The sequence below is a fragment of the Ambystoma mexicanum genome, chromosome 10 (assembly GCF_040938575.1).
Source record: "Ambystoma mexicanum isolate Mex_15411 chromosome 10, UKY_AmexF1_1, whole genome shotgun sequence".
Taxonomy (NCBI): Eukaryota; Metazoa; Chordata; class Amphibia; order Caudata; family Ambystomatidae; genus Ambystoma; species Ambystoma mexicanum.
Window position 1 is genome coordinate 126,933,349 of NC_090932.1, and position 576,716 is coordinate 127,510,064.

The window sequence follows — 576,716 nt, forward strand, 5'->3', positions numbered from 1 at the left end:
TCCTTTCATTCAGCCTCCCCGATAGGAGCTCTTCTCCTTCAGCTGTGGCGGTACCCGGCTCTCTGGGTACTCCGTCTTTCCACAAGCTGCAGCTTTCCTCAGGCTTCCTTGCGTCTCCACCCACCATGTTAACGGCATGCTTCTTGCTGTGAGGAAGGGGCTCCCCACGCCCCTCAGGCCAGCATTTCTTGCACTCTGACTGCTTTTCTTTTGTTGCTGGCATCCAGTGGTATTTGAGTTGCTCCCTTGAAGGCAAATGAGGATGCGATGAGTTCCTGGTCTTCACTAGAAGGCGGTAACCAGCACAGGTCAGAAACCAAGCCATCCACGTTGTTCACCCCTCATATAACCAATGGACATTGAGGACTAGACGTAATGGTAGGTGGTGCGGGATTGTTATTTGGGCATTCCTTGACCCCAAAGGGAGGGTCACCCCCAGTGGGATCCCGTTTGCCATGTCCCCCAAGGAGTCTACTGCATTGTGGGTTCGCCTCCGTAGTCCCAAAGGGGATGGCTCTCCCTTGGGGAGAAGAGACAAATTCCTTGGAATCATCAAACCACAAATGGGGATGAACCAAATGACCTCCGTACCAGAAAGTCGAGAGGACACTGAGTATGTTTTAAGAATGTTTTGGGGGAAAAGGAAAAGGCCGGCAAGCTTTTAGTGCATAGACTTAAGATAATAGAAACATGATTCTTGCATGTGTCTATTGAGGATGAACATATTCTAATTTTGACTGAGTCTCAAGTCCTTTCAAATTTATTTAAGGGATTTTACAGTGTCTGTACAGGGCGGTCAATCGCAAGAATTGGTGGAGCAGTATGTGGAAAATGCCGAACTGGCTAAATAAAAGTCCGGGAATCTGGAGAGGCTCAGGGCCTTATTCAGAGGCGCATGCACAATTGGAAAAGGGTTGTTCCTCTGTGGAAGGACACTTATGTAAACTGCACTAGATTCAATGTAAATCCAAAAGTGGTAGATTGGATTTCTGTCACTTTCATGCAACAAGAGAATGCCTTGCTTCACAGCTTGCCATCTCCCTTCTTGCCAAATGCGCCCAGCAGTGGCTGTGAGGGTATTCTCCCAGCTTTACACCTTCTTAGCGCTGACACAAAAAAAAGCGCTACTGACTGCCAATGTCACTGCAGAAGGTGTTGTCTAGTGAGAAGGTGGCTTCTTTCCGAAAGAGTTCAGGATCTGTTGAAACACTTTTCCATGTAACTGGTTTGAAAAGCAGTTCAGACATTGGCCACAAGATGGCTTAGTGATACTCCATGAAGCAGACATATATTCCAGCATATACTAACTGCGACTTTAATTACTGCAGATTAATAAACCAGTTAGCAAGCACAGCAGAACCGTGTGCAGGGCCAAAGAGCAGGTTTTCATTGGCACAGTAGGACCACTATACATCCTAAGTTAACACCTCCCTCAGTGAAAACAGGCAAAGCTATGCAAATTGGCATTGTCTCTATATATCCTAAGGCAACAGCTCCCTCTAGCAGTGACACCAGGTCACTGATGATTGCTCGGGCTTTGTCCTAAGAAGACCTTCTTTCTACTTTACCAAAAGTGCCTCCGAAGGCAACGCGTTTCATAATGTAGCAATATTGATTTCTTTATATTTTACATGTTTAAAGCGCCCAAGACCGGAGGCATCTTTGATGTGTGAATTTGACACTGCACGTGCTCTGCACATACCAAGTTTGCAGCGCTCCTTCTGCGAGCACCTTGCATGTTTTACGACACAGCTGCCATCACACGCACCCCACCCTACTCCACTCCTCACGCCAACCCTTAGATTAGCAGAGGACATTTTAGGTAGGGGCACGTTGGCCTCATACTGCACCTTCACTACTGGGCTTGAGAATGAGGCCATTTTAGGTAGGGGCACGTTGGCTTCATACTGCACCTTCACTACTGGCCTTGAGAATGAGGCCATTTTAGGTAGGGGCACGTTGGCTTCATGCTGCACCTTCACTACTGGGCTTGAAAATGAGGCCATTTTAGGTAGGGGCACGTTGGTTTAATACTGCACCTTCACTACTGGGTTTTAGAATGAGGCCCTGAGACTTCTGTATCCGTCTGGCAAAGTAGGCAGGCCTTGAGGGGACTGGGGAAGCATGTGCACTGATGATTTTTTTCCGGAAAATGTTAACATATGTTTACAGGAAGCATTGATTCCGATTATGGACTTGAACTTTAATGAGATTTGGAGTAAGGAGGAAAAAAGACAAATTCAAGGGAACTGGCGCTTATCACGTTGATCCCGAAACTTGAGAAGAATACGAAGAAACGTGGGAATGAAAGGCTGATAATTGTATTGACCACAGACCTAAATGTTCTTTTTTCATCAGAAAAGAGTTCTTTCGACAAATGCCACAGAAGTTACCTCTGGTACAATATATGTATCTGAACAGATATCATACATCAGTCTGAATATAAAATCGCTGAACATAACAATGTTAAAAGCTTGTGATGTTATTTGTTTTTAAAGCAGCAGTGCAGACAATCTTTTAAGAGTGAACAATCACTCAAGTTATGCCATTTTATATGTAAGAAACTTCATGCTGGTCCAGCAGGCGTTTTCTAAAAAGGTGTGTTTTGCATTTTAAACTTTTATATACTTTGATGGTAAAAGTAAACGTGTAGAATCCTCAATATTCCAAATTCTAAAAGAGTTAAGCTATCCCCTCAAGTACTGTCTTCAAAGGTTACCATATAGGCGACATAGAAATAAAACATCACTTATATCTTTGTCCCAAGCATCATAGTTTTTGCCGTTGCCTAGGATAGAATTAGCCCCTTTCCAACGAGCCTTAAAATTGAAATAGCGGTAAAATACCTAATCGTATTCTGGTCGTCATTGATTTCATTGAATTTGGACATGGAAAGTACAGTTAGCTTTGTTACCTTTTGTTGTCAAAGACGCAACCACTAGCCACGCCCCTGATGCCCTCGGGCTGATGCGCTTTACAAATGTGAAAAAATAAATAAATAAATAACCCTTCTTTTGGACTTAAAGAACCATTGTATCAAACCATTCTGTAATATTAGCCTGTGATGGCGACCAAATGAGCAGGGATTATTCGAGAGATTGAACACTTCCAGCTTCTGGGACACGTCTTGGACAAATGCGAGCCCCGGTACCTTCATTGCCTCTTGCTGACCAGCAGTCTGTTGCAGCCCTGCAAAGTACTGTGATAGTTGTGGTGCGGTGCATAGCTTTAGCGAATACTTCAAGGGTTTCATTCTTGCCTCATAGCGCACACTATTCAAACCCAGTTCCACCACAACACTTGCCATACATGCTATCTGCTTGTGGCTATCGGTACTACGGAGGACAACAACCCAGTGACCACCTTGCATGACATACACGCATGTGACAGTTCTTGTCAAAAACTATTGGGGAGGAGAAAATCCCGGAATTGGTTGGAAGCACAGCAACTGTAAATGAGTGTGACCTCTTTTTAGTGATGAAAGCTTATTAGCTCCTCCTCCTCCTTCCTGTAACATCCTTTTTATTTGCAACCTGCCATTCATGCTAACCTGCTTCCCCACATCTCCTCCTCGTGTTCCATGTCCTTCTTGTGTTCCTCTTACTGCCTGGCATCTGTCCCCTTGTGTTCCTCCTCCTCCTGCCTGGCATCCACCTCTTCAGGTTCATCTCCTGCTGCACAACCATCTTTGCCTCTTCATGCGCTACCGCCTACTGCACTTCCATCTCTGTTTGCTCGTGTTCCACCACTCGCTCTTTAATTTCCTCCTTTTCTTGTACTGCACCTACCACATTATCTTCTTTCTCCTGCGGCCCCCACCATCAGCCTATCACTGTAACAATTTGTCAATTACTGTTGCCACCTCATCCTGCCCCGCATACCACCACCACGGGCCAGGAGGATAGCCCAGGGGCAACGCGCTCACCTTGGAAGCAAGACGATGCGGGACATGTTCGATCCCCTGGGTCCGCGCTTAGAAACCTCTGGGCATTAAGCGTATTATAAATAACAGATTACAATTACAATAAACTGTATGAGAAATCAAAATGTTGTTGCCATCTCCTCCCATATCAACTGATGCCGATGTGCTGCTTACTCCATTGTACTGTTGTTTGCCTGCATCTTTTCATCTCCTCCTTTAGATGTGGCTGTCTATTGATTAGTGCAATCCAACCTTCATCATACCCTGAGGTTACCACAAAGTAACAGAAACAGATGTTGATGGTGGCATGTGTGGCTCCCGGGGGGACCCTAACATTCTAAATGATTTGAGGCAGTGGTCTTCAAACTTTTTCGACTGGGGCCCCCCCTGAGCAACATTTGGGCAGGCCGGGCCCCCCACAAATGCCAAATGGACAGTATGTTTTGCACGCCATCACCGCACCCTACTTCCAGTATAGTCCCTGGGCTCTCCCACCTGCTCCCATCACAGTCGTTGGGCTCCCTCATCCCACTCCTACCCAGTCCCTGGGCACTCCCCAACCCATCACACACCCTGGGCTCTCCCCACCCTGCTCCCACCACTATCCCATGGTTCCCGCTCATCCTGCTCCCACTACAGTCCCTGGGCTCCCCCCATCCTGTTCCCAACACAGTCCGAGGGCCAGTGACTGCTAGTGAATTTTTTAAGTGGAGGGGCATAACTATTTCCTCCAAAGACCATAGCGACCGAGCGCAGTGAGGGAGCCCAAACCAATCAAAGGGGTTTGGGGGGTTTTTCCCCAGTTAATTATTTTTAAAAATAAGGGGTTAAATTTGTTGCACCCTAGAGCAAATATGTAAATAGCCAAACAGTTTGCAATTGGTGCTGGGGGCACAGGGGGCAGGCATGGCATTTTTTACTGGACATCTATGATAGATGTCCAGTAAAAAGATACCATCCCTATCCCCTGGGCCCCACTGGGCCTAACACAATCAATATGATTATGTGTGCACGCAAGGTGCTAGGGTGCCAAAGGGGAGAGCATGGTATTTTTGGCTGGACATCTATGATAGAAATCCAGTAAAAAAAATACCAACCCTGTCCCCTGGGCTCCACAGCGCCTCAGAAGGAGAGCTGATTTTGACAGGTGGGTAGGGTGAGTGTGCAACAAAGGCATTTAGGCATTTTTAAAATGCCTTTGTTGTAAAACCCTCCTTCCCACTTCTATCCACCACTTGCCAAAATCAGCTCAACAGACCAAAACAAACTAACACACACACATTCATACAGCAATGACTCTATCATTTACACGAGCATTCATCACCATACACTCACTCATAACACAAGCATACACGCATCCATACACATGTTTAAATAAAAAAATAAAAATGAACATAAACGTAATTTCTGCATTGGCCTGAGTGTGGGTGATGAAACGCCCTGCTCCAGGCTGCTCTGTCCATATGTGTGAGGAGGCGCAGGAGCTCCCCCTGGACATACAGACATGCAGTGCCCAGCCAGCATTTCCAATGAGCTGCGCAATGCTGGTGAAGCAAAAGGCCCCAGCACTTGCATGGCTCAGTGAGCATGTGCAGCTGGGGCACTAAACTGAACTGTCAAAGGGAAATAGTGTTTCTCTTTGACAGTACAGCCAGCCCAGGAACACCCACTCAGCTGGAAAAAGCAGCCGAGGGAGTGCTCATTGTTTCACTGGGCTGGCTCCTTAGCTCCTCCATAATGGGTGAGGTGGCCACTGGGTGGGCACATCCTCGCCATTATGGATGAGCCACCAGGCTCAGACTGGCCTATAGGGCAATAGGGAAATGCCTGTAGCGAAAATGCTAAATTATATTGTGGGCCAGTCAAAATGGGCCACCTTTTTGGCCAATGTGGGCCAGTTTGAATAGTTACTTCACTATGCAGTTAGTAATTTTGACCATTGTTGCTGAATAAATACTCTTTAATATCACAATGTACTTACATTTTAACACAAAGCACCCCCTTGGGTACTATTCAAACAGTCTGTGACTAATGGAATGAATATCCATTTACAATTGCAGGCCACTTTGTCATTGCTGCCTGAGACAGTTTCATGCTTCAGCCTGACCATGTGAACCGCCCCTGCCCATTTCTTCCAATCTAAAAAAAATGTTTTTTGTTTTGTTACATTTCATGCTGGGCTCTCACGGCCCCCAGGGAGGCGGCCGTGGACCCCTGCGGGGCCGCACCCCACAGTTTGAATACCGCTGATTTAAGGTGAGTGGTGGTTGGTGAATATTTCTAGCAGCAGCGCATTTATATTTCCCCAGAATAGCTGGAAGCGCATGAGCATACTGAGGGATACCCAAGTAATGTAGGGGTGTTTCTGGGGCTTCTCCCTAAATGCCTATGTTCCCATTGCAAAGTAATTTCTTGATGACAGTAATCCTAATATATGCAAGTATTGCCACTGTGAAACATTGCAATGTTGCTGTGCCCTCAATTTTGATTTATTTTGCATTTTTTTTAAAGTGCTCACACAGCCTGTGGGCATCGAGGTGCTGTTACAGGAATTGTTTGGTTTTTTGTTGTGTAATTGTTTTTTGTCTTAGTTGCATATTTATAACGCGCTTAAATACCCAGAGGTTTCTAAGCACGGACCCGGGTATTGAAACTGTGTTGCTTCGTGTTGTTTTGCTTCCAAAGTGAGCACGTTGCCGCTGAGCTATCCTCCCAGGACGCCAGCCAGTATTGGGTCTCATCACAAGTTGGGCAGAGCGGGAAAATCCAGCAGTAATGCTATTACCACTTCATTACCGCTCCACCCAATCTCGAGTTCGGCGGAAAGTGGGAATTTTACCTCCAGCTCTTTGCTTGAGGTAAGAATCCGCTCTTTCGTTCCGTTTTCTGTTTTGAGCACTATTAGCATGGAGCTAATTGCACTAATAGCACCAAGAAACCCCATTGCATCCAATGGACCCAATGGGAATGGGGATTTAACTCCTCACCGCAACTCAGGATCTGGCACAAATTGCACCAAACTGAGTTGCGATAACGCTAATAACGTTGGGTGTTATCCTGGCGCAATTAGCGCCGGGATACCGCCAAACTCAGGATGTGGCCTTTTGATGATGCTGTGCTAAAAATATATGCCTACATTATCAATGTAAAACACCTCATGATACCTAGCCCACAATATATGTAACCTTTGTCAATGTTAAATATTTTCATAATTCTGCACCCAAAATATATGCCAGTAAAACATGTTGACAATGTGGTTCATCCATCTCCCACGCCACCAAACAAATACATACAAACTTGCAAACACACACACACATTACCCTGTTCTTCCCCTTTGCCACTAGTCTCCTCCAGTACCCCACTGCCCCCTCCTCCCTACTACACCTACCTACTACTACTACCCCCCCTTCCACCACTACTCTACTCCTCCCTTCTCCACACTACTCCTCTCTCCTACTCCTCCTGCTCCAACAACTGCTGCTCCGCCCTCCAAACTACTCATACAAATCTATTTCTCTCCGTACCATTTACTGCACATTCACTAACTACACTACATCAACTCCCTCACTGCACAAACACACACATTCAAACTGCAGAACCTCTTTCACTCCCAAGCCAATTCCTCACCTTCCCTGCAAATCTCCTCCACAAGCTGCTGTTTCCTGCTTCCTCCTGTTGGTCTCTTGGTAGGCCATAGCTCCGCTGCTGACTGCGATTGAATAATTCACACTTCCTACTTCCTGTCCTATGTTTAAACCCCCTCCCTTCCATATGATTGGGTGACTCTCCCTGACCTATGTCACCCTGAACTTCCCAGCAGGTATTTGCTGCCATAGTCTCGGGAGGATAGCTCAGGGGCAACATGCTCGCCTTGGAAACAAGACGACATGCAACACCACAGGTTCGATCCCCCGCGCTTAGAAACCTCTGGGTATTAATCACGTTATAAATAACCTATCATATCATATCATAGTGTTGTACCCACTTTCTCCACATGGGTCTACAGCCTGGATAAAATGGCCACGTAACGGGACCGGCACTAGGGCCTGTGTACCAGGTCCCTTCAACATGCAGTCTACGGGTAAGGTGGGCTTTCGTTTTGAGTCTCCCTATGTGTCTAGTTCCTTGGTAGTCTAGGGAATCTGGTGGGTACGGCGCAAACTGAGTCACATGATCCTGGGGCTCTGGCCGTTCCAAAATACGGATGTCACATGGCACGGAGTTGTCTTTTTCTTGCCATTGTGGAGAGTTGTGGTGCATCTTTCACGGCTGGCGCTCTTTAGCTGATGCTTATCCCTGGCTCCCTGTCTCTTCTTCACCAAACAGAATTCAGTGGGGATATGACAAAAGCTGTTCCTTCTTCGTCATGGCTCCAGGACCTTACTTCCGGAAGGGAAAAAGAGGACATGACGGGTATTTTGCTGGGGCATGGGAGTGTGGACGTCTGCACACAAACTTTTTAGAACATGGGAAAGAGTTGGGTAGGCCTGATCTGCTTTTCCTACCCAACTAGGAGATTGCTTCAATCATCCACTAGGTTGGGTCCAATCCCTTCCTGGCAAGCCCAGGACCCCTGCCTTGTCACACTATTTTCTTTTACTGTCTATATTTGTCAAATCTTCAGGCTCCTTCCAGGGTGTTGCCCTTATCCCTGCCACCCCTTATCTTTGCCTAGAGACATGTGGGCGATTGTAATTACCTATTTATAACTGCGCAGACCCGGGGATTGAATCTGTGTTGCTTTGGTCTCAAAGGCGAGCGCGTTGCCCCTGTGCTATCCTCCCGAGTCATACCGCATAAAGTCTCATGTAATGTTTGTCTCTTCTGTGACTGATTCTGCCCCAGCCAATTGAACTTCAAAGATATTGGAGGTCATTATATATTTGGCAATGCAGTGCATTTTTGGCAGTAATTGCAATCCGGCCACTTTTTACTGCACCACAAAATTCCGCATTTGTAGGTAAAATGGAAGAATTGCATCTTGTTGGAAGTAAATCCTCAACTTTTCTGCCACAAATGTTTGATTTACTGCAGGTGGAGTTACTGGCTGCTGTAGGCGTGCACAACCTTTCATGGAGTTCTATGGATTAACAAACATGGGATTTGCACCGCCACACTGCCACTCGTAAAAATACAGTGGTGATTCTGGCAGACAGTGGCAAACTGTAACCGATTTTAGCAGTAGTGCAAATATATTATCCTGATTTGCTTATAGGTAAGTCCTCAAAGCCGCTTCACCTTTGTGTGAATATGAAACCCTGGGCTTTGCAAAGGTGGTCTAATTTATTTCTGAAGCATTTTGGAGACTTCCGAACCAAGCTGCACTGAACTCTGAACGTGAGGTTATATCCTGGTAGGTTTTTGCGCGCTGTTTTTACACGTCCGGAGACAGTGACGTCTGTTGAGTATTTACCGAGCCACGGCCGCCTCCCCTGATCGTTGGTACTTGCATTCGTCACAGCGTCACACCAAGTGTCAAAGAACACGAAACACGAGCGCTGGGAAGGCTGGCAAGACCCCTGGGAGTGTTGGGAGTGGGACCACCCTTGCTTTAGATACACCAAACGGGCCTTTCGCGGGAAAGAGGGTTGATTGATGGCTCCTACCCCAGGAAAGAAGCAAGGGTTTGGAAAGCTCATTGAGACAAACGTGTCCTGAAGGCTCTCTGTCCCATCATCGAACACGTGCCATGCTTGTAGCATTGCAAAAGCCCCCGGCCCAGTGTAAACAAGGTTACAAGGAATTCTCCACCCTGGCTGCAATTTCCTTCTGGAAAAAAACCCGAACACATTGTAATATCATTATATGTGCGAACTCGGCTTTGTAAAAAGACACGCATGTGACTGGACATCAACAACCAGTTCACACGAAGAGCCAGGTTCTTGGAACTATCATGTAGTCTTGAAGGAGCTGGACCTCTTCTTGTGGGATTCAAGGACCATCTAGACGCAGTGCTCTTCAGAGTGAGTGTGGGGCCCAAAGGATGTCTGTTGGGAAGCTGCGGCGTGTGCCAGGCTCTTTAAGAAGGGATTATGCTGACTGCTTTTAATAGAAAGCATAAGAATGTATAGTTTATGGATTGCACAAACAATATTTTTACTCAAAGGGGGCTCTCACCATGAACAAATTTAATTCTATTTATTACGGTGTATAATAACATTTGGAGGGGGTAAAGAGATTGGGGAGGCCTAAGCAAATCGTGCTGATGTACTAAAATGTAACACGAAAAAACTTATTTCGATTCCTAAGGAGAATTCGCATAAGGATATTTCCTTTTAAATCTGCATTGTAGCAGAGGGAAGTGACCCGTGCGTAGTCTGACCAGCCACAGCGCTCCCAGAAGGCGCAGTTCAGTCCAAGGCGCTAGACTCGATGACATTACAGGACAAGGCTGGCTGCAGCCTTTGGGGCTTTTTTATAAACACGCCGGGCGTAGCTTATTGATGTGTCTGGGTCAGGCAAATGGTCGTGGAGCAGGAACCCGGCCGACCCAGGTAAGTGTCAAAGGACAGGCTGCTTTAATTCTTCTTGGTTACGGTATGAGAGCTTAGCAGTGGGAGAGTGGGGCGCATCCCCCCACCCTGGTTCCTATCTCTGCCCCAGGTTCCTTCACTGTCATTCATGGAACCCCATGGTTGCCTTAATTCCAGCATACCTCACCAAATTCCATGAGGCCTAACTCTGCAGTCATAACACACTCACTGATGCAACACTTTTGACATATTGAAGGAACCCCCACATTGGCTTGTGAGATGCCCAGCAGTTTCTGGGATGTTATCGTCTAGTCAAGGACAGACGCCAAGGTCTCACGCTGCAAACTTTAAAAAAAATCATAAAGCATGAATTGTTCTTATTTTAAATACGTAGTTATATTTCTAATAGTGGGATGGCCCTGCACTGAGGCCTGTCATGTGCCTGTCAGGACCGACACTTGCTTAGCTGCTCTCTTTGCCAGGCCATGCCAGGAGCACCCCCAGGCAAGCCCTCAACAGTGTGGGGCCTTAGCAATGGAGGAGAGTGGGTGTCTATAGAAATGCATACAATGCAGTGCAAGATAACATACCATATGCAGTTCAGTGTGTACCAATAGGCCATTTGCATCTTCGGCAGCAATTCAAACCAATCGGTAGTTCCTACCGCTAGATCTGTCCACTGGGGGGACAGAAGGGTTTCAGTGGCTGGTGCTCGTGCATGGAACGGTCTTCCACACCATCTTAGGAACATAGAATCCCTGACACCCTTCAGAAAACATCTAAAAGCATATCTGTTTGAATAATGCAATGCGAATGGTGACGGGTGGTTATCGAACCGTACATAAGATCTGCGCCTGGATGCGGCTTGCCGCTTGCCTTCCATTGGGGATATGTGCCATACAAATTCTAAATTAAATCAAATCAAATCCCCACTGGTGCATATTGGGGCACACAACCCCCAAACAGCGTGATTTGGTATTGTGAGGTTCAAACGGCATAGTGTGAGACGACGCGATAGTGTTAGGGACCACCTAAGAGTTAAGGAAAAAATGAAATAGAGAAAAGTGAACAGATGTAATTTGCAAGAGGGCATGTCAAAATAATCCATTAGGAACCTTCAGTGAGCCCTAATTGCAGGAGAGCGATAGCCGCAGGTGTTTCGAAGCGGACATGTGGAAAACCCAATGGAATGCCCCACTGTAAGAAGGCAAATGGCAGCTACCACCGCAGTGGCCTCCCAAAGCTGTGAGCGTATTTGGCCATCCCCAGGAGTATCCAGATTTCTGTCTGTGGAGGTGACAAATGAAAAGAGAGAGAACGAAGAGGGAAATAGGATGGGGGAGGATAGCACCAAGGAGAGCAGACAGAAAAAGAAGGAACGTGGAATGGTTTTTTTGTTTTGCTTAAATGTAATCGCCAAGTTACAGGTCCATGCGTGAAATGTTGAGGGAGCAGTAAAGTGTAAATGGGGGACTGATAGCACATTTTGGTTTTGGGTAGGTGTGTATGTGTGTTTGTTTGTGTGCGTGCATGTGTGTGTGCGCACGCGTGTGTGTTTGCCTTATAATTTGTATGATCCTGCGTATCATTTTTAAATGCATTAATGGGGGTGCACCAGTCTGTGTGATGGACAGTGTTGAACATTCGACACTGAATTGCAATTGATGGGTCCACGAACTCAGCGTCGCACAATTGGTGACCGAAGACTGTCGGCAGTAGGACTAGAACTCTGGAACCAACCCCTTTCACTCATTTGGTAAACATCTAATAGTAGCATTTTTATGGAACAGCTTTTCCAGAATTGCAAGCAATGAGAGCAGGAGTTTTAAAATCAGTGCTTACAAGGTACCTTGTGAGTACCCTGTGAGTGCACAACCTAAATCATTCACTTAATACCAAGATTTGTTAAGTGAATCATCATCAGGTCATGAAAACTCATTAGCACCCTGGCGGGGGAGCCAGCCAATCAGGTGGCTAAGGACGCAGGCTTGAACTGCTGGTGAAAGCCTGCGTTGCATGCCACCTTTCAGCCGGCTCCCGCCACCGCCTCCTTCCCTCCGCCCTCCGTCCCAGATTTTGTTGTTGTTTTTTCTCACCCTCATACCCCCACTTATTTTGTTTCTGTGGGGCAAGTGCAGCAGCTGCTTTTTCTCCCCAGGTCCTGTTGGCCCCATGAAAAGGAAAGAAGGGCTGAGTATGGAGCCCTGACTTCCCTTTCCATGGCGGCCATCTTGGAAAAGTGTTTTCCGTCATTGAAGGGGATGGGCGTGGCATGCCGTTGAACCAAGGAAAATACTTTTTTAGCACCTCAGGGTTATCGCTTTGGCATCTCGGGGTGTTAAAAGCCTTAATCACCCATTCCATCGGGCCTACAACTTGGGCTGCTGGTCCGTTACCCCTCCCCCCCCCCCGCCCCTTCCAGCCCTTGGAATCTGTCCTCAAGGTCCAGGAGAAAATGCCTGACAGGTTTTGTCTAGCACATGGCCAGTAGATGAGACCCCAACATGCCCTTTGACATTGCAAGGGAAGACATCTGATTTGTTTACGTATTTATATTACAGATAGTTATTGGATAGATTCTGCTTTAGATATCGACACAGTTTATCTCCAACGGTAAACCTTGTTTTTCCCACATATATTGGTATATGGTATAATGTACAGACATATGGAGCAAAAGAAAAGGCGTGCATAATGTGCCTAATTAAGGAAGAATGGGTTAGAGTCAAGTCATGAATGACCCTGAAATGAGACTGACTTTGCCTTAGACCTAATGACTTTTCAGAGGTACCAGACTTTTGCGAAGTCCCCGACTTGCCCTCAAGACTAATCTACCTAGAAGGGCAGGACGACTGACATACTGGTTCATTTTTCTATTTAAGTGCACGTGTTCAGCATTATGCAGAGCCTTCATGACCTCCTTAAGAGTCCTCTGGTTCATGGTCCTTCAACCGGCACCTTGTTTTGGTGCTGTGCACATTGCAAACATACTATACGCTGGTCGGTTTTGCGTGAACCCAACAAACACACTTCTAAATGGAGCAAGTGGAAGTGCGATCATGGAGGGGTAGCCGAGGGGAACAGCTGTAAAGAGGAAAAGAGACTATGGAGAGACTGGAGTAGAAGAACAGATGCTTTAAAAAGTCCGAGAAAAAGTAGATGGCCAGGATATGCAGAGAATTATATCCCTCTTTTGGAACAGGGCTAGCATGATCCCCAAAACCAGCCATGGAATTTTTTTTCCTATCGTCCATATTTCCGACTAGAAAGCCCACTGCTAACCAGGGGTGACTTTTACATTTTCCCCAGTGCTTTGGCTTAAAGGGTATACATTCCAGGGGCATTTATAAAATAATCGTCCGCTTCGAGTTCTGCACAATTAGGAGCTATCCTCCCAATTATCTTGGGAGGATAGCTCAGGGGCAACGCGCTCGACGCAGAGCAACAGACTTTCGAGCCCCAGGTCCGCGCTTAGAAACTCTGGGTATTAAGCGCAGTTATAAATAACCAATTACAATAGTTTGATCAGTGGGAACCCCGCGTGAACAGCAGACACAGTTTTGCGCCATAGGATAAACGGCGGCTCTCTGTTACATTGGGTCCTGGTGGAGCAGAAACTTTAGCTATTGCAGGGAATGCTCACGCCAAACAAGTTACTTTAAATGTGCGCTCACAATCTCAGGGACGTTGGGCAAACACAGGCGCATGAAAACGTTTCCAAATTTTGACAAACAAATTGAAAATATTTGTTTGCAAATAGTTCGCCATTTTAAAAATAATTGATCACTGTAAGTGCCTCCATCAATGTTTTAAAACTCAGTCAACAAGGATCTTTTCAGATTTTTTGGTTCACACCTGAAACCTCTCGCACCTGGTGTGTTTATTTGCAAAGATGCTGTTGTTGATAAGTTAAATTATAATTAATACAATGTGACCGATTGTCTCAATTTAAATTTGTAAACCTACTATTAGTGTTTGTTTTCTGAACAACCCAGTGCGACCCCAGCATTCTATCCAACTTTCGACCAACCTGTTGTTTAAAGTAAAAATCCTTGAAAAGGGGTTCACTAATGAATTAAAAGAACTTATATAGATTAAAAAAAAATCATGGCTGCCAGTTGGACTTCAGAATTACCAGAGAGACAGAAACTGCCCCAGAGAACATCGGAGAAAAATCATCTATGGCAAGTTCTGGCCGCACTGATGCTGCTGGACCTTGCAACAGCTTCTGCCATTGTGAACCACGTTATCCTCTTACGCCTGTAAGAGGGAATGTGTTTGCAGGATAAACAGGCTCTTCAAAGACAGGTGGTTGGGCCTGCTATTGGGTTAATATGCATTCAAAGCCAGACCAGCAGACCTCTGGGAACCCAGAAGTATGAGCATTGTCCCAATAGCCATTTAACATCTAGTCAATATCTTTCTTAGCACTCCAGTAATCCTTCAGGTCCCTGTTAAAACACCACGCAGATCCCATGTCACCCGGAAATACACAGAAAGACACCTCTGACTACCTGCTACAAATCCAGAAGTTGTTGACACATGGTGCTTGATGCACCAATAGGAGCAAGACTAAAATGTTGATCTTCTAACAATTTAGGGCCTGATTCACAGAAGCCTTTTATAATGGTGCAATCCCATAGGAAAACACCCTGTGAATCAGGGTCTTAATGTCACACACCTGCCCTTCAAGTGACCGCCCTCCATGGACACCTTCCTGGCACCAGCGTTAGACAGTGATGAAGCTGCAGCCATTCCTTACTCATCTCTTACTTTCAGTCCTCAGAAGAATGTGGGTACCAGGACCGTCCACGACCAACTATGCAGACTTTGCTCAATCCCCCTTTCCTTGAATTTTGCCACCAAGGGGACTTTGCACGTTTACTCGTCTGGTCCAGACTAGACTTCCGCATTTTACTATATGCAGGGTTGCCCAAACAACTGTAGGGTGTCCAAACGGGGTAGCACCACAGTTTTAAGCAACAAAAGCAGAAAGAGCATCGAACCAAACCTGATAGCACTCCACTGGCTACCACTCGAACAGAGAGTGGAGTTCATGTTTCTGTGCACAGTTCACTGGGCAGTCTGGAGCAGTGAACTGTGCTGTGGCCCTCACTATCTGATGGAAGAACTAAGTTGGTACCATAGCCTGTTGTTTTACCGACAGGAATTACTTTCAACTAATTTACTTTGCAGTAATTCCTTCGGGAAAACTCATCAAAATATATAGGGGGATGAGGGTAAGAGGTTAAAATGGGTGGGGATGGGCTTAGGGTAGTGGTGACAGTATAGGGAAAGGAGTGGCTTGGGGGGACCCCCCAATTAAAAAAAGAAATCAATGTGTTTTTTCGAAGAAATTACTTCAAAGTAAATTACTTGGACGTAATTCCTGTCGGTAAAATGACATGGATCCTTTGGTAGGAACCATGTAGAAACCTTAGATCAGCAAGCACTGTTCTTCTTTGCATACCCAGAGCTAAGCGGACCCACAGAGGAGGCTTCAGGGTATGGATGATCATGCCCAACACCTGGAACAAAATGCCCCTGTACCTCAGTACAGGTGAATCACTTACATTTCAGAAATAACTACAAACCCTTACAGTAGGCATTGCTTGAGTGATTATGACCTACTCGTAAAGCGATGACTGATCAACGAGGCTCTGAATCACCCAATGGAGAGATCCCATCCTAATGCTGGTTCACTTTCCAGGAAAGGGGATCCCATTATCACCTAAACTCTAAATGATGGCCTCTACTTGCTGAATCTTGGCCCTTTTGCCTAAAGCACAAAACCTGTCCTGACCTACAGTATCCAGAGCTGGTATCTCCACTAGCTCCTCTCTACCTATCCAAAACATTGAAATGCTGATGTATGATAATTTGTTTGTTGCGTCTGCATGAAAAAGTATTGCTGTGTCAGATTCATCAGTGGCATGGTTGGAGATGCTAGAATGTATGCCGCAGAACAGATTTTTGCATGTCGATTTCGATGTAATGTTGATGTAGTGTTGGGTATCCAGTTAATATTTCTAAAAAATAATTTCGAATGACAAAAATGTCGAAAAAATTATACCTAACAATTTTTTTTTAATGTCTTATTTTTTAATGTACATGTTTTTTTTTGTTTCGCGAGTAAAAAAAAAGGGTTAAAAAAAGGGGGTTTGGGGGAGAACCCCCCATTTAAATTTTTTTTAAAAAAAAAGACATTTGGATGTTTAGGCCAATCCTTGTTGTACAAAAGTGTGTTATTGCATCTGCATGTGCCAAAAACAGAAGGCCAACATGGTAGCTCACAGTTCAGAGTCACTGTCTGGAAACGTCATATAGTGACTCATTTGCAGATGCATGGGATCCAAAAATCGGATTTATATTGTCATGTAGACCAAGTATGTTTGAGATGTCCAAATGATAGAGTTTGTACAGCTAGCATATGTTCGGCATCTAACCCCTCTTTTTCCAGAAACACACTCCTTTCTACAGCAGTGTTGACTGCTCTTCACCCTGGCAAATGTGGAGGCTACTGGGCATTCCTGCTGCTTCATGCCAATATTTTCTGCTACTCCCATTTACATTCCATGCAGCAAAGCAAAGGCTGTCAGGGTTTTCTGCAGAAAGAATCAGTGCTAGCAGTGAAATGGAGTCAGTAATGATGAACTAAAATTCACCTGTATTGCTCTATACAACAGCTGTTAAACATGAAATAATTTCAGGGGGAACCAATCTTACACAAAGGTGCTGCATACCGACAACAACTAAGATCGTGTTCTTAGGACTCAATGCCACCCGAAACAGCCAATTATTTGTATACACGTACCATGTGCATGTGTGCCACATTAACAGCAATCATAAAGCAGGAGCAAGGAGTAAACTTAGCACCTCACAAAGCTACTCAAAGGAGCTCATTTTGCTCCAGGATGTAAATTGATGGCGGGCAGCCATTACGTTTACACTGTAATATGCAAGCGGCTCCCTGCCGCCACATTTTTATCATTTGCACAGCGGGTTGCAACTGTAATGGACAAAAGGCGGCATACAAGCATGTATGCTGGGTTTTTCCCTTCCCACAGCGCAAAGTGAGTAAACACTGCTTGGCATGCTCGCATGGATTCCTATCACGTCGGCCTGTTTTATACTGGTGCATGAATCAAGAGGGCCCAGGGGGATCTCCAGCATTTGCGCTGGCATGAAAATCAATGCCGGCGCAGATGCTGCAACATTTGATGGCAGAGAGGAAGTTGGAGCGGAAACGCAAGTTGCATTCCAACCCACCTCTCCTCCATAAAAATGCTTAAAAATGAGCAATGGTGTTATTGGAAGGCTTTGAAGCCTTACTCGAGGCATTTATGCCTTTCAATCACGTTACAGATCGGAGCATGCGACCCAAAGTAATCGCCTCCGTTTTAAATAACACTTTGTCATAATTCGCTACTTTGAGACCACTTCAACTTGGAAGGGATTTTTACGAATCTCCTCTCTTGAACGTTAGCGCCTCAGGCAGTTGGACTCAAGAATACAGCCTCCACGCTTGCTGCACAGACTGTTCATCGCCCACCAACTCACTCACTCATTCCCTTACCTGGTGCCAGCCTTGAACCACTCCCCAGCTGCCTTACTCTACTTCCCTCCTCTCCTATGGCACCCTTGGGTGGTTGTCTCTGCATTGGTGCTGTACAAAACACCAAACATAAATAAATGAATAAGACATTTCTGTAAATTAAACCTGAAAAAGATATCTATTTTTAACTAGTGCAATTATTTTGTTAAATGTACCAAGCCATTACTTTTTCTAAATTCAAATGCCATTGAAGCTGTACAATGTCGAACATATTCAAAGGCAAATAGTTATTTTTTTGGAGAGGCAATGTACAGCACTTTGCAGATATTCTGTTTTAAAGAAAACAAAACATGATTATTTCCTTTGAAGTACTCTTTATGCCAAATATTGGTATTATTCCCTACCACATAAAACATACAGCATAGCTTCAGCATGAGTCCTAACATGTGCTCATTTTCTGGGATAGGCTAATATGGTAGTGCCTTGTTTGTGCATAGTGTGATACAATGATAGGCAAATGCAATATTTTTTCTTGAGGGATTGGGTATTTGGATCTGTCGTGTACTTGTCTAGTAGTTCATAGTAATTGTTTGGTGCCACATGCTTGTCTGGTGAGGTAAGGCAATAGGGTAGTGCAAATTGTTTGTCTGGTAGAACAATGGGCTGTTTTATGAAACTACATATATAACAAAATATTACTTTCTGTGTACACCAGACTACCAAAATGATAATCCCAACTGTAAATTGCTTGTCCCTATATGTTTTTATCACCAAAAGGAAATTGTGCTGGTTTCATCAACTACCAGTAACCAACCCAGGAGGACACCCGCTCCTGGAATATACCGCAATGTACTGCAATCCAATTCTGATACCCAAAACAGTGACTACCACTTACAGCCACAGCGAGACAAATGCCACTGTATATTGCAGTCCATTGTCCTAATGTAGAAGGGTGCCGACCCCCTCCCCCTCAACTGAGTACAGATAACATGATAGGCAGATCAATGGTTCCAGTATTGCAGAAATCAGAATTATAGCGCCTTTATTTTTAGGTAAAATATTGCACGTGGTGCGGCGCATATTTGGGTTAGAATGACCCAGGAAGTGAAAGGTGCTTTAAGAATCACACATATATCATGAATATGTAAAAATATATTATGAAAAAAGATACAAAGTAAGAAATGCATTATTGACTCACCATTGGGTAGCACAGTAGGCAAACTGGGATATATTTTAAAATGGATGCTCAAACACAAAATGGTGTCTTACGGGCAGGTGTGGAAGTCCTGATTCATGCTGATACAGTGAAAGGTCTTTGGCGGCATCTTGCTGTGAGATAATTGGATTTGGCAGGAAAACCAGACACGATTCATAATGAGAAGGGCATGATGTACCTTTTTGAAGACCAATTTGACAGACCAGCTGCATCACTTGGCACCAAATAAATGAAGTTATTTGTTTTTCACGGTATGAGACACTGACTAAACTTTGCAGAACCTCGAAGACTAGATAAGAATTGACATGTGATGTGATTATAATTGTTCTTGGCAAAAGATGAAGAATGTGTAATCGTGTTAAGCTGAGGTTTCAGATAGCCTATCAGTCTACGTGTCAGACGGCGAGTGTTTGTCAACTATGAACTAATGTGTGCTTGTTGAGTAACAGATGAGCCACCCAATCAAAACATGGAGAGGGCTTTTCTCTGGCTAAAAGGACCTCTCAGATATGTGCTCTGACAATGTAGTAACTTGCATGAGGGTATTGCATCATTCAAATATGCCTATATAAGCAGGGAAGGCAGAATGACTGTGGGTCTCATTATGAGTCCGGCAGTAGCTGTGCCAGTAAAACTGGCAGGCTGCCACCATACTTGTGATTTTTTTCTGGCCTGGCTTCACGGAAATACTGGGTGATTATGACCCTGGTGTTCCTGGAAGTCAGGCGCTGGATAAATGTTAATCCCCATTCCCTTTGAGTCCCATAGGACTCAATGGGAAAGGGGATGATGGTAGCACCGGCACCGTTAATAATGGTGCCGGTGCTACCATGAAAGTCTGCAAGTGGGTGCTGTCCCGCCTGCCAGGTCAGACCTGGTGGGTGGGATGGCAGCCACTCGCAGAGTCGGTCATGTGCCGGTTTGGTAACAACAGTGCCAGTAGGCTTACCGGCACCATTGTTACTGGACCGGCACACTTGTAATGAGGCCCTGTGTGTGCTTTCCAAAGTGTTTTGTAACCTGTAAATAAAGATGGCTGTGAAACTCACCAGGGCGTCCGTTCCTTTGTTCCTGTCTCAGAGTCAGAGTTCACAGATGTCAGAAAGCTTGATGGGGTGGAAAAGGACCCTCCTCTACACTTGTTGTCCACTAAAAGGGACCCTAAAATCTTTCATAAGATTCAGGGAGAAGGGACCAGGCTTCATGTTGATGTGCTGACAGGGATGGGGAGCGGCTTGAAGAAGAAACCGGGGTAGTGGCAAAACTGCAGTGTGCTCTCATACTTTGTTGGGGCATTTCCCCATGACTGTCAGCATGGCACACTTGGCATCTGTGAATTATGGTATGCATTGTAGGGGACAGAGGCAAAGGAAAAATGAAAACTTGTGTTATGTATATATTAAGAGAATTGTGGCAGTTTAGAAAGTAACAGGGAAAGTAACGGGTAGTTTAGAAAGTAATGAGAAAAGTAACTAGAGTCTTTTTTGTGTGTAATGAGAGAGAGAGAGCCCAAGATTCCTAACCCAAGGGAGTTCTAGAAAGGTTGTCTTACACCCGATCGGGGTCACTAGGCTACGTATAGACAGTTCTATATGAGAAGACAATCTATATCCTGTGATCAGGGTATTATTAGGGGTGGAAATAAAGAGTGATCACTGAGGATTAATGTGAATAGTAGACTAGTTTGTCTTTGTGTATTTGTGTCTGTTTGTGTATTTGTGTTGAAGTCAAAGAGTCGAAGAGCGACATATGTGTAAGGAGAGTGAGAAAAAGTCAAGAGGCTATTATTATTAAAGTGACCTTTGAGTGGTAATACAAAAAGACAACATTTAAGCACATTAAAGACCGAATACAAAAGAAATGTTTGGAAATGAAATAAAATAAAGCCATACACATAATTAAAAAAGTCAGAATGTATACACAGAAACGTGTACATCCTGAAGGAATCCAGTATCACAACCTTATTAGTTCAGCTCTTTAGAGTTCTTCTTGATAATGTCAAGAATTTGACCAACGCCAGTGTTATGGCTACCTTTTTACCCTCCAACAGCACCTTCCACCATTAATCATTTGTTCTCCGACCACATTTGACAATTACTTTGTTCATTAGTGTCGCTCGGTGTATATCTAGGGTCGGGCAGCTCATGACAAGGTGCTTTAGTGTTTCCACCGAATCGAGTTCTTGACATAATCTGCATGTTACCAGTTTTTCTTTGCCTTTGTTCCGCCATTGCACTTCTCTGGTAGAGGTTATATTATTTATTTATGGACACTGTTGATACCAACCCAGGGGTAGACAGAGAGCAGTGAAAAAGGTAGGGGCTTGGGTGGCGATTGCTGGAGCATGCTCATATTTATTGTTTTGATATATGAAGTCAAATTGTGAACTCCACTTTGCACCTTCAAAACAAGTGAGTGAAGGTAGGCAAAGGGTTACATTTTATATACTCACAAGGATAAATTTTTTATAGACTAAAAAGTTTTCAATGATAGAAAACTGACAAGCTGATCAGCAAAACTAAGAGACAGATAAAAGACATGTAAGAGACTCTGCAGGCATTTTTTCATGGCTAGAGGAAGTGTGAAGTTAGAAATAAAAGTCATTAAATTGAGTTATGACTCAACATCCTACTGTAGGTTCCCTTTCTGGTTGAGCAAGTGAAGTTAATTTTGTACATGACATATTTTAATAATGCAACAAAACAGAGATATAGTCACTTCTATACGGTGTGCAGCTGATAAAGAGTTACGTAAAACCGCGCTGCTGGAATTAGTTAAAGCTCTTTTTCAAAGCTAAAAAGATAAGAGCGGACAAAGCCACAAAATGATTAATAAGTGTAGAAAAAACATAGCTATTCATAGGTGAAAACATTAGATAGTTTTGCTAATCAAAGCAGCTGTGAACTAAGTTTTACACACAGAAAGAGCAATATGGTGTTTTGTGTTGGCAGAAATGGCAAAATGCATATATGTGTATTAAATAATTAAACAGAAAAATGAATGAAAAATTTATGAAAATATGAGTGGGAATGAGCAGGGCCAGAGCTTATATATGTATGAGTGTGCAAAGAATACATTTAGAGATTCATTTGTGCAGTTTTGAAAAATTCATTTTTTTAAAATTATGCCTGTAAGTGAGCCTGGGCTGACCCTGACCCTTATGGAAAAATAATTTTGAACCAGAACTCAATTAATTAATTTTAGTTTTTTAAAGATTTCTATTATATAGATGTATAATGCTTGTGTTTTTGAGTAGGGATGCTCAGTTATGGGTCAGAATTACAAACACTAGCTGAAGAAATTGGCAATTGAACAGGTTTTGAGAAGCAGTATTGTTTCATGGCATTTGTGAATGTTTATTGAAAGCCAGGTGTTCGAGAAACACTGGATTGGTTTAATACATTGTGGGGGTAATTAAACCCCTGGATGTTTAGTCAAACAAAGGATATATATTTTGAAGAATTGTTGATTCTGCCAGCAGAGCTATATGTTGTTGAACATTATTTTGAATATATTGTTTTACAGTAGAAGCTGCTCACAGTCATTGCATATGTGTGAACTAGGGTGGTCCCATTGGGTCACTGGTTGGAAGTCACACAAGTTACTTCCCATTTTAGGGGGTTTGTTGGTTATTTTTGGGGTTAGTGTTGGATGCTTTCTAAGTTGGGCACACACTGCATCGCCCCTGATTTGTTGATTAGTATGTTGGGCAAGGTAGCCGTTTCTTGTTGGTGATTGATGGGATATTTTTGAAAGAGTATAGATCATAAGACATGCATGAAAATGTTTCGCTAAGAGGTTTTCAGTATGCTACAAAAAGAAAGACAGATCGTAAATGAAAGCACACAAGAGTGCTGTGGGTGACCAAATAGTGAGAATATTGGTAGTTGGGGACAAATGAGATATGAGATATGCACCATAATACAATGCAGAATCATGGGTATGTTGTACATGCAGACTCAGGCGTGAGCACCAGGGCCACAGCAGATTGGACAGGTTTGAAGAGGGGGGAACAGTGTTTCCCCCACTATATATTATAACTACACAATATAGAGGCATTTGAAGAAGAAATAGAAATATATGTCTAAGATCACACAAATTGTGAAAGGATGTCGCTGAGAATAAAAATATAATTATGAGTGTAAAATACATTACAAACTACATTAATGCAATAATGAATGACATTAAACTAAGCACAGTGAATGTTCATGGGGAATAGCAAGAATTAATAAGACAAAGATACTTAATTGGCAAGGATGTTAAAGGTGCATCTATTGATGCAAAAATGTGTATTTAAAAATAGGGAAGCAGTAAGTAATGAGGGGAAGTGCTTGCAAATGTCCCAAGACTAAAGTTACACACAATATAGATGAAAAGCATGATATATTTAACAGTTGTATTGGGGACAGACCTCAGTAAATAACTAGGAGATAATGTGCACTAGTTTAGGGATTAAGCTATGAAGAACACACAAGAAAATATACTAGTATTTTTAAAGGGCTGAGCATATAAAGGAATACTTTTTATAGAAGCACATACCCTGATTGGCATGCCTTCTAAGAATAAGGAGTGCCCTATTTAGGGGTTTTTGCAGGGTTTGTTTAAATTAAATATATTTATGAATAAGTGCAAGCAATCTGGACACTGACAAAGAGAAATAAGGAAGGCTTGGCACAATTATTAAGCACAATGTGGATTAATATTATGCGTGGTGAATTGATTTATTGGGAGAAAGTAGAATTTGGAGACATGAACAAAGAAGACATTTTTTATGAGATTGGGGAAAAATTGAGATGATTAAGGTACGAATCTCTGTCATGGTATGCTTATCAGGAAAGGGGGAGTGACACATGCACGCACATGCATGCACACACAAACACATGCACATGCACACACACACACAAACACACACACATACACAGATGCACACACAGATGCACACACATGCACACACACATACACACACACATACACACACACACACATATGCACACACACATACACACAGACACATACACACACACACAAACACATGCACACACACACATGCACATGCACCCACACACACACATGCATACACGCACACACAGATGCACACAGACATGTACACACACATGCGCAGGCACACACACACGTGCACACATGATCTTGTGGAAGTACAGGCAGTCAATGGATTGCAGACTCAATGCACACAAAAACACACATAGGTAGTCAAAGAAGGAATTCAATACTGCAATAAGAGCACACACACACATACAGGATGCTTTTGCTTTACATTAGGATACCAGTTAGGAACATTATGTTTTGCTAAAATATGATATAAAAAATAGCTAGATGTTGTTGGAGACTATATATGAAAGAGAAATAGGGATATTAGAGTTTGCTCAGGATCAGACATTGTATCAGATGCAAGCGCAGAGAGTGCAACAGGTACAATAGTCAGAACAAGTGCAAATGAATACATTACAAAGGGCGGTGGCAGCAGGCCCCTATGCAGGCTCAGTAGTACGCAAGCACAGGACAAGTATTGGCACCCAGAATAGGAGGTGTCACTGTGGTAGAAGGAAACCCTTTCAAAGGTACAGGGGTGTGCATGCACCCACAATAGGACACCTCACATGATGACTTGAGATGTTACACAGTATACAGTATGCGGTACACAGTAAAAGTGCCAGTAATATCATTTACCAGCACTTTTACTGTTACTGCAAAGTATGAGTTTGCCGGAACACAGTTGCCAGAATTACCAGCATGAATATCACCTCATTTGGAATTACTGGCACCGGAACCCTGCACCGGTAATACCGGCACAATGATATCACTGGCATATCAGTTGCCAGTAACACCAGCAGATTCTTGTCAGTAATACCGGCAAAACCAAGGCAGAAAAGACCACACCTCAGAGAAGTCGGTAAATGGACACAGGTGAAGGAGATAAGGCCACAGGTGCACCCAATCCACTCAGGTGCACCCTTTAGGCACACAGGAAGAGTACAAAAGGGCCACGCATACCCCAAAAACACTTCCCAACACAGCCATATTGCCACTCATTGCTGCAAACATGGAGCTGGAGGCACTATGTGCCAATCTACAGCTGCAGGGGCCGGAGTACATGCAGAGGCAACAGGAGGCCAGGGAGAGAAGGAGGATGATGGGGATGCAGGTGGAGAGGCGGATGCGTGCAGTGATCCCGCACACAATGGCCACACCCTGGGCCCTCAATGACAGGAAGACACTAGCCCTGTACCGCCTACACTGGGAGGCCATACTTGACCTCCTGACCCACATCCAGGAGAACATTGAGAGCAGGATCGGCATCAGGTCAGACATACCACTGCTGCTAAAGCTGGAGTTGGTCCTGTCATTCTGGCTAGTGCCACGTTCAAGCACTCAGTGAGCCAGCTGCATGGCATTTTGCAACCTACCTTCTCCAAAGTGCTGGTGCAGGTGCTGGAGGTCCTCCTGACCCATGTTGGCCAGCACTTTGCCCTCCCCACCACCCAAGCACAGTTCATTGCCACCAAAACCTGCTTGGATGCAATTGCGGGAATACCCAATATGATGGCAGCATTGGACTGCATGCATGTTGAGCTGGCGGCCCCCACTCCTCAGATGAAGTCTACAGGAACCAGAAGCAGTTCAATTCCCTGAATTTGCAGGTCACCTGTGATGATTCCCAGGATCAACTCACGACACAATGGTCCTTTGGAACAGCATGCTGACAGCCTACATGGAGTGTCACAGAGGACAAAGGACCTGGATGTTGGGTGAGTACATGTACAATACAATCTATCTAGCAGCATGAGTGATAGGCAATTGGGGGTGGCGTGCATCAATGTCACAAATGCATGTCTGAAGAGCACTCTGCTCATGCAGGACCCACCAGCGCACACCTCAATTCACAGGCCACAACACACAGAAGTATACCATTCATGGAGATGTAGCAGTCACTTTTTCAAACCCAACAGAACATCCACAAGCAATGCACTACAGGTACCAGAATGCTACGGCCCCTGGAGCAATGCAATATGCATGCAAGAACTGTAACGCGAAACAGTGTGGCACAATGAGACATGGGACATGCATGCACAAGTTTACCATTGAGATTCTGCCATCAAAGGCAACACCACTGCTGAGCATCATTACTCACACCTGTGTCCTTAACCCTTGTAGGTGACTCAGGATACCCACTGCTTCCATGGCTGATGACACATCTGAGGAATCCCCAGACGCCACAGGAAGTGGCATACAACAGGGCCCATCTGAGGACCAGGGTGACCATCGAGCAGGTCTTTGGGCTCTTGAAGGAACGTTTCAGATGCCTACACCGGTCTGGGGGTGTGCTCATGTACAGCCCAGAGAAGGTAGGGCAGACAGTACTGGCCTGTGCAATGTGATACAACATTTGCGTATGGCACAACATACCCCTGCCCACAGATCTGGGCATTCCTCCACCAGAGGATGATGATGATGCAGCTCCAGCCGGGCCGATTCATGTGCTCATAGAGGCCAGGGATGGGGTCATGGACCACCAAGAACTGATAGAGAATTATTTTTAAGTTTCCCCTACACTCTGTACACCCGATGCACATTTGTAGTCATCATGCACCATCATAGTACACACTTGTTTTGAAAAAAGGAATGTCCAGTCAGTGATGCAGGTGACAACTATTTATTAACTAACAACGTAAATGCACACAAGCCGTACACCCCCTCTCCAAACCCCCCCACCAAAAACCCCCCTCTGCCGCCCAAATACTCCCTCCCCCATCTAACATCCCCCTCCCCCAAAAACCCACTCCCCCAAAAACCCCTTCCCCAAACAGTCTGTGTACATTCACTTGCAGCCCCTCTTCAGCATGGGGTCCTTCACAGATTCCATTGGAGACCAGAGTCGCTGCGAGTGGTGCCTTCAGCTGCCATGCTGGGAGTCTTCAGTGGTTGTGACCCTAGCCCTGTATGTGTCCCAGGGTCAATTTCAGGGCATGGCTCATGGACTCGGCTGTGGCAGGGGCAATCTCATGGCCCTCAGGCACTCTTTGGGCAAGGGTGAGGAGACCAAGCATTCCTGCGGCTGGACGCATGCAGGCATTCATCCATTAGTCGCATTTCATCCAGCTGCTGGCATGCAAGCCTGGTGAGCTCCATGTGGCACTCTTTAATTGAGTGCAGACATGCATCAAGGGAATGGATGCTGGGCAGTGTCAGTGGAGGGGGGCAGTCTGGTGTTGTAGGGCTTAAACACGGTGTCGGGTAGGGGGTATCATCGTCCTCCTCCTCATCATCCCTTTTGTACCTGCCACGATGGCCTGGGGGCTGCTGTGCCACTTACAGCCATGGGTGGCAATGGTGGCAATGGTGGTGGTGGGGCTGCCACAGCTAGAGGTAGTGGGGCTGCCGCAGCTGTAGGTGGTCTGGCCTTCACAGGTCTGCCTGTACCTGCTGGTCCTGACCTTGATGATCCAGGCATGTTGCTGTCAGAGGACTTTGTGCCTATTGGGGAGAGATGATCATGCTGTTAGTTTTCTGGTAGTCATATCTGCTGGATTACACTCACGCTAAATTGTATGTCCTGCTCTTGTCATGCGGTTTCTTTGGTGTGTTTGCTCCGATATGTGCTTCTACATGTGGGCTGTGCGAGTGCACATTGACTGTTGGTCTGCCAAGGTGGCCTGTTGTTGTGTGTGCGATGGGCCTATGATTCCTGTCCTGTTCTCTCTTGGCACACATGGGCGCTCATCATGTGTCCATGTGTGGGGCTGTACATTTTGCCAACACTGCTTGTGCATGGCTGCGTCTTTCCGCATCTCTTGGCATGTGTGTGTGATTGGGCCACTTGCGATGGCTGATGCATGTTGGACCTGTCCCCTTGCCCATTTGATGTTGCTCTGCCTGGGGATGCATGTATATGGATTGAACATTTGCATTTACATGGGGTTTGTTGCACTTACCACCATCACCTTGTGTCTCGGTTCCTGCCTCTAGTGTTCCGACTCCTTCTATACCCTCCATGTGCATGATGGAGCTGCACCTCTCCTCCCAGGGCATGCGGTTTAGAGGTGCCACCATCCCTCCTCCTGTGGCAGCAGAATCAGATTCCCTCCTGTATGTAGCTAGGAGGTTGCAGACCTTCAGGCGCAAGTCGTCCCACCGCTTATGACAGTCCCTCAGAATGTGGGGGATAGTCCCCATGGCTGTGACCCTGTCTGCCACCTCCTGCCAGATGGCTGTCTTCCTCCTCTGGCTGATCGTCCTGTGGCCCGCCCCAAGGAGGGCCATGACATGCTGCATAACTGTGTCGGACAATGCAGCCAGCTCCACCTATGCAAACTTTGGCTTCCTTAGGCGGACGTCAAGGACTCTTGACCAGTGTTCCCTCTAATTTTTTTGGGCTGTGTGCGCCAAAGAATAGTTGTGTACGGGCTGTTTTTCAGTCATGTACGCAACTGAGTGATGCGCTGCCAGACCAGGGGTGGTCAGCGGCAGCGGCAAGGCTTAGTGATCAGATTCCACAGTGTGCAAGCGAGGAATGCAATTTGCGTCACAACTACTTCAAGGGACATTTGGTTGCTCTATTCTCCTCCCAAGACTTTAGCTCATCTGAAATTGTGTCCTTTTACATCTCTAAACATTAGCAAGATCTTTCGTTTTATGATGGGTTGGTACAAGAACAGAGGGGTTCTTGTAGTGGAAGACAGATTCTGCCTCACACATTAATATTAGCACAACATTGGCTTCTCCATTCCCAGTTCACTAAATGTATGGAATATAAAGAAATGCTTTCTTTTGGTTTAATGAAATAAACAGTACATGAACATGATTAATGACAAAGACGACTTAATAGAAGGGGGGGTATGAATGGACATTGGACTCTGACAGTTAAATAAAAAGCACTGAATCATGTAATCATGTAATCTCAGATGATTGTCCTGGAACTAGTTAAACCGACAGTCTCAGAAAGTCTGCCAAGAAAAGGGTGACTATAAGACTACTAGTACAGCATCATAAGAGGACTGCAACCAAATCAGAGGTCCAGCAAGAGGCAACACTCTAACAAGGAAGGGTTTAGGATATTATGTTTACTATTTTATTCAACATGAACAATACATATAAAGATGAAGGAACTGGGGGATCGGATTCATGGGGGACTCTGGGACTGGTACAGTTCACTAGCAGCCAGGTAGCACATAACAAAATAAATAGTTTTACAATCAATAAAGAAAATAAATTAAACTATTATATAAATAACACAGAAAACAAATGTCATCACACAACAGGACAGAGAGCACCACCGGTTTTGCAATATATTGTAAGCTGATGACATGTTAATACAAGAAAAAATACAAATCTAAAAATGTTCATTTAAATGAAGGGATATGTAGGATTCTGTGGCTAGTGGCCACATGATGACCCCAATGGAGCACATAGAAAACGATGTGCAATATGTGCTACTGCCCCAAGTCTTTCCCACACACTCATTTGCAAACCCCACCAGGTGGTTTCCTATAACAGGATCATTTTAGCCTTGTGACATTCACAGTAACTCCATACCTTTCTCACCTTCTGCGGGTTGTTGTCGAGCCTGCGAACATTCCAACTAATACTATTACACAATGCCATTAACCCCTGTCCGATCTGCATCGACCATGGCTAGGCTCCAGCTTTACTCTCTCATATCCCCTTTGCAGACTTGGGGCTGCACCTGTGTACCAACCCCTGCAGAGACGTGAACCATTTTCAGTGTTAATCCCACCCAATCTGTGCCCCCTACAACTCCTTCCCATACTGCCCAACCCCAAAACCCAGGGACGTCGAACTCAACGACACAATTGGCCCCACCTGCAGACATTCCGCAAGAGGAGGAGGCCAACCACTTCAAAGATCATACCCAGATAACTTACATTCACAGTAATAGGTGTACCAATTGCATGCATTGTAGCAGATCCAGAGCGCTCAGGTCTCCCAGAAACCAAAACCTTGTAATATTTAGCCAGAGAGCACTTAGAAAAAAACCACACCGGGGTCATTGAGCGCTCCCCTCTCTGCAATCCACAAAACTGAGGCACCCCCATTGGGGGCCCTCAGTTTTGTGGATTACAGACTTTTGATATCGCCTCGCATTCGGCAATGGGAAACATGGCAGGTGTTTCAGAAATATAACAGCTTCAAAAACGTTGGCATCAATAATTCTCAAAACTGAAGGCCCCCAATGGCATGTGACTGTGTACCTGGGCGAGCATACAATGGCTACACTTGCACATATGAAAGTAGTACCAGAGTGCTCTTTATATCAGTATGAGACAGCACCATCACTTGTGGGGGAGTATGTGGGCGTAAGATGCAGCCTGCCCCAACCTGATCATACAACACTCTACGAATGAAGTTGATGCTGGCTGTGGTAAGGAATGAATGTATTTATTGAAAATGACCGGCGGATATTTAAGTACAACTTTAACGTATTTTCCAAAAATGACAAAGTCATTATGGGACGATACGAGTTTGTTTTGAGAAAAATAACTAGGTTTCCAAGATTTTACGGCATGTTTTCCATCGATATGGCACCAGTTCATGATGTGTGTGGAGGCATTTCATGGTCTATATGAATTGCTTTCTAGGGTCATATGCACATTTAGCGACTCTGCGGTGTGTATGTGACCTCGGCCTATAAAACTGCTCCATCCCAAGTGACAGATTTGCTGTGTATACGAAAGGTTGCATTGGTTTATTACTATTCATTTTTTAAATATTGCCTTATTTTTGTCGGACTTAGTGCAATTAGCAAAATACATTTGCATATGGGTTTTCCCCTTTTGTAATGGCTTGGCAGCCTAAGAACGATGGAGGGTTGTCCAGAGCAATACCAAACCGCACCCCCATGAAGAGAGCTGGGAGTCTGGGACTGTGCACCGCACTAAGGTAGGTCAAAATAGTTTGGAAGTTCTGGGAGTGTGGGAGTATGGGCCAAAAGTCTGCAATGCTAACGTTTTTGAAGCTGTTATATTTCTGAAATGCCTATCATGTTTCCTATTGCTGAACGCGAGGCGATATCAAAAGTCTGTAATCTGTTTTGTGGATTACAGACTTTTGATATCGCCTCGTGTTCGGCAATGGGAAACATGACAGGCATTTTAGAAATATAACAGCTTCAAAAACGGTGCACAGTCCCAGACTCCCAGCTCTCTTCATGGGGGTGAGGTGACGGCCGGGGGGTCACACAAGCTCCAGCAGGTGGTGTGGCGTCATCCGTCACCAGCCAGTGTCTTCTGCATGCAGGCACGGGCTCTCTCTCACTTGCTACTGGCAGTGACTACTGCGCAAGTCAAGGAGAGACCCAGCAGCAGGGCACGTGCATTCATGTGACAGGGCGGTGGCTAGGCTCCCTGCGCAAGCGCAGAGTGAAGCCCTGAGCCAAGGCCAGTCACCAGCACGAGTAGCAGCCCAGGAGGCCGCAGCAAAGTTTGAGTCTGTGTTTTCTAGTAATCATGAACGTTGCTGCTGCCTCCTAGCCTGCATCTAGGCTGGCCGACAACCCGTCGTATTCACATTTGGTGGCCAGCCTTAAATGATGTTTTATTTTTTTTAAAAATGTTTAAAAATAAATAAATAAATAATTTCACAAAATGATGATTGGAGCAAGTGCGCAGCAAAATAAGCACTATGTGCGGCTCACAATCAAAAGGTGCGCGGCCGTACAGGCGCGCACCTTACAGGGAACATTGCTCTTGACTGCTTGCTCCCAAACATTTTGGCACCTCCTGTTGTAGCGGATGGCAGTTGGAAGTGAGTTTTCAAAATGCCCACCGACCAGCTTCCCGTTCCGGTGGTGATGCTAATTCCGGCAATGGTAATTCCAAAAGTTTGGGTGCCGGTATTGCTATTACCGGCACATTTCTGCCAGTAATACTGGGACACATTGCTGCAGACGCTGGTAATTCCAGTATGCCGGTATTACCCTTTCTGGCAGGGGGTGATGCGTGCACCTGAGGACCTGTAATGCACCAGTATATCTGGCACTCACCCTGCCAGAGCCGGTAATACTGGCACACCATAATTACAGGCGTTTTAGCTTCAAAGTTGTAATAAGGACCAATTGTTTAGGCACAGTCCTGCACACTTTTGCACTCTATTGTGGATATATGAATGTATGTATTTTATTGTTTTAAAAGTGTAATTCTTTTGCAAGAAGTGGTTGTTAGTAAACAAGAAATAAACATATATGTTATGTTGATTTATATCATGCACTGTTACCACCACAGAGGTGGTCTCCAGGTACTTGCATGGCTCTGCAAGAAAGTGGACAGGGTAGGTTAATGGGGATAGAGTGCTAGGGTAGGTCCAGAGCCAGGAGAAACTGGCATCTGTGTGTGTTGGGTTGCAGATGGGTTGATTGCGAGCACTGGCTTTTTGTATCCATAAGGGTGAAGCCCAATGCCTGGGTTGTTAGTTGTATGTGAATGTCTGTTATGTTGGACACATGTTTGTGTGTTTTATGTGTTGATTGGCTAGTATTTAAGGTTGTGGTTGTGCACACTGGCATGTTGTATCCGTAGGGGTAAGATCCAGTGCCTGGGATTGTTTGTTGTATACAAGTGTTACTTATGTTGAGTGTGTGTCTGTGTGTAGTTTGGCTCGCCCATAGGGCGTGTATAGTATTTGGCAGGTGTGTTGGAGGGGAGCAAGAGCAGGGTGGTTGGTACATTGGGTACACTCGAAGTTCTTCTAGGAGGCTAATCTTTACAATTCTATCTAATGTGACGCATAGCTAATCTTCACAATTCTCTCTACATGTGGCACATGGCAAATCTTCACAATTCTATCCAATGTGATGCATGGCTCATCTTCATAATTCTCTCTAAATGTGGCACATGGCTAATCTTCACAATTCTACCCAATGTGATGCGTGATATTTATAATTATATCTAAATGTGATGTATTTCTAACATACAACCCCTTCTTTTTTACAAAATCTGCATCAGGGCCGTTGATCTGTATTACAGCCTCTAATACCTCTTATCTGGTTGGTTAACATGACATTAAAACGGAAACGCATAAAATCATTGCATACACGTTTATTAGGTTATTGAATCAAGTAACCTTCCATCGCAGAAAGCCATTTCCAAGTGGTACAAGCAGATTTATATAGTTTTGATTCCGAAATTTTGAGCTTAGTTTTCTGCCAGTAGAAGCCCATAAGGCTGATTTAAATTTTTTCAGGTTTCTTACACATAGAAATGACTGACATACCTAGCTCCGCTAGACAAAACATGCTCTCCACATTGAGTATATGCATAAAAGGGTTAACTGTTTCAAGATAGGCGTAGGCATATAAAGTATTATGCAAAGCTGTTTTACATTTTTTCCATAGACAGAGTCTTTTTCATGTTGCATAGGTTGATAATGATTGCAAACCTAACTGATATTGTATTAGTTCCAAAGGAATGCATTTGGGCAAATGAAACAGAACAGACCTCCACATTTTTCCTTCTATGTATTTCAGATTCTCATGTAACCATTTGAGACCAGTTCCATGCCATACATTAAACGAGGTAGAATTTTTCTAATGTAGAATTCCCTTAAGGGAACCATGGTAAATTTCCCAAATTTATTATCAATGGCACGCATTTGTCTGATGGCGATTTCCGATTTTAATTTTAACTGGCTCTTTATCAATATGATGGAATCATTCCCAAAAAAGTGAAAACCTAAGTACTTGAGTGTGGATTGAGCTTTGATCGTCTTATCCCCACAGTGCCATAAAAAGGCATTCTCCCTTTTATTGGAAGTACCGAAACGGATGATTACCGTCTTTGATGGATTGATTTTGAGTTGCAAATTGTTGATAAATATTTCAAATTCTTTCAATAGTCTTTGTAGACCAACTTTGGTGTTATCCATCAAGAGGAAGTCGTCCGCGTAGGCCAACCAAGAGATACAAACATTATTCAATTTTGGACACAACAAACCTTTGCTACTTAGGGTGTTATTAGCACCACACACATATAAGTTGAACACTGTAGGGGCCAACATACACCCCTGCCGTAAGCCATTAGGTATGATGAGTTCCCTGGATAATAAACCATCAGAGTTTAGGAGAACCTTCAGTCTTGTGTCTGTATATAGTGCAATCAGGAGATAGAGCATATGAGCTGGAATTTCAGGATCTTTTAGCTTCTGCCACAAGAGTTTCCTATCCACCAAGTCGAAAGCGCAGCTCAAGTCCATGGAGGCCACAAAAAGAGGTCTTTTCCCGAGTTTCATAGACTTGGCTATCAAGGATTTTAGTATTAGTCCCCCACAATCTGGTTTAAACCTATTTGGTTAGGGTCTAGGATAGATTTTTCTGTAATCCATTCTTGCAATTCTAACAAAGCCAGGGAGCAGAATATTTTAGACTCCGGGTCCGCAATCGCAATTGGTCTATAACTAGTTGGACACATGCGAGACCCTTTCTTGAAAGCAGGTATTACAATGGAGACTTTCCAAGATTGAGGGATGCTCTTCTGAAGCAGAATGTTACCGTATAGTACAAACAGGATGTTAGCCCAGGTGACTGGGTCAAGTTTCAATAACTTATTAGAAAGATTGTTAGGGCCAGTGGCACCCGAGTTTTTAGATGTGTTAATGAGGGAAGTTATATCTTCCACAGTAACTTTCAATACCCATTTTCTACTATCTGAGATCTTAAGGATGTCAGAACCATTATTAACAGTATATAGTTTAGAAAAATGGCCCAGCCACAAGGCCTCATCGATTATGTTCATCACAGCATCCTTCTGAGGTCTTTCCAAATCATTTGTTAAATACCAGGAATTAGTACAACTGTGCCCTCGCAGAGCTTTCAACATTTCTTCCCCATCACGTTGTGACCTGTTAGCTCTATGATGTATAAGCCAATTTTTGTAGCTCTGTTTGAGTTTATCTCTCCTAGACAAAACCTCTAAGAGAGATAAGCCCAATTTCTTTAACTGTCTAAGATCTTTTCTGAGTTGCCTCTTACGGTCATGAACTGCTATGTCCATATGGTGACTGTGACAGTCGTTCAGATTTGAGTTCTTATACGAGTGTACAGTCAGATTGTCTATGGCAGATTTAATATAGTTGGTAAATTTAAAGGCCAAAGAACATTCATCACATTGGGACTTAGACATGATGTTATAGTCTTTGACCATCGTGCCAGTGAATTTCACATTCTGTCTATGGCACCACTTGATTCTATTCCCTTTGACATTCGCCCAGACACCATGTTTGTACATATTGACAGTTGGGCTCTGATAGCCGACTATCATTTCAAAGTTGAGGAAACAGTGATCACTAGTGTCAGAGTCTTTAACTTCAAACTTGCATAAAGTTTTTGAGAGATCAACAGAGAGAAAAACATAATCAATGGTCGATTCAAAACCTCTAGCCTTCCACGTATAATGATCGTTATATAGAAGGTCAAGTACCCATGATTCTGCAAAATGCATCCACATTCTGCCCCGTAAATTGCTACTGCCACCCAGAATAACCTTAGAGCCTACATTAGCAATAGCAGCATCACCAGATAGAATGTCACAATGGCAGTTAGCATTCATGTCCTTAGCCATTATAAATTGCCCTCCCGGGTTTGTCTCAAGCCATAATTCCATTATGGATCCCAACTTAATCAGTTCATTCTCAAGTTGGAGATCAGTTAGTTCACTGGGGTTCCAGTACACATTAATAATAAGGACCGAAATACAGTCATTGTTCTCCCCCAGCTTAAAGGAGACCACAAGGAAGTGATGGGCACAAGACCATTCCCCCGTTTTAATAAAACGAGTGGCTTGTTTGGCAGCTATTATCAGACTCCCCTTCAGGCGTCCTCTGTTTGTACCATAGGCACAAGCTGAAATAACAGTAAATCCTTCCCAACCTAGTTGTACTCTTGACCAGCTCTCCTGGATAAGATCGAACTGAGCAAGACAACTCATGAGTTTCTCGTTATACAAAAGATTGAGACAGCCTCTAGAATTCCAGCTTACACATTTAAGAATGTTGCAAAAGCTAGAGGGGCTTACCCAATTGCTTGAGCGTATCAATGGACTCCCTCAATGACAAAGCCAACCATCTCCATTCCTGTTTATTCAGATCAGAGTCGGCCTTAGAACTCTCATTATCAAAATTTCTAAATGCCCCATGTCATGTGTGACCAGCTTCTGTGATGTTGGTTGGGCAGGTGTTATAGAGAGTTTATGTTCATATATATCAAAGCCCCGTACCTGAAATTGTTCAGCCTCCTTTAAGAGCAATGACCTTACCAACGGGGAAGGAATGACGAGTCGGACGTAGTCATACCTAAATCTATGTATGAAGTCCACCAGCTTGATGTCCGAGGAGGAGATCAAGCTACGCTCTGGGATGGACGCCAATAAGGTCAGAATGTAAGGCCTATTTAGGGAAACCTGACCCATATCCCTGAATAGAACTTTAAGAATCAGTCCAGGTATTTCCGGAATAGCCGGTTTTCTCAAATCAGTATCCTGATTCACAGGGGCCTGACTAACATTCCACTCCTTTAACCCAACACCCGTGACCCCATAACTGGGCCCTTCAAGGGCGTTCTCTATGTTTGTATCAGGGACGGATTCTTGCATCGTCTTTGAGTGAGGTGTTAATGCAGGTGTTTGCTTGTGACCAGATAAGTGGTTTTCCCCAAGCACTTTGAGATGAGTCTACGTAACTCACTTTCCTGCATATCACCATCCAGAACCTCAAGACCCGTTGTTACCTCGCAATCAGTTTTGGAAGAGGAGAGCATTTGTGCCTGGGTAACAGTCTTAGGGGGTTCGCAGACTCTATGCTTATTTGACAGCATCATTCCTTGGTTGTTATTCCATTCAGAGCTGCCTAAGCCTGTGTTTACAGTGACCTTGTGAGCCCCTAAAGAACTCATTATGGCAGATTTTTCTCGTTGGGCCCCCAAAGGACCCAGATTGGCAGGGTCTGCCGGTTTATTAGTGGTCATAACTCCTGTGCCCATGCAATCAGTATGTTGATTGGTCCCCCACATAAAATTTTGATTAGGCGTCTCATTATTAGTGCCTAAATGAGGGGCAGTTTTGAAAATTTCAAACATGGCTTCACACTTCTTTTTCATGGCTTCACTCAAGGAGTGTTTACCCTCAGTGAACACACCTTGTGTAATTACATGAGTACTGGGATTTGGATTCAGCATATCCCCCAAAGTAGCCCCCGATTCTTTCTCCTCCAACATTGTTTGTTTTACATTGAGATTCCTCATACATTTTTTTGAGGATTTTCTAAGAGTCTCATTATTATTTTTTTGTTTCTTTAATTTAGCCATTTTTTTTACTTTGCCTTTTGGATAATTTTACCTCAAAAACATCATTGGCTTGAATTTCAGAGGAGACATTCCCTTCCACTTTATCCCTAAATCCCTCATCCTGCTGATCTTCATTCACAGCAGGGATTACGGGCCCCCCCACCTCATTTTCCTGAGAGGATGGTATTATAATTATCTCATCAGTTTGTGACAAATTGTCCGATATAATATTCAATTTGTCCATTTTATTCACTATGAGATTTGACAACAAAGTGTTGATTTCACTCCTCAGAGCAGGAACAAAAGCCTCTGTTAGATTTAGGGGTAATTTCCCAACCTCTGAGGCTAGACTCATTATCGCTGTTGTCTGTTTTCTCAATTCAAACAGCAGTAGTCTATTGAAGATACTCATCATGGCTACAAAGTCAGGTCCTATTACATCGTTCATATTCCCAACCGCACAGGCCTCTGATTGATTTTCCTCAGAAGGTAGGGTAAATGAGGCGTCTGAGAGGTTGTCATAACAAAAGCTATTCACTTTAGGTATGTCCGGCTCTGCAGGGGTGCCTTCCTTGTCTGGTATTATTTCTTTGATATTAGAAGACTCAGGTGAGTCCAGGTCTACAAAAAGGGGTGTTGAAGGATCTATTTGATCCTCAATGGTTTTACAATCCTGAGCACACTGCAGAAGAGCTTCCTCCTCGTCATTGATATTGGGAAGAGGAAGAGCTGCCGCCCGCGCCAGACTGGCACGTCTAGTACTAACGGCAGTAAAAAAGTCTGCCCTAACATCCTTCATCATAGCTGGAAGTTTGTTTCTCCTCATGGATACAGTGAGTTAAGTTCATGTATCCCACCAAGTATAAAGTGCAATTTCCAGCTAATACAGTATTGTGGGACACTTACTACAACAATTGAAGCAATCAGAAATAGGCCTACCCCGACCCTGACAGCCAAACAGCCACTTGGTTCGCCCACTTCGGCCTCGCGCGGGCGGTTGCGCGTGCACCTGGGTATTAGAAGGAAGTGGCGTAGGCGGAGACCGGCTGGGGGCTCTGCCGGGGGCGGGGCAGGCAAACTGGAAAACAAAAAAAGAAAAAAAAGAGAAGAACAGCTTCAGTGAAGGTAACAAGCTGAATAAGCTCCTTCAGGCCGCGGCAAAGCCGCGGCGAACAGTGAATAGGAAAAAAGAGAAAAAGTAACAATTCACAATTATTTGCAGCCAATGGTATTCAGTCCCAACAAAGTCCAAACAAAGCTGCGTTGTGGCAGGCACAGAGGATTCCTCTTGCCGACGGCGAATCCAAAGAAGAGGCAGAAGTAACACTCCCAATCCGTAAATCCTCAGAGATTAGTGACCCGGCAGCCAAACAGCCACTTGGTTCGCCCACTTCGGTTGCGCGTGCACCTGGGTATTAGAATGAAGTGGCGTAGGCAGAGACAGGCTGGGGGCTGTGCCGGGGGCGGAGCAGACAATTTGCAGCCAATGGTATTCAGTTCCAACAAAGTCCAAACAAAGTCGCGTTGCGGCAGGCACTGAGGATTCCTCTTGCCGACGGCGAATTCAAACAAGAGGCAGAAGTAACACTCCCAATACGTAAGTCCTCAGAGATTGGGGACCCGGCAGGCAAACAGCCAATTGGTTCGCCCACTTCGGTCGTGGATTTATCACAGGGTTAGGAATGTTGGCACTGCAGTGTAATTGCCCAATTTTGGAGTCCATAGGACTCAATGGGGATTTTAGTGGAAGTACCCTAAGCAGCATTTTTGCTGCAGTAATTCCAACGATTTTTGGAGTTAAACTGAGAGATTTACCTAAAGCATTTTGCTGGAGGTGCCGTTACTGCCAAAAAAGTGGCAGTAGCGGAATTACCAACACTTTTGTACCGCACCCCCAAACTTGTAATGAAGCACTATGTATTTCCAGTGGAATATATGGGGAAATAAATATACACCAATATCCTGTTCAAAATGCAACTTAAGCCAGTAGGAATGTGTTCCATAGAAGTTTAGCACATATATATATATATATACTAGCTGGGGAACCCAGCATTGCCCGTGTCCTGATTGAGTGGTATCTCATGTCCACTGAAGGATGTTGCGCTTGTCCTCTTGTCGGCAAGTCTTGCTTCAGTTTGCTCTGGTGTCTCATGTGACCTGGAGGATGGTGCTCTTGTCCTCATGTCAGCAAGTCTTGCTTCAGTTTGCTCTGGCATCTCGTTTGCACTGGAGAAAGTTGCTCTTGTCCTCTGGTCGGCAAGTCGTGCTGCCATTTGCTGTTGTGTTTTAGAAGCTCTTGATATTTGCTTTGCATCAGATGCAGCTTTTCCAAGTGATGTTTTTGTGCCGCATGTTTCCATCACTCAATGGCTTCAGCACTTTTCAGAAAATATCCAAGAAAGATTGATTGATTGTGCTCTTTTCTCGTGAATGAACTTAAGTAAACTGTAACCTTGCCATTTCCCATATTTGGAGTGGTGTGAATTTTAAAAAAAAAATTGTTTAAGTTCCATTTAAAAATGCTTTAATAAACACTTTCGAACTGTATACTGTAGTCATACATTTCAAAGGAATAACCAACACATCAAACTTTTTGCTTCAGACGCTTTTTCAAATTGTGCCTCCCAGTACCTACTGTAGTCAATCGGGGTGAACATCAGTAATGACGGTGTCTACGGAGTGAATATTTTGCATCCAAACATAGACTGTAATCTTGCCCCAGGAAAATGAGGAATCCGTGCAAAATGTGGTAGCAGTGGCTTCAACAGTGAGGATTTGTATAGCCCGACAATCATACACACATACATACATTCAGTTTTATATATTAGAAGAACATATATAAATACACATGCCAACAACTGGGTCCAAAAGAAAGCATGTGAACGTCAACTGGATTCTGCACCTTAGAGGGGCGCCCACCATGCCATTGAAGCTAAGCATACCTCGGCTCTTCTAGCCTTTCAGACTGGCAGCCTATTGGGAACGGTCCATATGTTATATAGGCCATCCCACCTCTAAAGTCAAACATTGCCATTTTTCTTGCCAAGACTAGATCGCCATCCTTTCTCCTTGTTCGCCAGCATTTGGGCAGGTTACAGGGCAAAATCCGCCAAAAGATACACTTTTCACACCACAGAGGTGGGTATCTCGCGCAGAGCTGTTTACAGCTTAAGTGCCTTTTATGTTGACGTAAGGACAGACACTTGGAATCAATAAAACGCCTGGGGGGGCCTTTAAGGACTCAAGATGCAATTAATTGCCACCAGGGGCAGATCAGTGTCCGCCCCATTGCGGTCCCTGTGGGAGTAATTATCATGACTGCAGCGTCCGCCGTGGCCTACGGTTACTTCACAAACACGCCGCGCAGCTCCCATGCTGTCCTGACCAGGAGGCGGCTCCAGCAGATGTCACTGGGAGCCAATGGCTTGCGATGGGAAAGTGATCGGCGCCGGGTAAACACACCCCAGCAACACGAGTGCAGGACAAGCAAACAGTGCGTGTTTTCTGAGGGAACATGGCTGCGGCCTTGCTATGTTTAGCTTTCTGGAAGAAAATGTGTGCATTCGATCTCGATTTACTGCCCGGGTTTGCTATGTTTGTCGCTAAACCGCGGTGCGTGTTTTAACGATTTCAGGAGGATAGCTCAGGGGCAACGTGCTCGCCTTGGAAACCAGACGACATGGAGCAACACAGGTTCGATCCCCGGGTCTGCGCTTAGAAACCTCTGGGTATTAAGCACGTTATAAATAGCCTGTCGCATCATAACGTTGCTGAGATAATACCCACCTCTATCAAACCTTGCATAGGCGCGTGAGTGGCTGACGCAGTTTGCACGCACTACTTGAGCGGGTTCCTGCACTGGTTCTAACTAGCACCAGAACCTGCCTTCTGGAATATGCTCACCAGCATTTGTTGGTGTGGCTGAAGACCGCTTGTGTTCTTTGGGTTCGGGATAGGGCGGCGTGTTTAAGCTGTACACACCTATTCATTCAGGCGTTCTGATTGGCGTTTGGTGCAAAAAGTGAATCTCTGGTCAGGAGGAAAGGGATATTGGATGCTGCGCAATGTTTCTATTGATGCGTCATTGAGTGGGGGTTTTTAAATGGTGGTTTCCTGTGTGCGATTGGGCAAAAATATAATGAACCCGGCCTTAAAAGAAATATATATATGTATTCAACCGCCCATGCACTCACCTGTCTACCAAGCTGTCCATGATTAAATCCATCCTTTCAAATTGAATGTCTCGATCAAGACATCCAGCATGAACCACACACAAACACGACTATCAATAAAACAAACTCTCCCTCATAAAAAGTCATACCTAGTCAGTTGTTGGCACTTGTAATGTGTTTAGCAGAAGCTGCTGGTAGAAAGGGACGTAGAGTGTGTGATTTGTGTATTTGTGTATTTGAAGATGAACAGGCAGCAAGGACTGGAAGTAATACACCTCCCATAGTAGCATTTTGCCATTCCTAGTGGCAACACCAAGTGACACCTGCTTTGTGCTCTATCTTCTCCCCTTCGAAGACCTTTGACCTCCATTAAACAATTCTACTAGTACCAATATTCCTTAACGGTGTAGAAATGACCGAATCCCCCAAAAACGAGGAAGGAATGACCGAATTTTGTGGGCCGTTTTTTTTTTTCTAGAAATGTTGGTGCATTTTTATTAAAATACGGTGTGGGGTGGGTTAAGGGTATTAGTTAAGGTAAGGGGGTGAGCGGGTCTGGTGTGGCGGGTTCTCCCTGCATTATTTTATTAAAACAATAAAAAGTGAAAAAGCAAGTAGGAATTTTGTTTTGTCGTCCCAAAAAATTCGGTCAATTCTCCATTCGTTTTTTAAAAATGTGGTTAATTCATAGACAACCTTCCTTAACTGCTCCATTCCCAGAAGTGAACTCTTATTGCATGTTCCGGAAAGGAACTTTTACTGGTGATATCACCGCTCACTATATAGATACAAACAATGGATAGATATAAAGCTTGGAATTCAATATAATAAATAATAATAATTTAGCATTTATATAGCGCTACAAATCCTCAGGTGTCTGAGCGCTGCTTATTATTACCCAAGGTGTGTGGTGCTCACCGGGAGTTTGGTCCGGCATCTTCCATTCCATGCTTTTTACCCATCTGTGCCAATTAAAAAAAGGGCACTAAGCATATGTATGTACGTCTTAGTTCTGCCCACAAGCGGCACAGCCCAGTCCTAAATGACACAGGCACTCTCCCCGGAAACACGCACAACCCCATGAAGGGAAAGCTGCTCAGAGTAATTATCAGCGGTTATGATTAATTCAATGCTTTCCACCCCTCATTTTTTGGTTGTTTCAAAGTCAGCCGACGTAGCGAGATTGTGTGCCCGCACTGCTCGCTTTGCCTGGGATCCCGAAATGATTTTTTGAGTTGTGGCTTTTGTGTAGCACACCATCCTGTGTGGGGTCTCTGGGCACTATGCACCCGACTCCCTATAAGAACAAGAAGGTTTTAAGCAAGGACTTAGAGAATGTCAGAGTTTACTGAACAGATGATGAATGGTAACACATTCTACGTTGTTACTGCCTGTACTGCAAAGTGTCTCCCCAACCCGGAAACCAGCCTAAATGAAGCAGGAGAAGTTGGTTGCTGCGTCTAAGAGTATCCCCCGGAACATACTGCGCCACTCTGCAGGAAAAGTAAGCTCGAGCCTGAGACTGGGAATACTTGTATGTTTAAGCAACTTTCAACTTTGCCCATTTAACAATGGTCAACCGGTGTATTTGTGCCTAGCCAGACTTGTCGCTAGGGGAGAATTGGGGGGCTATAGCCCTGGGTCTGTTGGTTGTAGCCCTGGATAGAAGCTCAGAGGGTACAACTAAAAGGCTAGCTAGTCCCGAGTCCCGACAGTCCCGACATTAGCGTAGCCCCAGATCTTTTCCAGGCCTAGAAACACCCCAGGCCCTAGCTGTGGATACTAGCTGCAATCTGCATGCAGCCCAAATTAAGTGAATTTGCCATAAGGGACAATGACGAACCACCATAGAGGACCGACCAAAAATGCAAACTGGAGTTAATGGCTGCTCCTGCCACCGAGGTTTGATGTTTTAGGGAAAGCAGTGACCCAGTCCTCCCTACATTTCTCAGTTGAAACAACAGCTGCTAACAACTGAGATTTCCTGTGGAGATAAGCTCAGATCCTCATGAAAAATGAAGCCTAGATTTTTCAGTTTGCTTCTCAAAGAGCGGAAAAGCCCTAAACACGGTGGAAATGTTATGAATTGCAGTGATCTCTCCCCTTTTCCTCCCACGAGTATGAGTTCTGTTTTTGCCCTGTTCCACTCTAGATGGTGTGATCTCATCCACTCCATAGGGGCATTGAGCCATTGACGGAGCACCATGAGTTCCCTCTACAGACCTGTAAACTCGAATTAGTGTCATCAGCATGGGCTTGGATGGCGACATCCCAGGTGTTAAGGAAATGGAAGTGAGGAACCACATACACATTAAAGAGGGCAGATGATGGGGGAATGCCTGCAGGACTCCACAGGTAACAGGAGCTGTAGCCAAAGCAACAGGGCCAAGTTGTACTTTCGGTGTTCTCCCCTTGAAGAAGCTGTACCTCACTGATGATGCCCAAAGAGGCCAAGACGTGTCTGTGTTTGTTTGGGGTCCTCAGCAGGGGGATGTGACTTAGCAGTTGAGGCTAGATTGCCTCAATTGAATGATCTGCATAGCAATTGTAGCCTACTGAAATGACACAGTGGGCTGCTGGGTAGCTGCTCAGAGCAATTGTCAGCCTTTAATATTAGTTCAAAGCTTTCCATCCATCACTCTTCAGTTGGTTTGTGTTATTAGCCGTGACATCACGAAGGACATTGGGAAAAATGTAATTGATCATAATCAGATTAGAAATATTTCTATAAGAGCAGGGCCTACATCAAAATGTTTGAAATGTCCCATTACCTAACCCATTACCTAACAAATGCCCAGAAGAAATACTCAACCTCTGACTTGACAATATTGTCCTGCTTGACAATGAATGCAGACTTCCAGACAGCTCTCTAGTGAGGTTGGCTCTTTCTTTCTTGTTCATCGAATGAGTTTGGATTCTTCCTTTAGGTAGTCTGGGCAGTGAGAGAAAATAACAGACCTAGTGAGTACCACAGACTTACCCGAGCATATTTGAAAGGTCTTTGGTAATGTGTATTGGAAAAAGGGCAAATGCAGTCTCTGGGGTTTCTCTGACAGTGTCACTCGGCCAAGCGCTTTTAGTAGGGGGCTCTCATCTATACTCATCAAGCTTATCTCAGGCCAGCAGTTTGAGTCTTGCTTTATTTGGAGCAAGGAAAGGGAGTATTGGACGACAGAAGCACTGTTCCCAAGGCCAAGAAAGGGCTGTGTCCTTGCTTCAGTGACCCACAATTCAGCAGACGGGGCACCACTCTAACCCCTCTAGAGAACAGAGGGTGCTGTGAGAAGACAACCACTGATGTCTAGATTTAAGAAGGGAAATTATTTTTGCATTTACTTACGTTATTTTAACAAAGATAATGCTCCAATACGTTAATCGAGGCATCATTCAGTCTCCATATGTTGCCTGTTAAGAAACTGTAAACATAACAAACATACTTTGAAAACATTTCAACAAACTATATAGCTTATTTTATTTTACATAGCATCTGAGAGAAAACATTTCAAGATTCTCGAAATCAACAAACAGAGCATATTAAATATGAAAGGAAGACTGCATGTTTTGAAGAACAAAATCCATGGATCACATTTATCAACATGACATAACATCGATATACAGGGAAAACACAAAACACATTTTTTAAAAGACTTAAAGGTTATACAATACATCTTAATTTATGAAAATAATAGAGAACACCATTCATTTTTGCTTGTTGTTACACTAATAACACATCACAATACATGGATCATAGTATGATTTTTGACAAGATCTATGTGCATCTAATCGCATGTTATAATAGTTTTCTTGGTGTTGTTTATAACTTTTTTAAATAAACCCATTTCTTTAGTTAGTGTGAACAACTGTTTAGCAACCCCCATTTTGTGATATATATATATATATATATGTATATATGTATGTACACACACACATGCACGTATATTACGATACATAAACGCAATACATTTAATCAGAAGAGCATGTGATTATTGACCAGTCGCAGGTTATCCATTGGGAATGCAAGGTCATGAGAAAATAAATCAAGACATCAGGTAGAAGTGGCTGCCACTCATGTTTTAATTCAGAGCATGCTTCCCTCCTCTTACCCATCTCCTTTAATCCCCACTTATTGCTGTGGGTGCAAAGGCATTGTAACCTGCCCGCCTTCCATTCACTTATGGAGATAAGTATTCCAGGCACAGATAAATACATCTTCTCAAAGCCCCAACCGTTGTCCCGCATTCATTCTTCAGTCTTAGCGAACAATATACGATATTTGTGTAGCCGTCATATTTGATATAGATGGAGACACACATCTAAGCATATGATTTGGTTGAGAATTCCTTAGAGATTAATATAAGATATTCATGTAGCCGTCATATTTGATGTAGATGGGAGACACACATCTAAGCATATGATTTGGTTGAGAATTCATTCTTCAGTCTTAGAGAACAATATAAGATATTCATGTAGCCATCATATTTGATGTAAATGGTAGACATACATCTAAGCATAGGATTTGGTTGGGAATTCATTCTTCAGTCTTAGAGAACAATATAAGATATTTGTGTAGCCGTCATATTTGTTATAGATGGGAGACACACATCTAAGCATAGGATTTGGTTGGGAATTCATTCTTCAGTCTTAGAGAACAATATAAGATATTCATGTAGCTGTCATATTTGATATAGATGGAGACACACATCTAAGCATAGTATTTGGTTGGGAATTCATTCTTCAGTCTTAGAGAACAATATAAGATATTTGTGTAGCCATCATATTTGTTATAGATGGGAGATACACATCTAAGCATATGATTTGGTTGAGAATTCATTCTTCAGTCTTAGAGAACAATATAAGATATTTGTGTAGCCGTCATATTTGTTATAGATGGGAGACACATCTAAGCATATGATTTGGTTGAGAATTCATTCTTCAGTCTTAGAGAACAATATAAGATATTTGTGTAGACGTCATATTTGTTATAGATGGGAGACACATCTAAGCATATGATTTGGTTGAGAATTAATTCTTCAGTCTTAGAGAACAATATAAGATATTCATGTAGCCGTCATATTTGATATAGATGGGAGATACATCTAAGCATATGATTTGGTTGAGAATTCATTCTTCAGTCTTAGAGAACAATATAAGATATTTGTGTAGCCGTCATATTTGATATAGATGGAGACACACATCTAAGCATATGATTTGGTTGAGAATTCATTCTTCAGTCTTAGAGAACAATATAAGATATTTGTGTAGCCGTCATATTTGATATAGATGGGAGACACACATCTAAGTATATGATTTGGTTGAGAATTCATTCTTCAGTCTTAGAGAACAATATGAGATATTCATGTAGCCGTCATATTTGATATAGATAGGAGACACATCTAAGCATATGATTTAGTTGAGAATTAATTCTTCAGTCTTAGAGAACAATATGAGATATTCATGTAGCCGTCATATTTGATATAGATAGGAGACACATCTAAGCATATGATTTGGTTGAGAATTCATTCTTCAGTCTTAGAGAACAATATAAGATATTCGTGTAGCCGTCAAATTTGATATAGATGGGAGACACACATCTAAGCATATGATTTGGTTGAGAATTCATTCTTCAGTCTTAGAGAACAATATTAGATATGTGTGTAGCCGTCATATTTGTCATAGATGGGAGACACACATCTAAGCATATGATTTGGTTGAGAATTCATTCTTCAGTCTTAGAGAACAATATGAGATATTCATGTAGCCGTCATATTTGATATAGATAGGAGACACATCTAAGCATATGATTTGGTTGAGAATTCATTCTTCAGTCTTAGAGAACAATATAAGATATTCATGTAGCCGTCATATTTGATATAGATAGGAGACACATCTAAGCATATGATTTGGTTGAGAATTCATTCTTCAGTCTTAGAGAACAATATAAGATTTTCATGTAGCCTTCATATTTGATATAGATAGGAGACACATCTAAGCATATGATTTGGTTGTGAATTAATTCTTCAGTCTTAGAGAACAATATAAAATATTCATGTAGCTGTCATATTTGATATAGATGGAGACACACATCTAAGCATATGATTTGGTTGTGAATTAATTCTTCAGTCTTAGAGAACAATATAAGATATTCATGTAGCTGTCATATTTGATATAATTGGAGACACACATCTAAGCATATGATTCGGTTGTGAATTAATTCTTCAGTCTTAGAGAACAATATAAGATATTCATGTAGCTGTCATATTTGATATAGACGGAGACACACATCTAAGCATATGATTTGGTTGTGAATTAATTCTTCAGTCTTAGAGAACAATATAAAATATTCATGTAGCTGTCATATTTGATATAGACGGAGACACACATCTAAGCATATGATTTGGTTGTGAATTAATTCTTCAGTCTTAGAGAACAATATAAGATATTCATGTAGCTGTCATATTTGATATAAATGGAGACACACATCTAAGCATATGATTCGGTTGTGAATTAATTCTTCAGTCTTAGAGAACAATATAAGATATTCGTGTAGCTGTCATATTTGATATAGATGGAGACACACATCTAAGCATAGGATTTGGTTGAGAATTCATTCTTCAGTCTTAGAGAACAATATACGATATTTGTGTAGCCGTCATATTTGATATCGATGGAGACACACATCTAAGCATATGATTTGGTTGAGAATTCCTTAGACAACAATATAAGATATTCATGTAGCTGTCATATTTGATATAGATGGAGACACATCTAAGCATATGATTTGGTTGAGAATTCATTCTTCAGTCTTAGAGAACAATATAAGATATTTGTGTAGCCGTCATATTTGTTATAGATGGGAGATACACATCTAAGCATATGATTTGGTTGAGAATTCATTCTTCAGTCTTAGAGAACAATATAAGATATTTGTATAGCCGTCATATTTGATATAGATGCTGACACACATCTAAAAATATGATTTGGTTGAGAATTCATTCTTCAGTCTTAGAGAACAATATACGATATTTGTGTAGCCGTCATATTTGATATAGATGGAGACACACATCTAAGCATATGATTTGGTTGAGAATTCCTTAGAGAACAATATAAGATATTCATGTAGCCGTCATATTTGATATAGATGGAGACACACATCTAAGCATATGATTTGATTGAGAATTAATTCTTCAGTCTTAGAGAACAATATACGATATTTGTGTAGCCGTCATATTTGATATAGATGGAGACACACATCTAAGCATATGATTTGGTTGAGAATTCATTCTTCAGTCTTGGAGAACAATATAAGATATTTGTGTAGCTGTCATATTTGTTATAGATGGAGACACACATCTAAGCATATGATTTGGTTGAGAATTCAGTCTTCAGTCTTAGAGAACAATATAAGATATTTGTGTAGCCGTCATATTTGATATAGATGCTGACACACATCTAAGCATATGATTTGGTTGAGAATTCATTCTTCAGTCTTAGAGAACAATATATGATATTTGTGTAGCCGTCATATTTGATATAGATGGAGACACACATCTAAGCATATGATTTGGTTGAGAATTCCTTAGAAAACTATATAAGATATTCATGTAGCCGTCATATTTGATATAGATGGAGACACATCTAAGCATATGATTTGGTTGAGAATTCATTCTTCAGTCTTAGAGAACAATATAAGATATTTGTGTAGCCGTCATATTTGTTATAGATGGGAGATACACATCTAAGCATATGATTTGGTTGAGAATTCATTCTTCAGTCTTAGAGAATAATAAAAGATATTTGTGTAGCCGTCATATTTGATATAGATGCTGACAAACATCTAAGCATATGATTTGGTTGAGAATTCATTCTTCAGTCTTAGAGAACAATATACGATATTTGTGTAGCCGTCATATTTGATATAGATGGAGACACACATCTAAGCATATGATTTGGTTGAGAATTCATTCTTCAGTCTTAGAGAACAATATAAGATATTTGTGTAGCCGTCATATTTGATATAGATGCTGACACACATCTAAGCATATGATTTGGTTGAGAATTCATTCTTCAGTCTTAGAGAACAATATACGATATTTGTGTAGCCGTCATATTTGATATAGATGGAGACACACATCTAAGCATATGATTTGGTTGAGAATTCCTTAGAGAACAATATAAGATATTCATGTAGCCGTCATATTTGATATAGATGGAGGCACACATCTAAGCATATGATTTGGTTGAGAATTCATTCTTCAGTCTTAGAGAACAATATAAGATATTTGTGTAGCCGTCATATTTGTTATAGATGGGAGATACACATCTAAGCATATGATTTGGTTGGTAATTCATTCCTATGTTTAGGAATATCTTCCACTCATATAGTTGATAATCCCCCGCTTATATCATGTTCTTCTTGTTTCTAGGGAAGATTCTTTTTTAATTTCTCTTTGTGTCTCGTAAATTTCCAATTTCCAATGGAATTTGAAAACACTAATTTTGATGCAAAATATATCTCATATTTCAATCCTGGCTCAATATGTAAATAGCATAGAGTAAAAATCCACAGTTTTTCTTTCAGATTGGTAATTCTCATGTCCTTTTCAATTTAACATCTTTCAGACATTATAATTATCTTAATAGTAAAAGCAGAAAATATTTGCCCATATGTCATATCAAAAGTATTGGCTATTTCTCAGTTGTGGTCCTTTGCTTCAGCGACCATCTTCTTCCTTCTCTTGTATTAGCTATACCCTGTCTTACCCCTGCTAGCACTGCTCATTGTCAGTGTTTTGCATCTTCCAGGCTCCTAGCACTTGGTTAGCTATTTCAGTGATTCTTCCCAATGTTGCTGCATTCATATTCTTGTTGCATTTCCCTATTAAAATTGAATTTATTATTTTTCGGAGTATTTAACAACTTCTGAGCAGAAGGATTAGTCCCGTCACAGATTTTGGGATTTCCTAATGAGCAGTGTTTATTCTGACGTAGCACTCCCAAACTCTTTCTTGTTCGTCAGCCAAGCATTCTTGTGGTATTACCTTCTAGAAATCTTTGGGGATCTGGTGTGTGACAGGGCCACTCACTGGGGCTGGAATTGATTAGCTGTGCATCTCTGTACCCTGTACCGATTTCTGGCCAAGATAAGTACCTTCATTGAATAAGGCAACATGGTCATCAGGATATGTAACTGGAGAGACCCTCATGGTCTGGGTTTCTACTCTTACTGGAGAAACATTGATTCATTTCAAGTATAAATCTGGTTCTTCCATTTACATCTGGGTTCTTTCACTCCAGATAATTATTTGAATTTCTGAGCATGGGCCAGGGGCATTATAGGGCTGAACCAAAAGTTTACTTTTGCATATTTACAGATACCTCAATGCTGTTGTCAGAATATCTTCCTCCTTAAGGCACGAGGGAAACCTTTCATCCACTTGCTTTAAATGGACAAGTGGCAGAATAGGATATGACACTCTCTTATTTTCCCACCAGGGTTTATCACTTTCCTTTGCATAGCTGTTATGATCTGAATGGCATTACACTTATGGTAGGCTTGATTTTGTTGTCTATAGTTTACTGCCTCTTCTTTGTGAAAGAAGGATATTCCCATTTACCTTTCTGTTGTTCTTCTGTATAGAACATCAACAGACTTTCTACCATATCAACTGTATTCTATTCTGAAGTGTAATTGCTTTGTGCTGTGGTCAATCAGGCTCTGATGTTCTTCGTCCCTTCTTTTGTTTTATAACAAGAGAGGCAATGTGAAGCTGTTGTATCACTCTAGTCTTACATTGACAATTGTGGAGGATATTTACAGGCTGCATGAGAGGTGGCTTTTCTTGAATTGCCTATATATGTAAGGGGATGGACCCAGTACAAACCAAGCAGTTGTATCTCGCCAAGCACTTCTGGTGTTGCTCTAGGATTCGTATGAGTGGTGTATATGTATGGTAACTTGTCCTATAGTTATTTCCTCCTCATGCAGAGTGCAATAGGGTCATCTGCTGCCTGTGAGCAGTGCACATATTCCGAGGAAGAGGAGTGAATATGCAGGGAAAGCATGAAGTGTAGAGACTTAATGAGCAGCTACTGCCAGATCTCTACAGTGCTGTGTGCATTTTGTAGCATAACATAAATAGACTGCACCGTCATGTAAGGGAATGCATGAATGAAGAGAATGTGTAGAGTGCTGCCGACCCATAACTAGGTATCCAAGCGCTAGACAACATATACTTCAACTACAGGGCAAGCAAGAAAATGAAGAGAATATAGTGAGATAACAACCAGAAGTCATTGGAGACTATTTAAACATAAGAAGGGACAACACTTGAAGAACTTAAAGATATACTGTAAGTTAAAAACAGGTGGGTTTTGAGTTTCCTTCTAAATGATAAAAGAGTGTTAGACATACAAAGCTCCAGGGATAAGAAGCTCCAGAGGGATGCTGCCAAAACCCAAAAAGGCAAACCCAAAGGCTCTTCATTTTTTGCATCCATAATATGGGACTTTAACAAGTAACTGATAGGACGAGCTCAGCGATCGCATTGGAGAATACTATGTAATCATCTTCTTTAGATTGGTTCATGCTAGTCCATGCAAAATTGTATCAACTAGCATTCAGAACTTTAAACTTAAGCATAGCCATCACAGGAAGTAAGTGTAGCTTTTTGAGAACTTGGCTTAAGTGAGTGAGCCCATCTGGGTGTGTTAGGCACTATATGTGCAGGGGTGTGGAGGATGGCCTGTAGTCTGTGCAGTCCTTTTTTGTCTAAGACATTATAGTAGTCTAGTTGTGCACCGATCATTGCTTGTTCAATAAAGGCATAGTTATTTTCTGATGCAGTTGTCTTATTTGCTTAAGCAACATCAAGCAGGATGATGAAGATTTCACCAATATATTTATCTTGGGTAGTAGCATGGATAGGGTGAAGTCAAATAGAATTCCCAGAGACTTAACCGTATCAGAGGTTTTGATTAATTCCTGGGCCAGCAGAATATGAGAATAGGGAGAAGTGCGGTCCACTCTTAAATGACCAGAGTGAAGTAGAAGAAACTCAGTTTTAGAATGATTTAATTTAGGAACATTTGACTTAATCTATTTCTAAAATGTAAGGAAAAGATTCCAGCATGTTCATAACATTTCCTTTAGAGTGCCAGTACATTTCAGAATAATCTGGGTGTTGTCAATGTAGTTCTAGAACTTCAGCCATAGACTGGTTAGCAACACATGAAGTGGCATTTTATGCACATGAAAAAGGATTAGGGAAAGACAGGAACCCAGGGGGTCACCACAGTCCAGAGGAGCAGAGCATGATTCATGAGCTGCTGTTCTCACTGTACATGACCGTCCATAAAGAAAAGACTGGAACCCATTATAAGTAGAAGGAGCTCGTCTTAGCTTCTGAGAAATTCTGTTCAGCAAGATTCATTGATCAATACTATTGAAAGCTGCAGATAAATCTAGCAGCATGAGGACACATACACCATCGGTATCTAGAGCCTAAGAAGATTTTCCTTAAAATCTAAAATCAATGTGAGCTGTTTCGGTACGTCCTCCTGGATAACATCCTGATTTGAAATCCCAGAGTATGTTGCAGACCTCTAGATGATCCGTTAGCTGAAGGGAGGCAATCCTTCCCATAATTGTTCAATACCTTCTTCTGTTCCATCATTATAGCCTCCAAAATAGGCATGCACCATTATTACCTTGAATGAAAGGAATGTCCACAAGGTGTTTAATAAATATAGGCTACTAATCTAAATTATGAAAGTCCAATGATTATCTTTAAGAGCAGGTTGTTATTGACCATTCCCATACCTTCATCTTGTGGGATTCCATTGTTGGCTTTTGATTAATTTTGCAGAGCCTTCTCGTCTGCCAAATGTAATCATCGTGCCCTTTTGTCGCATCTGGTGATACATTGTTGCTTTTCATCCCAGGAAAATAACAGTCCAAACGGAAAGGTCCATTTATATCTCACTTGCGCTTGTGCCAGAGCTCTGACTACTGGGCCCATCATCCTTCTCTTCACTAGTGTTGTTTATGTGAAATCTTGATACAGATGAATCTTTGTCCCGTTGATCCTTACTGGGCCTGATATCCTGGAAGCAATCAGAATCTGTTCTTTTTGTACATATGCCGTTATTGCCACCAGCATATCCTGTGGTCTAGATCCTGGATCCGATCTCTTAGGACCTACCCGATGAATACAGTCAATATTTATGTCTAACCTTTCCTCAACTCCCAGTAGATTTGCAAAGACGTGTTGGGCTGTGTCTCGTAAGCCCTTATCTACCACCCCTTCCGATAGATTATTTATACAGATACAGATGTTTGATCTTCTCTAGTAGTTTTCCAGGTCTTCACTCTGGATTCCAAAGTCTACGTGAGCCTCACAAGCACATCTGTCTTTCCTGTGTCTTCTGTTATTTCATGCAGGGAATTTTCTGTCATGTCTACCCGTTCCTCCAGACAAGCTATATCACTCTTCATTTCATGTATCGACTGTGTCAATACCGTCCATGTGATATACAGCTGCGTTTTAAGTGTTTCTATGATTTTCTTTCAAAATTCTTGAAAGCACAGTCTGAAGTCTTCCTTGGTGACAGCAGTCTCTGTAGATAGAAGTGGTTGTATAGTTGGGTCACACCCTTGCGGGGGCCTTTGTTCCATTGATGTGTCTAATTCCAACTCCTTCCTCCAAAGTTTCTGCAGGTTTCCCCCTTGAGTTTTTCTTGGAGGATTGGCCGTAACCGGCATCTCTTTCCCTTTGTCCCTGTACATCAAAGATAGTGCGGGTGGCGGGTACGCAACCACTGTCTCTGTCCCGGTCCTCAGTGTGGGACTGTGTTAGCCTAACCTTCTATGCACCCCACCAAGTCACTGGTCCCGAACTGCGTGTATTAGCAAGCTAATGGTCAGCGTTATCTCCCTGGGCCGTTCCCAGCTCCTTCGAGTTCCATGAAAATATTTTGGGGCATCCCCTCACCTGCCAATCACTCTAGTTTGGAGGTTTGACTCCCCTCACCAGATGATCATAGATCCCATGGTGGGGACAGCACCAGACTTGTCTCTGGGTCTTGAATTTAGCCACTGCCAATGGTTTTGTGATGTTATGGTTGTTCTTGCATCGACAGACATGTTGGCATGAATGGGTAAAACATCTCCGACATCACTCGGGTGGTTGCAAATCCATGGTGAGTCCTGAGTGGATCCCCTATGATGTTGTGGAAGCAGTCTGCTTCTTACCAGCCCACCAGTGTAGTGGTCGGGTTTGGCTTCTCCTGCTGTGTGCACTGTGTCCTTGCTCCGAAGGCCAAGCCTGCGCAGGCTTGAGACCCTACTTGGAGGGGGGACATCTAGGGGTGCACTTCTGGTGTCAGTTCTTATCCCCGGCATCTAACACCTCTACCAGGAGTCCTGGTCGTCACCCCAAGCTGTCTATGGATTGTTCTTTGCCTCCTCGGGCTGATTTTACAGACCTCCCTGCCCGTCGGCCCACCGGCCTGGCCGACATCTGGATGTGCTGTCCCTGCTGTGAGCAGGCCTCCCTGCACCTTCAATTACCGCAGCAGTGTTCCAGGCCATGAGTCTTGACAAGCCACTCCCGACCCACCCGGTCATCGGGCGTTGAAGTGTGCCTCTCACCTAGCCTCAGAGCCACTCCACGCCTTCTGCCACCCCACTCCGCGAATGGAGGCACAGGGCATCAGCGACCTGCTCTGCCGTTGGCTACTTGGCTCCCCCTCCAGCACGGGCTGCTTCGACGCCCATTCTCATCTTTTTCCTTTGTCCCACTGTGTAACCCCCCCCCCCGCCTCTGCAGCACCCTTTCAATGCAGCAGTCCATGGTAATCCTCATCCGCGGTGTTCCACTTTATTGCAGTTTCAGTATTGTTTGGGCACTGGGTGGAGAGAGCATGAGACTCACGGCTCTCCTAGTTCGGTGGCCATCTTGGAATCAACAAAGCTCTTTTTAAGCATCTCGACGCCAGGAACAAAACTCAAAAAAACTTCAAAGCCCTAGGGTGCACCTTTTCCGAGATATTTGCACTGCAACACACAAAATTGCCAAAACATCAATGTGGTCATAGAAAGAGCTAATTTTAAGCATCTCAACACCAGGAACAAAGCATTATGGCCTCGAAAACCACATTTCAAGGGCAAAGGATGCACCATTTCCAAGATATTTGCACCACAATACACTGCACCATGCAAGGGTGAGGCGACAGGCAGGAGAGCACACTGAAGTTCCCAGTATGCTGCAGCATGCCAACTCTTGCCTCCCTTCCACGTCTGCTCCTGGGTAAGCAAGCCAGCCACACAGCCCCATTCTCAGTGAAGTTTACTTCAGAGTGCAAAGCACATCAAATGATAAATGACTCAGTACAGGGACCTACAAGATCATAGATTTTCAAAAATTAATGACAGTGTTATCATGTCTACAGAACCTGTGCCGAGTACAGGTACTTTTTGCTAGTGCTATCTATTTGCAAGGGCATCTGTTGGCTGTTATGTGAAATGTAGCCTCCAATCTTCAATTAATCATTTTGTGCATGTTTTACCTTCTCTTCAGGAGTCATTTACAGAGATAACAGTTTTAAGGCATGTGCTACCATTCCAAGATGGCACCCATGATAAAACTGCTGCTATAGTTGGGTGTTATGGATTATGGGCCTAGATGTTATATCATTTAACCACATTGTGCAGAACGTAAGTGAATACAATCAGTGTACAAGGAGCATGCAATCAAACATCATTCAATAACCCTCTTTGCGATGTAGACAGCTCCACTCTCTCCTATATTAGGGCTGCCACTATAATAGAGCGTTTGAGTTTATCTCCCTTAGGAACGTGCATATGGAATGAATGGCATTACACAGGAATAATTCAGAGTCCAAATAACCGAACCAACTCAAGAAGATGGCAAAGTACTGTTTTATTAACAATTATCTAAAACAGGGAGGTTACAAAGAACATCAATGGACGTACGCTCAGTCCCTCAACGATCTCCACAAAAAATACAATTCTTATAATAATAATGCGTCAGAGTGACATCATACTATGTGGCAATAGTGAACAACCTATAAAGGGTCGGGATTGGATAAGGGAAACATCTAGATAAGCACATGTATAGGAGCTAGGAGTGTTACTGGCAGTCCGATATCAGGTGGACAACTTATGCCTATCTCTTAAAACATGTCATTTTAGAAACATTAGATACACAGTTTCTCATTGATCTTACAAGCTATAAAGTCCTTCGTTATATGGATAAATACAATTGGTTGGCGCTCTTGTGGCAAGTCTGGAAAATGTGGATCCTTTAGCATCATGCAGGCCCAGACCCAGGTGCAGGGAGATAGGACATGAAGCAACCTCACCACCCAATTGGCCTACGATCTCTCATCACCCATGGCTTCTGCCATGGAATTGTTCTTGTACTTGGCCTTGTAGAGTATTCTCGTCATTGGAAAGGCACGGGAGGGCACTCCCGTGCCTCCTGCAGGTTATCATCACTTTGAGGGTTCATCGATCGGGTTGTCTCAATGGGTATGTTCTTTCAAATACTTGCTACGGTATTGGTACAATAGCTGGTGTTAGGCAAGGCAAAACCTTGTGTCTTCAATGCAGGGGAGGTAGGGAGGTGGCAGGGGAGGTAGGGAGGTGGGGTCTCCTCCAGATGTACACAGCTGTTCCTCTACATTTCCCCCCTCTGGTGGAGTGCTCGACCACTTCCTCAAGATTTTCTGCTCCTTTGTATTTTCTCTTGAAGAAGTGTCTCTTTGGTATCTATATCTTCTTCACCCTCCTCAGGGTGACAGCATTTTAAACATGTTCATCCACACTCCAGGTCACATAGCTGCATTGTCCATTTGGGGTGCAATAGACCCATCGTCCCATGTATTATTTATGATCCTTTAGATACCAGAATTTCATTTCTTCAGGTGCCACAACACTTGCTTTTATGTACTCTCTGATGGCATCATCAGTCAGCATCTTGTCCTCTGGTTCATCCTTTGCGTCAATAATAATTTAATTCCTAATGCTTTCTTGGCAGTTTTCTTACATTGTCCAATTATTATACTTATCATACAGAATCCAAATATGATTATCACCAATATTGCTCCAAGGAACTTAAATAGGTTGGCCATCCTATAAGGAATCCATGAGAACAGGAGTGCAATTCAACTGTCATCTCCAATGGCCTATGTCTCGTCCACCATTTTTATGTGTAGATCTGTCAACATCGATATGGCCTCCATCAAGGGACTGTTCTCACCATCATGAGATGGAATGAATGTACAACATGATGGCCCGATCTTGGCACAAACACCTCCTTCCATTGCTGTAATCATATCGAGGGCATACCTATTTTGGAGGGTCATCAGCCTTATGGTCCCCAGCTCTTCTTCTATAGGATTAAATCCTTTTATAGTGGCATTGGTTGGTTGCAGCAGCTCCCATCTGGAGATCTGTAGCCATTTGGCATTTACCACTGTTTGGATTCCAGGCATGAACATGGATGTGAACATTACTGCAGCTCTCCTGAACAGTTTGTGTTTGTCAGGAATGACATCATATGCCATTAGTGATTTTTGTGAGAAATAATTTGGTCTCTTCCTCTGCTGGAGTTGTATTGAACTTTTCATTCTCAAGTAATCATCCACTTTTGGAAATCCTTCAATCTTCAGGTCACTCTGTGGAATCACCAATGCTGGAACATGGATATATACCAAGGAACACACTCCTCCCTAATTCCTGGTTATCTTCGTACATACTCTGGATCCGCAGGCCCCACATTGATCCATTAGGACAGCCATCCCTCTCCTCATTCCTGTAATGTCCATAGTGTTTTTACACCCTTTATTATGTCCAACATAATTTTCCTTTTGCTTCGAAAGCACATTGTTGCTTTAGCCAGTTGGACTACAGACACCAGGCCAGCCTCATCTTCCTCCCATGTCAGCAGTTTGAAGTCCTTAGACCAAGATTTCAACCACTCATAATTCACCTTTTGTACTCCTTTCATTGCTTCTTTCCTCAGAAGAAGAGCTGCACAGGACATCATTCCATCTTCCCATCTTTTGTTTGTATGCACTCATCCTTAGATCAGCAGCTGTGAACGTTCCCAGCATCCAGGTATTCCAGTCTTCTCTGCTTTGTCAGAACAGTTAATTATTTTCATTTCTTCAACCATCACCTTGTCTTGTCCTGCAGCAGGATACACAAGCATGCTGTTTGTCCATCCAGGTTCCTTCTCCATTTGTGTTGTCTTGATGTAATCATCTTGGTATGGGAACGACTTTTTCGATCTCCATCGCAAGGTTGCCCAGTTCCCTTGAAACTGGCCTCTAGTAGGGCATGCTGCTAGATGACTGAGACACCTCGCATCTTGCACTGACATCTCTTTTGAAATGAAGGTGATGAGAGAGAAGAGATAGAAATTCTCATCAGATGCTTTCTCCCCCACTTTTTCATGTACCACATGTTCTTCCCCAGGTGAGCTGCATTACCAAGATAGGTATTTACCCCCTGATTATCTTCTTCTGCATCTTATATCGCCTGACATACCCACAGATGTTAAAGAAGTTATCATCATTTGTACTCATACTTGGAAAAATCATAGGAGCTCTTGTTTTAATGGGATTATTAGGGTAATAGAGATTTTGAAATGTAAGGTATAGAAAGCTAAATAGAATACACATGTATATATATATATTAATATATATATATATCATGCATAGTATCCTGGAGAAATATTTGGTGTGCCTTCCCAATACTTGTTGAACGTGAGCTCTTTCTATAATCACATTATCCTCCTCTCAAATCCTTTTTAACACAGGTGTTCAGTTTCGCATTTGTAGCTGCACAATCTGTTCAATAATAAGTATTAAGAGTCTCCTTATCATAGGACCATTTTTGGGATCATGTAGAAAGTTGTGATATTAACACCTCTCTTAACAAGTCAGGGTAGGACTGAAGAATAAACACAAAAATAGCAACCATAACCCTTTGTGTGTCACTGTCAGCAGGTTTCATGTATTTATCACTGAAACAGATAGATCGTCTCCTGAAACTGGGTTTTGGTCTCTTTTCCAATTTCTAATCAGGAACTGACATTTTGGCATAATACTGATACAGTTTTTACTCTTTCAAGGAATTTCTAAAAAGCATGTGTTCAGCCTCTGGAATTTTCTGCAAATCTATGCACTTCCTGCTACAAGTTTAAGGAGTGTCCAATGAATTCCATTCAAAATGAAATATGTGCTAATCACACACTGTATTGTCCTTCTTCTTGGTCATTGATCAAGTCTGCCCACGCAGATATTCTTCTTATCTTGCTTCTTGATCAACAGGCACTGGAGGGAGAGTCTCACCTATGTAGATCGTTACATCTTCGTAATGCTGCCAAACTCGTCTTCCTGACACCTTAACTGCAGAAGGGGAGACTCCCTCAACACTAAAGGGACCATTAAACCTAGGCTCATGCCACTTGTGGTTAAAATTCTTCATACGAATTTGTTCACCAACATATAATTTTGGCGGTGGCAATAGTTCACTGGGATCGGTTACTGACTGTCCCCTTCTATATTCTTTGACCCCTCCTCTGATGCTTGATTTGATCTGCAATGAAAGAAACACTGGTAGTCATACATGCCACATAATCATACATTTCATCACCTTGACTTTGCGCTACACTCTGGGCATCACTTCTGACTCCAGGTGGGGGTGTAAGAGGCATTCTCATGCGACACCCTGTCACTAATTCATGGGGAGTAAGGTGGTCGTTAGAACCTGGCTGATTTAGAAGGGCATATAAGGCTAGGGGTAGGCAGAATAGCCATCCCTTCTTCAGAGTTAATTTGATCTTGGATGTCCTCTATTTGAGGAGACCGTTGAGTCTCTCGCAAATCCCATTTGCTTGTGGATGATAAGCAGAGGAAAGTGTGTGCTCTATGCTCAACAGAAGCATTGACTGACATAATTCAATCATCTCTTTGCTTATTGTAGTGAAGGAGGGTACTGTGATGGTCAGTCTTCTGTATGGGCCAAACGGCCACACCCAAGGAGAACAGGAATTTTGCTAGTCTTTGCTTCACAGTTTTCCATGGGTATGGCTTATAGTCTTGTTGAAAGCAACAAGATCAGGATATGGGTTATTTGACAGAAATAAATGACCCGCTGCCGAATTGATCTTTTTTTGGTTTAATTTCTATTGACCTACTGCAGGTGGAGACCCCCTAATGGTCCATAATGTGGGGGGAGACAACACTCCAGACCTCCCCCCACCTCAACCTATTCCCTTACCTCACCCCACATTTTTTTATTACAATGTACCAATTGATTTACCGAATTCAACTAATAAAATGCGGTCAATTTGGAGTAGGTCAATTTGGCATTAGATGAAATTGTGCAATACCACAAGATCACATTCTAAAGATACTGCTACCTCTATAGTCCTAGCTATTACAATACATATCTTCCCCACTATTATCTATTATCAATTATGTTTGTTTACTTAGCTTACCTTTTGTTGTTTCAAAAAAGTTTACTATAATGCCAGCACAATATGACCAACCCCAAGTGCAACAGGTGCATCCGTAACTTGAATTTGTGTTTTTCTGCTGGGCCCTTGGTCATGGATATACTTTTAAGTTATAGTTGTGTGTATGCAAATTATGTTTATATATTGTCAAGCAATGTTGTTTTGACGTTATTGTTCATGTATATTAAAGTGAAAGTTGATAACGTGATGGCAAGCATTGCTTCTGGGTTTAACTCTGGACTCTTGCAATCTCAGGTTTAAGCTGATCTCAGAAATGCATAAAAAATATTATTCCATCAATTTACATACAAAAATATAACTTATTTATTTTAAATTTGAAATTAGTCATACAAAATTAAAAGACTTGATAACTAGACATACACAAAATACTGCCATCAATCATTTAGTTCCATCAAGATATTAAGGAACTACTCAAATTCCTCAACACTCATTATGATCCATAGTGTACATAGGAAAAACACCCACTCATCCATGTGTGAACCCCACAGCAAGGTGACTGGATCACAATTCAAAATGTTACTACCACAGTGTACAACCACTACCAGAGAGGGACTGATATCCGTACCACCGAACCCTATGATAAAAATGAAAGGGCCAGCTATCGAAAATGTGGTGCAACTAACAGAAAAACGTGCATGCCTGACCTGTCAAATTCTTGAGTCCTTACATTATCAGATGGTCCCGCTTCAGATTTCTTAGTAGGCTGGAGGTGCCCAGAGTCAGCTCCCTGTTGAACAGCCCAGGGTTAAAACACACTGTGTAAGAACGTCTTTTATTCCAGGCTACGTAATGCTTCCCACCTTGAAGAAACATGCTGCTGAGAGGGTTCCTTGGTGGCCATCTTTGAATACCCAGTATCCACAAAAGCTGAATAGATAAAGCTAAAGGGGACAACCCTAAAAAAAAGGCAATGCCTCATTTCCTGCTATGGGAATTCATAAACAATTATCCCTGATATTGTAAAAATGAACAAGAAACCTTATGGTTCTCCCATATGGTACTGAAGTGTTCATGCACATCCAGATACATTTATGCTCAAGATTTAGATTTTTCTGCCATTCCACTTCCTCATTAAGCCCTTTATGTTAAAAAAATAAGTTCCTGCTCCCTCTTAAGATGTCTATCTTCCTTTTCTTTCTGAGTCTTGTCTATGATTTTCTATCCCACAGTCCACCTAAAATACTCACACCCATGCTGATTCTCCAAGAAATGTTTAAGAAGCGGTGCCTGCTCCACTTAGTTTTTTAAATCATTTGTGTGCTCTAAGATACAAGTCTTGATTTTTCGATTGGTTTTGGAACACAGGGACAGTTGATCATATAGACCACAGGATCGATATTAAAATTAGTAAAACATTTCTGGACCCTATTTCTGTCAAGTCCTATATCAAACTCGCTTGTATTTCTGGTCAATTTGCATACTCCACATGCACCACATGGATGATGTACTCTAACATTATCCCATTTTAAAACTACATTGCAATTGCTTTTAAATGTAGTAAAAACAATTTGTCATTTGCATCATTAATTGGGGTTGTTGATTTATCACTGTCTTTTTAAAGTATTGTTTATGTGTAAAGTGGTATGTGGAAAAGGTGGAAATCACATAGTAAAGCCACAGTACAAATAATCTATGGTCATGTATTGTTTTCAAATGTGTGTTGTTTGACTGTCAGGAATTTAAAACGTGTAAAAGGAAAGAGCACTAAAATGCCACTTGTTCAGCCTTGTGGTCTAAGAATTGTCAAGCTTGACCAAGTGGAATAGCGGTAGTGAACTCCTCTCCTGGAAACAAACGATGCTTCAATCCGCTCTCTCCCATCTCTTCCTCCATTCAGGTTGCAATGGGTAAAGTTTCCACTAAGACCTCTGCATCATGAAAAGCAATAAACCTTTCAAAAAGAATATGATTGCGACTATAATCTATTTTTACATACTGACATGGGTCAGTAGGGAATGAGCTACATAAAACTCCACATTATATTAATGTCAAGTAACATTTTAATGCTTACCTGTTGATGAGAATGTTATGGCTTTAGTCTTGCTCTAGTATTTAAGCAGCAGGTGCCTCGACGTACTGTAGGCCCTTTAAATCCCAGACAGATCACATATATTATGCATCTGAAATGTACAAGACTACATTGAAAAGGAATTATGAAGTTATAGTGTGAATTATTTGTTAATGTGGATGGTGCATGGAAAAACGTACCAGGACGAGGAAGAGGGGTGTGAGGGATTAATGATCACAATATGCTAATAATATCTTACAATGGATGACTTTTTTTAAACAGTAGGAGTCTAACAGCATCATTTGTGTACATTAATTAGCATATTAGGAAGGCATACAGAAAAAATAATAATTTGGATTTAGTTTATTACACGGGATTGTCAGGATAGGAATTGATATTCGTACAGTCTGATGCTATCTTCATGGACTAAAATATATATATATATATATATATATATATATATATATATATATATATATATATATATATATATATATATATATATATATATATATATATATATATATATATAATCATGCGAATGGACGCACGACAGAGAAGCTCAGAAAAGTAGCAACTAGAACCGCTAATTGTGAATGAGTGCTTGTAAAATGTTGACATGGCAGAAAAATATCTGAGTTCTTCTCTCCTCAGCATGTTTTTCTCCTCTGTCTGTCCAATGATTCTCCCTCTCCTACCACCACTCTCCAATGTTACAACCTTCTTTCTTACGACTCTCCACTCTACTACTACTCTACCTTCTCTGAACTACTACGCTCACTTATCTGCACTTATCTGCACTACTACTATGCCAGCACTACTACTACTCTCACTTCTACTACTCTCCATGCTCTCCATTTCCCTCGATTGACTAATACACTTCCAGTCCCCACCTCCAAACTTTGATGTTTGCCCCATTGGTCCAACTACTACTACTCCCTCTGCACTCCTGCTCTTCTATCCTATTCCTTGCACTAAAAATCCCTCCTTTTACCAATGTCAGGTATACTGTACCCTGCCACCATTCCTCTACACTCGCTCTCACCCTTCCCCACATCTCTCCTACACCCTCTCCTCGCACCCCATTTCTAAAAACCTCTCTACTAGCATGACCTCCTACTAACACTCCCTCCCTCTCACACAAACTGCTACTGCCCGACTCCCCAACTCCTATCTCGCCCTCTACTTCTGTCTCTCTCTCTCCATCACACCTTCTTTCCACCCTCCTCCCCACTTCCTGCGCTACACTACAAAACAACTGGTGTCACTCTCACAATTACCTCTCATTTACTAGGCTCTGCCATCAAGTCTTCAACACTCTGCTCTGCTGTCCATCCTGAACCTTGCCTCTTGGCCCACCTTTACAACCTCCTGCGACCTCACCCAAACAACTCACACTCTGCCTTTCCTTTCCTGCTGTCTGCTTTAATGTGGTGCTGCTGCTCGGTCTGTGCCTCCCTCCCCCTTCCATTGGTTGCAGTGCTCACCTGACTCTCTGCATTAATCAGTTCCTGTATTTCCCCCAGGGGTTGGATTACTAAGGCTAGAGACTTTAAAACCCATATATGACCTTCCCCCGTTACAAGCACGGTTTTGCTAACAGTCAGATGGTTCTCCAGTTATTTCTCTGTTGTGCTGTCGGCTGGAAATTCTTTTTCCTGCTTGGATGGTGAGTTTTCTGCTTTTCTGGGGTGCCGCTCAATGTTAAGTTGTGGTGCCGGGTCGCTGTCCAGATCAATTGTTCCATGTCTGGTTTTCCTGTTTGGTTCTGATCTGGGTTTTCTCGGCTGCTCGCTGATGCACTGTGGTAGATGCAGTACTGACATAGAGAAGAAAGAACGATGGCCAGCAATTGTATTAGGAGGCATTGGGAGATAAGGGGAATCATTACAAGTTTGATCGTTTAGGAACAAAATGATGGTAATGCCATTACCACTACTTTTACACCAGCAACGGAATTACTGTAATTTTTACTGCACTGCCAAACTACAAGTTTGACCTTGAGGTGGAAGCTTTTCCTCAATAAATCTGCCGTGCTAGGGCCACATTTGGGCAGAATTACTGTGGCGGAGTTAACACACACTGTAATTCCACCAGGATCCCCATGGAGTCTGATCTGCATTTATAATCCCATGATAAATCCACGGGACCAAGTGGCAGTAACGGTAAATGAGTTTGGTGGTAATTTGGGAGATTTACTGCTGAATTACAACCACACTTGTATTAAGGCTCAAAAGAGTGCAACCAGGGTCAGCACATAGGGAATGTTTAGGGACTGGGAGCGTCCCCCAACTACACCCACCTCACATATCTGGGACAGGGCTGGTTCTGGCTTTTGTATTAGTGAGCCTTCTGCCACAAACTGAGGAGGGCCTCTGTCTCTTCCCCTTAATAGGATCAGGACCCTGACCCTGTCACATATAACAACTGGAAAATCTGAATGGCTTTTGCAGCAAATCGGACATGAAAAGTATTGAGACCTGAAGAGGAAACGGACTAAGAATAGAAATAAAAACAATATAGTTATACATTGGAAATACAATAAAAGTGAAAAAGTGCTTTTTTTTGCAAAGAGAATGAAAAAAACAGATGTGGTTACACATTCAATGAGTGATTGTCTTTCGTGTTTGCGTGCATAAACGTCTTTTTGTAAATGTGTAGATGGTATATTTTGCTCAGTTGTGCATTAACGTGATGACATGGGTTGTTGCATCGCGGATGTGGCAGCTGATGTCACTTAAAGGGGCGTGAGCTGTGATTTGTTGCAGATAGGGCACTTGGCCTTTGGTCGTCTATGCTGAAGATCACATTATCACAAAATGGCAAATGGGAATAGGTGCAGTTCAGATATGAATCGTTCAAAATGTAAGTTTTGTGCCCCGAAAATAAAAAGTTTAATTTGATTTTGAGTAATTTTTAATGCGCACCAGACAGAATAAACCATATTTGGGCACAGATGACAACTAGGGCCAGATCCAGAAAACAAACAGGAAGAGCAGAGGGTAGAGTTCCGATTCTCTTACTTACCTCTTTTATTTAAACAAAAAAGTTTTCAATCTCTTCTTAAAGAGGTCCAGCGTCTCACACACTCTAATTTCCAATGGGAGTTGATTCCAGACTTTAGGGCCGAAGTTTAATACATTGATATATGGTGCAATACGGATGTCGTTAAGATTGGTAGCGTTAAACAAGCGAGTAAACGAGCCGGGTATGTCAGCGGTTGATCACATGTCTTTGTACTGAGGAATCTACTTTTTTGTGGGTGTCTTTGAAGTTATAGACACCTGCCAATGTAAAGCGTTCATTTTACTGTAGGCCCAGAAGAAGACAAGGCTTGTTAACATTTTAGGCGATTAATTGAAACTGATGTTAACTAACCAGCAGAAATCTTTTATAATAATCATGTTTCCAGAATGTGTTCATTTCCATCATCGACTACCTGGCAGACATTACTTCTCATTAACAATTTCTTGCACTTAAATGAGGACAGGATGAAAAGTGCACCAGGATGCAGTTGTGGATCTGTACCTTCAAAATCCAACTATTGCACTATTGCCATTGTTTACAGGATTGTCAGATTAACTATTTTTCTTCTTTCAGCCCTAAATTGCTGCAAGCTGTTTTTCTATGACTTGTTGTAACTACATTTGCACATTTGTGATTCTCAATATTACACTATTGTTATCTATATAAATAAACCATACTCAGCTGATGCAATTTCTCAGTGCTAGGTTGCCCTCTGCTGTCCAAATGGTAAAGAGCACCCACCTCAACCACAGTTATCATTTCAACATACGGATGCAATTTATTGCAAATATTCGGAATGTACTTCTTTCCACCCCCACGTCTCTTCTCATAGGGAACAGCAGTTCCTGTGTCAATGAACAGTAAATCACAGGCTCAATGTTTCAGTCTCGAAAGAGTGAAATGCTCTAGGACGAATGCCTCCTCACGAGCTAAAGCTGAAAGTAGATGCTGTAATTATGCTACCAGGCAATTTTATGCCATTGCGGGGACTCTGCAAATGAACAACGTTGGCAATTGCGCATCTACAAAGACACATCATAGAGGCCTGTGTGAACAATGAAACTTAGATACTGTTATGATACTGCACATACCTCTCATCCCATCTGATATGTTTAGCATTTTCAATGACCATTAATAAAAATATATGAATGAAAAATATATGAATGCTTAATTATTATTAATAAGTCACAGGGATCTAAGACCCCAACCTGGGAGTGATCAGTGCTAATTCTGATATTTAAGAAGGGGGACAGAAGTGACCCTAAGAATTACCAACCGATATTGACCTTAAAGATATGCTAGAACAGCATATGTTACACTGGGGACAGCTAGTGTATTATGAATGTGTAAATGAACTTAGAAGTATATGAATGCTTGTGATAGTTTTATGTGAAATGTATGATTGCACTTGCAATTTAGTTATTGCTTTGCACTGTATGGAAGAATTAACAAATTCATTGATTTAGAATATGTTATTACTTTTGGGAATACATTATCATAGTACTTTGCCCCATTGTTGATAACTTATGTATTTGATTAAATCCCTTTAAAAAAAAACATACTAATCTGTCTGATGTTATGAATTGATCCTTGTGTCATTATATGGCAATGCCAATATATGGCATTATCCCCATAGAGGAACATACTCATGTTGGCTTTATCCTCAACGCCTGTAACAAATGTCATGCGATAGTAAGAAAAACTGTCCAGACAGGTTACATCAATGTCGGCCAGTATGGCCATGTATGAATGTTGCTCAATATGTTGGCTTTGCCCTTTATGGCAGGATAAAAAGCCAAGCCACAGTAGGAAAACATGCATTTGCTGGCTGCTCAAATGCACCCCCTCCCCATTTAAGAATAACCATGAATGATGCCCCCCTATGCATAAGAACACCCATCTTGGCTGTGTCCTTAACCCCAGTATACATGACCAAGCCATAGTAATAACACATGTCACTGCTGGCAACACAAATGCCCTTCCACTCCCATATGTAAGAACTATCATCATGTTGACTTTGCCTTTAAAGCCAGTATTAAATGCCATGCCATAGTAAGAACGCATGCCTTTGCTGGCTGCACAGATGCCCACTATATGTAAAAACAATCATCAGGTTTAACCTTAACGCCAATATAAAAGGTCATGCCATAGTACGAAAACAGTATCCAGTAATGTAAGGAATAAAAAATAAAATGTTTAATGAAACTTAAATACCGAAAAATAACTGAATTTGTTATTAAATATATATATGGGTTGGGGTAAGGGAATTAAACAGGGTGGGGAGCGGGTTGGGCTGGGGTTATAATCATTTCAAAATAGGGGGCTTAGATTTGGACCCCCAATAAAAAAATAAAAGAAATCAGTATTTTGTGTTATAATATTTTTTGTTAATATCACATGAATCCTAAGAAAGCATGCCGTTACTGTGCTGGCATGACACATTCCCCTACCCCCAAAAATGTAAGAACACTCATGTTGGCTTTGCTCTTAATACCAGCATAAGAAATGCTATGCCACAGTAAGGAAGATGTCTTTGCTGATTACAGAAAGGCATCCCATATGTGAGAACACTAATGTTGACTTTGTTCCTTATCCCAGTATGAAAGAAAACATGCCATGCAGCAACACCCCCCTCCCCCCCCCAGCCTCGCATGCACACACATATTCATTCTAATTGATCACACAAGCAGTCATGCATCCATATAGCCCCTGGCATAGATGCATACCTACATACATACCTACATACATACATACATTGTGATACAAACAAATCATGAAAATTCACTTGCATACACTGCCCATTCATACACTCATGCAATCAGCAACATTCTTTCACGCTCATAGCCATCAGCATTCATTCACTTGCACTTTCAACAGTCACCTGCCTTCATTCACTTACATATTCAAAAGCATGAATTCACTTTCACTTCCTCCAGGCCCACCTCACCAGGCCGGCATACACCCTCACACATATACTGCACTCACAAACATGCACGCACATTCACAAACACACAATCACTCACATGCATGCACTCAGGCACGCACACATACACACTTTATTGTGTTTGAATAAATAAAATGCTTACCTACTCATTAGCTTGACTCCATTCTCCCTGCTCACTCCAGAGCTGCTCTGAACGTCCCGCCTGACACACTATCCAATCAGGAAGCAGGGAAAGCTGTCAATCAAGCAGAGCGGCCGGGAGGGACGGACTGTCCCAGGTCCTTCTAGCCCACAAGAGGTCCCTGTCATTTACAGATGGCAGAACTGCAGCGAGCATGGCCAGTGGACCATGAAAGGTTGGGGAAGCAAAATGCACCTGCCTTGCATGGTGCATTCCCTAGGCTCACCCGAGGGGAAACCTTGTTTCCGCTGAACCAGGAGCACTCCCTTAACTGCATACCGTAGCTGAGGGAGCGCTCAGATTTTAACTGGGCTTGCTTTGGCTCCCCCATAATGGGCGAGGAGGAGGTGCCTGGTCGCCCTTTTTGTGTGAGCTCCCCCTGAACGTTTGGTGGGTGGGGAGTTTCATTGGGGTGAGTCACCAAAAGATATGTTGCATCAGGTCCCCAGGTTAACTTAAAAGCCACAATATGTATTTAGTTGTTCGGCTTGTTAACTTTGCTTGATATGACAATATATATTTTGTTTCCAACTGGTTGAGACACAGGAGTATAATGTGGAAACATGAGAGCTGGATTTACCAAAATCGTTTGATCTTTGGCATATCACCCTGCTCTGTGCCTCAGTCCACATAAGTGTCAAAATTGGGAGTGCATAAAGCAGTGACTCCCTTAACAAGTGCTTTATTAAAAGTAAGCAAGCACTGGCAAAGCCACAAATTTTGGCTCTAGTATGGGCATTACAAAAAGTGTCTTGAAGGTTGCAGAAAAGAGGGCAGTGAGGAGTGAGAGGAACACTATTGCCTTTCAAGTAATACACGTGTACTCCTCGATTGATAATGCAGTGATTTTGAGCAGAAGCAAGCAAGTGGAATTTTTGAAAGTTGAGTGACCAATCCTACAGCAGAAAGCTGCAAAGCAAGCTGGTTGGTTGAGTGGCTGTTTCTAACATGTTTATGTTCAATGCTGACTTTAAATCCCGTGACATCTTTACTATAGCTTCTGAGAAATATTCTGTAATTATGGCATATTAAATAATAGTAATTAAATATTAAATGAGTAAATATACTGCAGCAGAGGAAGGGTCATATCTATATTCAGGCCATGGGTCAGGTATATCCCCCGCCCCCCATAGTGAAAACCAATAGATATTTGTTCTGTGCATGTAGGGTTTCTATTGGGCATAAAATGTTTCTGATAGTTAGGGCACCTGTGCGTTTGTTGGGACAGAGGTAGAATGCTTTTAGATACTGTGTAAAATCTTACAGTATTGGACGAATGCCCAATAGAACTCTCTCTCAACTTTTAGCCAATTTTCTTGGGAAAAAAATGCTTAACAATTCACAATTTCAACTCATTACTTCAAAAATGTTCTCGGAGGGTGGAACATCTCTCCCTAAACTCCGCTCTCAACAAGGTACGGTTTGGTTGCCTCCTTATGCTCGGTCACTGTGTGGCTGTTTTAAAAAATGTACATCAAGGGTTTTGAATACTTTTTCTCAAAAGATAGGAATTCTAGATTTCAGCCACCTCTTGAGTTCTCTTAACTCCAGCCCTCAAGCTCCAAAATGGAGTCCAGGTTGTCCAGATATGATCCCTGATCACTGGAGTCCTCACTTCAGCCCGCAGCCCAGATGTGAGCCCTGCCCTCCTTCGAAAAGTGTCCATCATGAGCTTGCATTCCAGCTGTCCCAACTTGCAGCCCTGATGCTACACTTGTCACTTTGACCCTTACATCCAGGAAGCCCTCATGCGAACTCGCACTCTGCTCTATGGATATGGTGCCTGTGCCATATCAAAATAAAATACACGGAAAAACATAATAGACCCTTTTACATTTATTTCGAAGGCATACCCTTTGTGCATGCAAAGTGCATGAGCATGCTGTGTGCATGCACGTCGCAGGCGCACTTCATGTCCCCCATGGTATAGCTGCACCTATTTGAACGGTTGAGAACCACCAGTGGCACAAACTAATTTGGTCAGAATTGCTCAAGAGGTTTAGGAGAGTTTTATGACCAGCAGAGTCCCATCCCCAATGAGCAGTTCAGGGTACACCGGGATCTACCCTTCCCCCGAGCCTGGTTACAACATGGGAGCATGATTGCAAACCTCCAAGGGATCATTGCCCAGGGAATATGATCAGATTCATGAACACCTGGGAACTTAATTTAGTAAGTAGGGGCAACCCTTACCTTCAAATTCAACAATTCTAAAGGATGATAGTGCATGCAATAAAACACAGCCAGATGTTTGGTCTATACTGTGTGCCACTTTGGACTATAGGCCTCATTCCGAGTTTGGAGGTAGCCATGCTGCCTCCAAAACCGGGTCCGGCACCGGTCTGGTTGAATGGGGACTTACCGGGTCATTCCGACCCTGCAGGACCCGGTAAGTCCCCATTCAACCAACCATTCCCCATTCCCATTTGAGCCTCCATAGGGCTCAATGGGAATGGGGAAGGTGCTAATAACGGGCCAGCGAATAGCAGGCCAGTTATTAGCGCCCTGGTCCCTTATCGGGACCCCTAAAGGACGTGTGGTCAGACCACACGTCCTTTGCGGTTCCCGTTAAGGGACCTCGGAATTGGGTGGTATGGGATTACCGGCACCGGTCTCCTTAATGGTGAGCGGTATCCCTTACCGGCCGACTCAGAATGACCACCTATGTCAACAATATTATTATCCTTCTGGGATCTGGCTTGTCACCTTTTGTTGTATATCACAAACAAACATTCAATAGAAAATGATATAATGTAGGTGGCTTGCCCCACTTGGGTAAGACCAAGCAGGCCTGCAAGCACCGCTCACATTCTGGAAATGTCTTCACCTGGCAAGTAACATTTTGCACCTACTTTGGTCTTGGACAGCAGTACAAGAATTCAGCTCATATGTACTCACAAAATGCAAGCCGCGTTGGGGTGTTTTCATGACTACCTCATCACAATTGTTGCACTTTGGGGTGTCATTACTTATCTGGTTTTGACCCATTTGCTGGTGCTGGAGCAGCTGATGTGAGAAAGCCTTGCTAATACAAAAGAGAGATGCTGGGGCACTCAGAAGCCGGACATGCGGTTGTCATGGTAACTGTCAATGCTGGGGCATGAATGGCTGCATCATAACATGTTATTTCCTGTCTCCTTACACTGTTTGAACAAATCAGTGGGAGTTTTACAATTATATCACCATGCAGGAGTCCCAGTGGAAAGCATGTGCTGTCATCCTCTACCGACGAGTAGTGATCCTTTGCTTTTTGATTTCTCAGCCCACCCGTCACTGTGTGAAAACCCCTTTCCATTCTCTATCATTGTGGGATTTAAAGCAAATCCTCCACTTCAACGTCCACCCCCACAACCCCTACTACCGAGCATCACTTCTTTGAGCCTTACTCGATACAATTGTCACCCTCATCCCTCCATCCATTCGTGGTCTGACAAATAGCACACATGCACCTCCCAATAGCACACATGCACTGCCCAATAGCACACATGCACTGCCCAATAGCACACATGCACTGCCCAATAGCACAGTGGCACTGCCCTCTCCCCTGCTGGTGAGTAGAGCCAGATCGAAACTCTGACTCTTCAGAGGCAGGAGCAGGTCGTCTGAATGCTGCATGGACACATTGCAGAAAAGAATTACACTTGCGTGTGTGTAAATGCATGCTGAGAGGGCTTCTTTGTGTGAATGGGTGGAGTGTGTCTTGTGCGGGTCTTATTGTATTTAGCAAAGAACTGCTGCTGCCCTCCAGCAAGTTCTCTCAGCTTTGGAAGCAGAAAGGAAACGAGTTACAATTGACCATCACTGAAAGTGCAACCATTTAGTAAAAAGGAATCACATTGTCTAGGCTGTGTCGCAACTCTAGTGGCTCAGTGGTTATGGGGATGGACTGGGTCACCCTTCTGGTGGCATCTCACACGGGTTCGAACGAAGCCGACGTCTGATTTATTTTTTTGTTCAAATAATTCTCAGTAGACAACTGGACCTGTATGTTTCTTTTTCAATTAAATCCATCCCTGAGAGTGGTGTTGTATGTGGGACACTGTCCCTTTTAGGCTGGGACCAGCCACACGTGGGGAGGGGCATATGGAGGGGGAGGAGAATGTAAAGTAAAGGGAGTACAAGATTGAGTGAGGAAGAGGTCAGAGAGAGTGTTAGAAGAAAGAGCTAACCATCCTTACCTTTGTGGCGGTCCGTTATTTCTGGTGTCCCCATTAAATGGTGATGAGATTCTGGACACTGCATTGCATTGTGGCTCCTCGTGTCGCTCGGACATGTCCTGGCACTACGGTTTCCAAGTCCTCATGGCTGACCAGTACTGTGCCGCGCTTTCCGATGTCAATCCGACATATCTTGACCTGCGCGCTGTAAGACTGCGACCCGAACCACAAGAAGTGCATATCACCTGAGGAGAGATCAACGCCTCATGGGGCCTCCACAGAAGCGCGCTGGCCACACCCATCAGTATGCAGACCTTTAACGATGCTGAGGCCTCCAGCGTTCTAGGGCTGCGCCGCGTGAAGGTGGACCTGACAGCTGACCCAGTAGAGGTCCAAGGTGAGAGGAGTGGTGTGCACCACCAAAAATACAACAAAAGAAAGACAATGGGCCTCATTACAAGTCTGGCGGTAACCCTGCCGGTATTACCAGCGGGTTGCCGCCGGACTTGTACATTTTACTGGCCCTGGCTTGACGGTAATACCGGGGATTACAACCCGTTATTAATGGTGCTTGTGCTTCGGTGACAGTGTGCCTACTGTGGCTGCTTTGTCCGGCAGAGTCCGACCTGTCGGGCACAGTGGCTCTGGCAGGCAGACTTGTAGTTTGCCGGTCCAGAAACAACAGTGCCGGTAAATTTACCAGCCCCGTTGTTTCTAGACTGGCAAACTTGTAATGTGTCGACAAATGATTTGCTTGTACTTCATAAATCCTTTTAATTCATCACAAAGATAACAATTTAATGTAAAATATGTTTCCAATAAAAAACATTACATTCTCAATTGAGTTCACATTCATCCTTACCATACATTCACTCTCATTTTTCCTCTTCATACACTAAATTACATATATATATATATATATAAATAACCTAATACACTTGGTCACAATCTACAATTTTCAACGTAAACAATATTGAATTCCCTCTGTTCAATCTCTGGTAATTTCATCTGCATATAGTTATTCAAGCAGATTCTGTGGTCGACACGTGTTTCGATTGTATCTCTGGACTTTAAATCTGTCCACTTTGTACATCAACCTTCGTCAGGACATAGACGGGAAACTCTTAAGTCCCGTTGCACATTGTAGGGTGAACCACACCTCGTAAAAAACAATGGTAAAGCCTATTGTATAGTATATCAAATAGTCATCCTCTCTTATTTAACATAAACACTCTTATTGTGACAAATTACGACTCAAACCAGTAGTCAAAAAAATCGTACACACCTCCGTCATGTAATAGTGGTGTGGGAACTGAGTTAATGGATCAATCCTGTCTGCAGTTGTACTTGTTTCCCAAATCAATAAGGACAAACCTACAAGGATGCAATACATAAAACCCCATTAGGTCAGGTCTTTTGATAATTAAGTTCCAAATGTAATAGGCCATTATAGGCCGCTTGTTTACGTTGAAAATTGTAGATTGTGACCAAGTGTATTAGGTAATTTAGTGTATGAAGAGGAAGAATGAGAGTGAATGTATGTTAGGGATGAATGTGAACTCAATTGAGAATGTAATGTTTTTATTGGAAAACATATTTTACATTAAATTGTTATCTTTGTGAATAATTAAAAAGATTTATGAAGTACGAGCAAATCATTTGTCGACATTTATAAAAAGATAAATGAATACTTTGCCATCCTCTATCCTATGGTTCACCACTGTTGTTGATAATATTTAGCCTGAAGGACCTAGGATCACCATCAGGCATTCCCCTTGTTTGTTTAACAAACTTGTAATGCGGCCCAATATATATATAAATAATTGAAAATAAGAAGAAAGGAGTGCCATATCAATAGAGACACCATAAAAAAATAAATCACATGGGCACACCCAAGTACAACCCATCTGCACGGACAGCATTTTCTCCATCAGCTACTCCCACCGAGCCTCTGTAAATGCGGCTCTCTGACCTTGAGAGACCCCGTACCGCATTTGTCTCAAGTCAACAGGCACCGGAAGCAGCCCTGAACACCAACCCTCCTGGGCACCCACCCCAGAGTCCCAGCGAATAGCCGGGAATACCACAATGGAAAACATCACAATCTCCCAATCACAAGCCACATTATCTGTACTGCTCTACTAAATAAGCTTGGGTAAGTATGGTAAGCACACGCTCCATTTCTCTCCATGCTCACAGGCTAATCTGCACTAGAGGACATTGACAGCGCCCTATTTATTAGTCATACATGATGCACTCATACATGCCTCCTGTCTTCTCTTCCACGCATAGGAATCCCTGCTATACAGAGCACTGTCCATCGAGCATAGATACCCCCAGAGGTGCATCGAATTCTCTCTCTTGAAACAGCTATGGCGATCAGTATGCTTTCCATCAGGACTGACCCCCCCCCCACTCCTTTTATCCCCTTGGCTTTATATTGATTTTTCCTTACCTTTTCAAAAATACCCATTTTAGTTTATGTTTGTATGCAGGGTCCCCCTCAAAGAAATTGAATTGGGTCCTGAAGAAGGCAACAGTCGAGCAAAGGACTGGTGCATGGTGTTAGTCGCATGTACTACATACCACCAAGCCTCAAATAATGGAACTTGTATAATCACAACTTATTGAAAATTCACATTAGTATTTAACATACAGTATGCCTATCATGTATTCTTTTGTTCACCTTTGTATTAGCAGGGGTTCTCCCCATTCCCATTGCACTAGTAAGGGTCCTCCCCATTTCCCATACACGCTATGCCACAGGGTGCACCTACAAGAGAGGGTCACCATGGCAGAGGCCAATACATTAAGCTTCAAAGAAGCAGAAATCTCAGAAATCATGAGGGGACCATCACTCTTCAACCCTACAGGTACTGATCAGCCTCTCATCCTCCAATCCACAGGGGGAAAATTACTTAAACTGAAGAAAAAATGCCTCGATACAGCAGGACATGGACACTTCCTGCGGGAATATTTAAAAGCCAATATCATACCGGCAGGTCTAGTGGTCAAGAATGAGCCCGCCCTTTTCCTAGATGACATGGAATACAGAAAAGGCTTTAGCCAAATAGCTACTAAATGCAGCAGAGACCTGATGGATCACACCATCACCACAGCATTAAGGATGGGCCACAAAATACAAGTTGAACTGGATAAACAAGAATGGGAATTTCTAGGCAACACAGCCATCACCAATGCTCGAGAGAAACTGAATGAAATTAATTCACAATATGACCAATTCAAGAACACTACGCTCAATAAGAAAATGAAGACACTCACGAAAGACACCAAGGACTTTAAACTAGAAGCTGTATATCCCTACCTAGTAGAGAACTACTATGATAAAAGGCAAGATGATAAAGAAGGGGGAAACCAGCAAAGGCCATATACAAGGTGCAGATGGGTCACTTTTAGTGACACCTCAAGTGTTGACTCAGGAGATGAAGACCCTAGACAATATTACACAGGACCTTTTGAACACCCGATAGGTAGAAGCCAGACTTTTTTAGGACGGGGGAACCCAGGGAGTTCTGGGGTCCAGAAAACTTTGGCAACAACAGATACTCTCAAGGCCCCAGATATCAGCAGCCACGGAGACGCCAACACCAGAGGAGATTGATCTACAACTAACCATTCCAGTGTTTAATCGTACATCTACAAAGCTGACCAACAAACGATATATCACTGCTTAGCAAGGGAATGTTCTTTATCCCTACAAATAACACTGATTGGTACACATTGGAAGTAGAAATGCAAAGATTTTTTAGAAGCCTTAGACTACAAATATTCTTTCAAGATCAAGATCCTAAAGAAGACACTGGTCTCAGATCGAAATCCACATTTACTCCACAGGAAAATAAAACACCTAAAGAAATCCTGGTCTTTGAAAAATGTGTGCTACAGGAAGTTCTTAAATTACAGAAACAAAAAACCATAACACTCAACAATCTGACCAATCAAGAAAGGGCAGCTCTTACATCCCTACGTGCGAAGGGGGGCGTGGCCTACACGCATGAAGTGAGGACGTGTCTCTCCCGAGCTCCAGCCTGATCCTCACATCGATCCTGCGAACATACGGCTTGATCCACGAAAATCCGACAAGAAGCTACTGCGGGCTGAAAGGAACCGATCCACCACAATTTGGCAGCAATTTTGCCAAGAAACGGAGCTGCTATCCCACGAAATGCAGCCCCGAACACAAGCCCCTGGGGACCAAGATGGCGGCTGCAAGGGCGCACTGACTCCGCAGAGGGGGAGGGTCTGAGCGCGGAGCCAGAGCTCCACCATGTACCATAAGGTGGTGGGCGGCGGTGACACATTCCTCACCCAAGACCGCCGTGCACTGCTGGGCACCCGCGGCCCGACCCGGCGTTAGCTGGCGCCGATTAAACAAGCAGCCTAAGCAAAGCCGGAGCGAAATCAGTGACTCCCCCGGCGGGCTGTACCAGAGTGGCGAAGCACACGTGGCAGCCTGAGGATCCCGGACCCTTGCCGGCCCACCCGCGCCAACCCTTCACATCACAGACGAGCTGAAATCCACCCTGCAGCTGAATACCGTCGCAGGCAACGGGACACAATCGCGGCCCCCCACTGGAGCAAAAAGACTGCAGCGCTCCATACCCCGACAAGAGAGCGTATTCCCAAGGAGCACTTACCCAGACCCCGTAAATCACAGCATTAGCAGTGGCCTGCGGTCCCCAGGTACAGGCTGCTGCCCGCACCCAGCTGATATCGGACAAAGCAAGGAAAGTCTGAGGAAAGCGCTGCAGTGGTGAATTACGACCCCAGGGGCAGCCCACACCGCACAGATGCGTAGTAGAGCACGCATCCGGCAGGCAGAGGGCGTACAACACACTGCTGGTGTCATCCAACACCCACCAAGGCACAAGTAAAGAGCGTGGAATAATCATAGCCTTGGGTCAGCTGGGGGTACTTGGCATATACCCCAAACCACAGTGTTGAACGCACAAAGATCCCTAAGCACTACAGCCTAGACAACTAACACGCGTGGTGACCCCAAGCCTGCACCAGAGTGGGCCCCGCTGAGGTCCACCCAAGCACAAAGCAGCTCTAGACCCTCCGGGCCAGCAGAAGCGACACTGCAGCAAGTACCTACAACAACGGAACAGTACTGCTCCTTGAAGCCGCAGTATACTAGCTAGAGCCAGCCCGGTTCCCCTGGACATCTCCCACCTCGGGCTCTACTGCACTACAACCTAGACAACCCATATGCAGTACCTGGATCCAACATATGAACAGGGCGGCAGTGGACTGCGCCACCCCTAGGCATCCAAGCCATCAAGCCCGTGAAGTGACCCCAAGTTCGCAACAGAGTGGGCCCCGCTGAGGTCCACCTAAGCATACAGCAGCCCTAGACCCTCTGGGCCAGCAGAGGCAACACCGCAACAAGCACCTATAACAACAGAACAGTACAGCTCCTTGAAGCTGCAGTATACAAACCCGAGCCAGCCCAGTTCCCCTAGATATCTCCCACCCTGGGCTTTACTAACCGCTTAAGCTAACCCTCCTACTTGCAAAAAGCCACCCCAGGCTTGGTCAGCGGAGAAACTTACCAGTAGACCGGGCCCCTGACCGGATACCACCTGCAACCTGACAAATTCACTGCGGCCAACCATGGCGAATTCCAAAAGTAAAGCCAAAACCACTATCATGGAGTCATTCAATGCAGGCAAGCCCAAAGAACTGAGCCAGAAGTCCAAAGGGTCCAGCACGGAGTCACCCACACCGGGAGAGAATGATAAAGACAATCAGATAATTGAGGCCATCAATGGGCTGTGTTCTTTCATAGACACTAAAATTGAAGAAGTTAAATCAGACGTGATGTTGATGCACCAAGATATACAGACCCATACAGACCGCGTGACTACCACAGAGTCAGCGCAACAGGAGACGACTGTGGCCCTTAAGGAAAGTAGAGTGCTGGAACTAGAGAAGCGCAATAAGTTCCTAGAGGAGAGGGCAGAAGATGCTGAAGGACACTCCAGACGAAACAACGTCCGCCTACTTGGAATACCTGAGGGAATGGAGGGATCCAACCCCACCGGCTTCATGAAACCCACATACAACAAGAAATAGGCGCCAACTGCCTCTCACAGGGCTTCGCTGTCGAACGTGCACACAGGTCCTTGAAGAAGAAACCATCACTGGGGTCCCATCCACGCCCTATGATAGCCCGAATTCTGAACTTTCAAGATAGGGAAATCCTTCTACACTTTTCACGTGAGGGAGGGGAAATTAAAAGAGACAGGGCCAAAATCGCCATTTACCCAGATTATACACCAGCTGTACAAAGGGCCAGGAACTCTTTCGTCCCAATCAAGGCCAGACTGCGACAATTGAATATCAAATACATGTTAATGTACCCCTCAAGGCTCAAAATAATTCACAAAGGCAGAGCGATATTCCTGGAATCCCTGGCGGCGGCTAACATGTGGCTGGAACACAACAATATGGCAGATGGCGAAGAGAAAGCAGCACCGTAACCCACACTACATTTCCGGATCATCCAAAGTCAAGCCGACAACATGGCTCGTGCCACAGACAGCATAAAGGGCGGGAGGTACTCAACTAACTTACCCGACCTAGGCACTCCCCGAGAACGGACTTGTGACAGCACATCGCTGATGCTCCATACCTGCTCAAGGTGACCTGGGAAGGCCATGACAGAGCGGGGGCACCCGAGCATTGCGGACACAACGCAACTGCTGGGAGCAGTTGGTCCACTTGGACAAAGTACATTTTTTTTGTAACTTTGTTCTGGTTTGAAATGTTCCACGGTCTTCAACGCAACCATCGCACAGAAACAAAGGGCACATCACAATCAGCCCGGGGAGCGGTCCAATGGCCATGGCAACTGATATAAGGATACTAACATGGAACATCAGAGGGATGCGCACCTACATGCACAGAAAGAGGATCAAACAATTCTTGAAAAGAAAACACATCTCCATTGCACTGCTTCAGGAAACGCACCTCACCGCGGATGTTGACTCACAGATCCCAAACTGGTGGGGAGGACAGGGTTTTGGAGCAACGTACTCCAAGTTTGCCTGGGGCGTCCACACATGGATAAACAGCTCAGTACCGTTCAAACTCTTGACCATGGAAGCCGACCCCGAGGGCAGATACCTCATACTCCGAGGAAGCATCAAGCAGCGTGAAATTTGCCTAGTCATCACGTATCTCCCTAATTGCGGAACCTCAGCATATCTTGCCAAATTGCAACTAAAACTGGCACCCTACAGAGACTGCTTCTTCATTTGGGGAGGTGACTTTAACAGTGTACGCGACTTCTCCCTCGATAGATCTGCTCCCCGGAGGCAGCCGGCCAGCCCATCCTCCTCCACCCTGCAGAAAGTCATACGAGACCTGGACCTCTCAGAGGTATGGAGAGACTTGCACCCCGAAGGTAGTGAATTCTCATACTACTCATCCCCACACAGGGTTTATACCTGTATCGATTACCTATTGATAAACAAAGCCCACTTGCCTCAAGTGGAATCCGTCTCGTACTCAGGCAGAACCATATCCGATCACTCCCCGCTCCTCATGGTATGGAAAGTAACGGGCCCCAGACCACCCATACCGATGTGGCGGATGCCAATGGAAGCACTAATGGACAGGGCATTTAAGGAAGAGCTCCTAATCAAAATAGTTGAATACATAGACAACAATGTGGGGATTGTAAGCAAATGGAGCAACATCTAGGAGACCCTGAAAGTAGTGGTGAGGGGGGAGATGATGGCAAGTGCCGGTGGGATTAGAAGACACTAAGAGAGGAGCTTGAAGCCAGCGAGGAGAAGATTAAACAATTGGAGGCCAGGCCCAACAAGACCAAGGAACTTGAATAAGAACTGTCAACAAACAGGAAAGATTGCCAGGAAGCCGGGGCCAGACTAACCAAAAATCAACTACATCGCTAAAACCACTAGGGCCCAATCAGAAGGGGATAAACCCGGCAGATTACTCTTGTGGCTATGTAAAAAAGAGAATTCAAAACAGCCAATTGTTGATGTCATAGATCACCAAGGCACGACACATATTACGCAAGCAAGGATCAATGAAACCTTCAAACACTTTTACTCCCACCTATATAGCCACAAGTCAATTATACCCCAGGACGATATAGAAAACACACTGGATGAGATAGGCCTCCCCACTCTCGAAGAAGCCCAAGAGATATGCTTAACGCGGAACTAACACAGGAAGACATACAAGAGGCGATCAAAACATTGTCCACCTGCAAAACCCCAGGGAGTGACGGGTTACCCCCGGAGTTCTATAAAGCATACACTACCGAGCTGGCCCCGACCCTGTATGAGGTCTACAAAAAAGCCTTTGAGACCGGCGCGCTGCCGAAAAGTATGAATCAGACACTAGTGGTCCCCATACTCAAACCCGGGAAACCAACAGTTGAGTATGGATCATATAGGCCGATAGCCATTCTCAACTATGACGTAAAAATCCTGACAACAATACTGGCCAGTAGACTATCGAGGGTTATTGGGGCCCTAGTACACAAAGACCAGAATGGGTCTGTCCCGGGCCGCAGCACAACGGCAAACCTACGCAGACTACAACACATCGTAGCTCACACCTCAGGCTCGCAGGAACCCTACGCAGTAGTCTCCCTTGACGCTATTAAAGCGTTTGACTTCATATACGGAGAGTGGCTCCTGGCTTCCCTGAAACAATTTGGACTGGGTGAATACTTCATCCGCTGGAATTAAAATCCTATATAGGTCTCCAGTGGCCAGGGTTAAAACTGGGAGAACGGTGTCCGCACTGTGGGACATACAGAGAGGCACCAGACAAGTATGCCCCCTATCCCCAATGCTATATATCCTGGGATTGGAGCCATTGGCAATATACATCCAGAAACAATTTTTCGAAGCAGGCATAGACATTGGGGGGTGATACCACGTGATCTTGCTATACGCAGATAACGTTTTGCTCTACCTAAGAGACCCACACCTTAACTTACCCACTATCCTGGAAGTACTAAAAAACTTTGCAAAGGTATCAGGGATCTCCTTCAACCCAGAGAAGTCATGTATATTCCCACTTGCGGGGCTGGCTGGGACCAGAGGGGCAGATCTTCCAGAGGTCGGAATAAAATGGGAACCACACACCTTTAGATACCTGGGTATTACTATTTGTCATAGTCCCGAACAGACACATGGGGGCAACACCCTATTGGCACTACAGGGGCTCAAGCGCTCTACCAAGTTCTGGTCCAGGCTCCCACAGTCGATGATGGGCCGAGTGGCCATCACCAAAATGATAGTGCTACAGCGCTTTCTGTACTTTTTCCAAAATGTCCATCACTATATACCGGCCTTCTTCTTCCAGCTACTAAATACATTACTAAGGGACCTGCTGTGGGGAAACACCAGACATAGGCTATCTGTAGACACGCTGACGCTACCACATAGGGCAGGGGGAGTCCAGCTCCCAGACCTAGAAAGATATTTCCTCGCCGCTCAGCTCAACTTCGTGGCTAAATGGCTCGCAGATGAATCCACTTCAGAGACTGACCTCCTTGGTCAGTTAATAGCCCTGATACACCTGAAAGAAATTCTCTGGGTCCATTGGAAACACTCAGAAAAGATTCCCCTGCTCATCCAACTAGGCCGCAGAGTGTGGGACAGGACTCCCAAGTTACTGAAGATCGTGAACCCATACTCTCCAGAAACACCAATGACTGCGGACGTCTGCTCCAATAGGGGGGAAATGGCGCTCACAAGATTATGGAAGGGACATGGCATCTACACCTGGGGAGATGTGTACAAGGAAAATACCTTCAGAGGGTTTGAATCCATGGTAATGAACAAAGGACTACCGAGGGGCCAATACCTAGGGTACCGAAAAATCAGTGAAGTGGCGAAACTGAAATGGAGCGAATGGCCGGAGGAACCTGAAGCAAACCCAACCCTAACCCTAATGCACAACCTGGGAGATGGTTTGAAACCAACCTCCAGGATATACGCCCAACTCACGGACAGACCCAAACCCAAAAGTGACGCCCTAAAAAGCTCATGGGAAATAGACCTAGGAGCAAGCATAACCGAAAAGGAATGGGAAAGAACCCTACAGTATCCCAGAGAAGTGTCAGGAAACGCGGGATTCCGACTAATACAAATAAATGTCCTACACAGAACATACCTGACCCCGAGCAGAATGGCCAAATTCAACAGGTCCACGACTCCACTTTGTCCCCGATGCAGCTCGGACGTGGCAGGAATAACACACATGTTCTGGAGTTGCTCCAAGATACAACACTTCTGGGCCAAAATCGAACAAGCCTGCAGAAGAGCAGGCTTGACCCAATATGAATGGACGCTGCAGGAATGCCTGCTAGGAGCCTACCCACGAATAAGCAAGATCAGACACATCATAAAATTCATGGACATGGCCTGTGTTTTGGCTAAGAGAGCTATTGCAAGGTCCCCCAATACGCCAAATGGCACAGAGAGATGGAACACTGGTAGGAGGCGGAAATGAGAATCTGGGGAGAGGGAGTAGCCAAGACTGGGGACGACCCGAGCATGACTTACGAAGCCTGGAAATCCCTGATATGGGACATGTTGCACCCGTCCGATGACAAACCCCCATGAGCAACAAAAACTGGCTGTCAGGACTTTGACATACGATTGGAACTAATCCTCAGCGACAAACTTGCCTACCTCCAATTAGCAGTCTCATCACCCCCTCGATAATGATCCCTACTCTTACCCCGCCCCCGGGACGATCCCAACACCCTAAAAAGAGCTGAAAGATGGCTAAAAGCGACAAAGACCACTGTTGTTTGTTTTAAGTTATGTTATTAGCTACATTGTTTCTTATTGGTAAATGCTAATTGTTAACTGTCACCGCATCAATGTATTTTGAAATGCCAATAAAAACATTTTAAAATAAATTACATCCCTACGTGCCAACAACAAGGTGGTAATAAAACCAGCTGACAAAGGAGGCGGCATAGTTGTCCTAGAGAATGATTGATACCGCACAATGGTGACCGACCTCTGGACGAAGACACCAACTACAAAAAGCTCACAAAAGCCACCATGGGAGAGATAAGACAGATTATGTCTGAAATTACAAGCACTGGACTAGATAACGAATGGATAATGAAACAGGAGCACACCTTCCTAAACTCCTGCGAAGAAAGAACACCTACCATGTATGCATTTCCTAAAAAACATAAGGACTCCACCGATCCACCAGGCGGACCAATAATCTCGGGATGCACCTCGATCCTGGAACCCATGGGCAAATTCCTTGACTATTTTTTCAAGCCACTTAGCCAACTGACGGCAACGTACCTGAGAGACACCATGGATGCCATCAAATGCTATGGAGGTACGACCATTGAACAGTCCTCCGACCTGCAGGTCACCATGGACATCCAAGTGCTATATACGAGCATACTGCAGCAGGATGCCATAAAGAACTGAACATCCAGAATCGAGTCCCCAGAGGTACAGCTATGGGTGCAGCTTTTGCACCTAGCCTGGCCATTATATTCATGGCCCATTTGTTTTGGTGAAAATCACAGTTTATTATCATTTTTGTAACACATCAAATCACCATTATTTCATTACACTTTCAACAAAAAACATTCGGTTCATCTTCAGTGTTCAAGGTATCTTCTCCCCTCTCCTTTCCCTGCCCCCATGCATAGTCCATAACCAAACTAGAACAAGTAAAATGAAACACAACCTCCTTCACAGTCTGCCTTGCACCTCCATAAACCCCCACTGGTTTCCTCGCCACTCAGCGTCCATACCTTTTGAAAAAAGGGAGCCATTCACCCTCTATGTCCGGGTGGGTTTCATCCAGCAAGTGTGTAAGGTACTCCATGTTGTAAATTGTTCGCGCCTTCTGCATCCACTCCCTCTCTGAATGGGTCCCTCCCCTTTTCCAGTGTTGGGCCACACAACTGTGTGCAGCCACCAGCAAGGTGCACACCATGTGACCCTCTTCTCCTGCATCTTCGTGTACCATCTCCACCCCAAACAGCAGCAGGTTTGGCGATAGTTCCCTCTGTACCCCATCCAGGTCCTTAAGCCACAGCAACACTTCTTTCAGTACCTCTGCATGTAGGAGCATCCCCACCACATATGAAAATAGTTGGCCTGCACCTGCTTGCATCGCCAGCATCTTGAGTCCGCCCTATGTACATTTTTGCTAACCACGCCGGAGGGTACTGACAGCGATGGATTATCATGTAGGCCTGCATTCTGTATTGCAGGGCCCGCATGGATTTTCTGACCCCCCTACAGATGGTCACCCCTGTCTGGTCGGAGATGTCTATTGCCAAGTCCCTAGTCCATTTATTCCTTACTGGTAAACATTCTGCGAGATCACCCAGCTTCAATTCCATGTATATCCCCGATATGCACCCTTTAGTCCCACTGCTTTGCAACAGGATCCCTTCAAAGGGGGTTAGCTCCCTGCAAACATTCTCTCCCCAACTAGAAGTGCTCATTGGCCCTATAAATTGTAGATAACAGAAGACCGAAAGCTTTCCTGTACCCAGATAATCCTCTAGCCTGGCCAGAGTTAGGAACTAACCGCCCTCCCATAACTAGCCTGCCCTTGATAGTCCCACCTTGTACCAGGCCTGATAGCACCCTGGCTCAGCAATCTCATTGCGCACAGGCGGCGCCCATATACAACTGAGAGGGGAAGGCTATGAACAGAGCCATCGGGTGCCTCCCCCTCCCTCCATACTGACCAAAATACTGCCAGAATCTGTTGTGTCAGCACCGTTTGGGGCATATCTCTTTGCGGGACCCAGAACTATTCTCCCAGCGTGACCGGCATCAGGTCCTGGTTGTCCATCAGCACCCATTGCTTCTCTGTGTTCGTGTCTGTATGGTCAACCATGATCTGCAATTGTGCCGCTTTATAATATGCCGCCAAATCGGGAAGACCCACTCCCCCCTCGTCCCCGCACTGAACTAGTGTTCTGTATGCCACCCTTGGTCTCGCACCAGCCCACAGGAAATGTATCAGCGCCCTCTGGATCTTGGCTAGGAAGGTGGATGGGGACCACTCTCTGGAGCATTTGGAATAAAAATAGAAACTTGGGGAGGATTGTCATCTTAATACAATTGAGACGGGCCACCCAGGAGAGTGTGAACCCTCCCCAACGATGCAGGTCTAGCTGAGTCTTGTCCCAAAGTGGTATGCAGTTTTTGTCAAAGAGGTCTGTCATTTCCCTAGTGACTTCCACTCCCAAGTATCTGAATCCCTCTTTTTGTAGCTTAAACCCCATGTCTTTCAGGAGGTCTCCATCTTCCCCGTCCCGTTCCCAACCCGGAACACTACCGTCTTCTCAAGTTTGACCTTGTACCCTGATAGCTCTCCATATACTCTGAGACCCTGGAGGAGCGCAGGGACCGATGACAAAGAGGAGTGCATCATCTGCAAAGAGGCTCACTTTATATTCTATTGGACTCCCCTCACTTCAGGGTTGTTCCTTACCTCTATTGGCCAGGGTTCCATCACTAGCGCGTATAGCAGGGGGGAAAGTGGGAATCGCTGTCTGGTTTATCACCCTCAAAATCCCTCCATTAACCACTACTCATGCCCATGGTGCCGAGTACAGGGCCTCAATCCACCCCATCCACCTAGCCCCCATACCAATCTTCCCCAGTACACCCCTCATGAATGCCCAGTTCACCCGATAGAAAGCTTTTCCAGCATCTAGTGAGAGGAGCACTGCTCCATCTCTCCTCACTTCTGGGGCCTGGAGTATGTGTAGAGTCTTGCACATGTTATCAAAGCCCTGCCTGTTCTGAATAAACTCTGACTGGTCAGCATGCACCAACCGTGGCATGAGTACCTCCAACCGTGACCCCAGTATCCTAGCGAATATCTTGGCATCAGTATTAAACAAAGAGATGGGGCTGTATGAACCACAATACATTGGATATTTACCTTGCTTGGGTATAACCGCGATGAGTGCTTCCAGAAAGGAGGGGGTATATCTGCCGCAGTTTGGATTAAGTTAAAGAGGTTGGCCATGGGTTTTGCTAGCAGTTTCTAGTACTGTTTATAGAAGACTCAGGTGTAGCCATCTTCCCCTGGTGCCTTCCCCAACTTTAGGTGGGTTATGGCTTCCGACACTTCCTTCCAAATTAATTTCTTCCTCTATGGTCACCTTTTCACCATCGGTCATTCTTGGCATTGGGAGCCTCCCCAGGTATTCCTGTATAGACCGCCCTTTTTCTCCCAGGGGCTGCTCATAGAGGCCTTCATAGGACTGAGCAAAGCATTCGGGGATGTCGCCCTGGCCTACCAGAAGATCGCTCTCCGGTGCCACACTTCTCTCCAGCCTTCGCTCTTTTATTCTGTTGGCTAGTAGGGTCCCTACTTGATCGCCTCTTTCGTAATATTACTGTTAGGCGTAACGCAGTTTTTTTAATACTTCCCCAATCAGGAGTGTATGCAGCCAGTAACCCCTCCCTGTCCACACCTTGTCGCATAAGCCCCACCCTCATCGCTCCGAGGTCCCTCCACAACCTCCCCTCTATCAGCCCTTTCTCTCTCTTCTTCTGGGCGCCTTCCTGTATGATGAGGCCCCTAAAGGAGGCCTTGGCCACATGCCATACCATTTTCCACTGCACCTCCCCTGTGGCGTTTGTCTCAAAGAAGTGCTCAAACTCTTTCCGTAGATAGTCTCTGAAAACTGTGTCCCTGAGAAGGCTGTCATTACAACTCCACCTCAGGGTTCCCCAGCCTCCCGTCTCCACTCACCATCCCACTACTACCATCTTGTGTTTCGACCAGGTCACTGACTCCACTCTCAGGGACTCGACCATTACCCCCTATTCCTTGGGGACCAGCAAAAAGTCGATTCTCATGTAGATTTGGTGTGGGGGCGAGAAAAAGGTGTAACCACCAGCCAGAAGCGGTCTTGAAGGAGATGTGCCAGCGCCTTGTGCTCCCTCACCTGTGGTTTTACCCGGTCAGCCTGTGCTGACCACCAATCCACAGCAGGATCTATTATGGCATTCAAATCGCCTCCCACCATTGTCTGCCCCTGCCCCCACTCTTCCAGCACTAAAAAAGATTTTCCTGAGAAAGGACAATTGATGTACATTGGGGGGCATAAACCCCTCCGCACCTGCACCTCCGTCAGCTGGGCTGAGCCCGCCAGGACTATGCCCATTCCCTCCTTAGCCCTGTCAGAGGCCCAGTACAGCTGACCAATTTCTGCCCCCTTCAGTGCCCTCTCCGCCCCTTATTTGTTGTGAGTTTCCTGTAGGAAAAGTACCTGCAGCTGTGTTTTGTGGAACAGAGCTGCCGATAATGACCGTTTGTTCGGGGAGCTAAGTCTTTTTACATTGAGTGTGGCCACCTTCCAATTAGCCCTTGTCAGGCTGCAATGAGGTCCTTCTTAACATCTCAGGGGTGATCCCTCCCTCCCTTGCCCGCTGTGACTGTTATGCATGGGTCCCTCCCTCCTTAAACCCTCCCTTCAACTTGTAAACCCCTCAAACATGTGTGGGCAAACGTGCCCAACCAGGGTCTCCAACCCTGTATCTCCAAGACACTTGGGCATCCCCAGGTCACTAGGGTGATAGGGAACCCGCCACCCCATTCAACTTGTACCTTGTCAACCGTTCAAACAATACCATCCCCCCACTTACCTCATTCAATCACTTCATCACAAGCCCCTTTCTTCAGCCGGTTGCCTTCGGCTGATTCGCCTGGGTTTTCATAGGTTTCCTTGAGGCTGATTCCTTCCTACGGCTCTTTGGTTGTGTGAAGGCGCTGTTCAATCGCGTTGGCAGCCTGCGCTGTCCATCCTTCTCTTGGAACGTCCCTTCCTTCCTTAACTCCGCCCACAACTAGGTCGCTTCCTTCCCTTGCTTTCGTTCGTAATGCTGTCCCCCATGCTCAAAAGAGAGGGCGAAGTGGAAGCGCCAGCGGTAGCACACCGCTTCCTCCGGCAGCCATTGTGTCAAGGGTTTACACTTTCTCCTCTGGTCCAGCATGTAGTTGGAGAGGTCCTGGTAGATCCTCACCATGGCCCCTTCCCACTCGAGGTCACCCACCTCTTGAGCCCTCTTTATAATATCCACCTTGTCCCTGTTGTTGTGGCACTTTGCCACAACTGAACGCGGTCCTTTTACTTCCCCGGCACAACGGTGGACCCGGCCAAAGCTTATCTCTTTGTCATAGGCCTCACCCATGAACTTCCTCAGCACCTCTGAAAGTTTGGGCTCCAGGTCCCTGGGGGACTCCCGGTCCCTTACCAGGAGTCCCCATATCCTCAAGTTGTTCCTTTTCTCCCAGTTTTCCACATCGTCCAGCTTGCTTCTGGCCTCGCTTTCCCTACTCTCTAGCTCCTTGACCAGGACCTCTAGACCGACATCAGCTATGGGTATGTTCCAGGACCTCCACTCTTTCCCTCTGGGTCTGTTCCAGGGCCTCCACCCTTTCCTCCACCTTGGTGACCCTGTCCGTAAAAGCACTCATCGAGGTTTGCTCCTCCTCCTTGAAGGCCTTTAGTTCTGTCAGGATCGCCTGCACATCGTTCTGCAGGGTGCCCAGTATTCGATCCGACATGATGCCTCTTCCTCCACTGGCACCCCTTCTAGGTGTTGAGGATCACCCCCACGGGCTGCGGGCTGGACGACTTGTCAGGGGGCCCCACCTCCCCTCCTCAGGGCCACCCGGCAGCAAGGGCTATCAATCTCCTCCTCACCTTCAACTGTTTTATGTTGATTCACTGGATGCCACCTCGGGTGTCGCCTCGCTCCGTGGCAGTTGCTTCACTGCTTCTCTGTCGCCCCAAGTCAATGCAGAGCATGGTGGTGTGCTGTCCTTCCACCCATATTGGCTTGGGATTGCCTCTGTGCCCCGTCACCCAAAACGTTCTTTTGCTGTGCTTCTGCACTATCCGTCGTGCATCTGTATTTACCACCTCAGGGCCCGGGGTCTTCCCTGTCTGTTGGTGCGTGTTGCACTCTCACAGTCTGCTGGCCCAGGTACCCTGTTTCCTGGACTCCTGCCCTGCACCTGTGATCACCACCTCAGGGCCTGGGGTCATCTCTGTCTGCTAGTGCTTATTACACATTCACTGCTCGCTGGCCCGGGCACCCTGCTTCTTTGGCTGCAGCTACAGCCTCCACTGTGCCGTCCCCCAGCTCCTCCTCTTCCAAGCTAGGGGATTAATTGCTTATTGTGCCCAAGTTGAGGTGAGGCACCGGGTCTTCCCTCCCGTTTGGATGCTCCACTCCACGGCCTGTGATTACGGCCTCCGCGGCAGCATCCTCAGCTCCTCCTCTTCCGAACCAGGGCATTAGCTGCTTACTGTGCCTCCGTTGAGGTGAGGCACCAGGTCTTCCCTCTGGTTGGGCCACTCCACTCCGCGGCCTGTGATGTCATTGGTGGCCGCGTGCCTTTGCTGCAGCGGGGCACTGGGTCCTCCTTCTGGTCCAGCCCTTTCTCGCCCTCGCACCGGGTTCTCCCTCTGGTCTGGCCAGGGATGCCGTTTAGGGACCTCCCACCTCAGCTTCAGCGGGGTGCCGGGTCCTCCCTCTGGTCCGGTCCTTTCTCTGCCACATAGCCTGCTACAAGTTGGCGGTCTGGTAACTGTCCCTAACTCTGGCTCTGCCGCTTTTCTAAGTTTAATTTGTTGTTTTACATCTGCAGTTGAGGTGAACTGATCCGCCTGATTTTGCCTCTCTTCCGCTTGCATGGGGGGGCTCAGCTCAAGCCCGTTGGAAAGGTCAGGCAGTGCCGTAAGTGCTGGTGGGGTGCGGAGCTCCGGTATCACATGGCCATCTTGCTCCGTGCCCCCTAGTGGTCTCCATGGCCCATTTTGAAAGACAACACTCAAACAAGCCCGTTCCATGACAAAATATACAATTGGAAACGGTATATTGACAATGTGTTCTTTATGTGGCATGGCATTCCTGAACATCTTAAGTTATTTCTCCAATGGCTCATCACCAGAAACCCCAGCATCCAATTTACCATGTCCTGGAGCCATGAAAAAAATCAATTTTCTGGACCCCACAGTACTTTACTACTCCAGCCACCATCCAACCACTCTGAGGAACAACCTACCCCATGGTCAGTACCAACGTATATGATGCAATTGCTCTACAACAGCAGATATCAAGAACAAGTGCTGAAATTGGATGAGAGGCTGTGAGCAAGAGGCTAACACAAACATGTCATTAGGAATGCACATAAGCAAGCCAGATGCACCCCTAGAGGGGCCCTGCTGACACCAAAAACCAGGAAACCAGCCGGGCACAGACTAGTGAGTGTACACACCTACAACCATCAAACTACCAAGATCAAGGCTACGATCAGAACATTCTGGCCACTGGTCCAGACTGCCCTTCCTAATAAACCGATTCCTCTGATGGCACTGAAAAGATCTAAGAATCTTAAAGACTACCTGACCAAATCATGATTCTGCAGCACAAACAGCAGGAGCAACTTGTGGAATATGAGACCAATAAAAGGACATTTTCCATGTGGCACATGCAGTGTGTGCAGATTTACCAGCAAGAGTCAAAGCTTTGACATCAAAGGGAAAAAGTGGTTTTTCAAACACTTCTCGAACTGCAAAATGGCCAATGTTATCTACTGTGTGCAAGGTCCTTGTGGACTGAGATACACAAAAGGATTGTGTAACACCGGTCTAAGATCAGGTGTAAGACACTGACAGCCCCATTGGTCCTGCACTTCATAAGGAAGCAACACTCACACAAGGACATACGATGGTGGGTGATAGAAGTGGTTGCCAACACACTGAATATACATGCATCACTGGACCACAAAGAGGGTTGGTGGATCCACACATTGTACACACAAAGGGAAGGCCTCAATGAGGCACATCTAGTATTGTAATCACCCTTGTAGGGATGATGCCACCATATACCCTCATACATGATACACTCATACATGCCTCCTGTGTTCTCTTCCACACATAGGAATCCCTGCTATACAGAGCACTGTCCACTGAACACAGATACCGCCAGAGGTGCATTGAATTGCCTCTCTTGAAACAGCTATGGAGGTCAGTATGCGTTCCATCAGGACTGAGCCCCACTCCTTTTACCCCCCTGGCTTTATATTGATTTTTCCTTACCTTTGCAAACATACCCATTTTAGTTTATGTTTGTGTGCAGGGTAACCCCTCAAAGAAATTGAATTGGGTCCTGAAGAAGGCAACAGTCGAGCAAGGGACAGTTGCATACCGCACAGACCGACTGGCAGGCCACCACCGTCGCACAGTGTTAGTGGCGTGTACTATATACCACCACACCTATAATAATAATGGAACTTGTTTAATCTTTTTAACTTTGAAGTAGACCTGCAATATGATTTAATCTGTAGTTGGGCTAGACAGATAGTGGTCCAAAGTTGGAACCATTTCCTGCATGGTCACAACTTATTGAAAATGCACATTATTATTTAATATACAGTGTGCCTATCAAAATTCAATATTTGTTTATTTTTTGTGTATTCTTTTGTTCTCACTGTATTCATGTTACTGTTCTGTTATGTTTTACTGCACACATGCGTGTGGTACCATCATGTTTGTCATGTACCGATGTGTAAAAATATAATAAATAAATCTATATTTCTGAGGCTTGTGTAATCTGCTTAGATCACATGCTATGCTTAGGTCGACAGCTAGCGGAAGCTGCAGAGTATTACAGTTGTTTTCAGACTTCACTGACCCTTTCAGCCTTTGAAGGCCACACCGGGCCTAGGCTCTAACACAAGGGAGAGTGGGGGTTGGTCATTGTACAATGCATTTTCCCCTTCATCCTCTCCTTTCTCGCCCAGCTGCCATTTCACATAAACATGGAGAACACTCCGTTTAAGTTTTGCCCTACGTGTAATAAAAATTCCCCCGGCTAGACAAGCACCGGGCGTGCAATTTGTGTCTAGCATGGGATCACGACGAGGGGCATTGTCGAGCCTGCAAGCTCTTCAAGCCAAAACCACTTCGGGACCGAAGAACTAAACGCTGGGCTCATCACGTTATAAAGGCTGAGGCTGCCACGGACGTGGAGGTAGCCTCCAGCAATGGCAGCGTTGCGGTCTTTACAGACAGCAAAGGCGACGGGGAACCAAGTTCTCAAGTGCAAGCCCCCGACCCAAAGAGACAGGCTGACAGCTCTGTTACGGGGACGACACCCAGTGGCAAAAGCACTCTCAAGATGCCCAGCACTAAACACATACCCCGGAGCAAGGAATCAACACCATCGTCGACCAAACGCCTACACACTGCGTTGAGGGGAAGATCCACAGAATCGCTGTCCTCAGGGCACTCGAGGTCCCAGTCGTCTCATGACAGGCCCTGTAAGTCTAAAGACAAACCCAAATGCTGTGCCAAAAACTGCAACCGAACGTCAGATGACGAGGTTGAGGTTCGCCCCACCGCTGAAAGACGACACCCTGCGTCAAAAATGGGGGTAAGCTCCAAAATAACTAGTTTATCCCACCTTGTGAAAAAGCATGTCCCTGGGAGCTTGCTTAAGTCTAAGCATTCAATGAAACACTCCTTCAAGAGCCCCAAACATAAGGAGAAGTCTAACAAGGACAAGTCTACCACTACTCACAGGGAGAAACACACTGTTCCCCAGGAGGAAGGGTCCTTGGCAGTAGCCTTAAAGAATAAAGGCCTGCCTCTAACTCAGGGCCAGTCTACACCCCAGGGCCAACCTACACCTCTAGGACAGGCCACTACTACTCAGTATCCTGGTGTCATTCAAAGTTCAACCACATGTACTGCCGAAGACATAGACAGGGTCATGAATAGGATAACCTTCTTCGTGAAAAAAACACATGCTTACCAGAACTTCCAGACCACACCCCCAACAGCCGAGGCTTAGACTTTGCAGCCCCCAGCTAAGAAAACACGACCTAATACTCTTCCTCTTCCATCCCCAGTCGAACCAGTCCAGAGTGATCTGTATGAGGTTCACTCAGACACTGACGATGATGAAACTTTCCACGAGACAGATGAGGTGTATAGCCTAGCTTCACCAATTCAGCAGGACTCGCCAGTGGCAGATTGGCCCATTGACAATCAGCCACTCCATAATGATATGCTTATAAAGAGACTCAGCTCGATAAGGATTTCATAGAAGATATATTGGGGGACAAGAAAGCCGCCACCCAATGAATTCCTATTCTACAATCCATCCAGAGAAGGATTCAACCTTCTCTGGAAACACCAAACCAGACATGGGTGGTCAACCCGAGGGTTAAAAATCTTTTCCGTCCAGCGCCATCTGACCCACTTTATATCAGAGGCCAGCTTAAGCCAGATTCGCTTGTGGTGACTAGGCCTCATCACGAGTTGGGCTGTATTCCCGGCTGTAATACCGCCGACTGTAATAGCCCTAGCACCGACCGGTCCGGCTGTATTACCGCTGGATCACGAGTTGGGTGTTAACGGTAAATCCCCATTCCCAATTGGGTCCATTGGATTCAATGGGGTATTTTCAGCGCTAATTATGCAGGCTAATACACCCGGCGGTAATACAGCCGAAAACAGGGGATTTTCACCTCCAGAGAAAGGCTGGAGGTAAAACAGTCCATTTAGCGCCCAACTCGTGATAGGGCCAGCCCTTAAATGCAGCTGTAATACCGTTACCACCGCATTTAAGGGCTACAGCCCAAATCGTGATGAGGCCCTATGACTCGTAAAAGCACCTGAACACCGTTAGCCTCGTCATAGGCACCCCCCAATAAGGAGAGCAAAAAACTCTACTCTATGCCGTTCAGATAGCACAGCGAGTAGAGCGCTCGCTTTGACATCGATGCAGAGCCTGCCGACGCAGGTTTGAATCACGGCAGGGCCAAAGTCAGCCTTTCATCCTTCCGAGATCGATAAATGAGCATCACACACCCTGGGTAATAAAAAGCAGCGCTCAGATGCCTGAAGGTTTGTAGCGCTATATAAATGCAAAATTATTATTATATTATTATTATGAAGAGCAAAGTAGCCACTTCGGCAGCCTTCCAGACAAGGATCGCCAGTAACTCGACACTTCTGACAAGCTATAACTGCCACAAATGGGACGAAATAACTACATTGATAGCTTCCGCTCCCGAACCACTGAAGTCACAACTGGCCATGGTAGCAGCAGAGGGCAAGGCAACATCCAGCTGCATCTTGAAAAACAATCTAACTGCCGCAGACAATCTGGGTAGGATTATTGCTGAAGGAACAATCATCAAACGCCACGCATGGCTGCGCCAGACTGGCTTCAAACACGAGACCCAAGCTCCTCTCTGCAATATGCCGGTGGAACCCAATGTCCTATTCGGGAAAGCCATAGAAGACGTGTTGAAATAGGCCGAGGAGGAATAAGATACCCTGAAGTCTCTAGGACAGCTGACAAACAAACCACCAGGCCAAAGAGACAGAGGCAATTTTCATAGTTTTCGTGGCCAAAACTCCAGAGAGGATCAGGTTATGGACAAAATCAGGGCTCTTCCTGGGGTAACAACCGGTCCAGCCCCCCAGGGTTTCCAGAGAGGCCAATGCCGATCTCATAGCCGGGGGAGGTCCTCTACATCCAGAGGTGGAGGAACACCTGTGAAACAATGACAACCCGCTCCAGGTCCCCTCCCATGCCTCTCCAGTAGGAGGGCATATCTCACACTTCACCCACGCATGGGAGGGAATCACCACAGACAAGTGGGTGCTATCAACCATGGCAGGAGGTTATTGCGTGGCGATCATCCGAAAACCATCGAACCATCCCCCGCAACAAAGAAAATCCACGAAGGAAGAGCAACTCATCCTTCTCAAGGAGGTCACTGCACTGCTACGCAAGGACACCATAGAGGTCGTACCAGGGTATTTATTCAACTTACTTCCTTGTTCCAAAGAAAGATCTATCTATGCCCTGCAAACACTTATATAAAGCCACAGAAATTCTGCACGACAACGCTACAAGAAGTAATCCCTCAGCTAAAGCGGGGAGACTACATGGCAACACTGGATATGAAAGATGCCTATTTTCATATTTCAATGTTCCCAGCGCACAGAAAACGCTTGCATTTCAAGATAGCAAACCAGCACTACCAATTCAAGGTGCTACCCTCCGGAATAGCTTCTGCTCCAAGGGTATTCACCAAGGGTATTCACCAAGGTACTGGCGGTGGTGGCAGGACACCTGCGCAGGGAGGCAATCCCAGTGTATCCCTACCTGGATGACTGGCTGATCACAGGGGGAACACCCCATCTTTGCAGACTAAACACGCAAAAAACCATAAACCTTCTCTTCCAATTGGGCTTCTCAATAAACAAGAAAAAGTCATCCTTGTGCCAAACACAACAAAACAGTTCCTAGGAGCTGTCTTGGACACAGAGGCAGGCTTAGCATTTCCATCTATGGAAAGGGTGCAAAACATGCTACGGCAAATACCTCTGTATCAAGCCGGTCACCAGATAACAGTACGCAAAGCAATGCTTTTATTAGGCATGATGGCATAGTGCATATACCTAGTCCCACATGCACGTCTTCACATGCGCCCCATGCAGAAGTGGTTGATGAAACAATGGTCTCAAGCAAGCGGTCAGTGGGACGATCTAGATGTCGTTTCATCAACCCTAGTTCAAAACCTACACTGGTGGACAAAAATAAAATCTGTTAAAGGGAAAACCCTTCCACGCCCGAAAGTACAAGCAATCGTCACTACAGATGTGTCACAAGTACTACTTCCAGAATATTCGGATGAATACAGCTCTGAGAGTCACAATGGATATGAGCGACATAGGACACTGCTTCTTAACAGACAAGGGAGTGACAGTCAACATCATGGGAGAACAGAGCACAGACGCATCCTATCAAGATCAATGGCAAGAATATTCCAATGGGGTGCTAGGACACCACTGCCACCCGTAGGACAGTTCCAATGAAATGAATGATGCACAATGGGAGATCGACCACTGCCACTGTTCACGTGTGAAGGAGCCCCACGAGAGGACATTGCCTCCTCAGTTACAAGACTGCAAAAGACCTGGAGATCATTGATGGACACTATCAAGACCTGGATGTGGTGCAATAAATCGCAGGTATGAGACAGGAAGCCCAGTCCACATGCAGAATGACACCTACTCACCTGTCAAAGGAGGTTATCCATGAGAACTTTCCAAACTTCAATCGCAGACTGGGGAAGCTTAAAGGAATGATTGTAAAACTACACATCAATGAGTCGGTACACCCAGTACCCCAGCAACCCAGGTGAGTAGGTTACCACCTACAACAGGCCATATCACAAGAACTATGCCAACTAGTGAAGAATTACCTTATTAAGAGGGCGGACGGGCCCACTTGTGGTGGTACCCAAGCAGAGTGAGTGCATTAGAATATACATTGATATGAGAGGCCAACACTGCAATCCAACGGGAACGACATCCAGGTCCTAATATTGAGGACATGATTGTTCAGCTGAACAGGGCCACAAGGTTTTTGAAACTCGACTGATAAAGACGGCGTTCAACTACAATGACATCCTGATTTACGGCACGTCCCAGGAAGAGCATGACCAGGCATTGAGGGCTGTCTATATAGCACTGCAGGAAGCCAGATCGACTCTCAATTTTGACAAATGTGACGTCAATAAACAGGATCTCTGGTTCTTCAGTCACTTCTTCTCAGATGTAGGGATGAGACCAGAACTTGAGAAGTTCCACACCATCAAAGACTTAGCAGCACCAGCCCAGGTTTCGGATGTCCAGTCATCCCTTGGCATGGCGGGCTATTGTGCCAGATATTTTCCCAACTATGCCACAAGGACGGAACCACTTCAATGACTGCTCAAGAAAGACACAGCATTTCAGTGGTCAAAGGAGTGCCAGCAGGCATTTAAGGACATAAAAGGAGCACTTACTACCTCCAAGCAGTTGGAATACTTCAACCCGGCCTGGGACACTGAGATTATTGTAATTACCAGCCAGGTCGGTCTGAGAGCTATTCGAGTTCAAAGCAAAGGTGGGAACTCCAAGCTGAGCACAGTGTTGTATGCAACAGAGCGTTGTCGCCAACGGAAAGGGCATACGCTCATGCAAAGCTGCTTGGGCATGTGAACATTTTCACCATTTCATCATTGGCAAGAAATTCACATTGGTGACAGAACACCAGGCGTTGCTGTTGCTCTATGGTAATCCATGAACAAAGAGGCTACTGCGTATTGAGAGCCGGGGCATCAGATTGCAAGAATAGGACTAAGAGATTGTACATAGACCGGGGGTATCGAAACCCAGCTGATTATTTATCATGCCACCTGGAGCAGGGCCCACAGGCACCAAGGAAAGGGGACACAGAGTACATTCATTAAGTCACGGCTAACGCCCTCCCACCATCACTCACGCTGGATGCATTCGCAAAAGCATCGGAAGATGATCCATCAATTGTCATGGCAGTGGAACTAACAAGCAACAACTAATGGAGATACTGTCGAACGCACTTCCAGCATCACCAAAGGGCAAACTAAAATTAAATTAGAGTGCCAAGCCAAAATCCACACGGAGCTAGCAGTATCAAACCAACAAGTGCTACTAAGAGGGTGTCAGCTGATCGTTCCGACCACTCTGCGTAGGTCAGTAGTACATACAGCTCATGAATGAGGGAGACAGAGGAATCGCGAACATAAAACAACTTCAATAGCATGTGTGGTTCCCATTCATGTATGCGCTAGTTGAAGAGACAATATGACTCTGTCTTCCATGCCAATGCACCTCCAGGTTGGATCCGCTGGTACCCCTCTAAGACACAGTGATACCAGAGAGACCGTGGCATAGAGTAGTCCTAGACTTTTATGGGTCTATGGAGACAGGGGGTATCTACTAGTAATGATGGACACATTCTCAAAATTCCCCATAGTCAAGCAGACTTGCAAAACAGCAATCGCTCACGTAGCGGGAGTCATTGAAGATGTGTTTAGTGGGTGGGGCATTCCGCACACAGTAAAGGATAATGGGCCTACCTTTAATGGCAGCAAGTTTGACAGACTCAAACAACAAATGGGGTTCACGCACCTGAAGATCACGCTGTTGTGGCCACAGGTCAACAGGACGGCAGAGAAGTTCATGTCCTCAATTAAGAGAACAGTCCAAAGGACGATAATGAAAGGAGTATGCGCAGGATGTTAGGGAACTACAGGAACACAACACACGATGCAAAAGGAAAGACACCGGCTGAGCTCATGGTAGTGTATCAAGTAGGGACACTACTCAGACAGCTGGCAGACATCGGAGATAAAGATGTCGGTTGACGGCTCAAAGTGAGCATCAGGAGGTAACAAGAAATGCCTCGTACTTCAAACATCTATTCAGAAGGGATGAAGAAGACAACAGACAAGAAGATGAAGGTGACAGGGAATCCTGGCACAGTTCGGAGCGGGTTTGAGTGCCCCATGAAGCTAGAAGAGTCAGAGAGGAGATGCACTGGACACCCAAGCGAAGTATGACAAAGGAAGACCCCAGAGGTTAGTCAAGAGACGGCACTGCCTTATAGAAGAGATATTAGGTGGACCAATGGACACCTGTGAGGGGGTGGTATGTTGTGTGGGGCACTGTCCCATTTTAGGCTGCGACTCGACACACATGGGAAGGGGCATGTGGAGGGGGAGGAGAAAGTAAAGTAAAGAGAGTACGAGATTGCGGGAGGAACAGGACGGAGGTCAGAGAAGAGCTAACCATCCTTACATGTGTTGCATTCCGTTATTTCAGATGTCCCCAACACTCCTTATAACTCAATGTCAGGGCACTTTGTCTGCAGTGAGGAGTCAGTACTGAAAGCCATAGTGCAGAAGTGGCACAAGCTGTTTGGGCATACCAGGCTAAAGGGGAGGCAGAGATGAGTGGCAGGATACTACCCTACCTCATCCCTCTAGTCACTCTACCCCCACTATTCAACTTCACCCACTACATCACCTCGCTATTATACCTCACTTCTCTCACTCACTACACTACTCGGTACCCCACCCGCTACCTTACCACATCCTGCTACTCTACACACAACCCTATCCCACCCCACTACTCTGTCTGAACTGCCCACACACACTCTACCCTACCTCATCCCACTCTAGAACTACCCCAACCCATTGTACTACACCCGCATTGTACACCTCTGTACCCTACCACACCCCACTCAAACCCACAACTCTTCATCCCTCACTCCATTCTACCCATGTCCAACTCTACTTCACCCTTCTCTACCACCACCCATCCCACTCTACCCATGCCCATCCTATTATAACCCTATCCCTCTGTAGCCTCACCCACTACTCTACCCCAAGCCGCTACTGTACTATGCGCTACCACCACTATACTGCAATCAAAGCCACTACTCTACTCCAACCTTACACACTCTGCCCTATCCACTCTACCCACATTACTCTGGCCCACACCACTCTACCCTGTCCCACTCTGCACCTACCGAACTATAATTCTAACCGCTCTACTCTACTCTACACACCATACTCAACCGCACTATGCCATTGTGCCACTCTGCTTCACCCCACTGTAAGATCACCCACTCCACTCTTAACACCACCCACCCCATTCAACTCTTACCGCACTATACCTGCACCCAACTCTATCCTCACCACACAACACCTCACCCTACTACTTTACTCTACCCCACTTCTCAACACCACGCTACCCCACACTACTAAACTACCCACTCTACCCTCACTCTTCCCCGTCAGACTCTAAACCACCTGCCATACCTCATAACCCCGTTTCCCCTCCCTATCTCACTGCCCTCTACCCACCCTCCTTATCTCACCCATCTATAACGTATCCCTCCCTAACCACCAACTCCCGTCTAACCTCTCCCACAACCCAATTCTATCACCACCCACCTCAAACTCACAACATCCACACAACTAAACGCCACTCTCCCTACCTCACCACTGCTCGCCAACCCTACTGCACCCATCCTACACCCAGCCTCCCTACTGCATCTCTGCTTTCTAGCCTCACAGACCCAAGCTCACCCCGCCCATCCGCATCAACCCACACACCATAGCTCACCCCTACCTACTCACCCTAGTGCACCCATGCTCACCAATGCCTGTTGCTTCCCACCTTATCTTACCTCTTCTGCCTTCCACCCTAAATCACCCTACTCATGTCGGCCTAGCTCACCCCTATAATGGCCATGTCTACTTTAAAAGTTCTAACATGTCTGCAAGTTAATGTTTGCCGACACGCAACATTAGTAGTACACATAGCACAGCAGAGTGAGGAGACATCTTTCTACTATAGCTTTTGCTAATGTTATGTGCCAGCAAGCACAAGGTTGCAAAGATGTTTGGAGTTACTTCGTAAGTAGAGCCCAACTATTTACCACATTCTTACCTGTAAATATAACATCCATTCAACAACTGCAAAGGCCCAACACTATTGTCTTTGCCAATGGTTGTTGTAGATAGGGGTGGTCGAAAGATGCCATTTGAACCCTGTATTTTTACCCCTCTTAAAGTTGTTGGGTAACATTACTATGAGATGTTGGGAAATCTATTTCCAAAACTCTACGTGAGGGAAAGGATTGGTTTCTGTAGGAGATACCAACCACACATGTAAGAGACTCTATGGAATGTATCTGAACCTTCTAGCCCGGCGCTGCATGACAGCACTCTTTAAATAACACAAACTATATCACAGTCCGCTATGTACGGCTAATATACTGCACCGGTCACTGTGCAAGGCCTCAACTCCTAGCGACCGGAAGCCTGAAATTGAAAACTTGAATTGTCATTTACCCCCACCCAATACTCCATTACCATTACCATTACCATTGATTAAATGCCGACTAGTTTTAAAGTTTGTTTGGCGTGTTTTACTTTTTTCCCTGCCAATACCAATCACACCATAGATCAAAGTGTTTAAGGTTTTGCCAGATTGACCACCCATTGTTATAATATTGTTAATAATGTATATTTTTTTTATTTTTTTATTTGACTTAGTTTGAAGTAAAAAACAAACTTTTTATCAATCATCAATGCTATGTCAATTCTTTGTCCATGTAACTTTGTTCATAGTTATTACACTTGAGGCAACTGCGTGTACTTTCTTGATATCAACAACAACGTGGAGCAGACAATGGTTAGAGCAAGATTAGGTAGCTGAATAGGAGTTATAGTTTCATGGTTGATTAGGCAGGATTTTATCCATGAAGTTTATAACTCCACACGTCAGTTGCTCGTTCGTTCCAGAGATCAGGTAACTCCACCATTCTTCTATGTTGTCGTTCTTTGGCGCATATTTCCCTATATGTAATGTCCGTTCTGCAGAAATTTCAGGACAGGTGGTTATCAAGTGTTTTATCGATTCAACATCTTTGTTGCAGAATCGGCATTGATTGTCTGATGTTTTCAGATCTCGTTTCAATGTCAATATCTCTTTAGATTTGTATAAATTCAGTCGCAATCTGATGAATTGATCTCTGTGATATCGAGATGGAAATTTGAGTAGGTATTTTGGAAGCACGCCAATTTCATGTGTCATAGGCCAAAGTTACAGGTTGTCTTCATGCTTGCACGTTTTTCCTCATTGATAATCCAGTTCCATCGACATATCCGCTTTTTTACGATTTGTGGCATCTGATGTCTACTAGACAATAACAGGTGATGTCGTCTCCTGTGCTTGGCCATGTTTTTCTAAAAGTGCCCTGGCATAACACTCAATGCCCTTAATAGCATAAGAGACACATTACCCGAATACACCGAGTGTGTGTCGACTACTGTTGCATTATTGTTAACAACTTAATCCATTCTTGGGCAAAAAGTGTTTGCCATATTTCCAATTAAAATCACGTGTTTCAACAGAAGGTAAAGAGGCATGGCTGTCTGGTAAAACAGCTTTAATATCACTTACCATATCGTGTTATGCTTTAATGGAGTACAGTTGAAAATCCGTTTTTTTTTAAACTGTGCTGCTCACTGTCAAAGAATTGACTAACCAAACAAATTACCAATAACACATACAGATAAAACAACAAAGAGACTTTAACTACCTGATCTTTTTCAACACTTAGACCTGAAGTACTAGCCAAAAACCCATCAGGGGCTACAGCTGTACTGATGTGACAATGCATCAGTGAACAACAAGTTTCAAACTAAGTTGTCTGGTCTCGTGGCTTTCAATGTAAACTAGAGACATGTGAGGTGCATGATCAATTGTCCACTCGAAGCTCAGATTACCTTCCAACACCTTTAAATGTGCTGCCAAGAAGGGGTTAGATAAAGACCTATAGGGTCAGGTTAACTGTAGAGGGACACCTGGATATATAGTGTTAGGATGGGGGAGTAACAGAAAGCAAGTATCCGCGGTTAGTTCAGCATAGGACCTACTGGCTAAGTCTCAGGTCTTTAAAATTCAAGTGCAAGGTTGCCTAACCTCAAGTAGGAGTACATTATTAAGAGCACTCTAGGGCAATATATTCCTGATGACTAATGGGCGCAGCATCACTGGGAGGAGGAGGGTGTGTTATTAGCACTAGTAGTCTCTGATGATCCCAGAGCTTGCACAAGGACCATACTGGGCAAAACATCTTCCGGACTGAGAGGGTAGTTCGCAGGACACTACACTCCTGAGGTGAAGGGTATTTCCCCGGGGCAAGTAGTATCACTACTCCCTAATACTGCACGATCAGAGAACTGTATCAAGTAACGTTTATGTTGAGATAGGGGGCACCCCCATACTCTGCTCATTCCCATTCATCCAGATAAATTAATAAGGAAATGTAACATTTGAGGCATTGCATGTTTTGTTTTTCGAATGCCACATAATTGTATACACATAGGCAGCCCGTTCCAGGCAATCAACTTGAGCAGTTTGCTTCAGGCTGTGCATGCAGCCACGTCTCTTTTCACATGACAACACATCCACTGTCATCGTCGCTGGAATCACTGCTGCTGACAGCCAAACGCCGGAGTCTTTCTAACTCTGCCATCTGCTGTTGCTGCTGTCTCAGAGCTTCTGCTTGGAGCCGGGCCTCCTGCTCCTGTGGAGGAAAGGAGAGCTATGTGAGACTGCTGCCATGTCTGGAAACAAATAAAACATGCAGGGAATATTCTCCACAGTTGGACATGTCATACTTGGGCTGATGCCATGATGTGTTCGAGAAGAAACATAGGTACATGCAGTCAATCAAATTGTCACATCCAAACAAAAGCCACGCAATATACAAATAATAAATAAATATATATAGTCCTTCAAAACAGATTCATTTATTTTTATTTTATATATCTTTTTACACACCTTAGAAATGGAACATCCTTCCAAGACTCATTGATATTAATGTTCAATTCTACAGCATAATGGCCCCCTGCCTAGGGCTGTATGACATGTTATATATAAGCCCTCTTCCTGTGAAGTAGAGCCGATTTACAGATGAGGCTCTACACCAAGTGTGAGGTCCTATAACAACCTTTAGTGACCTCAGTGTTGGCTATTATGGCTCGAGGTTATTAACCAACTAAAGGCAGAATATTCTGTTTGTTCCAACAGGAAAAGACAAAGGAGAAACATTGCAATGTTGAGACACAGAGAACGTATCAGCTATTATAAGCAGTCTGCAACGCCTTTGCCTTCAGTGTTTCTTCCAACATTGCAGCGCTCTAACTCGCATTGCTGTTCCATTGACAACAATGGGGCAAGAGCAGGCCTTGATGGCTACTTTCTGTGACATTGGAGCCAGGGATCACCAGGCAAAGAGGCTTGCACGTTTTCTGCAACAAACTCCTTTGGCTGCTGAGTGCCCCGGTGGCCAGACGGTTGGAGTGAGGCTGGAAGCTTGCTGGCCGGTGCTTGAAAAGAGAGTGGTGGTCATTCCAAGTTGGGCGGTAAGGGTTTACGGGCACCGGTAAGGATGCGGTGCCGGTAAACCCTTACCGCCCTATTCCGAGGTCCCTTAGCGGGTCCCAGCAGGAACGGGTAGTCTGAGCACCCGTTCTCTACGGTTCCCGTTAAGGGACCTTGGAGCGAAAAACGGGCCCGCAATGGGAATGGGGAATGGTTTTCTGAATGGGGACTTACCGGGTCCTCCAGGGTCGGAATGACCCGGTAAATCCCCATTCAGCCAGACCAGACCCGGACCCTGATTTGGAGGCAGCCATGGCTGCCTCCAAGCTCGGAATGACTCCCCAGTGTGATTACAGCATGGGCAAGGCTTCTGAAGGAGCTGCTTCAGATGAAGGACCTAGTCTGAGCAAGGCTTGCAGCGAGCTGGTGAATATGGGAGGATTTCTTTGGACTCTGCTGGACCCATCATTGTTTCCACCCCACAGCCCATGACATCCCGCCCCCTCTCCTCGAATCACCTTGCCTCCCCTTTTATTCTATGCCCCCACCATTGATTAAGCCTCCCAGCTTACGTCACAATCGTTGCCTCCCTTCATCCAACGCAGATGAGTTGTGCTATTGTTAATTGCCAACACCTACTTGTTTTCATCCTACATGATTTGCTTTTATGTTTCATTGACAGCATTATAATGGCATTACAGCCCACGCTTGCTGGGCTGTAATACGTGTTGTTAACTATCCTCCTTTGTTAGGTCCTTTTGGCTTTGCCCCAGGCTCCCAAATCTGCAGCAGGTCAATAACACCCATAATAGTCCTCCAACTCAGGATGGAGCGCCTAATTATTGAGCTGCTCCAAAGTCAATAATACAATTAGAAAATTAGCTTTCAAGCACTATCAACCTCCTCCTTTCCCTATCTCACTACCTTTCTCACCTATTTCTACTCTGCTCAGTCTAAGACCTTTGATGTAGCTGTGTTCTGAGAGAGATTCCAAAGAAATCCTAACCAGTAGTTAAAGTCTGCATTCTGTGAAATCTGATTGACTCTCATCCCTTCAACATTCCAAAGAATGTTCTACTCTAGTATTGTAGTGCACAACCATGAGCTAGACAGTAAATTGCCTATTCTGGATTCATGAAGCTAGCAACTAAACTATTACTGTGTTTCTAACATATACAGGACCTGGCACCTTAAACATTCATGAGACTTGGATCAAATATCTCCAACTTTGGCTGCATTACAATGCCTCTATGTCTTTAACATTATCATTTTTATGTATCTACGTTCAGTTAGCAGGGCTACTTTCAACAAAAAGCAAATATTTCTATCAACCAAATCAATCCAGCATCAACCACATAGGTTTATATGCTTGCTGGGTTGGGGCAACTAGTGGTCCCTCACTATTAAAAAAGAGATGTAGCTGCATTTGACACAGTCGAATATCGCATCCTCTTCTCTCTCCTCTCCGACAGGATGGGATTCTCTGGCATGGACCCAAAGTGGTTTAGATCCTACCTCCCGGGTAGACACAATGTCATACAGATGAACACGTTGCATTCTAACCAACTTCCAGTATCCTGTAGGGTCCCCCAAAGCTCCATCCTGTTGAGTCTTGGCATTGACTCAGTGAAGCATGAATCCGTATGGCACAAAACTGTAAATAAAGGAGCAGAAACAGGAGCTAGGAAAACATGTGTTCATTCCTAAAGCTCCATTCAGGTGACACCATTTGCTATATGTGGACTGAACAATGTCCCTACCAAAGCATAAGAACGTGGACTAACCTTCTAGCATAAACAGTGCAATTAACATTATACATCCTCTCACCAATCCTTTTTAACCTTTACATGGAGCACCTGGGCACACTCCTCAAAGATCCCAACATAGCCATCCACCAACATGCGGACGATACTCAGTAGTACATGAGAGTAAAAAGCCCACAGAACATCAGTCATCTCTGTGATTACCTAACCACCATCCAGTCCTGGATGTCAACCGCCTACCTCAAACTTAACCCATCCAAGATAGATCGAATTAGTCCTCATCGGTCTGCCACTAAACAACTTGTCCAACAATGGCTGAACGATATGTACTTCAAAGGATTTGATCATTGACACTTGAACTCTGGAAAATTCTTAGGTTTCACCATTGACAGCAGTCTGTCCTTCAAGAAACACATAGCCCAGAAGGTTGAAACGGCATGGCTCCAAATCTTTCTCTTGTCAAGCACCCACGCTCTGGATCTCAACCCCGGTATTGGCTCGGTATGATTCTCCAATTTCGTAAAGTTCCCAAACATAGCCTTTTCAACAACACCTGATCAAGGACTTATCCCAATGGATACACATACCGCAACTCACAGAACTGTGCTACTGTTAAAAGATGCTATCCCAAACACTGGCTACCCACACCCTGTACGCGTTCTGCTGCTCTTAAGCTAGGTCCACACTCTAAACAATACAATTCGTCAAAATAAAGATTTATCGGTGGAAAAGGATTCTCAGGTACGGCAGCCAAAAAGTGGAATTCACTACCACCTCGCCTGCAAAAGAAAGATAATTATCTTGCCTTCAAGATAAAATTAAAGGCCTGCCCTTTTGCTAATGCCAACTCAGTAACATGCACTGGATTATAACCCACTTGGTTGTAGTAGGAGAATTATGAGCACCAAGATACTGGTTGTGCCCATCAAACAGTTCTTTTATATATTTATTTCTTTTTATAGCATCGTAACATCCTGAAATCATTGGGTTCTTAATATCCCCATTCCCCTCCATGGTAACCTTGCCCATTCATTTCCAGGTTTGCCGTTATCCTGCCGGTAGTGCCGGCGCGATACTGACAAATTGGCCTAATGTTTCCACCACCTGATATCCCTAAAGTTCAAGAATATTACAGGTTACCGAAAGGTCGGTCTTTCCCCATTCTATGGAGTTGTATAGGACTCCATGAAGGGGAATGGCGGTATTAGCGGCACTGGTATTACCGTTGTTGGTAATACCAGCAGTTTTTTGCAGGGTGGGGGGCCTGATGTACATCCAGATCTTGGCTGGAGGTAAATCAGGTAATGCCCACCGACAAAGGTGTAGGTTGGCGGTGCCGTAAAAGTGCCGGTAACGGATTTACCAGCATTTCTACTGGTACCTTTACAGCACTGCCAAACTTGTAATGACCCCGATGACCTCAGTTCAAGTACAGTAGGGCGGGAAAAAACAGCAGTAATGCAGTTGTAACTCCATTACCACTGCATCACGGCCGCATTACAGCACTGTTGACCTACAACTTTTGTGGTGAGGTGGAGGAAAAATCTCCAGCAAAGTGTTAGAGGTAATTCTGCCATTTTACCGCCAAATATCGGTAGAATTACCACCTGTGGTAATTCTGTCAAAATCCCCATGGAGTCCTATGGACTCTATAAATGGGGACAAACATCTCTATACCACTTCTTGTAATCCGGCGGTAATTCTGCAGGACCAAGTGGCAGTAACAGCAATTCCGTTTGGCGATATTCCGGTGGATTTACCACAGGAATACTGCCAAACATGTATTGCAGCCCTAAGAATGAGCATTAGATAATCATAACCTGGGGTGCGTGCTGAGCAGCCGTCAAGATGGCTGCCTAATACGAGCACTCCTGCGACCCATTATACATTCTTGGAAAATCCTTCTCCTCCAGGCCCCCTTTGGGCATGCATGGGGGATATGTGGCCTCAAGAAACCCTCCAAAGCTTCTGGATGGAGCTCAATTGAAATTTGACTCCTCCTTGTGTGCATAATAAATACTGGTGCACCAGCAAGATCCTGGGCCGATTGCTCCCTGTGCTGGACGACCTTCGGCAGAGGCCCTGCCACAGTCGGAGCTATCCTAGGCAGAATCCTGCCGGAGCGAAGGACTCTGCCTAGACAGACTCCTTCGCTCCGGCAGGAATCTGCTCCACCTGCCTCCTGGCTTGCACAGTCTACATTTGCCTTTGTACCATTCTTTGACAGTGACCGGGGAGGAGGCACCCGAGACTGTGGTTGGCTACCCCACGTATGCACGCCGGGCCCCAATGGATCTCCGACTGGCATTGCTGGGAGGCCCCTTAAGGGATGGGCTGTGGCCCAGTTCCACGGCAACACCTTGAGCCCCGCTGGCCCAGTGGAATTAAAAAGCAGGGGGGTGAGGCTGCAGACATGGCCGACACCCATCCAGGGTGCATAAGGACAGGGACACACAGAAGTATGCTGGGTGGAGGTGGATGGGGCTGGCTCGCTGGGACTGACTGACTAGGCCACCCCTTTGACTCCAGTCGCTGGCTGGTGGTGTGGTTGGTCTGTGTGACTTGGTGGGGGCCAAGGACTGTCCTTCACTTTGTGAACTGCTCCATTAGAAATCTGGAGACTTGAGACAGCCTGATGACAAGGCGGTTGGGTATGAAGCAGGGCCTAATTGATTCTTTTACCAGCAACTCGGCCTGGGTTGGGCTGCGTAGTACACAAACAGGAGGCGGAACGGCAGCAGTGGCCCCTCTTCAGGGCCTGCAGCAACAGGATCTAGAACCTATCATGGACGGAATGCAAAATGGCTTTGTCTCCATCAAGGTCAAACTTGATGACCTCTCAGCCAACATTAATTCGATAAGAAAAGGAGAGTGGCCGTATAAAAGTAGAGAAGAGAATCGGCAAGGAAGAAGATAAAATAAGTTGAATTGACGATTCAATTAAAAACATCACCAAAGACCTACTAGTTGCCAAAGTGAAGTGTGAAGACTTGGAATCTAGGCCCAGGCACACCAATATTCGTATTATTGGGATACCTGAGAATCCACCGAAAGGGGCAATTGAGCACTTTGTTGAAGGCATATTGCACAACATCCTAGGGGACCCGCAGTTCTCGCCATAATTTCTAATTGAGAGAGCACACAGGTAACCACAGCCCAAAATCAAACCAGGGTTACCACCATGCCCAATCCTATCGAGACTCCTCAACTATAGAGACAGCAATCTAATTCTTAAAGTGGAAGAGAGTGTGGCAAGCTGAGCTACGAATTGAACAGAGTGTTTATATACCATGACTTCTCTCCTATGGTACAATCAACTTGTAAGTCATTAGTTACTATGTGAGCAACTGCCTACATTTTTGTTTCACCGGTGGAGGCAGTCTAATTCATAGAATCGACGATCCCACAGAGGCTACCAGGACCCACTGGAGAATTGGCAGAGCACAGACCAAGAGCTCCTGATAATGCAGATGCCATGGTGCGCATGCATGCTCGCCAACCTGTAATGTTCTGCACGTATCTATTAGGGCCAGAGGATTGGAATTGTATGTTGCCGGGCCGCGTGTTGACTGGCTATGATGTACTGTTCATATCCTCTCCCAATGCTTTTTCTACTTCTCATGTTTTATTTGGGTGAGACTGTCAAGTTGGGGTGGATAGCGCGGGTGGGACGGGGTTTCAGGGGTTTAGTTTGTTAGTTCTGAAAAACAGCGGACATAAAGGTACAATGCACTGTGCACCTGGCCACACTCTGTCCTCCGGGCCCAGGTACCTGCTCACCCTGCCACCCTCCAGCACTGCCTCCAGGCCACCCCTTGCACTGGGGTCTATATCTGTACCCATACAGTCCACCCCTTTTTATTCTAGTACTTATCAGACCTACCCTGTCTGCTGGCTTAAACCCAGCACTTGCCACTTGCTGGCTGCACTACCACTGTTTGTTGCCTTTATTATTTATTTATTTTTTATTATTTACCGGTTTCTTCTTTGCTCTGCACTTTCCACTTCTCCCCCCCTCAAAGCACTTTTCCCCTCTCCCTCTCCCATGCACTTGCACATTCCCTAGTAAGATCGCTGTTTTGTTCTCCCCTGTTCACTTCCCTTGTCTTGTCGCGCTCTGAAACACTTGTGTAAGAGCGTGATAGAAATGAAATATCAATTCAATTCAATTCAATTCAATTCAATGTTATTACTATCTGATACAGGGGGGTCATTATGAGTTGGGTGGTAAGGGATACCGGGCACTGGTAAGGAGACCGGTGCCGGTAATCCCTTACCACCCAATTCCGAGGTCCCTTAGCGGGAACCGTAAAGGACATGTGGTATGACCACACGTCCTTTTCGTGTCCCGCTAAGGGACCAGAGCGCTAATAATGGGCCTGCTATTCGCAGGCCCGTTATTAGCACCTTCCCCATTCCTATTGAGCCCTATGGGGGCTCAAATGGAAATGGGGAATGGTTGGTTGAATGGGGACTTAAGGGGTCCGCACTGGTCGGAATGTCCCGGTAAGTCCCAATTCAACCAGACCGGTGCCGGACCCGGTATTGGAGGCGCCCTGGCGCAAATAGCACCATTGCTACCTCCAATCTCAGAATGAGGGCCAGGGCCTCATTACGAGTATGGAGGCAGCCATGCCCTTAATAAGGGCATGGCTGCCTCCATACCGGGTCAAGTACCAGGTTCCTTCAATGAGGAATAACCGGGTCATTCCGACTTTGGAGGACCGGGTAATTCCTCCTTGAAGGAACACATCCCCATTCCCATCTGAGCCCCCATAGGGCTCAATGGGAATGGGGAGGGAGCTAATAACGGGCCCGTAAATAGCGGCCCGTTATTAGCTCCCTGTTCCCCTCGCGGGACCCGCTAAGGATGCCTGGTTTTACCAGGCGTCCTTACCAGGTCCCGCAAAGGGAACCTCCTAATAGGGCATCCCATAATGAAGGGTGCCGGTCCCGTACCGGCACCCTTCATTACGGGAGCGCTTATGTCATAATGAGGCCCACAGTGTTGTTGTTCGGGATTAGCCCAACGATGTGGATTAACAGTGACCATGGTTAGAACAACTGGGCCACTCTTATTCCTTAGTTGGAATGTCAGGGCATCAACAACACTATCAAAGCCAGGAAACTAGTTGCTTACATGGAACATCATAACCCTAAAGTCATAATGCTACAAGAAATCCATGCACTCGAGGCAGTTAATGAATTATTTGCTAAATGCCATGATATAACATTTCTAACGCACCTATACACAAGTGTTTCAAGTGGGGTAAAATAGGTTCTAAACCACATGCTCCTCCCACTCCTGGGGTGCCTGGTCTGTTATCCATCATACTATTCACTTGAGGCACATCAAGACCTTAGCTAACCCCATGGGCAGATATGTCCTTATCTGGGGGGTTCTGTCTGGAGTGAAAATCCTATTGGTCAGTGTATATGGCCCTAATGTGGATGACCCCTCCTTCTGTTTAGAACTAGCACATAAAGTTGACTCTATGGATGGCTTTGTAGTAATATGGCAGGGCGGTGATTTTAATATGATTCGTGATACAAAGACTGTTCAATGACAGGCCCAGAGCGCACACAGTGGCTGCGAAATCCCTCACCCAGACCATGACCATGCTCCAACTCACTATCCCTGGAGTTATACACACCCAACAACTAAGGCATTCTCTTAATACTACTCCGTCCAGGACTCTATGTCACACATTGACTATTGGCTGATATCGACGTCCTGATTCAGAGCCCTTGATGGCAGCAGCATCCTCCCCACCTACCATTGTCTGATCTTACTGTCTCGCAGAATGGATACTGAACATATCCCCCGCCCACAGTGGAGATTACCAGCTTCGTCATTACTCAATCCCATTTGTGTATAAACTCTGACCGTTAGCATTACTTTACATTCTGACATAAACACTTGTGCTTAGTCTTAAGACATTCAACTTAGTGGGAATTCTTTAAGGTGTATATGAGGTGCATTGGGCTATCGTCGTTGGGAGGGATTCCTAAGCAGCATATGAGGGAGCTATCGGACGCTGATAACAGAAAACATGATCTAGAAAATCGCCACAGCACTTCAACCAATGAGCTATTGGGTATGATCAAATCTGAGCTATTGGATTTCTATTGCCTGGCTGAATGTGAACTCTTTCACATTAGTAGGCTTGCATTGGCTTGCAGGTATGGGAAGTGTGAGAAACCTGAGGGTGTTCTCTTACTCCCCATAGGAGGAAAAGCGAGGGAGGATCACCTGGGTGGAGGGTCTGTGGGGAGTCGGATGCCTTTGGGAAAGACCTGGTATCCCCCTTTTCATACTAATGACCAAACCAACCCTTCCCCTGTTTTCATGGGGTATTATAAATCAACTCCCCTGACTTCCTCATATATAACTACTATAAGTACTGAGTTGAGGAAGAGGCAACAGGAGTAATGAAGACTAGTTGCTTTTACCACTCTGTTACTGGGGCGAGTAAGAGGCCTGCTGAGATTAGTAGAGGTCAGGCATGTCCCCTTAATGATGGTCAGGCAGGGCTAATTGTAAACTTGCACCTGCAGCCTGTTAAAGGGCTGCAGGTGTATAAAAGGCCCCATCAAATGAGAGTGAGAGAGGAAGCAGTGACAGTGGCGGTGAAATTGCAGAAGCAGCAGAGGTCAAGGGAAACAGGGGGGAGCTGCCCGTGTGGAGGACACTAATGGTTCAGGAAAGAGCGGCCCAGGAGCTGGGGCGCTGTGGAATCCAGTGACCGTTGAAAGGGGAGCCATGCCGGAAGGCTGCCCCTTATGCAACTGCTCCAAGTGCTCGTTCTCCTGGGGACAGAAGCCGACCCAGGAGTGCCTATGGGGCAGGAGGTGGAGCTCTGAGGCAAAGACCAGAAGGCAGAGAAATCTGCGCTGCAGGAACTTGCATTAAAGCAACCAGTGAGTTTCTAAACAAGCAGAAACCCGGTATGCAAGTGTTGATATTACGCGCAAGGTTATCAGAGTCGTCACGTGAATGATGAGACATGTTTTTGTAGGTCTCTGATCCGAATCCTTGCAAACCAGTGAACAATAGAACTTGTTAATCCTTGATCAAGTGAGAATACTTTGTTACGGAATGGTTGCATGTACATCAAAGCACGTTTTCGAAAGTCTGAGTCCTGGGTGCAATTAAAGGCAAACTACAAAGGCATATTACAACGATGTGAATTGAAAATAACAACAGAGTGACTTATATGAAAACCTTTCATCATTTTTTAATGCTAAACCTAAATCAAAGTCTAACAAATACATATTCATATTCTGAATTCCGCACTGAAAGAAAATTGTTACTTATGAAGAGTCTAAAGAAACAAAGCTTTCCAATTTAAATAAATACACTGTGTACCAAGACCAAAAGGGAAAGAACTTTTAAATTGCAAGCAAAGCTTATATACATCGAATCTACCAATCAATCCAAGTGTTGAATCTAAGAAACCAATGTATATTGAACTCTACAGTGAATAGAACTTTAACAAAGCCACTGAACCCAATGTATATTATAGTGAATGGGACTTTGGAGATAAACTTTAAAAAGTGCGTCAAAACGAACTGCAATTTTCAGCCAAGACATTGGGCCTCATTACGAGGTTGGAGGTAGGCTTGCCGGTTTTACCGGCAAGGCTACCTTCAAATTCGCATCCGCGTCCGGCACCCACAAATGGGCAATTACCAGGCCATTTCGGCCCAGCCGGACCCGGTAATTGCCCTTTCGCGGGTGCCGGGCCCAGTACATCCCTATTCCCATTTGAGCCCCATATGGCTCAATGGGATTGGGAAGGGTGGTAGCACCGGGACCGTTAATAACGGTACCGGTGCTACCATCATGTTCTGCTTGCGTGTGCCGGTTCAGCCACCAGGTCAGACCTGGTGGCTGCAAACGCACCCGAGAGCAGAACTCCTAGTATGGCGGTACGGTAGCAACGGTGCCAGTAGCGATACCAGCGCCGTTGTTGCCTTACCGCCATACTTGTAATGAGGCCCATTATGTTGTGCAAAGACTAGCAATAGGCAGAGGGTGCAAGTGTGGCGCAGAATCGTAAGAAAATTGGGAAACACCATCATATCAATACATCATTGAAAGTACATCTTGGGGAAGGGAGCCCTAAGGTTTGAACCACTTATGACTTGAGGACGGAGTCTCAGGGTATTTTGGGCCTCATTACGACCCGGGCGGTAAGGGATTACCGGTACTGGTAATCCCTTACTGCCTTACTACGAGTTCCCTTTGCGGGCCCTCCCTTAACGCCTGTGTTAAGGACAGGACCCGCAAAGGGACCTTAGAGCTAATAACAGTCCCGCAATTTGCGGTACCATTATTAGCGCCTTCCCCATTCCCATTGAACCCTATGGGGGCTGAAATGGGAATGGGGAAGGGCCCTGGTGAATGGAGAATTACCGCCCCCGCCAACCTTGGAATGGGGCGGTTATAGCTCCATTCACCAGGGAGGAGTCAGTGAGGTTTTGGAGGCAGCCATGGCGCTAATAGCACCATGGTTACCTCCAACCTCGTAATGACCCCCTTTGTGTTTTGAACTTGGGGAACGGAACCCAGAGTACTGGTTAATCCTATATTATTTTGGAATTTAAGGCAATTCGGAAACTTTCGTTAAAACTGCGTTATACTTGGGGAAGGGAGCCTAAAGAAAGCTGCGATATGGACAAAGCTTTGACCTTTATGCTGAACACTATTTTGTTGGTTGCTGACATCCCTACACGTTGTTTAAGATTAGTTGTGAGGGCAAGTATATGTTTTGAACACAGACAGATTCCTAAGTGGAACTTGTGGACTTTGACTTTCCTTAGTTTTGGTTTGGTAGGGAAATCCCAACATAGTATAGGGCAAGAAAGGCGTTTTTCCATTCTGACATTTAAGTTAATAAAAGTGTTTACTTTGAACTTTGAATCTGTTGTCTGTGTCTTACTCCAAGATGCCTTCACTGGGCCTCATCACGAGTTGGGCGGTAGCCCATAAAAGCAGCAGTAACGAGCTTGGGTAAATGTGCCGGCGGAATGGGACTTTTCAGCCCCATTTGATCCAACGGACCCAATGGGGAATTACAGTTATCACGCTACCCGTGATCTGGCGCTAATAGCGCCGGGCCAGGTAGCAGTAACGCAAATAGCATTGAACAGTATCCCTGTGGTATTATCGCCTGCATACCGCCCAACCTGTGAGGAGGCCCACAGAAGGCAGACAGGCCGGGTCATACGCTAGCCCGGGAGAGTAAATCTGAGGGCAGTAGTACTTGACTTGACAATAACATAGGACTAAATAGTGTCTTTACTCAGTCTATAGTTCCTTTTATGCTAACATGGATGTGCACTCTGGTCATGTGGTAGCTCAATACCTGTATGGGGTTGTTCACTGAACCCTGACAACAGAATGCCTTATCCTTGGATGTAGAGTTTACGGTGGAAGAGATAGTGCAAGCTTTTGACAACCTGTCATCAGGGAAAGGCCCGGGCTCAGATGGCTTCGTTGAAGAATTCTAGAGAATTTAAGCTACTGGCCCATCACCTTCTCTGGGTAAGGAAAGAGCCAATAAATGGTGGTTTGCTGCCCCCAATGCTCAGGGAAGCAATCATATCTGTGGTCCTACAACCTAATATATCACTGAAAGAACTTGGCTCCTATAGGCCGCTTTTGCTAATCAATGTTGGTGCAAAAATATTTGTGAAGATTCTGATTCTGGCAGTCCGGCTACTTCCATTTATGACTATGTTGGTTCACCCAGACAACCGGGCTTCGCAACTTCCCGATCTGTAGCACTTAACGTACAAAGGCTTTTCTGTATAATGTCACAAATTAACCCACAGGCAAGGGCTGTCGCTGCAATGCTAGATGCAGAGTAGGCATTCAACTCTGTCTCCTGGAACTATCTATTTGCCGTTCTGAAAGCCTTCCACCTATAGGCCCTTATTTGTTCAGGGGCAACAAATTACTGTGTGCACATCCTGGAGCCAAAGTCTGTACCAACAGCTGTCTCTCACGCCCTATAAAACTGAACAGGGGCACTAGACAGGTCTGTCTCCTATCTGCGATTCTATTTGCTTAATGTAGTGGGCCCTGGCTTCCCATGTATTCCCATGAACACCGGGGCTTGCAAATTGTTATACAGATGCCTTATAGACATTTCAAGGTAAGTTATATGCAAGTCCTTCATTCGTATTACTCTTAAGTCATTGAGTTGCATAGCCACCCAGGCTACATCTTCCAACTGCATGGGCTGGAATACCAGCACCTCAGCACTCCCTGACTCTTATGTCACCATTCTCACCTAACACCATTCTCTCTGACTTTGTGCATTCCCATAGCTCTCAACCATTTATGTTGCAAAAGCGGGTGAAAACACCCGATTTTACTTTTGGCGGGTGAGCGGCCCATTGAAATGAATGGGCGTGCATGAGGTTTGGCGGGTGAGTCCGCTGTTTACAAGGCGGGTGACACCCGCCAAAAGCGTGTGAGTTGGGAGCTATGCATTCCAGACAAGCTTGCATTCATCCATCCAATAAAGCACATCAATACAAAACTCTGTTTTGCATTAATATACCCAACTCCAAGCCTCACCTTAATAGAGCTATGAAATTCATGAAATAGAGATGAGGCAACACCAATGCCACCGCAGCAATCAAGAAGAAGTGGAAGCCATATGTTCTCACCCACATACACCAGACTGAAATCCCCCTCAAACAACTAATCACTCCTGCCACACACACACACATTTAAAACCTGATACACTACATTAAACTCCACACACCTCCCTTCCTTACCAGACACACACAATATCATTCACACTCATGCATCCAACTCAAAGCCTCACAATGACATAACTGTGATATCGGTGAAATAGAGATAAGGGAACCCAAACGCAACTGCAGCGACCCAAAACAAGTGGAGGCCATATGTCCTAAATCACTTACACGGATATGATTGTACCTCCCAAACAACTATCACTTGTCCCGCATACACATCACATAAAATCAGAAAATACTCACACATCATACACCTACTCACCCGCTCTTACTTTTCAAAGAGAATTAGAGCTTGCTCTGTAAATGCCAAGAATATAGAGATGCCTCTGGACCCACCTCCATGTGTAGTTTCATTACTAACATTTTCTGAGAGCACTACCTAGGCTTCTATGCCATTTGATGCACCCCCACGTGTAGTCATCATCATTTCCCCTACTCTGCCCTGCTCCATGGCAGTACGCTACACATCCAAATTTCCGGTACCACTTAGTACATTTCTCCATGCAGTCCAATAAAATTTCCAGTACCACTTATTCGACACATACATTTCCGATACCACTCACATGGCACATACATTTCCGGCACCACTCACATGGCACACAATTTCAGCTCTTCCACTCCAAACAGTACAATGGCATTCACCATAAAAATGCTAACTATAACAATATAGGATACACTACTCACCGTAATCGTATTTCTGATGCTTGTATCGGCTTAGATTCACATGCTATGGCTAGGCCGACATCTAGTGGTAGCTGCAGAGTATTACATTTTTGGTTTTCGAAACTCGAAAAGGGACGTCGACAGGGCATGCAGTAATACTATCCCTAGTGTGACGTCCACTGTACCCATGGTCCTTCACGCATCGAGGTCCCTCAGATTGTTTTGTTTCTGATATGAGGTAGCATGAAGTGTAGAGTGAGTACAGATGAAATAAAGCAGATAAGAGTAGATAAAGCCAGAAAACATCTATGCACCTTCTACTCCGCTGGGGCGGAAGGGTGGAGGCATGTGAATCTAAGCAGATACAAGCATCAGAAATACAATTACGGAGAGTAATGTATCCCTTCTGAGGCTTGTGGATCTGCTTCGATCACATACTATGCATAGAATAGCAAGCAGTGTCTGGAGAAGGTGGTGGGTTGTGAGAAGGTACAGCAGCAAATAGATGTTTTAGCACCGCTTTTCCCACCTGTGAATCTGAGTGTGTGTCAATGCAGTAGTGCTGAGTAAAAGTATGAATAAAGCTTCATGTAACTGCCTTGCAAATGGCGTCCAGTGGTAGAGTGAGCTCTTGGTGTGAAAGGCAGAGGTTTGTTTGATAGGGTATAGCAGAGCTGCATGCATGTCACTATCCATCTGGAGATGGTGTTTTTTGAAAAGTGATCCTCTTCCTTGCCGGTGCTATGGAGGCAAACAGTTGGTCTGTTTTTCAAAGCGGTCTTGTTTTGTTTACATAGTAAAGAACCACCCTCCTTACATCTAATGTATGGAGGTTTTTCTGAGCTGAGCTTGAAGGGTTTTGAAAGAAAGCGGGTAGTTCAATGGACTGTTTGACATCGAATTTGGATAGGAACTTAGGTGAAAACCTAGGGTGTGTTCTTAATACCAAAGAAAGGGTTTTGCACTGACAAAGCTTGTAGTTCACTGACTCTTCTTATGGCGGTGATAGCCACCATAAAAGCTGTTTTGTATTTTAGGTGTTTAAGGCAGAATTTGTGCATAGGTTCAAAGGGGGGACCTATGAGCTTTGCGAGTACCACATTTAGATCCCACCTCGGAGGCGGGTTTGAAATGGGGGGTAACGCCTTTTTACTCCTTCCATGTATGTCTTAATGACAGGGACTTTCCACCAGGACACCTTGTTTTGAGAAGTGGTGTACGCAGATAGAGCCGCTAGGTGTACCTTGATGGAGTTGAACACTAGTACGGAGTCTAGTAAGTGGAGCATGTAACAAATAATGTGTGATGGAGTACATTCGATCAGATTTACATTTTGTGACTGGCACCATATTACAAATCTTTTCCATTTGTTAAAATAACAGTGTCTGGTGCTTGTTTTGCGTGCCTCCTTTAGGTTTTCCTTATACCTTTGAGGGAGTTTTAAATGGCCAAACTCTATGGGCCTCATTACACGGATGGCGGTAAGGATTTACTGGTACCGGTAAAATACCGGTACCGGTAAATACTTACCGCCTTACTACGAGGTCCCTTTGCGGGTTGGGGGATTTAACGCCTGCTTTTTGCAGGCGTTAAAAACCAACCCGCAAAGGGACCCAGGGATCTAATTACGGTAGCGCAATTTGCGGTACCGTAATTAGCGCCTTCCCCATTCCCATTGAACCCTATGGGGCAAAAATGGGAATGGGGAAGAGCAATGGTGGAAGGGGGAATTACCACCCCGCCAATCTTGGAATGGGGCGGTAATTCCCCTTTCCACCAAGGCGGTGCCGGTATTTTACCGGCATGAACCATGGCGCTAATAGCGCCATGGTTCTCCGCCATCCGTGTAATGAGGCCCTATGACTTCAGGAGCCAAGCTGCCAAGTTCATGGATTGAGGATGTGGGTGTAACGATGTCCCCCAGTGCTGGAAGAGCATGTTGTAGGGGCACAGGAGTTTGATTAGATCGCACATCGCCAGTTTGCGCAGATGCAGAAACCAAGGTAGTCTCGCCCACATAGGAGCAACTAGGATTAGTGTCACTTGTTCCTGGTGCATCCTGTTCACTAACCTGCTCAGTAGCGGTGTTAGGGGAAAAACATAGCCAAATTTCCCTGACCAGTTCATCCACAGGGCGTTCCCCTTGGATCCGTGTTGGGGAAACCTGGATGCGAAGTCTGGGCATTGTTTGTTTTGCCTTGTGGCGAACAACTCTAAGGGGGAATAGCCGCAGAGGGAGAACATATCATCTAAGATGTTTCTGTTGAGCTGCCACTCATGCTCTTCGGGTAGGGGATCTCTGTTTAGTGAGTCTGCCAGAGAATTGAGTTCCCCTGGAACATGTTGCAACATTAGTAACATGTTCCGCTTGGGTGCCCACTTCCAAATTTGTTCTGCTAGCCTGGACAGACTTGGAGAATGTGTGCCCCCCTGCTTGTTTATGTAAAACATGGCAGTGGTGCTGTCCATGAGGATCTGAACCGTCTGACCTGACAGATGCACTTGGAAAGCTTGTAGGGCCTTGAGCATTGTTAGTAGCTCTAAGAGGTTTATGTGATTTTGGGCTGTGATGTTGGTCCACAGGCCATGTGCTGTGTGGTAAAGGTAATGGGCTCCCCACCCGGTGAGTGATGAGTCTGTTCTGACAAACGCTTGCACTGTAGGGTTGTCAAAATGCTTTACCTTCAACAATTGTCCTTCTTCCACCAGTGTAGTGCTTGAACTAGGGTACGCAAAACTACCACTAGATCGTCCCACTGACAGTTTGCCAGAGACCACTGTTTCACTAACCACTCTTGCATTGGACGCATGCGTGCACGCGGTACCAGGCAAATGCATGAAGCCATCATCCCGAGCAAACACATCTCTTTGTGTATGGTTATTTGGCGCCTGGCTAGAAGGTGAGAAATTTGCAGCAATATATTTTGCACTCTTTCGTTTGAGGGAAAAACGAGTCCCTCTTCTGTCTTTATGACACCTCCTAAAAACTGTTTTGTTTTGCTTGGAACAAGACTTGATTTTTTCCTCGTTGATTGACAATCCCAAATTGAACAGGAGATTGATTGTTCTTTGGGTATTTTGCTAGCAAATTTGGGGGGACTGGTTATCAGCCAGTCGTCCAGATAATGCTACACGGATTGCGTCTCTTCGTAGGTGCGCTGCAACTACTGCTAGTACCTTGGTGAATACCCTTGGAGCGGAGGCTATGCCAAAGGGTAGCACCTTGAATTGGTAGTGTTGGTTCGCTATTTTGAAGCGCAAGAATATTTGTGTACTGGGAACATGGAAATATGAAAGTATGCATCTTTCATATCCAAGGTTGCCATGTAGTCCCCCAGCTTAGCAGAGTGCTTACTTCCTGTAGCGTTGTCATGCAGAATTATTGTGGCTTGACATAGATGTTTGCAGGGCGCAGGTCTAGGACAGGGCGCATTGTTAGGTCGTTTTTTGGCACAAGGAAGTACAATTAATAAATACCCTTGTTTACCTGGTTCGGCGGGACGATTTCTATGGCGTCCTTTAGCAGCAGTGCTTTAACTTCTTCTAACAAGATGCGTTATTCTTCCTGTGTAGTTTGTCTTTGTCTTGGCCGGTGGTTGGCTGGTGTTTGTATTAGCTCTATGCAATAGCCTCCCGCCACGGTGGAAAGTACCCACTTGTCCGACATGATCCACTGCCATGCGTGGGTAGTGAGAAATGCAACCTCCTACTGGAGATGCATGGAGGGTAACCTGTAGCGGGTGGTCATTGTTTATGCAGGGTTGAGCCCCCCCCCTTGAGGAGGAGGATCTGCCCCTACTTCTGGACCTTCTCTGGCCCCTTTGAATACCCTGTTGGGAGGACTGCCCTTGTGAAGAACCCCAGGATGAACTCTGCCCACCCTGGTTGTAATTGGAGGACCGCTGGGAGTTCTGTCCTCTAAACCTGAGTATATTTGAGCTCCCTCACTGCCCAAAGGGCTTGTTAGTGAGTTGTTCCAGGGTATTGAGGATGTCGTATTCCTCCTTCGTGCGATTTAGTGCATCTTCAACCACTTTGCCAAATAAAGCTTTGGGCTTGATGGGCATGTTTAAAAGGGTAGCCTGGGTCTCCAATTTGAAACCTGATTGACGGAGCCATGCATGGCGTTTGATTAGTGTACCTTCTGCCACAATTTGCCCCGCGTTGTCTGCTGAGTCTCAGTTATTTTTAAGGAAGCAGCTTGCTACCTGTCTCCCTTCAGTGATAGTGTGTATGAGCAGTGTTTTTAGGGGCTCTGGAACCAAGTCTATTTGTTGTGCAACCTCGTCCCACTTGTGGCAATTGTAGTTGGATAATAGCATAGTATTATTAGCTATTCTTATTTGATAGGCAGTTGAGGAAGCTACTTTCCTGCCCAGGGTGTAGATCTTCTTACTCTCCTTGTCAGGAGGGGCTTTGGCCGAGGCAATAGGTGTTCACACTCTCTTTCTTGTGGTGGTGACTACTAGAGTCAGGCTTTAGCTGCCCCCTAATGTGTAAAGGGTCCGAAGGGGATGGCCAAAACATCTTTGCGATGCATGGTTTGACTGCCCTTGTCAGTTTGGGGATAAGTAGCGAGGGCTGAATACACATCTGGACTGATTGAAGCAGATGGATAAACTGTGTTGCAGATTTCTTATCCCCAAGGATGTCCTCTGCAAAGTCTTTATCGACTTGAGCTTCCTGGATATCTATCTTAAAAGTGTTCTGCAGCCTTTAAGAGCAGGTCATTGTACTGCAGCTGGTTTTCTACTGGGGAGTCAGCCACCAGTTGGTCGTTGTGGTCTGGGGATTGGATGATGTATATGTCATCACCGTCATCATCATAGTATTGTTCTAAATCCCCTGTGTCCTCTTGGTCCTCTGGGTCTGAGTATGAACAAGGGTCATGTGAGTCTTGAGTGTCATAATAATATGTGTCTTGACCTACGTCTTGATATGACGAGCTCATTTTACGCTGAAGTTCCCAGTCTGTACCGTGCTTTAGCAGTTATAATATTCTGAAAATGCCACACAATGTTATTGTCTACTTAAACATTTAATTTTCAAACACATTAACTCTTCCGAACCTAATTGGCATTCATCAAACAAATGTCAAACACCGTAACTCTCCATAATCCACCACCAAGACACTTCCAAATATTGCACATTTTTGAATTAGCATCCCTTTATTAAAAGTCCATTTACTGCATGTGCAGCATTAGCCTGCAAATGCTCCAAAACAATCTATTCTTAACATCAACACATTTAGCTCCTTAACTTGTAAAGCTGCGTGTGTAGTTAGCAAATCCCCCTCTTTCGCACCTCCCATTAGGATACCTCAAATCAGGGTCGCCTTAAATATTTTTACTGTATGCAGACGATATTCTTTTGTATATGAGACCCGATGTGAATATGAGGCTATCCTATCAGGAAATCCAAGATTGTGTGCAATATTCCAGCTACGAATTTAACTAGATACAATCGGAACTATTCCAATTGACAGGTATTACTCATGCCCCTCAAGATCTCATGGGTTTTAAGTGGTCTCCCACGACCATCTTATATCGGGGAATCAGGGTCACCAAAACCATTGCTTCCTTACACACAGATAACCTATCCACATATTTGACTGAGTTGATGGTCAAGCTGAAGGGTTGGTTCAGGCTGCTTTTATCTATTTACAGCCAACTGTCTCTCCTCAAGATGTCATATTAGCCAAGCTTCGATTTATTTTTACAAACATGCCAGTCTGGCAGGTAGAAATGATTCTTTTTCGAGACTTCGATCAGCGGCTTCAGGTTTTCTCTGGGGCTCAGTTGTTGCGAGACCAAAATGGGAACATATGACGAGGCCCTTTGACCTTTGTAATTGAAGTAATTCCCTGGTTACATAACCAAGCAGAGTTCTGCTACTGGTGCAAAACGACTCAACAAAAAGGGGAAAGGGACGCTGCTATCTAATTTCCCACCTTTAGGTGGTCCATTGAAAATGACAAACATACACTTTTACACATAAATACCACTGAAATGAGTCTAGCAAACAGAGGTTAACATGCATATTTCTTTTTTGCAAGCAATTTACATACAGGAATATCAAGTAGCCAGTCTTTAAATTGAGTTTACCAGAATGCTGTTTGATTTGCTCGCATGTCAACTGAGTAAGGTGGAGGTGTTTATTTTCCATAAATAAAAAGATAGAGAGATTTAGATATGCATGGATCTTTGGATTGAACTTTGTTTAAAAAAAAAATTAATTAAACTTTCATCCTGAAACCTCATGCACTGTTCAGCGCATGGTGGATGCAAGCTCAGGGTAAACCAAATGTTCATAGGGTGTTGTGTGTCTTTTATTTTTATTTTTTAAAGGCTACATTCATGATAAACGCAGCAGTAATAATTTAATTGACCAGTGTATTGATCATTCTTCATTGTATTCACTAATGACATTGGAAATTCATACATGCATAATTTGTTTATATTTAAATTAATGTAATGATTTCTGTTTTATTAATAAATAGATCTTCTGTGCAAACCTGTGTGTTGATTGTCCTGAAAGGGGAGGGAGTCTGTAACGTATAAAACTATGTACATTGAATTGTATTACTCCTATATTTTGACACATGACTAGATCTACTCACTCACATATACCACATTTATCGAAAATCGTTCAGCCTAAGTACTCAATAAGATAACAAGGGTTGTGACATTCCCTTCTGGGTCTGTCTCTTACTTTCTCATCATCCCTACTACCCCCTTGCATGTTCATCCTCTCCAAATGGCAACCGCTCCTCGAACCAGAACTGTAACTCACTCATTCATATTCCATACATTTCCATCAGACATCTTAACCGCTCCATGTAAAATGTTATTAACTCTGATTGGTTTGGACCAGTTCTGTTCTGCTTCCTTTTTCTCTTCCTCTCTATTAGAAGTTTAACCCGCACCAAATCCACTTCCTCGAATCTGTTTTATTTTGTCACTTTGCATAAATCAAACATGACTTTGGCACTTTCTTGTTTCCCTTTGATTCTCTCAGGTACTACATCCCAATCAATTTTGCTCATATTAGCCCTTCCTACCAAGGAGGACATAAACTGGTATTGGGTTTTCTCCCCCTGTGCATCTCAAAGGGAGACACTCCTGTAGTGGAATTATGCATAAACCTATAAGCCACCACTGTGTCCACACCTGACCTTTTTCCACTCACTCCCTTCTGATAATGCTACACATATGCTGTCTTTGATGACACAGTTAAACCTCTCAACTATACCATTTGTTTCTGGGTGGTATATGGAACCGTTGCAGTGTTATATACCATTTCTCTTTAGAAAACACCCAATTTCATCCATTACTATTATAGAGGGATATCCTTCCCTTTTAAAGATAGTCTCCAAAAATTGAATGATGTCTTTGGTACATATATTCTGAACCGAGGAAGTTTCCCCCCCATCTGGATAACATGTCTTCTAATACAATGCAGTATTTCAAAGTCCCTTGACTTTTCACCAGGCATACAATATCTAACCTGCAATTTGCTGTACTCGCTGAGTTACACCAAAATAAATACTGCCTTTTTTAATCTATTGGTTCAATGCATTAGTCACCAAATCTTAAATGTATACTACTACACATCACTCATGGAAACCAATTAATTGATTTTCCACAATACTTTAATTGTACAAAACAGTTTCATAAAAGACGCACTTCTTATAAAATTATTCAAAACACAAATTTAAAATCCATCAGTCCAATTATATTGGTCAAGCAGTTATACGATAAGACCGTGTGTATACACTATTGAGTAAACAATGCAGCCGTCCAAACAAATTAATATGAAAAAATGAAAAATCTATGTTAACAAGCAATTTAAACAAAATTAAACCCACCAGCAAGTGGCTGTAAGTGACAAAAATAATTATCTATCAACAACTAAAACTAGCTAACTTACAAATCCATCAACTGTGTGCACCTTGACTTCAAATAGTCATATGCATTCCGGACATGTTTCAGTTCCAATGTTCATGTGGAACTTTCTTCAGGGGAATATTTCTTGTTTATGTCACCATCAATTTTTATTTAAATGTAATGGACAATCTTTCAAATAGTTCTGGACGTCAAGGCGATCCTTTCTTCCTTTCAAAGTGAAAGGTCAATCTAGACGAGGGAGACGTGGTGCATCGATGTGAGACCCTGCTTATCTCTGGTGTTCTGTATTAGTGAAGATCTCAATTTCTTGCAGACTTTCTAATAAGCTCTGGACCAGACTGATCTGGAATGAGTGTGAGGGATAAAAACCAGTAGCATTCCAGTCACATGCTACGGCTTTTAATCCCTCACACTCACTTCAGATCAGTTTGGGGGTGGTATACAGACATGGAAGCTTCATTCAGTCCTTAGCTTCATTCAAAAGTAGTGAAGGGCACGCAGAGGCATGGTTATTTAACAACTAGCCCACCAGTTGTTCATCCATAGAGTTCACTCAGAAGAAGCTCAGTCTGGCCCAGAGTTCATTAGAAACTCAGCAACTTAGGGAAACATTGTAAATGTCATACTTTCACCCTACTTTAGTCAGACCAATTGGGTGGTGGTAACATTTGTGAGTCGAAAGGTGGAGGAGAAACTAATCCTATCTGCAAAGGAGCTTTATTTGATCTTGATCCCAGTTCACAAGTGTGGGTCATTTACAGACCCTGGCAGTTTTAGATTGCCAGCAATGCTAGATTCGGGTAGCAACATTTTTGCTGCACTACTGTTACGTTTATTGGGAAGGTGGGTTAGGGATGAGAAGTTACTATGGTTACAACAACTGGGCTTCAGGAAAGGGCACTCGACAGTACAGGCCACATGGGCTCTACGTTTACTTGCTGCAGATGTCTTGAATGGGGCAGACGGAGGACTTTATTGGTGCTTTGTCGACTACTCAGCCGCTTTCAACTGTGTTGACTGCTCTATCTTGAGGGCTAAATTGGAGAGGTGGGGCATTGTTAGGCAACTGTTATATTTCATCAAGGCCCTATACACCGATACAAACGTTATAGTTCGATTCTCGCAGGAGGGTGATATCCCTGCTCCCATGGCTACCAATAGGTGTTTGAAGCAGGGGTGCGTTCTTGCGCCCCTGCTTTTTAATCTCTACGTGGTTGACAAGGGGGCGAAGTTGGGGGCAGGGGTCACCGCCCCTCCCTGTAAAGGTGGGGAGGTCATACCATGGGAGGATAGCTCAGGGGCAACGTGCTGGTCTTGGAAGCAAGACGACACAGAGCAACACAGGTTCGATCCCCGGATCCACACTTTGAAACCTCTGGGTATTAAGCACGTTATAAATAACCAATCATATCATATCAAAACGGTGCAAGAGGAGTCTTCTACCATCCCCCACGTGGTCAAGGGCCCCAGCAACCCATCCAGGACTGTTCGAAAATAGTATCACCCAAAGAACATGCTGCTTCTCACTGCAGGGCACCCAAGAGACCACCCTCCATAACTGCCACTCGGAAATCTGGAACTAAGCCCCATAAGTGCAGTAGTGCCCTACCTCAAAAGCTCAGGTATTTGCAGAGGTGATTCGCTACAGATTGTACTGGGCTGTCAAAGAAGTTGCTTGCTCTACTGACAGTAATTCTTGCTGCTACCAGTACATTAGGGAGGTATGCCGTAGGCCACGGAGATCTGCACCAATCCAACTGATGAAAAGTGGTTGTTAAGAATGGGTATTTCTTGGCCCCTTTCTTCTTTCATCTCTACTCTAAGTAACTCAACTTAATATACACTGAAAGAGGTGACCCTAGATGTACCACGGGTAGGCCTGTAATGTGTTCTGGTCCTACCTCATGCTGTAGATCTATGACGAGGAACAGCCCCAAAGGCACTGTGAGTATTTCTTGAGGCTTATGCAAGGTTCATGAAACAAAGCGACACATCAATAGCTTAAGTCAAGTATATTAACCCAACGTTTTTACAAATACTTTTCATTTACATTTCATTCAAAGGGAAGGTTTGTCACACAATTTGATTACAGAGATTACCGACTTTGATTATCTGATGATCCACTTCAGTAGAAAGCCAATGGGAACAACCCCTGTTCAACATCAAGGGACATTAATGGCCCATGTGATAAAGTGGATATTTGGTTTAGCAAAGCCATTTACATCACAGCTTATAGAAATTATGACCTGAGTTTATGTCTAAAGTCAACCAAAACATTGCCCATTTATGAGGGCACGTGTATGGGGCTCTTTAAAAACATTGAATCAAAGAAGAATACAGAGAACATATTTATAAAGCTCCTGCTGGGACTGCCAACCTGGTCTCCAACAGTTGTGATTCCCAAGGAGACGAATCCTAGTCATATTGAGGATTTGCTTAAGAAAAGCAAAGCACAGTTGTGGTCGAGACACTAGGCGGACAAACTTGCTGCCCTATGAAACAGTATCTTAAAATTAGAAGTGTACTGAATAACATAAGTAGTATTGGGCCGAACACCGATTCGTTTGTCAAGTATTCGGCCGGAGCAGAATATGAAGCTGAATAGTTGGCCTATTTAATGAATCATGTTACAAACTCGAAAAGTACATATTTTAAAAAGAAAAATGTATTAATTTAAGCGTCTTCCCATGTTTCATGTATTCATCTTCATATTAATCAGCATGTCATTCTTATTTAAAGCACAAGCAGAGGCCAGATGTACGGAGGGGTGTTGCATATGGAAAACCAGTGCTACTCAAAACAGCAGACAGCATGAATGCCAAGTGCTAGGTTACAATAAACAAAATGGATATTATAATTTGCAATTGCTACTGTTAATCAGAAACACATTGCAATCTCCTGTGAGTTGTATGGTAACTTGGGTAGAAAGCTGGTTTTGAACCTTCTTTGCTGTTCACGTAGAAATGTATAATTTCGGCTCACTCATGTAGGACACACGTTGAAGGCACAAGTGAGGTCAGTGGACTCTTATCTCCCAACTTTAAGCCAAACGAGGGAGGGGACTCTCCGACAGAACCTGCTATGGTTGGAGCAGGGTTAATCACATGTAGGAAATGAATGAATCTGCCCAAACATTACAAGTTCTAAGAAAGCACTCGCATGTTGAATAGTACCTCAATTCCACCAAAACTCAATCCACATCCGTTTAACCCCAACTCCATCCCATCGCATTATAGGATGCAATGGTCTGTTTTTTTTCTCCATGTCTCTCACTTTTCAATTCTGCACCCACCAAGACCAGCATATACATGTCTCTCTCTTGCTCTGTCAACAAACAAAAGTGCTTTCACCTCTCGCACCATTCCTGCATGGGCAGACTGGCCTGGTTGGTATTCAAGAGATTTCCCAACAAGCAGGTTCTACCAAGAGTCCAACATGGGTTGGGTTATGTTGGCAACATCTTGCACTGGGTTATGTCGGCAACATCTTGCACTGCCGGACATGTCACAGACTCCTCCCCTGCCCTATTGACCTAGCAGCCTATGTGTTGAGAAGTATTGCGATTTCCTTAAATCCTCCATTACTATCAATTTCCCTAACAGAGTATAGCTCTCTGGTTGTGTCCCATACACACAGAGTCCTCAACCTAGAGCTCTATACTCCCTCTGGCAGACTGGCCCATAAGTGAACTAGAAAAATGTCCCAACAAGAGGTTCCTCTGAGAGGCCTCTTAGGTTGGTAGCATGTCACCCTGCCTGACATATCAATGACTACCTCAGCCCTACTGGTCTCCACTACCTATTGGACATTTTTAAAATGTCTCAATAGGCATTTCCCATAGGAACAACCCATGTCTACATCAGCTTTAATGGTTTCTAGTACCTGTTGCAAAATCTTAAAGTTTCTCTGTAGCCTTTTCCCATTGAAACAAGCAATTCTCACCTCTCATTTGTCATCACTACTCGTTCTGTCCAATTCACACGTAAATGCTCTTTAGTGTAATATCTGATCAGGAATGCTGTCAGACAATGTTTAGTCCATTCGTTTTCTTCCAATCTGCACTCCATATTTGCCACTCTTAGATGTTACATTGCATTCAAATAAAAAGGCAAAGTATTCCGCAAGAGATGAATACCAAGAAACTATTCAGACAAAACTAAATTGCTATTTTTCAGCTGGAATCAAGCCGAATACGTGCTCCAAACCAAAGGTTCGTTACACGTTTAAATAAATATGTCCTGTCCTGTGATAGTGCTCACAAAATGGCTAGCAAAAGTTAAAAGTGATCTGTCAGAAATCAAAGGTCGATCGTGGTTTGACCACCCAATGCAGATGCCTTGAGATGTAAGTGGTTTTAACCTGCTAAAAGGATGCATGATAAAATGTCCAAATGGGAGTGTATAGAAAGCTACTTAACCTTGCCCACATCATTCTCACAGAGTGCGGCCATCTATCGACTGAGACTGAATTTATTGCAGTTAGACACCGTGACTGGCATCAAGTCAGAAGAAGAGATATCTGAGTGTTGTTGCCTATTTTTCTCTGGGGAAATTGAAACTCAGAAACATGTTCTATGAGTGTGTTGTGTTTATAATAATATGAGTAAAATAACATCAATACTAATCCTAATATTTGGAATTTTACTCAATGTAGACCAGCATATTTGCATCTACTCTTAGTACCGGATGAGATTGTTTCATGGGCTCTACATATGATTCTGATTAATGCTGAGAAAGCAACAAAGACGTAGGTTAACTCTTGAGCTGGTGTCGGAGTTAAATCCATTTAACAATGTGTTCATACCTCAAAGCTGAAAGGAATCTGTTGCGCTGCATGATAGGGAATTATCTAGAAGTGAGAGTCCTGTGGTTCTCTTAACTTACAAAGTGCAGTGGTTTACTATTGTAGCTATCCAATAACATTGTGAGTTACAATTCAGCTTATGGACTACTGGTACCACTGCCGATTTGAGTGTGAGTACAAGTCCTTGTAGAATCCCCAACTTGCACAAAAAGCACCTTTTAGCACATCATCATTATTCCTTCGATGAGCAGCTCAACCACCATTCTTCAATGACAGCCTCAACCACCGTTCTTCCTCCGACGACCGCCTCGACCACCATGCTGTCCCCCGTCAGAGACAATACACAATCCAGTGCTCCTGACCCCCTGAACGATTTGGAGCACCCGCTCCATCACAAGATGGCCGCCGCCATGTCGATGCCTCTTGATCCGTGCCGCACCTGCTGCAAATCCCGGACACCAAGCTCCCAGATTGGTTGCACTCTGAGGTAAACATTACCTCAGACCCTAGCCAGCAGGCGAAGCCGGCAGGCGAAGCCGGCCCCCAACATAGGCCCACATCAAAGACCTTTGACGCCTGTTTTGGCCACTCCTCCTTCGACGACCGCCTCGACCACGGTTCTTCCTTCGACAGCCGCCTCGATCACCGTTCTTCCTTCGATGACCGCCTCGACCACCGTTCTTCCTTCGACCACCGTCTCGACCACTGTTCTTTCTTCGATGACCACCTCGACCACCGTTCTTCCTTCGATGACTGCCTCGACCACCAAGCAGTCCCCCGTCAGGGACAGTACACAATCCAGTGTCCCTGATCCTCTGGATAATTCAGAGCACCCCCTCCATCAGAAGATGGCCACCGCCATCTCAATGCATCTCAAACCGAGCCGCACTGGACCAGCACTGCTGCAAGCCCCGGACACTGAGCTCCCTGATTGGCTGCACTATCAGGTAAACATGACCTCAGACCCTAGCTGGCAGGCGAAGCTGGCCTTCAACAAAGGCCCACATAAAAGGCCTTTGACAACTGTCTTGGCCATTCGTCGACCGCCTCGACCACCGTTCTTCCTTCAACGACTGCCTCGATCACTGCTCTTATTTCGACAACCATCTCGACCACCATTATTCCTTCGATGACCGCCGCGACCACCGTTCTTCCTTTGACGACTACCTCAACCACCATGCTGACCCCCGTCGGAGACACTACACAATCTAGTGTCCCTGAACCTCTCGACGATTCGGAGCACCCACTCAATCACAAGATGGCCGCCGCCATCTTGATGCCTCTTGAACTGAGCCGCACCAGACCAGCACTGCCACAGTACCCCGCGCTGAGCTCCCAGATTGGTTGCACTCTGAGGTAAACATTACCTCAGACCCTAGCAAGCAGGCGAAGCCGGCCCCCAACATAGGCCCACATCAAAGACCTTGGACGCCTGTTTTGGCCACTCCTCCTTCGAACAACCGCCTCGACCACGGTTCTTCCTTCGACAGCCGCCTCGATCACCGTTCTTCCTTCGATGACCGCCTCGACCACCGTTCTTCCTTCGACCACCGTCTCGACCACTGTTCTTCCTTCGATGACCACCTCGACCACCGTTCTTCCTTCGATGACTGCCTCGACCACCAAGCAGTCCCCCGTCAGAGACAGTACACAATCCAGTGTCCCTGATCCTCTGGATAATTCAGAGCACCCCCTCCATCAGAAGATGGCCACCGCCGTCTCAATGCATCTCAAACCTAGCCGCACTGGACCAGCACTGCTGCAAGCCCCGGACACTGAGCTCCCTGATTGGCTGCACTATCAGGTAAACATGACCTCAGACCCTAGCTGGCAGGCGAAGCTGGCCTTCAACAAAGGCCCACATAAAAGGCCTTTGACAACTGTCTTGGCCATTCAACGACCGCCTCGACCACCGTTCTTCCTTCAACGACTGCCTCGATCACTGCTCTTGTTTCGACAACCATCTCGACCACCATTCTTCCTTCGATGACCGCCGCGACCACCGTTCTTCCTTTGACGACTACCTCGACCACCATGCTGACCCCCGTCGGAGACACTACACAATCTAGTGTCCCTGATCCTCTCGACGATTCGGAGCACCCACTCAATCACAAGATTGCCGCCGCCATCATGATGCCTCTTGAACTGAGCCGCACCAGACCAGCACTGCCACAGTACCCCGCGCTGAGCTCCTGGATTGGCTGCACCAGGAGGTAAACATGACCTCAGACCATAGCAAAGCCGGCTCCCAACAAAGGCCCACATAAAAGGCCTTCAACACCTGTCTTGGCATGTCTGGTTATGGAGGGGCCTAACACTCCTCTATCAGTCGTCCCGGTAAGGCGAGTCTCCCCTGGAACCTCTCTGCTTTCTGTGCTTCTGTTTCCAGGTCTGCCCTCCAAAATTAGCTGCTCATCCATCGCCAGACTTACCAGACCACTCCCATTTGCTCGCCACCCTTCACCTTATTCCTCCCCCTTCTCTCACCATCTCTCCCACTCATCCTTCCATTGCTTCTCCTGCCCCCAACAAACAACCATGCACTGTTGCCTCTCCTCAAGACTCAACAACCTAGCCTCCTGTACTATAACACCAGATACCCCCTACTCCTTCCCACCTTCTCCTCATACCAGAAACTCCCACCTACGTGCCTGCACCGAAATGTTCACACCTACCCACACAAGCACAATTCCTCCCACTCTCATATCAACACAAGCCATTTCCCACTACAGCAGCAATGCCAGCAACTCCACCTCACTCAACTGTGCTCTAATCAAGGCTCACTCTCTCCCTGCGCATACACATGACAGCCACAACCTCATTGCTAGCAAAAACCTAGAGCCAATTGCCATCACTAAAAGCTGGCTTCATGCACCCGCTGGTCCAGCCCTATCCATCGCCTTACCTGCTGGTTACGCCATACACTGCAATGCCAGACAAATAGGTAAAAGCGGCAGAGTAGAAATCTTCTACCGAGACTCCATCCCCATCAGAAACACTACATCTTACACCCTATCTAACTGCGATATACTCTCCACCAAACTGTCCCTATCACTCACCTCCACCATATCCCTCCATCACCTCTACTGCCCGCTGGCCCAATCGCCACTTTTGAGGAAGATCATACACAACGTATTACATCTACTTTTAAACCTACATCCAAACCTCTACTGCTTGGTGATATGAATTTGGGATTCAACGACACAACTGACTCCAATATCACTTGTCAGTCCACCATCGCCTTCTCCGGAGCAGGAGCTCCCAGCCCTGCCTCGTGCTGCAGGAGCGTACCCAGCAGCATCCAGCATAGGGAGTAGAGGTAAGCTCAGGCACATTAACTGTAGCCAAGCAGCCCCTCCAAGGCCCACTGCCTACCCTCCTACCAGCTTCCAGATTTGTTCGTTTTTGTGCCCTACCTTTGTCACCAACTTGGCAAGCCACGCTGAGAATCCACGATCGAAATCCCGAGATGTGTCCCGTTTCCAAGATGGCCGCCGCCGTGGTCTATCGACTTGCCTGACCCTGTCCTCCAGGAACCAGGCATCCAGGAGCCAGCCAATTGGGGCAGCCTTCCTCTTTGCTGCAGTCCAACCACCGGCAGGTGGAAGCCAGACTGCGGAAGAAGGCCTAGGAAAAAGGCCAGCTGACTGAGCTGACCGAGCGTGCCGCGCTGCTGTCTGCTCCAGGTCCAAGCTCTCCGTCGTGCCTCTACCTTATCTTCCCCCCCAGGACGGCTGCCAATACGGTGAGACACCCCACTAACAATGTTAAAGTCAAACTTGTAACAGCCAACCAGAAGACCCTCCCATCCTTACCAGCAGATCGTTTCATAAACAATGCAGCCTAGTGCTATACTCGCACCGCCTTACCTACTTCCAGCAACCCTTTTGTGTCTGGCGTTATGTACGGATGGATCACACTGACTAAGCAACTCTGTATACTGCCGCTCCAAATGCCATATCGCACGGTTTTGCCTTACACACCTCTGCATGGCATTGCTTTACTTATTCAATACTACTGTTAAACCTCATTTAATATCTAGATGCACATTAGCATTTAGTCTGCCTGTAAGGTTCCGAACAAGCCATGCCCTTGCTGCCATTTCCAGTACATAGGTGCTCAGTCGTATTTAGACTATTGTGTCGCTAGTCAGCCCTGTAGCATATAACTGCACTGTGCCTCACTGCTGCTCTGTTACCCTATGCAATTCTAGTTGCCATTTTTAACTGCATTGTGACCATCTGCTTTGTTCTGCTAATCTGCTCACCAATTGCCTCTAGATCTGTTGACCTGCAGCCCATATTTTTATAGCCGCTAAACTCAATGTTGTGCTTAATCTGCAAACTCATGTCACGTTTAATCTAAGTGCTATTCTGAATTTAGGGGTTATTCTGAATCTAGGTGTTATCTTGAACTAAGTGTTACTCTGAACCTAGGTGCTATTCCCAATCCAGACGCTATTCTGAATATATGCGCCACTCTGAACTCATGCGCTACTCTGATCCAAGATGTTAATTGGTACACTGGCGCCATTCTAAACCTAATGCTGTGCTAATTGACAAACGCTTGCTATGGCCACTTTGCATACCTGTATCTGAGTCAGATGCCAATCTGCAACCTTGCGCTACTTGGATTAGGTAGTACTCGGCTACTCCAAGCAGGCCGCACTGACTACACTTACGCGCCTACTGCTAGATTTCGACCCTAGACAGGACACACACTGCACCCTACCCTCCTCACACAATGTTCCTCCCGGGCCTTTACTCTATACTACTGAGAATCATTCTCCACATCACCAATTCCGCATGCCTGTCCAGCTCACCCCTTAACTTGACCAGCCTAGGCACCACATCACCCACCCCAGCACCACAATCATGCTTACCCTACTCGCTCCCCCATGCCTTTCGGACAGGCTGACCAGATTACGATCCAGACTTCCCAAAATACACGAGCCTAGAGCCAGGGACTCCACACAATCCATACTCACATAGCGAACATCCATTAGCACCTGCGCTAACCTTACGCTAAAAAAACCCGAACCTAAACCCGTCAACTCCACTACAACCAACAATAGAGCGCTCATCACAGCTACCACCCCCACCCCTGCCAAAGCCAACACCCTACCTATAAAAGGTGCCCTCATCAACGCACGCTCCATGATTGCCCATGCCACGGACATCGCTGATCTCATTTTAGCTGAAGATCTAGACCTCCTAGCCATAACAGAGTCCTGGCTTCATGCAGCCGCAGGCCCAGCCCTTTCGCTAGCCATGCCCACTGACTACACCATCATCCGAGCGGACAGAACTGAAGCTAAAGTCGGTGGTTTGGCCATCATTGCCAAGACCCACCTTAACATCAGACTTAACTCCGCCACACACCTCCCAGCATGTGAATCACTTACAGCCAAGCTACCCACCGCTAACTCCCAAACAATATCCATTCACTTACTATACAGACCGCCTGGACCCCTGGGATCTTTCGAGGAAGACCTTAATGCCATCCTTACCGACAACCTAAAAAACTCCTCACAATGCCTCCTCTTAGGAGACTTCAATTTAGGCTACAAAGACCCCAAAGACAATCAAGCCACTCTCATCAGTAACACCCTGTCTGAACTAGGCTTCACACAAAAAGTAACCAGCCCCACCCATAACAAAGGGAGAACCCTTGATTGGATAGCAGACTACAACTGTGCCGTATCGATCACTACCAACACTCCCCAATCCTGGACCGACCACCATCTCCTCTCCTTCTCACTTGAGGCCTCAAGCCCTACAACCAACATGGCACTAGCCCCAGCCATCCACACGATAAGCAAAACAAATATTACAGTAGAAAAACTGATCCCGCTCATTCTTCCTACACTTAGCCAACTCCAAGACTCTAATCCCTATGACCTCGTAGAAGGCTATAACAACACCATGCGCATAGCCTTAGACGCCATTGCACCATTGAAACTTAGAAAATCCAAACCAAAAAAACACCTCAACCAATGGTTCTCCAGCCATCTTAAAACCCTTAGATTGGAAAAGAGTAAACTGGAACAAGTCTGGAGACAATCTCCGACTGACCACAACAAACTATTGCTTAACAAAATAACGGCCAACTATAAAAAAGAAATCATAGCGGCCAAACAAGAATCCTATAACCTGAGAATCTCCCAATCCAACTCCAGCTCCAGAGAATTATTTACTATCCTGAAAGAATTGGAAACCCCGGTAACAATCCCAGATACTTGCGTTAAAAACAAACAATGGTGCACCAGTGTCCAAAATGCACTAAACAACAAAGTCACTGGCCTTCAAACAAAAATTAAAAATAAGAAAGACTCCCTCACCAATCTTACCAACCCCATCAATGCCCACTCGAGCCCTCCACCCTCACACCACACACCCAACACTGCTCGCTTCAGCTTTTCCAAAGTCTCTTCTCTTGAAGTAGAAAAAATCATTCTTGGTCTTAAACCCTCCAACTGCAAAGGCGACCTCTGCCCCCTACAAATCATTAAAGACGCGGCAAGAGACCTCTCGCCATTCATCACCAGACTCATCAATGCCTCTTTTTCCTCAGGAACAGTCCCCAGTAACCTTAAAGAGTCCTGGGTCCTCCCTCTCTTCAAAAAACCCTCCCTCGACCCGTCCATCCCAACCAATTACAGACCGATTACCACCGTCCCATTCCTGCTCAAGATACTAGACAAGACAGCCTACCAACAAATCCAAAAGTATCTTGAAACAAACCACCTTCTAGGAATAAGACAATCCGGCTTTAGACCCCAACATGGAACTGAAACCGCCCTGATAGATCTGAAAGCCCAAATAGACGTCCTTAGAGATAACGGGAAAACTGCACTACTACTCCTGTTAGACCTCTCTGCTGCGTTTGACCTAGTTGACCATAAAATCCTATGTAATCATTTAGACTCAGCTGCCCACTTTTCACAAGAAGCTATCAGTTGGATTGAGTCATTCCTCAACAACAGATCCATGCGAGTCTTCTCCTCCTCTGCCGCCGCCGAACCCATCCCCATTACGTGTGGAGTCCCACAGGGCTCGTGTGTCTCCCCCACTCTGTACAACGTGTTCACGAAGCCCCTGTTTGATGATCTAGATGGCCTGGGTATCACCTACACTAACTACGCCGATGATACACAGATCCTCATCCCATTGACGGGAGATTACAACCAGGATTTGGCCTTGGTGAACAAGGTGTATCTCATCATCCAGGCATGGATGACTTCGCACAGTCTATGCCTGAATGATGACAAAACTGAACTCATCATCCTTGGTTCCACTTCCAACCTAACCAAACTCGACCACAACTATGCCAACTTCATCATAGATGGGAACCTAATCAAGGTTTCCAAAGAAGTAAAAACCCTAGGAATATACCTCGACTCCTCCCTAACCTTCCACAAACAGGTTAGCTCGATGGCATCCTCTACGGCCTACACATGTAAGCTCATAAGAGCAGCCAAACCCTTCCTCTCCACCCACAGCTGCACTACACTAGCCAGAGCATTGGTATTATCCAAACTGGACTCTTGTAACGCCCTCTACATAGGAGCCACCAAGCAAATCACCAACAAAATTCAGACGCTACAAAACAACGCTCTTAGGGCAGCGCTCAATATTCCCAGGAGGGAACACATTTCCAATATCAGGAAATCCCATAACTGGCTCAGCACAACAGACAAAATCCTGCTTAAAGTAGCATCGCTCACCCACAAATGCCTGAATAATGCTGCCCCACGCTATCTGGCAGACAGAATATGCAAACACACCCCCATCAGACCCACCAGAACCTCCAATGCTAATCTGCTCACTGTCCCCAGGTTTAAACGCACCAAAATGGGTGGCAACAGCTTCCAGGTGAAAGCACCTCAACACTGGAACTCCTTACCACCATCGCTCAGAACTACCCAACCTTACTCACTTTTTAGACGCAACTACATCCATTGGTTAAAGAACACGAACCACTAACACCTCTAACACCACACGGCTGCTCTCCGCGTTGCATGCTTTAAGTGAATCTGTAAATTTGTAATACTAAATTTGTAAATATTTGTAATTCTTTAAATATATTTACTGCATTCTCTCCTGCCAAACTGTACACATGTTCCTTCATTGTCACACTGTAATTATATAATGTAAAGTATAAGCAACCTTTAACCAAGCTTTGAATCACCTTGCTGCTCATGCGCCCTCATACCCTCGGGTCTGGTGCGCAATACAAATGAATAAACTAAACTAAACTAAACTTCACTTGCCAACACCATTCACAGTATTGGAGGCACACAACACGCCCTGGCCCCCTCCCATATCCTAGGCTGCACATTGGATAGGCTTGTTGACTTCAACTGTAACATGCATCCCCATTCAAATACGCCCTGTGCCTGGTCTGACCACCACATCATCACATTCTCTCGCCCCACCTCACACGAAATGCTCGCGCCACACATTACTTATGCCTACACTGTTACGGTACACACAGAACCTCACTAAACAATGTCTCCTGCCCTTACTAGCAAGCACCACCTCACCATCCACTACCACAAATGACCCTACTTCCCTTGTCAACAACCTAATTTCCCACGCAATTGACACCCTTGCCCCTCACAAATTAAGCAAACCTACATCCACCACACATAAGAACTCCTGGTTCACCCCTCACCTTGCAGCCATCCGTTCAAGGAAACGTGCTAGTGAAGCGGAATGGCGATGCAACCCATCGACCGTCACCAAATCACAATTTTCCACCATACTTAAGGAATACAAACTCGCAATACATACAGCTTTAACACTAGAATCACCAATGCCAACTCCAACTCACGCAAGCTCTTCACCATCCTGCGTGAAACCCCTTCCATTCCACCCTCCACGATCACCATCAATGATACTTGGTGCAGTGAAATACAAAATGCTCTATGCAGGAAAATTGTTTCTCTTCAAGAGAAGATCTTGGCCAAACAACTGTCTATCCTTGCCAGATCCCAACAATCCCCCCAACACCCCCCACCAGTGTTCCCACCATTTAACGTCCACCTTGTCACTAAAACTGATGTTGCCAAAATCATCAAGGGGTAAAAACCATCCCACTGTAAAGGTGACTCCTGTCCAACCCCCCTGATCAGAGTCTACGTAATGAGGTGTTAATGATCCTCCCCCTCATTACTGCCATCATTAACACCTTCGAATCCTGAACATTCCCACTTACACTTAAAGAAGCATGGGTCTCCCCCATCTGAAAAAACCCTCAAACCACCCATCGATCTCCACCAACTACCACGTTCTTACTAAAAATCCTTGATAGAGCAGCTTATCTCCAGATCCAAACCTATTTTGAACAACACCATATTCTTAGCTTCGGCCAATCTGACTTCGGACCACGCCATTGAACTGAATCGGTCCTTCTCGACCTTACTGACCAGATCAATGATCTCTGCAACTCTGGCAAACTTGCCTTCCTCCTCTTGCTGGACCTCTCTGCTGCCTTCGACCTGGTCAACCACCAAACCCTCTCTCACCACCTCACCTCGACAGCCACCTTCCCACACCCCTTCTCACACCAGGCTGCCAAATCGATTGCATCTTGTATAGCTGACAGGTCCTCCTGTGTCTACATTGGCAATTCCACTGCCCCTCCCACCTCTATCTCATTCAGAGTCCCTCAAGGATCATGTGTATCACCTACCTTATATAATATCTACACCAAACCCCTCTTTGATCACCTTGACTCTCTGGGCATCTCCTACACCAAGTGCATGGATGACACCCAGATCCTTATCCCTCTTTTAGGCAACTACCCGGAGGATACCTCAAATCTCAATGCCATTTATAAAACTATCCAAACTCGGATGGCATACCACATTCTCTGCCTGAATTACGACAAAACCGAGATCCTAATCGTTAGCACTCAAACAACCCTCTCCAATCTCGACCCTGCTTACAAGTCCTTCAGCTCGACAGCAACACTATCCCAGTGTGCCCTGTCATCAAAACACTGAGCATGTACCTTGACGCCACCCTCAGCATGTCACGACATGTAAATGCTATTGCATCCACTGCTGCATACACCACTTAACTCCTCCATGCCAGCAAACCTTTCCTCTCCACCAACAACCACCTTACCATTGTGCGCACCATCATCAGCGCAAAACTGGACTACTGCAATGTCCTCTTTGCGAGCACCATCGAAGGAAGCCTGAACAAACTACAAGTGATCCAGAATAATGCCCTATGAGCTGACCTTGGCCTTCGCAAATGGGAGCATATTACTGCTGCAAGGAAAGAAGTTCACTGGCTTCCAATCCGCGACCGTATTAAATTCAAAACCGTGGCTATTACCCATTAATGCCTTTCTGACTCCCAACTGCCTTACCTTTCACAAAGACTCTCCCATACCAAACATAACTGACTTACTCATGCCAGCAACAGTCTCAAGCTCTTTGTTCCCTCTTTAAATGTACCAGAACAGGTGGCTCTAGCTTCCCTGTTACAGCCCCCCACACCTGGAACTCCTTGCTGCTGGTCCTGTGTGCTGATCCCTCCTATAAATCCTTCAGAAAAACCTCAACACTTGGCTATTTAATCAACTTGTCTTTTCACCTCAAACTCTAGACACCTTCTGCTTATCTTCTTGTACTTCACAATACCAGCCACCAGTTGCGTGTGGGTTGGTGCACGCTTTAGAAATGTAAAAATAAATAAATAAGTCATTACAATTTTATTCCAGGAAAATGGAATCCGTAAAAGTACAATAACATAATTTCAAAAATAAACAAATTGTTAGCAATTGCTTTTTTAAAGTGCTATTTACTAATATCAAGCTAGAAAATTCCCCTGGACCTCATAATATAGCATAATGTAACTAAAATGAAATCCTTAAATTTAAGACAGGATTAAAAAATCTGATCTTACAAAAACAATCTCTAAAAAATCAAATTATACCCTACATAGGCTGTAAGAGAGCTTTGATGCAAAATTGGGAAAATTTACATCTGTGGCATTTATGAGTTAAAATTGAGTTCAGCATGGTTAGCACCCGTCAGTTCAGTGAACAATTATGTCAGGTGCAATAAGTGTTTGCGTGCTGATAGATTTTCATGGCCCAATATAAATAAGGTGTTAGATTCATTGAAGGATGTGCCTTTCTTTGCTGTGATCAAATTCTCTTAAATTTCTATCAAATCCAGTTATGTAAGGAGTCTAAACATGAGGGGTCCTTTATCACATCCATCAGTAGTTATCGTGTTTGTTGTATGCTGTTTGGGTGACTTTCTCCAGCTGGGCAAAGAAGCATGTCTTCAAGGGGCTTGACATGTTTGCGCCCTCCCGGATGATACCTTGATTCATGGAAAGATCCCTAAACAGCATGATAAATTGTCCAATGTTTTGGCGGGACTCTTCAAGCTGCAATGACCATACAAAACGAGAATCATTGGTGTCAGGTTCTGTGGCAAAGGCATTAACCCTATACTAAGTAGGTGGTTGTAACCTTGGAGGCACCAAGCTGTATATAACTATTTGTTGATGTCCTTCCTTTGTGTACAGAATGATATAAAAAAAATCTGTGGATAAATGGGCAGATAAGGTTGAATCTGTGAGGGCATTTCTACAGAAACGAGCACACCTGTGAGTTCTTTGGCATGTTAACAATCCCATATTTTGACAAAGGATGACATTTGTGCTCATCAATTATGGGATGTTGACACTCATGATGAAAGAGTCATGACTATTGAGGCAAGTGGAGTTACGTTATGAGTTACCCTGGCCCAAGAAGGAAATGGCAAAGTCGTTGTTGCTTTTGCTGCATGGTCATTCTCTAGTACAGAGAAGACTTGCTCCGCATTGAGAGGGAAGCCCTAACAGCAATGTGGGCAATCACAAAAAAGGTTTATGTGTGCGGCATTCATTTCATCATGGGATCTGACCATAAAACTCCCAACCATGTACTTACCAATAAAGGGAGGCATGGGACCTCTTGAAGGATTTTAAGATGAATCCTATGCTTGCAACAATATTACTTTGAGCTGCTACATTTGCCTGAAAACAATAATGTTGTTTCTTCCTCTCAGTTACCAATGGACGAAAGGGTTGGTGAAGAAAGTTACTGATGCAGGATTAGAATTGAAGGGGGTGTACATGGCGATGTTTATGAGAAGCAGTTGGTGAACACAGGACACCCAGTAGTGGGCAAAGTAATGGATTCATACAATAAGGAGTGGATGGTCCACCATAGAAGAGTAGGATAAGAAGTGGTCATTGTGGTGAGGCATGAAAGATGAACTTAGTAAATTGAATGGTAAGCCGGTCAAGTGGCACAGCGAGTAGAGCACTCGCTTTGACATCAGTGCAGAGCCTGCTAACGCAGGTTCGAATCCCGGTAGGGTCAAACTCAGCCTTTCATCCTTCCGAGGTCGATAAATGAGCACCACACACCGTGGGTAACAATAAGCAGCGCTCAGATACCTGAGGGTTCGTAGCGCTATATAAATGCTGAATTATTATTATTATTAAGGTATCGACAGGTGTACATTCATAAGCAGGTGTGAAATGATAGATCTGAGATTAATACCAGTACAGGGGAGACAGTCCCAACTTTAACAAAAGTAATGCCCATGTCAATCAAGCTCTTCCCAGAAATATCTGGGGGATGTTAGGGTTGAATCAGTATATTCAGTCGCAATTGTGAACCTAACTATGTGTCCCCCTGTTTAAAATGCAATGGTGGGCAATGTATTCCGTATAATATGCTACTCAAGCTTAATGTGAATATATATGCATGCAGGTAAGAATTAAAGCATGTTTTAAGGCTTGCTTTAAATGATGCATGCTGCCCAGGACTCTGCAAGGTGCTGCTCTTCATCTAGGGGACCGATAATGTTTCCTGAGAAAAGAGAAGGCTGGTGATTCAAGCAAGAAAAACGGTGTTGGAAATCAAGCTGATGGGGAGAGCTGGCTAGGACAGGGTGCATTGGCTCAATTCCCTGAGATTTATTAGAGTGTGAACTTTATAGATTTGTTTCCCAAAGAAACTAATACATCACCATAGACTTACCACTCTGTGTTTAAGCTCAGCTCTCCCAGCTCTCCAGTGCTTTACAGCAGTATGGTTATCACTCCTTGCAGGTGCCCTTAACTACAAGGTTCCACAAACGGCCTCTGCACTGGCCTTCAAATAATGGCGGAGGTAGTAATCCATTCAGGGAACGTGACGTTGATCTATTTTGGGGTATTCATAGGCATTTAAGTTCATGCGCTATGCACAGGGGGAAACTAATTCTCTCTGAGACCCCAGTGTCAGCCCCTCCAGTGACAGTGGTGGAGTTTTGCATCCATAGCCAGCCTCTTCCTGGGATGGGGTGGGTTTGATGGGTGGTGCAATTTAAAGACATTTTCAATTCGTTTGAAAACAGCGGTAAGCTGAACAACTTTCATCTGGGTATTCCAACAATTTTTTTGGCAGACTTTAGCTGCCAGGCTTATTTATTTTCACCAACAGGAACATTTGTCAAGCACTTTCTTCATACCCTCTTTAACCTCACAATAGTTATTTTTACCACAGGCCCCTCATTCATGGTATGTGAGTGATAATGTTTAATGTGCATATCTGCCACAGATATCCTCAAGAACACACAAACTCTCAGAGACAGTTCAAGGGTTTTTAATGAAATGATGACAAGAGGCTCACAATGGGCCGCCCCTCTTATTCTAGTGGTTCCCTGCTTTGCCCATGCATCCCTAGACCCCAGGATGGTAACTAAAGATCAGTAACCCCTACTGTATAATAGCTGACTGACATGTTGTGATAGTCTAAGGGCAAACACAATTTCTCTCTATCTCACTCTGGGAACAATACAGGTGAATCCTAACCAAGGTCCCACAATACAATATTTCCAGAAGAGGTGCTTTGCAATCACCCAAGTTCCAACATGTCCTTTTCTTGCACACTCTTGTACCCTGGTGTTCTATCCTTTCTTTCCCTGTCTTCTACGTTCTCCCTTCTCTTCCCCCCTCTCTCATTGTCTCTCCTTCTCTCACTCTAGTTGGCCCACACTTCAATTCTCTGCTCTCCACACTTCAATTCTCTGCTCTCCACACTGCTATTCTCTCCTCCCACACTGCCACTCTCCCTTGTCCACACTACTACCCTCCCCCACACTACTATTCTCCTCTCTCCACACTTCTACCCTCCCCTCTCCACACAAATACTCTCTCCCCCACACACTACTACACTACGCTTCACCCACAGCATCTCCCCCAAGCACCGTCCTTTAACTCTCTCACTCAGATTGTCAATCCATCTCATACTCTCCCCTTGTTAGTCTCACTCACTCACCTGGCACAGGCACTCTCCCAAGTGCCACTTTCACCCACCAACCAATACCTCACCTTACACATATTTTCAGCAATCCTCCCCCACGCTCCTCTGCATCGTTCTTTCCCTGATTGGTCTTTTGGTATTCCTTCTCCTTCATTGACCTCATCCGAACACCTCACACTGCCCCTTTTTAGCCTCCCCTTTCCCTTCTATTTGTTCTCTCCCTCAGCTGGTTCCCCGGGCCAATTGCTGTCTTTCCTTTCCCCAGGAGACGTGTTAAAGGTAATGAAACACATAAAAAGGGTTCTCAAGCCCTGCCACGTTCTCGTATGCGGGTCCAATGGCTCAAGTGGGAGCCTGCTGCATTCACAGTCATTGTCTCAGTACTTTCTCAGGTTTCCCGATGTGTTTGTTATCCAGTTTGACACGGGGACCACTTCATGGCTCACTTGTCAGTAAGAATATGGCCATTGTAGGCGTTGTTGAGAGTGCTGTGATTGCTGATATATTGAAGGAAGCGATCCAAATTCTCGCTGATGCTAAAGCCATTTTGCCTCACTTTGACCTACGTCACTTGATATGATATATGATATGATATGCCATTTATAACGTGCCTATACACAAGTGTTTCAAGGCGGGACGAGGCAAGGGAGGGTGAACAGAGGGAAGACAGACAACGATCCTACTAGGCCAGGTGTCATTCAGATTGCGCAAGTACATGGGAAGGGGGAAGTGGGAAAGTGCAGGGGCTAAGGGGAGGGGAACAGTGCAGTACGTGGGATAATAGAATAATAAACAATAAGGAAAAGTACGGCCAGCAGTTGGCAAGTGCAAGGGTAAGTGCAAACATCAGGTGTCAAGTGCTGGTAGTGGGACTGTAGGGATACCGAAACAGTCACCAAGAGCGGGGGTTGCCAGGGAGGCATTTCAGGTGTGCGACTGGCGGAGGAGGGAACCTGGGCCCGAGATCAGAAGGTGGCCAGGTAACCAGTGCAGTTTCAGTTTCAGCCAGGAAGTCAGCAGGGGAGAGGAAGAGAAAAAGCAGAAGCAAAGAGAAATGTTTTGAGGTGCTTCCGGAACCAGAGATGATTCTCCTCAAGTTTCAGGGAGGCAGGGAGGCTGTTCCAGAGGGAGGCCCCAGCCGAAGAAAGATATCTACCACCAACTCGTTGCTTGGAGAAGCGACTCACCCTGAGGGAGTTGGAGGAGGATGAGCAAAGAGCTCGAGAAGGAAGATATTTAGGAAGAGAGAGTTGAAGGTATTGAGACCCCAGGCCCCAGAAGGCCTATGGACAATGCAGAGGGTTTTGAACTTAATCCTCGCAGCCACTGGGAGCCAATGGAGAGATTTCAGTCCTGGAGAGATACGATCCCTGGGCTTGAGGCCAAGGACAAGTCTCACAGTCCTGATCTGGTTGAGTTGCAGAGGGCGGAGAGTAGAAGCAGGCAGATTTAGAAAGAGGCTGTTGCAGTAGTCCAGCCTAGAGAGAACCAGAGCTCTGGAGACAGTGAGAGAGGAAAGGAAGAATACCTCTGAGGAGGTGCAGCTGGTAGTGTGACTTCTTAGAGACGTCAGAGAAGTGAGGAGAGAAGGAGAGTGTGGAGTCGAAGATGACCCTGAGGTTTTTAGCCTCAAAGTTGGGAGCAGCAAGAGGGCCAAGAGATGCCGGCCAGAGAGTGACAGGAAAGTAGTGCATCTGGCTATCTGGTCTGCAGTGCAGATTGCTCTGTGGTTCGGTGGCTCTCCACAGTCTCTCTCCAATGCAGGCTGCTCACTCGGTCTTCCAGTACAGAGAATGCTGAATATTGAAGTCCTACCAGACAAGAAAGAACCTGTCCATAATTGCGTTGTACAGGCATGGGACAAGAAGAAGTGGTACTCATTCCAAACATGCATGCACAAGTACAAGGGAAAGGGAGTAGGGTCTCCCAACTCTTACACCCTGCCTCAGGGATAGCACTGTCTCTGCTGAAAACCCTGGTAGGCATCCAACCCCAGACTGAGAGGGGTCCCCACGCCCTTTCGACAGAGCCAGGTCCCTAACCTGCTGCTGCATCAAGGTTAAAGCAAGCTTGTGTAAGTATTATTACATTGCTAAACTGGCCTACCTTTGCTGCAGCCTCTCTGGTCACATTTTCATAGTCTGGCATGGCATGTTTTACTCGGCTATATAGAGCACAAATGACTGTTTAGGGATTGTCAACTGTGGGTTGCCCAATACAGTAATCACACTTAGTTAACACACAGCTTCTTTAATGGGGAGGATTTAAAAGAGAGAGCATGCGTCTCTGGCTTGGCTTTCAAGCTCGTGTTGATGCACTGTGTCGTGCTAAAAGGCACATGTTAGTCCATTGCGGGTAAGACACTTGTCTGCTGCTCTTCAGATGAAAAAACTAGAGTCTTTAATGGGTTTTCTCCGTTGAGCAGGTGCAGGTTTTTGTAAAAACAAGGAAGATAGAGTTCTTCGGTGGATTCCTCTCTTCAGGTTTCTAAATAATACTGGACCCCCTGGGTTTATTTGAGAAGGGATCCTTATAAGGAACAAACTGACACTGTGCGAGTTGTTTTTGGCACCTGATCAGGTTGTTCTAAAGCCGACCGGTTTCTGTGGTGCTATGTCGATAGGCCACATTCCTCAGGGCTATGGTTAGGGCACCGATCTGTGTGCCTTCTTAATTTACCTTGCAGCGTAGTCTGCATAAATTGGAATCCTCTACCTGTAGGGGTGACAGAAGGGGGGGGAGATAGAAAACAAGGGATACAGTTCCCATTTTTAAACCTCTTTAGTAGTCCCTGGCTGAAAAACACTGTGTGAGTAGTTCAAAGGAGGGAGGAGAAAGCTTACCCTCTCCAAGTAGCGTGGTTGCTCTCAGCACGGGGGTTAGGCGGCCTGAGACCTAGGGGCCAAATACAATATTTACTAGATTGTTGAGTGCATAGTCACAACGAACAAGGAAAACACTGTTTCGTGTATTATAGTATTTTTAAACTATTTTTAAACCAAAATTGCGCTTATATCACTGTTAAGTTGACCGCACGTGGGGGCTTCAGCTTCTGCTGCAAATATATACGAGTCTGCCTTGCAGACGGGATCCGATCATGCGATCCCATCTGTGTACTCGCTCGCCTGCTAAGTGCGAGTCTCTCGACTCCGCTAGAATGGCGAGGCGCATGTCAGGTGAACTGATGAGGAGCAGGGGCTTACCTGCTGGCAGTGTCCGTGAGGTCTGGTGGGCCGCACGCGAGGATTCTCGACGCTGCGGCTCGCCAGCCCCTTGTATATGTGGTTACCATGGCGCCGATGGGCGTTACGTGATCCCATCCCAAGATGGCCGCGCCAATGTGGATAGCTGACGGCCATCTTGGAGTCAGGCTGGCCAACTCGGGTCTATAGGAGTTATTCTCATTATAGCCTGGTAGCAGAAAAAAACCCAAATCATATTGCAAGAAACCTATTGCAAAGAAAAACATCACATTGCAAGAATTGCATTACAACCACCCCTGGTGTGTCTTATGACAGTTTGTGGGTTATGGCCTGGTCGTGGAAATGGAACAAGCGTGAGTCATAATGCAAGTAACATATCAATGCAGGAACGCGGGTGGCACCATAAAGGGCAGGCAACAGTGCTATGCAATCACATCAAGAGGTCACTCCACATCCTCTCCATCTGTCGTGCAGTCACACCAGGAGAGCCCTCCTGCATAGTTTGACTCAGAGACTCAGATTCAATTGCCTACTGTCTTCGAGCTGGCTCACAATGTGGCCAGAGTCTGCCAGCTGGTTGGTTCATTGAGGCCAGTCTTATCTGTCTTCAAGCGGAAGATCCACAGTTGTTCTCTCTTGAATAGGAGGTCATGGATATTTCCGCCCCTTTTTGGTATTACCATTTTCTCAATGATTGACCATGTGAAATCCGATGGATTATGTTGCTGTGCAAGAAAATGTTCCACCATTGGTGCAGTTGTTTTTTTTGTGCGCATGCATGATCTTTGTTCCGCAAGCCGTGTCCTAATAGGCCGTGTCGTCATACCCACGTAGCATTTGTTGCATGGGCACGTGATGATGTAAATTACATTGCAGCTATTGCAATTAGTCTGACTCTTTTGGGTCCATGGAAAGTGCCAGCCTATGTCAATGCTGGTGGATCTCTTGGTGCTGGGGCATGCGCTGCATGCCCCGCAAGGTGTGTGGCCCGTTGCTTGGCTCTGTCCCCAGAGGGTGTTGAGTTTAGGCTCTATGTCTTTATATGAATGCACCAGGGAGTCTCTTAGATTCTTCCTTCTTTTGATGTCAAATCTGGGAGTGTCTAAGCAAAGAGTGCCAGCAATAGGAATAGGCCAAAGTTTGAGGACCTCCTTCTTGATTTTGTTGGTCAGTGGCGAAAAGCTAAAGACGGGTGTGATTTGATCAATGGATTCATTCTGCTTGTTGTGATGTTCCAGTGTGACTTCTCTCGGAATGTTCATAGCTCTTTTTCGTGCTTGTTTCACTATGCGTTTTGGGTACACCCTGTTTATCAGTTTAGTGGCCAGACAAGAAGATTGTCGATTGTAGTCTGTCAGTTTTGTGCAATTTCTGCGGTATCTAAGGAACTGGCCAAAGGGTAAATTCTTTCTCAGGCTGGCCGGGTGGTAACTCTTGTAGGTTAGCAGTGAGTTCCTGTCCGTCGGTTTGTTAAAGACTGTACTTATGATGGTTTCATTTCTTATCTCGAGTGTCAGGTCTAGAAAATGCACTGCGCTCTTGGTGTGCATTTCTGAGAAGCTTAGGAAGGGGTTTTGGTTGTTAAGCCACTCCATAAAAGATGCCAGATCTGATTCATCACCTTTGAATATCAGTAGAACATCGTCGATGTACCTCGACCAGAGTTCCATTTTGATGCACCATGGATTGTTGGGATTATAGATTTTCTCTTCTTTGAAATTTGCAACATACAGATTTGCGAGACTTGGAGATTTTTTCTGCTACCAGGCTATAATGAGCATAACTCCTATAGACCCGAGTTGGCCAGCCTGACTCCAAGAGGACCGCCGGCTGTCCACCTCGGCGTGGCCATCTTGGGATGGGATCACGTGACGCCCAGCGGCACCATGGTAACCACATATACAAGGGGCCGGCGAGCCGCAGCGTCGAGAATCCTCGCGCGTGGCCCACCAGACCTCACGGACACTGGCAGAAGGTAAGCCCCTGCTCCTCATCAGTTCACCTGACACGCGCCTCGCCATTCTAGCGGAGTCGAGAGACTCGCGCTTGGCAGGCGAGCGAGTACACAGACGGGATCGCATGATCGGATCCCGTCTGCAAGGCAGACTCGTATATATTTGCAGCAGAAGCTGAAGCGCCCACGCGCGGTCAGCTTAACAGTGATATAAGCGCAATTTTGGTTTAAAAATAGTTTTAAAATACTATAATACACGAAACAGTGTTTTCCTTGTTCGTTGTTACTATGCACTCAACAATCTAGTAAATATTGTATTTGGCCCCTAGGTCTCAGGCCGCCTAACCACCGTGCGGAGAGCAACCACGCTACATGAAGAGGGCAAGCTTTCTCCTCCCTCCTTTGAACTACTCATGCAGTGTTTTTAAGCCAGGGACTACTAAAGAGGTTTAAAAATGGGAACTGTATCCCTCGTGTTCTATCTCCTTCCCCACCCCTTCTGTCACCCCTACAGGTAGAGGATTGCAATTTATGCAGACTACGCTGCAAGGTAAATTAAGAAGGCACACAGATCGGTGCCCTAACCATAGCCCTGAGGAATGTGGCCTTTCGACATAGCACCACAGAAACCGGTCGGCTTTAGAACAACCTCATCAAGTGCCAAAAACAACTCGCACAGTGTCAGCTTGTTCCTTATAAGGATCCCTTCTCAAATAAACCCAGGGGGTCCAGTATTATTTAGAAACCTGAAGAGAGGAATCCACCGAAGAACTCTATCTTCCTTGTTTTTACAAAAACCTGCACCTGCTCAATGGAGAAAACCCATTAAAGACTCTAGTTTTTTCATCTGAAGATCAGCAGACACGTGTTTTACCAGCAATGGACTAACATGTTTTACTCTGCATCAAGGGTAACGTTAACACAATAAATTGGTTAAATTGCTGCAGCTAGTCTGGTTACGTTTTCTTACTGTGACATGACATTTTTTTACAAGGTTAAAGCAAACACGGTAAGTGTTGTTATGTGGCTAGACTGACCTACCAGTCTGGTTACATTTTCTTACTGTGCCATGGAATTTTCTACTGGGCACCAAGGGTACGTTAGACAGGATAAGCGGTATTATGAGGATAGACTGGCCTACCTTGCTTCAACCAATCTGTTTACATTTACTTACTGTGGTATGGCATTTTTGACTGGGCATCAAGGATACATCAAATATGATAAGTAGTATTACGTGCCTAGACTGGCATACATTTCTGAATCCAGTTTGGTTACCTTTCCCTACTGTGGCATGGCATTTTTTACAGGGTATCAAGGGTAAAGCAACCATAATGATTGATAGTATTTGGCTAGTCTGGCCTACATTTCTGTAGCCAGTCTGGTTACATTTTTCATAAGTGAGGCAAAGCATTTTCTTACTGGGCATCAAGAGTAAAGCAAACCCGATGAGATAAATTATGTAGCTATACTGGCCCATATTGGTGCAGCTAGTCTGAATATATACATATATGGGAAACCTTACTCACCGTAATAGTATGTCTGATGCTTGTATCTGCTTAGATCCACATGCTGTGCATAGGCCGACATCTAGTGGAAGCCGCAGAGTATTACATTTGTTATTTTCGAAACTCGAAAAGGGACGTCGACAGGGCGTGCCAGTAATACTATCCCTAGTGTGACGCCCACTGTACCCATGATCCCTCACGCATGTAGGTCCCTCAGATTGTATTTTTCTGACATGAGGTAACATGAGGTGTAGCGTGAGTACAGTTGTATCCAAGCAGATACATAACAGACAAGCTCATAAGCATCTATGCGCCATCTCTCCGAGGAGAGGAAGGGTGGGTCGCATGTGAATCTAAGCAGATACAAGCATCATAAATACGATTACAGTGAGTAATGTATTGTCATGATCTCTGCTTCCAAAAGGTCAGGGTTTTCCCAACTCCCTTGGAAGCAGATCCATAACCCAGGTTCCGAGTGCCAACCAGTCCCAATTGGGACCTTTTGGACCCAGTCCTGGCGCCAGTGGCACCAGGCTCATAAATATGCCCAGTCCCAGCGCTGGAAGCGCCGGGCTCATAATGCTTGGGTGGACTTACCTGCAGCAGACCATGCTGCTTACTTGCCTGCCAGTTAAGCCTCTGATCCTCTTCTGTTTGGAACTACTTTTCCTGTTGGGTGGGGCAGGAGCCACTCCCTAGGTTCAGAACACTGGAACTCTTCTGGAAAGCAGGAACTCTTTTCTTACCTAGGCGTGGCTGTGGAAGGAGACACCTAAGCACTACAGGAGGCTATTTAAACCACACCCGATGGATGAATCTTGCTTTGCGTTATTCTGCATCCTCTGCAGCAGAACGCTCATCGTGTCTTCTGCATCTGATCCTGGGCCTAAGGAAAAAGGCTTACCATCCTGAATCCAGTCTTCAGCAACACCTATAAAGACAAGAAAGAACAGGTTAGCATTACGGTCTTCAGTGACAGCGCTTCACTTACCTGGTCCATCGGCTGTCACCAACGCCTCGCGCTGCATTCCGGCATCTGAAAGACAAAGGCTTACCTACTCTTCGTGCGCTCCGGAGGTCTTCGCACTGCATTCCGGCATCTGAAAGACAAAAGCTTACCAACTCTTTGCACGCTCCGGAGGCCTTTGGCGCTGCATCCCGCATCTGAAAGACAAAACAAGGTGCGTTTAAAGACATTGGGGAACTTTAATACTCACGTGCCATTACTCCTTTCCACATCTAACCCAGTGGGTATTCCGGCACCCTGCAGCCGCTCCGAACTTGTACCTGCAAAATAAAAAGACAGTTAGAGCGCATCGTGAAGCAGGCAACAAGCGCTTACTTACGTGCTTCCAGGCGCTTCTATTCATCACACGGGCTCCATCTTCAACTCACTTCAGCCCGTCATCCGCCATCGCCGGAACCCTGCAAAACAAGAGACATCATTACTAAAGACTTTTAAAGACATTAGAATTACTCGAAACTTACCGTTCGTGCAGTAAACGACGGACAGCAGTCCTCTGAAGTCAAGAGGCCTGCTCCCCTTATCCAGTGAAGAAACTGGTTACAGCACCCTGCCCCGAGGCAGATGGAGAGCACGGCGTTCACTTACCTAAGGTGAGAGCGTTAACCTTTGGGGTTCTACAGGAGAAGAGAAAGGGAAGAAGAGAGAGACATTCAATAACCCAGTTCATTAATCCCATATTTTCTATCTGCAGACATCTTACCCTTCGAGTCAGACATACAGTGCACAGAGGTCCAGCCCAAAGAGCCAGCCGGGTGTTACACATCACCTTTGAAGATACGGTATACGCCCAGTCAAGACCGGCGCCTCTACGGGAATCAGGTGAGCATTACAGAACGCAAAGCCTACCGCAAAACTCCCGTCCAGGCGCTATGGAAACCTCGGATACCGACCAGCTAGCCCAGTTACTTGGGGAACTAAGGGCAGAAGTGCATGCAGCCCATCAGGAAACGAACGCTCTAAGAAGGGAACTGATTATTTCCAAGGAGCGAACAGATGATCTCGCTAGACAATTGCTACAGTCACAAGCCGGACAGAGCCCGTTACCCGCATCTGGGGGAAATCTTCCTTCTACATCCTCTATGAATCCAGTGCAGATCAACCTACCTGGGAATGTACCTCTGGCTCCGCCCGAACGATTTTCTGGTGACCCAAAGAGGTTTGCAGTATTTATCAATCAGTGCCGGTTGCATTTCTTATGCCGGCCAGCAGCCTTTCCAACTGATCAAGCTAAAGTAGCTTTCGTGCTTTCGTACCTTAGTGGCAATGCGGCAGACTGGTCGATCCCTCTAGTAAATCAAGATGATCCGGTCCTCCATGATTTTCAAGCTTTTCAGCTCAGTATGGAAAAACTGTTCGCAAGACATTCACAGGGGCAGGCCTTGGACAATGAGCTTCTTTCGTTGCAACAAGGTAATCAAGACCTTTTGGCTTATATTGCGTCTTTCAACAGACTGATAGTGGAAACTCAATGGCCTGAGGACAAAAGGATTACGCTGTTTTATAGAGGTCTACGTGGAGAGCTCAAAGATGTGTTAGCCCAAGTAGTGAATCCCCCACAAGATTGTTCGGACTATATAGACTTAGTCGTTCAAATAGATCACAGACTGCAGAACAGGAAGGCCGATCGTTCCAAGTTTGATGCTCGAGTATTTTCCAAACCGCCAACTCCTTCCAAAGGAGTAGACTCCGGGGAACCCATGCAAATAGGGGGCCTGAAAGGTCCTCTAACACAAAAGGAGCGGGAAAGGAGAAAACAGTTGCAATTATGCCTCTATTGCGGAAACTCAGGGCACTTTCTTCGAGACTGTCCGGTGAAACCTGCCAAGAAGGCAGTAGGAGCTGCAGTTACCAAAGTTACAAACTCTGAGCAGGGAAACGACCTCGCCCGACAAGAATAGAGGTCCTCTTGCCGAGCGTGAAAACCAGTTCCGTGACCTCGCATTTCGTGATACCTATGGTCCTCATTAGCCCTGATAATCCGGATCGATTACATGCAATTGAAGCTTACGTCGACAGCGGTGCCATCGGCAATTATGTGGATCATGAAATGGTTTTGAGGATGAATCTAACTCTTTGTCCCAAGGCTGTAAAGGACGTCATTACTACGGTGGATGGAACGGAGATAGCCTCCGGACCAGTAACGCATACCACTCAAGAAGTGACGCTAGTAAGTCAAGATGGACACCATGAGAAGATCGTGTTCGATGTGATCAAGGCTCCTCAGTTTCAGATTATTCTAGGAATACCTTGGTTAGAGAAACACAATCCTCTGATCGATTGGCGAGCAAGAACGGTCCAGTTTCCAGAATGTGTCTCTACTTGTCACCCTCCACCTGGTGTTGCACTGGCAGCAATTTCTTCAGAGACTCCCCAGTTACCTCCCGAATACCTAGAATACCAAGATGTTTTCCGGAAGGATCAGGCTAACTCTCTACCTCCTCATAGGTCTTATGACTGCCAGATAGACCTGATACCTGGATCTACTCCTCCTTGTAGTAGAATTTATGCCCTCACCGAGCCTGAGAACCTTCACCTTCGACAATACCTGGATCAATACCTGGCAAATGGGTTTATTCGTCCTTCCAAGTCCCCTGCTTCTTCAGCTTTGTTCTTCGTTCCCAAAAAGGAAGGAGACCTTAGAACTTGTATGGTTTATCGCTCCCTGAACCAGATCACCGGCAAGAATAGATATCCGTTACCTTTGATCCCTGAACTCCTGGACCAAGTCAGAAAAGCATGCATATATACAAAGCTGGATCTTAGAGGAGCCTACCACTTGGTACGAGTAAAAGAGGGCGATGAATGGAAGACGGCCTTCCGCACCAAATATGGGCTATTTGAATATCAGGTCATGCCCTTCGGACTTAGCAATGCCCCGGCCGCCTTTCAATATTTTATGAACGATGTCCTCAGAGAGCTCATAGATGTGTGTGTTGTTGTTTACATTGACGACATCCTCGTTTATTCTTCATCGGAATCTGAAAATCGGAAACACGTGAAAATGGTCCTCGAAAGATTGCGTCAACACAAACTTTTCGCTAAGTTGGAAAAATGTGTTTTCAACGTGACTGAAGTTGAATTCTTGGGATTCATATTATCACCTAGCGGAGTGCGTATGGATTCAAAGAAGGTCGATGCAGTTCTCAAATGGCCATCACCATCCTCCGTAAAAGGTGTGCAAAGCATGTTAGGCTTCGCTAACTTTTACCGCAGGTTTATCCCCGAATTTTCTCGAATAGTCCAGCCCATCACTGCCTTGTTAAAGAAAAACAAATGTTTTGAATGGTCTACCGAGGCGGAACAAGCTTTCCAGGATTTGAAGACTAAATTTATCTCTGCACCAATCTTAAAACACCCTCGCCCTGAACTCCCCTACATCGTGGAAACTGATGCTTCAAGCCTTGCCATGGGGGCAGTTCTATCACAAAAGGACCCGGTAACCAATCAGTTGCATCCCGTGGCATTTTGGTCCCGCAAATTCTCGCCTCCTGAAATCAATTACACGATTACTGACAAGGAACTTCTGGCTATCAAGTCTGCCTTTAAGGCTTGGCGGCATTATCTGCTGGGGGCCCGACACACCGTTACTGTGATTACGGATCACCGAAACCTGCAATATTTGAAAACCGCAAAAGCCCAATCCTCTAGACAACTCCGTTGGGCATTATTCTTTGCCGAGTTTGACTTCATAATTACCTATCGACCTGGTACAAAAAACGGTAAAGCTGATGCCCTTTCTCGGATGGGAGTGGAAGAACACTTGATCAACCCTAAACCTGTACCAATCATTCCCGAACAAAGAATTCTGGGTGTAATCGCCACACAATCCATAGAGGAAGTTAAGGATAAAGCCAGGCAACTTGTAACTCCAGCAGACATACAGAATTGGCATCTGCAGGGAAAGGACTTTGCAGTAAAGGACAACTTATTGTATTTCCAAGAACGATTATACCTGCCCAGCACAGATTTACAGAAAAAAGTAATCTCTTGTTATCACGATTCTTTAATGGAAGGACATCCCGGTATGGCCAAGACCTCAGAAAAGATCAAGCGCTACTTCTGGTGGCCGTCTTGGAAAAAAGATATCAGAGACTTTATAATGTCCTGTGGAGTATGCGCCCAAAACAAGAGTCAAAAGGAAAGACCAGCAGGCCTCTTACGCCCTATTGACATCCCACCTCGCCCTTGGCATACGCTTTCTATGGACTTCATCACCGATCTACCTCCATGCTCTGGATACAATACGATTCTAGTAATCGTGGACTTATTCTCCAAGATGGCGCATTTCATTCCGCTCAAAGGCTTGCCAACAGCAGCAACTCTGGCCCGAGAATTTCTCGAAAACATCGTCCGACTGCACGGTTTTCCTTCGGTTCTAATTTCGGATCGAGGTAGTCAATTTATTTCTCATTTTTGGCGAAGTTGCTGTCGGTCGGCTCAAATTGATGTGAGACTATCGACCAGTCACCACCCTCAGACCGACGGACAAACCGAGAGGACCAATCAAACTCTGGAACAGTATTTACGCTGCATGCTGCAACAAACTGAAAAAACTTGGAAAGACATCCTTTGGATAGCCGAATATGCCTACAATAACTCTGTCCATTCGGGAACTGGGAAAACCCCGTTTTTTCTTTTATACGGCAGTCACCCTCGAACCTCGGAGTTGGATCCCCTCCAAGATCTTGAAACACCAGCAGTAGACTACCTGCATTCTACAATCACCCAAGCCTTTAAGGAAGCTGTTTCTCACCTTCAAAGGGCTAAAGAACAATACAAGAAAGGAGCAGATCAACATCAGAAGGAAGCCCCTCAATATCAAGTAGGGGATCAAGTCTGGTTATCCACCAAATATCTACCTCTAAAAGGGCCACGCACATTCAACCCAAGATACCTTGGTCCCTATTCCATCACTACCATAGTAAACCCAGTAGCGGTCAAGTTGGACTTGCCCCCGCACATGAAGATACATCCGGTCTTCCACGTCTCTCTATTAAAACCCGTGCAACCTCAAACCCGACTAACTAAATCTCCAAAACCCATCCTAGTTGATGGAGAACTCGAGTTTGAAGTTAAAAGCATTCTGGACTCCAAGATCTCCAAATCTAAACTATTTTACCTAATTGACTGGAAAGGCTACGGCCCCCAAGAGAGATCCTGGGAACCTGCTGAATATGTCCACGCTCCTCGCCTAATCAAAAGATTTCACCGAACATTTCCTGACAAGCCAAAACCCCCGGAGAAGCCCGGTTTGGGAGGGGCCTTGAGGGGGGGTACTGTCATGATCTCTGCTTCCAAAAGGTCACGGTTTTCCCAACTCCCTTGGAAGCAGATCCATAACCCAGGTTCCGAGTGCCAACCAGTCCCAATTGGGACCTTTTGGACCCAGTCCTGGCGCCAGTGGCACCAGGCTCATAAATATGCCCAGTCCCAGCGCTGGAAGCGCCGGGCTCATAATGCTTGGGTGGACTTACCTGCAGCAGACCATGCTGCTTACTTGCCTGCCAGTTGAGCCTCTGATCCTCTTCTGTTTGGAACTACTTTTCCTGTTGGGTGGGGCAGGAGCCACTCCCTAGGTTCAGAACACTGGAACTCTTCTGGAAAGCAGGAACTCTTTTCTTACCTAGGCGTGGCTGTGGAAGGAGACACCTAAGCACTACAGGAGGCTATTTAAACCACACCCGATGGATGAATCTTGCTTTGCGTTATTCTGCATCCTCTGCAGCAGAACACTCATCGTGTCTTCTGCATCTGATCCTGGGCCTAAGGAAAAAGGCTTACCATCCTGAATCCAGTCTTCAGCAACACCTATAAAGACAAGAAAGAAAAGGTTAGCATTACGGTCTTCAGTGACAGCGCTTCACTTACCTGGTCCATCGGCTGTCACCAACGCCTCGCGCTGCATTCCGGCATCTGAAAGACAAAGGCTTACCTACTCTTCGTGCGCTCCGGAGGTCTTCGCACTGCATTCCGGCATCTGAAAGACAAAAGCTTACCAACTCTTCGCACGCTCCGGAGGCCTTCGGCGCTGCATCCCGCATCTGAAAGACAAAACAAGGTGCGTTTAAAGACATTGGGGAACTTTAATACTCACGTGCCATTACTCATTTCCACATCTAACCCAGTGGGTATTCCGGCACCCTGCAGCCGCTCCGAACTTGTACCTGCAAAATAAAAAGACAGTTAGAGCGCATCGTGAAGCAGGCAACATGCGCTTACTTACGTGCTTCCAGGCGCTTCTATTCATCACACGGGCTCCATCTTCAACTCACTTCAGCCCGTCATCCGCCATCGCCGGAACCCTGCAAAACAAGAGACATCATTACTAAAGACTTTTAAAGACATTAGAATTACTCGAAACTTACCGTTCGTGCAGTAAACGACGGACAGCAGTCCTCTGAAGTCAAGAGGCCTGCTCCCCTTATCCAGTGAAGAAACTGGTTACAGCACCCTGCCCCGAGGCAGATGGAGAGCACGGCGTTCACTTACCTAAGGTGAGAGCGTTAACCTTTGGGGTTCTACAGGAGAAGAGAAAGGGAAGAAGAGAGAGACATTCAATAACCCAGTTCATTAATCCCATATTTTCTATCTGCAGACATCTTACCCTTCGAGTCAGACATACAGTGCACAGAGGTCCAGTCCAAAGAGCCAGCCGGGTGTTACACATCACCTTTGAAGATACGGTATACGCTCAGTCAAGACCGGCGCCTCTACGGGAATCAGGTGAGCGTTACATGTATCCCTTCTGAGGCTTGTGGAATCTGCTTAGATCACATGTTGTGTGTAGATCATCAGGCAGTGGAAGAAGAAGGAGGAGGGATGTGAGAAGGTTCCTGAGCGAATAAATGTCTTAGAACCGCCTGTCCCACTTGTGTATCTGTCTTGGAATGGGTGTCAATGCAATAGTGCAGAGTGAAAGTATGTACAGAGCTCCATGTAGCTGCCTTGCAAATACTGTCTAAGGGGACATTTGCAATGAAAGCCAGAGTGGTTCCAGTACCTCTTGTGGAGTGAGCCCTGGGCATAAAAGGCAGTGTTTTATCTGATAGGGAATAGCACAGTTTGATACATCTGACTATCCACCTAGAGATGGCATTCTAAGAAATGCAGTCACCTTCTCTGCCTGGCGCTATGGTGACAAACAATTGATCTGTTTTCCTTAGCGGTTTGGTCTTGTCTACATAGTAGAGGACCGCTCTCCTCAAATCTAGTGTGTGGAGTTTTAGCTCAGCTGAGTTTTTGGGTTCCTGGAAGAAAGCCGGTAGCTCAATTGACACGTTTACATGACATTTGGAGATGAATTTAGGTGAGAACCTAGGGTGAGTGTGTAAAACCAGTTTGTCTTTGTGTACAACAAAGAAAGGATCCTGCACTGACAATGCTTGGATTTCACTGACCCTTCTTATTGAAGTAATAGCCACTATGAAGGCAGTCTTATAAGTCAGGTGTTTGAGATTAGACTTGTGCATAGGCTCAAAAGGGGGTCCCATGAGCTTACCGAGTACCACATTGAGGTCCCACCCTGGTGGCGGATTAGAAATTGGAGGGTGGAGTCTCTTTACTCCATCCATAAATGCCTAGATGACGGTACTTTCCACCATGAGACCTTATTTTGAGAGGTCGTGTAGGCTGACAAAGCCGCCAGGTGCAACTTTAGGGAGTTAAATACTAACCCTGCATCCAGCAAATGGAGCATATAAGATAGAATGTGGGATGCAGTACATTCTATAGGGTTGATTAGTTTAGTCTGGCACCAAATTACAAATCTTCTCCATTTGTCAAAGTAATAGTGCCTAGTGTTTGGTTTTCTTGATTCTTTCAAGATATCCATGCATCTCTGTGGCAGGTTGAGATGTCCGAACTCTATGACCTCAGGAGCCATGCTGCCAAGTTCATTGAGTGCGGCTGCGGGTGCACTGTTAGTCCCTTGTGCTGGGTGAGTTGGTTGCACTGGCACGAGAGTTTGATGGGTTCGCACATCGCCAGTCTGCGCAGATGTGGATACCATGGTTGTCATGCCCACATAGGATAAGCGTCATCGGTTCCTTGTGTATCTTGTTCACCACTTTCCTCATGAGAGGGGTTGGTGGAAAAGCGTAGGCAAATATCCCTGACCAGTTCATCCATAAGGCGTTCCCCTTGGAGCCTGGCTGGGGGAACCTGGACGCAAAGTCTGGGCATTGACTGTCTTCGCTTGTGGCGAATAGGTCTATTGTGGGGAAACCCCCCTGAGAGAAGAGGTGTTCTACGACATCTTCGTGTAGTCTCCATTCGTGTTCCTCTGGAAGGGGATCTCTGCTCAAAGAGTCTGCTAACGAGTTGAATTCCCCCGGAACATGTTGGGATGACAGGTAAATCTTCCGTTTGAGTGCCCATTTCCAAATTTGTTGGGCAAGCCTGGACAGATTTTGAGAACGTGTGCCCCTCTGTTTGTTTATGTAAAACATTGCAGTTGTGCTGTCTGGAAGGACCTGCACTGACTGGTTCGATAAGAGGAGTTTGAATGCCCGAAGCGCTCTGAATACGCTTAGAAGTTCTAGCAGATTGAAGTGGTTCTGAGCAACCTTGCGAGACCATAGACCCTGAGCTGTGTAGTGAAGGTAGTGAGCTGCCCACCCTGTTAAGGAGGCGTCTGTTGTGACGACGGCCTGAATCTCTGGGTCATAGAAGGGTTTCACCTTCGTTAGATTCTCTCTCGTCCCCCAGCAAATATTCTGTACTAGTGATGGCGAAACAACCACGAGATCGTCCCACTGAACACTTGCCTGAGACCACTGTTTCGCCAACCACTCCTGCATGGGTCACATGCGCAGGCGCGCGTGGGGAACCAGGTAAATGCAAGACGCCATCATGCCTAGCAAATGCATTGCTTTGCGCACCCTTATTTGGCGACCGGCCTGATATTGAGGAATTTGCAGCAACACATTTTTAATTCTTTCCTCTGATGGAAAGGCCAACCCCTCTTGAGTATTTAGGACAGCTCCTAGGAACTGTTTCGAGGTGCTTGGCACCAGGCTTGACTTTTTCTCATTGATGGAGAAGGTCAATTGAAAGAGGAGGTTGATGGTTCTTTGGATGTTTTGTCTGCAAATTAGGGGGGGCTCCCCTGTAATGAGCCAGTCGTCCAGGTAAGGGTACACTGGGATTGCCTTCCTGCGCAGGTGCGCTGCCACCACCGCCAATACCTTGGTGAATACCCTTGGAGCCAAGGCTATTCCAAAGGGCAGCACCTTGAATTGGTAGTGCTGGTTTGCTACCTTGAAACGCAAGAATCTTCTGTGCGCTGGGAACATTGAAATATGAACACAGGCATCTTTGATATCCAGTGTTGCCATGTAATCCCCCCTTTTTAGTAGGGGGATAAACTCCTGTAGAGTAGTCATGCAGAATTTGTGTGTCTTGACATACTTGTTTGCAGGGCGCAAATCTAATACTGGGCACATTGTGAGATCGTTCTTTGGCACAAGGAAGTAGGTTGAATAAATACCCCTATTTATCTGGTTGGCCGGGACGACCTCTATGGCGTCCTTTAACAGCAGAGTGGCAATCTCCTCGAGGAGGATCCGCTGGTGTTCCTAAGAGTGTACTTTTTGCCATGGAGGGTTGTCATGGGAGCGCTGGAGTAATTTGATGCAGTAGCCGCCGGATACTGTGGACAGCACCCATCTGTCCGAGGTGATTCCCTCCCATGCGTCAGTGAAGTTGGTAATGCGCCCCCCTCTACTGGGGAAGCATGGGAGGGGTCCTGAAGTGCAACATCACTGTTTGGAAGGTGGCGTACCACATCTAGAGGGGCTGCCCCTTCCCCGCCCACGACCCCTGCGCTGCCCTCTCGGGTAGCCCTGGGAAGACTGTGATTGGTTATTCCCCACGATGAACTCTGATTGTGGCTATAGTTAGACCCTCTTTGGGAATTTTGGCCTCTAAAGCGGCAACAATTACCACTTCCCCTCTGCCCTCTGTCCAGGGGGTTTGTTAGTGAGTTGACCAAGTGATTTTAAAGTGTCATACTCATCCTTCGCCCGTTTGGAGGGCATCTTCGACAGCTTTGCCGAATAATACGTTAGGCTCGACTGGCATGTCTATCAGTGTTGGCTGAGTTTCAGGCTTAAATCCTGATTGTCTCAGCCATGCATGCCTTTTAATGATTGTACCCTCGAATATTCTACCGGCATTATCAGCCGCGTCGAAGTTAGTCTTAAGGAGGCAGCCAGACACTGCCCTCCCCTCGGCTGCCATCCTGGGTCTTTAAAGGTTCTGGTGCAGAGGAGAGTAAAGCAGAAACTTCCTCCCACTTGTGGCAATTATAGGTCGCCAAGAGGGTGGCACTGTTGGCTATCCTAACCTGATAAGCCGCAGAGGAGGCAGCTTTCCTACCTAGGCCATAAATCCTCTTGCTTTCTTTATCCGGGAGAGCCTGTGAGGAAACAAGTGGGGTGCCCGTTCTTTTCCTCGTGGTGGTAACAACTAGGAAATCTGGTTTGAGTTGTCCCATAATATATAAAGGGTCAGAGGGAGTGGCACAAAATAATTTCTTGACACGCGGATTTACTGCACGTGTGAGGTTGGGGGTTTGTAGAGATGGCTGAATCCTGCACTGAATTGATTTTTATAGCGGGATGGACTGAGTAACTGCCCTCTTGTCCCCCAGGATTTGCTCTGCAAAATCCTTGTCTTCTTCAACTTCCTGAGTATCGATTTGGAAGTGTTCAGCAGCGTTGGCCAATACCTCGTTAAGGAGGGGTTGGTTTTCGACTGGAGAATCATTTGCAGGAGGGTCCTTAGGAATTGGGGAGTCTAAGGTATAAGCGTCAGCCTCATCTTCAGCCTCCTGTTCCTCATCATCCCCGTAATAAGGGTCTGCCTCCTGGTCATCATCGAATTGAGGGTCAGGGTCTTCATGGTAAGAAGTGGGGTCATAAGGCTCCACAACAAAGGGGTCTATGACTAAGCCCTGAAAGGGGGTCTCAGTGCGAGACCTCTTAGGGGGGGGTTGAGGAGGCACAGGGTAAGCTCTGGAACCAGATGGAGCTGAGGTGGGAGGGGTGCTCATATAACTTTGAAAAAAATTTGAATCTTTTTCATAAAATTTAGCTATGAAGGTCATCCTTTTCATCACTCTGTCTATATCTGCAGAGCTCCATTCCTTGGAGCTTGGTATAGCAACAGTTTGAGGGGTGAGGCCCATGTCCACCTCTGTTGGAGGTATAACCTTCGTTTTAGGGGCAGGCTGAGGTTCCTTAGATCTTTTTGCAACCTTGTCATCCCCATGTTTCTCTTTAGGAGTGTGGGGATCTTCGGAGGATTTTTTATGGTGTTTACCCCATTCCCAATGGCTAGAAGTGGTCTTTCCAGACTTTTTGGGGACATCCACCTGTTCCGACGCAGCGCGTCGATGCTCGGAGGCGCGATCCAATGCGGACCGTCGAATTTTGGATGTGGGATTCGATGCAAAGAATCTAGTCTCAGAAGTGTGTTGAGACATGGCATCATCGTCACACGACCGGGTCTCGACGGTAGTTTAATGGGCGACACCTTTTCTGTCCGAGGACAGCTGGGCCCTGTGGTGATGCAACCGCGAGTGGGAACGCCCAGAGGACAGGGATTTGGTGGACCGCTCCCAAGGTGTCGACCGTTGCCGATCACTCGACACGCGTGCCGAGTCCCAGCCGGGGCTAATGTGTTTGGTGGTGAGTGTACGTGTTGTGCTCTTGCCGCCGGGTGTGTTCCCCACAACATGGCCGCCGGCCTGTCCTACGGGGTCAGAGGCCTGCGCATGTGTAGCCGAAGCTGCCCCGTCGCCCTCGCCGCCCGATTCGGATAGGGTTTTAGGTTTGAAGAGCCTACAGGCCCGACAAGATGTCTAGTAGGAAACACAGATTACAAGTTAAATGTTTATCTACCCAAGGTAACTTTCGGTTACATTTGGGGCAAAATTTCAATGGAGTACTCTCCATATGGTCAAGATATGGCAGAGGGGTGAATAATATGTAGGAAAAGGGGAAAATAATGTAATGACCTGCCCCCACTCTCCCTACTGACTGGGCTGAGGCCCGGCGTGGCCTTCCAAGGCCAAGAGTCCATCGCAGCAGTCTCCGACGGAAGTCTCTCCGATCCTCACCGGTGTCATTCTTCGGTGTTCGGTGGACAGAGGATAGGAAGAAATCTAACGTAACTGAAAGTAGATAAAGGCTTTACGGCGAAAGGAACTCCGTACACATGCGTCCAACTAGTAGGGCAGAAAAAAACGATCTGAGGGACCTACACGCGTGAGGGTAATGGGTACAGTGGACGTCACACTAGGGATAGTATTACTGGCACCCCCTGTCGACGTCCATTTTTGAGTTTCGAAAACAACAACTGTAATACTCCGCAGCTTCCACTAGATGTCGGCCAATGCACAGCATGTGATCTAAGCAGATTCCACAAGCCTCAGAAATATATATATATGTATATATATATATTCAATGAAAAAACTTTGTTAAAGGGACGTTATGGTTACAAGTAAAACCGAAAAACCTCAGAAATTCACCAGTTATGGTAAACTAAGCAACCATAACTTGTGCCACCATCGTGCACTGCTAAGACTAACACACAGGACATCAAAGATAACATCACAAATGTCATTGATGACATCACTGATGAAATCACATATCTGGCCCATTTGTTTTTGTTCACTGACATACCTAGGCCAGGTGTAGTCATGCATAATTTTTGTTCACTGACAGTCAGAATAATAAAATTCAAAAGGTGCTGTATATCTAGACGTTAACCTTGTCATATGTTCTTAAAGTACTTTACTTAGGGTTTGGTCTCAGCTCATGGTGCATGTACATGGGACAATAGGCAGGCCTCAAACACACAATTCATTTGTATACATGAAGATAAACGTTAATGCTATTAACATTTTCTGATGATGCTGTTTCTTTCTTCCTTACTTTAGTTTCCCTGTATGTGCCTCTGATTTGTATGCATTGTGGGTCTTCATATGTATTGTTTGTACTAGCACAAGTGTGTAGTTAGTCTTCAATTGTTAGCTAGTTATTACATGTTTAACTTTACACAATCACACCTGACATCTTGTTACCAACATTATAAACACAACCCCTTGTGGGGGCTTTTCATCAAAATTAATTTCACATGTGATGTCATCAGTGATGTCATCAATTACATGAATGATGTCCTCTTTTATGTCCTGGGTGTTAGTCTTAGCAGTGCACAATGGTGGCGCGAGTTATGGTTGCTTAGCTTACCATAAATGGCGAATTTCTGATGTTTTTCAGTTTAACCATAATGTCCCTTTAACAAAGATTTTTCATTTAATTTCATCAGTTTTTATTAGTGCAACTTAAACATAATGTCCCTTTAACAATGTTTTTTCATTGAATTTCATAGGTTTTTATTAGTGCACCTTAACCATAACGTCCCTTCAACAAAGTGTTTTCATTGAATTTCATAGGTTTTTATTAGTGCAACTTAACCATAATGTCCCTTTAACAAAGTTTTTTCAGTGAATTTTATATGTTTTTATTGGTGCAACTTAACCATAATGTTTTTCATTGAATTTAATAGGTTTATATTAGTGCATCTTGACCATAACGTCTCTTTAACAAAGTTTTTTCATTGAATTTCATAGGTTTTTATTAGTGCAATTTAACCATAACGTCCCTTTAACAATGTTTTTTCATTGAATTTCATAGGTTTTTATTGGTGCAAGTTAATCATAACGTCTCTGCAACAAAGTGTTTTCAGAGAATTTCATGGGTTTTTACCAGTGCATGCTATTTTCCTACAACTTACTAATATCATACGTACCCCAATATAGCAACATTTTTGTCCAATTTACAAACGTTCACCTTAAAACTCCAGTTCCCTTCTAGCATAATTTTTAACACTTCTATACTTTTTCCACTGTTTTTGCTTCGGTCGACGTCCGCGAACATCTGACGTCATCGCAGACATTCCGGACAGTGCCACGTGACCATGCGTTTGCACGCGGCATGATGACGTGTCCATGAATGCGTTTGCACTTCGCGTTCGGGTCCTTGCTTCGAGGACAGTTCGTAACTGCATTTTCTACTGATCTAGGAACTTTCAAGCTCAAAATGTACCCTTGCACAGCTCCTACACCTATTCTTACTCATTATTCATTAACAATCTAGTACAAAGCACGTACTTGGAAGAATAGTAGCAAAACTGCTATTTATCTTAAAAATGGCATCATCTATTGCCATCCCTCCTCCCCAAGAGCCACCACCAGCACCAGCTGGAGGACCCACACAACAAAAAAGCGCAGTATTTTCAAAGACAGTGAAGAGGACCAAGAAGATGAGGTAGAGGAAGTGCCTACTTATCACAATTATTTGTGCAATACTGGATGTATTGAAGTTCATCTATGTCCTACAAAGAAATTGTAAAAATAATGAATCGCTTGTCATTATCTTTTCTGGTTTGAATATTAGGAATTAATTGTCTCATGATGAGAGTAATTCCCTACCAAATCCAATACTGTTAGCCACTCTTATCCTAGGATTTATGCTTAGTTATGGTGTGGCTGGACATGGATATGAATATTATCTCCATTTCTTGTTTGCATATTCAAAATGACAATGACCATTTGTTTGTATATATTATGTCTACTTGACTTTTACTTACAATACATGTAAATAAACACATGTCCCCTGAACTATGGGGCATATAACAGATTTGTGATTTTTTCCAAAACCAATCCTGTTATCCCTCTGCATGTGAGCATAATTTGAAATACTTGCATACTGGGTTTATGGTGATTAGTATTAACACCAACACAGTTTCTCGCAAATAATACAACATTCTACACTTTAGAAATGTTCTAATTTCTTCGGCAGCTACCACCACCCCAGTTATACATACTTGTACTTAGCCTAAGGTTCCGGCTGTAGGGCTCCCCCTCTTGTTACAACATCAATACGTTTTCCAACATTTCCATTAGCATTTTGTGTTATGCTAATGGGAATAATGTGGCGTTCGTGAAAGGGGGATAACGGAACGGCAGCCCAAGTAATCAGCCCAAGCGACGTGTGTCTGTGTGCGCCCTGATGCCTGCAGGCTTCAGTGCATTATAAATAAATAAATAATAAAATAATAAAATAACGAGGGCTCCGGACCATTATCCTCCATTGCAGCACCTCCAATGGGGGATAAAGGCCATTAGCACCCCTGGTTCCCAAAGCGGGAACCCCGGGTGCTAAAACATTGATTTTTCTTCCCGTCCCGCTATATGAAAGAAAATCCTTTTCCAAGATGGCCACATTGAAAGGTACAGAGCCCCTCTCCCCTTGCCATGGCAGCCTGCGGAAGGCAAAGACAGAACCCGATGACCATATTACCACAAGCACATGTCTTTCCCCTTTCAAACCTATCCCAATTTAGAATAACTTTACCACATAGCCGGGCCCAGGTGGACATGGCCACTTTAACCCCATTTTTCATCCATCGCGGTCATGACCAGTAGCCAGATTGTCCTGGTCATGACCTTACACCAAGACCCGGACAATCTTGCCACTGCTCATGGCCACAGGCTATACCTCAGTCACCAAAGGTATATGTATCACTATTTTTTGTACTTACACTATGACACGGGCACATTTGCAAAACCATGCTGTAAGGTCCTTCCAATGATCCTTACACGAGTTTGCTTGAAATCCGCCCATGTTTTATTTTTTCAAATGTGTCAAAATGTATGTACATACAATAGTCATATAACTTAGCCCCCACTTGAAAAAATCCATTCAGTCTTTCCACAAACATTGAAGGTTGGGTCTATAATCGTTCTGAAAATGTTTGTCCACATTCGTCAAACGGCAACAAAGTTATAAGCCATCTAAAAATATTGAAACTCCCACTCTATTTTAGTCCCCTCTTGAGAAAATCCCACCAAACCTTTTACAAAAACATTTATATCTAGATTTAAAATCGCACCACATTTATAAGCATTTACAATATTTTGGGACCCACCCTCTAAATGGGCTCCCTCTTGACAAAACAGCTCCACACTTTCCAAAACCATTCTGAAACAGGTCTAGAATAAAATTCCAAAATGTCATGCAGTTTTATTGAGTGGCGCCAAAGTTATAAGCCAGCCAAGAACTGCTTTCACCAACCCTGCAGAAATAGGCACAGATGTCCCTGAACTTGTGGAATGTCTGCCAACTTCACAGTAATGCCCCCCCCCCCCCCCTCCGAACATCCATACTGTTCGCGGACTTCGGGGATGAAAAAAAAACATTTTTTTGCTTCGTTTGGACACATGGCAGGCGTTTCCAAAAATCTGACGCACTTCGCGCTTTTCACATCCAATCAGGGGGTGCGTCTGATGTCCGCAGACATCATGTCACCCTCTAGGCCAATCAGATGCATGTCCGCCGACTGAACAGGGAAATGGGTCTGCAGACCGGACCCAGATATGACTTATTTTTTTGATCTACATTTTGGTCGTTTCAAATAAAACTACTGCACGGATTTACACCAAATTTACAAAAGCAAGCTTTTCGGGCCAAGCTGCCATTGCTGCCGCAAATTTGGGGAAAATCCGTCCAGCAGTTTGGGCTGTAGGCCTGAGCAAAATGTATTTCCATTGTTTCTATGGAAAAAAGAAATGTGGAGACCGCCCCCCATAACTTTGCCTCCACAGTTTTCACAGCGGGTAATATAATTTTTTTGCAAGGTATGGTAAGCCGCCCAAAAAGTGCTCTTCCAATGAGTTGAGCAACTTAACCATAACTATATGGCTGCTACCTATATTACTATATTGCTATTACTATATTATGTATTTATTGTGCAATGTAGTTTCTAAACAAAACTTTTCACACATATAGGAAATCAAAAACCATAGTAAATAGATCATCATAATGCAATTATTCATAAAATCACATTATAATATAATCAACATCAGTATAAAATTCATCACAATATCACAAAACAATTTTCGAATTGTACAATTACACTTGTAAAATCACATTAAGAAAATCAAATACAGCAATTATTAATGATATCTTATTAGTGTTCAAAATAGGTATCCACAACCAAGTAGGCAGAGCCCCATCCGTGTTATGCACAAATCTTTCAAATGTTTCATAGCAGACTTCATTTAACCTAGTTCCTAGTACATTCAGTTGACAGATGTTTTAAAGTCTCAATATTCACAGCACAATAGCGACAGGGTCTTCTATCTTTTGGAATTTTAAATCTAGCTCCTAAGACATCACTTGTTGGATATAAATTCAATCTTATTCTAAGAAGAGAGTTCCTAAATATTGTTGCCTTCATTCAACCAATTAAAAGGGTCATCAAAACAGCTATAAGTTAATAAAACCTCCCTGTTTAAAATCCAATCCCTTCTGAACAATTTTTGTTTTGTTTTTCTTGTATTGGAGACCAGTTCAACAACAGAGGAATTTATCCTCCCAAGAGTTTGTCACAATTCTCCTTCCAAATACTCAAGACAGAACCTGTTTCCATTATCATCACTTCATACAACTTAATATATAGGGAAGCCTGTGGATGAGACAAAATGCGCTCGTAGATCTGTAAGACCCTCCAATTTACATGCACTTGGAGAGAAATTGCACATTTCGTGTCTGAGCCCAGCCCAAGGGGACCGAATTGGGCAAAGAGAGGACTTTCCTGCAAACCATGGCTTCCAGTTTGGACCAAGCCATAACTTGTGTTGATGCCCCAAAAATGTTATTTAAAATCAAATTGCCATAACTGGATGGCAGCTGCTAAAAACGATGTTCTAATAGTCTTAAACAGAACAGATTTTCCACTTCTTTCATAAATGTAGTTCCCCAGATGCTTAAAATGCTCAACCACATCTAAAATCTGGCCGTCTACCTACCAAGTAAAATGTTTCCTTTTAGATTTTTCTACATTAAGAAAAAAAATGTTCAATTTTACAATGTTGAAATTCAGGTCCAGATTCAGCATATATAAATGTAAACATTCCCGTGACCTCTGCAGGCCTATTGGTGTCAGGTCACAGATGATAATGTCCTCTACGTAGTTTAAATAATGTAACTTAATTTGACCAATAGATGGGGGATTTGTCCGCACCATCTCCCAGCAGAGGCCCATATCACAAATAGAAAGGCTAAAAAGGAAAGGAGCAAGCCTACAGTCCTGACGAAGTCCACAATTGGTACTGATCCACTTTGTACAGCCCCCTGTCTATTTAACTTGATCTTGATTGTAGTATCTTGATGTAAAGATATTACTATACTAACCAGTGCAGGGGGGCACCGTATAACAAAATGTTATTGCACTGTTTCGCCCGATTAACACAGTCAAAAGCTTTAGATGTATCAAGGAACGCCAGGTAGGTTGATCTTTCCTGTACCTTTGCATGCTTATCTAACAGAATAACAGCGAAACAATTCAGGGCTGTCCCCACAACTCTCTTGAATCTGGACTGGTTTAAATCCAGGCAGTCAGAATTAGCTGCCCAACAATGCAATTCCATCATGGCGTAAATTAGCAAAATTCGTATTTGTGGAATCCAAAAGTGAAATCGGTCTGTAATTAGTTGGCAAAAATCCCCCCCCCCCCCCCAGAAATCAGGATCAACACTGTCACAATCCAGGAATTTGGAATCACTTCAGTTATTAAGATGTTTTCAAATAGAAACAACAAAACCTTACTTAGACCAGAGATTCACATCTGATTTAAAGGTCAGGTTATATATTTTTTCATTATTTGTGATTTATATAGCGTCTTATGCCAAGACGCTGTACATACACCAACTTACAGTATAATAATTATGGGTACAAGAAAAACAATTCATATGAATGATAGTCAATACAATACCTACACAATTTTACTATTGAAGAAGATAGCTCTTTAACGAGAAGCGGAATAGAGGTTAAGACACAATAGATTGAAGAGGAAGAGCATTCTAGTGAAGTGCAGCAAGCAAAGAAAAAGAACGAAAGCGTGACTGAGGTTAGAGAGCCCATCTGGACCCAGAGCATTGGATTTCTTGCTACAGCTTATTAGGGTGGAAATTTGATGTATATCCAGATGGACTGCCTCCAACCAGCTAGGGCCGTCATCTACGACTATATCATGCACATTCTCCTTTACATACAGATTCATAAAATGATGTATCCAAACGTCTTCACTCAAAGCCTGAATCTGGAAAAAAGGCTGTGTCCCCCGATTTAATCAGGTGCCAAAAGGAGTTGACATCTCTACTAGAGACACAATCCAGGATCTATTCCGCGTCACTAATAGTCATCAAGAATGTATGGCCCCTTAACCAGTTATTAAAATCAGTTTTCAGCTTGTGTATAGCCATAACCGGGCGTGGCTTTACGTTATCTTTAGCAACTTTAAATTTGTACGCAGGTCTCACCTGCGTACCTAGATACAGCAATCAAATGCATGTCTATGAGAGTGACCACCAGCCCCGTTAATCGAACCCTTTTTGGTTATTGGACCTCCCAGAAGATGTTGAATGGTAGGCTCAAAACCGGTAGGGATACACAATTGTTAATTATTACTCTCTAACTGAGATTGTACCAAACCATTAAATGCTGGAACTATCCTGGGGCGCCATATCAGTGTGTGATCTGTTGGCTTGACCACCACGTTTAAGTTGTCCAAGATTCGTAGCGCAATCATGGATAGTGAAATAATGTACTCAAGCCTACAGTGGTCCCTTAAACTCATAGGGCAGGCAACAACCCCCCACTCTCTATATTTTCCAACAGCGGTATGGCATTTTTTACTGGCAAAGCCAACATGATAATACTGGCACGAACTGGTGCGGCCAGCATGGAAATGTATGGACACAGCCAACATGAGGATCTTTTTTATACTGGAATATATTGTGGGCCAAAGCATCATGAAACTGAGTTGTAATAATGCTTCTGTGCACTGTTGATGGCTTGCATCTATTGGACCTTTTCATGTGTTGTCCCACAAAACCAAATGCAAACTGTGTAGCTTTTAAATTAACTTTTCTAAAATAATATGCACCATTTTAACCCATGATTTCTAAACTTGTCTTGCGGGAGAACCCCCTGGAAACCATCCTGGTTTGGTTCAGGCTCCCTTGAAATGATCACACATTTTTGTGGGAAAAATGTACGTGACTCTAATTATAAAATTCACTAGTTGCCATTGCTTAGAGATAAGATTTCAAAAGCATGCATTTTCTTTTTAACAAGCATGGATGCTTGCCAAGACCCACACTTACAAATGTATTTATTGGACTACAGCTGTGGGCAACTATGTTACAGCCTTCTACCTAATTGAATTTGTGTACAATACGAATGATGCCTTAACTCTGAATGCATGATATACTAAAGGCATTTTAGGAAGTGGCACAACTTGTCAGACAGGCTAAAATTCATTTAAGGCTATCACAATGTTACTGGTGAGTATTTCCATTGGTTAATATACAGATTGACAATACATAATTGAGTGTTTTATGTGTCATGACTATTTCTTTTACACCTTCATGAAAGAAAATTAATTGATGTGTAGCTTAAAATATGTTTTCTTGACCTCATCCACCTTTATTTCTTGACATAGTTTGGCCGCTGCAATCATTTGATGGCCTGTGCAGTTGTGAGTATTGTGAGAAGAATGTTATTACTTCAATTTAAAAAAAAAAGATTTATCTTTGAGTTGCTGTTGATTTTGGTAATTATATTGTGCTTGACCTGTCCCTAATGAAGGTCCCATATGATTGCAAGGAGGCAGAAACATGTCATTTCTTTAGAAGTGTTATGGCTGTTTAGAATCCGGTTACTGACTAATACAATGTTAACAGACAGATTTTTAAATGATTGGCAGCACATGATTTACAATTACATTAAAGTATTACCCTTGTGGCCAACTGAATTTTCCCCAACCCCTTGCGCTAACCTGTTACATAGGCTCCTATATATAAGGGGTTCATCCATCCTTTGACTAAGTGGTCTGAATGAATCGTGATATGCTGATAGGAAAACTTGATGATGACAATCCCAGATAGGGCTTAAGCCTAATAGCTCCCTCTCATAGGATGTGTGAAAGATCCACTCAGCCTCAACCTTATTCAGTTAAATATGGCTCCATTCTAGGTATGGAAATATGTGCTGCATATTTTCCATTAAGTAATGACAGGAGTTTGACATACAACAGGCGAAGGCTCATGATTTATCAGTGAGAGGACCAAGTCTTAAAATGTTTGCGAGACATACACTGACCAATGTGATTGTGCGGCAACTGCTTCTTGATGTCCCCTAGATCCTGATGATAGGCTTTAATAAAAACCAAGTTGATACCATCCTTTGTGCATTCTTGTTGTTCTAATCATGCAGTAAGGAAATCAAACTGATGTATCAGTTCCGTCAAATTTGCCCCCCTCCCTTTAATGGATTTTGTTGTACCGGTTTACTCATGAAGACCCCTTTCTCGCAATGCCGAACCAATACTATCAAACCCTTATTTGTTCTGTAAGTTCTCTCTCAAGTATTACTGTATTCTTTTGAGCACTTAACCAGACTCCATATAATTGAATTGAATTGAATTGATATTTTATTTCTATTGCACTCGTACACAAGTGATTCAGAGCGCGACAAGGCAAGGGAGGGGAACAGGGGAGAACAAAACAACGATATTACTAGGCCCAGTGACATTGAGAACGTGCAAGTGCATGGGAGAGGGGGAGGGGAAAAGTGCATGGAAGGGGTTAGAGGTGGAAAGTGCGGAGCAAAGGAGAAACAGATCAATAATAATAAATAAATAAATAATAAAGGCAACAAACTGTGGTAGTGCAGCCAGTAAGTGCTGTGTTTAAGGCAGCAGACAGGGTAGGTCTGATAAGTGCAGGAAGAAAAAGGGGAGGGGGCTGTATGGGTACAGATACAGACCCCAGTGCAAGGGGTGGCCCGGAGGAAGTGCGGGAGGGTGGCAGGGTGAGCAGTTACCTGAGCCCGGAGGACAAAGGGTGGCCAGGTGCACAGTGCCAAGAGAGAATAGATCAGCCAGGGAGAGGGGAGGCGAAGGCAGAAGCAAAGAGAAAGGTCTTGAGGTGCTTCCAGAACCAGAGATGGTTCTCCTCATGTTTTAGAGTAGCAGGGGGGCTGTTCTAGAGGTAGGCCCCAGCCGAAGACAGAGATCTACCCCCAGCTCGTTTCTTTGAAAAATGACTGACCCTGAGGGAGTTAGAGGTAGAGGAGCGATGAGCTCGAGAGGGGAGGTGTTTGTGGAGGGATAGCTGAAGGTATTTTGGACCCAGGCCCCAGAAAGCCTTGTGGACAATGCAGAGGGTTTTGCATTTAATCCTTGCATCCACTGGGAGCCAATGGAGAGATTTCAGAGCTGGAGAGATATGATCCCAGGGCTTGAGGCCAAGGCAAGTCTCGCAGTCCTGCTCTGGATTAGTTGCAGAGGACAAAGAGTAGAGGCAGGTAGATTACCTACATTCTATTGCTTCTTCACATACACACTTATAAGTGTTCAATCTCACACACATGTAAATTAGTTTTAGGTGTAAATGAGGTGCATCATGGGCTGAGAGACCTACCTCGAGCTGCTGACGCATACGCCTCTCATTTTCTCTTTGCTGATTCAGTAGATCCTCCTCCATCCTCTGCCTAATGCGTCTCATGTCTTCTTCATGAGCTCTCTGTTGATTCTGACGCGCTATCAGGTCCATCTTTTCTTTTCTTTTTATCTCAGCCTCAATGGCTTGAGCACGTTGCCGCTCAGCTGGTCAGAAGAAAACAAATAAAACATGAGATATGGTGCTGTTCATAGCCCACATGCAACCTTAATGCTACCCTAACAAAGACATACACGTGAATGAGAAAGGTTGCATAGAGCGCCATGTTCAAGAGATCAAAAGACAACTCAGTACTCAGAAAGTGCAGTCCAAAGGTGTTTACTTTACTAAACAAATCACAAGTGTTTAGGGTGGACTGAACTTAAGGATGGGGGATAGCCAAAGAATCCAAGGAAACCAAAGGGAAGCAATTCCAGCTTGGTTGAGGACCGTGGTCCATTACTCTATTCCTCTCTTCCCTTGGACTGCAGTTCCTGGTGGTCAAATGAAAAATCACTCACAGTCTTTGGAGTTTCAAGTATCCCCTGCAATGTTTTCTTGGCTTGGCTGAGTAGTCACTCTGGTGTTGCCTGATAAGGCTTTTGTTCACCCAAGTTCTCCATTCCACCTGTCAGGGCTCGATGGGCACTGATGTCACTTATCATTCCAAGCTTGGATGTTGTGGCCTCCAGCCTCCCCAGGCATAGAACGGGAAGGGCACAGGTACCACAGTGCCAGTGACTGACTCTGACACAGATGCTAAAAGCACTGAGCTGATAGTCATCCTATCCGTTGGCTGTCCTTGTGGCTGGCCCCCTCCTCCATCTCCTGGCCTCCTTTGCTCTGTCCACTTCACTTCCTTCAGCTGCTGTGTTTTCACCTAACCTCCTTGACACCCTGCAATTATCAATCTTTCTTCACCTCAACTCCTGGCTCCTAGCCCTGGTCTACAAATATTTCTGCTGCACTGACTTTCTTACAACCTTCTCCGGTCTCACTACTTCTTCCTATCCTCCTTCCCAGAGGTTACTCCTGTTCACCCTGATGTGCTCTTTCTATCTCTTTTTTCTCCTTTATCGAGCCACACTGCTTCTACCTGTCTTCAACCTACTTCTCAGATATTAGTCCTCATTTGCCATCCACTCATTCTCCCAGCTCACCTTTCTCTCTCTCTCTCTCATTCATCCGCTTCAACACATGTTAATTCTTCCTCTCTTTTTTACTTCTCGTTTATCTGTTCTTTCTCTCATGCCCCCTTCGGCTTGTGTACTTTTCTCCTAACCTCCTTGTGTTCCTCTTTAATCACCTTCATCCTCTCTTATCCCTCCTTTGTCTTCCACCTCCTCCACTCTTAGTTACACTTTCTCTCATCATGCTTGCTCTGTGTCTCTCTCCAAGTTCTTAAATGGTCCATCTCCCAATCTCTCCCCTCCTCCTTCCCTCCCTTCTTCCATCTCTGGCATCCCTCCCCGTACACTCTTTTTTTCTCTCTCTCCACCGTAACCTACTTGCTGACCCAAATTACCTCCTCCCTCCTGCTCTTCCTCCATCCAGTGACATCATCAAGCAGGGTACAACTATATGCCTCTTTATGGCAGTGCCGGTTCATCTCTATTGCCGACTGACACCGAACTGTGCTCAACTGGGTAGCTCGATATGCTGACCATAGGTATGTTTTCTTCAGATTAAGATTTTTTACATCAGGTTCACCTAGTTGCTCTGCGTGGCTATATTCAAAGCCACATGCCAGACAAGAGCCGTCTACCATCTTGCTTGTCGAATCTGCATTGGCCCTGCAAACACCAATACTCCTTGCACCACCTGCTATCCCATGGTCAAACATTCCCTCAATAGCTGCCACCCCCCAGCACCCCTCCACAGGTCCCGGGACTGGACTGTACATATGGTAATTGCCTTTTTGGTCATAACTTGCATCGAGCCATTCTTAAATGTTCATCTGTCTTGGGCTGGGGGACCCTGCATTCTCTTCCTCCCATGTGTGTCCTTATGCCAGTGTCTGTCAAATTGTGCCTTTTAGGAGATTTGTTGTTGGGATGGTGCATTGGTAACTGCCATTGTCTAGCGACAGTAGAATCATGTCTCTGTGTCAGATGTATAAGTGCAGGATGGTTGGAAAATGACACAGAACTGGGAACACTTCCGGTCAAGCACAGTAAATGGAAAGGAGGGCTATTGGTTAGATTGGTTTCACTGTAGAGGTCATTGGCTTTAGAGGTTATTGTGGGGATGAGAGGGTTATCAGGTGCTTTCTCAGGCTCCACCGTCCTGTGGTTACCTTCAGCCGAACCCCAGAGTCCTTCACCCTGGCCTAGGGGGTTCCTTCATAGGTGTCCCTATCCCTTGTAGGATTTTCCCTATCTCTGGGCTGCCTGGGGCTTAGTGATGGAGTAAACTCTCTAAGATTGATGATGATCTGGGGAGCCTTCTACATCATTGGGGTAGGAAAGATAGCTCAGGGGCAACATGTTTGCTTCGAATCCCTATTCCGCGCTTAGAAACCACTCGCTGGTATTAAGCATGTTATAAAAGAACAATTATAACATTATAACAAATCCCAACACAATGGAAAGGGTGTTGGCACCCAGCCCCCATTGTCACCCCAGTCCCGTCCCATCTTAAATATAAGACTTTGTCACAAGTGCAAATGTCTGCAAAGGCTGCTAAAGTATGATTGAATAGTGAACTGGACATGGTCTGAAGGTTTCCAGGGTTTGGTTTCTCAACCCAAATGATAATCACATTTTTTCAACATACCGACAATGAATACATATGAAAAGGTTACTAAGAAAGTATTTCTGAGGGGATCACTTGCATTTGTGTTATTATTTCCAAATACTTGACTGTTGTTTATCAAATGATTGTTTTAAAAAACACAGCCCAACCAGAGTTTGGTCTCTGCCACTCAAATACTTGTTTGAGTGGTAGGGAACAGCTATTTATGGAGAAGTTAGTGGAAAAGCCTGTTTTGCATTGAAACGTCTACTGATGGTGACAGGACTGGGTCTTAAGGGAGAACTGTGAGATAGGACTGTCATAGAGAGACCTGCGTAATGGAAGGGGGCAAACAACATGACTGATGACACAAAACGTTGAAGGTTTTCTAGTAATTAGGTTATTTATCAAAATAATTGTCCATATGTGATTGACTGCATCATGAATATGACGTGAGGGGCAGTAAGAAGTTTATTACTGGTGCATAAAACAAGTTTCAAGTATCCAGTAAGCACGGGGGCGCTCGAGAGGTGGAGGGCGACGGGGGAAGGAGGGTGGGGGGGTTTGGATTTCATGGTACAACTGAATCACAAGGCAACTATTCCAGGTCATAGAAAGGGAAAAGCGGTTACAGCCTGCTGGGTAACCACGATTACTGGAAATTCTGAGGTGCCAAGCATGCTAAATGGTAGTGCCACTTAATTGCATCTCTTGGAATGTAAGAGGGTTGAATTGCCCATCCAAATGCTGCAGGGTCATGCTATATCTGCAGCAGCACCACGTGATGGTGGCTTTCTTACAAGAGACCCACTTGGTAAAGGAGACAGAATCTAGATTTGGGAAGAGCTGGGGATGTCACAGATATTTTTCCTCCTACCCCTCCTGCGCCAGGTGGGTGTGTATCCTTGTTCATACCTCAGTGGGGTTTCGCTTGATCAATGTGGCCAGTGATGTGGAGGGGAGGGGGCTTGTGGTGCAGGTGACCATACAAGGTAAACTATATACTCTGGTCAATTACTACGGCCCGAATGAAGATAACGTGGAGGCACTAAATTGGATCAAGCTTCAATTAGGGAAACTTGCACCTGGGGGGATCATCTGGGTTGGGGATTTCAATACCATTATGAACCCGGTATTGGACCGCACAGGAGATGGCCCTTTCCCGATAACAAAGAGAACAAACAAGATACAGGGTATGTGTCACATGTGAGGGGTGGAGGAGTGGAGAGTTAAGAATCTAAAGACCCGACAATACACACACCATTCATCAGTTCACAAATAGATTTCTTCCTGGTCTCTCAGGCGCTGCTGAGCGGGGTCACGGGAATGACAATACTTGCTCGCGCACTCTCAGGCCATGCCCCGGTGCTGATGTCGGTGGAACTGGTGAACCGGGAGAGAGAGAGACCCCCCTGTATGTTTAAGAGTGAGGGTCTTATGGACACACTGTTCCGGGATGCCCTAACGGAAGCAATAGATGCATTCTTTGAGACCAATGTGGGGTCGATTGAGTCAGACAGAACTTTATGGTAAAGCTTTAAATGTGTAATGAGAGGGGAATGCACATCTAAAGAACGTGGGATTATACGACAGATCAGGAAGGAGCTGACTGACAAAGTGGTCCGTATCTGGCCGTTACAGTCAGCAGCAGCCACGCCGTCCTATGCAGAACAGGCATAGATCTTGAAACATCTGCAGGACTTTAATGAACTGGCGCAGAGGGAGGCCAAATTTGTATGGGGGAAGATATTGTTACAGCAATACGGGGAGGGTCAGAAGCCCGGGAGGTTGCTAGCCAGGGTGTCCAAAATTGATAACTTCAAGGGCCACGTCCTGTCAATAGCGGATGAACAGGGGGTGGACACATTCTCAGACAAGGAGATAGTGCAATAGTTTCTTGAATTGTATAGCTGGTTGTACTCCTCCCATTCCCTGGCTTCCCAGCAGGACATAGAGACTTCTTTGGACAGCATGGCCCTGTATTGGTGCACGGAGGAACAAAGGGAATGGCTGGGGCATCTGCTAACGCTGGAAGAGGTGCTAGGTGCCATTGAGTCCCTCCCATCCAGGAAGTCCCCTGGACCAACGGGTTTACAGCTGACTTTTATAAGCACTATGCAGACAAATTGGGTCCCTATCTCTTGAAGATGTACCAACGGAGCCTGAGAGATGGGCACTTACCTGAGCCCATGAGAGAGGTGGAAGTGGTAGTGTTGCTCAAATCGGAAAAACCACTGAATGACTGCTCCTCCTACCGGCCGATCTCTCTCATTAATTTAGACAACAAAATCTTGGCCAAAATACTGGCTTCCCAGCTAGCACCTCTAATGAGAATAATGCTGAGGGCAGACCAGTCGGGCTTTATCCCGGGGCGCTCCACTTCTTATGGGTTAAGAAGAATGTTCGGACTGATCTCGGCAGTGCGGTCAGAGACCCCGGTGGTGGCGGCCCTGTTAGACGCCACTAAATCGTTTGATTCTGAGGCGTGCCCATTTCTGTTTACCGTACTGCGACGGTTGGGGGAAAACTTTATAAGCATGGTGTCGCTGCTATATACACGCCCAGTCACTAGGGTGGGGGTAAATGGCCAGCATACTTCAAACATATTATTGGAGAGGGGCACACAACAGGGTTGTCCCCTATCTCCTCTATTGTTTGCTCTAGCAATTGAGTCCTTGGTGGAAAGGATAAGACATGCTCACCTGCACCGAGGGGTTCAGTTGTACAACCACAAGGTGGTGGTTTCTCTATACGCAACGACATGGTGCAGTTCGTTAACGTTCTCAAAAACAATTTGGATCCGATCATGCGGGACGTCCGACAATTCAGGGATCTCTCTGGGTTGAGAGTGAACGCTTCGAAATCAGTACTATTCCTGCTGACTGACAACGTGGATCAGTATCTGGACGGGTGGGCGTTCCAGTGGCACATGACCGAGACCCGTTATCTTGGGATTCATGTAGCAAGGGATACAACTATGGTATATGATAGTAACCAATCGGAGAGTAGTTACACAGGCCAAAACAGCGATGGATAGATGAGTGAATCTGCCCATTAATCTATACGGCAGGATCTCTTTGATTAAGATGACCCTGCTACACAAGTTTCTATATGTTTTTCTCTATGCGCCAATCGAGGTACCTGGGGACTACTTCTGGGAATTAAAAACCGCCATACTGCAATTCATATGGGCGGGGAAAAAGGCCAGGATCTCTTGGGACAAACTAGTGGTGCCTGTACATGAGGGGGGCCTCGCTCTGCCGGAATTTGAAACATATTATAACGTGGCACAAGCAGGGTTTCTCCTCTATTGGTTCCAGGTACAGGGAGACAGAAGACATGTGGAAGTAGAGAGGGCCATTGCGGCGCCTTCACTGCTGCAGTCAGTTGGTCTCACGGCACCCAGCAGGGCAAACCAGGCACGCAACATGGTAGAAGTCACATGTAGGGCGTGGACTCACTTAGAGCAGAAGACCAGAAGGGAGGTCTTATACTAACTCGGATTGCCGATAGTGCACACTCCAGGGATACCCATTCCCAGCGAGGCTAGTTTTGTCAAACTAATGAAGAGACTGGGGGTAACATGTTTGGGGGATCTCTTTCCGAGTGGTTCACTTGTCACGCTAGAAGAATTGAAGATCAAAGGGGCTCTGTCCGCATTGGACATATTTCAATACTACAGATTGCAAGGGGTCATGAAACAGCTACTCCAGACGTTCCCCCAGCAGCCACAGGTGGCCCCCATACTTGACAAGATAATACAAAGGGCGCATGGCGATAGTGACCTTGGCACTGTACACTGCGGGCCTTAAAGTTGGGGAGGAGACAAGAGCCTCTCCACAGAAGAAGTGGGAGCTATCCTTGGGACATGAGCTTCCTGAGGAAACATGGAAGAGGTTCTGTTGCGAGGGGACAGGGAAAGGGGCTAACAATGCGAGATTTAAACTAGTTCACTTCAAATACCTACATCAGTTTTGTAACACACCAGGCCAAATTAAGGGCTACTTCCCTGATGCCACAGGTAGATGCGTCAAATGCAATACTGCCTTGGCTGATTTCATGCATGTGGCATGGAGATGCCCTCCTACGCAGCAGTTCTTTATCCAAGTATTCACAACAATCAGTGGGATAGTGCGCATAGAACCAAATACGATTTTTTTGGGGTTATATCAAACTGATCCCTCAGAGCACACGGAAATTGATTGGACTTCTTCTGATCCTAGCCAAGCGGAGGGTGGCAATGGCATGGGGATGCCGGCATGGTCCCAAGATGTCACAATGGAGAGCGGATATGGTGTATTACAATGACATGGAAATGGGGTATGGGACCATGACCCACAATCAAAGTGTGGCCAGAGACATGTGGGGCCCCTACACACAGTTCCTGATCAAACAGGCCCAAGATGCAAACACTGATGTAATTTCATCCCCATAGAACTGACAATGCAGTTGGGAATACAATGTTACAGAACCAACCTTTACAGAACCTACTTGGACTGGACATGGGTTGAGCCTCCAGACGGGCATGAAAATCTGAACACCATATTGTTTGCATATCACCTGGGTACTGTGACCGTGTAAGAGATTCACTGCAGGAAATGTTGTACCTGTGGAGGGGTGTTTTTGGGGAATGGGGTTTCAGGTTGATGGTGGCACTGTGGTGCTAGTTGTATTGAAAATGTTAATAAAAAGAAAGTAAAAAAAAAAGTATCTAGTAAGCACAACCAGAGAATTTCTAGTATCCCACTATCACTCCAATAATTGTTCAATCGAAATCTCATAGAAGTAAAGTTTTGATTTTTACTTCATCAAAGAAATACTGATCACAAATTTTAGTTGGAGCGAGAGGTGAGTGGACCAAAAGGCAAGTTTGAAAATGAACTTCCATCTCAGTATGCACCTCTTTGTTTACTTGTATTTCTGAGTCTGGCAATTACCTTTCAAGAGGGAAACATCCCCCTATTCTATTTATCTACCAAATACTGTCATATTTGACAAGGAGGGTGGTGGAAGGGGTAACAAGAATGAACAAACTATAGATCAGCCTTTGGGGTCATAGTTAAGATTCCAGATGTTCTTCTGTCATCCCAAATTTCTGCAGATCGAGATGAATGGTATGCCCGAATCTTTTGTCACAATTCAAAGGTGTACTGTACATTTGACATTGACCGGGCTGCGAGGCTTAATCTTTGTAGTTTGCACATACCAGCAATCTGGTTCTCCTTCGCTGTTAGTGTCTGGTCCGTCTGCAGTATAGTTCGTCGCACAGATTCCTTTGATTGTAGGAACTCCTGGAGGATTTCATCAGCCTAGGAAAGCAATGGTAGTTAATGTTAGGCTGGATATTTTAGAATACATACAGTTCAGGGAATGAAGCAAGTATCTGCCATTTAAACACTTCCTTGCTCAGGACTACATCATGGCAACCGCTCTAATTATGGGTGTTACATTTAACCTGGAAAAACAGCCCCTTTAAAGTCATTACATTTCATAAGATTTTTGCTTTGATTCGCTTTTGTGTTTGTTTTATCACATCAAATTAAGACTGCATTTTATTATGCTATGTTACTGTCACCACAGATGGCACAAGAATCCCCCCAAATCTCAGAGGTTGGCTCAAAGATGTTTATCGAACTCTTTGTGGGCCCTATAGTCTTCCCCCTCTCTTGTCTTATCAGGAGTATTGAGTGCTTTCTGTCCAGAGAGGGAAACGTCGTCTTGTGGTGTGGTATTGCACTGGCTGGAGGCTCTGTCTGTCAGTTGGTGTTAGAAGTATCCAGAGTCTTGGGAGGATGTCATTCAGGCCATGCGAGGGTGGCTAGTTTGCGTGTGGTGAGTAAGGTGTAGAGCTTGACGGCTAGTAAGTAGGGTAGTGGTTAAACATGCAGGATTTCTGCATCAGGTACAAACCTACGGAGAAGCATGTCAAATGCATTGTGGTATAAGCTGTTGGCCTTTTTTTGGTTGTAGCCAGCTGATGCCTGTGCTGCATTTTTAATGTTGGAGTAAAAGGGAGAGGTATTCTCTTAGAGTTGAAATGGTGCTCAGAGGTGTTGTCATGTTCTAATCGCTGGTTTGCAACAGAATCGTCGACAGCCACGATGGCGTTTCCTTACGGTGTGTCTGTGTGGGTCGGAGTGGGTCAGTTGAGGTGTGCTGTGTTTGCTATTTGTTGAGCATTCACTGGTTTCCATTTGCTACGGTAGTATAAGGGAATTTTGTAATGTTAAACTAGGTGCCCATTGGAAATGTGGAATTGTGTAAGAGTAAAATGGGAGTGTGGAAACTGGGATTTTTTTTTATCAGAACAGACCACATGACTTGCACAGAAGGTTGGTTTGAGTTATGTTTGAGATATCAGGATGGGAATGAGATAAACACCTACAGGTACTAGGGGTTTATCTGTAAAAGAAATTGACATTTCTGTACTGGAAAACCCTATCTAATCGGGGTGTTGGTCTGTAAGAACACTGCCTTATTCTCTTTGTTCTTGAGCCAGTGAATATCTTTATATTCAAAGAGGTTGTGGCAGTGAGAATGGGATAGCATAAAAACTTATAGGCATTATGGGTTTTATCTAAAAAGGAAAAGTGTTTTTGTCCTGGGATAATATAAGCAAAGGTTGACAGAGGGGAACAGACTATAGTGCATTTGATTTCTGGTCTAAAAGGTTACTCTTCTCCCCCTGAATCTCAAATCTAATTTCAGTCATGGGGATATAGAGCTTGGCATGCTTGCTGACACTGTTTTGGGGATATAACACAGAGCGTGCTCCTTTCTATGAACCAGAGTCTCATGGATATAGCACCCAGCATGCTTCTTGACACAGTCTCAAGATTATAACACCTAGCACACCTCTTGTATCTCAAAGCACAGTCACAGGTGTTTAGGACTCAGATACACTTTGTGAACCTTCCAGGGATGTAGTTCTTGGCACATTTCTCTCCACTCCTAGGGATAAAGGGCCTCATCAGGAGTGGGCAGTATCCCTGCAGTAAATCCGCCGGGATACTGCCCAACGCAAATAGCATAACCGCAACTCGGTCCGGTGCTATTAGCGCCAGATCCCGAGTTGTGTTGGGGCGATATGTCCCCATTTATATTGAGTCCATTGGACCCAATGGGGGCATTTTTGGTGCAATATCCGCGGTGTTAATAGTGCCATGGTAATTGCGCCAAAAAAGGGCAGAAAGTCAGCAGATTTACCTCCAGCACTGAGCTACGGGTAAATCTGGCGACTTTCCGCTAAACTTATAGTTGGGCGTTACTGCCACATCTTTACGGCTTCGCCCAACTTGTGATGACCGCCATAGTGCCAAACTCACTTCCTTGGTTCTCACTCAGTCTGAGGAATGTAGCGCCCCCAACTTGCATATTTAGGTATTATGATGTCCATTGCAATCCTCTATGCATAAATGGGCCACATCGTGGCCACAGTGATTAGCCCCGTGGGTTCACATACCAGTAGGGGGCAAAGTATATGATCTCAACAAGAAAGAAAGGATACTGGTATGTGTTGGGTTGGCTACTGTGAAGTCTAAATAAATTGGAAAGGTTCACCTGGTCTCAACCCATATAGTCTTGATAATTTATCAAAATTTACATGCACAGAAGGTGTGCTGGAAACTTCCACAATAATGGAACAAAAAAAGGTTTTTTAGAAAAGAAACTTTTATATCACAACTTAGTGCATATAATAAAAACCAACTTGGAGGTACATATATAATTGAAGACATAAATACAAATCTTCCATTTGTGGAAATAAAGAATGACAATTTTAACACAAAGAGAAAAAAGGAGAAGGATTAGTGCATCAAAAAGAAGGCATACATAAAAATACATACGACAATTTTCCTATTAGCAAAACAACAGTTATTTATCACTAGAATATTGGAATAGATCAAATAGCAAAACATTAGAGTAAATATAGTGATAAGTACCATACTGTCTCTATTTGAAATTATAGAAACTCAAAAATGAATATTCTTCAGTGTTTTGAATCAATCCCCAAGGACTCAGGGATGAGAATGGGGTCTGCCAAAGTGTTTTTCATATCCAAGGATTGTCCTCCGCCTTCATCAGGGCAGTGTTTGGCAAGACCTTGAAAAGGGCTGCTGTCTAAGTGAGCCAATGGACGTGGGGTACTGATGGCTGGTGTCGCAGAGTCCGACCGTCTGATGAAGTGTATGAGGGTCCAAAAGGTGATTCGCGTACAACAAAGGCAGAAAAGAGGGACCTGGTTCGCATATGTGTCCTTGGTCCGGAGGTAGTAAAAGAGAGACCGGAAACCATCAAGTGGAAAAAGGCTGAAAAAACATCTCGGTCGACTTCCCAATGTTAATGAGTACCACCGCAGGGATTTTGTTTCAAGATCACTTGTGTAGAGATATAGTGCCTGTTAGGGAGAATTCTCTGTTTAGGCTGAATTTCCCTACCTAGTGAGTCCCCCAGCAGCTTTGCTGGATTTCTGGGGTTTCTTTTTTTCTCCTGCCAAGAGTGGGACTCTTTTACCCTCACTCTTGGACATGTTGAAGTGTGTTTTCTTGGTTAAACCTTGTGTTGAATGGGCTATGGGGTCTTTTACTCCATAGGGCCTCATGTATTTTTGTGATGTGGGTTACACAGCACCCTCTGTGCCGTGACCCAGGGGTGTCCTAGGGACTCCCCAACATAGACTCCATACCCTGGGACTGACTACTGTCTCCCAGGGCATGTAAAGTCACCAAAGACTTTGCTAGTCTTGAATCCTGAACAGAACCAGTACAAACCATCATATTGTGGACGTACTGGCTGGGGCAATTCGATTGCCCCAGGGTCTGTTAGTCGAGGGGGCACGTCTCCGTCCCCCCTGATCGAGTTTTGGCTGGTGGCAGTGGAAACTACTTTTTATATTCGACCGCGAATATTTTCCTATGGGATTTCCCATTGTTTTAGGCTAACACATTTAATTATTTATTTACGGTAGCCTTAAACATACCGCCGGTTTATATATTTATTTTTATAACTCCGGTTGGGACTTTTTGCCAAAACTTGATTCTAAAATGGCGTTGGTGTTCGCCTCTGTAACTCTGACCCAAAGTGGAGCCCTTTGTTCCACTTTTGGCGGGCTTCTCCACAGAAGCCCTCCAAAGTGGTGCCACTCTGTCTGGGGTACTTAGGAGGGGTGGAGGGGGATTTAGGCACCCTGGACTGAGTTACCTTGGTAACTCAAGTCGCACTCCGTCCTGATTGGCCCAAGTGGTGAGCCGCCCGGCTCACCACTTAGCATGTTTGAGTGACAGCTAGGCTGGGTGAATGGGGGTTTGCTGCATAAAAGCAGGGCTTTGGGGACTGGGACTTCAGAAGTCGCCACAGGACCAAGAATCCGACGAGGGAAGAGCTGAGCCGACCTGCTTCGACGACACCACCCGGTGGAGCCCTGCTGAACCGTCTCACCACTTTTTCCCGACGACCGAGGAGAACTCTTAACGGAGTGGCTCCTTCCCTTGACTGGTGGGGACAACCAGTTTTCGCCTTCTTTCCGTCCTTTTGAGGTATCTCGTGGCCGCCTTGCCTGTGCCAAGCACCCCGGCATCCGGAATACCACACTTTACCCCCATACCGCGAAAGTCGGTACCAACCCTTTAACCGGAGGACCCCGCGGCTGGTTTCTTCCCGGGCAGTGCTACGACCTTTCTCTTCTGCTCTTCAGCGAGATATTCTTCTCCCCTGACCGACGTCGAGCCTTGCTGTCGCTGCCTGGAACAACTGCCCCCGCTGGAGGATCCTTTCCGCTTAAGGTACTGTGTTCCGCCTGGCTTCCCTTGCTACCGACTGTACGGGGTAGATTTAGTCCCCGGCTTTCGAACCTGGGAGTGCCTGGGACACTTTGGCTAAACTTTCTGAGCCACTCTAAACTCTTTTTGACTCTTTGCAAGACTTTGAATCTCTAACTAACAGTGTGATCTTGGGCACATTTTCGCTCCGGCTACTCTAAGAGTGGGCCCTGCCTAGTGACTTTTGCTCACCTGTGACTTTATTCTTCTTTAAGCCTATTGCAAGTGTTCTGGACCTTAGAGTGGTGTGTCTAACCTATTTCTGCTTTTTCTCTCCCTTTCTTGGAAACTACTAGAGTGTCATCTAACGTTAAGCACTCACCTCTGTTTTAATTAAGTGGTGTTAACCTAGAGTTGTCTAGATAGGAGAAAGGATTGAATTTACTTTCAGTATAACTGTGTTGAAGTGCTTTTACTATATTTTTGCTAGAGTGTTTTTAACTTATGTGTATTTTAAATAAATAACTATATACTTTTGAAACCAAGCTCTGGTCAGTGTTTGCTTGTGCTATTGTGTTTTGGTACATATTGTGTATACTTTACATACTGCCTAACTCTTCTTGAGAGAAGTCTGACTGCTCAGCCACAGCTACCAGGTAAATCTGGGTGGTACAGACTGCTACCAAAGGGGTTTACTGCTCTACCTGTAGTCTTAAATCTTTTGCAGTGTTCCCCAAGGGAACTGCACAGGTTTCTGCCTAACACTGGTGTACAGCGGTGGGATTTGTATTGAGTATACATTTTATTGTGCTTTAGATACCTTAGTGCAACTAACCACAAAGCTTAGCACTGAAAAAGTAAAACCTCTAACATGTCAGTTATAGAAAGCTATAGTCAAGAGTCCCTTGCAGCCAAAACTGCTGATTGTTTAAGAGTGCTCTGTAAACATAAGGATCTCCTGACTAAGGGCAAGAAAATGGAGCTGATTGAAAGATTGTTAGCTAACCAAAGTCTGGGTGATGGTTCAGAGGAGCCTACCACTCCAGCAACTGTAGATGACAGTATTGAAGTTAACATGGAGCAAAATGTTGATGTTTCTGAGGAAGAGTCAGAAGAGGAGGGTGAGGCTGTTGTAACTGTCCCCCCTAGGCCTCTGCCTGCTCTACCTGCTGTGCCTACTGGACCTTTACCAGGTCCCACATTTAGTCCTCAGTACTTTGAACTGGAGAAAATGAAGCTAGAATTGGAGTATAAGAAACTTAATGCTCAAACTGACAAAGAACTAAGGCTAAGGGAAATGGAGCTCAAGTATGACTTAGAAATGAAGAAATTATCTGTTGAGAATGTTTCTCTCTCTGGCTCCTCTAGAAGTTCCAGTCCTAAAAGACCCCGGATGCCTAAAGAATTGATTGGTATGTATGAGCCTAAGTTGGATGTGTTGGATTGGTTGTCTCTGTTTGAATATAATCATGGGCTCCAGAACATCACAGGAAATGACTTACTCACCTGGTTGTTCTCTAGGCTTCCCCCTGTTGCAACTGATGTGGTAATGGAGATGGGGGAGGAGGATAGGAAGGACTATGAATGTGTGAAACTAGCTTTGATAGCTAGGTTTGGGAAGACCCCTTCCCAGTATCTTAAGAGGTTTAGGAGCCTCAAAAAGCATGATGGTACCCCTTGGGCTACCTGGGTGAGTGAATGTTTGAAAAACTTAGAGGGATGGATTAAGGGTTACAAGGTGAACACTTATGAAGGTATGAAGAATTTGTTTATGTTGGAGACTATTTATGATGCCTGCTCTCCTGAGCTCAGACAACACTTGGCTGATTCCAAGGAATTAGATTCCCGGAAACTAGCTAAGGCTGCTGACTTGTGGGTTGCCAACAGGGCCACTCACAAGGATTCTGGGGTAACTCAGAAGAAGGATGGGGAGAAACAGCCAAAAACAGACTCCAAAGAGAATTCTAATAATTCCTATCCCAAAGAGGGCCCCAAACCACAAAATAACCAGGGTAAGCCACATGGGAAACCTAGTCAGGCTACTGTACCTTCTGGCCACAAGCCAGAAGGAGGTCAGAACAAGCCACCCTTCCAGAGAGCATTTGGACAATGCTATGTCTGTCAGGGTACTGACCATATCAAAGGAGATCCCAAGTGCAAGGGTAAACCTGCAGGGATCAGCACAGTCTCCTTAGCCTTCACTCCTGAGGATGAAGTACAGATGGCTAGTGCCCACTTTGAACTCTTTGCTGAAGAACCCTTGGGTCTTCAAGCAACTGTAAACTTAGAGCCTATGGGTCTGGTTAGTCCCCAGAATAGGGTTGTGTATAACTCCCTACCTGTTAACTCTAAGGTGTATTATGTGGACAGTGTTCTTGTCAATGGCCAGGATACTCCTGCCAGGAGAGACACTGGGGCCAGCAGAACAGTAGTGGATGAAAGCTTCTTTCAACCTGAGGATGTGGCCAAAGCACCCAAAGGTCCCACTAAGATGTCTGGAGGCCCTGTCCAAATGGTTCCTATTCTACCAGCCCTCATTCAGTGTAACAACATGACAGTGAGGATCCCTGTCAGTGTTCAGACTGAGGTACCTGGGAAGGTCCTGTTGGGGAATGACCTAAGAACTCTAGGAGTAGTGTCACATACCCCCAGGCCTCCCAGTATGGAGAAGCAGAACTTAACCAAATTGGCTAGAAAGGCTACCTTGAAGGACCCTTCTAAGCCTGTGGGACCCTCTACTGAGAACCCCACTACAAGCCTTGGGTTTAGTAAGTTGACCTCTGACCCAGGCACCTTTCAGGATAGTATGCTAGGAACATGGGAGCCCCAACCAAGCTCCATCATTGTTCCCCTAGTCTCAGAGTCTCTGACTCCCCCTGCTTCTGAGGAAGAGGTGGATAGACCAACTAGGCCCCTATCTGGACCTGAGAGAACTGGTAATTCTCAGTGCTGGTGGAAAACCAGAAAAGAAAAGTCTAAGGCCAAAAACCTTCAGACTGTTGGACCTTCTACTGAAGACCCCAACTCAAATCCTAATATTAGGGGGGAAACTCCTAAAATAGGTAAGGGTAGATCTAAGAGGAAGGGGAAGCAGGTACATTGCCTAACCCCAACCCCGCCAACCAAGAGGCCTAAGACCCAACCTGCTCCCACAAGAGAGGTGGTGAGGAACCTTGGAGGCCCCTCTAGATCTAAGGGAATCCTTTATAAGGACCCCTTGAAAAAGCTTAACATAGGTTCAGAAGTTGTACCAACTTCTGAGGGACTGGTCAACCAGACCCCCTATAGCAAAAAGACTGATGCTCCTCAAAGGGTCTGTAGGTCCGTTAGCTTGCAAAAGAAAACCTTTGAGTTCTCCATTGAACCTAGGTCAAGGTGTCACCATCAAAATGCTGATGGACTCTCTAGGATGTATATCATCGACTAGAGGTATGAGGTTCATCCAGGAGTGGATTAAATCCTCCTGTCCCTTAGTCTGGGGGGGGCGAGTGTTAGGGAGAATTCTCTGTTTAGGCTGAATTTCCCTACCTAGTGAGTCCCCCAGCAGCTTTGCTGGATTTCTGGGGTTTCTTTTTTTCTCCTGCCAAGAGTGGGACTCTTTTACCCTCACTCTTGGACATGTTGAAGTGTGTTTTCTTGGTTAAACCTTGTGTTGAATGGGCTATGGGGTCTTTTACTCCATAGGGCCTCATGTATTTTTGTGATGTGGGTTACACAGCACCCTCTGTGCCGTGACCCAGGGGTGTCCTAGGGACTCCCCAACATAGACTCCATACCCTGGGACTGACTACTGTCTCCCAGGGCATGTAAAGTCACCAAAGACTTTGCTAGTCTTGAATCCTGAACAGAACCAGTACAAACCATCATATTGTGGACGTACTGGCTGGGGCAATTCGATTGCCCCAGGGTCTGTTAGTCGAGGGGGCACGTCTCCGTCCCCCCTGATCGAGTTTTGGCTGGTGGCAGTGGAAACTACTTTTTATATTCGACCGCGAATATTTTCCTATGGGATTTCCCATTGTTTTAGGCTAACACATTTAATTATTTATTTACGGTAGCCTTAAACATACCGCCGGTTTATATATTTATTTTTATAACTCCGGTTGGGACTTTTTGCCAAAACTTGATTCTAAAATGGCGTTGGTGTTCGCCTCTGTAACTCTGACCCAAAGTGGAGCCCTTTGTTCCACTTTTGGCGGGCTTCTCCACAGAAGCCCTCCAAAGTGGTGCCACTCTGTCTGGGGTACTTAGGAGGGGTGGAGGGGGATTTAGGCACCCTGGACTGAGTTACCTTGGTAACTCAAGTCGCACTCCGTCCTGATTGGCCCAAGTGGTGAGCCGCCCGGCTCACCACTTAGCATGTTTGAGTGACAGCTAGGCTGGGTGAATGGGGGTTTGCTGCATAAAAGCAGGGCTTTGGGGACTGGGACTTCAGAAGTCGCCACAGGACCAAGAATCCGACGAGGGAAGAGCTGAGCCGACCTGCTTCGACGACACCACCCGGTGGAGCCCTGCTGAACCGTCTCACCACTTTTTCCCGACGACCGAGGAGAACTCTTAACGGAGTGGCTCCTTCCCTTGACTGGTGGGGACAACCAGTTTTCGCCTTCTTTCCGTCCTTTTGAGGTATCTCGTGGCCGCCTTGCCTGTGCCAAGCACCCCGGCATCCGGAATACCACACTTTACCCCCATACCGCGAAAGTCGGTACCAACCCTTTAACCGGAGGACCCCGCGGCTGGTTTCTTCCCGGGCAGTGCTACGACCTTTCTCTTCTGCTCTTCAGCGAGATATTCTTCTCCCCTGACCGACGTCGAGCCTTGCTGTCGCTGCCTGGAACAACTGCCCCCGCTGGAGGATCCTTTCCGCTTAAGGTACTGTGTTCCGCCTGGCTTCCCTTGCTACCGACTGTACGGGGTAGATTTAGTCCCCGGCTTTCGAACCTGGGAGTGCCTGGGACACTTTGGCTAAACTTTCTGAGCCACTCTAAACTCTTTTTGACTCTTTGCAAGACTTTGAATCTCTAACTAACAGTGTGATCTTGGGCACATTTTCGCTCCGGCTACTCTAAGAGTGGGCCCTGCCTAGTGACTTTTGCTCACCTGTGACTTTATTCTTCTTTAAGCCTATTGCAAGTGTTCTGGACCTTAGAGTGGTGTGTCTAACCTATTTCTGCTTTTTCTCTCCCTTTCTTGGAAACTACTAGAGTGTCATCTAACGTTAAGCACTCACCTCTGTTTTAATTAAGTGGTGTTAACCTAGAGTTGTCTAGATAGGAGAAAGGATTGAATTTACTTTCAGTATAACTGTGTTGAAGTGCTTTTACTATATTTTTGCTAGAGTGTTTTTAACTTATGTGTATTTTAAATAAATAACTATATACTTTTGAAACCAAGCTCTGGTCAGTGTTTGCTTGTGCTATTGTGTTTTGGTACATATTGTGTATACTTTACATACTGCCTAACTCTTCTTGAGAGAAGTCTGACTGCTCAGCCACAGCTACCAGGTAAATCTGGGTGGTACAGACTGCTACCAAAGGGGTTTACTGCTCTACCTGTAGTCTTAAATCTTTTGCAGTGTTCCCCAAGGGAACTGCACAGGTTTCTGCCTAACAGTGCCCAAATAGAGGGGCATAGCGATTAGATCATTTCTGTCGATATATTGTACTTAGCACACTCCTTAAGGTATATAGGGCCTCATTACGAGTTTGGGGGTAGCCATGTCCTTAATAAGGGCATGGCTGCCTCCAAACTCGGGTCCGGGTTCCCTGAATGGGGAAATACCGGGCCATTCCGACCTTAGAGGGCCCGGTATTTCCCCATTCAGGGAACCCGGACACGGTACATCCCCATTCCCATTCGAGCCCCCATTGGGCTCAATGGGAATGGGGAGCATGCTAACCACGGGCCCGTTAACGACGGGCCCGTGGTTAGCATGCTGGGCCGCTCGCGGGACCCGCTAAGGACCTCTGCTAAAACCAGGCGTTCAGAGCGGGTCCCGCGAGCGGACCTCATAATGAGGCGGTACGGGGTTAACGGCGCCGGCAGCTCTACCGGCGCCATTAACCCCATACCGCCAGGGTCGTAATGAGGCCCATAGTGCCCATCTAACTTCTGTTGGGATATAGTTCTCAGCTCACTTGGTAGCATTTTCATGACCTCTGGTCACTCAGTTTTCTTCAGTCTTGACATTCTTCTCAAGACCATGAGCTTCCTCAGATGGTCAGCTGGTGTAGATGCCACTTGTTTCCTTACCACTTCAATGTTAGTGTCATCTATCATACACCCTGGTCCTCTTCAACGCTGCGGAAAGTACAACTGCTACCCTTTGCCTCCCTTCCCAGGGCTTATACAGTCCTCCCTTTCAATGGGAATATGGAAGTAGTTACTTACCTGTAACTCCTGTTCTCCAGCATGGATTCACAGGTTCATGAATATTCCCCATCGTCAAACTGGGAATCCTCTGTAAAATTAAAGCAGTTTAGCTTTAAGCTAAAAACTGCTTGTTGCTTCTATAGCCTATCAGTGTCACTTTGGGTCATACAGCGCCAGTCAATGACACTAATCCTCCTAGCATCCACCCTTGGTGGCCATCTTCAGATTTGGCCATGCATGTAAAGTGGCAGTATGAACCAAGAAGAGCCATCGAGGGGAAGCAGGGAGGGTTTGCATGTGAATCCATGCAAGACCCATGCTGGAGAAACAGAGTTACAGGTAAGTAACTCATTCCTTTTCCAGCATGGTACCTTGCATGTATTCACATGCTCATGAATACATTTACACATCAGTGAATATACACAACCACGTGTGGCGGCAAGGCTCACAGAAGCAATAAACGTACCCCTGGAACAGACTCACCTCAAGCAAACAGGTTGCACAGCACTGCTTGGCTGACCCGGACTCCTCCCTGGAATCCCTGTCGACACAGCAGAACCTTGTGAACCTTCAGCCCTGCAGATGTCGAGCAGGGGAACACCAAAGAGAAATGCTGTATTCACCACGATGGCTCTGGTGGAATGAGCTCTCGGCCGGCTTGGAAGTGGTCTGTTGGCTAGACGATGGCAATGCATGATGCAGCCGGAGGGCCACCTGGATATGGAAGCCTTAGACAGAGCCTTCTCATGTCCCACAGGTCCAAAGTTTATGAAAAGTTGAGAAGTCTTTCGAAAGTCCTTTGTACGTGCAAAACATAGAACTTCAGGGCACGCGCAATGTCCAGCGAATGCAATGACCTTTCAGCAGGTGAAGGATTCGCTAAGAAAACTGGCAGAACCAAAGGCTTGTTTAGACGAAAGTCTGACGGCACCTTTATAGAGGTTTACAGGAGAGAGCCTGCAGTTCCATGACCCGTCTGGCCGAGGTGATCGCCACCAAGAAGGTGTTCATCCATGACAGAAACTTCAAAGAGGCTCGATGCATAGGTTCAAATAGAGGCCCCATCAATTTAGACAGTACCACATTTAACTCTCAAGCCGGGGCAGGAGCCTTCACTGGAGGGAATGTTCTGAAGAGGCCCTTGAGGAATTCCTTAACAAGCCTGTGCGACTACAGGGAGAGCTTGTCTGGAGCCCGGGTGTAACGGAATATGGCAGCCAGGTGGACCTTGATAGATGCATGGGCTTGGGCAGGGAGAGCAGGTACGGGAGAAGCTGCAGAGCTGTTACGCGCAGCAAAGAAATCTTACATTGCCGGCACCACGTCGTAAAGTGCTTCCACTTGTGTTCGGAGCAAACAAGCGTAGAGGGGGCTGTGAGGGGTCAGCAATGAGGGGAGGACACAAGTTTGTAGTATTCTCAACATTAGCCATGTTTATTAAAATAAACGGGGTTGGAAAAAGGTCCATTTTGCCCTAACCAAAAGATGTGCCTGCCTATGAAACAAAAACTAAAACAAATTGACCTTGTGTCTAACATACGTTTGACCGTCACACTAACATACAAAACAATAAAAGGATACAATAGAATTTCTGTTTTCACTTCATTCAATTTAGGTAACATAAATATATAATGTTTCAACAAATCAATTCTTGTCTCGCAAGTTAAGTCCCCTTCCACTGAACTATTTCAGAAATAGGTGTTTTTAAAGATTCTGTTTCACCAAAGTTCCAACAAAGGCCATGACAATGTTTCTTTCATGGTTATTCGTTCCAAAATATCAAAGTAAATGTTCCTTCTGTCACATAGGTTAAAATCCTATAAGGAGCCCTATGAGTGGCTTCGTGGGTGATCCGGGCTGTGAAATTGATGGTGGATCACCAACAATTGAAAAACAGGACAAAGACTTAAAATCTAAGTCTAAGGTATTAACTGCAGAAGATGATCAATCCCCTTTTGCTATGCCAACACTTTGGTTTAAAAGCTCAAAGAAGACCATCAACTATAAACCCTTGAATCAGGGTGCTATTTTGTCCTTCTCTGAGCAAATACTAACAGGCCGATTCATGTAATTCCTCACAAAAGTGTCGCACGCGGCTGGCGCACAGCGTGCCCGTGCGAATGTCTGCGCCAGCCGCGTGCGATAAAATCCATTTCCGCGCACAGCGTATTCATGGATTCTCGCATCCAAAAGCAGACGTGGCGCAGAAACGCCCTCAAGAACGCCCTCGCGCAAGGAAAAGCCATCAAGATCGCCAAACCATTGCAAAGAACTGCGCCAACCCTGTACCAGTTTACCGGACTGGCAAACAGCAAACGCAAAGCGGGGAACGCGTATTACGGGTTCCGGGAACACACGTGCGCGAGAAGTTTCACACGCAATCTGTCCTGGGGGAGCGTGTGCGTGTATATCAGGGTTGCGCGAGAAGTCCAATACGCGAATGGCCTGGTGCGTGTATTTCAGGGGTGCGCGAGAAGTTCCACACGCGAATGGCCTGGGCGCGTGTATTTCAGGGGTGCGCGAGAAGTCCCACACGCGAATGGCCTGGGCGCGTGCATTTCAGGGGTGTGCGAGAAGTTCCACACGTGATTGGCCTGGGGGAGCGTGTGCGTGTATTTCAGGGGTGCGCTAGAAGTCCAATACGCGAATGTCCTGGGTGCGTGTATTTCAGGGGTGCGCGAGAAGTTCCACACGCGAATGGCCTGGGCGCGTGTATTTCAGGGGCTCGTGGGTGGTTTCACATGCGATCGGGCGTGGGGGAGCGGGCTACGTGTATTTCAGGGGTGCGTGAGAAGTCCCACACGCGATTGGGCTGGGTGCGTGTATCTCAGGGGTGCGCGAGAAGTTCCACACGCGATCGTGCCTGGGGGAGCGGGGTACGTGTATTTCAGGGGCTCGCGGGTGGTTTCAAACGCGATCGGGCGTGGGGGAGCGGGGTACGTGTATTTCAGTGGTGCGTGAGAAATTCCACACGCGATTGGGCTGGGTGCGTGTATCTCAGGGGTGCTCGAGAAGTTCCACACGTGAATGGCCTGTGCGCGTGTATTTCAGGGGCTCGCGGGTGGTTTCACACGTGATCGGGCGTGGGGGAGCGGGGTACGTGTATTTCAGGGGTGCGTGAGAAGTTCCACACGCGAATGGCCTGGGCGCATGTATCTCAGGGGTGCGCGAGAAGTTCCACACGCGAATGGCCTGTGCGCGTGTATTTCAGGGGTGCGCGAGAAATTCCACACGCGATTGGCCTGGGCGCGTGTAGTTCAGAGGTGCGCGAGAAGTTCCACACACGATCGTGCCTGGGGGAGCGGGGTAAGTGTATTTCAGGGGCTCGCGGGTGTTTTTCACATGCGATCGGGCGTGGGGGAGCGGGGTATGTGTATTTCAGGGGTGCGTGAGAAGTTCCACATGCGATTGGGCTGGGTGCGGGTATTCCAGGGGTGCGCGGGAAGTTTTACACGCTCGCCTACAACACGTATTCATGGAATCGAATGTGGCCAATCCGGAAACACGTACGCCAGCAGGAAGGAGGCGTACGTCCACCCGCACAGCATAAAAGTGCACGCAAACAACAAACAAGCTCAGACGCCAGGATGAACATACCGTTCCTAGCAGCAGTGGCCGTGGGATACCGCAGGAGGAGGAGGAGGATAGTCTGGGCCAGAATTTTTACACCCAGAACCATCCTTTTTGGGATGCCTGATGACCATGTGTATGGGAGGTACAGGTTTCCACCATACATAATACTCAACCTGGTCAGTGAGTGGGAGGATGACCTCACATCAACCACCCTGTGCTCCCAAGCACTCAGCCCCCTGGAGAAGGTCCTCAATGTACTGCACTTCCTGGCCACTGGATCATTTCAGTGGACAAGTGCCATAGTGGGGGGGGTGTCACAGGCCATGCAGTCACGCTGCCTACACCAGGTCTTGGCCATCATCACTGCACGCCCATCAGTCCGCAGGCACATATACCTGCCCAGAACACCTGCAGAAAGGCAGGCTGTCGCCCAGGATTTCTACAGGGTGGCACAATTCCCCAAAGTGCTAGGTGCCATTGATTGCACCTATGTGGCTCTACGTCCCCCCAGGGCAACTGAGCACATCTATAGAAACTGCAAGCACTGGCATTCCATCAACGCCCAGGTAGTATGTGATGCCAAGGGAATCATCACCTCAATATACGCCAACTATCCAGGCTCCACCCACGACAGTTTCATCTACAGAATGTCTACCCTAAACCGGGACATAGAAGCTGGGCGGCATGGCGATACATGGCTGCTCGGTGAGTATAAATGCCACTGCGCATACATGCATGTCAGATACTGAGTAATGTCACAACCCCACTAATGATACCCATCACCACCTCCCCAGGGGACAGTGCCTACCCTCTCAGCACCCACATGATGACGCCAATTCGGAACCCCACCACGCCACCCCAGGTAAGATACAACACAGCCCACATTGCAACCCGGGGCATAGTGGAGCGCACATTCGGAGTGCTCAAGTCACGCTTCCGCTCCCTTGACCGTTCTGGCGGGCAGCTGTTATACGCTCCCCCAGTAGTGTGCAGGATCATAGTGGCAGCATGTGTCCTGCACAACGTTGCAACACGCCGGGGCCTGGCCGTGGACATGGTGGTGCCCCCACATCCCCAACCACATGCATGCCCACTGCGCATGGGAGGGGAAAGGGCATGGGGTGAGGCAGCCCGTACGCAGCTTGTGGCTAATTACTTCACATAAAATCACACCCCTGTGGAGTGCACACAGCCCTGGCACATACCAGCTGACAATCAATGATGATTGTAACTGACAATTATGATGTGTCAATGGACAGTCAACTGTCACAACCATAACAGCCTGAGATTGTACATCTGGAAGTGTTCCATTGTGTGCTTCCCTACCTAAACAAACACCACCAATGCTGTGTTCAAAAGACACACTTCTATGCTGCTAAAATCATTACCCCCTTGCAAGACACAACATGACAACAGTGCCATGTCACCCAACCCCTCCCCAGCACCGCCACCCAACACACCATGGCATGACATGCCATGTGAGAGCAAACAAAGTCATCCCCCAAACATGACACATGTCACAAAGTACAGTGTCCCCAATGGAAACTGGCCACACACACTATGCCCACATAAATGCAGAAACAACAACACACATGACCAAATACTTACCACAGTACAATCGACATAGCATAAACATGACAGTACTAAGGCAAAGGATACGTAGTCTTACAACATGAGAATGCCAGCACATCCACCACCTCCAACTGTACAGTGTTGTTGCCATGCACATCTGGAAGTCCACTGCTCACAACATGAGCCCCATCTCCAAAGTGGACAGCCTTGTGAAGACATGAGGAATGAACCTGCAAATTAGGAGGGAGACATGGATGCACAAGCACACATCAATACACCATGCAGTGCACAATACAACAACAATATGCACTAGGAATGTATACACAGCATTGACTACAGACTGCCCACACATGTCGTGGGAGTCCAACGTCACAGTGTAAGTCACTGTCACTTGGGCACACACTTTGCAAGCCCATGGAAACGGGAAGCAGGAGGGGTGTGTGTCTCACGAACCCAAGCATCTAACCCAAACTCAGGACAAGCCTGCATGTGCCCAGCCGGAATACAGTGGATGCCCACGGGAGCCACACAAGGCAACACACTGCAACAAAAAATCAAAAATGAAAAATCAAAAATGGCCTTGTGTGGGCCAGTGGGTGTGGGGGAGGCCACCCAGGAGGTCCGAGGACAGGGTGCCCACCAACAGCCACCTGCGTGAATGTTGGGAAAAGAAAACACCTCCATGGGCTCATGGCCTGCACGGCTACTAAATTGTGGGAGATTCACTGCTGGATTCGCTCTCCTCAACCTCTGCTGCTGCTGCCACAGGAGGTGGTGGTGCTATGGGAGGCAGCCCACGCAAAGCCCTAGTTTGGTCCTCCATGGCAGCAAGCATGCGGGCGTGGAAGGCCTCGTTCTGGAGGGATATGGTGCGGAGATCCCCATGCAACACCCGATGTGTTGCCCAGACCTCCGCCCGAGTTGCCCGGGCCTCCGCCCGAGTTGCCTGCATCTCTGCTGACGCGCTCCAGCAGCTGTTCCGTCCTGGTGACAGTGGAAGCCTCAAGGTCCACAAGAGTCTGCCTGAGGTGCCGGACCTCTCCCCTCAGGGCTTCCCTCTGTCCCTGGGCATCTATAGAAATTGATTCCCTCAGATTGTCCAGGGCCGCCTGTCTGTCCCTGTTGGACGCCAACATGTCCTCCCTGACTGATTGGCAAATGGAGTCTGTTGCCTGCTGTAGTAGCTCCATCTGCCTTTCTGGGGGGACAATGGAAGTGGCCAACCTCTCCATGGCTTGAGCAATCATTTCTGATGATGCTGCCTGTTGGTTGGCCATACCGTAAATGGATTGCTCCCATGCGGTATTGCCCGGTGGCGGACGGCCACCGCGTTGGCGGGCACCACACCTGTCTGGGGCAAGGCAAACTGCGCCTTGCTGTGTCGGCACTGCCTGAGGCTGCAGGACTGCATTTCCCCTCTGAACTGCTGGCCCAGGAACAGGATCAGATGTTGCGGAGTGTGGCCCTGCATACGTAACCACCACAGGCGCACCTACCAACACTGACATCCCCATAGTGGGCTCTACCCCTGGTGCAGGTGGGTCGGACAGAACAGTATCCCTTCCATGAACACATACCTGTGAATCCACATAGGTCTCATCCAAATCAACACCTGAAAAGAGTTCTAGGGAGGTGCAGCCAGGGACAACCCTGGACAGTATGGCCTGCAGCAAGAGAGGGTTCTCCCCCACCACCAAACCACGTCCCCCACTGGTGCCTGGTAGTGCTTCAGATCCCTCCTGGGCCTGCACCATCTCCTCTCCCTCAACAGCATCAGGTGCGTCATCCTCTGCAAAAACATGAAAGACAAAAAATGGAAACGGGCATTAGCACCATGGCACGCTATTAGGCCAGACAAGCTACAGCACCAGTACTTGATTTACACATGTCCCACATGACTATAACCCTCCCATGCATGCACTATCCATGAGTTGGAAGGGGAGGAAAATGTCAGACACTGATGACACCAAGATGGGAGAGCAACACATCAGCTGCATGCTGGCTAGCAGTGCCATCACACATTGGCCTTTGAGTGGCATGTCCAATACACATACATGACACATGCCATCACACAGATGGCATGTACCATAGGCATGTCATATATGTGACAATAGGGCATAGTGATGCGCAGTAGAACCAGGTGAATTTCTACAATCAGCCTGAATGAACACAGCTAAATACGGAACAATGTTGTAGCAAGATGCCACTTCAAGGGCAACTGGCGCGATGTAGTGCAAAACGCCTACTGTGGGCAGAAGGGATACTGTAATACCCAAATTCCGGGGCGCCGAATGCATTGGATGAAGCACATGGGTAGCCCAAAACACTCAGGCACACACACTCTGACCTGGCACTCAACCAGAACCCCTCCCACAAACAACATACACATGGATCACACACACATGCATGTGCACTCACCGGACAATGCCTCGTAATCTGCCAGTTCTCCCACACCTTGGATCTGCTCCTCCGTGACGTAGGTCCCAGCAACATGCTCATGTAGAGTGAGTTCAATGTCCTCTTGTGGAGACCCACCTCCAATCACCAGAGTTGCGGCATGACTTGAGGCCAGCTTTTTCTTTGCCCTACGCTTAAGGAAGTGACCAACATTTCAGCGTCATGTTCGGACACATACTGCACAAGTGCATCCAATTCGGCATCATTGAAGCTAGGCTTCCTTGGCCTGCCGGACCGTGTAGCCGTGTCGGGGTCATCAGCCTATACTGGACGAGCACTCTTCCTCTTTCTTTTTGTGGTTGGTGGGGATCCGGAGTGCCCTACGCCGCCCTGGACACTAGAGGCAGGAGCACCGGTGGACTGTGTAGTAGTAGTGTGCGATGGCACACTGACCACATGACTTTCTGCAGGCATTAGCTGAAGTGTGATGATGGCAGGGGGAACCTCAGTCTGATGTACCGGGACCAACACTGTCCTGGCTGGGAGAGTCAGAGCTGGGGTGGATGGAGCTGCAGCTGCCCCTGCAGCCTCCCCACCCGCCTACTCGGGGCAGCAGATGACATGGCTGCCCCTGTACCACGTGGCCTGGTGACACTGGCTTGCGCTGCCAGCCGTGGCCTAGACTTGGCGACCTGGAAGTCAGCCTGGGAGTCACCCTGTGCTAGGTCAGGTGCCACAATGGGCCGGTCCAACAAGGGCTGAGCAGGGATGGTGTCAGCCACGTCTCCCTCAACCATGGGGGGTGGGGGTTATCTGTGTCCCTGACTGGTCCTCCACACGTGGGGGGCTAGGGGGAGTCTGCAAATCCTGGCCACGTCCCCTACCACGCCCACCACGCCCACCTCTTGAGGCTCGGCCACCTTTGCCACCCTTACCACTTGCTCACCTCCCAGCCATGGCACTGATGGAGTTGTGCGTATGGGAGTTGCAGTGGACAATTGTCCTGGGCAATTGGGGGTCAAAGGGGTAGGGTACTAGATGGAATTCGTACCCAAGTGCTCTAGCAAGGCTGTATGGAACCCCTGGGGAAAGATGACGGGTCACGCAACGCACAGGCACCCCTAAAACAGAAAATGACGTGCACGCGACCCATCGTAGACCACGTGCGTGGGAAAAGGAACCTGCACTATGCTGTGGCACCCAGAAACACAAAAATGAACGTATGCGTGTCACACGCAGCCTACAATGAACTCTGAAGGAGTACGCTACACACGGGGCTAGCACAGTTGGTAAATACATGCGCGACTCACCGTCTGCCTGGGAAAAGAGCGTGAAAAATACGTGCGTGTTGGCAACACCCCCGCCAAAAGAAGATTTGTACACTGTCTGAGGAGACAGGACAAAAGGAGAAGTCAACGCTGTTTGAGGAAACAGGTCGAAGAGAAAATCAGAAAAATACTGACAGAGGTAACAGGGAGTACGAACTAGAAACGCTGTGAAGTAAATTGCGTGTGAACCGACAAGAAGTACAGATTTCACCCACTCGCTCTCCACGGGAAGCACGTACAAGGAAATGACGTACTACACGTACCTTTTAAACCGCACCACACGTCCCACGTCACTTCCGCGTATACGCACTGAGGCACTATCCTCCAATTACGTGGGCTGACACTCGGACGGGCAGTTTTTGGTCTTGTAACATTCCCCCGGGTACAGGGACACGCCCGCGCGTGTCACGTCACAGACGCGCCTGCGCTGTCAGGGCCTTTGGTCCAATGGAATCGCGTACACTGGCCAATGCGTGTGGAACTTCTCGCACACCCCTGAAATACACACGCCCAGGCAAATCGCGTGTGGAACTTCTCGCGCACCCCCGAGATACACACGCCCAGGCCAATCGCGTGTGGAACTTCTCGCGCACCCCCGAAATACACGCGCCCAGGCCAATCGCGTGTGGAACTTCTCGCGCACCCCTGAAATACACGCACCCAGGCCAATCGCGTGTGGAACTTCTCGCGCACCCCTGGAATACACGCGCCCAGGCCAATCGCGTGTGGAACTTCTCGCGCACCCCTGAAATACACGCGCCCAGGCCAATCGCGTGTGGAACTTCTTGCGCACCCCTGGAATACACGCGCCCAGGCCAATCGCGTGTGGAACTTCTCGCGCACCCCTGAAATACACTCGCCCAGGCCAATCGCGTGTGGAACTTCTCGCGCACCCCTGAAATACATGCGCCCAGGCCAATCGCGTGTGGAACTTCTCGCGCACCGCTGAAATACACACGCCCAGGCCAATCGCGTGTGGAACTTCTCGCGCACCTCTGAAATACACGCACATGCTCCCCCAGGCCCGATCGCGTGTGTAACTTCTCGCGCACCTCTGAAATACACGCACACGCTCTCCCAGGCCAATCGCGTGTGGAACTTCTCGCGCACCCCTGGAATACACGCACCCAGGCCAATCGCGTGTGGAACTTCTCGCGCACCCCTGGAATACACGCGCCCAGGCCAATCGCGTGTGGAACTTCTCGCGCACCCCTGAAATACACGCGCCCAGGCCAATCGCGTGTGGAACATCTCGCGCACCCCTGAAATACACGCGCCCAGGCCAATCGCGTGTGGAACTTCTCGCGCACCCCTGGAATGCACGCGCCCAGGCCAATCGCGTGTGGAACTTCTCGCTCACCCCTGAAATACACGCGCCCAGGCCAATCGCGTGTGGAACTTCTCGCGCACCCCTGGAATACACGCGCCCAGGCCAATCGCGTGTGGAACTTCTCGCGCACCCCTGAAATACACGCGCCCAGGCCAATCGCGTGTGGAACTTCTCGCGCACCCCTGAAATACACGCGCCCAGGCCAATCGCGTGTGGAACTTCTCGCGCACCCCTGAAATACACGCGCCCAGGCCAATCGCGTGTGGAACTTCACGCGCACCGCTAAAATACACGCACACGCTCCCCCAGGCCCGATCGCGTGTGGGACTTCTCGCATACCTCTGAGATACACGCACACACTCCCGCAGGCCCGATCGCGTGTGGGACTTCTCGCACACCTCTAAGATACACGCACACGCTCCCCCAGGCCCGATCGCGTGTAGAACTTCTCGCGCGTGTAGAACTTTGGCGCACATTTTTTTCCTGCGCAGGGACACTACCGCCTGGTTTCGTGTGGCGGACATGTATGGGCCTGTGCGCGTCTTTGGCCGTGCGCTGTTTTTCCCTATTCGATTCCATGAATACGTGTTGTAGGCGAGCGTGTGGGCGTTCTGCGCACTTGCCTCCTGTACTTCCCCCGTGACGCCCACATTTTCACGAGTTGTTCCCCATTCTGCGTGTAACGTCCCGTGTTACGCCTACTTTTGTTATGTGCGCCGCGCTATGTGCGAATTCGCTGTGGCCTTATCGCACGGCGTTCAGTGACCTGTGCGCCAGCGTGCGCCAGCGTGCTCCACGCACTTTTTCAGCGCACATCCCACATTTTGCGCGTGCACAGACTTCCGTGAATAGATGTGCAATGTTTTCTGTGCGATAATCGCACTTGCACTGCGATTTTCGCTATTTCACTGCGAATCGCACGTTTTTTCGGCGCACATTGATTCCATGAATCGGCCTGTAAATGTGTACCTATTCTCCACTGATGACATGGGGTTTGTTTGTTTTCCAGTAGAACAAATGTCTTAATTGCAGAAGTGGTATTAAAAACAAAAGGTGAAAAGGCAATTTTGGCAGCAGCAAATGACCTACAGAAAAAGGGCCTTGAGGTCTATACAACTATGCCAATAAAGCCAAAAGTTGGAGATGCATTACAAGGGGAGGGTTGTAACTCATCAAAAGCATCTAATGTTGTGAGATTAATGGATATTGGAAATGCTAAAGGAAAAGTTGAGTGGCAGGGGGTCCAACAAAAGAATGTATTGTCTATTCTCCCAGAAATCCTGACCCAGGTCTTCCAGAAGCTAGGTGTAGGAACAGAAGCCCTTTAGTCAGAGTGAGTGTCGTTTCGTGAGTTGGAATATGCGGCGTTCTTGCTCCTTCAAAACTACAACTATGAAGGAAAAAATATTTGGTCACAATGACATAATATTATTTCTGGAAACTTGGCTGGTTAACTCACTGCAAATAGAGGGTTTTACAATATTTCATCGACCAGCAGTGCAAAAATTAAAAGGGAGGCCTTCAGGTGAATTAATGACGGCCACCCGTAACACTAAAGTAATTGAATCCCAAGTAATATTTAGTAGCAATGTGGGAATACTGGCGTGTAAACTAAAACTAAGAACTAGCTACCCACAAGTGAAAATAGTATTGATCAATATTTATTGGAACCCCGCTTGTATCGATCTCACAGCTTTTTTGGGATATTTTGGTAGGACTTTTAGTTAGAGTGCACTTAGAACATCCAGATAACCTAGTGATAATTGCGGGAGATTTCAACGCACAATGTATTCCAACCATGAAAAGAAGAGATGATACCAACCAGAAAATAATTTCATCTCTAGGAAGGAGATGGGGGGACTTTCTAACTAGCTGGAATGTAAAAATGATAAATGGGACAGTGGAGGTAGATATTTCCCCGGCAACAACATGGCGTCGGGGAAAAGCATCCTCCACAATTCGCTACTTCTTTCTCTCTCCTTTGCTTTTTTCAATGTGCAAGTGCCCTAGGTGACCATGCTCGATTGGAGGTAGTCTTTTCTGGGTTATCCATAAAGTCTATGGATAGGCAGTCCCAATTCGTAATAGTTAATAAAGTTGAAAACAAGTTGGACAAATGCAAAAGGGATGGTAAACACCTTAATGACAGACTAAAAGAATTCCCGCAAGCAGTACTGGTGGATAGATGCCAGCCACTCAGCGTTTGGGATTTTCTATGGTCTGTAGAAGCCCCTCCAGAAACAAACACTTTTAAGCAGAAAATTCACCAAAATGTGTTTAATGAAAAAAGCACCCGCCCACAGAGCCATAGTGTGCCGGCACACTCGTAATGAGGCCCATATATTTTAGAGAGAAGACTATGCTATTAACAGCTCAACAACGCTTAAAGAGAGTTGCTTATTTTTGGCACTCAGTACTCAGCAATGACTCAAGATACTTGAAGCAAGTTATGAGAAATATATGACCGGCCAACATACTATCCCAGTCTCTAAGACTGTCAAGACCATGGGCGTTTATTTTGACCCTCAACTGTCGTTTAAGCGGCAGGTCAGCTATCTAAAATCATCTTACTGCTATTTTATACAGCTACTCTGGCAGATCTGGCCTTTTCTGTCCAGAGAAAATCTTGCCTTGATTACAGTAGCCATTGTAAATTGCAAATTGGACTTTTGTAACAGTCTTTTAATTGGCACTTCACGGAAAATATAAAGACTCTGAAGGTTATTCAGAATGGTGCCGTGCGTGCTGTGAGTGGGCTTAAATACAATGGGCACCTCTCTGAAGACAGATGGAGTCTACACTGGCTCCATATTCAACAAAGGCTACAGCACAAAGGCTTAGCTACTGTGTTTACATGCCTTAACGGTGAAGCCCCATCCTATCTGATTTCCAGGCTAATAAAGAGATCAACTGGACACTCTTTGCGTTCCAATGACACCATCTGTTTGGTACAACCTCTTTCTTCACTGAAGAAAATTGGCGTTCTTAGTTGTAAGCTTTGGGCCCCCTCTCTGTGGAATTCAATGCCTAAACATCTTGCTGAAAGTGGCTAAACGGCTAAAAACGTTCATGTTTGATGTGGGACATGGTTAACCGATAATTATGTCTTTGGTATCCAACCTTTGTACATGCCTGTTCGTAAATAGCATCTACTGCTACTTCTGGCTTGCTCAAGGGTGGTCTCCGTCTTTCTCCACTTATTTTTCTGCTGGCTCGTTTCATTGTGTTTGTATGTTTTTCTTTTGTGAGCGCCCTGAGGCCTGCGGGTTAGTGGCGCAATACAAAAGACACAGGTAGAGAGATAGATTATCTAGGGGTTAGGTTCTCTGAGGTGGTGACAGGAACAGCTAATTTGAAAAAAACAGTTGTTGAAAATGAGTCTGTACATGTCTGGCATATCCCGCTTCATATCATGGTGTAAGGGCCAGCCCATGCAACCAGTTCTTAAGGTCTATACCACACAAACGAAGGCTGCTACCTTGTATAGAGCCCCTTTGTAGGGCCTTACTAAGGCCAGTGAACTCCAGGGAAAAGAAAATAGGTTTCTTAAACATCTTCCGGGACTTCCTGGCTCATACCCCTGTGCATTGGTTCAGAGGGAACTGGGAATGGAGTACTGGGAGGATGAATGAGCAGCTGCCCCATGTAATCTTTGGCTAAGAATATGGACAAACAAGCACACAACAGTATGCCACATCATTATCAGAAGCACGTTGGGTAAAGAAACTTGGTGTAACATTCCTTGGTTGAGGTGTGTACTAGCAATACTCAGGCTCAGTTTCCTCCTGCTGTAGTGTTACCTTCTTTGCAATTCAGAGTTCACAAGCAGGCTGTGCGTCGGGGGATTTCTGATAGGCGGGCCATTACAGCACGGGTTACCTATCTTGAAGGCCAACATATGTTGATTAGCAGGGTACCCGAGATACAGCCTTATCTTGTGTGGGCCACGAAAAAGAATCACAGATGTCTCATAACGAAGGCTAGGTTCAACTGCCTTTTGTTATGGGGAAACACTGAAAAGTGGACAGGCTACCCAAATGATTCTAGTTGTCCAGTGTGCAGGGCGGCAAGAGAGGATATGAAACATTTCATACTATTCTGCCCTGCATACGGGGACATCAGAAGACGTACTATCCAGCAGATCATCAAGCCTACCAATATTTGCCTTTATAGGCCCGCTTTGTTGTTTCTTTTTGATGGCAGAATCAGAACTGACTGCTTGGGCCCTTTTGTCTTATTTGAAAAGTGCCATGTATCGAAGAAGAACAAGTTACTTACCAACTGTAACGTTCTTTCGTCGGGATGTTCCTCCCACGTATTCCTCATCTATGTTAATTCGTATATCCAGCTTTGCTGCTTCGGAATTTTTTTTTTCAGCAGAGCGCGCTGTGTATGAGTTTGAGGTTTCGATGTCCGCCGGAGGTCGCCATAGGATGTCGACGTCACTCGTTGGCTTCAGTTCTGTTTTTTAGTTCGTTACATAGAGGAACCAGATTGGCGTGCTCCAGACGGAAAGCTCCTTGCAAAAACGCAAGTGTAAACCCATAAATAGTACTGTGGGGTAGGTTGGGTGGGGCGATGAGGAATACGTGGGAGGAAAATCCAGTCGAAAGAATGTTACCGTTGGTAAGTAACTTGTTTTTTCGAATGGATTGTGTCCTCCCACGTATATATGATAGACTCCCAAAGCAGTAAGAGAATTGGAGGTGGGAGTACTATTTATCGCCTTTCATGAACAGAATGGAGTACCGCCTTTGCAAATAAACCCTGCTGGGAGGATGAAGAGTCTAAGCAGTAATGCTTAACAAATGTGTGGATTGAGGTCCAGGTTGCAGCTGAACAGATGTCAGTCACTGGTACTACCCTCCGAAGAGCTGCGAAAGTAGACATGCCCCTCATGGAATGAGCTCAAAGCCCTTCCGGCAGATCTTTCCCCGCCAGTCTGTAACGCTCCATGATGGCTAAAGTAATCCAATGGGATATAGTTTGCTTTGTGACTGCTAATCCCAATTTGGGACCTGTATAACCACCAGAAAGCTGGTCATCTTGATGCAATTTTGACGGTAGCCAGTTATAACATATTTTTAAAAAAAGGCAAATGCAAAAATGTCGAAAAAAAAAAAGTTGAAAAAAATTAGAATGTGTTTTTTAAAAAATGTGTATGGTTTTTGGGTTTAGGTAGTAAAAATAAATGGGGGGCTGGGGGAACCCCCCATTAAAAAAATTTTTTTAAAAAAACATTCAACTTTTTTTTCCACATTTATTTTTCCACATTTTTGCAGTCGACTTTTTCACTATAAACCAATTTTGACATTTTCATTACATAAAAACTCAAAGCCCTTTTTGGATCAAGTCTGTGTAGTCTCTCCTCTTCTTTACCCAAATGAGGAGGAGGGTAGAAATTTGGGAGTATAATTTTCTGCGACAGGTGAAAGTCAGAAACTACTTTCGACAAGAAAGATGGTTTAACTTTAAGTATGACATTGTCTTTATGAAAAATAGTATGGGGCGGTTTACATGAAAGAGCCTGCACCTCGCTTACCCTGCGGGCTTATATTGATGCCACAAAAAGGGCAGTTTTAAATGTTAAGAGCCTTGTAGGACAGGAATGTAAAGGCCCAAAAGGTATGCCTGTCAAACTTCTTAAAACAAGGTTTAAATCCCAAGCCGGGACATGAAATGGTACTGGGGGTACACGTTAGTGAGCCCCTTGAGAAACTAAATGACCAATGGCATTTTGAAATATGAAACCTCCTCAGCGGTGCGACTAAAAATTGAAAGCGCAGCTAAATACCCCTTTTTTGTACCAACCTGGAGCCCCAGATTGGCCAGATGTAAAAGGAAAGAGAGCACCACAGGAAAAGCGTCCACATTCTTATCCTTGCACCAGTTACTGAACTTGTTCCAATGACACCGGTAAAAAGATTTGGTTGCTGGCCTTCTGGCCGAAAGCAAAATCTCCATTACGTCATCCGGAAGATCCCAATCCTTACCTCTCAGCCTTTCAGAAACCATGTGTGAAGGTGGAGTGTTTTGACTTCTGGATGGAGAACGTGACCTCCTCTCGGGGGAAATTCCCTTGAGAAGTACTGATTGCCCTTCCGATTCACCTCGGTCGCGAACAGATCCACTTGAGGGGTTCCCCAAAGGGCGAAGATCTCTTGAAAGACTTCCTGGGCTAGCTCCCACTCGTGAGAGACTGTGCTCTGCCTGCTCAGAACGTCCATCGCTGTGTTCTGCTCTCCGGCTAAGTGAACTGCCGACAGAGAGATTGCTTCTTGTATTGCCCAGAACCAGAGCTGCATTGCCTCTCCGCACAGTGGTAGTGACCCTACGCCTCCTCTTTTGTTGAGGTAGTACATGGCCACCATGCTGTCCGTCATTATCAGGACATTCTTTCCTCGTACAGAGGGCAGGAAGGCCTTCAGCGCTAGCCTGATTCCCTCAGCTCCAACGGTTGATGTGTAGTTTGGACTCTGATGGAGACCAAAGCCCGCTGATTGTCAGACTGTTGGTGTGGACTCCCCACCCTGTGAGTGAGGCGTCCGTCACTACTTTTATCTCTGGCCATGGTTGCCAAAAAGATTCTCCTTTGAGGATATTGTCGTTGCAAGCCCACAATAGAAGGTCCTGAGCAACTGTGCTTGGAACTTGCAGAAGATCCGACATATTCCCTGAGAATTGGGACCACTGTGTCCTGAGGGCCCATTGAAGGGATCTCATTCTCAGTCGGGCTTCTGGCACCAGAAAAATGCAGGATGCCATGAGACCGAGCAACCTCAGAAAATCGTAGGCTGGCAGATGCTGGGCATTTTGGAATTTTGTTACAATCTGCATTATGTGAAGAGCTCTCACTTCGGGAGGCGAGGCTTTCCCAGAGAAAGTATCCAGGCCTGCTCCGATAAATTGGAGTCTTTGGGATGGTATTATGTGGGAATCTTGAAATTGAGAGAGAAGCCCAGTCTGTGTAGGGAGTGGCAGGTGATTGTGAGATGTTCCTGGGCCTGCTCCGGGGAACGAGCCCTGATCAACCAATCCTCCAGGTAGGGGTAGATGTGAATCCCCCCTCTCCTGAGACTCGCTGCCACCACCGCCATCAACTTGGTGAAGGTTAGCCCGAATTGCAGAACTCGAAACTGATTGTGAGAACCGCCAACCACAAACCTCAGGTACTTTCTGTGCTTGAGATGGATTGGCACATGAAAATAAAATAAGCATTCTGAAGGTCCAATGATACCAACCAGTCTTGGAGTTGGAGAGCCTGAAGGATCTGAGAAAGGGTTACCATCTTGAACTTGTCCTTCCTGAGGAACTTGTTCAAGTTTCTTAAGTCCAAGATGGGTCTCAATCCCCCGTCCTTCTTTGGAATGAGAAAATAAGGGGAGTACCAGCCCGTGTTCCTCTCCGCTAGAGGTACATGTTCTATTGCACCTTTCTCTAGCAGGGTTAAAATCCCCTGCACAAGGAGCAGATCTGGAATTTTGGCAGAGCTGGCTCCCGGTGGATGATCCAGAGGCCTTTTCAGAAAAGGAAGGCAGTAATCTTTGTCCACTGTTTCCAGTGCCCAAGCATCTGAGGTATTGCCCCGCCATTCCTTCAGATGCTGTGAGATTCTGTCTCCCACCAGGGTTTTGTGGGATAAGGCCTCAGAGCATTCTAAGGGTGGCTGCAGCAGTGGCTGAATGCAAAGATGCCACTGCTGAGGCTGATTTTGCACCTTTTCCTCGTCCACCTCGAGGAACCTTTCTTTGTCCTTTCTGAACGGCCTGTCCTCTTCCTCTACCAGACGAGGGGTAGTATCGAAAAGAATGACCTCTCCAGGAAGATGACCCTGAGTAGAAGTACTGAGGTTGCCGAATGGAGGTGCTAAGAGACTGGAGGTCTGCAGCTTCTCCAAACTTTCGTCCGCCTTGCTGCCGAAAAAACATTGAGACGTAGAAAGGCATGTTAAGAAGTTTGGCCTGCACGGCTGGTGCAAAGCCTGGCTTTCTTAGCCACGCAAATCTGCGTAGAACTGTGCTCGCAGCCCAGGATATGCTGACACTGTCAGCTGTATCCAACCCTGATCGGAGGCACTCCCCCATCGCCACCTTGCGGTCCTTCACCATATTCAGAAAGCCTTACCTTTCCTCGGCTTCTGGAATATGTTCAGCCGCCCCTTTAATGCAGTCCCACAGGGTATGCGTAAACCTTGCAGGGTACAAGTGACATTTGTGGACTTTAAGGCCATACTGCCCGAGGTAAAAACCTTCTGGGCCCAAGCGTCCACTCTCTTATCCTACCTATCAGGGGGGATAGAGGGATATGCCGACTGCTTAGATGCAGTTGCAACTTGGATCACCAAACTTTCAGGTGTGGGGTGTTTCCTGGTAATCAGGATCTGAAGACGATGCTCTGTATTTTCTGGTGAAATTTCTACCTCTGGCAGAACTAGTTTCAGGCGTTTCCCAGTTTGCCTCTACCTTTCTCTGCAGAGCCCTGTAGAAAGGCAGAACTGTATCTTTTTGCTGTCCCTGATCCAGAATATCAGTTATATCGTCTTGTTCAAAAGTAGGTGACGACCTACTCCACCCCATAAAACTCAGCACTCTATTCATGAGGTTTCTGTACCCAGAATCAGCGTGATCCGTAGGGTCCGTTTTAGAGAACTCCAATTCTGGAGATGTGTCAATACCACTGGAAGAGTGGAGGGAGTCGCAGAGATCCCTCAATTTTGATTCTGTATCAAGTAATTCCTCAGGTACATCCCTAGAGCCATACCTGACCCCTAAAGGGGAAATATCTTCTTCTGAGGCACTCTCCTCCTCAAAAATGGAGGACATGGAAAAGTCAGATCTCGGGATAGGTCTATATACCTTTTCTTTCTCTGCTTAAGTAGTCGAAGAACTAGACAGAGTCATCAAGGTCTTCGGTGTTGAGGTTATCGCCGCTGATGGCGTCGATGGAACCTTTGAGGTCTTCGGCATCGAAGTAATCGACGACGATGGTGTCGACGAAATCGTAGAGGCCTTCGACGTCTTCGATTTCTTCGGTGGAATCAGAGATGTACTCAATTCCCGGGCCGAAATCTTCGCCGCCTTTGTTGTCGGGTCGATGATGTCGAGTCTCCGACTTACTACTTGCCGAAGTAGTTTTCGACCTGTCTGCGTCCATCGGAGCAACCGGGGTCTTGCTCTTGCGAGGCTGCTTAGAGCGGGTCGAGGTCGCGTTCTCAAAGATTTGCATAATTTGTGATCGAAATTCATCCCATTTTCTGGGAGAATCCGATGTGGTCGAACAACGAACCAGCTCCGTGGAGGAGTCTGAAGAAGAAGAACGAGACCTATGATGTCTCATTTTTGATCTCTTCAAGAAGTTCAAAGAATGTTCAAAGAATGTTCTGAACGACTCCTCGATCTGGACCTCTTCCCATGTTTATGTCGAGTGGAATGCTTTGATTCCTCCTATCTTTTCACCTTCTTCAAAGAGCCCTTCGAAGCATCCCGGCCCACCGCAAGCTTACCCTTACGTTTGCGAAGAGCTTTCTCCGTCATCGACTGGCAGGAGCCGCAGTCGCCGGTCCAGTGGTCGGGACCTAGGCACCAAAGACAAACTTGGTGGGGATCTGTGATGGACATCTCTCCCCCACAGTCCTTACACATCTTAAACCCCGACTTAGGGGTCGAATGAGTGGATGAAGACGACATTTTCTCTCATGAAGAAAAGACGAATCGCGCCGTCCTTTCGAAGCAAAGCTCGGAAAAACGGAACTAAAGCCAACAGGCGCGGCACAAGCTATTTATGCCGAGAGTGACGTCGACATCCTACGGCGACCTCCGAGGGACATCGACGCCTCGACCTCGTGCACAGCGCCCTCTGCCAAAATATATTTTTACGAAGCAGTGAAGCTGGAGATACAAATTATCATAGATGAGGAATATGTGGGAGGACACAATCCATTTGAAAGTTGATTTTAAAGGGATAGAATTTGTTTTCACTATTCTGAGATTTATGGTTTTAATGTTTTTGTTTAAAGGTTTTGAATCTGTTATGGTAACTTCTTTATCCTCATGCTGTATTATAATGATTTTTATACATTGTAATGTTTGTGTTTGATGGATGTTTCTTATCTCAATAAACATAATGAAACTGAAATACCTGATGCTATTCTTGCTTTTTGTATTTTACAGGATCCCTGTGTCTTCCATTTTCTTACCCTTTTCTTGCCCTGTTCTTCAAGGCGTTACACCTGTGGATCAAGTTCTTAGTCTTGGGATTTGAGAGGAACTTAACAGGGTTTCTTCAGAGCTCCACAGTTAATCGACAGTTCATGAAACCTGTGAAAATAGCAAATCAAAGGGCTCCCAGACATTTCTCATCTAAACAAATCTATGCAAATATAACATGAATGGCTTCAGTTATTTTGCTTTCGATGAAATAAACTGATACAGATCAAAAGTGGTCCTGTTTAAGACTGTCAATAAGAAGGACTTTTCAAAATGGGGCTTTGCTTGGTGGGATGCCTGTTTAAAGATCATGGAGTTGTACAGAACATGGCTAATGCTAATTAATAGCAAACCTCTCTAAAAGTACAACTAAGGTTTCACAAGATACAACAATCTGGGGAAAGTGTTAGTATCCAAACGGCAGTAAAACCTAAATGTATTTATGTCTTACCAAAATCTCACAATTTATTGTCAAAACACACCCTGATCACCTAAACAAAGTTTTACTATGGGGAAAGATAAGAAAAATACAATATGCCATTTTTGTTTTATGTATTGTGATTTACTTGAACAATCAACCTTTCACAGATAGTATCCAACATGAAAATAATATAAGAACCAGTATGCAAAAATCCCATATGAAACACTCACATAATCATAGTTCAGCAGACAGAATTGGGCCTCTCTACATAAAAATGTAATTATTACCCACATTATTCCTAAGAATTGAATTAAATACTCATCACAACTAAACCTATTAAAATCTTAAGTGGCTGTTAAAACCCCAAATTACATCTAAATCAGACCCTTTAAAATGTCTTAATGACATATCTGCATTTCATAAAATTACCATATAAAAAACAGTCCTTCATCATTAGTTCACTAGCTTTGTAATTTTAAGGATCCTAAAAATCCAGTGACAGCAATTGGAATAACTGCCCAGACACCTTAACCAGAGTGATTCACAGTGAATATAGGAAGGCTCTGCAATACGTTTCTTCAAATACATGATTCGTAGAGGTAAAAGTGCTTTACAATATATCAGCAAATGCTTCAGAGTTTCAACTATCATTTTATCCTTACATAATCTGCAGTAGGACTCCTCAACTGGTATCAATTGACGTTTCAATAAAATGTCCTTTGTATAAAATAAGTTCCATCTGAATATAAGCATTGCCTCTCTATAGTATCAATTTGGGAACAAATTCAAATATTGTGAAACCACTCCACAGGGTTTATGTTCCATAGAATTGTGAGATTAAGAAAAGTATCTATGGCACGTAGTAGTGGTTAAGCACCAATCTGCCTGACATAGGGCATACTTAACTGCTCCGGAAGGCACTTGGATGTCAAACTTTTCCCAATTTCCAGGAGATAACTACGGCACATATCTCTCTATTTGCTTAACAAATGTACATTGATTAAACATGACTGGCATTCAGCTCTTGATACAAAGATTTCTACAACGGAGAACATATTCTTCGATAAAGGTTAAGAAGACTCCATTTTAAAATATTAATTCCATGCAGTTGACCACCAACTTTAGCAGTTATGGGCGGTGTGGTGTGCGGCATGCAATTTTAAACATTTGCATGGTGGAGGTGAGGTGAGGCAAACTCTCTTTTACTCTTTCATTTTCTTCTCCATCTTTTGAAAATATAAAGACTGTCTGCAAATTACGCTTTGTAGATGTCATTTATTTAATGCATGCCTATGGAATTCATCTGTTTTTTAGCAGGTGCAAAAAAGGGCGGATTCCAAAGGAATTGCTTTCTGCATGCATTAAAATGCCAGGCAGGCATGACACGAAAAAACAGTGACAAGATGGAGGCAGAATGCACAGCAGACATTGTATCTACGCTCTGTGCCGCTCCTCCATCTCATCAAAGTTTCAAAATAAGGCAAAGCATAAAATGAAGGGGTAAAAGCATGATACCTCACTGTTATGCCTCCAATTAACGTGACACCCCTTTAAAATTAGGCCCAAATAACATTAGTGAACAGAGGAGGCTTTAGCGACCCGTTCATTAGAGAAGAGCATGATGCTGTAGTCCTCAATCAATCAACCTAGTGGAAGCCTTCAGGCGCCCCACATACTCCAAATTAGTTGAAAATTAACCAAAATGAGGCAAGAGACTTCAAGAGAGACCATAGTGTTTTTGCCCGTTGTCGAAAAGGCCAGAAATAGTGCATAAAAGGCCAAAAAAGAAGTGACAAAGAGAAGTTGCTTGGACCTATATGAAATATTTAATGTAAGTGTGGAAAACATCATATAACCAGGCCTAGAGTAAGGCATTTCAATGGAATATGTAGAGTTAAAAGGGGTTAATTGGAGTATAGCAAGCGTGGGCTACTCCTAGGTTGCTCTTATGTAACTATTTGGAGGAAATTGTTCTCACTTCAATTCTCTGGATTTTGGGATAACATTATCTTTGACCAAAGCAAACCACGCCTTCACGGCCACTCTGTCTGCTCAAACCCATCAACCAAAACATGTTTGGCCGTGGGGCCTCCTGCAGACGCTTAAATCCCACAAAGACCCAAATAGAATAAGGAAGATGCCTAATGCCAAGCCTAGAATTGGGGCTACAATTGATACTACTCAAAGTCTTTGAACATATCTATTAGGGACATTAATGAAATGTTTCACCTCAGAATAAATGACATACATAAATACTGAAGGTGCAATGATGCACATGTTCTGGTCTTGTCCCCAACTGCCTTGTGTCATAAAACGCTAGAAGGAATGAACTTAGTCAGTGGATGTGTGCTTCAACTTAACTCAGGCCTTGGGCTCCGAAATGATATTTCACTAATTTAAAAGCTTGGCAAATGAGGAGGTGCTTGGATTTCTAGAGGTTTACTTACTGCCAAAAGTATTATCCTCCATTTGCACCCAGGGAAGGATGCTCAACCAGTCAGGTGCCTGGAAACATGGACGAGAACTGCCAGTGTCCTGCCCGTTTTCCATTAGCCAACTGAGCCTCTTTCCCAGGTGCCCCCATGTTTTTTTAGCACCCTCCGCAGCAGGCTGGTGGGCCGTTACTGCTAGCTACGCCCCCCAATGCCGAATGATTGCTACAACATTAGAAGACAAAATCCAATCGGAATATTGAAGTTTGGTCAACTGACATTACTAACCAAACCCAACTTGGGAAAGTGACTTGCGAACTGAGCCAGGATCAAGAAACATTAAGGGCGACATGGCCAATAATCTGGGCACGTTAAAAGGCAGTCCCCCCACCATGTAATTCTAGGGAACTGTTTGCCTCTCCTCCCCCTTTCAAATTCACTGATGTGGCTGTTAGCCAAAGTTTGTATGCAGTACCCTCTGGGAACACTACAAACAACTTTGACTACAGGTGTAAGCAAACCAACCTTTGGTATAAGTCTGTACTACACAGTTTTGGTAGAGTGTTGAGCAGCCAGGCTTATCTCTAGAGGGGAATGTGAACAGTAGTGATGTTACACAGAGGTTTACAATTACAGGTATTCAAATAAACTCTTACACACAAGGTTTCTTGGATAAACACTTATTAATTTATTTATCAGTCAGTTATAAAACAGTCATTAGAAGGGAGCAATAGTATAGTAACACACACATATACTTCAATACTGTACTCTTGGTTTCTGAATCAGACAAGATCCTTCTGAGATGGCCCACAGACACAACCTACACACCTACACCCACAGGTGACGTTAGTAACAAGGGTGCTGGGGAAATTAATATCTTACTGTTGGCATTCAGAATAATTTTCAAGAGGAGTAAAAGGCATAGGTATTAGAACATAAAAGACCACAATTATTCTTAGGCAGTGCAGATACTTTCAGAGTTCACCAGAAGAGTCATTCAATTCAATAGGCTAGGCCAAAGTCAATGGGCTAAAGTCTTGGATAGGATAAAGCGGTTCTGTCAAGTAAAGGAAAAAGTCTCTGCACAAGTTCTTAGAAGGAGTTTGTGAAAAGAAGAATCGAATGATGGGTCACAAGCTGATTAGACTTGTGAGTTGCAGAAGTTTCAAGCACTTTTATCGTGAGAGGTAAGTTCTCTCAGTCTTGTTTTACAGTACCTTACAATGAAGAAAAGGATGCAGTGGTCCTGGGCCTCAGTCATGGGGACAAGAGGGAGGACGTCGGGGGACTCCTGCACTGCACTGGGAAGGTCAAAGCTCACAACTGGCAAACTTTAATTTCAGTGGCTGTTTCTCTTTTCAGCTACCGCACCGGTAACAACGCTGGTTCTGGCTGTCAAAGTGAACTGTCCTTGCTTATGGGGTCCCACAGTCGGCTGAGGGGGGTCAGGCTCGATCAGTCCGACATCGTGGGAGTCCAGAGGATCTTCCAAACGCTTTAGGCCAATTTAAAAGAAACACACACAAATTGGTGTCTCTCTCCCTGGCTCTACGGTTTCCTGCAGCAACTCTAAGGAAATTCAACCAGCTCTGAGATGAGTGTCCAGGTGGCTTACTTTGGAGTTGATTGGTCCCACCAACTCAAAGGGAAAAGTCGTCCTTGCAGGGGCTTCTCTGTCGATTCGAACTTGTCATCTGGTCACTCCAGCAGGGCTTCACCGGGCAAACCAACGGTCAAGGAGTTGCAGCAGGTGTCCTCTTCAAGCTCTTCTTGGGTTCCTTCATCCAGGAGTCGACTCTGCCTTCCAAGCCAACAACGCTCACCTTTTATTCAGTCCTCTCCCATTCATTCCAGCCTAGCTGCCACTCACCCAGCAGGGAGACTGTCCTTGCCGGACAGTCAGCCAGCCAATCATCACAGAGTACATTTGGGTCTCCCAGGAGACTAACACAGCGAGTTTCGGGCAGCTCCCAAACTTCCTGCCTACCCCAGGCACTCTGGAGCCAGAGGCGGGTTTCACTCCAGATGCCCGCCAAAGGTGAAATGAACAAAGATTCCAAACCTGGTTTGGCGCGCAGAGAAAAATTCGAGATGGACCTTTCCACAAAGAAAAGGTGAAAAAAGAAGACTGGGGACCCTTTTGACAAAGGAGGCTTCAGCGCCATCTTGAAAAACATGACACTCGTGATTTAACGTTACCGGAGCAGCGAGCAGTTCGCGGTCGGGAAAAATAATGGTAGTTTGTTATAAAACCACCGCCACCAGTCATTCTGAGAGGAAAGGGTAGCATGTGAATGCTACATGAGTATCTAGTCACAGGGGATACTAAGTAACGCCTCCAGCACTCTATTGTAAGATAGGGTGTGCTGGGTCTAGGAATTTAAAAAGACTAGTAAAGTCAATTTCACTTTACTTACCGTGGGAAACAGTAGTTTATCCCAGAGAAGGTAGTTATACTTTGGGAAAGCCTGAAAGGCTTCCCTGTGTCACTGCACTGAGGGTGCTGTGTGATACAAATGAAAAATATGATGCCTATGGAGTTCGTTAGACTCCATAACCAAAAGAAACACAGCTGTAAAACACACATCAAAATACATGACAGAGTGGGAAAAAGGGTCAGGTCCTCAAAATCCTCAAAATCCAGCAAAGTTTTTGGGGGTTTCTAAGGTGGAGGGCATTGGCGCATTTCTGAGAATTCTCCCTAACAGTGGCAGAAGCCGATGTCTTTGACACCTCAATTACGATCAAGTCGACTAATTGTAGAGGTGATATATGCCCGGCTGCCATTGTGAAATCCTGTGCAACTTCACTCACACTGCTTATCACCAAGGTTGTTAATTCTTTATTCAGAGAGAACTCTGTTCCAGCAGTTATCAAACATGGGTGGGTTTCTCCTCTTCTGAAAAAAAATGTTGGTGGACCCCAGTCTGGCATGTAACTAATGTTCAATTACAAACTCTCCCTTCCTCCTGAAGAGTTTGGACAAGACCACTCAATGCAAGATTTTTTAACGTCTGCATAACATCCTTGGGCCTAAGCAAGCAGGCTTTAGAAGCATAGCACGGAGTCCACTCTTCTAGACTCAAAAACAAACATCTTGCAGCACTTTGATGAAGGTACAACGGCTCTGTTGATGCTTCTACACCTCACTGCGCATTCGATCTTGTGCATCATACCATCTTAGCTGGTATTCACGCATATACTCATTATAGACAGGTGCCAAATCACTTCAAAATGTTCACATTTAATCATCATGAGAATGTGCCCTTTTGATTTGTCACCATTTTAAAATGTTGTACGTGTGCCCTTTTGATTACACGTGTTTCGGCTAAGTGCCTTTTTCAAATCTGGGCATAATCAGTTGTCTTGGTTAATCTGAGGATAATTCAGCAGCAAACATAAAATAAAAACATTGTGACAGAGAAAGTGGGTTGGGAAAGGGGAGGAAGTTTGGTCTTTCAAAAAAACTGAAAAAAGTATACAAAAATGATAATACATTGTTTAAAAAGTGACTACAATATATTAAAATAAAATAAGTTGCAATGTTAAGTGAAGCCATGTTAGTTGCCCAATGTGTCTGAACATATACATTCTTAGTCTCTTGCTTTTGCACAAATATTGGGTCAAGTTAGACTCGGCAGGATAGGTGTATTCTGTGCTCCAGATAAGATTTTGAGGTGGGAGTATTTTACTCCTAATTTTTAAACTTTGAGAGTAAATATGATTTTAAGAGAGTAAAATGACTTTTCTCCTTTGCAAGAGAGTAAATTGCATCTGTCATCCAGCCGACGTGTGAAAAAACGGTAAGGAAATCATTACTGTGCAGTAGCTTTCGAGTAGAGCGCTTGCTTTGACATACTTGCTCCTTGCTTTGATGGCCAAACTCAGCCTTTCATCCTTCCGAGGTCGATAAATGAGAACCACACACCGTAGGTAATAAGCAGCGCTCAGATGCCTGAGGGATCGTGGCGCTATATAAATGCAAATTATTATTATTGTGACAGAATAGACCTTTCATTATTTCTCTAAGGTCTGGCCATTTGATCTGTTTAAATGTTGAAAAACACAAAAACCTAGGCAATTACATAGGGCCTCATTACGACCCTGGCGGTAAGGGGTTTACGCCAGCGTTAGCTGCGCCGATCCCTTACCGCCAATTACGAGGTCCCTTAGCGCCATGGCGCTTTTAACACCTGCTTTTAGCAGGTGTTAAAATCCATGGCGCTAAGGGACCATGGAGTTAATTACGCCACCGTAATTTACGATGGCGTAATTAACGCCTTCCCCACTCCCATTATGCCCTATGGGGCAAAAATGGGAATGGGGAAGGGTAAATGGGGATTGGGGACTTACCGCCCCCGCCAACCTCGGAATGGGGCGGTAAGTCCGCCAACCACCATGGCGTAAACATAGTTTACGCCATGGTGGTAAAGTCACGGCCCAGGCGGTAACTTACCGCCTGGGTCGTAATGAGGCCCATAGTAAAGCCAAGATAAATTGTATTGTGTGTTTTGAGGTTCGATAGCAGAATTGTCTTTTGATGTTTAACTAAAGTCCTCATTTCCTAGAGCTATTACTACCCAATGGTATGCCAATGTTATGATAACACAGTGAAGAGAGGCAAAGAGTCCATGCTAATTTCTATATCTAATCTATATCTAATCTCATGGTCAAATGGTTATTTATATAGCGCTTTTGGCAAAGCGCTGTACATAGAACATATTTATCACAATTATCACCAAACCGAAGTCGGTACTCCTTTATCGACCTTGAAAGGATAGAAGGCTGAGTTGGCATTGCCAGGATATAACTTACAGATCACGCACAGATTGCAGCAACGAGTGCTCAACCGGCCGAGCTATTGAAGGGAAGCGCCCCCAATTCAGCACGATCCTCCCCGCAATGAGAGACAATAAGGGACTCTCCCGTAGTGGGAATAAGGCCAAGACAGAGTGCGGGTGAGCGTAAGTGGGAGTTTATCCAAAAATAAGGCATGCAAAGAACTCTGCAACCTACGAGAGCGCTCTGCCTGACAATAGCAAAGACAGGCGTATTTCTAATACAAAAAACGTCATCAACACCTAAACACTATAGGGGGCACAAGTCAATTGGGATTGGGTGGCGTCGACTAACTATAGGTGTTGCTGCAGCGGGGTTGGTCTTGGCGTGACGACGTCACTGGTCAGCCTCGTGGGTTGGGTTGGGCCTGGCAGGCCGGCTTGAGGTCATCCGTGCGGTGTTGATGTGCTGGGGCAGCCTGTGACAATGACGAATACCTTTCCTATCTCATTTGCCCTAGGCCATGCACACTGCAGTTATTCAGAAAATGACATTTACGTTCATTAATAAATCGCTTCAACAGCTTATCTTATAAAATAAACACAACACATGAGGAATGCACCTCGTGAGAGGTCTGGTGGTTGTCGGTTGGGGTGAGATTTACCTGTGTCCTGTTGACCGGTATTTTAGGTCGCGGGACGGGGCTCTGGGGCCTGGGCCGAATGATACATGTCTGTCTGCTGCGTTAGAAGTTATTATATAGATGGGTCTCTGTGTCTTGTCCCAATGATGGGGGTCGTCCTTACACGGGGTCAGGATTCTTGGGGGGTTCGTGGGATTTATGAGAGGGTGCTGGTAGATCAGTGGGTTCATCCGTGGGTTTATTACCGTGCTGTAAATAACACAGGTGGCGGGCTGTGGCCTTGGTTGCGGCGCCGGGGCCTCTGACTCTCTGAAGTAACGCCAGCTTGGTTGGGGGAGGTGAGGGAGCGCGGCACAAGTCTTAGCTTTTTTATCTGGCAGGCTTGGTGGGGTAGGAGAGGGAATGACCTTGCATATATCCACAAAGGTATTTTCCTCGTGCGTTGCTGATCAGTGAATGCAGAAGTTCTATACTGTTCTGCCTTATTTTGACGTTATTTAGACACATATATATATACTTCAATTTCGTTACACATTTCTTTAATACAGTCGGTTCTAGTACCTTTTCATTACCTAACATTATATTTACTACATTGTGTGCGTATTGTATGTACATTAGACGTTATACGAGGGATATCTAGGTTATGGCCTACAGAGATTGATGCTCGCCGCTTTGGGTGATTCAAAAAACATATATGAGTTCAAGTTTCTACATACTATTGAAAAACACTTTTACAGATGGAGGTTACACGTTTGATCAACATCTTTCTCCGTGGTTATAGCAGCATTAGTCCAGACCTGGAGGGATATCATATAACGTTACATTTTTATAGCTTATTCACATTTTAAACAGAGGTAGTTCATTAATACCCATACTTGAATTGTTTTCTACCTTCTTCAGATAGTGATGCTTCAGCTTTTTTCCTCGCTACCCCGGCCTTGCGGTCCGGGTCATACGGGGTGCAATATCACATTGTTACTAATATAATGTTGCCGTGTTGGCATCTCGGGTTTAGCTCATCTCCGACTTTCTCATGGGAACGCACTCGCAGCGGATCTGTCAGGGCTGCTGAGGCGACAGAGATGCATGAAAGGCCCTCCAAAGGTGGGGGCCTCGTTACAGTGTGCTGAACTCACACCATGTTTGCTAGGCAAGATGGCGTCTAGGCCTAACTTAATTTTTGGTAAATGCAAAGACAGGGTGCGTGTGGGCAATGTCGTCGGCGGGTGAATCCTCCTCCACCTGGGCCCGGGTGGCATGAGGGGGCGCCCACCGAGTCATGGTCCTCGCCTGGGGAGGAAGCTGTAGGTGAGGAGGGCCTCGTGGCCATTGCTCCCCTACATTTCCCCCCTTTCGTTACTTAAAGTAACGAATTCTTTAGCTCTTCCAATCTTCTACATTCTTGTTCCTCTATCACTGCGTCATCCCATGCAGGGGTTCCTTTTATAGGCATCCATGCTCTGCACACCCCCCTTAAACTCTCACCTCTCCTAGCATACTCGTCTGGTGTACATGTTAAATATATACAGTCGCCAGTTTCTTCCAGATCTACCCAGACCTCCTCATACCATTCCAGTTCTACGTCTCGTGGTTCTTTGATAGTGGTGTGCCATAGTTTATCTACTATGTACTTATCACGGCACATAGGCACTAACTGGTACCTGGGGGTGTTATCTGCTCCTGTCTGCACATGTACTTCTTGTGTTGCTTTAATTGTACCACCGGAGTTGCCCATTGTCACCATCATCATTGCACCGTTAGGAACTGCGTTAGCACAACATCGGAGGCCCACCTGGCACAGGCAGAACATCACAAGGATGATCACCACTATTGGTATCAGGAACTTCATTGTCACTCCAAGCCATGAGGGAACCCAAGAGAAGATATTGTCGAACCACGAGCTATCCTCAGCTCCGCCTTCCATTTTCATCTTCTCGCCCAGGTTATGTACTGCTTCAATAACGTGGGACAGGGACCCATTTTCTGCGTCTTCGGAAGGTACGAACGTGCAGCACGCACTTCCTATTTTTCGGCAAACACCTCCATCTATTGCTGTTAACAGGTCTAGAACATACCTGTTCTGCATGGTCATTAATCGCAGAGCTCGTAGTTCCACCTTTATTATGTTAAACCCTTCTTCAGTGTCATTGGCCAACTGGATCAGTTCCCACCGTGTGATCTGGAGCCATTTTGCATTTGCTCTTGCTTGGACACTTGATACTAGCGAAGCAAAGAATGTTTCCACGGAGCTGAACAGGCGATACCTGTCTGGGATCTGTGCCAATAAATCAGATGATGCTTGTGATATGTAGTTCGAGGCTCGCTTGTTCCTTGAGAGCTCTTCTCCTTTCCCTCCGGAGGACAGGACATAAAGGTGCGCTTGTGTAGTTGGAGAAGCTGCATTCTGGTTCAAGCCTCCTTTCATCATGTTACTTCTGTCAATATGGCTTTCTGGAATCACCATTAGTGTTGAATGCAAAGTGGCCATTGAGCAGCTACCACTCCATGATTGGGGAAGGTGCAGGTACGCCTTGTTTCCGCATACCCAGTAGGTGTCCATTAGTGCTGCTGTTCCTTTTTTCATATCTGGGATGGTGAGAGTTTTGTTACAGTTCTTGTTTGTTCCCATTGCCATTTTTCCTTCTCCCTTGAAACATAGTTCGTTTTGTATTTCACTTTGTAGCTTGAAGGGTTTCTCCATCGCTGTTACCCATGTTAGTTTAGGGATGTGTTCTTTCCATATTGGCAAGCACGTTCTTTCCATCCACCGCAACTTGTCCGGTTGGACACTTTTCAGTGCTTCTGCCTTGCACAGCACTTCTTCGTCTTTCCATTTGTTTTCGGAAAACAGTGTCCCTTGTATTGCAAAGAAAGGTTCTTTAAGACAGATCACTCCAGACGCTTGCGAATAGCACGTTTTGTTGTTCTGTAGCATTCTGAAAGAGACATCGTGTGCTTGGAAAGTGTTCTTTATTCTACACAGCGTGAGATGAAGGAGACATTGGGCATCCACAATGGGCAATTCTCGTGGCAACAATACTTTAGGTGTGCCTGATGCATGGGGAATAAGTGAGCAGACATAACAGCTCTCATTGGTTGTCTGTTTGGCTGTTGTGCTCATATCTGCATACCATTTATTTGCTTGGTGAGGGTGTCGTGGGTCTTCCATTTTGTCTAACCCTAGCCCATAATACTCATCATACCCTTTTCCACCAGTCTCTCTTCTCCGCCTACTTTTCTCCCTTCTTATGTACCTTCTCGTTATAGTAGGTGAAGAACCAGGCCCCCCTTCCTCCCTCCCACCCCCCTTTTCTAATTCTTCATATAGGGACTTGTGTTCTGTCATCATAATCACTTTTCCATCCTCCTTAATAAACAAGAGATCGTTGTTTGAAATTGGGGCGGGAGGGATCGTGCGGTTGTTGTATGTTCCAGGTTGGGACATTGTGTCATTATTTACATTTTTGGTTCTCGATTGTGACAGGACAGCAGTGGGTGGTGTAGTATAGTATCCCCACACAAAGTGTGATCCATCCCAGATCAAGAAATCACCTTCTTTGATACCTACAGTCGGAATTGTTTTCGTTCCAGGGGCAAGGGTGGTGTTGTTCCCCCCTCCCCCCTCGTTCATCTCGGTAGAGATGAACGCTATAACCCAGTGTAATACTAGACAAAACATTGAGATGAAAAACACAATAGCACACATTGATAAACCACATTCAAATTAATATGTCAATCTAGCCACTAACATTTCTCTAAATCTAACATATCTATTAGTTGCAGGCTGCCCATTCGATGCCATGATAAATCCTGTTTGAGACACAAGAGTTCATTAAGTACAAACATGTAAACATTTCCACTTTGTAACGTTTCGTTGATAAAATACATCATTGGGTGAGGGAGGGGGTGTGTTGACAGACAAGGTGGCCTTTCAATCATCAGTATTCGTACCTTACTTAATATATATATATATATAGATAAATAAAAACATGACAGTTAGATAACAACAACAACACCAAAAAAAAACATCTTAAAGAGCACAGTAGAGGAAAAAAGAACCCCACGCAAAACTTTCAAAAATTGTAATAAAAAGAAAATTTGCATACACATATGTACATGTTTTAGTCCAGGACATTTGTTGCGCGCTAATTGTGTTCACTGTTCATCTTATAATGCACACAAAATTCCAATCATTCATTCTGCACAACTTCATCGTCCGCTGTTGCCTGTGCCTCGTCCTGCACCTCACTCTCCGCAGCGCTGTAAGCTTTACGTACGTCTGTCAAATGCACCCAATATCGCAGGCCCTTCACCTTTACTGCTGTAGGCGTGCAAAACACTACCTCATAGGGGCCATGGAAACGTGGTGCGTTCCACCTCCGCACAAAACTTCTAACATATATAAGGTCACCAGGCATTAGCTGTAGTGGTTTTTCAGGCAACCTGTTTGGTTCAGTCGCGTTCCCCTCCTCTCTTATCGAGGGGGGGGCTAGTTGCTTTGCAATTACGCGCGCTGCCCGTGTTAGTTTTCGCAGATATTCTGTGAACTCCTCCCCCAATATAGCTGCGCTTCTGTGTGCATCAGAACGCTCACGGAGAGGCGAATGCGCTGTATGCATTCTTCTTCCCGTGACGATCTCGTGCGGGGACAAATGGTGATCCTTACTTGGCTGGTTTCGTAGTTCAAACAAGGCCAAAGGCAGGCAGTACATCCAAGTCTTTTTAAGGGAAAAACAAAGTTTTGATAATCTGCTTTTTAACAGGCCATTTATCTTTTCCACGACGCCATTACTTTGAGGATGATAAATCGAACATAATTTGTGCTTTATTCCCAATAATGTAGTCACTTCTTTAAATAATTCATTAACGAAATGCGTCCCGTTATCTGAGCCAATAACGTCGCAAATTCCCCAGCGCGGAAACACTTCCCGCACTAGGAACTTCGCGGCGCCCCTCGCGTCAGGGCGGGCACATGGACCTGCCTCCACCCACCTCGAAAATGGACATACAACCACAATCATGTATCGAGCCCCGTTACACCTTTCTCCCATGTCTACATAATCAATGTGGAGCTCTCTGAATGGGCCACTTGGTTTTGGTATCGTACCCCTTAGTGTACGCAATGTCATACCTGAGTTGTAAATTTGACATGTCGTGCATTCTAGGGCTAACCTTGTGACGTGTTCCTGGAGGCAAGGTGCAAACCAATCTTCTTGTATCTCTGCCATTATGTGTTTCTTTGTGTTGTGTGCGGGAAAGTGTAGTTGTTGAAATGCTATTTCTAACAGCGTAATTGGCATTACCACTTTTCCTGAACTCTCTTGTCGCCACAATAAATCAGTCGGTGATTTGCTGCATCCTCTCTTAGTCCACAGCAATTTTTCCTCTGCACTAGCTCCCTCTTGCAGCTCTATTATCTCCTGTGTGGACATCATGTTGTATCCTGTGGGGACCTCTTGGCTTGCTGTGTGGTGCAACATGTACTCTCCTATTTCACCTTTTTGTAGATATGAAGCTGCTTTGGCAGCGGCGTCTGCTGCCGCGTTCCCCAAAGATACAAAATCTGTATTGGTGGTATGAGCTTGACATTTTACGATGGCCACTGCCGTGGGGTCTTGCAGGGCCTCAATCAGTTCTTTCAATAATTCTGCATGCTGGACTGGCGTTCCGTCTGCTCGTCGGAACCCTCTCCGCCCCCACCGGGCCAACCCACCGTGAACTGTTGTTGTCATGTATGCTGAGTCTGTATATATGGTCACTGCGCACCCCTTGGCGGCATGCAATGCTTCTATTAGCGCTATTAGTTCTGCTGCTTGCGCTGAATAGTGTGATGGGAGGCGGTGTTGTACTAGTATCTCATATTCATCTTCCTCTAATCGTACCACTGCCATACCCACATGCTTTTCTCCTGTCTCCATGTCGATTGATGCTGACCCGTCCACAAAATACACCTCACCCTCGGTCAGGGCATTTTCAAAAATCACTGGATCCTTACTTTCGTCACCTGTGTACGTGGCGCAGTTGTGGTTTTGCATGTCCTCTACGGTGCATGCCTCTGTGATGAATGTGGCTGGGTTCACTGTTTTACATCTTACTATATGGATGTTAGCGCTGGACAGTATTATCTCATATGCTGTGGCGCGTTGTGTTGTCAATGTGCTCTTTGTTCGCTCTAATATTGCAAAGAGTGAGTGTTCCACAAACAGTGTCACCGGGCAGCCCATCACTATCGTGGCACTTTTTTCAATTGCGAACGCGGCTGCAGCTAGGGATTGCTCGCACGCGAAATGACCTTGCATTACTGCGTCTAGGGTGCCGCTATAATAAGCGAGTGGTTTGTGCCCTAAAGATGTTTTCTGTGTCAGTACTGCTGTCATCAGTGTTCCTTTGCAGTGTGAAAATAAGAAGAATTCGCGCCCATAATCTGGGTTTGCTAGTACTGGAGCGCTTGATATCAGCTCTTTTAGTGAGTTAAATGCTGTGTTCATCACCTCTGTCCATTCTATGTGTTTGTGTTCTTGTTGTGCTTCTTTCAGTGCCTGTAGCAAGGGCCTTGTGTACGCCGCATAGTCCAATATCCATGCTCGGCAATAGTTACACATACCCAGAAATTTCTTCATCTCTTTTACTGTTTTGGGCTCCCCAATTGTTCTAATCGCCTGTGCCCTGTCTGGTATAATTCGCTTGCCATCCTTTGATATCAACTGACCCAAGTATAGGACCTCTGTCAGACAGTATTGTAACTTCCCCTTGTCCACCTTGTACCCCTTATTGGCCAATAATGTCAAGAGTGTTATCGAGTCCTGTCTGCACTCTTCCTCAGCCTGTGCACAAACCAATAAATCATCAACGTACTGAATCACTGTGCTTTCTACAGACAAATTCCCCAGATCTTCATGTAGTACCCTGTTAAATATGCTTGGGCTCTCGCAATATCCTTGTGGTAGTCTGCAGTGTTCGAACCTCCTTCCTCCCAATGTAAATGCTGTCAAGTACCTGCTCTCTTCTGCTAAGGGAATCGAAAAAAATGCATTTTTTAAGTCAATTACTGTGAAGTGTGATGCTACTTTTGGAATGTTGCACAGTATTGTCGCCGGGTTCGGGACTAAAGGGAACTCCTTCATTACCACATCGTTCAGTGGGCGTAAATCTTGTATCATCCTCCATGAACCCCCCTTCGCTTTTTTGATTGGGTAAATGCATGTGTTGCATGGGGAGTTTGAGGGCACGATTATACCCTGTGCTAGCAGTGCTTCTATTGTCTCTCTGATCCCTTCTTCTGCTTCTCGCGACAGTGGATATTGTTTCACCCGGGGTAGTATTGCTCCCTGTTTTACTTTTATCACCACAGGCTGAACTTCATGCAGCAACCCTACATCGTGGGGGCCATTAGTCCATAAGTTAGTGGGTACTGAACTCATGTCTTCATCAAAAAATGTGTGCGGTGCTCCTACTACCGCCATTAGTTCAACCTTAGTTTGTCTGGCTGTAACTACAATGTCGCAGGGCATTGCCAGTTCCATCACTACTTCACCATCTCCCTCAGTGTCAGAAAATAGCTCCTCGTCCGAGAGCTCTCTCAGCGGGATATTTGCATTTGTACACAATACTGTCCGCCACTCACACCCTTCCATGTCAATACCAATCACACATATTCTGTTTGTTGATACATGTATTGCATGCAAATCCAACGATAGTACTGCCCCAAGAGCAGTGTCAGGGCTTGCTATGGGGCGAAAAAGGAATTCTGCTGGGATCCTCCACTCCACCCTTTTTAGTTCTGGTACTATGAGAGCCAATGTTCTCATACCTTCAACAAACATCTCCTCATTTCTTGGTACCCCTCTGATCTCTTTCATGATTGTGTGGCCGTGTATTACTGCTAATATACGGAGGGGGCATATGCCTGGCGTTGAACATACGATGCCGCTCCCTGTGAATGATATTGTCATGTTTAGTTTGCTCAAGAGATCTCTCCCCAGTAAGTTGATGGGAGAGTTTTCATAGTACAGTAAGGGTGCTTTCACTGTTTTACCCCCCACTGTCACATCCAATACCTCTGTGTAAGGAACTTCAATTACAGCCCCAGAGAACCCCTGCGTCTCTAACGTTCTATTAGATAACGGGAACCGGCCCTCTCTAATGCATGATTTCTCCGCTCCCGAATCCACCATGAAAATGAATTGCTTGTCTCCTATCTGCGCTCCTATCAATGGTTCCTCTGATGCATTGTGGGTCGTAGACAGTACTGGACACGCAAGTGCTCTCTGTGGGCTGTCCTATGCGGGGTGTCTCATTGCCCCCCCTTGATCGAAAATGTTCCCCGAAACTACTGACACTCCACTGTAAGGTGCGGGGGCGGGTGCCCCATTAGCTACTGTGGCGAAAGTGTTACCAGGCGTGTAGTGCACATTGTCATTATTCTGTGGGCTGGTTTGTGTTCGGTACTGATGTCCGTGTAGTTGTGCGTTACTCCTTTGTACTACATTGTCTGGTTGCTGGTATTGTCCCATGGGGAGGCCGTAGGGGCTTCCTGGATGGGGGTGTCCGTACTGTTCTATCTCTTGGAAACCGTTGTTTTGTCTGCTCCTACATTCTCTTGAGTAATGCCCCCATCTCCCACAATTCCAACAGCTCCCCTGTGGACCTCTGGGACCCTGCCACCCATTTCCTCCCATTCCTCCATACCCTTGTCCTCCTCTTCGACCCCTGTACCCACCTCTTCCTCCTCTTGGGGCCCACTCTTGCCACGTTGGACCTCCGTTCTGCTCCTGCTCTGTCCACTGTCGTTGCCCTTGTCCTGCCCAATTCGCTGCTATTCTTCCTTGTATTGCTATTTGCCCCTCCTCTCCTTCCTCTCCCTCCCGTATGAGTGGGAGTCCCGCTACCGCTGCTGCGACCTTCACCAATTTTGATTGCACCAACTTCGCCTCATCCGCCAACCTTTTCTGTGCTACTTCCCTCTCTCTTTCTTTGATCCGTTTACAATGGTGTACTATTATGCTTTGGATCTCCGGCCAGCCTTTTGCCTCAACACCTGCTATTTTATCTAGTGCCTTTTGCACTTCCTTTGGGAGCCCTCTCTTAATGATGAAGTAAAATAGAGACGTGGATTGGTGCCAGGGCGTACCCGTTTCCGCTCTCCACATCTCCTGCACCCGGAGAATGTAATCCATAGCGTCCTCCCCGTCATTCATGGTACATTGCATTACTGACTGCAAATCAGGGGTATCTGGGAAGGTTTCCCGCAGTGCGTCCCACACCCTTGCTCGCACGGTGTTAAAAGAAGCCCCATCATGGCGATCACACTCTAAAGTTACAGCTGGAAAACCCTCTTTAGCCCATACTCTGTCTGCCTGATCCCCTACTGCGGACACTAGTAGGCTTTTCACATCCCCTACTGCCAGCGGTATACCAGCGGTATGTTTCTCAAATGCATATATCCACTTACTTGCCCCTCCTGACAGCTGTGGTAGTAATTTCATTAAATTAGCCTTGTCCATCTGAGCCCACGGTATATAGTTTGGCCTCCCGCCCCCCCTGTGGAGTAATGGGAGTTGTAATTTCCCTTTTGCCGTTGCAGCTTCCTTTTCCTTAGTCACTGCTTACTCTAATGACGCCATCTTCCCCACCCTATTTCTTAGTCGTCCCATCCATTCATCTTCTATAGTCCCCAGTGAACATGCACCATCTAGCTCCTCGCCTTCTCCTCCTACTGCCATGCTCAATCTATCACTCTCATCCCCCCCTCCTCTGACATCACATAACAAATCCTCTCTGATCCCTCTCTCTCGCGAGACGTCACCAATGCTTCCTTCTGCTGTCCCTACTTCTATTATCCTGGTAGGTTCTTCCTCAATTCTGAACAGTATTTCCCCCTTTTTCCATCCCTCCTCAATTTGTCTACTTTCGCTCGACGCTCTAGACGTGCGTCCAGATTGTGTGGGGGCGCATGCTGTGCGTTCACATATGTCTTTTATTCTTGAGAGTTCATCTCTTGCCACTGTAAGCCTCGACTCTAAGTCACTCGTTAACTTCTCTATGTCCACCCTCTGTGTGCCTCCCTGGGCGCGCTCTCTGGTGTTTTCGTATGGTGGGGGTGCAGTTGGTCTCTGTGGCGTGCTGGTCGAAGGGGGAGGCACATAAATAGGGTCGCTATATCCTGCTGCAGGGGCTGGTTTAGGTAATATTGGGTACAACATAACCACTTCCGCAGGTTGTTCTGTACTTAACTGTTCCTTTTCCTCTCGCGGGATCATTAGTGGATTGTCTGTGGTGGAAGGTAAATCAATATTTGGAGCTGGAGCTTTGGGTGGGGGTACTTCCTCAAACAATCTCCAAAGATCTAATATCTCCTTCCTATTCTGCCATTGTTTTCCCTTATACTTGAGGCGAATACATGTACATACCATATCAAGAACGCTTTTGTCAAAAGACCCTCCTTCTGGCCAAATCTGGGGCAACCCCTCCCCTTTCAATTCTGTTAACCATTGATCATGATATTTATTTATGCGTTCAGCATATCCCGGCAAGCTCTTACAAATGTGTGACAAGGGAGTTTCAGCCCCCATCCTCTAAATCGCTAGCGCTACCGCGTTCGCCTTCGTTACTTTTGATTAGGTGTAGATATGCGTATGTATACCTTTATGGCACAGACAAGAGCGGACCTCTCAAAATTATCACCCACTGTTATTCACTGCACAAATCTCTTCTCACTCACCATATCTCATCTCCTTCCCATTCCCAGGCACTCTTATGTGATCTCACTTGTAATTGATCAAGTACTGGTTATGGCCACACTCTCTGACACCACCTCGCGGCCACCCGTTCGTCTCTAACACTCGTACGGTGCGCGCACCCTTCACAATGCTTTCCACTCACACTTTTGTCTTTTTCCTCCCTTTCCTCCCTAGCCAGCTGTCCCTGTATTCCTGCTAAGGTTACTGTGTTCACGTCTGTACGTGTCACTACTGAGTCCCCACTTTTTAAGATGTTCTAACTTCTTTATACCCTTCTCATTTTCGCCCCCTACCCTGTGGAAATGGAAAAAGAAGAAATAGAGAGAGAGAGCACAATCACTAAAAAATATTCCCGGTGTCTCCTTTTGCTAGACACCAATAACTTATTTCTCACTTCTTCATATATTCCCAGTACTAGTCTAGATAGCACTATGCGGCGCCGCCTTCCACCCCCTCTCGGAGCTAGGTTTCCGTCACTTCTACCACGTCACTTATTTCTTACTCCTAATGGCCATATGCAAAAGAAAGAATAAAGAAAGTTTCAAGACCCGTCTGTAGTAGACCCCCGATATTCTTCTCCTCTACCTGTCCCCGTTCTTTTATTCCCAATTCCCCTTCTTTTCCCCTTGACGATCACTCGCACTCGGTACTCACGTGCCCGTCTTGAACCGATACTCTCCGAAACTGGGTCCGTCCAGGCGGCGTCACCGGTAACTCAACGGTCAGCCCCTGGCTCCGGCGAGCGGCACTCAAAGGGGATTTTTTTCCAATCGGGATCCCGTACCCTTTCTCATTGAGTGCGCACTTCTTATTGTGCCGGTCGCCGTTGGCGGGCGGCCTCCCGGAGACGGCTCACCGTGCGTATCCCTTCTCGACCGGAGATTCTCGTGCCACAAGGGGGTCGTTAAGAAGGAGTTAGGAAAAATAGTTTGGAGATATCACGCTATCGGGGTCACCACTGAAGGGAAGCGCCCCCAATTCAGCACGATCCTCCCCGCAATGAGAGACAATAAGGGACTCTCCCGTAGTGGGAATAAGGCCAAGACAGAGTGCGGGTGAGCGTAAGTGGGAGTTTATCCAAAAATAAGGCATGCAAAGAACTCTGCAACCTACGAGAGCGCTCTGCCTGACAATAGCAAAGACAGGCGTATTTCTAATACAAAAAACGTCATCAACACCTAAACACTATAGGGGGCACAAGTCAATTGGGATTGGGTGGCGTCGACTAACTATAGGTGTTGCTGCAGCGGGGTTGGTCTTGGCGTGACGACGTCACTGGTCAGCCTCGTGGGTTGGGTTGGGCCTGGCAGGCCGGCTTGAGGTCATCCGTGCGGTGTTGATGTGCTGGGGCAGCCTGTGACAATGACGAATACCTTTCCTATCTCATTTGCCCTAGGCCATGCACACTGCAGTTATTCAGAAAATGACATTTACGTTCATTAATAAATCGCTTCAACAGCTTATCTTATAAAATAAACACAACACATGAGGAATGCACCTCGTGAGAGGTCTGGTGGTTGTCGGTTGGGGTGAGATTTACCTGTGTCCTGTTGACCGGTATTTTAGGTCGCGGGACGGGGCTCTGGGGCCTGGGCCGAATGATACATGTCTGTCTGCTGCGTTAGAAGTTATTATATAGATGGGTCTCTGTGTCTTGTCCCAATGATGGGGGTCGTCCTTACACGGGGTCAGGATTCTTGGGGGGTTCGTGGGATTTATGAGAGGGTGCTGGTAGATCAGTGGGTTCATCCGTGGGTTTATTACCGTGCTGTAAATAACACAGGTGGCGGGCTGTGGCCTTGGTTGCGGCGCCGGGGCCTCTGACTCTCTGAAGTAACGCCAGCTTGGTTGGGGGAGGTGAGGGAGCGCGGCACAAGTCTTAGCTTTTTTATCTGGCAGGCTTGGTGGGGTAGGAGAGGGAATGACCTTGCATATATCCACAAAGGTATTTTCCTCGTGCGTTGCTGATCAGTGAATGCAGAAGTTCTATACTGTTCTGCCTTATTTTGACGTTATTTAGACACATATATATATACTTCAATTTCGTTACACATTTCTTTAATACAGTCGGTTCTAGTACCTTTTCATTACCTAACATTATATTTACTACATTGTGTGCGTATTGTATGTACATTAGACGTTATACGAGGGATATCTAGGTTATGGCCTACAGAGATTGATGCTCGCCGCTTTGGGTGATTCAAAAAACATATATGAGTTCAAGTTTCTACATACTATTGAAAAACACTTTTACAGATGGAGGTTACACGTTTGATCAACATCTTTCTCCGTGGTTATAGCAGCATTAGTCCAGACCTGGAGGGATATCATATAACGTTACATTTTTATAGCTTATTCACATTTTAAACAGAGGTAGTTCATTAATACCCATACTTGAATTGTTTTCTACCTTCTTCAGATAGTGATGCTTCAGCTTTTTTCCTCGCTACCCCGGCCTTGCGGTCCGGGTCATACGGGGTGCAATATCACATTGTTACTAATATAATGTTGCCGTGTTGGCATCTCGGGTTTAGCTCATCTCCGACTTTCTCATGGGAACGCACTCGCAGCGGATCTGTCAGGGCTGCTGAGGCGACAGAGATGCATGAAAGGCCCTCCAAAGGTGGGGGCCTCGTTACAGTGTGCTGAACTCACACCATGTTTGCTAGGCAAGATGGCGTCTAGGCCTAACTTAATTTTTGGTAAATGCAAAGACAGGGTGCGTGTGGGCAATGTCGTCGGCGGGTGAATCCTCCTCCACCTGGGCCCGGGTGGCATGAGGGGGCGCCCACCGAGTCATGGTCCTCGCCTGGGGAGGAAGCTGTAGGTGAGGAGGGCCTCGTGGCCATTGCTCCCCTACACTATCTTATTGGGTAACATCCTTCAGAGGTCGGTTAACTGAGTATCGAATGAGATATAATAATCACAGTACCTAGATGTTGGAGGTAAGCGCCTCACTTACTGCCAATATGTGGGGAGTGTGAAACTGATTTTAAAACTGAAACGTAGACAAAGGAGTGATGAGCTAATGTATGTAATATGATCGGGATGTTACAGATGGAAAAAAGGGAAAAAACATGCGCAGCGCTCTATCGCGTGCTTTAACAAAGGGCTCATGCGCATAGAGATACCGTGTAATACAGAAGAAACGGGGCCTCATTACAGGTCGGCGGTCCGGAATTAACAGTGGCGGTAAACCCGCCGCCACTGTTAATTCCGGACCGCCCGATCCCAAGTCCTGCAGGCAGAAGGTGATCTTCCCGCCAGTTCTGATCTGGCGGGTTGAACACCTCCCGCCTGCAGGTGGATGTGGAAACACCAGCACCATCACACCATTCCGCCTCCGTGACTCCTGGAACACCGGGGCTGTAATGCCCTGGTAATTCCAGGAGTCATGGAGGCGGAATGGTAATACGAGTCCGGCGATAACCAGGTGGTTTTACCACCGCGGTTACCGCCGGACTCGTAATGAGGCCCCTTGTGTGTTTTTAACCAAAGACATCAGGAGTGATTGCAAAAGGAATGGTTTCCATGCATACACTGGAGACTTGTATAGCAGATCTACTGCTATTCACAGCATACATATCAAAACGCCATGAAACGAGGGAGACAAATCCTAATGTAATAGGCAATTAAGAGTATACATTGAGCTAACATGTAGGAGTATTATTATAGGATTACAGGAATTGATATGAGCTCAAGGACGATTACACCAATACACAGACTAAACGTTCTGTTACAGGGTAATTATCCCATTATCTCAGGATGGAACACACGCTAATATACAAGATTGAGGTTAAGGCGCTAATCTGTGTTAATATGAAGCAAGGAATGTGTGCATTATGGTAATTATGCTCCGTGTTGGGAAATACATGTACCCTTCCGGGCTTTATTTTATTGTATTGTGAGGACGAGGCTCTAACCTGTGCTAATTTAAAGCAAAGAATATGGCCCTCATTACGACCTTCAAACGATGCCGATAAAGGATTACCGGCATCGCTTACCACTAGGGCCGATTATGACTCGAGATAGCGCTATTAGCGGCACTGTAATCAACGGTGCCGTTAAAAGCGCCAAGGGCGCGGGCACGCGACCCCCATGCCGTAAATACCGCCATGGCGCTAAATTGGGAACATTACAAGTCACGCGGACATGGAAATAACGCCTTTGTGAAGGCCATAAAGTACCATACCGCCATGGTGCTAATACCGCCATCGCGGACCAACCGTAAATGGCCATGTGCAGTGTACCCAGCTGCTACAGGTGCACACAATCACCACAGGTGGAGGCAATACAGACAGGGCAAGCACAAAAGGAGCACACCCCACCCCTTCCCACACCCACTCACACTTCACAATGATCCCAATAGGACTTGCAATGTTGGGGCTGGAGGACCTGATTGCAATGGAAGTGCTTCAACAACAACAACAACACGCACAACAGGCAGCACAGAGGAGACACAGGAGGAGAAGGAGGGCAAGGCAGGGCCAGCAAGCCCCACCAGAACAGCAGGTGCCACCACACAGGCAGCCCCCAATCCCATGCATCAGAGCCAGTCCATTCAACCTCACTACTGAGCAAATCCACACCCTGTACCGTTTGGACCGGGACACCATCACCACCATCGTGGACATGATACACGACGACATTGTCAGCATGATTGAAACACACACCACCATCCCCCCTTACTGAAGGTAGTGTCTGTGCTCCACTTCCTGGCCACAGGCACCTATCAGCACACAGTGGGGCACTTGCGTGGCATTTCACAACCATTATTCTCACGTACGCTGAACCAAGTGCTTGATGCCCTCCTCAAGCACACAGATGACCATATTACTTTACCACGGTCTGCCCAGGAGATCTCAAACACCAAAGTTGGTTTCCATGCACTGGCCGGCATACCTGGTTGCATTGGTGCCATCGACTGCACCCATGTGGAATTGGTGGTCCCACATGCCATTGAGGTAGCGTACCGCAACCGTAAGCTATACCACTCAAGCAACAGGCAAATGGTATGTGACTCAAACAGGATCATCACACATTGCTGTGCCCGATTCCCCGGATCAACCCATGATTCAATTGTCCTGCGGAATACAGGGCAGAGATCCTGGCTACTCGGTGAGTCGCATGTCATGGCCATGGTAATGTGAAGTGCGTAGGTGATTGAGGTATAGATGCATACTCTACCTGGCTGATATGGGGGGGGTGATGCATACTATACCTGGCTGATATGGGGGGGATGCATACTCTACCTGACTGATATGGGGGGGAGATGCATACTCTACCTGGCTGATATCGGGGGGGGAGATGCATACTCTACCTGGCTGATATGGGGGGGGGAGATGCATACTCTACCTGGCTGATATGGGGGGGGAGAGATGCATACTCTACCTGGCTGATATGGGGGGGGAGATGCATACTCTACCTGGCTGATATGGGGGCGGAGATGCATACTCTACCTGGCTGATATGGGGAGGGGAATGCATACTCTACCTGGCTGCGAGTACCAGAGGGAATGGTGCAAGCTCATATCCCAGAGCAGGCTAGACTGGAGATCACACCTGACCACATAATGCGAGATGTAAGCAGCCCTACCATGTGAATGAAGCTGTGTCTCAACCATTCCACAGCCATCTGCATGTCCACTATTCAAATACAGGCCGCAGCCACCCTCACTGAAATGCACCTACATGCAATGAGTTTAGCCAGTGGTCGAAGTGAGCGGGAGCGGTGGGGAGCGGTGCTCCTCTGCTTTTTAAAATTACCTTTTATAGCTCCTATACTTTTATTTTAAAAATAAACAGTTCTGGAATGGTTTCGTTTTAAAATATAAGTGTAGCAAGAAGTTGAAACTTGCACTTTCAGTGCACTGCACTGAACATTCCCTTAAACGGCCGGTGAAAGTGTTTGGGGAGGTGTATTGTGTGTGGGAGGAGCGTGGTTATGGGGTTTGTGGGGAGTGGGTGCAGGCCAGCAGGGAACATAGTTCCACTACTTCTTTTCGTACACTTCGACCCCTGAGTTTAGCCAATACACAGCACCAAACACCATCTACTGAAAGGCCTGTCCTCCATCACTGCGTAAAAAGGAGTCACATGACGGTCAAAAACATCAATACACCACTACACTGACACAGAGGCCCACCTAAATAGCATAACACCTACTGAATTGCTCAGAGAGATCAACATGAGGCTGACAGCAATGATGCCAGGTTGAAAGCTTTGATATCACTGGACATCTGCCAGATCACCCAAAAAACCATTGTGGACTAACACAGTGCATGGCCACTCACAAGGTACTTGACCCCTCTGCGCACACTATTTTATGGCATGCAAAACAGTCTAGAAGAGGAATACACATATAGCAGTCACATCGTGTGACTCCATCCAGGCATTGAAATGGGGTTCAAAGTAAGAGAGGAATGCATGCCATGGTGTCACTTGATGAGGTAAAATCTGATGTTATGACTAACACGTACATTGTTGCCCACATAGGCTATCCCTTGAAGAGGTGGCTCCTTACCCCAGTCCGGAACCCGCAAAACCGGCACAAGGAGGACTATAATCGTGCACATACACAAACCCGTGTGGTCATTGAGCAGACATTTGGCCTCTTGAAGGCCCGGTTTCGGTGCCTCAGCAGGTCTGGTGGGGCACATCTGTACCGTCATGAGAAGGTTGAAAAGATCGTCATGGCATGTGTACTGCTACACAATATGTTCATCAGACTGAATGTGCCCCTGCCCCCTGGCGCTGAACTGCAACCACCTGAGGAAGAGGATGAGGAGGGTGGGGATGGTGCAGTACCTCAGGGAGGAAGCGATGCACAGGAGGGACGTGCCATGCGTCAGACTCTGATTAACCAATGCTTCTAGCACACATGGACAGGGCGTGTCACATGGTGATGGCACTTGGGGCACTGGGTTTGTCTGGGACATGCACACTGTGGAATGTTCAACAATAAAGCGCACGTACGCAATGAACAATGATTTGTGCATAACCAAAAAGTGTATTGAAATAGAAAATGTAAGTGAACACACCCACTCCCCCCTCAACTCCCCAACACACCCACTCCCCCCTCCCCCCTCAACTCCCCAACACACCCACTCCCCCCTTCCCCCTCAACTCCCCAACACACCCACAACCCCCTCCCCCCTCAACTCCCCAACACACCCACTCCCCCCCCTCCTCAAATCCACAGAACATGGTGTGGATGCCTGTGCTCAAGTGCATCATGTGGTATTGTTCCACAGGGCGGCCTCTATTGGCACCCCCCTCTCCTGGCACCTGGTGCACCCCTGTCTGTACGCCGCAGGTTCCTGCCCGATCTGCGGACGGGGCTGGTTCGGGTAGAACTGGCAGCCGAGGAGGAACTGGGCTGCTCACAAGGACGCATGTCCCTCATAGTTTGAACAAGCTCCGAGAGTACGTGCCGCACTGTGGCTAGTTCAGCACATATATCCTTGGAGGTGGATTCTATGGCTGCCTTTACAGTTTCTGCACAATCGCGCATTTCCCCCCTTGCGCTGGCGCATTCTGCCACATGCTGTGTCAAGAGGGAGGCCAGTTGTTCTTGACGCGTGATGATTTCATGCATCGGGTTCTGTGTTCTTTGGTCTGTGGATGCTGCTACTGGCATGTCCATTGAGCTGCTCCCCTCCTGGACATCTGCCACTGGGCATGGAGTGGCCGGCCATGAGTTATCAGGAGATTGCTCCTGTGTGCCATTGTCATGCTGGCTGCATGGGGACAGGTAGGGGGAATGAAGGGGGAAATGGGAGGATCCACAACAACATCAACATCCCCTTCTTCATTGTCTGAACTGGCAGCGGTGGCAGCAGTCTCCCCAATCGTGCTGCTTCCTGCAGACCCAGTGCCTTCAGTAGACACCACTGGGCAGATGGTTGTCGTTGGTGGTGCCGTAGTGCCTGACTTGCTGCACATCAGTGCCGTGGACTGTGATGTGCTTGTGGATTTAGGCTGCTGTGGGGGTTTGATGTTAGCACCAGAGGTGGAGGGATGGTGTTTTGGGTCTTCGGACCTGGCCTTTTTGGCAGGTGTAGTGCCAGTGTCTTTATCAGCACTGTCCGAATGAGAGCCTGTGGTAGACCAAAGGAGGGAAAGGGTTAGTGATGGGTCTGCGGACATTGAGCAGGCATTGAGATGGCTGCATTTTGATTACTAGATGGTGCACATTGAAGGCAGTTACATACAGGTTGTCTCCCTCTTAGGTGGTAGAGGCATGGAGGCATGTGGGTGGCTACAGAAAGGGTGTGCATAATGCATGTGTACAAGGTGGAGGTCAGCACTGCCTGTAGGCAGTCTTCTGCTAATGTGTCGTGTTGACCCTGTTAGGCATCATTGCACTCCCCAAAAATCTGGTCTTGAGTGAGTTTTGCATGGCTGGATTTAAGGCACCTACCTGCGTCGCCTGATGTCGGGGCTCCTCTCTCCATAACTCCGACCCCCTCTATGCTCTCTGTGCCTATGGTTGCGGCACATATCTCCTCCCACGGCTGTATTTTGAAGGGCGAATCAGCTCCTCCGCCAGTCGCCATGCCCAGATTTCTATTCGCTGCCAGTATACTCCTGACGCGGAGACGTAGATCGTCCCACCTTTTTCTGCACTGTCTTGCATTTCGGGGCGTTGTGCCAACTGCACTGACCCTCTGGGCTACCATGGCCCATATGGCCTTCTTCCTCATGATCGCCGGTCTGTTCATCTCTGTTGAGAATACTACATCGGCATGCTCTTGTAAGGTTTCAGCCAACATATTTAGCTCCTCCCTAGAAAAGCGCTCCTGCCGCAGCCGATCTCCGTTTTCTTTCAGAACTTTAGGCATTCTGATGATAGAGGGGTGTAGGAGAAGGTTTGTAGAGGTTGTGGGGGTCAGGTTTCCAGTGGTTGAAGAGGATGGCAATAGATTGTGTTTTTAAAGATGGCTGCCATGCTCTTTCCCGTTCCTGTGCGGTGACACAACTTCCGGATCCGCTTATTTGCGGTCACCGCTAATTGCGGTTCCCGCTATTTGCAGTCACCGCTATTAGCGGTAACAGCTAATATTGATATCTAGGGTGGCGGACGTGCTATTTGCACGGCATACAATGCCAGTAAGAGCCGTTTTTAGGACTTTACCAGCATGGCAGTGATTACATTACCGGCATGGCGCAATGCTCGTGCCCGAGATGTCGTAATGTGCCGCTTTTAGCGGTATCTGGCCAGCACGGACACGTTAATTGCGCCATGCCGGTAATGACTGTAATTTACCGCCAGGGTCGTAATGAGTGTTTAGTGTTTAGTAGCAACAATAATCCACTATCGTTAATACACCTATCCTGCTGAGTCTAACCTGACCCAATATTTGTGCAAAACCAAGAGACTAAGAATATATATGTTCAGACATAATGGGTAACTAACATGGCTTGACTTACCATTGCAACTTATTTAATTTTATTGTGGGCACTTTTTAAACAATGGGCCTCATTACGAGTGCGCGTGTCCGGTAATAGTGGTGCCTGCCGGTAAACCTACCGGCACCTTTGTTACTGGACCGGCACACTCCGAGTTGGCGGGTGGCTGCCGTCCAGCCCACCAGGACAGACCTGGTGCGGGGAACGGCAGCCGCTAGCAAACTTTCACGGAAGCACCAGCACCGTTATTAACGGTGCCATGCTTTTGGGGATTAACGATTTTATGGCGCCTGACTGCCAGGAAAACCAGGGTTGTAATCCCCCGGTGTTTCCGTGAAGCTAAGCACCGGAAAAAATCACAACTCCGGCAGCAGCCTGCCCGTTTTACCAGAACGGCTACCGCCAGAGTTGTAATGAGGCCCAATGTATTATAATTTTTGTATACTTTTTCTCGGTTCTTTGAAACCCCAAACATCCTCCTTTTTCCCAACCCACTTTCTCTGTCACAATGTTTTTATTTTATGTTTACTGCTGAATTATCCTCACATTAACCAAGACAACTGATTATGCCCAGATTTAAAAAAGGCAATTAGCCGAAACACGTGTAATCAAAAGGGCACTGGCACAAAATGTTAAAATGGTGACAAATAAAAAGGGCCCATGCTCATGATGATTAAATGGTGAAAATTTAGAAGCGATTTGGCGCATGTCTTTAATGAGTATATGCATGAAGATTTGAATTATCGGTATTTGGTTTTTCACTGATATATTCTAACAAGACGTGACAAAACCTAGCATAAACAAACATTGAAGTCGCCTGGCAAGTTGGTTCTAAGAAAGAGCCTTTCAACAGACTGAAACATCTTTGTTGGTAGACTACAAGATTATGCTTTCTTCTCTTAGGATGTCTCTAGCTGGGTCCTCTCCTTCCTGTCGAACCGAACGGCCAAAGTGTTTTATTAGGATGCCATGATGGAGGGTTATGAGTTACCATGCAGCGTGCCACAGGGATGATGTCTGTCCCGGACTTTATTCAATATCTTTAAGCTCCCTTTGTTTGAACTGTTGGACTCAGCGGGCATAATGTACGCACACTACACGGATAACACACAGTGTCTCATCCCTCTTACTGGCAATCACTCCTTGAACACTGAGACAATTAACGCGGTCGACCTCTCAACTTCTCCTCCTCAGTGACCTTAACATCCACCTGGATGCTTCTTGTCCTTCTGCAGGACTCTTTTGCAACCTCTGCAACTCCCTCTGTCTCTCTATTCTTTCCTCTGGCCCGACCCACTCTGCAAGGCATACCCTGATTGGTCTGATCTCCTCAGACCTCCCCCTCTCCAGCCCTCTCACCACATCTCTCCCCTGGAGTGACCACTTTCTCTTTTCCTCCCATCTCTCTCTCTCTACCCTCCCAGGCCAAGCCAATCCCAGCACTGCCACCTACCTTCTTGGTCATTTGACCCATGAAATATTTGTCAGTTGAGGCTTTCACTGCTGCTTTCTCTCCTCCTTCTGCACCTTTGGCTGACTCACATCCTGAAAAAAGCTCTCTTTAACCTCCATCTTTCTATTTCTGACACTCGTGGTGTAATTGCCCCTGTCATGAGGATCTGCTTGAAGCCTAAATCCAAGTGCAGCTCTTGGTACGACTCAGACCTTGTCACCATGAAATGCAAGTGCAGGGTGGCTGAGAGGACGTGGAAGGCTACTAGCACACTCTGACAAAATGGCGTGCCGCCTGCTCCAAAGGCAGTACGGACTGTCTGTCCTCACCAATGAGAGAGCACACAACCAAAGCCCGCGTTTCTGCGTCATCTAACAACTCGGCCGAACTCTTCAAAATCTGCAAGGAGCTGGTCAACCCTGCTGCAGCCTCTACCTCTCCTGTCCCTTCGCAGGTCCCTTGTGCACCCCCTCCTCAAGAAGCACTCAGCCGATCCTTCCTCTCCGGCTAATTATCGCCCAATCTCTATCACTGCTTTCCTGGGCAAACACTTGGAAAAGCTGGCCATCTCCCAGCTTAACCTTCACACCCAATCTGTTGGTTGTCTCCATGACCATTAGTCTGGCTTCAGAGCAGCCAGAAGCATGGAAACTTCTCTCCAGAACATCCGTGAAGACCTGCTCGCCAACCTTGACTCGAAACTTCCTTCTGTCCTCATTCTCCTTGATCTTTCTTCTGCTTTTGACACGGTCAACAATGCCATCCTGCTCAGGCATCTCCGTGTTAACCTGGGTATCACTGATCGGGCCCTGGCCTGGCTGACCTCCTTTCTCACAGACCGACCCTCTCAGGTCCAACTGGGGGCCTTCCTCTCTTCTATCTCCCTCTCTGCCTGTGGTATTCCCTAGGGGTCTAACTGTCACAGTAAGCCACAAAACACAAGGCAAGGAATAAGAAATTACTCACCAAGAAAAAGGACAAGACCTCTAGCCAACCACTGGTCACCTCCCTGTCCCTGAAGAGGGATGGCTGGGCTCTGGAATCTAGTTAATCAATTAAGTCCTTCCCAATGATGCACCTCACTAGCTACTAGCAATAAGAAAAGCTAGAGGAGTTAATCATTTGAAAGGGTGAGGAATCGGCAAGAAACTGGAAACACACCAGGCTGGAATTTAAGAGGCACACTTTAATGTTTAAGGAGATTTACACAGACCCAGAGATATACTGGACTAACCTGAGTGTAAGTAATTCCAACCTTCCTGGAGGGTAGTTTACATTCTCCTTAACTCCTCCTAGGAAGACAAGTTAATTCTGGAGTGAATACAAGGATATGACAGTCCAACGCCCACCACCCTTCCCCTTTCCCTTGGTTTATATTCTTCCAGGCAATTCTCTTACCATAAGGGATACTTGATAGTGGTCCAGGAGAGTAATACAGAGGATGGTAACAAAGTTGCAAACGAGGAAGGAACCTGGGCGGCATGAGGGACACACTAGTGTCGGGTTGGTGCACTTGTATGCAGCAGAGCGTCCAGAAAGTTCTGTGCACGTGTTCACCGTGATGCAGGTATGATGGTAATGACAGGAGGAAGGAGGGATAGTTGGAAGTGGATCCTCGAGATGGAAACAGGAATGGCTGATAATAAGGGAATCAAGAGTCTCAGATGCTGAAATGCAAAGGCAGCCTGGAACAGCATTTTAATGAGCGGAAGGAGTCTGCGCAATGAATAGCATGCAGGGGCAGCCTGGAATGGCACCTGGTTGAGAGGAAGGAGTCTGCACAATGAATAGCACTATAAAGCCTCGATAAGTGAAGCTAGGTAAGGAATCTGTGAGAAAAGCCAGTTGTCAATGTGCGGTCAAGACGCAATGAATTCGTATTAAGCAAGGAAGTCCTTTAAGTAGGCTGAGGTCGAAGGAGAGCAAGCAATCACAATAACAGTGGGCAGAGACAAGCAAGTCCGTAATACGATTCTGAGTCGTCAACAGAGAAACAAGTAGAACGCTAGATGGCGAGGATCTCACGTGCAGAGCTTCAGGAAGAATTCACAATCAGAATGTCATGGTCCACACTGAAAGCCCCTTGGATCTGGTGGGCCCCCCCAGTCATCGACTCCCATGAGGGCCTTTCAAGCCCCCAGAGCCTCTTGGACTCAGTCCTGGCGCCATTGGCGCCAGGCTCATGATATGGGATGATTCATGTAGAACTACTTGCCCAGTCTAGGCAGGACTGGACCTTTCTGTTTCCTCAGGGAGTGGCTGTGGGACTATTTTGTTCAAGGACAGGGAGTGGTAGAGGGACTACTTTACCTGGGACTACTTGCGAGGCTATTTAAGCCACGCCCTGCATACAGAACACGCTTCGTGTTATTCTGCACTCCTGCAGCGTAACGCTCACCGTGTCTGTTCCTGAACTTCTACAGCCACGCCTGTCCTGGACTCCACCATCGGCATCTGGAAGGGAAAAAGACAGAGAGAATACAAGTCAGCGCAGCGGCGAAACCTTACCTGCAGCATCCTTCAACCGGCAGCATCTTCAGCTTCTTCGGCCGCTCCCGGGCCCTCTCAGCAGCTAACTCACTTTGTTCTGGCTGAAGAGCCCTCTCGGGCTCAGCATCCTTCCGGAGCATCTTCGGAGTGTTCCTCCATTCTTCATTCCAGCGCCGCACCACCTCTGCAAAAGAAGAATAGTGACAGGTTAGTCGCGCACAGAAGGGAAAAGACTACACTTCAGATAACAGCGCTTCATTCTTGGGCTACCACTTACCTCTAATACATCTGCTCGGCGTGCCAAGTCCATCTGACTCCCCATGCATAATCCATTCGAAGCCGCGCCTGAAAAGAGAGAAAGACACTGATTAACGGAGTTGGAGCAAATAAAGACTTAAAGACTTTATAACAAGCAGTCATTGGCATAGAGACCTACCTGTTCGTCCAAGCTCTCCGCAACTCAGCATTCGCTCTTCGGATCAGTGAAGTAACTCGATCCTGAAAGACAGTTTCGCGCCCCTGCCAGATTGCAGGACGGAGGGCCTGCCTTACAAAACTACAAGGTCAGAGCAAGCGGAGAAGGGCATCAGATGGTAGCAGAGAGGGGGTCCAGCTCAACTCTCTCCCAGCCGCTAATACCTTATTTTAACCTTGCAGACAACGCCTCAGGAGGGTGGTAACCAGGGAAAAGCCGCAGCAACATCACCTATCACGCATTACCACACCAGCACAGACATCATTCGTACAGCCACGTGCTACGCCCCCGTGGAGATCAGGTGAGCGTGACACAGAAGCAGTGGAGAGCTGTACGCCAACAGTTTAAATAGCATCTATTAGGATTCAGCCCTGATGCAAGACATAACGCTCCATGTCACATGGTCTTGTATAGTCGTGCATCTCATGATTGCTGCGCGGCATGCCAGGAAGCCACAATGTCACCATGGCAACCTCTCCCAAGTCTCCACCACGTGAAAAACGGTCTAGCAGCCGTTCTTAATGCAGATGAGATATGTATTGATTGAACAGCAGGGGAGAGCTTGGTGAGGGAGTCTAGTATTGGTGAGGGCAGGAGAGCCAGCGGAAGAACCAGCAGGCATGACACTAACCTCTCTTCCTGGCTGTTCAACCAATTCCTGGCTCTTCTCACCCACCGCCTATCTGCACTTTGCTCCAACTTTCAATGTTACGTGGATGACAACCAGCTCTCATTCAGGCTCCCCTCAGCCGCCTCTACTCTTTCTCTCATTCCTGACTGACTGTCTGTAATTCAGGAGTGGTGTGCCGCTCATGATCAGTGCCAGTAAAATGGAGATCCTCCTCATCAGAAAACCAGCTCCCTCCTTTCCGCTCTCTCTCTGCCCGCCCACTCTGGGTCCTCTCCTTCTCCTACCTGTGAGTCTAAGAACCGAGGGGTCATCTTTGACTCCACCGTCTCCTTCTCTCCTCACATTTCTGACATCTCTAAGAAGTCAAACTATCAGCTGCCCCTCCTCAGAGGTATTCTTCCCTTTCTCACTTTCCCCCAGAAGTTCACTGTCTCCAGAGCTCTGGTCCTCTCAAGGCTGGACTACTGCAACAGCCTCTTTCTAAATCTTCCGGCCTCTACTCTACGTCCTCTACAACCTATCCAGAACAGGACTGCGAGACTTGTCCTTGGCCTCAAGCCCAGGGATCATATCTCTGCAGCTCTGAAATCTCTTAATTGGCTCCAAGTTGCGGCAAGGATCATGTTCAAAACCCTCTGCATTGTCCACTAGGCTTTCTGGGGCCTGGGTCTGCACTATCTCCCACTCTTTCTTCCTAGGTATCTCCTTTCTCGAGCTCTCCGCTCATCCACCTCCAACTCTCTGAGGGTCAGTCACTTTTCCAAGCAGAGAGTTGGGGGCAGATCTCTTTCTTCGGTTGGGACCTCCCTCTGGAACAGCCTCCCTGCCTCTCTCAATCTTGAGCAGAACCGTCTTCGGTTACAGAAGCAACTCAAGACCTTCTTATTTGTTTCTGCTTTCTCTCTTCCTCTCCCCTGCTGATGACCTGTCTGTTCCACGCACCTGGTTACCTGGCCACCCTCTGATATTGGGACCAGGTCCCTGCCTGTCCAGTTGCACCTCGCACTGCCTCTTGACCCCCCTAGCACTTGTGGTTTGTATCTGTAACCCTACAGTCCACCCACTCTCTGCACTTATTAGCCACCCGCTGGTTGCACCCTCTGATTACTGGCACTTACACACCCATTGACTGCAATCTGTTATCTGCGCTTCTCCCTGTTCCGTCCCTTTTGCACTTCCTCATCCCCCACCTATTTTTGCACTTCTCCCCTCCCCACTCCCTGCACTTGTGCGATCTGAATGACACAAGGACTAGTAAGAATGTTATTTTGTCCTCCTTTATTTGCCCCTCCTTGTCTTATCGTGCCTAGAAACACTTGTGTACAGGCGCGTTATAAATGCCATATCATATACAACCACAACCATATTTGGATGTTGCATAATGGTCTGGCATTAAATAATGCCAAAACAGAGATCATGTCTGTTGGCACGGCGCCCAGGTTACGTAAACTTGATCAGGATTACTGCTCCTTCCAAGTTGCAGATTGTATGCTGGCGACCCTAACGAAAGTTAAGATCCTTGGAATGGTTATCGAACAGGAGCTTACATTGAAGGCATATATCAGCAGCCTAGTCTCAAGTTCATCCTATTACATTAAACTCCTGGATCAAATCAGACCGTTCCTTGATTCATCCGGCTGTGCTACTCTGGCCCGAGCTATCATCGGTGCCCGCCTTGATTATTGCTCTAGTCTCCTGCAGGGCGTGGGCAAAGGTGAACTTAACCGTCTGCAGGTCGTTCAAAACAATGCGGTTCGAGTGGACCTGGGTTTGCAGAGGGTCGATCATATGTCAGTGGCAAGGAGATCCCCACACTGGCTTCCTATTAGGAAAAGGATCACGTTTCGGACATTACCCATGCTTGCCTTTATGGAAAAAGTCATGCCTCCCTCTCTAATCAGTTGTCCTGGCTCCCTGATAGGCGTACTTTGTGGTCTAAAGACTCTGTCCTGTTACAAATGTCAAAGACCAAGCTATCTTTGGTGGCAGAAGGGTGCTTCCCTGTGGCAGCCCCACATCTCTGGAATGCGCTTCCCCCTGACTTGAGGTCCAACCCCTCCTTGACAACCTTCAAGCATAGGCTGAAAACTACTCTGTTCGAATTACTTTCCGCAACCTGGCTGCTGATCTCTAGTTCTCCAAATATTTGTTTATGTTTCTTGTGAGTTAGTCCTGTCCCAACGCTTCCGTGCCTGCGGGCCACGTTCCAGTGCTTTAGAAATAAATTAAATAAATAAATAAAACATTCAAGCACACTAGACTAGCTTTTTAGGCTTATAATTCCGTATTTTAAATATTGTTATGGCTAATAAAATGTAACCAGTTGAATACCTACAAAAATGTCATCTACAAAGTATTGCCTCGTAAGTGGGTGGTGTAAAACACAATTTGTTGTCTTTTAATGCAACTTTTTAATGCATTAATTGTAACATATTTCTGCAATCTTTTATTTTCCGTATTTTTCAACAATTCTTTTTGTGATAGCTACTGTGCAATTATTATATAACTGTGGTGAAGGAACCACATTGACTTTGCCACATCGACCTCATTATTGCATCCCCAGGTCCACAACAGAAAATATGTGTAGAGACAACATATCCTGAGGCACAGAGAAAACTATTGGGGAAAACAAACCAGCAAAAACTACATCACCCATAATTCCCCTCTTGAGAAAAGAAAAACCTGGACTTGGCCCAGGGGTGGAATCCTGGACCAGGGAAGGGTTAAAACATATATTCATGTCATTCATGTTATTGTGCATACCTGAAGTAGCCCCCCATACCATGAGGTGTGGCTCTCGAATTCACTCTGTAACCAATATGTTCTTGCACTTTGCTATATGTACTATGCACTTTCGGAAACTAGCGCCTAGATACCTGAAGGGCTAGTGCGCTGAACTAAATGCAAAATAAAAATCAAAAAAAGACCCAGCCAGGTCACCTAAGCAACGAAGAAGGCTGGAAAACATGTCCCTGGGCCAGATGGCCCAAACCATATTAAAACACCAACAAGAAAAGAACTACATCTCCAATAATACCTCTTTCCCAACAGAAAAAACTTGACAGGACTAGCAAAATTTGCTCACAGATTTGGACTGGGGTAACCCATGGAAGAGTTTTATACCTCCTCTCCCCCACCCCCCAAAGTCTTCGGGAACATGCGCCCCTTCCCCATTTGATATCCAAAGTGGCAGCATGAAGCCACATTCTCACTTCTACAGGCAATGAAGACACAGACAGAACCCCACTTCCTCCCCACACTACCAGGAACACTGAGTAGCACATAACTAATTTCTCCTTTGCAACTGCCAGCACAAGGGAGACAGAATCACCTGCAGCTACAGCCTCCATTAAAAGCAGCAAAAGGATACGGGAAGTGCACCAAACAAAGGACAAAACGTGTTTCCCAAACTCCCAACCCACATGAGTATTGCTTAGTACATTCCCTAGACTGTTTGACACAGGTGGATACCAACACGAAATTCAGAGAAGGAAACCTCCCCAGCCTGAGACAAGGGAACAGGCAGGCAACTCCTTCCCAGCAAGCCACACACACAGGCCGAAGTGGGATCCCTTATTTAAAAACGTCCCCCATGAACTCCGGACTACAAAGCATCCCTGTCATGGAGCATACCCAGGGCAGGCATGTGATCCCTCTGGCCAATCAGCAGGAAGCTAGTTAGTCCAACCACTATAAAAGGGCCAGCTCCCAGGACATGAGTGGAATTAAGTTATGTGGTAAAGAGAAGATGAGTTGTGGTGGCAAAGAGGAAGCTGATTGCAGGAGCACAGAGGAAGGTTGCTGAGCTGGCTGCATGACCTGGAGACGATGACCACATTGTAAGACCGAGAGAGGAGAGGAATATTGCTGGGCTGGCTGTAGACCTGGAAAAGAAGACTAGATTGTAAGACCCTGAGAGGCGAGGGAGATTGCTAGGCTGGCTTTAAGACTTTGATTGGAAGACCAGATTGCAAGCCCCAGAGAGGAAAGGAAGACTGCTGGACTGGCTGAAAGACCTGGAGTGGTAGAATGGATTGCAAGACCCAGAGAGAAGTTGAAGATTGAGGCTCTATCCAAGGGGAAGACGAAGCAGAGGAACAGAGAAAGTGAAGGAGGAGGCTCTGGCCAAGGGATAGACAAAGCAGAAAAGGGCACAGGCCCTTACAAGAGAAAGAAAGGGTGGAGGCCCAGGAGAATGAGCAGGCCACTATATCCCTATATGTAGACTAGTGATCAAGGCACTATACCCCTAGGTGGGGCCTATTGAGCAGAGCACTGTATCCCTGATTGTGGATAAGTGAGTTGGGCACTTTATCCGTAGGAGAGTGAGCAGGGCACTATATCCCTAGGTGCAGACTAGTGAGGAGGGCAATATATCCCTGGGTGCGGACTAGTGAACAGTACACTGTATCCACGAAATATTGTATACAAATTCAAAACATTCTCTTAAAAAAAAATCTCTGTGTGCCACTGTACTTTGACAACATTCATTGGTGTGCCAAGCCCAAAGGATTGGGATCTCTGAACTTCTTTCTTCTAAAAACCCACGCTTTCTACATGCTCAGAGGCGAAAGCAATGGCAGATTTCATCTCAGGGCTGCAAGGCCAGCATACAATGACACAGTAAACTACGAGCTACAAAACTAAATTACTAACAAGGCTGCTAAACTTGGAAAATGTTGCTGCAATTTCTGCCCCGGCCAGGTCAGTTCACACATTCCATAACTATGCAATGTTACAAATTTCACAGACATTGGGAATTTTGGGTACTAAAGTTGCCATTATAAAATAAAATGATTTAAATGGAAATGACTTCCACAAAAGTATGTCTATGCTCTGATATTGCAGAGATTACCGGATGGGCAATCCCCTACTGCTGAATGCCACAAAAAATACTGTTGAATTAAACAAGAGCCAAAAACACAATGTGGCTAGAGCACAGAAGTGTGCACCAAAGCAATAGCACCGGAAGCCTCATAAAAGATCCACAATTTAGTTGTGTTTGCAAACCACAAGATATGTGCTGTTAGTCCTGAGAACTAATGCACAACAGTCATTTTTAGAGGTTTTGTTACTAACACCCCAGTGAGGGATCAGTTTACTGAGGTGTAAATGAAACCATTGAATGCAGATGTCTACATGATATGGGTTATGTAACTGGGTACTTGCTGTTTAATTGGCTTCTTTTATGCTCACGGTCCCACACTTCAGTTCCCAATAAACTGATAACATCCTCCATATTGCTTCTAGGAAAGATACAGGTTGATAGTAGTGCAGGCAGCTTCATTAAGTTGCCTAATACTGTGAAAAGCTATGTAAGGTGTTTCCCTGAGGAGCCTCTCCTCATGGAATCTTAATTTGGATTCATTTATTTAGCGCATAATTGTTCTGGCGATGAGACAACAAAGCAGCCTGACCTGCATCTGGGCGCAGCGGATACTTTAATAAAATGACATGCTGAGACATTATGAACCAAAGCAATGTGACTGTATTCCAGAAGAACGATAGGTTTCTTTAGTCCTGTGCACATGGAAAGGGCCCAGAGATAGCGGTACCTATGCGGGTAGATGGAATGACATCTGGAAACTGGCGCCGACTACAATTGATACAAACAATCATTGTATGACAACTAAGCCTATGCTCACACAAGCATTACAATATTTCCTCCAGTGCTTAGGTATATTTGCCTTGGCTCAACATATCTACGTGTCATGCACATGTTTTACAACTTAAAAACCATTTACATAGAAACAACAATGACTAGACATACGATGTACTAATTGACAAAATCATAAATACACCACAAACTGTACAATGCATACATTTTATTTGTTATTGTCCATATGCAGTCTCTGCTGTTCAAATTGGAGACTGCTAGCCCCCACATGTTTTACCCGTATGTATCAACTGGGTCTTCTTCAGGGGGGAAATCATATTTTCTGGGGGTGATTAAATCTATTGCAATGTGAGAAAATAGTCTACATTATCTTGATTTCATTTATTTATTTATTTGTGAATTTGTTAGGTGCAAATACATCAAGAAATTGTGTTTCAAAGCGCCTACAGGGCAAAGGGGAGGGAACAAAACAAGACAATGATGAGCAAAAGGCAGAGGCGGTCCTACTAGGCCTTGTGAACATTCGGAACGGGCAAGTGCAGAGAGAGAAGGGTTGGGGAGATGGGTAAGTGCTAGAGGTTTCACAGAGGGGGAAGTGCCATGGAGCCAGTTGCAGGGCAACTGGTTAGTGCCAGGCAGTGACCACTTGGTTGAGAGTGGTCACCTGCAGGTACAATAAGTGCAGGCCTGTGAGACAACCCAGGCCAGTGGGTGCCCAAAGGCAAGTGCAGGGGGAGGGCGTAGGCTGCAGGTGATTGCACAGAAGGCCATGACCTAGAAGGACACATAAGGGCCCAGGCTACCAATCTCAACAACCGCGGGCATTAGCACGGGAGGGAGAGGGGGAAAAAGTAGGAGAAGAACAAAGTCTTAAGGAGCTTATGGTATTTGAGGAGATCCAGCTCAAGACGGAGAGGAAGGTGGCGGCTGTTCCAGAGGAGGAAGCCAGCAGAGGAAAGTGCTCAGCCACCTGCTCACTGCTTGGAGAATCCCTTGACAAGTTGGAGCCAGAAGATTGGAGAGATCTGGGGGGAGAGTGTTTGGTGAGAGCAAGCTGTAGATAGCATTGCCCCAGGCCACAGACAGCCTTATGGATGATGCAGAGGGATTTGAATTTGATCCTTGCACCAACCCGGGAGCCAGTGGAGTGTTTTGGGCTAGAGAGATGTGGCTGCCGGAGAGAAGAGGAGGGTAGATTAAGGAAGAGGTTGTTGCAATAGTCCAGCGTAGAGAGTACCAAAGCTCTAGAGACACTGAGTTTCTGGGGAAAAGTGAGGAAAGGGAGGGTACCTCTGAGGAGGTGGAGTTGGAAATGAGCCTTCTTGGCGAGGTCCAGGATGTGAGGAAGGAAGGAGAGAGAGAGAGAAAGAGAGAGAGAGAGGAGTCCAAGATGACTCAAGCTTTCTGGCTTCAGAGAAAGGAGAGGGGGAGAGCCCATAAAGGGTGGCCGGAGGGAAGAGAGGAAAGAAGGAACCACAGTCCCAATAGGAAGGATCTCTGTCTTGCTGGTGTTGAGGCAGCGTTCATTAGAGGCGCACCAAGACTGAATAGCAGACAGGCAGTTAGGAATGGCAGAGGAAGTGGGAAGATGCTCAGAGGGAGTTTTGAAACATTGCCGGGGGCTCATTTTTCCAGAGCCCCCTATACCAGGAGACGGTCATCACGGACGCTTCCTTGGAGGGCTGGGGAGCACATACCGGACATCTCCACGCCAGAGGCCTGTGGCTGCCGGGGAAGAGGGATCCCCACATCGATGTCCAGGAGCTGTGGGCAGTGTTCTGGGCCCTCAAGTCCTTCCTTCCGTCCCTCAAGGGCAAGGTGGTGAGGGTCTTCACGGACAGTACCACCACAATGTTCTACATCAGGAAGCAAGGGGGTACCAGATCCCTCACGCTCTACAGAGAGGCGCAGGACTTGTGGCACTGGGCCGTTGCCCAAGAGATGTTCCTCATTCCTTTTCACCTGGTGGGTGTCAGGAACACCATTGCTGACGCTCTCAGACCCCAGATCGATCTGTTTGCGACTGCGACTAATTCCAAATACCAGAGATTCGCCAGCAGGTTCCACCAGCCGAGGAGCATGGGAGATGCATTTTTCTTCCGGTGGGAAGGCCTGTTCCTTGACGCATTCCACCTGTTGCCTCTCCTGCTGCAAGTGATCAATCAACTCAAACGGTGCTGATGCAGGATTATCCTCGTTGCCCCAGCGTGGCCGAGGCAGATTTGGTACCCGGATATTCTCAGCCTGTCAGTGTCACCCCGGTCAAGCTGCCAGTGGTCACGGATCTGCTCACCAGAGAAGTAGGCGCAATCCTACATTACGACCCAGGATCTCTGGACCTGAAGGCTTGGCTCCTGCAGCCCTAGAGTTCAGAGGGTGCGAGATGCCGGCGGACTGCATGGAGGTCTTTGCCAGGGCCAGATCATCGTCGACTCTTCAGTGCTACGGTCACAAGTGGAAGCGTTTTGCAACATGGTGCCTTGCGCAGAAGACCCTCTAAGCTCTGCAGATTCTTCCGTACTTGCTGTCCTTGGTCAAGGCAGGGCTGGCCCACACCTCTATCAAGGTGCCTCTGGCGGCTATCTCCCGCTACACCAGGTCTCCAGGACGGTCTTTTTGGTCCCACCGTCTAGTCAAGGAGTTCCTCAAAGGACTGTTTCGATTGTTACCGCCGATGAAGGCCCCAGCCCTGGCGTGGGAACTCAATGTGCTGCTGACGAGGCACATGGGGGCTCCCTTCAAGCATATGTATCAGGCCCCTCTCAAGTTCCTTTCGTGGCAGCGGGCTTTTCTCGTGGCCATCACCTCAGCCAGGAGGGTAGGTGAGATCCAGGCTCTTTCCTGCAACCAGCCTTATCTGACTTTTTACGACATGAGGGTGGTGCTGCCAACGCACCCCTCCTTCATGCCAAAGGTTCCATTGGAATTCCATCTCAACAAGCCTTTGGTGTTGCCTGTTTTTTCCAAAACCTTTGTCGGCGGGTGAAAGGACTTCGCAGTCGCTGGATGTGGCTTGTGCGCTGAAGTTCTATGTGGCACGCATGAAGAGTTTCTGGAAGACATCTCAACTATTCGTGAACTTTGGTCCTGTGAACCATGGGAAGGCCTTGTCCAAGGCTTCCATCTCCAGGTAGCTCTCTGGCTGCATCACACACTGTCACTGGTTGGCAAACAAGCCGCTGCCTGGCCGTCCGAGAGCCCATTCCACCAGAGCGATCGCTGCAACGATGGCATTCCTGTCTGGTGTGCCTCTGTTGGAAATCTGCAGGACTGCTACATGGAGGTCTGTGCACACCTTCACAAGATTCTACTGCGTCAACAGGGATTCCAGAGAGGAGTCCAGGCTCAGCCAAGCAGTGCTACACAACTTGTTCGCTTGAAGGTGTGCCTGTTCCGGAGGTAAGAGTATTTGCTTCTGTTGAGCCTTGCCGCCTCCCGGATTGTGTAATGTTGTACTGCTATGTATTCTTTATTCATGAGCATGTGAATCCATGCCAGACGCCATGCTGGAGAAGGAACAAGTTACTTACCTGTAACTATTGGTCTCCAGCATGGGTCTGGCATGGATGCACATGCAAACCCTCCCTCCTGCCTCTCTGCAGCTCTTCTTGGTCATACTGCCACTTTACGTGTTACCAAATCTGAAGATGGCTGCCAGAGGAGGGGCTTAGGGAGAGGGCAGTCATTGGCAGGAGGCAGCATGACCCAGAGCTCAGTGATCTGCTTATAGGAGAAAGACAGTTTGTAAGTGAAAGTGAAAGTGTTTTTTCTTTTACCGAGGATTCCTCGCCTGACGACAGGAAATATTCATTAGCATGTGAATCCATGCCAGACCCATGCTGGAGAACAATGAGGCCCGGGAGTCCGTGAGTACGAACTTTTGGGAAATATCGAGAGAGTAGAGTGTGGGAGTCAGGAGTAGGTGGCGGTGCGAGACTAGGTACCAAAGGAGAGGTATTAAAATTGTATAACCCTGTTGCAAAGGTAAAGGTCAACCTCACTGGAACAACCCTTAAGGTGGAAGAGGGATGCCAAGTAAGACCAAGGGAAGGGAAAAGATAAAGAGCAGGAAACCCAGTTGTAAGGATAATGAACCATTTAAATTAAAAAAAAACCTGGAGGAGTGGGGTGGTCAGGAGAAAGTCTACTGTTGCAAGTTGCATGTTCCATGTTACATTGGTTAATCCCTGCAGAGGAATCGGGTTACAATTGTACTGGTTAAGAAATAGGAGATTGCAGTAAGGCTTGATAGAACGAAGGGATATGGAGAGAAAAGCTTGTAAATACCAAAGTAAGTGTCCTGGTAAACCCAGGGGAAAACCTACAGAATGAAAGGGGCAGTTGACAATCAAAGTTCTGAATAAATAAGACAGATGTCAGAATATCGGTAACTCTAGTTTATTAACTAAAAAAAGAGTAACACAACCTAAAGAAATAAGATAAGGGCATTATGGGAATTGTAGTCCTGAGAAAACATTGAAAGAACTGCCAGCCTGAGTACCTCCTACAGGACTGTGTGGTGGAGAATAAGTGCAAGCTGTGAATAGTAGTATGGAATATAGGCACAAAAGACTCTGAACTGAACAACTGCATCCTGAGCATTGAAGTCTCAATAAAGATACTGGAAGTTAAAAAAGAACTGTAGATTGATTTAACCAGTTATTTGTCTTTATTTTAGGAGTACCCCAAGAAGGCTAAAGACTGAGAACCAAGAGTGTAACATATTACGAGTTGCAGTGGGAATTAACTGGAGACTTTGAAAACCTGTTATCAAGAATCACCAATACCCCTTCCTGAGAACGAGGAGCCACAGGATATTGAAACTGCGTGATGAATAACCACAAAAATGCTATGAAGCATATCACATCCAGATCACAACCTGACAACTTGAGATAAAATAACAAAAGAATCTTGAAATATTAAGAAAAAGATTGTTTATGACATGCATGTTCCCCGCAGAGTACCCCTTCTTTCATAGTTTTCTTAACTGGGATCCTGTGATGGACTTCAAGGGGGCACTTATCGTTGCTTAATAAGAATGTGGTGCAGTGGAGTTCCTCAGAAATAGAACACTGGAGCAGGTGTATCCAAGTAGGCAGTAGGAATATACAAGGGCATATATCTGGTGGCAACTGCAAGTGCATCCAAGCATTGTGGAAAGATTTTTCAAAGAATGATTGCTGGTGTCTCATACTATACCAGCTCAATTGTTAAGAGCGCCTGTACAAGTGCCACTATATGGCACAAAACACATGTAGACTGACTTAGCACTTCATGATCACTATCAAATTCTAACACAATTAGTAAAAACATACACAAAGCTACATCAAGTTAAGGAAGAAACTGTGGAATTTTTTGTGTAGCCTCTGAGTTCTATCTCTAATATCTCACACCAGCAGAGGGGGAAAGTATCAATATTCACACCGTGCATGCATTATTTAATTTCTGTGCACCATGACAATATGCACAGAGGGTTCCAACTCTGCAACTAACATATCCATGGTATAGAGAAGTGACAATGTGTTTGGAAAGTGGAGCATTGAGTTATACATCTTATCACTTCGATTCTGAATCCAAATAGAATGAACGCAAAAGTCTTGGGTCAATCCCAGGTTACTTTGAAAAAACACTCTATTTATAATGCATCTGATTCTAGCCTAGTAGACAGTTTTAAAAGTACATAGTGAGACAGCAATTTATTGTCATAAACATGTACCCCTATGTAAAGGTAGGATCAGCTGAGTGCCAGTGAGTATGAGCAAGGTCATGAATGAAAATGCTTGTGTAGGTCTTATGCACTCATGTGTTGAAGTGTGCAAGCAGAGGACGCGGAACTCCGGAAACCTAGGTGAGGTCAAATACAATGGATATTGCATGATATCAGCTTCTCCCCCCCAGCGTTTGCTAGTGTTCACATAGTGATCAACCATGTTTTAAGGTACCTTTAACCCTTTCCTAGGGATCATTGTGTATCTTCTTATGGTTTCTGTTTGATCCATTTCGAAAATCGAGCATCCGCCCGGTTTGGAGTAAAACCCTTGTGAAATCTTCCGTTCAATTGGCGTGAAAAGCTGTTGGAGCAGAGTTCTGCAATTTTGCACTGAAAGCTTCTCGTTCTCTGTACACATGTGGCCAGTCTTCACTTTCAAGAGTCTCTATAGAGTAAATACAGGCGTTTAGTGAATACTTATATCGGCGTGTGCCATAAATGCAAAACAAGTTCAGATAGCCATGAAATTATGAGTAAGAATGCATTATAAAAGAGTAAGCATTCAAATAAACATCACATTTACAAAGGAATCCCTAGTAAAACTACGTCAAACTAGGTAGAAATAAAAAGATAAATATATTTGTTCTTAAACCAGTATTTTGTCTTATAGACTGTGTTGTTGCATTTATTAAGTTTTGATAATGTTTACTGCTTTGGTTAAACACATTGATCAAGCCCATGAAATGGACACATTGGTAATAGGAAGGAGATATAAGGAAGCCAGTCTGCATTGGACAAAACCTCTTGCTTTTAGAATTGGTATAAAAGCTAGTTTTCCTGTGCTTTTGTACCTTGGATAAAAAGGGTAAAATGCATTAGAGTCTCTATTGATCGGAGCATCACCATTTCCGCACCATTTAACAACGTGGGAACCACTTTCTGTTTATATTAATTGAAAATCAGGACCATCGATGGTCCTGATTTTCAATTATTATAAACAGAAAGTGGTTCCTATTGATGGTCTTGATTTTCAATGATTAAAAACAAAAAGTGGTTCTCACGTTGTTATATGATGCGGAAATTATTAACTTAGAGAAGGATAAAGATTGGTGGCACAAGATGGAAGGAGCATTATGGCGATGCTTTTTGGGGTTACCCCATTCGTTACTGGACACCTTAATCCGATTCAAACTGGGATTTGTTTTTTCAACAGCGATGACCAATTGGAAAGCTGTGATGCTGTATTTAAAAGTACTTGAAACCCCACCAGACACACTCTGTATGAGGATATTAATTGGGCAATGTGCAATACATCCTTCGTGCCCACAGAGCCAGCCATTGTTGGTGCACACTTTCATAGGTAGAAATAGGAGTTGGAGTTACCGGAAAGAAGGAATCCTAATTGCAATTTGTTATAAGTCAGTCTCCCAAATGGTTTCTTCTGACTCTTTCTTCTCGTATTGGCAATTTGCATAATTTTAGATTTGCTCACGTTCATCTCCATGTCATTCAATTCCATATACTGGTTAACGGCTGCTAATGATCTAGTTAGGCCAATAGGTGTGAAATCAAATAAGACAAAACCATCAGTGTACAACATGCAATGGACCTGGGTTTCGCCTAGTTTGGCTGGCTGGAAAGGCTATTTAGTTGTTAAGCATGTCTCCTATATCATAAATGTATAAACTAAATAGAAACAGGGCTAGGACACACAACTTTTGTTGCTATCCATTGAAGTAGGAATTTTGGAGGATAAATGTCCTTATTTAGCCGTACATGAAGTGATGTGCCTGTGTGGAGGTCCATAATGGGCCCTAAAATTGATGATGGGAGTCTGCGGGTCTTACGTTTATACCACAACCTATCTCTATTTACCTTATCAAAGGTGGGCGTTAAATCGATAAAGGCTGCGTAGAGGCAGCCTTTCCTTGTCCACTTATGCTGGGATAATGTTTTAATAACAAGCCCATTCAGTGAGGTTCCAAGCTTTTCTGCGGAAACAAAATTGCATTTTGTCAATTCTTTTCTCACTGAAGGCCCAATTTTCTAGATTTCCCAGGATTAGTGGGGAAAACATTTTCCCCACAATGTCAAAAAGGGCAATGGACATGTAGGTCGATTTCTATTGCACTTTTTAAAGATGGGTATGATGTACAAGCCTTTCCAGGAAGTTGGAATCCTTCTGTGTGCTAAAATTTCAAGGAATGATCTATAGATGATATTGGCTCATAACAAAGGTGCCGACTTGATGGTTAAATTCGACAGGCCGTCTGGACCAGGGGCTCTGGAGGTATTTAATTTCATAATTCGCTGCAGTACTATATCTCTTGATATATCAAGGGCCCTGTCTACCATCCATATTTTCACAGGCTCGTCATTCTGGGTATTGGTGATATTATACAACTTGTTGAAGTGAGATACCCAAGTTTCTTCTTGTAGCTGTAATGTGGCCCGAGTTTGGCATTCTCAATTAATCCCCAGAATTCTTTAGACTTCCTGTTGTTCAAGAGATTTAACATCATCTCGCTATCTCTCAGATTTTGTGTGGCTCTGCGTCTTTAACCAGTCTTTAGAATGCTGAAGGAGTCTCTTTTTGTTATCTATATAGTCAATACCATTGTCCCAGGGAATCCCGCGGAGCGATTGACTACGTTTTTTCGCTTGCACTTTTTTATCATAAATGTGAAAAAGGTTTTGGTATTCTTTTTAATGCAAGTTATGGGAAAGATCTGCCCCTTATTGAGTGTTTTCATAAAGAAAGTTGGAGAGGGTCTTTAGGGCTGGGACAGTGTGTTTTTGATGTTCCAACAAATTCAAATAAAACTACATCATATTTTCATTAAAGACCCTTGCCGTAAATGGGGCCCATCTTATACAAACACCGGACAGATTGACCTAAATGTTAGATTGTTTCATTTATTTAGTCTCTGGTTTAGCAAGGCAGCTCAGAGAACAAACGTGGATCGAATGATCACTCAACTCATTGGAAATTACAGTGAGGTTTGAGCACAAAGAAACAGGGATCCTGACACAAACATGTAGTCTTGAACAGCCGAAGCAGAACCTCTATGCCAGGTATCCCTTGGGGAAATTGACTCTTCAAATTTAAATGTAATCTGTGGAGACCCCAAGTATCCAATGTATTTAATATTAAATGGCTCCTCTACTGAGGGACAGATCTGTTAGTTTTCTCTTTTATTATTATTATTATTATTATTATTATTATTATTATTATTATTATTATTACTATTAGTATTATTATTATTGTATTTATTGAGCATGGACCTAGCTTTGAAAAGCAACAGAGCGCTTAACAGATGTATAAACCAATACTGATGCATAATGGAGCGCTTCACATAGGTGTACAACATTACAGATGCATACCCGAGTGCTTTTCAGTGGTAAAAACAGAACAGATATACAGCGGGGCGTAGGATACAGAGGGGGGCAGAGGAGGGGTACAGCTGTAAGGGGTGACGGTGAGGAGAAGGGGGGGTGGCTTCTAGCGAGCCGGGTGGCGTAAGGGGCGATGTGATGGCCTAGGTGTTGAGGGGGAGAGACTCCTTGAAGAGGTGGGTCTTGAGTTCTTTTCTGAATTGTAGGAGCGTGGGGGCAGCGGCAGATTTCAAGTCTGCACGTGTCCTCGCTTCTGGTGGTGCGCTGTCTGCCAGAGATGCAGGGTTTCTCCGCAAGGTAGCTGGGCGACTTGAGGGTGACTGCCTTATAGAAGATGCAGCAAGACTTGAAGCTGATTTGTGCGTGTAGTGGGAACAAGTGAAGGGCTATGAGGGCCGGGGCAATGTCGTTGTATCTGCGTAGACCCTTGATGTGGCGTGCGACCACGTATAGGACAATTCTCAGGGGCACAAGGGAGGATGACGGGAGACCTTTGAGGAGTGCATTGCCCCCATCCAGATAGGATAGGACAAGTGCTTGAACACTAAAGTGATCTAAAGCTGTCTCTTGTAAAGGTGTTCTGTTGGACAATTGGCAAAAGGCATGACCTGGTTCACTAAGCCACTTTACAATAAGGAATTTATCATATCCAGAAACAATCCACATTTGCCTTTATACACACATTCAATAGGAGCGTTTCTTCAGAAAACGAATTCTTACATTTCTGTAATCCTTCTATCACTGCAGCAAAAATCCCAAAGAAATTAGATGCCCAGTATTTCACCATCAGCCCCAAGTCATGTTTTACAGCGACAAGAAGCCCCTTGTATGGGTGTCCGTGGGGACCTTTTAATGAGTTTTGAATTGGAACAATGTAGCCATCAATTAACGTGGTTTCACAGAGCCAGATTTACTGGAAAATTATAATATCGGACTTGCCTGGGGCTAAGTTCCAGAATTGATTCCCCAATAGGTGGGAGAAGCCCCTGGAACTCCATGAGAGAATGGTTATTTAGATTTCCTCTAAAGATGTGCTTAATGTTTCCTAGGGTCGGCTAATTTACTCTCACCATCCCATGTTTAGGGTTTAATGTTCCTGAAAACCATGACCAATCCTCGGCCTGGTTACCCTTTTCTCAAGTACTGTGATACTTCTCTATGGCCCAATTTCGTTATCAAGCAGGAGATGGGGCCCTTCAGAACCGCAATCTCAGTGGATCGAATGTCCCCTCCCTGATGTGGTAGAATTCCTTTATGATTGTTGTTACATAATAAGCCATAATGTCAGGCCGTTGTTATTTAATATCCTAAGAGCAGAAATTTCTCCACCTCCAATAAGACTAGATCGCGTATTATAATCGAATGAAAGTGAAGAAGCACCAAATCAGTTCTCTGATTGTGAAGGACCTATACCAGATCAAAGTCATGTGAATCTACCAATCTCAGTGCAGGTATGTTATAAAAGAGATTTTGTACATTGGTGCAATTTAGGAACATTTTTGGATTGGATTTTCCAAAAATGGATTGCATCACTAAACATTTTGAGTAGATGGAGGGTCCTTGAGCGATTCGGGACTTCAAAGTAGTCTCCTTATAGGAGGTGGTATGTTATTTTTCTGTTTCCTTGTCGAGAAACAGAGGACTTTCTTCTCCTACATCGGATATCAGTTCCAGATCCTCTGGGTCCGGCACCTCCATTAGAGTTGGTATAATGTCTACTAATTCTGCTTCTTAAATCAAATTTGGAGGTGAAGCATTTCTTGATTGAGGGTTAGGGTCCACCTTAATAGATTTGAATTTGGATGGTACGTTTGAAGTTTGAATGTCTTTTGCCTCCCACGTTTTTTGTGGGGATGTTCTCTTTCTTCGATTTATTTATTTATCACACTACTCTCCATTGCCCTATCTATATCATGAATTATTTGCACAGATTAAATTGAGCTAGTGCCAGGCCAAGTATTTTCCTCCTCGATTGCTTCATTAGGAAAAGAAATAGTCACTAGGAACTTCCTGGATCCGTTCCCACGTAGACCCGAATGATTGCCTTTTTGTTTTGTGCTTTTTCCCTTTGTTTTTATTTTGTTTTGATCAATTCCTGTCATAAAGGGATTCAGAGGCAGCCTTCCCGATTACCATTTGGGATTGCATTAAGGCTACAGGCCCCACAGTCGCCTTGCTCATGTATTGTGTTGTCTTAGCCCTCCACCCCAGGGGTTGCACTGCACACCTGTTCTCCCCCCTCACAAATCTTTCAAAGGGAGTCACCAGCTTCATTTAGCTACCCTCAACTCTCGCTCTGCTATTAAACACCCCTCTGACATCTGTTGCCTCCTTAAAGACCTTGCCGTCCTCGCCCTTACTGAGACTTGGTTCAAGGCCAGCTCCGTCACTGCCTTTGACATTCTTCTTCCTGATGGCTACAAGATCATATCCATCCCCAGACCGTCTCGATCTGGTGTTGGAGTGGGTCTGATCTTACCTGAGTGGGTTCCTGCCGCCATCATCCCCACTCAATCCTACTCTTCCTTTGAAAGCGTAGTCTGCAGGTTGTCTGTCTCCCCTTCTTTCTCTGTTACTCTCGCTACCATTTACAGACCCCCAGGTCCTTCCCCCCTTTTCCTCTTGGAATGGGCAGACCTCTCTTCCTCTCTTCTTTCCTCCTCCCCCAAACGTATCTTCCTTGGGGACTTCAACATTCATCTCGACTGTCCTGATGCGGCCACCTCTCTCTTCTGAGACCAGCCCACTGCACTTTGCCCCCCTTCCCCCTCACTCCCCTGGCACTTGCTGCTTTTTCCTGTACAGCCCTCCCCCCCACTTTTGCTCTTCTCCCTTTAACCCCCTCACCCCATCCCCCTTGGCACTTTTCCTCGAGCACTTGCACGATAGGATTGTCACAAGGCCAATATAAATGGTTTATTTTGTTGTTGTTGCTTTTTTTCATATGATATCACATGTTCCTGCTCCCCCACCGTTGTCTTGTGGCGCCTGGAAACACTTGTGTATAGGCACCATACAAATGTCCAATAAATAAATAAAATAAATAAAGGCGGTTCATCAGAAGCCATGTTTAGCATGATAAAGTAATCAGTTATTCACCTTGATTTCTTTAAGTTTATATCAAATTACTCATAATCATTCCTGTTTGTATCAGCTGTGTCATTGCAATTTATGGATTTTTGTGGGGGGATGGCTTCCTGAATGAACCCTAGTAAATTCGTTTTTTTTTCCTTTTTGTGAGGATTTGATCTCCCTTTTTTTTTTACATTGCAAGTCGCTGACCTGTGATCGGTCGTTCCCCATTTTTAAGAGATAATCTAAATGGTCCTCCACATTGTTATTTGTTATTACGCATAACCCGCTAGTGGAATCCAGGTCTGGCATTTCCAGGTCCTCCGTACCAACTTCTGCTGCTATAATCACATCTGGTCTTTCAGGCAAGTTGACTGGGCTGGTTACAAGACCAATCACTTGTATTTTGTTTACATGGTACCGGATTTCTCCCAGAATTTCAGCTTGAGCTTTTTGTTCTGCGTGAATGGTGTTACATAATTTCTTTACAGCGTTTAGAACAAAGTGTGAGGCTGAAAAAGACATGGGCCGCAAATTAATTTGACTTTTTAAGAGACTCCAACATTTCACAAAGCGAGTCATCAGGGTCGATGGGGGCCTCCGTTGAAGTTACTGAGGCTTCCTGAAATATTAGTGGAGAGGTTGACAAACTGTTTCCTGATACACAGTGCATCGGCGAGTGAACGGCTTAAGTTTCCCTAATTGGCAGATTCTGTTTCAGCCCAGGTGAACAGATGAGACTTGATGAATGTCTTCTGTAATCATAATGGCTCCCTCTGTATCAAAAGATAGACGTCTCGCCATAGGCGCCCTGGCTGCATTTTCCGCATATGAGGGCTTTTGAGGGAAGAAGTTGGTGATCTTCAGTTTCACAACAGGATCAGTGGCAACCGGACTCCCTACTGGGGCTGAATGGTCCATAGCGGTAAGTTTTACAAAATGTACTTCCATGGAGGCTGTCTCAGTGAAAGTTTGACACTGTTTCTCTATTCCTGATGGGGAAAGACTGCAACGAAGTGCCGGTTTGCTACATAAGTTGTTGCACACCAACAGGAGTGTGGGAGAGAAAACAACAGGGAGCAATGGTGATTCGCCAGTACATTTTGTTTAATTTTTTTGATGAAGAAAAGAAATGTTGGGAGGATATTTGGGGCCCACCAAGCACCCTTGTTAGGTAGAATTATCATTTTCTGTGCTAATTCCCTTTAACCTGAGAGACCCCCAGCACTTCTGCTGGACTCTGGACTTTATTGATTTTGATCTCCTGAGTGAGTGGAATTTTTATCACTCACCCATTCTTTTTCTCTGACTGGGATTTTTGATTCCTACTGTTTAATTTAGTTTGGTAAACTCCATAGGCATCTGCATTTTGCATAGTGACACACAGCACACTCTGTGCATTGCCACTGAGAGGCCATTTGACTCCTCCTAATGTTTAAATACATTTTCTTGTGTGAACTACAGTTCCCAAGAATAGTGAGATAGCCTTTATCTTACTTACCTTTTCCTTTGTGTGTCCAGCACACACCACTCTATGTGAAGTGCTGGGGGGTTACATGGTTACTCCTTATCCCACTTCTCATGTAACTTTTTGTTATACTAACTAACTTGAATGGCTGGTGGCAGTGGTTACATTTTACTACCTTTTGTGCAGGGTACTTGCAGGCTGATTTCTCAGCTGCAGTACTGCACCCATGGTTGGCAATTTTTTCCAAAATTGCTGTGTCTTCTTTTCTCACCATATCTTGTTTGTTAATTCCTTCTGTGCTTTTACTCTATTGTTTAAACTAGGTTTGAGTCCTTTGTGTGTTTTGCCTTTGGTGGGATTCAGCCCTGAAGCCCGACAAGGCTCCATCCTGTCTGGGAAGGCAGGAAGTGAGGGAGGAGCCTGAAGCTTCACTGGCCTTTGTTTATAGGCATGGCTGGCCGAAACCAGTTCCAAATGGGCTTGTGGCTGTCCTAGAGGACGACCCTCCACTCCTGTGTGATTGACAGCTGCAAGGCTGTGAATGAATGGGATTTCAAATAAAAGGTGAGGCTTTTGGGAATACAGACAGAGTCGACCACTTGAACATCATATCCGATGGAGAGGATGAGCAGAGATGCCAGCAGCACCTTCCAGGACTGCTGAAACTCCGGTGAAGCCTGACAACTGTGCTGACCCCATATTTGTTTTGACAGGGAAGATCCGTGCAAGATGACTTCCTCCCTTGGGCTGGTGGGACCAACTAGACTCAAGGCCTGCTTCATTTTGGCTCATCCCCCGACTTGCTGCCACTTTCCTAGGCTGCAGACCCCAGACGATTATCGAGTGCATCGTCTTCCAGAGAAGAATCGAGCTAAAACTTTGTTGGCACCTTCAAAAACTCCCAAAAGCAGATAATCTTCATCTAGAGTCCCCTCACTAGAGTCCAGGAGCGAGGGACCAAGGAAACTCCAACCAGAACTATTTGTTTCTCTTTGGTGCTGAGAAAAAGGTGCCAAAACCACAAGGATGCGGTGAATTGTGTGGAATCCATTGCTGCCGAGTCCCTCTCCAGAGTGCTGCTGCAGAAGCCCTCCAGACGTCCTCCCTTTAGGCACCATGACCAAGGACCATGTCATGATGCCCGCTCCCGGGAAGCCGGTTCAAGCCCTGCGTCCCCGAAAGCGGACATCCAGTCCCCAAGGAAGGACCCAGCAACCCCATATAGGGGCCCTTTGGACAGTGTCCTGGCGCCTATGGCGCCAGGCTCATAAAAGACATCAGTCCTGGCGCCATAGGCGCCAGGCTCATTATGGAAGTGCTTGGGTGCACTTACCTGATGCAGACCATGCTGCAGGATCCCGGCCTCCTTGAGGCCTGAAAGGAACTACTTTACCTGTGGGACTAATTTACCATCCGGGCGTGGTCGGGGATAAATACATACCTGATTGGAGGAAGGATACATACCTGGAACTTCTTCCAAGGCTATTTAAACCCCACCCGAACAGCCACACGTGCTTCGCGTTGTTCTGCATCTAGCAGCTGGACGCTCACCGTGTCTGCTCCTGCATCCTGACTTCTGCCACGCCTGCCAGCATCCTGGATCACCTGCAAAGGAAGAGAAGAAGAGAACAGAAGAAGGAAAAGTCCTTACCTGCTAAATCCGCATCCCGGAGACATCTCGCCGACAATCCTGAAAAGGAAGACTTTTATTTAAAAGCTCATCGCGTCGATCGCTGCAGCGCCGCATTCCACTCACCTTTACAGGGCGCCTCCATGTTCAGCAGCGATCATCCGGATTCGCAGTCACGCCCCAGCGCCTAGGGAGAAAAAGACCAGAACAAAAGGTGAGAGAGAGAAGGGAATAAGGAAAGCTAAATCTCCATGTTAAGACTTACCTGTTGATTCATTCCCTCTTCATTTCCGGTCCGCGCCGCATCCTGTCATTTCCAGACCCCGGCCCCTAAGGGGAAAAAGAGACATCAGCGTTAATGAGCGAATGAAAAGACATTACCAAAAAACGCTCATTAAAGACTTACCTGATTTCTACAAGGATTTCACCTCTCATCTCGGGTCGGTGCCTGTTCCCCGGCATTCCGTACCCCGGCCCATATGGGGAAAAAGACACTAGCATTAGTACATTAATGCATGGACACAAGGGGAACCTCTTATCAAAAAACTTACCTGGAAGCCAAGCAAGTTTGGTTCTCACCAATCCGAAAATCCAGTGAAGTAACTGGATACCAACGTGCCCCTGCATCAGAAGCAGGATGGAGAGCTCGTCCTTCCAGACCCTAAGGTGAGATGCTACGAGGAATCAGAGGAGGGTGAGAGGGGAAAGTGGGAGGCTGATTGCATTACCCCGCAGACAGTTAATCCCCTATTTTCACCTACAGAAGGATACTTCTGCGAGCCAAACAAACCAGATTTGGGGGCCCGGTCCAGTCCGTCTTCCGAACCCTGCGCATCACCTTAGGAGAGGTCACAGCAGCGCGAACCAGGTCAGCGCCTCCGTGGGAGTCAGGTGAGCGTTACAGAACGCGAAGCCTTCCTACAAATTCCCACCCAGGCGCTATAATAAGTTCTGAGACTGATCAGTTGGCCCAATTACTGGGGGAATTACGGGCCGAAGTAAATGCCGCTCGTCAAGAGACTAATGCCCTCAGGAGGGAATTAATAATATCAAAGGAAAGAACTGATGACCTGGCCAGACAGCTTTTGCAAGGTCAAGCTGGGTAAACTCCTCTACCCGGTTCCGGAGGGAACCCCGCTCCTGTGGTTTCCAGTAACCCTGTGCAGATTAATCTACCTGGAAACATGCCGCTGGCCCCACCCGAACGCTTTGCTGGGGACCCCAAACGATTCGCCGTATTCATGAATCAGTGTCGTTTGCACTTCCTATGCAGACCTGGGGCCTTCCCTAATGATCAGACCAAGGTAGCCTTTGTATTGTCATATCTCAGCGGCTGCGCTGCCGATTGGTCAATTCCACTGGTTACTCAAGATGACCCGATTCTCCGTGATTTTCAAAGGTTTCAAGCAAGCATGGAAAGGTTATTTGCTCGACACTCTCAGGGGCAGGCTCTGGATGACGAACTTCTATCCCTGCGACAGGGCAATCAGGACCTCCTATCCTATATTGCAACCTTTAATAGACTAATTGTGGAAACGGGATGGCCAGAGGATAAAAGAGTCACGTTGTTTTATCGAGGCCTACGCAGAGAACTTAAAGATGTCTTGGCCCAAGTTGTAAATCCGCCCCAAGAATGCACAGAGTATATAGACTTAGTGGTCCAATTGGATCACAGACTTCAAAACAGAAAAGCAGATCGGTCCAGGTTTGAGACCCAGGTGTTGGTCAAGACCCATGCTAATCCCAAGGAAGTTGATGTCTCTGAGCCTATGCAAATTGGAGGCGTTAAAGGACCCTTAACTCAAAAGGAATGTGAAAGGAGGCGGCAGTTAAAATTATGTCTTTATTGTGGGAATTTTGGACACTTTCTACGAGATTGCCCGGCAAAACCGCCCCGAAAGGCAGTAGGAGCCGCTGATAAAAACCATGAAGACTCTGTTTCGGGAAACGACTCCGCCCGACAAGTGTAGGGGTCCGCTTGCCGAGCTTGAAAACTAACTCTCAGACCTCGCATTTCATTGTGCCAATGGTTCTCGTAGATCCAGAACAGCCTAAGCGTTTGCATGCAATAAAGGCATACATCGATAGTGGGGCTATTGGAAACTATGTGGATCGTGAATTGGTCTCTAGGATTAACCTCCCTCTCCGTCCTAAAACCAGCAAAGATGTCATCACCACAGTCGATGGAACTGAAATTGCCTCTGGACCGGTAACACATTCCACTACTGAGGTGACTCTTATTGGTCCCGACGGCCATCGGGAGGGTGTTGTGTTTGATGTAATCAAGGCTCCACAGTTTCAAGTTATTCTTGGAATCCCTTGGTTAGAGACACATAATCCTCGAATTGATTGGCGAGCTAAGAGAATAACCTTCCCGGATTGTACACAAACCTGCTACCCAGAAAACCTGAAGATTAATCTAGCATCTGTAACCTCTGCCTCCATGCAACTACCTCCGGAATACCAAGACTTTCAGGACGTCTTCCAAAAGGAACAGGCCAACACGTTACCTCCTCACAGATCGTACGATTGCCAAATCGATCTGGTGCCCGGTGCACAACCCCCTTGTAGCAGGATTTATGCCCTTACCGAACCTGAGAATCTGCATTTGAGACAATATTTGGATCAATACCTAGCTTATGGTTTTATTCGCCCGTCAAAGTCCCCGGCATCCTCGGCTTTGTTCTTCGTGCCCAAAAAAGAAGGCGACCTTAGAACTTGTATCGGTTACCGCGCATTGAACCAGATAACGGTTAAAAACCGTTATCCTCTGCCTCTGATCCCTGAACTCCTTGACCAGGTGAAGGACGCCTGCATATACACCAAGTTAGATCTCCAGGGGGCTTATCATCTGGTACGAGTTAAAGAAGGCGACGAATGGAAAACTGCCTTCCGTACTAAATACGGATTATTCGAGTACCAGATGATGCCTTTCGGATTGTGTAACGCGCCGGCTGCCTTCCAATACTTCATGAATGATGTCCTTCGGGAACTCATCGATGTTTGTGTTGTCGTATATATATCAATGATATTCTGGTGTACTCCTCTTCGGAATCTGATCACAGAAAACACGTCAGGGCAGTACTTGAAAAACTGCGCCAACACAAACTATTTGCTAAATTGGAGAAATGTGTTTTCCATACCACAGAAGTCGAGTTTCTAGGTTTCATCCTGACACCCAAAGGAGTCCGAATGGACTCAAGAAAAGTGGATGCCATCCTCAAATGGCCATCACCTAGCTCTGTAAAAGGTGTTCAAAGCATGCTCGGCTTTGCCAATTTCTATCGCAGGTTTATCCCGGAATTTTCACGCGTGGTACAACCCATTACTGCACTCTTGAGGAAAAATAAACGTTTTGAATGGTCTGAAGAAGCCGAGCAGGCCTTTCAGGATTTAAAAGCTAAGTTTACCTCTGCACCTATATTGAAACATCCGCGTCCAGATCTCCCTTATGTCGTCGAGACTGACGCATCCAGCCTAGCCATGGGAGCTGTCCTGTCCCAAAGAGATCCCGAAACCAACCAACTGCATCCCGTAGCATTTTGGTCCAGAAAATTCTTGGCACCCGAGGTTAATTATGCAATCACGGACAAAGAACTGTTAGCCATTAAGTCCGCTTTTAAAGCCTGACGGCATTATCTGCTTGGCGTTCGACATACCATCACAGTGATCACTGATCACCGGAATTTACAGTATTTGAAAACCGCCAAGGCTCAGTCATCACGGCAGCTCCGATGGGCTTTGTTTTTCACTGAATTTGATTTTGTGATTACCTATCGACCTTGCTGCAAGAATGGCAAAGCAGACTCCTTATCCCGAATTGGAATGGGAGAATCTGATACAAACTCAGACCAGTACCAATAATTCCCGAACAGAGGATTCTAGGCATGACTTTGTTACAGACGCTTGAAGACATTCAAGCCAGAGTGAAACAACTCCTGGACCCTACAACCTTACAGGATTGGATACAAAGGGATCAGACTTTACCATAGATAATGGTTTACCTTATTTCCAAGGACGCTTATTCCTGCCACATAAGGAATTACACGAACTAGTTATTTCCGGTTATCATGATGCATTAATAGAGGGACACCCCAGTATTGCTAAGACAGAGGAAAAGGTGAAACGACAATTTTGGTGGCCCTCTTGGCGAAAAGATGTTAAATCTTTTGTGATGTCCTGTGGTGTTTGCGCTCAAAATAAAAGTCAAAAGAAAAGACCAGCCGGTCTCCTTCAACCTCTAGACATACCGCCAGCACCCTGGCACACCCTATCAATGGATTTTATTACGGACCTGCCTCCTTGTTCGGGGTACAATACTATTCTGGTAATTGTGGATTTGTTTTCCAAAATGGCCCACTTTATTCCTTTGAAAGGTTTATCTTCAGCTTCTGTCCTAGCCAAAGAATTCCTCGAAAATATTGTTCGGCTACATGGATTCCCATCTATACTAATCTCTGACCGGGGAAGCCAATTCATTTCCCACTTCTGGCGCAAATGTTGTCAAATGGCGCAGATCGACGTAAGATTATCGACCAGTCACCACCCTCAGACCGATGGTCAGACCGAGAGGACAAATCAGACCCTTGAGCAATACTTACGGTGTATGTTACAGCAATCTGAAAGCAACTGGAAAGACATTCTTTGGATAGCCGAATACGCATATAATAATTCGGTACACTCTGGAACTGGCCACAGTCCTTTTTATACTTTGTTTGGGCATCACCCTCGAACCTCAAACCTTGACTCACCTCAGAACCTCAGAATGCCTGCAGTAGAACATCTGCATTCTACAATTACCCAAGCCTTCAAAGAGGCAACTACGCATTTACAACAAGCCAAGAGAAAATACAAGGAGAATGCTGATCTACATCGGAGTGAAGCACCTCCGTATCAGATTGGGGATCAAGTGTGGTTAGCTACCAGACATTTACCACTCAAAGGGCCTCGAACTTTTAACCCAAAATATCTGGGACCTTATTCTATTACGGCAATAATTAACCCAATGGCTGTTAAACTTGATTTACCAGCTAGTATGCGAATTCACCCTGTTTTTCATGTGTCACTTCTGAAACCAGTGGTACCCGGAACCCGACTACTCAAACCTCCAGAACCTATTCTAATAGATGGGGAGCCCGAATTCGAAGTGAAGAATATTTTAGACTCAAAAATGTTTAGGTCAAAACTGTTCTACCTAATTGATTGGAAGGGGTACGGACCTCAGGAGAGGTCGTGGGAACCCAGCGACCATGTGCATGCACCTCGATTAGTCAGGAAATTCCACCGACTCTTCCCAGACAAACCAAAACCCCCAGAGGGAACAACCTTGGGAGGGGCCTTGGGGGGGAGTGCTGTCATGATGCCCGCTCTAGGGAAGCCGGTTCAAGCCCTGCATCCCCGAAAGCGGACATCCAGTCCCCGAGGAAGGACCCAGCAACCCCATATAGGGGCCCTTTGGACAGTGTCCTGGCGCCTATGGCGCCAGGCTCATAAAAGACATCAGTCCTGGCGCCATAGGCGCCAGGCTCATTATGGAAGTGCTTGGGTGCACTTACCTGATGCAGACCATGCTGCAGGATCCCGGCCTCCTTGAGGCCTGAAAGGAACTACTTTACCTGTGGGACTAATTTACCATCCAGGCTTGGTCGGGGAAGGATACATACCTGATTGGAGGAAGGATACATACCTGGAACTTCTTCCAAGGCTATTTAAACCCCACCCGAACAGCCACACGTGCTTCGCGTTGTTCTGCATCTAGCAGCTGGACGCTCACCGTGTCTGCTCCTGCATCCTGACTTCTGCCACGCCTGCCAGCATCCTGGATCACCTGCAAAGGAAGAGAAGAAGAGAACAGAAGAAGGAAAAGTCCTTACCTGCTAAATCCGAATCCCGGAGACATCTCGCCGACAATCCTGAAAAGGAAGACTTTTATTTAAAAGCTCATCGCGTCGATCGCTGCAGCGCCGCATTCCACTCACCTTTACAGGGCGCCTCCATGTTCAGCAGCGATCATCCGGATTCGCAGTCACGCCCCAGCGCCTAGGGAGAAAAAGACTAGAACAAAAGGTGAGAGAGAGAAGGGAATAAGGAAAGCTAAATCTCCATGTTAAGACTGACCTGTTGATTCATTCCCTCTTCATTTCGGGTCCGCGCCGCATCCTGGCATTTCCGGACCCCGGCCCCTAAGGGGAAAAAGAGACATCAGCGTTAATGAGCGAATGAAAAGACATTACCAAAAAACGCTCATTAAAGACTTACCTGATTTCTACAAGGATTTCACCTCTCATCTCGGGTCGGTGCCTGTTCCCCGGCATTCCGTACCCCGGCCCCTATGTGAAAAAGACACTAGCATTAGTACATTAATGCATGGACACAAGGGGAACCTCTTATCAAAAAACTTACCTGGAAGCCAAGCAAGTTTGGTTCTCGCCAATCCGAAAATCCAGTGAAGTAACTGGATACCAACGCGCTCCTGCATCAGAAGCAGGATGGAGAGCTCGTCCTTCCAGACCCTAGGGTGAGACGCTACGAGGAATCACAGAAGGGTTTCGAGGAGGGTGAGAGGGGAAAGTGGGAGGCTGATTGCATTACCCCGCAGACAGTTAATCCCCTATTTTCGCCTACAGAAGGATACTTCTGCGAGCCAGACAAACCAGATCTGGGGCCCCGGTCCAGTCCGTCTTCCGAACCCTGCGCATCACCTTAGAAGAGGTCACAGCAGCGCGAACCAGGCCAGCGCCTCCGTGGGAGTCAGGTGAGCGTTACAGACCAGTAACAATGGTCTGCATTGCTGCATCAGGAAGGCATCCAGCTGGAACCTCTTCTTCAATACTAAGGTACTGTGGGGCTCTGGGTATAACTACCTTTTGCCATTTGTAGTGCTCCCTGGCTAGGGAAGTACTATTTTAACCCCTTTGGAGTTAACCTCAACTCATCTGTGCAGGCCTTCCAGCTTGTGCTCAATCAAATGGGCTCCCCTTGAGCTCCAGTAATTTTTCAAAGAACTCCTGACTGTTTGATAACATTTTTCTAAGAAAAGCTGCATCAGAACTGGAACTGTCCCATTGGCTTTGGCTGTCCTTGTTTAATAAAGGTCCCTCTTCCGCACCCTATTGTCTTTGACAGTGCTAGTTCCCTTACAGGTTTTAATTGTTGACACTTTTATTGCTGGGATAAAAGACTGTCTACATCCATCTGTGAGAAACTCACTATTGAACCAGTTGACAGTGTGTTCTTCTTTAACTCTAAACATTTTCCCTCCTCAACCCGATTTTGTAATGGTTAACAAAATTAAGTGCTAATACTAACCTTGATTGCTGTCACTCTATGTGCTGGAACATGTTTAGCATGGAAAATAATAACTCACCTGCATTATTGGTTCTTGTTTAAATGAATTCTATCTTCCATTGAATGTTTCTATTAGTTACTGCTTGTTTTAAAGAATACTTAATTTGCCTTTTGTATGTACATAAATAATTGAATATAACTTTAAGTGTGCAAGTGTTTACTTGCTTCCTTGTGTTTACTGATTTCATTGTGCTACTCTACAGCTTACACTACCCCTCTTAAGATAGACTGGTGTGTAGGGGGTGCCAACCCGTCCCCCCTCAACTGAGTATAGATAACATAATAGGCAGATTAAATGGTTCTATTATTTCAGAAATCAGGATTATAGTGCCTTAATTTAAGGTGAAAAGTGCACCTGGCACTTTGCATATTTGGGTTAGGATGAATCAGGAAATGAAGGGTGCTTTAAAAATCACACACATACCTTATGAATAAGGGATACAAAGTGAGAGATGCTTAAATAAATAAATAATAGCTCCATGAAGAAAATAATAGTGTTGGACAAAAATATATTATAACTCGAGCACAAAATGGTGTCCAGTTCTAAGCCAGGTGTGAAAAACTATGACTCATGCCAAGAGTTTTCAGACAAGCAACAGAGGCTGACACATTGGAGATAGTCCTTGGCAGTATCTCGCAGTGAGATAATTGGGTTTGTTAGGTTAAAAATGGAACTTGGCAGGAAAAGTAGACAAGATTAATGATGACTTGGATACATTTATCTATGTTCTTAATGAGAAGGGCACAATGTGCTTCATGCCGACTATTTTGAGAGACCGACTGTATTATTTTGCACCATATTATAGAGTTTATCTATTTTTCCACAGTATAAGGCACTAACTAACTTGGTAGGACCTCGAAAATCAGATAAAGAGTAGACACTGATGTGATGAAGGTGTTGTTGGCAGAAGTTGAGAATTGTCATAAATGTGTCCAGCTAAGTCTAAAATAAGCTTATCAGTTTTGTGCGTCTGAGAAAATTGTGGATTCCAGCTATGCTAAAGAGGGCTTGGTGTACACCAGATAAGCCATCCAATGATATTGAAGGGATATTTGTTATCTGACTAAGAGGACCTATCAGAAGCATACTCTGACCAAGGTAGTCATTTGCATAAGGATGTTGCATCATCCAAACAGCCTATATAAGCAGGTTGAAGGCAAAATGTTTTTGAGTGTGTCCAGAGCGTGTCTTGTAACTACAGCTAATAAAAACTGCCTAGACCCTTCCATGCGCCTGATTTTCTCTGGTCTCTCTCTCAGAGGAATCTTCATGGCTACCTGGTGTTTGATGGAGGATGGGGACCAGGGCCCTCTAGTCACTGGCTGCTCAGTAACTCTACCAACTTATGCAGTACATGCCTATATTAAGAGTTGGGGCTGCCTAATACCAAGAGATAGGTCATGTGAAGTCCCACACCAGTTGGACTTTACAAAATCTTACCTAACATGCTGCTATGTTCTTTTTCAATTTTAGAATTTTTTTGTTCAGGTTGAACTCTTTGAATTCTTTAATGGTGGCATTTAGTTCGGGTAGTTTCTTTGTGTATGCTTCGAGGACTATTTTGGATTTTAGTAGATCTCTTTTTTGTTCAATCTTGTTAGGGAGAATTTTCATTTCTGTGCCAAATCCCTTTAACCTTAGAGACCCCCAGCTCTTTTGCTGGACTCAGGGCTTTCGAATGTTTACTCCTGAGTGAGTGAGACCTTTTTCTCACTCACTCATGTGTTTTCCTGACTAAGATTTTCTATGTTCTTTACTGTTATATAGAGGCTGGTAAACTCCATAGGCATCTTCCTTTCCATTGTGACACACAGCACCATTTGTTCAGTACCAGTACCACTGAGAACTCCTTTGGACTTCTCTTCTACTGTTCCCAAGTACAGTAAGATGGCCCTGTCTTACTTACCTTTACTTTATGGGTCCAGCACACAGCACCCTATGTGGAGTGCTGGGGGGTTACATAGTAACTCCTTTACCCCTTTCCTCATGTAACATTTTATTACATTAACTCACTTGAATGGCTGGTGGGATTGGTTTATGTTTTACTAACTTGTGACATGTATCTGTGCAGTGCTGCACCAAAGGCTGGCCATTTTCTCAAAATGTCTCCTATCTTCTTTTTCGCCATTTGTTGTTAGATAGTTTCTCCTGGGCTTTTACTCTGTTGTTTGCATCAGGTTTGAGTCCATTGTGTGATTTGTCTTTGGCGAGCTTCAGACCTGAAACCCGCCCAGCCTCCAGTGATTATGGAAAGGCAGGAAATGAGGGAGGGTCCCACAACCTCTCTGTCCTTTGTCTCTACGTGTACCTGAATGAACCCAGTTACAATTGGCCAGCTGGCTGTCATAGAGGGCAGCCACCCTGCTGTGTGACTGCCAGCCTAGGGCTGTGAATGAATGGGAACTTGCATAAAAAGCGAGGTTTTTTGGACTAAGAGCTGAGTCGACCACTGGAGGACAACATCCAAAACAGAAAATGAGAGCGAAGTGCCCGGTGGAGCCCTGCAGCTGTGCAGACCCTGTTTTCGAATCGACAGGAAAGACCCGTAAAAGACGATTTCTTCCCTTAGGCTGGTGGGATCAACTAGCCTTGAGACAAACTCTATTTTGGCACAATCCTCGACCTGCTGCGACTTTCCAAGGCTGCAGAAGCCCAATACCGGGGGTACCTTGACAACCTGTGTATGCATTGTCTTCTGAAGTCTGAATCCAGCCAGATCTTCGTGGGCATCCAGAGGACCCTACAAAAGCAGGAACTCCACATCCAGAGTCACCTCACCAGAGTCCAGGACCGAGGGATCAAGGAAATTCTAACCTCACATTTTCGTTCTTCTTTGGCACTGAGAAAAAGGCGCCAAAACCACAAAGAGCCACTGAATTGATGGAAATCCATTGCTGCCGAGTCGCTCTCTCGAGTGCTGCTGCAGGAGCCTGCCAGACATCCTCCTTTTCGTCACCACAACCAAGGACCAGGTACAAGGGTCTACTGCATTGCATCCAGAAGACAACCAGCTGGAACAACTTCTTCATGTCAAAGGTATTGTGGGGCTTGGGTAAATGATCCTTTTGCCATTTGGGGTGCTTCCTATCTTGGGGAGTGCAATTTAACCCTACACTAAGTTGACCTAAACTTACCTGCAGTGGCCTTACAGCTTGTGCTTTCTAAAGGCGGCTCTTCTTGAGTTGCTGTGATTTCTCTTTTGAACACTGACTATTTAAGAACATATTTATAAGAAGAAGAGCATCAGAACTTTGACTTTGCCCATTTACTTTGGCTGTCTTGGCTCCCTAAATGCCTCCATCGGAACCTATTGGCTTTAGCAGTGCTTGTTGCCTCACAGGTTTTAAATGTTGGATACTTTATAATGGACTGCCTGCATCCCTTTGGGAGAATCTAACTGTTCTTATGACCTATCAGTTTGTTCTGATCTAACCCTAACCTTTCCTTCCTTAAATAACTCAATACTGCAAAGGTGATACCATATACATGCTATACTGACCTCAAATGACGTCACCTCTGGGTGCTGGAACATGTGTAACATATGAATGAATTACTCACCTGCTTTATTGTTCACTTTTTGAATTAAATCTGAACTTGGTCTTAATGTTACAGGTAATTATTGCCTTTTAAAGAATGTTTTAAATATCCTTGTGTATAAATAAACAATGTATTATAAGTGTGTAAGTGTTTAATTGAATACTTGTATTTACTGATTTCATTGTACAACTCTACAGCTCGCATTATCCCTCTTAGGATAAGCCTGGCTGCTCAGTCACACTACCAACCTGTGTACTACAGGTCTATATTAAAAGGTGGGTTACCTAATACCAAGAGAAAAGTCGTGTGTAGTCCCACACCAGTTGGACTGCACTAATTCTTACCTAACAAATCTCTGTCATAGGTTTTATTGACACCGTTTTTGCTGTATTTATAATCATGATGAGCGCCAGTCCTTTGTGCACTTGCGAGCTTTTAACTCCAGTCCTTATGGAACAGGAGCCCCTCCAGGAAGACTCGGGGCTCAATCTTGTTTATCAAACCATTAGATGCTGTGTGAAATCTAAGGTACTCTGTCATAAGAGGACCATGCAATTTTGTTTGAATCCATTTTTTAGTAAGTGCCGCTATTTCATTCCATTCGTCATCCGTTGAGGCAGTCTCCACTACTGTAATGTTGTTAATGATAGAAGGTGTTGATGGAATCCCTTCTTGCAATTCCTACGCAAATTCCCGAAAGTTGAGTTCAGCCATGATGAATGCAGTGAAATAATTAGTTATTGAAAGTCATCTGTAGCTTACTATGGTGCAGATATGATGGAATGCCACAGGAGTACTATGACACTGAGCATCTCTGTATATGTATATCTACTAAGCTTCTACCACGTAGATACTTGCTGGTGGAGGAACGGAAAATAGTTTTCAGGGGCTACCACATTGTGGGTGCGTCAGAAGGACTAAGGAGACCAAAGGGAGTGGGGGGATTTAAGCTTGACAGTGGTTAGAGGGGGTTATGCCCAAGCACTATTTTATAACACGAAAGAAAGGGGAAAAAAAAGAAGAAAAATAAAAGGTTTAGAATATCTTAAGGAATACTGTCAAACACTGGGGAGTGAGGAAGATTCACTAAACAAGAATTGAAACAGGTCTGTAACTGTTGGGAAGTTGATTTGAGATATGAGGTTTTCACGGGGGTCGGGGTTGCTGAAACACGCAGAGATAACTGAGGAGCAGAGTGGAATACAGTTTGGGAACTGCTATGAGTTAGATGATTGAGAAATGGAATTCATGACTTGTACTTTATAGTCTGTATAGAAAATACTGGAGATGTGAATGTCTGCAGTATGAACGGAATCTGCATAGCATTATAACTACCAGGTAATACCATGACAGACAGGTTTTCTACTGCCCCTCCGTTTATGGTCCAACTGGGGACATGTTTTTAAGTGCTACGGGATAATAGACAAAACACTTTTCATGGCTCGGTTTCCTTTGTGTTCTCCATCCCCTTTTTTCCTTTTTTCTTTTACACATGCCGTGCTACAGTCCTGAATTTGCACCAAATATCGTGATCAGTCTGGGTTCACTATTCTGAAGGAACACAAGGATTGATATATAGTAAGAGGGACTACCTTTGATCCTTTACACCCGGTGCACCTGGCCACTGGTTAAGAGCCACCTGTCTTTTTTCGAGACCCAGCTTTCTCTTTATTTCATACTTTTACTGCAGCAACGGCAGGTTAAATGAGAAGTAATTCTGACATACAGCAATTGTGTTGTGTGTCTTTTCTCTGTCCCCTCATGTGTGTGTCTTTCTCCCCCTCCCCCTGTTTCCCTCCTTCTGCCCCTTATCCGCCCCTTCGTCCCTGATTTTTGTACCCATTAGAAAGATGAGTTTTCCATGTCCACTAACTGATAACGCACCGTCCCCGTTTTGAAAGCCGCGACTACCCGAAGGACACTGTTCCTGAGTTCGTCAGCCTAGGTTCTGCCTCTGCAGAGGGGACCAGCATTGAAGTCAAGGGTTCCCTTACCCCTCACAGTAAGATGTGTCCGCCGTGAGCTGTTTTTTTTTATTGCCAAGCTAACTAAATTTAAAAAAATGTCAGTTCCTTTCTTGACTTAACCGTATATTTGCAACCATTCACACACATCCCACTAATTTGCTTCCATTTGTCACACATATCTCCTACAAGATCTTCAAACCACGCCCCGAAGAAGAAGAAACCTTTTACATTTGTCCCCGAAATGCGTTAACACAAGGGGATACCGGTGGTCCTTCTGTCATGACCACCTTACCAACTAGTGGAATTTTTCCTGTCCATTCTTTGTTTCCTCTGCCCGCGTCGGCAGACCCAATGGGGGTTCACTTCCAAGAATTGCTGCATTGACATTTTGAACATAAAATAACAGGAAGTGCACTGCTCTCTATTTGTTCATATGGAAATGTACTGTTCTCTAGTTGTTTCTAACTGATGACATTGTCAGAACAGTAGGACGAAGATATGGAATCATAACTGTATACAGCACAATTTAGTTTTAAAACTGCTGGATCAATTTGTTTCATTAGTAAATAGATGCTCTGGGCCTCATTGCGAGGTAGGTGGTAAGGGATTACCGGCACCGGTAAGGACACCGGGTCCCTTCCTTAACGCTTGGTTTTACCAGGAGTTATGGATGGGACCCGTTAAGGGACTTCAGAGCTAATAACGGTACCGCAAAATGCGGTACCGTTATTAGCTCCATCGCCATTCCCATTGAGCCCTATGGGGGCTCGAATGGGAATGGGGAATGGTTCCCGGAATGGGGATTTACGGGTCCCCCAAGGTTGAAATGACCAGGTAAGTCCCTATTTCGGCAACCCGGACCCGGAATGCAGTAAGGGGGTAGCCATGGTGCTAGTAGCACCATGGCTACCTCCTACCTCGTAATGACGCCCTCTGGTTCTGCTTTATACTTTCTCACTCTCTTCACTTTCTTATGACCAACTTCGTGGTCACCCACTATTCCCCAACACTAGCTTGTGTCTATTCACTAATATGCACTGCTACTTTTCTTTTCTTTTATGATTCTAGTGTGGTCTTTCCACACTCAAGATACATACCTACATTACAAGGTATGGCAAATGTATTCAGAGCTGCTATCATTTCAAATTGTATAGCATATAATGAAATACTTTCTATTGTGTGTTGAATTTTTGGAAAAATAATAATTCTAAGCTTCATGAATCCACAGCTGTGCTTTTATGTTCTTTGGCATATATTTACTTTATTGGGATTTGTTTATCTTCCCAATTTATTGCTTGATACTATAAGGTTCGTACACATCAATTACACTGGTATCAACACGTGGCAGTAGTTTCTTATCTTATGATGAATGTTTGCAGTACATACTTTATTAGGTGAAAGAGACAATCGTCTTACAAAGAAAATTTTCTGTATAATAGAATACTTTTGTTCTGATTTGAAAAGCAAAAACTGTGAATTATATGTACACATTTTGTGTTTATGAATAATCTTGGTTAAATAAATATATTAAAAAAATACAAACATTTTATAAAGAAAAGCAACTGTATGATTTATGTTACATATTAGTTTCAATGACTTTCTGAATTTGTGAATATTAGGAATGGTCGTATTGACCTGATTGTATGTAGTGCGCCTGGGATTCTATGTCAAGACCGGAGGCTCACATTATGCTTCTCTTCCTTTATTATCGCATGTAAGGAAAAGCTCAGCAGCAAGATGTTTTGTGTGCACCTTGTATATTAGCATACTTATAAAGAAGGTGCATCAAACATATAATAAAACATATAACAAAACTCCATAGAAATGTATCTCAAGTCCATAACAGCTCCACAATGGCAAAAAACTACATTTCCCATGATGCTCCCCAAGTTCATTCAGTGTCCATAGCTATGTGACGCCCTCCCTCCAATGGGGGCGTGCAGGTAATGACTGAAGCATATCAATAGATTAATTATATATATTTGCTATCTATATTATATGTACTATTGATTATCACGTATCGTGTTGTTTTTTTGACTGCTTTTCTTGTCAGGCGTATTTTTCCTTGTTTTCTTCCGACGCCAGCTACTTCCTGCTGGCGTCGGAGTCTATATTTATTACAAACTTTTCGTTCGTGTATTCCACTTGCAGCGTCTTTACTGACCGCTTCAGCGGGTACCGCCATGACTGCGCTGACTTCCCCGGCCTGGAGGACGTTCTCGCGGGCCCCGGGGGAAGACAGCGCAGCCTTTGACAGTGCGCTGTGCCACCCGCGAACCACCAGGGGGAGCTCCTGCTCTCCCTGGTCCTTTTCTTCAGGCTCCGGCGCTCGCGTAACATTTCCATTCGGAATATGCGAACGAGAGTCTTCCGCTTGCCACATTATTTTTGGAAGAATATAAAAAAAAAGAAAAAGTCACACGACTAAGAATTAAGGAATTCTCTGATCTGCTGCTCCAGCTTGATTAGGGAGCACACATAGAAGGCAAGAATTCAGAACAGGAGTGAATTAAGTACTCCAACAGAAACGAAAAATATATAATATATTTGATGGATTGACAACCACTGGGCTTTGAGAGAAGGTGATCGGTGAGTCCAGAGAAAAAATAAAAAATAAAAATAAAAGGAAGGTGCTTATTATAATTATCATGGCAGCGCAGTATTCCCCTCAATCAAATCAGGTCTGGTCTGAAGGTGAGGAGGAATCATGTTATACTGATGAGGTGGCTATGGAAAAAAAGCCTTCAAAAGGTATTGGGATCCACTGTTGAGAACAGCATTAAAAAGGCTGTGTCAGGCATGCTCCTGCCAATACAACAGCGTCTAGACAATATGGAGGAGCGCATGCCAGAGGCATCTCCGACAGGGAGAAAAAAGACCCAGAAGAGGAAGCACCTTACACAAGGGGGATGTAGTCCGGCTCGCAAGGACCTTCTAACCTGAGGAGGAAAACAGGGGTACGAGACCCTCAAGCCCGGAGGGAGATGGACAGGGCATGGAAGATGATCAAAGTGCAAGAATATATGATGAAGATCTAACGCACACTTCCTCAGATGAGGATACCCAGATATGGGGTTCAAAACCCTCAACCTCAGGGATTGAGGCAGCCCCCACCCCCAGGAGAAGCATCGGGGAACAGCCACCTGAAAAGGGGATGTTCGCTCCCGAAGATTTAGTACATCCCAGATCCTCTGACTGGGAGCCATCAGCCAGAAGAACTGAGTACATTTTTAGCAGGCTGCGCAAGCCTCTCAACAAAGAGATCAGAGCGAGACTTCGGACAGAATGCCCACGTCCAGAGATACCAGACAGAGTGGCTCTGACTCTGGAACTTGATTCAAAGATGATCATGTTCTTGGGCAAGCATGTGAAAGATCCTAGGAAAGGCATTGACCGAGCCTGGAAGTCTTGCCAGGATAAACTTCTGGATGTCACCAGTCCCCTTGCAAAGATCCTAGACCTGGCGGAAGAAGCCTCCATCTCTTCAGACCCTATTGACCCAGTGATCCTCTCCTGTTGGGCTCAGAGAGCAATCTGTCTACTGTGCAATACAAGCTGCGCTATTTCTACTGAGTGTCGAAAGGGCATCCTCTTTAAAATTGACTCGAAGCTAACTGAACTGGCTAACACTGAGTCCGGTGCTGCCGCGCAAGGCTTACTCTTTCGGGATCCTTTCATGAAGGAAATGTCTAAGTTTGTCGGTACCTTTACTGCTTTGCACAAAGCTCAGGCCTCCATCAAGAGGGTCTTTGCATCAAAAATCTTCTCCAGTGTCGGTTGAGGTCGCTCGTCCGGCCGCTATTCCTTCGTCAGAACACCTCAATACCAGAGGGAGCAACACAATGTCTGGCAAGAGCGCACCAATACCTATTTTCCGTCTAGAGGACGAGGCAGAGGGCGTTTCTGGAGGAGAGCCGCTAAGAACACAGCCCAGCACCAACCCGCAGGTCAGTCTGCTCATACCAGCGCCATTGCCACATATACCCATTGGTGGGAGGATAACACTCTTTACAAATGCGTGGGATGTCTTATCAGGGGACGCCTGGCTCAGGGACGCAGAGCGCGGCCTGCGTCTAGAGTTTTTCACACAGCCCTTCCAGCTCATTCACTCCGCTCCTATAGTGATGTCCGAAATAGATCAGAGTGCACTAGACGGTGAGATTCACAGCCTATATCAGAAGCATGAGATTCTCCCCTGCTCGAGTCCGGGCGGTTTCTTCAGCCCAATTTTTCTAGTGCGCAGGAAGGAGAAGATAAGGCCCATAATAAATCTGAGAGCGCTTAATGATTTTATGATCTACCGTCATTTCAAGATGGAAAGCATTCACATGCTCAGAGACATCTTGAGGCCAAACGATTGGCCAATGCGCCCGGACCTAGAGGATGCCCATCTCGCAGTGCCCATTCATCAGGCACATGTGAGTTACCTAAGGTTTTCTTGGGGTCTTAAAGACTGGGAATTCACAAGTCTGCCCTTCAGGCTCTCTTCAGCACCCTGGGCCTTTACCAAACTCTTGAGACCAGTGGTAGCTCATCTCAGAGAACAGGGCGTCCGACTAATAGTGTACTTGGACGACATTATTCTTATGGCTCAATCTCAAGAGCTAATACAAGAACAGGCCAAGCGGGCTATAGATTTGCTGCACAGTCTCGGCTTTCTCATCAATTGGGAAAAGTCAATTCTTTGTCCTTCCAGTAATCTAGAATTTCTGGGGTTCGTAGTGGACACTCAAAATGCACAACTTCGTCTCCCAGCTGCAAAGATACGTTCCACCAAGCGGGAGATTCGCAGGCTTCTACAGAGGGATTTAATCTCTCTACGGGAGCTAGCGAGGGTGATAGGACTTCTATCCTCGTCTATCCAAGCAATATTTCCCGGTCCCCTTCATTACCGAGAACTGCAAAGATTGAAAGGTCAACACCTAAGGCGCAGTCTTTCTTACTCTCAACACCTGACACTGTCCCCCAGGCGAGAACAGAACTCAATTGGTGGCTCACGCACATGGAGGCCTGGAACGGCAGAGCCATCTTCGGGTTCCAGCCCGGATATCATCATCGAATCAGACACCAGTCGTTCCGGTTGGGGAGCGAGATATGGCTCAGTAGTTCCGGGAGGGAATTGATCCCCACAGGAGTTGGAGATGCACATAAACTGTCTGGAGCTTCTGGTGGACTCTTTTGCAGTTCACTCCTTTGCCAGGAACAAAGTGAGCTGTATCTTGCTGAAAATGGACAACATATCCGCAGTAAGATACATAAATCATCTGGGTGGTACCAAATCACATCCACTAGCAGAACTAGCCAAAGACTTTTGGCATTTCTGCCTGGATCACCAATTTTCCATCACGGCAGAATATATTCCGGGTCTCAGGAATGTGATAGCGGACTGGCATTCTCGCCATTACGCCGATTCCAGCGGCTGGAGACTCAACAGAGACATTTTTCTCTGCCTGCAACAGATCCGGGGGTCCAATGTCCAAAGATCTTTTTGACTCCCGTCTCAACACTCAACTTCCAGTGTTCTACAGCTGGAGACCCGACCCAACAGCCTCTGCGACAGATGCATTCTTGCAGCCATGGACAGAGTGGGTTCACTACGCATTTCCCCCCTTTTCCATGATAGCGAGGACCCTGGCGAAGGCACGTCAGGACCAAACAGAGCTAGTTCTCATAGCCCCAGTCTGGACTTCTCAGACCTGGTATCCAGTTCTTCTGGAACTTTCTATGGTTTCTTCAATCCTTCTACCCCATTCTCCGGATTTTCTATTTAATTTGTGGAGCCAAGCTGACCCCCTGCTCCTTTCTGGGTCCCTGACTCTGGCGGCTTGGAGGATTTCAGGGCGAGATGGAGGACTCTGGGCATGTCCCTCAAAGCAGTCCATAACATTGAGGAGAGCTGGGCTCCCGCAACCCTCAAGAGGTATTCCAATTCCTGGAGCGCCTGGAGGGCCTGGTGTCAGGACCAGGGTTTTCACCCAGTTTCAGCACCTTTAGAGGAAATTCTCAATTTCTTAGCCTCTCTGGTGGAAAGAGGACTTGCGTACAGAACAGTGAACGCTTATCGCTCTGCAATTTCCGCAGGCCACAATCTCATACAAGGGGCTCCAGCTGGAGAGCATCATCTTGTTTGCAGACTGCTTAAAGGCGTCTGACTTACAGTGCCGCCTGCGTCCCGTTATGACAAATTGTGGGACGTTAACAAAGTGCTCAATCTTTTTCTCTCATGGCCGCCTAACGAGGAGCTATCACGTACGGCTTTCTCTGGCAAGCTTACTACCTTGCTTTGTCTATGTTCTTGTAGAAGAGATTTGTCAGAGCTCTAGACCTAGCGGACAGGTCCTTTTCTCCTGACAGTATTGTTTTTCACATATGGAGAAGGACTAAGTGCGACTCGAAAGTAATTTCTTACCCAGATTTCAGGGAACAACGCAAGCTTTGCTTAGTACAATGTTTGAAAACCTACGAAGAAGTGACAACTTCCCTTAGGATCTCGCCTAACGGTCAGCTTCTCATAGCTATTCGCAAACCCCACAAAGCAGTCTCAGTCCATACTTTAGCACGCTGGGAACGCTGCACCCTAGCACAAGCAGGGATAGATACTCTTCAATTTGGTGCCCATTCTGTTAGGGAAGCCATGGCCTCCAAAGTCTTTCAGGTTGGTGTTCGTTTAGAGGACATCACCAGGATGGCGGATTGGGCAGGAGAGTCGGTATTCAAAGAGTTCTACCTGAAACCAGTAGAACAGCCTGCCTCGATTGTGATAAGTAAGCTTTGAACGAGAATAATGTGAGCCTCCGGTCTTGACATAGAATAAAGACTTTCCATAATAACTTACTAGAAAGTCTTAATTCTATTAAAGACACGGAAGCGAGCATTATCCCACCCAGCGAGGGAAAAGAGTGACGCATATCACTTTAGAGTAATTTTAAGCTTTGTAATAAACTGTTGTTAATTGAAAATACATGAATAGTTGTACACTAATACAATGCTCTTTTCTCTCCCACCCCACAAGGGAACTAGGGTTACCATACGCATGAAGTAATTATAGTTCTGTATCTTTTTCTTGACAATGTCTGCAGACAAGCCCGGCTAATCCACAGATCGATGCATCTTCTTCTGGTTGACCGCTGTTGTGTTTCTACTTATTCACGGAGAGCTATGTTCGCAGCCTCGAAAGAGGAAGTTACTTCTTGTTCAAGACTGTTTATGGGAATACCTGCACGCCCATTGGATCATTCAAATATATTATATATTTTTCTTTTCTGTGGGAGTACTTAATTAACTCCTGTTCTGAATTCTTGCCTTCTATGTGTGCTCCCTAATCAACCATGGAGCAGCAGATCAGAAGAATTCCTTGCTTCTTAGTCGTGTGACTTTTTTTATTTTTTATATTCTTCTAAAAATAATGAGGCAAGTGGAAGACTCCGGCGCCTGCGTTCGCAGTAACCGTTATTCCGAACGGAAATGCTTATGCGAGTGCTGGAGCCTGAAGAAAAGGACCAGGGAGAGCAGGAGCTCCCCCTGGTGGTTCACGGGCGGTGCCGCGCACTGTCAAAGGCTGTGCTGTCTTCCCTGCCGCCCGTGAGAAACTCCTCCAGGCTAGGGAAGTCAGCGCAGTCACGGCGATACCCCCTGCAGCGGTCAGTAAAGACGCTGCAAGCGGTACACAAACGAAATGTTCGCAATAAATATAGACTCTGACGCCAGCAGGAAGTAGCTGGCATCGGAAGAAAACAAGGAAAAATACGCCTGACAAGAAAGGCAGTCAAAACAACAACACACTATGTGATAATCAATAGTACATATAATATAGATAGCAAATATATACAATTAAGCTATTGGTATGCTTAAGTCATTACATAAACAGAATTGAACAAGAAGTGACCTTATCTCTTGCTGTGAGCAGCAAAGAAAGAGGAAGTTACTTCTTGTTCAACACTGTTTATGGGGAAACCTGCACGCCCATTGAAGGGAGGGCGTCACATAGCTATGGACACTGAATGAACTCGGGGAGCATCATGGGAAATGGAGTTTTTTGCCATTGTGGAGCTGTTATGGACTTGAGATACATTTCTATGGAGTTTTGTTATATGTTTTATTATATGTTTGAGGCACCTTCTTTATAAGTATGTTAATATACAAGGTGCACACAAAATATCTTGCTGCTGAGCTTTTCCTTATATGCGATAATAAAGGAAGAGAAGCATAATGCTCGTCTCCGTGTCTGCAACAGAATTAAGACTTTGTAGTAAATTATTATGGAAAATCTTTATTCTCTTCTGATAGGGGGAGGTTTTGTATGTTACATTTATAGACACACCAACCTTGAGCCTGGTTGGTTTTTCCATGCACCCCTGAAGAGTAGAAATGAATGCAATACACAAAGGACTACAACTTGAGTTGTGGAAATATAGAGTTTACCCCCCACATATACTTTTTCCAACATTGTAAACCTGTTTTTCAAAGTACTTTGTGACATGGGTCAAAGGTCATGTGAGATCCATAAACACCCTACGAAGTGACCCTTCTTGATGAAATCATATTTTGTTGGAAGCAGGTTAAGATTACAAGTCTGATTGATATAACAACTCACTCTGTGAAGCCGAGCTAGGTTCCTGTTAAGATGGAATTTTGTTCTACTTATAGTAATACCGGTCCGCTCGCTTTGACATCCGTGCAAAACCTGCTGACTCAAGTTCCAGCAGGGCCAAATTCAGCCTTTCACCCTTCCGAGGTCGATAAATGAGCACCACACACTATGGGTAATAATATGCAGCGCTCAGATACCCGAGGGTTCATAGCGCTATATAAATGCTAAATTATTATTATTAAACATTAGTCATCTGAAACTGAGTCAACAGGAAAATCGAACGATATGAGACTGGCATGATTTGTGTTCCCTTTTTATAAAATGGCCCTATTACTGCCACTAACCATCTGGAGCAATCATGCCAGTCACCAAAACATAGTTAAAGACATTGGTCATTGAGGAAGGGAGGGAAAATCCATATTTGCCCTAAATAGGTCGACTAGAACAGGACCAACACCTGGGATTTCATTTGCAATCCGAACTTTGAATGTTGTGTTCACTCCACTCAATCTGATTTGTCCTTCGTGTTATGCTGCAATGGTGGTTTCCTCACTGTTGGGGTTTCTCTTACTTTGGTTTGACCTCCTTTCCCATAAATCTTTACAAAATGTTAAAATGTCGTTTAGTAACATGGAAGCAATATACTGGATATTGGGCTGTGACTGAGGGTAATGGAAGTGAATAATTAATTCCAACTTTCTAATTTCCTTTCTTTTTCGCAAAACTGGTAATGAAGAGTTAGGTGATACATTTCAGGGACGTCATTTCACCAAAATGCCTGGGGTACGAAAGTGACATCACACGACCCTTGACTTCTGATGACATCACAGGTAGTGATGTCATTTGACCCCACTCCGAAGTGATATTGCGGGAAGCAATGGAAAACGACCATTCACCCCTTGAATAAACAGGAAGTGACATCAGATAGCATTGTTCCTAAGTACTCTATGAAAAATATGGTTATGATATCACTATAACGTGATATACATTTCATACAAGAATGGATCGCCATATGTATCATTAAGATCAGTGTGTATAGGCCCATATTACCAAATTACTGTGAATGCAAGCAGACGTCCATGGCCAAATGATAATGATGTGTTATTATATAGCACTTACACTTAAGCGCTTTATATAAAAAGATATACATGCAATATCACCCAACCTGTGTTGGTACTCATTTATGGACCTCAGAAAGATGAAAGGCTGAGTTTAGGTGTTTAAGAACAGACTAAATCAGTGACTCACCCCCTGAAGTATGCCGAAAATAAACTTTTAATGAGTCTAGCAATTATTGTACAAAATTCCAGAAAAACAAATCATTTGCTATTTCTATTCTTTCTTATTTAGAGTCACTGCTGAAAGTGTTAGACTTGTGGCACCCCTTTTTTGTTTTGAGAGACTTGAACAAGAAAGCCAGCCACTCCAGAAGCCACTTGGGTCTGGTCACAGCCCAGGAGCTTCCACACAAAACTTTTTTTTTTTTACTTTTTTTTAGGTGTAGCAAGTGAGACCTTAGGGGTCGCCGTTGCAACCCTTGACAACCCCTAAATGACGTTCCTGGTATATTTTGAGGATTTGTAAATATTCCGTCTTGAAGTGCTATTTTATCTGATGCGACAAATCCATTCAAACCTCCAAATAGACAATAATAGGCAATAATAGTGTCATAAACATACCTTTAACTCCTTCTGGTGCTCCTGATCATCATCCATAAAGGCGTGCGTCATGAACATTTGTATGGCTTGTCTCTCACAGTCCTTTTGAAGGTCCAAGAAACACTTCAGTGTTGCCGTTGGGAATTTTCCTTGCTCCCTCATTTGCTTCTCATAGTGAGTGACTGCCTTTTGGACTGCTTCAGAATTCTCTATCCGAGCAAGAGCACAGACTGTGCTCATTATGCAAGGAACAGTTCCACTGCGAATGGTGTCCACAAGGGACAAGACCAGCTTTGCCAAAACTGAAATGGAATCACAGACCATTAGCTTCCAGTGGCAGACATTTTAAGATTTTGAGTTGAGGGATGATGTCAACAGTACAAAGTTAAAACCCTACATTAAGCTGTGTAATTAATCAAATAACTACTGTAGCAGAAATAAGGCTATGTTAGTTACCAATCATACTTTAACAATAGTGCTCCATTAAATGTGTATTTGTTTTTAATTAATGTAAGGATATTTTCCAACACCAATGATGTACAGAGTACATTACAGAAGACAGACGCAGGCCATGGGTAGGGTGCCCTTTGAATGGTGGAATAGACAAAGAAGACCTGCTGATGAAAGGATAATATGAAGGATCATAGGAGAGGGACTTCGGGACAAACATAAATAAAATGACATTTAGGGCCTAGGCCAGAATTTACATAACAACAATTTGCAATTGTGTATTCCAGTGAGATGTTAGCAAGATAGGTGAGCTTGGTGGTCAGTTGAGAGAGAATGGAGTGAGTCTTAGAAGACTCCCTTCTTCGTCGGCAAGTGGAGCTTGAGCCTGGTTTTGAAATGTTCCACTAACAGAGTAGCCTTAAGGCGGGGTGGGCTATTCCAATGGAATGGGGCAAGCAGAGAGAATGAGCAAAAGCGGGAGAAGGTACGTAGGGCGGGGTTTAGGCAGGTTGATGAGACAAGAGGAGCGCATATTTCAAGAGGGAGAGTAGAGTGAAATACAGTCCGAGTGGAAGAGGGGGAAAGGCTGTGGATGGCTGTTAGGTAAGCATTTGTAGAGTCCAATTGGTGTGGGACTTGAGAAGACTATCTATTGGTATTAGGTAACCCACCTTTTGAAATATTCCTGCACTACAAAAGTTGGTAGTGTGACTGAGCAGCCAGGCTTATCTTAAGAGGGGTCATGTGAGATATAGAGCTGTACAACAAAATCAGTACATACTGGTATCCAAGTAAACAATTACACACTTAAAAGTCATAGCATAAATATTTATTTATAATTACACAAGGATAATTAGACAATCTTTAAAAAGCAGCACCTAATAGTAACATTAATCCCAAAGTTAGGATTCAATTCAACAATTGCAATAAAGCAGGTAAGTAACTTTTCATATTTTATACATATTCCAGCACATTACGTCATTTGAGGTCAGTAATAACACATGTTTGTGATCACCATTGCAATATTGAGTTATAAGGAGGGAAAAGTTATGGTTAGATCAGAACATACTTTGTACTTTTTAAAAACAGTTAACACTCTCCCACAGGGATGCAGGCAGTCTTTTATCCCAGCAATAATAGTCACTGCCAAAGCCAATATGTTCACAAGGGGGCCTTTAGGGAGCCAGGACAACCAAAGTCAATGGGCTAGTTCAACATTCTGCTGCTCGCTTCTTAGAAAATGCTTTAGAAAAGTCAGTAGTTCAAATAGAAAATCACAGAAGCTCAAGAGGCGCCACCTTGAAGAAGCACAAGCTGAAAGACCAGTGCAAGTGGGTTGAGGTCACTCACAAGAGGTAAAATAGTACTCCCCAAGCAAGGATGCACTACAATTGGCAAAAGGTAGATGTGCTTTCAGCCCCACAGTACCTGTGAATTGAAGAATTTGCTCCAGCTGGATGCCTACCTGCTGCAGTGATGCAGACCCTTATTCCTGGTCCTTGGTCGTGGTGACGAAAGGGAGGACGGCTGGTGGGCTTCTGGGCAGCACTCGAGAGAGGGGATCTGCAGCAATGGATTCTCCTTGATTCAGCTGACTTTTACGGTTTTGGCGCTTTTCTCTCAGTGCCAAATTCGAATGAACAGCTCCGGTTAGAAGTTACTTGATCCCCTGGTCCTGGACTCCAGTGAGGGGACACTGGGTGAAGATTATCTGCTCCTGTAGGTTCCTCTAGATGCCACAAAGGTTTGGCCAGATTCGCAATTCCGAAGACAATGCACTCAACGATGGTCAGCGGTCCCCGGGTATTGGAATTCTGCAGCCCTGGAAAGTCACAGCAAGTCGGGTTTGCACCAAAATGAAGCTTGACTCAAGGCTAGTTGGTACCACTAGCCCAAGCGAGGAAGTCGTCCCATACGGGTCTTCCCAGACAAAATGAAAACGGGATCAGCACAGCTGCAAGGCTTCACCAGTCACTTTGCAGTCCAGGAGGGTGCTGCTGGCATCTCTTCACGTCTTCTTCATCAGATGTTGTCCTCCAGGGGTCGACTCTGCCTCTAGTCCCAAAAACCTCACCTTTTAAGCAAGTTCCCATTCATTTACAGCCCCAGGCTGTCAATCAACCAGCAGGGTGGCTGTCCTCCTGGACAGCCAGCCGGCCAATCAGAAGTGGTTTCACTCATGCACACGCAGAGACAAAGGACAGGGACGTTTTGGGACCCTCCCTCACATCCTGCCTTTCCAGACACACTGGAGCCTGAACGGGCTTCAGGGATGAAGCCTGCCAAAGGCAATATGCACAAAGGACTCAAACCCAATTCAAACAACAGAGTAAAAGCCCAGAAGGAACTACCTGACAAGGAAATGGCAAAAAAAGAAGACAGGGACCATTTTGAGAAAATGGTCAACCTTGGGTGCTGTATTGTAGCTGAGGAATCGGCCTGCAGATACATGGCACAAGGTAGTAAAAAAGCAAACCACTGTCACCAGCCACTAACCACTGTCACCAGCCACTAACCAGTGACCACTGTCACTGTCCAGCACTAACCACCAGGTGGTTAGTGCTGGACCCACAAAAGAAAGGGTAAGATAGGAGTCATTTTACTATTCTTGGGAACAGTAGAACCCAAGAAAATGTAGGTAAACATTAAGAGAAGTCCATAGGACATCTCAGTGGAACTGCACAAAATATGCTGTTTCACAATGCAAAAAGCAGATGCCTATGTAGTTTACCAGACGCCGTTAAACAGTAAGAAACACAAAGATCATACTCATAGGAGTTCAAATTAAAAAGCCATGAGTCCAGCAAAAGAGCTGGGGGTCTCTAAGGTTAAAGGGAATTGGCAGAGAAATGAACATTCTCCCTTACAATAGTTTTAAAGATGATGAGCAGGAAATTACAAGTACCTGAATTAGGGAGGATCTGGGAAGGTTACAATAGGTTCATGTGTGAGACTCTAACCCTCCCGAAGTCCCAAGGGGGCTTTGGTCTCCCAGATTTTTACCAGTATTATAAGGCGGCTCAGTTAAGGGTCATGTTAGAGCATATGAAAGATGAAATGCGTACCTATTGGACGTATATCGAAGATACCCACACCCACCCCAGGAAAGTAGGAGACCTTTTGTGTGCCCCGACCACTTTGTCAGTTTTGTGGTCCCTGTGGAAACAGGATAAGCCCAACGCTCCTCTCCTCCTGGCCTTCTCCCCAGTCATCTCTGTGGGCCCCCCCCCCAGATTTAGGGAAGAGAGGTTTCAGAGATACCCAACTGTGGTCCGACATGGGATTGGAAAGGGCCGCTCAGCTCTTTCAAAATTGCGCTTTCATTGATTATAGCCCCCTAACGGAGACCATGGGGGACCACCCATTATCTATCTTTGACTACCTCAGAATAAAAGGCCTCCTGACTAGCCCCAAATGGGGCGCGTCCTTATCCTGTTCTCTCAAGCCCCTGGAGAAAATGATCGTGGAGGCTTCCACGAGAAAAGGATCTCTCTCCAAGATATATAACATTTTAATCACAGCTCAACTCGAAGGTAGGTACGGGTTTAAAAGGTTTTGGGAGGAGAAATGGGGAGAGGCATTGGAAGAGTCAACTTGGTCTAGGCTCTTTGGGGTGCTTTTCTCAGGTTCTCTTTACACGGCGGCCATGGAGCATAATTTTAAGATCCTGCATGCGTGGCATCTCTCCCCTGAGCGATTGGCTAAAATGTTTCGGGGTGCTTCCCCCCTCTGTCCACGGGAGGCGGACAGAGGGGGTCCTGCTACCACTTGTGGTGGGAATGACCATTAATCCAGATTTATTGGTCGGAGCTCCTAAACTAGATTAAAGACATAGTAGGGATCCAGCTTCCTTTGCACTCTATTGACCTCCTATTTAGTTTCCCTTCACCGGCTTCAGATTCAGATTTTTTTCCTAAGGTGGTCCAGGCCATGTTGAGAGCGCGGAGGCAGGCGCTCGCCCAGAAGTGAGGAGCAAGTCAGCCCCTTCTAGAGCTGAATGGTTGGCAAGACATGCATTACTTACCATAAACGCATTTCTGATGGTTGTATCTGCTTAGATTCACATGCTGTGCATAGTCCGACATCCAGTGGTAACCGCAGAGTATTGCCTCTTGTCTTTCGAGAATCAAAAGGGGACGTCGACGTGGGTGTGCCAGTAACACTATCCCTATGTGACGTGTAGCGTACCCAAGATCCCTCACGCGTCGAGGTCCCTCCGATTGTATTTTTTCTGCCAAGAGGGAGCCTTATGACTATCGTGAGTGAGTACAGAAAAGAGAGAGAAAGTAGTAAGACGTCTATGTTCCTTCCATCCGAGCGGGGAGGAAGGGTGGGCGCATGTGAATCTAAGCAGATACAACCATCAGAAATGCGTTTACGGTAAGTAATGCATGTCTTCTGATGTTTGTTAATCTGCTTAGAATCACATGCTGTGCATAGACTAGCGAGCAGTACCCGTAGTTGGAGGTGAGTTGTGAGAAGGAACAGTAGAGAAAAGATGTCTTAGTATTGCCTGTCCCACCTGAGAATCAGACCTAGAATGAGTGACTAGGCAATAGTGTTTTGTAAAGGTGTGTACAGAACTCCAGGTTGCCGCTTTGCAAATAGATTTGAGGAGAATATTTGCAATTAATGCTATAGACGCCCCAGTGCCTCGAGTGGAATGTGCTCTAGGCTTGAAGGGCAGCTCTCTCTTAGCAAGAGTGTAGCAGAGTGTAATGCATTTGACAATCCATCTAGAGTCTCCTCTTCCTTCCGCCACCGAAACAAAAAACTAATTAGTTTTCCTAAGTGGGCGAGTTCTTGTCATGTAGAACATGACAGCTCTGCGTACATCCAGTGTGTGCTGGGTTCTTTCTCCCACGCTTGAAGGATTTTGAAAGAACGTTGGTAGTTCTATTGACTGGTTCACATGGAACTTGGAGATGAATTTGGGTGAAAATGAGTGCGCAGAACCACCTTGTCTTTGTGAACTGTTACAAAGGGATCTAGGATTGAGAGCGCTTGTAGTTCACTTACCCTCCTGATGGAGGTAATAGCTATTAAAAAAGCAGTTTTAAGGGTGAGGTCTTTAAGACTTGCTTTGTGCATGGGCTCGAAGGGAGCCCCCATAAGCCTAGTCAACACCACGTTTAGGTCCCATCCGGGTTAGAAATGGGAGGGTGAATTCTTTTCACTCCCTCCATGAAAGCTTTAATAACTGGTACCTTCTACCATGAGACTTTCTGTTGTGATGTAGTGTAGGCTGAAAGTGCAGCTAAGTGCACCTTTAAGGAGTTGAAGACCAGTCCTGAGTAAAGTAAATGAGTTACGTATAACACAATGTGTGTGGGAGAGCAGTTAATCGGGTTAATGCTCTTTGAGTTGCACCAGATGACAAACCGTTTCCATTTGCTGGAATAGCAGGATCTGGTGTTCGGCTTCCTTGCTTCCCTGAGAATGTCCATACATCTCTGAGGGAGTTGCAGGTGTCCAAACTCTATGACCTCAGGAGCCAGGCCGCTAAATTCAATGTCTGCGGGCATGGGTGAAACGTCTTCCGTCTGTCTTGCGACAACATGTTGTACGGGCAAGGCAGTTTTATTGGAGGAGATAGGGACATCTCCATTAGATGAGCGAACCAGGGTTGGCGGGCCCAAATGGGGGCCACCAGTATCATTGTGACTGGTTCCTGGTGCCTCTTGTGCACGATCTTGTTGAGAAGGGAAGTCAGGGGAAAAGCGTAGACAAATTTACCTGACCATGTTATCCAGAGTCCGTTCCCCGTGGAGCGGTTCTCGGGGTACCTGGAGGCATAATCTTGGCAGTGAGCGTTTTCCAGAGTTGGGAATAAATCGATCTCTGCAAAGCCCCATTGTGCGAAAACGTTGGCGACAATGTCTCTGTGTAATCACCATTCGCACTCCCTGGGCAACGGAAAGTCTCTGCTGAGTACGTCTGCCAGAAGATTGAGTTCCCCTGGAACATGTTGTGATAACAGGAACATGTTGCGTTTGAGAGCCCACTTCCAAATGTTCTGAGACAGTTTGGACAGCCCTGGAGAATGAGTGCCCCTTGTTTGTTCAGATAGTACATGACCGCGATGCTGTCTGTGAGGATTAGAATCGTCTTTCCCTGCAGTTGTGTTTCGAAAGCTTTCAGTGCTTTGAACACTGCCAGCAGATTTATGTGGTTGGACACTATGTCTGACGACCAAACTCTGCGTGCTGTTTGCTGAAGCAGGCGGGCTCCCCACCCTGTAAGGGAGGCGTCTATAGTTAGAGTGGCTTCCACTGCAGGGGTGGTGAAGGATTTCCCTTTCAAGAGGTTTTCCCTCGACCACCACCGCAGCGAGAGAACTAGGGCCGGCGAGACCACTACTAAATCCTCCCACTGTCCGTTGGCCTGACACCACTGGCTGCTTAGCCACTCTTGCATTGGGCGCAGGCGCGCGTGAGGAACTAAGCAGATACATGATGCCATCATTCCTAGCAGATGCATAGCCGTGCGTACTGTTACCTCTCGACTGGCTACATATTGAGGGATTTGAAATAACATGTTTTGAATCCTCTCGTTGGAGGGTAAGACGAGGCCGTCCTTTGTTCGAATTAGAGACCCTCGGAATTGTTTGACTTGACTGGGGTCTAAGCTGGATTTTTTCTCGTTGATAGAGAAACCCAGACTGAATAACAGATCTATCATCTTTTGGGTATTTGACAGACATGTCTCGTAAAAGTCCCCTAATATGAGCCAGTAGTCGAGGTAAGGATATACTGGAATAGACTGCCTGCACAGGTGTGCTGCGGCTACTGCTAGTACCTTTGTAAATACCCTTGGTGCAGATGCTATGCCGAAGGGTAGTACCTTGAACTGATATTGTTAGTTCTGTATCATAAATCTGAGGTATTTTCTGTGCGCTGGCAACATCGAAATATGCCACTATGCATCTTTCATGTCCAGAGTTGCCATGTAATCCCCCTGTGTGAGCAAGGGAATTACTTTCTGCAGGGTGAGCATGCGGAACTTTTGTGGTTTTACAAATTTGTTCGCTGGGGGCCGATCTAGAACAGGGCGCATGGTTAGATCCTTTTTGGGTACAAGGAAGTACACTGAATAAATACCTTCTTTTACCTGTGATAGGGGTACGATCTCTATGGCTCCTTTTTGTTGCAGTATCTCGACTTCTTGAAGAAGTATGCAAAGATGTTCTGGTGTTAGTCTTCATTGTCGTGGAGGTCTGAATTTTGGGGACCGGTTGAACTCTACACAGTACGCGTGGGCTATGGTTTTTAGCACCCACTGGTCCTTTGTTATTCCCTCCCATGCCTGAAGGAACGATGTAAGCCGGCCCCCGACCGGGGAGGCATGGGAGGGGACCCGAATTCTTGGGTCATTTGGAACCTGAGGCTGGGGAACCTCTAGGGGTAGGGTTCCTGTCCCTTCCTTTACCACGGTGGTGTCCCCTTTGGGGGCACGGGGTGATGTAAGTGTTGGTTACCTGTGGAGAGTTCCAGTTGTTTCCTAAAGTGCATTGTTGGTGACTGAAGCGTTGGTCATGAAAAAACCTTCTGTTTCCAAAACCTTGTTTTATGGAGGGTCTCTGAGTAATTTGGTGCAGACACTTTAGGCCATCATGTTCCTTTTTTGCGGTCTCTAGGGCCTCGTTGATCGCCTTCTCAAACAAGTTGGACTCCCCCACAGGTTTGTTTGTAAGCGACGCCTACGTCTCAGGTTTAAATCCTGAGATACAAAGCCATGAGTGCCTTTTGAGGAGTATGCCCTGAACCAGAGCTCTACTGGCCGTCTCGGCAGAATCCAAAGTGTTCTTTAAAATGCTCTGGTTAATTTGTCTACCCTCAGAGACTGTGGTGAGGAGACTGGTTTGTAGAGGTTCTGGAGCCTCTTGTAGGCCTTCTTGCATTAAAGGAATGGTGCGGTCAGAAATATTATTGTCCCTATGGTTCGGCCATGTGTTTTTAACCATAAGTCGATCGATCGTACAAACATTTCCTATGCACCTTACCCAAGTTTTCGTCTCTTTAACACAAGTGAAATCAGGCAGCAGGGCGCGGCCATCTTGTGATAATCTGATCACTTGCCGCATCGCCCTGCGTGACCTGCCTTTGCGGCACTAAATCATATCCCCGCCCCTGAGCCTGACATCACTAGACGCGTACCGCCCATTTCACAATGCCAAAGCATGTCCTGTGTCAACATTCTCTGCGCTTCAGCTAATGATGTGTCGCCATGGAAATGACAGGAAGCCTCTTTCCTCAATAAGTATAAACAGACCTTTTCACAACACACAACAGCAGATTTTCTTTTCCATTCCTCTTACTGTATTTCTTTGAGTAATCTGTGACTCATTTCTGCTATGGTCAGCTACCTTCGTTGCTTGTAGCCCGTGTGAACAGATACCAATACCACCGCTATAAATTATTTTCATTTGTTTACCACACAATGGCAACAATAATGCCTTACCTTTACAAGCCCGAGTATTCCGAGGAGGAATTACTGGAAAGAGAAAGATGCGGAAACGATGGGGCTTTGGACGACAGTTGGGCGGACGCTTCAACAGATGAAGAGCCTGGGCCTAGTCGCATGGACAGTGTTTCCACCTGGTGTACCTGCAATCTGTGCGCGCTAATGCCAACCGTGGAGGAGAACTGCTGCTGCCGAGAAAACTCTGGATGCTTGTCCTACATATCGCAAAGTGGTACACAGCCGCAATGCGCTACCGAGCTGCCAGGCTTCAGGGCAGCCTGCCTCACACGGTCCGTGTTGAGGATTTTGATGGTGCTTATGCACGAACTTCGCGCAACAGTTCGCCCTCATAATCCAAGTAACGAGTAAGTATAGTCTGGTTGTGATGTCATTTAGGCCACTACTATTTCATGGTTGTCTCCTATATTCTCGTAACTTCAATATATCATTGTCATATCAGTTTAGTCTTGCAATTCTCTAGTAATAGTCGCATAAAAGTCGTTCAATGTTGTGCAGTGTCTAGTTAGCATTTGTCCTGGCAAAAATGTCATTGGATACAAGAATTGTCATTGACAACTAAGGTTTAATACACTTATATTGGTCTTTTAAAAACTGTTTTTATCTTTCTTTTTCACAGGTGGTACAGGCTGGTGGCCTATCATTTGTTTACATGGTGGCTTCATGGGAGGCTTGGACACCGCGTTCGACGTGTAATACCCGCCTGTGTCGTTGGTGCCATTAGAGAAACTTTCCCCAGTGACAGTGGCCAGTACAGGGGATTTTCCCTCGCTGTGCTGCAACCAGACCTTTACAATGTGTAGTATTTTTGTGCCATCAAAATAAGACACCAAATAAAACACAACATATTTTTTATCAATGGTTGTTTCAAATTTAAGTGAATCAAGTGTGTTTCCATTCCGCAGTGTTCCGGTGCCTTGTATGCACGCCCCCGGCCCATCCATCCACCCCTCCAGAATCAATGACTGTTAGCACCTGTGGCCGTGCCCTCGCAAGGGGGGCTGGCAGGGGTGGGAATGGCCAAGGTGCCAAACACCATGTACACTTCAAAACGTATCTTACGCCCAAGGGCCATTGTTCATATGGCCTCCTCAGACCCCGTGTCTCCAGGCAGGCTCCCCTTGAAGCAGGCCGCTCCCCTGCAATACACATAAGTGTGTCTCCATTCAGCAGTGTTCCAGTGCCTTGTCTGCACGCCCCCGGCCCATCCATCCCCCCTCCACTATCAAATCCAGTTCGCACCAGTGGATGTGCGCTGGCAAGGGGTGCTGTCAGGGGCGCGAACGGCCAAGGTGCCAAACACCATGTACACTTCAAAGCTATCTTTCACGCAGGGGTTATTGTTCACAAGGCCTCCTCAGACCCTGTGTCTTCTGTCAGGCTCCCCTTGAAGCAGCCCACTCCCCTGCAATACACATAAGTGTGTCTCCATTCAGCAGTGCCCCGGCCCATCCATCCCCCCTGCACTATCAAAGGCAGTTCGCACTAGTGGATGTGCGCTGGCAAGGGGTGCTGGCAGGGGCGCGAACGGCCAAGGTGCCAAACACCATGTACACTTCAAAAGGTATCTTACGCCCAGGGGCCATTGTTCACATGGCCCCCTTAGACCGTGTGTCTCCAGGCAGACTCCCCTTGAAGCAGGCCGCTCCCCTGCAATACACATAAGTGTGTCTCCATTCAGCAGTGTTCCGGTGCCTTGTCTGCACACCCCTGGCCCATCCATCCCCCCTCCACTATCAAAGGCAGTTCGCACCAGTGGATGTGCGCTGGCAAGGGGTGCTGTCAGGGGCGCGAACGGCCAAGGTGCCAAACACCATGTACACTTCAAAAGGTATCTTATGCCCAGGGGCCATTGTTCACATGGCCTCCTCAGAACCCGTGTCTCCAGGCAGGCTCCCCTTCAAGCAGGCCGCGCCCCTGCAATACATATAATACTACGACATACAGACGTCATTCATTCACAAACACACCCCTTTTTGTAATTCTTTATAAACCACTTGATATTTATCATGAGAACATCTTTGAGCACTGCAAGTCAACTCGTGAACGTGCTACTCGAGAAGCCCGGTGACCGATGCTAATCTGCTCTTCGTCGTGTTATCTGTGAACTTCTGTGACTGCTTCGAGTGAACATGTCAGTGTGCTACTTGTGAACATCTCCCTGTTCTCCTGCCACTAACTACTCTGCTTGCTGAATCTAACTGTTTGTTGGTCAAGGTAAGGGCATGTATCCTAATCATATCTCCTTCATTTGTAAATGTATATCTATTTCGAATTAACGTACTCAGTAGTGCTATGCTAATTTGTCTCATTGCTATTGACTTGAGTTTCTTTTGTTATGTTATCGATATATCAATTTTTATCAGTGTCAATTGGCATCGAATCGCATCCTTCGCGGACCGTGTTTATAGTATAAGCATGTTTCATGCACGATAGAACATTCAAGGGACGAGTAACATATTCTGATTTTCAACATATCAATGAATTGTTTGTGAAAGTTATCCTATAATACAGCCGCCCACACTGCACTGGTTTTGCTGTGGTGGCCAAAAGAAAGCGTGCAATGAACAATGTATGGTCCAATTCCTTCTTTCTCACATTTTGAAGCAAAAAAAAATTCAAATAATGTTGACCTTTATTTTGTAGAAATTCCAACAATGCCTGCATGTTCTATTTTCGGTTGCCCTTCGAAGAACCATGACAAATCTGAAGGCATTACAATGCATGTATTCCGTAAGACTGTTGATCGAATAAGAGAATGGGTCAGATATTGCGGATATCCACAAGAAGAGTTCGAAAGTAGAGTCAAACAAGTCTTGGAGAACAAGAGGGGTCATCGATACCGCATCTGCAGCCTGCACTTCACCCCGAATATGTACGACACATCCTTGTACACAAAGAAGAATCAACTGAAAACAACTCGAAAATTGCTCCCAAACGCTATTCCGACTTTATTCGTGAAAATGCCGGCACAGGTGAGTCACGCTTCCGGATTTAGCTTTACGCCTGTATTTTCGGTGTAAATGTCACTTATAATACTTTCGATATTTATATTATTGAATAGCTGTTTAAATAATGACTATTTTGCTAAACATCAGTGCTTGTTTTTGAGAACCCTCATAGAAAATTGATTTATGGGCACAGATAACTATGCTATATTATGTATTTACATAAGCATAATTTTCTCGTATTCAGTCTCCTTACATGCCACTTTTTAATGTTGGCATTTCTAAATCGAATAATACGTTCCCTTTACAACTCCATGAATATCCATCGAATATGAAGCAACAAGATTCAACATCCATGTCTTGCCTGGAGTCATCAACCACTTCGAGCGTGTATCAGGTAATCTTACCTAGCTATTCCGTTCCAGACTGGTATTATGCACAGAATTTTCGATAATGTGATCATATTTTCTCAACGTATCATTGCTTTACACAATGTTTATCGTGTTTTGATATTGATATGTACCTTTGTCCGCGTCCCAATGTGTGTGTTCAATTTCCAATATTTTCATCCTTACTAATGCAAGTACTGTGTTTCAGGGAGAGGATGAAGCGTCCACTACAATTACAACATCCCTCGTAGTAGATCTGGAGCCAGAGGTATGGGTCTTGATGGTTCAATTGAACGAGATAATCTGATCATATTTACATATCATGGAATTGTTTTACACAATGTTTAATTCGTACTTTGCTATTGATATGTACCTTTGTTGTCTTTCCAAATTGTGTGTCCAGTTCCAATATTTTAATCCATACTATTGCAAGTACTGTGTTTCAGGGAGATGCTGAAGCGTCCACTATAATTACATTATCCCTTGTAGTTGATCCAGAACCAGACCTTGTAGCTGATCCGGAGCCAGAAGTATGTGTTCTGACAGTACCCTCTAATGAAAGAAAGTCGGTCTAATTATATGTGTAATGCAAATGACTTATTTTAAATGGATACTCTTTTTTTGTAGGGATGTATACAAGATCCGTATATTGAACGGGAGGCTCGTGGATCTGAGTCGGTGCACCAGCTTGCTGATGGTGATGTTTGAGTAAAGAAGGTTTCAAAGGAAAGAATGAAAAATAAGGTTAGTTATAAACAGTTTATATTTTTGGCAATTGTTTTGTGTCGAGGCCTTCATTATATGCTTTTTTTAATGTAAATTGTACAGCACTGTATGTTGGATTTACACTGAACATCCCTTTTCCCTTTTCCTATCTGTCCTGTAGTTGCCCGATGGAGTACGGACTATGCAGACACACACTGCGATACAAATGACAGATGCTGCTTGCCAAACTGTTTTCACCATGGAGGAACTATTCATTGAGGCACATCGTGTTCATACTCGAGATGCCTATGTCCAATGGCCAGAAAATGAATTTAATGTGACCAGCGAATCCAGCAAAGTGGTTTTGGACCATTGCTACAATGCGCCTGCTCTGCCAGATGAAGATTAAATTGAACTTATAGAAGATAGTTTTACATTACTCGCTGAGCACTTGACACAATCGACACCCGCCAATAAAATGCCCCCCAAAAAACAGTCGACATTGATGTTTTCTCCTATCCATGGTCAAGTAACAGATGTTGAAATGACAGAGACTGAAGCATCAACACCATTGAACGACGAACTAGACAAAGATATCAACTATAGTATGTCCAGTTTGGCTGATATGTCCACAATGGTTCAGTCAGAAACAACAGTGTTCCCGGATGACAGTCTAATAAAAGGGGCCAAATACATAGTATTTGACAGCAGCTTGATAGAGATTATAAAGATGCTAAAATGTGTGCATTCAGTGGGAGGGGAAGTATGTGGGAAGCCATTGGTGAATGTGACTCGTCTAACACAAGGCAGTAACCAAATACATGCCACCCGTGAAAAGTTACATGAAACATTTTCAAGGTCCGCTCAACCGATGCTGGGGAAACTGCCAGCTGGAAATCTAATGTGTGCAGCAGCTTTACTTTTCAGTGGCTCTAGTTTCACGAAGTTATCCAGTTTCTTTCAGTTTGTGGGACTCCATTTCATTTCTAAAACGCAATACTACAAATACCAACGTGATTATCTATTCCCTTCCATTAGTGAAGCTTGGAAAATTGAACAATTGGCTATTCAAAGTACATTCTCCGACAAACGGTTCAGGCTAGCCGACGATGGACAGTGTGACAGCACCGGATTTTCTGCTAAGTACTGCACATACTATTTTCAGGACATGGAAAGTAAGAAAATTGTGAGTTCCGTGGTCGTGCAGGTGTCCCAATGTAAATCCTCAGTGGGCATGGAGAAACTTGGTTTTATAAAATCACTGGAAGATCTACAATCGAGGGGAATTCAAATCGACCTCATAGCCACGGACAGACACGTTTCAATAGCCAAGACAATGAGAGAGCAGTATCCAAATATTAAACATCAATTTGATGTATGGCATGTTGCCAAATCAATCAATAAAAAAATCTCGGCTGCAGGGAAAAAAAAAGGTTTGGAAAGTATTTCCCAGTCTTTCAGCAACTGTCTTTGGTGGAGTTCCAAAACATGTGATGGGTCTGTGGAAATTCTACTGGAAAAATGTTGTTCACTAATGCACCACTGTTCCAACGTTCACCACTGGCAGGAAACCAACATTTCCACCAATGTGAACATGACCCTTTGTCCCCAGAGCAAGCACGGAAGAAGAAGTGGTTGATCCCATCTTCACCTCCACACAAAGCCCTTGAGAAGACTGTGTTTGATAAAACTCTATCAAGAGATCTGAAGGGACTCCCAGAATTTTGTCACACAGGAGATTTGGAGGTGTTCCACAATATGTGCCTAAAGTACAGGCCAAAGAGATTGCATTTTCGGCATTCAAGGGATGAAATCTAGGACTTTACTAGCGGTATTAGCGCATTACGAGAATGTAGGCCGGGAACAATCGAGGACTGCAGGAAACTTAGGGATGCTTCGCTACACTTTGGCCTTTACGAAAAGAAGCAAAAAATGGGTTGTCAAACCAGTATATGAGAAAATGGAATTCGATTTTGTGAAAGATCTTATTATTAATGTCGTAGAGATACATACTCATGGAATTGAGCACAAATCTGTTCAGAGCACACATACATTGCCACAAAACATTGCCAAAGTGCCATGTCAACCCAAAGCAGAGCTCGTTGAACTGTTCAAATCCCGGTACAAATGATTACCATCTGTTTTTATTTTTGCCAAAAATGTTTTTATAAAGTGTCCAAATAAAGTATGCAATTTGTCTTGTGAAATCTATCCTCTTTAAAAAAATAGTACAATTATTACGATTGCTTTCACATTTCACAGTTTAGTCGAGCTACTGTGGGACCTTCATTTCTCGTGTTAATGACCAATGGATAACATTGTGTAAGAATCTTTGGGTTTTGGCAGTTGCCTTGCCATAAAGTCCCCCAAACAGCTGAATATCTGCTCCTCACTCAAAAGGGATTAGACCTAGGCTACATAACATTCTAGGCATGCAAGAATTAATGACTGTGAAAACATGCCATGGGGTAGGAGGCCATGAGATAAGCAGAGGTGGGCCTATTACTAGACACATTTTTACTCCATTTTTGTGTTACATCGACTATAATTTTGGAGTAGGGGGCATTCTGTCTTTTGCAAGTTTCCCCTACCCCTCAGCAGCGCCACGAACAACGAGCAGTGACAGCCCCCAATTTTTTCGTCCAGGGCCCGTGCTTCAAAATTCAAGTTCTCATGGAGGCGTTGACACGGGATGTTGCAAAGTAAGAAAGTATGTTCATTGTGAGTGAAGGTCACCAGCTTTGAATTTTTGCTGGGGAGCTGCGAGGCCCAAGCGTCCCGCTGTTACGCTCACCTGGCTCCCACAGGGGCGTCGATCTGAACTGGACAGCTGCGGTCTCCACCAATGTGACGCATAGTGCCGAGATGACGGACTGGACTGGCCCACCTAGCTTCGTTTGCTTGGCCCGTAGAAATATACTTCTGCAAATGGAGAAAGGGAATTAACCACCTGTGGAGTTAAGTGTTAACCCCCCCCACTCCCGCTGATCTCCCCACTGATCACATTTGATGTCCCCTCTTATAGTCTCACCTGATGGTTTGAAAAGATGAGCTCTCCAACCTGCATTGAGCACAGGGGCGCGTAGATAACCAGTTGCTTCACTGGCTCGAAGGAATTGGTGAGTTCCAGAACAATATTGACTCTGAGATTCCCGGCAAGACGCCGTAAGTATGTAGTTCGTAAGAGTTCAAATGTCTGACTTTCACTCTGTCCGATTCCTTGCAGGTTGCAGCTTGACTGAAGCGAAGAGTTCCTCGTGGCAACCGGTAATATTCAGGTAAGGATTTGTATTATCCAACACAGTTCGATAAAATAATGTCAATATGTAACCTGTTGCTTTCTCCCTTATTCAGGCGCTGAGAGAAAGTATGAAGTCTCTGGGAATAAGGCCTCCGGCGGTAAAATCAGGTAAGTCTATTGTGGTGATGAGGTTTCCCCTTATTTGTCCCTTTGTTTCACCTTGCTGTTGTTTTGTTCCCCTTGGGTGCCGGGGTTCGGCGAGAATGCAGTGGAAGCTGCGCCGACCCATGAAGAGGAATAGTACCCCCAGTGGTAAAATCAGGTAAGTCTATGGGGGGTAACTAATATTGCCTCTGTGTATTCCCTTGGCTCACCTTGCTGTTCTTGTCTTCCCCTTAGGTGCCGGAGTGCGGCGGGAGCATGTAGAAGGATGCGGTGGAATGTGAAGATGCTGCGAAGGCCGGTGAGTTCAGCGCGGCACTGCAGCAGGCGAGGCGATGCACATAAAATAACTTCTTTCTTCCAGCTCGAAGGTGCGATGGATCGGGAATTCAGGTAAGGATCAAAGGTATTGCTCTTGCTCTAGCCTTTTCTCCTTCTTTCTCCCTTTTTCTGGGAGCTCCGGACTCGAGGCAGGCGTGGCAGAAGACTGGATGCAGACTTGCAGGCATGGTGAGCGTTACGCTGCTGGATGCAGAATAACGCGAAGCGTGTGCTGCTCTTCGGGCGTGGTTTAAATAGCCTCCAAAGTAGTCCCAGGTAAGTATTCCTCCCCAGCCCCGCCCGAGTAAAAAAATAGTCCCTAAGTAAAGTAGTCCCTTCCAAGCCTCTTTTGGCTTGGAGCTCTTGCAGCATGGTCTGCATCAGGTAAGTTTTAATCTATGAGCCTGGCGCCTGTGGCGCCAGGACTGACTCTCCATATGAGCCTGGCGCCATAGACGCCAGGACTGCACCCAAATAGCCCCTAGCAGGGGTTGTTGGGCTTGCTTGGAATTACTTGATGCCTGCTTCCAGGGTTGCTGGACTTGGTCTGGGTCCCAGGGGGTAGGCATCATGACACCCGCGCACAGTATAAAGTTCTATTGTTTTTTGACCTTGAGAGACAGGGAGCATTCCGAAAGGGATTGAATTGAAGGGGGGGTGTAATAACGTATGATATGATAAGGTTGTCCATTATGAAACTGGACCTAGTTACATATAAATTCAGTTTATGAAAAATTATTGACACGAACGGAGGAGTCTGCATTACGGTCTGCATAACGTCAAGAGAATGGAAATGCCGAATATAATGTAAGTTTCTCTTTAGACGATTTTATACCAGAACTAGTCGAAATACGAATAGCTGACCGTTATTGCTGGGTTACATTGTACTTGTTCGTTCTGTGTGGCATATTGAAGTGCTAGTACAACCTTTATGTGCTGGGCTATCTACCGGGCACATGGGCAGGTCAGCATCGAGACACATGTAGACCACCACTGGTTTCCTCCTGGTTCTACGCTAATAAATTATTACATTGTGTGTGCACCTCGAATTGTTGCCCCAGTTTACGCATTACGTTTAGAGCTCAACATACTCCATTGTACTATCCTCGGAAGCAAATAGTGGAGTACTTTGATATTCCACGTTGTATTCTCTCGGTTCACATTGTGTCACCTCTGCGCTAATAAAGAAAATGATTAATTGTAATAAAGATCGGCTACTGAGACACATTTCTATTTTTATGTTTTTCAAACATGTACATCGTGCCATTCTGAGATTGTCATCTATTTCAGACCCCGACCGATGGATTCTTCAATCGCCAGCTGCATCTACATGTCAATAGTTTGATCTACTTGACCATTTTTTGGGACTACAGACAAAGTCCAATATGCCCATATGCGGTACCAGTGATTAGGACAACATAACAACTTTTATGGTGGTCTAGTGCCAAGTTGATGCACCAGCCTTGCAATTCACTGTGCAACCGAAGTGCTTCATTTAGCCAAAACGAACACCCTGTGTACCAAAAGGGAACAGCGCATGACTCACGATAAACATTTGCGGATTGGCGGATCGAGAGCAAAGAAAAAAAGTCCCATTTTGATTGACTATGTCAGACGCCGAATGTTATGGAAACATTTAATGTGAAATAAATGTACTTTACCAATTGTACAGTCTTGCTGTTTCTTTTTAAAGTACGCTTTCATGTTCCTAATAGTGACGCACTGTGCTGTGAGACGATGTGTGTTGTTTTTCGGGTTCCATATCTAGTCGCGTAGGTGACAACTGGGCGCGTTTGGCTACGCTGCCCAGTAACGTCACGGAGAGAGGCGGAGAATATCAATGATTTGGTGATGTCAGGCTCAGGGGCAGGGGATATGATTTAGTGCCGCAAAGGCAGGTCACCCAGGGCGATGCGGCAAGTGATAAGATTATGACAAGATGGCCGTGCCCTGCTGCCTGATTTTGCTTGTGTTCAAGAGACGAAAACTCGGGTAAGGTGCATAGGAAATGTTTGTACGATCGATCGACTTATGGTTAAAAACACATGGCCGAACCATAGGGACAATAATATTTCTGACCAAACCATTCCTTTAAAGCCCATTGCGCATCGGCGTAACTGGGCAATAAAGTGGTGTTATTAGCAATACGCGTAGAGTACGCTGCTGCTGTGGTAACCCTCTTCCCAAGGGCGTCAAGTATTTTCCCTTCTTTGTCAGGGGGTGCATCGCCGGTTGACAAAGGGGCCCCTGCTCTTTTTCTTGTGGTAGTGACTACCAACGAATCTGGGGTGGAATGACCTCTAATATATAGAGGATCTGAGGGAGAAGGGGCGAAAGAGTTTTTCAATTATTGGGTTTACACCTCTTGTGAGAGCAGGTGTTGCCAAGGAGGGTGCCAGGCATTTTTTTATCGAATTGAAGAGAGTGATAGCCAGGCTGGCTGGCGGCTTCTCTTTGTATATCCTCACCAAAGTCGGCTTCATGGGCTGCCTCTTCAGCGGCAATTTTAAAGTGTTCAGCTGCCTTAAGTAACATTACATTAAACGTCAACTGATCATCAATTGGAGAGGGGTTTCTTGTAGGGGTGGTTTGAGGGGAGTCCAAAGCCAGAACATCTGTATCTGGATCTTGCGGATCTGGGGACTGCCATGGTTGAGGGTCACCCATATCGGGTCCTCCCCCCAGCCCTCAATGGGCTCATGTTCAATGGGCTCATGTTCTTTTTCGTTAGAAAAAGGATTTTCCTCTACAGTAACTGCTGGAATGTCCTCTTCAGTAAGATCATAATTATATATGACCTCTTCTAAAGAGGGGTCAAAAGGCCTTTGGAATTTACCTTTAGGGTTAAAAGGCCTTTCATCCCTTGGACTTCTTGGTGTAGGGTGTTCTGAAAGTGACACAAACCTGTTCAGCCTTTCCATGCAGTCTTCAAACTTTTCTCTAGTCCAGACTGATGACCTATAGGTGGAAAGGTGTCTCTAGCACTGACTTCCATCGAAAAAGTGCATCTAGCACTCTCTTCTTTCGAAAACTGTAGAGATCTTTGCCTTAACGTCAAAGAAAGTCCTTCTCTTTCAGAGAATTCCTCTGGCGGGACCGATATAGGTGGGGTATCCCTATGTCTTTCTGTCAGTTTATGAACGCTCTCCTTAGATCTCGGCGGATCCTTGGGCCTCTCAGAAACATTCGAAGAGTCCCTAAACTGCTGCCTTTGAGAATCCGCGGACACGATTCTTGCCAGGCTGTCTTCAACGTCTTCTGCAGACGAGAGGAGCGTAGCAGCCGATGAGTGTAAGGGAGTCTTTTTTAGCAGAGCCGAAGCTTTGCCTTTATCGGCCACCCTTTGCGGTAGCACCGTAATTTTCGTAGTCGAAGTAAGGCTGGGGGTTGTGTGTTTAGTGCTGTGCACGTGTCCGTTGTTTGTCACCGGGGTGTGACTTCCCCATAGCAGAGCTTACGCCGAGCTTATCAGGGCCAGGGACAGACGATGCGGAACGCTAGCGTTCTGTCGAAAGGTCAACAACCTCCGGTTCGGAGCTCTGATAGTCACTCTCGCCGTCGTCACATTCGGTGGTAGCAGCAGTGGGAGAATCCCCGGCCTTTGACATACGGTAGGTCACCCACAGTTTACCCTACGCTCCTTTAAGGTCTTGGGGAGGAGGAGCTTACAAGCCGCACACCCTTCCTCTTTGTGATCGAGGGGCAAGCACCAGTTACACCATCTGTGCTTATCCTTTCATGAGAATTTGCTCTTACAAAAAGGGAAAAATCTAAATGGAGTCTTCGTCATAGCTCAGGGCACACAGAGTGACTAAGGCCAAACGGGAAAAAGGAAGGAAAGGGAAAGGCATTTTCAGTTTGAAAAGAAATGCCCACCCCTACCCCACTCTCCCTACAGTATAGGCTGGCGCACGGCCCGGCCACGTGGTTGGCAACGCCGACAGGATCACCGTCCGTCAAAGTTTTCGCAGGTCTTCGGCGGAGACTGGAAGAGCCGTCGAGATAAGGGACAGAAGGGGTGATCTTATCTATTTATAGAATTATCCGACAAAAGGTTGGTTGGACAATAGCAATGTTCTTTACGAACTCCGCATAAGGGTGACCAGCTATCTGGGTGGAAAAAAACAATCTGAGGGACCTCGACGCGTGAGGGATCTTGGGTACACTACACGTCACGTAGGGATAATGTTACCAACACGCCCATGTCGATGTCCCTTTTCGATTCTGGAAAGACAAGATGCAATACTACACGGTTACCACTGGATGTCAGACTGTGCACAGCATGTGATTCTAAGCAGATTAACAAACATCAAAAAGCTTTGTTTTATTTTTACCTACGAGAAGCTAGCAGCCCTGGTGCAGGACTCGATGAAAGCCTTTCTGCTGGACTGGACAACAGTGCTCTTGCATGAAGACTGTGTCTCAATGAGACTTTGAGGGTCCTGCCTCCGAGTTGGCCTGCCTGATGATCTCCCTCTATGCAATCCCTTTTTGAAATTTTTTTTTATTAGTGGATTGTCGCCAAAAAACCCACATTTTTGGCCCATCAACATTGTACTGCCCTGTGGTTGGCCTCTTTGGATTCCATATGCCCTGTTTGGGACCGGTTATGTTAAAGAGAAATTGTCAGTTGGAGACATTGCTTTAATAAAGATTTTGTTATGAAGCTTGGAGACTTGTGGACACGACTGGATTATTTTTTTACTAACATTTTTATAGCCAAAGTTATATCCGGTCATATGCACAAGCACTTATGAGCTATACAGATATGTGGGTCTATGAAAATAATACCTCATATATAGTATTAAAATATATGGTCAAACCGATGGCTAAATTGATATTTGTTTTAAGATTTAGTAATTGTGTTTTATTGAAAGTGTAAGCCTTTTTATTTTGTTCAATGTCCCTCAAGATGTAGTGTCTGCCGCTATTAGTGCTTAGGATCAAGTTACATGACGATGAATTAGCTAGTATAGATATCTGTTTTAAATTGATAATATGGAAATGCTTGCAATATATTGTTTTGTATTAACTTTATGAATCGTTAATGTAATTTTGTAGATTTGCTTGATTTTCGTATGCTTTTATGGAAACATTTTTAGAGTTTCAGATCGCTATCATAGAGGGCCTCAATTGTGAGCCAGGGGCAAAGGGGTGAGGGCATCCGGCGGAAAGGCAACAGTAGTAGAAGAGTGGGGTTACCAGTGGCGGCTGGGAAAAGAATACTTCCTTCTTACAAGGTAAGTGTAATGCATCGTACCGTCAAACAGTAGCAGATGACAGTGAAGCAGTTTGTTATGCATTCCGAGATAGCAGGGCTGAGGGAGGGGAAGAAAAAGAAGATCTGGGAATAATAAGTGTAGAGACGGAAATTGGGTAATTAAAGCCAAAGGAAAAGATAAGTTAATCCAGGGGAGCGGTATAGTAGGTGAAGAGGAATGGGTCTTGGACTGATTCGAGGGAGGTTTTTCGGTTCCATGGATGGAGAAGGGTCATTCCACAAGGCTAAAAGGCCACCCAATCAAGTATGGTGTCCTTGAATCCAGGGGAACATAGTGTTTGCAGGGTGTAGGGAAGGTCCATAGTGCTGAGGTCTGTGGGCAGGTTAAGATGAAATGAATAGTTACTCACCATAGTGACTTGTGTACTCTTAGTCCATAGTCCCCTTTCCTCCATACTGTATGGGCGTCCCTCGCGAGGGACGGGAGACAGAACCTTTTTCACCAGAAAAAATCTTCTTCCCCTTAAATTTAGAGTCACACAGGGGCGCGGCACCGGGAGCAAGCGCTCGCCCGGCTCCGCCCCCCACTGCCACTCCTCAGTACCCACTGACGTGTTGAAAACAGTTAACATTGCCTAATGACTCCAGTATTATTGGGGGGAGTATGGAGGGAACTATCGACTAAGAGCACGTTAATCACTACGGTGCGTGACTATTAATTACTCTTACGTCCCATCCCTCCATACTGTATGGGCGATTACAACTGAATGTAGCCCCAGGGTGTAGAGGAGACCCTCTTTAAGCAAGTCAGTTCATTAGAACCGCCTGTCTGTAGGCCGCGTCTGAACTAGAGGTAAGGTCCAAACAGTAGTGCTCACAGAACGCTGAGGAGGAAGCCGAGGTGGCCGCCTTGCTGATAAGCTACCGCAGAACATGCCGTTGTAATGCAATGGACCTGGCTTTGGCCCTGACCGAGTGGGAATGCATGTTTGCTGAGAATGGCTTGTGCTGCCTTTCGTAGGCCTCCTTAATGGCCGCAACCATCTGCTTTGCTATGAAAGCCTTGGAAGCCTGATGACCAGGTCTTGACCCCCCCCCCGAAGGAGAAAGCTATGGCGTCCAAAATGCGGAAGACCTTGGTCCTGTCCAGATGGCATTCTACAGCGCCTCTGTAATCCAGACAGCGGACGACCCTCCAAGGCTCGTCGTTGGGATCAGCGAAGAAAGTGGGTAAGACTATTTCCCCGTTAAGATGGAAAGAGGAGGTTACCCAGGGTAGGAGAGCCAGGAGTGTCCATAGGGCTGCCTTGTTCCTGCAAAATGTCATGTAGGGCTCTGATGCCCCCCGAGCCTGTATCTCGCTGATCCAGTGAGCTGAGGTGAGGCCCCCGGAAGAGCTGTCTTAATGGTGAGCAACCTGATGTCTGCGGATGCCAGTGGCTCGAACGGTTTGTGCGCCAAGGTGCCCCACCTTACCTTGGTGTCCCACATGGGGTGTGGTTTCTCTATAAGAGGGCAGAGTCTGTGGAGGCCCGCCAAGTGTCGCTTGACGGCCGTGATGGAGGAGGAGAATATAGTAGTATATATAGTAGTATTGCATGGATATCGCTTGCAGCATTATTATTATTATTGGAATTATTTATTTTTCGAGGAAGTGGATGAAATTAAGGACTCATTTTGCAATGATACCAGAGGCTGTGGTTTGTACCAGATGAAAACAAGGGCCATTAGCAAGGGCTGCAGCAATGTTACCGCCTGGTACTTTCTGCAGCCAAGGGTAACATTGTAGTTAGCAACCATGATAAACACATCCCTCGTTTTGCAAAGGAAAAGATTGGAGGTGAATATATTCTAATAAACGAAAAGGAAACCCAATCAATCATGGCTGAATCAAGAAATGGAGAGGGAGCTCAAACGCTAGAGTCCCCTTTCTATTTCCAAGGAGGATATGGTGCTGCAAATAAAGGAGAGGGAAGGTACGTTTTCTGTTCAATCGCTTTTATGTTGTAATATAGGTGAATGCATAAAGGGAGGAATGGGAGTAAGTGCACAACGATTCGCTTGACATTATACAGCCCACTTTCCGAGCATTCCACATGACAAAGATGCACTCCCAGGGTGGAAATGAGCAGGAAAAGTGTGATTCTCAAAAGATGCAAATGAGGATATAAATCAAAGACATGTGACTGGTTAAGAGATCATACATTTCCAGCTATGAAAGAATGAAGGATGGGCAAATTAACAAAATACAACTCCTCCAAAAGTCCACACCTTTTAAATTATGCACATGACGATGAACGATGTGGGACTCACGCAGACCTACTCCAAAAGTCCACACCTTTTAAATCATGCACATGATGATGAAGGATGTAGGACTCACACAGGACTCTTAAACGAGTTCTCCCTTGACATGTTGAGTTTACACAAAAGGTGGCCTTCCTGTAGCCCTGGTCAGGATTAGTGCTAGTACCTCCCTAATTCGTGTCAGGATATACTGTAATTGTGCACAACCTAGACAATGTTCAACAGCAACAAATTGGTCTAAATGCAGGTGAAAGGCGACAACAGCGACAACACAAAGGGGATAATTCAGCCCCTGTTTGGGTTACGGTACCACTTCAACCGAATCCTAAGAGCAGCATTCATGAAGTACATAAGCGTTGCTACAAGGTATTATTTGTTTCCATTTAAAAGGTATAAATCACATAATGAGGCTTACACGGATAGCCTTGGCGTATGCATATATAATATCACAATTCTGCAGATGCACAAGTCTAGTTTTTGATCAGTTACAAGTTTACAGAGCGTTCCCATGTGTGTAGAAATGGATAGCCTCGGGACAGACCTATTTAAGACCAAACAGAGGATAGTTCTCTCTCTGCAATAGAGACGGAGGGCCTGATTCTGAGATGGTGATAAAAGTAGTGAAGAAAGCAGGCATTCTCCCCTCCAGTTTCCAGCACCACCATTCTGAGTTGGGTGGAAGACATTGGAAGGGAGATGTTGACTTTCCAGCAGCAAAAGCTGCTAAAACCTATTCTTTTCATGGAAACATGTGCTCCAGTGGCAGAGCGAGCATTTCTTAAAAGACTGTCACTTTCCTAATTTAAGAAAGTTTTCTTGAACTAGAAAAGTGGGGCTGCAATCTAAGAAATGCTATTTTTATAAAGGGAAAACATGTGTAGTCAAGTTTAAAGACACCCCACAGGTGCCGTATTTTAAATCCTTTTTTAAAGTGCAAATCCAGGGCTTTTGGAAGGAGAGTCCCTTTGCAGTGCCTGCCTTACATTTCCAGGGTGTTATCAGGCCATAAATCAGGCACATGCAAACGTTGAGGCTTTTGTGCCCACACAGCACATTCTTTGTTGTTCAGAATATGGTTCAATTAAGAAATGTGTTATTTGTACACAACCATCAGACTCGGCCCTGAGACTCAAGAACACAAGTTGAAGATGAGCAACTGCTGGTCAAGCCAAGGATTTATGGGAGGAAAGTGGCGCAGACTCACCCTTTCCTGTTGCAAGATGTCCCCCTTGGAGAGTTTTAGTTTTACATTCCTTAAAGATGTATTGGCAGAACATATTGGTCTGCTCAACAAAGTCAGGCTCGAGGTCCTCGTCCTCAAGATCTTTAAGCTTCTTCAGGTCCTTTTTACCGGCAGGTCGATCAAAAACAAAGCATTTCCGTGAGGGAAAGGCTCTCCTGATGCATTCCCGAGGAAGATTTACTTTTGAAACATTGCCACTACTTCCTAATGGTGATAAAAGTACAAAAACAAAAACATAGGAGAGCACGATTACAAGTCAAGACATTCTGTTTAGATAATTGCATCTATTATTTTAAAACAATGTCTGCAAGTGCCACACGCAACAAGTCGCTTTGCATGCAAGGGTTTAAAGAGTGAGAGGGGGCAGGGAATTAAGAAAAGTAAAACAGTGGTAAAACAACAGTGACATATGTTTGTTTCTTTAAAATAAAAACAGCTTTAAAAGAAACAATACGAGTAATCCATATATGCAAAAGATAAGAATTGTTACACATACAACATTATTATAATTGCAATTTATTCAATCTTTCTTTTGCTTCACAGAAAAACCTTAACGAAGTAATAACTAAACTCTTTGTCTGAACTTTATAAATGACGTTCATGGCTTCAATAGTCATATGTGCCACCAATCCATATCTTACACTCTTCAACCATATCTCTAAAGCTCTTTCAGAGCAACACACTCTGCAAATATATGGGTTCGTGTCCTATTCCTACAGAATCTGCATGTCCCCTCTTCTTAGCCTATCCCTTGACTGGTGCCTTCATTATATACAGGTTGAAATAGCCTCAGTCTACATTTTAAAAAGGAAGGCCACATTCTATCATCAGGCAGTTTTGCAGACATATCACAGAGCGACCCGCAGTTCCATTCCTTCAAACGGGGCACCATTAAAAGATTTCATGGATTTATATTTCCTTATATCCATTTCATAACCAGCATTCACAATATAAGATTTTATTTCTTTTCAATTAGGATTAGAATAATCTTCAATTGAATTTCCATAAACCACACTTCTAACCTTTCTTCCTTTGTTATCTCCATCTCCTCTCTGGTCTCTGATCCCCACTTGAACATCCTCCCACCAGTTATACCTGCCTGGGGCTGGCTTGGTCCTGCGGAGCCTTCGACCACTAAATGACTTACCTCTGTGTGGCTCTCTTCCACTCCTCATCAAACCCTGGCCAGTCTTCCTCACTCTCCTCATCTGAAGACATCTCATCCCCAGTCTCCTCTCTCTCACCTGCCCCATCATCCTGGTGATCCATTACTGCCTCCTTACTACCACTTTGACCTGTTCCCACTGACTCTTCCTTTCCTCTTAATCTTACAGACCCATTCCCCTCTTCTCTAACCTCCTTTTTGTTGCATATCACCTCCACTTCCCCAGTTGCTGTTGCTACATTTAACTACACTCTGGGTTTTACTTCCTCCAGCCAACTAATGTTGCTCCTTCCTTAAACTCCAATCCAGATTTGATGTCCTCCCACCTTCCCTTTGCTCTGCCACTCCATCCCTGGTTTTACTTCCTCCTTTCTTTCCTCTGTTCCCACTGCTGCCTTCCAGTCCACTTATGGTTGTACTTCCTTGCACATTTCCTCTGATCCTATTACTATCGTTCACTCCACTCCTGGTTTGCCTTCCTCCCCCTTTTGATGCAATTTAGTTCTCTCCTCTCTCCTTCCCTTAACTCTAACCACTTTCTTGGCTTCTGTAGAGGTCACCTCCTCATCTATCCTGCTGCCACCTCTCTAGCTCCCCTCTGCTACACTCTCTTATCTCCAGTCTTCTCTAAAGTGTCTGCAGCACCTCTACTCTCCTGCAGTCTTCCCTCTCCAGCCTTCGCCAAACAAGAACCGCCTGCTCGTATTAGTCACCACACTGACCTGGCCTGCCTTGCCTATACAGTAACATGCCCCTCCCCCTGACTGGTACTCAGTATGATGGTCATTTTGAAACTCTGTGTGCATGGACAGGCTGGACAAGTGGCTTGTGCTGAGGTTATTCTGCTATACCGCTGTTGGGAAGGCAAGCGTTTTAGGGGGGCTCTATGGGTGTTTATGTTACCCTTCGGGTCTTCCTATCCTTGAAGGGTTCATTCCATTTCTCTGATCCATTCCGGGTTTCCCGTTTGCGACAGAAGGGCATTATGGGACATGTAGTCCATCTGCATGGTGGTTTGCCTGTACAATTTTGGTATTTGGGCCGAGACAGATTTCCTGATATCTTCCCTGGTTTCAGTGAGCAGACTGGGTATTTTTTCTATTCTCTGTGAGTGGGCACAGCTATGCGTGTAAGGATTTGATTAGTTGCCCAAGTACATTCATCATCTGTGAGTGGGGTGCAAACCCTCTAATAAGTGTCTTTTTTATTTTATTTGTTTGGCTGAAAACCAACCTTTCAAATATTTCATACAAAATACATACACATAGTCATATAAAAAAACATACATTTTTCAAAGAATAATAAAAAGCAAACATGATGCAAATTAATTTGTTGGGTTTTCTTTCAATCTTTATCAACATGCTTTTACTGGAGGTAATAAACCATGAAATATAGCTCAAGTAATAACAAAAGCAGTGCGTCTTCTGCAGCCATACGTTATCTGTGAAGTATTTGCCCAATTATTAGTTCGATTTGACATTAACCAATGACAAGACAGGATCTAAGTATTGCACCACTGCAATCCAAATTGTCGTGTTTCTACTAGTAAATATTGCAAACCAGATTTCATCATCAGTCATAGGAGTATACAGACAAAGTAAATTCTGAAAATAAGTTTTCCTTGTCAATATTAATGCGGGACAGATAACAACCAAATGTTGTAATGTTTCAAGACACTCTTTGTCAAGACAGAAACGACAGTGACTTGATTAGTTTGGAAGAATCCCCCTTCTTGCCAGTATTTCCGCTGTTGGCAATAAATTGAGTCTGAACCGCATATACCGTTGCCTAATATATGATGATGGAAACTTTAACAAATAGTCTGCCATTACCCGAAATTATTTTTGACCCAAATTGTCTGCCATCGAAATCTTTATAGGTGCAAAATTTGGCTCTGTTACGAATCCAGTCATGTTGAAACAGTTTACGTTTTGCACGGGTTGGATTCATTAACAAAACCTCTACTGATATACATTCATCTGATAGTACATCCAGAACATGCTTTCTTCATTTAAGTGGGAGTATGTGTTCAGAGTTGACAAGATAGTAAGCAAGGGCACTCAAGATGTTATTTTCCACAAAACCCAACAGGCATTTACGGAAGAGGTTGCACATTTTCCATGATAATTGTGCAGATAATGATATTATCCCCAATTCAAATCATATTATGGGTAGCGGAGTGCACTTTGGTAAATTTAACACATATTTCCAAAACTGACCTTAACATAAATCCCAGATGTTACACTTCGATGGCAGCTTAGTTTCTGCTCCATACAGCATAATCGGTACTACTTTGGCTTGATAGAACATCATAATATGTTTGCATGAAAATGTACCATATTTAAAGGCCAGAATGTTTGCTTGTGATTTTAAAGTTTGCAATTCCATATTCAATGTTGCAAAATAAGGTATATCAGACAAAAGATTATACACTATGGAACCCAAATATTTATATTCATTAACATTCACTAATTGCACGTTCTGCAAGTACCAACTCTAGCTCTTTTGAGAAACAGACTTTGTACGATGACAGGTAACAACTTGGGTCTTTTCTAAGTTGATGACAAGATTGTTTTCTATTGAATATTTAGATAATGTATTCAATAGATTCTGTAATCTACTAGGTGTTTGGGATAACAAAACTAGATCATCTGCGTATAACATCCATGCAATCTGTTGTCCACCCAATTTTGGCGCTTCATTAATGATCTTCATAAGTTGTTCACCTAAATAAAGAAGGAAAAGATTAAATAAAAAAGACGCCAAAATACAACCCTGCTTGAGCCCTCGCTCAGTTGAGATGAATGCTGCTAGCAATCCTTCTATCGTGAGCCTGATTTGTAGTGTTGTGTTAGTGTGTAGTTGTCTGATGATGGAAATTAAAGAAAGAGGCAAACCATACTGAGTCATTTTTTTGTATACAGCTTGCGATCAACAGAGTCGAAGGCCACCCGGAAATCAACGTATGTGAGATACAATGGCTGATTCCGGGTGGCAAATTGAGATCTTAACAGGTTGAGTGTCATAATATTCGGAGCTGTTCCTAATCCGAAACAAAACCTGTTTGAAAGGGGGTCTCGTTTTCCTTGATCCGTTGCCCACTTATTGAGATCCCTGAGTAGAATTTGGTTGAACATTTTTCACAGGGCATCCAAAAGGGCAATCGGCCTGTAGTTTGCCGGATTGGATCTATCGCCCTTTTTATGAATCGGGAGAATAATCAAGTGTTTCCACAATGTCGGAATTTTCTGAGTTTGAATAATATTAGAGAATATGTTATACAAAATTTCTGACCACAATTTAGGATACTGTTTTAAGATGTAATTAGATAAGCCATCTGTCCCAGGGGCTCGCGACTGGCTTGCTCTATTTATAAAATACTCGATATCTTCCCTGTCAAAAACGCGGGAAAACTTTTCTACAGTATGTTTAGGATTATCATGATGTGTGCGTGGTGGGAAAGTGTAAAGATCTGTATAATGTGTGATCCAGGCTCGCTCAGAGACATTATTAGATTGGTGCTTAATTTGATGTCCCACAGAGGATTGGTTGATGATGGCCCAGATTTGTGCTGTATTTTTGCCAGCCAAAGCACGCAACATGGTTGCACCATCATGCTGGTACAAGAAGGCTTTATAATGTCGCAACCAGTTTTTATGTTTCATTTTAATATTAGTGAATGCTAAACCTCTAATACTAAGTGGGAGTTTCATCGCTCATCGTTTGTTAGTGCGAAAGATGGTCTTCGCTATTTGTACATTCTTGTTGTATGCGTGTAAGGTCTGAACCTTGTTGACCATGCGTATTTTCGTGTTTGGTTGAAATAATTGCATTAAATCATGGTAAACAATTTCATCATGCTGATCTTTCCTTGTTTTTGTTATCTCTGAAGCATAGATATGATTGAATCTTTTCAGAGACGTTTCGCTCCATCGTAACCTATTGCCTCCATTGTTTACAGTGACCCAATTGGCACGACATATATCTCTCAGGTTAGGTGATGGGTCATTTACCTGCCAATTCATGATTAAATAGTTATGAACGCTCAAGGTGGTAAATTGAATATGAAATTTGGTGACATCAGCGATCATCTCCTGATTAACATAAATATAGTCGATGATTGCTGTTGTCTCACCTCTATGCCATGTTGGTTGGGGAAGTATGTCGTCTGCAAATGTACCATTTAACATTTGCAGACTACGCGACTGAACAAACTGATTCCAGGCCTTAAGTCTAGTAGTATGTACAGATCTCCCTAGACAGTGCACATTTAAATCCCCAGCTAAAATAAAAAAGGAGACAGTGCTATCAAGGCATACTAAGTTGAGTAAGCGAGCCACATCTCTCATAAAGGCGTCATCTGAGATACCAAGAGGATTCCAGTATGCATTTATGAGAGCATATATTGTGGTGCCTGCTTTTAATTTTATCATCTGTAGAAAGGGATTGGGAGATATCCAATGCTCTGACGTAAATGGCGAGTTTTGTCTTACACCTATTAGGAGTCCAGAAGTGGATCTACCATAATTCATTTTTCTTTTTTGGGACGGATTCAGGTACACATCATAATTGTCCCAAGTCAGAGCTGTTGTAAGCCATGTTTCTTGAAACATGATGCTGTCAACATTTTCTAAATGTGGATTTGGACTATTAATCAGATGTCTGAAACCCCTCGTATTGCAACTAATAAGAGAGATTGTGACTCGCTCCGCTAGATGGCCTAGCTAATGCATACCTTGACAATTGCAAACTTTCTTCCCGTTAGATTCCCGCAGAGTGAATTCAACATTATTTTGACCAATTTTCTGTGAGCTAGACACACACAGTGTAGGATCTGGTAGATGAGTTGGTAGTGTGACTTTAGATTTTATATTATTCACATTTAAAATAAAACCAAATCATACAACTGATATTTTGCTAACCAGATTGTATTGAGGACAACTCTCGAGTTTATCCACAATCTAACCGATGAAAGAGAATGTTGATCCTCAAATTCTACTAATTGTATATCAGCAGAATTTATATCCTCTACCTCAGGTATTTCAGAGAAAATTGTCAAAATAAACTTCCGATTCAGATCATATTGGACACATGGAGAAGGACGACACAAAAAAAACTAATGAGTGCAAAGCTGGTAGTTTGACTATCACAGTTGTAGTCTTTTTTAGCTGTGGTATAACTAACTGAGTTGCAGTAATAGCCAAGGCTTTCTGAGTTTTCAAGTTAGTAGATTATGCAATTGCAGTTTCTATTAAACGGTAGATCTCTGGTACTTAAGTATATATTATGCTCGAGCCCTGGGGTTCAAGTGTTGAGTTTGTTGTATTCTGTTCCTTAGAGGGTATCTTGAACACTATATCAGATTGTTGTTCCATGCTAGCAGAAGGATTTGCAGGGCCTTGAAGCATAAAACAGCCTGTGGCATGTTTTGTATCTCTGATGGCTGCATTCAAAGATGATGATCCTTCATCCAATAATGGTAAGTGAGAGTCTTGTTGTTGGAACAGTTGCCCAGGCTCACAGCAGGTTAGATACTTCTGCGAGGGTTGAGCTGACATACAGGCATCCACGGCATGCCTAATCTCTTTCCTATGCAGATCTAGCGTATGTTGAGACAAGCCCACTGAGGTGACAAGATGATCATCTTGATGTTTACTTGTCAAGTCTAGGGTAGTCTTGATGGACAGAGTTCCAGCATCAGCCCTTTTAGTTACAGCTTCAGTTAGACCATCGACCAAGCTGTGTACAATGACATTGTTTTTACGTGCTTGTGCCTGCAAATGATATTTCATGGAGATCGCCTTTGAAACTAATGTTCCAGATTTTTTTTTTTAAAGGTACTGTTTTCTTATTCTGTCGATCAGAACAGGCTATATGAGCAATACTTGAGGAGGTGATATTTTTTGTGTTGATAGCCTGTTCAATGTCTTGAATATGGTTTTTAATGTCTTCTGTCTTATTGGATGATGTAGCCTCTGTTCCATTATCTTCCAAGGTTGTATATTTACCTTCTCCCAGTTTGATTTCTTACTTTAATAGTATTTACCAATGATGGTGGTGGATTTGTTTGTTTCTTAGATATGGAGTTGAAAAATATAGGGGCTATTTTGAGACTAGCCTTCATAGTTCCTAATGCCTTGGTTAACTCAATCATATGTTTTTCGCTTTGAGAGCCTCTCGACTCAGTCACATGTCCAAGATCTTTTTGTTTAGGGCCTCTTTCTCCCCCCTCATCTAACACATGTTTTACATCTTTTCCTTGTTTGTCTCTATACGTGTTGCTATCTATCCACCCAGACAATTTGTTTGTTGGGTTTGGTTCAACTATTGTTTAGCTCATGTCCACCAAAACGGGTTCTGTATTGATAGATTTCTTTGGGAACAGTTGAGAGATGGTACTCCTGTGTTTAAGTTTCATTTGGTTTTTCATTTTTTTTCCTCCTTCTTGCAGATTGAATTTGTCTTTTAATCTTTGCTGCCATCTGACTTCCCTCTTCCTTACTTTCTTTCTGGTTGGAGAGGCAGTTTGTGGACAAAGCTCTTTTACAAATTCCCCTGGATTTGGAACTTGACCAGAGGCGCAAGCTGATGAGCCGATTTCTTTTGCTTGTTCCCCTGATTTTTGACTTTGACGAGAGGGACAGGTTGATGGTGACATGGCTCTTGTATCTCCATCTTGAAAATGTTCATCCACATTAGCTAGCCCTCTAAACTCTTCCAATATGGATTCTGATAGTGGAGTGTCTTCCATTTGCGAGGAGTGATCCACATTTGGAAGTACATTTGTGTTCCTTTGATTTAGAAGATAAAGCTGTGCCAATATCTCTTGATTCCTTTTCCTATCAGATTCCTCTAGTGCAGCATTTGTTGCCAATGATCTCTGAATTGCCGAGAGATCTAAACCTTGTTTCGTTGTTTCCAGCTTCAAATTCTGTAATGACTGTTTAAGATCTGTATTAACAACATTGCAACAACTGACCACTGCCCCATCCAGTGTAGTTACGTCTCTTATTAATTCAAGGAGGGATCCAGTTTGAGACTGTACTTCCCTCTTAAGCATTTCAAATACAGAGACTAAGGAGTTTAGTACATAATTTAGTGCACTCAAGGTATTATCATTCTGATGCACTCCATGTTGAAGAGGGTCCACTGGCTGGTCTCGATCATTCATGCCAGATTGTGTTTCCATTACATTTCCCTCATCAGTGATTATAGAGAGGTCTTGCATTAATTCAGGTCGAGATAGATTTAACTTACCCAACACATGATCATTGGGTTCCAGATCTGATGGACTCGCTGATCTTTTTTCGCCAAAATGTTCTTCAATTTATTTTTGTATTTTTGAGGTAGTGACAGTGAATTCAAGCCCTTTTTTTCCAATTATCCACCATAAGGGATTCAACTTCTGATGTTACAGTGAGTTTCTCAGGTGTGGAATAAATAGTTTCCACAAAAGCTTGGGCTGTGTCTTGTGACGTTTCAATGGGTGGCAGATGATTGTTCTTGTTGATCACAATTATAGTCTCTGGGCCACCAACATTGCTCCCATGGGGGGTTTCAACATCATCCCATTCAGGAGCTTTCGGATCATCCATTAGGGGATTGCTACAGAGTTTCATGTTTTACTATGATATATGTAATACAATTTGTTAATTTGTTCTTTAAGAGAGGGACACCTGGAGCTATGACCTTTGGCTCACAATAGTTGAATAATCAAAGGTAATCAAATTGAAGTGTAACCTTATGTTCTAGCTTTTAACCTTCAACATGCCAAGCATATGATAGTAAGATGTCTCAAATGCACAGTGAAATCAAAGGAGACTGATTGCAACAATTAGCTATCAAAACAGCATGCAAATGTCAAGGATCAGAGGATCAGAGGTTATTCAAACTGCAAGATAACCTTCTGCTTGTGCGATGCAAAGTGCTGGCAGCTCAGATCACCACATGAGTTTATCAGATGTACAATTAAGTTCTTATGAGGGCGCAAAAACGTTTGTGTTGAATCGAGCGACTCAAAGGCAAAAGCCCACAGTCGCCGCGCGAGTATATAAAGGACAATACGATGTTTCAAGGACTGCAATAGTAAACAAAGTAGCTCGGGCAGCTCAAAGGCAAAGAGCCCACAGTCGCCGCGCAAGCTTGTAGAAGCAGAAAATGCAATGTTGTAAATATTGCAATAACAATGAAAATTAGTCGGGCGGCTGAAAGGCAAAGAGCCCACAGTCGCTGCACGAACTTAATGAATGAGCATGTCAATATTCCAATAGTCGCAGCCGCGAGGAGAAGGACTCGCGAGGCTCCAGACGAAGAGCCCACATACGCCGCGTGAGGCTGGATAGTGAGTAGGTGAGTGAAACAAAGTCTTAGAACTGCAATTTAATGAATTCGACTGCCGTGATTTGGCAGGCACGTAAAATTTTAACTATTTGTGGGCAGGTGAAGTTGGATGTTCAGTAACAACTACTGGCAATGTTTACAGCCAGGGTCCTTATTACCTGCTTGCTATGAAATCCTGTTAAACGGGGAGCATGAAACAAATCCTGCCCGACCCCTGGCACACGGCAGCTCGGACTGCTCAGACTGCCTTCACTCGCCTCCGCTCCGCAGTTGTAATGGGTACTTGTAGCTGTAGCTGCAGCTCCTCCTGGTGTAATGAACACTGTAGAAAGACTGGCCAGAAAAGAGTGACAGATTGCTCAGACTGCCTTCACTCGCCTCCACTCCGTACCGCTCTGCAGTTTAATGGGTAATTGTAGCTGTAGCTGCAGCTCCTCCTGGTGTAATGAACACTGTAGAAAGACTGGCCAAAAAAGAGTGACAGACTGCTCAGACTGCCTTCACTCGCCTCCACTCCACAATAAGTGTCTCTGCACCGGACACTACAACGTGAAAAAGGGAAATCATTGATTTAGTGGACCAATGTTTTGAGTTATTTATGCCGTACTGGGTGCTGTAGAATATGTGTATTTTGGGGGACGTGGCTAGAAGGCCATGGAGTAGGACGTGTCTTCCGAGTTGCTCCTGACGATCCAACATGATCTTGCGTGAAAATAAGCTAAAAAAGGCATGATCGTGCTCAGAAATACACTATTGGATGTGTAAAGGCATGGGGCAAGTTCGAGGGAGAGCTGAGTCCTTGATGACTACAGGAGGATTGGCAAGATCAACTGAAAGTTTGTAGCTGTGGAGCGGCACTTTACACAAAATGGCCGGCGCGCTAGAACAAAGGAGGCTGAGGCAGGCCCAGTAAACCCACGGCAGACGAAGGCTGGCAGTGAGAGCGCAGCGTATGGAATAAGAAGCGAACGGCAACTGCAGCTGAGGAAACTGCACCGGGAATATAGGATACATTGTTACGCTGCACGCCTGGCATCGGAGAGGCCCAGCCGTGAGACGAAGGAAGAAGAGGGCGCAAGCAGCCCATACAAACGGGGTGAATAGCTGAGGGGTTCGCCTGACTACCCAGCGCGGGGGACCGCTGGGGGCTTGGAAGGAGGAGCGGACTGCAGCACAGTTCACTCGCTACTCACGACACACGTGAGCTGCAACAGACTACCCTCGAGTGCGAGAGGTGTAACCCCCAGAAAGCGGAACGGGACAAAGCGCAAGTGCCATATAGGCCAGGCAGTGCCACAGCACGCTGCAACCATGCAGAAGGAGGAACAGGGAAGCAGGACCCGCACGCTACAGACAAGTTGGACCCGGGCACATAGGCAGGGCTGCACAATGTCGGTGAGAGTAGGCAAGACCAAGAGCAAGCAGCCCACTATGGACATTTTTGCCACGTCACTGTCATGACCACCAGCCAGTTCACAGGTTAAGTTGATAGGAAAAGGCAGCCTTAAGGGGTTAATCTTGCTTAGATATTGGGAGGTCCTAAGGTTAGAGTTGGATTCATATAGAATCAATAGGATTTTGTGTTCCCTCAATGGCCGCCTGGTTGTGCCATTGAGGAACTAACATTACAGGTCTAGTCTTTGACTGACTTTTGCTATAATAAGCCAGCTCATAAGGAGACTCACGCTTCGCGTTGTTGACTGCCCAGCAGTACGAATGCTTACTGCGGTTGTTGCAGAAAACGTCCTCACAGTTTCCAGTCTGAAGTCTAGCCCGTTTCCCCCTCGCTCAGTCTCCACAGATTTAGCGTCCCTGTTCAGTGCCTTTTCCCGTAGTCTTAGCATTCTGTCCATTCCATTTCCATTCTTTCTTTGCACTTTGTAGTTTTTCTTGTCATCTTTATTTTTCCCCTCAGAGTTGCCGGAGTGAGCTGCTTCCTCCTCATGCAAGTACTGTTTTTGGTTTTTACCTGAGCCATAGTTATAGCTTATATTGGCATTATATTGTAGAGTTGTTATCAGTAGCAGCTGCGCTGTTTTCGCCATTCCTTAATTGTATTTTCGCTTTGACCGCCTCAGCTGGTACGCATTAGTATGTTCCGAGCGCCTGTTATAAACGGTTTTCCCACTGCCAAGTTCTGACATGATTGTCACACACGCACGCTAACTACTTAGCCGCTTGAGTTCTTTTGAACAGGGTTTAGTGATTAATAGTTTGTATTTACCTGAGCCACCATTGGTATATTTATAACCCCTGTTGTGGTCATTCATTCATTATTCATGGCAGAGGTATTACTAGGTGCATACAGTTGTTCCCTCATGTTTTAGGAACTACTTTTTACTAGTGATCTTTTTTCCACAGCAAGTGTTTGCTACAACAGTCTACTATTACTGTTTTCCTATTTTTGCACCACAAACCAGTTTAGCCAACATTTGCCTTTTCCCCTTAATTAGTTATCTTGCACTACATCGTCACCATTCTTCAGGACAAGCGCCCTGTGTGTATACAGGATGGAGAGCTCACAAAATAGGAAATAAGGTGATCCTGAGGAACTATAGAGTTAACCATATATATATGGTCTCAGTGGAGTGGAATTCATTAGGGAGCCATTGTTATTGTTTCTTGTCTTTCTACAGAAATTATTGTTCTCTGGAGTTGGTCAGGAGTTTCTCCAAGGGCGTTCCCGCAGAGTTTCAGGTAAGTGTTACAGTCGCAACAGACTCCGACCACCGCGGCACAGGGTGCGGCAGCCGCACCTGCAGAGGTATCCCCGACAAAAGAGGATCACCTGATCCTAACAACCATTACAGAGTTGAAAACCTCATGGGGAACAGCGATGGCAGACCTAAGAACCGCTCTGGAAACCAAAATAGATGCGGTTGGGCTAAAGGTCAACCTGCTGTGACAAGATGTGAGAGCGCTGGCGGAAAGAACAAGCGGCCTAGGGTGTGCGGTGAAAACCAATACGGAAACCAGCACAAGCAATGCAAAGGAAGTCCACATACTGAAGCAACAGGTCGCCAACCTGGAGAACCGAGCGGAGGAGGCTGAAGGGAGAGCGAGACGTAACAACATACGGGTGGTCAGCCTGCCGAGGGAGAGGAAGGCCAAGACCCCACGGACTACGTGTAGAATCTGATCTTGCAAGAAATAGGAGCCGACAAGCTTTCACAAGGATTTGCTGTTGAACGGGCGCACAGGGCCCTGATGAGGAAGCCACGACCCAGAGCCCCCCCTCGGGCAATAATAGCAAAGATCTTGAACTACAAAGATAGAGAGAAGATCTTGGAGTACTTTCGCAAAGGTGGAACGATCGAAAGGGCATCTGCAACCATCATAGCATATCCTGACTATACCATGTTGGTGCAGAGACAGCGTTATTGGTAAGTGGCGATCAAGAGGAGACTGTGCACGGCTGGAATCAAGTACATGCTTTTGTACCCTGCAAAGCTCAAAGTCCTGCACAAAAGTAGGGCGTACTTTTTCAACACCCCGGAGGACGCGCAGGCATGGCTGGATATGCAGGGTTGTCTGGAAAAAGACGGGAAGCAAGATCGCGAGGACCACAATAAGTGATGGGGACATATCATGTATGATGCAAGGATATAGGGGGGGCCGAAAAAAGACTGTAGCACAGATACCAGGGGCGGGGCGAGGACAGATAACATAAAAAAATGTAATAAGGGATATTTGGACTTGTTGGACTAGGATATAAAATGCGAATGTAAATTGGGTAGCACTAAGCGCGTCTGATTGGAAGCAAACGGGAGCGGCAAGATGGAGACGCCCTACCCCCAGGAGTTAGAGCAGTAGGACCGCCACTAGGTTATTTCACCCTGTTGAGCCGTGAGTAAAGGCTATCGCCAGAAAAGGGCTAGATGCGGGAGTACCTGAGATACAGGGATGGAGCTGGGCAATAGTTGGGAAGGGTGTTGGGGTGGGAGGAAACGGAGGGGAGTGAGTTGGGACAGGGAAGGGAGGCGGGAGGGAGGGACGTTGGGAAGTTTGAAGTTTTTTTTGTTTGGGGAAGTTTATGTTGGGAAACAAGCCTACACAGAATGGAAATATATCTGGTCATGGACTGCACTTGTGGTGGGAGGAGCAGGACCCTAATATGCCATGGGGGATCTTAAAATAATTACCTGGAACGTCAGAGGGCTCAATAGCTACCTAAAGAGGAATAAGGTCATCCTGTATCTAAGCAGACAGAAGGTAAACATAGCCCTGCTGCAGGAGACTCACCTTACGCAAGACAAGTTGGAGATGATCCGGAAGAAATGGAGGGGGACTGTAGTGGGTGCATCATTTCGGCCTATGCCAGGGGGGTGATCATCTGGGTGGCGCCGCATGTCCCGTTTCAACTGTTATAGTCCACAGTTGAGGCAGACTGGAGGATGGTTATAATGAGAGGGCTGGTGGAAAACAGGGAGATAAGCATCATAAACATGTACGCCCCGAACCAAAACATGGCGGCATATTTCAGAACCGTATGCAACAAACTCAGTATGTGCCTGGGAGGGGCGGTGATCTGGGGAGGAGATTTTAATTGTGTGTTAAACCCTGGGGTAGACAGATCACATGGTAAAATGGATAGACCCAGCCCAGCCGCAAGAGCACTGCAGACGCTGCTGGAGGATTTCGGTTTTGAGGATGTATGGAGGTCACACCATCCCTGGGAGAGGCAATATTCGCACTATTCATCTCCACAAAATGTACATACTAGGTTGGACTATATGTTTGCTACACAGGAGTTAATGACTGAGATAACGCAGACGGAATATTAAGCGAGGGTCCTCTCAGACCACTCGCCACTAATCCTGGGATGGCAATATCGACCCTCGAGAGCAAAGATCCTGACATGGCGCCTCAGAGCAGAGGCGCTGAAAGACACCATCTTTAGGGAGGACATGAGGGAGGAAATAATAAACTACTTTGAGATCAATACTGGCAGTGTAGAGACAGCGGGTATGCTTTGGGAGGCCTTTAAAGTGGTAATGAGGGGGGGTAGCTATAGCTAAGTCCAGAGGGCTACAAGGAGGGATCCTGGCTGAACTGCAAGATACGGAGAGGGAGCTAGAAGGAGAGTCAAGTGGGGGAGGTAATAGCAAGGAAGATAATGAAGTAATACTTAAGCTGCAGCAGAAATGTGCGGGGCACTGGGAGAGACTGTGCAATCTTAACTATAAGAAGTATATAGAGAGACAGCATGCGGGGGTGACAAACCAGGGAGGGTCTTGGCATGGTTATATAGGAGTGAGACCCCCAGGCCCACAATTCGAACAATAACTAGGGAGGATGGGAGTATAGTGGACACCCAGGAGGAAGTTAAAAAGGAATTTGTTGAGTATTACAGACTCTTGTATGGAGATGATGAGGCAAGTGATTGTAAAGAAATAGTAGATACACTGGAGGACATAGGACTGCTGCAGATCAGTGCTGAAGAGCGGGAGGAGCTGGATGCTCCGATTACCTTAGAGGAATTGGAAGACGTAGTGAGACAGTTGCCCACCAGCAAGACTCCGGGGACTGATGGACTCCCAAGCAAATTTTATAAAACATATAAGGATGAGGTGCTTCCTCCGCTTTTATAAATGCTGAACAAAGCATATGAAGTGGGAAGGCTGCCAGACTCCCTCAGAGAAGCGATACCTAATAAGCCTGGTCACAACTGCGGCTCATACAGACCCCTATCAATGCTCAAGCAAGACAGTAAAATATTGACAGCTGTCTTGACAAACAGAATGAGGAGGGTTATTGCTAAACTAATACATCCCGACCAGACTGGCTATGTCCCAAACAGGAACATATCCAACAATCATAGGCGACTCCATCGAGTCGTTGAGCACGCAAATGAGGACGAAGGTGAACTGGCAATTGTATCATTAGACGCAATAAAGGCCTTCGATTCAGTCAAATGGCTGTGGCTGATGGTGGCCCTGGCCGGCTATGGGATAGGACCCGGGAACCTAAAGTGGGCTAAAATGTTATATAGCATGCCGCTGGCCAGAGTTAAAACAGGAGCAGTGATATCAGAGAGGTGGCAACTTCGTAGAGGCACTAGGCAGGGATGCCCGTGGTCTCCTATGCTGTATATTCTAGCCCTAGAACCCCTGGCCATATACCTGAGGCAACAGTACGACCCGATAGGCATCGCTGTAGGAGGGGAACCGCATTTACTCTCTTTATATGCGGATGATATGTTGTTATATTTATGCACCTGGAGGAAAACCTGCAGTACATTCTGGAAGTGATGGAGAGATATGCAAGGCTGTCTGGTATAGCCGTGAACCCCCAAAAATCCAGTATATTTCCACTGGGTAGGTACAAAGGGATCCCGTTAGAACAGCTACCGGTGCTACAGATACCATGGGAGATTTGTACGTTCCGATATCTTGGGATAGATATATACCATACGGTGGAAGAGGAACACCAGTATAACACAGAGGGGGCGATCAGGAAAATTGAAAACAGCATGAAGTTCTGGGTGAAGCTACCCATGGCGATGATGGGGCGAGGGGCAATGTTGAAAATGGTGGTCCTACCAAGACTCTTGCATTATTTTGGGAATATCCCATACCTAATAACAAGGCGGTTCTTCGCTAGGATAGAAGGCATGTGCAGGGATTTCCTTTGGCATGGGATGAGGATTAGAGTGGCCCTTTGGAAGCTACAAAACTCATATGAGAAAGGGGGTATAAAACAGCCAAACTATGAAATGTATTACATAGCAAGCCAACTGCAATATGTAACTTAATGGCTCTCTGAAGAGTCGACCTCAGAGTCCAGGTTGTTCTGACAGGATTGTGCCCCATACTTCCTAAAGGAAATGATGTGGCTGCCTAAACCGGACATGGAAGGGCACCCAAAGATGATGAAACTTGGGTGGAAGATGTGGCGCAGAGCCTGCCAGTTGATGGAGAATCCATTCGTGTGTTCCCCGCAGGTACCACTAGTGGCGCTGGCGGGCAAAGCAAAGCAACTAAGGATGATGATTAGGACACACTGGGAACCGGTGGGGATAGCAACAATGGGCGATATATGGCAGGAGGGGAATATAAGGGACTTTGCAGTATTGGAGGAAGAAACCGGGTTACACGCGGGCCAGTATATCACATACCATAGGGTGGTGCTGAGAATTAAGGAGACATGGTCCGAAGTAGTACTAGCAGAAGACCCGGACACTACCATAGACACAATATATGATATTGCAGAGGGGGAACATGAGATATCTAGAATATATGAGCTGATGATGTCCAAGGTGGGGAAGGAAGTGGCAACTGAGACGGGACTGGTAAAAGGAAGTGGGAGCCCAAATGAGTGATGGGATGTGGGAACAAGCCCAAGGGTAGCACAAAAAAGTGTCGAGGAATGCAAGACTGCAGCAGATACAACTGTACGTAACCCATAGGGCGTATATGACGCTCCAGAGAATAGTCAAATTTAAAAACGTAGGACGACAAGCATGTCCCAAATGTGATGAGGAAAATGCCGGAATGGTGCATATGTTCTGGTCATGCCCAGAAATTGAGCGATTTTGGGGTGAGGTGGCACACAGGTTAGCCGAAAAAGGAATCAAGATTGTGGTGGATACAATGTGGACCTGTTTGATAGGTGGGTTTCCGAGACCACGTGAACTCAAGCATGTGAGTAAATTAAAAGACCTAGCATGTGCACTTGCAAAGAGGAGAATTGCTATGGGGTTGAAGGCATGCCATAGACCACAAATAGAAGTATGGTGGAAAGATCTACAGAAATGGGCTGAAGCGGAAACGGCAGTATGGCAAGATGCAAGTAATGTCGGGGGGAAGAGGCTGAGACCCTGATAGCCTGGAAACAACTAATAGTAGAGTTATTTGGGTTAATATGAGACCCAAGGGAAACCATGGAAGAGGAATCCCTATTACAAGATGCAGAAACAGAACATGAAAGGGAGTAGGCTCGAAAGGGGGGGAGGGAAGGGGAGAAGCAGTGGACATGATGAAGCGATGTATGTTTAAAATGTTATTGTACGCACTGTAAGTTTTGTTTGTTTTGTTTGTTGGAATAAAAATTAATAACTTTATTTTTTTAGAATATGCGTACTTTCAAATTTGAACATGAAACTGTTGGTGTATGCCAGGGGCATTGTTGCCCCCATTGAGGTTCCTGACGTTTGCAAATAGAATTTCTTGTCATGTTCAAAATAGGAGTTAAGTGATATAAATTGTAGTAGGATCATGATAAATTCCTTTGCTGCTCCAATCGGGCCTTCCTGTAGCAATAGCCATTCTACAGCCTCTTGCCCTAGGCCGTGTGGGATACTGGTGTAGAGGTTGCTTACATCTACAGTGAATAGAATATCCTGCTTGGTAAGGTTGATTTTGTTTAATGTTTGTAAAAAGTGGGTGCTGTCTTTGATGGAGGTCGATGTCTTCTGAATCAGGGGCTGAAGAAAGTGGTCTATGTATCTGCCCAATGGTTGTAGGATGCCTCCAGTGGCAGCCACAAGGGCTTCGTCTGGCAGGTTAGACATGCTCTTGTGTATCTTTGGTAAAAAAATAAAAGTGAGGTACGCCAGTGTGTTGTGTGGATAGGTCGGCTCTAGTTTTATCTGAGATCCATTCCATTTCCAGTGCCGCTCGTAGACTGTTGTCAAGATCTGTACTAATCTCCGTAGTGGGATCATGGTCTAGTGTGGCATAAACCTTCACATCACTGCGTTGTCTATTGCATTCCACTTCGTAATCAACTGTGTTGAGAATCACTAGGGCCCCGCAGGACGTATGGTGATGGTGTTGTCGGAGTACAGTGTGCAGATCTGTGCCAGTTCACCTCTATTGAGGTTTGTATATTTTGGTTTGCCAAAAATGAGTTTTTAAGGTCGGCAAGAACCATTTTTTGAAAAATTTCAATTGATGTAACATGTGTAGTTTGTCTAAATATCGATCAAAGAATGATTTACAGTTAGCCACACATGAAACTACGCTGTGGGTGTGTTTCCACCATTACTCTATTATGCCGGTGGTAGCAAGAGTTCTTTGATCTCACATATTAACTATGTACATATCTATATCTTTTCTCTATAGGTTTTTTTGCCTGTTTGTGCTTTCTTTTTGTGGCCTTACCATGGTGTTTTCTCTTATTATGATCATGATTATTTACAATTAAGTGATGCAGATTATGTTATGTTGTGTTTATTATGATTTTTCTATACCATGCTTTCTTAACCACATTACGTTATGTTGCTTCTATTATGAGTTCTCCTCATTTTGCTTTTCTAATTCCATTATCATCACAATTCTATTTCTGTTTCTCCGCGACCATTTATGATCTCCTAACTTAAACTTGTACCACACTGACACTTTCCATCTTGTTGACTTTGGTCTAATGATGCTTCCTGATGGGAACGGCAATGCATGTGAACCTTCTTGATAAATTTACTTTGGCACCCTGTGCGACCTGTAAATGTATTGGTTGGATCAATATGAAAGATTTTTTGCCCTGATGAAGGACTTACCAGCCCGACATGCATTGGCCTAATGGCATCTGCGCACTAATCAAGCTAATAAAAACGATCATGCAACATTAGTATCAACTATTTCATACCAGAACAAATGAAGATTCAACATTGTAACCACATTGTAGTTAATACATCCCTGATCATGCCTCATTCACAACAGAAATACCCCTAAACTGCTCTCTTGGGAGGTCTTGCACATGGAAAATGAATAAAAGTATAATGGAGCACTTGAGGAGTGTGATGTTAAATGAAATCTAATAAAACTTTAATTACAAAAAACAAGTATATTGGAGGAGGAGGATGGTGGAAATTATAGTGAAGGAATCTTAGAAGCTTGTCATAGAGACAAACAAGAAAGGGAAGGTTGGAGAACTGATGGTGTGGGAGGCCTTTAAATATAGCAAAAATGGCCTGCTAATAGCACTCTCCAGTAAAAGATGGAGGGACAAGTGGCAGGAGATGTGGTCACTCGAGGTCGCAGTAAATAATCTGGAGATTTCATGAGATGTCCAAGTGATGAAAAAAGTAGAAAGCTAATGAGGAAGAAATACGAATTGAACAAATTAATATCTGAAAAGGCAGAAATGTGCTTTTGAGGGATGAGAGAAATGTAGTCCCCTCGTAACACATGGGTTGCATGTAATGAATAATGATAAAGCGATATGTGCAGTTCTTAATCAAGAATTCCATGCATATTCTGAAAAACTCTACGCTGCATACACAAATCAATGATAGGAGGTTGACAGACTGTCTGGGCATGATGACTTTGACAAAGTTGACAACTGCAGAAAATAAATTACCTGAAGAGGAAATAGATGGTCTTCCATCAGAATTTTAAAGGATTATGCCTGTCCGTGTTTACAAGCGTTTGATGGATATGCCCAGAACTTCCCGGTTAGAAGGTCTGTTCCAAGCATCAGTTCGTCATGCTTTCATCTCAGTCCTATTTAACAAGGCCACGGTTTACACCATGCCAGGAATGTATAGGCCAATTAGCCTTATTAATATTGAGTGTAAGATTGTGGTGAAGATGATGGTGAGATCTTTAGAGCAAATCTTACCAATATTGGTGAATTTTAATGACGTGGACTTCATTAAGGGCAGGCATGAATCTGTGAATATGGGGAGACTAAATCTGTCAATGCTTGAGGCTCAGAAATCTAACAAAGTGGATGCAGCCCTGTCATTAAATGCAGAACCATCCTTTGTATATCTGTCTATGTTGCCTGTGTTGAATTATGCTGTTGTTCATCTGCCTTCTAAAAACTATAAATAAAGATGATAAAAAAAGGACAAGCCTTTGAACGCATTGATTGGAGGTTCCTCTTTTGGACACTAGAGGAAATGGGCTTTAAAGTTGGCTTTGTAAATTGGGTCAGGATACTGTACACAAACCATCCATTTCAATGCTGCTGAATGGAAACTGCCCGAAAGCCTTCACATTGGAATGAAAACCTGAACAGACCTTAACAACAGAAAGACCATGAAGACCATGTAAGGTTCTTCAGGATAAAAATCCTCCTTACTCTCAAAGGTATAAAGGAAAGAAATGTAAAAACGGTACTCTAAATTAACTGTCTTCCTCTGTAACAACTAATTCTAAAGTTTCATCCTTAAATGATTCAGAGGGAAAGAAATCTACCCTTAAAATCCAGATGTTACTAAAAAGTACTAACTTTGTTGTTGGGCACTACAAGTCCCATAATTCCATGAGCACTGGGACGAGGAAGGGGACTGAAAAGTTATGCTGTAGTAGTAATCAGGCAATTAAGCCTAACAGCCCACACCTGAGGAACCTGGGAGGCATAAAAGGCCCCTTCAGGTGCAGGCAGTTGAAAGGAGCTGGAACTGTGTGACTGGAGTGTGTGCAATAGTAGAAGAGGCAGAAGGAAGAAGGCACTGTGTTGGCAATCCAGACAGAAGTGGGAGAACCAGAGGGACGCCGGAACATTGATGCAGCAGATTTCACCTGCTTGTTCTGTGAGGGTCCTCTTCCCCCAAACTCTGAAGTTCAGAGACTGCGCAGCGGAAGGCGTGCAGTAAGGCTTCCTTTCCCCATGTGAGCCTAATTGCAAAGATTGTGCAGCGAGAAGCGTGTCCAAGACTGTGGTGAGCAGCTGTTGTGTGTCTCAGGAGTGAGGCGGGCCTCCTTAATTGAGTGGCCGTCCGGCGACAACTTCAGCAAGGAAGGGTGTGGGTCCCAAGTGAAGCCAGAAGCCATACAAGTTGTGCAACACGTAGAGAGAGGATCACAGAAGTCAGTGAGTCAAACCTGGCATTCCGATTCCTTGCACAATCACTGCCAGCAACAGTATCTAGTTTAATATTCTCCCGTGTATAAGCAGAAGTGAGCTGAAGTTGATAGTTGAATCCTTAACAATAGGACAATGGAAAAGTAGAACTTGCGTGTGATCGGGTAACTTCCTTCACTCGCGTGAAAAGCGAATGCTGTGGAAAGCCATTGTTACACCCGTAAACTTTGTAAACCTTATGTATAAGTGGTTGCGCGTCCCTCATTGTGATAAAAAGCTATTGTTGAACAATTCAACCTTGTAAAAACCTATGAATAAGTGGTCGTGTGTGCCTAATTTTGCTTTCTGAGGGAAGAGTGAACTTTATATCATTATTCAAGTGCAATATCATTTCTCATAAAAGAAGTAAAGTATTTAAACACTGTAAATGCAGTTGGAGAGAGAGAAACCATTGCCTAAGCCAAAAGAAGTCCCCTATTGAGACGGAAAGCAGCTTTTATCAAAGCTAGAAAACAATCGAATCAATACTGTGAGCATAAGAGAGAAGTGGATCATAAAGGCACACTTAGGTTGTTGTCATGGCAGACAGACAAGAGAGGCAAAGAGGCTGCCCCTTTTTGAAGAGAGATATTCAGAGGAAGAGTCCCTTGCCTATTTGAAGGTATTGAAGTACCTTAAAGTGAATCTTGTCAGAACCTGTCTTGAGTCACACAATACTGAAGCTGTGGTGGTATATCTGTGTGTCAGTAGATTCAATACCTCAGTAGTACAAATGAAGTGGAACACTATGAGGCAAAGGAGAATGTCCTCATAGTAAACTCTAGAAGAAGTGTAGTTTTTGAAGCAGAAGCAGCAGCACTGTGAAGTCATCCTGCCAAATATACCTATCGTGAATGCTAAACTTGTGAATGGAGATGTAATAACTGTCAATCAAGACTTGTGTTTCACTAACATTTATAGAAGTTGTATTTCTTTTGAACTGTGTCATCAAGTTTTCTCGGATAACTGGAAGTGGTGGTAAAGCATTGTGGCTGGGAATACCATTGATGCTACTTTAAGGAAGTGGAGAGTCTTTATTTCACCAAGAAAAAGAGATTTGTTGTTGGAAACTGTGACTATAATTGTTTAAGTTATCTGAATTGCCATATATTTTCTTTTTGTATTTTATGTGTAAGTGTGAGGACCAGACATCCTGCGTTTTTCCCTTTAGATGTGTTAGGCAGGGAAATCCTCATCAGAGTAGGTATAGTGAGGCATTTAATATCATTTATACTTTAATAAAATGTCATGTTTTGAAAAATCATCAAAATGGTATCTGCCTCGCATTGGTGACCCCTCACAGAACGCAGTGCTCAGGAAACACAGATTCCACTTGTGCCAGACAAAAATGAAATACTTTGAGATTTGGCTCACAAGTGATATGGGCCAAATTACAAAGGAGAACGTGAATATGGCAGAAATGGCAGATATGGAAAGATAGGTGAAGTTGAATGTATCATTATGGGGTAAAATGAATACTTTTAACATGACAGCAGTCCCAAGAATTAACTATATTTTAAGAATGATCCATCTCCCTCCTGGCAGCGGGACATTTACTGAGATGGACAGGATGGTTCAAGATTTCTTATGGCACCATAAACAACCAAGGATGAAACAATGGAGAAACTGCAGTTTACGTCCGATAAGGGAGGGAAGAATATGCCTAATTATGAGGCTTACCTCCTGATATTAACAAAACAACATATACTGCCTTTTCTTGAAGTGACCCCTGACGATAGCAGAGAAGAGGCAGATATGATGGGCCCACTGAAACCCAGGGCGTTACTGCCATATGGACCTAGACATGATGGTGGACTTGCCAAACTACGGTATTCTTAAAAGAATGCTGGATAGAGGTATGCAAGATACTGGGTCATGACCCGCTTTGAAATAGAAACGCATCCATTTTGCTCAATCCTAGTATGAGGATCAAAAAGAAGATGCTGTTTTGGCCTACATGGTACCTCACAGGAATGAAATGCCCAGGTGGCCATATGGAGAAAGTGTCATGGATCATATTTCAGAAGATAAATGGAGACACAGCTGGAATATTTCACAAGTAGCGAATACTGTATCCTGAAACATGCAATTGACACAGAGAAACCCATTACAGGAGATGATTCCAATTACAAAAAGGGGAGTGATCAGTTGGAGTGCGCTCAACTTTCTTTACATATGAGTAGTCCAATGCTGCACAAAATGCACAGGAGGTTCCCCTAACTTCCTCCAACAATTATTGACACAAGTGTATAGGATGTGCAGTTAAACTGCGCAAAGGACACTGTGTTCAAGGCAATAACTAATAAGGATAAATCCCTCATGGTATAGTTCGGAACGGGTAACTGACATTGCTGTCAGTGGGATTTATCCCAAATATACTGTGACCAGGTATTGATACCTTTATTGGCGCATTTAATTGGGTAACAAGTCTGACTTCAGTCCTATCTATTTTCCATCCTTTGGGTCTCTCATCTAGTGCCTCCTAGGTTACTACTTGAGGATATTGGCACATGCCCAACAGGCAAATGTCAGAAACTATACCATAAGGGATTTATCCCTATTAGTTATTGCCTTGAGGACGACCGATTGGTCGAAACACGTGTCGGCTGTGAACGCAATAAATCACCATTCACACTATTAGATGGTTGGGTTTTATTGAGTGCTCAGAGATATTGTAGCAATTCAACTAACACCAAGACTTGAACATTCAGAACACAGTGTCCTTTGCACAGTTTAACTGCACATCCTATACTCTTGCATTACAGGAGATGACCTGAAGAGCACTATACTACAGCTACAGCAGCAGGGTCATGTAGCGTCTGCACTGTAAAACCTCCGGCAGAGAGCTTGAAAGGGAAGCACAGTACTGATTGATGCATGGTCTTTGAACCTTGTGACCGAGTGAGGGGGGAGATGGGAGGGCCTTATGCCGGAATATACCACACATGTCCTTAAATTGGGGTGACATGTTAGACAGACTACAATACGTAATAGCATTTTTGGGACCCAAGAGAGAGTGTACATGATGGGGATATGTGACTCGGGAGCCTCATGGGGATGTAAACACAGAAAAGGAGCCTTGGTACATATGATATGGGAATATAGTAGGGTGCAAGATCCTTCTGGGGTGAGGTAGCCGGTGTGATAAATGAGGTACTGTGGCTGGATCTGGATTATTACTTTAAGACTCTATTCCTGGTAGAGGATGTATTCCTGGAGGACCTGTCTTGTCCACAAAAGAACTGGCTATCCATGCAGCCATGACTGCTAAAAAGTTGGTGTTGGGAAGCTGGAAGTCTGTCAAACCCTCATCTAAGGAAGGATGCATTCAAGAGTTGTGTAGGATATCCATATTTAAGAGGGTATTGTTGGAACAACAGGAAAAATGCTGACTGCATGAGAATATATGGGACAGGTTCTTGGAAATGGCTCTGTGGGGTTATTTTATTGATAAATACGTCGCTATCTTAAGATGAAGGGAGAAATTAAAGAAATTGAATAGGAACTGAGGGAGGGGGTGGAAATATGTTCATCGTCACTAATTTATGATGTACATATGTTTATGATGTATATAGTGAAAACGACTTAAAACGTAAATGACAAAACAACTTACAGAAGTGAATGAAAGTCCTCACCAGTTGGACCCTCATACCGGGAACTGATTGAACGGCGAAATCCATATATCCAAGTGTCTGACCTGCATATTTTCTATGAACATTCTTACTTACCTCTAAATTCTCTTGTAGTTTAGACACATGGGTTACACCTAATTGTAACCTTCACTTGCAGCATATACAGTTGGTGCAGAGCGAGAGGAGGAGTTGCCAAGAATTAACCCCTGTGATGAAACTCACCTCTTAAAGCTATGCCTTGTGAGTGAAGCCTTGACTCTTTGTAAGCAGGTGCTAGGGTATAATTAATAAAAAGTAATGCATGGGAGCCGTTACCAGACTGCCTTTCATCAGTGCATAGTTACTCTCTGGCACAGACATTTGACTAAACGTTTCTGAAGATGAAGGTTTGCATTCTGGACCACTGGATGAGAACGGAAGCAAGGCTCATCAGAGCAGGGCATCATTTATTACAATCCATTGCAATCCCCACCCACCTGGATGAAATGTTGCATCTGAAACAACAATGTTAGAGGTGAGACTTTATCTTTGATAATGTAATGACCCATCGACCCATGTACAGCAAAACAGTGCTCTTACCAGCAGCTGTATGTTTTACCAAATTAGACTGCTAAAGAAAACTAACACCATTCCTCTCCAGGAAACAAGTAGCACTGATAGAAGGACTAACTATCTATTCCAATTAATGTACTCAGGCTCCAATAAGTTCAAAATCCATCTGTGAGACTTGTCTGGGGCTTATAAAAAAGGGCCTAATTGTCCAGGGCATGAAACCGCTTCACTGGTATTGCTTAAGGTAGCATTGGTGTTATTCGACCATTTAGACACTACTGCAGCCTCTTATGTAAATGACAAGATGTTCCTCTACCTGCCCCACTGGATCTTACGCAGCTCTGGTCAAAGGTTCCTAACTATCCCAGCCTTAGCACCACAGTAGGGTAGAAGGTGTTGCGCCTTGAAACACTTGTGTATAGGAGCATAATAAATAACAAATCAATCAATCAAGTTGCCTAGGTTTGGCACATTCTCCCATTTTTTTCATGATGTTATATCAGCTGACAGGTTGAGAATAGAGTTAAAAACTCTCCTATTCAAATAGGTGTCCTTCACTCAATAGCGTTGAGACCCATGTGTGGGTTGTGTGAACTAAGTGTGAAATACATCCATCCATCCATACATACATACATACATACATGCAGAGCTTCAATAAATGAAGCTTTAATCTCTGAGCACGAGTTTGAGTTTGAGACATACTTGGAAAATGGAATGACTTGGCAGACAAACCAGTCTAAGAATGCTATTTGCCCAAACCACTACAGGATATAATTTTATACCACACTTCAATTTAGCCCTAACTTCTTTGATGTTTTAATGTCCAACAAAAAAATCTAAAATGATGGGTCTCTAGCTTGAGAATATAAGATAGATCAGTATATACCTGACATTATAAACACCAGCCACTGATGAGGCACTGCAACGGCAGTAAGGAGGTCAAGGGCTGGATCAATACACAACAGAGGAGAACTAGAACGGGTAGATATGGCGGTATCCACTCCTTTATCATTTCATCTGCCAGGAATAATCTAGCCCTCCTGTGCAATTAATCAAAGTTCCGGACACGCAAACACCAGTCAGTGGCTCAATGTGTTAAGTGCTGTGAGCATGTTAGTGGGGAGCAACATAGACAGTTGATACTCATTGACCATACCCAAAATGTAATTCCTCACACAGTTACACCATATTGCAGCATGTCTAACCTGCCATAAACCCCTGCATAAAACTAGATTCGGAAAATGACCAACCATTAACAATAAGCCTCATATGTCCCGACTACCCTGACGGTAGATGATACATTGGGTAGGTGATATAATGTAAGGGGTACAAAAGGGCTTTTCCACAAACCACCTAACACCAATCGCCCTTTCAAGCAGACATTTCTATGCACATACCTTCGATCAGTTGAAGGGCGTTCTCCAGGTATTCGTCTGTTGAGATCTGTTGACCCCCTAGTTCCAAGTCCAGAGTGAAGTCACGTACAGCCCAGATAAATGTGGGACAAAAGCCATTTCCTTCATTAGAAGCATTGTTACCCTTTGATGACTTCTCTTTGATATGGTTCGACAGCTCCAACACAGAGCTGAAAATTCATGTTAAGGAAAATAATACTGATTCTTGGTTCCTGTGCTGTGACATTATCAGTCAACTTTAGAAGTATTTTTTTCAGTCTTATCCAAATGGCTACCAGAAGACAATGGTCCAAACCCTAGCATACCCCTTGATGATTAACCTGAATGAGGTAAAAATAAGTCACCCAATGTTGATTCAAATTCAACCATTTTAAAAGTGGAATTAACAATGTATTATGAAGTACATTGTACGATGGACACAAAAAGAATTTGGACATTAGTTTCCATAGACAAAGAATTAGGACCACATATAATAGAGGTTAACAGTGACCACTTGGACTCATAGCAATTCTTAACATGTAAGAAAGTCAGAAAGGGAAGAAAAGAACTTGCGTCGATGTTGTAGTAGCAGCATCAAATACCTTCTCCTTTTGCACTGATATACATGAACTTCCAACACATTTCTTTATGCTGAAACTCACCAGTAAAGTATAGTATTACCCAAATTGACCTTTTACAATTGACCTTTTGTCCTAGTTGACCTAATAATAGTGGTCCTAATTGACCTTTAACTTTAATTAACTTTTTATATACATGTGTGGGTTTGGGGTAATAAATAATATAATGGGATTGGGTAGGTGGTTGCGGGGGTTTTTGGATTGAGTGGGGAGTTACGGGGGGTTTCCCCCCGCATATTTGTCCTAATTGACCTTCATTTCACGATCAATTGTGCAGAAGGTCAATTCTCCCGCGCTCAATTGTGAAAAGGTCAATCAGTATACATTAGTAAAGTATACCAGAAAAGTATAATAAAATAACCTATAGTTTTCAATGTTATCTCAACATATTTCAACCAGCGACAATACAGCCCTTACATTACAGAAGATTAATAGCCATAAAAGAATGGCTGCTATTGACAGATTGGCCAAAATTGGCAAATAATTAAGCTCAAGATACACTGGCTCATTAGCTGTGGATGGCAAGACATGAAACACATGTTTACAAAATTTAAATTTTACTTTTGTCAAACTATCCTCAGAAAATGGCCCCAGACACCAGCAGCACACCGATCTATTTGATTTGACTTGGCTTCAAAAACTTTAATTTTTGGCTTAACTGCATTGCCACCAAAATTAACTGAAAAATGTTATATTACCGAATTAGACTGATTTGCCAAAATAGACATTTTAGTTCGATGTTCTTCTCATAGATGGTTATCGACAAAACGTACACCTAGATAATCGATGAAAGAAAATCTTGTAGAAATAGAATTGTTAAGGTACAAAATTGTGACCTTACCCTTCTTATTAGAATATAGCATAACATGTGATATTATTGGGAGGCGTGGCTAACAACCAAGTTGTAGAGACGTAACTTCAGGGAACTCCTGCCGGATCCGTAAATGATCCTGAAGTAAACGCACTAAAAGTGGCAGAAGTACGGCACAAACCAGCGTGAAGGATCCAGGAATCAAAGGGCTACTTGAGTGCCTGAATCGGAAGAGAAAAACACTCCCCCTGCAGAGATAGAGAGGTTCGACCTCCCAATCGTAATATGGCGGCTATCACAAAGTGAAGGGAAGACTTGAGGGAGAAGGCGCTGTACCCAGCCAGGAATTGTCACAAAACTACACAGCACTCGAGCCAGAACATTCCTGATAAGAGGTTGCCTGTGAGAACAACGACGAGCAAAGCGGGAGAAGGAGCAAGCAGCAGGGAGTCGTGGTGCAGCCCACCAGAATAGAAGAAGACGCATGCCCAGTGGGGAGAACTTCAAGTGCAGTGAGAAGAAGAGGAGAGCAGAGCAGATAGTTATGGCCAGAAAGGAGAGGTGTGAGAGTGGGACGAAAAGCGGAAGCAGAGAAGCTCCGGATCAAGACTGGAGCACATGGCTGACAAGCCGTAGAGCACCTTGCAGCAGTGACGCAGCCTGGAAGAGCAGCGTACTGCCGATGGCAGGCAAGAGGAAAGCGCTTCTCGAAACATTGGCCCCTCCACACAAGCAAAGCGGACCGCAACCTGAGGCGAGGAATAAAGGGGGAGCGGGAGAGCGGCTGAGCGCACTAGCGTTACGACCCCCTCACATTAAGCAGGCAGCATCTGTTGGGCACAGGAAACATTGGGACTCACTAGGGAAGCAGGCGCAATAGCAAGGACACAGAGGCAGCAGCTGGAGACCGACTAACATATAAGTGCGGGGAGAGGATCTACCCCGAGAAACAGGCAGGCTGGTAGACAGCACTGAAAAGGGCAAGTCACTGCTGTGCTATAAAACATAAGGGGCTCCACGAGGGCAAGCAAGCAACAGCAGAGGAGACAGCGATGAACACTTCTCCCCCCCCTCACAGTTAGGATTCTGACCAGGAGGTCAAGGATCGAGTAGACTGGGGCCAGCTACAAAAGGGGGCAGACGAGTGCCGAGAAGGCAGAATAAACTGTGCGGCTAATAAGCAATAACAGAGCAGATACGAAAAGGAAGAGCCCTACCACCGCCAACAACAGAAAAGATATAGAAAAGAGATAACAGGTCACTAAGAGCAAACAAAACAGAGGGAAGGGCAAACAACTAATGATTGAGGACTTTGCAAGGAAGGAAGGAAGTGCCCCAGGACAAATGGAGGAGAGAGTACTGACAGAGCGAGACACCACAAAAGGGCAATAGTGTGATGAAGGACTAATATTAGCAGCCGTAGCAGCTTTGAAAGCCTCGCTAGAAAACAAGATTGATGCAGTGATATTGGACATGGCACCTCTATGGCAAGATGTCTGCTCCATAGCCGACAGGCTTATCGCGGTAGGAACACAAGTGCAAGAGAACACTGTGAACATAGGAAACAACACGATAAATGTGGCACAGCTGACGGACAGAATGACATTTCTGGAGCGAAGAGTGGAGGGCGCGGAAGGGCTAGCAAGAAGGAACAATATATGTATATTAGGTTTGCCAGAAGGAGAAGAAGGACACAATGCGACAGAGTATGTGGAGAATTTGCTAACACAAGAAATAGTAGCGAGCACACTGACGCAAGGATTTACAGTGGAAAGGGTTCACAGATCCCTGGTGAAGAGACTGCCGCCAAGGGCACCACCCAGACCTATCATTGCAAAAATCCTGAACTTCAAAGACAAGGAACGCATATTAGCATTTTCTAGGGGCCATTCAAAGAGTGTCCTCGAAGCTGGCAATATTTCCTGACAACACCCTGCAGGTACAAAAGAACAGAGCCCAGTTTAAGAATGGTAGATGAAGGTAAATCTTGTTTTTTTGAATCACAAGAATGAATGAACAGCAAAGGAATAGCACACATCCCGGAGAGGAGAGCTAGCTGAATACTTGCACTACCCTGGTAATGAAGCTGAAACTAGAATACAGCAGCGTTTGCGCAGAACTATGAGTCTGGAGCAGGAAGTCTTCCTGAATGCAGAGACCGGTGCAGAGTCTTGAACTCTCTGGACGGCAGGCGACGTCCACACCCATATAAAGTGTCCCTTTTGTAGGAGCGCCCGTTGTTTGGCGCTCACCGCTGCACGTTGATCGCCTGAAACGCAGAACATGAGAAGTGGTTGGGCCTGAACGCGCAAGATGCAGTTGGGCCATTGTTGTTTATGTTTGGAATTAACACGTTGTCGTCCCATAAATGTTTGAGTTTAAAGTTGGGAGGCGCAACTTCAAGGGTCATATATGAGAATGCGTACTGGAAAGGATGGATATTTGGTTCTCTTTCATAGAGGACACGAGAAAAGGGAACATGAACAAATGTGGCAAAGAGAGAGGGGGAGGATGGCCTATGGGATGGAGGAAGCGGGGATAATGAACGACTTTGGCTCCAGGGGTTATGATAATGACCTGGAATGTACGGGGCCTCAATGGTTATGTTAAATGTTTGAGGATACATGCATACCTCAGCTGTTGCTACATCCGGTAGCTTGTCAATGCCTGCCTCTCCACCGTTTTCCACACGGCTGTCAGCGAGGGTTGTCCCGCTACTTTGTTTCCACTGCAATGCACCCGATGGCTCTTCTGGACATAGGGGACTCCAGCTTCACATTGCATGCCCTCACCCTGCCTTAAGTGCAGGTACTATAGATACACTGTTCCACTGTAGAGCGTGAGCTTGTTACTGTTCAACCTCGTTTCGGTTCGCTAGCTAGTCACTGGTCCAGTCGCATGTTTCTCTGATCGCTGGCTGCCAACACTCTGTGCTGCTTGTGCAATATTATGCTTTCATTTGTCTTGTTGCGCCGGCCATCTTGTTTCGCTCTAATCACGCCGGACACAATATTTCCAACGCCACATTTCGTTCATCTCCTCTTTTCCAGACCCCAGTTTGCTCATGGAGCTGCTCCAGCACTTTGCATCACTGGCCTTCTGTTTGTGTGCACGAATGCACGTTGCTGCTGCTGTTTCATTAAAGAATCAAGTCGGATCGACAGTAGTCCTGAAGAAACCCGTCCTACAGCATGGCCTCTAAGACATGCCCCCAGGATACATGCATGCCTGCGAAGAAAGGGTGTAGGCATAGCACTGCTGCAAGAGATACACCTCACGAAAGAAAAACAATGCACCCTGGCAAAGAAATAGGGAGGAACCCTAGTGGGCTCACCTTACTCTGCATATGCTAGGGCAGTGGCTATCTGGATAGCATCCTCAGTCCTTTTTAAAATCTTGGAGAGTGATGAGGCGGGCAGAATGGTCCTGCTACATGGCTTTTTAGAGAGCCGAGAGATGTGCATAGTCAACACGTATGCGCCCAACCACAGTGCGGGAATATTCTTCAATTGTCTGTTGGCACGCCTAGCCACATATCGGGAGGCAAAGTGGCTCTGGGGTGGGGATTTTAATTGTACAATAAATCCCACACTGGACAGATCAGATGGGAAATACAAGAGGCCTGCCCCCCGCCCCTGCTAAAGCCCTGATCAAATTACTGGACCATTTAGCGTTGGAGGATGTGTGGAACTCGGAGCATCGGCAAACACGGGGATACTCACTTCACTGAGCCCTGAATGGGGTACTTACACGCATAGATTATTTCTTTAAGGGACGGGAGCCCTGGGGGAATTTGAGCGCTGAGTTTCTGCCAAGGGTTCTTTCAGACCATGCTCCACTGATTGTAGAATGGCAGGGCCTTTCGTTTAGACCCCCTATCCCAGTATGGAGGTTGCGAGCAGAAGCACTGCTCGACAATACATTCCGAGATCAGATGTCAGATAGTATAGAGAACTTCTGTGAAGACAATGAGGGCAGTGTGGACAGACAATGGGAGGCTTTTAAAACTGTGCTGGGAGAGTAGGCAATAGGGCGAATGAGTGGTGCCAGGAAGACTATAATTCAAGACCTCTGTGATGCAGAATGACAAATTGGCGATGCAGAACTTAAGCAGGCTGTGGAGGGGGATGAGAATGGATCATACATAAAACTCAGACAGCAGTGTATAGCACAATGGGAGATGTTAGGCAAATTTGACTTTAAAATACACAGAAAAATTGCACGGGTAAAGAGATCAGAAGGGACATGATCTGTGTGATAAAAGATGAGACAGGGGATTTGCACAGAACTCAAGTTGGGGTGAATACAGTGTTTGCCAGATTTTTTGTCCTTATATGGCCAAAGGCGGAACTTAGACCATTCAGAGGCAGAGGAAGTGTTGCTGGAACTGACCCTACTGTGCCTAATAATGGAACAGGCAGAGTTGTTTGACACGCCATTGGCGGTAGAAGAAATACAGGAGGTCATAAAGGCGCTGCCTATGGGGAAAACGCCTGGCGCTGATGGGTTACTCTGGGAATTTTATAGGGAATACGCAAACACACTGGCATCCAAGTTGTTATTTATGTATGAGGAAGCGTATGAGAAGGGGTAACTGAGAGAATCCATAATAGTGCCTATTTTAAAACCAGGCAAACCCTCTCTGGAATGCGGGTCGTACAGGCCCCTTTCCATGATAAACACAGATTGTAAGATACTGACGGGCACACTAGCGCAACGACTAAAAAGACTGATAGGCGGAATAGTGCATTCAGACCAAACAGGGTATGTACCGGGCAGAGATACCTCCTGGAACCTGCGAAGATTACACCATATAATTGACTGCACTGATAGTATGCAAGAGAAATGTGCAGTGACCTCCCCAGATGCTTTTAAGGTGTGTGACTCTGTCGAGTGGGACTGGTTGTATGCTATACTATAACGCATCGGCGTGGGTCTGGTCTTCCTGCGATGGGTACAAGTGATCTATGCGCAACAAGGGCTAGAGTAAGGACAGGGAAGCATATCTCTGACAATTGGGAACTCAAAAAAGGCACAAGACACGGCTGCCCCCTGTCCCCTATGTTGTTCATTCTGGCCCTGGAGCCACTGGCACAGTTCTTGTGCTCAGAATACAGAGACGCTGGTATAACAATAAAAGCGGTTAGACATGTTATATCACTTTATGCAGACAACATGCTGCTTTATTTAAACAGGCCGGAAGACAATCTCCCCTATATATTAGACGTGATGGACAGGTATGCCAGATTAAGATCATCAGGGACAACCCAGCTTGTTCCCTCTAGGAGCCCTGACGGCATTAGACGAAACTCATCTCCTGACCTAGACATTAAATGGACGCCGCAGTCGTTCAGATACTTGGGAGTAGATCTTTGGCATGATCTCACAGATACCCACAGGCAGAATATCCAAAGGGTGTGGAATGGCCTCGTAAAGAGCATGCAGTTTTGGTGAGAACTACCGCTGTCAATGACAGGTAGGGCAGCACTGATTAAGATGGTGGCACTACCAAGATTATTATATCAGTTGACGAACATTTCATAGGATGTGCCTGCGACATTCTTTCACAAAATTGAAAGCACCATCAGGGAATTCTGAGGGTGGGCAAGAGATGCAGGAAAGCATTTGGAACGCTACAGAGGGATCCCGCTAAGGGTGGGATACGAGTACCCAATTTAGAAACATATTATTTAGCAGGGCAGCTACAGTTCATTATTGGGTGGATAGCAGATGAACCCACAGTAGACACATGGCTACTACAACCATGGCTCAAACCCCTTTACCTGAAAGAAATACTGTGGGTGGATGATAGAAGACTAAAAGGTATGGCACATTTGGTGTCACACGGAAGAAGGATGTGGAAGAGAGCGTGGAAACTGATGAGGATAGAAGACCCTTACTCCCTACACATTCCATTAGCAGGGTTAGTAAATGGGTGCCCAGGCATGAGGGAGGTCGGTTAGAATCCAATGGGAGGAAAAGGGGATAGCCATGGTGGGTGATTTACTTGAGGAAGGGAAGATACTGGAGTTTGAGGCTGTAAGGAGGGACAGTGGAATTTCAAAGGGTCAGTTCCTAACACACATGAGTATGGTGAGATTAATTGTGGATAGATGGCCCGAGGTACGAACTAGGATAGAAGCGGAAGACACACTGGTGACCATGTATGACGTCACAGAGGGTGGCCATATGATATCAAGACTACATGACTTAATGATGGGGAAAATGGGGCAGAGGCTCACCAGGACGAAGATGGCCTGAGAGGCAGACCTTGGCAGAAACTTTACAGGTGTGGAATGGGGTAATATACTCCTATGCACAAAGCAGGTGTCGAGAAATGCTAGATTCAAGCTGATTCAATTGTATGTAACGCACCGGAGCTACATGACACCGCACAGGATATCGCAGATCCCAGGGGCGGGAAAACAAAGCAGCCCGAGGTGCTTGGCAGGAGAGGCAGAAACGCTCCAAATGTTCTAGGCCTATCCAGTTATACAGACATTCTGTGCTGCGATTGTGGAAAAAGTGGAAGTGGGAGGCATTGGCATGAGGGGATGGCCACCTGAGGCATGCTTATTAGGAATGTTTCCAAATGGTAGGAGAAGAGGAAAAAGTGGCAAACCGACAGCGCATCAGACAAGGAGGAAATATTTAATGTGTATACTGGCCAAAAGACCGATTGCCATGGCCTGGAAACAGGCCAGAGGCCCAAGCATTGAAGCATGGTGGGGAGATCTCCGAAGATGGGCGATGGCTTAGACAGTGGTGATATAAAGGGGACTGAGAGAAAGGAGTGGGGATGTACTGGCCTGGAACACGCTTACCCAGAATATGTTTGAGGCTGTGAGACCTTGTAGGGCTGACGAGGGAGAGAGTCGGGGAGAACTGGGAGATGAACAACCCATGTCACATCCACCAGGGGAGGGGGTAAAGGTGATGTAGGTTAAAGGGACATCGACGACTGTAGTGGGAAATTTAGACAGAGATATTACATTACATAAAAGATGGACCAGGGGCTGTGATATGGACTAGGTGGCGGAATTCCAGTAGCCTGGTTGGTACAAGGGTGAATCAACCCTTGTGTATCACCCACCCTCTATAACATATACACTAAGCTACTGTTTGACCATCTAGATGAGCTAGGCATATCATACTCGAACTGCGCTGACGACACGCAGATCCTCATCACTCTATCTGGCAACTACCAATCTGATTCTACCCTTCTCAACAAAATTTACAACAAAATACAGGGATGGATGGCCAACCATGGCCTCTGTCTTAACGACGACAAAACCGAGATGCTCCTCATCGGATCCAACCTAAGACTCAGCAAACTAGGCCCCAAATACTCTTTATACTCTATTGATGGCAATCTTATCAAAGTAGAAAAGGTAGCTAAAACCTAGGTTTCTACCTAAATCTGCCTTAAAGCTCCAAAGAAAAATCAGTGCTACTGCTTCATCTATGACTTATACCTCCAAATTGATTAATGCCTGCCCACCCTTTCTTAATTCCAATAGTTCTCTCACCTTGGCCAGAGCCCTCATAATGTCCAAACTGGACTACTGCAATTCTCTCTATTTGGGCACTAGTCAAAAGAATCTTCACAAACTCCAAGTATTGCAAAACAATGCTCTTAGGGCTGCACTCAATATTCCACGCTCCAGCCACATCACACAAACTAGACAAAACGCCAATTGGCTTCCGATACAAGACAGGATCACCTTCCGACCTCTTATGATTACCCACAAATGCCTCAATGACTCAGCGCCTAAATATCTGATGAACAAATTCTTCAGGAGAGAATCCATGAGGCCTCCCAGATCTACTCACTCACACTGCCTAAACATTCCCTCTTTTAAACTAAAGAAAGCAGAGGGCTCCAGCTTCCCCGTTTTAGCAGCCAAAACTTGGAACAAACTCCCTCTTGATCTAAAAACTGAAACTGTGTTCCTCTCTTTTCGGAACAAAATAAAATGTTGGTTACTCCTGCATCCAACCTAAATAACCAGTAATATCCAAATTGACCTATCGTGATCTCTAGACTTTTGCTTCCCACGCGACTATGCCCAGAGCCTTAGTAGGTCCTACCCTTAGGCTACCGGCTATACTTAGCCAGTAGCAATCCTGCTAGCTCTTACCATGTCCCTAAAAGATTGTACATTCTGTAAACTTCTGATATTGTGTATATATCAACACATAGGGCCTCATTACACGGTAGGCGGTAAAAACCGCCAATTACCGGCATGGCGTAAATAGCATGTCCGCCCTCGCAAGAAGCCGCAAATTGCATGCCATTACGAGATCGCGGGCACGAGCCTACCGCCATGCCGGTAATGAGCCTACCGCCATGCCGCAAAAGTCCCCAAAAAGTCCCTTAACGGCATCCTCGAAAGCGCTGTTAGCACTTCCGCCCTGCCGCCACATGCAAATAGCGGTTTCCGCAAATATCGTTGACCGCCATTAGCGGTCACCGCTAATAGCGGTCACCGCTATATTGCGGAAACGGAAATAGCGTCATCGCACCGGAACGGGAAAGAGCACGGCGGCCATCTTTAAAAACACAATCCATTGCCATCCCCCTTATCCAGGACACCTTACCAGGAACCACGTTGGGAAATACACCAAGGACACCGTGAAGATACCCAAGGCCATCAAAAAAGCGTCTGAGCGGCAACGCAAGGAGAAGTTTTGCAAGGAGGAGCTCCTGATGCTAACGCAGACACTAGCAGACAATGCTCATGTCGTCTTCAACAACGACATGCGTCGGGAGACCACTGTGAAGAAGAAGGCCATCTGGGAAGAGGTAGCCCACAAGGTCAGCGCGGTAGGCATCACAACCCGCACAGTAAAAGACTGCCGAAAGAGGTGGGATGACCTCCGGCTCCGTGTGCTGAACATTCTATCCATGAACCGCAATCTGGCTACGGGCACAGGAGGAGGCAGTGAATCGCCAATCAAGCTCACTGAGTGGGAGGAGACATGCGCATCAACCATCGGGGTGGAATGCATTGAGGGAGTTGGACAAATGGAGAATGGCGTGGCCGTTTCGTCCGATGGAGGTGAGTGTATGCATCAAACAAAGCACAGTGAAGTGTGATGTTCCCCCCAATCATGTGTCCATATCAATGCCGTGGCTCCAGCCACAAACAGACATGCATGCATCACCACATGCCCAAACAACACAGACCCATTCATGCATGACCCACCCAACATCCCCATTACCTGCATCCACACTGTAGAGGCCGGAATGCATGGAACGGCATGACGTATTCATTTTGCTCAAGGCAGGTCGACCCATTACTGATGGTTGTCAACATTTCTCACCCTTGCAGGATCACACTGACACTGAGGAGGCACGCACTTCCACACCTGCTCCCACATCCAGCAAAAAAGCAAGGAGGGATGCCACAGGGGACACCGCCACATCCACAAGGGCAGCCAGGACGAGTGTCCATGACCACAGGGACAAAAGCAGCCGGAACACCAGTTGCACGCATCCACAGGCCATGGCTGCTCCCGTCGTGGCACCCACGGAAGTGTGTCTCCCAGCAGGTGAGGGCAGCATCGAGGGAATGCACTCTGCTGCCACCAGCTCAACGGGTGAAGCAGCAGCCACGGCCCCACCTTCAGATGAGGAGGACACACCTGCCATTGATGCTGATAGCCAGAGCCCCAGACCAACAAGCCCCTTACTGGCAAGCCCGAGGTACTCCTCAGGTCCGGGTAGTCATGGAGATTCACCCACCCCTGAAGGGATATGGAGCCCCCAGATATCCTCTCCTGATGCAAGTGCAATGGGACCAGGTGCATCAGCCATTCCACCAGCACCCACCATGCGACATGACCTCTCGTCCATCTACCAGAGGCAGAACGAGATGAGTGGCCTAGTAGGTCAACATGTGGCAGAGACAGTCCACCTGAGGGAGGACATAGCTACATTGGCACAGCAGACAAGGGAGGGCATGGAGGCATGCACCAGCCGAATCTGCAGTGAAATGGCCCAACTGCGGCAGGCCATGAACCGCATAGCAGACGCTATTGAGCGTCGGTGCCCACTCACGGCCCAGGAAGAACCAGGCCCCCCCTCGTCTGGGAGTTCACGCCAGACTAGTCCCCTGCGCCGGTCTATGCGGAACCTGCGGCGCACGGCTTCACAACCACCAGATGACGATGCAGGCACTGGCAAATAGGGCCACCAGGATTCGTGTGCCACATGTGGCAATGGACACAATCACGTCATAAGACTCACATGGGAGTGTTGAGGGGGGAGGGGGGTAAGGGTCTGTTTGGGTGTGTTGAGGGGGGAGGGGGGTAAGGGTGTATTTTGGGAGTTTGGGTTATGCACTTTCGTACCACAATATGTTCAATATACACTGTTCAGAGTTTGAAACCCAAGCGTGGTCTCCATTATTGTGTATGTGTCATTCATTGTGGACAGGGTCCTTTGTGGGCCTCGAAACATGCACCAGGGCAACAATTCCCATCTACGTCCATGCTATTTCACCTTGGTGCATGATGAGATTACAGAATCAGATGCTGATGCACATCGTGTGCCTCCTTGGCACTGCCTGTTTCATGTCCTGCCGTGGCATTCCACGCGCACTCATCCTCAGCCACATCATACTCTTCTGGTGGTTGCATGTCAATTTCAGGTGGCATAGGCACGTTCCATCATATGCACATTTTGTGATGCTCTACACATGCCATGGTTGTCTTTGCCACTTTGACACGGCCGTACAGGAGTGCCACACCCAGGCCGCTTAGGCAGCGGAGCACTGTCATTGGAGGGATGTACTTTATTGTTGTCTTCTTCCTGCTGGTTCTGTGGGTTCCGTACAGGTGTTGGGAGCCACCTCCTCAGTGGATCGCTGGCATTGCCTGTATGGTGTGAGGAATGGGTACCTGTTACGGGTCACCTCTGGTGTGGGCTGTTGTTGTTGGTGCTGCACTGCTATCATGTAGTCAAGGCTGTCATGTCATGCTGCTGCTATTGGCACCATCTTGGTGTGGGAAGGGGTGTGGGTAGGGGTGTGGTGTGCTCTTTTGTGCTGCCTGTCTCCATTGCATGCACCTGTGCTGATTGTGTCCACCTGTAGTTGATGGGTACACTGCTCAGGTCTCTTAACGGGTGCTTTTCGATGCCGTTATTAGCGTCATGCCTGTAAGGGGTTTTTGGGTGTTTTACATGCCGCTAATACCATGTCCGCATGGCTTGTGATGGCCTGGTATTAACGCCATGGCGCTAATACCGGCCTGGTGGTCGCGCGCACGCGGCCTTGCCGCTATTAGTGGCACCGTAATTAACGGGTCCGCAGATAGCGGTGGGTTCGGGTCGTGATTGGCTTAGGGAATTAACGGTACCGGTAAATCTTTACCGGTACCGGTATTCCGTTACCGCACAACGTGTAATGAGGCCCATAGTCTTGTCTTGTATATTCCATTGCATATTACAATGTACTCTGTATTTTTACTGCATATTTTCATTGTATATATATTATGTAACATGTACCTTAAGAAAAGCGCCCAGATACCCCAAGGCTTGGTGCGCTATACAAGCAAATAAAACAAACAAACAACAGGGGTTTTGCACCCAAGGATGGACTTTTCATATGATCCAGGAACTTTAAGTGGCCTGAGCAAATTAGGAACTATGTTCCATAGATATATACTGAGCATGTGAATGACATTAGATCCTCTGAAGGGGTGGGGGGGGTTCGGGGTTGTTGCGATTTTTTATGCATTGAAAACAATAAAAATAAATGTTAAAAAAACTTGTGATATTAGTCACACCCACCAAAAATCAGCATAGCTTTTAGACAGGTTCTACAAGGGTTTTTCTGTTCAAGCAATAAACACATCATCATCTGTGTAAGTTAAAAGCGGTATTGACCTGCCCAATAATTGTGGGACATCAACATTCAATCTCAGGAGACAGCTTTCAAGGCCATTAAAACATAGGTTAAAAAGCTATGGGCCAGTAACCCATCCCTGTTTGACTCCCTAAGTAATGGGAATGAGAAATGTGGGGGTTAATTCTCCTCTAGTGCCTTACCTTACAAAAGCGTTATTTACTTTAGTACAACTGCATTATAAGACTTAACCAGAAGGGATGAATACCCATTCGGTTAAAATGTGAGCTATGGATAGTTCATCCTGTTGAATGCCATTAACAGATCCATACCAACCAAATAAAATGAACCTTCTTCACATTATGGAACCCATCAATGATTGACGATAGGTTTAGCTACTGCTCTGCCGTATCAATGCCAGAGCAAAACTATATTGGCTCTCAGACAGTATATTATTGGTAAACACCCAGTCCTCAAATCTTTTCATAGCCACCCAGTTCGTAATGAAGCACTAAATATGATGCACAGGTCTGCAGGAAATGTTTACATTGAAAGAATCAGACACATTTGCATCATACGTTTAACACCAAGAATGATGCAAATTGTAGCGAAAGATGTCTTTAAACAGTGTGGGTTTATTCAAATGTGAGAATAAAAACAAGAAATGTCAAAAGTCAAGGGTGTTTTCTCCTAAAGATGTTTTGAACGATTGCACATTTTAATGGATTATGTAACCCCTCCCTTTCTAATATTACTCAGTTTGATACCATTGCAGAACCCTTTCCACCACTGCAAATGTTAGCCCCCACATTGCCACAGTTTCGGTTTGATGATGTCAACGCTCAGGTGCCTCCAAAGTCTTAGTTTGATGATGTCAGCCCTCAGATTCCACCACAGCCCTTGTTTAATTATGTTCAACTCACAGACCCTCCAGTTTTAGTGTGGCCATGTCCGTCCCAAGACCCTCACGACCGCAGGCCATTTTCCATTTACTGGAAGTGCCAAGAACAAAACCCAAGATTGTGTTGATTTGATAAAGACAGCATGCGTGAGATGACATACAAGTCCTTACTTGTTGAGGCATAGGTGCAGACTGCCCTGCGCATATATGATGTGGTCACTAAGATTGCGAAAAAATGAAGAGTTGATTGGCACAAGGGTGCCATGGATTTGTAACTTTTCCGTCCTGATGAAGGCCGTCACAAATATCCTTTGGGGATACTAAGGATGGGTGTATCCTGTGCCAAATCGGCCGAAACACAGAGGCTCGACATTTTAGAGCTGTTCAGTTGTTTTCATCCAATGAGGACACTTGGCAACCTTGGAGGGAAGACCTTATGCTGAAGACTGAAAAGCTAGTCTAATGATTGTTTTGACAAAACGATACACAGGCATGCCATAGATACAACTTGAACAATGTGCTTGAATGCATCTGGCTGCCAAAAAAAATAAGGATGATGTTAATGAATGGGTAGTGGCAATTGTTTTTCTAGGGTTTCCTCTAAATATCTTTGCTCGTATGATAAAAGATTGTTTTCAAGCACTTGCACTTTTTGGGTACTTACCTTGATGCACTGAACCACATTTGGTACATTTGTTTCAAAATTGTTTATCTCCACACAACGCATAATCATGTTTTATCTGAGAATTATTTTTTACTGAATTGTGTTTTTTGATTTTGTTGCTTTATATTAAGAATACAATAAATGTGTTTTTTTTAGCCAGCAAGCAGTAGTGTTTGAGTTTTGGGTTTTTAATTGAATCATGTTTATAGTAATCACAGGAGTGTTGGCTCATAAATGAGGATAGGGCAGGGTCACCCACTCCCTTCTTTGCGAGTTCACATCCCAAGATCCTGCCACCATTTTGATGTGATTTCTGTTACTAGCACAGTTTTATTTAGCATTTTATGATATGTTTCAGCCACGTCAGTGCACGAAATACAACTGGGATTAATTATGGGCCTTTATTTAGCCATGAGGTATAGTACTGAACAGTATGTTCTACAAAAGCTTCCAGAAATGGAGGTTGTCTTGTTCTCGGCTTGGTGGCAGGATTTAGGAAATCATTATGGCGCATGATGTGTGCTTTAGGACAGTCTCTGGTAAGAAACAGGAATCTCCTGTTAATATGCATGTTTTTGTTTTTTTTTTTTTTATTTCACATTTATAAAGCGCTCACACAGCCCGCAGGCATCGAGGCGCTGTTACAGGAATTGTCTTTTTTTTTTTTTTTTTTTTTTCTTAGTTGCGTAATTGTGTGTGTTTTTTTTTTTTTTTTTTTCTTAGTTACGTATTTATAACGCGCTTAAACACCCAAAGGTTTCTAAGCGCGGACCCGGGGATCGAACCTGTTGTTGCTACGTGTCGTCTTGCTTCCAAGACGCGCACGCTGCCGCTGAGCTATCCTCCCGGGACATGTTGATTGTCTATGGGGTCGTTCAGCAGAACAAAATCGATTTCAGCCCATTTGAACTTCTGTTTGGTTACCATTTCAGGGGCCTTATCTCCTTAGTCGAGGTGCGGTGGGAGCAAACACCCCGTAATCTAACCCATCATGTGCTGGGTCTCTCCAAAAAGAGGTCCCACAACAAGCTTTGATATTAGAAAAGCTTGCAAATGGGGTGCTGGAGTGTAGCAGTGCAAGTAAGGTAAGTTGTGTCAGTAGAAATGGGGGTTTGAAGGTCAATGAAGCAGATGAAAGTGGCAGAAGTCAGCTTCTTTGCAATCTTAACTGTGAGGTCAAAGCAAAAAAAATAGATCTCAGTCACCAGCTGCTTCAAAATTCCCTACCATTGATCCTGTACTTGCCACATTAAACTGCTCTGAAAAATCAATTTCCCATCTTGAAATCAAATTTGGCGGCAAACCTAATGGCTGAGTTACACACTTTGACAGTAAGACAAATACCCTAAAGACTGACAACGAGCAAGCAAACATAATTCAGGCAGTGACCCACTTGGATAAGAAAGTGAGCATAGGTTTAAAAGAGAATAAAGGGAACAACCCCTACCTAATTTATCACTAGCTGGGTTATGGAGAAATTAGAACTTGATGCCACAGAAGACCACATATATGTGAGTAGATGTTACAAAATTAAGATAAAGAGCAACAGGTGCAATAATGACAGACGCGATCCATCCATCATATTTTGGGTTAGCGGCTTCAGTGACAAAGAGAGGACCTGTTAGCTGGCAAAGGAAAAATGGGGAGATGGAGTAAGGGGCTAGAAGGGTGTTCAGAAGTCCTTGATGCTTCCAGATTGAGCCCCAAAGGGTATCAGGTAATAATATCCTCATATATATGGTCGCCGTATATAATATCGCTGGGAAAATGTCGTGGCGATATTATTTGGGTGACCATATATATGAGGACGGGCAAAAAAAAAAAAATTTAAAAATAGTTTGAGGGTTGCGGGGGTATCCCCCGCATGTTCCATGCAATAATGTCGCCACAAAAAACGCCATTTTTCAGCGATATTTTTGCATGGCGAGATTTTTGTGGCGACATTATTACATGGAACCCCCCAAAGACAGTGAAGAAGGGAAAGAGCATTACAAGATCAAAAAGAAATTCTTGGCCAAAGACTGTTGTGGCTGGAATGTGTCTCTAAATCACAGAGAATAATGGTTTTGACAGACGATGTATTGAATTTCGTCACAATGCCAAGAGAAAGAAAATAGGTGTCTCTATTTCAGAGGGTCTATCATATATCTCATATCAGGAGAGTCCTATATGTGCTGAAGCTATCAGTTGATAATTAACAATCAGGATGTGGGAGAAGGTCAAGTCAGCATCTCCCTGATTTACTATTAAGCAGACCGATAAATGGCTCACAACTCTCTCCACAACAGACAACTCGGTAGAAGAAAGGCTGCAGAGCTTTTCTCAGTCCATCTCCCTTGCTCATCACATGGACAGAAGATCATACACTATTGTGAAAACATGATACAGACACTGGATACAGACTGAATTCTGGGGAACTGGAAGTGAAGATACACGTCACTTTTTGATTTATGGTTCAACAAATCTTTATTGTAATTAGAAGAAAGTTCAATGTTAGGGTTAGATAAATGCCTAACAGATACTAGGGGAAACTCTACAACTACAGGTGGACTTCTAAATTAAACTGGGCCTCATTAAGAGTCTGCCGGTAACCTACCGGTGCTACTGGCGGGTTACCGGCACACTCGCTCTATCGTTACCGCGCTAAATATCCCGGTGCTACCGGGATATCACAGGCAGCGGAGGAACGGTAAGTTCCCATTCCCGTGGAGTCCGATTGGACTCCACGGGTATGGGAACACTGAAGCACTGATGCCGTTAGTAACAGTGCCGGTGCTTCAATGAAAAATCTGCTGGTAGGGGCCAGAACAACAGGCAGGTCAGGCCTGCATTTAGTTCACAGCCCCTATCGGCAGACTCTAAGTGAGCCGGTCTGGAAAAGGTGCCAGTAACGTTATTTCCGGCACCTTTATTTCCAGACCGGCTCATTTATAATGAGGCCCACTGTGTCAAGATGAGTTGAACTCTATAGTGATCCCTTGGAGCTCCCAGCCATCGTCTTGTGATCGAACATTAGATCCAAACGTATTCGAACAAGCCCTCACCCCTCCAGGGATGCCCTATTTTGAAAAGAAATGTCCAAATGATGTGTCAACAAAAAAGTCTCAATCATACGTTTAATAGGACTTATGCCTCCTAGCTTCACCTTTGCAATTGACAGTAATGTTCCAAGAATTTGGCCAAATCAAAGCTTCATAAATTTACTCTTTAAAGTCAATTTCTATTCTACTGCAAAAGCAAACGCAAGCATACCTTAAATCTCTCAAGTTTTGAAACAGGCCCCTTCAGGACCTTGGATTTCAGAATTCATGGCAGGTCCCTCCTGGACCTCTCATCCTCTTTCTCTCTTCAGGTCACCCTTCCTCCTCAAGGGCCTCAAGGTCTTAACAGTTTTCCTTACTCCCCCAGCCTCTCCAGGCTAGAGTTGCCTTGCCTCCATACCTTGTTGTATCAAGGACGCATCAGCAACCATGTCTGCTTCCTCTGGGTCAAAGACACTGAATTAACTTTCCCTGTCCCTTTTAAAGCCATGCTGCTGTTTCTAAGCTGGTCCCTGATAGGTTATTCCCCAGGGTACTATTTTTCTTCCCTGGGATTGGTTAGTCACTGCTGGACTCTTAATTCCTCTTGTTTTCCTGTTATTAGTCAGGTTTCGGTTTTAGTTGATTACTTTATTGGCTCCAATATCTCTGATGCAGAACTGTGAGGATCTGGAAGTATCCATGGCATGTGGTGTCATCTTGAATGTTCTTTCATCATGGGCTGCAACTCTTCAGCATCCTATAGTCTTCCTGTCTCAGAAGGTTTGTCATTCCAGACCATGGGCCACTTTGTTCCCACGTGAGGAGCTCTGGACACTGAATTCCTCTGGTTCATTGGTAGGCTGGGTTGCTCCAGGAATAGTGTCAGTGTTTCTCTCTGGTGTGGGTGTGCTATCCTGTTTCTTATGCACAAGGAAAGAATATCTCCTCTTCCAAGCTAGTGAGCAGCTGGGCTGTGGTTCATGGTAGCAGCAGTAGTCGAAAACACGAATATGGACTCCGAGAATTATCTGAGCACACTTTCTTCAAGAGGAGGATAGAGCTGCAATGAGACCATCTACAATTACTGTCTTGAGCCACACCGGAGAGTGGGCAGACCACCCAGTCCCCAATTATTCAGTTTCCCCCATATAAAGTGGTGTAGGAGCCTCTAACTCACCACAGCATGCAGAAATCCAAGCTTACAGCATGCCAGACAAGGTTCAGGAGCACAAAGACTATGCTGCCAAGATGTTGAACATGCAGGGATTACCCTTCAAGAGTCAATTAACAAGCCCTGTTGTATTAGTTTCCATTAGGGGTGGCTGATGCACTGGGTTATCTTTGACCTAACTACAGGGTGCTGGCAGATTGCCTTGATTTCCCTTTCCTAAGCAAAGAGAAAATTGCATGCTCTACTCCTGAGGGCATGTACCAATTCAAGCGGATTCCTTTTTGTTTGAAGAATGCATCTGCCATGCTGTCACTTGGGTGGAAGATTTTTGTGTGTCCTACTTTTATGACCTTGTTATCTGCACTTCAGCTAAAAACAGCATGTCAGCCAATTTAGGGCATTGTTGGGGGTACTCCAAAGAGCTAAACTGAACACTATGCAATCTAAGTGCCAAGACACATCTTCGTGCTTTACTTTAGGCAGGAAATGGGGGGTGGCAATTTTAAGCCACTTTGAACCAAAATGAAAGCAGTTCTTGACTTGGACCCACATACAACTCTGGCACATGTGAATGCCACTTTAACACATTGCAGCAAACTCTGGAAAGCATGATCTCTTAAACAGCTGAGGAACGTTATATTGAACTTTGAATGTCCTCAAGTATTTCAGACGTGAAATGCTTCCTGCCATGTGCCAGTATTGGGAGCACATGATCTTAGTCAGGCCTTCCTTTCGACTGATTGAACTGACATGAGTGTGGATGCTGTGCTTTCTCAGTTTGATGTCAAGAGCAGAGAACATCCTGTAGCATTCATTAGCTAACTGTTCAGATGATTAGAAGATATGGGTGGTTGTTCAAGCTTTGTAATTATCTGAGGTCTGGGTGATGCGAGAAACCTAGGGGTATTCTCCCATTTGAACCCCGAGAATTGTCTATTTGGGTGGCCAGTGGAGGGTTGTCGCTTTTGGATTCCAAACGTAGGGGTGGACGAGCGCGGCAGGATCACCTGCTTAGGGGAGTCCGGGGTTATTTTCATGAGAAGACCCTAGGCGAGACATGGTATCCCCCTTCTACCAGTTACCCACAATTGCAACCCCCTCTGACTTCTTGGGGTGTTTTCAAACACACAACTTCTCCCCCTCCCCTTTTTCGAACAATACTAAGAAGAAAAAGAGGCAACCTGAAGGGGTGAAGATTACCAGTGAAAAACCATTAAGACACAGAGGACAGACTACAACACTCTGACAGCAGGCTGTCCCCTTAACAAGGACAGGCAAGGTCAGGCAGACCAATCCTGACCACACGCCTGCAGACAATCAACATCACACATGTGTATAAAGGGAGGCTGCTGAGGGAGAGAAGTCGGATGTAGTTGGGAAAGCAGGAGGGAGGTTGCTAGGCTGAGACCGGCAGAGAATCCCTCTTCAAATCTCAAGCACCAGAAGCAAGCTTGCAAGGTTGTCTTGATCGAAGAAGCTAAAAGGCTGGGACTGCCAAGGAGATCCAAAGATGGACGGTGTGCTACAAGGCTGGCTAAGTGAGAAGGAAGGGCTGCAGCAGCGTGTCACAGGAGCTGTGCCTCATAAGTCATGGAATCAGGCAGACAGGACCCTGCTGGCGAGGCCCGGACAATTGCTTGTTTCCTTGGGGCCAGTGCCGACCCCAGGGTGTCTGAGGGGCAGGAGGTGGGACCCAGACCTCAGCCCACAGATCCAGAGGGGATAACCACCAGCGTCGTACTACCTGGGTGAGTCAGAGAGAGAGCAACCCAGTGGTATGCATGTGGCTGCAGGGGGGCAGAGATATGGAAGTGGACGTTCTAAGTTAAAAAGGCAAAGGAAGAAGTGCATTCTGGGAGTTGTCGTGAACTGAGAGCGAACATTCTTTTTAAGTGCACAAAAGTCACCAATAGTCAGAGGGTTTGAACCCGGTAGAGGGAAACCCAACTGAGAAAGACATGTTCGAGCTAGACGGAAGAGAAGCCTATGTTCAACTGTGCATTTACCAGAAAGCAAAGGTGCCAGGAGAGCATGCATAAACTGTGTTAAGTGTCAGAGTCTAAGTGGTCATGCTGAGGTACAAATCAAATCCTCGCTCATTCAAAAGTCTTTGACGGGAAAGCAAAACAACAATCAGGAAGTGAAATTTAGAACATTACAGTACGTAGAGGTCTCGACTCAGGTGAGGGAAACCTGAGGGACCTATTGGGAAATTGTGCTGTCCCGAACTTAAAAGACTAGAGAGAGAGACCTAGACTTAGACCAAGAGAAGCCTGAGAGGTCTGCTTTGAAAGATTGATTTGCCAGAATGGTGATGAGTCTTTTTTTGTTGCTTGGTACCAAGACGAGGGAAGCCTACAAAGAGATGGGCGGTAAGGGGTTAACCGCGCCGGTAAAGGTGCCAGAGCCATTAACCCCTTAGCACCCTATTACTAGGTCCACTTGCGGGACCCGGTCAGGACGCCTGGTTTTACCAGACGTCCTTAGCGAGTCCCGCGAGCGGCCGCTCAGGACGCCTGGTTTTACCAGACGTCCTTAGCGGGTCCCGCGAGCGGCCCAGCATGCTAACAACGGGCCTGTCATTAACGGGCCCGTTGTTAGCATGATCCCCATTCCCAATGAGCCCTGTGGGGGCTCAAATAGGAATGGAGATGGAACGGGTCCGGGTTCCTTGAATGGGGAAATACCGGGCCCTCCAAGGTCGGAATGGCCCGGTATTTCCGCATTCAGGGAACCCGGACCAGGACCCGACTTTGGAGGCAGCTTTATTAAGGGCATGGCTGCCTCCAAAATCGTAATGAGGCCCTCTGTCTTTGAAAACAAGGCAAGGAAAGCCTGACCATTTTCTGTTGTGGAAATATTTATGTCAAGGGCAAACTAACATTGTGAATCATACCAAGTGGTTTGAAGTGTGCGAATCCTGTGAACTGTAAGAGCCAGCCACCCGGCAAGAACTCTTTAAAAACCCTGTGATGTGAACGTGGGTAAGGGAGTTACCCTTGGCTAACACGGACATCCTGACATTTTTTTTTTAACACTGATTTTCCTTTTTGAACTACACACCCCCTTTTCACATTTTCTGTATTAGAGTAAGAGCAGGCATTCTTTTATTTTTTGTATAGGCCATTTTTATTTGACTAAGACTGACTAGGACTGTTTTCATTTATGTTGATGGTTCAGATCACTCCCATCTTAGTTATAGGGCTAGATAGTAGTTCTCCCACTCATCCAAACATTTAATAATAAAGGTTTTGAAGCTGTTCTCTTGTGTCCGTGTCATACTTGTGATACCATGCCTACCTTACAGTGACTACTGGGTGACAGCTTTCTCATTCACTGGGGTTTAGCCCCACCTGCTCTAAACTGGGAAGGACATGTTGTGAGACTGCAAGACCCATCCGAGTCTTCTCTTCTGAGGCCTATTGCATACAGTGGCATTCAACAGATAGCTTAAGGCAGTTATTAGTGCTCAAAATGAGATTTATTGTGGTTAAGCACTGAGGTTGGAATAAAGGTCAAACCACAATTGAATGTGAGAGTGCAAAGAGAAAAAAATAAGTGCAAGGAATGTTCATAAAGTTAAGTATCAGTCTGTAAAAGGGTCTTTATTCTGAATCAAAGGATTCCTTAACCAATTACGATCAGGGTGGATCTCTCCTGAAAGTAAAACAAAGTCTCTCACAGCCCTTTGGGTCACAGTTCCTGATTCCCCATACTTCTCAGATGTCGTTTGTGACCCCCGGCCCTCTGGCCTGTCTGTGGATCTTGGCAAAAGCTGTCTCTCCAGGGCTGTGGTTCCTGGCTGTTGATAGGCTATTATTTCTCCTTCTGTCCTGGGTGGATTTTCAGGCCATTGTCATAATAGCCCTCCATCAAGGTCAATATCTCACATGCTGAGCTGGTCACTGGCTCACATCAATCACATGTCTCTTGTGACCGAGTCAGGTCCATGACCCTGTTAGGGAGGAACCGGGGCCCCTCGCAGAAGTGGGTAGAGGGAGCTAGTGGAGCGCCTGTACCTATTGCACGCTCACGTGCCGTGCATGTTACCAAAGGTACCGCTCTTTGTCACATGATGTCCCTTTTCAATTTGCAGGCTCCAACCACCACAGTGTAACTGGGCGCAACAAAGAAAACCCATAAGGGAGACAGAAGAATGGATCCAAAAACAGGCAGGGAATACACTGCGAATTTCCTTGCCAAACAGAACTAAGACATGCAGCAACCGACGTTCCAACCCGAGACGGTTCCTGGGCGATTCGTGGGGCAATGGAAAATGAACTGGGAGTGAAGTGAGACTGCAGGGGGACAGGATCCTCTCTGAACTGAATTGGCAACAAACTCACTAGCACCTGAGGAAAGCCATGGGAAGAACAAGAAGCATGAGCCCCTGACTGCTAATGCACCATCAGAGACTGCAAACAAATCTGTGCTGGAGAAGAAGGGTCTTGGGGTGGCTTTTAAAGCTTTTCACCTGTGTAACTCTGCACCTGAGGCAAAGACAGGCACAGTCAGGTGAGTGCTGGAAAGGGTAGTCGGGGACAGAACTAGCAGAACACAGCATAAAAAGAGGGAGAATAAGAGACAGAGTGAGGGCTCCAGGAGTGAGGTCAGGAGATGTGGAGGTGGACCGAGAGAGCATGCAGAGGACCGACAGAGGTGTGGAATGCTGAAGAGTTGGTGGCAGAGTTGAAGGAGAGTGAAGGTGAGGTATTTAGCATGAGAGAGAGTGGTATCAGTTGTGTGTAGTAAAATATGAGGGGTTGTAAAAGGTGAGGAGTGAGAAAGAGTGAAAGAATGATGGAGAGAGGGGGAAAAGTGGAAGGGGAATTAGAAAGAGAGTGTGGAAGTGAGAGAGAGAGTGTATGGTGGGAGTGTGTAGAGAGAGTGCAAGGTGGTAGAGCGAGGAGTGAAGCAGGATGGGTTGAAGTTAATACTAAGAGATATGTGGAGAGAGTGTGGTAAGTCATAGATAGAAGAGGGACATAGTGAGAGGAGTGGTGTAGTTAGAGGTGAGACGAGGGGTTCAGTGAGAGGTGAGAAGAAGGGTGTCGTTAGAGGTGAGAATAGTGTAGTGAGAGGTGAGGAGAGTGGTGTAGTTATAGATAAGACGAAGGCAAGGAGAAAGGTGAGAAGAAAAGAGAGTGCTTGTTTGAAGATCAGAGGGACAGAAGAGGAAGAGAGGGGAAGACAGGAGGATGGGAGAAAGAAAGGGAGCTAGTGGAGGGTAGAGTGTAAGTGTCTGCCTGGCACAATTTTAACAACATAATTTGATATCTGGGGAAAGGTTATTGTGCTCTTACAAAGTCTCGGAGGAAGATAGATAAAACCTTTGCCTTGAGGCTCCCACCTCCAGGTAGTAAGGCTTTAGATAGTAGTGGTTACCAATCTCTAGTGACCATTGTCTTGGGGATTAGGGAAGTCTGAGCTGTGGTGAAAGGAGCCCACTGGAAGATGAGAGCGAGAGAGAAAGAGGGACGGCCATTAGTTGGACCACCTTGAAATCCTAATAGAAATCTTTGAACTGTCTTTTAGACTCTGTATATTCTGTGACACCCCTTTTCAGGCTATGGTCTTATTGTTGCCCAGCTAGGGGTTCTTCTCTTTCAGTATGCTCATCGTAGGCCTGGCTTCCATAGGAATTCCCTTGACCCGAGTTCCCAGTTAGCCACCTAGTTCACAGTTTACAGGACACTTCCAGGCACATGATCTCCATAGTTATTCTTGGCTGACTCCTTATGAAACACTCTGGTTTGAATTCTCCCTGTGCTGCTTGGCTCCAGTTCCCAGGGAAAGTTTTCTTCTATTTCCTTTGTGGGTTGCCAGTCCCACTATTTCTGGATGATGTCTCTTGGCTATCCCAATCTGTGCTTTCTTTATCAGATTCTTGTAGGTCTTAGGGTCTTGTCCAAAGACTGGTATAGAGAAAGCCCTTCCATCTGCACCCTGGTTCCATAGGCGTTTAACTACTGCAACCCTAGTACCTTGGCTTCTCCCCAATCTGGACTCAAATGTGTTTGCCATTTAACCTCTCAGCACCCTTTCCATCCTTTCGCCCTTTCTACTTGGACAATGCTGGGTCTCCTTTTCAGATCTGACTGTCCCCTTCCACCTCTTTATGCCACCTTACACCTTCCTCCTTCTACTTGCTCGAAGGTAATTTTCCACTCTCCAGCCTCTAAAGCCTGGCGTCTCTTCCTCTTGCCTCCTTCCTACTTCCCTTGGCCTATTGGCCAAGGGAAGTAGGAAGGAAAGGCTTCTTTGCTCTTCTCATGCAACCTTTCTTTCTTCTCCTGGTCTTGCACTCATTCAGCTCCTACCATTTTCTTCTTTTGCTGATATGCTTCCTCCTACTGGTAATTCACTCCTCCAATGCCTTCCTTTCCCTTCTCTGACCTCCTTCATCTGTCCTATTCACAGAGTCTCCTATTCCAGCTTCACACTGCCAACCCACCTTCAAACTATTTCACCTCTCCAAATTTCTTGGCCGCCTTGTATATCTTGCACACTGTTGTGAACCAGAAGAAGGAGATGGACTAGGACTTAGTATGTTAAAATGATTTTTTTAAAATAAAAAGAAAAATGCCTGTCTATCTCTATTGCTATGAGGTATTTCCCTACCTAACAAACTAAACTAAGGGTGCTCTTCAAATGTCCAAACTAATATAGTCCTCCATACAAAACCTACAAGTTATACGGCCCTAACACGTACCAAAAATAGACCAGAGCAACAGCCTCTCCGCACAGGCTTTGCTTGGCCAAACTACTCGAGTTTCTTCCAAAAGAAGGGGTTTTCAAACGGTCAAAGTTCACAAGTCAGTTCTCCATCCTTTTTGCATGGTTGAATGACAAGTCGTAAGTCTTCACGAAGAGCCACCATTATTTATCCTGTATTTGATAGTGTTCTTGTTTAGGATTTGGACAATGGAACCCTCCAGGTTCTCTCTAGTCCCTGTCTTTTCCCCTATTATTTTAATTTCTAGGGCTACCCGAAGCCCTCTCGCCCATTAATGTGTTTACTTCTGCAGGGTCTTGATTGGGCATCTGCTTGTGTCTAGCGTTCAGGTTTCTCGGGCTCCAATAACCCATTTGGCTTACCCAGACTCGTATATCAATGTCACTTAGTTTTCTAGGGCTCTCCAAAGCTCTCTGGCCCTCTATGTTTAATGCAATGGGGCCTGGGTTAGGAATCTACCTGCAGTACAACTTTCGGGTTGTACTGGTTCTTATAACCCTACTGGTTTCTCCAGCACTCAGGGACACAGCCGCTCGCACCTCTCCCAATGTCACCTTCTCAGGAGCGTTTGCTTCCCTGTTTCTGCCCGGCTTGGCAGTTGGCAAACTGCTCATGGGGAGGTCAGTGATCCGATCTTTCCGCTGCGGTCTGGTCTCTGCATCTGTCAACAGGGCCAAGGCCCATCACAGCTCCTGTGTGTTCACGCCATCGGGTCAGACGCCAGCATTCCTGCATCTTGCTAGTGATCCGCTCACTCTCCACGCTATCACCAGGTCCACAGTTTAGCATGGCTCCACCCCTCCAGGACGTCTTTCCGTCAGAGGCTCACCTCTCCATATGAGTCTTTCTCCTCCATTCAAGGTTCCTCATCTTTTTATGTTTGTTGCCAATAAAGAAGGGGGAGGGTGTGTGTTGTTCCTCTTTGACTGCTGTGTTCAGGGAGAATCCAGCATTACCTGAAGCCAAAGAGATTGGAGCAATGTCATGGCTATTTGAATCCAAAACAGAAGTAACATCAGTCCTTTTGATTCCCATATATGCAGACAATGTATTCTTGATAGGGAATTCCTCATAGGAATGTTGGTCCTTGTCCCCTATAGTCACTCCCAGTGAGGTCCCACTTTCCCAGACCCCTAAGGAGGGTCTTGCTCAGCAGGCTCACCTCCCTAGCCTCAAAGGGGGTGGCTCCCATCTGGGGAGAAGGGGCGAATAGCCCATGAGTCTAGCTTAGTGATTGGTTATGCGTGTTTGGCCCGTCCTCATGGAGTTTGTGGTTCCTGCTGCTGTAATAAATGGTGTGCATGAAGGGAAAGCTTGAGCACCACTCTGCAAGCCACATTCTCAAGCGCGTCTTTTCTCCCTACACATATTCATTTTTCACAGGCAGAAATCACAGTCATACATTTTTTGGCCCAAAACAATGTTATTTTATCATCCTGGGGCACGTGGGTGGGGGAACAACAAAATAAGGGGCTGAGGGATCATCCCTATACCACCTCTGGTGTTAGCATCGCAGAGCGTATGATCTTCTGCAGCTTGTATGTTCCCCCGCCCCACAATTCCAACCTCCCAAATGGGACTTTGTCACTAGCCCCTATGATTTTCTTCTGTTTCCCTACCTGCTTTATAAGACATTCAATGGCCACTGAGAAAACGCAAGCCCCTCGCGGTCAGGCTCTTTTTGCAGTATGAGTCTCCTCGCACAGCTACATTTGTGCACTCAACTTGTTAGTGACTGGCTTTGTGATCCTAGTAGGGTACAGCCTGCTATACCCGGGAAGTATTCCTACCATAACCCCCATGTATAATCCAGTAGCAAGCTAAAAGGGTAGACATTATGCTTACGATAGAGTGATTGGGATACAAGTGTGACAATATGTGGTCATGGCTACAGTTCCCTGAAAGAGTGTTAGTGCCAGTTGCCAGGATCAGCTGCACCCGGATTGTGAAAGATTCTGGATTCAATCCTGAATCACCTGAGACAAAGCCCTGAAATAAACCTATAAAGGTTTAATGTGGTGGTTCCTACTGATTGTGTGGTTATCACAATCTGTCAATAAAATCATCCCTGTGATTGGGGCCTCGGTATCTGCCCCATCTCAAAATACTTTAAAAGTTAAGAAACATTTTGCCTTACCTTACGAAACTAGGCTGAAACATGTTTGTGGATGCTTGTGGTCTCGTGCAGGAGGGATGTGACCTAGCAGTTCGGGCTGACCTGCCCCTTTGGGGGTGGGACCAAGCTTGATTTGCATATGGTCTTTCCCCCTTTTGTAATGGCTTGTCAGGCGAAGAACGATGGTCTGGAGGGTTGCCCAGAGCAATGCCAGAGGTTAAGATTAATTCTAAACCTGATAGCCATCACTCGTTTTGTTTTGCTTACAATACCTCGGGACAAAGCCTGACACAGGGAGGGATTACTCCAACCCAGAGCCAGATCTTTTGGAGGTCCTGTCTGAATCTACAACCTGCTAACAACAATTCTGCTCGCAGTGTTCAGTCCAGATACCAACTGCAACAAGCCCCCAAAGCGTCCCTGTCTTTCGGCAAGACATACTTCACCTTAGCTGTGAGGGCACAGTACCGGTAGGCAAAAGCACTGGACATACTGGCATCAAAAATGGAAGTAATTGGCTTGTGATTCTGCTGAAAACCTAAACTTCAACATAACTACACAAGAACTCCAAAGTGAACAAACCCACTTTGGCCAGTACTGCAGTTGCTATATTCTGTCTATATTTTCCATCATATGAGCTGCACCTCTTCCAAATGGGACACCAGTTCCACATACCACCTCCAGCAATTATTCTTCTTCAGCAGCTCTTCATCTTGGGATCAGACACCACCCCTTTCTTTTCCTCAGTGTGGTTGAAGCCTTACCGTGGTGTGGAGCCCACAGATCCTAAGTCTATGCCTGTTCAATCTTAAAATATCTTGTCTAAATGGCCAGCACATGCATTAAAGGTTTTTAAATGTGTATGGATAGATCGAGTAATAGATAGACAGACATTTGGATGGATAGATGTGCTTTGTAGCGTATATCATTCATGAATTTCTACATGCAAGTGTGTTAAGGCCTAGGAAATAGTATATTTGTATACTTTGGCGTAGAACTCTATTACTTGGTTGCCTTTAAGGGTTATCTGTGCTTACACACCAGACCCATATCTCCTAAATCTGCCTTCCTTCTCAGCCTATGCCTCCATGGAGAGTTTGGTAGGACCAAATATGAAAAGCCCTTGCCCAAAACATAGGTTAGCCTCTAAGAACCCACCCCCATGGCTGGTTCTGCAAACTCCACCCAACACCTCTTCATGTGTAACAACCACCGTCATCCCTATGACACCTTGTTAAGAGCTCAGCCAGCCAGGACTCACCCAGCAGCGCTAGCTTGGGTCCAACAGGGGAACCTGCCTCCATTCAGGAAGACAGAACCAAGTTTTCCATCAGCACGTGGGGCAGGAGTACACATCTTCATTCCAGCGGACCAAACAGGCGGCTTCCAATCCATACGGAATACTGCTACAAGATGAATGCTGTGCAGACCATTCAGTCGAATATCCAAACATCAGAGTCCCCAGCCGTGCGCTAATACGCCACAAGCAAACAGGGGAAAGAGCAGCACGGTCACGTTGCCTAAATTTGGGGCAAGCTGGAAGACTTATTCATTCCAGAGAACAACTAATGGTCCTGAAGAAGATGGTTAAAACAAATCTAAATCATCGAAACCAGTCGACCTTTCTGGTCATGGGAGTTCCCATGACCATATAGATATCCCTGTGAATTAACGGGCTACACATATAAAAAGGAATCATCCTAAACTCCCACCATGTGAGCTTTTTTAAGGTGTCCCAGCTGATGGGTACATTTTTAAACTAAATAACACAACTTATGCATGTGGAAAATCAGATGCCGTAGGGTGAATAAAAAAATATACAGAAATCCCACGGCTAAATGATGCCCATGCAAGCTAACTAGCTGTTCTGAGAAGATCTAATAATCAGTCTTGCCTTTTACAGCAGCCATTAGGTTGTGTGTTTGTCCATGTTGCTCTTTCATGTTAAATCAATCTCATTGTAATCCGGTATTCCCATACAATTGGTGAGAAGAGGGACAGTCTTCTCCTTATCTATCCCTATTAGATAGGCGTTGCACCAACTGTCATCTAGGGCTAGGCATCCCCGTTAGGGTCAGGGTGTCCTTCCTTTAGGGTTAGATAGCACATTGTTCTTTCCATTGCTGTTTTGCTTTTTAACTATTTGTCCACCAAACCTATATTAACATTGTTTCGCAAAGAACCGTTTATGTTGTTATACTGCAGGAGTACATGTCCCACCATGCTTGGAGGGACTCGGGGGAGCTAGCGGTCCTATCGGTGCGGATAAGTTGCGGCTCTTTCTTGTTGATTTCAATGATGGCCACAAGTGTACCATCACTAGATATGAATCAGTCTAACACAAACCACTTCCTAGAAGATCATTTCAAGAGGCAGATAATCATAGAGATTAGTGACTGATAGATCAGTTTGTTTATTTATTTGGTGTTCGCTTGTTAGACACTTATACAGGAAGTAAATACTGATTCAAAGCGCCCACAGGGCGACAGGGATGGGACAAGGGATGAGAAACAATTAAAATACATTAAAGAAAATATTAAATACAGTGGGGGGGGATACATATGAGATGCTGTCACTATGAGACCATTATGAGACATCACGCAGACCTGGGACTAAGGGACTTTGGGGACTGGGCGTTAAATGTTCTTTACCTGATGTGTTATCTGATGGCTGAACAAAACCCATTAACCAATGGTGCAGGAAATTGAGGATTTGGCGGTATTTAGACAACACCGTTGAACGCACTTTAGTGCCAGACCATAGTCATTTGCATTCCAGACCACAGTTATTGTTACAATATTAGCACCGTTGCAAATATATGTATGAATTTAGTGACTGAACAGTGTTGTGGTCAGAGACAGAAGGCAACAATGTGCTGGCACCAGCAGTTGCGCCAGAAGCAGTGTGCAAATAAACACTGTGCTGAAAAAAGTGTGCCAAAAGAATTGGGCCAAAGTACATACGTCCATTGATAAGCTATTTCTTGTATGTGTGTGCATGACTGAGAGTGCATACATATTTTGATGTATGTTATGGTATTGTGCATTTGTATAGCGCCTTGTAAACCATTGGTATGATCTCAAATCGTTGTGGGTTGAACGCCCTCTCGGACTGTAGTCCAGGTCAGTGAAGAGAGTCGAGTAGTAAGTAGCGCTTTGAGAAACTCAGTATGTGTGCAGCCAGTGCAGTTTACGTGGTGTGTAGCTACATTCTAATGCTAGGTGTGGTGCAGTGGTTGTGTGAGATCAGTAGAATGTGTGCAGCAAGGCCGTAGACATCCAAGTCTGAACTCTGGCGGTGATGGAGCTTGTCTATGAGATTGTGTGTGCAGGTTAAACAATTTTCTCATGGGGTATAGCTGTGTTCTAAAGACTGTTGAGGTGTTCATGGAGGTGTGTCAGTATGTGTGCAGCTAGGCCGAAATTGATCGAGGGGTATAGTTGCATTCTATTGTTTGTTGATCTAGAGGAGAGAGTGAGCATATCGGTATGTGTGTCTGTGCCGATTGGTGAGAGACCCCTATTCCTGAAAACCTTCCAGTGCCTGCAGAGCTGGCTCTATTCTAGAGGTTCAGAGCATTGGTTCTCCGAAAGAGAATCTCTGTCTAGCGCAGAGTTTGTTCTGATTACCGGAATTGAGGTTGTCTTTGCCTGCTTGGCAGCGTCATTGTTGTTGAGTTGCCCTATTCCTTATCTTTATTAGGTTAAGCAAATTGGAGGTCTATGGTCGTCCAAGAGTCTTGTTGAGCCTGTCATTGTTTACTGGAAGATACCTTCTCATTGTGCAGTTAAATCTAGCTCTTTTCTATTGGACTTAGGAGTACTAGCTAGATTCGATGACTGGTGTTCAGTGGGCCCAGGGACCAGCAACAGCTACTATGGTCATCCCTTTGTCTTGTTGGGTCTGCAGAGTGCTTATAGAAGTGCATTACCTCCAGCTCTGTTTTATTAGACATATGAGTCCATCCTAGGTATGAAAACCGGTTCTCGGTGAGCCTGCAGGTCAAGCAATAGATCAGGATGTGATATAAGTGGTGTCTATGAACTGGCATCGTTATATGCAGCAGGGGTTAGAGTGTTCCTGATCTGGTGTGCGTTTAGAGTAACAATGACATGCGTCAACACCGCAATGTCCCTTGCAGGATCTTGCCTTGGCAGATTTCTCGCCTAATTCAGAGTGTTTTCACTTAAGTGGAACAGTCAGTCCATTTCTGAAGCACGGTCATAAGTGCCAGTTGGCTAATTTTCCGGTTCCCAACTGATTGTTTAAAGCGGGTGGATGGGTATTCCTGTCATAGTTTATGGTTTGAATTGCGGAATTATATCGTATCATTGTCCCTTCCAAGAGCTAAGAGTGCTTGGGAACTCATCTGATCGGAGAGCGTAGTGCATATCTGCAAGAGACAAAAGAGCAAGTCCAACTAAAGCATAGTTGATTCTGAGCCCCGGGATAAGAAGTTCATGGCATCAATTCCCGGGCAGATCAGGGTAGCATGACGTGATCAGACCACCTTGTGGATGACATGATCTGGCCCAGGCATAATGTTCAAACAAGTGTGCTTTTAGGCTCTGGAATTGTAGTGTTGTGAATTAATTAACAGATAAGTAAGATTAACAGAGGTTGACCACTCCTGGACTGATAACGCAGTGCATACTTAAAGGAAGATAATAGTTAAGCTCAGTCGTGGCGAATAATGTAAGTGGTATTAGGACTTGGGTTTGGAGTCAAAGGTAATAGTTTCCAGACAGATAGATGGAGATAAACATCTCCTGGTCTTAGAGCATGGTGCATGCCTGATTGAGGATAAAGAGCCAGCCCAGTCATAGCGTAAAACCATAAGTGTTGTTATGTCTCAGGTTCAGACTTGTGGGCATTGAGATTGCAGCGTGGTTGGTTGGAGAGGTTCAAGGGATGCTCTCTTTAGAAGGGGTTTGATATGCGCAATTTTGAAGGGTTCTGGGAAGATGCCGGTGGTGAGGGAGTCTTTAAGTATGGACCTCGCCAGTTCTCGTGCACAGGTGGAGGTGAAGATTTCTTTGAGGAGAAAGGAGAGACTGGGGTCAAAGCGTGAGCCGGAGGGTCGGCTGCTAGATAGTATTTTGACAAATTCCTTGCTCGACATAGGGTTGAAAGAGCAGAACCAAGGAGTTTCGGGGAGAGCATGTTGGGCGGGGGTGTGGTTGGAGAGTTTGGCATTGAGGGTGGCCGTACTGTCTAGGGCTGTATTGTGGAAGGGTTCAGAGAGGGAAATGCAGAATGTTTTGGCATGGAGGTGGTTGGGGCCAAGGTGCAAGAAGGGTTCTGGAATTCCTTGATGACCCTGTGGAGCACTTTGCTGCTGCGGCAGCTCTGGGTTCTTTTATTGTAATAGGCTTCTTTGGCTTTTCGGATATCTGATTTGTAGTTTTGGTGATGGTGTGCGAACACTGACTTGTTTAGAGGGGTTCTGGAGGCTCACCATTTACGGTCAATGGAACGATTTGGGTTTTGAATACTTTCAGGTGGGGGATGAACCACTTGGGGGTTGGTCCTTTGTGGGAGGGAACGGAGCTGGAGGGGGTGAGAGGAAGGCGTGGAGTCAAAGGACTCGATGGGTACAGGTCTATCTGCGATCGGGAGTGCAGGGAGGGTGCATAGCAGGGCTTCAGCCAAGTCAAATAGTGCCCTGACCTTGTTCCAGCATTTGAAAACTCATGGATGGACAGGGGAGGACTTTGGAGGCGGGGGCACTGTGCGTAGAGAGGAAGGTATGGCTGAGTGGTCTGCCAGATGAGGGGTTTCGCGGTGGATGCCGAAATGAGGTTGGAGGACCTGAAAATGGCATCAAGACTGCCTCTAAATTGTTGACCAGAGCTTGAGTCATGGACGTGCTGGGCACGTCAAGCCAGATAATAAAGTCCCCCAGTAGGGTGAGTGTTGGGTGGTTAACTAGTGTGGTTGCTAGTGAGTCTAACAGGCTATTGACGAAGTGTCTGTAATATCCAGATGGCCTGAACACGAGTAAGAAGCTGTGTGAGAGAGTTGGCAGCAGAGAGAGTTTGACTAGAAGGGATTCACAGTTAGCTGTGCAGCACTGAGTTTGAGTGAGAGTGATGGAAATCTGAGGTTTGTGGAGGATTGCTACTGTGCCTCCACTGGAAGGTCTTTTGTGAGACATGAGTGAGTAATCAGGAGGGAATGCTTTGTGGTTGGTTTCAAATCATCCGAGAACCATGTTTCAGTGATGAGAATGAGTTCAGGATTGTCAGAGGCTAGGTCAAGTATGCTGTTTCAAAGATGATGTGTCTGTTTTTGGCCACAGAGCAAGCATTGAAAAGGAGGCAGGTGACTTCATGGGAAGTGGCAGAGGTGGTGTTTCTCCAGGTGTCCTCAGCTGGTAGGTCTTTGGCTGTTGGGCCGGTGTTGCTCATTGGGGAGGACTGTGCGGTCGGTTGGAACTGGTCAGTCGGTGTGACTGGAGGGATGGTGTTGGGTGAGTTGGGTATTCTGTTGGTGACAGCGGAGAGGGTGGGAGGTAGATCCAGAGTGGGAAGAGTGAATAGTGGTGGCAGGCCTTTGCAAGCTGAATATCATGGGATCGGAGGTTGGAGGGGGCTGGCGCGAGGAGACGGTGCCGTGGGTGGCATCGGGTTTAGTGCTGTATGGGATTTGTACCAAGGGGAAGTGTGGGGTGTAGATGTGGTGGGGGAAAGGTTGTGTTCAAAGAGGGAAATGGGGGGAATGGGTAAAAGAGTGGTCTTTACAGAGGGGCTAGGAAAGGTGAGGTGGGTGGACCGATGCAGGGGTTGCGAGGCATCAATGGTAGAGGGCAAGGGGAGGTCTCTGCCTATGAGTTTTGTGTGTTTTGGTGCAAGAGATGTGTGATAGAGGGTAGGTGGTCTGAGGTGAAAGGGGTTGAAGCAATGGTTCTGTAGAGGGCAAGTTGTGCCATACTGGGTGAGGGGACACGGGTGGCCTTGGCTGGTCTGGTGTTGGAGGTTGGGGGGGGAGGATAAGAGGAAGGAGCATGGTTGTAAGTGGGGGTGAGGACGGAGCAAGTGAAGTGAATGTTAGGTTGGTTGGGGCGCAGATGTGGTGAGCAGTGTGAGTGGGTTATGGCTGTCAGCTTTGCTGGGATTTCTAGCAAGTGAGGTTGGGGAGGGAGTGGGATGGGGTGGGTAAGAAATGCATGGGCGGAATTGTATGAGTTCAAGGGGTGGAGGAGGTGGAGGAGGTGGGTGTGGGTTTTTGCTATGCACTGGGGCTCCCCTCGTATGAGTGTTTGACGAAGTGTGATGTGCAGAGGTCCATGGGCTTCTGACTAAGTTGGCAAAGGATGAGAGCAGGGGGATTGAAGTGGAGGGAGAGACCCTGAAAGGCGGCTCAGGGGTTGTGATGGTGGTGGGGCGGTCGTGTTGTTTGGAGCGCCAGAGGGCTCCTCTGGTCTGATAGTTGGACGCTGGATGGAATGTGGCAGAGGGTGGGTGTGGGTCTACTGGCCGGGTGATTGCAATGGGGTGGAGGAGGTGGAGGGGGTCTTGGTGGAGGTAGATGGGAGAGTGGCAGGGTTAGGGTGATTCAGGGTGCGCCAGATAGCTCCTCTGGTCTGGGATTTGGACGATGTGCAGTGTGTGGAAGTGGGGGGGGTGCAGGTCTTCCTGACAGGTTGTCGGGAGAGAAGGAATGGGAGTAGAGAGAGGGGGGCAGAGGTCGCTGGGTGAGGGGCAGGGAAATGGTGATTCTTTGTGTGCCAGAGAGCTCCTTTAGCCTGAGGGTTGGAGGGTGTGTAGTGAGAGATGGTGGAGTGGGGTTGGTCTGAGTGGAAGGTTTTAGTGGAAGGGTTGGAGATTAAAAGGTTTTGCGGCATGTAAGGAGGGTTCATGAAGGAGGATGCGAGGGTAAATGAGGTAGAGTGAACGGGATGCTTCTTGGACTGCCAGAGAGTTTATTTGAGGGTTGGAAGGTGTGTGGTGAGTGGCTATGTGCAGAAGTGTGACTATCAGTGAATATGGTGCTGATGGACCAGGATTGTGCGAGGGGCGGCCATGGTTTTCATTGTAGTGGTGTCTGGCTCAAGTTAAAATTGACAGTCATGGTAGAGTATATGTACACCACAGCAAGCGGGAAAGCTGAAGTCTGAGACAACAACGCAGTAGGTAAAATCAGTCAGACTTCAGATACCCAGCCAATGGGAGAATGCCTAAGGTGTGATACACAGCAGCAAGTAAGAAGACAGTCAAGATCTGAGACAATAGCAGCCACTAAAAACAGTCAGACTCGAGAATAGCTGGCCAGTAGTAGAAACGCCCAAAGTGTGGGAGCAAGAAAACAGTTAGATTTGAGATACCTGGCTAACGGGAGAAAATGCCTAAATGTAAGACAGCAGCAGTGAGTACAAAGAGTTAGATTAGAGATAACTGGCTGGCTAAATTTGAGATTCGGCAGTAAAGGAGAGCCTCCTCTAATTGGCGTGCAGCAGTGGTAGGAGTTTTACCAGATGGCTAACTTGGGTGTGCAATGTTATATAAGATAATATGAGTGCTAGGTTATTAACGGAGTGCAGTAATTGCTGAATTCTCCACCCAGACCATACTTACCTTGTCTGTCGCTGCTGGTTGACGGCTGCAGGCATCACAGGTGAACACAGGCAAACACGGACTAGAGCTGCTTTTTTCAGGAGCTGCCGTTTGCCTTGGGGCCCTTAGCTGAGGGACTGCATGGGCATGGGGCTGACCTAGTGTCTAGACTTAAAAGGGACACTAAGGTCCAATCAAGGCATGGGGGCGGACTAGGGGGAGGCCAGATGGAAAGGGAATCAGGAAGAGGGCTTGGTGGGAGAAGGGCATTAAGACACGCTGCAATGCGGCAAAAAAGGTTAAAATATATTACAAATTAGCAGCAGCACACAGTCCGATTTCAATAACACCTTTCTGGGACCCAAGGCGCAGTGGGAAATCAGCGCAAAGTTCTCTGGATGTAGCTACACCTACTGGTGTTCCAAAACCCAGGCCACCAGGCCCAATTGGGGGACGGGGTGGGACGTGAGGAGGGCAATGGGAATGGGAATCAGGAAGAGGGCTCGGGGGGAGGGGGGCGTATGAGTAACTGGATTAAGGATTGCAATCTATTTTTCTATATCTGTGGCAGAACCATCATGCGGAAAGCACCAGAGACGCAAGGAGCCGAGAAGCCTCTCTAACCACCCCCTACCTATCCATTACCTCTTCCTATAACCTTTTACCAGTGTCCCTAACCTTACCCTACAATTCAATTAAGTACTCTAATCCTCTTCCCCCTTTTAAGCTCATAGCAGCTGTAGTGGTCAATCTAATTTGATCGCAGCTATGAGAGGGGAGGCAGGGTGCTTGCCACTTCTGCGTGGAGGAACCACGGACCAGGCACACTTGCTCTTATTCACTCCGAAATAGAAAACCTTTTATTGTTAATGTCTAGAGTCTGTGGACGCTCAAGTCAAACCTTGCAATGAATTCTACAGTTCTCTTTTTCATCCTCTTAAGAATCAAGGATGTTATGAAGAAGCTCCTTAGATGGAATGTGCCTGCCTTATACCTGGGAAAGCCATAAGACTGCCTGATGTTTCAACAGAGGATGCAATAGTGTGCTTTCTATTCAATGTCTGGTTGCCCATCAGAGCCCTAGGTTCCTTCTGGCCTCTTTAGACAAGCACAATGCTCTGTGACATTGAAACGATAGGGCCAAGGGGAGATTGTCTCAATACCAGGTAGGAGGTCATTTGCCAGGGCTGAGTTCTCATCCCAGGAAAGCTTCCTGTACCCCCATGTAACTGTGTCCTGCTGTACTAGTATAATCTCTTCATTTCATCAGGGCTGTCATAGCGGAAGTAGTGAAATGTGAGTTAACTTGGAGTGCTATCCTGGGTCCAGAGCATGCAAGTTGGGGACAAAAAAGTAAATGGGTATGGAGCCAGGTCCAATGATGCTGTGTGATGGGCTGTGCATCTAACATTAGCACACGCAGAGTAGGACAAGTTTGTGAATGACGCCAATCCAAGGATAACACCACTGTCATGTTTTGGTGGTGCAAATGGAAAGACTGTGCCACAGTCCATATGTAGAAGAAAAAATAGAAGACCCTTTTACAGTCTGTCACATGATTCATGTCCCTCACTGTCCTTGTGCCAAACTGATAATCAATTCCTTCACTGTTAGTGTGATAATGTTAATCATGCTACCCTTTTGACTTCCTAACTTAATTATCACACCAACTTTTATCTCATGAGCTTTAGAGGCGTGCACACCTCAAAAGATATGATTAAAGATATAAATGAAAGATATAAATGAAGTTGAATGATTCTGGTGTAGAACATAACATTGATGCCACATGGAACATATGTTTCAATAGCATAGTGAGAGGAACAATTTTAACATAATAAAAAACTATCAAGCAATCACATGACCAATGAAAAAAGTATTAACATGGAATTTGTGAAGATGGTTTCTTGGTTCAAAGAAAAACATATCAATGTCACACAATGTCTCCAATTAAATACATTTTAAAAGGATACTACAATTGTTCTATGGCCTGCTGATCAATGGTACCCATGCTGTTATACACAAAGACACTGCTTAGGAACACTGCAAGAGTGAGGATCCAGTTGTCATGGTTGGAATCTCCCTGGAATAGAGAAATAACACTTTTTTAAAACTATTATAAAACAATAGGTGATCCACTGTCATGATTTGCGTCATACCATGCATGCAAGAGCCCAATTTCAACTCTAAAGGTCTTATACATGCCAGTCCGGGGCTGTGGCAGGTTTTGCGGCAGAGACAATGGCTGTACCTAAGCAAGGCTCTAGGCATCTCTGCACTTTAATGCAAAAGAAACTAATACCCCTAAGTACCTGACAAGCTTCTTTTTAAACAGCAATATTGGCATGGGTCTACCTTCTGGTTGTATCTATGTGTCAATGATTATTACCCTTATGTGTATGATAAAGATTGAATGCTATCAATATCTTTCTTGCACAGTTTTATCACTAAACCAGCAAGTGTTTGCATTTGCAAAATAGTATCCTTTATACTCATAAATAGAAACACAGTAATACTCTTCTCAATTCCCTTATTCAACACAATACTGCATTTGTTTTGAATTGATGCACTATTTGTTGCTATGCTTCCATAATAATACACGTAAGTTGCTGCATGCTAATTCTGCCTAAGCAGAGAGAGCATTTGTTTTGAAAAACAATTAGCAAACAAGCCAGGTTTAGAAGCTAAGCTTGTTGGTCATCTCTCATCTTGTGCTTTCCCCACAGAGAAAAGGAAATGTATTTTTATCCAGCTTTTAGGTTCTTCAAGTGAACTCATTTACTCTATCTTCTTTTTTGAAAGGTTCAGTAATCTTTATATATAAAGCGGAATGTATGTATGTGTGTATGTTTGTCCGGCTATACAAATCCAAACCGCTGAACCCACGTTTACCAAAGTTTGCATGAATTCCTCATTTGCTGGGGCAAAATTGTAGTCTATGTTTGGATCCAAAACATTCACTCACTTGATCTCCTCACCCCCAAAACTATTAGCATGATACCTTCCTTACCCACCAGAAGCAAAAAAGACATCTCTGCTGAAAAACTCATCCCCCTCCTCCTACCCACCATCAACAACCTGGATAATAATACTAGCCCAGACATCCTAGTGGACATATTCAACCACGCCATGACCAAGGCATTAGACACTATTGCCCCTATTAAACCACGCAAAAGCAAACAGGAAGCGCATTTGAATGCCTGGTTCACCCCTCAACTTAATGAACTAAGAAAACAGAAAAGAAAATTACAAGCCATCTGGCGCAATTCTCCTACTGATAACAATAAATCCAAGCTAGCCCAACTCTCCAAACACTATAAGAAAGAAATTATCAACACAAAAAAAAACTATTTGATCACAGAATCAGAAAGGCCCAATCAAATACAAAGGAGCTATTCTCTATCCTCCGTGAAATGGAATCCCCAATACAACCAGTCGACACTGTCCCGAAGGATAAGACCTGGTGTACTAATATACAGAACGCCTTATCAAACAAAATCTCCTCCCTCCAACTCAAAATAACAAAGAAAAAAGACTCTCTGCCCTTGGTTGACCAATTAGCACCACCACCTGCTGAGCACAAGACATTTCCACCTTTCAGCTTCAAAACAATATCAATCATTGATACCAAAAAGGTTATACTTTCCCTGAAACCTTCCAACTGCAAGGGCAACAGCTGCCCAGCGCAAATAATAAAAGATGCGGCCAGAGACTTAGCCCCTTTCATTTCAAAGTTAATTAACTCCTCCTTTAAATCTAACGCAGTACCTTCTAATCTGAAAGAATCCTGGGTCCTCCCCCTACTGAAAAACAAACTCTCGACCCCTCAATACCCACCAACTACAGGACCATCACTACTGTACCCTTTTTACTTAAAATTATCGACAGAGTAGCCTACCTTCAGATCCAAGATTACCTAGAAACAAATCATCTACTAGGCTCACGACAATCAGGATTCCGCCCTCTCGATGGCACTGAAACAGCCCTGCTAGACCTAAAAACAAAAATTGAGGAGCTAAAGGATAATGGCAAAACTGCCTTGCTACCACTGTTAGACTTGTCACCAGCATTTGACTTGGTGGACCATGCAGTACTATGCAGCCATCTAAGACTCCCTGCCAACTTCACAGAAGAAGCCATCACTTGGGTTCAATCATTCTTAGCTAACTGGACAATGAGAGTTTTCTCTACCTCCTCCTGTGCCGATCCCATCCAAATAACATGTGGAGTCCCACAGGGATCCTGTGTCTCACCCACTATGTATAACATCTTCACCAAGCCACTATTCGACAAGTTGGACAGACTGGGTGTCACTTACACTAATTATGCTAATGACACCCAGATCCTCATACCCCTTTCGGGCAATTACAAAGAGGACATGGCTTTGGTGAACAAAATATACGTCCTCATTCAGGCATGGATGGCATCCCATGGCCTCTGCCTGAATGACGACAACACTGGGATCTTGCTCCTCGGATCTGACTCTCACCTAAAAAAACGAACCCCTAACTATACATCCTTTAACATCGACAATAACATTATAAAAGTTATGCCAGAGGTAAAAACCCTAGGATTTTACCTGGACTCCTTGCTCAACCTCAAAAAACAAGTTAACTCCTTCTCCTCCTTCACTGCCTACACCTGCAAATTAATCCATGCTGCCAGACCATTCCTGTCTAAGGCCAGCTGCATCACCTTGGCCAATGCTCTTATCATGTCTAGATTAGACTACTGTAACGCCTTGTACTCAGGAGCCAACAAGTATGTCACGGACAAACTTGAAAAGCTGCAAAACAACGCTCTAAGAGCAGCTCTGAACATACCCCACAGAGAGCACATCTCTAAATTTAGGAAGGAAGCCCACTGGCTAAAAATAAAGGACAGAATCCTCCTTAAAACTATATCCCTCACTTCCAAATGTCTCAACACTCTAGCACCCCCTTACCTAGCGGAAAAATGACTAGGAAACTCAACTCCCGACCCTTGAGATCTGCCAACACCTTCCTACTTCTCATCCCTAGATTCAAACTTACCACAGCTGGAGGAACCAGCTTTCCAGTTAAAGCTGCTCAAGCATGTAACGCACTACCCATTGACCTCAGACGCCCTTTACCTTACACCAGATTCAGATTCAATGCCCTCAAATGGCTCCACTCTAACGATTCATAATCTCTTCACTCCTTAATAACTATTGTCTAAGACCCTGCGACACACCCCACCCCCCTACTACCACTACTGCAACTTAAATGTTCTCTACCCTGTATTGTAATTCACCCTTGCATTCATATGTATGTACTATATCTGGACAAGCACTGTAACTAAGTTTCAAGATTTCTTGTTTTGCTGCGCTCAGCTGCCCAAGGGCTTGGTGCGCATTATCAAATAAATAAACAAACAAACAAACACCCTCATTTACTGATGCTCACCCTGATTTAATACAGTAGGTACTAGAAGGAAGCAAAATATTGAAAAGTGTCTGAAGCTAAATGTTTGATGTGTTGGTTATTCCTTTGAAATGAATTACTATTGTAAACAGTTCGAAAGTGTTTGTTAAAGCATTTTTTATAGGGAATTAAAAAAAATATTACATTTGTTTTTATCACGCCACTCCAAATATGGGAAATGGTAAGATTACAGTTTACTTAAGTTCATTCACATGAAGAGAGCACAATCAATCAATCTTTCTTGGGCATTTTCTCAAATGTGCTGAAGCCATTGAGTGACTGAAACATGCTGCACAAAAAACGAATATCACTTGGAAAAGCTCCATCTGATGCAAAGCAAAAATCAATATCAAGAGCGTCTGAAACACAACAGCAAACAGCAGCATGACTTGCCGACCAGAGGACAAGTGCAACTTTCTCCAGGGCAAAGGAGATGCCAGAGCAAACTGAGGTAGACTTATTGACGTGAGGACAAGAGCAACATCCTCCAGGGCACATGATACACCAGAGCAAACTGAAGCAAGACTTGTCGACAAGAGGACAAGAGCAACATCCGCCAAGGGCACATGAGACACCACTCGATCAGGACAAGGGCAACGCCGGGTAACCAGGCAAGAGTTCTATATTTTTCCAATTCTGCTTGAAAACAGAAGGCTGTCAAAGTCAATATTTGGAATGCACATTTGTGACATGTATCTCTGCCAAAGTCAATAGTTTTGATTGCAGAGTTTTGAAATGCAACTGTGTCAAATTTAATAGGAAAGCTGCAGGCCTGTGTGGCTTTGCTCTGTGGATCTCCCAGCTCCCTCGAGTGCGTTCTGAAAGGTTCATTGATGTCCAGTATATGTTTCACTTGTGGCTGCAAGTTTATGTGGCCTAGCGTGGAGTTTAGAGCTGTTCAAATTATAGGTCAATAATGCAATTTTTGACCTCCGACCCCACATGATCAGTAAAATACCCTAAAGAAAGTCACAAGTGATTTGAACAGGCGAAAACTTAGAGTAAAGAGAGAGTTTTAAAAAACTGCTATGTATAGAAGTCTCCGAGATTTCCCACCAGCTAAGCAGGATAACATACAGTAGTGTTTTTCTATGGGCTTCATTGCAGGATTGTATCTGTAGAAACTTAACAGGGGTGTCTCTCTTCTTTGTTGTATTTGCAAACAAAAATGAGAAAACAAATGTGCCTGCCCTTAAGTGGGTGGCTGGTAAAATTCACAATGTGTCTACAGTGTAAATCTCTTGTGTAGATGATCCTGATGATTGTCTGTGTCCCACACACCTAGGACAGTCAAACGGTCAAGGGATCTCATACTAAATGATGGCGCTGATCCAGGTAAAAAGTCATGAACATTTTAGGCATATTCTGCTCTGAAGCAAGGCAGCTTCTAGGAGAAAGCCATACCTCTGGAACCAATGGACGAAGATGGCTGTGATTGTTCATCTTCCAGTATTGATGATGCCTTTAAATTTTGTTAAAGGTTATTTTATAACCATATAACAATAATAAAAATCTTTTAAAAAGAATTACTGCATTCATGCATAATGAAGGACTGGTGCCAATTCCACAGAGCTGTCATATTCCCCGGTCTGTGCACCGTGTTTTCTCAGCAGCAGTTCAGCCCCATGGTCCATCAGTGACAAGCCCTCCCACAGTTGTGTTTTGCAGGATGCTCACTGGAGGAACTGACAATGTCGTGCAGGTGCAATGGATGAGTAGCTCAAGTGCTACTATCATCTTCTTACTCGGATTATCAATTTCGGTTTTTCGCCAACCGAGTCAGTGATAATGAAAGATGAATTAGTTCTTACTGTAACTCAACAGCTGTGTCTTCTTACTCGAAATATCAATTGCTGGTTTTAGCTCAACCGAGTCGGAGAAGAGGAAAGATGAATTGGTTCTCAATGTAGCTCTGTAGCTGTGTTTTCTTACTCGGATCACCAATTGCTGCTGGTTTTTGCTCAACAGAGTTGGAGATGAATAGTCATGCGAAAATTCCCACAACCGCTTGCAAATGTGAACACAGCAAGAAGGGATTTTCCAAAGACTTTGCAGATATAGCCCACCTTATAGCAAAATTGGCTAGCTCCTCTGTTCACCAATGAAGATTGCTGCCGTTACACTTTTGGTTGCTTTCCACTCGCAAAGAGAAAGTTGAGGAGAACCAGGATTACTCCAGTTGTAAATATGTAAAACAAAGTTGAAATGTCAGTACCCCGTCTTGGCAAGAAGCCTTACATGCCTGGTCTTTTATTGAAGACAGAGTTAGTGACCCAATTTGTGGCTATTCCTAGGACTGAAGTGACACCAGACAAGGTAGAGCTTTCCAGGATTGTGGTCAACGGTTCAAGCGTCTTCCAGAATTCCTTTGGCCACATACTTTGTTTTCTCAGCTGCTTCTTGAAATGTCTCAGCTGTGCTGGCAATTTTTTTTTAATTTTTTTGGGGGTTTTTACAACAAACAATCACCATTTCAACCAATCCAGCAGTACTTGTCATTATACTTTAGCATCATGTACATATGGTTAGGTATCTACTGCTTACCCCTTACCCTCCCCCCAACTCGAGCCTACTCCACTTCGCACTCTGCCTCACTCTCCTTCGGGGGAACCTTCCCTTCCGAATTCTCAGAAGTTTCATGGTCGCTTAAGCAGTCTTGGGTGGACCCAGACAGTGAGGCCATTAAGTGTTTCCAGGCCGTCAGAGTTTCTGCTTCTTCCTCCCCTCCCATACTGGCCGCTTCATTCCATACTGCGGCTTCGGCTTCAGTCCATTTCTGGAGATGGCTCCACCAAACTTCTACCTTCGGTCTATTGCATGCTTTCCATCTCGTGGCAATCCTGTGCTTGACGAGTATATATGCCAAGTCCTTAAGTTTGATCACATGTTTCAATTTACGTGGTCTAGGGAACCCCCCTTCCAAGCATACCCACACTGATTCAATGTTTAGCTTTCTCATCAGTGGGCTACTTCTCCCCAGAACTTCCCAATTTCTGGACATGCCCAAAACATGTGTGTCATCCCTGCGTTTTCTTCCCCACATTTGGGGCATGTTTTTCGTTCAGCGTTCTTGAACCGAGCTATTCTCTGGGTCATATATGCTCTGTGGGTTACATATAGCTGTATTCGTTGCAGCCTTGCATTCCTGGACACTTTTTTATGATACCCTTGAGCCTGCTCCCATACCCCATCACTCATGAGTTCCCAGGCTTCCTCCTCCCAGTCTTGTCTTAATTGGGTCACTTCCCTTCCCACTCTGGACATCAGCAGCTCATAGATTCGAGAAACCTTGTGCCCTCCCTCTGCTACATCATACATCGTTTCTATGGCCGTGTCAGGTTGATCTTCCAGCATTATTTCGGACCATGTCTCTTTGTCTCTCTGATCCACTGTGCCAATCTAGTATAACTAATATACTGCCCTACATGTAAACCTGTTTCTGCTACCAACTCCCCAAATTCCTTTACTTCCCCCTCCTGCCATATGTCTCCCACTGTTGCAATTCCCACAGGTTCCCAGTGCTTGCGAATCGTATTCCTCAGTTGCACGTCTCCTCCAGTCAATGCCACTAGCGGCACTTGCGGAGAACACAGGGTTGGGTTCTCCATGACCTGGCAGGCCTTGCTCCATATTTTACATCCCAATTCCAATATCCCCGGGTGCCCTGTTAACTCAGGTTTGGGCAGCCATATCAAATCCTTCAGAAGAAACGGGGCACACTCTGATCTCAACAGTCTGGACTCTGATGTCGAGTCTTCCGTTAACCATTTGGCGACGTATTGCAATTGACTAGCCAAATAATAGATCTCAAAGTTAGGCAGTTTCATACCCCCTTTATCATACGTGTTCTGTAACTTCCATAGGGCAATTCTGTTCCTAGTTCCATGCCAAATGAAGCCCCTGCATATGCTCTGGAGTTTGACAAAGAAGCGTTTTTGGTATCATATATGGTATGTTCTCAAATAAATGTAGTAGCCCAGGCAATACGACCATCTTCAACAACGCCACCTCCCCATCATGGCCAAGGGGAGCTTAGTCCAGAAATTCATGCTATTTTCAATGTTCGCTACCGCTTTCATGGTATTATGTTTATATTCTGCTTCCACGGTGTGATAAATTTCAATGCCGAGGTATCTGAACGTGCTGGTCTCCCAAGGTATCTGTAAAACAGGCAGTTGTTCCCGCGGGACCCCTATGTACCTCCCCAGGGGGAATATACACGATTTCTTGGGATTAACTGCAATACCAGAGAGCGACGCAAATCGCTCCATTGCCTCCAGAATGTATTGAAGATTTTCCTCAGGGTACCACAAGTATAGTAACATGTCATCTGCGTATAGTGAAATTAGATGTGGTCCCCCTTTTGTGTAGATCCCCACTTCTTTGTATTGTTGTCTCAGGTATATCGCCAGGGGTTCTAATGCTAGGATGTACAGCATAAGGGACCAAGGGCATCCCTGCCTAGTGCCCCTACTGAGTTGCCACCTCTCCGAGATGATCGCTCCCGTCTTAACTCTGGCTAGCGGTGAACTGTATAGTAATTTCTCCCATTTAAGGTACCCAGGTCCCATCCCATATTCTTTTAGGGCTGTCATTAGCCAAGGCCATTTGACAGAGTCAAAGGCCTTCACTGCATCTAGTGATATAATTGCAATCTCGCTCGAGTCTCCTTCTGTGTGCTCTATGACCTGGTGGAGTCGTCTGAGATTGTCAGATATGCTTCTGCAGGGGACATATCCAGTCTGATCGGGGTGTATTAATCTACTTATGACCTGTCTCATTCTATTTGCCAACACAGCCGTGAGTATCTTGCTGTCCTGGTTCCGCATCGACAACAGTCTATACGACACACAGTCCGTACTTTGGCTTGTTAGGTTTGGGGAGTGGGAAATGATCGCCTCCCTCAGGGATTCTGGCAATATCTCTGTTTCGAAAGCTTCATTTAACATTGCCAGAGGCGCAGTAGCAGCACTTCTTTCTTATACACTTTGTAGAACATACTGGGGAGTCCCTCCTGGGGTCTTACTGATGGGTAGTTGCTCAACCACCGCTTCTAGTTCTTCCAATGTAATTGGGGCATCTAGGTCCTCTCGCTCCTCAGCACTTAGTCTTAGCAGGCCAATATCTTGTAGTGTTTCCTTTATCTCGCTACCTTCACCCCCTCCTGTATCTCCGTATAATTGTTTATAGAATTCAAGGAACTCTCCGTTCACACCCTCTTGGGTATCCAATATTTGTCAACTCTCCCCCATTATTGCTCTGTCTGATCGTTAGTCTGGGGGTCTCACTTTTATACAACCACACCAGCAATCTTCCCGGCTTGTCTCCCCCAGCGTGTTGCCTCTCTATGTATTTCTTATAGTTTAGATTGCACAATCTCTCCCAGTGCCCTGCACATTCCTGCTGCAATTGGTTTATGGTTTAAGCATCCTCCCGGAAATTACCTCCTTTACCCAAGACTATCTCTAGTTTTGCCTCTGCCTTCTGCAGTTCCCGTAGTATGCCTCCCTGTAGCCCTTTGGATTTGGCTATAGCTGATCCTCTCGTCACCACCTTAAATGCTTCCCATTGAGTGCCGGCCGATTCAACACTCCCAGTGTTATTTTCAAAGTATTCTATAATTTCTTTTCTCAGGTCCTCCCTCAACACTGTATCTTTCAGTGCTTCAGCTCTGAGTCGCCACGTTGGGATTCTAGCTCTTGGAGGCACATATTGCCATGTCAAAACCAACGGCGAGTGGTCTGAGAAGACCCTCACTTTGTATTCTGATCGCATTATTTCCCCCATCTCCTGTGAGGCGAACATATAGTCTAATCGTGTGTACAAGTTTTGTGGGGGTGAGTAATGCGAGTACTGTATATCGTGTGGGTGGTATAACCTCCACATATCTTTTAACAGGGTCTTTAGGGTTTTGGCAGCGGGGGTGGGTTTATCTAATTTCCTGTCTGACCTGTCTACCCTTGGGTCTAACGTGCAGTTAAAGTTGCCTCCCATTATAACAGCACCCCCCAAGTACAGGCTAATTTTACTATATAGGGTCTTGAAATAAGCCACTGTGTCTTGATTCAGGGAATATGTATTGATAATGCATAGTTCTCTATTTTCTATCAGTCCTTGTATTGCCACCATCCACCCCTCTGTATCCACTGTGGTCTGTAGCAGCTGCAAAGGGACATGTGGTGCTACCCAAGTGATCACCCCTCACGCATAAGCCAAGTACGTTGTGTTTATGATGGTCCCCTTCCATTTCCTCTGTATTACCTCTTGCTTCTCTTTCGTGAGATGTGTTTCCTGTATTATGGCAATATCTATTTTCTGCCTTCTTAAATACATCATAATCTTGTTCCTCTTCAGGTAACTGTTGAGCCCCGTGACATTCCAAGTTAATATGTTAAGGTCCCCCATATTTCGACCATACCCATTCCCCCCCTCTGTCCCTCCTCATCAACCGCTTCAAGCCCAGGCACGCATGTGTGTAAGCTCGTTCCCTAACAAATAACACTGCAAGTCCCCCAACTCCCCTCCCTCTCCCCGCCCTTCGCATCCCCATCTGTTGCCGAGCTCCATCCCTGGATCTCAGGCGATCCCGCATTTAGTCCTGTCTCGGCTTGCCGCTACTAGGAACTCAGCAGGAGGTTATCACACTATTGGTAACCTATCTAAACTAACTATTTGGGTGTGAGAGTGGGTCTGCTGTATCTCCCACAATCATGCTCAGTACATTATGCGCGCTAGTATTCTTCTACTTCAAACCTAGCTAATTTCCCAAGTCCCAGTGTCTTAGAGTATACAGCACCTCAACCTCCGGAGCCACTGCTTCACTTCTCTGTTCCGTCCTCCTTCTGTGTGTCTATCCCCGATGGGAAATTCTGTCCATCCAACCACTCCGTCGCCTCCTCTCAGGTTTCAAAAAAGAGGGTGCTGTTCTTGTGAAACACTTTCAGCTTCGCTGGGTACATCAGCATGTACTTAAGGCCTGCATCTCGCAGCCTCTTCTTCACAGTCCCATAGTTCAGTCGCCTTCTCTGCACCAGGAGAGTATAGTCCGGGTACGCCGTGATAGACGTGGTTGCCCTTCGTGTTGTACCCCGTTTTCGGAAGAATTCCAGGATCTTCTCCCTGTCTCAATAGTTCAAGTTTTTGGCAATTATCAGTCCCGAGAGGTGGGGCAGGGGACCCCTGGTGGTGGTTTCCTCGTTAGGGCTCTATGCGCTCTCTCCACCGCGAACCCCTGGGTAAGTGCTCCTCCTTCAATTTCTTGCAGGAGCATGGTCTCGATATAGTATGTGGGGTTTGGGCCTTTTTCTCCTTCCATGAGCCTCACAATGCGTATGCTGTTTCTGCAGGCTCGTCCTTCAGCTGCCTCTGCTCTGTTTTCCAAATTGCTCACTTGTTGCCGCAGTATGTGGATCTCTGAGGCATGTGATGTACAAGCAGTTGTGTTTGAGTTTGCTACCTTCTCCAGTTCGCCTGGGCGTTCCGTTATTTTCTTTACGTCTTGTCTCAATATGTTTACATCTTCTTGCACCGCTCCAATTTTAAGATCCAATGATGTCTTAAGTTCGACCATGGCTGCCTCCAGCTTAGTTTCCCATGCAATTTTCAGGTCCGCAATTGCGTCCAGGATCTGCAGATCATTACGCACTGGTGCGTTGTCTGGTTGCGGGTTCTTTTCCCTATTCCTGGCCCCCTCCGTTGACTGAGGTGTTTTGGTAAATTCCTCCATCGTTGCTTGTTTCCCTTTCGTGTTGGGTAACTTGGACGCCATCCTGGTGCCACCTAGTATATCAGTTCACAGTAGTTGGGGCTAGTCTCTCAGGCCCTTCAGCCTGCCCCAGCTCGTCTAGTGCTTAGTTCTGTTTGGGAGCTGCCGGTGTACCAATGGGAGTCCACTCGAGCTGCTAGTTGCTAATTCGCTCCGGGTGATACCTGCATAGTCTGGTACTATCCCTTAATTCCTTTCAGAGCCCAGAGTTATGTAGCAACAGAACCCGCGCCTCGCCTTCCTTCTTCCAGTGCGCACCATGATGCCAGGTTCCCTGATCATGTGGTTCCCTTCGGTTGCTGGTTCCTCCTTACTTTGGCACTATGCGCTCGATGTAACCCTTCACTCCGGGTATTCCACCAGCCCTCGAGTATCATGTCACCTCTCTTGTGGCCCTCGCCTATGTTCAGCGAGTCCGCCCTTGTTGTGCCTATATTTGCTCCCACTGCCTTCGGGTTCCTCTGTGCTCCAATTACACAATCACGTTGTTCAGGGCTCTGGCTGTGCTTGACATATTTGTTGCTGTTGTGCTTTGCAACGTGACTTCTACATCCATGGATTCTGCCCGTGTAGGATTCTGCCTTTTATTACTTCTGGAATAGCCAATGATATGTCCTTCAGGATGAGTCTTGCACTACTGCGTGCATTTACTGATTTTGTTACTGCCCGGGCAACTTAGTATCCCGCAGCGGTGCGTCTTATTAACTGTGTGGCTCACTGAGGATTTCAGGCTCTTTTATTAATCCCCTCGGGGCGCCGGCTCAGCGTTTTCCATGTGTTATTATTGCAGCTTGTTATGACTCGCCCTCTTTTTATGCGCCGCCGGGCCTCTGTTACTGTATCTATGTTCAAGGCAGCTCACACCTCTCATACCCAGCTTTTCGCCTTGAGGAGTGCCAATTCGAGCCTTCCTCGCTGCCTGCTGGAGTCAGTCCAGCTCTGTATCCAGCACTCATATGCCCGCGGGCATGATCATGTCTTAAAAACTGGGCGACCAGCGTTCTGTTCCGACTTTGTAAATATGCAGATTCGCTATTCAGCGTTCTTCGGCGGCATCATCAGTACTGACATCCACATCGTCAGGCAATGGGGGTCCGCTTCCCGGCTGTCCGGAAAGCCATCCCGGCCCGCACCTTACACAAGTGTTCGCCAGTCACCGCAACGTTACCCAGCACAGTGTGAGATCCCCACTGTCTCCTCTTGTACTGCAGGCGCTCCTGATCCATTGCGGTGAAACCTCTGAGTGCGGGTCCTATTTCCTTTGTTCTTGCGAGGCAGCCATCTTGTCAGGACATCCGCGGATCTCTGTTACTTTTCTTCATAGCATAACTTTCTTCTCCCATACCGATTCTGTCTCCGGAGTAGTGCGCTGCATGCAGTGCCCATTCACACAGCTGTAGGTCCGTCTGAATAGCGTTCACAGCACTTCCTTCAACTGCGCATTCTTGGATTTTACAGGATCTGCAGGAGCTACAGTGAAACCCAGCTTATCCCATGGCTAGTTAGCCATGCTCCCTGCTGGCAATAATTATTTTGAAGTTCAAGAGGTGTGCTAACCTCAATAACAACAGTGAAAATGGCAGATGCCCGTGTTTGGCTTCAGGAAATTGCTTTTGCGCTAGTTGAGCATGAACTGGTGTTTGGCAAATCATTCCATAGTAGTTGACTACATGAGTGACAGTGATCAGGTTGGCAATACCCACAGGCGCACCACTGCATGCAGCATTGAACTGGACAATGCAAGACCCATTGGGTAGCTGATAAAACCTACTCATAAATGTTTCAACTGTTACTCCACCCACGGTACAAATCATAGAATTTTTTGACAGTTCACAGGGCTGTGTTTTTGTGCTAATTTGGCCTTTAACATGTTGGGGGCCAACACGGTTCTTTAAGGCATGCTGGCTGATTCCTGAATCCCCTTATGTCATGCATGCATTTATGTAGGGAACTTCCTAGGATGTCTTCATCCAGTGTTTCTGAACTTGATACATGGTAACCCTGTATTGTAGTGCTTGGCAAACCAGAGTGGGTGTTGTAGGTATTGGAAATCTCCATGAACGGTCTAAGATATTACATTTGTAGCCCTGGCTGGTGGTGCAAAAACTGTTTACTCACTACACTCAAAAGTATGAATGTAGTGTCTGATAGGACCTGCCTTCTTGCTTGTGTAGACAGATTTAGCTCCCTGATTTGAATAGGAAAAGTCAGCGAGTTCCTATATGGAATACTCCTTGAAAGTGTGTGTAGCAAGGAAGTTGTTGTACCTTCTTCTCCACAATTAAGTCTCTAAAGTGGCAGATGCCTTGTTGTAGCACATTGGAATTCTGATCTATTAAACAAAAAACTCTCTCTAAGGTATGATCTTTAAGATGCTGTGTACCTGAGAGAGCATCCTGCCAGGACTGTAAAGGTTTTTTGTTTGTTCCCTGGAGAGATTCTGTCTAGGCTTTCCTCGTTGTTTAACTATTTGTGTGATGTCAGCTCAATTGCTGGATGAACTACATGTGTCAGTATCAGGTACTGCTGAGATCCGCTTGCATGCTTAAGCATTGACTAACAAAGCTTCCCAATTGAGATTGAAAAGGCTTCTGAAGTGTTGTGTGAAGTCCAAGCTCTGTAAGGACCTACATTGGACCCAAATCACCTTTAAATGCACTAGTTAGATTGTATACCCTATGACGCTAACATACGTGAAGCATATGTGATGTGACTTCTACCACTAAGCATGGCTTCCTTTACTTTTCTGCATCCCAGAACTTGCCTATTTTGGCTTCCAAATCAGGTTGAAAGGATATGTTGTTCTTTCGCCCTGATGCCCATGGGCTATGGGGCAGTATACATAATTAAATAATTTGCTACAGGTTTTTTGAAAATTTATATAATTAAAAACAATCAAAGATGTGGAAACACATGCTAGGCGTAAGGATTAATCTCCAGGCGCTTGCCAACAATCACCACCCCATTTTGTGTTCAAAGCGACTGATTCTCTCCAGGAATCTTCTTTAATATTAGCATAAAACATTATATCAAATACTGCAGTGTTTGTACACCAATAGAAAGTGTCCTCATTTGGAGGTGCGGTGAAAATATATTAATTTGGGGGGGCGCTGTTGAGCAGCCGGCAAAATGGCTGCCTAATTTAGGAGCTCTGCAGCCCACTGACCATAATCTGCGAGCAATGGCGGAATCCTGATTAATCGAGCCCTGTAAACGTTCTCCAGAGCATCCCGAGATGGCAGGAAACACTTGGAAGAAAAACCGAAAGAAACCGGGCAGGAGGACCCCAGATACAACTGTTGGTGCGGCCCACCCCTCGGGCTCGCGCTGGGCCTATCTCCGTGGCTGCCGAGATCTGTGTGGCCGCTGCGTCCCTGCACTGTGCTGGTCTGCTGGAGCGGAGGCGTCGCTACTGAGGCAGAAGTGCCAGGAAGAAACTGTGTGCGGGACAGCGTTGCTGCGATCTGGGATGGGACATCCGCCCCCCTGCGCTGCCGCTGCGGGCTTCGGCAGACTGCGGGCGGCGATGGTAGGTGGACTGGGGGGGATTGCGAGGGGGCGCTGTTGCTGCGGTCCGCCGCCCTACCTAAGCGGCCCCGCTGGACCCGCCTGCCGAAAGCACATCACCTTCTGGGGGCTCTGACTTGCCCCCCAGGCCTCCTGGAGCAACGGCCCATAGCCCATGCGGCGCCTCTGCAGCCGCTGGGCTCACCAGCCTGCTGCCTACCAGCAGCCCACACATTCGTGGACTTACCCAGTGTGCTGCAGGAGCCATATAACACACCACAGAGCTGCTCCTCGCTGGAGGGGCCAGTTTCTGAGGGTTCTGGAGGTCCCCCTTTGAGGAGCTGAGCCTGGGTGGTGGGTCTGGGGAGGAGGGTGCCAACTCTGCCGCACCACACACACACCGGTGTAAAGGAATTCTACCACCTGGACCTTAATGGGCTCCCCCAGACCCACCCCATCGCCATCAACATCACATGGCCCAGTACACCCACAAAGCTGGTGAAGAATCACACTGAAAGCATTACAACCCGCATGCTGCCCCTCAGCTCTGTCCCGGCCATCGTGCCCACGGTGGCCATAAAACATCTGTCAAACACTCAGCAATACAGCCCCCTTCGCTACTTGGCACCCACGGCGACTTCACTGGTACTATCCGGCCACAGCTGTGCTCTCCCCCCCGTCGGGGGCAACCATCCGTATTGCCAGACCTGGATCTCCCATACGTCGGAGCCCGTGGCACGTTACCACTCCCACTCTGTACTCACAGACACCAACTCACCTGCCCAGTGAGGTGCCATTCCCCATTACTGCTATGTCTAATAGATCGAGAGGGGCCAACAAAGTCAGGGCCATGGACAAGTTTGCTAAGGTAGCCCCCAAGGCAGAGCAGGGGCCCTCCTCCGCAGGACAAGAAAACGTAGACATGCCACCGGACCCTCCTAAGCCTGACTTAATAACAATGATGGAGACCATGGCAAAAAACTTTGCGGCCTTTCATGAAAAACTCGACGATATTAACGCAAATGTAGCCTCACTAAAATCCAAATTAGACCAGCACGGGCCAGGATCACTGAAGCAGAAAATAGAATTGGAACCAATGAGGATGGCGTTCATGCCCTACAAAATACAGTCACAGAGCTTGTGCACGACATGAAGCAGGTCAAAGCTAAGTGCGACGACCTAGAATCGAGGTCGTGAAGAAACAATATTCGCATTGTGGGGGTTCCCGAATCAGCACTCAAGTGACGCATAGAACTTGCGGTTGAACAACTACTTAAAGACCTCCTTGACAACCCCGCCCTGTCACCGTTCCTCACTGTTGAGCGAGCACATCGTGCACTGACACCCCCCGCCCCAAGCCTGGTGACTTTCCCAGACCGATAATTGTGAAGCTCTTGAGCTACAAAGATAGAGACAACATACTATGCCTGGCCAGGGAAAAAGGAGAACTAAGGCTGGACTCACAAATCATTCGGATTTTCCCGGACTTCTCGGTTGGGGTACAGATGGAGCGATGGCAATTCGGTGGTGTGAAAAAAATGCTAAGAGATAGGAAAATTGAGCACGCGATGCTCTTCCCCGCTCGCTTGAAATTCACTTACTGCAACAAACTTTATTTCTTCACAGTCCCAGATGAAGCAGTCAAGTTCATTGAGGCACAAATTCCGCTAACGGAACCCCCAGAGGAACCAATAGACAACGACTAAGGCAAAGGTTCCCTCAACTTTCATGATGGGCCGCTTCTTGTGGTAGACTGTTGTCCTCCCCCAGTTGTTCACCCCGTTCCCCCTGCTCTATGACATTTGGTGCCCTCTGTGCCCTGGCTAGACCTCCCTATGAGCTCCACCATCAGTGGGGGGGAACACTCTGAATCTGCTTTATTGCAACGCTGTACACTGGGTGGCAACCTCGACCGACATGCCTCATCTGCATGTACCATGCTTGCTCGCCATCTGCTTAGATATCAAGGTTTAATGATAAGTTTCTTCTGGTAACCCAATGTATCATCAGCCGTTCAAAAATGTATGTTGTTTCATCACAATTGTATTAACAAAAGCTGGTCACACGGCAGCGGCAGCCCCCACTGCAGCTGCAATGCCTTCTAAGGTGGAATTTATAAGTTTAAGCCCCCGTTGGGCTATTGGTCGAGCGTTGCCAAGTTGGGGATGGCACGCAATCGTCCACGCTAAGGGTGGGAAATATCACACTGCTAGTTGGGACTGGGCGGTGAGCGTGGGGGGTGGTCTTGTTGGAGAATGTTGCACAAAAATCAGCAGGAAAGAGGCAGCGGGCTTTGAAAAGCGGTGTATTAACGCTGCAGCAGCGCATGATGTAGAGGGCAGAGGCAGATCCTTCAACTGGGATGTCCCATAAACTTTTGTCATGTCCATTAGACTGATGACGTGGAATATTCGGGGGTTAACCAATTTCACAAAGGCCTGCAGAATCACTGCATATGCACAAAGGCATGGAATCAAGATACTCCTGCTGCAGGAGACGCATGCTCTGAAGCACCTTGCATCAAATCTGGCACAGTATTGGGGCCCTAACAGGTTTTATATGCAATACTCCACCCAATCCAGGGGAGTGTTGACCCTGATCCACAAATCAGTAAAATGTATACTTCATACGTCCCACATTGACACAGAGGGCAGATACGTGATCCTTCATTGCATACTGGCTAATGAGGAATGCTTGCTCGTAAACTCATATGGTCTGAACATCGACTCCCCGGAATATATTGACAATGTGGCCACCCTCCTCATGAGATATGTAGAAGTCCCCATTACATGGGGGGCGGGGGGACATGAACCTCATACTAGACAATATTCTGGATAGAACAGGCAATACCTGCAGAGCCATGTCTCGCGCAGCCAAACGACTCCATACACATATGAGGTCCCTGAATTTACATGACGTGTGGAAGACATTTAACCCTCAAGAGAGAGAATATACTTTTTACTCAACAGTACACGACAGCTCTTCGAGAACAGATATGTTTCTGGTGTCGGGTTGTCAGATGGGTAAGATAGCGGATGTTAAGATACTAGCGCACACGCTCTCAGATCACTCCCCGGTGATGATGCTGATCCAACTGGGACCTGGCCCACCCGCCCGCCCCGCCTGGCGCTTTAAATCCGAAGCTTTGCGTGACATTGTGTTCAAAGCTGAGATTCTATCGGATATAAACATCTACTTCGAGCACAACAACAGACATGACACATCTGAAGGGACTTGTTGGGAGGCATTCAAAGTATATATTAGAGGAATGTGCATCTCCAGGGAGGCAGGGGTGCTAAAAGCCATAAGACAGGCCTTACACACTTCTGAAACTAAGCTCAAAACACTAGAACAAGAACATGCCGCTACACCCACCCCGGCAACCCTGGCTATGATTAGAGCAGAACTCGAACTCTATGAATCTCATGCCCTTAGCGAGGTGCGATACTATGCCCGACCGGTAGCGGCGTGGAAGTATGGCGAGGGAGACAGGCCTGGTAGAACCCTGGCTAGGTTGGTACGCTCAGAGGGAGGAAGGACCCGAATAGATAGCATCATAGACGCTCGAGGCACGCGTCACTGGTCCGACCAGGGCAAAATCGACACCGTCGCAGACTTTTACACCAATCTGTACGGCCGTCGGCAAGAACACACTGCTCACGACATGAATGAGCTGCTTGAAGGCATCCCTATGACCATCATCTCCCAAAGCACCAGAGAACAACTCGATGCCCCGTTCACCTTGGAAGAGATAGTCCAGGTTATCTCAGACCTCCCAAAGGGTAAGACCCTGGGCCCGGATGGACTCACAGCGGAGTTCTACCAGGAACACGCTGCCATTTTGGCACCCATACTGCACAAGGTCTGAGTTGAGTCACTCCACCTAGCCGCCCTTCATCGCTCCTTAAGAGAGGCCATGATAACTGTTCTTCCCAAGCCGGGGAAACCCCCGGATGAATGCGGCTCCTACAGGCCCTTATCGCTTATAAATACGGACATGAACATCTTTGCTAAAGTAATAGCAAACAGGTTCCTCCCGATCATGCCACATCTGGTCCATGCGGACCAAAGCGGATTCAACCAGACCGAAACACGTGTCTGGGATTGCTGTTGGTACTCTTGTTCAGAGGAGAATTGCCTAGCATTTCGGTGCTGGACTTCCCCAGGGCAGGACAAAGACTGATGTTTAGGATATTTCTCCTCTGTGAAAGATGGTGAGCTAAAGACTCGGGGTAAGACTCTTGTAACCAGGACTCATGTCTGGCAGAGAGTCTCCCAGGACCCCCCTTGTTATCTGCATATTTCAAGTAACTTTTCATAACAAGGACACCTGTAAAATGCTGCCGAGAACGTTGTCAGATCATTCCCCAATTCAATGGCGTTTTTGGTTTTCAGATCTGAGGGTCAGTAGGCCGCATTTAAAGGTTCAGGCCCTGCATGATATTGTGTATCAGAGTGAAGTACATGAGGTTATCACCTCCTTTTTTTGCTAGCAATGATGTGTCGGTAGCTTCGGTTGGGACTCTCTGTTAAACCTGGTTCTGCGGGGGAGATGTATTTCTTTGGAGAATGGGGTGTTGAAAGCTATCTGGAGGAGGTTGATGAGTCTGGAGGGTGTGTTGACAGTGTTACAGTCCGGAGGTCCTGACGGGTCAGCAAGCGAGGGCATGGCAGCAGCAAGGGAAGCGCTTGACCAGTATCAGGAAACGGCGGACAGGGAAGTGTGTGTTCTGGCAGCTCTGCATATGACACTGCAGTAAGGAGAGGGGGGCCGACCTGGGATGCACTTGGCTAGAATGGTGAAAGGGGCCAAAACGGGAGTGCCAGGTACTTATCCGAGGGGATGGTACATTGGTGTTGGAGCCGGAGGCTATCCTTGAGAAATTCAGGAGGTTCTATGACAGGCTATACATGGCTCGTGAGTGGGCGGATTCAGGTATTTTGCAGTCTTTTTTTGACAATGCTCATCTGGCGCGTCTTTGTGAGTTGGGCATGAGATGATTGGGGCTCCCATCCCTGTTGATGAAGTCATGAAGGTGATTAAAGTGTTACTGACAGGCAAGGGCCTGGGCTCGGAAAGTATTACATCAGAGTTTTATAAGGAATGCGATCCCCTGGTTGCGGACTATCTGGTCAAGTATGGCAGAATACGTTGCGGTTAGGGATCCTGCCCACGACCATGCATGAGTGTGTGTTGAGTGATGCTGGAAATGCATTGGAGGGACAGGGCCTCCATGTTCTTGTCCTGTAGTCCTTTTATCATGTGTGTTCTGTGTTATTTTCTGCACAGGAGTCCATGCGGCACTCCTGGCAGTGCAGCTCTTCCTCTTTTTGGTCATGGTGAACAGACCCTTGGGATGCCCTTATGGCACCCATGGGTGCGGGTACAACCCTGTACCCCTAGTGTATGTTTTTGGGCACCTGTGTGTGGCCCACAGAGCAGGGTATGGGCTGGTGGCAGCTCCATGCTGAATTTGACAGGTGCTCTGTGTATCCTCCATTATGGGATTCCCAGGCCCTGCCATTGGAATCAGTTGATTCCTGATAGGAGACAAGATGGCCCCTGTGCCCTCTTGCTTTCTATTGCTTGTTACCTTGTTTTCCCAAATTCCTGGGAAGCCCTGACTCTGTCCCTTCCCGACCGGTTGTTGGGTGGAAGTTCCATATATGGTATTGTGGGGAAGTCCAGGCCAGACTGGCTGGAGCCTTCCGAATGACTGTATGTTGTGGGTACACCCGTGGGGTGTGACCTGGGTGAATGGAGAGTGTGACAAATACGCATTTCATGTTATGGGTGTCTAGTTTCTGGTGTTTGACACAATGACTGAGACAGTCCTGCCTGAAACTGGCATGAATGCAGTGTGGAGTGCTGAATGGCTGGGTGCGTGTCCCAATCCACATTCCTTGTTGTGAGTGTCTGGATGGAGAAGAATGGCCTGATGCACTGTGAGCCTGATTGGCTGCCTGCCTGCATGAATGCCCTTCTGAATGATTGGTTGCCTGAGTGTGACCCAGCAGAGTGAATGAGAGACCGAACAGTATATTTGGGGACCTCTCACTGAGGGAAAATGTTCAGAAGCTGAAGTCGAAACTTGATGCTAACCTTCGCCAATACTCTCTGGAAGTCAGTCCTCGAAAGGCTGCTGACCGGAGACGGGGACTGCCGAGGAATCTCGAAGTGCAGCACCCAGACATCAAGGCCATCGAAGTCTGTCGTCGTCGACCAGGGTTCGGAGGATCGTCCTAACCGCTGGAGGGCCGTCGAAGCCGTATTGCCCAGAAGCGGGGACAGCTTGACGCCGTGCCACCGACGACCGGAGCGTCAATGCTCCATTGCCTAACAACACTTTGAATCAAGGACTCCCATGCTCATCACCGTCGACCACTTTGTCCCGCCAGAGAAAGTCAAGGTCGCCGCCGAACCAAGGAGAATCTGCCAGTGGGTTTCCCGCCACCCGAAGTCCACAAAGCACCAACGAAGATCCGAAAACCAGCCGTGGTCGAGTCCCGATCGCCGACACCAAATGCCGGCAACCTGATGCCCTTACTGGGCCTATTTTCTTCATAGACTCTTTGCGGCAACAAACTATTGTCGTCAAGGTGCACCGTATGCCTCATCTTCGCAGGACGTCCACGACCGATCGTCAACCAGCACCTCCAGGACCGAAGCTGCTGCCTCAACGCCATTGTTCACCCTTTTCTTCGAGGGATCTCCACGATCCGTGGCTTCTGCCTTAAAGGGAGTTCACTCAAAAGGGATCTGCCGATGACCCCGACATCGAATTCCGCTAAACCAGGTATATTGGGGTAGTAGAACATTTGTAGAGGGAAATAAGACTTTGCTGAACAATATATGGACTGGGCTTGTTTATTGTGGTATAGCATAGGTCTAGTGGCGTCCAATGGTTTATGACCGTGAGGAGAGTCTCCAGGATTCAGTAGCCACCAAATGTTTTGGTATTGCGGCAAGACATTGGGTCGTCCATGCTTTTCGTCTCCATACTGGCATGATTCAGAGGCACGTGTGTTACGCGATGACTGCAGCTCATATCTGAGCACGTGATTTTCCGCCCCAACACAATCTCCGGGACGGGTTATATTATTCATCCTTTAGTTCTGTTATGGTGTAGCACCAATCCTAATGTGGCAGTGTTGACTTTTGGCCCGTGTGTCCACCATATTTGAGGCTTTCTGACATCTTGTGGATTTTCTAGCTTGCTTCTTAGTTGCAAGTGTATATGTTTTTTCCTGATGAAGACGTTGTGCAAGCGACCTTCATACGTCGAAACCGGTCGAGAAATTGGAGATGTGATCATTTTGTACATCTAATTGATCCACTCTCGTAGTATATCACACATGTTAGAACTCCAGTGGTCTTGTACATTTCATACACTTTATAAAATGAATGTCTTAGTTGTGACCATTAGTAGGTCCTACCACATATGTATTGTACTTGGGTAGAATTTGTATGAAATGTTGAATGAATGGCGGCTGAATGTGGACGAATGGGCTAATGATTTATTGTCAATTGTATGAATTGGTATGTTTTTAATAGTTAGTTCTCCTGCAATGTAAATAATAATTTATTTGCTGATTAAGTCATGATTAACTTGTCTGCTTAAATTATGTATCATGTTTAATGAAATCCTTTTTTGATACTTTGTTTAGAAATCAAGCTCCTCCGGACTAATTTTTCTGTCCTAATCTGTTATATTAATACCCTAGTCCAGAGTGTGGAGTCCCCTGCGTCTTTCAGGGATATATAATTATTTACAGGTTGGCCAGGTGGGGGGATCCTCATACAGAACTGTGACTAGTGGTAAGGGCCGGGTATTCTGCCAATTGTTTAACCAACTTTGTTTTTCTCCCAAGTCTATGGATGATACATTTTGCTATTGATTTGTATGCAATTTGAAACGGTCAGCAGTTTGTGCATTTTAATGGAATCAAAGAGTAATTGTGCTACCATATAGAGATTGGATATATTTATCATTATAGAATTGCCTGAGCAAAAAGTGTGTTATTGCGTGTGTATCTAACTTGAACCTTATTTATATAAAGAACGGTGTTATTACTAACATAGTGTGTGGACATTCCTTTGTGGGGGCTTGGGACTACACTGTACTTAAGAACAAGCCTGCATCACATCCTGAGAACGTAAGCCTTGATTGCTCGTCCACGTTTACCAAATAGAGAATCTTGGCTGGGGTGCTATGTGCTTCTACTGTGCCATATAGATGGCAGGAGTACAGATAACCCCCTCCAGTCTTTATAGGTGTTGGCCTTAATTCTGAAGCCTTGGAAGGACCCATTAGAGCGTGCCTCTTATAGATAGATTTCCCTAATCAACTTGGACACAACACTTTTTTCAAAGTCTTGGTGGATAGACTGCTGCCTTTACTTTCTTCAGTGGTGTATTTAGATCAATGTGTGTTTATCCCTGGCCGTAGTACGGTGCTTGATTTGCAGAGGCTGTTTACTGTGCTGGCCCAGGTCGATCCATCCGTGCAGGTGGCTGGAGCACTGCTTGATATGGAGAAGGCGTTTGAATCCTTTGCGTGGGCTTATTTATTTGTGGTTCTGGAGAAGGCCAGAGTGCTGCTGTATTTCTATCAATGTGTCAGGGTTTTGTAATCAGGGGTGACTGTGCGGATTGGCCTTTTCGGGAGGCCTTCTGCATCCTTTGACCTAGAGAGGAGTACATGGCAGGAGTGTCCACTGACCCCTCTCTAGTTTTCAATTGCTTTGGAGCCTCTTGCGGTCCGTCTGTGTTCCTCGCACATGCATAATGGGCCGGTGTAAGGGAGCTGATCTCACTTTATGTGGATGATGTTATTTTATATGTGAAAGACCCTGAGAGGAATTTGCGAACGATATTGGATGAGGTTGAGTCGTTTGGTGAGATATCCGGGTTGCGAGTTAACTGGTCCAAATCTATTCTATTTTCGCTAAATGAGGCTACTATGCGGCCACCGGGCACAAATGGTTTTTGCTGGGAGCAGTCTTGCACTAGGTATCTGGGGGTGACGGTTAGCAGGAATCAGCCACATCTTCTGGGGCTACATGGAAGTCTTGAGGGGGAAGACTGAAATGTGGATCAGGCTTCCCATCTTCTTGATGGCTAGGATGGCTATCATTAAGATGGTTATCCTTTCTAAATCTGTTCCTTAATATTCCTGTCTGGCCGGGCACGCAGTTTTTTAAGGAACTACGGTCGCTGTCGATCAGGTTGGGATTCGATGGGAGACACTCACCGGTACGTGGGAACAAGGGGGCTTGAGCGTGCCCGACATGGAACTTTTTTTATTTCGCAGCACAGGTTTTGTTTGCTTTGTATGGATGCCAGGTGTGCAACCCTACCCGCAGCTGCGGGTCGAGGCGCAGTCAGTTTACCCTTATTCGCAACAGGGCATGTCGGTATCTATGAAGACTGTGGATACATGCTTGTTTGATCCTGTTTCGTGTACTGTTAATGCATGGAGGCAGCTGTGTTCGAGACTGAAAGAGCTGCATCTGTACACCCCAAAGTTAAACATTTGGGATATTCAGTGTCTTGCACCGACGTGCAATGGTGTTATTAAAAGGGGCTGGTAGGGGCCAGGGATCCGGAGTATGTTTTACTTTTTTATTGATGGTTCCTTTGTTTCCTGGAAGCAGGTTAAAGCTAAGCTAGGGGGAAACTTTGTGATGGATTTCCAGTATTTCCGGATTCGCAAGGCTTTTTGGGCCTGGTTCTCTGGGTTCCCAGCCGAACCACCGGTGTTGACAGTGTTAAAATACTGTGTTAATTCACCTAATGCTAGTAGGTTGGCATTCACTATTTGCTGCATGGTACTGTAGTCCGTTCCGAGGGTGGAACTAGCGTGTAGGACGCAGTGGCAGGTGATATAGGGAGTGATCTAGAGGACAAGAAGTGGTGATATCTGTGCTCCTATACCAATAAAGTGGTTAAAAGCAGTATGTTTAAGCTTATACAATTTAAGGTCCTCCATCATGCCTACTTGTCCCCGATGGTTCAACAGAAATTAGATACGACTAACGACGGCAGATGCCCCAGATGCAAATCGGGCAGTGCTGGCTTCATACATGTTTTGTGGGATTGTCCGGGTCTGTCCCATTTCTGGCAGCAGATAGCTGCCTTGACTGACTCATGATTAGTTAAAAAGTGCCTGTTGAGATTCTCAGTTGTTTGTTTGGATGGCTCTCTGGGGTCCCTAAGGGCAGGAGGAAACTGCTGTCTATATGTATGATTTTAGCTAAGCGCTGCATTTTGTTGTTGTGGTCAGGCCCTGTTACTTCAAGAGTGGGGATATGGCAGTGGGGCCTGGCATGGTGTTGCGATGAGGAACAAGACTATTGCCAAATTCTGCCGGGGACGACTAGGCCGAGAGATGTGTGGGACCTGTTGCGAACATTCCTAGGTGCAAGAGAAGCTGCAAAGGGTGGAGGATGTGGGTGGGGCAGGAGCAGGCCCTGTGGAACTGCAGCAAAATAACGGCGGGGGGCAGACTGATTGTCAAGCTTTTTCTTGTCTCCTTTCTATATCCCTTGCTGCTGAGGGTGTTGTGTCAGAAATTTGGGGAGCTGGGGTCTACTCTTGTGGGGTGCCCAGAGGTTGATTTGCATCAGCTGCGTGCTGGCCAGGGAGGAGCGGCCAGGGAGGATGGTGACCATCGCCTCACCAGAATTATGGACAGTAACTGAACTTTGGCTCTTGACTTGACTCTTTCTATGATTGTAACTGTCCGTTTTGGTGGTGTGTTGGATGTGATGTGAACCTGTTCATAAACAAAGTTTTTCTTAAAAATAAAAAAAGAATGTTCTTTTCAGCCAGGAACTTTTTCTCAACTTTTAACAAATCTTGCATTATTGTGGTGTCAAGCAGCTGATCTGGCCTGGCAAGGGAACTGGACGAGTTGTACAAGTCAGGCATAAACATTGACATCTCAAATGGTATTTTACCATCACATTGTAGTATGGGAAATTGTTGTTTCAAATGGTACTTTTGCTTACTGGTCACCAATATCTGTCCAGTAAAAGCTTGAGTAGTTGCTAATATCCCAAGTTGGGCAGTAAACATTACTGTAGGAGTAGCAGAGATTAATTTTAATATGTCCTACGTGTTTGGAACTACACCTTCAACAGGGTCTCCAACCTTTGGGGAAATAGTGTCTAATACTGCGTCGTCTTTCAAACAATAGATATATCTGTTAGGGAATCATTTTGAATTATGACAGCCTGCATCAAGGCAGTCTTTAATGTCCTTATTCATGTGGGAAGTGGAGAGTGTTAAAGCTGTTACAACAAATCTCCGTGTCAGCTGCCTTGCAGACCAGTCTACTAGTGCATTACCAGTACTGTGCATAGAATAATTTCTATGTGGTTTAACGTGCATTACAGAACCTAGACCATTTACCTCTTTGATCTTCCAAACCTTCTGCCAAAGCTGTTTAGATACTATTGGTTTCTCTTTAGAATTTTCAAAACCATTGTAAGGTGTATTCCCTGACTAAGTATTCTGAATATAACACAATAAGTGTGGGCTTGTGTGGAACAACCTGCTGGAGGCCATTAGAATACTTTTTTATTCGGCTGCCTCAGCTTATGTATCTCCCAAGTGATTTGCTTTAGTGTGTAGGCATTCATCTGCATTATTATGGTTGAAATCAGCCTTTTACATAAGCACATGCAGCTGAGTAAGTAGGCCCTGTGCCAATGGCTGGTATTGCTGATCAATCAAAGTAGAAACTGTTACAAAACATCCAGAGTGGAATGTTTGGTATGGCTACGTATGCCTCTGTTTGCAAGTATTACTCAAGATCACACATTTGCTTCTACCCTGGTGTATAATAGTACTGCACACAAGAGGCAGCGTGAGTAGCAGCCCATTTAACCGAGATAGTGTGCAGCGCATTAGCACTCAAGACATTTCAGTGTGGTGCTGCGTCCAGCTGAACTAGTGGAGTATTCAGATTTCGAGATGTATTGGCTGCTAGAGCCCTTTCTTTTTGTACTATAACCTGTACTACTGTTAGGAGCTTCTCTTCATGAGTGAACGTGTGTTCTTGTATTGTGAAAAACATGTGAACAATATGCTGGTTTGGTTTCACCATAATTACACACTGTGCATGCAAAACCATTTTGATCAGGCAGTAATATTACTTCTTAATCCTTATGAGTGATCCTGTCTTCAAGAGAAGTGCTTAGAGCCATCTATTGTAAATGTGTTGCAGAATGATTGTCTGTTCTTCTTTCCAGTCTGATGGATGGAAATTCAGTTTCACTAATGCATAAAGTGGTTTTTCCAAAGATGCATAGTTAATCACATATGTGCGTCCGTAGTTTAGGAAACCCAGTAATTTTTCTAGAAATTGTGAAGTGAGACCCCCTGACCTCACCTGGCAATAAAAGAAAAACAAAATATTTATTTGTGCAATTTTAGATTTTCTCAATTGAATATATCTTTTCGATGCCAGTTTCTTTGTGATTAAATCCACCTTTTCTATATGAATATTTAAATCTTTATCTGTAAAATAGATTTAATCTATGTATAGACCAACAATTTCAAATGCCTTTTAAAAGGCTCTGTACTCTTTGTGAAAATGTGCCCGTGGTGTTTTTTAGCCCTGGGGAATTCTTTTGAAACAGTCATGTTTCCCTTGGAAAGTAAATTTAGCGTATTTGAAACTCTCTGCGTACTAATGTTCTGTAAAGGGCCCATTAAATCAAATATAACATTGTTTTGTATGTGTACATCTGAATGGTAAGCAGCAGTCCAGAACTGTGGAGATTTTAAACTGCTGTAGTGCGTGTCCACTGGGTATTCTGTCATCGTAAATTAAATGATAAGTACCCTCTGGTTTGGCCACTGGAATATTGGGGATATTGTAAGGACTTCCCTATTTTATTGTGACTCCTTACTCAATTGGTCTACTATTGCTTCTGCTTTAATTGGGTACTGTTTCTGAGGCCTATGTGCTAAGTACACCAATATTTTGTGTGGTGGGCAGTCAATATCATTATCAACACGGTTTTTGAACAGTTGAACTGCTCCTAGAGAAGCCGAAGATTCTGCATAAGCATTAATAAGTGTTCATCAAGTTCTTTTGAAAACACTGGTTTAATAACATCTTCTCTCCTTTGACTTTCTCTAATGTATAGTTGAAGCCAGAGCATCTCCATTTTGTTGATAGGAGATCTGCTGTCTGTGTTTTTCTTCCTTCTTGTCTGCCTTGCTTTCTCACATATTTCTGCTCTCCCCTGGATGCTGTGTCCCATGTCTTTTGTTTCTGTGGGTGAATGAAAGTATAGTCTTCACCTCTGTACCTTGGTGGTTCTCTGACGTGTGTTCTGTCTCAGAGATTATGTAATTGTTATTGGACTTTTAGTTTTACACCTTATCCCTTTGTTCAATTGGATTCCTGTTTAGGGTTAAACAAACATCTTTTATAGCTGGTGCCATGAGCACTATACCCATTCTCTGCTATATTTGCTAGGTTTGATTTGTGCTGCTTTCCTCCTTTCACTTGATTTAAGAAGGTAGTGCAGGTTTTGTCAAATTTACAATGGAATTCTCCTGTTTTCTGTCTTGTGTTTCTTCGCTCGATCCTTCTTCTAGGTGTCTACCCAGGTGACGTCGACCTAGAGACTTATATGTGGCTAATATGTCTCCAAATGTGTGTTTCTTCTCCTAGTCATGATGCTATAAAGCCAGTCACCTTGCAACATTTAGGGCCTCATTCCGAGGTTGGCAGTAAGGGGTTAACGGCGCCGGTAAGGGTGCCGGTGCCATTAACCCCTTACCGCCGCATTACGAGGTCCTTTAGCGGGTCCCCCAAAGGGCGGCTGTTTTTACCAGGCACCCTTTGTGGGAGCCGCTAAAGGACCAGCATGCTAACAACGTGCCCGGTATTAACGGGCCCGTTGTTAGCATGGTCCCCATTCCCATTGAGCCCTATGGGGGCTCGAATGGGAATGGGGATGGGTTCCCTGAATGGGGAAATAATGGGTCCCCCAAGGTTGGAATGACCCGGTAATTCCCCATTCAGGGAACCCGGATCCGGTATGTGGTAAGGGGGTAGCCATGGCGCTAATAGCACCATGGCTACCTCCAACCTTGGAATGACCCCCTTAATCTTGTAGGTTCTCCTGTAAGGAGTAGCATTATTTCACATTCTACCACTGGAAAGTTGCCACAGCTATGGCTTAGCCAAAGCTCATTGCTGCGGTTGCCCCTTGAGTGTTCATTATTTCCCTTAGGATAATGGTTAGATCAGTAATTGATAGAATGTCTATCCGCTCAAATATAATCAACTAAAACCTGAAACCCAGCTATCAGTTTTCCAATGGCGGACTGCAGCCAGCTAGCATAATCATGGCTCGTGATATATGCCTTTGTTGTGAAGTGACCTAAGGAAATGCAGACCTAAGTTGACTCAATTTAGTGGAATACCATCAGGGTATCTCCTTTTGCTTTGTTGGACAAGACCCCAGCAGATGTTTGAGGGTTCGGAATGAAAGTCACTCTTCTTCAGCAGTTGAAGCATGATCTGGTGGTGGAGCAGTTTCTAGAGCTGCTATCTCAATGCAAGTGCTCTGGCTATGTCAAAGTGTCTCCTGGAGATCATTTATTGTTGTCTAATACAAGGATCAGTATCCTTTCTCTGTGGGAGAAATCTGATTAGGTGTTCTAGTGTTAAACCCTCTGATGTCAAAGGCCCATGTCTGGCAGCATTTTCAGGAAATCTTAAATTGCCCACAATTCAATTATGATGGGTATGTTTTCTAACACTGTTTCGGGATATCTGTATGGTGCACATTCTATTTGGTCTATTATCTTCCTTTTGCAAAGGGTTTCTAATAAACCCCATACTTTTGCAGCAGGTGTTTTAATGAATGTGAAAAGTGTCTCTCTAGGCAGACCTCCCTGTTTTGCCTCTGCTGCAGTAAAATGAGTGTTAGGATTCAACACCCCTTCGTTCGCCAGTCATGATTTATTGACTGCTTGATGGCATTCAGCAGGTGATGGAACATCAATATACTGTAGGTTAGTCATTCTAGTGTCACTTTTTATGAGATTTATTTCTCTTTTATTGTCAAGCTTGAAACCCCTATAAGCCATTCTTCAGTTGTTAATAGGAAAAGTTTACAGAAAGCAAAGAAGATTTTTGTGGGAAAATAAAAAACATAAATTATCTTTTTATTAGATGTTCTAGATTTTAACTGTAGCACTACTTTTCTCTACACTGACATTCAACTGTTATGGCTTTCCTGATGCCATTTGTCTTGTTGGTTTATAATTTTAAAACTGTCTTGTTCCAAAGCTACTGAGAGTTGTCATTTAAGGTAATCGGAACTGCTTTTAAATGTATGAATGCCAACTCTCTGGCTCCCCAAGATCCAGAATAGGGGTTTGAATGCATGGATGGGAAATGATATAGCTCCCTAAGTCCCATGCACGTTATGGGCACCAATTGTCATGATTTACATTATATCCTGCATGGAAGAGCCGAACCGCCACCCCATAGGCAGCCTAAATGCCCACCTGGGGCTGTGACAGGTTTCACGGCAGAGAATAGTGCTGTACCAGAAGCAAGACTCTGGAGAACGTTCAGTCTCTACTACCTCTGAGCACCTGACAGGCTTAGTATTGGTCAGCAATATTGTTGTGGGTCTACCTTTTGGGTGAATCTATTCATCAATGCTTAATTTCCTTGTGTGTATGATAAACATTAGACGCTATCAAAATCTTCCCTACAGTGTTTAATCTCTAACCCAACCAGTGTTTGCACTTGCAAAGTAGTTTCTTTTATATTCATAAATAGTAACACATTAATAATGCACTAATTTTATTGTTTAGCATTTATGTATATTTATTCTTTTGTATAGCTAATATGGAAGTATTACAAATAGAAATGTCAAACAATATACATTTCCTAATCTAAGCAATACAGTAGTAGAATAGATACCCAGCATCCTACTCTAATGTTCTCTTGTAAAATGTTCAAACTACCTACTACCAATCATTCTGGCCCAGTAAAACAAAATCATATTTATAATTGTGATACTGTGGTTTGACAAGCCAGAGGGCAGGTGAGGTTATGCAGATAAACCTCTAGGCAGCATATTAGATCGAAAGGGTTAGAAACCCTGTCAAAAAACATGGCTTCTATGGGCAGTTATCTATGAACAACCTAAAAGTGATCGACAACCGTTGATAAAAAATGTATGTTGAAAACAAAATTAAAATCGTGAAAAAGATCAAATAAATAACAGAATTAAAAAGCCTAACTCGCCTAAACTGCTAAACTGTCTTCACCACAAAGCCCAACTATTAGAATATTTTGTAAATGATTCATTAAATCTTACTTGGAGATCCACAGACTGGTGTCATAAATTCCATTATGTACCTAGAATTTGAACAGCTCTAAGCTCCAATCCAGGCCACATAGGTCTGCAGCCACATTTGAAAAATATACAGGACATTGTTAAATCTTTCACATTGCATGATAGGGAGTTGGCAGTCACACAGTTAATCCACATGGGCCGGTAACTTTCCTATTGAATTTGACAGAGTTGAATTTTAAAACTCAAGAAACAGACTGAAATGTACTGTAGAATAATGCAACAAAGACCTGTTCTTGTAAAAACCTTGAAGGTTAATCAAGGAAAAGAAAACCTCAATATTCAAAACATTGACTTTGACAGAGATACATTTCACAAATGTGCATTCCAACTATTGACTTTGACAGCCTTCCCCTTTCAAGCAGAATTAGAAATATATAGAACATTACTAAACCTTTCAAAATCCATGATAGGGTTAATGTGTTGACTGAAAGACAGAATAAGTTGGCTGCATTTAAAAAAGCATTTGTTTTTCTCTATGTAGAAAGCACAAGAGATGACCTAAGCAATAAGCCTATCTTTTAACCTCGTGCTGTTTGCAATCTGTTTTTCAAAACAAAAGAGCGAGCTCTAGAAAAAAAGGCATCTTTGTTTACTGTTTCAACCTGGACAAATTACTTTTTTGCATTCAATAGTATTCCCAAGTTACATCCTGGCTGCTTGGGGTCAACAGTGGGGCCCGTTCAGGAAGCCATGAGAATGGTCAAGATCTTGATTCAATTGGGCCCACCAGTAGGATGTCAAACTTAGAGTTATTTAAATATAAACTCTAGTGTTTAAAGCATTCAAGGGAGGACAGCTATGGGTCTACAAATAGCTAGTTTTTAGGTATAAGAAAAACATGCCAGTACAAAAAGAAAGTAACAGAAATGACATAGCAATTGTTCTTTGTAAAACATTTGATAGTAAAAAAACATTTGAGATTACCAAACAAGTTATAGTAGTGCATATCTATAGTAAGTCTAGGAATGCATGGAATATACTGAGCTGCATACAAGTAAGCACAAGGGAAGCAATGGCATAAAATGAATGTTGGAGAGTTAGATAAATACTAGATCAGCGCATAAAGGGATAGATTGATTCGACATAGACAATATTTAAGGCACATACAGGTTGGGTGCTATTTGCCCCATGCAGCAGATTTCTGTCAGAATTTGAAGAGCAGAATCAATAAAGCGATCCTTCATAAAGTAGCTCGGCCAGGAACCCTCCATACCTGTACCCTTTAAGAATAGTTTCCTAGAATTTAACAATAGTTTCCAGGGGTTAAAGGATTTTTGAGAGGGGGGGGGGGATTGTAGTAAAGGCAAGGTGTTGGGAAGGCACTACTGAAGACCACTGGCCATAAGGTTTTAGAGATGTTAATGTTGTACATACATAGAAGGTCCAGACTACAGCTGGCTACATGGGAGGCTTTATGAAGGAGTTGAGTGAATCCAATTCATCCATCTCTGTGTTCACCCCTTAGACGGGCATCTGATAAACTATCAATCCACAGATTGAAGTCACCAAGTATACACGCCCTTCTAGTTTCGGTTAAGAGGTGATGGCATAATCAATGAGCATGATACGAAACCATGCAAAGTGGCAAAGTGGTGGATGGTACCTAATGGAAATTGGCAATAATGATTTGGGGCTGCTGATGTATTTGGCTGCTACACATTAAAAAACACTGTGTCCAATTAAAGGCTGTACTATAGCTTCGGAAGAATTTAAACTTAACTTGTATTCATGCCAGCTAGATAACACACCAGGCCAAAAGATAAGTGCATTAACATTTATAAATAGATTGGTCATTAATTAGATGAACACTGTAAGTTAACATCGCCAACTCACCCGCTCTACATCGCCCAGTCCTTCTGTGTCCAGCAGCACCAAAGTGTGTTTGGATTTCTCAGGATGAGGGATGCACCACATCCAAATACCCTTTGTGTGAGATTTAATTGTAGATCCTATGGAGAAGCCTGGTCAAAGAGATAATGTTTAGAACAAGGTACAATGCTCTTTGTGCCAGATTTTATTATAATGTTAATAAAACACAACTGCGGCTCTTCTTTATGTGGGATCTTTGAATACAAAACAAAGGATATGTATGAAGTTTCATTTTTCATGATTAGTTGAAAATATGAATGATTACAAGCAAGCTATTACTGTTGTTATTAATTTCATTATCATCCTTGAATAAAGTCTCAGGAATGCCACATCAGTCAAGATGCAAATGTTTTTTTTTGTTCCCCTCTTTAATGAGGTACACCATTCACTAATAGGTCCATTTGGCAGTTTGTTCTCCCTATCACTCATCTTGGGACCCATATCGCAGCTCTGCAGTGACTCTGAAAAACCCTTCTTGAGAGATGTGGCAGGATCACCATCATCCTGGAGGAGAGTAGCAGTGAGAGGCACTGGAGGTCCTTTACATGCAGTACCTTAGTGTGGATAAATCTGGCTGAAGCTGTCGTCTTGCCTCACAGACTTAGGGATGTGGCGAGACCATCAGACCCGAGAGATGTCCGATAGGCATCCAGTGAAGAGAGAAGAAAATGAAGAGGAAGTTACCCTTGCTGAAGGGCAAACAACGCTGGCAAGAGCAGAGTGGTAAGTATTTAAAGGGACCACTACTGTCAGAACCAATTTCCAGGGTGTAAACACTGGAGAGGATATCTGTACTTCTGCCCTCTATATGGTAGGGTAAAGGCACAGAACACCCCAGCCATGGCTCTCAATTTGGTAGCAATGGACAAGCAGCCAGGCTTAAGCTTTCAGGAGGTGATGCGGGCTGGTTCTTAACTATAGTAAATCCCCAAAACCCCCACAAAGGAATGTCCACACACTATTTTAGGTGATAACAGAGCTTCTCTATATACAATAAGATTAAGTAATATATCTATATGGGATACATTACTCACCGTAATCGTATTTCTGATGCTTGTATCTGCTTTGATTCACATGCTGTGCATAGGCCGACATCTAGTGGAAGCTGCAGCGCATTACAGTTTGTTTTTCGAAACTCGAAAATGGGCATCGATACAGGGCGTGCCAGTAATACTATCCCTAGTGTGACGTCCGCTGAACCCATGATCCCTCACGCGTGTAGGACCCTCAAATTGTATTTTTTCTGACATGAGGTAGCATGAGGAGTAGCGTGAGTACAGATCATCCAAGCAGATAGATAGATAGATAAAACTACAAGCATACATGCTCCTTCTCTCAGAGGGGAGGAAGGGCGGGCGCATGTGAATCTAAGCAGATACAAGCATCAGAAATACGATTACAGTGAGTAATGTATCCCTTCTGAGGCTTGTGGAATCTGCTCAGATCACATGCTGTGCATAGATTAGCGAGCAGTGTTAGAAGAAGGAGGTGGGATGTGAGAAGGGTCATGAGCAAACAGGTGTCTTAGTACCGCTTGTCCCACTTGAGTATCTGTCTTGGAATGAGTGTCAATGCAGTAGTGGTGAGTAAATGTGTGATCAGTGCTCCAAGTAGCTGCTTTGCAAATGGTGTCAAGGGGTACATTTGCAATGAAAGCCAGAGTGGCCCCCGTGCCTCTTGTAGAGTGGGCTTTTGGCGTAAAAGGGAGAGTTCTTTCAAAAAGTGAGTAACATAGCTGGTTACAATTGACTATCCACTTCGAGATGGCACCTTTAGAGACGCAATCTCCCTCTCTGCCTGTAGCTATGGAGACAAACAGTTGATCTGTTTTCCTTAGCAGCCTGGTCTTGTCTACATAGTAGAGGACCGCTCTTCGCACATCTAGAGTGTGTAGTTTCACCTCAGTAGAGCTTTTGAGTTCCTGGAAGAAGGCCGGAAGCTCAATGGACTGGTTAATGTGGAATTTTGAAATGAACTTAGGTAAGAACCTAGGGTGTGTTCGTAGAACCAGTCTATCCTTATGAACAGTAAAGAAAGGATCCTGCACTGACAGAGCCTGAATTTCACTGACCCTTCTTATGGATGTAATGGCTACTAAGAAGGCAGTTTTATAGGTCAGGTGTTTGAGACTGGCTTTATGCATGGGTTCGAATGGTGGGCCCATGAGCTTAGCAAGCACCACATTAAGGTCCCATCCTGGTGGTGGGTTAGACATTGGAGGTTGGAGTCTCTTTACCCCTTCCATGAAGGCTTTAACCACTGGTACTTTCCACCACAAAACTTTGCTATGGGAGATGGTGTAGGATGACAGCGCCGCCAGGTGTACCTTGAGTGAATTAAATACCAACCCTGCATCCAGCAGGTGGAGCATGTAGGTGACAATATTGGAAGGAGTGCAATCAACCGGGTTGATTTGCTTATTCTGGCACCAGATAACAAATCTTTTCCATTTATCGAAGTAACAGTGCCTCGTGTTTGGTTTCCTAGATTCCTTTAGGATGTCCATGAATCTCTGTGGTAGGTTGAGACGTCCAAGCTCTATGACTTTCGGAGCCATGCTGCTAAGTTCATTGAGCTGGGTTGAGGATGCACTGTTTGACCTTGATGCTGGGATAGTAGGTTGTGCCAGCACAGGAGTCTGATGGGTTTGCACACTGCTAGTCTGCGTAAGTGTGGGAACCACAGTTGCCTCGCCCACATGGGAGCAACTAGGATGAGCGTCATTGATTCCCTGTGCATCTTGTTGACCACCTTCCTCATGAGAGGAGTTGGTGGAAAAGCATAGCCAACCATCCCTGACCAGTTCATCCTCAAGACGTTCCCCCTGGAGTCTGGCTGAGAGAACCGGGATGCGAATCCTGGGCATTGCCTGTTTTCGCTTGTGGCTAATAGGTCTATAGTGGGGAAACCCCATTGTGAGAAGATGTCTTCTACGACTTCTCCGTGTAGACACCATTCGTGCTCTTCTGGGAGGGGATCTCTGCTTAAAGCGTCTGCTAATGAATTGAGATCCCCTGGAACATGTTGAGATGACAGGTAAATGTTCCGTCTGAGTGCCCATGTCCAAATTTGCTGGGCAAGCCTGGACAGATTTGGCGAACAAGTCCCTCCCTGTTTGTTTATGTAAAACATCGCTGTCGTAGTGTCTGTTAGGATCTGTACTGACAGGTTCAACAGGTGGGGTTTGAACGCTCAAAGCGCTCTGAAGACTGCCAGGAGTTCTAGCAGATTGATATGATTCTTGGCCACTGAGTGAGACCAGAGACCCTGAGCTGTGTGGTGGAGGAGGTGTGCTCCCCACCCTGACAGGGACGCATCTGTAGTGACTACAACCTGTAGCTCCGGATCGTAAAAGGGTTTCCCCTTTGACAGGTTCTCTCTTGTCCACCAGTGAAGACTTTGTACAAGTGTTGGCGAAATGACCACTAGATCGTCCCACTGACCACTTGCCTGAGACCACTGCTTCGCCAACCATTCTTGCATGGGTCACAAGCGCAGGCGTGCGTGGGGGACCAGGTAAATACATGATGCCATCATGCCTAGCAAACGCATCACTTTGCGCACCCTTATCTGGCGACCGGGCTGATATAGAGGAATTTGCAGTAGTAGATTCCGAATTCTTCCTCTGATGGAAAGGCCAACCCCTCTTGAGTGTTTAGTACAGCTCCTAGGAACTGCTTGGAGGTGCTTGGCACCAGGCTTGATTTTTTCTCGTTGATAGAGAAACCCAATTCAAAGAGGAGGTCGATCATTCTTTGGATGTTTGAGCTGCAAATTACTGGGGTCTCCCCCGTGATGAGCCAGTCGTCCAGGTAAGGGTACACTGGGATTGCCTCCCTGCGTAGGTGTGCTGCCGCCACCGCCAGTACCTTGGTGAATACCCTTGGAGCCGAGGCTATAACGAAGGGCAGCACCTTGAACTGGTAGTGCTGACTGTCCACCTTGAAGCGCAAGAATCTTCTGTACGCTGGGAACATGGAAATATGAAAATAGGCATAAATCATGTCCAATGTTGCCATGTAATCCACCCTCTTTAGGAGGGGGATTACTTCTTGGAGAGTAGTCATGCGAAATTTTTGGGGCTTGACATACTTGTTTGCAGCGCGTAAGTCTAATACTGGGTGCATTGTCAAATCTTTTTTTGGCACAAGGAAGTAAGTTAAATAGATACCTTTGTTTACCTGGTTGCCCGGGACGAGTTCTATCGCATCCTTTGCAAGAAGATTGACGATTTCCTCGAGGAGAATCTTCTGGTGGTCCAGTGAATGTATCTTTTGGCGTCAAGGGTGGTTGCAGGGGTGCTCTAGCAGTTCGATGCAGTATCCTGCGGACACTGTGGACAGCACTCATCTGTCCGATGTGATCCCTTCCCATGCTTGGGTGAAGTTGGAAATGCGCCCCCCTACTGGGGATGCATGGGAAGGGACCCTGAGCGGGATGTCACTGCTTTGCGGGAAGTGTAGCACCGCCTCTGCCAGGGCTGCCTCTACCTCTACCACGGGCCCTCTTGTTACCTCTGCTGTAACTTTGGGTAGTCCGCTAGTTGACACACCATGATGTACCCTGTCCCTGTGACATTTTGGGAATTTTGTCCGCGTGAGCGGCGAAAATGACTATTACCCCTTCGATAAGTGGGCTTATTAGGCAACTGTCCTAGGGACTTTAGAGTATCATATTCGTCTTTGGCAGTTTTTAGTGCGTCCTCTACCGCTTTGCCAAACAAGACATTCGGTTCCACCGGCATGTCAATAAGGTTTGCCTGGGTCTCGGGTTTAAACCCTGACTGTCTTAGCCAAGCGTGCCTCTTAATGACAGTGTTTTCTGCAATGAGCCGTCCTGCATTATCTGCGGCGTCAAAGGTTGTCTTTAGAATGCAACCGGACACGGCTCTACCCTCCGACGCGATTTGGGCCAACTGACCCTTTAGTGGTTCTGGTGCGGAGTCAATGAGGACCAGCTACCTGCTCCCACTGGTGGCAATTATAGCTTGCCAGCAGAGTGGTGGTGTTGGCGATCCTTGCCTGGTAAGTGGAAGTGGAGCCTACTTTCCTTCCTAAACCATAGATTCTTTTGCTCTCCTTGTCTGGGGGAACCTCCGATGATGACAGAGGTGTCCCTGCTCTCTTTCTGGTGTTAGTGATTACCAAGGAGTCGGGCTTGAGTTGACCCCTTATGTAAAGAGGGTCTGACTGTGCGGCCCTGAACATCTTCTCAATTCTGGGGTTCACAGCCTTAGTGAAATTAGGATTGAGAAGGGAAGGATCAATTCTACGTTGGATTGATTTGAGAATATGAATGGCTTGAGCAATGGGTCTTTTGTCCCCCACTAACTCCTCTGCAAAGTCCCTCTCTTCCTGCGCCCCCTGTGTATCTATGTGGAAGTGCTCTGCAGCTTTAGCCAAGACCTGATTTAGAAGGGGCTGGTTATCTATAGGTGAGTCAGAAACCTGTGGTTCCTTGTTAACCGGGGAGTCCATATTGTAGACCGCTGCCTCGTCTTCCTCCTCCTCATCCTGGCCCTCGTCATCTCCATAATACTCAACCCCAGTTTGATCGTCCAGCACCATAACGTCTGGGTCATCCCCATACTGTTGGTAAGGCTGAATATGGTAAGGGTCTGAAGACAGTCACTGAGCTGGAGTATCAAGCCGAGATCTCTTATTAGGAGGCTGGGGGTCCTTGGATCCTGAAGGAGTAGCATTGTCAGGGGTATAGCTAAGAAAATGCTGTGGATTTCTTTCATAAATATTATCTAAGAAAGACATTCTCCTCATCACCCTGTCCATGTCCACGGTGCTCCATTCTCCGGAACTGGGGATGACAACCTCCTGATGAGGTTCCTCTTCTAATCCCATATCGTAAGAAGTGGAAGGTGTGAGTCTGGGTGAAGACACAGGGACAGGGGTCTTAGATTTGTCCCTATCTGAAGACTTGTGTTTGTCCTTGTGTACCTGGGGTGCAGAAGTTGTAAGTGTAGACCTTTTCTGCTGTGTGTCCCCTTTCTCGTGAGTGGAAGAGTGTTTCCCTGACGGTTTGGCCTTTCCGGAATCTTTGGACGCCTGGTGTCGAGATTCGGGGGTACTTTCTCTCTCTTTAGAGTGTGCACGTCGGGACTCGGAGGCAGACGCCGAATGGGCTGCCAGAGCCGACTTTGGGTGTACAGCTTCGGGATGGAGGTCGGACTTGTCTCCTGACGAACGAACCTCCGTTACTTTAGGGAGCGAGACAGTCTTGGCAACTGTGGATGGCTGCTGTGTGTCGTGCTGCGATCTCGACCTGGAACGCCCAGAGGACACTGATTCGGTGGACCACTCTCTACGTGCCTCTTTCTTCCAAGAACTTGACACGAGTGTCGAGTCTCGGTTGGACTTAGTGTGTTTAGATGTAGAAGAAAAAAGGGTAGCGCTCGTGTCGCCGGGTGTGCTCCCCATAACTGCCCTGCTGGACAATCCTCTGAGGTCGGGGACTAGCGCTTGGGTGTCTTTCGACACCCCTGTGCCCTCGTCGTCTGAATGGGCGGCGTCGCTGCCATCACTGAAGGCACCCACCGCTTCCATGGCCTCGAGCTGCCTGGTGTGGTGGGCCCAACGTTTAGTGGAGCGGTCCTTGAGTGTTTTAGCTTAAAAAATCTTACACGCTCTGCAGTTAGCTTCGGAGTGGTCCCTCAGGGAGCAGAGATTACAGGTGGCGTGTTTGTCAACCCAAGGGTACTTGCGGTTGCACTTGGGGCAAAATTTAAATGGAGTACTCTCCATATGTCACATTATGACAGCGGGCTAGTGTGTGTAGGAAAATAAAGAGTGTAGAGTATGTTTCCACCCCCCACTCCCCCTACTTGCTGTTACGCTCACCTGGCTCCCACAGAGGCGTCGGTCTGAACTGGGCTGCGGTCTCCACCAATGTGACACGTAGGGCCGACATGACGGACTGGACTGGCCCACCTAGCTTCGTTTGCTTGGCCCGTAGGAATATTCTTCTGTAAATGGAGAAAGGGAATTAACCACCCGTGGGGATGAGCGTAAATCCCCCCACCCCTGCTGTTCTCCCCACAGATCACCTTTGATGTCCCCTCTTATAGTCTCACCTGATGGTTTGAAAAGATGAGCTCTCCATCCTACATTGAGCACAGGGGCGCGTTGATAACCAGTTGCTTCACTGGCTCGAAGGAATTGGTGCGTTCCAGAACAATATTGACTCTGAAAAGTATGTAGTTCGTAAGAGTTCACATGTCTGACTTTCAGTCTTGTCCGATTCCTTGCAGTTTGCAGCTTGACCCCAGCGAAGAGTTCCTTGTGGTAGCTGACGAAGTTCAGGTAAGGATTTGGCTTATCCTACACAGTTCAATAAAATAAGGCCAGAATGTAACCTGTGGCTTGCTCCCTTATTCAGGTGTGGAGAGAAAATATGAAGTTCGGGGAATAATGCCTCCGGCGGTAAAATTAGGTAAGTCTATTGTGGTGAAAAGAGTTCCCCTTGTTTGTCCCTTCGTCTCACCTTGTTGTCCTTTTGTTCCCCTTAGGGGCCGGGGTACGGCGAGGATGCCATGGAGACTGCGCCGACCCGTGAAGAGGAATAGTACCCCCGGCGGTAATCAGGTAAGTCTATGGGGGTAGTTACTATTGCCTCTGTTTATTCCCTTGGCTCACCTTTGCTGTTCTTGTGTTCCCCTTAGGTGCCAGAGTGCTGCGGAAACGTGCAGAAGGATGCGGTGGATCGTGAGGATGCTGCGAAGGCCGGTGAGTTCAGCGCAGCGCTGCAGCAGGCGAGGCGGCACGCGTAAAATGCTACTTTCTTCCAGCTCGAAGGCGCGGTGGATCCGGAATTCAGGTAAGGATCGAAGGTTTTGCTCTTATTCTAACCTCTTCTCCTTCTGTTCCTCCCTTTTTTCTAGGCGCTGCAGACTCGAGGCGGGCGTGGCAGAAGACTGGATGCAGGCTTGCAGACACGGTGAGCGTTACGCTGCTGGATGCAGAATAACGCGAAGCGTATGCTGCTCTTCGGGCGTGGTTTAAATAGCCTTCAAAGTAGTCCCAGGTAAGTATTCCTCCCCACCCGAGTAAAAAATAGTCCCTGGGTAAAATAGTCCCTTCCAAGCCTCATTTGGCTTGGAGCTCTGCAGCATGGTCTGCATCAGGTAAGCTTGCAGCATGGTCTGCATCAGGTAAGTTCTACTCTATGAGCCTGGTGCCTATGGCGCCAGGACTGACTCTCCATATGAGCCTGGCGCCATAGGCGCCAGGACCGCACCCAAACAGCCCCTAGCAGGGGTTTTTGGGCTTGCTCAAAATAACTTGATGCCTGCTTCCGGGGTTGCTGGACCTGGTCTTGTTCCCCGGGGGTAGGCATAATGAAACTTACAGGGCCAAGGCCAAAGGCCTTCCAAGGCCCAAAGTCCGTTGTGCAGCTCTCGACGGTTGTTTGTTGTTCGGACCGGCGTCGAACTTCGATGATTCGACATGGGAGTGAAAGAACAGAGAAATTAACATTGATTTTTTTGTCAAAACGGCTTAAAGCCAGGGAACTCCGTACAATGCTTCCAACAAGTATGGCGGAAAAAAACAATCTGAGGGTCCTACACGCGTGAGGGATCATGGGTACAGTGGACGTCACACTAGGGATAGTATTACTGGCACGTCCTGTGTCGACGCCCATTTTCGAGTTTCGAAAAAGAAACTGTAATACTCCGGAGCTTCCACTAGATGTCGGCATATGCAGAGCATGTGATCTAAGCAGATTCCACAAGCCTCAGAAATATATATATATACACATTTAAATAATACCACTTTGTACTTGGAAATACTTATTCAAAGAATTGCAAATATGTACACTCAATGTGGTACTACACAATACTTAAATTCCGTAAGAGATGCACTAACTGCAGACAGTTTTAAATAGGCATGTGAATTCTTAAGTGAGGTGTATAAGCATAGAATAGGGAAGAAATGCAGGTTAGTTATGAACAGTGGCAGGATGCTTTCTCTAGACTAGATATACAATTCTGTGTGAAGATTCCCACACCAGGACAACCTGTAATGGAAAAGTTAGGGAGTAACTTATCTTGTCTTGTACAGCCCAGTCCAATAATGTTCAATAACCTTCTGCTTTCTTCTAAAAGGTTCTACCACCCCCGAGCAACAGGGAGGCCAGAGGAGAACAGGGTCCATGACAAATCTGGGACCCCTGGATGACTCCTGAGGCTAGAAGATGCTCTTCTTCGTTACAGTACATTTGGTGCCTTAGCAGGCGAAGTGGCAGAGTTTCTCGCTTTTACTCGACTATTCCCTCTGAGGATGGACCCACCTTGAAAAAAGGAGCCACTGGAATGCTGAGTCCAAGAAGAAAAATTGAACCAAAGCCTTTCTAACATGCAGCAGTTTTACTCTTTGCAGTGGTGCTCTCCTTTGGTCGACGATTTCTCTGACTGTAGAAGAGCTGTGAATATGAAACTTGCTGTGGGCTGCTTAAAGGCTTGGCAGATGAGAGTAAGACCCCTGGTGCCCTTCAATGACTTCTGGCAGCACAGCACGGAACTGAGGACAGCTTCTGGTGACCTGGACTCGAACACTAGAGACAACCTCAGACCATCACCATGTCTGGACCCTCGGTGTGTCTTCTTAGCTTCTTGTGGTGGGAAACCCACCGACGGAACTTGCTCTGCACTCAGCAGCTATGGACTCTCTCTGGTGGGAAAAAGTGGTCAGTGATGATGGCAAGGATATCCTTTGAAATGTTCTTTTAGGCAGTTTGGAACTTTCACAGATCCGGTGTCTAGCTGCACTATTGCAGGGTGCCCATTCTTCTGGGTGGTAGACAGCAACGGCTTCAAGCAGTCACAAAACGCACCTCTGGACCCTGGGCAACGCCAATTGACTTTTTTGGCTCGAGGTGTCTGGCCACTCCTCTTCATGACTCAAGAAGACCCCTTCTCCAGATGGCAGGTAGACAGGGCTGGCTTCCGGGATACTTTGATGAAGAGTAGCAGTTTGCACAATGGTCCTTCGTAGCTCGGGAGAGGTCTCCTTTGCAGGTCCTCTATGGATCAGTCCTTGGAAGAACACGGCAGCTTTTGGATTACATGAAGAAAATGCAGCAGCAGACTTCTCCTCCCAGCTGGAATTCAAGGAACAGCTTCATCTTGCTTCAGCTTCAACTTCAGCATCTGAACAAATTGGTAAGTGAGGGATCCACAGATATACACATCTGGTCTCCATTCGCTCTGGCTGAGCCAGGTTCAGTCAGCCAATTACACAGAAGGGCATTCATGCAGGCAGGCAGCCAATCTGGCTCACAGGCATTCATGACATTCACTCCAGCCAGACACCCATAACAAAGAATGTGGATTGGGGTAGGTACACAGCCTTTCAGCACACTACACTGCATTCATGTCAGTTTCAGTCAGGGTTGTCTCATTCATTGTGTCACACACACAGAAACCAGACACCCAGAACATAGAATGTGAGTTCACTTCAGACTCCATTCATACAGGTCCCACCCCTAGGGTGTACCCACAACACACATCCCCTGGGATGCTTCCAGTCAGTCTGACAGGAGGCAGCCCCAGAGCCATATGGTATTTCCAACCAACAGCCAGTAAGGAGGAAAGGGAACAGAGACATATATGGTGTTTCCACCGAACAGCCACTCAGGAGGAAGGGAACAGAGACAGGGCTTCTTGGGACTTTGGAACACAAGGTAAAAGTAAACAGAAATGAAGAAGCCACAGGGGCCATCTTGTTTTCTATCAGGAATACACTGATTCCTATGGCAGAGCTTGGGTGTCCCAAAATGGAGGACACTCAGAGCCACTGCCAAGTCAGCATGTAGCTGTCACCAGCCCATACCCTGCTCGCGGTCGCAACACACAGGTGCCCAAAAACACACATAAGGGGTACAAGGGTGTACCCCGCTCCCATGGGTGCCATAAGGGTATCCCATGGGTGTTGTTCACCAAAAGACAAGCATGAAGAGCTGCACGGCCGAGGTCCAGCTGGACCTCAGTGGCAGAAAACATAGAGAAACACACACAGAGAAGTGGCAGGACAAGGACTAGGAGGCCTGGTAGCTCCATTAGGCATTTCCAGCATCACACAGGGAGTGTGCTCTGATTGGAGGTGTGATAGACACTGGCAGAGCTTGCAAGACGAGTATGACAAGTATAGTCTATGAAAGGGCAATGAGAGGGAAATTCCGCACATGGGCACTCAACATTGAGAAAGAGTGGAGAGCAAAGTAAAAGGCGCAGTTGGTAAGGTCCACAGAGGAAAGCTGCAGACTGGGAGTGAGAGGGCCAAAGCATCTTGAAAGGAGGCTGTACAGCAGAGAGAGAGAGAACCATTAAGAAAGAACTGCTGAATGCTGGGACGTTGAGTTTAAGCATTCAAAGGGAACTGAAGGAATCACTTGCTTAAACCCAGCTGTATACTTTAAAAGTGAGTTTACATTCCCAGAGAGAAACAAAAAGATCACGTTGCACACCGGAATATTAAGTCTATATTCCCGGAATGAAACAAAGTAATCACTTGCAATAAACATGCTGGAAAGTAGGATAGGAAAACTAAACTCCCTGCGGAAACAGAATATTTCACTGGTTAAGAAACTGTTGTACAGTGAAGCAGTACATAGGTGAACAAATACTCCCAGCACACACTGAGAAGTACAATAAATGGATAACTGCCACCAGATAGGATAATGAGGCCAGACCGCCAGTATGATCTGGGTATAGAACACATATTGTATGCTGGAATATTGAGCCCAGATTTCGATCCTAAACTGAGAAAGATAATTAATGGTCAGCAGCTACTTGCTGAGAGTTTAATCCCAAATTACCAGAATGAAGTAAGAAAGCCAGGCCGATCTTTCTACCCTGTATGATAATTAAAACTTGTACTTCATAACACGCATCAGTAATTCTTTTCCAGACCACAATGTCACAAATGGTTTACCAAGTGTTATTTCTGGGCTTGACTCAGAGATCCAGCCCATGGGTAATCAACCAAGTACTGACCACAAATGCATATGTTGGTGATACGGTGGTAAGTGGCATTAAACTAACAGCACAAGTGTGTCTTCCATCCCCAGCCTCGTGAACACGCTATAAGCCTCCATCTCCATAGTGCCTATTATATACAATCCCAACTAAGTCCCCCTGTCTCATTCATACAGGTGAACATTTTCAAATGCTATTATGGGAAGATCACAGCCTGCTCTAGTATCACCAACCAGCAAGATCACCATGAAGATGTATGGGATCCTCGGAGGAAAGCATGCCCAGCGTACCAGATAATATGTCACTTCACCAAGGAAAAGGTTTTTTTTGTAAGTTCCTGGCAGAGTCAACATCATTACTCATTGGATTAGATGACCTACAGGAAAAATAATACACAAACAATACACAAACGACTCTGCTTCTTACTGGAGGTTTGCTGGGAAATAATTCAAGAACAGGTAGAAAAGATGCTCAAAATGGGGGTTATAGAGAGATAATTTCAGAAGTGGGCTTCACCGTTTTTACTCATACCAAAACCCAATGGAAACTGGAACTTGTGTATTGACTTTAGGAAGTTCCATTCTGTGTCTGAATTTGTTGATCAGTATAACGAATTGTACAAAACCTTGCATCATCTTTAGTCTTTCATCTTGTTTTTGGTAGCCAGGTGATGAAGTCAACCAAACTGTGGGGGACTTAAAGGGGAAGCAGATGAGAGTAAGCGGGTGGACAGAGACTGAGTCCTAGAAACACTGCCATGACAGTCAAGAGCACAGCATGCTGAGGCACTAATGCTGAGACATCATGCAGTGCCAGTCCAGTGATGTCTGACACAGAGCCAGTAAGGAAGCAGTGAGGAACAAAAAGATGCTTGGTGTGAGCCTACAAGAAGCTCAGCCACCAGTAACCACTAGTGTGCAGCATGAAGGAGAAGTTAACCCTCACCACATTCAGGATGCAGAGCCACAGAAATAGGTGATGTGCAGGATAGAATACTGGACTAGGAACAGAAAACCCCCACCCGGAGATTAGAGAATCAGTGTTGCAAAGCACTCATGCACTCCCTGTCCTGGATGTGGACTAGAGAGGAGAAGCCAGTGACCTGATGAGGACAAGTGGAGTGGACGGGATCACTAAGTCAAGGAAATGCAGAAATAGAGAAGGTACAGGGCCTGTGAGTACGAGGAGATGAGGTACATGGAGCCAGGAGAAAATAGCTTTTGGACAGGTGATGCAAGAGGAGAACCATTGCAACAGTCGGAACCTTGTAATTATGATAACACAGCATGGTTAAAGGAAAGGCCCTGTTATAAGTTGGAATGCATAGTGATAACAATAACAGGAGAAACGTCATTGCCAACACAGAGAGCTTGGGGACTATGATAAGCTAGCAGGGTAACAAACTGAGACAATGGTGCAAGTGGGAATGAGGAAGAGGGGAGGGTTACAGAAAGATGCACTTTTACAAATGTGAATGCCTTGATAACACAAATTGCCCTTGAAAAGGAAGTGAGTTACAGAGAAACTCAGATAAATAACACTTGAGCTATAGAGAGGCAATGCTGCAACTATGAAAGCCACTGTGAAACAACGACCGATGGAGAAGAAGATGGAATATAAAGGGAGTGAAAATCAAATGAAAAATGATGAGTTGATACATGTGAGGCATACAGTTCTGGTTTCATAGCAATATAAAAAGTGTAATAGCAAAAAGAGCTGATGAATTAGCTCAGTTGCATTGAGAGAACAGTAGTCAAGATGAGTTGCCAAGGGTTGAGATTCAGAACCATTTCCTACTGGGTCTCATTACCGGTTTGGAGGTAATTCGGTGATAAACCTGCCACATTACAGCCAACCTTGTTTACTATTAATGCCAATCGGTCCTTGGGGCATACCATGGGATTGCAAGAGGTGAAAACGTGGTGCAAATCCCCATTTTTGGAGTTGGTAGGACTCCTTGGGGATTTTGGTGGAATAACAGCGAGCTGAAATTCAGCTGTGGTAATTCATCTGATTTTTACCTTAAATGGGAGGATCTATCTCCAGCATGATCCTGGGGTACACCCTCCACTTCAAAGCCAAACACAGAATGCATCAGTGCAGTAAAAAGCACAGTAATGCTGTTACCTCCCCAAAAAAGTGCCAATACCAGAATTACTGCCACTTTTTTTCCTGCACCACCAAACTCGTAACCAGGCCGCGAGTGAGAACCACTTATCAGGGATTGTAGTCACAAAGAACAACCCATAGACTGAGAGCCTGATTCTGAAAGATTTGTACTTTAGCAATGTAGAAATGATGTTGCTACCATATACCTGAATACAAAATCCTAAACATGTAGCAAACCTGGAGCTTCATGGGGCTACAGCCATGTACCAGAGACGTATTGTGTTAGGGGAGTTTTCCTGAAGTTCTTCCCTGGTTCTTCCCTGTTTTTCCAAAACCATCAAGGACCACATTAACACCCTTGCTCCAGCCTTGGCTGACTTCTGCAACCACTCTTTTGCCTCTGGAACCCTTCCCCTCCCCCTGGAACACTCTCTTGTGCACCGTCTTCTTATGAAACCCTCAGCCAACCCCCTCCCTTCCGGCTAATTATCGCCTGATCGCCATCACTCCTTTCCTGGGCAAACCCCAGGAAAATCTGGCCATCTCCCAGCTTAATCTTCACACTGAATCTGTTGGTTGTCTCTATGACCATCAATCTGGCTTCAGAGCAGCCAGAAGCACAGAAACTGCTCCCCTGAGCATTCCTGAAGACCTGCTCTCTAACATTGACTCTAACATCCCCTCTGTCCTCATCCTACTCTCCTCTGCCTTTGACACGGTCAACCATTACATCCTGCTCACCGGATCTATGATAACCTGGATATCACTGATCAGGTTCTGGCCTGGCTGACTTCTTTCCTCTCTGACCGACCCTCCCAGGTCCAACTTGAGTCCTTCCTCTCCTCTATCTCTCTCTCCACCTGCGGTGTTCCGCAGGGGTCTAACCTTTCTACCTGGTTGTTCAACAATACCTGGCACCTCTCACCCACCACATTGCTGCTCTCTGCTCCAAATTCCAGTGCTACGCGGATGACACACAGCTCGCTTTCAGGCTCCCCCCTGCCGACTCTTCTCCTTCTCTCATCCCAGTTTGTCTCTCTGCAATCCAAGAGGGGTGCTCCGCCAATGATCTCCACCTGTATGCCAGCAAGATGGAGATCCTCTTCATCGGCACACCTGCACCCCTCTTTCCGTTCACTCTCTGGCCGGCCTCCCTTGGCCCTCTTCCTGCTCCCAGCTATGAGACTAAGAACCTCTGGGTTATCTTCGACTCCACACTCTCCTTCTCTCCTCACATTTCCAACGTCTCTAAAAAGTCAAACTACCACCTGTATTCTTCCTTTCCTCTCGTTCCCCCAGAAGCTCATTGTCTCTAGAGCTATGGTTCTCTCTAGGCTTACCTACTGTAAAAGCCTCTTTTTAAATCACCCCGCCTCTACTCTCCGTCCTCTGCAACTCATACAGATCAGGACTGCAAGACTTGTCCTTGGCCCCAAGCCCAGGGATCGTATCTTTCCAGCACTGAAATTTCTCCACTGGCTCCAAGTGGCTGCAAGGATCAAGTTCAAGACCCTTTGCACTGTCTACAAGGCCTTCTGGGGCCTGAGACCAAAATATCTCCAGCTTTCTCTTCTGAAGTATCTTCCTACTTGAGCTCTTCTCTCCTCCACCTCCAACTCCTTGAGGGTCAGTCGCTTATCCAAGCAACAAGTTGGGGGCAGATCTCTCTCTTGGGCTGGCGCCTCCCTCTGGAACAGCCTCCCCGCCTCTCTGAAACTTGAGCAGAACTATCTCCGGTTCCGGAAGCAGCTCAAGACTTTCCTCTTTGCTTCTGCCTTCTCCCTTCCTCTTCCCTGCTGATCTCCTGTTCGATACTGCACTGGTTACCTGGCTACCCTCTGAACCATGGACCCAGGTCCCTGCCCCAGTTGCATACCTGTATTTCCTCTTGGTAACCCTGCACTTGGGGCTGTATCTTCAGCCCTATATTCTCCCTACCTGCACTATCTAACACGTGTCCGCACTTAACCCCTGCACTGCCACCTGCTGGCCACACTTCTTGTTTGATGTTTCGTTCCTATGTCTTGCACTTGCTCCTCCTCCCCTCCCCCGACATTTTTCCCCTTTCCTATCCCCCTGCACTTGTGTGATCTGAATGTCACTATGCCTAGTAAGATCCTTGTCTTGTTCCCGCTCTGTCCCCCTCCGCTGCCTCGTTGCGCCTTGAAACACTTGTGTATAGATGCTGTTAGGGAGAATTCTCAGAAATGTGCTAATTCCTCTCTACCTTAGAGACCCCCAGCAACTTTGCTGGATTTTGAGGACTTGAATTTTTAACCTGGAGAGATTGAGACCCTTTTTTCCAACTCTCTCAAGTATTTTGAACTCTGTGTTTCTTTTGGTTGTGGAGTCTGACAAACTCCATAGGCATCATATGGTGTCACACAGCACCTTCAGTGCAGTGGCACAGGGAAGTCTTTCAGATTTCCCAAGGTTTAAAAACCTTCTCTTGGATAAACTACTGTTTCCAAGAGCAGTAAAGTGAAATTGACTTTACTTACATTTGTAACTTTCTAGACCCAGCACACACTATCTTATAATAGGGTGCTGGAGGGGTTACTTAGTATCCCCTTTGTCTAGCTTCTCATGTAACATTTTTATGTTACCCGTTCCTTGATGAATGGCTGGTGGCAGTGGTTTGCTTTTAACTACTGTGGTGTGCATTTACCGCGGGCTGCGTTCGCCATTTCTTTGTGGAAAGGTCCTTCTTGAGATTCACTCTGCGTGCCAAGCCAGGTTTGGTCCCTTTGTTCATTTTGCCTTTGGTGGGTTTCACGAGTGAAGCCCGCCTCTGGCTCCAGGGTGTCTGGTGGGGGCAGGAAGCGAGGGAGGTGCCTGAAACTCCCTGTGCTTAATCTACTAGGAGACAGGAATGCACTCTTAGGTGATTGGCCGGCTGGCTGTCCAGCAAGGACAGCCACCCTGCTGGGTGACTGACAGCTAGGCTAGAATTAATTGAAGAAACCTGCATAAAAAGGTGAGGCTTTTTGGCTTGGAAGACAGAGTCGACCACTGGACAAAGGAATCCGAAGAAGAACTTGAAGAGGACACCTGCTGCAACTGCTGGACCGTTGGTTTGCCCGGTGAAGCCCTGCTGCTGTGCTGAAACTCCAAATTTGTATCGACATAGAAGCCCCACAAGGACGACTTCTCCCTTTTGGTGGGATCAATCAACTCCAAAGTAATCCACCTGGACATCCTCTCGGAGCTGGTTGAAATTCCACTGCAGTTGCTGCTGGAACCAAATAGCCAGGGAGTGGAACACCAGATCGTGTGCGTTGCACTTAAGCTGGCCAAGAGCTCCAGGAAGATCCTCCGGACTCCCAGGCAGCAGGACTGACCGAGCCTGAGCCACCTCAACAGAGTGCTGGACCCCAGATGCAAGGAAAGCCCATCTCGACAGCCAGGAACCGCAGTGTTGCTATTTGCGGTAAATGCGAGGAGCTGAAACACCGAAGTGCCACTTGTTTGAAGATTGCCGGTTGCAGTAGGTGACCATCCCATTGCAGTGCAGGAGACCACAGAAGTCCTCCCTCTTGTCCCCACGAATGAAGTCCAGGAATAGCAGGATCTGCCGAGCTGCACAGGAACAAAAGCCATCTGCTGCACTTTTCTTCAACCTAAAGGTACTGTACAGGCTAAGAGAACTTAACTCTTGTCGTATAACTGCACTTGCCCTCATTGGAGACTTGTCTTGGTTGCCAACAGCAGCTTTATCTCACAAGCCTAATCAGCTTGTGGCCCTACTTTGATTTCTTCTTATTCTACAAAGACTTCTAAAACAGTGTGCAAGACTTTTACTTACCTGCAAGAAGTGCTTCAGTTCACCTTGACTTTTGCTAACTTAACATTGGCTGGCATGGCTCCCTGAATGACTCTTCTCTCCTCTGCTTATTTGTTGTGTCTTCCTTCCAGGAAGGGGTTAACTAACCTTGCATTGTAGGTTACCCAAAAGTACCTGCTTCAGAATATTTGTGTGATCTCTTGTTTTGTTCTAATAACCTTTTCCTTTGACTTACTCCTAAATCTGATTCTAAATTCAACAGTGATATATTAATGTCCCCAGCACCCTAACTATTGAGGACACCTGAGGGTGTAGGTAGTGTCTGTGGGCCATCCCAAAAGGGTACTTAATGATTTAGAAGACTAAAGGCCTCATTACGAGTTTGGAGGTAGCCATGGTGCTAATAGCACCATGGCTACCTCCAAACTGGGCTCCATTACTGGGTTCCTGCAATGGGGACTTACCGGGTCATTCCGACATAGGAGGACCCGGTAATTCCTCCTTGCAGGAACCATTCCCCATTCCCATTTGAGCCCCCATATGGCTTAAATGGGAATGGGGAGGGAGGTAATAATGGGCACATTACAAGTGGCCCGTTATTACCTCCCTCTTCCCTTCGCGGGACCCAGAAAAGATGTCTGGTTTTACCAGACGTTTGATCCGGGTCCTGCAAAGGGAACCTCGTAATCGGCGCTCCCGTAATGAAGGCGGCCGGTCCCGTACCGGCCTCCTTCATTACGGGAGCACCAGGGCTATAATGAGGCCCAAAGAGTGTGTATTTTGAAGTGTATTTGTGTGTTGCTTTATATTGCTCCCTTCTGAAGAAGGCTTACTCTAACTGACTGTTAAATAAATTAATAATTGTTTAATCAAGAAACCTTGTGTGTAAGAGTTTATTTGAATACTTGTCACTGTGAATCTCTGTGTAACTCCCCTACAGCTCACATTGACCCCTCTTGAGATAGGCCTGGCTGCTCAATACGCTACCAACCTGTGTAGTACAGACTTATACAACAGGTTGGGTTCCTATTGCCAGGAGGTCAGGGTTGTTTAAGATCTTGCCTAACAAGCGTGCTCTAAATAAAATATATTATATCATATAGAATATCATAAGTGCTACTTGATAGTAAGACTTTAATAAGCTATGCCAGTGGTTTGTAGATCCCCAACTTCTAGTATCAGTCTGTACTAACTCAGGACCTTGGTAGAGTGGCAGAGCAGTCAGCTTTGTCTTAAGAGGAAGAGGTGAGCTGTAGGTAAGCACACTGAACACAGCCAGTAAAGCACATAAAAGAAAAAGACATCATTGTATATTAAAATATATATATATTATGTTTACACAAGAGTCACTGTTAAATACTTAGCACTTAGGTGCATTGAGAGAGAGGAGAGAGCTTGCTGAATCCCTTCCTTTGTTGTGGTACTATTGCTGTGGTAGCCCTTTAAGAAAATTAAAAAGCAGACTTGTGGCGCGAAGCGCCGGCGCTGAGTTCAGCGACAAGTTTAGTCGCTCTGGACTGTACAAGAGTGAGGACGTCTCTTGGCTTATTGTGCGTGGTGAGAGAGGTAAGAGTGTGCTGAATTCCTTCCTTTGCTGTGGTACTATTGCTGTGATATCGCTTTAAGAAAATTCAAAAGCAGACTTGTGGTGCGAAGTGCCGGCGTGGAGTTCTGCAATGAGTTCAGTCACTCGTCAGTCGGCCTGCAGGAAGGGTGAAGGAAGGTCTGAATCTTCAAAGCTCCAAGTTGCGCGGAGAAGGAGGCCCCTCGTCCACTGCAGCAACAATGACAACCACGACCTCTAAAGGTGAGATGATACACCCTGTGGGTAAGCAAAATAGAAAAGTTGCTGGTATTAACATCTCTTTTATCTCAACTCCTACCTCCACCCCATGATCTCCAAAACCTAAAGACACTCAACCCCCTCCCTGTTTTCCCCCAACTACTGACCACAGCTGCAAGATTTTCTCTTGATTTACAAGAGGGACAGAACGATCCAGAGTCTCCTTCTCCCTCTGCTCCCTCGGATATATTCGTGTTTGGTAAAGGAAGTGACCAGGATGTGGGCTGTGCCTGGTCGGCTGCTGAAACAGGGGGGCTCGAAATAGCTGCCTCCACCACAGATCTCACAAACTTAACTTAACGCCCCACATGGAAACAACCATACTCAAGGCGAGCCTGAGGGTCTCTCAGCGGGGAAGGCACTGGGGGGAGCCAGAGTGATGTGGACATGGAATTGTCAACCCTGGATTCAGCTCCGGACGCAGCTAACCCAGCCGGCTCGCCAGAAACCTTGGTTACCTTGCAAACAACTCCACCTCTCTCACCCGCAAGTGTTTTGATTTTAAAAGCCCAGCCCACGTTCAAGCTCAGGTCCTTGTTCGGGTACCTAAGCATAGCTCATATTCGCAGGTTACAGCCATAGTGCAAGAGGTTAAAAAATCATCCTCCCATGGTGGACATCGGCAAAGTGGACGGAAGAGGTCGTAAGTAATGAAGTGTCAGCAGTATCAGAGGGAATGACCACCTCAGTAGAGAAGGAAGCGGACACATGCCGAAAGATGACCTAAGATCAGCTGGCACCAAAAGCCAAGACTTCTCAATCTTTTCCCAGAGGCTGAAGAAGAAATACAAGGTATCGGCACTGAGAGCAGGGTCGACAAAATCACCACTCACCCGTATTATTTCTGGTACCGCAGAGATTTCAGACCCAAAACCCACCCCTGAAAAGGTATGACGAATAAAGCCCTGCAAACCCCTAAACCACCAATATTGACACACGGGATGGGGATGCAGAGGTCAAACAAGCAACAGTAAATGATGAAGAGGAAACTTCAATGCCACAGGAACTTACAAACTTATCATTATATTCAATTGAAGATTCAGAGTCTGGACTGGTCATTTGGGACACCAGTTTACAGCACACAAAGTGCCTGATGGAAAATGAAAACAACATGCCTAAGTCAAACTCTGTCTCTGTGGGGTCCGACTCCCCCGTTTTTCTGACATTATCTGAAAAAAGAAAGAGAGTGCTGGGGAACTACACCATGTAGATCTTCTGGGGGTAAAGGCCCAACAACCTGGCAAAATTGCTAGACTGGAAAGTTCTGGACAAACTCAATTAGAAATCAGGTGGAATAGGGACCAGGTCCTGCCCCTCTAGGTCTTGGATCCTGAGCGGAGAAGCCAACACAAGGAAGAATATACAAGCAGTACTATCGATCCCTCGAAACCAACTTGCGTGGCAAATAGCAACAAGAAGGGGACTTTAGACCAGAGGCAGGCAGAGGAGGGGCTCTCTAGCTTTCAAATCCCTAAACCCCAAGTTGTGAACTCAAAGGTTAGAAGCCTACATTCACTAAAACTGGAGAGAATTCTGGATAAGGAGGACAATTTAATATTAAACCGAAAAACTGTTATGGAATTGCTCTACTGTATCCCGAATCTATGACAAGTGATGGAGAAAGATTTGAAGATCATTGAATTTGGGGATGAACAACGCATGAACAGTGTATACCTCCACATAACCTTGCCAGTGCTCAAGGGGATGCTGTTGGATAATAGGCTTCAATTTAACACCTGTGAAAGCCCCAGTGGAGACAAAAGCACCACCTGTCGAACTGGCTCGGTAAACCAGGGAGGTAAAGGGAGAGAGGCAAATAACAGCAAACCTGTTACCTCAGGGATCCTGGGTCCAAACCGGCAGCCAGAAACACAAACTTTCCAAGATCCCCTGGAGATGGGCCATGTCCCCGAAGGCCTGAGATCCAATCTTAATATCAAAATCGTATCGTACCATGGGACAAGGCAGAGAGGTCAGAATAACCCCTAAGGGGCGCAAATAGGGTGCACAACCCTCTAACTGGTCATGGCTCCCTGGCACATTGGCACACTGCGAAAACACTTAGTCATTCAAGATGCCCCCTCTCCTACTTCTAAAGGCAGATCGATGGAACATCAAAGCAACCTTACCTAAATGCCTAACGATGGCCTCATGGAACACCCAGGGTTTTAAACACTTAACGGCAAGGAGTGATGTAAACCTGGGGGACTACGACTTGTTAAGCTTCCAGCAGACTTGGCTAAGCAAAAAACCACCTATGCTGGATGGATATGACATCATACTTAGTCCGGCAAGAAAAGGGCAAAAGGGAAGACTTATCTCTGGCCTATTAACTGCATTAAAGTCTGGGAGTGACCTCAATTTAATAAAAACAATCTTCTCCAACTTATTTGCCCAAGAACTCATAGTGGAGTAGCAGTACCCAGTGAAAATGGCAGGCGGCCAAGATAGGTCATCTACCATGGCAATAATAAATCTATACTGGAACCCACAAGCCATCTCAAATGAGGCCTTACTGGGCCTGACTGCCCTCTTGATAGACGACTCATATAACAACCAGCACACCTCAAACATCATCTTTTGCAGTGATTAAAATGCCAGATGTTTTAAGGAGGAACTAGCAACAGGCGGGAGCCTGGGGGGAACCTCCTCTGTGTCCAGAGGAATTTCGTGGATGTCACTTATAGCATCAAGAGATATGCATATGTTAAATGGCCAAATTAAAGGGGATGCACCCCTGAACCTGAAGGGGACTGAACAGCTCACGGGCCCCTGGTCCCGATGGACTAACAAATGCAATGCTGAAAGAACACCAGGAGGCATGGGCAATTTTCATTTATAACTTGTTTGAGCAAATCACCCCAACCCATTTGATTCCTAATTCCTGGAGGAAGGCAATAGTGGTTCCAATTTTCAAGAGGGGCGAGAGAGAAATCCCAAAAAACTATCGCCCTTACGCCCTTCTTGATGTAATTGGAAAGATTTTCGTCTCACTGCTTCTTCAACGGCTGAAGGAGTGGACTTTAGCCATGGGTTGTAACGACCCATTTCAGACCGGCTTTGTGAAGCGTATTGGCACAGCTGTCAACATCTTTCTTCTAGGCTTCTTGAAGGGAATGGTGTGGGAGGGCAAGCCAAGGATTTTTGTGGCCTTTGTGGACCTTGTTGAGGCCTTCGACCAAGTAGGGCGCCAACAGCTGTGTAAAAACTATCAGCCCAGAACTGTCCAAAATCCATCTTGGGACCTCTGACCACAATACATTCACAAACCAGCATGAGAGCGCGCCTGATTCGGTCTGGCCTCCTGTCAACAGAGATCCAAACATCCAGAGGTCTAAAACAAGGCTGTCCAATCGCTCCGGTCTTGTTCAACTTCTTCTTGGCTGACATCAAGTGGTACCAGTCCTCGGTCAGATCCTTTCCTCCAGCCATAGGAGGAGTCCGCCTGAATCGACGACTGTATGCTCATAATAGACTAAACTCCAGTTGGCCTCCAGCGACAGTGAACAGTCTCCAGAACTATATTGATAAGAACGATCTGGACATAAACATTTGGAAGACAAAGATAATGTGCTTTGAAAGATCAAAAAAGCTTACGGTCAAGCCGAAATGGTTCTTGGCCCGTACACCAATTGAACAAGTTCAGTCTTTCAAGTACCTAGGGGTCTGGATTAATAACAGCACCATTGAAACTCTGATGGTGGACCAACTCAGAGAGAGAGCCAAGAGCCGGGCCAGCCAAGCAGCTGCAGTGAACAAGAAATACGGCCAATTCTCAATACTCCCTGTGGTGAACTATTACAAATCAAAAGTGGTCCCCTCGTTGACCTATGGTGCTGAGGCTATGCTAAAGATGCTGGACGAGCTGTGGGCCCGGTTAGAAGGCCTTTTTTGGAAGAGGGTTTTGCGAGTTGCAATGTCAACTCCTATTCAGATCATACATAGAGAACTCGGTCTCCCCTTTTTAAAAGTCATGGTGGAATGGAACAGACTGGCGTGTTCAGAAAGTGCTTCATGCCTTCTTGGCCCTTAATTGTCGATTTTATTAACAGAGAACCTATGGAAGAATTCAACATAACCCTAAAAACCTGGGCAAAAAACAACAGAGATAAACTGAGAGCAATTGAATGTGCTGAAGATGACCTCAAATTAAACCTGATGAGAGTAAAAACGAAGATAGGGGAGAATGACTGGATAACTACCTCTCTGATGACTCCCGCTATCGATCAACTGCTCACGTGGCTTTGAAGACAAGAAAATTAAATGAACTTCCAGGCTTCTTGGCAAAATTACCCAAAAGATTCTGCCGTGATCAATTTTTTCAGATATGTCTGAACCTGCTACTAGCAACCTAAATCATTGCAACAAGAGCTAAACCTAAATCGGTGGAATCAAATGTTTGTCGATTTTGCACAGGGGAGGACTGTGTAGAATCCTTGAAGCACCTTTTGTTACACTGTCCAGGTTTAACCGGGGAGAGAATGAAAATATTCGGCCAGTTGTTGAAGCAGTTTCCATCACTAGATGTGGAGGATTGGTGGGCTATACTCATGAGTGGAGAAAGGACCTCATTTGTGATAGCTGCAGTGGCCCTCATTACGACCCTGGCGGAAATCGAAAAACGATGGCGGAAATGCAACACCGGCATCGAATACCGCTCGGTGCGATTATGACCCGTCACCGTAAAGTACGATGCCATCAGCGACACCGTAGTGAACGCCAACGCAAACTGCACCAAGTACGCGCACGCGCGCCATGCAAAACCGTAATTACCACCAGGGCGCAACGGTACGCGAATGCTGACCCTAGCGGACATTCACTTAACGCCATCAAGCATGGCGGAAAGTACCATTCCGCCATGGTGAGAATTACGGCATCGCGAACCAACCGTAAATGGCCCTACTGAGTGCCTGTACACCACTCCCTGCCCACATTGCACAACACCTCGTAGGTGCAATGAAGTTACACAATGCAACCAGTGAAATGCACAAGTCACCCATGCATGCCAACGAACAAATGAATGTAGGGGCTCCAAGTGCCTTGTGAGTGGCCATCCATATTTGGCATGGCACCATTGCCGTACTGATGCAGCACAGGCACGTGAAGGTTCAAGTACAGCAATATGAACTGAAACATGAGACAAAACAACAACAGGCCCCCATCGCTTGACACCAGTGTAAGGCAACATTCAAAGCAGTATCCTGAGGGAGACTGCACCAGCCCTGTACTCATGCCAGTAAACAAACCAACCATCAGCATAAGCATGTACCACACAAGTTGGCAGAGTGACTGAGCAGCCAGGCTCATCTCAAGAGGGGCCAATGGGAGCTGCAGGGCACAGATGGCACGAATACAGAAGCTATTCCAATGGACATGACCTCAGTCTCCCTCCAAGAAACGCACGCAAACACAGGCACCTGTGACCAGCCATTTTCTGATAATCACATCATTCCACCAATCCACCTGGCTGACCGGCATCTGTTACACAAAAGCTAATCCCCCGCCCCTGAGCATGACATCATTAAAACAGTCATAATGGCAGGCCCCATCCCTGACCTTACTGTGCTTCGTAGGCAAACGCGGCCAGTACAGTACCACGCAACTATACTCAGAAGCCGGAACCCAATGCAGATCTCCTCACAATACACCGCTCCACAAATAGGAATATGCTACATTACTTGCAAAGAATAACGCTACACGGTTGAAATCAGAATCAAATTTTAATGCACATCAAATTCACCAAGCCCATACAGCTATTAGGTCATAAACTCCAAAATATTTTTCATTACTGTGGGCTGCATCCGCAATAAATGACCAGCTTCTCCTTGTGTGACGCCCTGTTCCTTCATGGTACACAGGGGCTACATTCACGTTCAAAAAGGCAACATGGAAGCGCCGAGAACCGCAGGGCCGTCCCATTAGGTAGGCACTAGTCCAGCTGAAAGGCTGATATGTACCTCCTAGCCACTAGTACTGCGTAAGGGCATGTGGCCCATTGGCGATCGTCCCATAAGATCGTAATGGTGCTCCACTGATTAACTCGAAGCAGCAGGTGTCGGGAGTAAAAGCCATCTGCAGGAGTGGCATACAGATGGCAGCGGCAAAAGGGGAGGAGATACCTGTCACCCAAATGAAATGAAAAAGAATAGCATGGGCATCAGAACTTCATTTGTATTACTCACTTCAATGATCACACTAAATCCACAGCCATATGCATGCTAGCCCACTCAAAAGGATTATTTCCACCCAAAAATCACTTGCGAATCATAACTATATAAATCGAGGTGAAAACACTATTACAAACGAGTGTTTGTGTGCATGCGTCTGTTAAGACCGAATCCATTAGATGGGATTCGTAACGTGCATAGACACAAGTGTTTGAAGGCGCGTCGAGACAGGGAGGGTTCAACAAGGGCAGATAGACGATGGTCCCACTATGGCAGCTCTGCATCACATAGCGCAGGGGAAGGGGATAGATCCCGAAAAGCCATGTACATGGCAAACTCTCAATTAAATCATCTGTCCATGCATCCATACATCATTCCCTCATCCCGGTATGAAAACGCCTGATTATTTACTCACATCACATTTGAAACTTCCATTGAGTCTGTGCGTAATGCAGTCTGCAAAATCCACTGTGCTCCAGCCCGGAATCCTAGTGTTGTGAAGTAACATGTATTTGGGAACGTCCTGCCTTATCGTCCACTACGCTATTGCGCATCCCATACTATTCATATCAATCATTGCATTCTCGCCATGGCCCCTGTCCCAAGGACATTAAACAATAGAACGTTATATTTGCAGTCAGACCTGTGGGCGTCTCCTCGCCGCTAGCTGAAAACCGAAAGTGCTGTCCTTCGAATTCCTCATTTGCAACATCACGTCGATAAGGCATCTGTGACCGCTTGAAATCACAAATTCATCCATGTAGTGCGGCAGTGTGTGAAAATGGCAACTGGCTTCACTCACAAATGGGACGCCCTACCTGTCGGTGAACCTCGGTACAGTGCTCGCCCAAAGGGGATTGCAGCTGGCACAGGTGGAATGAATCACCATAGGTGGAGGCTATACAGCCTGAAAACACATAAATTGCACACCCAACCCCCTCCCACAACCACACCCACTCCAAAATGCTACCGGCAGGACTAGCGATGTTGGCCCTGGGGGACCTGATAGCACTGCAAGTACTCCAACTTCAAGAAGAAGACGAACACCAACTACTACAACAACCGGCCGCACAGAGGAGACGCAGGAGGAGGAGGAGGGCAAGGCAGGGCCAGCAAGGGCCACCAGCACAGCCACTACCACCACGCAGGCAGCCCGCAATCCCACGCCTCCGAGCTCATCCGTTCAACCTCACTGCTGAGCAGATCCACACCCTCTACCGTTTGGACGGGGACACCATAACCGCCATTGTGAACATGACACACGCTGACCTTGTCAGCATGATAGATAGCCCAACCGCCATCCCACCCCTACTGAAGGTGGTGTCTGTACTCCACTTCCTGGCCACAGGCACCTACCAGCACACAGTCGGACAGTTGCATGGCATTTCACAGCCATTGTTCTCACGGACACTATCGCAAGTGCTCGATGCCCTCCTGAAGCACGCAGACGACTACATCTCTGTACCACGCTCGGAGCATGACATTACTAACACAAAAGTTGGATTCCATGCACTGGCCGGCATACCGGGTTGCATTGGTGCCATCGACTGCACCCATGTGGAATTGGTTGTCCCACATGCCATGGAGGCCCAGTACCGCAACCGGAAACAATATCATTCTCTTAATGTACAGATGGTGTGTGACTCCAACAGGATCTTTACACATTGTTGTGCCCGATTTCCTGGATCAACCCATGATTCTATGGTCTTGAGGAACTCTACAATACCACGCTACATGGAGCGACACGCAGGGAACAGATCCTGGCTACTCGGTGAGTCTCATTTCATGCATGATAATGTGGGGTATGTGATGCGGAAATGACCTGGCAGGTAGGGGGGGGGGGGTGCGTACGTAGCAATGTCATTCCACAAACATCCTTTATTGTCCACATACAGGTGATGCCGGGTATCCACTGAAGAGATGGCTCCTTACACCACTCCGGAACCCACAGAACCAGCATGAGGAGAACTACAACCATGCCCACTCACGTACCCGTGTAGTCATTGAACAGGCATTCGGCCTACTGAAGGCTCGTTTCCGCTGCCTCAGCAGGTCTGGCGGGGCACTCCTGTACCGCCATGAGAAGGTTGCAAAGATGGTCATGGCATGTGTCATGCTACACAACATGTGCGTACGTAGAAATGTGCCCATGCCCCCTGACGCAGAACTACAAGCACCTGAAGATGGTCATGATGAGGGTGGGGATGTGGCAGCACCTCAAGGAGTCCGCGAGGCACAGGAGGGCCGTGAAATTCGTCAGAATATCATAGATTCATGCTTCTAGCACTCACGCCTGGTGGCTGATACATGGACACGGGACTTGTGGCACTGTGTGTGTCTGGAACATGCACAATGTGGAATGTACGCCTATAAAGGCCTCGTACACAAAGATCAATGTCCACACATCTCATTGGGTGATTATGTAATGTTTATAGCATATGTGAAATAATATTACACACCCCATCGACCCGCCACCCAAGAAAGCCCAACACCCCCCGAACACCAGTGTCCAAAGATGCTCATTGTCAGTGGGCAGACGCTATTGCAAGCCCCCTCTCCGGGTATCAGGGGCACCCCTGCCTGTGGAGCGCAGGTTCCTCCCAGATCTACGTTGGGGGCTGCCCTGGACGGAACTTGCAACGGATGATGTCTCTGCCTGCTCACGTCCATGCATGTCCCTAAGGGTTTGTGAGAGCTCAGTGAGCACACGGCGCACAGCGGCAAGTTCACCACATACGTCTTTGGACGTCGCATGCAGTTCCCCCCTCAGGCTCTCGGTGCTTCTCTCCATTTGTACCCTCAGGCTCTCGGTGCTTCTCTCCATTTGTACCCTTAGTGTCTCTGTACTTCTCTCCATTTGTGCCCTAAGTGTCTCAGTAGATGTTTCTATGACTGCCTTAGTACCCCCACATTCATCAGCATGCTCCTTGAGGAGCGTGGCCAGTTGCTGCTGTTGCACGATCACCTGGTCGAGGGACTGTTGCCTCTGCTGGGCCATGGCCATTTGCGGTGGTGTCACAGAGGGGCTGATGACCTCATGTTGCCTTGCCACAGGGCTTGTGGGGGATGGCCAGTCGTCGTCTTGTGGGTGCCCCTGCGTGGTATCCTCATGGTGTACGGGATGAAACAAACAGGGGGATTGAGACAGGTCATGGATGGGTCCTACATCGACAGCACCGTTTTCTGTGTCGGAGCATGCTGCCATTAATGCAGTGTCACCTATGGTGCTGCTGCCACCAGAAGCAGTGCCTTCTGTGGCATCCATTGGGGGGACCTGTGGTGCTGCTGTTGTGGGCATGCTGGCTGCTGGGGTGCCTGTTGGAGTCCCCTCCTGTGTGCTGCCACTTGATTTGTGCTGCTGCCGTGTCTTGATCCGTGCAGCTGAGGTGGAGGGTCTTTGGCCGTTGGTCTTGGCCCTCTTTGCAGGTGTGCTGGTAAGGGTGTCCTGGAGCTCGTCGTTTGAATCGGACCCTGTGGTGGAGTAAAGGAGGGCGAGCGTTATTTATGGGTCTGTGGAAATTGGAATGGCAATGTATCACATGCATTGGGGTGGTACCTGAGGGTGATTTGGGTCAGGGCCTTGGAGGTGGTTTCATTTTTGTGTGGATTGAGGATGCAGTTGTTTTGCAGCCTGCAGTTAGGGTGTGCATGCTGCACGTGTAGAGAGTATTTTTAGGATTTTTAATTATTTATGTATTTAATGTGACTTTTAAAGTGCGCTATCAGGCCAATGTATGTGGACGTTCTCCTGGACATGTGTTTCTGTTGCACTATGTGGACACATGGTACTTCACATGATTGGACATTGTGGATTTAGCATTGTTTTATTTGGCCCACCTACCTGATTCTTCGGATGTCTGCACTCCTTTCTCCATCCCTCCGACTCCCTCTATACTCTCCATTCCAATGGTGGAGGCACAGATTTCTTCCCAGGGGGTCAACTTGATGGGTGATTCCGATCCTCCCCCGGTAGCTGTGGCAATGTTACGGTTGGCTGATAGTATGCTCCGTACGCGTATCCGCAAGTCGTCCCATCGCTTTCTGCATTGCTGTGGGTTGCGGGGTGCGGTCCCCACCGCACTTACCCGCTGTGCCACCAGGGCCCATATGGCCTTCTTGTTCGCAAGTGCCGTCCTGGTCATTTGCGTCGAGAAGACGACGGCAGCATTCTCCTGGAGGGTCTCTGTGAGCACGGTGAGTTCCTCATGGGAGAAGTGGACCTGCCGCTTGCGGTCGCACGCTTTTTTGGCAACTTTTCCCATTTCGATTGTTTTAACTAGGGTGGGTAACGGGTTGGGATGTGTCTCAGGGTCGGATTTTTAATGGTTGTGTTGGGATTCTGATTTTATAGGTGTACGGCGTGCTGTTTCCCGTTCCGGCCCCATGTTTTTACTTCCGTTTCCGTATATTTACGGTCACCGTATTTTGCGATTACCGCTCATTACGGTGACCGCTATGATGGGTGGCGGAATTGCACCTAGGGCGCCGTACGACGGCGGTGAGGGGCGTTTTGGGGACATTTCCGCCATCGCGGACTTTGCACTTCCGCCATGGCGTAATGCTCGTGCCCGATGGGTCGGAATTAGCCGCACTTTCCTCCATCGTGCAATGGCGGAAACGCTATTTACGCTATGGCGGTCAGGTCAGTTACTTTCCGCCAGGGTCGTAATGAGGGCCAGTGTATTTTATGACTAGAATACTTCCAAAAAAATGCATGGAATAGATGACCGGCTTGATGAAACATCCGCCAGATCCCTTGTATTTTGGGTATTTTGGAAAAGAATGGAATTTAACTGGATGTGTTCTTCACGTTTTGCAAAAATTGTAAGCAATTAAAGCAAATCAAATTTTAAAAAAAATACATAACACAATAAACCCTCACACATATACTTTTCAATACTTTTAAATGGTCACTTCTTAGTTGGTAGTTGATGAACACATACAATTGTTATAGGAGTTTGACAGTTCTACCGGTAATACCATGCACCCACAAAATAATAAGGATTTTATTTATTCTACGTATACTTATAAGATAGTGATTTCTGGGATGAAAAACCGTTGGTTATTGTTACCCTAGTAGAGCTTCAGGTTCTATAGGCAGTTTCGCAGCACAGCAAGTCTTTTAAAGTCAAAAGCGCAACCCTAGCTAAAACGCAGTTCGTAGCGGCTTTAAGTCTTGCAAAGCAGAAGAAATCAAAAAACTCCTGTGGATACTTTCTAATCTCTAGGAAGGAAGATAGAAGAAGGCTTTACCAACATTGGAGACCCTTAGAAATGACTTGCTAAAGGGACACAAGGCTTAAGTCAGAGGTAAGAGCGGGTTGCCCTGAATACCTCTACATGCACTCCAATGCTCTGGAGTGACTTTCTGGAACCAGGTAAGCAATACCTTTCTCCCCACAGTGCCTTTGGTTAGAAGGAAATGTTTGTGCTGGATGCTCTGCGAAGTTGCAGCTCTAGAACTGACCTCTGGATTACTTGGTCTGATGACTGAAGACAGGACAATGGACATGGTCTTTCAGCAGCTGTCTCGAGGGAGGTCCCTGAGCACAACTTTCAGCAACTTCTTGGTTCACACTAGGGTTTTGGCGCCTTTTCTACAGCACCAAAAAAGGATGTGATTCGACCAGTCAATCTTCTTCACTTCCTGCAGTCCCGCTCTCCGAAGAGGGGGTCTGGGTGAATTGGATCGGATCTCTGGAGTGTCCATGAGGGCTCAGCAAAGATTTGGATGGATTCAACCTTTCCATGACGATGCACTCGAAATGGGCAGCAGGTCTCCTGGTATTTGGGTTTCGCAGCTCTGGAAGCTCACAGGACCTCGGGAGATGGCTCAAATCAAAGTTTGTCTTGGGACTGGTTGTTCCCACCAGTAAAACGGAAGGATTCACCCTCTTCTGACCTCCTCTGTCACATAGAAAACAGGGTCAGGACAGCAGTGGTCACTTTACAGTGTTGCAAAGGGTCTGCAGGCATCTCTGGTCATCGTCTTCTTCTGTTACTTCAGCTTCCAGTAGTCGACTTGCTGTTCACTTCAGGAGCCTCACCTTTTATACAGTTCCAACACAAACTCCTCTGCAATCTCTCTCAGCAATTTATAGAAAGGGGCTGTTGGCTGTCCAGTCAGGATACCCAGTCCCCCAGTGGGAGCTGGTTCTATTCAGGAACTGTGGCAGACCAAGGACAGGGGTTGTAAAACTCCTCCCCCACTTCCTGCCTTTCCAGACACGCTGTAGTTACTTAAGGATAAGAAAATAATCTCAAAGGAGGCCCTTAAGGGTCCCCAGCAACACTGCCCATAAGGAGCTGTGGGCAGTAATAGGAAAATACAGATACCCTTACGAGCTATGGAGCAGACAGACTCCCTAGTACAGGTAGAATACAAACAACAGAGTTCCAAAAGACAGAGCCCACAAGAATGAATGAGTGGAAAAAGGCTGCACTGGTTCAGAATTGAAAAAGAAAGGTCCAGAAGTCCAGTCAAAAGTGCTGGGGGTCTCACTAGGAGAGGGGATGAAGCATACAAATGATAAATCTCCCTAACATACTGTCCTTCTGTTATATCCTCACTGCCATTATGCTGGAGCATTTATTTTGTACTTGAGGACCATCCCCTACTCTGATCGGGACTGGAGAAGTATTGCAAATTATAACACAGAAGGGATTGTCCGGACAGGAAACATATTTGAATCCGAACCTAAATTGCTAGTATTTCAAGGGTGTGATAGCTTGGGGCATACTCTGAATTTGACACCTGTCTAACATGAACCTGTAAACAAGAAATGTCACAATCATATACAGTTATATAGAAACATTTTTCATTTGTCACCATATATCAAATGTTATTAAACATTTGGTTAGGCACACATTTTTTTGTTTGTATTTATCCAAATGCTGAAGGTCAATTTTTAGCAAAGAACAAGGAAACTAAAAGAAGTACATAAACACGAATTGATATACAACATTTACAGTGTAGGCTGAAAAGATTAAACTCAGCCTTTTCTTTACGTTCAAGAGTGTTCAAGAACGTAGGACAAGAAACGTACTTAGTACATGTAAACTAATAAAAATAGCCCTTTTTATCAGAGAAATCTGGACCACAACCCAGTTTAGTTGGATGTCGGGGTACCTCTCTGTCCAGCTATTTGTTCAGTACTATTACTGGAAAAGCCTGCCCAACAGGCAATTGAAGGGCTCAGGGGTCAAACCTCTAGTTCTAGATGTTCGAATTGAGTAGCCTATTTCAGCAGTAAAACCAAGTTGTTCCGCCTTCCTCAGGACCAAGATCAGTTGTTAGGACGACCCCATCTGTTGGTTGGAAGCAAGACAAGCTGACTCTGTTTTGTGCTTGATTGCTAGAGCAATAGCTGGAAACTTTGCAGCTGTGTCCTATTTAGGAAGTCGATCCATGGAAAAACATCAGTTTGTGGAGGAGCTCGGGCGTTGTCTTCGAATGCTGATGTTAGCATACTCGCAAAGTTGCAGCAGAGGGATGTCTCTATCCACCGGGCGGTCTAAGTGTGGTGGATTTTAATGATTGGTGCTCAAATGGAGAGTCCCGGGACACTAGCTTGCACTATGTATGGCAATGCGTAGCTTCTAGGGACCATTGATGCTGTGAATTGCCTGCTTGAACGCTCCCCCGCGAGAGGACATGTCTGTCTCTCTGGAGCATATCAGGACGATAAGATATTTCACAGCTCCAGATGGGAGGAAAATCTGAAACGCCCAGGATACTGTTCTTACTGCCAATCCAACTAAGGTGCTCTTACCAACAACTCTGCCAACTTCTTCTGATATCATTTAACAAACAGTACCCCACAACCCCAAGTAAACAAATGCAGGCAGTTCAGAATATTGTCCTCCCTGAAAAGAAATATGAGACACACTACTGGCCACATCAGTTAGTACTGGATGTCAATACCACAATTTTTCCACTCACACTGGGTCACTTACTCGCTTAACTAAATGATAATGGAAAAATTAGCCAAACCCACTGACGTGGAGTAAGGTGGCAAAAGAAATGTTCATGAACTGAAGATTGTAATATAATATCCATCTATCATATCAGAATGTTCTCAAAAACCATTTATTACAGACACATCTAAGGTAGGACCGGAACAGTTTTACTTCAGGTGCCAAAGAGAAGAAAAAATAGTACTCCTCATTATTTATTACATTATTTATTAGTATGGTACCAGCTGCAGTATGCAGAATGCTTCAGGTCACCTCAAGAGGATAATGGGGTGCAGAGGAAAGGGGAGGAGAAAACACAGAACAGTTCAACCACAGACCTTGCCACATTTAGACCCCGTTATCGTGGGGGAGATGGAGAAGAGCAATAGAGAGCCAAATCTTAGTGCAAAGGGAAAGGAGCATGTCAAGACAGGGTAAGCAAAAGTACATATGTGGCCTCAGGCACCCGAGAAACGGTATAGGTGCAGGTGGAATAGCTGAATCAGTGTGCCATGTAGCTGATAAGTTAAAGTCTAAACAGCTATGCCGGGGCATAATCTGGGAGAGGGAGAAACAGGCACTGTGCCCACCCCTGCAGAGTCTTCAAGAGTGGTGGCAATGGCCACCAAGCCATGGGTATGCCAACTTGCAAAGAATGTTGCACTCCAGGGTCATATAATATTTAATAATAAAACAAGAGACCTTATGATATGATACATCATTTATAACGCGCCGGTACAGAAGTGTTTGTAGGCGTGACAACACAAGGGAGGGAAGACACAGGGAGAACAAGACAAACAATCTTATTCCAAATTGTTGCAATAAGAATTGGCTGACTATAAAGCATTTATATTTGGTCCGATATTACATTTGTCATTTCTTTTTCCAAATAATGATACACTGAAAAAGTAAGTTTGTATCAATCTATTTATAATAATAGATATGTATATTGTTGAATTGTGAACATATTTGTTTTCTTTTTTCTTATTTTCTTTTTTACTTTCTTTCCTCATTTTTCCTTCTCATTGCACCATAGCCATACCACTCTCCCTAGTTCTTTACTAGTCTTTGACTTCACCCCTTCAGTTCTTTCTACTACCTCCTTGGTGATACCTAAGGTTTCCCTCGCACTTCATTCTGTCACATCCTCTTTCCCCTTTCGAAGGTTTCTCCACTCCTCCACCTCTTTTACCACTTCATCTACCCACTTTGATTCCTGTTTCTCTATCTTCTGTCCTTTCCTTGTCCATCTCTCACTGCTATTTTCTTGCAAAGCCATTTATTCTTTTCCCAGCCTTCTTCACACCTATGCGCCCCTCCTTCACCTCTTTGGACACCTCCCCCAAAACAACTCAGGTTTTCAAAATCCTCTCTATCTCCACCTTCCTTCAGTCATTTGGGAACCTCGCTTAGAGTAATTCAGGTTGTCAAGTGCCCTTCTCTCTCCTTCTTCTTGGCCACTTTGGAACCCTCCTTCGCCTCCTTGGGAACCACACTTAGAACGTTTCAGGTTCCTCAGTTTGCTTCTATCCCTTTCTCCTTCACCTCTTCGGGAACCTCCTTCCCTCCAATCCCCTGCACCCTTCGCCTGCTCAGCTCTTTGGGTGAAGCACCACCCAACTTCTTTCTTTCCCCAGCCTTCTGCGTTTTGCTACCTCTAGCCCACTGGATTTCCTTACAGTTCATCTTCAGGGTCTGCCTTTACATAGCGCCCTGAGCCCTCCCTGGAGCATCCTGTCACCTTCTTAACCTAGCCTTTTGGGTTTCTCCTCCAGCCTTCTGTCTCCTGCTCACCTGATGGTCTAGGACCTCTGCTCCAGTCACCTGTCTCTATCTTCTTCTTCTGCTCCTTCTCCAGCTTCTTCTTTTTCCATTTGTCTCGGGAGGATATCTTAGGATAGCTTAGGGGCAGGAGGAAAGAAGTTGGGTGGTGCTTCACCCAAAGAGCTGAGTAGGCGAAGGGTGCAGGGGACTGGAGGGAAGGAGGTTCCCGAAGAGTTGAAGGAGAGAGGGATAGAAGCAAACTGAGGAACCTGAAATGTGTGGTTCTCAAGGAGGCGATGAAGGGGCCCAAAGTGGCCAAGAAGGAGAGAGAGAGAACCTGAATTACTCTAAGCGTGCTTCCCAAATGACTGAAGGAAGGTAGAGATAGAGAGGATTTTGAAAACCTGAGGTGTTTTGGGGGATGTAATGTGGCTTATAGACTTCAAGATGGCGGCCGCGGGGGGAAGATGTGCGTGAGCGGAGCTCCGTGTCCCCTTCCGAGCCGCGACAACAAAGCTCATCAAATAAAGGTGCCGCGCTCCCCAGGAGACACCCGAAACTTGGATACGGGTGGAGACGGGACGGCTCAGATCCTCGTAGAGGAGCGGCCCGAGAACAGAGAAGGCCAGCCGGGTCGCGGCCCCCAGATGCGAGACGTGGCAAACAGAAGCATACACGCCCAACCACAGGCCCAAGTGCAGCAACCCGAAGCGGGGACGCAGTGCTCCTGGAGCAACGGGAGCCCACACACAATAGCTGGGCATTGAGCGGGAAACAGCAAGAAGCAAAGCCCTGCCGAGGAGAGAGTAAACAAACACGAGGCGATCCATACCCGCGAGCCGGAGCAAACTGACATGGCTATACGTCCCCCAGGGCTCTGATGCAGGATGGAGGAACAGGGGGCCTGCCGAGACCAGTCCGCTAGACTCAGGAGCAGGCACGCCCCAAAGCAATGCAAGTCCGGGAGGCCGCAAGCAGAGCGGAACAGTGAAGCCAGCAAACGGCAGCCAGGCGGCAAACACAGGTACTCGCCGGAGGAGGAACAAAAATGAAAGGGGATCCGAAATATGGACTGGAGGCAGGGGTAAGGGATCACCGCGTTGAGCCCCCCTCCCCCACAGAACGCTACAAAGGAGAGAGCAAGGGAGTGAGACTTCATTATACACCACAAGGGGGGGGCGAGAGCATGATAAACCATGAGGAGACACCCTTACAGGCGTAACACGTTTGAAAGGAAAAGATACGGAATAGCACAGGCCTTAGAAGCATAAGAACAGCCTCTCAGGTGGAACGACCACCGAACCGAGGTACCAGGAAACACACACCGCAATAAACTGGAAAGGTCAACCAACGGTGACAGTGACGACCACCCCCACCCTCAGGAGGGCCCATAAAGGGAGTTCCAAGAGCCCTGATGTCAGGGGGGCAGTGAGACAGAGGAGGGACAGGGGCCAATACACACAGAGAGCGAGCCACCCTCAACCTAAAGATTAACGCCAAAACCTTACCAGGAAGGAAAGGCCAGTTAAGTGGTATAAACAAGCAGGACTCCCCCCCAGGGCAACAGACGAGCACGTAGAAGGGAGGTCAAGAACACCAGCCAGCATCCCCAAAGAACGGGCCTTACAAATAAAACAACCGAGAGGTAACAGGGAGATGGATCTAAGGCCACTCCAAAGACCCAGACCCCGATCAGCAGAACAGAGCAGCTAGCCACAGAAAGAACACACGGACAAGCCGGGGTCAGGAAGACATATTAAGGGGGGAACTGACCCGCAGGGAGTCGAACCCAACAAGAGAAGGGCCGAAGTGAGCACGCTAGAAAAACGGCCCACACGAAAGGGGCACTAATGTCATAAACGAGGGGGAAGCAATCGCAAACACTCCCACAGATCCCACAAACAAAGCAGGACCAGAACCTAGTCCATCTCTGGGGAGTGGCAAACACAACACAAGTAAGGGCAAAAACGCAAAAGGATGAAGCTGCACCGACAGACCCAGCATCCCCCCTGCAAGAGATGGCCACGAAGGAGGATATGAAGATGTGGTTTGGGGAATTTCAGGCACAATTTATGACATTGATGAACACACAATTTGAATCTATGAAAAGCAAAATCAAAATGGCGGTCCAGGAGTTAAAAACAGAGGTGGCCAACATAGGAGAGAGGACGGACACACTGGAGAAAATTGTGCAGAATATGGAGGAGGAGACACAGCAGAATTCAGAAACGCAGGAACATCTGGTACATCTGACGCACAATTTGGAACTGCAATGCGAGGATCTGGAGAATCGCTCTAGAAGGTCGAACATAAGAATAAAACATATGGTGGAAACAGCAGAGGATAAGGATGTTAAAGTAGCAGTACAACAGGTCTTTAAAGATATCCTGGATCCATCGGATGAAATAGAGGTTCCAATCGACCAAATACATAGGGTGAGCCCAAGGAGAACAGCAGAGCGGTACCAGTGGCACTAACCTCATACTCCCAAAAAGAACAAATCCTTCAGAAGGCAAGGTCAATCGATCACATCTGCATGAACGGAGTGGACTTATACTTATATCAAGATCTGGCACAGTCGACACTCCAAAAAAGGAGAGAGATGGCCCAGGTGATGAGAGAACTGTCCGCCAAACAAATCAGGTACAAGTGGACCTTCCCCTTTGGATTGCTGTTCACGTGGGAAGGGAAACAGCGAAGGATAACAACGAGGGAGGAAGGACTGCAACTACTAAACCTGCAGGAACAAGAAACTGAGCATCCACAGACAAGCTGAGATAGATCTCTGCGCGGAGAACCCTGCGGGAATGGAAGACAATAAATAGGAGGATGAGACGCCCCAGCAAAAAGAAAAAGAAGCTGACATTGGAGCAACAAGACAGAAACAAGCTGGCCGCGAAAGAAAGACTGCGATGCAAGCTCCACCCGAAGCAGACACCGGAGCGAGAAGACACACCGGAGCGAGAAGACATCAAACAGGTGCCGGGAGGGGAGTGGGAACCGACCCGGGTTCCATTGAAGTCACAAAGAGGGGTTTAGGACTCCCCTCAAAGTTATCCCTGAGTCTATAGGTCCCAATGCCCTCCTCAGGGCAGTTATGGGGGGGCACCAGTTGGGGGTTGCATAGGTCAAGGGGGGGGCAGGAGAGGGAGAGGGGATGGAACCGGAAAGGCCTGTACATACCTAACAGTGGAACGAGATGGGTACAAAAGCAACCAAATCACTAGGTCGGAATGGGTTGAAAGTTATAACACATAATGTCAGGGGGCTGAACTCCCCGGTTAAGAGGAGGAAAGTGGAAAGCTTCCTACGACAGGGGACCTACGACATTATAATGCTCCAAGAGACCCACATAAAAGGTCAGGATAAAAAAAAAGGTTAGATTGAAAGGATACAACCAAATATTGCAAGAAAACGCAAAAGAGAAAAGAGCAGGGGTCTTGATAGCAATTCGGGACTCCATAAATGCACAAATTCTAAATACAGAAGCAGACAAGCAGGGGAGATATATCTTAGCGAATACAAAAATCGAAGGGCATCCCCTTGCACTGGCGGCAATATATGCCCCGAATTCGAGCCAGGAAGCCTTTCTAAAGGATACCCTTGACAAGCTGGAACACTTTGCCACCAAGGAGATTGTGATGGGAGGGGATTTCAACATGGCCTGGAACCCTAGTTTAGATAGATCTGGACCGAGACAACATGGTCAAGGCTCTCTGTCAAAAGTCCTTAGACAAAGAATGAATGACCTTGCGCTTGGAAAATGTCTAGCGAAACATGAATGGCACACAAAAGGGCTTCACTTATTTCTCACATGTACACAATACCATGTCAAGGATAGATTATCTATGGGTCTCGGCAGGGTTACTGGGGAAGGTACGACACTCAGAGATAGGCCCCATCTCGCTCTCGGATCATGTGGGCAGACCTCTCAGTGACACAGGGACACACTGGGCTCTGGCGGTGGCACCTCCCAGCAGAAATAATCATAGATCCTGTCTTGGGGAATACCCTTAAAGAACACATAACAGAATTTCCTGCCAATAATGACCTCCCAGGGACATCCAGGGAAACACTGTGGGATGCCTTGAAGGTGGTGACAAGGGTACACATTATAGCTCTCAAGGCACAGAGGGAGAAGCAGAATCGTCAGAGGGAATTTGAGCTGGAGGCAAATATAAGCGCACTACAAGCTGAAATCATACAAAAGTCATCCAATAAATTACAAAAAGCCTTGAGACACGTCCAAGGGCAGCTGGAATCCCTCCACAACAAGAATTTGGAAAGGGACCTATTATATGCAAAGCACTGGTATTATGTCAAGGCGAATAAAGCCGACAAACTCCTAGCTAGGCGACTAAAGTGGAAACAACAGACCCAGGCAGTTAAATCACTGAAAGATGACAAAGGGCAAGCGAAGACACTAACAACAGACATAGGAGACATATTTAAACAATTTTATCAAAATCTTTACTCCTCTGAACATCCGGATAAGGAACAGCAAACGTCCTATCTAAAAAAAGTCCATCTACCAGTAATATCAGAAGAGGAAAAACAGTAACTAGATAGGGATATCACAGTGGAGGGGGTGAATAAAGCAATACAAGACCTCCCCAGCAATAAAGCCCCAGCCCGGACGGCTACACGGCACAATTCTACAAGAAATACAAAGATATACTAGCCTCTGTCCTCACGGCACTGTTTAATACATTAACAGGGAAAGGGAATGTCACACATTCGATGAACGAGGCAAAGGTCCTGATCTTCTACAAGCAGGGAAAGGATCCACAACTCCCTAGCGCATATCGCCCGACAGCATTAATCAACCTAGATGCAAAGCTATACACCAAAATACTTGCTACTAGACTGGCCAGAGTCCTTCCAAACCTGATTCACCAGGATCAATCTGGGTTTGTTCCGAATAGACAAACACACGACAGTATCAGAAGCGTAATCCGCCTGGTGGAAAAAATAGGGATCACGCAATCCCCAGCTCTGGTGCTGGCCCTCGATGCGGAAAAAGCATTCAACTGCGTCGAGTGGTCACTTCTCTTCCATATATTGAGACAAATGGGTATGGGGGAAGCATTTATAAACATGATTCGGGCAAACTATAACTCCCCGTCAATACGAATAGCAGTGAACGGTGGGCTATCCGAGAAAGTTCTAATAGAGAGGGGGACCAAACAAGGACGCTAGCACCTCTACTTTCTGCAATATTTCTGGAACCCCTATTAGCACGAAACAGAGAAATACTGGAAATAAAAGACATAGGGCCTCATTACGAGTCTGGCGGTAACCGCGGCGTAAAACTGCCTAGTTACCACCGGACTCGTATTACCATTCCACCTCCGTGATTCCTGGAATTACCGGGGCATTACAACCCCGGTTTTCCGAGAATCACGGAGGCGGAATGGTGTTAATCCCCATTCCCATCGAGTCCTATGGGACTCGATGGGAATGGGGATCATGGAAACACCGGCAGCATCTCGTAATGCTGCCGGTGTTTCCTCGTCTGCCTGCAGGCGGGCGGTGTTAAACCCGCCAGGTCAGACCTTGCGGGAACATCACCTCCCGCCTGCAGGAGTTGTGATCGCCCGGCATGGAAACAACGGTGGCGGCGGGTTTACCGCCACCGTTGTTTCCATACCGGGCGATTTGTAATGAGGCCCATAGACAAGGCAGGGCAGGCCCATAAGATTGCGGCATATGCAGACGATATGCTGGTGGTGCTGGGAGACCCAGAGAGATCACTCCCGACCCTCATGCAGGAGACAGAAACATACAGATTCTTCTCGGGCTTAAAAATAAATAGACTAAAGTCAGAAATTTTCATTTTAGCAGGGGATAGGGCACATATCCAACAAGTGGCAGCAGCCCTACAATTGAAGGTAGCAAAAAAGGGGGTCAAATACCTGGGAATTACTCTGACAGGGAAAGTAGACAAGCATTATGCCCAAAACTACCCACAACTCCTAGATAAAATCAAACAGGACATAACGAGATGGGACCCACTTTCAATATCATGGTGGGGCCAGATAACGGCAGTAAAGATGACCATATTACCCAAACGTTTGTATATGTTCCAAGCCCTTCCAATCAGGACCCCAGCTGACTTCTTTAAATCCCTCACGAAAGTAATCACAGCATACATATGGTGTATCAAGACACCTAGAGTTTCGAGCGCGGTCATGACGGCACAGAGAAAAGACGGAGGGGGTGCCCTCCATCACTTTGGGAAATATTATGAGCCAGACCAATTATGGGTCCTGAAAAAATAGATACCGGATAAATCAAAGAAAATATGGGCCACACAAGACAGGGCGGTGGCAAAGACGTCCACCAAACATCTCCTATGGATAGGGAAACAACATCAACATCCCAATGTACAAATCAGTGAGATTATGAAAACATCTTTAAGTATATGGGATAAAGCTACCTAGAAGGGAACTTTAACTAAGGACCCCCCTTCATGCCGCTATTTAATAACCCAGAATTCCTCCCGGGAGAGGAGAAAGGGGCATTCCAGAAGTGGGAGAATGCGGCATGTAAAATGGTTGGGGACATGTACCAGACGCAACTTATAAAATAATTTGCCGATTGCATAACACAGCTTGATCTGAACGCCAATGACAGATATAAATATGAACAATTACACCACTGGCTGAACACCCCAATCATCAAAAGTGCAGCGACAAGGGAGCTAACCCTGTTCAAAAAATATATCATGACACACCACAGGGTCCAAGAGATTTGTCTCGGACACCTGTAAATTCCTGAACGCACAGGCTGAGGATGTCAAGTGGACTTACATAAAAAGGTGGGAGAGGACACTTAAAGACATGCTCCCAAAGGAACGTTGGGAGTACATATGGGGGGCGATACCCAAGCTCACGAGAGCCATCCAGACTAGAGAAATGTGGATGAAAATTCTGCTACAGTGGCATTACACCCCAGACAGACTCCACACGATGTACAGTAACCCCAAATAAATGCTGTAGGGAATGTGGAGGGGTGGGAGACTGGAGACATATCTTGTGGGACTGCCCAGTCCCACAGCAATACTGGGGGTACGTAAAGACCCAATGCAGAAAATGTTCCCAGGGGAGGGGAGTTTGGGGGAAGAGGTGTGGTTCTGTGGGCTCTGGAACCCCAAGGATAGACATCTGAATTGGACACAGAAACACAATTTTATGGGTCTACTGATAGGGGTGTGGCTGGAAATAGCGCAAAAATGGAAGCAGAAAGACCCACCAATAGTAATAGACTTGACACGAAGAGGATGGACACACTTAGTCATGGAACATATAACGTACAATATCCAAGGAGAACATGAAACATTTTGAGCAGACTGGGGCATAGTCTTGGAATTCCTTCAAACAGACTACATGGAACAATGGTGCCCACATAAGATAAGGATATTGGCCCTATTCAACTAATGAAGGGAAGGAAACATCTCGAAGAGCAGAGACACTGCCGGTGCACATCTGGGGGTACGGGGGGGGCAAGAGGGGAAGGTTAAGGTTGGTTAAGTTGCATTATATGTTGTATAATTCAATAAAAAATACCGTTAAAAAAAAGAATGTAATGAGGCTTATATAGAGAACATGCCCTGATTTGATAAAGGCGAACCGCCGAAACACGTGTCATCAGAAAGGGCACATTGCAATTCTTGATTAAACACTGCTGATGAAAATTAAATCTGGCGCAGGTCTCCAAGAGTATCTTTTCCCTATACGCTTTTGTCATTTGTGTTACTTAGAGGAATTTGCATGTCACTTTATTTACAAAAGTGGCCTTCAAGTTTCTAGGGGAGCAGTGTGGTGGTACAAAAGATGTTGTGGCTAGTCCCCTTGCATACATTAGTTTGGGGACTGCACCAATGGCACTCATATATGACAGGTTCCCGATAACCACATGAGTGCTGAGAGAGCTTTTCATAGTGACAGCTCTTAAAGCGCCTGCCATTGCAAAATGTGAACAAACAAATTGAAAAAAACATTTCAGTTTCTATTTGAGTGACAGAAATGCAAGTGGGGTAGTTGCAGGCTACATAAAGAACAACAAGAAACAGTCATAAATGACCCTGTCATGCCTTGCACGTCCCCCAGTGCCTTTTCAGACAGGTGCTGGGGAATATTTCTTTTTTCTGCACATTTTAAAGCACATCTTGTTTCTGAATATTAGATGTGTTTTACAATGCCTGAAATACATCGTTATTTGCACAATTGCACAAAGGGGCTGGAATATGGCACCTGGATGTGTGCACCGCGTATGTTTACATTTCCATGGCTTTTGTGAAAACTGTGCCCCTTTCTTTAGTTCAAATGATGGCAAGTTTTCTTTTTGCCTGCCCGGCTCTGGACCAACATGTCTCTGTAAAATGGCAATTGCCTGGTAGTCCCAGCTCTCAATCGGCACCTCCCAAATCTCTTTTTTGGGAAATGGATTGTGCCCGTCCCCTGGTTCTTCCTGATTAGACCCACTTTTAAGTTGGGCAAAAGCAGTGTGCTGCCAGCACTGCCACTGCCAGGTTTTGCTGCTGCTTACTTGCCTGTCAGCATGGTGGTCCTGGCCCTCTGATGCTCTCACCTAGCTCCTCAGACTCAAACTGTTCTCCTTGCACTATTACACCAGGCGGGTTTGGTTGGTTTTATTGGGGAAAGGGATGCGGGGGCAGTCCAGGACTGGATGGCAGAAGGGAGAGAGGCCAATCAAAGGAAAGAAGAGAGGGAATAACGAAGAACAGGGCTCAGAGAACCTATCCCTCTATGGGGTTATAAATATAAAGGAGGAAAGAAATGATATAGAAACAAGGTTGCTATTCACATAGGTAGAGAGCATGGAGACTGTGGGATTTAAGCAGAAGACCAGTAGAATACCCAGAGGAAAAGAATATTTGAGCAGAAACGTGTTCCACTAAAGATAAGAAGGGCGATGCATACTTGAACAGGAGTGTATGTGCTTGCTGATTGACTGACTCACTGACTGACTGAGGTATAGTTCATGGAGCCCCTATGGAGCATCTCCTGCTGGTGGGAGCATTGTTAGGGAAGCCGCGTCACAGTCCTCCATGGAAAACATGATACACTATTTAATTTTGAAGAGCCCGGCATTTACCAAATCTGGGCGTTTTGGCATTTAGTTGCTGTACAGCTGCACCGCTGGAAGGCAGTTTACAAAATGCAGATGTTCCAAATAAGTGATCCCCGATTGGATAGGCACGCCCACCAAAACGTTCTATCTTCTTTTGTTATATAGAGGAGAGACATCTCAAAACCTCTGGATTGCTGGTGACTTGATGCGCTCCAGAAGACAGACCTTAAAACGCATCATGAAATTAAGTAGTATCCTTAAAACCTAAGTGCCTTGTTGGACAACCAGTAAGACAGAGATGTTCTCAGTTTTGGTAATTTGTAAAGCTATTCAGTCATTCAGGCAGAGGCGTTGCTAGGGGGTGACTAAGGGGGCTATAGCCCCTGGTCTTTTGGTTGTAGCCCCGGATAGAATCCCAGGAGCTACAACCAAAAGGCTAGCTAGCCCCGAGTCCCGACAGTCCCAACATTAGCATAGCCCCAGGTCTTGTCCAGACCTAGCAACAACCCTGCATGATTCAGGAATCTGTTCTCTTGTCTTGTGACGATGCTACTAAAACTATGATTGGAATAAAGATCCTAATATTCACAGCTGTCCCCACAGCAGACTAGAACTTCTTGACACAGGAAAAGTAGTCTACTCAGCAGAGAGCACTCACCGTTTTTTTTCCCCGCCAGCCTATTCATGAGGTAGGACTTCCCTTTGCGATACAAGCCCACAATAGTTACTACTACCATGGGCTGGTGAATTCCAGACAAGACATCAAGGGCTTCCTGTCTCAGCCTCAGTTCTCCTTCTGGAGTGCTCTCAAGCAGGCACATGGGATGCGGCATGTTGATCTCTGGTGCCATGGTTCCTCTGGGAGAGCGGAGAAGTACAAGCGACGCAGAGCACTGTGTTGAAAGAAGTCAGAGAATAAAAGAGTTTATAAACGGCAGACAAACTCATCATGATGAATACAATTTGTTTATACTGATTATCGTCGCCCATTAAATGCAAGGTAGGAAAATAAGGGTTGTCACTCTGTAAATTAACCTCTTTAGTGTGGTAATAAAATCATTTGAACTGCACTGCCTGCATTTACAGTGGATCTCGCAACGCCGTGGACCTTCAAGTAATGAGCAGCAGACCGGCCGACCTGAGAACATGGATGGCCAGTTCCTGGCAGGGTAGGGGTTAATTACTCAGTATCTTAATCACATCTGTTGCTTGTTATGATCTAAGGCGTGATTTCCTGGCTTCACGTTTTTTTTAATAGATCAGAACATACATTATTTTGCTTTTTACATCCTGCAATGTCGACGCTTTACAGTTCTAGCCAAGGGTTGCTTTGGACACAGACGTTTCATTCTACAAGACCCTTTTAGACAACATACCCAAACCCTGTAAAGGCGTGCTATTCCAACACTGGCTTTGCGCGCATGGGCATTGAGACTCTCGCCAGTTTTTATGTCTGTAGCCAGAGATGTCATCATATGCCTGACATCAAACCCCCTTCTCATCACACGTAGGAATTGAGAACACTGAAAGTAAATAATATGCAGACTGAAGAAATCCTTTATAATATAACTGGGATATTTCGCATCTATCATCTGGTCACACAGGCTCATAGCGGACCTCACCATGGGCAATACAATTGCCAAGGAAGTGCCTAAGCAGCAAAGAAAAGAAAGTTCAGTGCCCTGACCAGTGATCACTTCCATCCACCTTATGTGCAAGGTTTGGGTAATTCCTCCTATGTAGATCTATTTCCTCAATTCAGTAGATTGAGGCATTTAGGTATTGTCATTCCATGGTTCATACATAGGAGGAACGTCTAGCACTCACTGATTGAATTCTTTGACGCTAACAGCATAATACACAGATTTGTAAAAGCCAACATTTCTTTCTGCTGAGCCAAGTGTGTTAGCATCCTACATTCCAGCAGCTGCCAAAGGTACATACCAAGAGGAGATATTGTCACAATGACACGATGGTCATTGTGGCAACGTTGGAAGCAGAGCAGGCCCTACACCGTTGCTGCCAAGTCTGTCAGAAATGGTGCAGTAACGGTCTCGTTTTTTTCAAGAGTATGCCCTTGGCGCACCATTCATCGAATTTCAGACGCCGTAGGTATACGGACGGTGCGACACAACGCACAGATGATGTTAACCTGCTGCCGGAGAAAGACGCTGTCCTGCACCCATGCTTATCTCCTGTCCCCTGTAAATTTGTCTCCTTTCCTTGTCCTTTCCTGTTAGTCTTCCAGTGTTCCTTGGATCCCCTACACTTCCTTGCGCTCGCCCATTCTTTTAACTTCAAAACCCTTTTGAGACCTTTCCATCCTTCAGCAACAGGATTCTCCACCTTCCTGCATTGGATTTTTTTAGCCATTGACTTTTTCCCCTGGAATTGGGATTTCCTACTGGCTCCAGGCCTTGCCTTGCCCTTTACTCTGTGTTAGGCTGGCAAGGTGGTGGCTGGCCAGGATCAACCCTTTTGTATACTCACTGCCTACACACATGAAGAAAGGAACCCAATATCTCTGAGCCAGGATCCCAACTAAAGCCCTGCGAAAACGGTCAGAAATGTGAGCGCTTTCAATGCCTGCAAGACCCTGAAGAACAGCTGGATTAAAACCAGGAGTTAGTTCGGGCCGTCCTGAATCTTACTTTAGAGGTGCAAAATGTGAAAGCTAAGCTGTTTGTCACAAGAGAACATTTTCCAGTTTAGTTCCCATTAAGTGGACTATCCTTTGGGAAATATGATGGCTCCCCCAAGAAGTTACTTGAATGATTGCATGCATGTACCTTGCATGTCACCTTTAAATCCATTGCCTTTGCTACAGCGAGAGCCAATATCGGATTCATAATTTCCAACCTGGTATGGAAAACCCTTGCACGGGCTACCCCTATAGCCACTTCTAATAGTCCTGAACTGACGGATTACCCAGCATTCTTGGCGGCTATGAAAGCGATGGTCGGAAGGACCGAATTGACCTATGCTGCCCATGAAACCCTCAGAGCCTTGGAAGTTCTAGCACATGTAGCCCATTTCAAGACAGTAGCTGTCGAACCAGGTTTGCCAGAAACCACCCAGTATGCCATCTTCCGGAGAGGACTTAATAAAATCAACTAGTCCCCTGACTTCCCTCAGCTGCTTTTTCCCTCCCTGGCTCTCTCCCATTAACCCCTTTCACTCTTTGCTTCGTGTGACGCATTTTCTTTTCCAAGCGCGTCTTGCATTATTACTGCGTGAATAACATGAGATTCTCCCGGTATTACCCTGATAATGCGAGAACGTCTGAAATTTAACTAGCTCCCAAGGCCACATACAACTTCCCAACTTCACATGTCCTCTTTCTCCCTCCCCACCTCTAGCCTGATGTGATTTGATCATTTTCCTCCTCCAAATAGCTTTTTTTGCACTTTTCATTTTCACATTCCCCCTGAAAATTGTGGCTTTTCATTTCTGAATAGTCTCTCTCCTGCAAAGCACCATGAGAAATATAGCTATATTTTTTAAAGAAGTGGGCACCCGCTTCTCTGTCAAATATTGAACAGACTACTGGACAGAATAACTCCAAGCCTGTCCCGCAAATTAAGTCAACGCTTCATGGCCAAGTTGTTTCTTATTTGTTCAATTTCCTCCAGCAGTTTTTGTGCTTCGGCTTGATACAATTTGGACTTTTTCTCTATGGTAAAATTAATGGTAAGAGGCTGAAAACTGTTTTTTTGCTTTCTTACTAACTTTTTCGTTTCTTAATAAATCCTCCCCATAACTTACTGTCTGGGGGGGGGGCATGCGACTAACATTTTTTTTGTTGTTTTTTTTGGAAAGTAGCCAAATACATCAAAAGTAATTAGCAATAGAATTTTCATATGTCCTATGGCTCATCCCACTAACCTTAACTGTAATGCAGTGATCGCTGCACTATAATATATAAGTGTTGATTTTGGGTAATGTTTTTATTTTACGATTTTTGTAACGCTTGAAATTGAGGTCATTGTATGTCCTACAGACATAGTTCTGGTATCATTCCGTTCCACATTTAGTGAACGTTAATGGTATGCTGTCCAAATCTGCAATTCCTAAGGCATTGGGCGTTTATTCACTGATGATGTTGTGTATATGTGACGATTTTGTGTAACTTTGTTTTTTTGTAACGCTTTAAATTGGGGTTATTGTATACCCTACAGAAATGGGTCTTGTGTAATTCCATTCCACATTACACCCACTTTAATGGTCTACTATCCTAACTACAATTCCTAAGGAGTTTGAAGTCCATTCACTGGTGTTCTGTCATGATCCCAGTCAGTGAGCATGGTCCTCATTCAGGTATTCAGACTAGGCAGGGAACATTATATCAGTCAACAGGTCGAAGGGGTCTAAGTGTATATTTAAGCCCCACATTATGTAAGGAAAACCAAACTTCCTTAAAGAGATGGGAGCAGATCCTGAATAAATGTTCACTATATCTCATTCTATTGACCATCGAGGAGTTATCCAAATCTCTGTCAACTATCAACCAGGAGATTGAGGAGGTTACACAACAGCTATCTAAGTTAAAAACCGGAGATCAACTGAAAACAATACTAGAGGATACTAAGAATAAACTAGACTCATACAAGAGGGACATAGAACAACGTAAAAATAAGGAAGTTCCGCAGAGATACCTTAGATTACGCAAGGGATATTGTCTATTCATGGCAAGAATTCTACCAAAACTCAAGACCAAACCCCAATAGACCGACAAGACCACAAGGAGCCACAAACAGTACAGAAAGCAGCGACGCAACAAGTGGGGAGACAGAAAACATCAACAGAACTCCTGTCACAAGTCCTACAAGACCAAGAACAACTGAAGGTACTCATTTGACACCTCCAGGACCCTCCACAGCCACAATACCTAAAGTCCCTTTTTTAGAAGGAAACAGACCCGCAGAGGGAAAAAGAAAGCAAAGACAGAAGAACAATTAACAGAATCAATTGTCTTGAACATTTCTTCCAAAACACTGACCAAAAGCCAAACTGACACATTGAACTTAGGTCTTTCTTTTATCCCTACCAACAACACTAGCTACTTTGAAGAAAAGGTGAACCTCTTCAAACTAATCAGAAAGATGGAACTAAAATTTTTCTTCGATGGGCTTCCAGACACAAAACAACAACGACCTAAATCAGATGTTTTTAGAGATGAAAAATAGAAGCACATTCCATCCCCATATTAACCATCCCATCATAAATGTGTTTAACGTGAAAACCAAAAAGGACCTCAAATGGCTAAAATACAGTAATCTTAGGAAAATGAATATCAGGAGTCACCAGCTTAAACTAATCAAGGAATTGTCGCAGTACAATACAGTCACATTGAAACCTGCAAACAAAGGTGGGGCATTGGTACTAATGGACACCCAATTCTATAATGAAGGTTGCCTCAGACTCTTAGAAGATCAACAGACATACTTAGTCCTGGACAATGACCCCATCACAAACATTAAATTGGTTATTAAGAGGAAACAGTTGACAAAGCTTATGATTTGGACTGGATATCGGAATCAACTAGTGACTTCCTGATTAAGAAATTCCCTATAACACCAGTGTTTTATGCATTGCCTAAAGTTCACAAAAACCTCAATAATCCACCATTTCGACCGATAGTGGCCGGGACTGAGAGCCTCTTTCACCCGCTAGCGCTCTATCTGGATAAGGCTCTACAACCTCTTGTACAGAAGACCACTACTTACCTTAAAGATACAGCACACTTTTTACAACTACTCAGTGAAATCAAGACAGAAGAAACAAATTTGATCCTGTTTACATTAGACGTAAACAGCTTATACACATCCATACTCCACGAAGAAGGAATAGAGGCTCTGAAGTGGTTCCTCCTTAGACAAAATGAAACTCTTATACATAAGGTATTTGCAATAGAATTGATTAGGATCATCCTTTACAACAATTATTTCAGATTTAATGGCACATTCTATTTCAAAATATCTGGTACGCCATGGGCTCCTCCATAGCACCATCTTACGCGAACATCTTTATGTTTTACTTTGAACACAGTATGGAAAAAGAACCCTGGAAAAGTAATATTATATTTTGGAAACGGTTCATCAATGTCATTTTTGGCATTTGGCAAGAAACAACAGAAGAACTACAGGAATTGTTTGCATACCTCAACCAATGCCAGGAAGGCATCACATTTACACTGTCTATTGGGAAACCTAGCATCCATTTTTAGGATGTACAAGTGAAAAGGAACAATACAGAATGTATTACTAACATCTACAGAAAACCTACCGACGTAAACAGTGTGCTACATTTTGGAAGTTTTCACCCTCTCCACCTTAAGGACAATTTACCATTTAGCCAATTTCTACAGTTAAAAAAGATTACATCAGACTCTATCCTATTACAAACAGAACAGACGATTATGAAAGAAAGTTTTAAGAAAAGAGGAAAGCTATACACCGGACGGACACAATAACCAGAGAAAACCTACTCAAAGATCGACCCAAGAAAGACACTACAAGGCTCATCCATACTCTCAAGTATTCCAGCCAAAGCTACCAAGTTAAAAGAATAATCAACAAAAATTTGGATCTTATAAGATCAGACCCGAACCTTAATAAATTATTTCCAGAACCACCCATGCAGGCATACAAGAGGGGAAACATTTTTAGAGACAGACTCATAAGAGCTGAAAGACCAAAGAAAACACCCTGAAAAGACAAAAGAAAGGGACATATGCTTGTCTAAACTGTCAACATTGCTCAAATCTGATTAAAGGGGATCACATTAGACATCCCCATAGTGGAAAGAAAATAATGCTGACATATTTTGCAACCTGCGAAAGTAAATATTTGATCTATGCATTAAAATACCCATGTGGCAAGTACTATGTGGGGAGGACTGCTCATGTAACGCTCACCTGATTCCCGTAGAGGCGCCGGTCTTGACTGGGCGTATACCGTATCTTCTAAGGTGATGTGTAACACACGGCTGGCTCTTTGGGCTGGACCCCTGTGCACTGTATGTCTGACTTGAAGGGTAAGGTGTCTGCAGATAGAAAATAGGGATTAATGAACTGGGTTATTGAATGTCTCTCTCTTCTTCCCTTTCTCTTCTCCTGTAGGACCCCAAAGGTTAACGCGCTCACCTTAGGTAAGTGAACGCCGTGCTCTCCATCTGCTTCGGAGCAGGGTGCTGAAACCAGTTTCCTCACTGGATAAGGGAAGCAGGCCTCTTGACTTCAGAGGACTGCTGTCCGTCGTTTTCTTCACGCACGGTAAGTTTCGAGTAATTCAAATGTCTTTAAAAGTCTTTAGTAATGTTGTATCTTGTTTTGCAGGGTTCCGGCGATGGCGAAGATGGAGCCCGTGTGATGAATAAAAGCGCCTTGAAGCACGTAAGTAAGCACTTGCTGCCTGCTTCACGGCGCGCTCTAACTGTCTTTTTCCTTTGCAGGTATAAGTTCGGAGTGGCTGCAGGGTGCCCGAATACCCACTGGGTTAGATGTGAAAGGAGTAATGGCTCGTGAGTATTTAAGTTCCCCAAAGTCTTTAAACGCACCTTGTTTTATCTTTCAGATGCGGGATGCAGCGCTGAAGGCCTCCGGAGCGTGCGCAGAATTGGTAAGCTTTTGTCTTTCAGATGCCGGAATGCAGTGCGAGGCGTTGATGACAGCCGATGGATCAGGTAAAAGGAGCGCTGTCACTGAAGACCGTAATGCTAACCTGTTCTTTCTTGTCTTTATAGGTGTTGCTGAAGACTGGATTCAGGATGGAAGCCTTTTTCCTTAGGCCCAGGATCAGATGCAGAAGACACGATGAGCGTTCTGCTGCAGAGGATGCAGAATAACACAAAGCAAGATTCATCCATCGGGTGTGGTTTAAATAGCCTCCTGTAGTGCTTAGGTGTCTCCTTCCACAGCCACGCCTAGGAAAGAAAAGAGTCCCTGCTTTCCAGAAGAGTTCCAGGGTTCTGAACCTAGGGAGTGGCTCCTGCCCCACCCAACAGGAAAAGTAGTCCCGAACAGAAGAGGATCAGAGGCTCAACTGGCAGGTAAGTAAGCAGCATGGTCTGCCGCAGGTAACTCCACCCAAGCATTATGAGCCCGGCGCTTCCAGCGCTGGGACTGGGCACATTTATGAGCCTGGCGCCACCGGCGCCAGGACAGAGTCCAAAAGGTCCCAATTGGGACCGGCTGGCGCTCGGAACCTGGGTTATGGGTCTGCTTCCAAGGGAGTTGGGCAAGTCCTGACCTCTTGGAAGCAGAGATCATGACAGTACCCCCCCTCAAGGCCCCTCCCAAACCGGGCTTCTCCGGGGGTTTGGGTTTGTCAGGAAATGTTCGATGAAATTTTTTGATTAGGCGAGGAGCGTGGACATATTCAGCAGGTTCCCAGGATCTCTCTTGGGGGCCGTAGCCTTTCCAGTCAATTAGGTAAAATAGTTTAGATTTGGAGATCTTGGAGTCCAGAATGCTTTTGACTTCAAACTCGAGTTCTCCATCAACTAGGATAGGTTTTGGAGATTTAGTTAGTCGGGTTTGAGGTTGCACGGGTTTTAATAGAGAGACGTGGAAGACCGGATGAATCTTCATGTGCGGGGGCAAGTCCAACTTGACCGCTACTGGGTTTACTATGGTAGTGATGGAATAGGGACCAAGGTATCTTGGGTTGAATGTACGTGGCCCTTTTAGAGGTAGATATTTGGTAGATAACCAGACTTGATCCTCTACTTGATATTGAGGGGCTTCCTTCCGATGTTGATCTGCTCCTTTCTTGTATTGTTCTTTAGCCCTTTGAAGGTGAGAAACAGCTTCCTTAAAGGCTTGGGTGATTGTAGCATGCAGGTATTCTACTGCTGGTGTTTCAAGATCTTGGAGGGGATCCAACTCCGAGGTTCGAGGGTGACTGCCGTATAAAAGAAAAAACGGGGTTTTCCCAGTTCCCGAATGGACAGAGTTATTGTAGGCATATTCGGCTATCCAAAGTATGTCTTTCCAAGTTTTTTCAGTTTGTTGCAGCATGCAGCGTAAATACTGTTCCAGAGTTTGATTGGTCCTCTCGGTTTGTCCGTCGGTCTGAGGGTGGTGACTGGTCGATAGTCTCACATCAATTTGAGCCGACCGACAGCAACTTCGCCAAAAATGAGAAATAAATTGACTACCACGATCCGATATTAGAACCGAAGGAAAACCGTGCAGTCGGACGATGTTTTCCAGAAATTCACGGGCCAGAGTTGCTGCTGTTGGCAAGCCTTTGAGCGGAATGAAATGCGCCATCTTGGAGAATAAGTCCACGATTACTAGAATCGTATTGTATCCGGAGCATGGAGGTAGATCGGTGATGAAGTCCATAGAAAGCGTATGCCAAGGGCGAGGTGGGATGTCAATAGGGCGTAAGAGGCCTGCTGGTCTTTCCTTTTGACTCTTGTTTTGGGCGCATACTCCACAGGACATTATAAAGTCTCTGATATCTTTTTTCCAAGACGGCCACCAGAAGTAGCGCTTGATCTTTTCTGAAGTCTTGGTCATACCGGGATGTCCTTCCATTAAAGAATCGTGATAACAAGAGATTACTTTTTTCTGTAAATCTGTGCTGGGCAGGTATAATCGTTCTTGGAAATACAACAAGTTGTCCTTTACTGCAAAGTCCTTTCCCTTTAAAGGCCAATTCTGTATGTCTGCTGGAGTTACAAGTTGCCTGGCTTTATCCTTAACTTCCTCTATGGATTGTGTGGCGATTACACCCAGGATTCTTTTTTCGGGAATGATAGGTACAGGTTTAGGGTTGATCAAGTGTTCTTCCACTCCCATTCGAGAAAGGGCATCGGCTTTACCGTTTTTTGTACCGGGTCGATAGGTAATTATAAAGTCAAATTCGGCAAAGAATAATGCCCAACGAAGTTGTCTAGAGGATTGGGCTTTTGCAGTTTTCAAATATTGCAGGTTTCGGTGATCCGTAATCACAGTAACGGTGTGTCGGGCCCCCAGCAGATAATGCCGCCAAGCCTTAAAAGCAGACTTGATAGCCAGAAGTTCCTTGTCAGTAATCGTGTAATTGATTTCAGGAGGCGAGAATTTGCGGGACCAAAATGCCACAGGATGCAACTGATTGGTTACCGGGTCCTTTTGTGATAGAACTGCCCCCATGGCAAGGCTTGAAGCATCAGTTTCCACGATGTAGGGGAGTTCGGGGCAAGGGTGTTTTAAGATTGGTGCAGAGATAAATTTAGTCTTCAAATCCTGGAAAGCTTGTTCCGCCTCGGTAGACCATTCAAAACGATTGTTTTTCTTTAACAAGGCAGTGATGGGCTGGACTATTCGAGAAAATTCGGGGATAAACCTACGGTAAAAGTTAGCGAAGCCTAACATGCTTTGCACACCTTTTACGGAGAATGGTGATGGCCATTTGAGAATTGCATCGACCTTCTGTGAATCCATTTGTACTCCGCTAGGTGATAATATGAATCCCAAGAATTCAACTTCAGTCACGTTGAAAACACATTTTTCCAACTTAGCGAAAAGTTTGTGTTGACGCAATCTTTCGAGGACCATTTTTACGTGTTTCCGATGTTCAGATTCCGATGAAGAATAAACGAGGATGTCGTCAATGTAAACAACAACACACACATCTATGAGCTCTCTGAGGACATCGTTCATAAAATATTGAAAGGCGGCCGGGGCATTGCAAAGTCCAAAGGGCAGGACCTGATATTCAAATAGTCCATATTTGGTGCGGAAGGCCGTCTTCCATTCATCGCCCTCCTTTATTCGAACCAAATGGTAGGCTCCTCTAAGGTCCAACTTTGTATATATGCATGCTTTTCTGACCTGGTCCAAGAGTTCAGGGATCAAAGGTAACGGATATCTATTCTTGACAGTGATCTGGTTCAGGGAGCTATAATCTATACAAGTTCTAAGGTCTCCTTCCTTTTTTGGAACGAAGAACAAAGCTGAAGAAGCAGGGGTCTTGGAAGGACGAATAAACCCATTTGCCAGGTATTGATCCAGGTATTGACGAAGGTGAAGGTTCTCAGGCTCGGTGAGGGCATAAATTCTACTACAAGGAGGAGTAGATCCAGGTATCAGGTCTATCTGGCAGTCATAAGACCTATGAGGAGGTAGAGAATTAGCCTGATCCTTCCGGAAAACATCTTGGTATTCTTGGTATTCGGAAGGTAACTGGGGAGTCGTCTCTGAAGAAGTAGCTGCCAGTGCAACACCAGGTGGAGGATGACAAGTAGAGACACATTCTGGAAACTGGACCGTTCTTGCTCGCCAATCGATCAGAGGATTGTGTTTCTCTAACCAAGGAATTCCTAGAATAACCTGAAACTGAGGGGCCTTGATCACATCGAACACGATCTTCTCATGGTGTCCATCTTGACTTACGAGCGTCACTTCTTGAGTGGTATGCGTTACTGGTCCGGAGGCTATCTCCGTTCCATCCACCGTATTAATGACGTCCTTTACAGCCTTGGGACAAAGAGTTAGATTCATCCTCAAAACCATTGCATGATCCACATAATTGCCGATGGCACCGCTGTCGACGTAAGCTTCAATTGCATGTAATCGATCCGGATTATCAGGGCTAATGAGGACCATAGGTATCACGAAATGCGAGGTCACAGAACTGGTTTTCACGCTCGGCAAGAGGACCTCTATTCTTGTCGGGCGAGGTCGTTTCCCTGCTCAGAGTTTGTAACTTTGGTAACTGCAGCTCCTACTGCCTTCTTGGCAGGTTTCACCGGACAGTCTCGAAGAAAGTGCCCTGAGTTTCCGCAATAGAGGCATTATTGCAACTGTTTTCTTCTTTCCCGCTCCTTTTGTGTTAGAGGACCTTTCAGGCCCCCTATTTGCATGGGTTCCCCGGAGTCTACTCCTTTGGAAGGAGTTGGCGGTTTGGAAAATACTCGAGCATCAAACTTGGAACGATCAGCCTTCCTGTTCTGCAGTCTGTGATCTATTTGAACAACTAAATCTATATAGTCCGAACAATCTTGTGGGGGATTCACTACTTGGGCTAACACATCTTTGAGCTCTCCACGTAGACCTCTATAAAACAGCGTAATCCTTTTGTCCTCAGGCCATTGAGTTTCCACTATCAGTCTGTTGAAAGATGCAATATAAGCCAAAAGGTCTTGATTACCTTGTCGCAACGAAAGAAGCTCATTGTCCAAAGCCTGCCCCTGTGAATGTCTTGCGAAAAGTTTTTCCATACTGAGCTGAAAAGCTTGAAAATCATGGAGGACCGGATCATCTTGATTTACTAGAGGGATCGACCAGTCTGCCGCATTACCACTAAGGTACGAAAGCACGAAAGCTACTTTAGCCTGATCAGTTGGAAATGCTGCTGGCCGGCATAAGAAATGCAACCGACACTGATTGATAAATACTGCAAACCTCTTTGGGTCACCAGAAAATCGTTCGGGCGGAGCCAGAGGTACATTCCCAGGTAGGTTGATCTGCACTGGACTCATAGAGGATGTAGAAGGAAGATTTCCCCCAGATGCGGGTAACGGGGTCTGTCCGGCTTGTGACTGTAGCAATTGCCTAGCGAGATCATCTGTTCGCTCCTTGGAAATAATCAGTTCCCTTTTTAGAGCGTTGGTTTCCTGACGGGCTGCATGCACTTCTGCCCTTAGTTCCCCAAGCAACTGGGCTAGCTGGTCGGTACCCGAGGTTTCCATAGCGCCTGGACGGGAGTTTTGTGGTAGGCTTTGTGTTCTGTAACGCTCACCTGATTCCCGTAGAGGCGCCGGTCTTGACTGGGCGTATACCGTATCTTCTAAGGTGATGTGTAACACACGGCTGGCTCTTTGGGCTGGACCCCTGTGCACTGTATGTCTGACTTGAAGGGTAAGGTGTCTGCAGATAGAAAATAGGGATTAATGAACTGGGTTATTGAATGTCTCTCTCTTCTTCCCTTTCTCTTCTCCTGTAGGACCCCAAAGGTTAACGCGCTCACCTTAGGTAAGTGAACGCCGTGCTCTCCATCTGCTTCGGAGCAGGGTGCTGAAACCAGTTTCCTCACTGGATAAGGGAAGCAGGCCTCTTGACTTCAGAGGACTGCTGTCCGTCGTTTTCTTCACGCACGGTAAGTTTCGAGTAATTCAAATGTCTTTAAAAGTCTTTAGTAATGTTGTATCTTGTTTTGCAGGGTTCCGGCGATGGCGAAGATGGAGCCCGTGTGATGAATAAAAGCGCCTTGAAGCACGTAAGTAAGCACTTGCTGCCTGCTTCACGGCGCGCTCTAACTGTCTTTTTCCTTTGCAGGTATAAGTTCGGAGTGGCTGCAGGGTGCCCGAATACCCACTGGGTTAGATGTGAAAGGAGTAATGGCTCGTGAGTATTTAAGTTCCCCAAAGTCTTTAAACGCACCTTGTTTTATCTTTCAGATGCGGGATGCAGCGCTGAAGGCCTCCGGAGCGTGCGCAGAATTGGTAAGCTTTTGTCTTTCAGATGCCGGAATGCAGTGCGAGGCGTTGATGACAGCCGATGGATCAGGTAAAAGGAGCGCTGTCACTGAAGACCGTAATGCTAACCTGTTCTTTCTTGTCTTTATAGGTGTTGCTGAAGACTGGATTCAGGATGGAAGCCTTTTTCCTTAGGCCCAGGATCAGATGCAGAAGACACGATGAGCGTTCTGCTGCAGAGGATGCAGAATAACACAAAGCAAGATTCATCCATCGGGTGTGGTTTAAATAGCCTCCTGTAGTGCTTAGGTGTCTCCTTCCACAGCCACGCCTAGGAAAGAAAAGAGTCCCTGCTTTCCAGAAGAGTTCCAGGGTTCTGAACCTAGGGAGTGGCTCCTGCCCCACCCAACAGGAAAAGTAGTCCCGAACAGAAGAGGATCAGAGGCTCAACTGGCAGGTAAGTAAGCAGCATGGTCTGCCGCAGGTAACTCCACCCAAGCATTATGAGCCCGGCGCTTCCAGCGCTGGGACTGGGCACATTTATGAGCCTGGCGCCACCGGCGCCAGGACAGAGTCCAAAAGGTCCCAATTGGGACCGGCTGGCGCTCGGAACCTAGGTTATGGGTCTGCTTCCAAGGGAGTTGGGCAAGTCCTGACCTCTTGGAAGCAGAGATCATGACAGCTCATAAAGCTAGAGAACGATGGACAGAGCACAAGTCAAATATAAGAACGGGAAACATAAAGTCCTCAGTGTCCACACACTTCAAAGAGAATGGACATAACAATGCGCAACTACAATGTGCGATACTTGAAGTGATGCGAACATCGGCAAGAGGAGGATACATGGCTAAAAGATTGGCCCAAAGAGAACTATATTGGATACACAAACTGGATGCAATGACCCCATTGGAACTCAATGAGGATTACTATTTGGGACCCTTCCTTTAGAATATCAATAAGCAACTTTGTATATCCTTGGGAGGACGATAGAGAGCATGGTTGTTGATCAGATTCATCAAATAACCCTCTTACTACATGTAGCAGAAATATCGATAAAAAAATCCATTTTGGATGAGTGTATTTTCTCTTAGAGAAAGAATGGGAAAATGATACATATTTCAGAGTATACGTCTCAATTGCGAGATAGAAGGGAAATGCTGTAATCCTTTTTCAAACTAAACTACCAATATGATTGTTTATTACATGTCACTTTTGAAAGTCTAAAATGAAAACAGATTGACTATGTTGGTAAAACCCATTTAAGGTAGATTGTAAGTCTCCACGAGACAGAGAGTTAATGCAATCTGAATTTCTATGCTTAAAGTCAATGTATGATTACTCCTAATCAACAACATTGCCATACAGGAACTACATTCCCACACAATAGAGTGTAAGTCCCCTTTGGGACTACAGAGAGTTAATGTCTATTTTTAACTATTCAATACTTTAGTGACATCTATGCCTAAAAACTTAGACACCGTACTGAGAAAACTGGAGTTCTGCTTGGGTGATGGCCATTCTATATCCTATACACCAACTTTCAGAAGATTTACCTTTAACTCTCGTAAGCAGACCTAACTTGTTACGAATAGCAACGTCACGGTACATTATTACGTAATGACATCACAAATTGACCCTATATTTTTTTTAAATGGTATAACTACACCAGACACTCGAAATTGGGGCCCTGAACGTATTTAGCCCAACCTTTATTAGCGAATTCTGGTTGAAATCAACACTTACGACCTGACACTGTATAAATAAATGTTATACACACGATCTACACCGGGCACATCCTTGCTTTTTAGGATACCCACTACTTTAGTATTTATATCAATACTCAATCACGGGAGTACATTTTTATGGTACAGTTATAAGAATCTTTCTTCAGTTCCAAGCGGACGCATGTTTGTTTAGATTAGAGACGTCATAACACGTTGAACAAGTGATGACGTCACTAGTGGGCGCCGCTTTAAAAGATGGCCATTTTGTGGGCAATATGAATCGAGGTATGGCCAGGAGAGGACCTCTTTCTTACCTACAGCATAAGAGATTGGTAAGTGATAGCAAACATTTTTTTAGCCATCTGGATGAACCTACCTTTGGGAATAGAGAGCCTAACAGCCTCTTGTCCTTTCTTTCTTTTACCTTTTTTAGAAAACTCGTATCTTTCTGAATTCAGACTGAAATTACTTCCATTCCAGTCTTAAATTGCCTCCCACCAGTTTACAAACTTGACTTAAAAGACAAAAGGAGGGTAAGGAACACATTTTACTTGGACTCCCAATTTTGTATTTACAGGGTAAGTACGTCCAAACCCAGATTATTTAATATGACATTCTTAATTAAGAGTCTTTAATTATATATATATATGATACAACCCTTATGCCTGTATTACAGGGACAGACAGATAACTGTATAGTTTATTGTTCTACTTGGAGAACTTCTTTCACAGACCTCTAAAACAGATTATATGAATAGAGATGGCTATGCTCCAGTTAGTGTTGTGGACTCAGAGGTCACCTGCTCAAACTACTTATGCACAAATCACAACAAATAAAACTTCTGTACCTTTTATAGAAAAAAAATAGATATTAGTTCATACAAAAATGATATGTTATACCTTGTGAATATGAATGGATTATCACTGGAAAAGATAACTGAATGTTTTTTTTTAAATTTATCTCCAGATGTGATTGTAATAGAGAAATATGGCCCTGAAGAAGAGATGTTATCTCAAAACGCGTTGGGCCTTGTTTTGAAAAATTAAACTACGAATGAAGAAATCAGAGACTTTAAGTGATCATTGAAAAATTATTTGTGGTTCTATCACAAACCTTTCTTGAAGTACTTGACCTATATAACACACACTGTGTTAAAATACAACCTTGATTGTTTAGCTCTATTCTTAAGCTTATGAAAGTGTGCAGGGGATGTGAGTTCCTGCATAGGGCATTTACACCATTCACAGAATATGCTTTCATAGACTCTTGTGATGTTTTACAGTACTTTCATACACGAAACATGGCCGCCACAAGATCCATTTACAAATTGCAGCACGTTCTATGCATATTGCAGAGGGAGCTACTTAAGCCCCGCCTCCGCTGGAATGCGCGCTTAACGTCTGCTCCGCTGACAGCGGGTAACACTACAGGCGTTTCTCCTCACAGAACCTATAAAAGGAGAAAATAGAGACATTAGCTTCACAGAAAACTACAGAATACTATAGTTAATAAAAAAGACTTACCTGACCGAAGTAATCTCTGAAGCAGTTATCTTCAGTCAGAAGTTTCACTCACAGCTGCAGCATCTTCAGTCAGCAGTTTTCGCTCGTAGCCGCAGGATCTTCAGTCAGCAGTTTTCGCTCGTAGCCGAAGCATCTTCAGTCAGCAGTTTTCGCTCGTAGCCGCAGCATCTTCAGTCAGAAGTTTCACTCACAGCTGCAGCATCTTCAGTTAGCAGTTTTTGCTCGTACCCACAGCGTCTTCAGTCAGAAGTTTAATTCACAGCCGCAGCATCTTCCAAAGGTACTTTTCCTCAGCTTTCCGAAAACCTGCAGAAAACACAAGAGGTATTTAATTTACAAACAAACTTAAAGGGATGGTCTAGTAAAAATGTTTATTTAAAAAATAGATAGGCAACATAAAAAAAATACTAGCATTCTCCGTTTTAAAACTTCCTATGTAAAATTTTGAGCTATTCAAGCTCAAAATTCGCAAAAGCAAGCACATGGGCGCATCCATTTTGTGAAATGGATGCCCCGCCTGTGCTGGCTTTTGCTTTTGCGGCACTAATGAAGGAAAAGCCAGCCAGCTGTAGTAAACAAAAGCTACCGCTGGGTGGCTTTCCCTTCATTAGTGCTGTAGGCGGAGGACGGGGACCGGAGACCAGAGCAGGAAAGCTGCAGCTGAATCTCGGTAAGTGCTATTTATTTTTTTTTTTTTTAAATAAGCACTAGCTGCGTTTTTTTTTCTACGTTATCCGGGCTGGAGGAGCCCGGAAAACTTAGAAATAAAACCGCAGCTTTAAAAACGTTGTATTTATGTTTGCGGTCGCTTTTGAAGCGACCGCAAACATAAATACAACGTTATTGTGTTGGAAAACGCTGCGTTTTTTCTTTCCAAGTGTCTCAGGCTCCTCCGGCTCGGAGGAACCTGAGAAACTCAGAAAGAAAAAAACGCAGCGTTTTCAAACACAACCGCGTGTGTTTCTGCCTGCTGTGGCTTTCACTTTGGGTCTCCGGTGCTCCCCTGGAACACAATGCGGTTATGTTTACATGCCGCGTAGTGTTTCTACCTGCAGCTGATTTCCCATTTGGGGCTCTAGACCGAAATGGGAAATGCTAAATGCTGCGTTGTGCCTGCCTAAATCTGCTTTCCCATTTGGGGCTCTCGGGCTCCCCGTGGGGAGCCCGAGAACCCCAAATGGGAAAGCAGATTCAGGCAGAAACAACGCGGTTGTTTTCCGAAATGCCGCGTTGCTTCTGCCTGAATCTGCTTTCCCATTTGGGGCTCTCGGGCTCCCCGTGGGGAGCCCGAATGCCCCAAATGGGAAAGCAGATTCAGGCAGAAACAACGCGGTTGTGTTGGAAAACGCTGCGGTTTTTCTTTCTGAGTTTCTCAGGCTCCTCCGAGCCGGAGGAGCCTGAGAAACTTGGAAAGAAAAACCGCAGCGTTTTCCAACACAATAACGTTGTATTTATGTTTGCGGTCGCTTCAAAAGCGACTGCAAACATAAATACAACGTTTTTAAAGCCGCAGTTTTATTTCTAAGTTTTCCGGGCTCCTCCAGCCCGGAAAACTTAGAAAAAAAAACGCAGCTAGTGCTTATTTTTTAAAAAAAAAATAAATAGCACTTACCGAGATTCAGCTGCAGCTTTCCTGCTCTGGTCTCCGGTCCCCGTCCTCCGCCTACAGCACTAATGAAGGGAAAGCCACACAGCGGTAGCTTTTGTTTACTACAGCTGGCTGGCTTTTCCTTCATTAGTGCCGCAAAAGCAAAAGCCAGCACAGGAGGGCCTCCATTTCACAAAATGGATGCGCCCATGTGCTTGCTTTTGCAAATTTTGAGCTTGAATAGCTCACAATTTTACATAGGAAGTTTTAAAACGGAGAATGCTAGTATTTTTTTTTTTATGTTGCCTATCTATTTTTTAAATAAAGTTTTTTACTAGACCATCCCTTTAACAGTTAAAAAGAAAAGATGTTTAATAAAAAGTTATGTACCTAAAGGTTCTTCAAGTTTTCACCTCACAGTTGTTTTGACGCTCTTCCTTGAAGGCTGCAGTTACTCCGTATTGGTGAACTTACGTGTTAAACATATTTTTTTTCTCATCCTGAGTAACTCTGCAGCCATCCACAGCCATAATTCTTTTCACAAATTCAGAGAAACTGGAAAAAAAGAGAAAAAGAGCAAATTATTAGAAAGAGAGATCTCTCCAACGTAGGAATCAATTCAAGCCCTTCAAGATTACAGTATTTTCACCAGCTAACTTATGCAAAGACTCATCCTTAAAGTATAGACATTTCAAGGTAAGATGATATAGAGTACATCAGCTATCCAAGTTACCATTGTTCCTTCATCTCAACGTGCCCCTGTAGAAAAGCAGGATGGAGAACTCCACAATAAATAAACACAGGTGAAAAGGGAGGGATTACTGTTACGCTCACATGGTATCCACAAGAACGCCACCCAGCCCTGGTTGGATGATTTTAACTCTCGAACCCTCTCCCGGTCCCTTGGTAAGGCCTCTGTTTAAAGATGGGTCTGCAATATAGGAGAGCTGGATTCAATACCAGATTGTCTTTATGTTTTCCCACCTCCCTTGGCCTCAACTCCTTCCTCCCCCTTGGGCCTTCTCCTCACCTTAATATTGTAAGAGGTGGATTCTCCGTCCTGCTCATCGTGGCAGGGGCGCGTAGATGTGGGGGGTGAGCAGTGACCAAGTTACTTCACTGGTGCAAGCCCCACTGTGGGAATCCAGGCCTGCTGCGACTCCGTAGGTTTGCTGCTTTACAGTCTTTATATGCAGTTCTTATGTTCCTCTTAGTTCGAATAATGATGTCTTGCTTCTTTCCTTTTAGGCTTGGAAAGGTATTTTGGTGTTGTCATGCAGTTTGAAGATGAGCATGGGCCGGTAGGCGAAAGCGCGGTGTGCGCGATGCTGTCCAGTGAGTAATGCACGATGCGTGGCGCTGTTTCGCCTTTTATATTGCTAACCTGTGTCTTTTCTCTCCTTGCAGGTTGCGATGTTCCTCGCCGAGCGTCGTAATGTTCCAGCAATGATACTGACCAGGAGATGACTACCCAGGTAAGAATTGTGTGGCTTTCTTCATTCGGGAGGAAACGTGGGTAAACGTTTACTAATGCTGTCTTTCTTTCCCCTCTTTCCAGGTTATGGTATTCCAGGATGCATGCGGTGCCGGATGATGGAGTTAGTACCTTCAGGTGAGTGGAACTGAAGTCAGCGATGGAATGAAGACAGGATACTGCTCCAGGTAAGTTTCATAGTGTGCTTTCTCTCTCCGCAGGTCCTTGGTTTCAGGTAAACTGGCATTTAAGAACTGGACATGGTGAGCGTTACGCTGCCCACAGCAGAATAACGCAAAGCATGTTCTGCTGTTTGGGTGTGGTTTAAATAGTCTCAGGTAAACTAGTCCAGGTCAAATAGTCCCAGGCCTGCCACACCCAAAGTAGTCTAGGTAAAGTAGTCCCAGGCCTACCACACCCAAAAGACTAGACCGCATAGCTCAGTTCCTTGTAACTGAGCTATGTGTGTGCCTCCATGTTGGCTGAACCCCCCCAAGTTAAACAGTCCCAAGTAAATAGTCCCATTCTAATGTTTGTCGTCATGATGGTTATGAGCCTGGTGCCAAAGGCGCCAGGACTGACTCCAAGAGAGTCTTGGATGAGATTTAAGGCCTTTGACCTGGCCCTAACTGGAAGGCTGACTTGCCAGTGAGGGCCAGGGGCAAGGGTCATGACAATTACAGGAGTATACATCTCATGCAGTACTATCAGAGTTAATAGATGTTATAACATTTCTACTGTTGTCATTGTTTGTTTAAACAGAAAGAGAATCCTAAAAGCGCCAAGGTACCAGGTCCACAGGCTGGGAAGGCATTACGCTCCCGAGGAGTCCAGGTAAGCATTACAAGTTCATTCACTGATGAAGTTGTTTTTAAAGTGACGATTTTGTGTAATGTTTCATATGAGTCTGGTGGCATTCCTTTTCACATGCATCCAACTTTGATGGTATACTTTCCAAATCTACAATTCCTATGGCGTTTGAAGTTTATTAACTGACATTAACTGATGAAGTTGTGTGATGAACTTGTGTAAGTGATAAGTGACGGTACCATAACGCTTTGAATTGGGGTCACTCTATGCCCTAAAGATATGGGTCTGTTGTCATTCCGTCCCATGATTCTCCAACTTTGCTGGTATACTGTCCAACTTTCCAATTCCCCAAAGGGGGCAGGTGGTGCAAACAAAGCAAGCCCTTGGTGGAGTATCCCTACAAGCGACCAAGCCGCTGATTTCAACACTCAGCAGTCACCCGAGAGGGGTGCCCCCTAGTGTATAAATATATTTACATATTATAGGGCGGCAATCGCCGCCCTATAGTTAAGGTGAGTCGGAGACACATAGGAACCCCTCAACATTCTATTGTTAATAACTTTTGATTCGAGTAACGGATTTAGGCGAAATTTACAAAAGTAATTAAAAGTCTGCAGGGCCCCCATACTGCAAAGTTTTGTAAAGATTTTAAAAAGTGTGCCCAACTTCTCATAGACAAAAAAGGTCAATATTTGCCAAAGCGCACAGCCAAAACTGCTGGACGGATTTGGACCAGGTCCGAAACAGCTTGAGCACGAACCCTTGACTCACGATCCATGCGTGGTTTGGGGTTATTCCGTGCCGTCGTTATTTTAAAATCTGACAGAGAAGGGTGTACCACCTTCCTCAAAAATTATAGTCATATCTCCCATGGTGCATTGCAGGAGCATGGTTTTCAGAAATGAAGCAACCGCCATCTTGTTTTTCTCTCGATGCGAGAGATATTCCCGTCTATAGCTGAGGTTATGGGAAAATGAAACGCAGCAAAAAGCTATTTGCAGGTCAAATAACATACAAATGCCATACGGGTAGAGGTGGGTGGATGGCTAGTGGGCACTGAGTGAAATTTGGTAGTTGGAGAGGGTACAGGGATGGAGCTTGCAACACAAAGCTTTCCTGTAGCATCGGCTATGTCCGCAAATAGCCGACATCTCATAGCAAACTGCATCACAAAAGCAGCGTGTGTTGTGGGGAGAAACGGAGAGGGCAGGGGAGGTGAGGAGGCCGTCTGGGCAGTGGGGGGAGCTGGCACAGATGAGGGGGAACTTGGTGAGGTGCGGGGGGCAGGAAAGCATTTTTTTACAGAGAGCCGAGGGTATGGTTGTTGTGTATTCTCACTTATGGTATTATGTTGAGCGGGTGTGCAATATTTGCCTAACTAGTTTACTGTTATATGTTTTTCTATGGTTTCTTATTTTTCAGTTACTTTACATATGTACATGAGTAGTGTTATTGTGTATTGATTATTTAAATTGGATTGTAGTATAAAACTTGAAGTCAGTCCCTTGTCAACTGGCTTTTTGTAACTGTGGTTATGATAAAAGTCAATGAACTGTAGCCGCGGTTATAATAAAAAATAGTTTTTGTTATTATTTATTGTATTTGTGCATTTTATGTCTGATGAGAAGTCCTTAAAGGGACTGTTTTGGGGTACAGTAAGTGTAGAACATTAGCACATTAGGACTACTGTTTTGATGTTATGAAGAAACACTGCATTTCCTTCATTGACATTGGTTAGGTTTACTCCGTCATGTCTATAGAAATTGGCCATGTAGAACTGTATGTTGTTGTTTGCGATCCCTAATTGGTTGTGGTCTGTCCCGAATTCTGAAACTGCTTTATTAACGTTTCTCAATGTTACAATTTTTGCCTCTGAGGGAGATTGGAAAAGATAAAGATGGTGTGAGCAAATAGTTCCATTAGTTTTTCCATGTCTTGTTTCACAATTAAAGTCAGGGACACCCCTCGTACATTCCCCAAATCATTGCCTCCACATTAATTAGTATGACGTCTGGGTGCCCTGTACTTCTCAGACTTAACAATTTTGGAAAAACCTGGAACCAATGCATTCCCCGCAGTCCAAACCATTTAATTTTAAAATCTCTCAAACCTAGGTCCATGTGGATATTTAGTTTCTCACAAAAGCCAGCAACCAAAACAGCCAACTGTCTCCAATCAGCCACACAGTTTTCAAACCATCAATGATATCTGCAGTATTTAAGTATACACAGGAAAATGATTCCTAGTTTGAATTCCTAGTAGTTTGGCATCTTAAATGCATTGAGTGTTTTTGGGGATTTTAAGAAACTTGGGGAGTGGAGGAGGACTATGAGGAGTGGAGGGGTGCTGGTAGGCATGTTGGAGACAGTTTGGTGGAGTAGGAATGCAATTTTGAATTTGTCGTTTTTGCGAATAGCAGCGGTTATCAACAAACGTCTAGGAGGGGCTTCTTCTATAGCCGCATCTATTAAAAAGCACGTGCACAGGTACATCAATACTATTCTGCTTGTCATTTGTTGCGGCTGGAACCACGGGTATTTAAGGTTACGTCTATAAATATACATTTTCTGTACCATAATCATATGTTCATGTCTATGATACGGTACAGAATTTTATTTGCGTGTGTTATTGTATGTACTTAGTTGTTCACTTATTTGATTTGAAGGTTTGAAGACCAATTTAGTTTGATTTTGTGCTTGCAGAAAAATGTGCATGTAGCCATGGATACAAATCAAGATCTATAGCCGCGCCGAATAGCCACGGCCATGAAAGATGCTAGGTGGGGTAAAAATTGGTTTGTGTCAGATTGATTGTTTGTTAATGGTTGTTTTCACTTCTGCATTTGTGTATGGCTTAGTGATAGGTTGTGCTGAAAATGTGTCAGCCATCTTAGTAGATTTATTGGTATATAGTCCTCTTTTTTTGGTGTTTGTTGTGGAAAGAATAAAAGTCACCGTTTTCTGCAGTTTTGTCCTTGTGATTCCTGAACTCTGACTGTGCACATGGCAGGAGCGTACCTGATGTGAAAGTCAGTGTTAATCTTTATTTACACATTTGTAGGTTTATTTGCAGTATTGTGTGTGTTAGTTGTAGTGACCATTGCTATCTGATGGTGTTCATTATTATTTTCTTCATTTGCTGTGTTTGAGTGGCAAGTATTTTTTTATGCATTTTTTAAGTTTAAAAAAAATGGACATGTAGCTTTTGTATTTGTTATTCAGGTTGAAGGTTATTTGATTGTACTTCTTGTACTTTTAATGTGTTTTGAGGTGTGCAGGACCTGTAGGTGTTTGGAGTGTTTTGTGAGGTAGTTCAATTGCTGGTGTTGTGCAAGTTCATTTTTGTAATGTGCTTATTTTTGTATTTTCTTCTAGCTGCATTGTTTTTTTTTTTTTTAACTTCTTTTTATTGTTTACAACATAACGGAAAAGAACAAACCAAAAAAGAACGCATTCCCCACTTCCCTTTTTTCTCCTCCTCCCCCCTCCCTCTCCCAAAGGCTGCCGCAGTATGTTCGTAGTCCATCGCCTCCTCGGGCTTGGCTCTAACAGTTGTCGCGTTTATAGCAGAGGGACCGGTCTCTCAGCAGCCTCCTTCCTTTCACTGGGAGTGTCCCTGCTCTCGTCTATGCGTGTGTATGCTGGCCTTTCCAAGTAGGGTTTCCACTGTTCAGCGTCTGCGCAGGCTACGGCCAGGCCTCTTTCCACCCAGTTCTTTCCTGTCTCTGAATCATATGGTGCCCTCTGGCGTGGGCGGGCCAGTTTCCTCATTTCCTGAGTCGCCCTGGTCGCTCGTGTCATCCCCGTTTCTGTTACCTAGCAGGTCTCGTACCAGAGAGTTCCATGCCAATAGTCTGGCTCCACTGTTACTCTCCCCCCTTTGAGTGGCTCTTGCCCAGACTGCCGTCTCTGCTATTGTCCATTTTTGTAGGTCGGCCCACCAGCCCTCCTTCGAGGGGCCTTCGCTCCTGTTCCATGCCATCGCTATGCGGCGCTTTGCCAGTATTATCATTAAGTCTTTCATTTTTGCCACATGTGACATCTGCCGGTGCCCCCTTGGGAACAGGCCCAACAAGTATGTGGCTGGCGATCCCGCTGGCATGTGTATGTCTGCTGTCAGCGCCTTCTCTTTCACCATGTTCCAGAAGTCTGATATCTGCGGGCACGACCAGAACATGTGCACCATGTCGGCTTGTTCGACTCCGCAACGCGGGCAGCACCGGGCCTGTCCATCTCCCATCCTCGACATTCTCTTGGGAGTCAGGTATGCTCTATGCACTATGTAGAGTTGCAGCTGCCTGAACCTGGCGTTCCTGGAGACCCTTTTCGTGTACCAGAGGACTTTGTTCCATTCCTCTTCTTCAAAGGGTTGTTGAAGTTCCTCTTCCCATTTCATACGTACTCTTAGTGTCTTTTTGTTGGTGATTCCCAGCAACTGCTCATAGAGTCTGGATACGGTGTGCCCCCCTTCGGAAATATCATACCATGCGTCCAGTGCTCCTTCGGTGTCCTCGGGCTCTGGCATGGTGTTCCACCTTTTCTTTATTGCGCAAATTAGGCTATTATGTAGGATGAATTGGCCCTTGTGCATGTCCTGTTCATCTACCAGGGTTTGGAATTCGACCCATTGTCCTTCTCGCCACAGATCCCCTATTTGGGCTACTCCTTTGTCTTCCCATTGTGTTCTGTACGTGGCCAAACTGGCCACTCGGGTGTCCACTAGCCCTGCTAGTGGAATATGTCTTGAGCAAGGGTCTCGTATGCCTTGTGATTTCCAAGCTCTTTTCCATAGTGTTCGGCCTAGCTGAACTATGTTGGGAAGGTCTTTGGCTTGGGTGGCCTTTATCCATAAAGGTTCTCTCAGGTGGTATCTCCGGAGTGTTGGCCCAAAAAGTATTGCGTCTATGGAGATTTCTTCCCCTAGCCATCGCACCACAAATTGGAGTTGTGCTGCCAAGTAGTAATGCTCATAATCTGGGAGTTTTATGCCCCCCCACTCGTAGCTCCTTTGTAGTGTGTTTAGTGCCACCCTGTTTCTCCCCTCTCCCCACAGGAAGGTTCTCACCATGGTGTGTAGGTGTTTAAAGAAGGACCTCGGTATGTTATATGGATTGTTTGTAAAGTAATATAAAAGTCGGGGCAGGACCGTCATCTTTAGCAGTGCCGCTCGGCCTATAATGCCCAACGGTAAGGTCTGCCAAAATTTCATGGCGTTTTCGATTTTGTTCAGGGCTGCTTGTGTATTACCTGCATGTGTTTCCGTGGTGTCGTGGTAAATGTCTACTCCCAGGTGTTTAAAGGTGTTCGGGGTCCATGCGATACCTAGGTGCGGCAATTGGTCTGTCGGTATTGCGCGTAGGCCAGCTAAGGGAAATAGTGAGGATTTTTCTCTGTTGACCTCTATTCCGGATAACCTACCGAACGCGCTCAGTGCTTCCAGCAAGTCCTGCAGGTGGGCGCGTGGGTTCTGTATGTAGAGGAGTATATCGTCTGCGTATATGGATATCTGATGTGTTTCCCCATCTATCTCTATGCCCGTGTCCTTGTAATCCGTTCTTAGGAATACTGCGAACGGCTCCAGGGCCAGAATATATAACATTGGAGACAGGGGGCATCCCTGTTTTGTGCCTCGCTCTATGCCCCATTCCTTAGAAACTTGTCTACCTGTCTTGACCCTCGCTCTCGGATCCTTGTATAATAGTTCAATCCATCGTATGAACCCTTGACCAATCCCGTAGTGGGCGAGCGTTCCCAGGAGCCAGTCCCATCCCACCGAATCGAATGCTTTGATTGCATCCAGTGAAGCCACAGCCCTCTCCCCTCCCTCTTGGTTTGTCCTTTCTATGACATAATGGAGTCTGCGTAGATTCCAGGACGTGTTTCGTTCCGGTACATACCCTGTCTGATCTGTGTGGATCAGGGTGGGTAGCACTTTTTTAAGGCGGTTAGCCAATGTCGCCGTCAGGATCTTGGAGTCCTGGTTTATTAGGGAGATCGGTCTGTAGGAGCCGCATTCGAGGGGTGGCTTTCCTGGTTTAAGGATGGGGACTATTATCGATTCTGACATGCTTCTCGGGAGTCTTCCTTTCTCATATGCTTCCTCTAATGTTTCCAGCAGTCTCGGGGCTATGTCGTTTTTGTATTGTTTATAAAATTCGCCTGGCAACCCGTCTGGCCCCGGAGATTTCCCTGTCGGTAACCGGGTAATCACTTCTGTTAGTTCCTCTACAGTGAGAGGGGCTTCTAACATTTGGGCCTGTTCCTCCGTCAATTGTGGGAGGCTGATTTCCGCGAGGGCATCCTCCAGGTCCCCCTCCTCCGCTTCCTGGACCCTGGAGTATAAATCCTCGTAAAATTGCGAGAACACCTCATTTATACCGTCCTGGGATCTTATCACCTCTCGTCTATTTTGGATTGCGTTGATCGGTTCCCGCTTAGTATCCTGTTTGGTTAGGCAGGCCAGGAGTCTGCTGGGCTTGTCCCCTTCGGCGTGTAATTTCTGTATATATTTCCCATAGTCAAGGCGCCCTAGTCTTTCCCAGGTCTCTACACACTGTTGTCGCAGGGTGGTGAGGTTCCCCTGTTCCGCTCCCCTCTCCCCCGCCTGCTCCTCAGCTCTCTCGATTTCCCCCTCCAGCTCGTCTAGTTGCGTTAGGGTTTCTCGCCTAAGGCCTCCCATCTTCCCCATCACCTCACCTCTGACCACCACCTTGAAGGCCTCCCATACCGTGCCTGTGCTTTCCACACTACCCGCGTTATGCTGAAAATAATCGTCTATTACGTTTTGAATGTATTCTTGGAAACCTCCATCTAATAATGCTTCTGCCCTTAATCTCCACGTGGGTATAGGGGCTCTCCTGTGTGTGTGCTCCCATGTGATTCTCAGGGGGGCGTGGTCAGATAGGGTTCGCGCATGTATATGTGCCTCAGTAAATTCCCCCAGTGTCTCCTTGCCCGTGAAAAGGTAGTCTATCCGTGTGAATGTCCCATGTGGGGCACTGTAATGCATGTATCCCCTCTCTTCCCCATGTACCTTCCTCCAGATGTCTTCGAGCTCGAGTTGGTCTAACATCTGTCGTAGTGCTCTCGCTGGTGGCGCCGCTCTCTTGTGCTTATTGTCCGACCTGTCCTCTAGCTGCATTGTTATCATCATACCAGCGGATTTGCACTAGATGTTGTACAGTTAACTATCGTGAAAGTTCAACCTATATTCAAAAGATAATTGGAAAAGAGGGGAGAGCACCAGGAACAATTGGCTACCGCGCCATACTCATCCTTAACCATCCGTGTTGATGAAAGCCTTCAGCTGCAGGAATCCGTAGGGCAGTGCTCTTGTGCCCCAAGCGATGAAAGAGTATGTGTGTTGGATTCCTACAATATTGGCGCTTTACACATGTAGTTCTTCTAGGAGGATTCCTATGTTCTGTGCAGTCCTACAGCGATGAAAGATAGTCCACTTGCTGTAAATTGATGCCATTAGGTCTTTATTATCACTGTGGGTGCCGACACGTTTGTCGGCACTGATGGAAGATATGATATGATATTTTATTTGTATTTTATTTGTATTGCGCTCATACACAAGTGTTTCATCAGAGTGTGACAAGGCAAGGGAGGGGAACAAGGGAAGACAATACAACGATCCTAATAGGCCCAGTGATATTGAGAATACGCAAGTGCAGCGGGGAGGGAAGGGGAAAGTGCAAGGGAGAGGGGAGGAGTGGAAAGTGCTGAGAAAGGGATAAAACAGCAACAATTGGTAGTGCAGCCAGCAAGGTGGCAAGTGCAGGTTAAAGTGCAGACAGGGGGTGTCTGATAAGTGAAGGTAAGGGGACTGTAGGGTTAAAGATACAGCCCCATGATCAAGGGTTGCCAGGAGGCAGTGCGGGTGTGTGGCTGGATGGGTAGGGACCTTGGCCTGAAAATAAAGTGTGACCAGGTACCCAGTGCCGAAGCAGACAGATCAGCAGGGGAGAGGAAGAGCGAAGGCAGAAGCAAAGAGGAAGGGAGGCTGTTCCAGAGGGACGCCGCAGCCGAGGAAAGAGATCTACCCCCAACTCGTTTCTTGGAGAAGCGACTGACCCTGAGGGAGTTGGAGGTGGAGGAGCGAAGAGCTTGAGTAGGAAGGTAGTTACAGAGGGAGAGTTGAAGTTATTTTGGACCCAGGCCCCAGAATGCCTTGTGGACAATGCAAAGGGTCTTGAATTGAATCCTTGCAGCCCCTTAGAGCCAATGAAGAGATTTCAGGGCTGGATAGATACGATCCCAGGGCTTGAGGCCAAGGACAAGTCTCGCAGTCCTGTTCTGGAAGAGTTACAGATGGCAGAGAGTAGAAGCAGGCCGATTTAGGAGGAGGCTGTTGGAGTAGTCCAGCCTACAGAGAACCAGAGCTCAAGAGACAGTGAGTTTCTGGGGGAAGGAGAGTAAAGGATGAATACCTCTGAGGAGGTGCAGGTGGAAAGCTTTCTTAGTGACCTTTCTGGTATTTATAATGATTTTTCACCTGGAGTGGAATCTCTCCCTTTCCTTAACTTAGGCATCACCCTTGGCTACCCATTCAAGGCATCGTCCACACAGGACTTTCATCACTGAATCTGGGAAGTGTAAATAAATTGCCACTTAAAAAAAACGAAAGTTGGCAGGTAATGTGCTGTTGTGTGATTAAATTCTGCCATTCGCTAAATGTGGAATCTTCCTTAACTACCCAGTCACAGCATTTTGTACACATGACTTTCATCATTGTTATATTGGGTGTCGGTAAGAGAGGAGTTTGTGTACTGGATACCACTGCTGATGTAGAGGATTCATGTGCAGTTGGAGTTCTTGATGGACTGGTGGATGGAGGTTATGTAGGTGGTGCTGATTGGCTTCTATGCAAGGAATGGGCCCCATGCATTTTTCTTTTTATGATGTTTATGTGCTTTACGATAGTCATCATCGACCTCATTCCAATGGATTCACACTAGATGGTTAATCATAATAGATGTTCCCAGACTTTGAGATGGAACTGAAGGCCCACGGCGTAGAGTTTTATTGCATAAGGTGCACAATACCTACTCTACCTCTTTTCTGGAGCAGTTTTCCTTCACTATGAAGAAGCGCCAACTTTCAGCAGTTTTTTTCCATTTTTGTGTGCTTCTTCCTTGGTGATGAAGGATTGTCAACCCAAATGATGATGTTGACACTACTAAAGCTCTGATGTCCAGACATGTTGGAATGTCTTAATAGGAAGGAAAAAGTCAAACTTTCAAAAAAAGACAATGCTGCAAAAAAAGATTGGATAGTTCGTTGACGTGTATATAAGTCAAGTGTAGGTGCGGAGCCGCAGTGCGTGTTATGATTGGGTGATGCATTATGCGCGAAGAGCATAGCCGCGTTACAGGAGTTTGGTGTCCCACTGGCTTATTTTGTACATCCTGGTTACGTCAAACAGCATGGACGTACTCGCGTCAATACTTCGCAATGTGTGATTGGATCTTTTGTTGACACGTATAACATGTAGGTGTGGAACCTCAGTGTTTGATTCCATTGGCTGATGTATTAGACGCGAAGATGCGTAGCCGTGTTGAAGGATGTCGATGTTATATTGCCTAATTTCACACACGTAGGTTACCCACTCCACCAGTCGTTGCTGTACGTAGCCGTGCATGTATCCTTGGTAGATATGGCTATAAAACTTGCAGTAGTCTTGTAAATATTTATTTTAAAATATATTGACAGTTACTGGAACACTTTAATAACTATTCATGAACAGCACATATACATGTAAATACTTTAAAAAGTTAAGTACATATGCAAACTAATTTTTTGTAACAACTGGTTTATTTAGGGGGGAATGTGGTTGTCCAATTGCTTTTTATTTTACTTTCTAGACATAATACAGTGTGTTTTGATTAGCTAAATTGTCTGCATTATTAATGTTAATTATGTATGGAATAACAAAACCCTTGAAATTCAAGGAAAAAAACTTTATTTGCAGGGCCATTAATGTGAGAACTTAATGCAACAAAACCTTGGAAATCCAGCTAAAACCACCTTAACTTCGTGCACCCTGTTGCGCAGACTATGACCACAATGATGACATCACAGATCATATCACTGATGAGATCACTAATTACATGTTGGATGAGAACAATGATGCCATTACAAATCACATCGCTGATCCCATCACTGGCGACAACACTAATTGCATTGAATATAACTGATGACATCAATAATGGAATCAGACATATTAGGAGGTGCTAGTATTCGTGTGTGCATGATGGCCATTAGAGATTATGAGGGCTTGGCCGAGTCCCTGCTAGCCATCCTGTCTAACTGGCATGTGAATGGATGGAGAGATGTACACTACGGAAATAAGCTGGATGGGAGTGTGTAAGAGGATATCCAGTTATGTGTCTAGCTACAATTTGAATTGTTGTCGTGAAAGGTAGCTACATTCTTATGGCAGAAGTGTTGTGCAAAGTGTCATTCAAGTATGTGAAAGCAGATACGTGCGGGGGGTGTGGCTGCGCCTTTTGCCAATTCTAAAAGCATGGAGTGTGAAAGGAAAATGCTTTGGTTATAATCAAATGAAAGCCTATAATTAGTACATTCAGCAAGATTCGAAAACATCTGGGTTGACAAATGATGGTAGATACATTCTGCATGCTTCCAGCTATCATTAAGTGGTTACATTCAAGACCCCACTTAACCGTAAAGGCAGCATTCTGCCAATACCTGCATTCCCTGTAGTGGAACACATTCTACAATCGCCTAGAATCCATAGCTTTGTAGCCCTCATGGACTCAACTAAGTGCAACACCATGGTCAACAGCACAACACCAAGTTATATGCAATGGGGGTCAATGCGAGGTTGGAGGTAGCCATGGCGCTATCAGCGCCATGGCTACCCCCTTACCGCATTCCGAGTCCAGGTTCCCGGAATAGGAACTTACCGGGTCATTCTGACCTTGGAGGACCTGGTAAATCCCCATTCTGGGAAACATTCCCCATTCCCATTTGAGCCCCCATAGGACTCAATGGGAATGGGGATGGAGCTAATAACAGGCCCGCTATTAGCGGCCCGTTATTAGCTCTGAAGTCCCTTAACGGGTCCCTTCCATAACGCCTGGTAAAACCAGGCGTTAAGGAAGGGACCCGCTAACGGACCTCATAGGAGGGCGGTAAGGGATTACCGGCACCGGTGCCCTTACCGGTGCCGGTAATCCCTTACTGCCCACCTCGTGATGACCCCCAATGTCTATCATAAGAGATCCTTTGGTGCAATGACTGCAATCTGTGCAATACAATGGCTACTCTCACAAAATCTTCAGAGAGCAACACCCAGGTTACCCTCCTGAATTATTTGAAGTGCAGCACAATGGCCAACCACACAAGTCTTCTAAGTGTAACATGTTGGCTATGCTAATGTATATTCACAGAGCAAAAACCTTGGCTACACTTATAAATCATCTAAAAGCAGAACTTTAGAGGTGATGGGGCAAGTCTGATATTGATGGGGAGGAGGTTCCAGACTCTTGAAACGTAGACAGAGAAGGCCTGTATTCTGGTCCTTTGCTTCCTGCACCGTTGTAATTCAACTCTGCACTTTTCCTTACTTCTGGGGGGTTGCAGCTCTCCAGAGATACTGAGTTTCTCAGTTAGGTGGCTTGGGGACTTCAGGATGACAGCCTTGTAGATGATGCAACAGGATTTGAAGATGATACAGGCTTGCAGAGGGAGCCAGTGCAGTTCGACGAGGCTTAGTGTGATGTGGCCGAATTTGCAGAGTCCTTTAATGAGTCTGCAGCAGGCAGGACACATTTCAGGGGTGCAATGGTTGTCGCCGGAAGGCATTCCAAAAGGGTATTGCCACCCTCCAGGTGGGAGACAACCATGGCTTAGACAGTGCATCTGAAGTTGTTATCTGTGAGGAAAGGCTTGATTTTCCACTAGAGAGGAAGTTGGTGCCAAGCTGTTTGTGTCTTCCTTGCTATGCGCTGTTTGAACGTGAGATGTCTGTCGATGTGCAACCCAAGGGACTTTGCACAGGTGGCCAGCTGTGGTGCGAATCAATCGAGGTTCATAGCAGAGAACCAGGTAAGGATGTCAGGGGTTTCAGTGTTGTTGGTCAGCAGTAGGAATTCAGTCTTGAAGGGGTTGAGCTTCACGTAAGCACTGGACATCAAGAAATGGGTCAATGTACGGCAGACCTTAAGCCTGTGGATGTTTTCGATGGAGGATATCTTGAGGTAGATCTACGTGGCATCTGCGTTTTGGTGAATATGAATGTTGTGTGGAGCGAATAGAGCGTTCCGCGTGGTTCCATGTAAAGATTGAAAATCACGGGAGACAGGATGGATCCTTGCAGGACTCCACAAGTGATGGGTAGAGTTGGTGATCTGGAAGAATCCATTAGTACAAACTGTTGGCAATTCGCACGGTAGGATTTGTACCAGCTGAGGATGATTTTGCTGATCCCCATGCAGCGATGTAGATTGTTGTTGAGAGTCTGGTGGTTTACTGTGTCAAATACTGCTGAGAGGTCAAGGAGCAATAGGAGGCAAGGATGGCCATCGTCAAGGATTTTAAGGGTATCGTCGATCACCTTGATGGTAGCCGTTTTTGTGCTGCGTTTGGGTCTGAAGCCAGATTGGTAGGACTGAAGGTTATTGGCTTCAATGTGTTGGAGGAGTGGCATGGCTACTGTGAGAAACCTGAGGGTGTTCTCACTTATAGACCCCGGGGATCCTTTGTTCAGGTGGTTAGAGGAAGGCCTGACCCTGGTGGCGGACAAGCAAGGGAGGATCACCTGGGTAGGGGGTCCTTGGGGACTACAGGAGCAGCACCTTTGGGTGAGATGCAGTATCCTTTTTTTTTGCATACACCCCTACCCGACAACCCATCTGTCTTTGCGGAATATTGTCATCAGAGTCCCGTCCTACCCTAAACTTTCCCCTTATGGAAAAGAAGACAGTACCATCAGGGGAACCAAAACCCCAATGCAAATTTTACATCTCCTTCCGTAAAACCCATTTCTCAGCAACCTTACATTCAAACCCCCTTTTATGACAAATGTCTACTAGGTTGTCTATCCCTTTCATTCTACAACTCCCATAATTTCACTGCTTTACTAGAATACCAAAAGACTGAGACGAGGAAGAGAGGGACTAAAGAGTATGAAGATTACAAAAGGAAAACACACTGAGAAACAGAGGTCCGACTATCACACTCTGACAGTAGGCTGTCCCACTAATAGAGACAGGCAGAGTCAGGCAGACCCAACCCTAACCAAACACCTGCAGCCAATTACCAATTCACAGGGGTATGTTATGTTATGTTACTTGGCATTTATATAGCACCTTATATATCATTGGTATGACCTTGAAGCGCTGATAGGTTGAATGCCCTCGGGAACCGCAGTTCAAGTCAGTAGAAAGAGAGAGTGTTGTATGGTGCGTGGGCGCACCGGATATGTGTGCAGCTGGTGTGGTTGTTGCATTATAGCTGCTTCTTAGCGGTAGGTGTGGTGCTGAGGAAATCAATTGGATGCGTTTAGTGTGGAGGGTGGACACCCAGACTGAGTTCTGGCTGCTGAGGCCTGAGGAGACGCCTAAGCTAGCCGGAATGTGATCAGCTAGCTGTGTTTTGTTAGGATGATGAGGTGTTTGTGGGGTCATGGTAGTATAAGAACAGCTAGCCCGAAGTGATCATGTTTTAGCTGTGTTCTAGTTGAGTGATGGTGTATAGGAGAGAGTAAGCGTAGTAGTGTAAAATGGTGGTTATCAGTAAAACGCCTGCGACCAGGTACGAGAGCAGGACAGAGGCGCGTACATAGCGGCATACGTATATAAACCGGCAGGATGGATAAGGGACAACATGTGATACAGATAACATGGGCATACAAGTACATAACATATATAGGGGATGAGTGGATGGAACATGCTATCTTTCATAGTTTCAATTAAGTGTGGCACATGCTATCCTTCAAAATTCCATCTAAGAGTGGTACATGCTAACATTCACAGTTCCAGCCAAGTGTGGCACGTGCTATCCTTCACAATTCCATCTAGGAGTGGCACATGCAATCCTTTACAATTCCATCTAAGAGTGGTACATGTTAACATTCATAGTTCCAGCCAAGTGTGGCACGTGCTATCTTTCACAGTTCCAACTAAGTGTGGCACATGTTATCCTTCACAATTCCATCTAAGAGTGGTACATGCTAACATTCACAGTTCCAGCCAAGACTGGCACGTGCTATCCTTCACATTCCATCTAGGAGTGGTACATGCTATCCATCAAAATTCCATCTTAGAGTGGTACATGCTAACATTCACAGTTCTGCCTAACTGTGGTACACGCTAACATTCACAGTTCCATCCAAGTGTTTCACCTGCTATCTTTCACAGTTCCAATTAAGTGTGGCACATGCTATCCTTCATATTTCCATCTAGGTGTGGGGCATGCTATCCTTCATAATTCCATCTAAGTGTGGGGCATGCTATCCTTCACAATTCCAAGTAGGAGTGGCACATGCTATCCTCCATAATTCCATCTAAGTGTGGCGCATGCTATCTTTCACAGTTCCAATTTAGTGTTGTACATGCCCATCTAAGTGTGGTGGATGCTATCTTTCACAATTCCAACTAGGAGTGGTACATGCTAACGTTCACAGTTCTGTCTGCGTGTGGTACATGCTATTCTTCACAATGTCATGTAGGAGTGGCACATGATATCCTTCACAATTCCATCTAAGAGAGGTACACGCTAACACCACAGTTCTAGCCAAGTGTGTCACGTGCTATCCTTCACAATTTCATCTAAGTGTGGTACATGCTATCCTTCACAAATCCATGTAGGAGTGGCACATGATATCCTTCATAATTCCATCTAAGTGTGGTGCATGCTATCTTTCACAGTTACAATTAAGTGTGGCACATGCTATCCTTCATAATTCTTTCTAAGTGTGGTGCATGCTATCTTTCACAGTTCCAACTAAGTGTGACAGATGCTATCCTTCATAATTCCATCTAAGTGTGGTGCATGCTATCCTTCACAATTCCATCTAAGAGATGTACATGCTAACATTCACAGTTCTAGCCAAGTGTGGCACATGCTATTCTGCACAATTCCATCTAAGTGTGGTGCATGCTATCCTTCACAATTCAAACTTGGAGTGGTACATGATAACATTCACAGTTCCGTCTAAGTGTGGCACATGCTATCCTTCACAATGTCATGTAGGTGTGGCACATGATATCCTTCACAATTCCATCTCAGAGAGGTACACGCTAACACCACTGTTCTAGCCAAGTGTGGCAAGTGCTATCCTTCACAATTCCATCTAAGTATGGTGCATGCTATCCTTCACAGTTCCATCTGGGAGAGGTACATGCTAACAATCACAGTTCTGCCTAAGTGTGGTACAAGATAACATTCACAGTTCTATCCAAGTGTGGGACAAGCTATCTTTCACAGTTGCAATTAAGTGTGGCACATGCTATCCTTCATAATTCCATCAAAGTGTGGCACATGCTATCCTTCATAATTCTTTCTAAGTGTGGTGCATGCTATCCTTCATAATTCCATCTAAGTGTGGAACATGCTATCTTTCACAGTTCCAACTAAGTGTGGCAGATGCTATTCTTCACAATTCCATCTAAGTGTGGTGCATGCTATCCTTCACAATTCCAACTAGGAGTGGTACATGCAAAAATTCACAGTTCCGTCTAAGTGTGGTACATGCTATCCTTCACTATTCCATGTAGGAGTGGCACATGCTATCCTTCACAATTCCATCTAAGAGAGGTACATGCTAACATTCACAGTTTTAGCCAAGTGTGGTAAGTGCTATCTTTCACAATTCCATCTATGTTTGGTGCATGCTATCCTTCACAGTTCCATCTAGGAGAGGTACATGCTAATATTCATAGTTCCGTCTAAGAGTGGTACATGCTATCCTTCACAATTCCATGTAGGGGTGGCACGTATTATCCTTCATAATTCCATCTAAGTGTGGTGCATGCTATCTTTCACAGTTACAATTAAGTGTGGCACATGCTATCCTTCATAATTCTTTCTAAGTGTGGCGCATACTATCTTTCACAGTTCCAACTAAGTGTGACAGATGCTATCCTTCATAATTCCATCTAAGTGTGGTGCATGCTATCCTTCACAATTCCAACTAATAGTGGTGCACGCTAACATTCACAGTTCCATCTAAGTGTGATACATGCTAACATTCACAGTTCTGTCTAAGTGTGGGACATGCTAACATTCACAATTCCATTCAAGTGTGGTGCATGCTATCTTTCATAGTTCCACCTAAGTGTGGCACATGCTATCTTTCACAGTTCCAAATAAGTGTGGCAAATGCTATTCTTAACAATTCCATCTAAGTGTGGTACATGCTATCCTTCACTATTCCATGTAGGAGTGGCACATGCTATCCTTCTCAATTCCATCTAAGAGAGGTACATGCTAACATTCACAGTTTTAGCCAAGTGTGGTAAGTGCTATCTTTCACAATTCCATCTAAGTTTGGTGCATGCTATCCTTCACAGTTCCATCTAGGAGAGGTACATGCTAATATTCATAGTTCCGTCTAAGAGTGGTACATGCTATCCTTCACAATTCCATGTAGGGGTGGCACGTATTATCCTTCATAATTCCATCTAAGTGTGGTGCATGCTATCTTTCACAGTTACAATTAAGTGTGGCACATGCTATCCTTCATAATTCTTTCTAAGTGTGGCGAATACTATCTTTCACAGTTCCAACTAAGTGTGACAGATGCTATCCTTCATAATTCCATCTAAGTGTGGTGCATGCTATCCTTCACAATTCCAACTAATAGTGGTGCACGCTAACATTCACAGTTCCGTCTAAGTGTGATACATGCTAACATTCACAGTTCTGTCTAAGTGTGGGACATGCTAACATTCACAGTTCCATTCAAGTGTGGTGCATGCTATCTTTCATAGTTCCATCTAAGTGTGGCACATGCTATCTTTCACAGTTCCAAATAAGTGTGGCAAATGCTATTCTTAACAATTCCATCTAAGTGTGGTGCATGCTATCCTTCAAAGTTCCAACTAGGAGTGGTGCACGCTAACATTCACAGTTCCATCTAAGTGTGGTACATGCTAACACCACAGTTCTAGCCAATTGTGGCATGTGCTATCCTTCACAATTCCATATGGGAGAGGTACATGCTAACACCACAGTTCTAGCCAATTGTGGCATGTGCTATCCTTCACAATTCCATCTGGGAGAGGTACATGCTAACAATCACAGTTCTGCCTAAGTGTGGTACAAGCTAACATTCACAGTTCTATGCAAGTGTGGTGCATGCTTTCTTTCACAGTTCCAATTAAGTGTGGCACATGCTATCCTTCATAATTCCATCTAAGTGTGGTGCATGCTATCCTTCACAGTTCCATCTGGGAGAAGTACAAGCTAACATTCACAGTTCCGTCTAAGTGTGGTACATGCTATCCTTCGCAATTCCATTTAGGAGTGGCACATGCTATCCTTCACAATTCCATCTAAGAGAGGTACATGCTAACATTCACAGTTCTAGCCAAGTGTGGCAAGTGCTATCCTTCACAATTCCATCTAAGTATGGTGCATGCTATCCTTCACAGTTCCATCTGGGAGAGGTACATGCTAACATTCACAGTTCCATCTAAGTGTGGTACATGCTATCCTTCGCAATTCCATGTAGGAGTGGCACATGATATCCTTCATAATTCCATCTAAGTGTGGTGCATGCTATCTTTCACAGTTCCAATTAAGTGTGGCACATGCCCATCTAAGTGTGGTGGATGCTATCTTTCACAATTCCAACTAGGAGTGGTACATGCTAACATTCACAGTTCCGTCTGAGTGTGGTACATGCTATCCTTCACTATTCCATTTAGGAGTGGCACATGCTATCCTTCACAATTCCATCTAAGAGAGGTACATGCTAACATTCACAGTTCTAGCCAAGTGTGGCAAGTGCTATCCTTCACAATTCCATCTAAGTTTGGTGCATGCTATCCTTCATAGTTCCATCTAGGAGAGGTACATGCTAACATTCATAGATCCGTCTAAGAGTGGTACATGCTATCCTTCACAATTCCATGTAGAAGTGGCACATATTATCCTTCATAATTCCATCTAAGTGTGGTGCATGCTATCTTTCACAGTTACAATTAAGGGCCTCATTACGACCCAGGCGGTAAGTTACCGCCTGGGTCGTACCTTTACCACCATGGCGTAAACTATGTTTACGCCATGGTGGTTGGCGGACTTACCGCCCCATTCCGAGGTTGGCAGGGCGGTAAGTCCCCAATCCCCATTTACCCTTCCCCATTCCCATTTTTGCCCCATAGGGCATAATGGGAGTGGGGAAGGCGTTAATTACGCCACCGTAAATTACGGTGGCGTAATTAACGACAAGGTCCCTTAGCGCCATGGATCTTAACGGCTGCAAAAAGCAGCCGTTAAGATCTCCATGGCGCTAAGGGACCTCGGAATCCGGCGTTAAGGGTCGGCGCCGTTTACGGCGCCGTAAAGCCCTTAACGCCGGGGTTGTAATGAGGCCCTAAGTGTGGCACATGCTATCCTTCATAATTCTTTCTAAGTGTGGCGCATACTATCTTTCACAGTTCCAACTAAGTGTGACAGATGCTAACCTTCATAATTCCATCTAAGTGTGGTGCATGCTATACTTCACAATTCCAACTAATAGTGGTGCACGCTAAAATTCACAGTTCCGTCTAAGTGTGATGCATGCTAACATTCACAGTTCTGTCTAAGTGTGGGACATGCTATCTTTCATAGTTCCATCTAAGTGTGGCGCATGCTATCTTTCACAGTTCCAAATAAGTGTGGCAAATGCTATTCTTAACAATTCCATCTAAGTGTGGTGCATGCTATCCTTCAAAGTTCCAACTAGGAGTGGTGCACGCTAACATTCACAGTTCCATCTAAGTGGGGTACATGCTAAAACCACAGTTCTAGCCAATTGTGGCATGTGCTATCCTTCACAATTCCATCTGGGAGAGGTACACACTAACACCACAGTTCTAGCCAATTGTGGCATGTGCTATCCTTCACAATTCCATCTGGGAGAGGTACATGCTAACAATCACAGTTCTGCCTAAGTGTGGTACAAGCTAACATTCACAGTTCTATGCAAGTGTAGTGCATGCTTTCTTTCACAGTTCCAATTAAGTGTGGCACATGCTATCCTTCATAATTCCATCTAAGTGTGGTGCATGCTATCCTTCACAGTTCCATCTGGGAGAGGTACATGCTAACATTCACAGTTCCGTCTAAGTGTGGTACATGCTATCCTTCACAATTCCATGTAGGAGTGGCACATGCTATTACAATTCCATCTAAGAGAGGTACATGCTAACGTTCACAGTTCTAGCCAAGTGTGGCAAGTGCTATCCTTCACAATTCCATCTAAGTATGGTGCATGCTATCCTTCACAGTTCCATCTGGGAGAGGTACATGCTAACATTCACAGTTCCATCTAAGTGTGGTACATGCTATCCTTCGCAATTCCATGTAGGAGTGGCACATGCTGTCCTTCATAATTCCATCTAAGTGTGGTGCATGCTATCTTTCACAGTTCCAATTAAGTGTGGCACATGCCCATCTAAGAGTGGTGGATGCTATCTTTCACAATTCCAACTAGGAGTGGTACATGCTAACATTCACAGTTCCGTCTGAGTGTGGTACATGCTATCCTTCACTATTCCATGTAGGAGTGGCACATGCTATCCTTCAGAATTCCATCTAAGAGAGGTACATGCTAACATTCACACTTCTAGCCAGGTGTGGCAAGTGCTATCCTTCACAATTCCATCTAAGTTTGGTGCATGCTATCCTTCACAGTTCCATCTAGGAGAGGTACATGCTACCATTCATAGTTCCGTCTAAGAGTGGTACATGCTATCCTTCACAATTCCATGTAGGAGTGGCACATATTATCCTTCATAATTCCATCTAAGGGCCTCATTACGACCCAGGCGTTAAGGGTTAACGCCGTCGTTAACCCTTAACGCCTATTCTGATTTTAACGGCTGCTCTTAGCAGCCGTTAAAATCCATGGCGCTGAACCGCCTTGGTGCTAATTACGCCACCGTAATTTACGGTGGCATAATTAGCGCCTTCCCCACTCCCATTATGCCCTATGGGGCAAAAATGGGAATGGGGAAGGGAAAATGAGAAATGGGGATTTACCGCCCCACTCACCTTGGAATGGGGCGGTAAATCCGCCATCCACCATGGTGTAAACATAGTTTACACCATGGTGGTAAAGTTGGCGCAATTAGCGCCTGGGTCGTAATGACCCCCTAAGTGTGGTGCATGCTATCTTTCACAGTTACAATTAAGTGTGACAGATGCTATCCATCATAATTCCATCTAAGTGTGGTGCATGCTATCCTTCACAATTCCAACTAATAGTGGTGCACGCTAACATTCACAGTTCCGTCTAAGTGTGATACATGCTAACATTCACAGTCTGTCTAAGTGTGGGACATGCTAACATTCACAGTTCCATTCAAGTGTGGTACATGCTATCTTTCATAGTTCCATCTAAGTGTGGCGCATGCTATCTTTCACAGTTCCAAATAAGTGTGGCAAATGCTATTCTTAACAATTCCATCTAAATGTGGTGCATGCTATCCTTCAAAGTTCCAACTAGGAGAGGTACATGCTAACATTCACAGTTCCATCTAAGTGTGGTACATGCTGTCCTTCACAATTTCATGTAGTAGTGGCACATGCGATCCTTCACAATTCCATCTAACAGAGGTACATGCTAACATTCACAGTTCCGTCTAAGTGTGGTACATGCTATCCTTCACAATTCCATGTAGGAGTGGCACATGCTATCCTTCACAATTCCATCTAAGAGAGGTACATGCTAACATTCACAGTTCTAGCCAAGTGTGGCAAGTGCTATCCTTCACAATTCCATCTAAGTTTGGTGCATGCTATCCTTCACAGTTCCATCTGGGAGAGGTACATGCTAACATTCACAGTTCCGTCTAAGTGTGGTACATGCTATCCTTCACAGTTCCATGTAGGAGTGGCACATGCTATCCTTCATAATTCCATCTAAGTGTGGCGCATGCTATCTTTCACAGTTACAATTAAGTGTGGCACATGCTATCCTTCATAATTCCGTCTAGGTGTGGCACATGCTATCTTTCACAGTTCCAACTAAGTGTGACAGATGCTATCCTTCATAATTCCATATAAGTGTAGCGCATGCTATCCTTCACAATTCCAACTAGGAGTGGTGCACGCTAACATTCACAGTTCTGTCTAAGTGTGGTACATGCTAACATTCACAGTTCTGTCTAAGTGTGGGACATGCTACCATTCACAGTTCCAATCAAGTGTGGTGCATGCTATCTTTCATAGTTCCATCTAAGTGTGGCGCATGCTATCTTTCACAGTTCCAAATAACTGTGGCAAATGCTATTCTTCACAATTCCATCTAAGTGTGGTGCATGCTATCCTTCACAGTTCCAACTAGGAGTGATGCACGCTAACATTCACAGTTCCGTCTAAGTGTGGTACATGCTATCCTTCACAATTCCATGTAGGAGTGGCACATGCTATCCTTCACAATTCCATCTAAGAGAGGTACATGCTAACATTCATTGTTCTAGCCAGGTGTGGAACGTGCTATTCTTCACAATTCCATCTAAGTGTGGTGCATGCTATCCTTGACATTTCCATCTAGGAGAGGTACATGCTAACAATCACAGTTCTGCCTAAGTGTGGTACATGCTAACATTCACAGTTCCGTCTAAGTGTGGTACATGCTATCCTTCACAGTTCCATGTAGGAGTGGCACATGCTATCCTTCATAATTCCATCTAAGTGTGGCGCATGCTATCTTTCACAGTTACAATTAAGTGTGGCACATGCTATCCTTCATAATTCCGTCTAGGTATGGCACATCACAGTTCCAACTAAGTGTGACAGATGCTATCCTTCATAATTCCATCTAAGTGTAGCGCATGCTATCCTTCACAATTCCAACTAGGAGTGGTGCACGCTAACATTCACAATTCTGTCTAAGTGTGGTACCTGCTAACATTCACAGTTCTGTCTAAGTGTGGGACATGCTACCATTCACAGTTCCAATCAAGTGTGGTGCATGCTATCTTTCATAGTTCCATCTAAGTGTGGCGCATGCTATCTTTCACAGTTCCAAATAACTGTGGCAAATGCTATTCTTCACAATTCCATCTAAGTGTGGTGCATGCTATCCTTGACAGTTCCAACTAGGAGTGGTGCACGCTAAAATTCACAGTTCCGTCTAAGTGTGGTACATGCTATCCTTCACAGTTCCATGTAGGAGTGGCACATGCTATCCTTCATAATTCCATCTAAGTGTGGCGCATGCTATCTTTCACAGTTACAATTAAGTGTGGCACATGCTATCCTTCATAATTCCGTCTAGGTATGGCACATGCTATCTTTCACAGTTCCAACTAAGTGTGACAGATTCTATCCTTCATAATTCCATCTAAGTGTAGCGCATGCTATCCTTCACAATTCCAACTAGGAGTGGTGCACGCTAACATTCACAATTCTGTCTAAGTGTGGTACATGCTAACATTCACAGTTCTGTCTAAGTGTGGGACATGCTACCATTCACAGTTCCAATCAAGTGTGGTGCATGCTATCTTTCATAGTTCCATCTAAGTGTGGCGCATGCTATCTTTCACAGTTCCAAATAACTGTGGCAAATGCTATTCTTCACAATTCCATCTAAGTGTGGTGCATGCTATCCTTGACAGTTCCAACTAGGAGTGGTGCACGCTAAAATTCACAGTTCCGTCTAAGTGTGGTACATGTTATCCTTCACAATTCCATGTAGGAGTGGCACATGCTATCCTTCACAATTCCATCTAAGAGAGGTACATGCTAACATTCATTGTTCTAGCCAGGTGTGGAACGTGCTATTCTTCATAATTCCATCTAAGTGTGGTGCATGCTATCCTTGACATTTCCATCTAGGAGAGGTACATGCTAACAATCACAGTTCTGCCTAAGTGTGGTACACGCTAACATTCACAGTTCCATCCAAGTGTAGTGCATGCTATCTTTCACAGTTCCAAATAACTGTGGCAAATGCTATTCTTCACAATTCCATCTAAGTGTGGTGCATGTTATCTTTCACAATTCCAACTAGGAGTGGTACATGCTAACATTCACAGTTCCGTCTGAGTGTGGTAAATGCTACCCTTCACAATTTCATGTAGTAGTGGCACATGATATCCTTCACAATTCCATCTAAGAGAGGTACACGCTAACACCACAGTTCTAGCCAATTGTGGCATGTGCTATCCTTCACAATTCCATCTGGGAGAGGTACATGCTAACAATCACAGTTCTGCCTAAGTGTGGTACACGCTAACATTCACAGTTCTATCCAAGTGTGGTGCATGCTTTCTTTCACAGTTCCAATTAAGTGTGGTGCATGCTATCCTTCCTAATTCCATCTAAGTGTGGCACATGCTATCTTTTACAGTTCCAACTAAGTGTGGCAGATGCTATTCTTCACAATTCCATCTAAGTATGGTGCATGCTATCCTTCACAATTCCAACTAGGAGTGGTACATGCTAACATTCACAGTTCTGTCTAAGTGTGGTACATGCTATCCTTCACAATTCCATGTAGGAGTGGCACATGCTATCCTTCACAATTCCGTCTAAGAGAGGTACATGCTAACATTCACAGTTCTAGTCAAGTGTGACAAGTGCTATCCTTCACAATTCCATCTAAGTTTGGTGCATGCTATCCTTCACAGTTCCATCTGGGAGAGGTACATGCTAACATTCACAGTTCCGTCTAAGTGTGATACATGCTGTCCTTCACAATTCCATGTAGGAGTGGCATATGCTATCCTTCATAATTCCATCTAAGTGTGGTGCATGCTATCTTTCACAGTTACAATTAACTGTGGCACATGCTATCCATAATTCTGTCTATGTGTGGTGCATGCTATCTTTCACAGTTCCAACTAAGTGTGACAGATGCTATTCTTCACAATTCCATCTAAGTGCGGTGCATGCTATCCCTTGCAGTTCCATCTCGGAGAGGTACATGCTAACAATCACAGTTCTTCCTAAGTGTGGTACAAGCTAACATTCACAGTTCCATCCCAGTGTGGTGCATGCTATCTTTCACAGTTCTAATTAAGTGTGGCACATGCGATCCTTCATAATTCCATCTTAGTGTGGAGCATGCTATCTTTTACAGTTCCATCCAAGTGTGGAGCATGCTATCCTTCACAGTTCCATCTGGGAGTGGTACATCGAATTAGGTTGGTGTTAAGATCTCTTCAGGTGTGCATGGTGTAAGTGTTTGCCAGTTTACGTTACGGGTAGGTAAGGTATAGTGGCGGGGGCTTTCTGGAGTAGAATAATTGCTCTACACCCCACCCATGCCACACTTACAGTTTCGTTGGTGTCTGTTCGGTGCTGGCTTCACCTCCGGACACCTGCAGACACTTTCTGGAGCCACCAATGTATGAGCCGCGCTTTGCCTCAGGGTCCTTAGCCGATGGGGCTGCCAGACAGAGGGCTGCCCTGGAGAGATCAGCAATGTCCACTTTGAAGGGCCAATGGGATCGCGGGGTGGGCTCGGGAGGTGGGTTACATTAGAATCAGGAAGCAGGGAGCGAGGGGATGCGGGCGGCTGGGGGAAGGGGCACATTTCTCAGATTTCGGGCACAAACTGGGGTCTCAGAGGAAACTCACTCACCTGGGCAGGGTTTGAGGAAACTGAGGCCTGGGGGCTAGCAGCACACTATGGCAGAGCAGTGGGGTCATCTGGGCCAATGGGATCGCCGGGCGGGCTCGGGAGGCCGGTTACGTTGGAATCAGAAAGCGGGGAGTGAGAGGATGCGGGCAGCCGGGGGAAGGGGCATAAAAAATGGCTGCTGAGGCAGAGAAGACAGTTGCTCTTGGGAAGCCAGGAGGGAGATCGCTACCTAAGTACCAAGCACTCAGAGAGCGAACTGGCGACGCTGGACGGTACATGGAAATGAGAGCAAACAGAGCTGCTAAGAGCGGGACATGAGGAAGAATTGCATTCTGGGAATTGTAGTGCACTACCTCCCAGGTGAATGACAGAGTTGGGGAGGAAAGACCAGCAAAGAAGCATATGCATCCCTCCCTCCCGGGTGAACAAGGAAGTTGGGGAGGAAGGAAGGGGAGGTGGTAGACCCTAACCTCAAATCTAGACCCTAACCTCAAATCAAGAAAACACCAGACCCTGCCTGTCAGCGCTGTGCCACCTGGGTGAGTCTAAGAGAAAGAAGACCTCAGTGGCAAGTGTGTGAATGAAGCATAATGGAAATTAATGAATTGAGTTCAAAAGCGTTATGAGACTGGTAGTTTTTTCAGCAAAAGATTAAAACCCTGAAAATTAGTAGCATAGTGGTCCGACTGAATTGAAAGTGCCTTTTCGAAAAACTCTGTGTACTGAACAGGTTGAAGTGGTCATGTTGAGGTAAAGGACAAGTCCTCAGAGTTTCGACAGAGACACCAAAACAAGGAAGAAGGCTTTAGCCTGAATGACGGAAGTCTACAGGGAACTGTGATTTGTGTGATGCGAACTGTAAAGTAGGCTTGAGGCTTGAGCCCGGCTGAGGGGAGCCTACCATGAACTTGTGAACTATGAGAAGGAGGTCCAAGCCGGACAGAGGGGGACCTACAGTAAATTGTGATATTCAAAAGGAGGAGGTCCGAGTCTGATAGAAGGAGACCTACATTGACTGGTGATATCTAAGATATGCTGAAGACTTGGGGAAGGGAATCCCTAAATCATTTGAAATTGTGGCTGAAACTCTGAATGGTCTAAAGACTTATCAGCAAGAACTATTTTGTTTTGGCAACCTTGTGAACACCATAACTCAGGTGAAAGAAACCTGGGACACCTACAGTGAACTGTTGTGGTAATATATTCTTGGTTAGGAACTGAAGAGCTGAGAGGGGCTGATCTGCATGACCCGAGAGCCTACCCCTCACTAAGAGCAAGAGAACCATATCCTGAAAAGAAGACCCGGACTTGGGTGAGGAAACCTCAGGGGGTCCTTGTAGAATCTAGATAAAGAAGTCATACTTCCAGCCTGACTTTAAATTTGATGCACCCTTTATGTTGTTTAATTGCTCATCCCTCTTCACAGTCATTGGGTAAGATTAGGGCAAGTAATAGGTTTGTTAGTTTAACTATTACAATTTTGGACTAGACTGACTAGGACTGTTTTATCTTCTTTTTTGCAATGGCACAATTCTAGTCTGCCAGTCCGGAAAGGGTGCCGGTATGTTGCTACCGGCACCCTTATTTCCAGACCGGCAGACTTTTAATGAGGCCCAGTGCCTTGAAAGTTTCCCAATAATTGTGGTTTTGTGAGATGGAGTTTGTAGTGTGCTTTCAGTTGTGGCATTGTGTCTATGTGTTGCCGTATCACATTGATCTTGTTGACGAAGAAAGAGTTGATGATGGTGGATTTTTTAATGGAGTGTGCTACGGGCGGGTCGGTCAGAGGGTTGATGCATGGCTTTGAAGAGGGCTTTGCTTTCATTGTTGGCCTTGGCTATGGTGTTTTGAGTGCACCAGGGTGCTGAAGGTTTAGGCTTGAGGGTGCGCCGTTTCACTGTGGCATGGTGATTGATGTTGTTTGTGAGGGTGGTGTTGAGTTCTTGGAGAAGCGAGTTGCAGTCCTGGTTCATCAGAGGTACATCAGCCCATGTGAAGGGGTGTTTGAGGAGGTCTTCTGTGAGAACCGCCACTAGGAAGTTCTTGAAGGATCTGAAGACTTGATTGCTTGGTTTGCAATGGGTCTGCTTGAGAGGTGTAGTGTGACTGATCTCAAAGGGGATTGCCATATAGTCGGACTGAGTGAAATAGGAGAGCTGTGATGGAGGGTGGGCAGTGCAGTGATGATCATGTCAATGATATGGGGCCTCATTAGGACCCAGGCGGTAAGGGGTTTACGGCGGCGTAAACAGCGCCGACCCTTACCGCCTGATTCCGAGGTCCCTTAGCGCCATGGAGGTTTTAACACCTGTTTTTAGCAGGTGTTAAAATCCATGGCGCTAAGGGACCTTGTTGTTAATTACGCCACCGTAATTTACGGTGGCGTAATTAACGCCTTCCCCACTCCCATTATGCCCTATGGGGCAAAAATGGGAATGGGGAAGGGTAAATGGGTTAATGGGGACTTACCGCCCCACTCACCTCAGAATGGGGCGGTAAGTCCGCCAACCACCATGGCGTAAACGCAGTTTACGCCATGGTGGTAAAGGTACGACCCAGGCGGTAACTTACCGCCTGGGTCGTAATGAGGCCCATTACCTTTTATTTGAGTTGGATCTTTTGTGTGCTTTGTGAAGTTCAATGTGTTGTGTAGGCAGTGGAGAACTTCCTTCATTGACTTGGTTGCTGGGTTGCCGGGGATGTTGACGTCACAGAGGAAGATGTTGTTGGCATGCGTTAGATACATGATGGTGACTAAGTCTGTGAATTCTTTGCTGAAGGAGGCATTGGGCGTGGGTGGTCTGTGATTGAGATGAAAAGTGACTGTCCATTGGGGAGAGCGGGAAGTGGCAGGTGACGATGTCCAGTTGGTTACATGGCCATGATGCCATGTGAATGGTGCCGAGGCCTCCGCCGATCTTGTTTTTATGGTCTCAATGTAGAACTCTGAAGCCACTGGGGGTGAGGACATCTAGGATGTGGGTGGAGGTGGATGTCCTCCAGGTCTCAGTAATGAAGATGTCATCCAAGTCATGTGTGGTGATGAGGTCGGCAATGTCAGCTGCATGGGTGATTACTGAGCGGACAATGGCGAGCATCAATTTTGGTGTAATGGTGGATTATGGAGTGGTAATGGGATGTATGAATTGAATGGGTGAGGTTGCTGCTAAGCGGGGTCCATGATGTTGTGCTTCTATCACTGTTTGTTTTCGTACAACGCATCTTCTTCTATGAGCGCCTCTTCCTTTGTAGCTGTAGGAATCTCGCAAGATTTTCCCAGTAGTCCCCCGATAAGGCGAAAATGTCCGGACTGTATCTAGCTCCCCAGACCATCCTCAACATCACATGGTGTCCTCTTTCCCCCACCCCTCTACCATGCTAATCGCTAGCATTGAGCAAAATAAAATGGCAGATTTTTATTTCTGAAAAGACTTTTGCTGCAAAGCACTGTGGGAGATATGGCTATTTTCTTTGGGAGCACGGGGCACTTCTTTCCCTGTCGAATATTTGTAAAACTCTTGGACAGATTTACCAAAACCAGTCCCGGATATCGAGTCAACGCTTTGTGCCCACGTTGTCTCTTATTTGTCCAAATCCACCCAGCAGTTGATGTGCATTGACTGATCCAAATGGGGCTATGCCAAAAATAGCGTGTATTTGCATTTTTAATGCTTTTTTATTTTATAACAAATCTTTCCAAGAATGCACAGTCCGGGGTGGCCCATGACAACCTTTTTCTTTGGCAAATATTAGCCAAGTTCATCATGCAAGTTAAAGGTTATAAGCAATAGAATTTTCGGATTTCCTATGACTCATATGTATCACCTTATCTATAGTGTGGTGACTTTTACTTGGTCAATTGATAACAAACCACTGGAAATAGTTGAAAGGAATCTAGGTTTTCCGATTTATGGCCTGCCCTTCCAAAAATCTTATGGCAGCTTTGTTCATCTTAACATTTTGAAAAAATGGCTCCTACTTAAGCGATATGTACGTACTTTGGGTGGTAACAATGTCGAAGGATTAATAGCTATATATCACAAATCTATAATCGCAGGGATTTTGTACTGGCTTGCAGTCCTACCAAGTAAGATGTTACATTGGATTGATAACCTGGAGGGTAAGTTCTTGCAATCGATATTGCGAGTGACCCAATCTCTTGCGGTTGAGGCCTTCCGCTGCGAGCTAGGCATTCCCTCCATCCGCTCGTTATGGCTGGTCCAGATGAGTAACCTTTTTATTATTATTATTCTTCTTCAAAAACAACTACCCCTATGCTCCACTTGCTGGAAGAACAATATACCTTGGGTTGCAAAAATAGATTTTTAACACAATTAAGAATAAGCATATTGGGGTTTTTAGACCAATTGGATGTTTCATATGTGGATATTATGTCAAATCCTAATAAGAAAGTCATATTAAAGAGCAAAGCAAGAGATAATGATATCTGCAATGCATCAGTCGGCTTGCTAAAATAAAATCATACGCAATATATTGCCAACAGAACTTTCCTCACAACTGGCCCTGCTCGTATCTAACCAAGCTATATTTGATGGAATTGCAAAGATTCATCGTTTACTTGTGGCTTAATATTCTACCTACATTTGAACACACTGGACGGTGGGCTAACATACGCCATCATGAGAGAATCTGTTGAATATGCAAATCTACTGTTGAAACAGCTCGCCATCTTCCCACCCAGTGTAAAAAAATGAGCGTTTGCTACTTTAGAGGATATCCAACTGTATCTCTACCTTTGAATCTATTGAGCATGATCAATTTTTGAGCACCTTATACAGAGCGGAATCTATTGTAGTAACTGGCACAGCAGTTTATGTATGGAGGGAAGCTTTGTGTCTGATTAACAATTGATTTATTTTAATTATTAGGTTTAGAGACTCTGGAAATGATGTGAACCTGTTGGTAATTTCTTGAATCTTAGCTAATGCACATTCTACTATCTTTTATTCTTCTATTACATATTATATTGCATATGTATTCTATATTAAATTTGTGTAAAACAATAAGCACACTGAAAAATGAAAAACAAATGACAAAAAATAAATTAAATAAATTATATATACATATATATATATATATATATAATATATATATATATATATGGGCCATGGCTAGTGGGCCCCAGAGCATTCTATATGTACAACATGTGGTGTGCAGTGGCCACGGCCAAAGGTAATGGCTAGCGGGCCCCAAAGAAACCTAATGGTGCCGCGTGTACAGAGGCCTCAGCCAAAGCCCGGGGCCACTGGCCATGGCTGAGGGCCATGGCTTGTGGGCCCCCGATTATGCATATTTGTGTAACATACACAGTGTCCACGACCGAAGTCTGTGGCATGGCTAGTGGGCCCCAAAGAAAACTATCCGTGCAACGTGTACAGTGGCCATGGCCAAAGCTGAAAGCCATGGCTAGTGGCCCTGAAGAAACTATTGTATAACAAAACCACTGAAACTCAGCACTTGCATTTCAAGCAGGTCCACCTGAACTAGGTGCACCATGTTGCGCAGCATATGACCACAATGATGACATCACAGATGATGCCACTGATGACATCACTGGTGACCTCACTAATTACATCATACAGGTCATCACTGATGGCGTCACTATTGACATCACTAATATACCTGGTTTGATTAATTACATTTTGAATTATGCCTACTCTGTTTAGTTACATAAACTTATAGGTGTATATGTCATACTTACATAGTACATTATATTCCGCCCTTGTTTCTTTAAATGTTGTTTACGGTACATAATAGTAGTTAATAACAGACATTATTACAAAGAAAAATTGTATATAAGCATTTATGTGCTTTGGAAGGAAAATTGTTATATTTTCAAAAGAAATTACTACAAATATCTGTAATAAAATTCCCACGTCCATAATTAATGTTTACCTTCTAATCTTCATTTCTTTTTTATGATTGTAATTATGTAGTATAACTGATTAACCAATATTCAAATTCATATATTCTACACTGTTGTTGTGCACGCGGGCACCTACTTTCCTTTATATGTGAATATTTTCTATACAACTTTTCATTTAGAAAAGGATTTGTTCATGTAATGTTTTTACATTAAGTGGAATTGTAAATTTAAATGTGAACCATGAATTTTTTGATATCACATACTATTAAAAATGTTTCTGTTTGTATCTATTTTATTTTTACTACTACATGTACTTATTATATTATGTTTAGAATATCTGAACTAGATTTACCTGAATCAGGTACTTTCCCTGCACTGAAGCATTGTAATTGCTTACTAATTAAATTCAAACCATTTGTATAACGGTACATATTTTTGTTTCCAAATGAATACGTTGATAAGTCCTTCAAATCAACTCCACACATAACCTATATATAAAACGCTTAGGTATGTTCCGTACTCAGCTGATGCAATTCATCAGTGTTAGGTTGCCCTCTGCTGTCCAAACGGCAAAGTGCACTTCCGTGTGCCCTTCAACTTTAACAACAGCTATCATTTTAACAAACAGAATGCGCACGGGTCTACGTGGTCACCTTCACCTTCCACTATCACAAACATTCGGAATAATTTCAAGTTACTTCTTTCCACCTCTACTTCTCTTCATACAGGGCACGGCAGTTCCAGTGTCAATAAACAGTTAATTACTGTCTTAGCGTTGCAGTCTCTAAAGAGCAAAATGCTGTAGCACGAATGTCTCCTCACAAGTAAGTGAAAGTAGGTGCTGTAATTATGCTACTACGCAATCATATGCCATCACAGGGACTCTGCAATGGACAAGGTTGACAATTACACATCTACAAAGACCCCTCCTAGAGGCCCACGTAATCGATGAAAATTAGGTACTGTTCTTATACCACACATACCTCATTCCATCTGGTACAAATATGCCTTTTAAATTCAAAAGAAGACAATTACCTATTTGTTTACCCTTTTCAATGATCATTAAGAAGTCACAGGGACCTACGCCCCCTTCCTGGAAGTGATCGGTGGTAATTCCGATATTTAAGAAGGGGGACAGAAGTGAGCCTATAAATTCTCAACTGATCTGACCTTTACGATCTGCTAGAATGGCATATGTTACAGCAGGAACGGCTAATCATATCTATTAATTTAGTAATATACGTCTAGCCTTAGGGCTTTGTATATACAACACATAATACATACATATACAATACACATATCCTCTTCCAATAGTAGGATGATGACCAATCACAATAAAAACAATATTGTACCTATATTCACAATGGTACCATAAAAACCGTCAATAAATTACACATCATAAGATAAACAATCTAAAATGTCAACAATTTTCTAATAAAACTTTACCATATTAAAAAAAAATGGATGTCATCACTTTTCATGAATTAAGCCCATATATATGAAACAATACTCATATCTAATTGATTATTAAAAGATTTTTTAAAACTGTTACGCATCAAAGATAGGCTCTCACAATACACTAAAAGATGTTCTATGGATTCTAAAACAGATTAACAACATAGGCGACACATTATTTCAGAGCGACATATTCCCATGCTTTCTCCTTTATTCTCGAGGGCTTCACAAAAGTTAAACTTCATCATCAAATAGCATCTAAAAATCTGAGGATTGGGGTAGGCCATAATATACAATGGTAGTGAAACATGAGCGATCCTATATTGGCAGTAAGAGCCACTATGATTCTTAGTGGCTAACTCAACAAGATGACACTCCATACTATACGTCATTATTTCCATTTTACCCACCCTTTGAGCTGTAGCTCCTGATTACGGCCAGCATCATATACAAAGCCCACAGTCCACTTTTTGTACAATTACATAAATTTACCAAAAATGCCCATAGATAGACAGGGCTCAATCTTTAGGTATGCCTGCACGTAGGATGCTATGATTGTATTTTTGTTTATTACCTTCAGATTACTAAAACATGACTGATCTGCGTATGCATTCAGAAACAATGCCATTGAGGTCAAATTCTAAATATAAATATTCAATTGTTATATTGCGTGGCATCCTTAACAATTTGCACAATATTAGACCTTCAAACTATTTTAGCTCCACATGGTATTTGTGACCCCATATTTATATACCATAAAGGTGCAGTGAGGCGATTTCTGCTGCATACAACATCAAGAATCCTACATTTTGGCTGATAAACGTGCTAATTGAGTTTGCAGATTTCAAACACTTGGCTTTGGTGGTTATCCGGTACTTACCCCATTTTAACTTATCATCCATAGGTACAGCCAAATATCTATATTTCAGCAACCTGTTCAAGTTTAACACTATCAAATGTCCACACAAATAGTTTTGGGGCTTTTTTTAACTGAGAATGCCATTGTTTTGCTTTTTTTGATATTCACCCGAAGACTATTTTTATGAGTATAATCTGCCAACGCATTTTACATGTTCTGCAGACCCTTGGGTGTATGATCTAGTAACATCAAATCTTCAGCATTTGCGAGACACCCAACAGTCGCCGAGCCAACCTTCACTGGGCACGTGTCCAAGTTCACAAGATCAATATACATGTCTGCTAAATATAAATTGAACAGGGTCGCAACCACAATGCAGCCCTGTTTCACTCCGCAACAGGTAGGGATAGGTGCCGATAGTTTTCCCCTTGCATCTAACTGTATACGCACTGTAGTATCCCTTACAACAGCATGAGCATCTTTAACAAACCCGTAGGTATTTTCCATGTAATGAGTTTCTTCTTCAGCATGTTCCGTATAACGGAATCAACGGCTGCCGAGAAATCAATATATGCCCAGTACACATTAGATTCTCTCCTCTTCCGTGCGTATTCAACGGCTGGAGTGAGAATCAAGATGTTATGTATCGCACTGGCCAGTTTGGCTTGGTGACACGATATTATTAGCAAAAATCCATAGGTTAGGCTCTGCTTGCAACACCCTTGCAAACATTTTGGATGGGATGTCCAGCATAGCCAGCATCCGGTAATTTGCTGGATTGTCCTATGCTCCTTTTTTATATACAGTCAAGAGGTGGCTCATCCACCATGTCTCAGGAATTTTGCCTGTCAACCCTATTTCTACAAACCGGATATGGAGGGCATGTGCCCATATATCAACAGGTTGGTGCAAATGCCATCGGGCCCAGATTATATGCCCATTTAGATAATAGGCACTCGGAGCACAACATACTACAGGTAGATTGAAAAACACACACAAGGGAAAATGTTCGCTCTCAACACGAGGCACTATTGCCATATCTGTGGTGCAACTTAGACCTTCTACATTAGAGAAGACATAGTCAATGGTCGAAGCCGACCTCCACTCCACATGTGTGAATGCCATATTGGCATCACTTGGACAACCTTCATTTAGACGAACAAACCCATGTTCTTCCAACAGTTTCAGCCAAGAATTTCCTCGTCTATTTCTAGCAGGGGATTTAACAGGGGCAGAATGTATATGGCTCTCTATCTTTCATCCAAAGGAAGGTTCCCCAGTGTTAGCATTAAAATCTCCCACTATCCATACAGGGTAACGTGTAGCATAGATTTTAAGAATCAAAGACACAGCTTTTATATTTTTTAGCGCGGCTGCCAAGTTAGGCGGATCATAGATATTTAATACTATAAATTCACACTGTTGATACGATATTTTAACAGCCTGAACAGAGGGAGTAGATTATTTCAAAGATTGCACAAGCTAAGGCAGCTTAACTGTAATCAATAATTCACCCTTCGGCCTCCCTTTTTTGCCTTTATTCGCTAGCTGCTGCACTGTGCACCTACCATCAAGGTGCACAATGTCCACAAGCCATGTTTCCTGAAGGGCTATCACCTTAAATAGATCTGCATTTGTAATCAAACCATCTTCACCAAACAGGTGTGTGAAACCCATTTTGTTCCACGAATACATCAAATTAACATCATTGACATTCCAATGTAAAATGCTGTTTAAATGCAGCTGGCAACCACTGCCAGTATACATCCCCTGGGTCAACCACAGATTTACACACTGATTTATGTTGTGGTTGCTTCACAGCCACCAACTTGGATGGAACCGGTTTGCCTATTGCAGGCACACTTTGTACCATAAACCCCCCCCCCCCCCCCCATCACCTGGGCGGAATCTACTACAGTAGACATACCGGCAGAACGTAAAACATTATTCACACGAGCAGATGATAGCTCAAAGCATGAGGTTTTACAACCGGTATTGTCACGATTTTACATGTATAGCCTAATCTCAACAGTTTTTCCTGATAACGCAGGATATAATCCAGCGTTGCAGCTGATTTAAACCATACATTTGTCACATATTCGGCAAACTTTTTCTACTTATTCCACAATCCTAATATCCTCTGTAGTAATTACTCTAAGTGCAACAACAGAGCGCAATATACACAAAACTGCAGATCTATTTAAGGGAGGCAGGTTAGGTGCTTGTGAAACTGGTTTTAGCTGTAAAACCTTAACCTGCTCACCCACGTCAACACTAACCCTTGCAGGTGGGGCCGATGCTGTACTATTAGGGCCCACAGACCATATACCAGGAAGGGTACTTTGTGTCTGTATCTTGTCTAACATCTTAACCGGCGGTGTAGTGCTGTATCCAATCTGGGGGACAACAAGTTTACAATGGTTTCAACACCCTTGTTCGGCAGACTGACCATTGCCGATAGAACCAAGCATATTCCACCGCTCACTCTCTGTTGCTGTGGAAACAAACACTGGCATTGTAACCACCTTAGATGTGGACGGATTCCAGTTGGGAGCGGCTTCTGTGCCTACCACATCCACTATCTCATCACCATCCTTCACCACACATGCATTCTTACGGAGCTAAATCTGGTTATTATACATGAAGGCATGCCGGACAGATTTAGCCTTGCGTTTGGGTATGGCAACTTTTTTCGCCTTCTTAGAACGGTCACACACTTCAATTGATGGGGAAGGATTAGCAAATAAGGGTTGCTTAAGGGAAGGCTTCAAAACCGTTATCTCCATAGAATCCATACTAGTGCTTTGATTGCGAACCGTTATTGCGGCCGCGATTGATTCTCTTAGGCAATAGTATTGACTGGATGCCAAGTTTGTTCTCTAAACATTCACACTTTTCTACCAAGGTGGTCAAACAGTTCTCAAAAGTATTGAACATTTCACTAGATGACATGCTAATTGTACTAGCTTCATTCATACTCACATTTGCACCTTGCTTGGGTCATTAACAGCCTTTGTCATATCTATTACTTTGCCCACTTTACAAATGCCTTGACCCGAATGAACTTCATTAGACTTACCCATACCTCGGGTGATACCACACATTATACTTCCATTACCCAGTTCTCTATTTGTCTCTATGGCAGTCCAATCTCTACAGGGCAGGAGGTAATTCAGTTCCTGGTGGTCAAAGTCCACATCTCTCGGTGTGGATGACACTTCCATTAGATTGCCCAAATATTTGACATAGCATTCATCCATACCGTCACTTGCCATATCCAAATTAGACAATATTATCAAAGGTATGGTACTAGGTGCATTAACGCAATTATGGACTATGGCCATAAAGCTAGTTTACCCCTGTAGTGTGTCAGATACACTTAAGGCCGCCATTCCAAGCTCGTGTTCCCGACCATTCGGTACGTAGAGCTTATTTGCACTTGAGAGCTCAGGTGTATGACTTACTACAACCACATCTTCTACACAGGCCATCACCACTTCATCCACAACTTCAGTGGGTTGCATCATGACAGCCTCAATCAGTTTAGTTCCAACACAGCCCAGTGTCTCATTAAGGTCACTTACACTTGCCTTAACTGCTCGGTGCTTTTTTAAGCCCAACGCTTTTGGAAAGTACGATGTTAGTTGGTTGCAAGGGGGAGCTCGTTTCAAAATGGTTTTTGGTATACATATTCGCCGACCTCTACATAGGTACTTGAAACAAGAGGGATGGCGTCCTGCCACTTACTTTAAGTCTCTTTACATATATATTTTAGTAAAGGCTGTGTTATTCAGCATGCATAATATGGCAAAAGCTATTTCATTAAGCTAACTGTCATACGTATTCAAAAAGATTAGCAATTGGCCCTTCAAGGGTGCACTGTAGCTTTTTATTTAGCCAGTGTTAGTAAATGCAGAGAGAATTTTCTGCATTTAGGTTTAACATGAAACTTTTTCGTTTTCTGGTGTACATGTGGATCAAATCACATTCATCTTATTAAACAGATGCAATAAAGAAAGAACGGCAAATGCTTTAAGAAAAATTAACAAACAAAACAAACAGATGCACAATCATTGGTGGTTTGCCTAAGTGTGCAATGAATGCAAGGAAACATAGTATATTATTTAAACACAAGGAAAACACCTATATGGAATGTGTGGAGTCAAAACCATGTGTCAGAGAAAAGGCATTATTTCTTTCTGAAACTGGGTTAATTTATTGCTGGCTCCTATAGAAAAGGGACGTAGTCGTTGGTCTCTACATAGGGGATTTTCGGGACTTCCCTCAGACAAAGCTTCGCAGCTTGGGCCAGTCTCTAGGGGTGTCACCCTAGACTTGGCATCCATCTTTCTGTTACAAGGTGCCAACAACCTATGGAGTACTCAATCTAAGAGTCCAGGGGTCACAAGCAGTCACAAGCGGTCGTATCCACAATTAATTTAAAATACAATATTTTTTTTTTTTTTTTTTTTATTTTTGTATATAATCTTTGTTAGATTTTTACAAAAGAAGTTCTCATGATTACGTATAGCTAACAAAAGAAATGTAGAAAGTTGCGAGCTAATAGATGCTTAGAGCAATGTTATTGTTTACGCCGTCCAAGGTTTATCAAAGTTGAGGGGATTTTCTCGTTGAATATCAGAGATGGCTGATCTTTTCCATGATAATATTTAGTAGTTTTGCCGTCGGGATTAGCCATCTAGTTTGAGCTTCTGTAATTAAGCGGTTCCACCACGTGTCTTCGTCGTTGATGAAAGAGTTTATAAGCAAGGGACCAAAAAAGGTGTTCCTTTCCTGGGCGATCGCCGGGCAAACCATCAGGAGATGTCTTATAGATTCTGTAGTTTCAAGATTTTTACAGAGACGACATGTTTTCTCGTTAGTGGCAGCTCGGATGGCTAAGATTTCTTTTGTAGGAAGCAAATTGAGACGGGCTTTCAATAGAGTTTTCATTAACAGCTTGCAGGGATATTTTTTGCAGTACTCCATAGGCTCTTTAAGTTTGTTAAAAACGGGTGGTAGGTAATTTAGCAGCTTGTTTGATGTTGCTTTTTCATTAGTATTTATCCAATCTAACCACTCCATTTTTGATTTTATCCTTAAAGGATTCCTGAGTAGTTCGTCTTCTGAACAGGCTATCTCCTGCAGGATTTGTTGCTGAATTTCAACCCAGTTTTTAAGTAGCTTATTGTTTCCCTTACTGATTTCTTCATTGATCATGCGGTATATTTGAAGACTCTCTGGATGTCTTATTTTTCTAAATAGCTGAATCGTACTTTGTGTCACCACTGCAGCTATAGAAAGCAGGCCTAGTTCACGTCTTATTGCTGCAGAAGATGTGGATTTAGGAAGTCCAAGTACTGTTCGCCAGATGTAGCCTTCTAGTTTGGTCCAGAGCGTCGACGGGATTGTGGGTATTGCATCCATGCCATATGTTAACGACGGGATTACTTTGGCTTTGTAAAACTGGATTGCAGGGAGGAGACTGAATTTGCCATACAATATTAATACTCAACTACTGCCAAGTGTGACGGGTATGCTGAGCATGCCAATCAAAAATCGCTAAGTATGCTGTGTATGCTATCTATGCAGCTTCTATTACTTAACGTAACAGTCGTATGTTTTAACTGCAATCACGCGACACGTTCCAGAGCCCTTAGTTAACACACCATAAACAAATACTCTCGCAATCTGTAGGTTATTAATATCCAAAGTTTAGGCCAAACACGAGAGCAGGAGTAGATGCAAGGAAATGCAATACATTCAAAACAGGGACAATGAATTCAGAGGAATCAGGCTCGCTAACAATATGCCAACACTTTACACTTTATGCAATAGATGGTTGCTGTGTAGTCTTGCCCAGCACTTTGCCTCTCCTCACAGCTGGCGTATAGTACTTAGCTAAAGTACTTCGGTAATGCGCACGCCCGATGCGCACGTGCCGTGCCATTTCAAGGGTTCCTGGGAAAGGGGGCGGGCTTAACTGTTTTCCACTTCAAAGATAGAACTAAGGATTTTGAAATCTTAAAAAGTAAGTATTTGATGGTTATACTAGTGGTTATACTAGTGCAAGTCCATAGAGTGCATAGTAGTCTTTCAATGTCCGTACCATGAGTATTCTAGGAGCCAGCACCAATTTCAAACCATTATACTTATGTGAACAACAGATGGGGTCCAGTTCATTGATGGAATATGACACCATCTTTCAATTTGGAGACTGAGATCAGGGCTATTCTCTTCTCTATCCCCTTTACCTAGATCGGCAGCAATTATAATTGAAATTGAAAGTCAAATGGTGTTGTTTGTAAACATTTCAATGAGAATTATGTATTGGTTGTTACGGTGGAGTAACTAACTTTTTATGACTTTATTGTCTTGACACGTGAATGATATATACAAAGCCAATTTTGTATGTAAGTATATTATAAATATATATAAATAAGTAAGCTAGCAACACAACGAAAAAACACTTTTGGAGGACGGGCTCTTTCACGTTGGACCAACGCAACTGAAATAGAATCAAACAAATATTTCTACAGACATCTAAGAGACATCGCTTATTGTCTCCCCAGGTGGTGCTGATTACCTTGCTACTGGGCGATGCAGAGTACCTTCCCCCACATCACATCTATCTCGTATGTCTAATTCCATATTCTCTCCGACCGACTCCCATCTAAACAAATCCGCCCTGTGCGGCCACCTCGGGTCTATCAATGACCAGCGACCGCTGAATCAAGCTCACCTCCTCAGCTCTGTCACCAGAGCCAGAGGCATGGTTCACATCTTGTGAACTCCCTTCCTCATAAACATATTCCTAAATACCGCCACTCAGGATTCAGGCATTCTGACCTGCATCCATCAGCACCACAAGTTCTCCAACTGCACCACCCACTATCCCACCACTAAGCCTCCCCATTTCTTACATGGCCACGCGCAACAAGCCACCAAGAATGGGAGAAGGGCACTGTACATGAGCACTGTACATTACATGTCATTGATGGCAGTGTAACCGCTCTGCTATCCACACCGCTCCTGAAAGCTCATAGTCTCTGCACCGACACCCGCCCCCCACCCATCACAACACTCAGGATGTAGCGAAGGTTTGCTGGAGCCAAGAGTCAGCAAATGCTTTGTTGCATAGTGAGCAAGTGGGGCAATTGAGCAGCCGCCCTCTGCTCTTTGTACAGACCCTGTAGCTGCAGGTTGGAGCGCATGAGGTCAGACTCAGCACCACATCTCCCGGGGTGGGTTATTACTATTTATAAAAAGGTGCATACACTGTGTACCGTTGAATATCATAATAGGTGAGGAGCCACTGGTCCTTAGACATCCCATTTGATGCTGTCTCTGTGTTTAGTTATCCATGAAATCCTCTTGCGTTTACATGTAGATGGAGGCATGTGATTGAAGGCTCACTGCATAATGTAACCTTTGTGTGTGCCCACGTGTGCTTGTGCCAGCCATACAAAATGTATGAGATGTTCAGGTTCAGCTCTACAAGTGTCCTTTATTAGGCTGGCCAGATGATGCCCTACTGCCAGGGAGCCACTAACCCAAGGGGCTCTCATGAATCAAATGCAAAATGAGAGGGGTTGCTTTGGTGTGCTCCCCTTTAAGAAATGCTGAGTCCCTGCTAAGGGCTCGTGGGGTGTCACGTGTCCGTGCACAACTACATACTCAACCGAGAAGATGGAGTAATGAGGCTCAAGCCTCGGTATCCAAAAATCACAGCTGATGGATAAAAATCTATCAGTAAGAAGAAGAAGCCGTGCCACTTGTCAGTCAATCCTACCAGACTCCAGCCTGCTGAGTGTTTGTCCCGCACTGCCTTCCGGGCAGGAGGCCTGCCCTGCAGAGCTCTTCATGACGTCAGGGCTCCTGCATGGCAACCCTGTCCCAGTGTCTCATATGGCAGAACCCCTGCGTGGCAACTCTCTCCCCCACCAGATGTCAGTGTGTGTCCACAGCCTGTGTGCCTCCCCTGGCCTGTGTGCCCCTGGAGCCAGGGACAATCTGACTAGGTGATCCCGATTTTAACAGGGTGTTCCCCGTTATCTGGAGGCCGCGTTCCCCCAGCAACTGTGTGTCTGGCCCGGATGCCCCCGAGCCAGACACCACAGCAGTATTTATCAAGTTTAACTGAACACGTGGCCATAAACCCCCCTATACGAATAATAAATATTTAATAAAGCCAATGATTGGAAAATGGCAATCTTGTGACAGAATGCATTTGGTCACATTACCATCTTCCATCAATTGACAAGCATAAACATTGGCCATCCAGGCAGCCTTTCTCCATCCACTGGCCTCTCAGCATAGATCATACACAGCTACAGTGGCGTAACACAATATTTGAGGGCACCCCGTGAGCAATGCTGAGAGCCCCTCCCACAGCTCGGCTACAAATCATGAAATCATGGGTCGCGCCACACTTTGGGCCGGCCTAGATTACCACGCTTGCGCAATACGCACAAATGTACTGCTTCAGGGGTACACCGCCCACTGTACTAGGAGAAGAATATATATATATATATGTGTGTTTTAATGCACAATACAGCACACTTTCTGAGCAAAATTGGCTAAAATGCCAGAGCCTTTGGAATTGCTTTGTTGGGTAACACCAGTCCAAACATCCAATACATTCAAGACACCAACAGTGCACAGGAACATTAATGTTTTCATTAATTTAAGGCTTTGCTAAAATGCCATGCACGATGAAAACATGCCCAACTGGCTGCACATTATAGACCCATTCTAGACACATTATAACATATTACTGTAAAAGCATGCCAGGCCACATTCAGACATACCTAGACTGGTTGCACCAAAATGCCAGTCGAAGCAATAGCCCTTATCATGGTTGTTTTATCAAAGATGCCCAGAAAAATATACAATGCCACAGTAAGAAATGGCTAGACAGGCAGCACCCAAATGCCAGTCAAGCCAGGTAATTACACTTGGCAGGACTCCTTTATCAGAGATGCCCAGTTAAAAAAAAGTCAGGCCAAAATAAGAAATGACTAGACTGGTTGCACCAAAATGCCTCTCTACCCACTAATACTGCATCATGCCTGCTTAGCCTGGAGATGGATTACCATTATGATTTATAGCACAATCCCCACCCCCCACACACCCCCTCTCCCTCCAAGCCCCTGCACCAACCCCCAAAATCAGCACATCGGCCCAGAATTACCTCCATGTTCCTATACCTTGTCCCAGTACTGACGTATGAAGCACCTTACCTCATAGGTAAGTACTAGGATGAGGAAGAGTGGGGCTAGGAGTAAGGAAGATTATATCTAAGCCAGGCATTACCTCCATATCCCGCTACCTCATCCCAGTACTTGTGTATGAGGCAAGTTGCCAGTACTGGGACGAGGAAGAATTGGGCTATGAGTAATGAAGATTACCAATAAGTAATTATGGCATTTATCACAAGCAGTGGCACAACACCATTGATCTGACTGGGCATCAGTCCTCTCCCCCAACGGCCTGAAATTTTTCGCGATGTTGACTCGACCTGGCTGACCTACAAAGCCGTTTTCCTGACTGAACATGACACAGATGTTAAACGGCGCTGTGTTTTGCAGTAACAAAGGCCCGGCAAATGTAAAGCATTTCACTGTTTTTAGGCAGTTGAAATCGTGATGTGGGTTTAGTACTTGCATGCCAGGGGAGTGATTGGAAGGGTAGAGTGGGGACAGGAGACTGCTCATTCTCACAACAATCCATAAGTGGGTGCTTTCAAACTTAAAGGAGTTAACTGCTTTTAACATTGAAGTTGCACTAAAATAGTCTCATTAGAAGTAAACAAGTTAGATACCCTCACACAAATAGGGTTGCCCCTCCCCCACCGCCCATGAAGTTAGCGCCTCTCCCAACATTTGAAGGGTTAGTTGCCCCCGAACCACTGAAATTTTCGTTTTGTTGAGCCCCTGAACACAAGAACACACCCAGCCATTCACACCCATACATTTAAGTGTGCACCCTTTCACCATACAGGCACACCCAGGCAACCACCCATACATTTAAGCGGGCACCTTTTCAACATTCACACTCACCCAGCCATCCATATATGAGTGTGAACCCTTTCACCATACACACAGTCACCCATACATTTAAGTGTGCACCCTTTCATCATACAGGCACACCCAGGCAACCACCCATACATTTAAGTGGGCACATTTTCTACATACACACACACCCAGCCATCCATACATGAGTGTGCACCCTTTCACCATACACACACAGTCACTCATACATTTAAGTGTGCACCTTTTCAACATACACTCACACACACACCCAGCCACCCATACATTTAAGTGTGCACCTTTTCAACATACACTCACACACACAATGGGCAATGCGCCCTGTTACCCTTGGGTCTGGTGCGCAATATAAGTAATAAAACAAACAAACAAACACGCCCAGCCACCCATACATTTGCGTGTGCATCCTTTCACATACACTCACACAGGCATACCCAGGCCGCATCATGCACTCACTCATTAATACATATTTGCACACACACACATTTAAAGAAAATACATTTTCTTACGTTTAATCTTACCTTTAATCTGTTGGTCCAGGGAATGAGACCAGGAATGCTTGTTTCCGTCATCTGCAGAGGATCTGGAGGCCTCCCTGTCATAGGGGTCTATGGGAGCCCCATTACATCAAAAAGAAATGGTTACTTTCTCAAGTCACTGTGACTTCATAAAGAAATTATTTCCGTTTAAGGACCGAACCAGAACAGAAATAATTTCTTTATGAAGGCAGATTAACTTCCAAAAGAAACTATTTCTTTTTGAAGTCATAGGACTCCACCCGCTCCATGACATGGAGGCTTCCAGCCTGTAGACTTCCATGGGGTGGGGGAGACTTCGGACATCATAAAGAAATATGCTATAACAGAAATCATTTCTTTATGAAGGCAGAGTGACTTCAAAAAGAAACTATTTTTTCTGTTTTTGATTTTTTAAATATATATATATATATATATATATATATATATATATATATATATATATATATATATATATATATATCTGAGGGCCCCCGTCCCAGGACATGTGAGTGGTTCCCGTAGGGGCTGCGGGTCCCCTTTTATGCCAGTGCACAGCTTCCACAACAGTACAGCAATGACATCACCTGTCCTTACTTCTCTTGTAGGTTAAAGCACAGTAAAGGGCAGCAGCTCGAGCTTTGCCAAAATAGAGAGCAACATTCTGGGCTTAATTTAAAAAAAAAAGGCATGTTCCATGCAGTGGACCACCAAACGTATTCGCTTTTGGGTTTGGGTCCCATGCATGCAATTTTCATCTTTTACAAAGCAGAATGTAAATGTCAAGAGTAAAACGAGGTGAAATTGACTTTACTCTTCACTTTTACACTCTGTTTAACAAATAAATGCCACCTGAAAATTACGCATGGCAGTTGGCATGTCATGATGTATTCCTATGGAACCCGCCCGCCATTTACCAGGTGCAAATGCGAGGTGTATTTCAAGAAGGGGAATGAAAGCAAATTAGGGATGCAAACTCTACGATATGCCCCTTATTCGCCTCGGAAGAGGACGAAAATGGGGCAGAGCGTTAAAATGGTGGAGTACAATACGCCTCACTTGTATGCCTGCATTTAACAAACCACCCCCATCGAAAATGACCACCTTTTAGTTTTAGCGTTTAGGTAGCGCTGAAAGAGATGCCTGTAAACCAAAACTATTGTCATGGGAAGTGAAAGATATGGGAGGGTGAGATGTAAGCATGGACACACAACACAGCCTGTGCATTTTGTTCAGTTATTTATCCTTTGTCATCTTATTTCCTATGGCTATTTCCACCGGCTACCTGCGCGTGCATGCCCAAAACACAGCTCCATGGCTCTCTGAGTCTAGCTCTATATTTTCTGAGCAGCTTTTGGAAAGGTAATGAATGAATTGCATATATAAATGATCTAAATCAGCTCTGGATATCATAAAACTGCCCTAACCAAGTGTGGCTGATGCCGCATGATTTATAAGCACTATGTGTGTCGGTGCACCTGTTCCTTGCACTGAAATACTGTTAAAATGAATCATTGGCAATGCCAAGCGTTGTTGCACTTTTACAGGCATTAGATAAGCATTTGCCAGAACTGCCATAATATGCTCAGGTACTAAAACCATTTCTAGCTGTTGCCATTTTATGGATGGGTATCATTATGTCAGTGCATGGAAAATGTGAATCCAATGTATATACAAAAGCCACATTTTGCCAATTTGCGATTTTTAAAAAGATTTCAGCAACGTCAAACGTATGACATAAACAATTACTATATCCTCTACATTTAAAAAGCCCGGCTTATTGGCTACGCTCGTTGCTGCCATCAGTATCCCCGCGTTCACCCCGGTACCTCGTGCAGCCTGCAGTTCTTCTTGTCCTCGGATGCTGTGTGTCCTCTGGAGCCTTGTTTGCAGTGTGCTGTGTGACTGTCGCCCCAGTCAGCACACCCGGCTGGTTGTTGGCTGTATTCTTGTCCTCTTTGTCTCTGCCGGCTCCCGCATGCTCTGAAGCCAGTAGGCGAGGAAGTGGCAGGAAAGTGAAACTGAAACCCACAGAGAAAAAAAAAGAAGTGATTTCCTATAACTCGCAGAACTGTTATCTGAACGACTATTTAAGTGCTATGACGCACGCAATCCTGGAAAGTCCGTCTAAATTCCCATTTTCCCTGGACCCGTGTTGGCTGGTGGATTTAAATAAATGCACCGTTACTCAAACGAGGAAATTCTTTGCCCCCGTGTGCAACTTGATTTTAAGAAAGCACGGACGCAATACATAAGCGGCCAGGCCCTGGGTGAATGAACTTGCTGAATTACACCACCCAGATAGTAGTACATTATATTATGTGTAGACAATTCGGGTGCCATTAAGGGGGAGCGCATAGGGGGCGCCGAGGGCAAGCCTCTCACCCAAACGGTGGGGCCCTCCAAAATGCACACTGAATGCACACGCGCTAATATTGACAAGTGGTACGGCAGAAGTAACGCAGGGTAATTCATAGAATTTCGCATAAAAGTGGCGCACGCGGCTGGCGCACAGTGTCCCCGTGCGATACACTGCGCCAGCCGAGTGCGATAAAATCCATTTCATTGCACAGCGTATTCATGGATTTTAGCCTCCAAAACCAGCCGTGCAGCAGCGCCAGTTACGCCCCCAAGAACGCCCTCGCGCAAGGAAAATCCATCAAAATCCCCAATTCATCGCAAATGTCTGCGCTAACCCTGGACCAGTTCACAGGGCTGCCAAACAGCAAATGCCAAGCGGGGAACGTGTATTTCAGGGGTTCGCGCGAAGTTTCACACGCGATCCAACAGGTTACGTGTATTTCAGGGGTGCGCGTGAAGTTTCACACGCGATTCCATCAGGGCACATGTATTTCAGGGGTGTGCGGGAAGTTCCACACGCGATTGTCCGAGGTACGTGTATTTCGGGGTGCGCGTGAAGTTTCACACACAAATTCTGCAGGGTACGTGTATTTTGGGGTGCACGGGAAGTTTCACACGCGAATTCAGCAGGGTATGTGTATTTCAGGGGTGCGCGGGAACTTCCACACGCGATTGTCCTGGGTACGTGTATTCCAGGGGTGCGCGTGAAGTTTCACACGCAATTCCATCAGGGCACGTGTATTTCAGGGGTGCGCGGGAAGTTCCACACGCAATTGTCCTGGGTACGTGTATTTCTGGGTGCCCGTGAAGTTTCACACGCGAATCCTGCAGGGTACGTGTATTTCGGGGTGCACGGGAAGTTTCACATGCAAATTCAGCAGGGTACGTGTATTTCAGGGGTGCGCGGGAAGTTCCACACGCGATTGTCCTGGGTACGTGTATTCCAGAGGTGCGCGTGAAGTTTCACACGCAATTCCATCAGGGCACCTGTATTTCAGGGGTTCCGGGGAGTACTACACGTGAATTGGCCATGTGGGTCCTCCAAGGTGTTCCCTCTACACCCTCCACGGCCCCTGCAGGCAGCCCACACCACAGGGGACAACCCTGCACCCCTGCTCATGTCCCGCGGGCAGCCCATCCACCATGAGCATGCCCCCCAGCCAAGCCACATGTCACCTTGCACTACTGATCAACAACGCATGTCTCCCAGCACCCCCACCCCCCAGCACTGTGGGGCACCTGCCAGCAGGCCCCCACTCATGTCCAACTCATGTCCCCCTGCATCCCCACCCCCCAGCAGTCAGGGGCACCCTCAACCAGGCCCCCGCACATGTCTCCCTGCTCCTCCACCCCGCAGCAGTGCAGGGCACACTCCACCAGGCCCCCACTCATGTCTCCCAGCACCCTATCCCCCAGCACTGTGGGGCACCTGCCAGCAGGCCCCCATTCATGTCCAACTCATGTCCCCCTGCACCCCCACCCCCCAGCAGTGCAGGGCACCCTCCACCAGGCCCCCACACATGTCTCCCTGCACCCCCATCCCCCAGCAGTGCAGGGCACCCTCCACCAGGCCCCCACTCATGTCTCCTAGCACCCCCACCCCCCAGCAGTGCAGGGGCACCCTCCACCAGGCCCCCACTCATGTCTCCCAACACCCCCACCCCCCAGCATCCAGGGGCACCCTCCACCAGGCCCCCACTCATGTACAACTCATGTCCCCCTGCACCCCCACCCCCCAACATTGCGGGGCACCCTCCACCAGGCCCCCACTCATGTCTCCCAGCACCCCCAGCAGTGCAGGGAACCCTCCACCAGGCCCCCACTCATGTCTTCCAGCACCCCCACCCCCCAGCAGTGCAGGGCACCCTCCACCAGGCCCCCACTCATGTCTCCCAGCACCCCCACCCCCCAGCAGTGCAGGGCACCTGCCAGCAGGCCCCTACTCATGTCTCCCAGCACCCCCACCCCCCAGCAGTGCAGGGCACCCTCCACCAGGACCCCACTCATGTCCAACTCATGTCCCCCTGCACCCCCACCCCCCAGCAGTCAGGGGCACCCTCCACCAGGCCCCCACTCATGTCTCCCAGCACCCCCACCCCCCAGCATCCAGGGGCACCCTCCACCAGACCCCCACTCATGTCCAACTCATGTCCCCCTGCACCCCAACCCCCCAGCAGTTAGGGGCACCCTCCACTAGGCCCCCACACATGTCTCCCAGCACCCCCACCCCCCAGCAGTTTAGGGCACCCTCCACCAGACCCCCACTCATGTCTCCCAGCACCACCACCCCCCAGCAGTGCAGGGCACCTGCCAGCAGGCCCCCACTCATGTCTCCCAGCACCCCCACCCCCAGCAGTGCAGGGCACCCTCCACCAGGCCCCCACTCATGTCTCCCAGCACCCCCACCCCCCAGCAGTGCAGGGCACCCTCCACCAGGCCCCCACACATGTCTCCCAGCACCCCCCCCAGCATCCAGGGGCACCCTCCACCAGGCCCCCACTCATGTCCAACTCATGTCCCCCTGCACCCCCACCCCCAGCATTGCGGGGCACCTGCCAGCAGGCCCCCACTCATGTCTCCCAGCACCCCCACCCCCCAGCAGTGCAGGGCACCTGCCAGCAGGCCCCACTCATGTCTCCCAGCACCCCCACCCCCAGCAGTGCAGGGCACCCTCCACCTGGCCCCCACTCATGTCTCCCAGCACCCCCACCCCCCAGCAGTGCAGGGCACCCTCCACCAGGCCCCCACACATGTCTCCCAGCACCTCCACCCCCCAGCATCCAGGGGCACCCTCCACCAGGCCCCCACACATGTCTCCCAGCACCCCCACCCCCCAGCATCCAGGGGCACCCTCCACCAGGCCCCCACTCATGTCCAACTCATATCCCCCTGCACCTCCACCCCCCAGCATTGCAGGGCCCCTGCCAGCAGGCCCCCACTCATGTCCCACTCATGTCCCCCTGCACCCCCACCCCCCAGCATTGCGTGGCACCTGCAAGCAGGCCCCCACTCATGTCTCCCAGCCAACACGTCATCACAATCTAGATCCTTGGCCCTTATGGGCAGCCTCCACATGCCAAACACCCACTCAAGTATTGCATCCACCCACTTAGAAATGCCAATTACATGATACAACCCCAATGGCAAGAATCTAAGTGAACACATGTCCTTCACATACACACAATGGGTGTCAGTGAATGTCAAAACCCATATCATGATATACATGAAACCAATGAGATGATACTACACATTGAAGTTTGATGAAAAAAATGTATTAAAGGCAACATAAATGGAATAAAAAATAAACACACGACAATGGGAATTAAAAACCAAAAGCAGCATGTCCGTAAAATAATGAAAAACCACAAATCATAATCCAAAGGAAAAGTGTCCAAAGTCACAGTTCAAAAAAGTAAATCCAAGGGAAAAACAAAACCGAAAACCATTGCTCCATGGGTAAATTCCAAATAAAAAAATAAAATCCAACAGTAAACTATATACAGATAAACAATCCAGGGTCCATGATCCCAACGGAAGAAATGAAACCTATCTAATAATACTACCTAATAAAAAAAATATATACAAAAATGTGGTCCATTGTCCAAAAGGTCCAAAAAACCAAAAAAAATAAAAAAGCAAAGGAAACCTAATACTAACTACATAACTATTTACAAGGGCAACGGGCTAGTCCGACGGCTCACTGGTTGTTGTCATGGGCCAGGGCATCATCGAACTCCTGTTCAATGGCTTGGAGGCGGGCATGTTCCCTGGCCCCGAGGTCTCGCTGGGATAATGCATTGTCCAGCTCCAACTCCCTGCGAATACCCTCGAGGCACTCAGCCCACCTCAGCGCCCTTCGCATGGAGTTCTCCGCCCTGACCATTGTGAGCCGTTCCTCCTCTGCCCGCTGCCGCTCCGCACCTATCTGCTGGCCCAACCGCTCCCACACGGAAGACACTCCCATTCCAGGGTTCTCCTGCCCTCCGGCCGATGCCTGCCCCCCTGATGTTGATGGCCCCGAGCCATGATGCCTCCCACGTCGAGCCTGCCACTGCCTCCGACGCAACTGCCTGTGCCAGCACGACGGCTTCCAGGCTGATGGAATCCACCGACGCCGTCGTGCACGTGCCCTGCCCGATGATGCCGTCACATCCTACATCTGCTGGGGTCCAGTTGCTGGTGTGTCCACCCTTGCTGGACCTCCGACTCCCGACTGTGGCAGGGATGGGATCCCCACCGAGTTGGCTGCGTTGGTCAGGGCAGGTCCACAGGGGGCCCTGGTGGCATCTGGGCTGGAAGACGGCATGGAGAACGACTGGCGCATAGCCACCACAGAGGAGGAGAGGGTCGCCAGAGTGCCCGACACATGTATGAAACTCCCGACCAGGGCCGCTCCAAACTGGGCCACGTTGGCACGGTGCTCTTCGTGATGACGTGCGTGCTCCCCCCGGGAAGCACGTACCTCATCACGAATGACACCCGTGCGCAACGCAACACCAATCAGGACCTTCTCCATACGTCCGCAGGTGGAGGGGAGTCAGATGACATGGACATCCCCCCTACCTGCGGACGGGCCTGGGATCGGGCATCCCTGCTGGTGCATGGTGGTGCAGTCACAGTGTCAGGGACAGTGACATGCACAGGCACCTCCACGGCGACCTGTGCTGCCTCCTGCCCCTGCCCCTGGACTGCACCACTTGCACCAGCAGGGATGCCCCCACAAGGCCCCATGTGCGGCTCAGTAGCGGCCTCCTCCTCCTCTGTGGAAACCACCAACCTGGATGGCTCCACCCCGTCTTCCGCCGTTGCAAGCCCCTGTGGGGGCTCACCCACCCCTTCCGCTGCAGCCATGGGGGCATCCCCGCCGCTTTAATCCACAGCGCCATCTCCGCCCTCTTCTTCACTTTGCGCTGTGTAGAGGGAGACATAGAACACAAGCATCAGGGTACTGTACAATGGTCCCCTAGACAGGAAGCAATAGCAGATGAGTGGCACTGTCAAAGATCACTTCCATCATGTCCCTCCACAACACATGGGTCAGTGCAGGCAAAACACATGCAGTAACAGGCATGGCGCATGCTATGGACATTAGCAAACATGTCCAAGGGACTGTTGAAACATACAATGTTGTTTTTGAACTCACATGCATCATGGGTCATGCCTATCACATGCACACACTTCACGTACTTTTATCCATCTGTACGTGTACACCCCAGACACAGTGGATGCAAGGATAACTAGGCTGCATCAGTGATTCTGAACATTGTCACAGACATGTGTCATGCATCCATGGCATTCACAAGTCACAGACACGCAGGTCAGACACACAGACATGGACACCATACATGTACATGGCATCAGCACCCAATCCTCACCCCCACCCATGTCTAGGAACAGAGACTGGCATGCTCTCATGTGTCCATTCCGCATAGGGCTCCCCATGTTGCATTTAAACACATACACCAACCGTGTGCTTCACACATTACTGGTCTCACATGCATGACCATGATGTCCCTGCACACACACACGCGTACATGGCCTATGTCACACATACAGGCAAGTATCAGACAACCAGCACACTGCAACATGCCCTGTCTCACACAGCAATGCTTGGCCACTTACCGCTCGACTCCAGACGGGTCTGCCTCTCAAGGATCTGGGTATGGAGCGCTCGGCGTACACATTCCAGGACCCTCAGCTGGATGGTACTCATGCTGCCCCGGCCCCCCTCCACGAGGCACCGGGCCTTCATGAGGGTCCTGGACCTCAAGTCCTCCCAGCGCTTCTTAACTTGCTTGATGTTGCGGGTTGCCACCCCCTCCGCGTTGATGGCAACCACAAAGGTCGTCCCAGATCCTGTCCCGTCCTTCCTTGTCGGCGCGTGATGATCCGAAGAGGGCATCATAATGCCCCAGGACAAGCTCCACCAGGACACCAACTTCCTTCGGACTGAAGCTGGTGGCCCTCTGCCCCTCTGGCTGGGGGTCGCCAGTGGTCTCGGATGGTGTTTGCCCCGACATGGCGACCCCCGAGGCAGGCGTGGGTGGGCAACTGGGTCCTGGGGCTGGGCAGTGGAGTGATGGATCCCAGTCGGGAGTCTTCTGTTCCAGCAGGGGTGGACACAGCAACTAGACCCCTGCAGATGGCTGATGTGCAGGCACCAAATGGCAGGGCACAGTGGCAGCAGGCAGGCAGGCAGCAGCAGATGGCTTGTGGGAGGCTGCTCGGGGCTCTGGGGGCAGTAATTCGGCCTTTTGGGCAGGAGCATAGTCTTCCGTGTGCTTACGCGTGGCCAGCTTGATACGGAGTGATTTGGCATGTGAAAATTCTGCACGTCAGCGTGTAATTCGAGGAAAGGCCCTTAGCGCGTAAGCGCGTCAGCACGCATATGCGATTCCATTGGACCAAAGGCCCTTAGCGCATAAGCGCGTCTTTGACGTATCGCGCACGGGCGTTGCCCTGGCAGGGCTTGAAGATCCCACGTGGATTTCCATTGCTCTGTACGTGCTTTTTGTGGGGTGCGGTCCGTGTGTTCTGCAAGCGTTGGGGTTCACACGCTATTACATCACAGCGGGTGGGTGTTGGCTACGCGTTCTTCTACACGCAAGGCAGACGGTGAGTGGTACCCTGCTCCCCCAGGCCCGATCGCGTGTTAAACTACCCGCGAGCCCCTGAAATACACGTACCCCGCTCCCCCAGGCCCAATCGCGTGTTAAACTTCCCGCGAGCCCCTGAAATACACGTACCCCGCTCCCCCAGGCCCGATCGCGTGTTAAACTTCCCGCGAGCCCCTGAAATACACATACCCCGCTCCCCCAGGCACGATCGCATGTTAAACTTCCCGCAAGCCCCTGAAATACACGTACCCTGCTCCTCCAGGCCTGCTCGTGTGTTAAACTTCCCACGAGCCCCTGAAATACACGTATCCCGCTCCCCCAGGCCCAATCGCGTGTTAAACTTCCCACGCACCCACGAAATACACGTACCCTGCTCCCCCAGGCCTGATCGCGTGTTAAACTTCCCGCGCACCCACGAAATACATGCACACGCTATTATTCACACAGCGGGTGTCCGTGTTTGTCGCGTACCCCTTTGCACGTCATTTAGGGGTGCGCGGGAAGTTTCACATGCAAATTCAGCAGGGTACGTGTATTTCAGGGGTGCGCGGGAAGTTCCACACGTGAATGTCCTGGGTACGTGTATTTCGGGGTGCGCAGGAAGTCATACACGCAAATTCAGCAGGGTACGTGTATTTCAGGGGTTCTGGGGAGTACTACACGTGAATTGGCCGTGTGGGTCCTCCCAGGTGTTCCCCCTACACCCTCCACGGCCCCTGCAGGCAGCCCACACCACAGGGGACTACCCTGCACCCCTGCTCATGTCCCGCAGGCAGCCCATCCACCATGGGCATGCCCACCAGCCAAGCCACATGTCACCTTGCACTACTGATCAACAACGCATGTCTCCCAGTACCCCAACCCCCCAGCACTGTGGGGCACCTGCCAGCAGGCCCCCACTCATGTCCCCCTGCACCACCCACCCAGCATCCAGGGGCACCCTCCACCAGGCCCCCACTCATGTCTCCCAGCACCCCCAACCCCCAGCAGTGCAGGGCCCCCTCGACCAGGCCCCCACTCATGTCCAACTCATGTCCCCCTGCAATCCCACCCCCCAGCATTGCGGGGCACCCTCCACCAGGCCCCCACTCATGTCCCCCTGCACCCCCACCCCCCAGCAGTGCAGGGCACCCTCCACCATGCCCCCACTCATGTCCCCCTGCACCCCCACCCCCCAGCAGTGCAGGGCACCCTCCACCAGGCCCCCACACATGTCCCCCTGCACCACCACCCCCCAGCAGTGCAGGGCACCTGCCAGCAGGCCCCAATACATGTCCCCTCAACACCTCATGACGATCCATAACTATGGCCCCCATTCCCCCTCAATACACTGCCCACGCCACCCCAGTCTGAACACACCACCAGGTATGACATCCACCCCACAAAGAAATCACCAGCACATGATGCATCCCAAATGGCTAGTCTGCACATCAACATATATCCGTCAAACCCACACAATGACAGCATGCGAATGATAAAACACACATTGCGACATGCATGAAACCAAAGAGAGAATACCACACATTGAAGTACCAAATCATAATGTATTAAACAGAAAAGCAAGGCAATGAAATGGAACAGAAGAAAATGGAAATAATAAATGAAATCCAGCATGTCCAATAAATGAAAAAGACGCATGAAATCCAAATGAAAAGCAATCCAAAAGCAAGTCTCCAAAGTGTCAGTCTGAGAAAATAAATCCAAGGTGCCAAAATAATAAAAAAACATTGATCCATGGGAAAAAAAAATCAACAATCCAAATCCATTGTCAAACTATGTACAAAGTGAACATCCAGGGTCCATGTGCCCAATCCTTTAAATGAAACATATAAAATAAAATCCTACCTAATGAAGAACTATATACAAGAAGTTGGGGCATCGTCCAAGTGCCCCAAAACAAAACAAAACCGAAAGGAACTTAACACTAAATAACTATTTACAAGGGCAGCGGGCTAGTCCGACGGCTCACTTCTGGATGTTCCGGGCCAGGGCATCATCGAACTCCTGCTCAGTGTCCCAGAGGCGGTCCTCTTCCATGGTCCCCAGGGTCCGCAGGGATGGCGACATGTTCTCCTCCAACTCCTTGCGGATTGCCTCGAGGCACTCAGCCCGCCTCAAGGCCCTCCGCATGGAGTTCTCCGCCCTGACCATCGTGAGCCGTGCCTCTTCCGCCCGCTGCCGCTCCGCATCTATGGCATGGCCCAACAGCTGCCACACGGACCACACTTCCCGTCCTGGGTCCTCCTGCCCTCCGGCCGATGCCTGCTCCTCCGATGTCGAAGGTCCCGAGCCATCATGGCTCCCACCTCGTTGCTGCTGCTGCTGTGCCTGTGCCCGTGCCCTGGCTCCTGCTGCCTGCACATCCTCCACCGGCCGGGGTGCAGTTGTTGATGTGGCCACCCCTGCTGGACGTCCGACTCCCGACTGTGGCAGGGATGTGTCCTCCACCAGCCTGGCCGCACCGTCAGAGGCAGCTCCACAGGGCACCCATGTGACAAATGGGTGGAAAGATGGCACGGAGGACGACTGGCGCATAGGGTGTTCATTTGAGGAGGGGGTCGGAACAAGCTCCAGCAAACGGAGGAATCCGGCCTGAGTGACCTGTCCCAGTAGGCCGACGCGGTCAACAAGCCATTCGAGATGACGTGCAGTCTCCCCATGAAAAGACTGCAGGTCACCTCGCATGGCCCGTTGACGCAACGCCACACCAGTCAGGACAGGCTCAACCCGTACCTGGATAGCCACGTCCGCAGGCAGAGGAAGGCCAGTTGTTGTAAGCTCATCCCCTGCCTGAAAACGGGTCTGGACGTAGGCATCCCTGCTGGTGCAAGATGATGCAGTGACAGGATCAGGACAGGATTGCACACAGGCACCTCCGCGGTGGCCTGTGCTGCCTCCTGTCCCTGGTCCTGCACTGCACCACTAGCACCAGTGGAATCCCCACCTCCAGACCCCGTCTCTGTCGCTTGCACGGCCTCCTCCTCCACCAAACCCCCCACCAACCTGGATGACTCTGTACCATCTTCCCCCGTTGGGCCCTGTGGGGTCCCAGCTGCACCTTCTGCTGGCGAGGAGTCCAACTCCGACCTCCGCCTCTTGGACCTCCCCCGGCAGCTGCGGCCTGGGACGCGGCACCGGACTCCTCACTCCCCGATGAGATGACAACCTGGGAGGGGAGCCAGGCCTTGCGTTTCCGGCTGGCAGTGCAATCCCTGCCGCTGTGCTCCACAGTACCTTCTCCGCCCTCTTCATCAGTTGACACTGCAGACAGGGAGAAATAAAACACAGGCATCAGGGCACTGTACAATGGACACATACACACATGACAGTTGTACATGAGTGGCATTGGCAAACCTCAGACATGGCATCACAATCGCCAACACACATGTCATTTCAACTCGCACACATGAGCCATACCACAGCCATATCGCAACAGCCAGCAACATCCATACACATACAACAGCATGAGCAGGCAAAGGTGAGCCAGACATCACATGCAACACAGGGAGTGCACTACACATGCACGCACACCACCACACTTGCATGCATGTGTACACCTCTGGCAACTGTTGCAGTGTTGAGATCGGCATCCATGTCACATCTGCCAATCAGTCTTCCACATCCCGGTGTCACATGCATCCATGTTGCATCACTGTTGCCCCCTTGTCAAATACACACACATGCACATGTACACAGTGCAGATACATGTAGCTGAAAGCAACATCCATGTGTGACATCACGAACATGCCTACTTACATACACATTCATTCAAACATGTGTGCCCACACATCTGCATTTGGCATGCAAGCCTACACACACAAGCACCATCCATGTCTCACACATGAGAGCCCTCGCATGTGTTAGCCTCACGGCCCTGTACACCCCCACCCTACTTGGCCCCATTAAAACACATGTGCAACCTGCACACTACTTGCACACCACCACACATACAGCTTACAATCAGGATGCATGTACACTTACCGCTCGACTCCAGACGGGTCTGCCTCTCAAGGACCTGGACGTGGAGCGCTGGGGATATGCGTTCCAGGACCCTCATCTGATCTTCCGACAAGTGGCCCCGGCGCCCCTTAGCATCCGCTGCCTTCAAGAGGCGCCGGGCCTTGTTGAGGGTCCTGGACCTGAAGTCCTCCCAGCGCTTCTTGACATGATGGAATAGTCGGACTGCCACCCCCTCCGCGTTGATGGCAGTCACGATGTCCGTCCAGATCCGAGTCCGTCCTTCCTTGTCGGCACGCAAACTTCCAAAGAGGGCATCATTCTGCCCCAGGACTTGCTCCACCAGGACACCAACTTCGGTGGCAGTGAAGCTGGTGCCCCTCTGCCTCTCTGGCCGGGGGTTGCCAGTGGTGCCAGATGTTGCAGTGCCCGACATGACAACCCCAGAGGCAGGAGTGGGTGGGCAACTGGGTCCTGGGACTGGTCTGTGGAGCGATGGAATCCCAGTCGGGAGTCTTCGGTTCCAGTAGGGGTGGTCACAGCAACAGCACCCCTGGCTGATGTGCGGGCAGCAAATGGCAGGGCACGTGGTCAGTAGGCAATCAGGCAGCAGCAGATGGCAGGTGGGAGCGTGCTCGGGGCTCTGGGGGGCAGTAATTCGGCCTTCTGGGCAGGAGTGTGGTCTTCCGTGTGCTTACGCGTGGCCAGCTTGATACAGAGTGATTTGGCACATGAAAATCCAGCACGTCTGCGTGTAATTCGAGGAAAGGGCCTTAGCGCGTAAGCGCGTCAGCACACGTACGTGAATTCATTGGCCCAAAGGCCCCCAGTGTGTAGGCGCGTCTATGACATTATGCGCACATGCGTTTTCCATGGCGCGTAGAAAAAATAAGCACGTCAGAGTGTCATAGCGTGTAATTGGTGGAAAGGGCCTCAGCGCGTATGCGCGTCTGTGATGTGCATGCGCGGGCGTTTCCTTGTACACGGGTGCATGTTACACGTCCAATGACTGCACGTCAGAGTGTCAGCTCGTGTAATTGGATGATAGGGCCTTAGCGCGTACACGCGGAAGTGACGCTGGACATGTGGGCATGTTTAAAAGGTACGTGTAGAACGCCATTTCCTTGTACGAGCTTTTCGTGGAGAGTGAGTGGGTGAAATCTGTACTTCTTGTCGGTTCACACGCGATTTACTTCACGGAGTTCCAAGTTCGTACTCCCTGTTACCTCTGACAGCATTTTCTCTTTTTGTCTTTTTCCTGGGCCTGTTTCCTCAAACAGCGTTCAATTCTTCTGTTGTCCTGTGTCCTCAGACAGCGTACAATTCTTCTTTTGGCGGGGGTGTTGCCAACGCGCACACGCGCGTCTTTTTCACGCTATTTTTCCAGGCAGACGGTGAGTCGCGCACGTATTTAACATCTGTGCTTGCCCCGTGTGTTGCGTACCCCTTCAGAGGTCATTCTAGGCTGCGTGTGACACGCATACGTTCATTTTTGTGTTTCTGGGTGCCACAGCGTAGTGCAGGTTTATTTTTCCACGCACGTGGTCTAGGAGGGATTGCGTGCACATTATCTCCCTTTTTTGGGGTGCCTGTGCATTGCGTGACCCGTCATCTTCCCCCAGGGGTCACATTCAGCCTTGCTAGAGCACTAGGGTACGAATTCCATCTAGTACCCTACCCCTTTAACCCCCAAACGCCCAGGACAATAGTTTACTGCAACTCCCATACGCACAACAACATCAGTGCCATGGTTGGGAGGCGAGCACGCGGTAAGGGTGGCAAAGGTGGCCGAGCCTCAAGAGGTGGGCGTGGTGGATACGGTAGGGGATGTGGCCGGGACTTGCAGGGTGCCCCTAGCCCCCCATGTGTGGGTGACCAGTCAGGGACACCCATGCCCCCCCCCTGGTTGAGGGTAACGTGGCTGACACCATCCCTGCTCAGCCCTTGTTGGACCAGCCCATTGTGGCACCAGACCTGGCACAGGGTGACTCCATGGCTGACTTCCAGGTCAGAAGGTCTAGGCCATGTGTGGCGGTGCACATTGGTGTCACCAGGCCACGTGGATCAGGGGCAGCTATGTCATCTGCTGCCCCGAGTATGCAGGGTGGGGAGGCTGCAGGGGCAGCTGCGGCTCCATCCACCCCAGCTCTGAGTCTCCCAGCCAGGACAGTGTCGGTCCCAGTCCATCCTGCTGACGTTCCCCCTGACTACATCACACTTCAGCTAATGCCTGCACCAAGTCCCATGGTGATTGTTCATTCCCACACTCCTAGACCACAGTCCACCGGGGCTCCTGCCCCTAGTGTCCAGAGCGGCGTAGAACACTCAGGATCCCCACCACCTTCCAAGTGGAAGAGGAAGAGCGCTCGTCCAGTACAGGCTGATGCCCCAGACACGGCTACATAGTCCGGGCCGCCAAGGAAACCCAACTTCAATCAGGCCGAACTTGATGCACTTGTGGTGTATGTGTCCGCACATGACAGCGAAATGGTGATTACTGCAGGATGCAAGACCACACCTGCACAACATCTGGCACACTGGCAGACCATCGCGGACATCATAAGTGCCCTTGGATTCATGAGGCGCACAGCTAATGATTGCTACAAGCGCTGGAATGACCTGAAGCGCAGGGCAAAGAAAAAGCTGGCCTCAAGTCATGCCGCTACTTCTAGTGACTTGAGGTGGGTCTCCAGCAGAGGACATTGAACTCACTCCACATGAGTATGTTGCTGGGACCTACGTCACAGAGGGACAGATCCAAGGCGTGGGAGACCTGTACGAGGCATTGTCCGGTGAGTGCACATGCATGTGTGTGTCATCCATGTGCATGGTGTGTGTGTGAGGGCTTCTGATTGAGTGCCAGGTGAGGGTGTGTGTGCCTGAGTGGTTAGGGTCACCCATGTGCTTCATCCAATACATTCTGCGCACCAGGATTTGGGTATTGCAGTATCCCTTCTGGCAACAGTAGACATTTAGCCCAACCTCACGCCAGTTGCCCTTGAAGTGTCATCTTGCCACAACATTGTTGCGTATTATTCTGTGTTCATTCAGGCTGACTGTTTGCAGTCCACCACTTTCACTAAGCATTTCTCAGTCCTATTGTCACATGTGTGACATGGCTATGGTACATGCCATCTGTGTGATGGCATGTGTCATGTATGTGTATTGGACATGCCAATCACAGGCCAATGTGTGATGGCTCTGCTAGCCAGCATGCAGCAAATGTGTTGGTCTTCCATCTTGGTGTCATCAATGTGTGCCATTTGCCTCCCCTTCATACGCAATGACGGTGCATGCATGGGAGGGTTATAGTCATGTGGGACATGTGTCAATGAAGTACTGGTTCTGTTGCTTCTCAGCCCTAATTGTGTGCCATGGTGCTAATGCCTGTTCCCATTTCTTTTCTTTCATGTCTTTGCAGCGGATGACGCACTTGATAGTGCTGGGGTTGTGGAGATGGTGCAGACCCAGGATGGGTCTCAGGCCCGACTGGGCACCAGTGAGGGACGTGGTGTGGTGGTGGGTGAGAACCCACACTTGCTGCAGACCATTATCTCAAGGGGTGTCTCTGGGTGCACCTCCCCCGAGCTCTATTCAGGTGTCGATTCGGATGATGAGACCTATGTGCGGTCGCAGGTAAGTGTTTCTGGGAGGGATTCTGTACTGTCCAACCCACCTGCACCAGGGGTAGAGCCCTCAATGGGGATGTCAGTGTTGGTAGGTCCGCCTTTGGTGGTTATGGATGCAGGGTCACACTCCGCAACATCTGATCCTGTTCCTGGGCCAGCAGATCAGAGGGGGAATGCAGTCCTGCAGCCTCAGGCAGTGCAGGCACAGCAAGGCGCAGTTCGCCTTGCCCCAGACAGGTGTGGTGCCTGCCGACGCGGTGGCCGTACGTCACCTGGCAATACCGCATGGGAGCAATCCATATACAGTATGGCAAACCAACAGGCAGCATCATCTGAGATGATGGCTCAGGCCATGGATAGGGTGGCCACTTCCATTGTCCCCCAAGAAAGGCTGATGGAACAACTACAGCAGGCAACAGACTCCATTTGCCAATCACACAGGGAGGACATGTTGGCATCCAACAGGGACAGACAGGCGGCACTGGAGACTCTGCAGGAATCCATTTCTATTGAGTCTCAGGGCCACAGGGAAGCCCTGAGGGTGGAACTCTATCAGCTCAGGGTGACTCTTGTTGAGCTTGAGGCTTCAACTGACACGAGGACAGAACAGCAGCTGGAGCGGCACACACGTACACTCTCAGCTGAGATGCAGGCAACTAGGGAGGAGGTCCGGGCATCCCGTGAGTTGTTGCTTGGGGACCTCTGCAGGATTATCCTCCAGTACCAGACCTTCCACACCCGCATGCTTGCTGCCATGGAGGCCCAGACTGGGGCTTTGCGTGGGCTGCCTCCCATAGTGCCACCACCTCCTGATGCAGCTGCAGAGGGTGAGGAGAGCGACAGCAGCTATTCTCTCACAATAGGGTAGCCGTGCAGGCCATGAGCCCATGGTGGTTAAACATGGAGGTGTTTTTTTTCCCAAAATCCACACAGGTGTGTTTGGGTGTGCACCCTGTCTTCGGACCTCCTGGGTGGCCTCCCCCACCCGCCTGGCCCATACATGGCCATTTTTGATTTTTGATTTTTGATTTTTTTTACAGTGTGTTGCCTTGTGTGGCTCCCGTGGGCATACGCTGTATTGTGGCTGGGCACATGCAGGCTTGTCCTGAATTTGGGTTAGATGCTTGGGTTTGTGTGACACACACCCCTCCTGCTTCCCGTTTCCATGGGTGTGCAAAGGGTGTGCCCAAGTGACATTGACTTACACAGTGACGTTGGAATCCCATTTGCTGTGTGGGCAGTCTGTAGTCAATACTGTGTATACATTCCTAGTGCATATTGTTGTTGTATTGTACACTGCATGGTGTATTGATATGTGCCTCTGCATCCATCTCATCCTCCTAATTTGCAGGTCCATTCCTCATGTCTTCACAAGGCGGTCTACTTTGGAAATGGAGTCCATGTTGTAAGCAGTGCACCTACACTTATGCGTGGCGCTAACACTGTACAGTTGGAAGTGGTCGAAGTGCTGGCATTATCAGGTAGTGAGACTACCAATTTTTAAAATCCGTACTGTCATGTTTATGGTAGGTTGGAGGTTGTGTAGGTGATTAGTATTATTGCTAAATATTTGGTAATGTGTGTTGTTGGTCCTGCATTACTGTGAGCATTTCATGTGTGGCCAGTTTCCATTAGGGACACTATACTTTGTGACACTTGTGTCATGTTGTGGGTATTAATTTGTTTGCTCTCACATAGCATGACATGCCATGGTGTGTTGTGTGGCGGTGCCAGGGAGGGGTTGGATGACATGGCACTGTTCTCATGTTGTATTTTGCAAGTGGGTATTCATTTTTGCTGCATAGAAGTGTGTCTTTTGATGACACTGCATTGGTGGTGTTTGTGTAGGTAGGGATGCACACATTGTGACACTTCCAGGTGTACAATCTCAGGCTGCTATGGTTCTGACAGTTGACTGTCCCTTCATTCATCATAATTGTCAGATTGAGTCATCATTGATTGTCAGATGGTATGTGCCAGGGCTGTGTGCACTCCACAGGGGTGTGATTTCTATGTGAAGTAATTAGCCATCAGCTGCGTACGGGCTGCCTCACCCCGTGCCCTTTCCCCTCCCATGCGCAGCGGCTGTGCATGTGGTTGGGGATGTGGGGGCACCACCATGTCCACAGCCAGGCCCCGGCGTGTTGCAACATTGTGCAGGACACATGCTGCCACTATGATCCTGCACACTACTGACGGAGCGTATAACAGCTGCCCGCCAGAACGGTCAAGGGAGCGAAAGCGTGACTTGAGCACTCCGAATGTGCGCTCCACTATGCCCCGGGTTGCAATATGGTCTGTGTTGTATTTTACCTCGGGAGGCGTGATGGGGTTCCGAATTGGCGTCATCATGTGGGTGCTCAGAGGGTAGGCACTGTCCCCTGGGGAGGTGGTGATGGGGATCATTAGTGGGGTAGTGACATTACTCTGTATCTGTCATGCATGCGTGTGCTGTGGCATTTATACTCACCAAGCAGCCATGCATCGCCATGCCGCCCAGCTTCCATGTCCCGGTTTAGGGTTAACATCCTGTAAATGAAGCTGTCGTGGGTGGACCCTGGATAGTTGGCATATACTGAGGTGATGATTCCCTTGGCATCACATACTACCTGGACGTTGATGGAATGCCAGTGCTTGCGGTTTCTATAAATGTGCTCAGTTGCCCTTGGGGGACGTAGAGCCACATGGGTGCAATCAATGGCACCTAGCACTTTGGGGAATTGTGCCACCCGTAGAAATCCTGGCTGTCAGCCTGCCTTTCTGCAGGGGTTCTGGGCAGGTATATGTGCCTGCGGACTGATGGGCGTGCAGTGACGATGGCCAACACCTGGTGTAGGCACCGTGACTGCGTGGCCTGTGACACCCCCCCACTATGGCACTTGTCCGCTGAAATGATCCGGTAGCCAAGAAGTGAGGTACATTGAGAACCTTCTCCAGGGGGCTGAGTGCTTGGGAGCACAGGGTGGGTGATGTGAGGTCATCCTCCCACTCACTGACCAGGTCGAGTATTATGTGAGGTGGAAACCTGTACCTCCCATACACCTGGTCATCAGGCATACCAAAAAGGCTGGTTCTGGGTGTAAAGATTCTGGCCCTGACTATCCTCCTCCTCCTGCGGTATCCCACGGCCACTGCTGCTAGGAACGGTATATTCATCCTGGCATCTGAGCTTGTTTGTTGTTTGCGCACACTTTTATGCTGCGCGGGACGTGCCCCTGCTTCATGCTGGCGTACGTGTTTCCGGATTGGACCTTTTTTTTTGGCGCGTTGTAGGCGACCGTGTAAATCTTCCCGCCCACCCCAGGAATACACGTAACACGCTCTCCCATGCCCAGTGGTGTGTAAATATTCCCACCCACCCCAGGAATACACGTACCCCACTCTCCCAGGCCCAGTCGCGTGTGGAAGTTCACGCGAACCCCGTAATACACGTATCCTGCTGATATCGCGTGTGGAAGTTCACGCGGACCCGTAATACACGTACCCTGCTGAAATCGCATGTAAGACTACCCGCGCACCCCTGAAATACATGTACCCAGGCCAATCACACTGCTGGGGGGTGGGGGTGCATGGAGACATGAGTTGGACATGAGTGGGGGCCTGGTGGAGGGTGCCCCTGACTGCTGGGGGGTGGGGGTGCAGGGAGACATGAGTTGGACATGAGTGGGGGCCTGGTGGAGGGTGCCCCACAGTGCTGGGGGTGGGGGTGCAGGGAGACATGAGTTGGACATGAGTGGGGGCCTGGTGGAGGGTGCCCCTGGATTCTGGGGGGTGGAGGTGCTGGGAGACATGAGTGGAGGCCTGGTGGAGGGTGCCCCACAGTGCTGGGGGGTGGGGGTGCAGGGGGACATGAGTTGGACATGAGTGGGGGCCTGGTGGAGGGTGCCCCTGACTGCTGGGGGGTGGGGGTGCAGGGAGACATGAGTTGGACATGATTGGGGGCCTGGTGGAGGGTGCCCCTGGATGCTGGGGGTGGGGGTGCTGGGAGACATGAGTGGGGGCCTGGTGGAGGGTGCCCCTGACTGCTGGGGGGTGGGGGTGCAGGGAGACATGAGTTGGACATGAGTGGGGGCCTGGTGGAGGGTGCCCCACAGTGCGGGGGGTGGGGGTGCAGGGGGACATGAGTTGGATATGAGTGGGGGCCTGGTGGAGGGTGCCCCTGGATGCTGGGGGTGGGGGTGCAGGGAGACATGAGTTGGACATGAGTGGGGGCCTGGTGGAGGGTGCCCCTGGATGCTGGGGGGTGGGGGTGCTGGGAGACATGAGTGGGGGCCTGGTGGAGGGTGCCCCTGACTGCTGGGGGGTGGGGGTGCAGGGAGACATGAGTGGGGGCCTGATGGAGGGTGCCCCTGACTGCTGGGAGGTGGGGGTGCAGGGAGACATGAGTTGGACATGAGTGGGGGCCTGGTGGAGGGTGCCCCACAGTGCTCAGGGGTGGGGGTGCAGGGGGACATGAGTTGGACATGAGTGGGGGCCTGGTGGAGGGTGCCCCTGGATGCTGGGGGGTGGGTGCAGGGAGACATGAGTTGGACATGAGTGGGGGCCTGGTGGAGGGTGCCCCTGGATGCTGGGGAGTGGGGGTGCTGGGAGACATGAGTGGGGGCCTGGTGGAGGGTGCCCCTGACTGCTGGGGGGTGGGGGTGCAGGGAGACATGAGTGGGGGCCTGGTGGAGGGTGCCCCTGACTGCTGGGGGGTGGGGGTGCAGGGATACATGAGTTGGATATGAGTGGGGGCCTGGTGGAGGGTGCCCCACAGTGCTGGGGGGTGGGGGTGCAGGGGGACATGAGTTGGACATGAGTGGGGGCCTGGTGGAGGGTGCCCCACAGTGCTGGGGGGTGGGGGTGCAGGGAGACATGAGTTGGACATGAGTGGGGGCCTGGTGGAGGGTGCCCCTGGATGCTGGGGGGTGGGGGTGCTGGGAGACATGAGTGGGGGCCTGGTGGAGGGTGCCCCTGACTGCTGGGGGGTGGTGGTGCAGGGAGACATGAGTTGGACATGAGTGGGGGCCTGGTGGAGGGTGCCCCACAGAGCTGGGGGGTGGGGGTGCAGGGGGACATGAGTTGGACATGAGTGGGGGCCTGGTGGAGGGTGCCCCTGGATGCTGGGGGGTGGGGGTGCTGGGAGACATGAGTGGAGGCCTAGTGGAGGGTGCCCCACAGTGCTGGGGGGTGGGGGTGCAGGGGGACATGAGTTGGACATGAGTGGGGGCCTGGTGGAGGGAGCCCCTGACTGCTGGGGGGTGGGGTGGAGGGAGACATGAGTTGGACATGAGTCGGGGCCTGTGGAGGGTGCCCCTGGATGCTGGGGGGTGGGGGTGCTGGGAGACATGAGTGGGGGCCTGGTGGAGGGTGCCCCTGACTGCTGGGGGGTGGGGGTGCAGGGAGACATGAGTTGGACATGAGTGGGAGCCTGGTGGAGGGTGCCCCTGGATGCTGGGGGGTGGGGTGCTGGGAGACATGAGTGGGGGCCTGGTGGAGGGTGCCCCTGACTGCTGGGGGGTGGGGGTGCAGGGAGACATGAGTGGGGGCCTGGTGGAGGGTGCCCCTGGATGCTGGGGGGTGGGGGTGCAGGGAGACATGAGTTGGACATGAGTGGGGGCCTGCTGGAGGGTGCCCCTGGATGCTGGGGGGTGGGGGTGCTGGGAGGCATGAGTGGGGGCCTGGTGGAGGGTGCCCCTGACTGCTGGGGGGTGGGGGTGCAGGGAGACATGAGTTGGACATGAGTGGGAGCCTGGTGGAGGGTGCCCCTGGATGCTGGGGGTTGGGGTGCTGGGAGACATGAGTGGGGGCCTGGTGGAGGGTGCCCCTGACTGCTGGGGGGTGGGGGTGCAGGGAGACATGAGTGGGGGCCTGGTGGAGGGTGCCCCTGACTGCTGGGGGTGGGGGTGCAGGGAGACATGAGTTGGACATGAGTGGGGGCCTGGTGGAGGGTGCCCCACAGTGCTGGGGGGTGGGGGTGCAGGGGGACATGAGTTGGACATGAGTGGGGGCCTGGTGGAGGGTGCCCCTGGATGCTGGGGGGTGGGGGTGCAGGGACACATGAGTTGGACATGAGTGGGTGCCTGGTGGAGGGTGCCCCTGGATGCTGGGGGGTGGGGGTGCTGGGAGACATAAGTGGGGGCCTGGTGGAGGGTGCCCCTGACTGCTGGGGGGTGGGGGTGCAGGGAGACATGAGTGGGGGCCTGGTGGAGGGTGCCCCTGACTGCTGGGGGGTCGGGGTGCAGGGTGACATGAGTGGGGGCCTGGTGGAGGGTGCCCCTGGATGCTGGGGGTGCTGGGAGACATGAGTGGGGGCCTGGTGGAGGGTGCCCCTGACTGCTGGGGGTGGGGGTGCTGGGCGACATGAGTGGGGGCCTGGTGGAGGGTGCTCCTGACTGCTGGGGGGTAGGGGTGCAGGGAGACATGAGTGGGGGCCTGGTGGAGGGTGCCCCACAGTGCTGGGGGGTGGGGTTGCAGGGGGACATGAGTTGGACATGAGTGGGGGCCTGGTGGAGGGTGCCCCTAGATGCTGGGGGGTGGGGGTGCTGGGAGACATGAGTGGGGGCCTGGTGGAGGGTGCCCCTGACTGCTGGGGGGTGGGGGTGCAGGGAGACATGAGTGGGGACCTGGTGGAGGGTGCCCCACAGTGTTGGGGGGTGGGGGTGCAGGGAGACATGAGTTGGACATGAGTGGGGGCCTGGTGGAGGGTGCCCCTGGATGCTGGGGGGTGGGGGTGCAGGGAGACATGAGTGGGGGCCTGGTGGAGGGTGCCTCTGGATGCTGAGGTGTGGGGGTGCTGGGAGACATGAGTGGGGGCCTGGTGGCGTTTGCCCCTGACTGCTGGGGGGTGGGGTGCAGGGAGACATGAGTGGGGGCCTGGTGGAGGGTGCCCCACAGTGCTGGGGGGCGGGGGTGCAGGGAGACATGAGTTGGACATGAGTGGGGGCCTGGTGGAGGGTGCCCCACAGTGCTGGGGATGGGGGTGCAGGGAGACATGAGTTCGACATGAGTGGGGGCCTGATGGAGGGTGCCCCACAGTGCTGGGGGGTGGGGGTGCAGGGGGACATGAGTTGGACATGAGTGGGGGCCTGGTGGAGGGTGCCCCTGACTGCTGGGGCGTGGGGGTGCAGGGAGACATGAGTTGTACATGAGTGGGAGCCTGGTGGCATTGTGCCCCTGGATGCTGGAGGTGGGGGTGCTGGGAGACATGAGTGGGGGCCTGGTGGAGGGTGCCCCTGGATGCTGGGGGTGGGGGTGCAGGGAGACATGAGTGGGGGCCTGGTGGAGGGTGCCCCTGGATGCTGGGGGTGCTGGGCGACATGCGTTGGTGGGCAGTAGTGCAAGGTGACATGTGGGTTGGCTGGGGGGCATGGCCATGGTGGATGGGCTGCCTGCGGGACATGTGCAGGGGTGCAGGGTAGTCCCCTGTGGTGTGGGCCGCCTGCAGGGGCCGTGGAGGGTGTAGAGGGAACCCCTGGGAGGACCCACACGGCCAATTCACATGTAGTACTTCCCAGCACCCCCGAAATACACGTAGGCTGCTGGATTCGCGTGCGGAACTTCCCGCGCACCCGGAGTACATGTACCCTGCTGATATCGCGTGTGGAACATCACGCGCACCCAGAAATACACGTACCCTGCAAATTTGCGTGTGAAACTTCCCACGCACCTTGGAATACACGTACCCTGCTGAAATCGCATGTGAAACTTCACGCGCACCCCGAAATACACGTACCCTGCAAATTCGCGTGTGAAACTTCCTGCACACCTTGGAATACACGTACCCTGCTGAAATCGCGTGTGAAACTTCACGCGCACCCCAAAATACACGTACCAAGGACAATCGCATGTGGAACTTCCCACGCACCCCGAAATACACGTACCGAGGCCAATCGCGTGTGGAACTTCCCGCGCACCCCGAAATACACGCACACGCTATTTTTCACACAGCGGGTGTCCGTGTTTGTCGGTACCCCTTTGCACCTCATTTGTCCTAGAGGGCCACAGTATGGATCATTCATCATAGCTGTACATAGGTGCTTTTTGTAAGCGCACATTTTGGCGCACATTTATTTCAGGCGCAGGGACGCTACCGCCTGCTTTCTTGTGGCGGACTTGTTTGGCCCTGTGCGCGTCTTTGCCTGTGCGCTGGTTTGCCCTATTCGATTCCATGAATATGAGTTGTAGGCGAGCGTGTGGGCGTTCCGCGCACTTGCCTCCTGTACTTCCCCCGTGACGCCCATATTTTCACGCGTTGTTCCCCATTCCGAGTGTTACGCCCCGTGTTCCGCCTACTTTTGTTATGTGCGTCGCGCTATGTGCGATTTCGCTGTGGCCATGGCGCACGCCGTTGGATGACCTGTGCGCCGGCGTGTGCCGTGCACTTTTTCAGCGCACATCCAATATTTTTCTCGCGCACAGACTTCCATGAATCGATGTGCGCTGGTTTCCCTGGCATTTTCGCACTTGCACTGCGATTTTCCCTCTTTCATTGCGAATCGCACGTTTTTGCACGCTTGCGCCGAAATTTTCGGCACACATTAATTCCATGAATCGGCCTGCATATGTTTACATGACCCCAGGGTGTTACTGACTGTCTTGGGTGACCATTCACAGCAGGAAAGTCATGGTATAGGCCTGTGCGGTCATTGAGATGAATGGTACTGTCAGGGGGTCGGGTGCCTTATGGGTCTTCCCACACCTTATACCTGTGCAAGTTTGTTGAGGTGATGTGTGAGCATCTCTGTGGTTCGTGTTTAGCGCTTTCAGGTAAGGAGTTTGGGTATTAATAAGCCCTCCACACGTCCTACTTATAGGGGGTGTCATGGTGTGGGATCAGGTAAGTGAACAATCCTGATGGGGGAAGGGGATTAGTAGCTGTAGGTCCTCTCAATCTCCTACCTACAGTAGTCATAGTGTAGGCTTGTGGGGTGGTCTATAACCCTTTGTAGGTGTTGGTGAGCAGTATGTTATGTGTGACCCTCCCATGTGTATTGCCCTTTTTTAGAAGTGTGTCCCTCCCAAGTGTATTGCCCTTTTAACCAAGCTAATAAAAAGTAGCAACTGCAGCCATGTGCAACATAACTGCTGCAGACTCCAACAATGGAAGTCCTGTTGTCTCTGTCTCTCACTTTGGGCCTGCAGGTCCACTCTGCGTGTTCACGGTCCTGCAGCCCTGGCCTGCAGGCCCACACCATGTGATACCGGTCCTACAGGTCCCTGCTGGTCTGGGCCCCCGGATCAACATGGTACCCTGGATCTAGCCCAGGGAACCCACAATCCAGGATGCTGCTGGCATGCACACAGGTCATATCTCCATGGCCTCACAGGGTCCTGTCCTGCAACCCAAATTCCTGGTGACCCCAGCAATCCTAGCATGGTGCTGGGCCCCCCAGCACCCGTGAGGCCGGCCGTGCCCCACAGTACAGTAGTGTTTGAGGTTCATGTTCAGCAGTAGGCCATTCAGTAGCGCTTTTCAAAATAATGGCAGGGTCCCTGAAAGAAAATGATGGTCTTTGTAAGAACATGTTAGGCTTTCATTAGCTCCAGATGGAAACAAATGTCGGCTGTTTTTGGCCACGTTGCTAGGTGAAGGGACTAGTGCTAGCCAACATGGAATGAGTGCAGCATAACCTCACGTGTAGAAGAAGGGTGGAGGTCAGTGGCAGATAATGAAACGCCTACAATCTGCCTAACAGTATGTTTCTGTGTACTTTGGGTGCATGTTATGCTATGGTCTAATGTGTGCTGTAGCTGGTTTGGTATGTGCTAATGCAGTGATGTGAGTGGTACTTCTAGGGACATTTAAAATCATTTTGGATCCTGTATATTTTTGGTGTAATGTTTCTCACCTGTGATATAGCTGGCCATGGTGATGAGGCGTGATATAGTGATTCTAGGGGTGATGTGGATGATGAAGGGGGCTGAGTGGTGGGGCATGGTGTGATGTGGCCGTGGCATGATATGGTGGGGCATTGAGTGAAGTGGTTGGGCACTAGTTGATTTGGTGTGTAAACGTAAGTGATGGGTTCAGGGGTAATGTGGGGGGGGGCTGTTGAGGGTGATCTGTCACTTTGGAGGGTGATGTGTGCCTGTTGCTGGCAATGTGTGGTTGTGGATGTGTGACAGTGGGGGAAGAGATGACTTTGAGGTGATATGGGACGTAGATATATCTGGCTGTGGGGTGTGACCCGATGTGTAGTTGTAGAGCATGATCTGTTGCTGTGGATAGTGATGTGTGGCTGCCGTGTGTGTGTTGTGGCTGAATGAGTGTTGCTTTGGTGTGATGGTAGAGAGGCTGGTGCACATGGGGTGGTGCTGTTGCAGTAGACTTATTTGGATATGGGTGACTTGTGCAAGGGTGTCCTGTGTGTGTTTGGTGATCTAAATGTGGATGAGTAACATGGTGTGTAGGGGTGCTGATGTGGGGCATGGTGTGCATGTGGGAATCATGTGGTTGGGGAGGGTGGTGTAGATTGGGAGTGCAAGATGATTGGAGTGGATAGGAACTGGAATGTAACATGCATGTTGGCTTTGCTGCTGGCATGGATTCTAGAGTGAACCCTGGAATGAGGCTTGTAAAGTTGTGTGGATGTTGATATGTGTGCCAGTATGGTTACTAGGGGCTTGAAAGCTCTGCATGGCTGCATCTTTTGAGTATTTATTTATTTATTTATTTATTTATTTATTTATTTATTTATTTATTTAATCTGTAAGGCATTTTATACAACAGAATTGTGTCTCCAAGCGCCAGTAGTGACTGGAAATGAGGTTGCCTTTGAGGTAAACTAGCTGGTTGGCTTGGCAGAGGGGCAGTGTTAATATTTAATCAAATGTTGCATCAACGGAGGTGCTGTGAATATAAATTGTGTAGCTAGGCAAATGACACGCCTTTAAGAGTTAAGGAACGCAATTTGGCAATAGGTACCAGGAGAGTGGAACAGTAGATCCAAAACAAAGCCTCGGGCTGGGCAGGGCTACATTCATAATAATCTCTCCATGGGGGCATAGTTACTGTGTCTAGAAGTAGCATATCCACGTGTACAAGGTGAACAGAACACACCAAACAGCACTTAAAGACATTTAAAGTAAAAAGCATCCCTCCCTTTTGGTGTCAGGTATAGACATCAAACCTACAACATTTAATGACATTTTAATCATAGCGAATTTAATATTCAACAATAACATTTGAGAGTAAATCTAGTGTAGGACACGGGGTGGGCGACATGGAAGATATTCAAGAACTAGATAACCAGGTGCATGAATAAATGAAGAGGCATCCTAGGACCCAGTATAACGACTCAACTTCTCATATGTTCAGTATGGCTTTGGTAACCATGTGCATAAGAGAACACACTGTGAAACACTCTGTCTCTTGCCCCTACATGAAGCCCCCTGTCTGACCTTGTTATCTTTTCAATGACATGACCTTTCAATCCATCAGGAAGTCTAAGTTATACCTTAAAAAAAGTCCTAGTTCAAAACCTTAACAAAAATGGTATTGTCCTACATATGGAAAGGGAAAACACCGAGAATTGCCAGGAAGGTCCTCACAGCCCCAACCAGAGAAGGAGGAATGGCGCTACCCCACTTTAGAAAATACTATCAGGCAGCACAGCTCAAAGTTCTAAGGGAATGGGTGGGGGAGGATCCGCAACAGATATGGGCCAAACAAGACAGAGCAGTAGCAAGGACCCCACTGGTAGAGCTTCTCTGGAAACAGAAGCAGCACAGGCATGAAAATCTAAGGCTAAGCGAAATCATGAAAACCACGTTAGAAGCATGGGATAGCCAAACAAAAAAAGGCATAATGACCACAGCGATAGGACCCTTTACACCCATCTGTAGAAACCCACTATTTCCACCGGGGATGGAACAAGGGGCATATGACACCTGGGAGAAAGCGGGCATTACTAAAATAGGAGAGATGTTTATGGACAAGGAAATCATCCCCCTGGAGTCGTGCGTGGCAACCACGAGAATCCCTAAAAGCGATAGATACAGATATGAACAGCTAAAACACTGGCTCAACTCTCCAATAATCACAGAGGCAGCAACCAGGGACCTTACAGGGTTCGAAACATACATCATATCCAACACGGGGGAGAGAAAGTGGGTATCAACGCTATACAAATACATAAACTCACAAGGGGAAAGCATTAAATGGTCATACAGAATAAAATGGGGCAGAACATTGGGGGAGGAACCAACGGATAAACAATGGGAGGACCTATGGAAACAGATCCCCAGAATGACCCGCTCGGCACAAACTAGGGAGATGTGGGTCAAAATAATGACACAGTGGCACTACACTCCAGAGAGGCTCCACACAATGTACCCCAACACGTCCAGCCACTGCTGGAGAGGATGTGACGAAGTGGGAACTTGGAGACACATATGGCATGACTGTAAAGGCATAAAACCCTTTTGGGAAGAAGTGAAAAACGAGATGGGCAAAATATTCCCGGATGTGGGGTTGATGGGGGAGAAGGTGTGGCTCTGTGGAATCAAAGACGACACAGCAAGGCAATACAGCAAAACGCAATGGAGATCATTCATGGGACTACTCATTGCAGCTTGGACCACCATCGCACAGAACTGGAAAAATAAAAATACCCCACTGACCTACACCTGGCTACAGAAAGTTTGGGCCCATATAACAATGGAGAAAATTACCCACAAACTCCAAGGAACAGGAGACAAATTTGTAAAAGAATGGGAAGGGACCCTGCAATACCTCCAGTCAGACTTTATGGAACAATGGTGCCCCCATAACATAAAAATCTCAGACATATTTAACGCATAACAGGATCCCTGGACAAAATGACTCCATCCGTCCCGTGGGGAGGGAGGGGGGAGGGGGGTAGGGAATGTTATAAGATTCAATGTTAACTTCTCCATGTAATATTTTTGTAAAACTAATAAATATAAGTTTAAAAAAAAAAAAAAAAAAAAAGTCCTAGCATTAAACAGGCCAAAATGAAAAGCGGAATATGAATGCAATTCCTGATGTTTCCCATCTAACATTAGCTTCTTAAATAGCAAACAGCCTTTGCTTCAGCCTGGATATCAGGTGGTCTCTGACGTTCACCAACCAACCCTGCGCCTACTAATTCACCATATTGTCTTCTGCATCATGAAGCTGTTTTTAATTTTCATAAGCCAACACTTTTGACAGTAGTGGATAATCATTTTCATGTGTTTACCTCCAGCCCAATGAGATACAGCCCGATAAATAATTTCTGACTTGCCCCTCCAGTTTACCTTGGTCCTTCCCAGAGACCTCAGGGATGTTTCCCAGATTAAATTAGCTACCCAAGATATTCACCATCCTTTAATATCAGCTTGTTTGAAGGAGGTGCCTGCCAACATCTGATTTGTATGACTCCCAGGTGCATCAGAAAACATTATCTATCTCGGGGGGCGCTGTTGCGCGCAACTAAGATGGCCGCCTGATCGGAGCGCTCCGATCCCACGAACATCCTATATATAAATAAATCCTTTTTGGAGCCGTGGAGAGAAGAAACTACTACATTGTCCGTTTCCTTTACTCCTGCTGCACATTGTGTGCAAATCCTGCTTGAAACCGCGGAGGCGCGGGGGAGTTCGCAGCTCCCTTCGGACTAACGGCATCTCCAGTGGACCGCGGCCCGCCCCAGGGCTCTGGAAGAATCCTACGCCAGACCGAGGTGCTGTCATCAGCACAAGGCCGCGTGGGGGAGGAGCGCCGATCACCGCGGTGCAGCCCCACGGCACGGGCCTGGGGGCGGACCGTGTGGGCAGACATCAGGACCCAGGGTGGACACAAAATGGTCTTTAGCTCCGGCCCACCTCCCGGATAATGACTGGGTCGGCTTACGATCTTTCACGCAGGGCCCCAGCCGACTCATGCCTCAGGCCTGCCGCCGAGCGAGCCCTCGTCCGACGTTGCGAGAGCAGGTGAGAGATGTAGAAGCGTGCGGACCCAGAGACAGTGGCTGTGTCATGAAGTAAAGTTTTATAAAATCCTTTATACACTGGCTGCCACCCGGAGACAGTGCTAACGTGGGAGGTCGCAGAACAACCGAGGACCCGTCTGGCAAAGTCATATACGTTACATAAGATTCGGTACACTGGTACCCAACCGGTTGCACAATATAGGTATTGACGTTGTTCTGTACAGGCTATACTAATCCTGTGTGGACGGCTGGCCTGACCCGCGTCATCGACCCTTGCTCTGCACGGGTGACTCATGGGCCGCAACGAGAAAAAAAGCACGGGCGTGAAAAAAACTGGCCCAATGGACTCCTATGCCAGCTCCCAACCTTAGGGGACGCCGGTCGCCATAAACTTGGGGGATGACAATCCTGCTGAGATTGAACATGACGACAGAGAAGACCGCCTAATTACTATGGTACAGAACGGCTTCCTGGCAGTGAACGTCAAGCTGGATGATATTGTTTCAACTATCAGCTCCCTTAAGGCTAGAGTGGACAAGAAGAGCACTCGCGTTACAGAAGCTGAGAACAGAATCAGCACAAATGAAGATATGCTAACACAACATGGTCGAGACATAGCACAGCTGAAAGGGGAACTGCGTAAGACTCAAGAAAAATGCGATGACCTGGAATCTCGATCTGGAAGGAACAATATCCGTATTGTCGGCATTCCAGAATCCTTCTGTAAGGGTCAGATGGAGCGACAAGTTGAGGTCCTTTTGAAAACTCTTCTGGGCACGGAATCCTTTTCTAACCACTTTCTTGTTGAGAGGGCTCATCGCACCGTAGCGCCGACACCCAAGCCTGGGGCGCCACCGCGCACGATTATTGTGCGCCTCCTGAACTATAGGGACAGGAACGCGATCCGAAAACTTTCAAGGGAAAAAGGCTCCCTGCAATATGAAGGAAACATTTATCCGGATTTTTCGACCAGCGTCCAAATGCAATGCAGATCCTCTGAACAAGCCAAAAAGCTTCTGAGATTGCGCCATGTCCCATACGCCCTCATCTTCCCGGCGAAACTACGGATTCAACATGGAGGCAGGTCGCATTTCTTTGAGACCCCTGCGGAAGCCATAGCGTACATTGAGGCGTCCATCCCCATTCCTCCCAAAGAACATCCACGAGATCGGAACAGGCCACCACGACCAGGAGACGAAGTCCCGGACTCAGCAGACTGAAATGGAGTTACGGAAACATACTTACTTAAGCTTTGAAGACGTCTCTCCCGAGAGCCACGGCTCCAATTGATATTGTTTGAAAGGGTGGGATCGTGAGCCTCTACTGATGGAGGCCCTGCGACTGCAACTAGCGACCCTCTCGAAAGTTCCACAGGTTATGGGGAAAGGGTTACATCATCGGGTTGGGGTTGATGGTGCGGGCGGGGGTGGGGGTAGGGTACAAAGTTTCGCCACGGTTAGCAAGAGTTCTAAAATGCAGAGACTGGTTGCATCGGGTTCAGCTGTTAAGGTTGGTGGCGTAAGAAAATCACTTCACACATTGATAGTAATAGAACACCATGGTACTGGGTGACAGGGGGGTAACTGTTAAACTCCTTTCATGGAATATCCGGGGCCTAAACAACCCAATTAAGGCCAGGAAAATCGCAGCATACATAACCAGACATAACCCCCAGATCGTGTTACTGCAAGAAACTCACTCACTGGGGCAGGTCTGTTCCAATTTTCTCCCTAGATGTGGCGCATTGCGATATTATACTGAATATTCCTCCCAATCCAGAGGGTTTCTGACCCTAATACATCCGAATCTGGGCTTCTGTATCCAGGACGCAAAAACTGACATACAAGGGAGATATGTTGTAATCTGGGGCAAGTTGGCGGGACGGAAGATGGTTATAGTTAACACGTATGGCCGCAACACAGAAGACCCTGAATTATACAATGCTATATATAATTTGTTGGTTGAAGCTGAGGATGCGGCAGTGATCTGGGGAGGTGATTTTAATACGATACTTGACACGACCCTCGACAGGTCTACAACTTCCCATAGAACCTTGACCAAAACCGCATTAGCTATACGACAAATAATGCAACAGATGACCATGGTAGACATCTGGCGAGAACTACATCCCCAAGAACAGCGCTTTACTTTCTATTCATCAGTGCATGATTCTGAATCTCGAATTGATTACTGGCTGATCAGCTCAACACTCAAGAATATGGTCCAGCACTGCGATATGTACCCCCCTACCCTCTCAGATCACTCCCCTGTGTCAATTACTTTGTGTATCGGCGAAGCTGACTCGAGGGCCAGACGTTGGAAAATGCCCCCAGTTCTACTAAGAGACCCTAATGTTTGTGAATCATTGCACACTGAAATAGAGGAATTTTTTCAACTAAATGAAGGGTCGGTAGACCGGTGCGCTACACTGTGGGAAACATTTAAAGTATGGGTACGTGGCGCAATTATCGCCAAAACTACGGGTCTACTGAAGGCAGTTAGGCAAGAGTTGGACACAATGGAGGCCAAACTTGAGCTCCTGGAGTTCGAATACACCTGTACACATAGTAAAGAGGCCCTTCTGGATATTCACACTACACTGGCAGAATTTAATAAACTTGCTGCGAGGGAGGTACAATTTCTGTGAACGCGTGCAAAGTGAACCCCCTCAAATTTGACTATGATACATTATGAGACAATAAGATAGGGATCAGGACTCATTGCGCAGCCTCTTTTCACGGCACATGTATTATAACTAGAGGGTGTCATCCCCTAAGTGCTTCTGTCATCTCACAAACGTGTAGTATCAATTCATTTACAAATGCCGCTCCACTATAAACTTAAAAGTAAATGTACTTTTAGAATATTATACATATCATTTTATTTAACAGGCTAGGATTTAACCTGTGACTTTACATTTTTGCTATGCTGACAAGCCATGTTCAATATTTACAACCAATACCATTTGGTAAGACATAATTAGCTCATTTTTTATAAAAAAAACTTTGTCAACTGAATGCTAAGAGATAATTGAACTCATGAGGTTTTTTTTCCTCTTTTCCTTTTTTCTCTTGTCTCTATTCTTCCCTCCCCGTCCTCCACCCTGTTCTGTTTATTTTCAAAATGTTTTCATGTGGACATTTGATGCAATAACGGATGTTTTTCAATTTATTTTGATACTTAATGACTCACTGTTTTCCCTGAATGATCCTCCTTAACAACCCCCCCCTTTTTTCTGTCGGTGTTACATTTGACATAATTTGTCGGTGCTACAATTGGTCACTATTTTTCTGTTGAATTTGATCATTGATTTTTGTTTGCATTCTTGTATTAAAAATTAGCCCTGATTTGAGAAAGACGGCGCAGACCGTTGAAACACGTGTTATCACAAAGGGCACCCGTTCTAAATAATACAAATTCACAATTACTACATTCCAATTGAGTGGAGTCTCTTCCTTTTTTTCATTTAACTAAAACTGGCGCATGGAGGAATAAGTGCAACTACCTTCTTCATTTTGAGGTACAATACATAGCTGCCCCGGTCCGAGCTCGTAGATACAGGGAAAGTAATAAAGCAGAGAAATTCCTAGCGCGGATGCTTAAGGCCGAACACGGCTATCCCCCTACAACGACAATCCAGACACCTAGTGGTGACATAGTCAATGGGGACCAAGAAATTAATGATATGTTTGCTGCGTTCTATAAATCACTATATTCCAATAGGGACACCAAAACTAAAGAAGAAATAGTGGAGTATCTGGACGTGATTGATCTCTCAACCCTGACTCCGGAGACACGCATGATATTAGACACCCCCATATCACTTGAGGAAATTACAGAGGCAATGAAAGCATTAAAATCAGGTAAAGCCCCCGGCCCGACGGTCTAGGTGCCCAATTATATAAAGAATTCCATGACATACTAGCCCCTGTCTTACTGAAAGTATGGGAAGAAGCGATGGAGTGCGGCATACTGCCAGACACTATGGGAGAGGCAGTGATAACGGTCCTTCTTAAACCCCGTAGACGCCCTCAGAACATGGGGTCATATAGACCCCTCTCACTCATTAATACCGATGCGAAGATTTTTCGCAAAGATTCTAGCTACCAGGCTCCTGCCCTATATGCCTATATTTGGTGCATCCCGACCAGGCTGGCTTTATACCAACAAGGTCCACTGCTCTTAATCTGCGCAGACTCTTTGGAGTGATGACACAGATAGACCCAGCGGCGGATGCGGTGGCGGCGTCCCTTGATGCCGAGAAAGCTTTTGACTCTGTCTCCTGGGTCTATCTGTTTCAGGTCCTTGAGAGATTTGGGTTGGGAAGATACTTCGTTAGCTGTGTCAGGTTACGGTATACTTGCCCGGGAGCGAAGGTACTAACAAATCAAACCATGTCATCCCTGTTTCACCTGGATAGAGGCACCAGACAGGTCTGCCCCTTCTCCCCAATCCTTTTCGCACTTACAATAGAACCCATGGCTGAATACGTCCGTCAAAACCTTGCATGTAGAGGTCTTCGTATGACAGGGAGACCACAAATCATTTCCTTATATGCGGATGACACCCCACTATATATTAGGAACCCAGAGGTAAATCTAGCGCCAATTATGGCTGAGGTTAAGAGGTCCTCTGAATACTCGGGGTACAGGGTTAATGTTTCTAAGTCAGAACTGTTTCCGCTTACACCTAAAACTAGAGATATGTCAGACACACAGGGATTCAAATGGTCACCAACACACATCCGCTACTTGGGGATCAGGGTATCCAGAGACGGGAGTACTTTGCTCGCAGAAAATCATGGTGAACTCCTACAATCCCTAACAGTTAAACTACAAGTCTGGAACAAGCTCCCTCTATCCCTATATGGGCGAATATCGTTACTTAAGATGGTAGTGCTACCCAAACTCCTAGAGCTTTTTTGCAACATACCGATTTGGCCAGGCAGAACATTCTTCACCAAACTCAATACGCTCGCCACTACATTTGTATGGGGAGGGAAACGCCCAGGTTGAAGTGGTCCAAAATGACAGAACCCTTTGCAAAAGGTGGGATTGCAGCACCAGACTTTGAACTTTATTACCTAACATCACAGGCACACTTCGCGAGACACTGGTTCAACCCAGAGGACACGGCACCACACATTACCCTGGAAAGATTTGCGGCATCCCCCTCAGACCTGCGAGCTGTTATGTTTGACCTTAATCGGAAGGACACGTGCAAATATGATCCTGTAAGCGCCACTGCGCGTGCATGGGCCAGGATATATAAGAGACTTGCCATTACAACCCAGCATGATCCAGAGGTGCCATTGTGGAACTTCCCGGGCATAAGCCCCACATTTGATAAGGCACTCCAGGGTACTTGGGACCCACAGAAGCAATTTAGAATGCGAGACATGTTCCCGGAAGGGAGATACTGTGCATTAGACGATTTTGTCGGGGCAGTGGGTGGAGATCACCTTAAGCGATTTCAGTTTCACAGGATGAAATCTGCCTTCGCCGCCAAATGGCCGTCCTTCCCAGAAGAGCCACCCACACACAAATGTATTGCAGCCATGGCGGAACTAGGGGCACACAGGAAAAGTCTGTCTGCACTATACAGCCTTGTTCAGATCCATTCCAAGCCATGCAATAACATTAAAGAGACCTGGGAACGAGATCTGGGTGTGGAGCTGTGTGAAACCACATGGTTGAGATATTGCCAGTTGACTAAATGTGTATCCATGAACTCAGGGCTACGTCTTATTCACTTTAAAGTTCTGAACCAGTAGCACTACACCCCAGCCAAGTTAGCTAATTTTGTGCAGGGCCACACGGGAAATGTGACGCCCCTGACACAGACTCCTATCACATGTATTGGGCCTGCCCACTGATAACTAAATTCTGGGGGGAGGTGGCGGAGATTCTTGAAGACATTACAGCAATATCTGCTACACCTTCCCCACGGAAATAACTTTTTGGGGATATTGGTTAGGCTGCAACTACCACTAGACGATTGTTCAATTTAGCATGTGTGGTTGCGAAACGAAATATACTGAAGTGTTGGAAGTCCATAGATCCTCCCAGGCGACTGGACTTCTTGAAAGACCTTTCGATGGTTAATGGACTTGAAGAACAATTTATTATTACATTGCCATCGAGATGCCGCCCCAAAGACATATGGACGCTGTTCAGACTCTATCTATGTAATATGTTATCTGAAGAAGAGGACAATCCATCGTCACCGCTCTAGTACTGTCAAACAAAGTGCAAATGTGTAGTGTATACTGTAAATGTTCATCTATGTTGTTATATCATGCTGTGATTCGCTAGACGCTGGCCAGTTTGGTCTTGTTGTACCTCTCTCTGAACAAAAATAAAAAAATTTTAAAAAAGAGAAAACCTTATCTATCTCGATCTATTCAATTAAACAACTTTAGTTAAGAGAGAGTTAAGGTGATCAAATGCATCTCAACAAAACCTTTGAAGTTCAGTGGGTGTGGGAAGTGATGACCTTCTTAACTCAGCATCCCCTGTTGATAAATCCAGTCCCGGAGATGCTGACTGAATCTGCAGACACAAAAAATAATTGCTCTTTCAAGTCTCAGGAAATGTTAGGGCGATATGCAAGAAAAGATAGGGAAAAAAGAATACACCTAATTAAAGAAATAGAAGCAAAAATGTATACCGGTCAGAAGGAAAGGATGCTACGGCACTCACAAATGGAAGTAAATTTGGAAGCATATGAAAAAGACATCAAAGAGCAGAAACAAAGAAAGGTTCTCTGGGATAAAGAAGACAACGAGGTGGGTAGGATCCACAATACACATTTGCCAGAAAATACAAGCAGGCCCAAAAGGCGAGTGTGATCCAGGGATGTCATTTAGGGGTCACCAGAGGTCTCCCTTGCGACCTCTGAGGTCTCCCTTGCGACCTCTAAAAAAAAAAAAAGTGATTCTTTTTTTTTTTTTTAATACAAGCTCCTGGACTATGGCCAGCACCATGGGGCTCTTTACTCCTGGAGTGGCTGGCTTTCTTGTTCAGGTCCCTTAAAAAAAGAAGAAAAATAAGAACAGAACAGGAGTGCCACAAGTCTAAAACTTTCAGCACTGACCCTAAATAAGAAAGAATAGGAATACCAAATAATGGGCCTCATTATGAGTCAGCCGGTCCGGAAAGAACGGGGGTGGTAAATCCACCACCACCGTTATTTCTGTACCGGCTAATTAAGAGTCCTGCAGGCAGGAGGTGTCACTCCCGCCAGGTCTGACCTAGCAGGTTAACATCACCCGCCTGCTAGTGGACATGGAAACACCGGCACCATTACAGCATGGTGCCGGTGTTTCCACTTCATGGGAATTGGGAACAACAGAATTCCGCCTCCGAAATTACCGGGTCACTGGGGTTGTAATGCCCCAGTGATTCCGGCAGTCACGGAGGCGGAATGGTAATACGAGTCCGGCGATAACCTGCCAGAATTTCCGGCACGGTTACCGCCGGACTCGTACTGAGGCCCAATGTGTCTTTCTGGAATTCTATACAATAATTGCTAGACTCATTAAAGGTTTATTTCAGGCACACTACAGGGGGTGAGTCACTGATTTAGTCTGTTCTTAAACGCCTCAACTCAGCCTTTCATCGTTCTGAGGTCGATAAATGAGTACCAACACAGGTTGGGTGATATTGGATGTTTATTTTTTTCTATATAAAGCGCTTAAGCGTAAGTGCTATATAATAACACATCATTATCCTTTGGTCATGGTCGTCTGCTTGCATTCACAGTAATTTGGTAATATGGGCTTATACACACTGATCTTAACGATACATATGGCGATCCATTCTTGTATGAAATGTGCATCACATTATAGTGATATCGTAACCATATTTTTCGTAGTGTACAATGCTATGTGATGCCACTTCCTGTTTTGTCAATCGGTGAAAGGTTGTGTTACATTGCTTCCCACGATTTCACTTTGGTGTGGGGTCAAATGACATCACTTCCTGTCCTGTGATGTCATCAGGGGGTCAACGGTCATGTGATGTCACTTCTGCTACCCCTGGCATTTTGGTGAAATGACGTCCCTGGTGTGATCAAAAATCAAATTCTGGCAATATAATCACAAACTAATCTAGAAGAAGCATCCATCTCATCAATTGAAACTTCGGAGAGTGACGAAGTACAAACACCAGTCTGCCCTAATTATTTAGAAGACATTAAATTGATACATCTGGGTACATCTAGAAGGAAGGAAACAAACATTGCGCGGAAAATACCCAATCATGTCAATGAACAAACGAGACAAACAACAAGCACAATGAGACAAGGAAAAAGACAGACCAAAGCAGGCACGGGAACAAACACCTCAGGGACACCAAACTCGCTTTTGGCAAAAGAGGGACAAGAGGAATTAATGGGCAATACAATGCAAATTATTAACCTATCAAAGAGGCCCCTAACCAAAGGGGAAACACAATTGTTATCAAAGGGTTTACATTTTGTCCAAAAGCAAGCAGGGATTATGCCCAAACCCGAATAGACCTTTATACATTCCATCGGAAATTGAGACTGATGAAGAGTTTTGCTGCTAGCAATCAAGGCAAAAGGTTGAAGGAAACAACTGAAAAACCAATTCATATCAATTCAGTATATACCAGCACTGAAAGATCTACAAGCTCTAGAACTAACGGAAAAGGAATGATGAAAGAGCACAGTCTATGATACGATATATGTGGGATGCCTCGGACCTCCGCCCCTATGGGATAAAAGCAGGTTTATCCAGAAATAGTGGCTTTAAACCACAATCTCACTTTGACCCGATGATAACAAACAGTGCTCATCTAGATATCTTCAATGATCTGGTTACAGATGATCTAAAGAAATTGGCAAACATTTTACTAAAGAAAAAGACACGTAAACAAAAGAAGGAAAAATGGGAACATTGCACTCTCTTGGATCTAAAAAATGACACAACAATAGTGACTAAACCATCAGACAAGGGGGGCAACATAGTCAAGAGGACTATATCAAGTAACAAGACGACAATTGAGCAATAGCTCACAATACACTACAATGGCAGGAAACTCAATTGGGAAATACAAACTAATCAAAAAAGGTGGGGGGGTTGCTACCTTCCATAATAGACTCCTGGACTGCCATGTGCTGCCCTGTGAGGCACCTGACAACTGTGAATGTATAGCACTAAAAGTCAAAATAAATCACAAAAGATCCATAACCATCTGAGCACTATATCAGCCACCAAGAGCTATGCCTTCTTTTGAGGAACTATTCATCGGGCTCCTTAATAAACTCACTAAAGCTAACACCCCTGTCGTCATCCTTGGCAACCTTAACCTCTGGGCCAACGACCCACTAGACAAAGTAGCCACTTCCTTGTCAGCAGCCATAGGAGTCATAGGGTATTTCCAGACGGTGACCAAACCCATTCATATTGCAGGCCATAACCTCGATTGGATTCTTTCACACTGCCTACACCAGTGTCCACACATTTCCATTCGATCATGCCCCTAGTCGGACCATTTTCTTGTATCATCTCTAGTTCATCCCCCTGTCTTTCCAATGATGCTCAACGCTAATGCTAATCTCACCACAACCTCCATAAACCAAAAGAAAGTTGTGGCCGAGAACCATCTGCCCATTCTCAAAGCGAAACTTACTGGGCTGGAGAATTTTGACAACACCTCTGAACTGGCCTTCTCTCTTGTGGACACCCTGAATACCACAGTTAATTTTTTGGCCCCCCTTCAAATCAGAACCGTCTAATCAGTCTCTTCCAAGAATAGCTGGTTCAGCAGCGACATACTGGAGTGGAAACACTCCAAAAGGGCAGCAGAAAGAAGGTGGCTCAAATCCCCATCGCCAGTCACGCTGCCCCAGTATAAACAATTACACAAAATCTTAAGCTAGATATTATGGCTGCTAAAACGACCACCTACAACAATAGGATTTCCAAAGCCAAGTCCAGCTCCAAGGAGCTTTCCACAATACTTAAGGAATTTGAGGGTAAGTCAGAGGTGGGACCCACACCCACTAAGGACTCAAAGTGGTGCCAGGCAATCCATAATGAATTTAAATTAAAAATATGCAAACATCAGGATCTCATTAACGCCGACAGGAAGACCATTCCATCTCCTGGGGCTGATATATCCTCCGGACCCAACCCCAAGCTCACCTCAGACCACACAGAGAATGAGTTTACCTTCTCGCCTTACTCAGAAGCAGACATCTCGCAAATCATAAGCTCCTTGAAACCCACCCCCTGTCAAGGAGACATCCGTCCCTCAAGGGTGTTCATGGACTGCTCGGTTATTCAAGTCCCTTGGGTCACCAAGCTTGTGAATCTTTCCTTTGCTGAAGGCGTGGTACTCCAACTTTTGAAGGAGGCTTGGATCATGCCTCTCCTCAAAAAAAGCAGCTTGACCCCTTTAAAGGGGGGGAACTATCGTCCTATTACCAACGTCCCCTTTCTGTTGAATGTGTTGGACCGCGCAGCAGCATTACAATTCCAGAGCTACATCGAGGAACATAAAATTCTTGGTGTTCACCAGTTCGGCTTTTGAGCCGGGCATAGTATGGAGACAGCCCTCATAGACCTGAAATCCAACCTCTCTCGTATAGTGGACGATGGGCATCCCGCCCTGCTAATCTTGCTTGACCATACCGCAGCCTTTGACCTTGTGGATCACTCCCTTTTGGTCAACCGGCTGCAGGAGGTGGCAGGCTGTTCAGAGGCGGCGGTTCAATGGGTTGCTTCCTTCCTGGGACTCCGCAAAGACAGAGTTACCGGGGACAACACAGCTTCTATTCCAGAGCCCATCACTTGCGGGGTGCCACAGCGATCTTGCATCTCGCAAACTCTCTTTAATATTTACATCCTTCCTTTCCTGACACTTCTCGCTAACCAGGGTGTTCAATATGCTAACTAAGCTGACGACACCCAAGTGGTCTTAAAATGTCAGGTATCCACTCACAAGACACAGCAACCATTAATTTGGTCTACGGTGCCATCCAGGTCTGGATGGCAACCAACACACATGTCCTGAACAAAGACAAAACAGAGCTCCTGATCGTCGCCACTGGGCATCGGCTAAAAAAACTCCCAGCAGACTTAAAAAACTTTAGCATAGCTGGATCCACCATCAAAGTTGCTAACAGTGTTAAGACCCTAGGGGTCATATTTGACTCCGAACTATCCATGAATCGCTATGTAGCCTGCCTACGAGCATCCTGTGGATACATTAATAAACTTTTAGGTCACATTTGTCCTTTCCTGTTGTCTGATAATATGGCTCACTTGCCTCAGCACTTGTCAACTCACGCCTGGACTACTGCAACAGTTTGCTTCTAGGTACCTCCCAGGCAAACAGAGCAGCACTTCAGGTGATTCAAAATGGGGCAGTTCGGGCTATTAAACATCTAACCAGATGTGATCATATCACCCAAGCAGGGAGGGAGCTCCATTGGCTCCCCGTAAAACATCAGGTCACCCATGAGGCCCTGACACTAAGCCATAAATGCCTGAATCTCCAAGCCCTGGCATATCTCGCAAGAGTACTAAGATATACCAACGCAGCCGCTCACTCCGTTCTGCTGACAAGGCCAGCTTTCAGCAACCCACATTTAAACTAAAAGGGTTTGGTGGCACCTCTTTTGATGTTCAGGCCCCCCACAGGTGGAAAGCACTCCCTCCGGATCTGAGAGAGATCACTTCTTTGAAAGATTTAAAGAAAGAAATTAAGACACACCTCTTTAACATGGCATAATGTAACTTCATTCACTGTTCTCTTGATCCCAGTCTTTTGTTTGTCTTCTCTATGTGCGTCAAGAGACCTACCGGTGAGTGGTGCAATATAAAATTTAAATAAATAATGTACAATTTAAAACTGGAGGAATGGCATGAGAAGGGTCTCCTTGAATGGGAAGAAAAAGAATATGTAAAAGTCAAACACCCCATTATGCCAACAATCTATTTTGTCCCAAAAGTGCATAAGCGATTACAAAAACCACCATGCAGGCCAATTGTGGCATCCAAAGGATCTCATATGGAGAAAACGTACATTTTCCTTGATCATCAACTCTTCCCCTTTGTGGAAAAACTCCCATCCTATTTCAAGGACAAACTGATTTCCTACAGAAAATAGCAAACATCCCTTGGGAGGATTCATATTTACTAACCACTCTTGATGTAGTATCACTATACACGAGTATAGAGCATACATTTGGAATACAATCTGTCAAATATTTCCTCAGTACAAAATCAGCTAGCTATAGGGAACACTGCAAAACGCTAATTGAGATGTTGACTGCCTGGAACATAATGTATTCATTTTTTTACAACACTTTCTATATTCAAAAGTGTGGGACAGCGATGGGCACCACTTCTGCCCCACATATGCAAATTTAATGATGGGGATGTGGGCGACAGAGATGCTACATGAGGAAGCCTTTAAAGAACACACACAAAAGATAATGTTATGGATTTGCTTTATGGACAATCTCTTCATTGTGTGGAAATGTCATGCCTGTGCCACTGGCGCACACATTGGCAACCATCATGGACTATTTGGAACTCATTTATCTTCAGAATACTCTTTGAACAACCCCTATTCACACTTTGGTCCTTAATTTCCATTTGCACGACTTTGGTACTTTCTTATTTAATTCCGCTAACTACATGTACCATAATGCACCTTGCTACAGTTATCAATTCCTGGCTATTCCCATTCATCAGTATTGGAACCACAATCCCAAGAAGCCCTAGCGATCAGTACTGCTTCCACCTTCTCAGGGCCAGAGAGGGCGGAGGCAGATTACCTTCAGGTGTGCTGCTCCAGGTGCTGCCAATTAGCCTGCCTCAGTACAGGGGAGTCCTGTATTTAAGCAGCTGTCTGCAAGAGCTCAGTCCCTAGCATCAAGAGTTCTCCCAGCCCCTTTTTGCCTTGAGCCACGATTTGTATGCTGTTCCTGTTGCCGTACTATCCTGCTTCTGATCTAGTGCCTTGCTGCCCTGCTCCTCTGGGGTCCCTGCCTTGCATCCTGCTACACTCCGCTGCCTTCAGACCTGCTCCTCTGGGCTCCCTGCCTTGCAGTGTGCTACACTCCGCTGCCTTCAGCCCATGTCCTCTGGGCTCCCTGCCTTGCAGCCTGCTACACTCCGCTGCCTTCAGCCCTAGTCCTCTGGGCTCACTGCCCTGCTCCTCTGGGCTCCCTGCCTTGCAGCCTGCTACACTCCGCTGCCTTCAGCCCTAGTCCTCTGGGCTCCCTGCCTTGCAGCCTGCTACATTTCTCTGCCTGCAGCCCTGGTCCTCTGGGCTCCCTGCCTCGCTGCCCTGCTCCTCTGGGCTCCCTGCCTCGCAGCCTGCTACACTCCTCTGCCTGCAGCGCTGGTCCTCTGGGCTCCCTGTCTCGCCGCCCTGCTCCTCTGGGCTCGCTCCTTGCTGGCATGCTCCTCTGGGCTCTCTGTCTGTAGCCTACTAGAGCTCTCTGCCCTGGTTCTCTGGGCTCCCTGCCTCGCTGCCCTGCTCCTCTGGTCTCGCTCCTTGCTGCCCTGCTCCTCTGGGCGCTCCGTCTGCAGCCTACTACAGCTCTCTGCCCTGCTCCTCTGGGCTCCCTGCCTCACTGCCCTGCTCCTCTGGGCTCACTCCTTTGCTGCCCTGCTTCTCTGGGCTCTCTGTCCGCAGCCTACTACAGCTCTCTGTCCTGCTCCTCTGGACTCCCTGCCTTGCAGCCTACTACAGTCCTCTGCAGTCCTCAACAGTTTGCCTGCACCTTGTGCCATCTGTTACTCCAGCCCTGCTTCCTTGTTTGCAGCCCCCCTGTTTCCTGGTTACTGCTCTCTTGCTCTCTTCCTTGTTTGCAACCCCTGTTTTGATCCCTGCCCTTCTCTTCCTTGAGTCTTCTGTCCTCCCCTTAGGTTTTCCATTGCAGTTATACTGTTTCTGTACAGACACCCACAGCTGTTGTTCCCAGCCATGAGCATATAGAGTGGGCTCCTGTAATAGCAATCTGTGCAGAAGGCTGGAGTTTCCAAAGGTCCGTGGAACACTCTTTCCCATTTCTGCATACACCCCAAGAGGGAATCCAGTTTGTTTGTACCTTTGTATTCCCTGGCCCTTTTTTGTTCACAGCTACTGTTACCTATTCTTCTTTCTTGTTGAGCTTCCTGCTGTGTGTGCTTATCTGTCACCTTCCATCAGCACAGCCACCCAGAATCTACCTGGGTGCCCGGTGCCACATTTGGCAGAGTGCCATTCTTGACAGGAAAGGAACTACAAGTGAATGGTTAGACTTTGTGCATAAGATCAACCAAAATCAATATAACCTACAGTTCACAGAGCACCATGACAAACAAAAAATTGTATATCTGGGTGTCAAGGTATATGTAGAAGACAATCAGCTCCAAAGCACAAAACATAGAACTTGACTAGCACAAGCTCGTTATTGCATGCTGAAAGCTGCCATCCAAAAACTTTGATCCGGAGCATCCCATATGGTGAAATGATAAGAAATTGTAGAAATTGCTCCACAGATGTAGAATTTGTGAAACATGCAAAGATAACAGCAAACAGATTGCAAGAACGAGGATATTCGAGAGAAACTGTGCAAAAGGCATATGATAAAGCCAAAACAAAAACAAGGGAGGAACTTCTCAGGAAGAAAGAGATCACAAAAGCAGAATGGAAACATTTAAGATTTATTACCATGTAAAACACACACTTAGTAAGAATAAAATAAATGTTGGACTCGCACTGGAAAATCTTGCAAGCGAATACAGATATAGGATCACTTTTGGGAGATAAAGCCCAAATAACCTTCTGAAAGCCTCCATTAATCACGTCACAGGAGGTAACATTGTTCTTTCAAAGAAAATCCAATAAAACTGCACAAACATGGATGTTGGGACCCATTCAAGCTTTCTTCAAATGCACAAAATGTAAAGTGTGTCACTATGGTCTCAATATGAAACAATATATACAGCCAAGAACAAAGGAAACAATACCGATCAATAAACATCTAACATGTGAGAACACTTTCGCCATCTATGTGATTCAATGCAGATGCAATAAATGGTATATTGGCAGCACAAAATTAATGGCTAAATTACGACTCCTACAACACATTCGGGCAATAAAAAATAAGAATCCTAGCTACCCCTTGGCTAGACATTTTCACGATGAACATCAGGGTGATCTGACCACATTCAGATATTTTGTGATGGACAACATCTTAGATCACCTACAGGGTGGAGACAAAGAGAAAAAGCTATGGCAAGTAAAAGCCCAGTATATTGTGGACGTAATACCAAAACACCAAATGGCCATATTGCTGGTAAAGAATTGTACACATTCCTAGATGGATAACAAAGAATGAACAAAACATTTAAAAATAAAATGCAAAGGGGCTTTAAGATGAACTAAGAAAAGTGTCTAAATTTAAAGACACTCCCGTCCCCTGCACACCATTCAAGATGAAATAAATCAGTCAATACAGTACTTGTATTTTCAAAAATATATAATTCTGAATGATCAGCAAAAAGTGAAAGTAAATGTACTTTAAAATTAGCAATTGGATTTATACAAAAATTGGTAGAAGGGTTAGCTGGAGACGCGCTAGATGCTGCAACAATAAGGCACACAAATAATATAGTTGATGTTTTAATTGTAGCAGAAACAGCTGACACGTGTTTCGACACGCTGGTCGTTCTCAAGGCTGAGTAGTTAGTAGTTCATGATATAACAACAAGAAAAAAGCAGTTACAAATCAAAGTTGATACACACATTAACAACATCATCGCATAAACAAAAAATGGCGATTGAAATTAAAACAAAACAAATATCCCAACACATTGTATAATACAAAAAATGTTGTTGGCATACCGTACATGGTTGGAGAGTGGAGTACGCGAGGTGGAATCAGTTGCAAGAATTAAAACAGAGCAAAAATTGTATGATGAGTATAGTCATTTTTGAAAATGTTCAACCTGTGAATACAATACTAGAATGGTGGTCCCATTTAATGTATACAGCACTCAGAGTGTGGAAAAATATAAAGAGGGACAATCCCTTTGAACAGTGCGCAGAGACACCGGAGCCACCAGCCATGCATTGAAAACACCAATCACTCATTAATCGAATAGGGAGAATGTCTTATAGCAACATGTAAATGGTCACCAAATGGCCCTTGAGAGATCAAAAGAGAGTCCTGACAGGAAGAGACTAGAGTCCAAAGGGAACAAAATAGTAAATAGTCTAAGCTTACCGTACGCAAGACAAGTATGTTGATAAATCGTAGTGGGGTAATCCCTAAACCAAGATAACCATGGGTGAAAAATAAAGTAACACTCAATAACCGAATCAGATTATTGTTCAGAGGACCAAAACTAAAGTTGAAGAATATCAAATTAACATACCACATAAAAAGGGGGCGATGTGAGACTCAATCGGACATCGCATACAGATAACAATCCCTGCCGTAATGGCCGCACAAGTATATTACCTAGAAGACTAGTGGCGTCGGCTGTTATCCCGTATTTCTTTCCTCCCTTTCACCCGGACAACTTGTTTCGGGGATTTCCGTGTTATTTGTTCGCTCGATTTACGAGTAAGTACTTTGCCAGCCCGGCTCTAGCACAATTGTCTTCCGTTCCTTTTTAACCAGTATCCTTACGATATTGTTTATTTATGTCTTCTAGGTAATATACTTGTGCGGCATGAGGCATCACCACGTTGATGTGGCATTTTTGCAGGAGACACATTTGACTGCACTTGGGGAGGCACGATATGGACAGGGGTGGGGATGTCATTGTTACTTCTCTTCTTACTCCTCTTACTCCAGGGGGGTTTGAATATTGATAAATAGTTCAGTTGGCTTCCAACTGACGTATGTTACTAAAGACCAGGAGGGAAAAGCACTAGTGGTTATGAGAGATGTGCATGGTCAGGCAGTCACCTTAAATAACTACTATGGTCTCAACCTTGATACGGTAGACACACTAGAATGGATAACTCAACAGCTAGATCAGAGCTCCCCGGGTATGCTTAAGTGGGAGGGAGATTTTAACGCAGTGATGAAACCAGAGTAAGACAGAACTGGGGGGGTACTGAGGTCTCCCATGAAATCGACTAGTATGTTACAGGAATTGTGCTGGGAATGGGAGCTGGACGACATTTGGAGGACTAGGCAACGGGATGAAAAGAGTATACATCTAGCTCCTCGGTCCATCAATGTGCATCCCGACTGGATTACCTTTTCATTTCGGAAATGATTACGGGATGGATGGAGGAGGTGACTATACTAGTGCGCATGATGTCAGGCCATTCATTGGTGGTGATGTTACTGGATGTGCCGGGACGAATGGTTGTGAGACCGGCCGGGGTGTTCCTGAGTGAAGGTCCATCTGACACGATTTTTGACAGGGATTACATAGGTTACTGAGAACATTTTTGCTGAAAATGTATTGCAAAGGAGTCTGGGATACTGAAATTGAACTGTCCGGGGGAACTGGCGGACAGTGAGTTGCGCATTCAGAGCCTACAGGGAGACACAAATTTGCCGAATGATCAAGCTAAGCAGAACATGGTTAGAGAAGAACTAAGGAAATGTAGGGATGCGGCTCAAAGAGAAGTGAAGTTCCTGTCAAGGAAAGTGGCTGTTAGACAGTATGGGGAACGTCAGCGCCTGGGGGAAATGTCTTGCAAGGGCAGCCAGAGTTGATACCACTAGGTCGCATATAACGTCTATTAAGGATGAGCAAGGGCTTCCGCAATGTGCAGATAGGGATATTATACAGACATTTTGTGCTTTCTACACCCGCTTGTATTCCTCACAGACTTGAGCTTCATAATCGGCGATAGGTGAATTTCTCAGTAGAGTGGCACTTTATTGGTGTGAGGAAGTGGAGAAGGAATGTTTGTGCCGACCCATTACAGAGCACGAAATACTTCAGGAAATTAAGGTGTTGTCGTCGGGGAAGGTCCCTGGGCCAGATGGTTTTACGGCCGAGTTTTACAAGTATTTTGCACCTCGATTGGCCCAACATCTTTTGAACATATATCAGCAGACATTGCGAGAGGGGCGACTACTTGACACCATGAGAGAAGCAGTGGGAGGGGCGTGGCCTAGGCTCATGGTGTGAGGCTGCGTTTGACCGGAGCTCCTGCCGAGATCCTCTTAAGATCCTACGAACACTCAATAAAAAGCTGAATTAAGCAGACACACGCACACCCGTGGATTTCCAAAAATCGGAGGACGGAGGCTGAGGGAAAAGCCGGCAAAGCGGTGCTCCTGCGGAACCAAAATGGCGGACGCGATCAAGTTTCAGCGGTGAGGAGGAGGAGCGGCCGGGGCAGGCAACAGTGCGACTAGACGCCGAGCACCCCAACATAAAAGATGTACAGAGGCAGAAAGCAAGGCTTCACAAGTGAGACAGAACGAGGCAGCAGAGTGGCCTGAACGCCTTGAACGCTGCAGTAAATCAGACACGGGAAGCGCAACAACAGAGTCGGCGACGTGGAAGCACAGCAGTGGCGGTCTGAGGGCACACACTGGGCCACCAGCGGCCTGAAGGGCGAAATCAGCGGCACGAAACAGCGGACGGCCCCCGTCAGGCTGCAGATCTGCGTAAACAAACCATTGCAGACAGCGACACAAGACCACAGGCAGCAGGCACCCAGGAGAAAGGATTGCCAGGGGGAGCGAGTAGACCAACGCAAGTGTGGAAGACAGAACGTAGGCCTGGACACATCAGACCCACGAGGTGGGGTCTTGAGGTGGAATCCACGACTGACAAAAGGTATGCTGCGACACCCACAGATCTGTGAGGTGGCATCTAACTGGCCCGTGGGTACGAGACCAGGCTATGACATCAGGGAGAAGATCATTTTGCCACGGCCCCCAGGAAGGCAGTAAGTACAGGACCAAGTCGAAACTCTAGCGGGGTGCTGGGGCAGCCTGAACAAGGAAACAAACCACATTAGCGGGAGACAGTCGCAGCAGTAAGCATACACCTGCAACTGAGTGACCACCTTGAGGGCACAGCTCGAACAGGGGGGGGGGGCACAGGACTGTGATGCTGGAAATGCATCGGAGGGACAGGGCCTCCGTATCCTTGTCCTTTACAGCTTTTTATCGTGTGTTCTGTTGTGTTTTCCACGCAGGAGTTCATGTGGGACTCCTGGCGATGCAGCTCTCTCTTTTGGTTTGGTGAACAGACCCATGGGATACCCTTATGGCACCCATGGGTGGGGGTACAACCCTGTGCCCCTAGTGTATGTTTTTGGGCACCTGTGTGTGGCCCACAAAGCAGGGTATGGGCTGGTGGCAGCTCCATGCTGAATTTGACAGGTGCTCCGAGTATCATCCATTTTAGGATACCCAGCTATTGGGATCAGATGATTCCTGACAGGAAACAAGATGGCCCTCGTGGCCTCTTGTTTTCTATTGCCTGTTACCTTGTTTTCCCAAAGTCCTGGGAAGCCCTGACTCTGTTCCTTCCCCATGCCCGGCTGTTGGGTGGAAGTTCCATACATGGTGTTGTTGTGAAGTCCAGGCCAGACTGGCTGGAGCCTTCCCAATGACTGCATGTTGCGGTACGCCTGTGGGTGGGACCTGGGTGAATGGATTGTGTGACGAATACGCATTCTCTGTTGTGGGTGTCTAGTATCTGGTGTTTGACACAATGACTGAGACAGCCCTGCCCGAAACTGGTATGAATGCAGGGTGGAGTGTTGAATGGCTGGGTACTTGTCCCAATGCACATAACTTGTGTGAGTGTCTGGAGAGAAGTGAATGGCCTGAATGCACTATGCACCTGATTGGATGCCTGCCTGCATGAATGCCCTTCTGACCGATTGGCTGCCTGAGTGTGACCCAGCAGAATGAATGGGAGATCAACTACTATATCTGGGGGCCTCTCACTGCTAGAATTCGTGTTCAGAAGCTGAAGAGTAACTGGAGTGAAACTGAAGCTTAACCTTGAAGCCCTGCTGGAAGAGAAGAATTGCTGTTGCTCTCCTTCACAATCTGAAAGCTGCTGTGTCTCCATGAACTGACGAGAGAGGACCTGGTAAGGCGCCCTCTTCCCGAGCTACGAGGGACCATTGTGCACCAGCTGATCTTTGCCAACGCTCCCTGGTAGACAGACTTACGACAGGCTGCCGACCGGAGACGGGGACTGCCGCGGAATCCCAAAGAGAAGCGCCCGGACTGTTGTCTGCCACTGTCGACGACTGCCGTCGCCAACTGGAGCCGCCATGCTCCCGTTTGCCTAAGAACTTAATTTGAGCCAAGGACGCTCTCATCTGCATCGCCGCCCGCTTTATCCCGCTGGAGAAGGCCCGACTGTCGACGAGCCGAGGAGCATCCGCCGGTGGGTTTCCCTACCACCTAAAGACCACAGAGACGCCGACGACTCGACGCCCTTGCTGGGCCACAGTTCTTCAACATCTCTTTTGCGGTCCAGAACTACCGTCACTGAGGTGCCCCGCACGCCTCTTCCTTGCAGGACGCCAATGCTCCGTCGTTGCGGAGCACCGCTAGGAACAAAGCTGTCACTTCACCGCCATAGTTCACCCTGTTCTCTGTCAGACGTTCGACGACCCGTGACTCCTGCCTTAAAGGGAGGGCACTCAAGAAGGGCCGTTGATTTCCCGCCGACGAACGCTACAATTCCAGGTACTATTGTAGAGGGAAGTAAGACTCATAGAACAATACATGGACTGGGCTTTTGATGCACCTTTGCTTTACAGGTTGCCGAGGTGGGGGGATTTCCACTGAGAATTCTGCCTAGGTGGTAGAGGACAGTATTCTGCCAATTGTTCAACCATCTTGCTTTCCTTCCTCTCTCTACTGCTGGTTTCCTCTTTATTGATCTGTGTGACATGTTGACAGTATAGTTGATGCACTTTAATGGGATCTGATAATATTTGTGGTACCACTGTAGAACTGTATATATTTACCATTGTTGATTTTCTGAGCACAAAGTGAGTTATTGTGATACTGTACATAACCTTGAATATTAATTTTATAAAGACTGTGTTTTAACTAATACAGTGTGTGGACATTCCTTTG

The 576,716-nt window shown here is 46.0% G+C and overlaps 1 protein-coding gene across 1 annotated transcript; it reads right to left on the bottom strand.

Moving 5' to 3' along the window:
• Positions 1-103,410: 103,410 nt before the first annotated feature.
• LOC138491218 (guanylate-binding protein 1-like) lies at positions 103,411-461,953 on the bottom strand. The gene is made up of 10 exons (XM_069617607.1): positions 461,761-461,953; positions 416,362-416,489; positions 383,379-383,488; positions 344,945-345,132; positions 318,030-318,272; positions 292,625-292,905; positions 260,170-260,382; positions 183,812-183,914; positions 175,855-176,039; positions 103,411-104,570 (listed from the first exon to the last, which is right to left on the bottom strand). The coding sequence occupies exons 1-10, from the start codon at positions 461,951-461,953 to the stop codon at positions 104,436-104,438; spliced, it is 1,779 nt and encodes a 592-aa protein (XP_069473708.1). The 3' UTR covers positions 103,411-104,435.
• Between the last annotated feature and the right edge of the window lie 114,763 nt (positions 461,954-576,716).

Bases quoted from the DNA above. Each gene is read 5' to 3' on its own strand.
- LOC138491218 (XM_069617607.1), bottom strand. From the start codon at position 461,953: ATGGCACCAGAGATCAACATGCCGCATCCCATGTGCCTGCTTGAGAGC. The intron at 183,915-260,169 runs GTACCTTAAAAC...TTGCTTTCCTAG, and splicing joins TCCCTAGGAAAGGGTTAAAG to GCTGATGAAATCCTCCAGGA. The intron at 176,040-183,811 runs GTATGTGCAAAC...TCTTCTGACCAG, and splicing joins GAAGGAGAACCAGATTGCTG to CTGAGCGGCAACGTGCTCAA.